The 509809-nt window shown below is 43.9% G+C and overlaps 16 protein-coding genes, 3 long non-coding RNA genes and 6 pseudogenes across 40 annotated transcripts; 5 read left to right on the top strand and 20 right to left on the bottom strand.

Moving 5' to 3' along the window:
- Positions 1-2781: 2781 nt before the first annotated feature.
- ZNF331 (zinc finger protein 331) lies at positions 2782-10912 on the bottom strand. Of its 3 annotated transcripts, XM_045576000.1 has the most exons (5): positions 10781-10909; positions 8656-8721; positions 7077-7158; positions 5841-5991; positions 2782-4588 (listed from the first exon to the last, which is right to left on the bottom strand). In XM_045576000.1, the coding sequence occupies exons 3-5, from the start codon at positions 7083-7085 to the stop codon at positions 3129-3131; spliced, it is 1620 nt and encodes a 539-aa protein (XP_045431956.1). In that variant the 5' UTR covers positions 7086-7158; positions 8656-8721; positions 10781-10909; the 3' UTR covers positions 2782-3128. The 3 variants fall into 3 exon arrangements, with proteins under 3 accessions (XP_045431956.1, XP_045431957.1, XP_045431955.1); XM_045576001.1 differs by lacking the exon at positions 8656-8721 and having other exon boundaries at positions 5841-5967; positions 10781-10912; XM_045575999.1 differs by lacking the exon at positions 8656-8721 and having other exon boundaries at positions 10781-10912.
- Positions 10913-20269: 9357 nt separating this feature from the next.
- Positions 20270-54682, top strand: LOC118710214 (zinc finger protein 420-like). The gene is given in 9 exon segments (XM_045575985.1): positions 20270-20671; positions 20919-21428; positions 23798-23924; positions 26695-26768; positions 27936-28477; positions 28646-28719; positions 29392-29480; positions 53055-54298; positions 54300-54682. Coding segments are annotated over 8 exon segments (2313 nt in total). The 5' UTR covers positions 20270-20671; positions 20919-21413; the 3' UTR covers positions 54448-54682.
- Positions 54683-84522: 29840 nt separating this feature from the next.
- LOC123651712 lies at positions 84523-85431 on the top strand (annotated as a pseudogene).
- Positions 85432-87788: 2357 nt separating this feature from the next.
- LOC118710240 (zinc finger protein 420) lies at positions 87789-329552 on the bottom strand. The gene is made up of 14 exons (XM_045575959.1): positions 329436-329552; positions 325142-325287; positions 309429-309555; positions 291196-291281; positions 187016-187131; positions 169723-169732; positions 168540-168626; positions 160238-160364; positions 153950-154023; positions 133558-133684; positions 109991-110064; positions 96568-96694; positions 92134-92207; positions 87789-90564 (listed from the first exon to the last, which is right to left on the bottom strand). The coding sequence occupies exons 2-14, from the start codon at positions 325154-325156 to the stop codon at positions 88693-88695; spliced, it is 2916 nt and encodes a 971-aa protein (XP_045431915.1). The 5' UTR covers positions 325157-325287; positions 329436-329552; the 3' UTR covers positions 87789-88692.
- Positions 107596-112559, bottom strand: LOC123651715 (zinc finger protein 501-like; the record flags this gene model as incomplete). Its single annotated transcript, XM_045576014.1, has 2 exons — positions 112553-112559; positions 107596-109120 (listed from the first exon to the last, which is right to left on the bottom strand). A coding segment is annotated over exon 2 (1395 nt), but the record flags the coding sequence as incomplete, so codon positions are not given.
- On the bottom strand, positions 150069-291319 carry LOC118710213 (zinc finger protein 208). 13 transcript variants are annotated; one of them, XM_045575958.1, is made up of 6 exons: positions 291196-291312; positions 288291-288334; positions 227842-227968; positions 220182-220255; positions 181230-182442; positions 150069-152412 (listed from the first exon to the last, which is right to left on the bottom strand). In XM_045575958.1, exons 3-6 carry the CDS (start codon positions 227873-227875, stop codon positions 150590-150592), a joined length of 3144 nt encoding a protein of 1047 aa, XP_045431914.1. In that variant the 5' UTR covers positions 227876-227968; positions 288291-288334; positions 291196-291312; the 3' UTR covers positions 150069-150589. The 13 variants fall into 13 exon arrangements, with proteins under 13 accessions (XP_045431914.1, XP_045431911.1, XP_045431912.1 ...); XM_045575955.1 differs by lacking the exons at positions 220182-220255; positions 227842-227968; positions 288291-288334; positions 291196-291312 and adding exons at positions 197209-197282; positions 218665-218791; positions 253033-253053; positions 269649-269776; XM_045575956.1 differs by lacking the exons at positions 288291-288334; positions 291196-291312 and adding exons at positions 253033-253053; positions 269649-269776.
- On the bottom strand, positions 194794-196217 carry LOC123651711 (zinc finger protein 501-like). Its single transcript, XM_045576010.1, has one exon. The coding sequence runs from the start codon at positions 196215-196217 to the stop codon at positions 194817-194819; it is 1401 nt and encodes a 466-aa protein (XP_045431966.1). The 3' UTR covers positions 194794-194816.
- LOC123651698 lies at positions 213161-215571 on the bottom strand (annotated as a pseudogene).
- Positions 215697-339905, bottom strand: LOC123651699 (zinc finger protein 320-like). The gene is made up of 4 exons (XM_045576005.1): positions 339762-339905; positions 335882-336008; positions 319660-319733; positions 215697-216004 (listed from the first exon to the last, which is right to left on the bottom strand). Exons 1-4 carry the CDS (start codon positions 339774-339776, stop codon positions 215777-215779), a joined length of 444 nt encoding a protein of 147 aa, XP_045431961.1. The 5' UTR covers positions 339777-339905; the 3' UTR covers positions 215697-215776.
- Positions 238099-291268, bottom strand: LOC118710269 (zinc finger protein 11-like). Its single transcript, XM_045575938.1, is given in 6 exon segments — positions 238099-238759; positions 238762-240657; positions 261570-262932; positions 264015-264088; positions 286429-286555; positions 291196-291268. Coding segments are annotated over 6 exon segments (3618 nt in total). The 5' UTR covers positions 291211-291268; the 3' UTR covers positions 238099-238616.
- Positions 277403-278311, bottom strand: LOC118710251. Its single transcript, XR_004985347.2, has 2 exons — positions 277796-278311; positions 277403-277753 (listed from the first exon to the last, which is right to left on the bottom strand). It is a non-coding gene; the product is annotated as an uncharacterized LOC118710251 (long non-coding RNA).
- LOC123651701 lies at positions 280426-281622 on the bottom strand (annotated as a pseudogene).
- LOC123651695 (zinc finger protein 420-like) lies at positions 295895-317989 on the bottom strand. Its single transcript, XM_045576002.1, has 2 exons — positions 317844-317989; positions 295895-298376 (listed from the first exon to the last, which is right to left on the bottom strand). Exon 2 carries the CDS (start codon positions 298336-298338, stop codon positions 296971-296973), a length of 1368 nt encoding a protein of 455 aa, XP_045431958.1. The 5' UTR covers positions 298339-298376; positions 317844-317989; the 3' UTR covers positions 295895-296970.
- On the top strand, positions 322068-323079 carry LOC118710239 (annotated as a pseudogene). Its single transcript, XR_004985339.2, has one exon. The product of XR_004985339.2 is annotated as a heterogeneous nuclear ribonucleoprotein A1-like (transcript).
- LOC118710228 (zinc finger protein 501-like) lies at positions 330876-363244 on the bottom strand. Of its 2 annotated transcripts, XM_045575994.1 has the most exons (7): positions 363183-363244; positions 361920-361921; positions 352595-352721; positions 347143-347216; positions 346141-346339; positions 334589-334662; positions 330876-333720 (listed from the first exon to the last, which is right to left on the bottom strand). In XM_045575994.1, the coding sequence occupies exons 1-7, from the start codon at positions 363220-363222 to the stop codon at positions 332431-332433; spliced, it is 1806 nt and encodes a 601-aa protein (XP_045431950.1). In that variant the 5' UTR covers positions 363223-363244; the 3' UTR covers positions 330876-332430. The 2 variants fall into 2 exon arrangements, with proteins under 2 accessions (XP_045431950.1, XP_036278603.1); XM_036422710.2 differs by lacking the exons at positions 330876-333720; positions 334589-334662 and having other exon boundaries at positions 344446-346339; positions 363183-363237.
- Positions 347506-349804, top strand: LOC118710270 (annotated as a pseudogene).
- Positions 358777-361912, bottom strand: LOC123651697 (zinc finger protein 726-like). The gene is made up of 2 exons (XM_045576004.1): positions 360888-361912; positions 358777-358815 (listed from the first exon to the last, which is right to left on the bottom strand). Exon 1 carries the CDS (start codon positions 361817-361819, stop codon positions 360896-360898), a length of 924 nt encoding a protein of 307 aa, XP_045431960.1. The 5' UTR covers positions 361820-361912; the 3' UTR covers positions 358777-358815; positions 360888-360895.
- Positions 363245-368243: 4999 nt separating the features above from the next.
- On the bottom strand, positions 368244-394319 carry PPP2R1A (protein phosphatase 2 scaffold subunit Aalpha). Its single transcript, XM_036422709.2, has 15 exons — positions 394086-394319; positions 384410-384500; positions 382925-383025; positions 380566-380798; positions 379295-379442; positions 379032-379187; positions 375826-375940; positions 375649-375719; positions 375237-375371; positions 373028-373201; positions 372722-372782; positions 371395-371549; positions 370313-370455; positions 368843-368934; positions 368244-368684 (listed from the first exon to the last, which is right to left on the bottom strand). The coding sequence occupies exons 1-15, from the start codon at positions 394161-394163 to the stop codon at positions 368668-368670; spliced, it is 1770 nt and encodes a 589-aa protein (XP_036278602.1). The 5' UTR covers positions 394164-394319; the 3' UTR covers positions 368244-368667.
- An 18970-nt stretch (positions 394320-413289) lies between these two features.
- On the bottom strand, positions 413290-421076 carry ZNF350 (zinc finger protein 350). The gene is made up of 4 exons (XM_036422712.2): positions 421022-421076; positions 418622-418784; positions 418246-418341; positions 413290-414714 (listed from the first exon to the last, which is right to left on the bottom strand). Exons 2-4 carry the CDS (start codon positions 418761-418763, stop codon positions 413486-413488), a joined length of 1467 nt encoding a protein of 488 aa, XP_036278605.1. The 5' UTR covers positions 418764-418784; positions 421022-421076; the 3' UTR covers positions 413290-413485.
- A 3895-nt stretch (positions 421077-424971) lies between these two features.
- LOC118710226 (zinc finger protein 883-like) lies at positions 424972-434291 on the bottom strand. Of its 2 annotated transcripts, XM_045575989.1 has the most exons (4): positions 433809-434291; positions 432868-432994; positions 426063-426937; positions 424972-425977 (listed from the first exon to the last, which is right to left on the bottom strand). In XM_045575989.1, the coding sequence occupies exons 1-4, from the start codon at positions 433992-433994 to the stop codon at positions 425249-425251; spliced, it is 1917 nt and encodes a 638-aa protein (XP_045431945.1). In that variant the 5' UTR covers positions 433995-434291; the 3' UTR covers positions 424972-425248. The 2 variants fall into 2 exon arrangements, with proteins under 2 accessions (XP_045431945.1, XP_045431944.1); XM_045575988.1 differs by having other exon boundaries at positions 424972-426937; positions 433809-434288.
- On the top strand, positions 432714-451300 carry LOC123651708. The gene is made up of 3 exons (XR_006740580.1): positions 432714-432723; positions 441840-441846; positions 450931-451300. It is a non-coding gene; the product is annotated as an uncharacterized LOC123651708 (long non-coding RNA).
- Positions 436485-438001, bottom strand: LOC123651706. Its single transcript, XR_006740578.1, has 2 exons — positions 436913-438001; positions 436485-436672 (listed from the first exon to the last, which is right to left on the bottom strand). It is a non-coding gene; the product is annotated as an uncharacterized LOC123651706 (long non-coding RNA).
- Positions 439149-455312, bottom strand: LOC123651689 (zinc finger protein 883-like). The gene is made up of 3 exons (XM_045575993.1): positions 454675-455312; positions 453729-453855; positions 439149-440944 (listed from the first exon to the last, which is right to left on the bottom strand). Exons 1-3 carry the CDS (start codon positions 454924-454926, stop codon positions 439371-439373), a joined length of 1953 nt encoding a protein of 650 aa, XP_045431949.1. The 5' UTR covers positions 454927-455312; the 3' UTR covers positions 439149-439370.
- A 10428-nt stretch (positions 455313-465740) lies between these two features.
- Positions 465741-505575, bottom strand: LOC118710279 (zinc finger protein 883). 5 transcript variants are annotated; one of them, XR_006740572.1, is made up of 5 exons: positions 505117-505419; positions 504024-504150; positions 497654-499302; positions 497481-497578; positions 497096-497277 (listed from the first exon to the last, which is right to left on the bottom strand). XR_006740572.1 is itself a non-coding variant. In XM_045575981.1 (3 exons), the coding sequence occupies exons 1-3, from the start codon at positions 505315-505317 to the stop codon at positions 465940-465942; spliced, it is 2322 nt and encodes a 773-aa protein (XP_045431937.1). In that variant the 5' UTR covers positions 505318-505575; the 3' UTR covers positions 465741-465939. The 5 variants fall into 5 exon arrangements, 4 of the variants coding, with proteins under 4 accessions (XP_045431937.1, XP_045431938.1, XP_045431940.1 ...); XM_045575981.1 differs by lacking the exons at positions 497096-497277; positions 497481-497578; positions 497654-499302; positions 504024-504150 and adding exons at positions 465741-467933; positions 477449-477575 and having other exon boundaries at positions 505117-505575; XM_045575982.1 differs by lacking the exons at positions 497096-497277; positions 497481-497578; positions 497654-499302; positions 504024-504150; positions 505117-505419 and adding exons at positions 465741-467933; positions 477449-477575; positions 478430-478729.
- LOC118710217 lies at positions 482223-491735 on the bottom strand (annotated as a pseudogene).
- Positions 505576-509809: the final 4234 nt, after the last annotated feature.

The raw sequence follows: 509809 nt of genomic DNA on the forward strand, positions 1-509809 counted from the left end.
TCCCTTCCTCTCTGTACAAAGTCAATAAAATATATTAAAAAAAAAAAAAAGCAGAGCCAGCTTGGCGGGGTTCTGTGACTCAGTTATGTGTCAACCTATGAACGGGGAGGTTGAGTTCAGTTCCCTATGCCTGGGTTGTGGCATCCATCCTCAGTAGAGGGTGTGCAGGAGGCAGCTGGTCCAGTATTCTCCATGTTTCTATATCTATCCCTCTCCTTTCTCTCCCTTTCTGAAATTACATATGTTTAAGAGAAAGTATGGCCTTAGCTGGTTTGGCTCAGTGGGTAGAGTGTCGGCCTGCAGACTGAAGGGTTCTGGGTTCGATACTGGTCAAGGGCAGATACCTCCCTTGAAGGTCCATCCCCGGCCCTGGTCCAGGCGCGCATGGGATGCAACAATGGATGTCTTTCTCACATCGATGTTTGTCTCTCCCTGCCCCACTCTTTCTAAAAATCAATGGGAACATGTTCTCAGGAGAGGATCAGCAAGAACAAGAAAACAAAAAGGAATCCGGAGCCAAACAGGAAGTTTTGTGTGAAACCTGGGACCCCTCCCCAGGCCACGCCTGTGGCACCTCTGCCTGCCCGTCCCCTCCTCATTCTCCCTCCCTCCCGTCTCAGGTTCCTCTGACTTGGTGTTGCTCCTTAGCCCGAGTCCTGAGTGATGTCCACTTCCCTGCCCCCTTGTGCCACCTGCCACTCAGGCAGCGGCCCTGCTGCTCGCCCGTGTCCAGAGGCCTGCCTGGCACTGCCCGTGTCTGCACAGCTTCCTCTTATCTCTGTGACTCCCACATCCCGCCTCCCTCCGCACACTCCGTCCCCCGTGGCTCTCCTCCCTCTCCCGACAGGAACTTTCCAATTCCTTCTCCTGACCCCCCTCCCACCGGTGTATGGAGGGCAGACGCCAGAAGCAGGAGGGGCCTCCTGCTGCCACTGGCCCGGGGTCCACAGAAGCGGAGACTGGGGAAGATGGGAGAGCCCTTAGGGGACTGGTGCGGAGTCCAGACATGTGGTCCTGGCAGCGTTTCCTGTTATGTTCCCTCTTTCCAGTGGACACAGATCCCCAGCCCAACCCCAGCACCCAGTGCCTGGCCCAGGGACTAACTGCTTTCACTGAAATGGGACCCTGACCCTGATGTAGACCACATGGGAGCCCTGGGACGCAGGACAAATAGTTAAAAATCGGGACTGTCCCTCCAAAAGCGGGACATCTGGTCATCTTAATCTAGGGACGTGGAGGTTTGCTCTGCATTTCCTGGATGGGAAAGGAAGTTGAACACAATTTCATGTACTTACTGGTGACCTGGTGATCTTCTCTTGTTCCATAGTTATTTAATACTTTTTTTATGAAAAGTAAAAATATTTGATGAGAGCGAGAGAAATACTGATCTGTTAGTCTGTAACAGGCAGTTAGACAGACGTGAGCACAGCAAGGAAGATGGGCCAGGAGCAGGTCACTGATGGGGGAAGCCCCAGGGGCCCAGCAAAGGACATGGTGGGGTGGGACCTTGTCCCCAGGGTCACTGCTGGTCGAGCTAGAGATGACCTCCAGGCCTCAGTTGTATTTCAGCCCCGGCTGAGGTCGGACCAGCCGCATGGAATGATGACCCGCTGCCCGGTGCCGACCAGTCAATCAGCAGAGCCACAACCCTGAACGGACACGCCTGGAAAGCTGGAGTCCATTGCGATCTTCTGGGCCCGCCCCCAACATCTCCACGTTAACACCCCGCAGCTGGAGGACTCCACGTGCTCCCCTCCAGGTGTGCTCCCCTCCCGGGAGCCTGCGCCTTCCCCTTCCCTTCCTCCCTTCCCCTCCCCAGCTCCAAGGGCCCTTCCTTTACCCTCATAACACCTTTCCTCAGCCCATTTCTTTGACTGACCAAACAAATGCTCCCTTACAGTTTGGGTCTTGGCTCTGAATTCCTTCCTACCGAGAACCCAAGAACCAAGGCTGCTGATCCCACGTGTGGTCTGACCCCACTGGTCAGACACCTGGGGCCGTGGACCCCCTTCCCCCCCTCTCCCCCCCGCCCACAACAGTTCCACTCTCAGTGCACTCGATGGCTACTTTCTGTATGCGCCCTGACCAGGGATTAAACCCACAACCTGGGCGAGTCAGAATGGGGCTCTGACCACCTGAGCGACTGGCCGGGCCGGTTCATTACTGACTTGGGGCATTCTTTACATTTTCAGGTCCAGGTCCACTCTCCTCCCACTCTGCTTCTTGCCTTCCACTTCCTCACGGTGCCACCGACGAACAGAACTTTGTTCCTTTTGAGGAAGTTCAACTTACTTATTTAAAATGTATTTTTACTGATTTCAGAAAGGGAGGGAGGGAGAAAAACATCAATGATGAGAGACTCATTGATTAGCTGCCTCCTGCGCGCCCCACACTGGGGATCGAGCCCACAACCCGGGCCTGTGCCCTGACCGGGAATGGAACCGTGACCTCTTGGTTCATAGGTTGACGCTCAAGCACTGAGCCATGCAGGTCAGGTGAGGAAGGGTAACTTATGAACCTTATTTTATGTTTAGCACCTTTTATGTCCTAAGAATCAGCATGGAAAACTCTGGGGAGGGAGGGCATGTATGGGGGGGGGGGTCAGTGATATGTACACATATAATACCTTAATAAAAAAAAAAAAGAAAGAAAAAAGAAAAAAAGAAAAGAAACAGCATGGGCCCAGGCCTGTGAAAACTGTATTTTCGCGTAGAAGCTTGATAATCTTTTCTAAACTCGTTACCCCCACAGCGGGCCTTCTTGCAATAATTCACTGACAGCAATGACGACAGAAGTGCAGCGTGTTTACTGAGTTTGCACCACATTCCAGATACACTTGCGGGGAGTTCCACGTACCAGACTCGTCTGCTGGACCCCTGGCAGTGCCAGGTGGCTGTCCCGATTTCACAGATATGCACAGGGGTTAAAGGTCATTTCCCCCGCGGCACAGGGAGTGAGTCAAGGGGTGGCTGAGGGTGACAGCCGGCAGGGTGTGTACCTTGAGGAAAGGCTGCTGCTGCACGTGTTACATTAGCGGTTATTCCCCAGAATGGGTCTAAAATCAAATCAAAAGGTACTGGGAACCCTCTAGGCGTCCGTTACACTAACCCATCCAGTGAACAAGCTGTCTACACTGAGTGTGTTGTAATCGCGGAGGAAAGTGACTTCCCGTCTCCAAACCTGCCTCTCGCGTGACTGTCCTGAGGTTCCGGAAGGAGAGGAGCGGCCGGTGGAGGCTTCCTTCTGTTACATCGCGTCACAGACTCGCCTCGCGCGGTGGCAGGACGCGTGCTGTTCGGAGGCCTCTGCACGCTCTCGGTCTTCGCGAGGCCTGCCCGCGGCGGGGCGCCCCCGCGGTCCTCTGTGATGGGGCGGGTGGCCACACGCCCGTCCGCCGGCCCCGCACTCGCGGGCTCCGCACCGCCGTGCGCCTTCTGGTGCTGCGTGAGCTGGTGGCCGTGGCTGAAGGCTTTCCCGCACTCCCCACACCCGTAGGGCCTCTCTCCGGTGTGGATCCGCTCGTGTTTCACCAGGCTGGACCCGTAGATGAAGGCCTTCCCGCACTCCTTGCATCTGTAGGGCGTCTCGCCGGTGTGGATCCGCTCGTGCTGGGTCAGGTGGTAGCCGCAGTTGAAGGCCTTGCCGCACTCGGCGCACCTGTAGGGCTTCTCCCCGGTGTGGATCCTCTGGTGCTTCACGAGGCTGGAGCCCCAGCGGAAGGCCTTGCCGCAGGCCGCGCACGCGTGCGGCTTCTCGCCCGTGTGGATCTTCTGGTGCTGCGCGAGGTAGCTGACGCGGGTGAAGGCCTTCCCGCACTCCCGGCAGGCGTAGGGCTTCTCGCCCGTGTGGACCCTCTTGTGCTGGGCCAGGCTGGAGCCGCAGACGAAGGCCTTGCCGCAGTCCGGGCAGGCGTAGGGCTTCTCGCCGCTGTGCAGGCGCTGGTGCTGGATGAGCTTGTAGCCGCGGCTGAAGGTCTTGCCGCAGTCCGGGCAGGCGCAGTCCTTCTCGCCCGTGTGCAGCCGCTGGTGCTGCGCGAGCTCGTCCCCGCGGCGGAAGGCCTTCCCACAGGCCTGGCAGGCGTAGGGCTTCTCGCCCGTGTGGATCCTCCGGTGGATGACGAGGCTGGAGCCCCAGCGGAAGGCCTTCCCGCAGTCCGGACACGCGTACGGCTTCTCGCCGGTGTGGATCTTCCGGTGCTGCGTCAGCTGGTTGCCCCAGCGGAACGCCTTCTTGCACTCCTTGCACGTGTAGGGCTTCTCGCCCGTGTGGATCTTCCGGTGCTGCGCCAGCTGGTAGCCGCGGCTGAAGGCCTTGCCGCACTCCGGGCACGCGTGGGCGTTCTCCCTGCGCGGAGGCCTCGGGGGCGGCCTGACCGAGGACCCCTCCCCCGCAGGGGCTTCCGCGCGGCTGGTCCTCCTTCGGCTGAGACACCCCCCCGGAGGGCCCCCCGCTCCTGCTAACTCACCTTCACACGCCCGGTCCAGGCCGAGGGACCTGCTTTTCCCGACCGAGTTCCACCTGGAGAAACGCATTTCACAGATGCCCCTTTCTGTAGGCAAGTTCTTGGTCTCATGTGGTGACTCCAAATCTAGAGGGGAAAAAAACAACACATTTTGTTTCCTTTTAAGAAAAACAAAACAGCTGGACCGGTTTGGCTCAGTGGATGGAGCGTCGGCCTGCGGACTGAAGGGTCCCAGGTTCGATTCCGGTCAAGGGCATGTACCTTGGTTGCGGGCGCATCCCCAGTGGGGGGTGTGCAAGAGGCAGCTGGTCGATGTTTCTCTCTCATCGACGTTTCTAACTCTCTGTCCCTCCCAATTCCTCTCTGTGTAAAAATCAATAGAATATATTAAAAAAAAGAAAAGAAAAACAAAACAAACAAAGCAACTACAAACCAAAACTTCTCTAGTAGAAATAAAACTTCTCCCTTGCCCTCTGAAATCAATAAAAAAGTATATTTCAAAAATTAGCCATACATATTATGGTTGTTGTTTTTCTAATTTCCTGAGATAATGACAAGATATTATCATCTGATGTTTAACTCAGAGGTCACAGATTTGTAACTTTCAACCTCATGTCAGGCACAATGTGTGGGAAATGGAGGGTGCTCAGTTTGGTTTTATGTGAATTCTGTTTGTCCATCCACCTCTATAGAGAAATCGAAGAACCACGGGCCATTTGGGTATAAACGTAGCAACACAGTGTGAAGCTTGGTTTTCTTGAAGATGGCTGTGAAATAAATATTTCAGAATTCTAACTCATCCTTTGCTCATGAAGAGAGTGGGAGCCACAGGAAGGGCCAGACGAAGGTGGTAAGATCACTGAGGGCTGACAAGAGGAAGGTGTAATGGTCACTGCCAACCGGGCGAAGCTCAAGCACTCCCTGGGAACAGGAACAAGATTCAAATAATTTCTTTAATTTTTTTTTTTTAAACTGATTTCAGAGAAGAAGAGAGAGGAAGAGAAAGGAAGAAAAGAAGGAAGGAAGGAAGGAAGGAAGGAAGGAAGGAAGGAAGGAAGGAAGGAAGGAAGGAAGGAAGGAAGGAAAGAGAAGGGAAAGGAAAGGAAAGGGGGAGAGAGAGAGAGAGAGAGAGAGAGAGAGAGAGAGAGAGAGAGAGAGAGAGAGAGAGAGAGAGAAAGATAGATGAATGATGAGAGAATCACTGCCCTGTTGCCTCTGCATACTGGGGATCATGCACCCTGACTGGGAATCGAACTGTGACCTCCTGGTCCATGGGTAATGCTCAACCACCGAGTCACACAGGGAGCTGGGCGCACCTCCCTCCTAAAACTCACACCCCGGGGAGCAGAGTGTGAGCTACGTGACTCGGGCAGCTCACCCAGCGAGACCAGGTTGCTGTAGTTCTCCAGCATCACGTCCCAGTACAGGTCCCGCTGCGCGGAGTCCAGGCAGGCCCACTCCTCCCGGGAGAAGTCGATGGCCACGTCTGAGAACGTCACGGGGCCCTGGGAACACGGGCCCACGTGTCCCTGAGGAGGCAGAAGGGCAGTTTCAGGACGAAGGAGAGGAGAGGCAGGCCTACGCTCTGGGCAGAGCAGACACATTGGGTCTGGAGAGCCTCAGAGATGGGAGGGGACAGTGAGGCGTGGCTGTGACAGGCAGACCGCTCCGGGTAGCTGCAGAGAAAAGCCGGCTGCCCCTGAGCAATCCCTCTGCACCACAGCCCGAGAGCAGGGACAGGGCGGTCCGGCTTCCTGCCGTTCCCACGCACACGGCCTGCCGCGCGCCTGCCTCACAGAATTCCGCTGGCTTTGTTTCGGAAACGTTAACATGAGATCTCTTTATCTTCGGAAATAGGGTGGGCCTGTCCGAATGTTTTCAAGCCTCAAGTTCCTCGTTTGCCAGGCTATTTTTTAAGCCGTCATCCTTTGCAATGACAGGAAACATTTTTAAAATTCCACCATATGGACAGATTAGACGGAATGACAGTGATTGCACGTTTCCCCGCAGTTCTGGGAGCATGTGATCACTATTCCTCTGAACTGGAGGCTCTGACCCGTGACCCCGCCCGCCCAATCCCTTGTTTCTGATCGAAAGGATGCTGGTGGCCAATGACGCAGACGCACACCGAGGTCTGTTTAACAAGACAAGTGCCCTCTTGGTCCACGGCTCAGCCCCGCCCTGCCCCGTGCTCACAGCCTCAGAGCTTGGGCTGTCCCCACACAAACGCCAAGGCCACTATGCACACCTTCTCTTCCGCCTGGAAATGGAGGGTTTCTGTGTTCTCCCGCGCACAAATGGGTCCAACATCTCCAACTAATCACACCATGGACCCGGCACAAATCTCTCTCCAGAGACCTTCGTCCTCCATCACCCCTCATTCCCGCTGACAAAACACCGAGCACAGGGAGGCCTGAAGCATCAGCGCCATGCTCTGTGAACGGAGCCCCGAGGCGGTCGAGGAGCTATGTGACATCACCATTAACGGGAATGGGGAGGACCGGAAGCAGGTCATTGGACGGGGCTCCCTGGGCAGGAGGCTTGGGGATAATTCATAAAAACCACCACGGACCCAAATAGCACCCTGCAAGGAGGGAGGGAAACACGCACTTACGTGGGCCATAGCTTTAGAGTCAGGAACCGATGAGCTGTCCAAGCGCTTCCTTCACCGAAGACGGAATATGGAGAGGGCGGAGCTGCGCCAGGAGAGAGGCATGGAGTCAGCGCACCTGCGCCCCCAGAGTGACCTCACACAACCTTCCCGCTCCTCCATCTTTGCTTCGCAAGGACCCTGGCTCCTTCCCCCACACCCGCACACAGACACCACAGGTCCGGAGAAGATGAGGGGGAAAACAGGCTCTCCCTCAAACTCCAGGAAACCCAGCAGCACACGACGGAAAAGAGGGATTTTTAGTTATTTTTTTGCTTTGAAGTCAAACCCAGACATTTTAAAAATATATACCGTATTTTTCAGACCATAAGACGCACCAGTTTTTAGAGAAGGGAAATGAAGAAAAAAGATTCTGAAACAAAGTGTCCTAAAATATTTTATGTGCATTAAAACCCAACATCACAGTCATAAACACATGTAATCAACCCTGTAAAGTAAACAGCAGCATTTAGAATCATTTTAGAGCCGAGCAAGCACACAGAGACCACACAGAGCTGGGCAAGTAAAAAAACTTTTTTTTTAAAGTATATGTGTAGGCTATATTTGGACCATAAGACGCAGGGACTTTTTCCCCCCCCTTCTGGGGGGAAAAAAGTGCGTCTTATGGTCTGAAAAATACGGTAATCTGTGTCATACTGGATAGGAAGGTCTTTGTTTGGGGTATTAGCTGGCCATGCTGCCTCTTAGGGTGGGATTGGCCTTACCCAACATTCTTATGGTGGGGCTGGTCTTACTCAACATTCTCAAGGTGGGGCTGGCCTTACCCAACATTCCCAGGGTGGGGCTGGCCTTACCCAACATTCCCAGGGTGGGGCTGGCCTTACCCAACATTCTCAGGGTGGGGCTGGCCTTACCCAACATTCCCAGGGTGGGGCTGGCCATACCCAACATTCTCAGGGTGGGGCTGGCCTTACCCAACATTCTCAGGGCGGGGCTGGCCTTACCCAACATTCTCAGGGTGGGGCTGGCCTTACCCAACATTCCTTGGGCGGGGCTGGCCTTACCCAAGAGTCTTAGGTGGGAGCTCCTCATCTCAGAAGGACCAAGTGACTTGGATGGGCGACTTGGGTCATGGGGTACCAGTTGACCTAATCAATCAGGTCTATATTTCTCTCTAATCAAGTCAATTAGTGGTGCTGATGTGAGGAAGCCCTGGTGAACCAGGTGAGTCCCTTTCGCTGGAATACCTCTTGGCCACGGGGAGGACAATGGGAGTCCATCCAGAGCAGGGGTGGGGAACCTTTTTCTGCCACGGGCCATTTGGATAGCAATGACATCATTCCTGGGCCATACAAAATGATCAACCAAACATGGCCTGCTGTGTTTGGTCAGACATTTCATTAACGTGGGGGACCTGACGTCAGTGCCCACCGTGAGAGGGATGCCCTGCTCCTGTCAGGACACACCAGGGGCCTCGACCGCAGGCTGCCATGTGCTTCTTCCGGTCAGAGTCCCCCCTCCTTGCTGGGTGGTAAGCAAGTACAGGAAACCATGCCCTTTCAATCATTGTAAGCACTCATACCTCAGGGTCAGGCTCCTCGCAGGCACTTAATCACAGAAGTATGATTTTGGCTCAAAATTCTAGTACCTTTTTGGCATGTATCCCAAGGAAGAAGAAGAAGAAAAAAATATATATATAAATATTTTAAAAAGGCTAATATGCAAAGTGCCCCCTCAGGAGTTCCACAGGGAGATGGGGAGTTCAATCAATCACTATGACACGCGCTGACCACCAGGGGGCAGCACGGAATAAAGGAAGGCTTTATCTCCTATAATGGGATTAATGCAGTCCTGCTGCCAGAAGTGTCAACTGGACTTAAAAGTCACTTATCAGCTGACCTTAAATAGGGAGATCATCCAGAATTATCCAGGTGGGTGCAATGTCATCGCAAAAGCAGAAGAGGGGCGTCAGAGGAGAGAGAAAGATGGGAGAAGAGCAGGGGCAGTGTGATGGGACAGGAGAGGACGGAGAAATGGGCTGTAATTCCAGGAAGCAGGCAGCCTCTGGAGCTGGGAAAGGCAGGGGAAAAGTGCCCCCTAGAGCCTCTGAAAAGGAACGCAGCCTTACCAACACCTTGGGTTTGGCCCAAGCATGTCAAACCCGCGGGCTGCAGAACCACAACCAGTATTTTTGCAGCCCAGCCAATATAAGGGTATGTAAGAAACCCTAACCGGTTTGGCTCAGTGGATAGAGCGTCGGCCTGCGGATTGAGTCAAGGGCATGTACCTTGACTGCAGGCACATCCCCAGTGTGCGTGTGTGGGGAGGGGGTACAGGAGGCAGCTGATGGATGTTTCTCTCTCATCAATGTTTCTAGCTCTCTATCCCTCCTGCAACCCCCCCACTGGGGATGTGCCCGCAACCGAGGTACATGCCCTTGATCGGAATCGAACTTGGGACCTGGCCGATGCTCTATCCACTGAGCCACACCGGTCAGGGCTCCTGCTGTCACTTTCATTACAGGGTCAGGCTCTGACCTCCCACGGGGCCCCCTGCGCGGCGGGAAGGTGACAGCGGAGGAGCCGCACAGACATCCCGCCCCGGGGCACGCTGCCGCACACAGCGCGGTCCTCACTCAGCGGTGGCCACGCACCCAATCCTGCGCCCAAACCTGCACCCGATCCTCAGAACCAGCTCACACCCACCCCCACCCAGTCCCCGTGCCCGGCCCCGACCTCCCGTGGAGGGGGAAAGGCGCACCTCGGGCCCTGCCACCCCCGGGAGCCCACGCGCAGGCGCTGGCACCGGGCGGAGTCTCCCCCTGCACAACCGCGCAGGCGGGGACCCTGACACTGACACACACTGACACACACCAACACACTGACACACACCAGCACACCAACACTAACACACACACTCACACTGACACTCATACACACACACACACACCAACACACTAACACACACCGACACACACTCACACACACACGCTCACACACACACTGACACACACCAACACACACTCACACTGACACTGACACACACACTCTCTCACACACTCACACTGACACTCATACACACACACTCACACACCCACCAACACACTAACACACACCGACACACACACCAACACACACTCACACACACACGCTCACACACACACTGACACACACCAACACACACTGACACACACACTCACACTGACACTCATACACACACACACACACTCACACACACACTCTCTCACTCACACTGACACTCGTACACGTACACACACACACACACCAACACACTAACACACACCAACACACACACACACACACGCTCACACACACACTGACACACACCAACACTCACACACACACTGACACACACCAACACTCACACACACACACACACACTCACTGACACTCATACACACACACACTCACACACACTGACACTCGTACACACAGACACACACACTCACACACTCACACTAACACTCATACACACACTCTCACACACACTCACACACTCACACTGACACTCGTACACACAGACACACACACACACACACTCACACTGACACACTCGCGCGCGCGCGCACTTCTCTCCGCACCACAGGCCGCGGCTGCGCTTGGGGCCTCCTCGCCCGGGGCCTTTCGCGCCCCGACACCCGCCCCTCGCACCCCGCGCCGGGTCCTCCCGGGACGCGGACCGCTTACCGCTCGGGACCCAACTGCGCCCCGGGGCGTCGGGAGGAGGCGCCGGGGCGGAGGTTAACCCCGACGGCGTCCATCCGGGGAAGCGGAGCCTAGACACCGGTGCGCGGCGGACGCGCCTCCCAGAATGCAACGCGGAGCGCTCCTAAGCGAAGCCGCGCCTCGGGGGCCTCTGGGAAATGTAGTCCAGAGTCCGGGGATCCGCGGAGATGGAAACGGCTCGCCTCCTCCCCAGCGGGCCGCTCTCCGAGGCCCTAAGGAACGCTGTCGCAGAGACTTCTGGGAAATGCAGTTCGCACAGGGCGAGCCCCTGGGGCTGGAAGCCGGGGGCCTTCAGAAGGCACCTTGCGCTGTCCCTATAAGGACCCGTGCCCCGAGGATATTTGGGATGGCGCAGGGAGAGAATGGATTACAGAGCCGCAGAAGCTACAAATGCTGGGAGCCCTGCCCACCTTCAGATTTCTCCTAGCAAGCCCTAGCCGGCTTGGCTCAGTGGATAGGGCATGAGCCTGCAGACGGAAGGGTCCCCGGTTTGATTCCGGTCAGGGACACATGCCTGGGTTTCGGGCTCAATCCCCAGTGGGAGGCATGCAGTGGGGGGGCAATCGATGAGTCTCTCTCATCATTGATGTTTCTATCTCTCCCTTCCTCTCTGAAATCAATAAACATGTATTTTTTATTTTATTTTTTTAATATATTTTATTGATTTTATACAGAGAGGAAGGGAGAGAGATAGAGAGCCAGAAACGTCAATGAGAGAGAAACATCAACCAGCTGCCTCCCGCACACCCCCTACAGGGGATGTGCCCGCAACCAATGTACATGCCCTTGACTGGAATCGAATCCAGGACCCCCCCAGTCCGCAGACGGACGCTCTACCACTGAGCCAAACCAGCCTCGGCAATAAACATGTATTTAAAAATATATATTTTAAAATATTTTTTAAAAAATGTGTAGGTTTGCCCTAGCTGATTTGGCACAGTGGTTGGAACATGGACCAGACCACTGAAAGGTCCCAGGTTTGATTTCGGTCAAGGGCACATACATCAGTTTCAGGCTCAATCCCCAGTCCCCGTCAAGAGTATGTGCAGGAGGCAACCAATTGATGTATGAGAGATAGAAACATCAATGATGAGAATCATTCATTGACTGCCTCCTGCATCCCCGCACCTCCCACCCCCCGCCCCAACTCCACTAGGGATCAGGCCAGCAACCTGGGCCTGTGCTCTCCTGATTCAACCACTGAGCCATGCCCTGGCTAATGTCTCTTTCACCTCTATGTTTCTCCCCCTCCCTTCCATTCTGAAAAATCCAATGGAAAAAATATACTCAGGTGAGAATTAACAAAAAGTTATACAGGTTTGCAATTGCACCAAGGTCCACACCCCTAGCTCTCATAGTTTTGTTTGTTTTTAAATTTGATTGATTTTAGAGACAGAGGAAGTGAAAGAAAAACATTGATTTGTTGTTCCACTTATTTATGCCTTCAGGGCTGTTTCTTGTATGTGCCCTGACTGTGGATTGAACCAGAAACCTTGGTGTATCCAGATGACCCTTTTTTAAAAAAATATATTTTTATTGATTTTTCACAGAGAGGAAGAGAGAGGGATAGAGAGTTAGAAACATCGATGAGAGAGAATCATCGACCAGCTGCCTCTTGCACACCCCCTACTGGGGATGTGCCCGCAACCACAGTACATGCCCTTGACCAGAATCGAACCCGGGACTTTTCAGTCCGCAGGCCGACGCTCTATCCACTGAGCCAAACCGGTCCCGGCCAGATGACCCGTTTTTAAAAAAATTTATTTTATTGATTTTTTTTACAGAGAGGAAGGCAGATAGAGATTTAGTAACATTGATGAGAGTCATCCATCGGCTGCCTCTTGCATGCTCCCTACTGGGCATGTGCCCGCAAGCAAGGTACAGAATTGAACCCGGGCCCTTCAGTCCGCAGGCAGGACAACGCTTATTCACTGAGCCAAACCGGTTTCGGCTATCTTTATTTTTTTTAATTATTATTTTAAAAATATATTTTTAGCCGGGACCGGTTTGGCTCAATGGATAGAGCCTCGGCTTGGGGACTGAAGGGTCCCGGGTTCGATTCCGGTCAAGGGCATGTACCTTGGTTGCGGGCATATCCCCAGTGGGGGGTGTGCAAGAGGCAGCTGATCGATGACTCTCTCTCATCGATGTTTCTAACTCTCTATCTCTCTCCCTTCCTCTCTGTATAAATCAATAAAATATATTAAAAAATGTATATTTTTTATTGATTTTATTTATTTCATTTTTTTAAATTATATTTTTATTGATTTTAGAGAGGGAGAGAGAGGGAGAAATAGAAACCCCGATGAGAGAATCATTTATAACCTGCCTCCTGCACACCCCACACAGGGGATTGAGCCTGCAACCCGGGCCTGTGCCCTGACTGGGAATGTAACCATGACCTCCTGGTTCATAAGTCAATGCTCAACCACTGAGCCACACCAGCTGGGCCATTTAATTTTTATATTATTATTACAGAGCCATGTATCTTAATTTAATTAAGTTATAGAAGTCATTATTCCTTATATTGGCTCAGTGGTGGTGTCAACCTATGAACTGGGAGGTCACGGTTTGATTCCAGGTCGGGGCACAAACCCAGGTTATGGACTCGATCCCCAGGGTGGGCCTGCCGGAGCAGCCGATCCATGATTCTCTCTCATCATTGAAGTTTCCCTCTCTCTATTTCCCTTCCTTTCTGAAGTCAATAAAAAAACAGCAGGTGTGGTTGAGCATCGGCCTTTGCACCCAAAGTTCTCCGGTTCCATTCCCAGTCAAGGGCGCATGCCCAGACTGCAGGTTCAGTATTTGGTCTGGCTGCATGCAGAGGCAGTCGATTGATGTTTCTCTCTCCCTCTCCCTTCCTCTCTCTCTAAAGTCAATAAAAACATATAAAAACACACACACAACACAAACAAAAAGAGAAAGTTTGCATTCCCAGGAGGTATATACTGTGACCTCTTACAAGGCATTTCCAGATTTGTGTGAAGCCATAAAATTTTATTGAAGGACATAAAAAAAAGATGTGTTTCACTGAAACCGGTTTGGCTCAATGGATAGAGCGTCGGCCTGCGGACTGAAGGGTCCCAGGTTTGATTCCGGTCAAGGGCATGTGCATTGGTTGTAGAGGCAGCTGATCAATGACTCTCCCTCATCGATGTTTCTGGCTCTTTGCCCTTCTCCCTTTCTCTATTAAAAAAATCAATAAAATATATATTTTTGAAAACCGAAAAAAACAACAACAGCAGTTTCTTGGGACAAGGAGCCGCCATCTCGCCCAGAGCGACGGGGAGGGCAGAGGAGAGGCAGGCGAACCCCCCCAAGAGGAGTGATGATGGGGGGGAGGGAGAGAAAGGAGAAGAGAGGGTGTGTGCGCCTTCGGACCCGGTGAGGTCTGGGAACCCCAGGACCTGGGGGAGGAAGCGGCCAGCCCGCAAGGGGCGGCACACCGAGAGGGAGGGGAGAATCCGCATTTGGAGTGAAGGCTCCACATGGTGAGGCGGGTCCTTGATAGGCTTTTAGCTGCTAAAATGTAGCAGGAAAACCATGAGGCCGGTGGCTTCCACACCGCAGGAAGGCAGGAGGGGAGCGGAGATGGTAACCAATGACGCCGGCGGATCGCAGGATTCGAACGTCTCCCGGGCAAACGCGGACTCATCACCGGAAGGACCGGCGGGCGCGAGAATGTAAACTTCCGTAGCCACCACCCCCCCAAGCCCGGCTGTGCTGGTCTGCGGACCGGGGAGCCGCCGAGCCCAGGTTTCCACCGGAGGAACCCCCGACGGAACGTGACCTCCAGGCCTCTGAATCGGCTTCCGGGTCTGCGGGGAAACTGCGCAGGCGCGGCGCTGGGAGGGGGCGAGGGGCGGGGCCTGGACTGCAGAACGAAAGTGGGGAGCACTTTGACATCCGGGTTAAGCGGATGTAGAAACTGGGTCTGAAAGGGGCGTGTCCACTTCCGCCCCGCCCCCAGAGCGTCTGTTTGCAGATCTATCTGCCCAGCTCAACTGGATGCTCTGAGTTCTGGTGCATTTGAATTTCCTTTGTGTAATGTGGGGCAGTGTTAAGAAAAGTTTAGGGTCGTGAGGACCCACTTATATTTGGAAGCTTTTTTTTTTTTCCTTTTTAAAAATATATATTGTATTGATTTTTTACAGAGAGGAAGGGAGAGGGATTGTTAGAAACACCCATGAGAGAGAAACATCCATCAGCTGCCTCCTGCACACCCCCTACTGGGGATGTGCCGGGAACCAAACTAGAAGCTTCAGAGGGAATATGGCCCTGCCTTTGAAGCTTCTAGCTTCATGGTTTGGTACAAACCTTGTACTAAAAAGTACATCCCCTTGACTGGAATTGAACCTGGGACCCTTCAGTCCACAGGCCGATGCTCTATCCACTGAGCCAAACCGGCCTTGGCAAATTTATAAAGACTTTGAATCATAGTCATCCCTTCCTTTGGAAAACTGCTGTTTGAACTACTCTGTTATTCTTAGCCTCTTATTCTGTAGGTCAACTCTGTTATTTTTAGACTAAAATAACTTTATTTGCCAAAGCCGGTTTGGCTCAGTGGTAGAGTGTCGGTCTGCGGACTGAAAGGACCCAGGTTCCATTCCGGGCAAGGGCATATACATTGGTTGCAGGCACATCCCCGGTAGGGGGTGTGCAAGAGGCAACTGGTCGATGTTTCTCTCTCATCAACGTTTCTAGCTCTCTATCTCCCTCTCTAAAAAATCAATAAAATATATTTTAAAAAAATAAAAAATAAATAAAATAACTTTATTTTTTGTTTGAATAGAAAAGATAAAGCTTTCCATTTAATTTGGTGATGTATTAACATTCTCTCACTGCCCCCTCCCCCCCAATAAACTTAATTGTCTGAACTTGCAAGCTAGCAGTCTAACTGATAAGCTGATATTGATGCCAGGTGCCTGTATAGATATGGTTACAGGTGTCTGTATAAATATGATATATACTCAAGGTTACAGGTGCTTGTTAGATATGTACTCAAGGTTAAACTTACACAAGGACCTAAAAAAGATATAGAAAGAGAATGCTTCCTCCTTTGGGTGTTCGGAACTTGACAGAGATAATCTGCTGTGAACCTGCCCGCAATAAAGATAACTCCTAACTGCCCTATCTGGTTTGGCTCAGTAGATAGAGAGACTCAAGAGCCCCAAGTTTGATTCCAGTCTTGGTTGTGGGCACATCCCCTGGGGGGGGGGGGGGTGCAGGAGGCAGCTGATGGATGTTTCTCTCTCATAGATGTTTCTGGCTCTCTCTCTCCCTTCCTCTCCGTAAAAAAAAAAAAATCAATAAAAATGTATATTAAGAAAAAGATGACTCCTAACTAATTGGCTCATTAAGGCGTCTTGTCCAGCTCACTGATTTGGGATACAACAAATTTTTATAAAGATGTAATTGAGCCAAACAGTATATGTTTGGGAGCGAGATCTCAACAGACTGAGAAAATTGCTTCAAAGAATGGCTGTTTGCAACTTTTACGAGACTTTATAAAGTGCTGCTGCTCTGGTCAGGTAGTTCAGTTGGTTGGAGGCTCATCTGGATATGCCAAGGTTCCATCTCAGGCCAGGGCACATACAAGAATCAACCAATTGCCAAGACCGGTTTGGCTCAATGGATAGAGCGTCGGCTTGGCGACTGAAGGGTCCCAGGTTCGATTCCGGTCAAGGGCATGTGCATTGGTTGTAGGCACATCCCCAGTAGGGGATGTGCAAGAGGCAGCTCATCGATGTTTCTAACTCCCTATCCCTCTCTCTTCCTCTCTGTAAAAAATCAATAAAATATATTAAAAAAGAAAAAACATCGATGAGAGAGAAACATCAACCAGCTGCCTCTTGCACACTCCCTACTGGAGATGTGCCTGCAATTAAGGTACATGCTCCCCGACACACACACCAGAATTGAACCTGGGACCCCCCCCCCACTCTGCAGGCTGACCTCTGTCCACTGAGCCACACCAGTTAGGACCAATATCTCCAGTCTTGTTCCTAGTTTGACCACGTCTCTGACATCTCGGGTTCCACCGGCTTCGTTGCTCCTCCACAGGACCCTCAATACCTCAGTTTCGTGGGAACTGCACGGTAAGATGGCCGCCCCCATGGTGCTCCACCACAATGCCCACGGGCGCTATCATCTCTTCTAGGAGGAGAGGGGGGCCTGAATAAAATAACACCAGCTCCACGTTGGCTTTCCGTCGGCTCCGGCCTCTGAAAACTTACTCAGCACAGTGTTGCTGACCAAGGGGGGAGGCTGTCAGGAGTCCAAAAGGTGATTTCAAAATTCTCAGATAAAAATAAATAAAAATTGAAAAAGTAGTCGAAACCGGTTTGGCTCAGTGGTAGAGCGTCGGTCTGCGGACTGAAAGGTCCCGGGTTCGATCCGGTCAAGGGCATGTACCTTGGTTGTGGGCACATCCCCAGTGGGGGATGTGCAGGAGGCAGCTGATCGATGATTCTCTCTCATCGATGTTTCTAGCTATCTATCCCTTTCCTTTCCTTTCTGTGAAAAATTAATAAAATATATTTAAAAAAAAAGAAAAAGTAATAAAATAAGCCAGGACCGGTTTGGCTCAGTGGATAGAGAGTCGGCCTGCGGAATGAAGGGTCCCAGGTTTGATTCCGGTCAAGGGTATGTACCTTGGTTGCGGGCACATCCCCAGTGGGGGGTGTGCAAGAGGCAGCTGGTCGATGTTTCTCTCTCATCGACATTTCTAACTCTCTGTCCCTCTCAATTCCTCTCTGTGTAAAATCAATAAAATATATTTTTTTAAAAAGAAAAAGTAATAAAATAAAATAAAGCCAGATAAAAATAAATAAAAATTGAAAAAGTAATAAAATAAAATAAAAATCCAGGTAAAAATAAATGAAAATTGAAAAAGTAATAAAGTAAAATAAAGCCAGATAAAAATAAAAATAAAATTGAAAAAGTAATGAAATAAAATAAAGCCAGATAAAAATAATAAAAATTGAAAAAGTAATAAAATAAAATAAAGCCAGGTAAAATTCTCTTGGCTTTGCCCTGAAAGGCGAATGAATGCCATCGAGATGGACCGCTTGGGGGACTGGATCAGAAGGAGGTGGGCGTGGCCACGTTGCTGCGTCACAGAGCCACGCCCACGGCCAGAACGTGACTCTCAGAAGCGTCCCTAGCAACAGAGAGAGAGGGGCGGGGCACGGAGCGAATGGTGGTGGAAGGGAGCTGAGCCTTAGGCCGCCGCCGTGGGGTCTTGAGGAGCTCAGCATCAGGTGGGTCTGCGCGGGGCTGCGGACGGGGGCGCCTCCGAGGCGAGAGGAGGGCTCTTTGGGGACTTTGGGTTCCGTCACCAGGGAATCTTGGCTGTAGAGATCCTCCCGGCGGCGGTCAAGGTTATCAGCGTATGAAGACGTACATGATGGACAATGCGAACGGCAGGGTTTGCTGTCGGCCTGTTGGTTCTCAGTGACTGAGAACTGGAATGTGCCCTCGCTGGTTTGGCTACAATTATGGCCATGGCTTCTGAGGCCCACCAGAGGGCGCATGGAGCCCAGGCTGCTGCCAGCCCTTCTCCTCCCCCTGCTTTCCCTCCCTCCCCTGGCTCTCCCTCCCCTACCTGGGAAACCAGCCAAATGCAAATTAAGTTATTGAGTGTTTTGAAAAAAGAAAAGAAAAGAAAAAGGATTGGAGTGATAGGTGAGTGTCAGGGAACGCGGTGTCTTTGATGGAATCTCGATTTAGTGGGGCTCAGATATCAAAGGCCTGGGCAAGGGAAGGTTAAGGGCATGTACCTTGGTTGCGGGCACATCCCTAGTAGGGGGTGTGCAGAGGCAGCTGGTCGATGGTTCTCTTTCATCAATTTTTCTAGCTCTCTACCCCTCTCCTTTCCTCTCTGTAAAAAAATCATTAAAATATATTTTTAAAATAAATTATATGTATGTGTGTGTGTGTGTGTGTGTGTGTGTATAAAGAAAGAAGTGGGGTGAGTAAAAAGAAAACTGTGCCAAGAAAGTAGTTTAGAAAAATTAATGCAATCAAACTACTTGAAGTTAGGGGGCAGTACAATCCCCTAACTAATAAGGATGAGTCCATGATTTGGCTCATGCACATAAAACTAGTGGGGAATGAAGTATGGTAGCAATCATCTCAGGTAGAAACTGTGGTTTGGGTTCAGTACTTATTTCTTTGCTAAAACGATATAAAGTTATTTTGATTTTCTGAACTTACCTATGCTATGCCAATACTCTATTGACGGTGGTTTAAATGTCCCATTGATTGTGATCTCACTGGTCATCCTTCCAGGAATCAGAACAGCACAATTATCCTAAATTGTCTCAGTAGCTACCGTTAGTGCTTTCCTGTGAGGACTCAGTGATCCCAGAATCTAGACAGCACAATTATTCTAAATTGCCCTGGTGGTCCCAGATAATGTGTTTCTGTTGATGCAGTGATTCGTAGATACTTACATAATTAAGTTGCTCAATTTTGCTTCTGTAAAAATGCTTTTCGCGAAGACAGTTTCCTCATTCCAAAAACAAAGTCCTGGCCGCCCCCTGGCTCCGCCCCGCCCCCTCCCTCTGGCCCCGCACAGGCCTGGCCCCGCCCCCACCGCGGAGCCGCTCCGCTCAGGCCCCGCCCCCCGCAGGGAGGCGCATGCGCAGTCCTGGCAGCCGGAAGCGGCTGCGGAGGGGCCGGTGGCGGCTCCCTGAGGCGGTGTCTGTGCTTTAAAGCCGCTGCTCCCGGCCCCTCCCCGCAGGGCGGGCTGAGGGCGCTGCGGGCGCTGAAGTCCGTGTGGGAGCCCCGCCCGGAGCCCCTCCCGGCGGTGAGTGCGCGTCCCGGGGGGCTGCGCAGCGGAGGCGCCGCGTTCCTTTGGGGGAAACTGAGGCCCGGCCCGCGGTCTGTCCGCCTGTGGCTGTGGGCCCGCCCGCCGGGTGGTTTTCCCGCCGAAAACCGTCCCCGGGGCCGCCGGGGCCCCCGCGGGGCTGGGGGTCTGGTCAGTGGTTCCCGCCCTTTGCCCTCCCCCGCCCGGCGCTTCCCGCCCAAAGAGCCCGGATGGCCCGGCCTGGGGGTCTGCGCCCGCCTTCCCAGGCCCCCCATTAATCAGGTCTGAGTGCCAGGGGCCAGTGCCAGGGGCTGGGCTCGGGAGAACGCGGTGTCCCCGGAAGAGGTGGCACTTTTCTGTTGTCAGCAGGAGAGCGACCTTCCGGGGCCCATCGGAATTCTGTGAATATTTACCGAGAATTTGGCTTCCTGCTTCATCTCCAGGATTGGGAGGAGCGGAGAGTCATTCCATTCCCGGCCCTCCCACTCCGTGTTTGTGTGTAAAAGCCACTGCGCAGTGAATAAAGCTGCCGCCGTCCTCCGGTCCCGCTTTCCTGTCTTTTTTCTCTCACTTCCCTCCCTGCCTCAGTCCGCTCACCTGTCAGGCTGGCCCTGACTCTCAGGTCCAAGCCCAGCGGGGAGCATGCCACCCGAGCACGGCTTTCTGTAGTGAATTTAACACCTGACTTGCCTTTTACAAGTCTGAATGAGAGTGACAAATCTCCAGTGTGTAAGGCTTGGGGATTTTATAATAATTTGCTTCCAATTGCAACCCGTACTCACTCAGAGGGGAGAGACTTGTCCGTTGCTCCTGGGACCCTTGTCATCCTGGATGGCAACGAGGAGGTGACCTGTGTCTGTCACCACCTGATGCTTTTTCAAGGAATGTTGGAAGCCTCAGCTTTGTGGCTGTGCTCAGTGGTGTGTGTGTGGGTTTGGTTTTTTCCATGGATTAACATTTTCTCTCTCTGACACTTAATTTATTATTTAAGAACATCTTGAGATAAATCCTGTGGGTCTTCTCAGATCCCCTGAGGAGCTGTAAGAAATGCCCTCAGGCCCTACCCGGTTTGGCTCTGTGGATAGAGTGTGGTCTTGTGGACTGAAAGGTCCCAGGTTCGATTCCGGCCAAGGGCATGTACCTTGGTTGCAGGCACATCCCTGGTAGGGGGTGGGCAGGAGGCAGCTGGTCGATGTTTCTCTCTCATCGATGTTTCTAACTCTCTATTCCTCTCTCTCTTCCTCTCTGTGAAAAATCAATAAAATATATTTTAAAAAATAAAAAAAGAAAATAAATGCCCTCAGGTTCACTTTCCCCCACGGAGGAGGACAGCCGCCCTGGCTGGGGCATCATTGGTCACTGAGGTGCCCCGGGTCATTGGAAGGTGGGGACAGGATTAGCAGGAGAGTTGTAGGACGCTTTTGTGAGAGTGGGAGCAGGCTTTGTTCAGGGAGGTAAGGGGGTGCTCTGTTTGGTTTGGGGGTCAGGACAGCAGCTCACGTTCTCATTTCTGTAGGAGTTTGTGGAGGTCTCTGGGAGGAGAGACACATGAAGACACCGAAAAACTCACAGTGTGGCTCCATGTGGGAGCTCATTGTTCCTGGCTCTCCTGTGACCGAGGACAGGAGGGCTGGACTTTTCCTCATTTCCAGGTCCTTCTGACGGTGAGGTGAGGGAAGCTGATTGAGATGCTGTGCTGATGTCTTTGAAGGCCCATTCTGTGACTCCTCAACACACTGTCACCTGAGGAGACAACTCAGACCCCGATCAGCACCAGGACCAATGGCTGCTTCTCAGGTAAACGATGTGTCCTGGGCCCCAGACTGTGTTTCCTTTGCCTCTGACATCTGTGGATTTAGAACCTGCCACTTCTGATGTTGGTGCTATTCATGTTTTTTTTCCTTATTTAATTACTGTTTTTCTTGTGAAAGTCAAGGTCAGCAGTTTATATAGTTTTGTCCTTTGGCCCAGAGTCTTCTCTGCATTCATGTTATGCAGGCTCTGCTAGGTCAAGATTTTCCACCTTCAATTGATGACTTTTACCTTCCAAAACACTGGAAGGCAGCCATGTCTAACATCCCAACTAAGATGGGGCCAGAAGCCTGGGTATCGATGAAGAAGGGAAATGTTTAGCTTTTAGGTTCAAGTGGCTGCAGCATCAGCTCTAGAATAGGGGCAAAAAAATGCACATCTCGCTGCTCAGAATAGCTCAGCAAGTTCTGAAAAGAAGAGTAAATATTAGTAGAAGAGATTGCTCACTAGATTAGTCAGAAAGACTTGCTATTTAAATGTACCTTTAGCTTCAGAACATGAGAGTTACACCTGGATTGACATTTGCAAGTTACTTTATTTGTGACTATTTTCATATCATGATTTACTTACATATTTTTGCTATGACATGTCCTTTCCTTGCCTCAGTCACTTGGTATCCATTGTTCCAGTTCACGTGATACTCCCTTGGCTGAGATACTCCCCAAATCATAGAATTTATTGAGAAATGTGCCCAGACCATCCAGAAGACCACTCTTTCTTTTAGCTTCTATTTGCTTTGAAAAAAAAAAAAAATCAAGATCACTGTCTTGATATGAGAGCTTCAACTAGTGAGGCCTTCTTGCTGTAAATTTTCATTATATTCTATACTCAAGTCATGGACATACTCGACATAATTACTTTTTATATTGTCTACAAAGTTTAGAAGAATCATATTATTTTTTCAAAATATACTTTATTGACTTTTTTTTTTTTTTTTTACAGAGAGAAAGGGAGAGGAATAGAGAATTAGAAACATCGATGAGAGAGAAACGTCTATCAGCTGCCTCCAGCACACACCCTTCTGGGGATGTGCCCGCAACCAATGTACATGACATTGACCGGAATCAAACTTGGGACCTTTTAGACTACAGGCCAATGCTGTATCCACTGAGCCAAAACAGTCAGGGCAAAAATCACATTATTAATGTATCTTTAATTCAGTTATATTTCTATGATTGTTCCTCTCTAATAATGACACACAAGAATTTCCAAATAAATGAGAGACTAAGATATTTTATAGGTCTAACATATTTCATTACATGAGTTAACCTCCTTATTGTGTTTCTAATAAAGTTTCTAATAAAATTCACAAGGAGGTTCATGAAATTTTTGGAATCACAAAATAACCTTTATTTCATTGACATGACAATTCTCTTTTCTACCCATTTTAAATTGTAGGTCAGTTCTCATAAGTGTGTCTGTCTCCACATAAAATGTTAACATTGTTTGAGCTATATTTTCTTACTTGCTTAACCTGTCTTTATTCTTTTCACTTACAGAAACTGCTGTGAATATTCATGAGTTTTCTTTATGGGTATTGACCTGTGCTTGTTTGTTTTTTAATTGTAGATACAGTTTGGAATAAAATTAAAGGTTTACCTTTTATTATATGTTTCACAAAATATTCTATCAAAGGCAGAATAATCTTGTTCTAAGAATACTCATAGTAAAATTTCAAACAGGATTGTGGTTCCAATGTGTCCTGTTCCATGAGAACTATAAATCTCATTGAAAAATACTTCCACTTAAATGCTATGTATGAACTTTTTCCTGTGTTTTCTTTGTTGTATATTCAGAAGTATGACAAATGGACCAGAAACATTGGCATCACAAGTGACAAGTGAGCTTGTTACACATGTGGAAACACAGGCCCATCTCAGAACCTGGATCAGAGCCTGTATTTTTAGGAACGTGCAGTCATGGTTGACTGTGTTAACTTCAGGCAGTAATCATGCTTCCAACTCAGCATGATATCTCCAGCTGAGAAACACAAACCACAGACCCTGAACGATGGAAAGCCCTCGGAAACCCATATGCCCATGTCGATGCCCTAATTTTAAAGTTTATTTTCCTGAGAAATAAAGTCTATACTGGGGATTTTGGGACATGCGTCATCCTCATTTGTTAATGTTAGAAAACATATCAGAGAATGTTACTGGGCAAAGTGATCATATTGAGTGTTTCAGGATATTCCCCTTGGTTAAAACTTCTCCTCCTAACATGATTTTAATTTTTGTTTGTTGCTTTTTTTTCCCCTTCATTTTTTTCTTTTTTATCTCCTAACACTGTTTTTATGTTGGGTGACATTATGACCTCTTCTGGTGACCTCTTAATAAACTTGTCTTTTCTTTCAGGAACCGTTGACCTTCGGGGATGTGGCCATAGACTTTTCTCAGGAGGAGTGGGAGTGCCTGGACCCAGCTCAGCAGAAATTGTACCTGGATGTGATGTTGGAGAACTACAGCAATCTGGCTTCTCTGGGTGAGGATGACTTCCTTTTCTAGTTGTTAATCACCCACAGGGTTTGTTTGCTTTGTTGTTGTTGTTGTTGTTATTATTATTATTATTTTGCTTTGTTATTTATACCATCTTTAGGTGCTTCTGTTTTCTAGGGTAGACTTTTTGACTCTGACTCTTAGTGAACAAATGAGGGTTTTCTGGTTTAGAAAAGAAAGGCTTTGTTATATATGTGAATTTGGAAATAAGTGTTTGAAAATTTTATTTGTCTAGACTAATTTAGGTTCCTTCAGAAAACATTTGGAAAATAATTTTCCAGAATATTCAAATATTCTACCATGTCTTCTTGCCAGTGCACAAACTGGATTGGAAATAGGAAATTCTATTTCAAAACTTGTGTTCTGCCCTGAATGGTTTGTCTCATTGGATAGAGCGCCAGCCTGTGGACTGAAGGGTCCCAGGTTCGATTCCAGTCAGGAGTATATACCTTGGATGCAGGCACATACCCAGTAGGGAGTGTGCAGGAAGCAACTGATGGATGTTTCTCTCTCATTGATGTTTCTAACTCTATCCCTCTCTCTTTCCTTCTCCCTTCCTCTCTGTAAAAAGTCAATGAAATATATTAAAAACCCTCAAGTTCCATCTATACATATAAAAGCCTATGCTACCTTTACAACAGAATGTCCATAATGACCAGTCACTAGGACACACACTGACCACCAGGGGGAAGACCCTCAACACAGGAGCTGTCCTCAGTTCACAGGTTCAGATGACCGATGGGGCCTGCTGGCCAACCTCCCAGTCCCTCCCTCTTGACAGCAGGCCCCCAGGCTGAGTCAGGAAACGGGGTGGGTGACAGTGGACGAAGCCTCTTACCTAGGGAGGCTGAGGGCTGGCTCCTTTCTCGGGGCCAATCTTCTGGGCCCCTCTACTCCCTTCCCCCATCAGCAGGCTCTAATTGGTGGTGAACCTCTGGCTGCCTTCAGCACAACCCCTAAAGTGATCAAGATCACAACCTGGTCACATGCCCTGACTGGGAATCAAATCAGTAACGTTTGGCGAATGACAGATGCTGAACCAAGTGAGCCATACTTGGCCAGGAAGATTCTGAAGAGTTCTTTATATGTTTTGCATAATATTTTTGGTACATGTTGTCTTTTACAAAAATTTTTCCCCACCTGTGACTTCCTTTTCCCCCCTCATGTTCTACATAACTGTTTTTCTCCTTAATGTTTCAGTTGATAAATTGGGAGTTTCAATTTTAATAGAATCAATTAAAAAAAACCCCAAGAATTTGGCTTTCAAAAATTTGAAGTGTACTAGTATAACATTAAGTTCCTTATTTATTTATTTATTTGTTTATTTAAAATATATTTTATTGATTTTTAACGGGAGAGAGATAGAGAGCTAGAAAGGTCAATGAGAAAGAAACATCGGCCAGCTGCCTCTTGCACACCCCCTACCGGGGATGTGCCCGCAACCAAGGTACATGACCTTGACCGGAATTGAACCTGAGACCTTTCAGTTCGTAGACCAACGCTCTATCCACTGAGCCAAACTGGCTTTGGCTATATTTATTTTTTATGTTACGGAGAGAAATAGAGAGTGATAGAGTTAGAAACATCGATGAGAGAGAAACATTGATCAGCAGGCCAATGCTTTATCCACTAAGCCAAACCAGTTTCGGCTGAACTTGCTTTTCGTAAGAGAAAATAAGTAAGAATCACCTGTGATAGAAATTCTGATTTCTGCCGAGGCCGGTTTAGCTCAGTGGTAGAGCATCGGTCTACGGACTGAAAGGTCCCAGGTTCGATTCTGGTTAAGGGCATGTACATTGGTTCCGGTAGGGGGTGTGCAAGAGGCAGTTGGTCGATGTTTCTCTCTCATTGACATTTCTAGTTCTCTATCTCTCCCTTCCTCTCTATAGAAAGTCAATAAAATATATAAAAAAAAGAAATTCTGATTTCTGTCAAAATTGTTCGGGGTCAGAATGTGTGTAAGTTCCAAGATTAAATAATTTTCTATTTCTTCCCACAACCCAAAATTTCTTTTTGTTCTTGATAACTGTCTTCATTATTGAAGTTTCTGTAGTGTTTGAATAACTTCTTTTATTTCTTAAATATTTTTAATTGATTTCAGAGAGGAAGGGAGAGGGGAAAAGAAATAGAAACATCAATGATGAGAGAATTATAATTTATTTTTAATAATTCTTTATTGTTAATATTATTACATATGTCCTCCAGAGAGAGAATTATTGATCAGCTGCCTCCTGCATACCCCACACTGAGGATTGAACCCATAACGTGCCCTGACCAGGAATCAAACTGTGACACCCTGGTTCATAGGTTCATGCACATCCACTGAACCATGTGTTCCAGGCACCCACTTTTTCTCTTTAGCAGCCATTATAATCCATTCACCATGTACCAGTAATGCCATTAGTTTAGCAATCTGTATCATACAAAACAGAAACATGTTCTTCAAGATGCTGCAAAAACACAAGATCATTGAACACACACAGTTCCCTCATGTTTATCTCCTCAGAGAAAAAACTGGGAAATGGGAGTTTTCTAGTAATACTGCCACTGTTTGCCAAGGTGTTTTCAAGTATTGGTGGCAAATGTAAGCATTTTTTTAACCCACTTTGATCTGACTTTTCCTCATTGTACCTTTTTAGTCTATCTGCGAGCATTTAACTTACTTCAGAAATGTCATTTGGTCAGTAATTGCTGGTAAGTTCAGTGTACATTTCCCTGGGTGTCACAACTGTGAAACTTTATTTCATATCTTTCAGCTTTCTTATCGGAAGACAACCAGGCCATTTTGCAAAAGCCAAAAATAAGAGATTTATTCCCTAAAATATTACTGGTAAGATACGGAAGGTATGACTTTGATAATGTACATTTAATGAAAGCCTTGGAATTTGAGGAGGCATGTAAGATGAGAAAAAAGTATTTTAACATGGACAGAAGTAACCTGATACAGTTAATAAAATCATTGTCACTTAATGAGGTCAAAGGTATTACACATTTGGTAATACTCCCAATTTAAATTAATTATATTTTAAACTAATGTGTTTCTAAATGTGAAGACCAAATAAATGTTTTTAATATTATACATTGTAGGCATGAAAATACTGAAAATCTATGCATTTACGTAATCAATGCAAAAATATAAAAATTATTACAGTGTAGTGTGGGATTAAATTTCCAGCCATTTCTAGAATATAGTAATTTATAATGCATATACAAAATTTAAATGCAGTTAGTTTGTTAAATTCTGTCTTAAGGTATCATTATACTTCTATTGAAAAATAATATTTTTAATACAAATATCTATAATTTTTATAAACTTAGGAATGTTTTTAAAATATGTCTTTATCGCCCTGACCGGTTTGGATCAGTGGATTGAGCGTCAGTCTGCCGGATGAAAGGTCCCAGGTTCAATTCTAGTCAAGGGCATATCCCCAGTAGGAAGTGTGCAGGAGACACCTGTTTGAAGTTTCTCTCTCATCAATGCTTCTGACTCTCTAACCTCCTTCCTTCCTCTCTGTAAAAAAATCAGTAGAATATATTAAAAAAAACCACACACACACACACACACACACACACACATATATATATATATATATATATAGAGAGAGAGAGAGAGAGAGAGAGAGAGAGAGAGAGAGAGAGAGAGAGGGAGATTATCAATTTGAGAGTACAGGAGAAGAAAGAGAGAGAGAGAGAAATATCAATGATGAGAGAGAATCATTGACTGGCTGGTTGCCTGTTGCTCACTACCCACTGGGGATCAAGGCTATAGCTCAGGCATGTGCCCTGACCAAGAATCAAACTGTAACCTCCCGATTCATGGTTTGTTGCTCAACCCCTGAGTCACACCAGCATGGAAGGAGTGTTGTTGTTGTTTCTATACACTATCATGTTTTCATAGTTATCACTATGAAAACATGATGGTGTATATTTGAAAGAGTACATGTTTAATGAAATTATAGCTGTCACTAAAGGCCTTTCCATTATCAATGATTACCAGAATACATGCAATGAAGACAGAAGTTACCAATGCAAGGAGCACTGGAAAAATTTTAACCAAGAATCAAATTCTAATATACATCAGAAAATTCAACTTCCAGAGAACCATTATAAAGATGGAAAAGTCTTTGACCAAATGTCAAATCAAAGTATATTTCAGTTTATTCATTCTGTGGCAAAAACAAACAAACGAAGAAAATGTGACAAACCTTTGGAACAATCTTCAAATCATACTGAACGAGATAATATTCATACCAGAGAGAAAGCTTACAAATTTAATTTGTGTTGGAGACTCTTCAGTCAAATACTCAATCTAAATAAACTTCAGAAAATCCGAACTGGAGAAAAACATAAATGTAAAGAATGTGGTAAAACAATTAATTTCCTTTCAAGTATTCGTGAACGTGAGAGAATTCATACCGGAGAGAAGCTTTATAAATGTGGAAAGTGTGGCAAAGTCTTCACGAGGTCCTCAATCCTTATTCAGCATCAGAGAGTTCATAATGGAGAGAAGCCTTATAAATGTAAAGAATGTGGCAAAGCCTGCACTACGGCATCAGCACTTACTATTCATCAGAGAGTTCATACTGGAGAGAAGACCTATAAATGCGGAGAATGTGGCAAAGACTTCAGTCCTGCATCAAGCTTTGTTTATCATCAGAGAGTACATACTGGAGAGAAGCCCTATAAATGTGATGAATGTGGCAAAGTCTTCAGTGACTCCTCACACCTTAATCGACATCAGAAACTTCATACTGGAGAGAAGTCTTATAAATGTAGAGAATGTGGCAAAGCCTTCAGTGCTGCATCAAACTTTGCTCATCATAAGAAAGTGCATATTGTAGATAAGCCCTATAAATGTGCAAAATGTGGCAAAGCCTACACTACGGCTTCAGCACTTACTATTCATCAGAGAGTGCATACTGGAGAGAATCCCTATAAATGTAGAGAATGTGGCAGAACCTTCAGAAAGGCATCAAACTTTGCTTATCATCAGAGAGTGCATACTGGAGAGAGGCCATTTAAATGTAGAGAATGTGGCAAAACCTTCAGTAAGTCATCAAACTTTGCTGATCATCAGACAGTGCATACTGGAGAGAAGCCTTATAGATGCGGAGAATGTGGCAAAGCCTTCAGTGGTGCATCAAACTTTGCTCATCATAAGAGAGTTCACACTGGAGAGAAGCCTTATAAATGTAGTGAATGTGGCAAAGTCTTCAGTTACTCCTCACACCTTAATCGACATCAGAAACTTCATTCTGGAGAGAAGCCTTATAAATGTAGAGAATGTGGCAAAGCCTTCAACAGGTCCTCAATCCTTAACGTACATCACAGAGTTCATACTGGAGAGAAGCCTTATAAATGTAGAGAGTGTGGGAAAGCCTTTAACAGATCATCATCCCTTACTGATCATCAGAGAGTGCATACTGGAGAGAAGCCCTATAAATGTGGTGAATGTGGCAAAGCATTCAGTGTCTCCTCAAACCTTAAGCGACATCAGAAACTTCATACTGGAGAGAAGCCTTATAAATGTAGAGAATGTGGCAAAGCCTTCAACAGGTCCTCAGTCCTTACTATACATCAGAGAGTTCATACTGGGGAAAAGCCTTATGAATGTAGAAAAAGTGGCAAAGCTTTCAACAAGTCCTCATCCCTTATTGTACCTCAGAGGATTAATATTGAATGTAGACAGTGTGGCAAAGCCTTTATTAAATCATCAAACCTTAGTAATGAACCAAAACCGGTTTGGCTCAGTGGATAGAGTGTCAGTCTGCGGACTGAAAGGTCCCGGGATTGATTCTAGTCAAGGGCATTTACATTGGTTGGGGGCACATCCCCAGTGGGAGGTGTGCAGGAGGCAGCTGATCAATGTTTCTGTCTCATTGATGTTTCTAGCTATCTCTCTCCCTTCCTCTCTATAAAAAAAATCAATGAAATATATTGAAAAACAAACAAAATCTTTAGTAATCATCAGAAAGGTCACACTGGTTAGAAACTTGATAAATGTAGAGAATGTGCCAACGCCTTTATGTACAGTGTTCTCATCCTATTGTACATAAAAGGGTTGATAACTCCTTGCAGTTACAAGGAGTGCTGTTAGTACTTTACTAGCAGTGAGAACTTACTCAACGTCAACGCCATAGAATTCATGCTTGGATGAAGCCTATGAATGTGAAAAATGTGGAAAAGCTTTTGAAGATATTCGGGATTTACTGTACATGAGAGACTTCATGGTGGAGAGAAATCTTACACATGTATGGAGTATGGCAAATCCTTAGTGTTATCTTATTGGATATCAGATAATTCATTGTGAAGAGCAGCCTTACAAATGTGAAGAATTAGGTACATTTTTATGATCAATGGTGTGTTTCTCAACACAATACAATTCGTACTGGAGAGAAGACCTATACATATAGAAGTTTGTCAAAGCCTTTAATCAGGAGTGGTTTCTCACTCAACAAAAAAAAATATAATGGTATGAAACATTACCAAAGGAGAATGTGGCAAAGCTTTTAACCTATACTCAAACTTACTAGTAATTGGATGGAATAATTCTAAATAGAAATAGTAAAAATATAAAGAGTTTGCCCAAATATTTAACCAATGTTCCAGTTTTGTTGAGCATGATCAAATTAAGCTTTATAAATTGTTACACATGTGCCAAGTGTGTATTCTCATTTATATGTTACTCAACATCAGATAATTATTGCTGGAGTGAAGTCCAGCAAATATAATGAATGTGGCAAAGTTTCACTCAGTACATGAATGTATTTGAGATCAGAATTCATACTCGGGGAAAAACCATGAAATGTAAACAATGTCCAGAAGTCTTTATTTCACATTCATAATTTATTCCTCACATTGAAATTCCTGGCAGAGGTAAAATCAAAGGTCCTATAGCTGGACCTTCATTCTCAGTCATTATCAGGGATTGCAATTTGCATTTAATTCTGTTTTGTATTTAGGAGAAAAGACTTTTGTTAAAAAGAAATGCTTCTCAAAAACCTAAAAAATTTTCCAAAGTATATTTTAAATTAAAATTCAAAGTATCAGCCGAAACCGGTTTAGCTCAATGGATAGAGCGTCGGCTTGGGGACTGAAAGGTCCCGGGTTCGATTCAGGTCAAGGGCATGTACCTTGGTTGCGGGCATATCCCCAGTAGGGGTTGTGCAAGAGGCAGCTGATTGATGACTCTCTCATCGATGTTTCTAACTCTCTATCTCTCTCCCTTCCTCTCTGTACAAAATGAATAAAATATATATTTTTTAAAAAATTCAAAGTATCACAGAATTCACAATAATGAATAGTCAATACTTTCCAGGTATTATTCTAAATCAGAATACGTATAGAAAATAACCCAATGTTTAAATGAACATAAATAATTTTTAGTATGCTTGAATATATTAAAAGAAGCAATGGCCAAAACTGGTTTGGCTCAGTGGATAGAGCGTCAGCCTGCTGACTGAAAGGTCCGGGTTCGATTCCGGTCAAGGGCATGTATCTGGGTTGCGGGCACATCCCCAGTAGGAGGTGTGCAAGAGGCAGCTGATCGATGCTTCTCTCTCATCAATGTTTCTAATTCTATCCCTCTCCTTTCCTCTCTGTAAAAAATCAATAAAATATATTAAAAAAATAAAAGTAAATAAAAGAAGCAATGTTTTCATAAGTATAATAACTTATAGTGTTGTCTATTTTTTTATTAACACTATTTGAGACATACTGAAAAGAAAATATTAATGTGATTCTGCTTCCATATCGCTGATGCTACCATGTTTTATTCCTAGTGTTTGTCTGAAATTATGGGGTTGTTACTGCCTTAAATACCTGTGAGGTCTTGTGTATTGCGTGGGTTTCACTGACATATTCTTTTCCATGGAATATTGCATATATTGTAAGGCACACTGCTTGAAGATCATCTAAATGGAGATTGTGGCCAAAACCGGTTTGGCTCAGTGGTAGAGCATCAATCTGCAGACTGAAGGGTCCTAGGTTCGATTCTGGTCAGGGGCATGTACGTTGGTTTCGGGCACATCCCCACTAGGAGGTGTGCAAGAGGCAGCTGGTCGGTGTTTCTCTCTCATCGACGTTTCTAGCTCTCTGTCTCTCAATTCCTCTCTGTAAAAAATCAATAAAAATAAAATAAAAAAGTTTATAGCCGAGACCGGTTTTGGCTCAATGGATAGAGCGTCGGCTTGGGGACTGAAGGGTCCCAGGTTCGATTCCGGTCAAGGGCATGTACCTTGGTTGCGGGCATATCCCCAGTAGGGGGTGTGCAAGAGGCAGCTGATCGATGACTCTCTCTCATCGATGTTTCTAACTATCTCTCTCCCTTCCTCTCTGTACAAAATCAATAAAATATATTTTAAAAAAAAGTTTATAAATGGAGATTGTGATTGATTTAGAATGTTGTTTTAAAATTTTAAAAATATATATATTTTATTGATATTTTACAGAGAGGAAGAGAGAGGGATAGAGAGTTAGAAACATCAATGAGAGAGAATCATCGATCAGCTGCCTCTTGCACACCCCCTACTGGGGATGTGCCTGCAACCAAGGTACATGCCCTTAACCGGAATCGAACCCGGGACCTTTCAGTCCACAGGCCAACGCTCCATCCACTGAGCCAAACCAGTTTTGGCAGCCCCTTGATTCTTTTTTTAAATTATATTTTTTATTGATTTTTTACAGAAAGGAGGAGAGAGGGATAAAGAGCTAGAAATGTCAATGAGAGAGAAACATCGACCAGCTGCCTTCTGCACACCCCCTACTGGGGATGTGCCCGCAACCAATATACATGCCCCTGACCAGAATCAAACCTGGGACCCTTCAGTCCGCAGACCGACGCTTTACCACTGAGCCAAACCGGTTTCAGCAGCCCTTGATTCTTTAAATTTTCCTTATATTCTATGCTCCCACCTTAGACATACCCTATGTGAACACATTTCTTTATTTTCTAGAAAGTTTCCAAGAGCGGAGAACCAAGATGGTGACTTAGGTAAGCACCTAAGCTGCCACCTCACACAATAATTTAAAAAACAAAAACTAAAATCAGAACGGAATTCATCCAAAAATAAAGGAAAGCTGGCGGAGTGGGAAATATACAACTAGGAAGAAGGAGAGAGGCTCACGGGTCGGATTGGGAGCCCAAAGCTCTGAGGTAGGGAGACACTAGCGTGCAGAGAGGAAGTGTGGCAGGAGGGGAAAGGAATTCCCGATTTCACTGAACCCCTTCTGACTGTACTGAACCCCAACCCCGACCGAAACCCCCGTGGACCCAGGCTCATACCGGTAGAGTCTGGCCTGTAGAGAAAGGCACCCAGAGACTCAGAGACTGGGAGACTTGGGGGAGCCGGGAGCCGCAGCGGGCAGGGTCTACAGTCCTGCGCTAGTAAGGGAGCGCAGAGAGGTCTGACCTCGGAGGTTGCCGCGGGCGCAGCCTCTCCATAGCGGAAGGAGTCAGAAGCTCCAGACTACAGAGACCCAACCAAATCCGGGCGAGCCCCTGGGGCACCCACACTCTTGCTCAGGGAAGCTGGGATGGTCAGGCGGAAACTCAGGGGAGCTGCAGAAGGCAGAGGTCAGGCGGAAACTCAGGTGAGCCCACAAGGGCGGGGCAGACTGGAAGCCAAGAGTGTCAGCTCAGCCCTGAGACTCCGCCTCATTCAAGCTGAATGCAGAGGCTTCTGCAATTTTGCAAGTCTGATCCCATAAGACTGTCTCCAATACAGAAGGTATCCCAGAGTAGACACAGCTGATACCCACATCCAGTTGGCTTGAAGGTCACTTCCTCCCAGGGATACCAACAACAATAAGGACTTGCTACAACAAGGCTGTACACGCAGTCTGCAAAGGGGAGCACCAAGAGTGTCTACCTCAGATAACTGAGGAGGCTGACCCACTGAGTGTCATATAGGCCATATAGGACACCAAACACAGCCATCCTACCAACTCTGGGAAGCAGCGAAAATGCCGAGACAAGGAAATCTCAAATGAAAAAGATGGAGGAGACTGGATATAGAGTTTAAAATCAGTTATAAGGTCAGTAGCGAGAACCTACAAACAAGATTACTGTATCCAGCAAAGTTATCATTCAGAATTGAAGGGCAGATAAAGACCTTCACAGATAAGAAAAGCTAAAGGAGTTCATCACCACCAAACCAGTATTACCGTATTTTTCGGACCATAAGACGCTCTGGACCATAAGACGCACCAGTTTTTAGAGAAGGGAAATGAAGAAAAAAAGATTCTGAAACAAATAGTGTCCTAAAATATTTTATGTGCATTAAAACCCAACATCACAGTCATAAACACATGTAATCAACCCTGTAAAGTAAACAGCAGCATTTAGAACCATTTTAGAGCCGGGCAAGCACACAGAGACCACACAGAGCCAGGCAAGTAAAAAAACTTTTTTTTTAAAGTATATGTGTAGGCTATATTTGGACCATAAGACGCAGGGACTTTTTCCCCCCACTTCTGGGGGGGGAAAAGTGCGTCTTATGGTCCGAAAAATACGGTATATGAAATTCTGAAAGGTATTATTTAAGAAGAGGAAGAAGATCAAGTGAATTAAAAATCTGAGGAACAGCATAAACTGGTGAATATAATAGAAATAGGGGCAAAGAAAGGGAGTGGATTGATAATTATCAGGGGAAAGGGGTGTGTGGGGTGCATAAAGAGACTGGATTAAAATCGTAAACCTGCTGAAACCAGTTTGGCTCAGTGGTAGAGCATCAGTCTGCGGACTGAAAGGTCCCAGGGTCGAATCCGGTCAGGGGCATGTACATTGGTTGCGGGCACATCCCCGGTAGGGGGTGTGCAAGAGGCAGCTGGTCGGTGTTTCTCTCTCATCGATGTTTCTAGCTCTCTATCTCTCTCCCTTCCTCTCTGTAAAAAATCAATAAACATTTATTTAAAAAAAATAAAAAAATCATAAACCTATGGATGAAGGGGGTGAGGTAAGGGCAGAGGGCGAGGCGAGAACCAGGTGGAAGGGAGCTATGAGGGGGAAAAGGAGAAACAATTGTAATAATCTGAGCAATAAATATTTATTAAAAAAAATAAAACAGGAAGATGCTAATTGACCATACCTTTGTGAGCCCCACCAATAAGGGGTGAGTATGCAAATTAACGCAACAAAGATGATAGGCTAATTTGCATACCCAGTAGCTCCAGGCCTCTGGTCAGCCTGGAAAAGCGGCTCTCAACAGGAGCAGAAAGGCAGTACCAGCAGACAGCAGAAGGAGGGCCCATTGCACAAATCTTCATGAATCAGGCCTCTGGTAGAAATATAAACATTGTCCTAAAGTCTGTAATCAGCATCTGTATCTTATTCCTCACATTGGACTTTATTCTAGAGGGAAACCTTAAAACTGTAGAATGTGGCCCTGGCTGGTTTGGCTCAGTGAATAGAGCGTTGGCCTGCGGACTCAGGGGTCCCATGTTGGATTCCAGTCAAGGGCATGTACTCTGGTTGTGGACACACCTAGTAAGGAGTGTGGTGTGAAAGAGGCCGCTGATTGATGTTTCTCTCTATCCCTCTCTTTCTCTTTGTAAAAAATCAATAAAATATATATATTTTTAAAAACTAGGTTATAGGGACTACTAAAGTAAAAATATTCATTTAAATATGCATTCCCAGAACACAGACTTCACAGACCACCACAGACATCTAGGAAATTTTTGTCCCTTGAAAAAATACGTAAATTAAGTCTGTTTTCCACTTGATGGACATGATATTATCTCATCAGGTGCCTAACCATGAATGGATGTTTGGGTCTGTCTCTGACACCTACCGGAACCAGCCGGTATTACAGGTCCTGAAGGTATGGCTAGGAGGCTGAGAAGAAGAGGACATGAACAGCAGGGCTTCAGGAGGACTGCAGAGCCTAATGGCACCACAGCAAGTTTATTAAGGGAGCAATCTTTTTTTTTTTTTTTTTTTTTATCAATCTTTATTGTTCATATTATCACAAAGGTTCCTCATTTCTTCCCCCCTCCACCAGGTTCTCCGCCCCCTCCCCATCCCCCATTGTCCTCATCCATAGGTGCAGTTTATGTTCAGTCTCTTCCTCCCTCCCTTTTCCCCGATAGTAAATCCCTTTTCAGATAGTAAATCAGTTACTTAGCATTTTCTCATATCAATAATACCTCCACATGCCCAATGATACACTTCACACAAAAGACATTTCCAAATAGGTCAACCAGCCTCATCCAGGCCCCACCCAAGGCACTCACAGATCAACACCCCAGCACTATACTAACTCAACACATCCAGATCTAAGCCTTCATCACTTGATTCAGCAGACCCTCAAGTTCCCACAAAAGTTCCCAGCCATGTCTGAGAGGCAGCCTTGGGGCAGGGGCAGGCGAGGAGCTGTTCCGGGCCTGGCTGCAAGGGAGCAATCTCTTTTATACGCTGAAGCTGGGCGTTCCTCCAAATGGCCTTCTCTCAGGACATGATGGCCTTCTCTCAGGACATGATGGCCTTCTCTCAGGACATGAGGCTATGTGCCAGTTCCTTAAGACCTACGCAGGAAGATATCTGCCTGGAAAAGTTCATCCAGCTGTACTCTGCTATGTTAATTCAAGGACATGTTTGCAGATTCCAATCTTGCAGGCACAGCAGAACGAAGGACACTGTTGCTTGCCACGTCCCCAAGTGACCCGGCTTCTGGGGGAGAGCAGGCAGGGCTACCTACCCTTGCTCCATCCCCCGATTCTCAGGTCGGTAGGGGACTCCGCTCCCAACAGACACCCGCCTGCTTCCCTAACTCAAGCTGCCTCTCCATTCAGATGGGGAGACAGGGAGGGGCTGAGAGAGCAGGTGGCCCTTCCCCTCCCCGTCCTCACCGAGGGTTTAAGGATCCAGGAAAATCACAGGCAGAAAGTTTCTGGTTTCAAACCCAATCTGCCCGCCTTTGGAATTCTCTGTGACTTCCCTGTGAGAATGTGTTCCCGGCCTGTGAAGATCCTGGGAAAGACACCTCCCTGGGGCCTGTGCAGCTGAAGGGCAGGCCAGCCAGGAGCTCTGAGCACAGCCTCTGGGATCTGGAAACGTCTGTGTGAATTCCAGATTCCTCCTCCCCTCTTTATGCTTCTGCCACAGCTGCCTTAACTCGCTGGCACCCTAACAGAAGAACAGCCCGTCTATGTGGGGGGCCTTGTGCCATCAGAGGGCACCGGGCCCTCTCCTCCCTTTAAAGAAGCAAAATCCCCGCCCTCTCCGCTCCTGTCTCTTCTCTCCTTGTGAATCCTGTCACAGCCGCGCCACCAGCCAAACCCCAACAATGACGGGAACTCCCCCAGGAAGGGCTGTCCCTGTGGGAGGAGGGGAGGGGCCCAGGCCGCCCCCTGGCTCCGCCCCGCCCCCTCCCGCTGTCCCCGCCCAGGCCTGGCCCCGCCCTCACCGCGGAGCCGCTCCGCTCAGGCCCCGCCCCCGCAGGGAGGCGCATGCGCAGTCCTGGCAGCCGGAAGCGGCTGCGGAGGGGCCGGTGGCGGCTCCCTGAGGCGGTGTCTGTGCTTTAAAGCCGCTGCTCCCGGCCGCTCCCCGCAGGGCGGGCTGAGGGCGCTGCGGGCGCTGAAGTCCGTGTGGGAGCCCCGCCCGGAGCCCCTCCCGGCGGTGAGTGCGCGTCCCGGGGGGCTGCGCAGTGGAGGCGCCGCGTTCCTTTGGGGGAAACTGAGGCCCGGCCCGCGGTCTGTCCGCCTGTGGCTGTGGGCCCGCCCGCCGCGTGGTTTTCCCGCCGAAAACCGTTCCCGGGGCCGCCGGTGCCCCTGCGGGGCTGGAGGTCTGGTCAGTGGTTCCCGCCCTTTGCCCTCCCCCGCCCGGCGCTTCCGGCCCAAAGAGCCCGGATGGCCCCGGCCTGGGGGTCTGCGCCCGCCTTCCCAGGCCCCCCATTAATCAGGTCTGAGTGCCAGGGGGCCAGTGCCAGGGGGTGGGCTCGGGGAGAACGCGGTGTCCCCGGAAGAGGGACCTGCCCCAGGGAGGGCTTTGTGGGGGCGGTGACTGCGGGGCGGGGGCCGGGCTGGGGGGCAGGAGAGGGAGGGAGAGACAGACCCGGGGGAGGAGGGGGGCGGAGAGGGGTCCCCAGAGAGGGGGCCCCCACAGGGCTGTTACAGAAGAGGGAGGAAAAGCCACGCTTAGAGAAAGGGAGTTACATTTTAATCCTTAAGTTCTGCCCAGGCCCAGAGAAAAATGTCTTTCACATTCTTGGCCTCCTAACACGTAGGGAACATTTTTTTATTTATACTTTTTTTAAAAAAATTTTATTTTAGCTCTTTTGTCTCGCAGATCTGGAATGAGAGTTCTGGGCCTCATGAGGAAGAAGGCCTGCGGGCTGGGAAGGGGCCATGAGGCCCTGTCTCAAGGCCTGGCCTGGTGTCAGCGCCGACAGCTCTGTCTGGGGCATCGTTTATGGCCTCTGAATAGGCAGTAGCCTTGTTTTTAAGCGAGCAGAGGTTTACAGACGCCAAAATAGCAGGCTTACAATGTCAAACAGCAGTTTTTATATAAGATGAATGCTTCAGGAGGTGAGGGAGGGACTGGACGGCGATGGTGGGAGTGAGGGGGTAACTGGGGAAAGCAGCCTGAGGAGGAAGGAAGAGGAGAACTAGGGGGAGGGGGAGCCCCAGAGAGAGGAAGGTGCGCTGAGAGGGAGAGGGTCCTGGTGAGCAGAAGGAGGAGGCCCTTCAGACGGAGGCACTGGTTCAGGGGAGAAGAGCTGGGGAGCGAGTGCAGGGACAGAAAGGGGGGCTCAGGGATGAGGGAGCCGAGGGGGAGCAGCACAGACTGTAACAGGCAGCAGCGGGGACACGGGCGCGGGGAGGGAAAGACGCAGCCCTGTGTGGAGATGGGAGCAGAGAGACCAGGAGAGAGAGCCTCGGAAGGGTTCGTGGCCCAGGTGTAGGGACAGACAGAGAGAAAAGGGGAGAAGGAGGGGACACAGGAAAGGACCGCAGGGGAGAGAAAGGGAGAGGGAGACAGGGACAGACCCATAGACAGAAATACATAGCAGTGGGAGGAGGGGAACCCTGATCTGGGTGAGGGGTGAGCTGAAGGGGTGTGGATGGTTAAGTTGTGATATATTGGCTTGTGGTTTTGTGTGTGTGTGTGTGTTTTCAATACATTTCTGTTGATCTCTCTGAGGTATGAGTTGGGCAGCGACCACAGCAGGAAGCCCTATTGCAGGAATCTTCCTGCAACAGGCCACTAGTTTTATAATAATTTGCTTGAAATTGCAACCCTTAGCACTGAGTGGGGAGAGACTTGTCTGTTGGTCATGGGTCCCTTGTCGTTTCCTGGGATGGCAACAAGGAAGTGACCTTTCTCTGTCACCATATGTTGCTTTTTCAAGGAATATTAGAGGTCTTAGGGTTGTTGTTGTTGTTGTTTTGTGTGTGTGTGTGTGTGTGTGTGTGTGTGTGTTTCTTCCATGGATTTATTTTTTCTATCTCTGATACTTGATTTATTATTTAAAAATGTCCTGAGATAAATCCTCTGGATAGATCCTCTGAGGAGATTTAAGAAATGTCCTCATGCCGAGGCTGTGGCTCAGCGGACAGAGCGTCGCCTGCGGACTGAAAGGTCCCGGGTTCGATTCCGGTCAAGGGCATGTACCTTGGTTGTGGGCACATCCCCAGTTGGGGGTGTGCAGGAGGCAGATGATCGATGTTTCTCTCTTGTCCATGTTTCTAACTCTCCCTCTCCCTTTCTCTCTGTAAAAAAAAATCAATAAAAATAATTTAAAAGAAAAAGAAATGTCCTCAGGCCCCAGCCAGTTTAGCTCAGTGGATAGAGCCTTGGCCTGTGGACTGAAGGGTCCCAGGTTGGATTCTGGTTGGGGGCATGTACCTTGATTGGGGGCACATCCCCAGTGTGGGGTGTGCAAGAGGCTGCTGATTGGCATTTTTCTCTCACCAATGAGAGAAACTGTCCCTTCCTCTTCTGTAAAAAAATCAATTTTATATATATATATATATATATATATATATATATATATATATATTTTTTTTTTTTTTTAAGAAATATCCTTAGATGTATTTTCCCCACATAGTGTTGGACAACTGCTCTGGGTGGGGCATCATTGGTCACTGAGGTGCCCCGGGTGGTTGGAAGGTGGGGACAGGATTAGCAGGAGGGTTGCAGGACGCCTTTGTGAGAGTGGGAGCAGGCTGTGTTCAGGGAGGTAAGGGGGAGCTCTGTTTGGTTTGGGGGTCAGGACAGCAGCTCACATTCTCATTTATGTGGGAGTTTGTGGAGGTCTTTGGGAGGAGAGATACAGAAAAACTCACAGTGTGGTCTCCATGTAGGAGCTCATTTTTGGTGACTCTCCTGTGACCAAGGACAGGAAGGGTGGCCTTTTACTTATTGTGAGCTCCTTCCACCTGTGCCTGTGAGGTGAGCTGATTAACAGGCTGTGCTGACCTCTCTAAATGCACGTTCTGTGACTCCTGAACATCCTGTCACCTGAGAAAAAATCCCAGATCCTGATCAGGACCAAATGGCTGCTGCTCAGGTAAAAGATGTATTGGGTCACAGGCTGTTTGCTTTTCCTCTTACCACCTGGTGATTTATTTCTCTACTTCTGATGTTCTTGCCTTTGCGGATTGTTTTTCTTTCCTTTTTTCATTAATTGTTTCATCATAGTATCAACACTTTTTATATTTCTCTCTCTTTTTTCATAATTTTTCTTTTTTTTCTCCCTCTTTTTTAAAAATATTTTTTTATTGATTTCAGTGGAAAGGAGAAGGAGACAGAGTCAGAAACAGCAATCAGCAGAGAGAATCATTGATCAGCTGCCTCCTGCACACCCCCACTGGGGATCCAGTGTGAAACCTGCAGTGTGCCCTGACCAGGAATGTAACACCGCCCTCCTGGTTCATAGGTCAGCCCTCTACCTCTCATTGGTTACTGAGGTATACAGGTGATTATGGCCGAGCTATAATTCTCTCCTTTGTCCCGGGGCCTTCTCTCTATTCATTTCATGCAAACTCTCCAGGTCAGGATGCATTACCACCTTTAATTAATGACTTTCAACTACTCAAAATATCCCTTTTGTGACAGATCAAACTTGGGAGTCAGCCATGTCTGACATCCTTACTGGGGTGGGTTAGAGGCTCTGATATCAGTGAAGGAGGCAAATGTAGGTGTTAGGTTACTGTGGCTGCAACATCAGCTCTAGATCATGGGTAAGAAGATGCATATATGCTCTAACTTAGTGGTCGGCAAATTTGCGGCTCGCGAGCACATGAGCTATGGTTTTCCTCTCTGTTGACTAATGAGTTTGCTGACCACTGCCCTAGCTGGTCTGGATAGAGCCTTGGACTACAGACAAGAAGGACTCTGGTTTGATTCTGGTCAAGAGCACATGGTCCAGTTGCAGTCTCAATTCCCAGTAGGGGGCTTGCAGGAGGCAGCTGATCAATGATCCTCTCATCATTGATGTTTCTATCTCTTTCTCTCCCTTCCTCTTTGAAATAGATAAAAAATATATATATTTAAAAATATATATATTTTATTGATTTTTTACAGAGAGGAAGGGAGAGGGATAGAGAGCTAGAAACATTGATGAGAGAGAAACGTCGATCAATTGCCTCCTGCACACCCTCCACCGAGGATGTGCCAAAAACCAATTTACATGCCCTTGACCCGATTCAAACCTGGGACCTTTCAGTCCGCAGACCGAAGCTCTATCTACTGAGCCATAACGGTTTCAGCAAAAAAATATATTAAAAAAAAAAGAAAAAGATAATGCACATCTTACTGCTTAGAATAGCTCAGAAAGTTCTGAAAAGAGAAGGGTGAATAGAAGAGTCTTGCTTACTAGGTTAGTACAGAAAACTTTGTATTGAAATGTATCAGTAGCTTATAGAACATGAGAGGTACACGTGGATTGACACTTGCAAAAATTAATGTTTACTTGTGGTCATTTTCACATAATTATTTCTTTATTGATGTATTTTGCCAGGAATGTCAGCCGTGGTGACATGTCCTTTGCTGTGCCTCAGTCACCTGATGCCCATTGTTCCAGTCCACGTGATGTTCATGTGGAGGAGGTGCTCCCTCACTATAGGGTTCATAGTCTCCCTTTCTCTTTAGGAAAGGTTTAGCAGGGCTTTGTTGAGAGATGTGCAAAGGCCATCACATGGCACATGGAAACGCCCCACTTCTTAGTTTCTATTTGCTTTGGAAAATAGATGCCTTGCTTTGCTTTCCTTCAGGTCATTGGCTTTTGACATAGGCATTTAACCAATCAGGCCTTGTTTCTGTAAATATTCATTATATTCCATACTCGTGTCAGGGGCATACTGAACAAGATCACTTTTTGAATATTTTGGGATGTTTACAAGAATCATATAAATATATTTTCAATTCAATTAAATGTCTATGATTGTAGCTCTCCACTAATATACAGAAATTTTCCAATAAATGAGTGTCTAAGAAAAAATAGGTCTAATTTGTTTTCCATCATTATGTGAATTCCTCTCCTTATTGTGTTAGTAATACTCAGGATATTGTTCACAAATAAATTTATGAAATTTATACAATCACAAAATACTCTTGATTTTATTGATAAGACAATTCTGTTTTCTATCTCTTTTATAGTGTACACTAGAGTCCCGGTGCACGAAATTCTTGCACTGGGGGGAAGGGGTGTTTCTCAGCCTGGCCAGTGCCCTCTCACAGTCTGGGAGCCCTGTGGTTGATCACCCCAAAGAGGTAGGCCCTGCCCACCTGGCCAGGGCTCCATGATAGTCCCCCTGCTACCACTCTCCCCTCCCCCAGGAAGGCCCTGCCCACCCACCACAGCCAACCAGTAGGTGGTCTGGGCCTCCCTCTATAGGGCGATCATGGGGCAATAGGTGGGCCCCCAACCAGTCACATCTCACCCATCTTGGCTGGCCTGCTGCCCGTGCGTGTCTTAGTGTGGTCATCTGGATGTTCGTTCTGCTGTTTGGTTCTTGGGTCGATTTGCATATTATGCTTTTATTATTGTAGATAGTTCTCATGGGTGTGTCTGACTCTACATACCATGTTAACATTATTTGAGGTATTTTTTTTTTCTTACTTGCTTAACCTGTCTTTATTATTCTTTTTAGTTACAGAAATTGCTCTGAATATTCATGAGAGTCAGCCATCTGTGGGTAATAGGACAGACTGTAACAGGGACAGCAGAGGGGACACAGAAGTGGGAGGAGGAAGACCCAGGTATGGACGTAGATGGGAGCAATCAGAAAGACCAGGGAGAAAGAACAATTGAAGGTAAATAAGGTTTCAGGAGTTTAAAGATCCAGGTGTAGGGACAGAAATAAAGAAAAAAGGAAAAAGAGCAGGGGAGAGGGAGGCAGAACATAGCAAAAGTCTGGCCAGCATGGTTCAATGGTTAAAGGTGGACCTATGAACCAGGAGGTAACAGTTTGATTCCTGGTCTGGTTTTTCGGCTTAGTCCCCACTGTGGGCCTTGCAGGAGGCAGCCAATCAAGGAGTCTCTCTCATCATTGATGTTTCTATCTCTCCCTCTCCCTTTCCCTTTGAAATCAATAAAATATTTATTAAAATATGAACAGCCTAAACCAGTTTGGCTCAGTGGATAGAGTGTCGGCCTGCGGACTGAAGGGTCCCAGGTTCGATTCTAGTCAAGAGCATGTACCTTGGTTGTGCTCAGTATGGGGTGTGCAAGAGGCAGTTGATCGATGATTCTCTCTCATCGATGTTTGTAACTCTCTCCCTCTCTGTAAAAAAATCAATAAAATATATATTTAAAAAAAATAACAAAAAATACAGGAAAAAACAACATTGGAGGGAAAAGGAACAGGAAATAAGAACAGATCCATAGACAGAAATACATAGTAGTTAGTGGGAGGAGGAGAACCCTGATCTGTTCTGATGGGGTGAGCTGATGGGGTGTGGATGATTAAGTTGTGATTTATCTGCTTGTGGTTTCATATGTTGAATTGAACAGGCTGTGCGGACGTCTTTGAAGGCACATTCTGTGACTCCTCAACAGATTGTCACCTGAAACAACCCAGACCCGGATAGGACCAGGACCAATGGCGGCTGCTCAGGTAAGAGATGTGACCTGGGTGAGAGTCTGTTTGCTTTTCCTTGAACATCTGTTGATATATTTCTCTTTTCTCTTTCCTGCCCTATGCCTGTTTCCCTTTCTACTACTCTGTTACAGTCTGTCCTGCTCCCCACAGCTGGCTGACTCCGTGCTGCTTCTCCCTCTGCTCCGTCATCCCTACACCCCCCTTTCTGTCCCTGCACTCAATCCCTCATTTCTTCCCCTTGAACCAGTCTCTCTCTCTCAAGTGCATCCCCCCTTTGTTGCCCCCACTTCTGTTCACCAGAACCCTCTCCCTCTCAGTCCCCGTCAGCTTTCTCCTCCATATTTCTCTACTTCTGATGTTCTTGCCTTTCCAGGTTGTTTTCCTTTCCTTATTTTTTTCCTTTTTTCTTTGATAGTCAGTGTCAACAGTTTCTATATTTCCCTCTCTTTTTAAAAATATGTATTTTATTGTTTTTAGAGAGGAAGGGAGAGGAAGAGAGAGAAACATCAATGATGAGAATCATTGATTGGCTGCCTCCTCCACGCCCCCAACTGGGGATCGAACCTGCAACCCAGGCATGTGCCCCTGACCAGAATCAACCCAGACCCCTCAGTCTGCAGGCCTATGCTCTATCCATTGAGCCCAATCAGCTAGGGCCCTGTCTCTTTTTTACTATATGTTTTAATAGATTTCAAAAAGGGAGCCCTAACTGGTTTGGCTCAGTGGATAGAGCATTGGCCTGCAGACTCAAGGGTCCCCAGGATTTGATTCCGGTAAAGGGCATGTGCCTTGGTTATGGACACATCCCCAGTAGGGGGTCTGCAGGAGGCAGCTGATTAATGTTTCTCTATCATCGATGTTTTTAAGTCTCTATCCCTCTCCCTTCTTCTCTGTAAAAAATCAATAAAATAAAATATATTTTAAAAAAATAAAATGGGAAGGAGAGGGAGAGAGGGGTAGAAACATCAATGAGCAGAGTGAATCATTGATCAGCTGCCTCCTGCACAACCCCCAGTGGGGATCGAATCTGAAACCTGGAGTGTGCCCTGACCAGGAATGGAAACCTGCCCTCCTGATTCATAGATCTACGGTCTACCTCTGAGCCCCTCTGGCCCATCTATACTTCTCTCCTTTGTCCCAGAGCTTTCTCTGCAGTCATTTTTAAAAATATATATACTTTTTTTTTTTTTTTTTTACTGATTTCAGAGAGAAAGGAGAAGGAGAAAGAGATAGAAACATCAATGATGAGAAAGAATCATTGATCGGCTGCTTCGTGAATGCCCCCACTGGGGATTGAGCCTGCAACCCAGACATATGCCCTTGACCGGAATCGAAACCGAGACCTTCAGTCCGCAGGCCAACGCTCTATCCACTGAGCAAAACTGGCTAGGGCTCTTTGCATTCATTTTATACAGCCTCTCCCTGTTCAGGAAGCATTCCCACCTTTAATTAACGTCTTTCAAACTACTCAGAACATCCCTTTTGTGACAAATCTATGTGGGAAGGCAGCCATGTCTAAAAACCCTATTGGGATGGGGTCAGACGCTCTTGTGTCTTGAAAAGGGAAATATATGTTTTAGGTTCAAGTGGCTTCAGCATCAGCTCTTGATCAGGGGTAAGCAAATGCCCATTTTACTATTCAGAATAGCTCAGAAAGTTGTGAAAAATTAGTAAATAATAAATAGAAGAGAGTAGCTCATTAAATTAGTGCAAAGACTTGGTAAGTAAATATTCCTTTAGCTTGTAGTACATGAGAGGTACACATGGATTGACACTAAATTTTTTTGTGATCATTTCCACCTAATTATTTGTGTGTTTTTTTAAAAAAAATATTTTATTGATTTTTTTACAGAGAGGAAGGGAGAGGGATAGAGAGTTAGAAACATCGATGAGAGAAACATGGATGAGCTGCCTCCTGCACACCTCCTACTGAGAATGTGCCCGCAACCAAGGTACATGCTCTTGACCGGAATCGAACCTGGGACCTTTCAGTCTGCAGACTGACTCAGCAAACCGGTCAGGGAAATTTATTTATTTATTGATGTATTTTTGGCAGTAATGTCACATCAGTGGTGACTGACCTTCTGTGTGCCTCAGACACCTGACACCCATTGTTCAGTCCATCTGATTTTCACATAGCAGAGGTGCTCCCCTCACTGGAGAGTTAGTAGTCTCCCTTTCTCAAGGGTATAGTAGCAATTTAATAAAAGTTGTGCCAAGACCATCACTTCACATCTAGAAAAGTCTCTCTTCTTAGTTGGCGTTCGCTTTGAAAAATGAAGAACTTTTATTTCCTACTGATCATTGGCTTTTTTTATGGGAGCTGTAAACAATCAGGCCTTTGATTCTTTATATTTTCATTATATTCTATACTCCCATCATGGACATACCCTACATGATCACTTTTTGTATTCTCTAGGAAGTTTTCAAGAATAACATGTTTATTTTCATTATTAAGTTTCTGTGAAATAGCTCTCCACTAATGATAGATAAAAATTTCTGTGGTAGCCAGCCAATCACGTGTCTCTGTCTCTCTTTCACATTGACATTTCTCCCCCCACCCCTTCTCTCTCCCTTTCCCTTTTGTGCCTCTACCTTCCTGCCTCCCACTCTTCAAAACTCAATGGAAAAAATCTCCCCACTTGAGAATTTACAACCACAAATAGAAACAATAGGTTTAACTTGTTTTGTATGCTTATGTTTCTCTTCTTATTGTATATAATAAAGAGGTAATAGGCAAATTGATCATCACTCCAACAGACAAGATGGCCAGCAGAGGAAGGCAGTTGTGGGCAATCAGGTCATCAGAGTAGTGTAGTTGGGAGGGACCAGACCTGCAAGGGAGGGCAGTTGGGGGCAATCAGGCCTGCAGGAGAGGGCAGTTAGGGGTCACCAGGCCTGCAGGGGAGGGCAGTTGGGGGCCACCAGGCCAGCAGGGAGGGCAGTTAGAGACGACCAGGCTGGCAAGAGAGGGAAGTTAGGGGTGACTGGGATGGCAAAGGAGGGCAGTTAGGGGTGACCAGGATGGTAGGGGAGGGTGGGTAAGGGCAATTGGGCTGGCAGGAGAGCAGTTAGGCATTATTTAGGCTGGCAGGGGAGTGGTTAGGTGGTGATCAAGATGGCAGGCAGGCATCAAGCAGTTGGGAACCAGCAGTCCTGGATTATGAGAGGTATGTCTGACTGCTCATTTAGGCCCAATCCCACCGGATATCCCTTGAGGGGTCCCAGATTAGAGAGGGTGCAGGCTGGGTTGAGGGACACACCCCGCCTTCCCACCCCGTGCACAAGTTTCATGCACTAGGCCTCTCGTTTGTTTATGAAACACAAGGGGTATCATATACAAATAGATTCATGAGATTCACAGAACCACTAAACTACCTTGATTTCATAGTTGTAAAATGTGTGTCTCCATTCTTAAACTGTTAACATTATTTCAGCTATTTTTTTTTTTCATCTCAAATACGTTTTTATCTATTTCAGAGATAAAGGGAGAGGTAGAGAGCAATAGAAATATCATTGATGATAGAGAATTATTGATCGGCTGCCTTTTGCACACCCCACACTGGGGATTGAGCCCACAACCTGGTCGTGTACCCTGACCGGGAGTCGAACCAGTGACCTCTTGGTGCATGGGTCAGAGCTCAACCACTGAGCAAGGCCAGCTGGCCCAGGCATAATAATGTTTTTCTAAGATTGCTCATAGTAAATTTCCAACTAGGATTGTAGTTCCTATGTGTTTTATTCCATGAGACCTGAATTCCATTGACAAACCCCTTTAATTCAAAGTTCTGCATGAATTTTTTCTTCTGTTTTCTTTTTCTGTGTATTCAAAAGTAGGCACATGATGTGGAAACATTGGCATCACAAGTGACAGCTGAGCTTGTGACACACGTGGGAACACAGGCCCCATCTCAGAACAAGAATCAGAATCTGTTGCTTTACAGAAGTTCATTTTGTTGGGGTCTGCTTCACACTTGAGAAGAAGTTCATGTACTTCCAAGCCAGCATGACATTTCCAGCAGAGAAATAAACACCACTGACCCTTATTTTAAAAAAATATATTTTATTGATTTTTTACAGAGAGGAAGGGAGAGGGACAGAGAGCTAGAAACATCAATGAGAGAGAAACATCAACCAGCCGCCTCCTGCACAGCCCTCACAGGGGAAGTGCTTGAAACCAAGGCACATGCCCTTGACTGGAACCTGAGACCCTTCAGTCCGCAGGCCACTGCTCTATCCACTGAGCCAAACGAGTTTCAGCAACACCACTGACCCTTAACAATGGAACACAGCCCTCAGCAATCCATATGCCTGTGTCCATGCCTTTATTTTTCACTTATTTATTTATATTTATTTATTTTTTAAACATTTTTTTATTGATTTTCTACAGAGAGGAAGAGAGAGGGATAGAGAGTTAGAAACATCGAGGAGAGAGAAACATAGATCAACTGCCTCTTGCCCACCCCCCACTGGGGATGTGCCCACAACCAAGGTACATGCCCTTGACCGGAATCAAACCTAGGACCTTTCAGTCTGCAGGCGGTGCTCTATCCACTGAGCCAAACTGGTTTCGGCGGACACTGTTTTCTTGTTGGGTGACGTTATGAACTCCTCTGGTGACCTCCGGTAACTGTCTTTTCTTTCAGAGACCATTGTCCTTTGGGGATGTGGCCATAGACTTCTCTCAGGAGGAGTGGGAGTGCCTGGACCCAGCTCAGCGGAAGTTGTACCTGGATGTGATGTTGGAGAACTGCAGCAACCTGGCCTCCCTGGGTGAGGATGACTTCCTTTCTGAGTTCCTACTCCACCCGCAGGGCTTGTTTCCTTTATTGTTTTAACATCTATCAGGGCCTTCTGCTTTCTGTGTTAGATTCCTGCTCTTTTGGAACAAACTGGCCCCTAGCTGTTTTGGCTCAGTGGAGAGTACACCTGTCTGCAAACTGAAAGGTCCAGGTTTGATTCTGGTCAAAGGCCAATGTCAGGGTTGCTGGCTTACTCCCCAGTAGGGGGCGTGCATGAGACATCCTGTCAATGATTTTCATCATTGATGTTTCTTTCCCTCTCCCTGCCTCTCAGAAAGCAATAAAAAAAATGTATTTTTTTATTTTTATTTTTTAAAGGAACAGCCAGAACCGGTTTGGCTCAGTGGATAGAGCATTGGCCTACGGACTGAAGGGTCCCAGGTTCGATTCCGGTCAAGGGCATGTGCTTTGGTTGCGGGCACATCCCTGGTGGGGGGTGTGCAGTAGGCAGCTGATTGATGTTTCTCTCTCATCGATGTTTCTGACTTTCTATCCCTGTCTCTTCCTCTCTGTAAAAAATCAATAAAATATATTATTAAAAAAAAAAAAAGGAACAAATTGGGGTCCTTGGAATTGAGAAGAAAGGCTTTGTGATGTATGTAAATTAGGAAGTAAGTGTTCAGTGTTTACATATTGTCTACACTGATTAATGTTCTATCAGAAAATAATATTTTAGAAAATCGTTTTCTAGAATATATTTTTTTTTTTACCCATTTACCAATTTCTTTATTGCCATTCTGTTCTCAGTTGTGTCATGCACAATAGACACTTGTTCAAGAGGCTTCAAAAGAGGAAGATCATTGAACATGCACTTTCCTCATCTCTCTCTCCAGCAAAAACAAACTGGGAATTGGGAGTGTTTTTATACTATTGCCATGTGTGCCAGGGGGTTTGAGCAGGTATCGTTGCCAAATGTAAGCAACTCTTTGTCCCTCTTTGATTTGCATTTTCCTCATTGTACCTATCTGAACTTTGGTTGAATCCTTCACTAGTTATTGGAGTACTCAAAACTGTCACTCGGCCTATAGTGGTTGGTAACTTCAAAATGCCAAACTGATTGTCAAAACTGAAAATTTTTTTTCTTTCAGTTATGTCATCTGAAGATGACCAGGCCCTTATGCCAAAGTCTGGAGTGCAAGATTTATTCTCTGAAAAAAAACTGGTAAGATATAAAGGTTGTCACTTTCATAATGTACACTTAATGAAAGTCTTGGAATTTCAGAAGAGTGTGGTGAGAAGAAAGGATGTTAATATAAACAGAACTAATCTGGAACAGTTATTTATTTTTAAAAATATATTTTATTGATTTTTCACAGAGAGGAAGAGAGAGGGATAGAGAGTTTGAAACATTGACGCGAGAGAATCATTGATCAGATGCCTCTTGCACACCCCCGATCAGGGATGTGCTTGCAACCAAGGTACATGCCCTTGACCGGAATCGAACCCAGGACCTTTCAGTCCGCAGGCTGATGCTCTATTCACTAAGCTAAACCGGTCTCGGCTAATCTAGAACAGTTATCAGAAAAAAGTAGTTTTTACCTAAAGAGGTTAAGTGTAGTATGAATTTAGAAAACCTTCAGTATTGAAGTTAGTTACATTGGCAGATAAGTGTGTTTCTTCTGCATGTGAAGGTTGAAAACAACTTTTTACTTTTATGCATTCTTGTAAAGGAAATCTGGAAAAACTAGGAATTTGCATAGTCTATAGTGTAAATAGTCTTTTGAATCGTTTAAAATGTAGGATGGGCCAAAACCGGATTGGCTCAGTGGATAAAGCATCAACCTTCGGACTGAAAGGTCCCAGCTTTGATTCCGGTCAAGAGCATGTACCTTGGTTGTAGGCACATCCCTAGTGGAGGGTGTGCAGGGGTCCACTGATCGATGTTTCTCTCTCATCAATGTTTCTAACTCTCTATCCCTCTCTGTAAAAAATCAATAAAATGTTTTTTAAAATAAATAAAATTAAAAAAATAAAATGTAGGGTAGGTTTTGTTTTCATGCAATCATTTCTAAAATGTAGAGATTTATAATGTACCTATAAAATTTAAATGTATTCAATTTGGAAATCTTATTATTACTTTTAAATAGATTTTTATTACATTCATAGAGGTAGTGAGAGAGAAACATTAGTATGAGAGAATCATTGATTGGCTTCCTCCTGCATGTCTTCCTCCCTCCCCCTCTCACCCCCCCCCCCCCCCCGAGAATTAAATGTATAACCTGAGCATGTGCCCTTGACTGGATTTGAATCCAGGACCCTTCAGTCCTTAGGGAAATGCTCTATCTCTTGAGCCAATATAGTTAGTGCTTTTATTTTTTATTTTAAAAATATTTTTATTGATTTTAGATAGGAAGGTAGAGGAAAAGAGAGAGGCAAACATCAATGGTGAGAGACTACCCTAACCAGTTTGGCTCAGTGGATAGAATGTCGGCCTACAGACTCAAGGGTCCCAAGTTCAATTCTGGTCAAGGGTATCTACCTTGGTTGCGGGAACACCCCTGTAGGGGGTGGGCAGGAGGCAGCTGATGGATGTTTCTCACTCATTGTTATTTCTGTCTTTCTGTCCCTCTCCCTTCCTCTCTGTAAAAAATAAATAAAAAATATTTAAAAAAAAGAAAAAAGATGAGAGACAATCATTCCTTGGTTGCCTCCTGGTTTCCTCACACTGGGGACCGATTTTGAACCTGGGGCTTGTGCCTGACTTAGATTGGAACCATGACCATCTTGTTCATACCTTAAAGCTCAACCATGCCGAAACCGGTTTGGCTCAGTGGATAAAGCGTCAGCCTGCGGAATAAAGGGTCCTTGGTTCGATTCCGGTCAAGGGCATGTACCTTGGTTGTGGGCATATCCCCAGTAGGGGGTATGCGGGAGGCAGCTGATCGATGTGTCTTGCTCATCGATGTTTCTGGCTTTCTATACCTCTCTCTTCCTTTCTGTAAAAACTCAATAAAATATATTTAAAAAAAAACAAAAAAAAATCACAACCAATGAGTCATTCTTTCTGGACCATTTGGCAATCTTTTAAACAAGGATTTATTCTTCCTCTGAAAATTAATTTTTTTATTTTTTTGTGTATAATTTTAATAAATTGGAAAGCTTTCTTTACACAACTCTCTTGGTTTGATGAGTATCATAAAATGGTTCTTATGGAACAATTGTACATGTTTAATGAAATTATAACTATCACTAAAGGCCCTTCTGTCTCCCATTATCACCAGAGTACATATAATGGAGAGAGAACTGATCAATGGTATCAACATTGGAAAAACTTTAAGCAAGACTCATATCTTAATAATCAGTGGAGAAGCGAGCTTGCAGAGGACCATTATAAAAGTGGAAAAGTCATTGACCAAATGTGCAGTCACAGTTCACGCCAGGTTATTCTCATTGTGGAGAAGACACACCAAGGAAATCAATGTGTCCAGTCTTTTCAGCAGTCTTCAAATTATACTGAACAAGAGAATATTCATACTGGGGAAGAGACTTACAAATGGAATCGTTGTGATAGAATCTCCAGTGAAATATTCAATCTAAATAAAATGGAAAAAATCCATAATGAAGGAAAACCTTATAAATATAAAGATTCTGATCGAACATCTAATTGGCCTTCAGGTTGTACTCTAAACCAGAGAATTCAGACTGGAGAGAAGCCTTACAAATGTAAAGCATGCGGCAAAGCATTTAAATGTCATTCATCTCTTATTGTACATAAGGGAAGAATTCATTCTATTGCAAAATTTTGCAAACTCGAAGAAAATGGAACAGGCTTTAGTCAATCCTCAAGATACACTCAACATCATAGAAATCATACGGGAGAAAAGTCCTATAAATGTTCAGAATGTGACAAGACGTTTACCCGGCGCTCAACCCTCAGTATTCATCTGAGAATTCACACTGGAGAGAGACCTTATGACTGTAGAGATTGTGGCAAAGCCTGGGGAAGCTTCTCAGACCTTACTAAGCATCAGAGAGTCCATACTGGAGAGAAGCCTTATAAATGTAGAGAATGTGACAAAGCCTTTAGATGGTCATCAGATCTTACTAAGCATCAGAGAGTTCACAGTGGAGAACAGCCTTATAAATGTAGAGAATGTGGCAAAGCCTTTACATTGTCCTTATACCTTAGTAGGCACCAGAGAGTTCATACTGGAGAGAAGCCTTATAAATGTAGAGTATGTGGCAAGGCCTTTACACTGTCTTTATACCTTACTAGGCATCAGAGACTTCATACTGGAGAGAAGCCTCATATATGTGGAGAATGTGGAAAAGCCTTTAGATGGTTCTCACACCTTACTGCACATCAGAGAGTTCATACTGGAGTTCAGCCTTATAAATGTAGAGAATGTGGCAAAGCCTTTAAATGGTCCTCAGACCTTACTACTCATCAGAGAGTTCATACTGGAGAAAAGCCCTTTAAATGTAGAGAATGTGGCAAAGTCTTTAGCCGGCCGTCAAGCCTTAGTATTCATCTGAGACTTCATTCTGGAGAGAAGTTTTATAAATGTAATGAATGTGGCAAAGCCTTTACACAGTCCTCACACCTTACTTATCATCAGAGAATTCACACCGGAGAGGTGTCTTATAAATGTAGAGAATGTGGCAAAATCTTCAGCGGAGCATCGGACCTTACTTATCAGAGACTTCACAGTGGAGAGAACCCTTATATATGCGAAGAATGTGGCAAAACCAGTGTAGCACCATACCTTCCTTATCAGAGAGTTCACACTGGAGAAAAGCCTTATAAATGTACTGAATGTGGCAAAGCCTTTAGCCAGTCCTCACACTTTACTTGTCATCAAAGAGTTCACACAGGAGAGAAGCCTTATAAATGTAGAGAATGTGGCAAAGCCTTTGGCAGCTCCTCGGGGCTTACTAGGCATCAGAGAGTGCATACTGGAGAGAAACCTTATAAATGTGGAGATTGTGGCAAAGCCTTTAGATGGTCTGCAGATCTTATTCCACATCAGAGAGTGCATACTGGAGAAAAACCTTATAAATGCAGAGAATGTGGCAAAGCATTTAGAAGGTCCTCAGATCTTACTAATCATCACAGAGTTCACACTGGAGAGAAGCCTTATCAGTGTAGAGAATGTGGCAAAGTCTTTACACTGTCCTTATACCTGACTAGGCATGAAAGAGTTCATACTCAAGAGAAGCCTTACATATGTGGAGAATGTGGCAAAACCTTTACCCTGTACTCATATCTTACTAGGCATCAGAGACTTCATACTGGAGAGAAGCCTCATAAATGTGGAGAATGTGGCAAAGGCTTTAGATGGTCTTCACACCTTACTACGCATCAAAGAGTTCATGCTGGAGAAAAATCTTATAAATGTAGAGAACGTGGTGAGGTCTTTTGCCAGCCCTCAACCCTTAGCATTCATCAGAGACTTCATACTGAGGAGCAGCTTTATAAATGTAATGAATGTGGCAAAACTTTTACAGAGTCCTCACACCTTACTTGTCATCAGAGAATTCACACTGGAGAGGAGTCTTATAAATGTGGAGAATGGCAAAATCTTCAGTGGGACATCAGTCCTTACTTACCAGAGACTTCACAGTGGAGGGGACCCTTATATATGTAGAAAATGTGGTAAAACCTTCAGTGTAGCATCGGATCTCACTTATCAGAGTTCACATTGGAGAAAAGGCTTATAAATGTAGGTAATGTGGCAAAGCCTTTATACTTTCTTCACACTTGTCACCAATGAGTTTACACAGGAGAGAAGCTTTATAAATGTAGACAATGTGGCCAAGCCTTTGGCAGCTCCTAATGTTTTATTAGACATCAGAGAGCACACTGTAGAGAAGCCTTATAAATGTAGACAATATGGCAAAGGCTTTACACAGTCCGCAATTCTTAACATCAGAGAATTCACACCAGAGAGAATATATTAAGGTAGAGAATGTGGCAAAGTCTTTAACCACTCATCCTTTACTACTCTTCAGAGACTTCACACCAGAGAGAAGCCTTATATATATAGATAATGTGGCAAATCCATTGGCAGTTCCTCAAAATTTACTACACAGCAGAGAGTTCATACTTGAGAGAAGACTTACAGATGTGTGGAGTTTCCTATGTCCTGGACCAGCATTGAGAACGTATTGAACATCACAAAATTCATTCTGGAAAGAAGCCTTATGAATGGGGGAGGAAAAAAAAAAAAAAAAGCTTTGGAAAGTCATTCAGGTGTTATTGTACTTGAGAGGCTTTCTAACAGAGGAAGACCTTACAAATGTAGAGAATAGGCTGGAGCCTTTACCTACAGCTCAAAATTTACTAAACATGAGAGATTTTATACTGGAGGGAACCTTACTCCGTAGAAAATGTGAGAAAGCACTGGCTGGCATGTCAGTGGTTTACCTTTGACCTGTGAACCACAAGGTTAGGGTGCAATTCCTGGTCAGAGCACATGCTCTGATTGCAGACTCAATTTCCATTGTGTACATGCAGGAGCTAGCTGAACCATGATTCCCATTTATCATTGATATTTCTTTCACACAGTTTCCTCTCTGAAGTCAGTAAAAATACTGTTTGAAGAAAGAAAAAAAAAATGTGAGGAAAGCTTTAGTCTGTGTTTATTCCTTCCTATACACCAGAGAGTTTATATTGGAGAGAAACCTTGCAAATATAACGAGTGAGGTTAATCCTTTTCTTGTCAATGGAGTCTTATTCAACACCAGAGAATTCATTGTGAAAGAAAGCCTTACAATTATGAAGAATGAGACACAATTTTTAATTATCCTCTTGCTCAACACAAGAGAACTTGTACTGGAGCGAACACCTATAAATGTACTGTGTGTAACTTTGATAAGCAGTGGGGTTGCCCACACTGTGTTGCTTCTTGGTAGAGTGTCAACCATGAACCAGGAAGTCAGTGCTCATTTCCCAATCAAGGCTTATGTCCTGTTTGTGTGCTAGATACCCAGTAGGATTCAAGCAAATGCAGTTGATTGATGATTCTGTGATACTGTTTCTATTTATCTCCCTCTCCCTTCTCTCTCAAATCCAATACCAGTGATGTTTTAGTACAAGGTAGGAGATGTTTCAGGCCCTGGATGCAGAATTGCCATGAACTCTGCATTGGAGAGAGGACACCTGTTTTCAAGCTGTACTCCTAGCTGAACACAGAAATTAGTTTCTTTTATTTCATATTTCTCTGTGTGGTGTGGTGTGTGTTTTTCTCATTTTTCTACCTAGCTGATACTCTTTTTCTGTACTGGTATAACAATGGCATCTAAACATCTTCCTCTCACATCAGCCCTTCTGGCCCCTATAGCTTTAGTAGTTTAGAATTCAATAACATCAGAATTTTGGCAGAATTTTGATTTATATTTATGGAGTAGGAGGACTAACATTAATGTTTCATGCTGGATTCTAGATTTTGAGTATGAATATTAATTTTTGAATTACAATAAATTGGCTTCTGTGTACTTTATGACTGGAATTATTTTCCTTGTCCTGATTTTCATTGGTATCCTTTAGAATTTCTTAGCCAAAACCAGTTTGGCTCAGTGGATAGATCGTCAGCCTGCGGACTGAAAGATCCTGGGTTCAATTCCAGTCAAGGGCATGTACCTTGGTTGCAGACATATCCCCAGTAGGGGGTGTGCAGGAGGCAGCTGATCAATGTTTCTCTCTCATCGATGTTTCTAACTATCTCCCTTTCTCTCTGTAAATAATCAATAAAATATATTTTTAAAAAACAATAAAAATTAAAGAATTTCTTAGTGTATTGTACTGGTTTGGCTCAGTGTAGAGAACATCAGCCTGCAGACTGAACAGTCCAAGGTTTGATTCCGGCCAAGGACACATGCCTGGATTGCGTACAGGAGGCAGCCAATTGATGATTCTCATCATTGATGTTGCTATCTCTCCCTTTTCCTTCTCTAAATCAATAAAGAAAAAACAGAATTTCTCAGTGTTACCTCATTAACTTCTTTCTTGGGATGGACTCAGCTTGTGTTAAAAGGTTTTATTGTCAACTACTTGAATGTCTCTGGATATTGGTCATTCAAGTGGAATCCCAGAGACCATGGCAGATTTGCAGGTGAAAATTTTTATTATATTGCATCAAAGTTATTATGTATATCGACAGCATGATTACAGTTATGTCCATTGGCATTAGTTGCCCCTGCAGCTTTTTACAAATTTCGCTTCATTATAAGTTCCAGGGACAGCAGGTAAGCAGAGGTAGACATGAAAGCCCCACATTCCTTCTCCAGTGTACTGTTGTAAATGTGTACAAGCTGGTAAATATCAGTTCTTTTACATGGGCCATCCATTAGGATCACACAGTGATTAATGATTAAGTTGGTTAAAGAAACTAGATACTGGATAGTAGTCCCTGACATTCCTATGGGCATCCATACATATAAGAATCGACTGATATTTTGTGACTAGGTCTCTATCTGGACCAGGTTCTTTATGGCTTTGTTCTGTTCAGGACAAACTTGGATCTGGATCATTCATAGGAATTTGATGTCACATAGTCAGTAGTTCCATTTTCTGGTACTGTAGTGAGGAATATTGAGGAGATATATTGGTGCAAAATATACATAAGGTCTGTTTTTCACATGGTCATTAGGAGAGTAGATGCAGACATTGTTCCTAGGTTTAGATGGCCTTCTGTCTTCATTTTGTCCAGAATGCATTATTTTCTGCTTTGGGGTGAAAAGCTCTAAGAGATTTCGACATTGTTTATCTCCTGGCACACATGGAGTAATTACTGATAAATACCAAAATATATATTTTTCCAATGTGTCACAAAAATGTCTGACTTTGATTCATGCACACCATACAGCTATTACTGTGCTGCCTGTTGTCACATTTTAATTCGACAATCTATGGCTAATGTAGTCTGTGGTATTGACTGAACAGCCAGGTGTTGCTGGTTTAAAAAAAAAAAAATGTTGCAGCACACCAATTTTCCTGTGTGTTGATAATCACTGTTATAATCACTGTTGATAATCACTGTCATAAACATATTTAATCCACCTTATCTAATGAGTCATTTAAGACCATTTTTTCTGTGTTTACTCTTTTTTTTCTTTTTTTCTGGCACATCTATCCATTGATGTCCCCTGCTATGATTGTATTAGTTTTTAAATGCCAGTAACTACATACCTATCAATAATCACAATATAAATGAGTTAACTGCTTCAATCAGAAGCTACTGTGTTTTCTGATTGAAGCAGTTAACTCATTTATATTGTGATTATTGATAGCACAGTAGCTCAATGGGTATGAAAACGATACCCATACTTATGCTGTCTAAATTATACCCATTTCAGATCAAAAGACACCAGATGAAAGTGAAAGGTTGGTAAAAATTTACTTCATCTCTACCTTTGGTTCCCAAAGAAACCATGCTGCAAAGAATTTTGCTCTAGTGCAAGCTCTAATTGTGCACTGTACATCTTATAGGCATGAGGGTAACCTTGCTCAGAGTTATCTAACCCATGAGACAGTGCCACCTTTTAGAGAAGGCCAGCATGTAAACAGTATTTCATTCCCCAGAAATTTGTTTTGGAAGGAAAAGTAGGAGAGGACATTCTATATACATTTTTATCAATGACCCATTGATGAAATTATAGGGACTACTAAATAACATTCATTTGACAATGTACTGCCAGAATACAAAGACTTCAAAGATCACAACTTATTACCAGAATATATTTATTCCGTTGAAAAATACATTACATTAATTAGCTGAAACTGGTTTAACTCAGTGGATAGAGTGTCAGCCTGTGGACTGAAGGGTCCCAGGTTTGATACCGGTCAAAGGCACATACTTTGGTTGCAGGAGGGTGTACAGGAGGACGTTGATCGATGTTTTGCATCGATGCTTCTAACTATCTCCTTTTCTCTCTGTAAAAAATCAATAAAATATATTTTTTAAAAATACATTAAAATTTCCCACAGTGTTGGAAGGTTAATGATGTTATCAGTTGCTTATCCGTGAATGGAAATCTGTATCTGTCTCTGACACTTCCCTCATCTACAATAGAAATCAGACTTTTCAAAAATGAACAGTCCAAACATCATAAATAGCCATCCGAAGACACTGGTGCAGCCTGTCAAATGAATGTTACTGCTAATAGTAGTAATAATAATAATAGGGTTCTGTCAAGCCTACATATACACTGAGTGGCCAGATTATTATGATCTCTGAATGCAAAATAATCTGGCACTCAGTGTGTGTGTGTCTCTGTGTGTCTATTTAAGAGGCCTGGTACATGAATTTGTGAGTGGGTGGGGTCCAGCCAGCCTGGCCAGGAGGAAGGGACATGGGCAGTTGGCTGGCCTTCCTGCTGGTCAAACTCCTGGTCAAGGGGACAATTTGCATATTAGTCTTTTATTGTAGAAGATATACACTGACCAGATTATTATGCATTCAGAGATCATAATCTGGCTACTCAGTGTTTGTATCACAGCTACTAAATTACTGATGTTGTATTATATGCCCTTAGACTATAAGAAATATAATAGTAAACACAATATATAACAATTAAAATGAAACCCGAGTCATAATAACTTGTAAATTAAAACTAATCTATTGTGCCACGCCAATGTGGCTCAGTTATTGAGCATAGACCTAGAATCCGTGAGGTTACAATTCATTCCAGGTCAGTGCACATACGAGGATTTCAGGCTCCATTCCCAGGGAAAGGCATGCAGGAGACAGCTGACGTAGATTATTTTTCTTTTAAGTATATTTTATTGATTTTTTACATTGAGGAAGGGAGCGGGATAGAGAGAAACATTGATCAGCTGCCTCCTGCACACTGCCTACTGGGGATATTCCCGCAAACAAGGTACATGCCCTTGACTGGAAATGAACCCAGGACCTTTCAGTCTGCAGGCTGACGCACTATCCTCTGAGCCAAACCAGTTTCGTTGAGATTCTTGGTCATCACTCATGTTTCTCTCTCTCTCTCTCTCTCTCTCTCTCTCTCTCTCTCCCTCCCTCCCTCCCTCCCTCCCTCCCTCCCTCCCTCCCTCCCCCCTTCATCCCTCCCTCCCTCCCTCCCTCCCCCCTTCATCCCTCCCTCCCTCCCTCTCTCTCTCTCCTTTCCTCTCTGAAATCAATAAACATTATTTAAAAAGATTGCTTGTTGAAGACCATCTAAATGGAGATTGTGATTGATTTAGAATATTTTATATTATCACCTAGGGCATTATAAACTAAATTTTCCAAATTAAACTTTCAGAAAAATATGGTGGCAGTTCATCAAAAGCCTGATGTACCTTCATAGTCGCCATAGGTAGAAGTGATGAACATTGGTTGATGTGGTAAAATAAAGAAGATATGAGGCATATCTGAGAACATATAAGGCAACTCGTCCCCAAGTGCATAAAATTATTGTAGATTTCCATGTTTTATAAATTTTTAGCCTCCATTCAAAAGATCAGATGAAGTACAGTTATTATTATATCACAATGCCACGACCTTCCCAGCGAGTTCAGGCTGGGAACACCAGGGTCACACACTTTTTAAAAAAGAAATCCAAAAGGAAGGCTGCATCATGATCTCTCATTACCATTTCAAAAGTGCTTCTCTCTGGGTGAACTTGAACATTTCGGCAGACATTCAGGCTGCTTTTTCCTTAAAAAGATGTTTACATGACTCCTATTGCTGTTCCCATGGAAACCTAGCGGTGGCAGGTGTTGAGAACACAGTGGGTGTAACACTTTGGGGAACGCTCTTTCGGGTTGTTTTCCTCGGCCAGTTCCCCTCCACGCGCCACACGGTCCTCCTCCTCCTTCCCACCTCTCCCCCAGCGCATTGGAAAGCCTCCTTCGGCCCAGGGAACAATGTTTGCTAACGGATCCCTCAGGAGCTCAGGGCCGTCCCCGGCCCTTCCACAGCCAGTTCCTCAGGGTTCCTCCTAGTAACTGCGCGAGCCTGGCCCCTCCTCAGGCCACGCCCCTGTCCCCCCGCCCCCGCTTCTATCCGGGCTTTTCCTCCAATCAGCCGCAGCCGGCCAGCCCTCAGGCCCCGCCCCCTGGGCCGTGCGCTCCGCCCTCAGGACGCCCCCCAGGGCAGCCCAGCGCCATTTCGTCCCTTAGGCCACGCCCCGTAACTCACCTCAGTTCTGGGCTCGCTCCCATCCGGGCTTTTCCTCCAATCAGCGGCAGCCGGCCATTCCCAGGCCCCGCCCCCTGGACCTTGCGCCCCGCCCTCAGAACGCCCGCAGGGCAGCCCGGCGCCATTTTGTGTGGAGTCTGAGGACGGGAGGTGGAGGCGGCGGAGGAGGCGGCAGACGTGGAGGCCGCGCTGTGAGGCGGGACCTGCCGTCTCCCTAGTGTCACCTGCGCGTCGCCATCCCGCCTTTGTCCGTCCAACTGGGTTTGCTGGTCCCAGCGCACCTTCAGGTCCCCTCAGCCGGCTCCCCAGAGTCCGGGCTCCTCCCCCGGTGTGTTAAACGGCTTTTGGTCTACTCGTGGAGACTTTTTTTATTTGATCTATTTTGTTGATTTTTTACAGAGAGGAAGGGAGAGGCATAGAGTTAGAAACCGATCAGCTGCCTCCTGCACACCTCCCACTGGGTACGTGCCCTTGACCGGACTCGAACCTGGGACCTTTCAGTCCTCAGGCCGACGCTCTATCCGCTGACGGATCCCTGTCAGGGCTAGTGGCGACTTTTGAGTCATTTCTGTTTCTGTTTTTTGTGGTTTTTTTTTGTTTGTTTGTTTGTTTACCTTTTCATGAACTCTCGTCCTGTCCCGCGCCATTGAAGTCCCTCCCGGAGCTGGATCTGTGCCGCCCCCTCGCGTACTGAGCTCCTGGGGGCAGTGTCCCCTCCGGCACCAGCGGAGCCATAGCCCCTCCCTGGTTCTGGGGTTCAGGCGGCCTCACCCCAGTCCGGACTCCCCACCCCAGACACCCTCCGAGGCCCGATCGCGGCCGGGGCGCCTCAGGCCTTATTGTTGTAATTGCTGATCCACCAGGTGAGTGTGGGCTCAGCCCCAGCACAGCGGCTGTGTGTGTGTGTGTGTGTGTGTGTGTGTGTGTGTGAATAAACAAACGGCAGGCTTTCTTATTTATACGTTTTTCAGTGCTTTGTCTTCCAAATTTGGAATGAGACTTCGGGCCCTCTGAGAAAAAGGCCTGTGTGCTGGGACAGGCCGCGAGACCACCTCTCAGGACCTGGCTGGCCTGGCACCGGCCCTGACCACGCTGTCTGGGCATAGTTTGGAGGGGTGTCGAACTCAATCAGAGAAGGGGCCAAAATCTAAAATCCAGCCTAAATGGCGGGCCGAATGGTTTACTGAACAGTCATAAACTGTCATTGTGATGGAAACGCAGCGGAGTGCAGTGATGACAGCGCGGTGCGGGCCACATTGCAAGGCCTGGCGGGACGGATTTGGCCCGCGGGCCTTGTGTTTGACACATGTGGTTTATGGCCTCTCTGGAATGGGAACGGTCCTATTTTTTCCCTGTTATTTAAGCAAGCAAGCGTTTACAGAAGCCAGAATAGCAGGGTTAAATTTTAAACAGCAGTTTTTACCCAAGATGGAGGTTACTATGCTTCAGGGTCCGGAATAAAAAAGCCGAGGGGCCACCCGCTCAGTGTGCCAGGGCCCCCAGCCCCTGAGCGTGTGTGCACCCTCCTGTGGAGTAAAGATGCTGGCCTTGCTGCCTGGCCCCCGGGTACGCTCTGTGTTTTATTTACCAGGACCCCTGGTTTGGGGATCTGGCCTTCTGTGTGAGAGAGGGAGGGAGAGAGAAGGTGTCACCAGTGGGGCAGTATAATCTGAACAAAGGGGGTGGGAAAACTCACCTGTTTGCCTCTGATCGCAGTTTACTGTGCCAGGGTCCCTCCTGTGCCAGTGGGCAGCAGACATGCCTTTTCTACGTGGTGAGGTCTGTGTGTGTCTGTGTGTGTGTGTGTGTGGGCGGTTTGGCACTGTATGTTGATAAACGGTATATTTTAACCTTTCCATATTCACTGCTAAACGCTTTTTTTTAAAAGACCAACCATAATTTTTATTATTTCACTAATTTTATATATACATTATTGCTATAGTCCCAACATAAAAACCAATAAAGTCACTCAGCAGATGAGCAAATAAAACACATGACAAACTGTACTTAATATGGCAGGCTGCATAAAGCTACTATGACCAATACTCATATTGAGCTTAGTTCTGTGCTTTTCACAATGTCTTTTTATTTTTTATTTTAAAAAATATTGTATTGATTTTTTTAAATATATTTTATTGATTTTACAAAGAGAGGAATTGAAGAGGGAAAGAGAGTTAGAAACATCAATGAGAGAGATACTACATCGATCAGCTGCCTCTTGCACAGCCCCCACTGGGGATGTGCCCGCAACCAAGGTACGTGCCCTTGACAGGCATCGAACCCGGGACCTTTCAGTCCGCAGGCCGACACTCTATCCACTGAGCCAAACCGGTTTCGGCTATTGTATTGACTTTTTAGAGAGGAAGAGAGGGATAGAGAGTTAGAAACGAGAGAGAGAGAGAGAGAGAGAGAGAGAGAGAGAGTTAGAAACGAGAGAGAGAGAGAGAGAGAGAGAGAGAGAGAGAGAGAGAGAGAGAGAGATCAGCTGCCTCCTGCACGCCCCCTACTGGGGACGTGCCCGCAACCAAGGTACATGCTCTTGACCAGAAATATTTAAATATATTTTGTTGATCTTTCACAGAGAGGAAGGGAGAGGGACAGAGTTAGAAACATCCATGAGAGAGAAACATCGATCAGCTGCCTCCTGCACACTCCCCACCGGGGATGTGCACGCAACCCAGGTACATGCCCTTGACCGGAACCGATCCTGGGACCCTTCAGTCCGCAGGCCGACGCTCTATCCACTGAGCCACACCGGTTTCGACGATAAAATATTTTTTTTTTTTTTAAAGAAAGAGAGGCGCGCTGCCCCCCGGGCGTGAACCCCAGCTCCGCCGCTCCGCCTGGTCGGTTCCCTCTCTGAGGTCCCTGCGCGGCCCGGCCTCCCCGGCGCCAGCTCCCAGAAGCCCCGCGTCTTCGCCCACAGGGCGCATGTGCCCCTCCGCAGGGCCCGCCCCGGAACTGCCCCCTTGCTTCCGGGCCCTGTCCCCGCACCGGAGGCTGGAGGGAAGGTGGCACTGCCGAGCGTGAGTTTCCTTCTTTCTAGTTTAACCCGCGTTTCACTTTCTTCCTTGTCCCCCGGGCCCGGGGTTTGGCCCGGACCTTCAGGTCGCCCTCCTCCCCTCCTCCCCCATCCGGCCTCGGCCTGGGCCTCCCGCGCTGCGCTTCCGGTTGGCCCTGGCCCTGGCCCCCGGGCCCGCCGGGCCCCCGCCCCCGCCCCCGCCCCCACTGGTGGCCAGGGCCAGGGCCAGGGCTGGCGTGTGGCAGCCAGTCAGTGTGTCTCTCATATTTCTGTCTCTCCCCCCCCCTCCATTCTCCCAAAATATGGATTTGTAGCCAGAGTGTGCAGCAAAGGAGCCGTTGACAAAAAACAAGATTGTTTGGGGGGCTGTGACGTCTTTTCTTTAGGGGATGTGAATGGACAGTGATTTTTTAAAATATATATATTTTTCACAGACAGGAAGGGAGAGCGATAGTTAGAAACATCGATTAGCTGCCTCTTGCACGCCCCCTACTGGGGATGTGCCCGCAATCAGAGTACATGCCCTTGACCGGAATCGAACCAGGGACCTTTCAGTCCACAGGCTGATGCTCTATCCACTGAGCCACACCGGTTTCGGCTGGGCAGTAATTTTTATCATGCAGGATACTTCTTCTTTCTGTGGGGGATGGACAGCGCCCAGGATTGAACCTGCAACTCAGGTACGTGCCCTTGACTGGGAATCGAATCTGAGACCTTTTGGTGCATGGGCCAGTGCTGTAACCATTGAGCATACCAGCCAGGGCAGAAGAGCCTTTAAGATCAAGACCCACACAGAATCATGGCGACGCCGAGCCCACCGGTAAGCCATTAACTGAGGTGGATGCTGCTTGTTCGGGAAGGCTTGCATTGAAGGGTCATGGCTTCACCTGGCCCTGCCCATGCTCTGCCTGAAGCCAGAGAGTCGGTCTGGGTCTCTCCCACTCGGATCACTGTGGGGGCATTGGGTGGGGCTCCATAGGGGCTGTCTCCCTGCTACCAGCTAGTTTGGAGTCTGGGCATGCCCCGGGCACACTGGTCAGATGGACCCTGGGGCTGAGCCTGCCTCTGTGTCAGAGAGAGAGGGTCTAGTCATCCAGGACCCAGAACTTTCAAAGGGCTGTAGGTTTTGGTATCTTAACTGTTATCTTTTTCTTTAAATTCTTTGATTCAGGAACCCAGCATCTGGTTTTGAATTGCTGCAGATCCGGTAATTGCTCACATTACAAAAAAGTAATTATGTGTGTATATTATGAAATGATGACAATCTTGCTAATGAGCTTACCATAAACTCCCATGGTTACCAGTTGTGTGTGTGTGTGTGTGTGTGTGTGTGTGTGTGTGTGGTGAGGACATTGAAGATGTACCCCCAGCCAGTGGAAAGTATAATGTCCACTATAATTAGCTAGCGTCCCCATGCTGTAGTTGAGAGCTCTGGAATTTATTGCTTCTGCATAACTGAAGCTTGTATCTCCTGACTTATATCTTCCATTTTGCCACAGCCAGCTTCTGGCAATCACAACTGTACTCTGCATTTATGACTGCGACTTTACTAGGTCCTCGTATAAGTGAGATAATACGGTACTCGTCTGTCTGTCTTGGGTTATTCTGTTTAGCCTACTGGCCTCCAGATTCATCCATGTTGTCCCAATGGAATGATGTCCATCTTATTTTGAAGAGTAAATCACATTCATATACATTTTTCATTTTCTTTTTTTAAAATATATTTTATTGCTGAACCGGTTTGGCTCAGTGGATAGAGCGTCGGCCTGCAGACTGAAGGGTCCTGGGTTTGATTCCGGTCAAGGGCCTGTACCTTGGTTTCGGGAACATCCCCAGTAGGGGGTGTACGGGAGGCAGCTGATTGATGTTTCTCTTTCATCATCCCTTCAGTCCGCAGCCCGACGCTCTATCCACTGAGCCAAACTGGTTTCGGCATATATACATTTTTCTTTATATAGTCACATGTTTCTCTATTCCTCCTGGAGACCAGGGAAACAATAGTGAGATGCTACTTTCTACATTCTAGAACAGCTAATTTAAAAACAAACCTTTGCCCTGGCCTGTTTGGCTCAGTGGATAGAGCATCGGGCTGCAGACTCAAGGGTCCCAGGTTTGATTCCGGTCAAGGGCGTGTACCTTGGTTGTGGTCACATCCCCAGTAGGGGGTGTGCAGGAGGCAGCTGGTGGATGTTTCTCTCTCACCGATGTTTCTTTCTATCCATCTCTCTCCCTGTCTGTAAAAAATACAGTATATTTTTTTAAAATCAGTGACAGGGGCCCTGGCTGGTATGGCTCAGTTGGCCCACGCACTGAAGGGACACAGGTTCCATGCCTCCTGCCTGCAGTCCCCAGTCTGGGTGCTTTTAGGAAGCAAACATTTGATGGCTCTCCCTTCCCCACATCCCCCTCCCGGGGAAAAACCAATAATCAGTGGGGAAACATCCTCAAGTGAGAATTAAAAACAACAACAAAACCCAAAGATCGGCAAACGGCAGAGAGGAAGGCAGGGCCAGGATCTTGGTGCTCATGTTACTACGGGACTCCTGGTGCCGGTCCCCCAGGGTGTTGTGAGGATTAACCTCCCGTAATGTGGGCGAGGTTCCCATCAGTCACCACACCTGCCCCTGAGCCATTGCTGGCTGCCCAGGCAGCGTGCGTTGATGAATGTGTGTGTCCCCGTTGTTTTCCTGCGAGACCTGCTCAGGTGTAACTGCCTTGGCCGGCCTTGTGTAAGCCTCCCCGTGCCGGCCAGGTTCCTGTGATTGTGGCCTGTGCTGGGAACTGAGGCCAGCTGCAGCTCTTTGCTGGGGCCTCCGCAGAGGCGGGCTGTGGGGTGAGATGCTGGGGCGAGGGCCCCGGTGTGCGGAGCGGGCTCTCCGTTGTGGCGCCGACAAGTCAGGGAGCCGCGGCCACCAGTGGGGAACTGGGGTCGCCCCGTGGGGCTCCAGCACCAAGGGGTTTATGTGCACCTCGGACGTTGAGATGCCAGGCTTGTAGCCGTGCTTGTCAGCTGGGTTCACAACCGTGACCTGCGCCGCCCGCCCCCAGCCTGTTGGGGGTTTGGCCTGGGTGTTTAAGGAGGTGGTTTCCAGGTGAGGCAGCATCGGGCCTGGACGAGGGCTCCGGGCATAGTTGAGAGAAGTGCGCACAGCCCTTGGTTCAGGGCGGTACCCGGTGCTCCGCCTGGGTGTGAAGGGCAGGAGCGCAGCCCACATGCTGGCGTGGAGCCCCCTGTGTGGCCCTGCAGGTGGGATTCCCCCCCCACACACACACACACAGGCAAGAGGAAACTCCCGTCTGGTCCCAGGGAGGAGCTCACTGGCCCTGCCTCTGCTGTGACAGGCCAGGAGGGGCGGCCCTTCGGCCTCCCAGGCCCACGTGGCTGTGGGTGCGATGGGAGCGGGCGGAAGGGCAGTGCGGACGCCTTTGGGGGCACTCTCTCAAGACGCAGACTCCACCCCTTAGAAAGCCACCCAGAGCAGGGCCAGGGCCACATGGCTGTGGGTGCTCCGACCCAGGGATCAGGTACTGTTCTTTGTTAGGCCTAGAAACCACTAGGGGCCCCCGGGGTGGGGGAGGGGAGCTGGGGGAGCCAAGCCGTTGTTACTAACACCGGGGAGACCCCGTGGCCGTGGCAGCTGGTCGGTGAGTTTCTGCGTGGCCAGGGGCCAGGCTGCTAGGGTTTACCCAGCAGAGGGGAGAGGGCACGGGCGGGAGACCTGCTGGCACAGTCTGGTTGCAGTCCGAGGACAGTCTGGTGAGGCTTGTAGCCACCAAGGACAAGGGAGACACTTGGGTACGAGCTACTCTGCCTGTCCTGGCCGCTGGCCAGGCGGACACCCTTCCACGGACTGGGAGGGGAATCGGCCACGTCCTCGCTGGTCCCACAGCAGGTGAATGTTTTGTCCGGGGTCACGGGCCGTGTCTGCTTTTCCTCCTCCAATTGGTGGGTTTAGAAACTGCACACGTTTACTTCTTTACTCTGACAGCCCTGTAAACCAATCTGTTGTTGACTACTTTTTTCATTAAAAAAAGTTTATTGTTGAAAGTATTACATAAGCCCCTCTTCCCCCCTTTTGGCCCCCCTCCAGCCCCCTATTGTCTGTGCCCATGGGTTATGCACACATGCATAGTCTTTGGTTACCTCCCACTCACCCATCCCCCCCTCTCCCTCCGGAGTTCCACAGTCGGCTCCATGCTTCCTTGTCTCTGGGTCCAATCCGTTCCCCAGTGTATGTTGTTACTTAGATTCCTCATATGAGTGAGGTCAAAGCCAGCGCTTTAGGGTGTCCCTCTCAGAGCTTCTCTCCATGCTGTCCCTCCTGGTAAGACAGGAAGGAGTCCCACCAGGAACTAAAGACCTGCAAGCAGGGGAAAGGTTCCCTCTGACAGACCACCAGGGGGTGTCGGTACCAACATTCCCACTGGAGGTGGAGTCTGTGCTGGGTTAGCAGTGAAGGGGAACCTTTCACATGTAGGTCCCATCTTTGGTGGTGGTTAACCCTCACCTGAGGGTCTATTTCCATTGATTTTTAGAGAGCATGGAAGGGAGGGGGAGAGACATGCATATACATTAGTTGCCTCTCACACGGACCCCGATCAGGGCCGGTGATGGAGTCTGTAACTGAGGTACACGCCCTTGACCAGAATCGAACCTGGGACTCTTCAGTCCATGGATGATGATGCTCTATCCACTGAGCCAAACCAGCCAGAGCTAGGTCCTATTTTGATGTGGCATAAAAATTTCATAAAATCAGCCAAAATCGGTTTGGCTCAGTGGATAGAGTGTCAGTCTGTGGACTGAAGGGTCCCAGGTTCGATTCCGGTCAAGGGCATGTACATTGGTTGTGGGCACATCCCCACTAGGACCCTCCAGTCCATAGGCCAACGCTCTGTCCACTGCACCAAACCAGCTAGGGCCTCCATTCCTTATTTTTGATTCGGTAATGCTGGAAAGAGGAATTAAGGATCCAGGAATTAAAAGGGGCAATCAGGAAATAGTATTTGGGGAAATAATTTCCTACATTCCTCTATAATGATCTCTGTTCTCTACTGAACAAAGTACTGGATTGAAAATTACAGACAACCATGAAAGTCACGTTCCCACCCCTTTTTAAAATAGGTCTCATTGTCGCTAACTGAGCCTGCTGACCTTTTTGGAGCACAGAAAAGCCTGGGATGTGAAGGGACAGGAGACATCTCCCAGGTACGTGGGAATGAATGAAGCAGGTGGTGCAGGTTACAGGGCCAAGCATCAGGGAGAAAGCTAGACCTTGAAATGTGGTTTGGGAAGCGCTGCCTGAATGGGGATGATTTTGAGAAACCCAGGTTAATTTCTCGTCACAGAGACCCTTCCTGCTCCGCTCTGATCTCGCTCCTCTGTCCTCTAAGGTTCTCCTCTGCTGCTGCTATCTTCCCTGGCATTTCTGATGAGTCCCAGATCTCCCCGTGGCTGGGGAGGGTCTGCGTGATTTGAATGGTTTTGGTAGATGTTCATTCATGAAAGCAGTATTTATTGAGCACCTAGATGTGCCGCCCGCTGTGTGCGGCTGCACTGTGTCCTGGGCATTGAGCTGGGAACTCCACATGTGATTTGGGTGGTCTTCAGGATGCCCAGGAAACTGATTACTACGTGGCCCCCAATCCAAGGTGCTGGGCTTGCTTTCCCAAAAGCATAGATTCTTTGTTTCTTCTTTCATTATCACTAATTATAAAAATGTCAGGCTCTAGCCGGTTGGCTCAAGTGGACTGAGCATTGGCCTGCAGACTGAAGGTCCTGGGTTCAATTCCAGCCTCGCAGTGGTTCTCAATCTTTCCTTTTTTTTTTTTTTTTTAAAAAAAAAAAAAAAAAATATATATATATATATATATATATATATATATATATATATATATATATATATATATATATATATATATATATATATTATTGATTTTGTACAGAGAGGAAGGGAGAGAGATAGAAAGCTAGAAACATCAATGAGAGAGAGTCATCGATCAGCTGCCTCTTGCACACCCCCTACTGGGGATATGCCCGTAACCAAGGTATATGCCCTTGACCGGAATCGAACCCGGGACCCTTCAGTCCCCAAGCCGACGCTCTATCCATTGAGCCAAACTGGTTTTGGTGGTTCTCAATCTTTCTAATGCCACGACCCTTTAATACAGTTCCTCATGCTGTGGTGACCCCCAACCATAAAATTACTTTTGTTGCTAATTCATAACTGTAATTTTGCTGTTATGAATCGTAATGTAAATCTCTGTGTTTACCGATGGTCTTAAGTGACCCTGCTAGGGGTTCTCAACCCACAGGTGTGGGCAACAAAAATAATGTTATGGTTGGGGGTCATCACAACACGAGGAACTGCATTAAAGGGTCACGGCATTAGGAAGGTTGAGAACCACTGCTCTAGGGCATGTGCCTTGGTTGCAGGATCAATCCCCGGCCTTGATCAGGGCATGTATGGGAGGCAACCAATCAATGTATCTTTTCCACATTGACGCTTCTGTTTCTTCCCTCCCTCCCACTCTTTCTAAAAAAAATAAAAAAATAAATGGGAAAATATCTTTGGGTGAGGATTACCAACAAAAATGTTAGATGTGATGGCAACCAAATATAGAAAACATTGAGACAAAGAGAGGAGGTGGGTTAGTGGGTCTTGGGGAGTTTCCATGGGCTCTTCCTTTTTATGTGTTCACGTTGTTAAGTCAGTGTGTGAAGGCAGTGAACCACCACGAGTAAAAGGGGGCTGTGTGTTGCCCTGAAACCACAGGTTTTAAACAGAAAGAAATTCACGAAAAATTCCTTAAGTTCTTTATCGGAGTCTTGAGTCTGATCATCAGGAAGTTGAGAACGTCAGCTCAGGGCGCAGGGGTAAAGGAACCCCCAGTAACGGTTCTGGTTTGAGAGGGGAGGGTCAGCAAATGGGGCCACTACAGAGCAGTCTCTTGGCCTAGGAGCCCTTTTCTATGGAAACGGAACTGAGGCCTCTGGGTTTCCAGCCCATTCAGGCAGAAGGACCAAATTCTGCGGCTTCTGACCTGTGTCCTCCACGTTACGGCTGAAGTTTAAACCAAAACCGGGCTGTCAGTGGGGCCTGGAGGAGGGACTGATGGCGTCTGCTCAGTCTGTGTTAGTGATTCTGGGTGGCCAGTCCCTCATCTCTCTAGTCCGCTATCATCTGCACACGGAAAGTGCTGGACGTGCATTCCTGAAGGTGTGGGCAGAACAAGGCAGAGATGGGAGAGGGCGTGAAAACCCTGGCAGGAACAGAACACAGCCAGACCGTTCTCGGACCGTGAACTCTGGTCTCGGATGTTTATGTTAGAGGTGAGTCAATGCCAGTGGTGCAGACTGAACATCCTGTGCCGTGGACACCTGATCTTAGCGAACTCCTGTCTTCCCGACTCCAGAGCCTGCCTGCCAGCCCACCTCACCTTCTGTCACCCCAGAACCTCCACCGACTACATCCTCCTTTTCCCCTATCTGTTTTGCCTTCACCCATTCCAGTGACTTCGGCCATTTCTTGTGTTCTAAGTGCACTCACCAGGTGTCCACAGCTTCCCCATAACCCTGAAGCCATCACCCCAAACCCTACCATCCCTGACCACGGCCTGTGTCCCAGCTGATGCACCTCATTCTTCTCCCTCCCCCACTCTGTGCCCGTGTTCATTGTGGCTCATCCTGTGATTGTACTTGGAACATGTTCCCACCCAGGACCACACTGACAACCAGGTTTCCTCTCCGTCTGTGTCCACAACTTCCCGGGCATTAAGATTTCGGAATCTCTCCCGTCTACCCTCTCAGGCCCGTTAAGCCCCCATACCCTCCTCATTCCGTTGACCCTCTTCTTCACTCCCTATCCCCTCACACACAATAGCCTCCATATTTTCAATGTCCATGCACTCTCTTCCCTTTTGTGCCCTTACAGGATTGCACTCTCAAATCTCCCTTTGATTTGTAGGAACTAACATAAAATCCCAGCCTGCATTTTCTAATTCCTCCACATTAGAATAGTTTAATGCATTTATTTACTTCATAGTTCTTCAGTTACTACTATAAGCAACCTTAGAAGATGTCTCATCTTGTAGGAGAGTGTCCATTGTTGTTTTGTTTCCCATTTTTTTTATTAAGGTATTGTATGTGTATATCTTACCATTGCCTCCCCACTCCCATACATGTCCTCCCCCCCCCCGCCCCCCGTTTTCCATCCATTGGTTATGCTTATACATTGTTTTAAAAATATATTTTTATTATTGATTTCAGAGGAAAAGAGAGGGGGAGAGAGAAACATCGACGATGAAAGAAATATTTTTTGGCTGCCTCTTGCAGGCCCCATACTGAGGACCGAGCAGGCAACCCGATTATGTACCCTGACCGGTAATCAAAGTGACTTCTTGTTCATAGGCTGATGCTCAACCACGGAGTCACATGGTTGGGTAGTCTCCATTATTACTTGATTTTTTTATTTATTTTAATTCCAGTTTTCCTATATAAGTTTGCCCTGGCTGGTGTGATTCAGTAGTTAAGTGTGTCTGGCTGCTGAAACGGGTTTGGCTCAGTGGCTAGAATGTCAGTCTGCGGACTGCAAGGTCCCAGGTTCAATTCCAGTCAAGGGCATGTACCTTGGTTGCGGGCACATCCCCAGAAGATGGTGTGCAGGAGGCAGCTGATCGATGTTTCTCTCTCATCGATGTTTCTTGCTGTCTCTCTCCCTTCCTCTCTGTGGAAAAATCGATAAAATATATAAAATAAAATGAAAGAGTATCTCGGCACCACTAAAGGTGGCAGGTTCGATTCCCAGTCAAGGACACCTACCTGGGTTACAGGTTAGCTCCTGTAGGTGTGCATGAGGTAGGCAACCAATAGATACGTTTCTCCCATCTCACATCAATATTTCTCTCTCACTCTCCTCCTTCCACTCTCCAGAAATCAATGGAGAAAATATCCTTTGGTGAGGATTAATAGCAACAACCAAAAAGTTTTATTTCTGGGACTTTCCAAATTGAAATGTTAGAATAGAATATGGGATTCTATACTTGTTATTCCTCTTTACTGAATTAATTGGGGTGACATTGGTTAGTAAAATCATAATAGATTTTAGGTGTATAATACATCCTATAATATTGTGTTCACTACTTACCTGATTTCTTCATCACTTGTTCAGTCCAAAGCTGCCTGGGACTTTTTCAAATTTGTGCTTTTATGTTCAGAAGTGCTGACCCATCATGCTCCAGTGTACTCCGTTGGTAAGAGTGTTACAGAATTATTAGGCATCCATATTTAGGAAAACGTTTGGTCCTTCAGGTTAAGTTTACCGCAAACAAAAAGTAATTGTTAGATTTTTTCATCTGCTTTTCCTCAACATGTCTGTTACTCAGGATATACTTTATTTTTTTTTTTTTTATTTTTTTTTTTTTAAATATATTTTATTGATTTTGTACAGAGAGGAAGGGAGAGATAGAGAGCTAGAAACATCGATGAGAGAGAGTCATCGATCAGCTGCCTCTTGCACACCCCCTACTGGGGATATGCCCGCAACCAAGGTACATGCCCTTGACCGGAATCGAACCCGGGTCCCCTCAGTCCCCAAGCCGACGCTCTATCCATTGAGCCAAACCGGTCTCGGCTACTCAGGATATACTTTAATTTGAAATGTTTATTTTATAGCTCAGTGGTTCTCTGCATATTTTAAAACTTTGTTATTCCTTTATTTAGAAATTAAGCATTTAATTTTTGTAGGATAGATTACAGCCTACAGATTTTGTGCAAGAATAGCAGAAATACAATTTTTTCTAACGGAGTCTTACTGAGATTCATTGTTACTTGAAAACTTTCAGATATTGTGGAAAAGGAAAACATGAGTTGGTGCATCACTAGTTTCCCTGGTGACTTGAATTAAGAATACTGGTATTACCTACACACATACACAAAACATAGCCTTGGAAAAAGAAATCAATTCATTTGTAATATGGATGGATCTAGAGAATATTATGTTAAAATAAGCCAAGACAAAGCAAAAGAGGACAGTGGTAGTTGCCAGGGACTGGGGATAATACAGAAATTGATGGTCAAATATCAGTTATGCAGAAAGACTTAATTGTGGAATTCCAATTTATTGCATGATGATATAGATAATAATGGATTATATAATTCAAATATGCTGAAAGTACATCATAAGGGTATGGACATGTCAATTTTATTGTTGCAACCCATTTCCTAACATATATTTACTGTTTTGGACCTTGACCTACTACTGGATCTGCAGGAATGGAAAACAGACTGCTGGACAGGATGATTCTTAAAGCTCAGGTTTTAATGAGAAAGATGAAAAGGCACCAAAACAGATCTTTGCTCCCATTTACCTATTTTTAAGTTTTGCACATTTATAACACCAGCACTAGAGAGATGGGAGCAGCAGCCACCCAATACTCTGATCTCTAAACTACTGTGCAGGGAGAGCCCAGCACGGCGTAGAACGAATGGTACACGGCCCCAGAAGACATTTACCTGGCTCTGTTGGGGCAGGAGGGCCCTTGACTTCTTACCTCCATGTATGTGGGTTCCTTCCAGATCTGTCCAGGCTTTACATGACACAATTCTGTTTAATTACCTATAACATAAAATAAGCAACTTAATGTACATCCTTTTTAAAAAATACATTTTTTATTTTTTTACAGAGAGGAAGGGAGAGAAACATCAATCAGCTGCTTCCTGCACACCTCCTACTGGGGATCTGCCAAAACCAAGGTGCATGCCCTTGACCGGAATCGAACCTGGGACCTTTCAGTCCACAGGCAGACACTCCATCCATTGAGCCAAACTTGTTAGGGCTAGAGAACTCTTAAAGATGTACATTGGCTCAGTGGATAGAGTGAGGCCTGTGGACTGAAAGGTCCCAGGTTCGATTCCGGTCAAGGGCATGCACCTTGGTTGCGGGCACATCCCCAGTAAGGGACGTGCAGGAAGCAGCTGATTGATGTTTCTCATCAAAGTTTCTAACTCTCTATTCCTCCCCCTTCCTCTCTGTAAAAAATCAATAAGATACATTAAAATAAAATTTAAAAATCCTCATCCTCTGATGAGGAGAAAAGAATGACTCTAGGACGTGTTTTTTTTTTTTTTTTAGGAAAACACTTGAATTGCTTTCACATGATTCTACTGAAATTGTCACTGTATCTGATAAAAATATTTTAATGAATATTATCTCAAAAAAGTTTAAATAAAAGAAACACATTGTTGCTTTGGCTGGTTTGGCTCAGTGGATAAAGCGTCAGCCTGCGGACTGAAGGATGCTGGGTTCAATTCTGGTCAAGGGTAATGCCCGGGTTGTGGGCTTGATCCCCAATAGGGTACAAGCAGGAGGCAGCTGATCAATGATTTTCTCGCATCATTGATGGTTCTCTCTCCCTCTCCCTTCCTCTCTGAAACCAATAAAAATTAAAAAAAAAAATTCTACAAAAACAACTGCTGTAAAGTGATGGTTTTCTAGATGTTCATATCTTTGATCTCTTTTGCAATAAATAAACAAATAAATAAAAATTGAGTAATTGTCCCAGTGTGGTTATGTTCATCATAACATCCTTTCTACCCTTCAGACCTATTAACATTCCAGCCTTCCATGAGGTTTACACTCTCAAAATCACACCTTCCATATCTTAACAGTAGCATTTTCTGGAATGATTCTTTTATGGTTGGCTTATTTAGAAATAAGTCTTGGGAGTCTTCAGGAGACATGACTGAAAGATACCAAATGAAATATCACACACTACACAAAGGTGAAAACACTTTAAATTCTAATGTACGAAATTAATACTGATTATAGGGCTTCAGCAACATGGCAGGATAGGAAGCAACAAAACTTGCTCCTCAATGGAGAAGCGAACTTGGTGACAGTTACTGACCCAGCAGCGTTTCATGGAGCACAATTAAACCACAGCAGTCCCAGGAGAGTAAGACAAGAATCAATTCAAAGAAGAAAGATAAGATGCTTATATCTGCCTCCAATAAATGCAAATTCTCCCTGACACATCATGGAAATATTGTGAGACAACTCCTACTTTGAAGATAGTATCTTCAAAGCAAGTTCATAAAGCCTGGCATGGTGGCTGTTCACCTAAATCTCAACAAAGACCACAAAGCATATAAACAAACAAGAAAACATGGCATATAAATAAGCCAGGAAAATATAACAAATCTCCCCAAATTTGCTTTAAAATACTGGTAAAAGGAATCTGGGTGGACCAAGATTGCGGCATAGGTGAACGTGGGTACTTGATGCCTCCCACAACCACATCAAAATTACAACTAAAATACTTAACAGTCACTCAGAACCACCTGGAAACTGGCTGCTGAGAGTCCTAAAACGAGAGCAGAAGCAAGCACACTGAGTCTGGTAGGAGGCCGAGACGCAGAACGGGATGGCCTGACACCCACCTGTGCTGTTTTTATCGGAGGGAGACAGTCCCTGCCGAGGCGGCGGGTGAAGGTGAAGAGCAAGCGGGTCCCAGCCCCACCCCAGGGTCTCAGAGCTGGGAAGAGAAGTCCCCTAATTTGGGGCTGTAAAAACCAGAAGCGATTGAGGCTGCCGGGAAGCCAGGTGTCCCCTTTAAAGGGCCAGTACACAACTTACTTGGAATCCACCCCTATAATGGAAAATATGGGGAGCTGAAGTGTCTGGCACTGGGGCAGGTGTTTGGGGGCGGCTTTCTCCCAGATCGGTGGGCTCACAAGGAACATTATGCCTCGCTAGGGCATAATTACAGGGCTGACTGGCAGCCGTGGCTGAGTCCCATCAATCTGGTTCAAATTGTTTTCTCCACCTGAGTGATCCCGAGACCCCGCCCCATACAGTTTGCAGCCCCACCCAAGCTGTTTGCAGCTCGTCACAGCTGGTCCTCACAGCCAACTGGCATGGAGGCCAATTCCTCCCAGTGACACCAACAGCAATCAAGGCTCAACTACCAGACTGTGCACACAGCCCACACAGGGGCACACCTCAAGTGCCCAGCCCAGGTGACTGGGGAGGCTGAGCCACTAGGCCCTACAGGACACCCACTATATTAGGACACTCTACCAACTCCAGGGCACATAGCAGCTTTATCTAATCCACATGTGTCAAACACAAGGCCCTCGGGCCAAATCCGTCCCACCAGGCCTTGCAATGTGGCCCGCACCGCGCTGTCATCACTGCACTCCGCTGCGTTTCCATCACAATGACAGTTTATGACTGTTCAGTAAACCATTCGGCCCGCGATTTAGGCTGGATTTTAGATTTTGGCCCCTTCTCTGATTGAGTTCGACACCCCTAATCTAATCCATAGAAACTAAAACGGAAGCAGCTGAAATGTGGGAGACAAACACGTCACACATGAACAAATGGAAGAAAACTACTGGATAAGGTTATACGGTTACTCAGGATCTTCATGAGAGCTTCAAGGGAATTAGCGGGACTTTAAAAGTTCTTAGAATGTCAAAAAACATCAAAAAAGGACCAGTAAGAACTTAAGCATACTCTAACTGAAATAAAGAATAATGTATAGGGACTCTGCAGTAGAGGGTTGCGAGAATCGAATCAATGGTTTGAAATATGGGAAAGGAAAAAACATCCAATCAGAAGAACAAAAAGAAAAAATAATCCAAAAATATTAAGATAGTTTAAGGAGCCTCTGGGACAATTTAAACCACCTGCTGTATTACCTCTGCCCTCCTCCTTGTATTTTATTAAAAGTCAACTTAAAAACAACAACAATATTAAATAATATTGAGAGATCTATTAATTACTGACCAAGAATTCAAAATGTTAAACCAGGAGGTCACCGGATTCATTTCCAGTCGGGAGCACATGCCTGAGTTGCAGTCTTGATGTTTTTCTCTCTCATTGACATTTTTAACTCCCACCCTTCTTTCCTCTCTCTAATGCAAATAAAAACATTTTTTAAAAAAAAAAAAATACATTTTATTGATTTTTCAGAGAGGAAGGGAGGGAGATAGAGAGCTAGAAACGTCGATGAGCGAGAAACATCGACCAGCTGCCTCCTGCACACCCCCCACCGGGGATGTGCCCGCAACCAATGTACATGCCCTTGACTGGAATCGAACCCGGGACCTTCCAGTCTGCAGACCGACGCTCTACCACTGAGCCAAACCGGTTTCGGCCAAATAAAAACATTTTTTAAAGAAGTGTCACAACACAAAAAGGATATTATATGATAAAAGTGTAAATTCAACAGGAAACTATAACAATTATAAACATGGATACACAATCTCAGGGCTCCCAATGCAGGAAGAGCACACAAAAGAACTAAAAATAAATAAAAAAAAAGATAGCCAGACAGTAGTAAGAAAGCTCAATATCCCAATTTCAACAAAATAAAAACACCCAAGAGGCTCAAAGGGGACAATGGGAGTAAAAAGGGGACATACATAATACTTTTAACAGGAAGTTGTAATACTTTCAACAATAAAGATGAAAAATAATAAAAGCATGTCCTCAGATGAAAATTTAAAAAATGAGTAGAACCCTAGGCCAGTGGTCGGCAAACTGCGGCTCTGTTGACTAATGAGTTTGGCTTAGTGGATAGAGCGTTGGCCTGTGGACTGAAAGTTCCTGGGTTCAATTCCAATCAATATCCAGAGTGGGGTGTGCAGGAGGTAGCTGATCAATAATTCTCTCATCACTGATGTTTCTCCCACTCTCTCTCTTTCCCTCCGAAATAAAAATAGATTTCTAAAAAATCATTATATACAGAATTCAAAGAAATAGAGCAAAATGCAAGATACAAAAACAACACAAAAATTACTTCTCATTCTACACAGTAATAGTAAATAATCTGAAAAATTAAGGATATGTTGACTAACAATAAAGTCAATGACTATAAGACACTTAGAAGTTAAAATAACTAAAAACACATCCCACGGTCCTGAGTTGAAATACTTAGTATTATAAGCTGTCAATACTACCCAAGGTATTCCACAGATTCCAAGTAATCCCTAGCAAAATCCCCAATGACACTTGTGGCAGATATAGAAAAAGTTTTTCTTTCCTTCTAAAATTAACATAAAATGTTACAGAACATCAGAAATCCAAAACAATCATGAAAAGAATGTGTAAGGTTGAAGGCATCAAACTTCCTGGTTTTAAAACATATTCTAGCCGAAACCGGTTTGGCTCAGTGGATAGAGCATCAGCCTGAGGACTGAAAGATTCCGGGTTTGATTCCGGTCAAGGGCATATACCTTGGTTGCAGCACATCCCCAATGGGGGGTGTGCAAGAGGCAGCTGATTAATGTTTCTCTCTTATCAATGTTTCTAACTCACTATCCCTCTCTCTTCCTCTGTAAAAAATCAACAAAAACATATTCCACAGCTAGGCATAGAATAATTAAGCAGAATAGAGAGCCCAGATACAAATTCTCATGGATAAGGACAGATGATCACCTGAGAAACCCTCAAATCAAAACATCTGAAGGTGAGTGTTTCTAAAAGTAGCGATGAGCAAAGGAGAGAAACAGATGCTACAAATAGAGCCATCATGGCCCTTAGAAGAGGAGTCAAGGCACTGGGCACACACCTGCATCTGCAAAGAGCAAAAAGTCAGAGGATATACCCCTGCCTGAGTGGTCACTGCAGGTGAAACCAGAGCTAGGAGCAGAAATGGTACACAATGTGTGGCAGCTGTGGTCTAGCAGCCAGCATCACCAAGCAGAAAACAAAAGTACTGACATGAGCACCTCCCCTCACAATCCTAGAGCTCCCGGAGGACCCTGCAGCAGGGGAAGTGTGTGGAATAACAGTGACACTCTGAGCCACTCTGAGGACCAGTGGAGCAAAAATACTTCTCCCTCACCGGCAGGTGTACAGTGGCTAAATCCAGTGAGGTGTAGAGCTAAAGAGGTGTAACAGCTGAGGTCTGCCAGCTCCATCACTGGGAAAAACAAGACCATAAATGCAGAACCAACCTCTCCCCGACACAACCCATGACAACAGAACCCAATAGGGCAGCCTGGGACACCTCAGAACAGCACTGGGAACTTGTGGGGCCACAACATTCCCCCACGAAGATGAAACCATTAGACACGGGTGACCTGGAAAGTGGGCATTCCCCCCTCCCAGGGAATACAGGGCCTTTTCCACAGCCAAGGCAACAGCATCCAACAGAAGTCTCAGCAGTGCAAGCCAGAGAAAATAAAAGCGTGTGCCTCGGTGCTACCTATTGGAAAACAAAAGATCTCTACAATCAACCTGCTAAATACTAAAGTGTCAAATACTTGTTTTCAGTCCCCACCCCAGAATCTGCTTATTGATTTTAGGGAGGGAGAGAGGGAGGAAGGAAGGGAGAGAGGGAGAGAGGGAGAAAGGGAGAGAGGCAGAGAGAGAAACATTGATGAGAAAAAACAATGATCAGTTGTCTCTCTTAGATGCCCTAACCAGGGATCACACTCAAAACCTACATATATGCCTTGACCAGGAATCAAAGCAGCAACTTTCCAGTATATGAGATGGTGCCCCAATCAGTTCAGCCACCTGATCGGGGTTCAATTTTTAAAAAAAATATTTTAATTTTTAAAAAATATATATTTTATTGATTTTTCTTACAGAGGAAAGGAGAGAGAGAGAGAGCTAGAAACGTCGATGAGAGAGAAACATCGACCAGCTGCCTCTTGCACACCCCCTACCAGGGATGTGCCAGCCACCAATGTACATGCCCTTGACCGGAATCAAACCTGGGACCTTTCAGTCCGCAGACCGACGCTCTACCGCTGAGCCAAACCGGTTTTGGCTTAAAAAAATATTTTATTGAATTTTACAGAGGAAGGGAGATAGAGAACTAGAAACATTTATCAGCTGCCTCCTGCACCCACCCCTACTGGGGATATACCCAAAACCAATGTACATGCCCTTGACTGGAATCAAAACCGGGACCCTTCAGTCTGCAGGCCGACGCTCTATCCATTGAGCCAAACCGGTTTCGGCTCAATAAAAAAAATTTTTTTTTTTTTAAAGAGCATTATTTCATTTCCAAAAATACCCAAGCAGAGAAATTACCCATCAAAGACAATAGAATAATGACGGTAACAAAATAGTTCAGGAAGAAAATGGAGAAACTGCAGCAAATAAACTTGACATAAAAATATGAGATTTAGCCCAACCATTGTTGCTCATTGGCTGACCTCCCAGGAGGTCAGGGTTTGATTACCTGTCAGGGCACATGCCTGGGTTGCGGGCTTGTTCCCCAGTAGGGGACATGCAGGAGGCAGCCAATCGATGATTCTCATCATTATTGTTTCCTTCTCCCTCTCTGAAATCAATAAAAATATATTTTAAACTATTATCAAGCTGAAACCGGTTTGGCTCAGTGGATAGAGCGACGACCTGTGGACTGAAAGGTCCCAGGTTCTATTCCGGTCAAGGGCATGTCCCTTGGTTGCAGCACATCCCCAGTAGGTGCTGTGCAAGAGTCAGCTGGTCGATGATTCTCTCTCATGGATGTTTCTCTCTATCCCTCTCTCTTCCTCTCTGTGAAAAATCAATATATATTTTTTAATAAATAAATAAAATATTATCAAGTCAGCTCTGACCCATGTACTCAATGTATTATCAACAAAGAAATATTTTCGCTTATTGGTCTCTTCACCGGAACTTACCAAATATTTGTGCATATTATGTGAGTTCTATGTGCATGTTCTTTTCAAAAAAAAAAAATATATATATACTTTTTGATTTTTAGAGAGAGAAACATCAATGAGAGAAACATCCTGCACGTCTCCTACCAGGAACCAAGCCCAGTCCCTAGCATGTGACCTTTTGGTTCCTGGGTGGATGCTCCACTGCGGAGCAACACCAGCTAAGCTATCGGCATGTTCTTTTATCTTGGTTGATAAAAAAAATTTCATGTCACTGGATCATGGTGAGATGGAATTTAAATAAAGATGAGAAGGACTGAGGGAAGGCCCAGGTTGAGTTTGAACAAACAAATGTCAGACGGGACAATTCGGTCAGAATATCAGCAAGTCGGGGCATTTCAAGAAGGACGAACACAACCAACTGAGAATATGACTTTACCTGAGAAACAGCCACTGTTGAACCCCGACTTCTTCCTCCTCTTTGGGGCTTCTGCCCCAGGCGACGAGAATGCTCAGCAGTGAATATGATGAAAGTATGCGGTTTATCAACATAATATACCCCTTTTCTGGGCCTTAACCATACACAGTGTTGTGGAGCGAACTTAAGTAGAGACCACTGGAGTCCTGACCAAATTAAGATTTAGGGAGCCTATAATTGCTGCCTGGTGACTGTTCTCTCTCCACGCAGGGAGGTCAGAGAGCAGCCCCGACCCTTTGTGTAGCATATTAATCACATTAATCACATCCAGTTCTTGCAGAGTAAGCAACCCAAGACAAAAGTTTTCCCAAATAATGTCAGGGCCATGATATTGACGACCATGTTATTTACAGGGTTATCCTGTTCTTTTTTTTTTTTTTTAATATATTTTATTGATTTTTTACAGAGAGGAAGAGAGAGGGATAGAAAGTTAGAAACATCAATGAGAGAGAATCATCCATCAGCCGCCTCCTGCACACCTCCCACTGGGGATGTGTCCGCAACCAAAGTACATACCCTTGACCAGAATCGAACCTGGGACCTTTCAGTCCTCAGGCTGAGGCTCTATCCACTGAGCCAAACCGGTATCGTTTTTTTTGTCTTGTTTTTTTTTTTTTAACACTTTATTTATTAATTAAATATTTTTTCATTGTTTTTTTACAGAGAGGAAAAGAGAGGGATAGAGAGTTAGAAACATCGATGAGAAACATCAATCAGTTGCCTCTTGCACAGCCCCTACTGGCGATGTGCTGGCAATCAAGGTACATGCCCTTGACCGGAATCGAACCCAGGATCTTTCAGTCCGCAGGCTGTCGCTATATCCACTGAGCCAAACCGGTTTCGGCAGGGTTATTCTGTTCTTCAGAAAGCTGACAGTGTTCTATCTTGCAAGGCTATTTTGTGAGGTGCAACTGGGAAGGGGCCATGAGACCCTATGTCCAGGCCTGGCCCGGTGTCAGCACTGACAACCCTATCTGGGGCACAGCCCACGGACCCTCCGGAGTGCTCAAAAATTCCCATTCTCTTGCCCTGGCTGGTTTGACTCAATGTCAGCCTACGGACTCCAGGGTCCCAGGTTCGATTCCGGTCAAGGGCATGTACTTTGGTTGCGGGCACATCCCAGGTGGGGGGCAGTGTGCGGGAGGCAGCTGGTCGATGTTTCTAACTCTGTCACTCTCCCTTCCTCTCTGTAAAAAGTCAATAAAATATATATTTAAAAAAAATTCCCACTCTCTAACAACAGGCTTGATCTCACCACATGGAAAAGACGTATCTGCTACTGACTGCCCGGGGAGGGAGTCAGGGGCAGTAAACAGCAGTCAGAAACTGAGTTTCCCTCCTTTTCCTTCAAACCTTCCTCTCACGTGCACACACCAGCGGTGGGAGCCCTGGCAGAGCTGACGCCCCCCTCCGGGTGTCCGGCGACACCGCGGGGGACCGGAGAAGCCGCAGCACTGGGCCGAGGAGGACCCGGTGGCTGGGGACGGGGGCTGGGGGGGGGGGGGGGGGGGCCCAGGCCAGGGGTGGGGTCGTCCGAATCCTCGGACCCAGGCGGGGACTTGGCAGCTGCGGGTGGAGGAGACGCCCCAAGGCCTGGGGGGAGCGGGCCCACCTCGCGGAGAGGTCCATGGCCCCTGAGGGGCGGCAGTGTCGCCAAAGGACAGAAAAGGGAAACGCGTGGAAAGACGGTCACACTAAGGTGAGCAGACGTCCCCGGTTTTTAACAATTCGTCCCGCGGCGTTTTAAAAAAGTCCCGATTTAAAACTTTTCTAAAACGCCGCGAGATGGGACGTCTGCTCACCTTAGGTTACCACAGACCGACCGCTGAGGGCGGGGAGCAGCCTGAGGAGCCATTGTATTTTATTCTTTTCTCCCTCCCCACCTCCCTCCCAGCCGGGCTCCCTCCTCCCCCTCCTGAGGAGCCATTTTAAACCCCAAGGGGAAGTGCGCGGGCCTCCGAGGAGGCCGCCTCCCTTGACACGGAGGGCGGGAAGGGGACGGTTATGAAACGCAGAACTAGAAAGACCAACTCACGCTCCGCAGTGCGACCTTCGCCGTCTCTCCCAGCTTCCGAGCTCCTACAAGATGGCGGCGGAGGGAAAGGGGCGTCCCGGGGGCCGGGCTCGCGCGAGGGGCGGGGCTTCGAAACGGTCGCGCATGCGCGGCTACCCCCTGCAGGTGAAAAATAATGTGCGAAGCTGCGTGGCCTGCGTGGAGTTCAGAGGCGTAGTGAGGAGCCACGCATGCGCAAGCTCAGGAACCAACCAATGAAAACCCGCGCAGAGGCGGGACCGGGCCTCAATCAAGCTTCCGCTTGGTTTGCCGCAAAAGAAAACTCACCCTGTGGGGGCGTGGCCTGAGGGGAGCTTTAGGGCAGGGCCAAGAGGCTGGGCACGCGCAGTAGCCGCAACGAACCAGACCTGAACCTGCGTGGGAAGCCGACTGGGAAGGGTCTGAGCTTCCAAAGTTCCTTTTTCGGGTAAAGAAATGCTCCTCTGAGGAGCGGCTGTCGCCATGTCCTCGGCCGCCGCCCGCTAGGGTCCGTTTGCGCCGGTCCTGTCGGCCACGTCCCGCGCGATGGCGCGCGCTGCGGCCTCGGAAGGGCCGGTGCCGGACAGGAAGGGGCAATTCCTCTGCCGGAAGTCACTGAGCGGCCAGGCCGCGAGCCGGCTTCTCGGTCGCCTCGTGGGCCTCCATGTCCCGGCTCTGTCTGTTTTTCCCACACAGATGGCCAAGTGCCCGACTTCTCCGATGGCGGCCGCGCTGAAGTCCTAGATGGTACAGAGTCTCCGAAGGAGAGAGGCGAGGCCCGAAAGGGCTTCTCCTGTTCTGGTAACTGCGACCACCGCTACATCTCCAAGAATATCGCGCGTGTGTGTGTCTCCCCAGCCTCTGCTGACCTGCTGGCCAGGTCCGACATGGAAATTATATTATCCGTCATCCTGGAAGGCAAGAGCAGGGCCTTCCAGCGGAGAGGCAAGCCGCTGATGGTGCGCCACAGAACCAAGGACGAAGTTGACCAGGAAGCCGCTGTGGATCGATTCTGGTCAAGGGCATGTGGTTGCAGGCACATCCCTAGTAGGGTATGTACAGGAGGCAACTGTTCGATATTTCTCTCTCATTGATGTTTTTAACTCTCTATCCCTCTCACTTCCTCTCTGTAAAATGTCAATAAAAAATATTTTTTTAAAAAGTCAGGGCTTCCACATGGGTCAGCTAACTCATACCTATGAAATGTACACAGTCCATGATTAGAGCTCTCACTATAGTAAAATTCTCTGTAGAAAAGGCTCTTTCTGATCCAAAGGTAGAGATGAAATAACTTTCCCAACCCTTTACTTTCATGCTGTGTCTCATTTGGACAGTATACGTAAAGGGTTTTATTTTCCTAATCATTTCAGCTACCCTGTGTCTTCTGGTTGAAGCATTTAATTCATTTATGTTTTAAGTGATTATTGAGAGGTAGGTAGCTTTTTAAAAATATATATTTTTTACTGATTTTTTTTACAGAGAGGGAGAGGGATAGAGAGCTAGAAACATCAATGAGAAACATCAATGAGAAACATCGACCAGCTGCCTCCTGCACACCCCCCACTTGGGGATGTGCCCACAACCAAGGTGCATGCCCTTGATCGGAATCAAACCTGGGACCTTTCAGTCCGCAGACCAATGCTCTATCCATTGAGCCAAAGCAGTTTTGGCGGTAGGTAGCTTCTGACATTTTTTTTTTATTTTTTTATTTTTATTTTTTTTAAAATATATTTTATTGATTTTTGTACAGAGAGGAAGGGAGAGAGAGAGCGAGCTAGAAACATCAATGAAAGAGAGTCATCGATCAGCTGCCTCTTGCACACCCCCTACTGGGGATATGCCCGCAACCAAGGTATATGCCCTTGACCGGAATCGAACCTGGGGCCCTTCAGTCCCCAAGCCGAGGCTCCATCCATTGAGCCAAACCAGTCCCGGCGCTTCTGACATTTTTAAATTAATACATTCACAGTAAGAGACTTCAGCTTCCCATGGACATCAATGGATATTTCTCCCAGACAGAAATCAATAAGGAAAAAGTGGTCTTAAATGACACATTAGACAAGATGGATTGGATGTTACAGCAGAGATTTTCAACTGTAGTGTCATACGCAAAGTGGTGTGCTGCAAGAAATTTTAAAACAAGCAACTTCTATTTAGTAAGTAGCACAGACTACAATATCCATAGAATGTCTAATAATATACATGACAACAGGCAACACAGTTAACAGCTGTGTGGTGTGCATGAATCAAAATTATACATTTGTTTTGGCAAACTGGCAAAAAAGAAAAATTTATATATATATATATAGACCTCTGAATTTCAGTAGTTCGTTCTTATGTGCCATGAGAGAAACAATGTTGAAATCTCTGACTTAGAGCTTTTAACCTCATAGCACAAGAATACGCACTCTTTGCAAAATGAAGACTAGTATACCCTCTCTCCCAAGGGACAATGTCTGCTTTATTTTCCTAATGACCATGTGAAAAAAAAATCAGGAGAACATCATGCTGAGTGAAATAAGCCAGTCAATGAAAGAGAAACACCACATGACCTCACTCATTAATGGATAATAAAGAACATTATAAACTGATGAACCAAAAGATATAGAGACAGTAAAGCAACAAGCAGACTGTCAAATTACAGCGGGGAGAGTAGAGAGATCTGGGGAAGATAAGAGATCAACTGAAGGACTTGTACACATGCATGTAAGTACAACCAATGGACACAAAACTCTGGGGAGGGAGGGCATCTATGGGGGGGGTGGGGGTGGACAATGGTATATGTACACAGATAATAATTTAATAAAAAAATTTAAAAAAAATACCAAAAACTAAATTAAAAAATCATATTTTACATCAATATACTTCCTCCATATTACTCACTACAGTACCAAAAAATGGAATTAAAGTCTAGCTGATATCAAATTCCTATGGATGATACAGATCCAATAGTTTGTCCAGAACAAAACAAAACCATTAAGTCCCTGGTCCAGATAATGAGACTAGAGACAAAGTCAGGAGATTCTTATACGCATGAATGCTCCATGGGATGTCAGGAAGTAGAGTAGAAGAGTAGCCAATATCTAGTTCCTTTCATCATTGTGTGATCCTTTGGGTTGGCCCATGCAAAGTATCTGATATTACCACCTTGTACAAACTTAAAACAGTATATTGGAAAAGAAATGAATATGGGCTTTCATTTCAACCTCTACTTACCTGCTGTCCCTGGAACTTATGGTGATGGCTTGAAAAACACTGCAAGGACAACTAATGCCTATAAACATACCCGTGATCATGCTGTGAACATACAAAACTTTTGATGCAAAATAATATTCTTCAACTGCAAATCTGCCATGGTCTTGGGTTCCTCTAGAATAACCAACATTCAGCTACATTCGTATAATTGAGAATAAAATCAGTTTTATGCCAGTTGATTTTTTTTAAAATAAAATATATTTTATTGATATTTCACGGAGAGGAGGAAGGGAGAGAGATAGCTAGAAACACTGATGAGAGAGAAACATCGACCAGCTGCCTCTTGCACACCCTCCACCAGGGATGTGCCCGAAACCAATGTACATGCCCTTGACCGGAATCGAACCTGGGACCTTTCAGTCCGCAGACCGACGCTCTACCACTGAGCCAAACTGGCTTTGGCTATGCCAGTTGATTCTAACCCCCCAAAAAACTTAATGAGAACACTGAGAACTTCTTAAGGATATCAATGAAAGTCAGGACAAGAAAAATCATTCCAGTTATTAAGTACACAGAACCCATTTTATTGTATTCAAAAAATTAGTAATATTCAAAACTTAAGAATCCAGTATAAAAATAGAAAGGTGGGCTTCCTACTTCATGAATGTAAAGATATATATATAATATATATATATATATATATATATATATATATATATATATATATGTATGTCAACTTCTGATGTCAGTTACAACATTAGTAAAATTCCAAACTACTGAACAGAAGCTAGAGGGGCCTGAAGGGTTGATGTGGAGGAGGAAGAGGTTTAGATGCCACTGTTATAACACAGAGAAGAAAAAAAGATGGGGCTATAGAAACATCAATGATGAGAGGGAATAACTGTTTGGCTGGCTCCTACATAACCCACGGCTGTAACTGAGTCCCCAACTGGTGCCTGGGCCCTGACCAGGAATTGCACCCTGGCCTCCTAGTTCATACGTCCAAGCTAAACCACTGAGGCAAGTCAGCCAGTGCTTTCTCGCATTTTCTTCAGTGTAAGGCTTTCCTCCACTATAAGTCTGTGATATCCAGTAAACTTTGAGCTATAGATACAGGATATTGCACGTGCTCTACATTTGAAAGATTTCTCCAGTATGAAGTCTCTCATGTACAATAATACATGAATGGCTTTTAAAGGTTTCACAACATTTTTCACATTCACAAGGCTTGTTCACAGACAGAATTCTGTGTTCAGCAAGTTTTCACCTCTGGGTCAAGGACTTATGAGGCCCCTCATGTCTGTAATACTTCTCTCAAGTATGAACTCTCCTGTACAACAAGGCAGGAACACTGATTAAAGACTTACATTTTTTACATTTATAAGGCTCCTCTCTGGTGTGACCTCTCTGCTGTGCTATAAGGTTTGAGGAGCTGCCAGTGGATGTGCCACATTCACTTCATTCATGTGGCTTCTCTCCAGGATGAACTTTCTTATGCTTAGTAAGTTGAGAGGACCATCTAAAGATTTTGCCACATTCTCTACATTTATAAGGCTTCTCTCCGGTATGGACTCTCTGATGGAGATTATGGGACGAGGAACTTCTAAAGGCTTTGCCACATTCTCTACATTTATAAGGCTTCTCTCCAGTATGAACTCTCTGATGTATGTTAAGTCTTTCGGGCTCATTGAACGCTTTGCCACATTCTCTACATTTATAAGGCTTCTCTCCATTATGCACTCTCTGATGATAAGTAAGGTGTGAGGACCGGATAAAGGCTTTGCCACATTCTCTACATTTATAAGGCTTCTCTCCAGTATGAATTTTATGATGGCGATTAAGTTTTGAGGACTCACTGAAGGCTTTGCCACATTCTCTACATTTGTAAGGCTTCTCTCCACTATGAACTCTCTGATGTATATAAACGGAGTATGAACATCTAAATGCTTTGCCACATTCTCTACATTGATAAGGCTTCTCTCCACTATGAACTCTCTGATGACGATTAAGGGAGAAGGACTGGCTAAAAACTTTGCTACATTCTCTACACTTATAAGGCTTCTCTCCAGTATGAACTCTGTGATGCCGATTTAGTTTTGCGGAATTACTGAACGCTTTGCCACATTCTCTACATTTATAAGGCTTTTCTCCAGTATGAACACTCTGATGATTTTGAAGGTTGGAGGAATCGATAAAGGCTTTGCCACATTCCATACATTTATAAGGCTTCTGTCCAGTATGAACTCTCTGATGGATAGTAAGGTTTGAGGGCCAGCTAAAGACTTTGCCACATTCTCTACATTTATAAGGCTTCTCTCTAGTATGAACTCTATGATGCTTAGTAAGGTCTGAGGAGTGGCTACAGGCTTTGCCACAATCTCTACATTTATAAGGCTTCTCACGTCTGTGAACTCTCTGATGATAAGTAAAGTGTGAGAACTGTCTAAAAGCTTTGCCACATTCATTACATTCATAAGGTTTCTCTCCAGTGTGAATTCTCAAATGAATGCTAAGGGTAGAGCACCGGGTAAAGGCTTTGCCACATTCTCTACATTTATAAGGCTTCTCTCCAGTATGAATGATCTGATGCACAGTAAGGTATGAGGAACGTCTAAAGGATTTGCCACATTCTCTACATTTATAAGGCTTCTCTCCAGTATGAACTGTCTGGTGAATACGAAGGGTTGAGGGCCGACTAAAGGCTTTGTCACATTCTGAACATTTATAAGACTTTTGTCCCATATCATTTCTATGATGTTGAGTGTGTCTTGAGGTCTCACTAAAGCCTTTTCCATTTTCTCCGAGTTTGTAAAATTTTGAAATAGTATGAATTCTTCCCATATGTACAATAAGAGATGAATGACATTTAAAGGCTTTGCCACATGCTTTACATTTGTAAGACTTCTCTCCAGGTTGAATTCTCTGATTTACAGTGCAAACTGAAGGCCAAATAGATGTTTTACCAGAATCTGCACATGTATAAGTTTTTTCTCTACTATGGATTTTTTTCTGTCTATTTCGATTGAATTTTTGAATGAAGACCCTCCCCCACAGATTCCATTTGTAAGCCTCCTTCCCAGTATGCATATTCTCTTGTTCATTGTAATTTGAAGACTGCTGAAAAGACTGGACACAGTTACTTTCTTTCAGTGTCTTCTCCACAATAGGAATAACCTGATGTATGTTGTGATTGGACATTTGGTCAATGACTTTTCCACTTTTATAATGGTTCTCTGCAAGCTCACTTGTCCCTTGATTAAGATGTGACTCTTGGTTAAGGTTTTTCCAATGTTCAATGCATTGATAACTGTTCTCTCCATTATGTGTACTCTGGTGATAAGGAGAGATAGAAAGATGTTTAGTGACAGTTATAATTTCATTAAACATGTACACTTGTTCCATAAGAACCATTTTGTGATACTCATTAAACCATGATGGTGGTATGAAAAAAGCTTTCCTAATTTGTTAAAATTAAGGACAAAAAATAAATACAAAACATTGTCAGAGGAAGAATGAATTAATCCTTGTTTAAAAGATTACTGAATAAAAATATAAAAAAAATAAAAAATAAAAGATTACCAAATTTCCCTAGCTGGTTTAGCTCAGTGGATAAAGTGTCAGCCTGTGGACTGAAGGGACCTGGATTTGATTCCAGTCAACGGCACAAAATTGGGTGGAGAGCTTGATCCCCAGTAGGGGTTGTGCAGGAGCCACCCAAACAATGATTCTCTCTCATTATTGATGTGTCTGTCTCTCTCTCTCTCTCTCTCTCTCCCCCTTCCTCTCTGAAATCAATAAAAGTATATTTAAAAAATAATAATAAAAAATAAATAAAAGATTACCAAATTGCCCTGCCGGCATGACTCAGTGATTGAGATTCGATATATGAACAAGAAGATCATGGTTTGATACCCAGTAAGGGCATATGCTGTGGCCACGGGATCAGTTGCCAGCAGGAGGCATGCAGAAGGCAGCCAATGAATGATTCTCATCATTAATGTTTTCCTCTCCCTCTTCCTTTTCCTTATTCTCTGAAATCAATTAAAAATATTTTTAATAAAAAATATCACAAAAAACTGCCAAAGTGAGCACATTTTAATTTTATAGGTACATTATAAATCTATATATTTTAGAAATGATTGACTAAGTTTAATCCCAACCTACATTTTAAACAATTCAAATGATTATTTAAAGAATTCCTATGGCCGAAACCAGTTTGGCTCTGTGGATAGATCATCAGCCTTTGGACTGGGGGGTCTGGGTTCGATTTCAGTAAAGGGTATGTACATTGGTTGCGGGCACATCCCTAATGGGGAGGGTGCAGGATGCAGCTGGTTGATGATTCTCTCTCATCTATGTTTCTGGCTCTCTGTCCCTCTCCCTTGCTCTCTATAAAAAAAATCAATAAAAAAATAGAGAGGGGGGCAAAAAAAAACAACCCAAAAAATCAATAAAATATATTAAAAATAAATAAATAAATAAATAAATTGGCTTTATCATAATGCAAAAAAAAAAAAAAAAAAAAAAGAATTAGTGTGTGATATTCATGTATGGAAAATTCCAAATAAAAAGAGAAGTACTTTTGTAAATAAATAAATAAAGAAAGAAAGAAAGAATTCCTAGTTTTTCCAGGTTCCCTTTCCAAGAATACATTATAATAAAAAATTGTTTACAAACTTCACGTGCACAAACACACAGATCTGCCAATGTAACTGACTTCAAACTGAGAGGTTTCCTAAATGCATAATACACTTGACCTCTTTAGGTAAAAAAAAAAATTATTATGATAACTGTCCTTGATGAGTTCTGTTTATATTAATATTCTCCCTTATTATCATACTCTTCCTCAAATACTTTCATTAAGTGTACATTATCAAAGTAACACCTTTTATATCTTACCAGTATCATTTCAGATAATAAATCTTGTATTCCGGGCTTTGGCATAAAGGCCTGGTTATCTTTAGGTGGCATGGCTGAAAGAAAGCAAATTTTCAGTTTTGACAATCAGGTGAGTGCACTTTGAACTCACCAGCAAGAATTGACCAAATGACATTTTGGAGTACTCCCAAGAGTAAGATTCAACGATAGCTCAAGATAGGTACAATGAAGAAGACTCACACTGAAGGGGGAGAAAGAGTTGCTTAAATTTGCCAATGATACCCTGGGCATACAATGGCAATATTATGGAAACACTTCCAAACCCCGTTTCTTCTGTGGAGAGAGAGAGATGAGGGGAGTGCATTTGTGCATCTTCTATTTGTGGTGGTCTATTAAAGAAACACATATCCCGCCGAAACCGGTTTGGCTCAGTGGATAGAGCATCAGTCTGTGGACTTAAAGGTCCCAGGTTCAATTCCGGTCAAGGGCATGTACATTGGTTGCGGACACATCCCCACTGGGGGGTGTGCAGGAGGCAGCTAATTGATGATTCTCCTCGACGTTTCTAGCTCTCTATTCCTCTCCCTTCCTCTCTGTAAAAAATCAATAAAATATATATATATATATATTTTTTTTTTAAAAAAAGAAACATGTATCCCTTTGATTTCTCTTGTGAAACTTTAGAAAATAAGAGAATAATATGAGTGGTGTGGCTCAGTGGATAAGAGCCTATCGATGGCCGAAATCGGTTTGGCTCGGGGTGGATAGAGCATCAGCCTGCGGACTCAAAGGTCCCAGGTTCGATTCCAGGCAAGGGTTTGTACCTTGGTTGCAGACATATCTCCAGCAGCGGGTGTGCAGGAGGCAGCTGATCGATGTTTATATCTCATTGATGTTTCTAAATCTCTATTCCTCTCCCTCTCTGTAAAAAAACAATTAAATATATTTTTTTAAAAATACACAATAGGTAAAGATAGATTCTTCACCAAGAAGTGTTACAAAAATGGAACAAATACAGGCAAAAATACTAAAAGTAGACCTCATTCATAGGCCATGAACCAAAATGAACTCAGCATGAATTAACAACTAAAATATAATACCTGAAATCATGAAAACACTGGAAGTAAGTATAGTCAATGAAATTTCTCATCACGCTTAAAAATACTGGTTTGCATATATCTTCCTAGGCATAATGAATAAGCTAAAAAATAAAGAAATAAGACAAAAAACAGTAAGTTTGGTATAGCAAAAGAAACCACAAAAACCCAGCATTGTTGCATCCTCAAAAGCTAAAGAGCCAAAATATATAAGGAGCTTGCACAACTTAACACCAAAAAGACAAAAAATATGATTGAAAAATGAGCAGAGGACCTGAATACAAAGTTCCTAAACATGACATAAAGATGCGCAATAGACATATTAAATGATGTTCAACTCATTCATCATTGGAGAAATGCAAATGGACACCACTATGAAATACCACCAAACACCTAACAGGATGCCAATCATCCATAAATCAAAACCCAACAAGTATTACCAATGGAGTGAAGAAATGAGAACGTTGGTACACTGTCAGCAAGATTATAAACACTCTAGAGGCCCAGTGCATGAATTCATGCACAAGTGGTGTCTCTCAGCCTGGCCAGCAATCAGGGCCGATCAGGGCCAGCTGGCCCAGGGGAGGGATGCCAAAAGGTTGGCCGACCAAGGTCATTTGGCTGTGGAAGTGTACCGACCACCAGTGGGCAGCTCTTGTGTTGAGTGTCTGGCCCCTGGTGGTCAGTGCATTATACCAACCAGTCAACCAGTTGCTTAGGCTTTTATTTTTTTTTAATTTTTATTTTTAAAATATATTTTATTGATTTTTCACAGAGAGGAAGAGAGAGGGATAGAGAGTTAGAAACATTGATGAGAGAGAATCATCGATCAGCTGCCTCTTGCACGCCCCCTACTGGGATGCGCCCACAACCAAGGTACATGCCCTTGACCGGAATCAAACCCGGGACCTTTAAGTCCCCAGGCCAACGCTCTATCCTAGGGGTGTCGAACTCAATCAGAGAAGGGGCCAAAATCTAAAATCCAGCCTAAATCTCGGGCCGAATGGTTTACTGAACAGTCATAAACTGTCATTGTGATGGAAACGCAGCGGAGTGCAGTGATGACAGCGCGGTGTGGGCCACATTGCAAGGCCTGGCGGGACGGATTTGGCCCGCAGGCCTTGTGTTTGACACATGTGCTCTATCCACTGAGCCAAACCAGTCCCGGCTGCTTAGGCTTTTAAATATACAGACTAGAAGCCCAGTGCACGAGTCCATGCAAGAGCAGCTCGCTGTCACTTGCCTCCACTCCCCACCCCACCCACTGCTACTGGTACCTCACCACCTTGCCTGCTGCCGCCACTCATTGCTTGCCACCACTCACAGGCCAAGGGGGGAGGGACCGAGAGGTGATTAATGCTCTTCATGGCAACTGGTCAATAAGTTGTTACACTTATGATTCCTGGTCTTTTATTATTTTTTAATTTATTTATTTTAAAAATATATTTTACTGATTTTACAGAGAGGAAAGGAGAGGAATAGAGAGTTAAATACATCAATGAGAAACATCAATCAGCTGCCTCCTGCATGTCCCTCTACTGAGGATGTGTCCACAACTAAGGTCCATGCCCTTGGCCTGAATCGAATCTGGGACCCTTCAGTCCGCAGGCCGACCCTCTATCCACTGAGCCAAACCCCAGTCAGGACCCTGGCCTTTTAATACATATCGATAGGATTCCTACAGCCACTCACAAAACACAATAGAGGGTTTTCCAATACAGGAAGTCCTCGGGTTACATCAAACTCGATGTAAGTCGTTTCCTGATTACATCGCCATCTTCCATTTATTTATTAAAAAAAAAAAAAAAAAGTTCAGTCATTTCGACATATGTATATTATGTGCTTTTTTTTTTTTTTTTTTTTTAAATCATTTATTTACCACAGATTTAGGTCAGGAATTGTTATTTTTCAAAATTTTTTTAACATTTCATTTCACTACTGCTGTGATGTGAGTGACATAGGTGCTTATGTAGGCGGGTTCTAACTTATGGCAAAAATCGCGTTGTTGCACCATAGTAACAGATCTCAGATGTAACCTGAGGACCTACTGTATTTACAAACAAGTACCAGTTAACACAAAGAATACATTTCTGGTGATTTATACAGAGAACACAAATTCAAAAAGATATATCCCCCATATATCCACTGCAGCACTATTTGCAATAATAATGATATCGGACTAGGAAAAAAAGGACTATTTTTATAATGATGCTCTACCATTTGAAATAAAAGATTTCATTTGAGTTGACAAGCAAGGTGCTAAAATTCATATCTCAACTCATCTCCTTCAAGACATGACTCACTATGTGTTTATTCCAGAAATGACACAGTAGCTGCAAATATAACTTCCATGTTATTGAATATAAAACTACATTAACTTTATATAGCTCACATGTTTGAAAGGCAAATACAAAACCAGGTTTGTATTTCAATCCATTGTATTAAAATAGAAACTCCCACTGTATCAACTCAAACATTAAAAGGAAAAAAACAATAAAAAATGCACCCTCAACGGGAAAAACAAAACAAAACACAAGAAGCCACTGGCTGAGAAAATATATTTGTAAAAGTCAACATGGCCCAGCTGACCCGGCTCAGCAATTGAGCTTTGACCTATGAACCAAGATGTCACAGTTTGATTCCTAGTCAGGACACATGGCAGCTGATCAATGATTTTCTCTGATCATTGATGTATCTACCTTTCCCTCTCACCTTTTCTCTGAAATCAATAATATATATATATATTGTATATATATTGTCCACTTGGGAATTCAACCTCAAGAGCAGGAGTTTGATCCCTCGCTATGACATGCACTGACCACCAGGGGTCAACCAGCAGAGGTGGCGGGACTCTGAGGGAGCAAGGGATGGAGGAGGCCAGGATTCTAGGCCTAGGGACCCTATCCAGTAAGCATTTCGTGCACCAGGCCTCTATATATTATTTAAAAACTCAACATGTACAGGACAATTATGCAAATCCACAAAGAAGCCTTCAAACTCAACATGGACAAAACAACCTGCAAAGGTCCAAACACCTTAATGCACAGCACTACAAAATACATACACGTAGAAAATCAGTGTGACAAGATCCTGCACGTCTTATGTCACTAAGGAAATGCACATTATAACAATGGGAAGGAACAAACAGAACAAGCAAGCAACACCCAACCACCATTGAATAGGTCAGAATCCAGAACACTGACCCCACCAAGTGCCTTTGTGATGTGGAGCAACTGGAATTCCCAATCACTGCTGCTGAAAATGCCAAATGCTACAGCCCCTTGGGGAGATGCTAAAAATAATAAAGAAAAAAAAAACACCCTGCGGGTGGAGTAGGAACTCAGGAAGTCATCCTCACCCAGGGAGGCCAGGTTGCTGTAGTTCTCCAACATCACATCCAGGTACAACTTCCGCTGAGCTGGGTCCAGGCACTCCCACTCCTCCTGAGAGAAGTCTATGGCCACATCCCTGAAGGTCAATGGTCCCTGAAAGAAGACACAGTTACCAAGAGGTCACCAGGAGTTCATAATGTCACCCCACATGAAAACAGTGTAAGGGCACTTTGCTCCAATAACATTTTCTAATGTGTTTTCTAATGTTGACACCTGAGGATGACACATGTCCACAAATCCATCAGTACAGATTTTACTTTACAGGAAAATAAACTTTGAAATTAAAGCGTGGACACAGGCATATGCATTTCTGAGTGCTGTGTTTGCATCGTTTAGGGTTAGTGGTGTATCGTTCTCAGCGGGAAATGTCATGCTGATTGGAAGTATACGGACTTCTTCATAAGTGGAAAGCAGACCACAAGGGAATGAAGTTATGCAAAAATACAGATTCCGATCCAGGTTCTGAGATGTGGCTTGTGTTTCCACACGTGTAACAAGCTCACTTTTTACTTGTGATGTCAACGTTTCTGATCCATGTTCTATATTCTGAATACAGAGAAAGTGTAAACACAGAAAAAAATTCATATACAACTTTCAACTAAAAGGGTTTGTTAATGGAATTCAGTTCTCATGGAATAGAACACATAGGAACCACAATCCTAGTTGGAAATTTACTATAAGTAATCTTAGGACAAGATTATTCTGCCTGGTCCTTCTGGTGTGGCTCAGTGTGGCGTGCTAACCCATGTACCAAGAGGTCACTGGCTTAATTCCTGGTCCTGACACACGACAAGGTTGCAGGCTCAATTGCCAGTGTGGGGTGTGCAGAAGGCAGCCAATTAATGATTCCCTCCCGTCACTTATGTTTTTATTTCTCTCTACTTCTCTCGTCGTCTCTGAAATCTATAAAAACATACTTAAAAAAAAAAGCAAAAAAAAAGATGAAATAATGTTAACAATTTAGGCACAGAGATACAAATTTTACAACTATAAAATCAGTATGGTTTAGTGATTGCATAAATCTCATGAATCTATTTGTGTATGATCCACTTTGTGTTTTATAAACATAATACAAAGAGAAACATAAGCATATAAAATAAGGTAGACCTACTGTTTCCTTTGTGTGGTTGTAAATCCTCAAGTGGGGAGATTTTTTTCCACTGACTTTTCATTAGAGGAAGGCAGGGAGGTAGAGGAACAAAAAGGAGAGAGAGGGGGTGGGGGGAATATCAGTGTGAAAGACAAACAGAGAAACATGGATTGGCTGCCTACCGCAGGTACCCAAGAGGTACTTGCCCTGGATCAGGAATCAAACCCTCCACCAATAATCCACACCAGCCTGGGGGAACTAATTTTTCTTACTGGTACATTTGTTTCCAATTTTAATGTATCATTAGTGGAGAGCTATGTTGTAGAAATTTAATAAAACTGAACATATATTAATAATATCATTCTTGGAAACTTTCTAGAAAATATAAAAAAATGGTAATATAGGGTATGTCTCTCATGGGAATATAAAATATAAGGAAAATGTAAAGAATCAAGGCCTGATTAAAGTTCCCATGCAAAAGCCAATGATCTGCAGGAAAGAAACGTAAGTCTTTCATTTTCCAAAGGAAACCCAAACTAAGAAGAACATTTCCAGATGTGAAGTGATGGCCTTTGCACAACTTTCATTTAATCGTTATTACATCCTTGTTACTGAGAAAGGGAAACTATAAACTCTACAGTGAGGGGAGCACCTTTGCCACGTGAACATCAGGTGGACTGAGCAATGGGCGTCAGGTGACTGACGCACATACTCAGAAGGTCAGTCACCATTGCCGTGACATCACTGCCAAAAACACATCAATAAATAAATAAATTTGTGGAATTGACCACATATAAACATTAATTTTTGCAAGTGTCAATCCCCCTGTACCTCTCATGTTCTATAAGCTAATAGTACATTTACCTAGCAAGTCTTTTGTACTGATCTAATGAGGAAGTCTCTTCTAAGAACTTACCCCCTTTTTTTTTTCTTTAATATATTTTATTGATTTTGTACAGAGAAGAAGGGAGAGAGATATTGCAATAGATAGAAACATCGATGAGAGAGAGTCATCGATCAGCTGCCTCTTGCACACCCCCTACTGGGGATATGCCCGAAACCAAGGTACATGCCCTTGACGGGAATCGAACCCGGGACCTTTCAATCCCCAAGCCGACTCTCTATCCATTGAGCCAATCCGGTTTCGGCAGAACTTACCCTTCTTTTCAGAACATTCTTAGCTACTCTGAGGAGTAAGATGTGTATCTTCTTACCCCTGATTGAGAGCTGACGCTGCAGCCTCTTAAACCTAAAACCCCTATTTGCCTTCTTTACTGATACCTGAGCCTCTGACCCCATCCCAGAAGGAATGTTAGACATGGCTGCCTTCCAATTTGATCTATCACAAAAGGAATATTTTAAGTTAAGAGCCACTAATTAAAGGTAGCAATGCTTCCTGACCGTGGGAGGGTGACAAAATGAATGCAGACAAAGCTCTGGGACAAAAGAGGGAATTATAGGCCGGCCAGTATGGCTGAGAGGTAGAGGGTTGACCTATGAACCGGAGGGCAGGTTTAGATTCCTGGTCTGGGATCCCTCCATGTTTCAGACTCCATACCCAGTGCCGGATAAGGTGCAAGAGGCAGGTGATCCATAATTCCATAACCTAATTGATGTTTCTATCTCTCTCTCCCTCTCCTTTCCATTCTGAAATCAATAAAAAAAAATATTATTTTTAAAAAGAGAGAGTAAAAAATCAGAGAAACACAAAAAAAGAGAGAAATATAGAAACTTCTGACATTGACTATGAAGAATAAAGTAATGAAGAAAGGGGGGAAAAATAACTGGCAGACACAAGAACATGAGAAATAAATAAATCACCAGATGTTAGAGAGAAGCAATCATAGCCTCTGACACAGAACACATCTGATACCTGAGAAGCAGCCATTTGTTCCTGGTCCTGATCAGGCTCTCGGTTGTTTCCTCAGATGTCAGTATGTTGAGGAGTTAGAATATGCCTTCAAAGACGTCAGCACAGCCCTGGCCGGTTTGTCTCAGTGGACAGAGCACTGGCCTGCGGACTGAGGGGTCCTGGGTTCGGTTCCGGTCAGGAGCATGTACCTTTGTTGCAGGCACATCCCCAGGGGAGGTGTGCAGGAGGTGGCTGATCGAAGTTTTTGACTCTCTATCCTTCCTTCTTCCTCTCTGTAAAATCAATTATATATATATATAAAAGACGTCAGCACAGCATCTCAATCAGTTCACCTCACACTCACTATCAGAAGGAACTGGAATACAGAAAAGGCCACCCATCCTGTCCTCGGTCAAGGGAGAGAGTCAGCAACAATGAGCTCCTACATGGAGACCACACTGTGACTGTGTTTTTCTGTGTCTTCATGTGTCTCTCCTCTCAAAGACTTCCACAAACTCCTACAGAAATGAGAACGTGAACTGCTGTCCTGACCCCCCAAACGAAACCGAGCACCCCCTTACCTCCGCTGAGCAAAGCCTGCTCCCACTCTCACAAAGGCGTCCTGCAACGCTCCTGCTAATCCTGTCCCCACCTTCCATCACCCGGGGCACCTCAGTGACCAATGATGCCCCACCCAGAGCAGCTGTCCTCCTCCACGGGGGAAAGTGCATCTGAGAGCATTTCTTACAGCTCCTCAGGGGATCTGAGAAGTTCCAGAAGATTTACTTCAGGATATTCTTAAATAATAAATTAAGTGAAGTGTCACTCAGAGAAAAGGTTAATCCATGGAGGAAACCACACACACACTCACCACTAAGCACAGTCACAAAGCTGAGGCTTCTAATATTCCTTGAAAAAGCATCAGGTAGTTACGGACTTAGGTCACTTCCTCGTTGCCATCCAGGATGACAAGGGTCCCAGGAGCAACAGACAAGTCTCTCCCCTCTGAGTGAGTACGGGTTGCAATTGGAAGCAAATTATTATAAAATCCCCAAGCCTTACACACTGGAGATTTGTCACTCTCATTCAGACTTGTAAAAGGCAACTCAGGTGTTAAATTCACTACAGAAAGCCGTGCTCGGGTGGCATGCTCCCCGCTGGGCTTGGACCTGAGAGTCAGGGCCAGCCTGACAGGTGAGCGGACTGAGGCAGGGAGGGAAGTGAGAGAAAAAGACAGGAAAGCGGGACCGGAGGACGGCGGCAGCTTTATTCACTGCGCAGTGGCTTTTACACACAAACACGGAGTGGGAGGGCCGGGAATGGAATGACTCTCCGCTCCTCCCAATCCTGGAGATGAAGCAGGAAGCCAAATTCTCGGTAAATATTCACAGAATTCCGATGGGCCCCGGAAGGTCGCTCTCCTGCTGACAACAGAAAAGTGCCACCTCTTCCGGGGACACCGCGTTCTCCCCGAGCCCACCCCCTGGCACTGGCCCCCTGGCACTCAGACCTGATTAATGGGGGGCCTGGGAAGGCGGGCGCAGACCCCCAGGCCGGGCCATCCGGGCTCTTTGGGCGGGAAGCGCCGGGCGGGGGAGGGCAAAGGCCGGGAACCACTGACCAGACCTCCAGCCCCGCGGGGGCACCGGCGGCCCCGGGAACGGTTTTCCGCGGGAAAACCACGCGGCGGGCGGGCCCACAGCCACAGGCGGACAGACCGCGGGCCGGGCCTCAGTTTCCCTCAAAGGAACACGGCGCCTCCACTGCGCAGCCCCGGGACGCGCACTCACCGCCGGGAGGGGCTCCGGGCGGGGCTCCCACACGGACTTCAGCGCCCGCAGCGCCCTCAGCCCGCCCTGCGGGGAGGGGCCGGGAGCAGCGGCTTTAAAGCACAGACACCGCCTCAGGGAGCCGCCACCGGCCCCTCCGCAGCCGCTTCCGGCTGCCAGGACTGCGCATGCGCCTCCCTGCGTGGGGCGGGGCCTGAGTGGAGCGGCTCTGCGGTAGGGGTGGGGCCAGAGGGAGGGGGCGGGGCGGAGCCAGGGGGCGGCCTGAGCCCCTCTCCTCCTCCCACAGGGACAGCCCTTCCTGGGGGAGTTCCCGTCATTGTTGGGGTTTGGCTGGTGGCGCGGCTGTGACAGGATTCACAAGGAGAGAAGAGACAGGAGCAGAGAGGGCGGGGATTTTGCTTCTTTAAAGGGAGGAGAGGGCCCGGTGCCCTCTGATGGCACGAGGCTCCCCACATAGACGGGCTGTTCTTCTGTTAGGGTGCCAGCGAGTAAAGGCAGCTGTGGCAGAAGCAGAAAGAGGGGAGGAGGAATCTGGAATTCACACAGAAGTTTCCAGATCCCAGAGACTGTGCTCAGAGCTCCTGGCTGGCCTGCCCTTCAGCTGCACATGCCCCAGGGAGGTGTCTTTCCCAGGATCTTCACAGGCCGGGAACACATTCTCACAGGGAAGTCACAGAGAATTCCAAAGGCGGGCAGATTGGGTTTCAAACCAGACACTTTATGCCTCCGATTTGCCTAAGTCCTTAGTGAAGACGGGGAGGGGAAGGGCCACCTGCTCTCTCAGTCCCTCCCTGTCTCCCCATCTGAATGGAGAGGCAGCTTGAGTTAGGGAAGCAGGTGGATGGGGTTCAGAGACAGACCCAGACATCCATTCATGTTTAGGCACCTGATGAGCTAAGGTCCCATCCATCACAGCGGGGAAGAAATTTTAATTTAAGTGTTTTTCAAGGGATAAAAATTTCTGTTTGTAAGTTGTGGTCCTTCAAGTCTTTGTTTCTGGGAATGCATTTTCAAATGAATATTTTTACTTTAGTAGTCCCTATAACCTAAGTTGATGGGATGTTGATATTAATGTAAAATATCTCCTGTTAGTTTTCCTTATATCTAGGAAACAATACAATTTTAAAACATATTTGAAACAGTTATAAGAATAACATATGTTTTCTTAGTTTATCACCATTTTTTTTATTTTGATGATTTTTAAGTATTTTCATTAATATAGGTATTCATTCAAGTTTTTTAAAAAATATATTTTTTTTGCAGAGAGGAAGGGAGAGGGATAGAGTTAGAAACATCGATTAAAGAGAAACACTGATCAGCCGCCTCCTGCACTACCTCCACCAAAGATGTACCTGCAACCAAGGTACATGCCCCTGGCCAGAATCAAACCAGGGACCCTTCAGTCTATAGGCCAATGCTCTACCCACTGAGCCAAACCGGTTTCGGCTCATTCAAGTTTTATAACTATTTATTTTAAAGATACAATAAAATATCACCCCTTAGTATTGCCAAAAAACACACCATATATAATAAACATAAACAGATAAATATAATCCATTCTACAAAGATGGTGAAAAACTTACACACTGAAAATGACACAATTCTGAAGAAAGAAGATACAAATAAACTGAAAGACATTCCTTAATATGTCCAAGTGTCTACACCAGTGGCTCTCAATCTTCCTAATACCACGACCCTTTAATACAGTTCCTCATGTTGTGGTGACCCCCAACCATAAAATTATTTTCATTGCTACTTCATAATATAATATTGCTACTGTTATGAGTCTTTTTCTTTTCTTAAAAATGTTTTGAGTTTTTTTTACAGAAAGAAGGGGAGAGAGCTATAAACATCCATGAGAGAGAAACATTGATCAGCCGCCTCCTGCACACACCCCCCAGGGGATATGGCCGCAACCAAGGTACATGCCCCTGACTGGAATCGAACCGGGACCCTTCAGTCCGCAGGCCAACGCTCTATACACTGAGCCAAACCGGTTTCAGCAACACTAGGATATTTTTAGGTCAAGAATCATTCATTCTGGCCCTCGCTGGTGTCACTCAGTTGATACACCATTGGCTCAAGGATTGAGAGTCCTAAGCTTTGATTGTGTTAAAAGGGATGATTCAGGTGAGGAGTCACAAGAAAGATTCAATAATGTTGTCCTAGCCAAGGAATAACTGACAGTTGGAACCTCATCACGATGTGCCATGATTGTGGGTTCGAGCTCAGGCTGGGGCATATCCAGGGGTCAAAAATGAACAAGAAGGCTGAAACCGGTTTGGCTCAGTGGTAGAGCGTCAGTCTGCGGACTGAAAGGTCCCAGGTTCAATTCTAATCAAGGGCATGTACCTGGGTTGCAGGCACATCCCCAGTGTGGGGTGTGCAGGAGGCAGCTGGTCGATGTTTCTCTCATCGACGTTTCTAGCTATCTCTCTCCCTTCCTCTCTGTAAAAAAATCAATAAAATATATATTTTTTAAAATGAACAAGAAGAAAGGAATCTTTAATTGTGCAACATTCTGTGTGGTGGCAAATCCTCTGTAATGTAACCCCAAAAAGGAGTACCATTGATCAATATCCAATGATTACATCTCCCTTTATACCCACAATAATTTTTACCACAATACGTGTTAGTGAGCATCTCACCATGGATATTTCTATCTCTTCTTCTCCCTAAATCTGCAATTTTTTTTAAATTTAAATATATAAAAATAATCAAATCTTTTTTAAAAATATATTTTATTGATTTTTTACAGAGAGGAAGAGAGAGGGATAGAGTTAGAAACATCGATGAGAGCGAATCATCAATCAGCCGCCTCTTGCACATCCCCTACTGGGGATGTGCCCGCAACCAAGGTACATGCCCTTGACCAGAATCGAACCTGGGACCCTTCAGTCCACAGGCCAACGCTCTATCCACTGAGCCAAACTAGTTCGGACAGAATGTTATGATTGTATTTTTTGCAGAGGGAGAGTTAGAAACATCGATGAGCAGGAAACATTGATCAGCTGCCTCTTGCACACACCCCACTGGGGATGTGCCTGCAACCAAGGCACATGCCCTTGACCAGTATCAAAACTGGGACCCTTCAGTCTGTAGGCTGACACTCTATCCACTGGGCCAAACTGGTTAGGGCAGACTGTTATTTTTTAAAATATACTTTTACTAGAGACCTGGTGCATGAAATTCATGCACGGTGCAATACCTAGGCCTGGCCCTTGACCACAGTGCAAGGATTTGGCATGGAAGGGCCCCCATGCATGCCCTGTTGTGTGAGTCACTGCACCCAAGTCCTCAGGTGAAGATGCTGTGAGCACAGCCGGACACCGCAGGCCAGGGCACAGCGTGGCTTCTGGGCCACCCAGGTGGGCAACTCGCTCTCTCCTGGCCAGCCTCACAGACTGGCTCCTGTGTGAACCCAAGGGAAGCCCTGCAGTCCCAGCAGCTGGGAGAGGCTGCACAGCTGTGGGGCGGCTCCTAATGGGTGCCAGCATCTGAGCACAGGGGGCTTCCCTGGAGCATGGGCCCTGGTGTCAATGTAACAGAGGGAGAGGGACTTCATTGGATACCCTGCATTCTCACCAGACCTGAGGACCCAGATAGCTGGCAAGAGGTCTCAGAGCATCACTGATGCCCACGTTTCACGCTGCCACCTAGTGGTCAGCACATGTCATAGCAAGCAATGAAACTTCTCTCCAGGGAACTATTTCCATATTAGGCTTTTAAATATAGAGGCCAGGTGCACGATATTCGATCACAGGGGGAATGGGTTCCCTTGGCCAGGCCCTTTCCAATCTGGTACCCTTTGGGGGATGTCCGACTGCAGGTTTATGCCTACTCTTTTAACAGATGACAGGTCCATTGTTGTTTCTTTCCATGCTTAAACTCATTGGAATTAGTAAGTACTCAAAGTGTGTATACATTTTGGGGGCACATCCTGCATATCTCTAGTCAGTGGTGAAAGGAACCAAGGGCCAGTTTGGAACCCCCAGAAAGGGAACATTGCTCACTGCCCACACATCGCCCCACTCCACTTTCTACCTTCATGGACAACAAAAGAATCAGTGTTTTCTCTCATTAACTCAGAAAAGCACACCCTGTCACCCGCTGCCTGGCAGGTGTGTGATAGAAAGCGAGGCTCAGTCAGGGCAGGCTTCGTTCATGGGAACCAGCACCCCAAGTGCATTCTTCTCTGCAGTTGCCCCGACTCTCCCGCCATGAAGAACCTCCTTGTCTCCTCTGGGTTCCCAATCTCAAACAATGGCTGAAGGAACCTCAGCGAGGGCTGCTCTGCGCCCACCAGGTGTCTGTCAGCACCTGCTCTTACCTCAGCACCTGCATTAGCCCCATGGAGGCAATTTCATCACCGCACCAGACTCCTTGGGAACAAGGTGTCACCATTCCACCCTCTCACTGTCCTATCACAGGCACCCAACCTGATACCCAGACACGCCCCAAAGGACGTGAGCATCCTGGGGTCGACGGAAGTGGAGTGGAGGGGCAGGGGAAACGTGTGTGCACCATGGTCCGGGCACGCATGAGTGACAGGGCACTAAGGGACATTCACACATGATGGGGAAGGAGAGTATACACGCACCAGAGGCCTCTGCAGATCCAAAAACCCGCAAGTCACAGCCAGGAAGATGTCAACCTGGTCCCCTATGGTGGCTGTCCCTGTGACTGCATAGCTTCGGGGCCAGGTGGCAGCATGGGGACCAGCCAGCAGTGATGGCGAGGGCGGCCTCCTGAGAGGGGTCCACTGATGACCGGCATGTCTAGTCACAGGGGCCGCCGCCACCACAGCCACGTTGTCACCTGGCTCTGTGCTACCTCTGTCCCTGGCCCTTGGTGCAGGGAGCCAGGCTGGCCACTCCTCTAGGGCCAGGTGCAATCCGAGGGCAGGATCTTCCCACAGGTCTCACTGGAAACAGTTCAGGAAGGGTGTTTCAGGGTCAGTGGCAATGAAGGGGGTGTGTGGCATGGAGGTGGTACCTGGGCTTGTTAACTTACACAATGTGTTTTGTACCACAGCATGTGTTGGTGGCTGTAAGCGGTGCCAAGCAAAGCCTGCAGCCAAGCTGAAGCAGTGCCTGAGGGCCATCAGGAGCACTCACAGCCACTGCCATTGGGCACCACCTACCCCGCCCTTGTCCCAACTCTGGGCAAGCAGCAGTATCTATCAGGAGCGCTCACAGGCACCAACGCCGGAACTTACACAGGAAAAGAGGGAGCAATAGAAATATCAACGATCAGAGGGTATCTTGAATCAGCTAGCTCCTGTATGCCCCATATTGGAGATTGAGTCACCAACCAGGGCCTGTGCCCTCACCAGGAATTGCCCCCTGACCTTGTGGTTCATAGGTCGAAGCCAAACCACCAAGGAATGCCAAGCAGTGCTTTATCACTATTCTACAGTATAATGTTTCCTCCACTATAAACTTCTCTGTTATTCAGTAAATTATGAGCTGTGGGTACAGGCTCTTGCACATGTTCTCAATTTGTAAGGTCTCTCTTTAGTATGAAAGTCTCTCAAGTACAGTAATATAAAAATGCCTTTTAAAGACTTTTCTACATTTTTCATGTTCAGAAAGCTTCTTCCCATTTAAAATTCTGTGATGTTCATTAAGTTCTCACTGTTGGTAAAGGATTTAAAACTCTCCTCACATTTGTAATGCTTCTCGCCAGTATGGACTCTCTGATGTGCTGAGAGATTTGAGCCATTGCCAAAGGATTTGCCACATGTCCCACACATATAAGGCTTCTCTCCAGTATGAACTCTCTGATGGTAAATCAGGGCTGAGGAGTGCCTGTAGGCTTTGCCACATTCTCCACATTTATAAGGCTTCTCTCCAGTGTGAACTCGCTGATGCGTGGTGAGATTTGAGGACCAGCTAAAGGCTTTGCCACATTCTCTACATTTATAAGGCTTCTCGCCAGAATGAATTCTCTGATGTGAAGTAAGAATTGAAGCCCGGCTAAAGACTTTGCCACATTCTCTACATTCATGATGCTTCTCTCCAGTATGAGTTTTCTGATGATCACTAAGGGTTTGGGATTGCCAGAAGGCTTTGCCACATTCTCTACATTTGTAAGGCCTCTCTCCAGTATGAACTCTGCGATGATAAGTAAGGGATGAAGACTGCCTAAAGGCTTTGCCACATTCATTACATTTATAAAGCTTCTCTCCAGTATGAACCCTATGATGTCTAATAAGGGAAGATGAATCACTAAAGGCTTTGCCACATTCTCTACATTTGTAAGGTTTCTCTCCAGTATGAACTTTCTGATGTCGAATCACGTTCGAGGCATGGAAGAAAGCTTTACCACATTCTCTACATTTATAAGGTTTATCTTCAGTATGAACATCTTGACGATTAGTAACACCTGCATGGCTAATAAAGGATTTGCCATATTCTCTATATTTATAAGGTTTCTTTCCAGTGTGAATTTTCTGATGATTAGTAAGGGTTGAGGGCCAGCTAAAGGCTTGGTCACATTCTCCACATTTATACAGCTTTTCTCCAGTATGAACTCTCTGATGTCGATTAAGGGTTGCAGACTCACTGAACGCTTTGCCACATTCTGTACATTTATAAGGCTTCTCTCCAGTATGAACACTCTGATGACGATTAAGGGAGGAGGACTGACTGAAGGCTTTGCCACATTCTCTACATTTATAAGGTTTCTCTCCAGTGTGAATTTTCTGATGACTACTAAGGGTTGAGGGCCAGCTAAAGGCTTGGTCACATTCTCTACATTTATACAGCTTTTCTCCAGTGTGAACTCTCTGATGTCGATTAAGGCTTGCAGACTCACTGAATGCTTTTCCACATTTTGTACATTTATAAGGCTTCTCTCCAGTATGAACACTCTGATGCCGATTAAGGCAGAAGGACTGACTAAAGGCTTTGCCACATTCTTTACATTTGTAAGGTTTCTCTCCAGTATGAACTTTCTGATGTCGAATCATGTTTGATATGTGGAGGAATGCTTTACCACATTCTCTACATTTATAAGGCTTATCTTCAGAATGAACACTGTGATGATTACTAAGAACCACATGGCTGTTAAAGGATTTGTCATATTCTCTATATTTATAAGGTTTCTCTCCAGTGTGAATTCTGAGATGAATACTAAATGTTGAAGGCCGGCTAAAGACTTTGCCACACTCTGAACACTTATAAGACTTTTCTTCTATATAATTTCTATGATGTTGATTATGTCTTGAGGACTGACTAAAGCCTGTTCCATTTTCTTTGAGTTTGCAAAATTTTGCTATAGTATGATTTCCTCCCGTATGTACAATAAGAGATGAATGACATTTAAAGGCTTTGCCACATGCTTCATATTTGTAAGTCTTCTCTGCAGTGTGAGTTTTCTGATTTAGAGTAGAACTTGAAGGCCAATTAGATGTTTTATTAGAATCTTTACATTGATAAGGTTTTTCCCCACTATGGATTTTTTCCATTATATTTAGATTGAATATTTGACTGAAGACTCTCCCACATGGATTCCATTTGTAAGCCTCCTCCCCAGCATGAATATTATCCTGTTCAGAGTAATCTGAAGACTGCTGAAAAGATTGGACACATTTACTTCCATTGTACGTCTTCTCCACAATAGGAACAACCTGATGTATGTTGTGATTGGACATTTGGTCAATGACATTTCCACTGTTATAATGGTCCTCTGCAAGCTCACTAATCCGATAATTAAAATATGACTTCTGCTTCAACTTTTTCCAATGTTCAATCCATTGATAGTTGCTATTTCCATTATGTGTACTCTGGTAATAATGGGAGATATAAAGACCTTTAATAACAGTTATAATTTCATTTTAACTCATTTCATAAGAACCATTTTGTGACATTTATTAAACCAAGATGGTTGTACAGAAAAAGTTTTCCTAATTTGTTAAAATTAGACAAAAAATAAAAACTAGTACAAAACATTAACTGTCAGAGGAAGAAGAATGAATCTTTGTTTAAAAGACTACCAAATTTCCCAGCCACATGGCTCAGTGGTTGAGCTTTGATGTATGAACAAATAGGTCATGGTTCTGTTCCCATTCTGGGCACATGCCCTGGTTCCAAGATCAGCCCACAGTGGAAGGAATGTAGGAGACAGCCAATGAATGATTTTCCCATCATTGATGTTTTTCTCTCTCTCGTCCTCTCCCTTACTCTCTAAAAAATATATATATATATATATTTTAAAATAAAAAGTATCATAAAAGATTGCTAAATTGAGTACATTTAATTTTACAGCTACAGTATAGATCTACACATTTTAGAACTGATTAAATGAAAATTTAACGCCACCCTACATTTTAAACACTTCAAATGATTATTTACACTGCGGATTGTGAATTCCTAGTTTATTCCGATCCCCTTTCCAAGAATACATAACAGTAAAAAGTTGTTTTTGACCATCATGTGCAAAAACATACTGATCTGCCAATGTAACTGACTTTAAAGTGGGAGGTTTCCCAAATGCTTAATATACTTGACCTCTATAGGTAACAAGAAATTTATTATAACTGTTTCAGATTAGTTTTGTTTATATTAAAATCCTCCCTTCTCATCCCACTCTTCCTGAAATTTTAAGGCTTTCATTAAGTGTACATTATCAAAACCACACCTTTTATATCTTACCAGTATTATTTCAGAGAATAAATCTGGTATTCCAGGATTGAGCATAAAGGCCTTGTCATTTTCAGATAACATAGCTGAAAGAAAACAAATTTTCAGTTTTGATAATCAGGTGAGTGCACTTTGAAGTTAACAGCAAGTATTGATCAAATGACATTTTTAATTACTCCAACAGCCAGTCAAGAATTCAAAGAAGCTGAAACCGGTTTGGCTCAGTGGATAGAGCATTGGACTGCGGACTGAAGGGTCCTGTGTTTGATTCCGGTCAAGGGCACGTTGCGGGCACATCCCCAGTAGGGGGTGTGCAGGAGGCAGCTGATCGAAGTTTCTCTCTCATCGATGTTCTGGCTCTCTATCCCTCTCTCTTCCTCTCTGTAAAAAATCAATAAAATATATTAAAAAAAAGAATTCAAAGAAAGCTCAAGATAGATACAATGAAGAAAACTCACATCAAAGAAGAAGAAAGAGTTGCTTACATTTGCCAATGATACCTGCTCAAACCCTCTGGCACACAATGGCCATATTATAAAAACACTCCCAATTCCCAGTTTTTTCACTGGAGAGACAGAGGGATGAGGGAAGTGTGTCTTCAATGATATCCCTGTTTTGAAGAACATGTATCTGTTGTGCATGACACAGTGTGGAAACAGAATGATGATAGTGCATGTGAGTACCCTGTAGTGGCTGTTACAGAGAAACAACGAGCCGAAACTGGTTTGGCTCAGTGGTAGAGGGTCTGTGGACTGAAAGGTTCGATTCCGGCCCAGGGCATGTACATTGGTTGCAGGCACATCCCCGGTGGGGGGGGGGTGCAGAAGGCAGCTGGTCAGTTTCTCTCTCATTGACGTTTCTAGCTCTCTACCTCTCTCCCTTCCTCCCTGTAAAAAAAAATCAATAAAATATATATTTAAATAAATAAAAAAAGAAACAGGGGAGAATTCAACTAGGAAATTAAACATATAACTAAACAAAGAATACAGATCCTGAAAACAGTGTTGACTGAAAGTACACTTTGTTCTACAGATGGTTATTATTTGTTTCCTTCTATAGAAAGCATGTTCAAAAGCCTGCTTGTTTATAATTCTGGAATCTCAACAAAAGATATTAAGTTATGCAAAGAAACAGAAAAGGCCCTAACCGGTTTGGCTCAGTGGATAGAATATTTTTACTTTAATTATATAATATTTTGGTGATATTATTGTAATTTTATTTCTCCTTTTTAGCTTTACGATATTTAGTTCCACTCTTTTTCAGGTAATTAATACATTTCCATTAATGTAGTGCACATTTGGATACTTTTATTTTGTGTTTCTGACAGTATACTTTTTCTGTTTTTTTTTTTTTTTTTTTAATAATATACATTTTATTGATTTTTTACAGAGAGGAAGAGAGAGGGATAGAGAGTTAGAAATATCGATGAGAGAGAATCATCGATCAGCTACCTCTTGCACACCCCCCACTGGGATGTGCCCTCAGCCAAGGTACATGCCCTTGACCAGAATCAAACCTGGGACTCTTGAGTCTGCAGGCTGACCCTCTATCCACTGAGCCAAAACAGTCAGGGCTGTATGTGTGTGTGTGTGTGTATGTGTATTTTAATGTCTAAAGCTATATGGTTAACTAATCTATAAGATAGATGGCAAGAACACACATTAGGTAAAGACAGATTCTTCACCAAATAGTGGGAGGAAAAACTGAACAGATACATGCAAAAATAATAAAACAAGATCCCGTTCACAGGCCATGAACCAAAATGAACTCAGCATGGATTAACAACTAAAATATCAGACCTGAAACCATGAAAGCATAGGAAGAAAGCATAGTCAATGAACTTTACCATCATTCTTAAAAATACTGGTTTAGATATATCTTCCTAGGCATAACAAAGGAGCTAAAAAAATAAAGAAATGAGACTACAAAACAGCAAGTTTGGCATAAGAAAAAAAACCACCAAGTAACAACAACAAAAACCCAGCAATTCTACATCCTCAAAAGCTAAAGATCCAAAATATTTAAGGAACTCACACTACTTAACACCAAAACTCAGTATGATTTAAAAATGGGCAGAGGAACTGAATAGACATTTCCCAAACAGGACATAAAAGATGCACAATAGACATATTAAATGATGTTCAACTCATCCATCATCAGAGAAATGCAAATGGACACACCATGAAATACCACGAAACACCTAACAGGATGCCAATCATCCATAAATCAAAATATGACAAGAATTACCAATGACTTGGAGAAATAAGAACATTTGTGGTTTATTAAAAATAAAAATAAAAAAGAACATTTGTGAACTGTCATCAAGATTATACTAGTAAACACACATGCACAAAATTCATGCAAGGGACTCAGCCCTTGTAGCCCCTACAAGCTTCGACTGTTCAAAATAATTAGCATATTAGCTCTTTATTATAAAGGATTGGTGCAGCCACTATCAAAACATGATGAAGGATTTTCCAATATTTAAAAACAAGTACCAGGTAATATAGATTCCATTTATGGGGATTTATACAGAGAACACAAATTCAAAGATATAACCACTAATTTATCCACTGCAGTATTATTTTCAATAGTGAAGATATGGAACTGGAAATAAAGGACTATTTTTATAATGATGTTCTGCCATTTAAAATAAAAAACTTCAAGCTGAAACTGGTTTAGCTCAGTGGATAGCGCATCTGCCTGAGGACTGAAGGGTCCCGGGTTCGATTTCAGTCAAGGGCATGTACCTTGGTTGTGGGCATATCCCCAATAGGGGGTATGCAAGAGGCAGCTGATCGATGACTCTCTCTCATTGATGTTTCTAACTATCTCTCTCCTTTCCTCTCTGTAAAAAATCAATAAAATATATTTTTTAAAAATAAAAAAATAAAATAAAATGAAAGACTTCATTAGACTTGACATGTAAGGATACAAAATTTATATCTCAACTCATCTCTTTCAAGATATGACTCACTGTGTTTATTCCAGAAATGACACAATAGCTGCAAAAAAAATCCCTCCATGTTATTGAATATAAAACTACATTATATAAAATTAATTTTATACTCAATTTATAATTAAGAGTATAAATAAAAAATTAATTTATAAAATTAATTTTATACTCTTCACACTTTTGAAAGACAAATACATAACCAAGTTTGTATTTCAATCCACTGTATTCAAATGGAAATTCCCAATGTATTAACTCAAACATTAAAGAAAAAACAGCAACAAATATGGTATCCACAACAGAAAAAAAAGAAACAAAAGAAAAAAGAAAAAAGAAAAGGGATAGGCTGAGAAAATAATTTGTAAAAGTCATCATGGCCAGCTGGCATGGCTCAGCAGTTGAACGTCAACCTATGAATCAGGAGGTCACGGTTCAATTCCTGGTCAGGGCACATTCCCGAGTTGCAGGCTGGATGTCAAGTAGGGTGTGTGCGGGAGGCAGCCAATCAATGATTCTCTCTGATTATTGAGGTTTCTCTGCCTCTCTCCTTCTCCCTTTCTGTCTGAAATCAATATATCAAAGTCAACAGGTACAGGACAATAGAACCAACATGGCTGAAAAGGACCAAGCAACAAAATATACTGAGTGGCCAGATTATTATGATCTCTGAATGCATAATAATCTGACCACTCAGTGTATATACACATAGAAAAATCACTATAACAAGTTCCTGCACGTCTTATGTCACTAAGGAAATGCACATTAAAACAATGAGAAGTAACAAAGAGCAGAGGCAAGCAACACTCAGCCACCACAGAACAGGTCAGAATCCAGAACACCGACCCCACCATACCTTGGTGATGTGGAGCAACTGGAACTCCAATCACTGCTGTTGAAAATGCCAAATGCTACAGCCCTTTGGGGAGACAATCTGGAGGGTTTTATAAAGCTAAATATACACTCATCATGGGGTCTAGTAATTGGTCTCCTTACTATTATACCAAAGAGTTAAGGCTTTTATCTACACAGAAGCCTACAAGGGGCTGTTTATTCATAATTTACAAATACTGGAAGCAATAAAGAGGTCCATCAACAAGTGAATGGATAAATACGCTGAAGCACATACAATAAAGTCTTATTCACTACTATACTATCTAATAAAGAGGTTATATGCAAATTGACCACCACTCCAGCACACAAGATGGCCACCATAAAATGGTCTGCCAGCCTGATCACCCCCTAAACACTCCCCTGCCAGCTTGATCGACACCTAATTGCTCCCTATGTGGCAGCCCAGTAACACCCAACTGCCCCCCCTTGCATCATGCCAGCAAGGGAGGAAAGTTTGGAGGGACCAGGCTTAAAAGGGAGGGCAGATGTGGGGAACCCAGGCCTGCAGGGGAGGGCAATTGGGGGGAACCAGGCCTGAAAAGAGTTCAGTTGGGGAGAACCAGGCCTGCGGGGGAGGGCATTTGAGGATGACCAGGCCTACCAAAGAGGACAGTTAGGAGCGACCAGGCCGGCAAGGGAGGGCAGTTAGGGGCAATCAAACCAGCAGAAGAGGCAGTTAGGAGTGACCAGGCTGCCAAGGGTGGGAAGTTAGGTGTTGACTAAGCCAGCAGAGAAAGACAGTTGGGGGCAACTTCTAGCCAGAAGACATGGTAGAATATTGGGATATTCTAGAAAATGATTTTCTAAAATATTATTTTCTGATAATTCCTTAATTAGTGTAGACAACATGGAATGTGTGCAAACACTGAGTTCCTAATTAACATATATCACAACGCCTTTCTTTTATACACCACAGAATCCTCATTTTTCCCTTTTTTTAAAAAAAAACTAGAGGGCCAGTCCAGGAAATTCAAGCAAGAGTAGGCTGTCCTTCCCCTGGCTGCCAGCACCGGCTTCCCTCCTATACACAGGACCCGGGCTTCCATCGCAGAGGGAGACTCCGCCAACCCTCACAGCTCACTGGTTGGGCCTGGACCTCCCTCTTTGGAACGATCACGGAGCAACCCGATTGATCACCTCGACAGGATGGATTATGGGGACATGGCCGGGTCCCCAACTAATCGCATCGAACCTGTCTTGGATATTGGGGCGTCAGTGGGTGTCATAGCATAGTCCCAGATGGTATTTCCACTGTTTGGCCGTCTTGTTCATTTGCATATTATACTTTTATTATATAGACTATATTTTTATTGCTTTCAGAGAGGACAGAGAAAGAGATAGAAACATCAATGACAAGAATCATCGATCGGTTGCCTTCTGCATGCCACCTATTGGGGGGCGAGGCTACAATCCAGGCATTGGCACCTGACCAGAATTGAACCTGGAACCTTTTATTTTTTATTTAAATATATTTTATTGATTTTTTACAGAGAGGAAGAGAGAGGGATAGAGTTAGAAACATCAATGAGCTGCCTCTTGCACACCCCCTACTGGGGATGTGCTCGCAACCAAGGTACATGCCCTTGAACGGAATAGAACCCGGGACCTTTCAGTCAGCAGGCTGACGCTCTATCCACTGAGCCAAACCAGTTTTGGCGAACCTGAAACCTTTTAGTCTGCAGGCCATGGAGTCTATCCACTGAGCCAAACCAGCTAGGGCACAATTTGTTCCTACAGAACAAATTCTACCACCGAAAGCAGAAGCCCCTCAGAGATCTTAAAATAATAAAGGAAACAAAACCCTGCGGGTGGAGGAGGAATTCAGGAAGTCATGCTCACCCAGGGAGGCCAGGTTGCTGTAGTTCTCCAACATCACATCCAGGTACAACTTCCGCTGAGCTGGGTCCAGGCACTCCCACTCCTCCTGAGAGAAGTCTATGGCCACATCCGTGAAAGTCAACAGTTCCTGAAAGAAAAGACACAGTTACCAAGAGGTCACCAGAGGAGTTCATAATGTCACCCAACATGAAACCAGTCAGACGAAGAGGTTTGGACCTAGGGGGGTATCCTGAATCATCCGATAAGATCACTTTGTCCCAGTAACATTCTCTGATGTGTTTTCTAACACTGACACATGAGGATGAAAGATGTCTGCAAATCCAGGTGCAGATTTTACTTTACAGGAAAATAAACTTTAAAATTAGGGCATGGCCCTAGCCCAGTGGTCGGCAAACTCATTAGTCAACAGAGCCAAATATCAACAGTACGACGATTGACATTTCTTTTGAGAGCAGAAAACCGACTTCTGCGCATGGCCACGAAGTTTCAATCGCACTGTCCATGCGGGCCTGCACGTGATATTTTGCGCAAGAGCCACACACAAGGGGCCAAAGAGCTGCATGTGGCTCCCGAGCCACAGTTTGCCGACCACTGCCCTAGCCGGTTTGCCTCGGTGGAGTGTCAGCCTATGGACTGGTTGGATTCGAGTGAATGTCACATGCCTGGGATGTGGGCTTCATCCCCAGTAGGGAGTTTGCTGGAGGCAGCCAATCAATGATTTTTCTCTCATCATTGATGTCTCTCTCTCTCTTTCTCCCTCTCCGAAATAATTAAAAATATATTAAAAATTAAATTAAATTAAGGCATGGACACAGCCATATGGATTTCTGAGTGTTGCATTAGGGTCAGTGGCGTATATTTCGCAGCGGGAAATGAGATGGTGGGTTGGAAGTATACGGACTTCTCAAATGTGAAGCAGACCACAACGAAATGTAAACACACAGATTCTGATCCAGGTTCTGAGATGGGGCCTGTGTTCCCACATGTGTAACACATGTCCTCACTTTTCACTTGTGATGCCAATGTTTCCACATCATGTGCCATACTTCTGAATACAGAGAAAAAGAAAACACAGAAAATAATTCATATACAAATTCGAACTAAAAGGCTTTGTTAATAGAATTAGGTTCTTATGGAATATGACACTTAGGAACCACAATCCTAGTGGGAAATTTACCATGAGTAATCTTAGAACTAGATTATTGTGGCTGGTCCGGCTGGTGTGGCCCAATGGTTGAGCACTCATCCATGCACCAATGTGTCACTAGTTTGATATGCAGTCTGGACATACGACCAAATTGCAGCCTCAATCCCCAGTGTGGGGTGTGCAGGAGGCAGCTGATCAATGATTCTCTCATCATTGATGTTTTTTCACCTCTCCTTCCCATTCTGAAATCAGTAAGAACATATATTAAAAAAGAGAGAGCAGAAATATAGAAACTGCTGACGTTGACAATCATAAGAAAAAAGGAAATGAAGAAATAAAGATAAAGTACCTGGAAAGGCAAGAACATCAGAAGTAGAGAAGGAGAGGAAGGAGCCCCAGAGGGATGAAGGGGACTGAGAGGGAGGAGGGGTCCTGGTGCACGGAAGTGGCCGTAACATAGGGGGAGGCACTTCAGACAGAGACACTGGTTCAGAAGAGAAGAATTGGGGGGAGTGAGTGTAGGGACAGAAGGGGGGGCTTAGGGATGAGGGAGAAGAGTGAGAAGCAGCACTGAGTCAGCCAGCTATGGGGAACAGGGCAGACTGTAACGGGGCAGCAAAGGGGACGCAGGTGTGGGGAGGGAAAGAGAAATAGATCAACAGATGTTTCAGAAAAAGCAAACACAGCCTCTGACACATCTTTTACCTGAGAAGCAGCCATTGGCCCTGGTCCTGATGGGGTCTGGGTTGTTTCCTCAGGTGACACTGTGTTGAGGAGTCACAGAATGTGCCTTCAAAGGCGTCCGCACAGCCTGGTAATCAGCTCCCTTCACACTCAGTCAGAAGGACCTGGAAATGAGGAAAAGATGACCCCCCTCCTGTCCTTGGTCACAGGAGGGAGTCAGCAGCAATGAGCTCCCACATGGAGACCACACTGTGAGGGGTTTTGTTTTGTCTTCATGTGTTTGCCTTTCCAAAGACTTCCACAACCTCCTATAGCAGTGAGCGCATGTACTCTCAACTGTATCCTCAAACCCAACAAAACACCCCTAATTTCCCCTGAAAAAGCCTGCCCTGGCACCCATGACAGGGCACCTTTAACCAGTTCCCTCCTGGGGCCTGCGAGGCTCCCCCAGAGCTGTTTTCAGTAGCGCTGGGTACCCACATCACACCCAGCACACCTGAGACCTCTGAGCAGTGGGAGGGGGTGGAATCGGAACTTGTACACGTGCAGGTTTCCTCCCCCCTTTCCCAGGAAGTTACAGAGAATAGGTCTTCATGCTAAAGCCTTTGGGAAAAGTTAGCTCCTGAAATGTGCTCATCCAATGACTTCACCATGAATAGAGGGGCCCTGTGGGAACCAAGTTCCAGTTCAATCCAGTCCATCCTTCAATAGTTCCAGAGAATGGACAAGAGGGACTTAGGGGAACAGCTCCTTTGTGGCTCACAGACACTAAATCAAGAAATCACATGAAGGGAAGGAAAGAGGTGCTGAACGTTAGGCCAGCTCACACGAGCTCCTGACTGTGAAGACCATTGCCATCCTTATCACGTGCACACCGAGATCGCCTCACATCCCTAAGTGCCAGTGAATGTCTCCATGTATGATAGACAGTAGAAAGGATGCAGGGCTCAGAAGCTGAATTACACACAATACATTTAAAGCCATAAACAATCAGCGTTCTGTCGTTTTAATGTACTGACTTATAGGTTTAAAGCTTTAATAAGGTGAAGACTATGTTATATTAAGCAAAGAACGATGAGACGTGAGTGTCAGACATCCCCACTGCTAATGTCAGAAGTTAATGGTCATTTACATGAATTTAATCTCAGAAACTCAAAAAGAAAATCCATGGGAGAGAAAAATAAATAAATAAATAAATAAAAAAGATCAAGTGCTTCTAATAATCCCTGATAAAGCATCACTCAGTCATCTCTGTTCCCAGGTCACCTCCTTCTTGCTATCCAGGGAAATGACAAGGGGCCCCCCGTGATCAACATATCAGGCTCTCCCTCTGTGAGTAAGGTTGCAAATGGAAGCAAATAAGTATACAATTTGCAAGTCTTATGAACAGGAGATTTGTCATTCTCATTCAAATCTGTTTAAACCAGTGGTTCTCAACCTTCCTAATGCAGCGACCCTTTAATATAGTTCCTCATGAGGTGGTGACCGCCAACCATAACATTATTTTTGCTGCTACTTCATAAGTATAATTTTGCTACTATTATTGATCGTAATGTAAATATCTCATATGTAGGATGTTTCGGCTTAGGTAACCCCTGTGAAAGGGTCATTTGACCCCCCAAGGGTTGAGAACCGCTGGAAACAATTCCATTGTTAAATTAAACATAAAAAGCCACAGGCCAATATATCAAACTTAACCATCCACACCCCCTCAGATCACTACTCACCCAGATCAGGGTTCCCCTCCTCCCACTGCTATGTATTTCTGTCTATGGGTCTGTCTCTGTCTCCCTGTTCCATTTCTCTCCACTGCGGTCCTTTCCTGTGTCCCCTCCTTCTCCCCTGCTCTTTCTCCCCTTTTCTCTCTGTCTGTCCCTACACCTGGACCATGAGACTCCTGAGGCCCATTTCCCTCTGGGGCTCTCTCTCCTGGTCTCTCTGCTCCATCTCCACACACGGCTGCGTCTTTCCCTCCCCACCCCCGTGTCCCCGCTGCTGCCTGTTAGAAACTGTGCCCCCCTGGCACTCAGACCTGATTAATGGGGGCCCTGGGAAGGCGGGCGCAGACCCCCAGGCCGGGCCATCCGGGCTCTTTGGGCGGGAAGCGCCGGGCGGGGGAGGGCAAAGGGCGGGAACCACTGACCAGACCTCCAGCCCCGCGGGGGCACCGGCGGCCCCGGGAACGGTTTTCGGCGGGAAAACCACGCGGCGGGCGGGCCCACAGCCACAGGCGGACAGACCGCGGGCCGGGCCTCAGTTTCCCCCAAAGGAACGCGGCGCCTCCACTGCGCAGCCCCCAGGACGCGCACTCACCGCCGGGAGGGGCTCCGGGCGGGGCTCCCACACGGACTTCAGCGCCCGCAGCGCCCTCAGCCCGCCCTGCGGGGAGGGGCCGGGAGCAGCGGCTTTAAAGCACAGACACCGCCTCAGGGAGCCGCCACCGGCCCCTCCGCAGCCGCTTCCGGCTGCCAGGACTGCGCATGCGCCTCCCTGGGGGCGGGGCCTGAGCGGAGCGGCTCCGCGGTGGGGGCGGGGCCATGCCTGGGCGGGGCCAGCGGGAGGGGGCGGGGCGGAGCCAGGGGGCGGCCTGGGCCCCTCCCCTCCTCCCACAGGGACAGCCCTTCCTGGGGGAGTTCCCGTCTTTGCTGGGTTTGGCTGGTGGCGCGGCTGTGACAGGATTCACAAGGAGAGAAGAGACAGGAGCAGAGAGGGCGGGGATTTTGCTTCTTTAAAGGGAGGAGAGGGCCAGGTGCCCTCTGATGGCACAAGGCCCCCCACATTGAGGGGCTGTTCTTTGTTAGGGTGCCAGCGAGTAAAGGCAGCTGTGGCAGAAGCATAAAGAGGGGAGGAGGGCTGAAACCGATGACTCTGGATAGAGCATTGGCCTGCGGACGGAAAGGTCCCAGGTTCTATTCAGGTCAGGGGCATGAACCTTGGTTGCGGGCACATCCCCAGTGGGGGGGGGTGTGTGCAGGAGGCAGCTGATCAATGTTTCTCTCTCATGGATGTTTCTAACTCTCTATCCCTCTCTCTTCCTCTCTGTAAAAAATCAATAAAATATGTTTCCAGATCCCAGAGGCTGTGCTTAGAGCTACTGGCTGGCCTGCCCTTCAGCTGCACATGCCCCAGGGAGGTGTCTTTCCCAGGATCTTCACAGGCCGGTTACACATTCTCACAGGGAAGTTGCAGAGAATTGAAAAGGTGGGCAGATGGGGTTTGAAACCAGAAACTTCCTGTCTGTGATTTTCCTGGATCCTTAAACCCTCGGTGAGGACGGGGATGGGGAGGACAGACTGCTCTCTCAGCCTCTCCCTGTCTCCCCATCTGAATGGAGAGGCAGCTTGAGTTAGGGAAGCAGGTGGATGGGGATGTCAGAGACACACTCAGACATCCATTAATGGGTAGGCACCTGATAAGATCCCATGGGAAACAAATTTCATTTGATTTCAAAGGTTAATAAAAAAAATCTAGTTGTTATTTGAGGTCTTTGAAGTCTTTGTGTTCTGGGAAGGCATTTTTAAATGAATATTTTAAATTCAGTAGTCCCTATAACCTAGTTAATGGGACAATGATATTAATGTAGACTGTCTCAAGTTAGTTTTCCTTATATTTGGGAAACAAAACAATTTTTAAATCAAGAATATTTAAAAATTATAAGAATAACTATTATCAGTTTACTCACTTCCATAACACTTTATTTTCCAGTATTTTCATGAATATAAGTATTCATTTGAATTTTATGAATCTTTATTTAAAAATATGACCTGTTTAGAAATCTGTAATTTAAAGTAAGTCAGTGAAAAGCGGTTTGGCTCAGAGGATAGAGGGTCAGCCTGTGGACTGAAAGGTCCCAGGTTTGATTCCCATCAAGGGCATGTAACTTGGTTTAGGGCACATCCTCAGTAGGCGGTGTGCAAAAGGCAGCTGATCGATGTTTCTAACTATCTCTCTCCCTTCCTCTGTGTAAAAAAATCAATATAATATATTTTAAAAAAATAAAGTAAGACCAGAGGATTATGTTTAACTTATACTATTTAATAAAATCCTGATATACAAACTTACCTAACAGCAGAACAAGCAGTAACTATGACCAGCAATGACCACCAGGGGGCAGACGCTCAATGCAGGAGCTTCCCCCTGGTGGTCAGTGTGCTCCCATAGGAGGTGTGCTGCTCTGCCTGAAGCCAGGCTCGTGGCTAGCAAACGCAGTGGCCAGAGCCACTCCCATTGCAGCAGCAGTGGTAAGGAGCAGAGCTGGCAGGCAGGAAGGAGTGAGGGGTCCCAGACTGTGCGAGGCCACAGGCCATGCTGAGGGCCACTCCCTGCTCCCCGCCCTCCCCTCCCCCCAAGTGCACACATTTCAAGCACTGGGGACTCTAATAAAAGAGCAATATGCAAATTGACCATGCCTCTACCACACCAATAAGCCATGCTCACCAGCCAATCAGGAGTGAGTATGCAAATTAACCCAACCAAGATAGCTATGACAACGGAGTGAGCAGGAGGCTTGGGTTTCCCCAGCGATGGAGGAAGCCAAACTTCCTGGCTTGCCCTGGCCTCTCAAGGCTACATTTCAATTATAGAAGATAAATAAATCCTAGCTACCAGGACCTCTGCTTGGGTCACCGGGGCACATGGCAGACCTGAAAACCACCATAGGGCCTTCACCCAGGCCACCCTACAACCCAAGGGAACCCCCACCCTGATCTGGGATACCCTTCAGGGTAAACCAGCTGGCCCCCACCCATGCACCAGGCTTCTATCCTATCTAATTAAAGAGTAATATACAAACTGACCATCACTCCAACACACAAGATGGCTGCCCCATGAGGTCAAAGATCCTGACCCCATGTGGACACAAGATGGCCACCACAAGATGGCCAGCAGGAGAGCAGTTGGGAGGGACCAGGCCTGCAAGGGAGGGCAGTTGAGAGGGACCAGGTATGCAAGGGATGGCAGTTGGAGTTGATCAACCCTGTAGGGGAGGGCAGTTAGGGGTGGCCAGGCTGGCAGAAGAGGGAAGTTGGGGGCAAACAGGCTGGCGGGGGAGCAGTTTGACATTAATCAGGCTGGCTTGGGAGTGGTTAGGGGGGTGATCAGGCTGGCAGGCAGAAGCAGTTAGAGGCAATCAGGAAGGCAGGGAGGTGAGCAGTTGGAAGCCAAGTCCTGGATTGAGAGGGATGTCCGACTGCCCGTTTAGACCCGATCCCATTGGATGTTAAACTGCCCATTTAGACCCACTGGGATCGGGTTTAAATGGGCAGTTTAACATTCCTTGAAGGGTCCCAGATTGGAGAGGGTGCAGGCTGGGCTGAGGGACACCCCTTCCCCCTGTGTGTATTTCATGCACCAGACCTCTAGTATTCTAAATAAAATATGAAAACCAACATTGTAAGTGCAACCATTGGCCAAAATGCACATCACAAACATTTAAGATGTATTACTAATCTTCTGAAGCAGGAGGCTAAAGCAAACAGCTGTTAGTATAAATGTGCAAAAGAGACACTGGAAGGCCAATGGACTTTGATATTCAGCAGGGCTTAATATCAGCACAAGTTTGCCCTGCTGTGATTGCAATTGTTCCAGGCTATTTCCTGACCTGATAATCTTTTTATAAAAATATATTTTATTGGGTTTTTTTACATAGAGGAAGAAATAGGAATAAACACATTGATGAGAAAGAAACATCGATCAGCTGCCTCCTGCACTCCTCCTACTAGGGATGTGCCCGCAACCAAGGTACATGCCCTTGACAGAATCAAACCTGGGACCTTTCAGTCCGCAGGCTGATACTCTATCCACTGAGCTAAACTGATTAGGGCTGACCAGATAATCATTACATTGTATACCAAATTTTACCTTTGATCTCCCTGTATGCATTACTAAAGGGGAAATGTGTATTCAAACTGAATTAAAAACCAGCATGACCCGGTGTCTCAGTGTTCTTCACAAAAGAGGTTCCATCTTCCTCTCTGTAAAAACTCAATAAAATATATTAAAAAAAGAAAATGGGTGTGTTGCCCTATTGTACCACATTTCCACTGGCTGAGGGTTGTGGATAAATTCATGTATTTGTATAGTGTATTTATTCTGTCGTCAGTTTCTTTCAAGTCATACTAAACTCGCAGGGAAGGTCATGGCATTCTGATATAATAATGTAATAACTGCTTCATTTGGTCCTTTGAACGGAGGCTAATCAATTAGGAAACATGAATGTATAATAATTTTATGCACTTAGGGATGAGTTGTCTGTATACGTTCTCAGATATGCCTCATATCTTCTTTATTTTACCACATCAACCAATGTTCATCACTTCAATCTATGCCTACTTTGAAGATACATCAGGATTTTGGTGAACTGCCACCACATTTCCCTGAAAGTTTAACTGGCAAATTTAGTCAAAATTTATAATGCCCACCGGGACTGGTTTGGCTCAGTGGATAGAGCGTCGGCCTGGGGACTAAAAGGTTCCGGGTTCGATTCCGGTCAAGGGCATGTACCTTGGTTGCAGGCACATCCCTAGTAGGGGGTGTGCAAGAGGCAGCTGATCAATGATTCTCTCTCATTGATGTTTCTAACTCTCTATCCCTCTCTCTTCCTCTCTGTGAAAAATCAATAAAATATATTTTTTAAAAAAATTTATAATGCCCTTTGCGATAACATAAAACAAAATTCTAAGTCAACCACAATCTCCATTTAGATGGTCTTCAAGCAGTGTGCATTACAATATAAGCAATATTCCATAGAAAAGAATATATCAGTGAAACCCATGCAATATACAAGACCTCACAGGTATTTAAGGCAGTAACAACCCCATGATTTCACACAAACACCAGGAATAAAACATGGTAGCATCAGCGATATGGGAGCAGAATCACATTCATATTTACTTTTCAATATATCGCAAATAATGTCAATAAAAAATAGACAACACTGTAAGTAAATTATGGAATCATTGCTTCTTTTAATATATTCAAGTATAATAAAAATTACTTATGTTCATTTAAACATTGGATTATTCTCTATAAGTATTCTGATTTAGAGTAATACCTGAAAAATATTGACTATTCATCTAGTGTGAATTCTGTGATACTTTAAAATTTAATTTCAAATGCATTCCTAAAAACTTTGGAAATGCTTTTAGGCTTTTGAGAAGCATTTTTTTTTTTTTTTAAACAAAACTCTTTTGTCCTGTATCATGAACATAGAATTAAGTCCAAATTGCAATCCCTGATACTGACTGAGACTGCAGGTCCAGCTACAGGATTTCCCACATTCTTTGGTTTTAGGATTTCCCTCTGCTATAAATTTCAATGTGAGGAAAAAAATTATAAATGTGGGATAAAGACTTTTGAACATAGTTTACATTTCATTGTTTCTCACGAGTATGAATTCTAATCTCAAATATGGTTCACGTATGGAGTGAAACTTTGCCACATTCTTTATATTTGCCGGGCTTCACTCCAACAATAATTATGACATGATGAATAACATATAAATGAAAATATACACTTTGGCACATATGTTACAATTTATAAAACTTAATTTGATCATACTCAATGAAATTAGAACATTTGTTAAATCTTTGAGCAAATTCTTTATATTATGAGTAAGTTTAAGTACTTACTCATAATTTGCGATGACATAAAACAACATTCTAAGTCAACCGCAATCTCCATTTAGATGGTCTTCAAGCAGTGTGCATTGAAAAGCTTTGCCACATTTTCCTTTGGTAATGTTTCACTCCATTATTTTTTGTTGCGTGAGACACCAGTCGTGATTACAGGCTTTGACAGACTCACTATATTTATAGGTCTGCTCTCCTGTATGAATTTTATTGTGTTGAGAAAGACATCAATGGTCATTTAAAAACGTGCCTAATTCTTCACATTTGTAAGGCTTCTCTTCACAATGAATTATCTGATGTTCAATAAGATCACACTGACAAGAAAAGGATTTTCACACTCCTTACATCTGTAAGATTTCTCTCCACTATGAAGTCTCTCATGTGGACTAAATCACGAAAATCTTTAAAAGCTTTTCCACATTTCTCTAAGTCATGAGTCTTCATCCCAGTATGAATTTTATGGCGCACAGTCAGTCAGTCCTCACTGCTGGTGAAGTACTAATGGCACTCCTTGTAACTCTAAGGCTTATCTCAAGTATGTACACTTTGCTGTACAATAGGACAAGTACACTGGTTGAAGTCTTTGCCACATTCTCTACATTTATAAGGCTTCTATAGATTATGAACTCTCTGATGATAAGTAAGACTCGAGGACCTACTAAAAGCTTTGCTACATTCTCCACATTTATAGGGTTTCTCTCCAGTATGAACTCTCTGATGATAAGTAAGATTAGTTGCCCCACTGAAGGCTTTGCCACATTCTGTACATTTATAAGGCTTCTCTCCAGTATGAACTCTCTGATGCTTACTAAGGTTTGAGGACTTACTAAAGGCTTTGCCACACTGTCTACATTCGTAAGGCTTCTCTCCAGTATGGACTCTCTGATGTACAGTAAGGGTTGAGGACCTGTTGAAGGCTTTGCCACATTCTCTACATTTATAGGGCTTCTCTCCAGTATGAACTCTCTGATGATAAGTAAGGTTTGTTGCCACAACAAAGGCTTTGCCACATTCTCTACATTTATAAGGCTTCTCTCCGCTATGAAGTTTCTGATGTCTATTAAGGTTTGAAGAATTACTGAAGGCTTTGCCACATTCACTACATTTATAAGGATTCTCTCCACTGTGACTACTCTGATGAAGACTACACCTTGAGAATCTCCTGAAGGCTTTGCCACATTCTCCACATTTATAAGGCTTCTCTCCAGTATGGACTCTCAGATGATAAGTAAGGGATGAGGATCTGGTAAAGGCTTTGCTACATTCTCCACATTTATAAGGCTTCTCTCCAGTATGAACTCTCTGATGAAAAGTAAGTGTTGATGCTGCACTGAAGTCTTTGCCACATTCTCCACATTTATAGGGCTTCTCTCCAGTATGCACTCTCTGATGATAAGCTAAGTATGATGCCCCACTGAAGGCTTTGCCACATTCTCCACATTTATAGGGCTTTTTTCCAGTATGCACTCTCTGATGATAAGCAAGGCTTGAGGCCGCAGTGAAGGCTTTGCCACATTCTTTACATTGATAAGGCCTCTCTCCAGTATGAACTCTATGATGTTGATTAAGGACTGAGGACTCACTGAAGGCTTTGCCACATTCTCTACATTTATAAGGCTTCTCTCCGGTATGAACACTCTGATGACGACGACACTTCGAGGACCTCCTGAAGGCTTTGCCACACTCTCCACATTTATATGGTTTCTGTCCAGTATGAGTTATCTGATGGCCAGAAAGGGTTGTGGAGCACCTGAAGGCTTTGCCACATTCTCTACATTTATATGGCTTTTCTCCGGTATGAATTCTCTTATGATAAATAAAGGCTGAGGACCGGCTGAAGGATTTGCCACATTCTCTACATTTATAAGGCTTTTCTCCTGTATGGATTCTCTCATGTTCACGAATATTTGAAAGGAAATTAAATGTTTTACCACATTCTTTACATTTATAATGTTTTTCTCCAGTATGGAGTTTCTTAAGTTTATTTAGATTGAGAATTTGACTGAAGAGTCTTGCACAGAAATTAAACTTGTAAGCTTTCTCTCTGATATGAATATCGTCTCGTTCAGTATGATTTGAAGATTGTTTCAAAGGTTTGCCACATTTACTTTGTTTGTTTATTTCTGCAACAGTATGAATAAACTGAAGTATACTTTGATTTGACATTTGGTCAAAGACTTTTCCACCATTATAATGGTACTCTGGAAACTGAATTTTCTGATGTATATTACAATTTGACCCTTGGTTAAAATTTTTCAAATGTTCCTTGCATTGATAAATTCTGTCTTCATTGCATGTATTCTGGTAATCATTAAAGATCGAAAGGCCTTTAGTGACAGCTATAATTTCATTAAACATGTACATTTTTTTTCAAATAACTATTTTGTGGAAAATATTAAACCATGATTGTGTGTAACAAAAACACTCCTTCCAGGCTGGTGTGACTCAGAGGTTGAGCAACAAACCATGAACCAGGAGGTCACAGTTTTATTCCTATTCAGGGCACATGCCTGAGCTGTGGCCTTGATCCCCAGTAAGGAGTGTGCAACAGGCAACCAGCCAGTCAATAATTCTCATCACTGATATTTCTCTCTCCTCTCTCCTCCTTCCTCTCTCTTAAGTTGATAGACATATTTAAAAAAAGATCCCAAAGTTTATAAAAAATTATAGACATTTGTGTCAAAAATATTATTTCTCAATAGTATACGATACCTTAATATAGAAGTCAACAAACTAATTGCAATTAAGTTTTGTGTGTTCATTATAAATCACTATATTCTAGGAAAGACTGGAAATTTCATCCCACACTACACTGTATTAATTCTTATATTTACAGCACAGATTATATAAATTCATAGATTTTCAGTATTTTCATTTCAAGAATGTATAATATTAAAAACATTATATTTGGACTTCACATTTAGAAATATATTAATTTAAAAATATAACTAATTTAAATTGGGAGTATTACCAAATATGTAATACTTTTGATTTCATTAAGTGACAATGATTTTATTATGAATAACTATACCACATTACTTCTGTCCATGTTAAAATACTTTTTTCTCATTTACCATCCTCAAATTCTAAGGTTTTCACTAAATGTACATTATCAAAGCCATACATTCAATATCTTACCAGTATTATTTTAGAGAATGAATCTCTTATTTTTGGCTTTTGCAAAATGGCCTGGTTGTCTTCAGATAAGATAGCTGAAAGATATGAAATAAAGTTTCACAGTTATGATGCCCAGAGGAAATGCACACTGAACTAACCAGCAATTACTGACCAAATGACATTTTTTTAAAATATATATTTCCTGTCAGCTGATTTCTCAACAGAAACCATGCAGGCCAGATGGGAAAGGCAAAAAATATTCAAGGTGATGAATAGCAAGAACCTACAGCCAAAATTACTTTACCCAGCAAAGCTATCACTCAGAATCGAAGGCCTTCGCAAATGAAAAAAAGCTAAAGGAGTTCATCGCTGCCAAACCAGAATTATATGAATTGTTGAAGGGGGTTCTTTAGGAAGAGGAAGAAAATAAAGATAAAAATTATAAACAACAAATATGTAACTATCAACAAGTGAAACTAAAAACCAAGGGAATTAAAAAATCTGATGAACAATATTAACTGGTGAATATAATAGAATCAGAGGTATGGAAGGGGAGTGGAATGACAATTCTTGGGGGAAAAGGGGAGTAGGGGGTACTGGAAGAGACTGAATAAAAACTGTGCACCTATGGATGAGGACAATGGGGGGTGGAGAAAGGGCAGAGGGTGTGGTGGGAACCTGGTGGGAGGAGGGATGAAGGGAAAAAATAAAAGAGGAACATTTGTAATAATCTGAATAAATATTTATTTAAAAAAAGATAAAAACGTAAATAGAAATTATATATATATATATATATATATATATATATATATATATATATATATTTTTTTTTTTTTTTTTTCCTCATTGATTTCAGAGAGGAAGGATGGAGGAGAGAGATAGAAACATCAATGATGAGAGAGAATTGATTGGCTGCCTCCTGCACTGCTCTTACTGGGGATCGGGCCCACAACAATTCTATACATGTGCCCATGGCTGGAATTGAACCGGGGAATCTTTAGTCTGCAGTCCAAAGCTCTATCCACTGAGCCAAGCCAGCCAGGGCCACATAACATTTTTGAGTACTCCAAAATTAAGTTAAATGTTCACAGCAAGATCAAGAAAGGTACAAGGAAATGTCACATCAAAGAGAGTTATAAAGTTGCTTCCATTTGCCACCAATACTTGAAAACACTCTAGCAAACAGTGGCAGTATTAAAAACAAAAACTCCCACTTCCTAGTTTCTTCTCTGAAGAGACAGAGATGAGGGTACTGTGTGTGTTCAATGATCTTGTGTTTTTGCAGTATCTTGAAGAATATGTTTCTGTTTTGCATGATACAGATTGCTAAACTAATGGCATTACTGGTACATGGTGAATGCATTGTAATGGCTGCTAAAGAGAAAAAGTGGATGACTGGTCAACATGGTTCAGTGGCTGTGCATCAACTTATAAACCAGTGTCATAGTTCGATTGCTGGTCAAGGCACATGCGTGGATTGTGGGCTTAATCCTGTGTTGAGGGGCAGGAGGCATTCGATCAATAATTCTCTTTCTGGGGGACACATGTCATAATTTTAACAATAAAGAATTATTAAAAATAAATATAATTCTCACTCATCATTGATGTTTCTCTCTCTTCTTCTCTGAAATCAATTAAAAAGTATTTAAGAAAGAAAAAAGAACATATGAGTAATTATACAAACACTACAGAGACTGCAGTAGTGAAAACACTTAGCAAGAACAAAGAGCCGAAACCGGTTTGGCTCAGTGGATAGAGCGTTGGTCTGAGGACTGAAGTGTCCCCAGTTTAATTCCGGTCAGGGGCATGTACATTGGTTGCGAGCACATCCCTAGTAGGGGGTGGGCAGGAGGCAGTTGATCGATGTTTCTCTCTCATCCATGTTTCTAACTATCCCTCTTCCTTCCTCTCTGTAAAAAAAAATCAATAAAATATATTAAAAAAAAAAAAAGAACAAAAAGATATTTTGGGTTATGGGGGAGAAATAGAAAATTATTTTAACTTGGAACTTACACTCTGCCCTCAAACAATTTTGACAGAAATTAGAATTTCTACCTCAGGTGATTGTTATTTTCTCTTACAAAAAGCAAGTCCATAAGGCCTGGTTGTTTAAATTCCTGAACCCCAACAAGAGATATTAAGATATTGAGAAAAACTAAAAAACATGGTCCAAACATAAAAGTATTTATGAAATAAAATGGACATAAAAGGGAAGCTAAAAAAAAAATGCACCAGTATAAAAATACAACAGAATTATCAATGAGAGATATGACCAACCTGAAGAATCAAAAAACTTACATACTACATTGAAGATTTTGATAGAGGGAAGCCCACATGGGACAATAACAAATCGACCACTTTGCATAGCAAATCGAGTGACATAAATACCGAGTAGTAAAAAAGAGTGATGACAGAAATTAAGAGTTTAAGACTTGGGCCGAGACCAGTTTGGCTCAATGGATAGAGCGTCGGCTTGGGGACTGAAGGGTCCCGGGTTCGATTCCGGTCAAGGGCATGTACCTTGGTTGCGGGCACATCCCCGGTAGGGGGTGTGCAAGAGGCAGCTGATCGATGACTCTCATCGATGTTTCTAACTCTCTATCTCTCTCCCTTCTTCTCTGTACAAAATCAATTAAATATATTTAAAAAAAAAAAAAAAAAGAGTTTAAGACTTGGGGAGCAATGTCAGCAAAATGGAGGCGAGAGAGATCACCCAGACTTTTCCTCCTGCAACTAGAATAAGTTAATCAACTATATCTCAACAAGGAATTCCCTGCTCATTATAGAAGCCTGACTGAGGGACCACCACACTGAAACATCTAGAGGTGTGCAACCAGGAATAGAAGGAGAACAAGGGAGGAGAGGCCAGATGGCCATGGACACAGCCCTGCAGCAGGAGTTGGTGACCAGCTCCATCCAGAGTGGGGGAAGCTGGTGGTATTTAGTTGTTTCCATGGGGCAGAACAGAGAGTCTCAGTGGGCACTCCAGCAAGGTGAGCAGTGAGAATAGCAGCTGAGCCAGCAGAGATGCCTGGGCAAGGACATAGAATAGGGATTCTTCCATGACTATCTACTGTAGGGCAATGGTGTTTCAGACAAAGCGATGTAGCCACAGAGTGCTACCCTCTCCCTTAGATTCCCAAAACTTGCTTCCACTTGCTCTGGGTCAGAGACCACAGTATCAGCACAGAGATCTAGTGCAATAGAAATCACTGTTGACTTCTGTGATGGATAACCAGGTGAGGCCTGTGGGTGGGAGGACCCACAGAGGTCTGGGGTCACCATTACAATAACGGCAAAACTAACACCCACCAAAGCAGCAGGGCTGCAGTCAGCTCTATGAATTCACTGAGTTAATAATGTTGATCCCACTCTGGGGATTGCGCCCACAACCTGGGCCTGTGCCCCCACTGAAAAACAAACCATGACCTCCTGATTTTCTATCCACCGAGCCAACTGGGCTCCATTCATTTTTAAAGAGAGTGGGATGCAGAGAGGGAGAGTGAGAGAGAAAGAAACATTGATTACTAGCCCCCGCTAATGGGGCCAGGGAATGAACCCATGACCCTTTGGAGCTTGAGTGGATGTGTGTTTTCCTATCATTTTTTCATGCCCATATGATAAACATTTGTAACCTATATAAAAAGCAACAAAACAAGATGTCACTTCAGAAGAATAAGTATAATCAGGATCAAAGAAACAAAGTATAGAGGGATGGTGGTGACTGGGGAGAGGTCAATGGGGGGAAAAGGAGACAAAGGGAATACTATATGTAATACTTTAAACAATAAAGAATTTAAAAAATAAAAATGAAAAATAAAAAAAGAAAAGAAAAAGTATATCAACTGTCTTATAAACTGTTGAGAAAATGGACTCTATACATGGCTGAATGAAACATTAATTGGTGCCAATATGAGAAATGCAGTAGCATGTCAAAATATTAAATAGAATAATCCCATTATGCAAACATCCCATTTCTAGGTATTTATTTAAAAAAAAAACAACAACCCACATTTGCAGCCCTGGCCGGTTTGGCTCAGTGGATAGAGTATCGGCCTGCGGACTGAAGGGTTCCAGGTTCGATTCCGGTCAAGGGCATGTACCTTGGTTTAAGATACATCCCCAGGTGTGCAGGAGGGATCAAATGCACAACAAAAGAAATACCCATTTGCAGTTTGCTCTATAGCTCGTATCAAGCTGGTGTGGCACACCAGCTGATGTGGCCCAGGGGCATAGCACTGACCCATGAACCAAGAGGTCGCTGGTCCAATTCCCAGTCAGGACACATGCCTGGACTATAGGTTCCATACACAGTAGGGCGCATGCAGGAGGCTGCTGATCAATGATGTTTCTATCTCTCTATCCTCCCTTCCTCTCTGTCTAAAATAAACAAAAACATATTTAAGAAGAAAAAACAAAATACCCATTTGCAAGTCGCTCTGTAGCTCATATCAAGTGGCCCCAGGAAGACACAGGTGGTGACTGACCTTGGCCCACACGTCCTGAAGGCCACAGAGCCAGTCCATTCATTAGCTACAACCCAACCTCCAGGGAAGACACACTCACGGGGAGACTTGGTGGACACTCAAGCACATCAGCAAGTTCAGTTATAGAGGCTTGGCCCCAGCACTGCTGCTTCTCTTCTCAAGTTGCAGTAGGTCCTCACAGTCAATCTGCCTGGGGGTCGATCCCTTCAGTAATGTGCCCACAGCAATCAAGGCTCAAGGACAGGACAGGAAACGCAACCCACACACAGCACTGGCCTGGAGCCCTTAGCTGGAGTGACTCGGGAGGCAGTGGCCCTGATCCCTACAGAACATCTATCGATACTTGAGCCATGCTCCCAAGTCCCACAGATGGCCTGGCTCTACCTAATACACAGTCAAGCACAAAGATGCAGCCAAGTAGGAAGACAAAAAACGGGTCCCAAATGCAAGAAAAGGAGAAATCTCCAGAAGAAATGGAGGCAAGCAAACTACCAGATACAGAATTCAAAGCAATTGTTATGATGTTGCCTAAGAAACATCATGAAAACGTCAATAGCTTAAAACAGAACACGAAAACCATTAAAAATATAAGTCAGAAATGAAGGATACCTTAATTAGTCTAGACAACAAGTAAAATTTTCAAACAGTGAGTTCCTAATTCACACCCATAACAGAGTCTTTCTTTTCTAAATCAGAAAACCCCCCCATTTGTTCCCTAAGGGCAAAAATCAGAAAGTCTACCCTAGAAACCAGAAGCCCCTAAAGACGTTAAAATAATAAAGGGAACAAACCCTGTGGGAGGAGGAGAAACTCAGGAAGGAAGTCATCCTCACCCAGGGAGGCCAGGTTGCTGTAGTTCTCCAACATCACATCCAGGTACAAGTTCCGCTGAGCTGGGTCCAGGCATTCCCACTCCTCCTGAGAGAAGTCTATGGCCACATCCCCGAAGGTCAAAGGTCCCTGAAAGAAAAGACAAGTTTAACAAGAGGTCACCAGAAGAATTCATGATGTCACCCAACATGAAAACAGTGTTAGCAGACGAGAAAAAAAAAAATAAGGGGTGGGGGGGAACAACACACACACACACACACACACACACACACTCACAAAACAAACAGAAAAGAAAACAGTGTTAGGAGAAGAGGTTTGGACCAAGGGGAATATCCTGAAACCCCCAATATGATCACTTTGCCCAGTAACATTCTCTGATATGTTTTCTAACACTAACAAATGAGGATGACACATGTCCCAAAATCCCCAGTACAGACTTTACTTTTCAGGAAAATAAACTTTAAAATTAGGGCATCGACACGGGCATATGGGTTTCCGAGGGCTGTGTTTGCATCGTTCAGGGTCCAGGGTGTGTGTTTCTCAGCTAGAGATGTCATGCTGAATTGGAAGCATAATTACTGCCTGAAGTTAACACAGTCAACCACAACTGCACATTCCTAAAAATATAGATTCTGATCCAGGTTCTGAGATGGGGCCTGTGTTTCCACATCTGTAACAAGCTCACTTTTAACTTGTGATGTCAGCGCTTCTGGTCCATTTGTCATACTTATAAATACACAGCAAAGAAAACAGAGGGAAAAGTTCATACATAACATTTTTTTTAATTAAGTCTTTTTTAAAAATATAGTTTATTGATTTTTTACAGAGAGGAAGAGAGAGGGACAGAGAGTTAGAAACATCGATGAGAGAGAGACATTGATCAGCTGCCTCTTGCACACACCCCACTGGGGATGTGCCCACAACCAAGGAACATGCCCTTGACCAGAATCGAACCTGGGACCTTTCAGTCCACAGACCAACGCTCTATTCACTGAGCCAAACCGGTTTCGACCATACATAACATTTAAGTGAAAGAATTTTTCAATGGAATTTATAGTACTCGTGGAATAGGATACATAGGAACCACAATCCTGTATGAAATTTTACTATGAGTATTCTTAGAACAAGATTATTCTGTTTTTGATAGAATATTTTGTGAAACATAAAAAAAAGTTAAACCGTTTTACTCCAAACTCGATCTATTATACAATGAAAAAACAAACAGAGGTCAATACCTAATGAAGAAAACTCATGAATATTCACAGCAGATTCTGTGACTGAGAAGAAGAATAAAGACAAATTAAGCAAGTAAGAAAATGTAGCTCAAACAATGTTAATATTTTATGTGGAGACAGATACACTGATGAGAATTCACCTATAATATAAAATGGATAGAAAAATGAATTGTCATGTCAATGAAATCAAGGTTATTTTGTGATTCCATAAATTTCATGAACCTCCTTCTGAATAATACCCTTTGTGTATTATATACACAATAAGGAGATGAACTCATATAATGATAGAAAATATATTGGACCTATTGTTTCTTAGTTGCTAATTTATTTGGAAATTTTTGTGTGTCATTAGTGGAGAGCTACAATCATAGAAACTTACTTGAATTGAACATATATTAAAAATATGATTCTTGCCCTGATCGGTTTTGTTCAGTGGATAGAGCATCAGCCTATGGACTCAAGGGTCCCAGGTTCGATGCTGGTCAAGGTCATGTACCTTGGTTGCGGGCACATCCCCAGTGGAGTGTAGGAGGCAGCTGATCAATGTTTCTCTCTCATCAATGTTTCTAACTCTCTATCGCTCTCCCTTCCTCTCTGTATAAAATCAATAAAATATATTGTAAAAATTATTCTTGTAAACGTTCTAGAAAATATAAAAAGTGATTATGTCCAGTATGTCCATAACGTGAGTGTAGAATATAATGAGAATTCAAAGCAAGAAGGTATGATTGGTTAAAGCTCCCATGTCAAAACACTATGATCTATAAGAAATAAAAAGGGTTTTTATTGTTCACAGCAAATAGAAGCTAAGACGAAGAGGGGTCTTCTGGATGGTCTGTGTCATCTCTCAATAAATTCTACGATTAGGGGAGCATCTCAGCCAAGGGAGTATCAGGTGAACTGGAACAAAGGATACCAAGTGACTGAGGCAAGGAAAGGACATGTCACAGCAAAAATATGTAAGTAAGCAAGTCATTGTGAAAATGGTCACAAATAAACATTACTTGTGGCAAGTGTCAATCCATGTGTACCTCTCACATTCTGTAAGCTAAAGGTACATTTAAATAGCAAGTGTTTCTTATAATCTAGTGAGCAAGTATCTCCTATTTACTCTTCTTTTCAGAACTTGCTGAGCTATCCTGAGCAGTAAGATGTGCATTTTCTGCCAAAACTGGTTTGGCTCAGTGGATAGAGCATCAGCCTGAGGACTGAAAGGTCCCAGGTTCGATTCCGGTCAAGGGCATGTACCTTGGTTGCAGGCACATCCCCACCAGGGGGTGTGCAAGAGGCAGGTAATTGGTGACTCTCTCTTGTCTATGTTTCTAACTCTCTACCCCTTTCTCTTCCTCTCTGTAAAAAAAAATCAATAAAATATATATATTTTTAAAAATGTGCATTTTCTTACCCCTATTCTAGAGCTGATGCTGCAGCCACTTGAACCTAAAAGCTACATTTCTCTTTTTCACCGATACCCAGGCTTCTGGCCCCATCCTAGTAGGGATGTTAGACATGGCTGCCTTCCAATGTTGATCTGTCAGAGAGGAATGTTTTCAGTAGGTAAAAGTCATCAATTGAAGGTGGGAAATCTTCTTGACCTGGTGGAGCCTGCATAACATGAATGCAGAGAAGGTGCTGGTCAAAGGAAAAACCTATATAAACTGCTGACCTTGACTATCACAAGAAAAACAGTAATTAAATAAGAAAAGGAAAAGAACGTGAATAGCACTAACATCAGAAGTGGCAGGTTCTAAATCCACAGATGTCAGAGGAAAAGGAAACACAGCCTGGGACCCAGGACACATCTTTTACCTGAGAAGCAGCCATTGGTCCTGGTCGTGATCGGGGTCTGAGTTGTCCTCTCAGGTGACAGTGTGTTGAGGAGTCACAGAATGGGCCTTCAAAGACTTCAGCACAGCGTCTCAATCAGCTCCCCTCACCTCACCGTCAGAAGGACCTGGAAATGAGGAAGAGGTCACCCCTCATGTCCTGGGTCACAGGAGAGTCAGCGACAATGAGCTCCTACATGGAGCCACACTGTGAGTTTTTCTGTGTCTTCATGTGTCTCTCCTCCCAAAAACTTCCACAAACTCCTACAGAAATGAGATGAGCTGCTGTCCTGACCCCCAAACCAAACCGAGCACCCCTTTACCTCCGCTGAACAAAGCCTGCTCCCACTCTCACAAAGGCGTCCTGCAACCCCCCTGCTAATCCTGTCCCCACCTTCCAATCACCCGGGGCACCTCAGTGACCAATGATGCCCCAGCCAGGGCGGCTGTCCTCCTCCACGGGGGAAAGTGCACCTGAGGGCATTCCTTACAGCTCCTCAGGGGATCTGAGAAGACCCAGAGGATTTACTTCAGGATGTTCTTAAATATTAAATTGTCAGACATAGAAAAAGTAAATCAATTGAAGTAACACACACACACACACACACACACACACACATACAGGATGTTCTTAAATAATAAATTGTCAGACATAGAAAAAGTAAATCAATTGAAGTAACACACACACACACACACAAACACCCACACACACTCACAAAACACCACAGCCACAAAGCTGAGGCTTCTAATATTCCTTGAAAAAGCATCAGGTGGTGACAGACACAGATCACCTCTTTGTTGCCATCGCAGAACAAGGGATCCATGAGCAACAGACAAGTCTCTCCCCTCTGAGTGAATACAGATTGCAATTGAAAGCAAATTATTATAAAATTCCCAAGCCTTACGCACTGAGATTTGTCACTCTCATTCAAATCTGAATAAGACAATTCAGATGTTAAATTAACTATATAAAGCCATGCTCACTGGTTGAGATTGGACCTCAGAACCAGGAGGTCATGGTTAGATTCCTAGAAAGGGCATGTGGCCAGGTTACATGTTTGATCCCCAGTGAGGGGCATGCAGGAAGCAGATGATCAATGACTGTCTCTCCTCGGTGATTTTTCTTTCTCTTTCTCCTTCTCCTTGCCTGAGAGATCAATAGAAATGTCCTTAATACACACACACACACACACACACACACACACACAGGCAAACACACAGACACACACAAATAAAGCAACAAGCCAATAAATCATAACTTAACCATCCACACACCATCAGCTCACCCCTCACCCAGATCAGGGTTCCCCTCTTCCCACTGCTATGTATTTCTGTCTATGGATCTGTCTGTCTCCCTGTTCCCTTTCTCTCCACTGCGGACCTTACCTGTGTCCTCCTTCCTCTCCCTGCTTTTACTCCCCTTTTCTTTTCATTTTTAAAAATATATTTTATTGATGTAGAGTGGAAAGGAGAGGGAGAGGGAGATAGAAACATCAATGATGAGCGAGAATCATTGATTGGCTGCCGACTGGGGACCTTGCCCTCAACCCAGGCATGTGCCCTTGACCGGAATCACACCTGGGACCCCTCAGTGCACAGGCGGATGCTCTATCCACTGATCCAAACAAGCTAGGGCCGCCCCTTCTCTCTCTGTCTATCCCTACACCTGGACCATGAGACTCCTGAGGCCCATTTCCTCTCCTGGTCTCTCTGCTCCCATCTCCACACACGTCTGCGTATTTCCCTCCCCGCGCCCGCGTCCCCGCTGCTGCCTGTTGGAAACTGTGCCCCCCTGGCACTCAGACCTGATTAGTGGGGGGCCTGGGAAGGCGGGCGCAGACCCCCAGGCCGGGGCCATCCGAGCTCTTTGGGCGGGAAGCGCCGGGCGGGGGAGGGCAAAGGGCGGGAACCACTGACCAGACCTCCAGCCCCGCGGGGGCACCGGCGGCCCCCGGGACGGTTTTTGGCGGGAAAACCACGCGGCGGGCGGGGCCACAGCCAGAGGCGGACAGACCGCGGGCCGGGCCTCAGTTTCCCCCAAAGGAACGCGGCGCCTCCACTGCGCAGCCGCCGGGACGCGCACTCACCGCCGGGAGGGGCTCCGGGCGGGGCTCCCACTCGGACTTCAGCGCCCGCAGCGCCCTCAGCCCGCCCTGCGGGGAGGGGCCGGGAGCAGCGGCTTTAAAGCACAGACACCGCCTCAGGGAGCCGCCACCGGCCCCTCCGCAGCCGCTTCCGGCTGCCAGGACTGCGCATGCGCCTCCCTGCGGGGGGCGGGGCCTGAGCGGAGCGGCTCCGCGGTGGGGGCGGGGCCAGCGGGAGAGGAGGGGCGGAGCCAGGGGGCGGCCTGGGCCCCTCCCCTCCTCCCACAGGGACAGCCCTTCCTGGGGGAGTTCCCGTCATTGTTGGGGTTTGGCTGGTGGCCTGGCTGTGACAGGATTCACGAGAGAAGAGACTGGAGCAGAGAGGGCGGTGATTTTGCTTCTTTAAATGGAGGAGAGGGCCAGTACTTCTTTAATGGAACAACCATAGGGTTTTTATAGAACAAATGGCAGCTGTGGCAAAAGCATAAAGAGGGGAGGAGGAGCCGAAAACCGGTTTGGTTCAGTGGATAGAGCGTTGGCCTGTGGACTGAAAGGTCTAAGGTTCGATTCTGGTCAAGGGCATGTACCTTGGTTGTGGGCAGGTCCCCAGTGGGGGGAGTAGGGAGTGTGCAAGAGGCAGCTGATCAATGTTTCTCTCTCATCGATGTTTCTAACTCCATCCCTCTCTCTTCCTCTCTGTGAAAAATCAATAAAATATATTTTTTTTAAAAAAAGAGGGGAGGAGGAATCTGGAATTCACACAGAAGTTTCCAGATCCCAGAGGCTGTGCTCAGAGCTACTGGCTGGCCTGCCCTTCAGCTGCACATGCCCCAGGGAGGTGTCTTTCCCAGGATCTTCACAGGCCGGTTACACATTCTCACAGGGAAGTTACAGTGAATTGAAAAGGCTGGCAGATTGGGTTTGAAACCAGAAACTTTCTGCCTCCAATTTGCCTTAAATCCTCAGTGAGGAAGAGGTGGGAGGGGGAGAGCAGCCTGCTCTCTCAGCCCCTCCCTGTCTCCCCATCTGAATGGAGAGGCAACTTAAGTTAGGGAAGCAGGTGGATGGGGGTGTCAGACAGACCCAGCTATCATTCATGGTTAGCCACCTGATAAGGTCCCATCCAACAAAGAGGGAAACACGTTAATTTACATATTTTTCAAGGAATAAAAATTCCCTAATTGTAAGTTGTAATCTTCGAAGTCTTTGTGTTCTGGTAATGCATTTTTATTTATTTTTTAAAAAATATATTTTATTGATTTTTTATAGTGAGAAAGGGAGATAGATAGAGAGCTAGAAACGTTGATGAGAGAGAAACATCGGCCAGGTGCCTCTTGCACACCCCCTACCGGGGATGTGCCCGCAACCAATGTACATGCCCTTGACCGGAATCAAACCTGGGACCTTTCAGTCCACAGACTGACGCTCTACCACTGAGCCAAACCGGCTTCGGCAGTAATGCATTTTTAAATGAATATTTTTACTTTAATAGTCCCTATAACCCAGTTAATGGGTCATTTACACTGCCTCACCAGACTATTATGATTTCTGAACACATAATAATCTCACCACTCAGTGTATATCCTATATAATAAAAGGATAATATGCAAATTGTCCCCCGGACCAGGAGTTCTACCAGCAGGCAAACCAGCCAACCGTCCTTGTCCACACCCCATGGTCAGGATGGCCAGACCCCACCCATCCAGGAATTCAATAAATATATATTTACTGAGTGGCCAGAGATCATGATACTCTGGCCACTCAGAGTATATTAATCGAGAATGTCTCCTATTAGTTTTCCAAATATTTGGAAAACAATACAATTTTTTAAAGTTTCTTTAAATTGACTTTACAGAGAGGAAGGGAAAAAGATAGAGAGTTAGCAACATCAATGAGAGAGAAATATCAATCAGCTACCTCCTGAACACCTCCTACCTAGGATGTGCCCGCAACCAAGGTACATGCCCTTGCTTGGAATCAAACCTGGGACTTTTCAGTCTGCAGGCCAATGCTCTAGCATGCCGCCCCAGCCTCTCCCTCGTCCCCAGGCCAGCCGTGAGGGAAGCCCGCACAAGGCAGGGGGAGGGAGAACAAGCAGGGCAGAAGGAGGCAGCCTGAGGGAGCAAGCGCCCAAGCGCCTGTGGCCTGAGGGGAAGCCGCTGCCCACCCACTTCACCTTCCCTGGTCTCCCCCTCCCAGCTCCACCACCACCACCACCACCACCATACACACACACACACACACACACACACACACACCACACACACCCTCCCCCCACACACACACCCCCCACACCCCCCACACACACACCACACACACCCCACACACACATACACACACACACCCTCCCCACACACACACACACCCCACATCCACACCACACACACACCCTCACCCCCCCCACACCCCCCCACACCCCCCCCACACACACCCCACACATTCACACACACACACACCACACACAGCCTCCCCCAACCTCCCCCCACACACCCCCACACACCCCCACACACACACCCTCCCCCACACACACACACACCACACACACACCCCACACACACACACACACACACACACACACACACCCTCCCCCACACACACACACACCACACACACACCCCCCACACACACACACACACACACACACACCCTCCCCCCCACACACACACACCACACACACACACACACACACACACACACAGGCGGAGCAGCACACTGTCAGCACTGGCGGTCAAAGTCAGTAAAAAGGAGCTCAACTCCAACCACAACAGGGCCAAGGAGACCTCAGAAAAAGAACAGCAAGAAGCGATTGAACATATTGATGAAGTACAAAATGAAACAGACAAGACTTAATGAACAAGCCAGTGAGGAGATTTTTGAAAGTAGAACAGAAACATAACAAACTCCACCAACCATTTTTTCAGAAGAGGTCAGAATTGATCGCCAAAATCCCAAATATCGGGTCTAGTAATAATTAATGTCGTTTTTAAACATTCGTTTAAAATCTTGCTTGGCGTTGACTTGTATTGACATAACCTTCAAACACGTGGTATCTACAGAACATGTGAAGGGCAATTAACAAGTTTTGCTTGAAAAAGTTTGTGTTTGGTTTGGTTTTTGTTGCAAAACTAGGGCTAAGAAGATGGCGGATGAAGAGCATATTCGGCACTGCATGCTTTACGAGTTCCAATTAGGAAGAAAAGCAAGTGAGGCTGCAAAAAACATCTGTAGTGCTCTTGGTCAAGATGCAGTTAGCGCCAGAAAATGCCAGCATTGGTTTGAGAAATTTCGCGAGGGAAATTTTTCGTTAGATGACAAGAGTGGTCGAGGCCGTGTGTCCAATTTTGGTCAAGAATCTCTTCAAGCTCTTTTGGTGCAAAATCCTCAAATTACCCAACAAGAGCTTGCGACAACTTTAAATTGTTCACAAAAAACAATTTCCAATCAATTGCGTGCACTTGGCAAAGTCCAAAAGTTTGGAAAATGGGTTCCTCATGAGTTGACCGACAACAACTGTAATCAAAGAGTCACAATTTGCAGTTCGCTCCTCTCTCGTCAAAACCGTTTGCCGTTTTTAGAGCAAATTGTTACTGGAAATGAAGAATGGGTGCTGTATGTTAATTTGAAAAGGCGGCCTCAATGGTTGGACAAAAATGAGGCTCCGCAGCCCACGCCAAATCCTGACTTGCATGCGAAAAAAGTGATGTTGTGTGTTTGGTGGAATTTTAAAGGAATTCTTCATTATGAACCTTTACCATCTAACCAAACCATTACAAGTGCAGTGTATAGTGCCCAATTGGAAAGGTTAGCCCAAGCTTTAAGAGAAAAAGAACCCGCGCTGATTAATCGGAAGGGCGTAATTCTTCACCACGATAATGCACGACCGCATACTGCAAGAATCACTGCTGAAAAACTGCGCCAGTTGGAATGGGAAGTTCTCCCTCAACCTGCATATTCTCCTGATATTGCCCCTTCCGATTACCATTTGTTTCGTTCTTTGCAAAACTTTCTTCTTGGAAAAAAATTTAATAATGAAGAATGCCTCAAAAATGCATTGACCGAATTTTTTGCATCAAAATCACAAGAATTTTACAACAGAGGGATTAAAATGCTTCCTGAGCATTGGGCACAAGTAGTAGAAAACAACGGCAACTATATTGTTAATTAAATTTTGTTGTATTGTTTAAATAAATTCGATTAAAAAAAAATATTAGAAAACGACATTAATTATTACTAGACCTAATATTTGGGTAACAACATTTGCCAACCACCCACAAGTGTCTGCACTGCTTGGGGAAGAGGATGAAGAGGTGCTGCATTATTTGACAAGAGTTGAAGTGACAGAACTTGAAGATATTAAATCAGGTTACAGAATAGACTTTTTTATTTTAATGAAAATCCTTCCTTCGAAAATAAAGTTCTCTCCAAAGCGTTTCATCTGAATGAGAGTGGTGATCCATCTTCAAAGTCCACTGAAATCCAGTGGAAATCTGGAAAGGATTTGACGAAACGTTCAAGTCAAACACAGAATAAAGCCAGCAGGAAGAGACAGCATGAGGAACCCGACAGCTCCTTCACCTGGTTTACTGACAATTCTGCTGCAGGTGCACGTGTTAGGAGAAGTCATCAAAGATGACATTTGGGCTGAGACTGGTTTGGCTCAATGGATAGAGCGTCGGCTTGGGGACTGAAGGGACCCGGGTTCGATTCCAGTCAAGGGCATGTACCTTGGTTGCGGGCATATCCCCGGTAGGAGCAGCTGATCAATGACTCTCTCTCATCGATGTTTCTGGCTTTCTATCTCTCTCCCTTCCTCTCTGTACAAAATCAATAAAATATATTAAAAAAAAAAAAAAAAAAAAGATGACATTTGGCCAAATCCTTTACAGTGCTACTTGTTTCCTGACATGGATGATGAAGGGGAAGGAGAAGATGATGATGATGAAGAAGAGGAAGGGTTGGAAGATATTGATGAAGGGGATGAGGATGAAGGGGAAGATGAGGGGGAAGAAGGAGAGGAAGATGAAGAAGAGCACTAATGAACACTGATGGATTCCAACCTTTTTTAAATTTCTCCAGTCCCTGGGAGGAAGTTGCAGTCTTTTTTTCCTTTTTCTCTCCACCCCCCCCCCCTTGTGCTCAGTCACCCTGTTTGTGAGGTCTTTTTTTCTCCTTTACACCATGGTTCTCACCTTATTTGGGGGGATGTACCTTGAGCAGAATACAGTGGGAAAAGAATCTTTGCCCCTTTCTGTTCCAAATTCATTTATTTTTTAAAAATATATATTTTATTGATTTTTTACAGAGAAGAAGAGAGAGGGATAGAGTTAGAAACATCGATGAGAGAGAATCATCGATCAGCTGCCTCTTGCACATCTCCTACTGGGGATGTGCCCGCAACCAAGGTACATGCCCTTGACCGGAATTGAACCTGGGACCTTTCAGTCCACAGACCGAGGCTCCATCCACTGAGCCAAACCGGTTTCGGCCCAAATTCATTTTTATCCCTTCCTGTCTCAAGAAAACCTTAATCACCACCATCATGCTCTATGGGAAAAAAGAAAAACCTTCTGGTCCCTTAGATTTGCTGGGAGCTGGAGGTTGCTAGGCCCCTGTGTAGTAGTGCATACAATTCTAGCTTTTTTCCTCCTTTCTCTGTATATTGGGCTCAGAGATTACACTGTGTCTCTATGTGAATATGGACAGTTAGCATTTACCAACATGTATCTGTCTACTTTCTCTTGTTTAAAAAAAGAAAAGAAAAAAAAAAAGGGAGGGATTATAGAAGGTGAGCAAAGGGTGGGGTTGAGATGTTTGGGTGGGTTAAGTGGGCATTTTGACAACATGGCTTCTCCTTTGGCATGTTTAATTGTGATGTTTAACGGACGTCCATGCAGTCTAAGATGACATATTTAAAATAAAATTCTCTCCTAATGATGACTTGAGCCCTGCCACTCGATGGGAGAATCAGCAGAACCTGTAGGATCTTATTCGGAATTGACATTTCTCTATTGTAATTTTGTTCCTGTTTATTTTTACATTTTCTTTTTGTTTCACTGGAAAGAAAAGATGCTCAGTTTTAAACATTAAAAGTGTACAAGTTGCTTTGTTACAAAACTAAATGTGTACACACACACACACAGAGTATGTACACCCGAAACTGGTTTGCCTCAGTAGATAGAGCTTCAGCCTGCTGACTGAAAGGTCCCAGGTTCGATTCTGGTCAAGGGCATGTACCTTGGTTGTGGGCACATCCCCAGATGAGTCCTGGTCACAAAATATCAGGAGATACATATACAAATGAATGCCCCATGGGAATGTCAAAAAGTAGAGTAGAAGAATATTGAACATCTTGTCTCTGCAATGATTTTGTCAGTCCTTTGGGTGGCACATGCATAGGAACTGATGTTTACCACCTTGTACAAATTCAGCACTGGATACTGGAAAAGTAAAAAAATGTGGTGCTTTCATTTGTCTCCTCTATCCTGCTGTCCCTGGAACTTGCAGTGATGGCTTGGAAAACACTGCAGGGACAGCTAATGCCAAAAGACATACCTCTGGTCAGGCCATAAATATACAAAATAACTTTGCGCCGGGACTGGTTTGGCTCGGTGGATAGAGCGTCGGCTTCGGGACCGAAGGGTCCCGGGTTCGATTCCGGTCGGGGGCATGTACCTTGGTTGCGGGCATATCCCCAGTGAAGGGTGTGCAAGAGGCAGCTGATTGATGACTCTCTCTCATCGATGTTTCTAACTCTCTATCTCTCTCCCTTCCTCTCTGTATAAAATCAATAAAAATATTTTAAAAAAAATAACTTTGCAACCAAAATAATAAGAGGGTTGGTCTCTGGGGTTCCTCTACAAAGAATGACCAACATTAGGCTACATTCAAGAAAGTGAGAATAGCCGAAACTGGTTTGGCTCAGTGGATACAGCATTGACCTGTGAAATGAAGAGTCTCAGGTTCGATTCCAGTCAAGGGCATGTACCTTGGTTGCAGGCACATCCCAAGTGGGGGTCATGGAGGAGGCAGCTGATCAATGTCTCTCATAGATGTTTCTAGCTTTCTATCCCTCTCCCCTTCCTCTTTGTAAAAAATCAATATATTTAAAAAAAAAAATAAAGTATGCCTCATAATTTGTAAGACCCAATTTCATCATTTTAAATGATAAACTATGGTTAAATCTTTGGATGAAAACTTTGTATTATTGCTCTTTCTCTTTAGAATGATTCCGAAAAAGTTGAGATTAGACCTCAAATTAAAGGCTTTCTCACATTCTTTACAGTGTAAGGCTTTCCACCACTATATACAATACATTTTATTCAGTAAAATTTGAGCTGTGGGTACAGTCTCTTGCACATGCTCTACAATTGTAAGGACTGTCTTTAGTATGAAGTCTCAGGTACAGTTAAAGGCTTTTCTACATTTTTCACATTCATAAGGCTTTCTGCCAGGATGAAATCTGTGAAGTTCAGTAAGTTCTCAGAGGTGTTAAAGACTTACAACATTCCTCACATTTGAAAGTCTTCTCTCAAGTAAGAACTCTGCTGATGCCCTGATCGGTTTGTCTTAGTGGATAGAGCGTTGGCCTGTGGACTGAAGGGTCCCAGGTTTGATTCCGGTCAAGGTCATGTGCCTTGGTTGCGGGCACATCTCCAGTGGGGAGTGTGCAGGAGGAAGCTGATCGGTTTCTCTCTCATTGATGTTTCTCTCTATCCCTCTCCTTTCCTGTCAGAAAATCAATAAAAAATATTTTAAAGAATAAATAACTCTGCTGTACAGTAAAGCAGGAACACTGATGACTGCATTATATCTTCTACATGTATAAGGCTTCTGTACAGAATGAACTCTCTGATGCTTAGTAAGGAATGAGGAGCTGCCAAAGGATTTGCCGCATTCTCAATATTTATCTGGTGCAATGTTTCTCTGCAGTGTGAACTAGCTGATGATTAATAAGGGATAAAGACTGGATAAAGATTTTCCCAAATTATCTACATTTATGAGGCTTCCCTCCAGTGTGAACTCTGATGCTTAGTAAGGTCTGAGGAGCTGCTAAAGGTTTTGCCACACTATCTACATTTATTAGGTTTCTCTCCATTGTGAACTCTCTGATTAAGTAATGACACAACACGGAAGATTTTGCCACATTCTCTACATTTATAAAATTTTTCTCCAGTGTGAACTCTCAATTACATACTTGGGTCAAGTTTTTATATCTTTAAAGACACTTTAAGGCATAAATTCCTTAGTTTTGTAAACGGTATATTTTGAACAAAAGTCCTTTGTCTTATATCATGAATACAGAATTTCTACCCCATTATAATCCCTAATATTTACTGAGACTGAAGATCCAACTACATGATTTTCCACATTCTTCTGTTTTTAAAAAATTTTATTGATTTTTTTTACAGAGAGTAAGAGAGAACTAGAAACATCGAGGAGAGAAAAACATGAATCAGACACAATGCATTCTCACATAGAGCTGGTATGTTGTACTAGTGTGAAAGTGTATCTATCTCCTCATGAACAAGTATGCCAAGCCGCAGGTACAAATCTGCAGAATTTTACTCTTATGAAACAGATAACTATAGGCGGTGGGGTCTCCATGAGCGTCACATGTCTTCTGGCCACATTTCCTCTCTTATACGATCTAGAGGGGATACCATGGGACAAGTACATCCATGCCAATAGAGGATCAGCAAATTCCCTCACACAGCCTATTGAATGGGGACCAAATGTAGAGTTAGATGATATGGCGGTTAAAAGAGTCATCAAGATTGCACTGGCTATGACGTTCTACCTTGTCAAAAGACCTCAACAAAACCCTATGCAAACGATCAAGAAAAGATTCAATGCACTCCATGCGATCCTGTTCCCTGGGATTCAGGCACCAACCATTGATCTAGACCTAGCCTTGGACCTTTGTGAGCCCACTGAATGGATGAGCTCTGAAGAACTCGATGTGAAAATCTTGAACAAACTCTTATTTATTGATGACCAAGATCTTCCTGGGCTTACCTCAAGAGCCTTTGTTATTCAACTCAAGCTATTTTCATCATTTGAAGAAATGACTTCTTATTCAATAACCAGATCTCTTATCAATGATGGATTCTCAAGAGTGATGATTATTCAACAGGTGTCTGCTGATGCTGCAAGGTTTGTTAAGCTTGAAAAGAAGCTTATTGAACAACATACTGAGAAGTTTCAATACTTGAAAATTCTTAAGCTTGAGGACCATCACTTACTTACTCCGCAGTCATTTCCAATTCTCTTCAGGGCTGCTCTCTTGTTTAAAAAAATGAAGGAACATTTAGGGACTACAGAACCACTAAAGAGCTCAATGCAGAGGTCTCCAAGCTGGAGATTGAGGAGGCACTCCAGGAGTCACCATTCAAAAAGATAAAGCTGGCACAACTCGACTATGAGAGCCTAAGAGCCATCTACGGAATGACCAATGCGGACATTGATGCAGTTGTAGGCTCAGATGAGAAAGCCAAAGAGTCTAGTCATGAGCAACTCATTGCACTTTCAAGGCTTCTGGAAAGGCTCGCATCGGGAATGGATCGTTCTGCATTAAGAGAACAGACCTCAACACAGTAAAGTCCAGCTATTCGAATCATCTGATATTCACTTAAGAAAAACATGGTAGTTGACACAATGGCCAACGACCAAGCACCCAGATCCACAGGGATGCGCAGGGAGAAGAGAACGTGCACACAAGAGAAGAAGGCACCCACCAAACGAAGAAAAACAACACAAGCCGCAGAATTTAGAGGTGTTGAAATATGCACTCCAAGTGAAACACTTTCAGAGTCGCCTTGAGAAAGTCCGACGCCATCACAGATCTCTGGTTCTGAAGCTGAGAATGTCGAGCTTGTCAGAGAAATAACCCACACACAAATAGCGGAGGAGACATCAAAGAAGCAGAAGCCACCACCAATGGGAATGGATATTCTATCGAGGATGTTGGCTACCAGAGATCATCTTTCGGTCCTTTCAGTATTATCCGAACAAATGAATTGAAAAAGATAATGCAAGATGTTCAAATCGAGGTCACAAATGTTTTTCAAGACTTGTTGGAGCAAAGATTAGCAGTGATGTAGTTGACCTTTGGCCAGCACTCAGTCCACAGCTACGCTCATTTTCCCAAACTCAACAGCAATTAACCTCTGAGAGTAGGACTAATCGGATGCGCAGTATGCACTTTTTCTGAAAAGTACAATCAATAAAGTAGAAAAATCTGAATGATAATATAAGAAGAAAAAAACAGATCAGATGTCTCCTGCACTGGGAATGTGCCCGCAACCAAGGTACGTGCCTTTGACCAAAATGGAACCCTTCCATCTGCAGGCCGACACTCTATCCACTGAGCCAAACCAGTTTCGGCACATTCTTCAGTTTTAAGGTTTCCCTCTAGAACACATGTGTCAAACACAAGGCCCGTGGGCCAAATCCGTCCCGCCAGGCCTTGCAATGTGGCCCGCACCACGCTGTCATCACTGCACTCCGCTGCGTTTCCATCACAATGACAGTTTATGACTGTTCAGTAAACCATTCGGCCCGCGATTTAGGCTGGATTTTAGATTTTGGCCCCTTCTCTGATTGAGTTCGACACCCCTACTCTAGAATGTATTCCAATGTGTGGAATAAGGTATGCGTATTGATTAAAGATTTTAGGATAATATTTACATTTGTATCGTTTCTCTCCAGTATGAATATTGCTTTCAACTAAGTTTTGCATACTGAATAAACTTTCATACATGCTTTTTATCTGCTGGGCTTCTATCCAGTAATAATAACCACCAGATGTTGTATAAGATATAAATGAGGACATAAGACTTATAATTAATAAGGCCTAATTTTATCATTCTCAATGAAGATTAAATCTATGGTTAAGTCTTTGGAAAAATACTTTTTTGTTTCTACTTAGAATGATTTTTTTTTTTTAATGTATTTTGTTGATTTTTTTACAGAGAGAAAGGGAAAGGGATAGAGAGCCAGAAACATCGATGAGAATCATCGACCAGCTGCCTCCTGCACAATCCCCACCGGAGATGTGCTAGCAACCAATGTACATGCCCTTGACCAGGATTGAACCCAGGACCTTTTAGTCCACAAGTCAATGCTCTATCCACTGAGCCAAACCAGTTTTGGCAGAATGATATTTTTTTTTTAAACATATTTTATTGATTTTTTTACAGAGAGAAAGGGAGAGAAAGAAACATCGACCAGCTGCCTCATGCACAAGCCCTACCGGGGATGGGCCCGTAACCAATGTACATGCCCTTGACCGTGATCGAACCTAGGACCTTTCAGTCCGCAGACTGAAGCTCTATCCACTGAGCAAAACTGGTTTTGGCTAGAATGATACTTAAAATGTGTACTAAGTTTGACCACACATTAAAGTCTCCCTCACATTTTCTACAGGCTTTCCTTCACTATAAAATCTCTGATGTTCAGTAAACTTTGATCTGAGGGTAAATGCTATAGCCCAGTGGTCTGCAAACTCATTAGTCAACAGAGCCAAATATCAACAGTACGATTGAAATTTATTTTGAGCCAAAATTTTTAAACTTCTTCTAATGCCACTTTTTCAAAATAGTCTCAACCAAGCCGTAGTATTTTGTGAAATAGCCACACTCAAAGTTGCCAAAGAACTGCGTGTGGTTTGTGAGCCACAGTTTGCCGACCACGGCTCTAGCCCATTCCCTAGTTTTGTAAGGTCTCTCTTTAGTATGAAGGCTGTAAAGTACAGTAATACATGAATAGCATGGAAAGGCTTTTTTATATTTTACAAATTAATTTGGCTTTTTCCCAGTATAAATTCTGTGATATTCACTAAGTTCTCCCTGGTAAACACTTCTAATACTCCTCACATCTGTAAGACTTCTCTCAAGTATGAACTCTTTGATGATAAGTAAGAGATGAAGAATGGCTATAGGCTTTGCCACATTCCCTACATTTATAAGGCTTCTCTCCAGTATGAACTACCTGATGCTTAGTAAGGTGTGAGGGCCTACTAAAAGCTTTGCCACATTTTCCACATTTATAAGACTTCTCTCCAGAATGAATTCGCTGATGTTCATGAAGGGAGAAGGAACGGCTAAAGACTTTGCCACATTCTCTACATTTATAAGGCTTCTCTCCAGTATGAACTTTCTGATGTCGTTTAAGCTTTGTGGACTCACTGAATGCTTTGCCACATTCTCTACATTTATAAGGTTTATCTCCAGTGTGAACGCTCTGATGCTTTTTAAGGGATGAGGACTGGCTAAAGGCTTTGCCACATTCTCTACATGTATATGGCTTCTCTCCAGTATGAACTCTCTGATGCCTAGTAAGGACTGAAGAGCTGCCAAAGGCTTTGCCACATTCTCTACATTTATAAGGCTTCTCTCCGGTGTGAATTCGCTGATGACAAGTAAGGTGTGAGGGCCTACTAAAAGCTTTGCTACATTTTCCACATTTGTAAGACTTCTCTCCAGAATGAATTCGCTGATGTTCATGAAGGGAGAAGGAACGGCTAAAGACGTTGCCATATTCTCTACATTTATAAGGCTTCTCTCCAGTATGAACTCTCTGATGTCGATTAAGCTTTGTGGACTCACTGAATGCTTTGCCACATTCTCTACATTTAGAAGGTTTATCTCCAGTGTGAACGCTTTGATGCTTTTTAAGGGATGAGGACTGGCTAAAGGCTTTGCCACATTCTCTACATGTATATGGCTTCTCTCCAGTATGAACTCTCTGATGCCTAGTAAGGACTGAAGAGCTGCCAAAGGCTTTGCCACATTCTCTACATTTATAAGGCTTCTCTCCGGTGTGAATTCGCTGATGACAAGTAAGGTGTGAGGACTCTGTAAAGGCTTTGCCACATTCTCTACATTTATAAGGCTTCTCTCCGGTGTGAATTCGCTGATGACAAGTAAGGTGTGAGGACTCTGTAAAGGCTTTGCCACATTCTCTACATTTATAAGGCTTCTCTCCAGTATGAACTCTTTGATGGGTAGTAAGGTGTGAGGACTCTGTAAAGGCTTTGCCACATTCTCTACATTTATAAGGCTTCTCTCCAGTATGAACTCTTTGATGGGTAGTAAGGTGTGAGGACTCTGTAAAGGCTTTGCCACATTCTCTACATTTATAAGGCTTCTCTCCAGTATGAACTCTTTGATGGGTAGTAAGGTGGGAGGAGCTACCAAAGGCTTTGCCACATTCTCTACATTTATAAGGCTTCTCTCCAGTGTGAATTCTCTGATGATAATTAAGGGATGATGTTTTACTGAATGCTTTGCCACATTCCCTACATTTATAAGGCTTCTCTCCAATGTGAATTCTCTGAAGATAAGTAAGAAATGAGGAATTCCTAAAGGTTTTGCCACACTTTTCACATTTATATGGCTTCTCTCCTGTATGAACTTCCAGATGGTAAGTAAGGTGTGAAGACTGGCTAAAGGCTTTACCACATTCGCTACATTTGTAAGGCTTTTCTCCAGTATAAATTCTCTGATGACAACTAAGCCATGGTACAGAAATGAATCCTTTGTCACATTCACTACATTTATAAAGCTTCTCTCCGGTGTGAGTTCTCTCATGATAAGTAAGGTTTGCGGACCATCTAAAGGCTTTGCCACATTCTCTACATTTATAAGGCTTATCTCCAGTATGAATTCTCTGATGCTTAATAAGGACTGAAGAGCTGCCAAAGGCTTTGCCACATTCTGTACATTTATAAGGCTTTTCTCCAGTATAAGTTCTGTGATTTACAGTGCTACCAGAGAGCCAATTACATGTTTGGCCAGAATCTTTACATGTATAAGGTTTTCCTCCACTATGGATTTTTTTCATTTTATTTAGATTGAATACTTGACTAAAGATTCTACCACAAGGATCCCAATTGTAAGCCTCCTCCCCAGTATGAATATTCTTTTGTTCATTATAACTTGAAGACTGATGAAAAGACTGGACACATTTACTTCCTTTGTGTGTCTTCTCCACAATAGGAATAACCTGATGTATGTTGTGATTGGACATTTGGTCAAAGACTTTGCCACTTTTATAATGGTCTTCTGCAAGCTCACTTGTCCGATGATTAAGATATAACTCTTGCTTAAAATGTTTCCAATGTTTAATCCATTGATAACTGCTATCTTCTTTATGCGTACTCTGGTAATAATGGGAGAAAGAAAGACTTGTAGTGAGATTTATAATTTCATTAAACATGTACACTCATTCCATACGTACCATTTTGTGATACTCATTAAACCAAGATGGCTGTGTAAAAAAAGCTTTCCTAATTTATTGAAATTACAGATAAAAAAATAAATACAGCCGAAACTGGTTTGGCTCAATGGATAGAGCGTCGGCTTGGGGACTGAAGGGTCCCGGGTTCGATTCTGGTCAAGGGCATGTACCTTGGTTGCGGGCATATCCCCAGCAGGGGGTGTGCAAGAGGCAGCTGATCGATGACTCTCTCCCATCGATGTTTCTAACTCTATCTCTCTCCCTTCCTCTCTATACAAAATCAATAAAATATATTAAAAAAATAAATACAAAACATTGTCAGAGGAAGAAGAATAAATCCTTGTATAAAAGATTGCCAAATTGCCCAGCCAGCATGGTTAAGTGATTGAGCTTCGAAAGATAAACATGGTTATGGTTCCATGATTAGTAAGGGTTAATGATCTGACTGCGGGATCAGTCCCCAGTGGGAGGCATGCAGGAGGAGGCAGCCAATGATTCTCTCTCATCATTGATGTTTTCCTCTCCCTGTTTGTCTCTCTCTCTCTCTGAAATAAATAAATAAAATATTTTAATTTAAGGAATCATAAAAGATTGCCCAATTGTGCACATTTTAACTTTATAGGTATGTTATAAATCTATACATCTTAGATATGATTGCATGAAAGTTAATTCCACCCTACATTTTAAATAATTCAAATAAATATTTACACTAGAGAATATGTGAATTCCTAGCTTTTACAGATTTCCTTTCCAAGAATGCTAAACAATAAAAAGTTGTTGCCAATCTTCATGTACAGAAACACACTGATCTGCCAATGTTACTGATTTTAACCTGGAAAAATCCCAAATGTATAATACACCTGACTTCTTAAGGTAACAAGAATTTGATTATAAGTGTTCCAGATTAGTTCTGTTTCAATTAATATCCTCCCTTCTTATCATATTCTTCCTCAAATTCCAAGGCTTTCAGTAAGTGTACATTATGAACGCAACACCTTTTTTAAATCTCACCAGTATTATTTTAGGGAATAAATCTTGTATTCCAGGCTTTGGCATAAGGATCTGGTTATCTTCAGATGACATAGCTGGAAAAAAAAACAAAAAACACACACACACACACACACACACACAAGTTTTTAAGTTTTGACAATCAGGTCAGTGAACTTTGAAGTTAACAGCACATATTCATCAAATTACATTTTTTAATACTCCAAGAGCATGAAAAAAATTCAATCAAAGCTCAAGATAGGTACAATGAGGAAAACTCACATCAAAGAGGGGCAATGAGTTCCTTATATTTTCCAATGATACCTGCTTAAAACCCCTGGCACACAATGGCAATATTACAAAAACACTCCCAATGTCCAGTTACTTCATTGGAGAGAGAGCGATGAGGGAAGTGCACATTCAATGTCCTCCCTATTTCGAAACTTCTTGAACAACAAGAAGTGCGAACACAGATTGAGAACAGAATGGCAGTATATGATGAGAGTCCTGTAGTGGCTGCTACAAAGAAACAACGAGAAATTGAGAACCACAAACAGTGGTAATGAAGATGTATATCAAGACTAAAAAGATACCAAAACCGGTTTGGCTCAGTGGACAGAGTGTCAACGTGTGGACTGAAAGTTCCCGGTTCAATTCTGGTCAACAGCATGCACATTGGTTGCAGGCCCATCCACATAAGGAGGTGTCCAGGAGGCAGCTGATCGATATTTCTCTCTCACTGATGTTTCTAACTCTCTCCCTTCGTCTCTGTTAAAAAACAAACAAACAAACAAACAATAAAATATATTAAAAAAATAAAAATACTAGCCGAAGCCGGTTTGGCTCAGTGATAGAGTGTCAGTCTGCAGACTGAAAGGTCCCAGGTTCGATTCCGGTTAAGGGCATGTACCTTGGTTGCAGGCACATCCCTGGTACGGGGTGTGCAAAAGGCAGCTGGTCGATGTTTCTCTCTCATCAACGTTTCTAGCTCTCTAACGAGACCATCTTAACTGGGAAATTAAACAGACAACCGAACCAAGAATACAATAGTGAAAACTGCTGATAGAAAGTAGAATTGATTCCACAGATGGCTATTATTTGTCTCTTCTTATAGAAAAAATGTTCAAAAGACTGCTTGTTTACAATTCTGAAATCTCTACAAAATATAAGTCATGCATAGAAACAGAAAAAGTGTATCATCAAAAATACAAAATAAAAGTAATCAAATGAGCTGAAGCCGGTTTGGCTCAGTGGTAGAGTGTCAGTCTGCGGACTGAAGGGTCCCAGGTTCGATTCCGGTCAAGGGCATGTACATTGGTTGTGGGCACATCCCCAGTGGGCGGTGTGCAAGAGGCGGCTGGTCGATGTTTCTCTCTCGTCAATGTTTCTAGCTCTCTCTCTCTCTCTCCCTTCCTCTGTAAAATATCAATAAAATATATTAAAAAATATAAAATAAAATAATGAAACTAAATATCTTAAAGCCAAAAAGGTGGGGAAAAAACAAAAACTCCATAATATCACCAAAAATATTATATAACCAAAGTAAAAATACAATAAAAGAGTACTTTATAAACAACACATCAAAAGGTGAAATTAAAAAACATAATAGCCAAATTAAAAAATACAGTAGAGGGATCCAAGATGGCTGTGCCCAGGTAAACACCTAGCCGCAGCCGCACACAACAATTTCAATAAAATACAACTAAAATATAAAATGGACATTACCCAGAACTACAGGAAAGTCGACTGACTGGAAATTCTACAACGAGAAGCAAGGAGAAAACCAGAAGGAAGCGCGGAGGAGCTGGAAAAGCCCAAGGTACAGAGACATGCGGCACAGGCGGAGAGGACGGAGCCGGAGAGGAGGGAGGCCGAATGCCTGGCTGGCGTTCCCTAGCGAGAAGGAGATAAAACTCCGACTATGCTGGGCCCCAGTTGTGACTGCTCTGAACCCCAGTTCTAGGCCAGACCCCGGGGACCCAGGCTCATCCATACGGAGCTGGGCTGTAAGGAACCCCGGGGAAGCGGCGAAAGGAGGTCCCAGAGGCACGCACAATGCGCGCAGAGAAGGGATGGTCAGCTGTGCCGCGGGATTGCCCTGGCTGGAAGGAGACTGGGGCTCCAGTCTGCTCTGAACGCCACCTCCAACTCCACTTCCAACTGAACTGAACCCCAATACCGGGCTCATTGGGGGAAAGCCTAGACTGTTTGGCAGCAGGTGAAAATCGAGGGCACCTATCTCTCAGAGGTGCTTTGCAGTGAGTACTGAAGGACCCTGAGACGCAGGATCCGCATAGGGCGGGGCTGACGGAGGCCAAGGCTGTAGGCTCCACCCTGAAATCCTGTCCCATCTGTAACTGCGAAATGCGACAACGAAATAGATCACAAACGAAAGAAATGGAGGACAAAAAGAGACTGGATATAGAGTTCAAAACTACACTTATAAGGTTTTTCAAGAATTTCCTAGAAAAGATGGATAAGACGTATGAGGATATGAAAAGAGATCAACTAGAATTAATAAGGAGTCAACAAGAAATGATAAGGGATCAACAAGAAATAAAGAATACATTGACTGAAATAAAAAATATTATACAGAGTCCTAAAAACAGAATGGAAGACTGCAAGAATCAAGTCAAAGATTTGTAATATAAAGAGCCAGAAGACACTCCTCCGCAGAAGCTAGAAGGCAAGAAAATCCAGAAAATTGAAGATAATGTAAGAAACCTCTGGGACAACTTCAAGCGAACCAACATCAGAATTATGGGGGTCCCAGAACATGAAAGAGAGCAAGATATCGAAAACATACTGAAAGAAATAGTGACAGAAAACTTCCCCCACCTGGTGAAAAAATTAGACTTAGAAGTCCAGGAAGCGCACAGAACTCCAAACAAAAGGAATCCAAAGAGGACCACACCGAGACACATCATAATTAAAATTCCAAGAGCAAAAGACAAAGAGAGAATATTAAAAGTAGCAAGAGAAAAGAAGGTAGTTACCTATAAAGGAGCACCTATAAGATTGTCAGCTGATTTCTCAACAGAAACCATGCAGGCCAGTCGGGAATGGCAAGAAATATTCAAGGTGATGAATAGTAAGAACCTACAGCCAAGGATAATCTATCCAGCAAAGCTATCACTCAGAATCGAAGGTCAGATAAAGAGCTTCACTAATAAAAAAAAAAGCTAAAGGAGCTGAAACCGGTTTGGCTCAATGGATAGAGCGTCCAGTTGGGGACTGAAAGGTCCCGGGTTCGATTCGGGTCAAGGGCATGTGCCTTGGTTGCGGGCATATCCCCAGTAGGGGGTGTGCAGGAGGCAGCGGATCGATGACTCTCTCTCATCGATGTTTCTAACTCTGTATCTCTCTCCCTTCCTCTCTGTACATAATCAATAAAATATATATATTAAAAAAAAAAAAAAAAAAAAAAGCTAAAGGAGTTCATCAACACCAAACCAGAATTATATGAATTGCTGAAGGGGATTCTTTCAGAAGAGAAAGTAAATAAAGGTAAAAATTATGAAAAAAAAAGAAAGATAAAAATTATGAACAACAAATACGTAACTATCAACAAGTGAATCTAAAAACCAAGGAAATTAAAAAAAAATCTGATCAACAATATTAATTGTTGAATATAATAGAATCAGAGGTATGGAAGGGGAGTGAACTGACAATTCTTGGGGAAAAGGGGAGAGGGGGATGTGGGAAGAGACTGAACATAAACTGTGCACCTATGGATGAGGACAATGGGGAGTGGGGAAAGGGCAGAGGGTGGGGTGGGAACCTGGTGGAGGAGAGCAATGGTGGGGTGGAGCGGGAAGGAACATCTGTAATAATATGAACAATAAAAACTTATTAAAAAATACAGTAGTCTCAATAACAAAAGAACATCAACTTAGAACATCAAAGAATTTTCCATAAAATGGTGGCTCAGTGGTTGAGCTTCGATCTATGAACCAAGTGGTCAAACTTTGGTTCCATGGTAAGTCACAGGCCTGAGTTGAAGGCTAGACCCCCATCATGTAGGAGACAGCTGATCGATGATTCTCTCTTTCACTGGTATTTCTATCTCTTTTCTCTGAAAATAAAATAATCAAAGAACTTGTACATATTTCATAAAAATTTAAATAAAATCCAAAATAAAAAAAAACAAAGAACTTATATTTCATTAAAAAAAAAATAATTCATTAAAATTTTGATTAAGAAAACCCAACAGACGTGTGGAAATATAAAGAGAATTTAAGAAATTCCTAAGACACTAACAAGTCGACCTCCAAGAAGATACCAAAAAGTATTAGATAGCTTATATAAAAAAATCAATCATTTAAGAGCCTGACAACTGGAGAAAGTGACATACAAATGCCTCCTGCAATGCCCCTACTGAGGATCAAGCCTGCATCCTAGTCATGTTCCCTTGATTGGAATAGAACCTGGGACCCTTCAGTCCACAGGCCCACATTCTATCCACTATGCCTATCTGCCTAAGGCAGGGGTGTCGAACTCAATCAGAGAAGGGGCCAAAATCTAAAATCCAGCCTAAATCGCGGGCCGAATGGTTTACTGAACAGTCATAAACTGTCATTGTGATGGAAACGCAGCGGAGTGCAGTGATGACAGCGCGGTTCAGGCCACATTGCAAGGCCTGGTGGGACGGATTTGGCCCTCGGGCCTTGTGTTTGACACATGTGGCCTAAGGCATATAGGAAAGTTTTTATGACATTTGATTTTATATTGTAGCACTGAATGGAAAGGTACTCAAAATAATCAAAAGGCATTACACACCAAATAAAAATAATTTCACATTAAAGCAAATTCTTAGTGCATTAAAAATACAAGCTGTGCCGAAACCGGTTTGGTTCAGTGGTAGAGCTTCGGTCTGCGGACTGAAGGGTCCCGGGTTCGATTCCGGTCAAGGGCATGTACCTTGGTTGCGGGCACATCCCTGGCAGGGGGTGTGCAGGAGGCAGCTGGTCGATGTTTCTTTCTCATCGATGTTTCTAGCTCTCTATCTCTCTCCCTTCCTCTCTGTAAAAATCAATAAAATATATTAAAAAAAAATACAAGCTGTGAAATGTAAAAAAAAATTTCTACAAAGCAGATTACCTGATAAGTAGTTAATATTCCAAATATATGAACACCTTTTAAAAGTCAACATGAAAAAGGAAGTAACACAACTTTAAAAATGTCCAAAGCTATATGGTTAACTACTTTACAAGATAGAAGGCAAGAACACACAATAGATAAAGACAGATTTTTCATCAAGTAGGGAGACAAAATGGAACAGATACATGCAAAAATAATAAAACTAGATGCCGTTCATAGGCCATGAATTAAAATGAACTCAGCGTGGAACTAAAATATAAGACCTGAAACCATGAAAACACTGTCAGCATTATCAATGAACTTTACCATTACTCTTAAAAAATACTGGTTTGCATATATCTTCCTAGGCATAACAAAAAAGTTAAAAAAATAAAGAAATGAGACTACAAAAGAATAAGTTTGGCATACCAAAAGAAACTATAAAATAACAAAAACAACAACAGCCCAGCAATGTTACATCCTAAAAAAATAAAGATACAAATTATGTGAGGAATTCACACAGCTTAATACCAATGAGACAAACAACATTATTGAAAAATGGACAGAGGACCTGAATGGTCATTTCACAAACAGAACATAAAGATGCACAATAGACATATTAAATGAAGTTCAACTCATTTATCACCAGAGAAATGCAATGGACACCTCCATGAAATACCACCAAACACCTAACAGAATGCCAATCATCCATTAAAAAAAAGAAAAAGTAATACCAATGAAGTGGAGAAATGACAACATTCATGCAGCAAGATTATAAACACATTAGATGCTCAGTGCACAAAATTCTTGCAATGGGGGCCTGTGTCCTTCAGCCCAGTCTGCACCCTATCCAACCTGGGACCCCTTGGGGGGCTTTCTGACTACTGGTTTAGGCCCGATCCCTGTAAGACATCACCCTCACCAAGTCGGGCGTGCTGGCTCTCACACGCTCACCTACCTGCCTGCCTGATTGCCCCTAACCGTTTCTGCCTGCCAGCTTGATCGATGCCTAACTGCTCCCCTGTTGGCCTGACTGCCGCCTACTGCCCTCCCCTGCAGACCTGGTAACCCCCAAATGTGCTCCCACCGTAGCCCTGTAACCCCCAACTGCCCTCCCCTGCCGACCCAGTTGTCCCTAACTGCCCTCCGCTGAAGGCCTTAGAGATGTTAAAATAACATAGGAAACCAAGCCCCGCGGGTGGAGTATGAACTTGGGAAGGAAGTCATCCTCACCCAGGGAGGCCAGGTTGCTGTAGTTCTCCAACATCACATCCAGGTACAACTTCCGCTGAGCTGGGTCCAGGCACTCCCACTCCTCCTGAGAGAAATCTATGGCCACATCCGTGAAAGTCAACATTTCCTGAAAGAAAAGACATTTTACCAAGAGGTCACCGGGAAAGTTCATAGTGTCTCCCAACATGAAAAGTGTCAGGAGAAGAGGTTTGAACCTAGGGGAGTATCTTGAATTATTCAATAGATCACTTTTCCCCAGTAACATTCTCTGATGTGTTTTCTAACACTGACACATGAGGATAACACATGTCCACAAATCCACGGTACAATTATGTTTCAGGAAAATAAACTTTAAAATTAAAGCATGCTAGCCTAGGACATGAACGGTCCCAGATTTGATTCTAGTCAAGGGCACATGCCTGGGTTGCGGGCTGCATCCTTCTGGGAGCATGCAGGAGGCAGTTGATCTGTGACTCTCATCATTGATGTTTCTATCTCTCTCTCTCTCATCCCCTCTCTTTTCCTCTCTAAAAACAATTTAAAAATTTTGAAAAATATATTTCATTGATTTTTTACAGAGAGGAAGTAAGAGGGATAGAGAGTTGGAAACATCAATGAGAAACATCGATCAGCTACCTCCTGCACACCTCTTACTGGGAATGTGCCCGCAACCAAGGTACATGCCCTCGAGCAGAATCGAACCTGGGACCCTTCAGTCTGCAGGCCGACACTCTATCCACTGAGCCAAAACAGGGCAATAACAATATATTTTTAAAAAATTAAATAATGTACACAGGAACCTGGATTTCTGAGTACCGTATTTCCATCACTCAGGGCCAGTGGTGTATATTTCTCAGCAAGAAATGCCATGCTGGTTGGAAATATACGGACTTCTTCTCAAGTGTAAAACAGACCACAAGGAAACGAACTTTTGTATACATATAGATTGTGATCCAGGTTCTGAGATGGTACCTGTGTTTCCACATATGTAACAGGCTCACTTTTTACTTGTGATTTCAATGTTTCCGATCCATGTGCCATAATTCTGAATACAGAGAAAGTGAAAACAGAGAAAAAAATTCATACAGAACTTTAAACTAAAAGGGTATGTTAATATAATTCATTTCTCATGGAATAGCACACATAGAAACCATAATCCTAGTGGAAAAGTTACTATGAGTAATCTTTTTTTTTTTTTTTTTTAATAAGTTTTTATTGTTCATATTATTACAAATGTTCCTTTCCCCCCCCCCCACCATTGCTCTCCTCCACCAGGTTCCCACCCCGCCCTCTGCCCTTTCCCCTCTCCCCATTGTCCTCATCCATAGGTGCACAGTTTATGTTCAGTCTCTTCCCACGCCCCCCTCTCCCCTTTACCCCAAGAATCGTCGGTTCACTCCCCTTCCATACCTCTGATTCTATTATATTCACCAGTTAATATTGTTCATCAGATTTTTTTAATTTCCTTGGTTTTTAGATTCACTTGTTGATAGTTATGTATTTGTTGTTCATAATTTTTATCTTTGTTTACTTTCTCTTCTGAAAGAACCCCCTTCAGCAATTCATATAATTCTGGTTTGGTGGTGATGAACTCCTTTAGCTTTTTTTTATTAGTGAAGCTCTTTATCTGGCCTTCGATTCTGAGTGATAGCTTTGCTGGGTAGATTATTTTTGGCTGTAGGTTCTTGCTATTCATCACCTTGAATATTTCTTGCCATTCCCTTCTGGCCTGCATGGTTTCTGTTGAGAAGTCAGCTGACAATCGTATAGGTGCTCCTTTGTAGGTTACTACCTTCTTTGCTCTTGCTTCTTTTAATATTCTCTCTTTGTCTTTTGCTCTTGGAATTTTAATAATGATGTGTCTCGGTGTGGTCCTCTTTGGATTCCTTTTGTTTGGAGTTCTGTGCGCTTCCTGGACTTGTAAGTCTAATTCTTTCACCAGGTAGGGGAAGTTTTCTGTCACTATTTCTTTCAGTATGTTTTCGATATCTTGCTCTCTCTCATCTTCTGGGACCCCCATAATTCTGATGTTGGTTCGCTTGAAGTTGTCCCAGAGGTTTCTTACATTATCTTCAATTTTCTGGATTCTCTTGCCTTCTAGCTTCTGTGGAGGAGTGTCTTCTGGCTCTTTATGTTCCAAATCTTTGACTTGATTCTTGCGATCTTCCCTTCTGTTTTTAGGACTCAGTAAAATATTTTTTATTTCAGACAATGTATTCTTTATTTCTTGTTGATCCCTTATCATTTCTTGTTGACTCCTTATTAATTCTAGTTGATCTCTTTTCATATCCTCATAGGCCTTATCCATCTTTTCTAGGAAATTCTTGAAAAACCTTATAAGCGTAGATTTGAACTCTATATCCAGACGCTTTTTGTCCTCCATTTCTTTCGTTTGTGATCTATTTTGTTGTCGCATTTCGCAGTTACTGATGGGACGGGGTTTCAGGGTGGAGCCTGCAGCTTTGGCTTCCGTCAGCCCCGCCCTATGCGGGTCCTTCAGTGCTCGCTGCTGCCGGCGCCTCTGAGAGAAAGGTGCCCTCGATTTTCGCCTGCTGCCAAACAGTCTATGCTCTCCCCCAATGAGTCCGGTATTGGGGTTCAGTTCAGTTGGAAGTGGAGTTGGAGGTGGCGTTCAGAGCAGTCTGGAGCCCAGGTCTCCTTCCCATCAGGGCAATCTCGCGGCACAGCCGATCGTCCCTTCTCTGCGCGCAGTGTGCACGCCTCCGGGACCTCCTTTCGTCTCTCCCCGGGGTTCCGCCTTACAGCCCGGCTCCCTATGGCTGAGCCTGAGTCCCTGGGGTCTGGCCCAGAACCGGGTTCAGAGCAGTTGGGGGCCCAGCACAGTCGGAGCTTTTCTCTCCTTTCCGCTCGGGAACGCCCGCCAGGCACTCGGCCTCCCTCCTCTCTGGCTCCGTCCTCTCCGCGCGCCGCGTCTCCGTACCTTGGGCTTTTCCAGCTCCTCCGCGCCTCCTTCTGGTTTTCTCCTTGCTTCTCGCTGTAGAATTTCCAGTCAGTCAACCTTCCTGTAGTTCTGGGCAATGTCCGTTTTATATTTTAGTTGTATTTTATTGAAATTGTTGTGTGCGGCTGCGGCTAGGTGTTCACCTGGGCGCAGCCATCTTGGATCCCACTATGAGTAATCTTAAAAGAAGATTATTCTGCATAGTCCAGCTGGTGTGGCTCAGTGTTGCCTGCTAACCCATGTACCAAAAGGTCACTGGTTTCATTCCAGATCTGGACATAGAACCAGTATGAGGGCTCAATCCCCAATGTAGGTTGTATAGAAGGCAGCTTATCAATGATTCCCTCTCATCAATGATGTTTCTCTCTCTACCTCTCTTTTTCTCTGAAATCCATAAAAATGTACTTTGGGGGAGGAGGAGGAGAAAAAATATCTGAAATGAAGTTAACAGTTTAGGCTCAGAGACACACATTTTACAACTATGAAATAGAGATGATTTATTGATTTTGTAAGTCTCATGGATGTATTTGTGTGATCCACTTTGTGTTTTATGAAAAGAATGAGAGAAACATAAAGATATAAAAACAGTTAGATCTTTTGTTTCCTTTTATGGTTGTAAATCCTCACCTCAGGAGATTTTTTTCCATGGATTTTTGGGGAGGGGAAGGCAGGAAGGTTGAGGCATGAAAGGGAAAGGAGAGAAAGAGAGATAAAGAGATAGGTAGAGAGAGACACACACATCAATGTGAGAGACAGAGACATATGTATTGGTTGCCTACCACAAGTATCTATAACATACTTGCCCTGGACCAGGAAATAAATCTTCCACCATTGATCCACAACAGCTTGGCAAACTAATTTTTATTAGCACATTTCTTTCAAAATTTTTGTGCATCATTTATTTTTCTTTTTAAGTAACTCTTTATTGTTCATATTATTAGAAATGTTCCTCATTTCCCCCCCCTCCATTGCTCCCCTCCACCAGGTTCCCACCCTACCCTCTGTCCTTTCCTCACCCCCCCCCCCACTGTCCTTATCCATAGGTGCAGTTTATGTTCAGTCTCTTCCAGCACCCCCTACTCTCATTTCCCCCCATGAATTGTCAGTCCACTCCCCTTCCATACCTCTGATTCTTTTATATTCACCAGTTAATATTGTTCATCAGATTTTTTAATTCCCTTGGCAGTGATGCACTCCTTTAGCTTTTTTTTATTTGTGAAGCTCTTTATCTAGCCTTTGATTCTGAGTGGTAGCTTTGCTGGGTAGAGTATTTTGGGCTGTAGGTTCTTACTATTCATCACCTTGAATATTTCTTGCCATTCCTGTCTGGCCTGCATGGTTTCTGTTGAGAAATCAGCTGACAATTGTATAGATGCTCCTTTATAGGTAACTACCTGCTTTGCTCTTGCTGCTTTTAATATTCTCTCTTTGTCTTTTGCTCTTGGAATTTTAATTATGATTTGTCTTGGTGTGGTCTTATATGGATTCCTTTTGTTTGGAATTCTGTGCGCTTCCTGGACTTGTAAGTCTAATTCTTTCACCAGGTGGGAGAAGTTTTGTCACTATTTCTTTCAGTATGTTTTTGATATCTTGCTCTCTCATCTTCTGGGACCCCCATAATTCTGATGTTGGTTCGCTTGAAGTTGTCCCAGAGGTTTCTTACATTTTCTTCAACTTTCTGGATTCTCCTATCTTCTTGTTTCTGCGGAGGAGTGTCTTCTGGCTTTATATTACAAATCTTTGACTTGATTCTTGCGATCTACCATTCTGTTTTTAGAACTCTGTATAATATTTTTTATTTCAGACAATGTATTCTTTATTTCTAGTTGATTCCTTTTCATATCCTCATAGGTCTTGTTTATTTTATCGGCCTTTTCTAGAAAATTCTTGAAAAACCTTAGAACTGTGGTTTTGAACTCTATATCCAGTCACTTGTCCTCCATTTCTTTCATTTGGGATCTGTTTCCTTGTCTCGGCATTTTCGCTGCTTCCCTGGATCAGTAGGGTGGCTTTGTGTGCTAAGGTGTCCTATGTGGTTCAGTGGGTCAGTGCACTCTTAGTGCACCCCTTTGTGTACTGTGTGTATAGCCATATTGTAGTTAAATCTTGATTGTTGTTGTTATCTCTGGGAGGACCTGACCTCCAGGCCAATTGGCTGTGAGGATCAGCTATGTCTATGCCGGGAGACAGCCTTATTTGACTAGACTTGGAAAATTGCAAAAGCCTCTGTGCTCAGATTGGATGGGGCGGAGTTTGGATGGAGCTTACAGCCTTGGCTTCCCCTCAGCTCTGCCCTATGAGGTTCCCTAGTCTCACTGTTCCTCAGTGTCCTTAGGTACTCGCTGCTTTGGTACTCACTGCAAGCAACTGTGAGAGAAAGGTGCCCTGAAGTTACACCCGCTACCAGACAGTCTAGTCTCTCCCCCAATGAGTCCGGAACTGGGGTTCAGTGCAGCTGGAAGTAGGGTTCAGTGCAGTCTGGAGCTTTTGTCTCCTTCCCGCAAGGGCAATCCAGCGGCACAGTCAACAGTCCGTCCTCTGCGCGCAGCATGCATGCCTCCGGGACTCTGCCTTTCACCACTCCACTGAATTTCCGCCTTACAGCCTATTTCCCTCTGTATGAGCCTGGGTCCCCAGGGTCTTGCCCAGAACTGGGGTTCGGTGCAGTCGGAACTGGGGTTCAGCACAGTCCGGAGCTTTTATCTCCTTCCCACTATGGAACGCTGTCCCGTCCTCTCCAGCTCAGTCCTCTCCCACATGCACACCGTGTCTCTGTACCTTAGGCTTTTACAGCTCCTCTGATTTTCCTTATGGTTTTCTTATTCCATCTAGTTGTAGAATTTCCAGTTAGTCAACTTTCCTGTAGTTCTGGATAATGTCCATTTTGTATTTTAGTTGTATTTTTTAAAAATATATATTTTATTGATTTTTCATAGAGAGGAAGTTGAGAGGGATAGAAAGTAAGAAACACTGATCAGCTGCCTTTTGCACACCCACTACGGGGGATGTGCCCGCAACCAAGGTACATGCCCTTGACCGGAATCGAACTCGGGACCCTTGAGTCCTCAGGCCAACACTCTATCCACTGAGCCAAACTGGTTTCAGCTAGTTGTATTTTTTTGAAATTGTTGTGTAAGAGTGCAGTTAGGCATTTACCTATGCTGCCATCTTGGTTTCTCCTCTTATGCATCAGTATATATACTATGTGGTATAAATTTAATGAAACTGGATACACAATACCATTCTTTTTTTTTTTTTTTTAAATATATATTTTATTGATTTTTCACAGAGAGGAAGAGAGAGGGATAGAGAGTCAGAAACATTGATGAGAGAGAATCATCAATCAGTTGCCTCTTGCACACCCCCTAATGGGGACGTGCCCGCAACCAAGGTACATGCCCTTGACCGGAATCAAACCTGGGACCCTTCAGTCTCCAGGCCGACACTCTATCCACTGAGCCAAACCGGTTTCGGCCCATTCTTGAAAACTTTCTAGGAAATACAAAAAAGTGATAGTATTTGCACAACTTTATTAAATGTCTATTATACCCTTATTACTGAGAAAGGGAGACTACGAACTCTATAGTGAGGGAGCACCTCTGTCACATGAACACCAGGTGGACTGAAGAATAAGTATAAGGTGACTGAGACCACAGAAGGTCAGGTCATCCCTGCTGTGACACATTACTGGCAAAAATACATCAATAAAGGAATAATTTTGCCAAAATTATCACAAACTTTAATTTTTGCAAGTGTTAATCCACATGTATCTCTCATGTTCTATAAGCTAACAACAGTACATTTATCTATCAAGTATTTCACACTAATCCAGTGAGCAAGTCTCTCCTATTTGCCTTTCTATTCAGAAAGTTCTGAGTTATTCTGAGATGTGCATCTTCTTACCCGTGATCTAGAGCTGATGCTGCAGCCATTGAACCTAAGACCTTCATTTGCCTTCTTCAGTGATATGTGAGCCTCTGACCCATCCCAGTAGGGATGTTAGACATGGCTGCCTTCCAAGCTTTATCTGTCACAAAAGGGATGTTCTGATTAGTTGAAAGTCACTAAATAAATGTGGGAATGCTTCCTGCTTTCAGAATGAATACAGACAAGCCTACAGGACAAAGGAAGAAATTATAGCTGGCCCAGTATGGCTGAGAGGTAGAGGGTTGACTTATGAACCAAGAGGTTAGGGTTGAATTCCTGGTCAGGGCACCTGGTTGGATTCCTAGTCAGGTTTCAGACTTGATACCCAGTGCAGTATGGGGTGCAAGAGGCAGGAGATCAATGATTCTCCATCCTGATTGGTATTTCTGTCTCTATCCCCTCTCCTTTCCATTCTGAAATCAATAAGATATATTTTTAAAAAGAGAGATAAAAAAAGAAAAACACACGCACAAAAGAGAGAAATATAGAAACTGCTGACATTGACTATCCTATATAAAACTCTAATAGGCAAATCAACCAAGCTGGGGAACAACCAGTTGTTATGACATGAACTGACAACCAGGGGTAGGTGCTCAACACAGGAGCATCTGTGCCCTGAGTGTTCTCAGTAGAGCATCTGCCCTTTGAAAGGGAGACCGGCTGCTATGGTGGCAGAGGGTGGGAATGGACAGCAGCGGCCCCTGACCACCCCCCAAGGCGGGTGCTAGTGGAGACTCACCAATTGCCCCATCAGTCACCCCACAGATGGGCCATGATTGCCGGCCAGGCTTAGGGACCCGACCCCATATATTGGGATCAGTCTCTTAGATTTATAACTTAAAAATGAGAAAGGCTACTCTAACACTGAAAAAACAGGATGATGCAGCGTTGACATGACTGGACTCTAGCTTATAGATTTTGTGGTCAGCCCTGATTCTCATAACTTATAACTGTGTGACAAAGCCAATTATGTAACTTCTCTCTCCTTTAGTTTTTCGACCCATACGATGAGGAAAATGATAGTACTGCCAAAGAAGGATCATATTATGCACTACTTTTTATAATCAGGGCAAAAAAAATGTAGCTGCCCATATGAAAGCAAGAAGCCTTTCAACTGTATGAAAAGTATGGTAACTGGAGCATGCAGCATCTTGCATTGCAAGAGGGTTGTCCAATTGCTAGTTGTTGGACATCCCCCAAAGGGTCCCAGAGTGCACGCGGGTGCAGGAAAGGCTGAGGGACCCTCTACCCCCTTGCATGAATTTTGTGCACAAGACCTCTAGTAATGAACAAAGTAATGAAATAAGGAAAGAAAAACAACCTGCAAAGGCAAGAACAACAGAAATAGAGAAATTAACCACCAGATGTTAGAGAAAAGCAAACATAGCTTCAGACACAGGACACATCTTTTACCTGAGAAGCAGCCATTTGCTCCTGGTCCTGATCAGGGTCTGGGTTGTTTTCTGAGGTGACACTATGTTGAGGAGTCACAGAATGTGCCTTCAAAGGTGTCAGCATAGACTCTTATTCAGTCCACCTCACACATACAGAAAGACCTGAAAATGCAGAAAAGGCCACCCCTTCAAACCATTGTCAAAGGAGAGAGTCAGGAACAATAGAAATCACACTATGAGGTGTTTTACTTTTTTTTTTTAATTTTTTAAAAATATACTTTATTGATTTTTTCCAGAGAGGAAGGGAGAGAAATAGAGTCAGAAACATCGACGAGAGAGTCATCAATTAGTCGCCTCCTGCACACCTCCTACTGGGGATGTGCCCGCAACCAAGGTACACGCCCTTGACCGGAATCGAACCCGGGACCCTTCAATCCGCAGGCTGATGCTCTATCCACTGTGCCAAACCGGTTTCAGCACTATGAGGTGTTTTAGTCCATCTTCATGTGTCTGTCCTCTCAAAGACATCCACAAACTCCCAGTCATAAGAACGTGAGCTGCTGTCCTGAGCCCCCAAACCAAACAGAGCACCCCTTTATTCCCCTGAACAAACCTTCACCTCACTCTTATGAAGACATCCTGCAAACCTCTGGCTAATCCCTGTCCTCACCTTCCATCACCCGGGGCACCTCAGTGACCAAGGATGACCCGCCCAGAGCAGCTGTCCTCCTCCAGGGGGGAAAGTGCCCCTGCGGGCTTTTCTTAAAGCTCCTCAGGGGATCTGAGAAGACAGAGGATTTGTCTCTGGATGTTTTAAAATAAATTAAATGTCAGACATTGAAAAAGTAAATGCATCAATGAAACACACACACACACACACACACACACGCAAAAAACACCACAGCAACAAAGCTAAGCCTTCTAATATTCATTGAAAAAGCATCACATGGCCCTAATCAGTTTGGCTCAGTGGATAGCTCGTCAGCCTGCGGACTCAAGTGTCCCAGGTTAGATTCCAGTCAAGGGCAAGTACTTTGATTGCAGGCACATCCCAGGAGGGGGCGTGCAAGGAGCATCTGATAGATGTTTCTCTCTCATTGATGTTTCTAACTCTCTATCCCTCTCCCTTCCCTCTCTGTAAAAAATCAATAAAATATATATTTTTTTTTAAAAAAGAAAAAAAGCATCACATGGTGACAGACACAGGGCACCCTAGTCTTTGCCATCCCAGGAAATGACAAGGGACCCATAACCAAGAGATAAGTCTCTCACCTCTGAGTGAATAAGGGTTGCATTGGAAGCAAATTATTATAAAACTGGTGCACAAAATTCCTACACGAGGTGGGGGTGGGGGCACGTGTGTGGTGTCTCTCAGACCAGTTTGCACCCTCTCCAATCTGAGATCCCTCAGGGGACGTCCAACTGCCGCTTTAGGCCCAAACCCAGGTAGTTGGACATCACTCACAATCTGGGACTGCTGGCTCCCAACCACTCGCCTGTCTGCCTAATTGCCCCTAACTGCTTCTACCTGCCAGCCTGATCACCCCCTAACCACTTCCCTGCCAGTTTGAGTAATCCGGTTGCTCTCCTGCCAGCCCGATGGCCCCCAAATGACCTCTCTGCTAACCAAGTCGCCCCTAACTGCCAGCCCAGTAGCCTCCAACTGTGCTCCCATTCTGGGCTAGTCGCCCCTAACTGCCTTTCCCTGGCAGCCTAGTCAACCCTAACTGCCCTCCCCTGCACATCTGATCATGCCCAACTGCCCTCCCCTGCTGGCCAGGTTGCCCCCAACTGCCCTCCCCTGCCAGCTATCTTGTAGTGGCCATCTTGTGATGACATGGCCATGCCCATCTTTTCACCACATGGGGGTGGCCCTCTTGTGAGGGTGTGACAGTCAATTTGCAAAGTACCTCTTTATTACCATATTTTTCGGACCATAAGACGCACTTTTTCCCCCCCAGAAGCGGGGGGGGGGGGGGGGGGGGGGGGGGGAGTCCCTGCGTCTTATGGTCCAAATATAGCCTACACATATACTTTAAAAAAAAAGTTTTCTTACTTGCCCGGCTGTGTGGTCTGTGTGCTTGCCCGGCTCTAAAATGGTTCTAAATGCTGCCGTTTACTTTACAGGGTTGATTGCATGTGTTTATGACTGTGATGTTGGGTTTTAATGCACATAAAATATTTTAGGACACTATTTGTTTCAGAATCTTTTTTTCTTCATTTCCCTTCTCTAAAAACTGGTGCGTCTTATGGTCCGGAGCGTCTTATGGTCCGAAAAATATGGTATATAGGACTCCCAAGCTTTATAAACTAGAGGTATGTCATTCTTATTCAAATTTGCATAACTAAAACAATTCAGTTGTCAAAGTAAATATATAGGCACACCTAGGTGGCATATCTCAGCAGTTGAGCTTGGACCTATGAACCAGGAGGTCACAGTTAGATTCCTAGTCAGAGCATATAGCCAGGTTGCATGTTAGATCCCCAGTTAGGAGCATGCAGGTGGCAACTGATCAATGATTATCTCTAGTCATTGATTTTTTTTCTCTCTCTCTCCCTCCTTGCCGCTAGGGCAGTGGTCAGCAAACTCATTAATCAACAGAGCCAAATATCAACAGTACAACGATTGAAATTTCTTTTGAGAGCCAATTTTTTAAAACTTAAACTATATAGGTAGGTACATTGTTATTAACTTAATTAGGGTACTCCTAAGCTGGCCTTTGCTAAAAACTCAAGGGGCCAAAGAGCCACATGTCACTCGAGAGCCACAGTTTGCCGACAACTGCTATAGGGAAAAATATATATTTAAAAAAATACACACACACACACACACATCTCCACAAACCAATACAAAACTAAATCATCCACAACTCATTAGCTCAACCCTCACCCACATCAGGGTTCCCCGCCTCCCACTGTTATGTATTTCTGTCTATGGGTTTGTCTGTCTCCCTGTTCACTTTCTCTCCACCGTGGTCCTTTCCTGTGTCCTCCTCCCCTCCCTGCTCTTCCTCCCATTTTCTCTATTTCCATTCCTACACCTGGACCATGAACCTCCTGAGGCCCATTTCCCTCCGGGGCTCTCTCTCCTGGTCTCTCTGCTCGCATCTCCACACACGTCTGCGCCTTTCCCTCCTCGCGCCCGTGTCCCCGTTGCTGCCTGTTACAGTCTGTGCTGCTCCCCCTCTGCTCCCCCATACTTTGTGGACCCCTCTCCACCCCCCCACCCCCCGTGTCTGTCTCTCCCTCCCTCTCCTGCCCCCCAGCCCGGCCCCCACCCCGCAGTCACCGACCCCACAAAGCCCTCCCTGGGGCAGGTCCCTCTTCGGGGGACACCGAGTTTTCCCCGAGCCCACCCCCTGGCACTGGCCCTCTGGCACTCAGACCTGATTAATGGAGGGCCTAGGTGTTGTGCCCAAGTGTCATCAACCCCAAAGACTACCAGGGAGCCGAATCCGATGCAATTGCAGAAAGCCTGTATTTATTTCGGACTAGTCCGGGCCCAGTCTCACCTACACCAACGAGGGCATGGGCGAGAAAGAGGAAGAACTTAACAAATCAATGGGTTTTATAGGGAGGGTGGTGCCGCTACTTTGGCTGACCTGATTGGTTGGGTTAGGCCTAGAGTCCAGTTACCTGGAGCTGGACCCGCCCCACCCTGCCCTCTCGCCCCGCCTACCCTCTTACCCCGCCCTGCCCTCTTACCCCGCCCTGCCCTCTTACCCCGCCCGCCCTCTTACCCTGCCCTGCCCTCTTACCCCGCCCGCCCTCTTACCCCGCCCGCCCTCTTACCCCGCCCGCCCTCTTACCCCGCCTGCCCTCTTACCCCGCCCGCCCTCTTACCCCGCCTGCCCTCTTACCCTGCCCTGCCCTCTCACTAGGAAGGCGGGCGCAGACCCCCAGGCCGGGCCATCCGGGCTCTTTGGGCGGGAAGCGCCGGGCGGGGAGGGCAAAGGGCGGGAACCACTGACCAGACCTCCAGCCCCGCGGGGGCCCCCGCGGCCCCGGGAACGGTTTTCAGCGGGAAAACCACGCGGCGGGCGGGCCCACAGCCACAGGCGGACAGACCGCGGGCCGGGCCTCAGTTTCCCCCAAAGGAACGCGGCGCCTCCACTGCGCAGCCGCCGGGACCCGCACTCACCGCCGGGAGGGGCTCCGGGCGGGGCTCCCACACGGACTTCTGCGCCCGCAGCGCCCTCAGCCCGCCCTGCGGGGAGGGGCCGGGAGCAGCGGCTTTAAAGCACAGACACCGCCTCAGGGAGCCGCCACCGGCCCCTCCGCAGCCGCTTTCGGCTGCCAGGACTGCGCATGCGCCTCCCTGCGGGGGGCGGGGCCTGAGCGGAGCGGCTCCGCGGTGGGGGCGGGGCCAGCGGGAGGGGCGGGGCGGAGCCAGGGGGCGGCCTGGGCCCCTCCCCTCCTCCCACAGGGACAGCCCTTCCTGGAGGAGTTCCCGTCTTTGCTGGGTTTGGCTGGTGGCTTGGCTGTGACAGGATTCACAAGGAGAGAAGAGACAGGAGCAGAGAGGGCGGGGATTTTGCTTCTTTAAAGGGAGGAGAGGGCCCGGTGCCCTCTGATGGCACAAGGCCCCCCACATAGACGGGCTGTTCTTCTGTTAGGGTGCCAGGGAGTAAAGGCAGCTGTGGCAGAAGCATACAGAGGGGAGGAGGAATCTGGAATTCACACAGAAGTTTCCAGATCCCAGAGGCTGTGCTCAGAGCTACTGGCTGGCCTGCCCTTTAGCTGCACAGGCCCCAGGGAGGTGTCTTTCCCAGGATCTTCACAGGCCGGGAACACATCCTCACAGGGAAGTCACAGAGAATTAAAGGCGGGCAGGTGGGGTTTGAACGGAAACTTTCTGCCTCTGATTTTCCTGGATCCTTAAACCCTCAGTGAGGAGGGGGGAGGGGAAGGGCAGCCTGCTCTCTCAGCCCCTCCCTGTCTCCCCATCTGAACAGAGAGGCAGGTTGAGTTAAGGAAGCAGCTTGAGTTAAGGTTGTGGGCCTCAGAAACAGAACCAGATATCCATACAGAACCAGGTGGTCCGGAACCTGAGATAAGGTTCCATCCAACATAGTGGGAAACAAATTTAATTTACGTATTTTTCCAGGGATAAAATTTTTCTAGTTGTAAGTTGTGGTCTTTGAAGTATTTTGTGTTCTAGGAAGACCTTTTTAAAATGAATATTTTAACTGTTCTAGTCCATGTAACCTAGTTAATGAGAGATTGATAGTAATGGAGAATGTCTCCTGTTAGTTTTCCTTAATTTGGGAAGCAAGACTATTTTAAAATCAACAATATTTAAAAAAGAGTTATAAGAATAACTATTATCAGTTTACTTAGTCCCATTCTTTTGATTATTTTCCAGTATTTTCATGTATATAGATATTCATTTCAGATTTATAAATATTTCTTTACTTTAAAAATATGATTTGTTTAGAAACCTTTAGTTGGGAGTAAGTCAGAGGATTATGTTTAACCTATATAAGTATTTAATTGCTTCAGGGCAATAAAATACCACTTCTTATTATTGCCACCTGAAGCCAAAAAACACACCACACATAATAAACAGATGAACATATAAAGACAATCTATTCTACAAAGACGGTGAGTCATACAGTGAAAATGACACAGCAATGCTAAAGAAAGCAGATACAAATGAACTGAAAGACATTCCTTAATATATCCAAGTATTATACACAATAAATTGATTACCCAGTCAATGCAATTTTGACAGTAATTTAAGCAAAAGTTATTCAGGAGAGGCAAAATACTTCAAATAGAGGTAAGTTGGAACATTCATTTTTTGACACTGAAAACATTTTACAAAGCAAGATTAAGTGTTGGAAGATACCCATTGCCTTCACTAACAGAAAAGTGTAAACAAGGAGTGGGGAATGCTGATGAACCTGGAGCCCTGACAAGGGCCAGAGCTATGCACCGATTGTTTAGTGGACACAATGGGGGCTCAAGCAATTTCCTGACCAAATAGTCTTAGTGTAAATCTTGACTACTATTCACTGATCTTTAAGATAGTCTCCCTGTGACTGGAATTGCCTGGCTAAGGGCTATACATGTATCCAAAATTGAATAGAAGGTTGGCAAGCCCTGGGCACCAGTGAAAGTCCTTCCCCTTGCAGTGGACTTTCCCTCTGGCCTCCATTATTTCCAAATTTTTATTTCCTGTCTCATCTCTGTCATTTGGGCTCAGGCTTTCTCCAGATCCTGATCTCTGAACCACTCGGGACGAGGCTCACACAAGTCAGTCAGTGGTTGTGAGCAGGGATTAACGCAGATTCTTATACCAATGGAATGGAGGGGAATTCTCCAACGTAAAACCTGATGAAACATCACCTGCATCAGACAGGAGCCTTCTCTGGGAAGAGGATACAATCCACAGGGGCAAACGATGTGTTCAAAGTGATCACCAACTTTCAGACATTCCTGTGGATTGCCTTCTTAAAATTGATAATGGAATGAAATGGTTAGTGATGAAATTCTTAAAATTGATAATGGAGCCGAAACTGGTTTGGCTCAATGGATAGAGTGTTGGCTTGGGGACTGAAAGGTCCTGGGTTCAATTCTGGTCAAGGGCATGTACCTTGGTTGTGGGCATATCCCCAGTACGGGGTGTGCAAGAGGCAGCTGATCGATGACTCTCTCTCATCGATGTTTCTAACTCTCTATTTCTCTCCCTTCCTCTCTATACAAAATCAATAAAATATATGCATATTTTTTTAAATTGATAATGGAATGAAATGGTTAGTAATGAAATTCTGATAATGATGTGTGCTTGTCAACAAACCTCTCCATTCCCAATGGTGAAGTTTGGAAGTCAGTGACTCACACATTTAGCTTTAAATGTTATGAAAGCACTCAGAAAGATTTCCACATGTGTTGGAAACCAACAGTTGAAAAGAGTTGTCAGGGAGGTAATTTGCCCCGCCCAGTAATGCAGGCAGATGATGGTAGTGAGGCTGAAGCAACTCTGTAGGAAATGGGGCAGTAGGTGGGGAGGAGATTGAACTCCAGAACATGATTGTGATTGGAATTTACGTAAGCACTTTCATTAACCAAAGAGTTGCAATGGTCTGTGTGAGCATGAAGAACTAGAAGGTGAAACCACAACTCTCCCTGGGTAGATGGGCAATTTCACATTCGCACCAGCAGCCCTTCCTGCTCCCTTCCTCATTCACCAGGGAGACCAAGAGTCAACATGGCTGAGTTCCAGAGCCTTTCAGAGGGACATGACCTGGGATATGAGACTTGGGTGACTAAGGTATGTGATCATTTAGGACAATATCATTGCTTAAAAATAAACCTTTTAAAGAACATTGTTGCCGAAACCGGTTTGGCTCAGTGGTAGAGCGTCGGTCTGCGGACTGAAAGGTCCCAGGTTCGATTCCGGTCAAGGGCATGTACATTGGTTGCGGGCACATCCCTGGTAGGGGATGTGCAAGAGGCAGCTGGTCGATGTTTCTCTCTCATTGACGTTTCTATCTCTCTATCCCTCTCTTCTCCTCTCTGTAAAAAATCAATAAAATATATTAAAATAAAAATAAAAAAAAATAATGAACATTGTTATAAATCTCATTACTAAAACAAATGTTGTGTCCAACACTTGAATTAAATTACCTTGAATTCTGTTTTTCTACTATATAACTTTTATTATTTCATCAAGCATTTGAATATAACACTTATTCCAGAATAAACATATCAAAAATAAACATTGTTGATTTGCCTTAGAAAAAAACATTGAACTCTCCTTTCTTGATAATATTATCTAAGTAAAATTTCAAGAATATGTACAGAAAGGTTAATCTATCTCCTCCTTTTATATGACCCAACTTCTATCAGAATAGGACCCCACTCTCTTTTGACCTCTTATAACCTTAATGACCTCACTAAACCCCCTATCACCAAATAGACATCGTGGGTGTTAGGCTGTCAAAATATCCATTTTCGGGGGACACTATTTAGTCAATAAGAGTGCTACAAGTGCATTCGCTGTTGTATAAAACCACCCCAAAATGGATTCTCTTAATTTAACTATATTTCCATATTACTTATGAGTCTATGGTTTGGCCAGGTGGTTCTACTGCTTCATGTGCTACTGTATCCATACCTCAGGCTTTTGCAGCTCCTCAAATTCTCCTTGTGCTTTTACTTTCCTTCTAGTTGTAGAATTTCCAGTCAGCCAGCTTGCCTGTGGTTCTGGATGATGTCTGTTCTGTCTTTCAGTTGTAGTTTTGAAATTGTTGTGAAAGGTAGCAGTTTAGGTGTTTGCCTGTGCCAACATCTTGGTTTCTCTCTCCTAATCACCAAATTCTGATGTCAGTCATTCATAAGTGCATACCAAAAAAATGAGCAGAAGCTACACGGGCTTGATGAAGAGTTTTCTATGCTGTGGACATAGCACTGCAAAAAGAATGGCAGTGCCCTGACTGGTTTGGCTCAGTGTATCGGCTTGTGGACTGAAAGGTCTCAAGTTCGATTCCTGTCAAAGACATGTACTTTGATTGTGGGCACATCCCCAGTAGGGAGTGTGCAGGAGGCAGCTGATTGATATTTCTAACTCTCTATCCCTCTCCCTTCTTCTCTATAAAAAATCGATAAAATAGACTTTTTAAAAATGGCAGCCTAGAAGGTAGAGTGAAAAACCAGAGAGGAACAGAAAATGGGAAATGAAAGAAATATAATTTTTCTGAGTTCAGCCAGCAGTGCAATCTCAGAAAGTTTTCCTCTTTCCACATGCAGAGTTCATGCCAATTCTGCATCTTGGATACAACAACGACACTGGTATTACAATATTCCTCTTAATTATGGAAAAGCTATTATACAGACAGCACTGTCCTGAGTGTACTTCCATTCATCTAAACATCAAAACCACAAATTGAATGCCCTCCTAAAATTTTCATCCAAAAACACTGGCACAGAAAAGGAAGTAATTTTGATGTAATCATTTATAAGACTCAAGAACTATTTTAAAAGATTCATTCAATAGTGTAAATCTCTAATGGAAAAAAATGTGCACCTTACAATGTATCCAATATTCCATGAAAAATGTGCATAAGTGAAGTCCATACAACAGCTCACAGATCTCTAAGCCAGAAACAATTAAGCCCATGATTTCACTCATACACCAGGAATAAAATATAGCAATATCAAGTGATATCGGAACAAAATTACATTAATATTTCTTTTTCCAAATACCTGTAATGATTTCAATTTCAAATAGGTAGCACTTTAAATAATTGTACCTATGGAAACATCAATTCTTTTGATTTATTTAAATATACAAATATTACCTAACTATATTTAAAGTTGGGAGTACGCTGTGTAATAAACCTTCTGATTTGGAGCAATACCTGAAAGGCATTTTGGGTACCTCTCTGGTGTGAATTATTAATCAATTAAAACTTTAAATTCATAATCAATTACATACTTGGGTCAAGTTTTTACATTTTAAAGTCACTTTAAGGAATATATTCCTTGGACTTTTGTAAACTGTATATTTTGTTCAAAAGTCCTCTCTCCTATATCTTGAATGTAGAATTTCTATCCAAATACAATCCCTACTATTGACTGAGATTCTAGGTCCAATTATAGGATTTCCCATATTCTTCTGTTTTAAGGTTTCCTGCTAGAATGAATGCCAATGTGAGGAATAAGCTACGGATGCTGATTAAAGATTTTAGGAAATTGTTTACATTTGTTTCTCTCCAGTATGAATGCTGATGTTGGGTCAGGTTGCATACTGAGTAAGCTTTGTCACATTATTTATATCTGTTGGGCTTCTATCCACTAATTGTCAGATGGTGTATGACATATAAATGAAGATAAATCCTTTGGGTTTTTAATTTTTATTTTATTTTATGAAGATAAATCCTTTGACATACTGCGGGAAGCTCCCCGTTGTCTTCACAAGCAGAAAGGTGTGGACAAGGAACCCAGAAGGCTGGTGACTCTTGAACTCTGTCAAAGGTCAGAGTTATGAACCCACTGATTAGTTGAGACTATGGTAGCTGAAGCAACTTCCCTACCAGTCATGTAAATCCTTACGGAGAAGGTAATCTGCCTGTTACTGGAAATTGCCTGCCTAAGGGCTATAGGTATATCACAAAAATGAGTAAAGGGATGGCAGGCCTAGAGTCCTACCTCTTGAGCTGGGCTCCCACATGGTCCCTAAATATTTCCAAATTATTTCTTGTCTTGTCTCTTTATTTGCATGTGGCCCCTCTTCCAGAGGCTGAACCTTGAGCCACGTGGGACATGGGGGAATCATTCACATTTGGTGCCTCAGCAGACCCCTGGAGAAGACTTCGCCTAGAGCGAAAAAACAAACTTTCATCAGCAAGGTGGGGGGGGGGGGGAAGAGTTCACTAGTCAGCAAGGAGGGGGGGAGGGACACTGTACAGGTGGTAAATTTCACTGCATGCAAAGCCTACACTCAGCTTCAGAAGTCACAACATATAAGTAGGGTTGGGAACCTTTCTTTAACCAGGATAAGGGCAGAATTCGATTATATACTTTATTATAGACTTTTGGTTTGCATGCTTAAGGAATTAAAAGTTTCAGAAGGGAGTCTCTTGAAGTTTTTGCTTGATGTTATAGAACATAAGCCTTGGATTCCTGAAGAAGGTACATTAGATCTTGAATGTTTGGCAAAAACTTGGTTAAAATTTGAAAAACCTCAGTGACAGGGAAAAAAACTTGCCTTCAAACTATTTCTCATTATGAGGTGCTGTATTTCATTTGCTAGAGCCTTTTAGAAAGACTTGCACCCTCCGCCCCAGGGGGTTGGGAGAGAAATAGAAAAATTGGAGGAATGGACTTCATGGCCCCATTCCACCTCCATGTCCTAATACTGAAATATCTAATTCACCGTTAATAGAGTCACCTGTGCAAACAGCTATAAGAGAAAGATTACAGGAGAAATTATGAATACTATTTCTTAGCTCCTTATGATTGGTATTCTCTGGCTGTTGAAACTCTGGATGGAGATCATTTACTATGGAAGGGAGAATCTTTGAAGATGATTTGAGCATGTCAGAATGTGGGGTCAGGCATTCTTCAAGCAAATTTTATGGCTGTAACAGTGGGAACCGGTCTCGGCAACATTTTGCCATGTTTTTATTTCACAATCCATCATTTAAAATTTAGACAGCCAAAGCCAGAACCGGTTTGGCTCAGTGGATAGAATGTCAGCCTGCGTACTGGAAGGTCCCAGGTACGATTCCGGTCAAGGGCATGTACCTTGGTTTTGGGCACATCCCCAGTAGGAGGTGTGCAGGAGGCAGCTGATCGATGACTCTCTCTCATCGATGTTTCTAACTATCTCTCTCCTTTCCTCTTGGTACAAAATTAATAAAATATATTTTAAAAATAAATAAATAAAACAAAATAAAATAAAAGGAACAGAGAAACTCTCTAAAAGTTAGCCTGGAAATTATTCTACAGGGAAATAAAGATTTCCTTCAAATGTCTGGGAAAAAGTATTCAGCTTTGAAAAATAATTTGTATTTTTGCCTCCCTAAACAAAGCTTATATAAAGGTACTAAATGACTAAAAGAAATTTAATTGTCATTTACTGTCCATAACCTAGGACAAGTCAAGAGAGAAATCTTATGTCAGATTGAGGTAAACTGGCTAATTAAAATAAATTATATGGGAAGATATGTATACATATAATACATTAATTAAAAATTAATGTATATTAATAAAAACTGTGTTGTTTAGGCAGGAAACTGTTCCTGAAGCATTAACTAATTTTTCACTAATAGTTCATCTCATAGTAAACTTGTAAGACTTCCCTCCACTAAAGAAATCTCTCTTATTTTGTAAATTTTGAGCTGTGGTTACAGAATCTTTCACATACTCTACATTTTTAAGGAATCTCTTTAGTATGAATTTTCTCAGGTACAGTAAGACATAAATAGATTTTAAAGGCTTTCTACATTTTTCACATTCTTAAGGCTTCTTCCCATTCAGAATTCTGTGATGTTAAGCAAGTTCTCACAGCTATTAAACGACTTACGACACTCCCCTCTGTAAATCTTCTCTCAAGTATGAACTCTGCTGTGCAGTTAGGCGGGAACACTGGTGAAAGACACTTATATTTCCTAAATTTGTAAGTTTTCTCTTCAGAATGATCTCTCTGATGATTTGTAAGGCGTGAGGAGCTGCCAAAGGATTTCCGACATTTTCTACAATTACCTGGTATAAGGTTTCTGTCCAGTGTGAACTCTCTGATGATATCCAAGGCTTGAGGACTGGCTAAAGGCTTTGCCACATTCTCTACATTTATAAGGCTTCTCTCCAGTATGAACTCTCTGATGATTAGTAAGAGATGAGGAATAGTTAAAAGCTTTGCCACATTCTCTACATTTATAAGGCTTCTCTCCAGTATGAACTCTCTGATGATTAGTAAGGGATGTAGAATAGTTAAAAGCTTTGCCACATTCTCTACATTTATAAGGCTTCTCTCCAGTATGAACTCTCTGATGATTAGTAAGAGATGAGGAATAATTAAAGGATTTGCCACATTCTGTACATTTATAAGGCTTCTGTATAATATGAACTCTCTGATGATTAGCAAAGGATAAAGAATGACTGAAAGCTTTGCCACATTCTCTACATTTATAAGGCTTCTCTCCAGTGTGAACTCTTTGATGATTAATAAGGGATGGGGAGTGGCTGAAAGCTTTGCCACATTCTCTACATTTATAAGGCTTCTCTCCAGTATGAACTCTCTGATGATTAGTAAGCGATGAGGAATAGTTAAAGGCTTTGCCACATTCTCTACATTTATAAGGCTTCTGTCCAATATGAACTCTCTGATGATAAGTAAAGGATGAGGAATGGCTGAAAGCTTTGCCACATTCTCCACATTTGTATGGTTTTTCTCCAGTATGAATACGGTTATGTTTAATGAGACATGTATGACTAATAAAGGCTTTGCCACATTCTCTACATGTATAAGGCTTCTCTCCAGTGTGAATTCTCTGATGTATAATTAGTTTTGAGGAGCTGCTAAAGCTTTTTCCACATTCTCTACATTTATGCGGTTTCTCTCCAGTATGAATTCTCTGATGAATCCTAAGGTCTGAGGACTGGATAAAGGCTTTGTCACATTCTATACATTTATAAGGCTTCTCTCCAGTGTGAACTCTTTGATGATATCCAAGGTTTGAGGACCTAATAAAGGCTTTGCCACATTCTCTACATTTGTAAGGTTTCTCTCCAGTGTGAATTCTCTGATGAACAATAAGTTTGGAGGGTTGGCTAAAGGCTTTGCCACATTCTGAACATTTATAAGGCTTTTGTTCCGTATGATTTCTATGATGTTGAGTATGTTTTGAGGGCTGACTAAAGCCTTTTCCATTTCCCGTAAGTTTGTCAAGTTTCTCCCTAGTGTGAAGTCTTCTCTCATGTACAGTGAGAGTTAAATGAGATTTAAAGGCTTTGCCACATGCTTTACATTTGTAAGGCTTGTCTCCGTTCAGAATTCTTTCATTTAGAAAACAACCTGAAGGACAATTGGATGTTTTCCTAGAATTTTTACTATTATAATGTTTTTCTCCACTATGGATTTCTTTTAGTCTATTTAGATTGATTGTTTGACTGACGATTTTACCACATACATTAGCTGTGTAAGTTTGCTCTCCAGCATTAATATTCTCTTGTTCAGTGTAATTTGAAGATTTCTGAAAAGATTTGACACGTCTACTTCCTTCATGTGTCTTTTCCACAATAGGATATAACTGACCTACATGGTGATTGGACATTTGTTTCAAGACTTTTCCACTTTTATAATGGTCCTCAGCAAGCTCAATTCTCCATTGTTTATTAAGATATGACTCTTTTTGAAAGTTTTTCCAATGTGCGTTCCATTGATAATTTGTGTCTTCGTTATATTTACTCTGCTGGTAATGGGATATAGAAAGGTCTTTAGTGACAGTTATATATTTAAGAAACATGTACACTTCTGAATAAGAACCACAAAAAAAGTTGTTTAAAAAAGATTTCAGTATTTATTAAAATTATAGACAAGCCGGGACCGGTTTGGCTCAGTGGATAGAGCGTTGGCTGCCTGCGGACTGAAAGGTCCCGGGTTCGATTCCAGGAAAGGGCATGTACCTTGGTTGCGGGCACATCCCCAGTAGGGGGTGTGCAAGAGGCAGCTGATCAATGATTCTCTCTCATCGATGTTTCTAACTCTCTATCCCTCCCTCTTTCTCTCTGTAAAAAAATCAATAAAAAATATTTAAAAAAACAACAACAAAAAAAACCACAAAATTAGACAAAACATAAAAAAAAACTGTTTGAGGAAGAATAATGAATCCTTGTTTAAAACATTGCCAAACTGCCCAGCCGGCAGTGTTCGGGGGTTGAGCATTGACATATGAAAAAGGAGATCATGGTTCGATTCCCCATTAGGGCACATTCCCAGGTTTCAGGCTAGGTCCAAAAAGAGCCATGCAGGAGGCAGCCAATCAATGATTTTCTCTCATTTCTTAAAAAAAAAAAAAAAAAATATATATATATATATATATATATATATATATATTTTTTTTTTTTTTTTTTCAGAGCAGAAGGGAGACAATGAGGAAAGAGAAGCATTGATCAGCTGCCTCCTGCACTTCCCCTACTGGGGATTGTGCCTGTGACCCAGGCATATGCCTTGGACTTGAATTGATCTTGAGACCTTTCAATTCACAGGCTGAACTAAACCAGCTATGGCTATCTTTCATAATGGATGTTTCTCTCACTCCCTCCCCCTTTCTCTCTGAAATCAATAAAAATAAAAATTATAGCCGAAACCGGTTTGGCTCAATGGATAGAGCGTCGGCTTGGGGACTGAAGGGACCCAGGTTCGATTCTGGTCAAGGGCATGTACCTTGGTTGCGGGCATATCCCTAGTAGGGGGTGTGCAAGAGGCAGCTGATCGATGACTCTCTCTCATCAATGTTTCTAACTCTCTATCTCTCTCCCTTCCTCTCTGTACAAAATCAATAAAATATATTTTAAAAAAATAAAATAAAATAAAAATAATAAAAATAAAAATTATATAGATATAGATATATTTTTTAAAAGTAATAAGATTGGTAAATTAAGACTTTAATCTTATAAGAACATTATGAATATCTAAATTTAAAAATAATTGCAAGTTTAATCCCACCCTACATTTTAAACAATTCTAATCACTATACACATCACAGACTGAATTAGCTCCTAGTTTTCCAGATTTTCTTTTCAAGGTCATATCACAGCAAAAAGTTTTCAACCATCCTGTGCAGAAACAGACTTATCTGCCAATATCACTGAGTTTAATGTGGGAGGTTTCCCAATGCATAATACACTTGACTGCTATAGATAACAAGAATTGTATTATGAATGATTGTTCCCGGTTAGTTAATTTTCTATTAACATCTTCTCTTCTCTTCACATTCTTTGTTAAATTCCTAGGCTTTCATTAATTGTATATTGTTAAAACCACACCTTTTATACCTTACCAGAATCATTTCAGAAAATAAATCTTGAATTCCAGGTTTTAGAAAAAAGGTCTTGTCATCTTCACATGATATAGCTGAAAGAAAACAAATTTTTAGTTTTGACAATCTGATCAGTGCACTTTGAAATTACCAGCAAGTATAGACCAAATGACATTTTTGAGTACTTCAAATGAAAGTGAAGAATTCAAAGAAAGCTCAAGATAGGAGCAGGGAATGCAGGGAAATGCAATACTGTCTAACTGGGAAACAGGCGTGCCAAATAGAATAGAGGAGGTGAATGACTTTCACTACTTGTACTTTTTATATTTTATTTTTTCATTTTTACTTAAGAAACTATTTTTTTCTTTCTTCCTCGCTTGATTTTACCTTTTTAAAACATTTTTACTTTTTAAAAAAAATATATTTTATTGATTTTCCAGAGAGGAAGGGAGAGGGATAGAGAGCTAGAAATGTCGATGAGAGAGAAACATCGACCAGCTGCCTCCTGCACACCCCTTACCAGTGATGTGCCCGCAACCAATGTACATGCCCTTGACCAGAATCGAACCTGGGACCTTCAGTCCACAGACCGACACTCTATCCACGGAGCCAAACCGGCTTCGGCAAAACATTTTTACTTTTAATAAGTATTATTACTTATTCAATGTAATTTTTAGTTTTACTCAGTTATAATACTTATTAAAAAAATAAAAATATAATAAAAAAGTAATTTTAATTTTTACCATTTTTTAAAAATGTCATTTTATTTTACTTTGAGATTAGTGCTATACATTCTATTTTCATCTTTCTTTTAATATCATTCTACTCTATTTCAATCTACCTTTATATCATTACTCTCTTCTTAACTTTTAGCCTTTTTTTGTCCTGTTTCTCTTACCCTTTTTCTGCTTTAGATTTTACTTATTCTTTTTTTTTACCCGTTAACATTTCACCCTACATATATATCTAATTTCCAATCCCCTGCCAAGTCCATACACACCTCTCTTCTCTGTCTTCACTATTTAAAAATTGATTCTCTCTCTGTCCTTTTTTTGTTGTTTGCTTGAATGTCAATTATATCGATTTTTTATGCTTGTTTGAGAGATTGTTTTATTCTTTTTTCTTTTTTGTAAATATAATAAATTTTTATTGTTCAGATTATCACAATTGCTTCTCCTTTCCCCTCACATAACTGACAAAGTAAGATTTCAAAGTGAAGGACATAACAAGAGGTAAAAAAGGCCACTTAATAATACTAAAGGGAGCAATCCAACAAAAAGAACTCTGGTAAAATATACACACCCAATACAGGAGCACCCAAAAACATAAAAAAACCTCCTGGACTGTATGAAGGCAGAGATTGACAGCAATACAATCATAATAGGAGACCTTAATACCCCACTATTACCACTTGGCAAATCATGTAATAAAAAAAAAAATTAGCAAAGAAACATCAATCCTAAATGACTCATTAGATCAGATGGAATTAATTGACATCTTTAGAACATTTCACCCCAAAGCCACAGAATATACATTCTTCTCAAGTGCATATGGGTCATTTTCAAAGATACACCATATGTTGGGTCATAGGCAAAGTCTTTTCAAATTCAAGAAGATAGAAATCATATCAAGCATCTTCTCAGATCACAGTAGCATAAAACTGGAAATCAACTACAATAAAAACAATCTCACATGCTGAGTAAAATAAGCAAGTCAATGAAAGAGAAACACCACATGACCTCACTCATTTATGGATAATAAAGAACATTATAAACTGATGAACCAAAAGATAGATATAGAGACAGTAAAGCAACAAGCAGACTGTCAAATTACAGCGGGGAGGGTAGGGAGATCTGGGATAGATAAAAGATCAATCAAAGGACTTGTATACATGCATATAAGTACAACCAATGGACATAAAACTCTGGGGAGGGAAGGCATGTATGGGGGGGGCAATGGTATATGTACACAGATAATAATTTAATAAAATTAAAAAAATCCCCAAAAAATCATACATATGGAGACTAAACAGCATGCTATTAAACAATGACTGGATTACCAGGAAGAAATAAAAAACATCATGGAAACAAATAACAATGAAAACACAACAATCCAAAATGTATGGGACACAGCGAAAGCAGTCTTGAGAGGGAAGTTCATAACTCTAGAAGCCTACTGCAAAAGACAAGAAACAATGGAAATAAATAACCTGACCCTACAACTCAAAGTGTTAGAAAGCAACAAGAAAAACCCAGTGTAAGCAGCAAAAAGGAAATAATAAAGATCAGAGTGGAGATAAACGACATTGAGACAAAAAAACAACAACAAAAAACAATACAAAAGATCAACAAAACCAAAGCCAACAAAACCTGATTCTCTGAAAGGATAAACAAGATTGATGAACCTCTAGCCAGGCTCACAAAGAAGCAAAGAGAGAGGACCCAAATAAACAAAATCAAAAATAAAAGAGGTGAAATAACAACAAACCCCACCAAAATACAAAGGATTGTTAAAAAAAATACTTGAACAACTCTACTCCAATAAATTGGACAACCTGGATGAAATGGATATATTCCTAGAAAAATATAACCTTCCAAAACTCAATCAGGAAGAATCTAATTATCTCAATAGACCAATAATTATGGAAGAAATTGAAGCAGTCATCAAAAAGCTTTCAGCAAACAAAAGCCTGGGGCCAGATGACTTCACAGGGGAGTTTTACCAAACATTCAAGGAAGAACTAAAACCTCTCTTCCTCAGACTATTCCAAAAAATTCAAGAGGAAGGAACACTTTCAAGATCCTTCTATGAAGCCAGCATCACCCTAATACCAAAAGTAGATAAAGACAACACAAAGAAAGAGAATTATAAGCCAATATCCCTCATGAGCATAGGACCCAAGTGGTGCACAAATTCGTGCACTGGGTCTCAGATTAAAATAATAAAAGGAACAAAACCCCTGCATAGGAATTCAAGAAAGAAGTCATACTCACCCACAAAAGACAGGTTGCTGTAGTTCTCCAACATCACATCCAGGAACAATTTCCGTTGAGCGGGGTTCAGGCATTCCCATTCCTCCTGAGAAAAATCTATGGCCACATCCCTGAAGGTCAGCAGTCCCTGAAAGAAAAGACACATTTACCAAGAGGTCACTAGAGGAGTCCATAATGTCACCCAACATGAAAACAGTGTTAGGAGAAGAGGTTTGGACCTACGGGTGCATCTTGAATCACCCAATAAGATCACTTTGCCCCAGTAACATTCTCTGATGTCTTTTTGAACAATGACAAATGAGGATGATACATGTACAACAATCCTTGGTACTCATTTCACTTTTCAGGGAAAAAAAGTTTAAAGTTTAAAATTAGTGCATGGATACAGGCATGTGGATTTCTGAGTGCTGTGTTTGCATCATTAAGGGTCAGTGGTGTATATTTCTCAGCGGGAAATGTCAAATGAGTCCGAAATATAAGCACTTCAAGGGTAACACACACAAAAAACGACTGCACTTTCTGAAAATACAGATGCTGATCCACGTTCTGAGATGGGGCCTCTGTTTCAACTTGTCTTACAAGCTCACTTTTTCCTTGTGATACCAATGTTACCGGATCATGTGCCATATGTCTGAATATGAAATGAAAACACAGGAAAAATTAATATATAACTTTGATCTTCAGGGTTCTGTTCATGGAATTTACAGTTCTCATGGACTAGGACATAAAGGAGCCACAATCCTATTTGAAAACTTACTATGAGTAATCTTAGAACAAGATCATTTGCCTGGTCCAGCGGGTGTGCCTCAGTGTTTGAGCACTGACCCATTAACCAAGAGGTCACTGGTCAGAACACATGCCCAGGTTGCCGGATTGATGCCAGTGTGGGGCGTGCAGAATTTAGTCAATGATTCTCTCTCATCATTCATGCGATTATCTCTCACTCTCTCTTCCTTTTTGCAATCAACAAAAATATACTACAAGAATAAGAGAGGGAAATATAGCAACTGCTGGCATTGACTATCACAAGATAATAGGAAAGAAAAATAAACAAGCAAGGCAAACCATCAACGGTAGAGAAATAAATCCGAAGATATTAATGTAAAAGCAAATTCAGCCTCTGACCCAGGACACTTATTTTACCTGAGAAGGAGCCATCTGGTCCCGGCTACTGATTCTGGCCGTGGGATGTTTTCTCAGGTGACAATATCTTGAGGAGTCACAGAATGTGCCTTCAAAGGCGTCTGCAGCACCTGTTAATCAGCTCACCTCACGCTCAAGTCAGAAGAACCTGGAAATGAGGAAAAGTCCACCTCATCCTGTTATCACAGGAGCCAGGAACAATGAGCTCCTACATGTGAGGTGTTTTATTCCGTCTTTATGTGTCTGTGCTTCCAAACACTTCCACACACTCCTACAGCAATGAGTGCATATGCTCATTTCAGGAAACACCAAAAGCAACAGAGCACCCCTTATTTCCCCCCAAAAAAGCCTGCACTGAGGCCCATGCTATGCCATCTTTAACCAGTTCACTCCTGAGGCCTGCGAGGCTCCCCCAGAGCTGATTTCAGTAGAGCTGGGTAACAGACATCAGTCCCAGCACACCTGAGACCTGTGGGTAGTGTGATGGTGTCACAGTACAGCTGCTCTGAGTCCATATATTCTTCTGAATTCCGCTCCACTACCCCATGTGTAAGAGTAGGATCCATGCCGAGTCCAGTTTCGCTCAGTGGATAGAACGTTGGCCTGAAGACTGGGGGGGTCCTGGGTTCAATTCCGGTCAAGGGCGTATACCTTGGTTGCGGGGATGTGCAGGAGGCAGCTCATTGATGATTTTCTCTCATCGATGTTTCTAACTCTCTATCCCTCTCCCTCCTCTCTGTAAAAAATCCATAAAATTAAAAATTAAAAAAAAAAAAAGTAGGATCCATTTCTCTGGGAGTGTTTACTCCTAAATCCTGCCCATATGCTAATTGTGAGAGCAAGTTCCACCTTGAACCCTGCTCACTGCACCAACTGTTGGGAACTTAGTCTAAGTTCATTCTTTCCTCTCAGCTCAACTATAACAACAGTGGGGTTTGAGCTTCTCTTCCAGGGGCTGGACCTTCTTAAACGCCAAACAGCAGCAAGAGAAGCCATGAGAAGTTGTGGATATATAAGAGAATCTTTATTATAGAAGCTAATTTGGGGATGTGTCCACAACCAAAGTACATGCCCTTGACCAGAATTGAACCTGGGACCCTTTAGTCTGCAGGCCAAGTTCTAGCCACACATCAAGGCGGTGGTATTGCAGCACCTCTGGAATGGTGCAAAAAGAAAAACAAAGAAACCAACAAACAAACAAACAAACAAAAACACAAAAAACAATTAGGGTGGTTATTTTCTTTTTAATGTAATGATATCTAGGTTTAAAAATGTGAAAACGTGGAGATTACCTTATATTAACAAAAGAATGGTAAGCGTTGCTTCTGAGATGTCACCAATGCTTATTTCAGCGGTTAACCACTATTTTCTTTTTCTTTTTTCTAATATATTTTATTGATTTTGTACAGAGAGGAAGGGAGAGAGAGAGAGAGAGTTAGAAACATCGATGAGAGAGAGTCATCGATCAGCTGCCTTTTGCACACCCCCTACTGGGGATATGCCCGTAACCAAGGTACATGCCCTTGACCGGAATCGAACCTGGGACCTTTCAGTCCCCAAGCTGACACTCTATCCATTGAGCCAAACCGGTTTCGGCTTAACCACTATTTTCATGAAGGAAATGTCAGAGATAGAAAATGCAAATCCATGGGAGAGAAAAAAAATTGATCCTTCTAATACTGCTTGATAAAGCATCTTGTGGGGGCAGACTTAGTCATTTCTTTTCCCAGGTCACTTCCTTGCCACCCCGTGAAATGACAAGGGGCCCATCAGGAACATACCAGTCTCTCCCTCTGTGTGAATAAGGTTTGCAAATGGAAGCAAATAAATATACATTTGCCAAACCTTATAAACTGGAGATTTATAATTCTCAGTCAAATCAGTTTCCACGATTTAACTGTTAAAATTAAACATATCACTACACAAACTGATATATCCCAACTTAATCATCCACATTCCATGAGCTCACCTCTCATTCAAATTAGGGTTCCCCTCCTTCCCACTACAGTGTATTTCTGTCTATGGATCTGTTTCTGTCTCACTGTTCCCTTTCTCCACTGTGGTCCTTTCTTATATTTCACTGTCCCTCCCACTTTCTCCCCTTTTCTCTATTTCTGTCCCTACACACGGACCATTAAAATCTTGTAACCCATTTCCCTTCAGGTGCTCTTTTAAAAAAATAATAAAAGATTTTATTGATTTTATACAGAGAGGAAAAAAGAGGGTGTTAGAAATATCCATGAGAGAGAAACATGGATCAGCTGCCTCTTGCAATCCCCTACTGGGGATGTAACTGCAAAAAAAGGTGAATGCCCTTGACTGGAATCCAACCCAGGACCCTTCAGTCGCAGGTCCACACTCTATCCACTGAGCCAAATTGGTCAGGGCCTTCCGGGGCTCTCTCTCCTGGTCTCTCTGCTCCCATCTCCACACACGTCTGCGTCTTTCCCTCCCCGCGCCCGTGTCCCCGCTGCTGCCTGTTACAGTCTGTGCTGCCCCCCACAGCTGGCTGCCTCCGTGCTGCTCCCCTTCGGCTCCCCCATCCTCTGGGGAACCCTCTCCGCCCTCCTCCTCCCCCGGGTCTGTCTCTCCCTCCCTCTCCTGCCCCCCAGCCCGGCCCCCGCCCCGCAGTCACCGCCCCCACAAAGCCCTCCCTGGGGCAGGTCCCTCTTCCGGGGACACCGCGCTCTCCCCGAGCCCACCCCCTGGCACTGGCCCCCTGGCACTCAGACCTGATTAATGGGGGGCCTGGGAAGGCGGGCGCAGACCCCCAGGCCGGGCCATCCGGGCTCTTTGGGCCGGAAGCGCCGGGCGGGGGAGGGCAAAGGGCGGGAACCACTGACCAGACCTCCAGCCCCGCGGGGGCCCCGGCGGCCCGGGGACGGTTTTCCGCGGGAAAACCACGCGGCGGGCGGGCCCACAGCCAGAGGTGGACAGACCGCGGGCCGGGCCTCAGTTTCCCCCAAAGGAACGCGGCGCCTCCACTGCGCAGCCGCCGGACGCGCACTCACCGCCGGGAGGGGCTCCGGGCGGGGCTCCCACACGGACTTCAGCGCCCGCAGCGCCCTCAGCCCGCCCTGCGGGGAGGGGCCGGGAGCAGCGGCTTTAAAGCACAGACACCGCCTCAGGGAGCCGCCACCGGCCCCTCCGCAGCCGCTTCCGGCTGCCAGGACTGCGCATGCGCCTCGCTGCGGGGGGCGGGGCCTGGGCGGAGCGGCTCCGCAGTGGGGGCGGGGCCAGGCCTGTGCGGGGACAGAGGGAGGGGGCGGGGCGGAGCCAGGGGGCGGCCTGGGTCCCTCTCCTCCTCCCACAGGGACAGCCCTTCCTGGGGGAGTGTCCATGTCATTGTTGGGGTTTGGCTGGTGGCGCGACTGATCCTGGATTGACAGAGATACATACACCAATGGAACAGAGGAGAATGCCCTGACAGAAACCCTGATGAAGCCTCACCGGCATCAAACAGGAGACTTCTCTGTGGGAGAGGATACAATCAGAGAGGCAAATGTAACCTCCAGAAATGATTGTTAAAAGTCATCTATGGCCGAAACCGGTTTGGCTCAATGGATAGAGCGTTGGCTTGGGGACTGAAGGGACCGGGTTCAATTCCGGTCAAGGGCATGTACCTTGGTTGCGGGCATATCCCCAGTAGGGGTGTGCAAGAGGCAGCTGATCGATGACTCTCTCTCATTGATGTTTCTAGCTCTCTATCTCTCCCCCTTCCTCTCTGTACAAAATCAATAAAATATATTTAAAAAATAAATAAACACTTCTAACTTAGCTAAGTAGCAAAATTGAAGTATTCTTTCTTTATATTACCCAAATAAAACTTCAAGAATATGTACAGACAGGTGATTCTTTTTTCTTCTTCTCTATCTTCTTTTATAAGGACCCCATGTCTATCAGATTAGGCCCCCATCTTATGACCTCATGAAAAGTTAATGACCTCTGTAAACCCCTTATGTCCAAATATAGACATATTGGATGTTAAGCTTTAATCCATTTGGAGGGGACATAAAGCATCTCCACTTCATTATCTGTTATGTAAAACCACCCAAAAGGGATTCTCTTAATGCAGCAATACTCGATATTTCTTATTATTCTATGGGTTGCTCAGGTGGTTTTTCTGCTTCATGTGCTATTGGCAAATGGTTCGTCAACTTTTTACTAGATCAAAACATGATTTTCAAAAAAAAAAAAAACAAAACCACCACCACCACAATTTCCCCTCCTTCCAGACTTCCATCCTAGTTCCTTCACTGCAGCATCCACTAATAGTCTCCTTCCAGCCTCTATCCACTAGCCAGTTACCAAGGCCAAGTCACATGCATTAGGCTTTCATTACTGAACATCTGAACCTCGGGAACTATTTTTATTTTTAGAATATTTTGTTGATTTCAGAGAGTTAGGGAGTGAGAGAGAAACATCAATGATGAGAAAGAATCAATGTTCCATTAATTCCTGCATGTCCCCTATCGAGAACTGAAGGGAAAACCCAGGCATGTGCCCTGACCAGGAATCTAACCCGACCTCCTGTTTCATAGGTCAATGCTCATTCACTAAGCAACTCAAGTTGGGCAACTCAACATTTAGTTCTTATATTATTACTAGAGTCCTGGTGCATGGATTAGTGCACTTTCATACGTTATTCGAGCATTCAGCCCATGATTTGTGTGGGCTTGCTCCTGACATTTCTCCAAAAATTCTCCCTTCCATAGTAAATAATCTCCTCCATCCAGAGTTGCATGAGCCAAAGAATACCACTCATAAGGAACTAAATATGCTTCAGAAATGTTAGTCATACTTTCCCCTTTAATCCATGTCAGATAGTTCTTGGCACAAGTTATTCTATTAGTGGCAAATTAAACATTTCAGGATTAGGACATGGAGGTGGAGGGGGCTATGAAGGCCATTTCTCCAATTTTTCTTTTTGCTCCTCTTTAGGAGCGGAGGGTGCAAGGTGAGGAGGTTTATCTTCCTTAGCCTCTCTAAAAAACTCTAGCAAATGCTATACCATTTTTCACAAGGAGAAACAATTTGGAGGCAAATTTTTCTCCTGCTGATGAGTTTTTTTTTCAGGTTTTGACCAACTCTTTCCCAACATTCAACATCTGATGTACCTCCTTCAGGAAACCAGGGATTATGTTCTATAATAACTTGTAAAAACTGTGAGAGAATATCTTCTAACACATTAATTCCTTTATCCTTAAGCATGCAAGCCAAAAGTTTACAATAAACCTTTTTATTTTCACCAAATTCTCCCCCATTAGCCTAGCTTTAAAGAACACATTCCTACCCTACTTACAGATTGCGACCTCTACAGCTGGCCATGGGCTTTAAATGCAATGAATTTCCCCACCATTTGGATAAATTCTTTTCCCCACCTATCTGGTGAATTTTTGCCACCTATCCGGTAAACTTCGTTTTTCGCTGTAGGCAATTCTTCTCCTCCAGATTTCCCCAATAGAGAGCCAGATGTGTGAACAACATCCCTCATGATTCAGTGTTCACAATCTGGAAAAGGGCCGTGCACAAATGACAGAGACAAGAAATAATAATTTGGAAATATTGGGAGCCAGGCGGAAAGTCCAATGCAAGGGGAAAGACTTCCACTGATGCCAAGGCCTTGCCAACATTTTATTCAATTTTGGATACATATATAGCCCTTGGTCAGGCAGGCAATTCCAGTAACAGACAATCTTAAAGGTCAGTAAATATTAGTAAAAATTTACTCTGAGATTATTTGGTCAGGAAATAGCTTGAGATCCCATTGTCTCAACAATCTGTGCATAGCTATGGCCCTTGCCAGGGCTCAAGGTTCACCAGCATTCTGCGCACCTTGTTTACACTTCACTGATACAATTTTCCTGAAAATAAGACAGTGTCTTATATTAATTTTTGCTCCCAAAGATGTGCTAGGTCTTATTTTCAGGGGGTGTCTTATTTTTCCATGAAGAAGAATACGGTACACATTTATTGTTAAATGAAAATAAAGGAAATTTATTACCTGTACACGGTATAGTAGTACGGTAGTTGTCAACACAAACCAGACAAACTGTGAATCATACCGTATCAAGAATTTAATCATTTATTCAATGACAATCATATCATCTTCTGGGACATCATCATAACAATCCAATTCCTGAATTTCCTGGTGAGTTTCTTGTGACTCCATTTCTTTCAGAATCAGTGGACCAAATCTCTCATGTTTAACCTAGAGGGGCCTTATTTTCGGGGGGATGCCTTATATTTCACTCAGAAGGAAACCTGTAAGTAGGTCTTATTTTCGGGGAAACGCGGTAGTGAAGAAAATGAGTAGCTCCAATAGTACAGGCCTTGCACGTGCTCTACATGTGAAAGGTATCTCCTTTAGTGTGAAGTCTCTCGTGTACAGTAATTCATGAATGGCTTTGAAAGGCTTCACTACATTTTCCATATTCATAAGGCTTGTTCGCAGTCAGAATTCTGTGGTGTTCAGTAACTTGTCACTGCTGGCCAAGGACTTATGAGGCTCCTCATATCTGTAATACTTCTCTCAAGTATGAACTCTGCTGTACAATATGGCAGGAACACTGATGAAAGGCTTTATGACATTCTCTACATTTATAAGGCTCCTCTCTAGTATGACCTCTCTGATGAGGAGGAGCCGCCAGTGGATGTGTCACATTCACTTCATTCATGTGGCTTCTCTCCAGGATGAACTTTCTTATGCTTAGTAAATTGAGAAGACCATCTAAAGGCTTTGCCACATTCTGTACATTTATAAGGCTTCTCTCCAGTATGAACTCTCCGGTGACTAGTAAGGTGTGAGGACTGGATAAAGGCTTTGCCACATTCTCTACATTTATAAGGCTTCTCTCCAGTATGAATTTTATGATGGCGAGTAAGTTTTGAGGAATCACTGAAGGCTTTACCACATTCTCTACATTGGTAAGGCTTCTCTCCACTATGAACTCTCTGATGTATATTAAGGGAGTACAACCATCTAAAGGCTTTGCCACATTCTCTACATTGATAAGGGTTCTCTCCAGTGTGAACTCTCTGATGACGATTAAGGGATAAGGACTGGCTAAAGACTTTGTCACATTCGCTACATTTATAAGGCTTTTCTCCAATATAAACTTTCTGATAACTAAGGGATTCGGACTGCCTAAAGGCTTTGCCACATTCTCTATATTTATAAGGCTTCTCTCTAGTATGAACTCTGTGATGTTTATTAAAGGAGGAGGAATCACTAAAAGCTTTGCCACATACACTACATTTATAAGGCTTCTCTCCAGTATGAACTCTGTGATGTCTATTAAGGTTTGTGGACGCACTGAACGCTTTGACACATTTTGTACATTTATAAGGCTTCTCTCCATTATGAACTTTCCGATGTCGAAACAGGTTTGAGGTGTGGAGGAATGCTTTATCACATTCTCTACATTTATAAGACTTACCTTCAGTGTGAACATTGTGATGATTAATAAGAACTAAATAGCTGTTAAATGATTTGCCACATTCTCTATATTTATAAGCTTTCTCTCCAGTGTGAATTCCCTGATGAAGAATAAGGTTTGAGAGTCGACTAAAGGTTTTGCCACACTCTGAACATTTGTACGAATTTCCTTCTGTATGATTTGTATGGTTTTGAGTATGTCTTGAGAACTGACTAAAGTCTTTTCCATTTTCCCTGAGTTTATAAAATTTTGCAATACTATGAAATCTTCCCCTATGTATAACAAGAGATGAATGATATTTAAAAGTTTTGCCACACGATTTACATTTGTAAGGCTTGTCTCCAGTACCAATTATCTGGTTTAGTGTACAACCTGAAGGCCAAATAGATGTTTTACTAGAATCTTTACATGTACAAGGTTTTTCTCCACTATGGACTTTTTTGCATCTATTTAGATTGAATATTTGACTGAAGACTCTCCCACACGGATTCCATTTGTAAGCCTCCTCCCCAGCATGAATTTTTTCTTGTTCGGGGTAATTTGAAGATGGCTGAAAAGACTGGATATATTTACTTCCATTTTGTGTCTTCTCCACAATAGGAAAAACCTGATGTATATTATAATTGGACATTTGGTCAAAGACTTTTACACTTGTATAATGGTCCTCTGCAAGTTCACTTGTCCAATGATTAAGAAATGACTCTTGCTTAGATTTGTTCCAATGTTCATTCCATTGATAACTGCTATATCCATTATATGTACTCTGTTGATAATAGGAGATAGAAAGACCTTTACTGACAGTTATAATTTCATGAAAATGTATACTTGTTCCATAAGAACCATTCTGTGATACTCATTAAACATAGATTGTTGTATAGGAAAAGCTTTTCCAATTTATTAAAATTATAGACAAAAAAAATAAATGCAAAACATTAATTTTCAGAGGAAGAATAATGAATCCTTGTTTAAAAGAGTGCCTAACTGCCCAGCAAGCATGCCTCACTGGTTGAGCTTCATCATATCAACAAGATCATGATTCCATTCCCAATAAGGGAACATGGCTTGCCTATGGAATCAGTCCCCAGTGGGAGGCATGCAGAAGGCAGCCACTGATTCTCTCTCATCATTGATGTTTTCCTCTCCTCTTTCTCTCCCTTACTTTCTGAAATCAATAAATATATTTTTAAAATAAAAAATATCAAAAAAATTGACAAATTCAGCTCATTTTAATTTTATGGATACATTATAAGTCTATACATTTTAGAAATGATTGAAAGTTTAATCTGACCCTACATTTTAATCAATTCAAATAATTATTTATTCTAGAGACTATGTGAATTCTTAGTTTTTCCAGATTCTCTTTCCAAGAATGCATAACAATAAAAAGTTATTTTTGATCTTCAAGTGAAGAAACATACTGATCTGCCAATGTAACTGACTTAAAATTGGGAGGTTTCCCAAATGTGTAATACACCTGACTTCTTTAACAATAATTTTATTATGATAACTGTTCCAGATTTGTTCTGTTTATATTAATTTCCTCTCTTCTAATCACACTCTTCCTCAAATTCAAAGGCTTTCATTAAGTGAGCATTATCAAAGCGACATCTTTTATTCCTTACCAGTATTATTTCAGAGAATAAATCTTGCATTCGGGGTTTTGGCATAAAGGCCCGGTTACCTTCAGATGACATAGCTGAAAGAAAACAAATTTTCAGTTTTGACAATCAGGTGAGTGCAATTTGAAGTAACCAGCAGGTATTGACCAAATGACATTTTGATTATTCCAAGAGCAAGTGATGATTTTAAACAAAGTTCAAGATAGGTACAATGAAGAAAACTCACATCAAAGAGCTGCTTATATTTTCCAATGATACCTGCTTAAACCCCCTGGCACACAATGGCAATATTATAAAGACATCCCCAGTTTGTTCACTAGAGAGAAATGAGAAATAAAGAAAGTCTATGATCAATGATCTCCTTGTTTTAAAGGCTCTTGAAGAACACTTATCTCTTGTGCATGACTCAGGGTGTGAACAAAATTGCAGTACAGTTGAGTGCCCTGTAGTGGCTGCTACAAAGAAACAATGAGAACTAATTCAAACACCACAAATACTGAGGGAATAAAGTATTAGGTCAAGCCCAAAAAGATACCATGGTCTGAGAAATAAACAGAGAACATTTCCAACTGGGAAATTAAACACACAACCGAACCAAGAATACAGATCCTGAAAACAGTGTTGACTGAAAGTGGAATTTGTGCCACAGATGGTTATTATTTGTTTCCTCCTATAGAAAGCATGTTCAAAATCCCGCATGTTTACAATTCCAGAATCTCAACAACATATATGAAGTCCAAAAAAACAGAAAAAGTGTACCATCAGGAAAACAGAATAAATGTAATCAGACTGGCACTATATTAATGGAAGTATATTAATTATCTAAAAAAAAAGGGCAAATAAGTACCTTAAAGCCAAAAAGGGGAGAAAAATACAACTATATAATATCACCAAAACATTATATAACCAAAATAAAAATACAATGAGAAAGTATTTTATAAACACCACCGAAAGGGTATATTGCAAAACATAATACCAGAATTAACAATACAGTAGAATCATTAATGAAAGACACTTTCAACTTAAAACATCAAAGTATTTGCCGGGAATTTGCTCAGTAGTTGAGTGTCTATCTATGAACCAGGAGGTCATGGTTTGGTTCCATGTCAGGGCACAGGCCTGGGGTGAAGGCTTGATCACCAATCATGCAGGAGGCAGCCGATTGATGATTCTCTTCACTGATGTTTCTATCTCTCTCTCCCACTCCCTATAACTCTGAAATCAATAAGAATATATTTAAAAAATAATTAAATGATGAAATAATTAGTACATAAATCATTAAAATGTTAATTCAATAAAATCTTGAAGAAAAGCCAACAAATGTGGAAATATGAAGAGAATTTAAAGATTTCCTAAGACACTAACAAACTGACCTCCAAGAGGACCCAATAAAGACAGGAATGTGAAAAGGAGTAGGTAACTCATATAAAAAATTAATCATGTAACATCCTGACAATTGGAGAGACATACAAACGCAAGCAGCTAACTGAATTCTAAGTATTATGAATATAAACATGAGAACAGATAAAAAAGAATGAAAATGTCATAAATACTAGAATACTTATGATATTCAAAATATCATAAGTATCTAAAAAGCGTATAAAGATATAATTTGTAATGGAAAAGATAGTTACTCTGAGGTCATTAGGGGATTTCTAAGTAGAATACTATTGGGGGCAAGGAAAGAGCATGAAATAAAACAGGGAACTATTAAATGAACAAAAACCATCCAACAAAAATACTGATAAAACAGATGATCAACAATGGAGAGTAAAACATTTTCCATATCCAAAACTCTCATTATTAGACTTGCACTAAAAATAATTCTTCAGAAACACACTTCTGGCGATAAATATGAACATATGAAGATTCCTTCTATGTGAAAAAATATATAGGAATATAAAAATTTGTGGTGTTCTAAAAAAAAACACATGTCACTTTGATTTCTCTTGTGGAACTTTAGAAAATAAAAGGAATAGTCTGAACAGCATAGCTCAGTGGTAAAGGGTATACCTATGAACCAGGTAGTCACAATTCAATTCCTGGTCAGGGCACATGCCTGTGTTGTGGGCTCATTCTCCAGTATGGCATGTGCAAAAGGAGGCCAATCAATTATTCTCTTTCATTGGGAATGTTTCTATCTCCCTCCCCATCTCCTCTGAAATATAAATGTATTTATAAAAAATAAATAAAAGGAATTAAATAAAAAATCTCTGCTATAAGACATAGTAAAAAGTAAAGTGATATAAACTTATGTGTGTACATGGTCAGAAATGGCAATTAGCAGACTTTTGTATGAAATTGACACTGAGTTTAAGATACATCGTTATAACCTTAAGATATTTTAAGTCGCCCTAACCGGTATGGCTCAGTGAATAGAGCATCAGCCTGCGGACTGAATGGTTCCAGGTTCGATTCCGGTCAGGGGCATGTACCTTGGTTGCAGGCACATCCCCAGTAGGGGTTGTCCAAGATGTAGCTGATCGATGTTTCTCTCTTATGGACGTTTTTAACTCTCTATTCCTCTCCCTTCCTCTCTGTTAAAAGTCAATAAAATATTTTTAAATAAATAAATGAAAATAGAGTATAAAGTAGTGCTGGGTGTAATTAAAGAACTCAATAAATTAACTACACATGCAATGACCTTAAATTGGAATGCTAACAGTTTGAGCTGTCACAAGTAGCCAAGGTTGACACAAACATTCAAAGCAGTTATTATCCATGTCCCTTTTCACAAAATTAACAAACCTCTTCCTAAAACTGATATGAAATGACAAAAGACACCAGGGAACTAAAATAAACATAGGAGACAGTATAAGTTTAAAGACATCATGCTTTATGATTTAAAAAACTATTTAAAAATTGATATTATCCAGCCGAAACCGGTTTGGCTCAGTGGTAGAGCGTCAGTCTGCGAACTGAGGGGTCCCAGGTTCGATTCCGGTCAGGGGCATGTATGTTGGCTGCGGGCACATCCCCGGTAGGGGGTGTGCAAAAGGCAGCTGGTTGATGTTTCTCTCTCATCAATGTTTCTAGCTCTCTGTCTCTCTCCCTTCCTCTCTGTAAAAAATCAATAAAGATATTAAAAATTGATATTATCCAAAGTATCATCTAAACATTAAGACAGAGGTAAATAAAGGAGCACGGAGGCCCTGGTCAGTGTGCCTTAGGGTTAGGGCATCATCCTGTGCACTTACTTAAGGGTTGCGGGTTCAAATCCCCTTAAAAAGCACACACCTGGTTGCAAATTCCCACCCCCACCTGCGTTGAAGTGCGAGAAACAGGGGGACAGGCAAGGTGTATCTCTCACATGGATGTTTCCCTCTCTGTTCCCCTTTCTTCCTTCCCTTCCATTCTCTCTGAAAAGCAATGGAAAAAGTGTTCTCATGTGAGGATTAACAAGAACTACAAAAAAGCACTATAGAATAAAGAGCCTACTTACAACTTCTCATAAAAGATAGTCTCACATATACGAATAGTGTTGAGATACTCAGATGTCTACGTGTAAAGGAATGAGTGAAGTTGGACTGTTATTCAACACCGTGTACAAATATTAAACCAAAATGGATAAAAGATTTGAAAAATAAAACTACTAATAATCTATTAAAAGAAAACTTATAGGAAAGTGTTTTTAAAAATACATTTAAAAAAATATTTTACTGATTTTTTACAGAGAAGAAGGGAGAGGAATAGAGAGCTGGAAACATCTCTATGAGATGAGAATCATCGATCAGCTGCCTCCCGCACACCCCCCACCAGGGATGCATACCAAAAGGAACGACAAAGTAAACAACAAAAACTTTCCTATAAGTTTTCTTTTAATAGATTATTATTATCTCTATCCCCCTCTCTTCCTCTCTGTAAAAAATTAATAAAATATATTTTTTAAAAATAAAATGTGCATATCTTAAAAAAAAAAAAAAAAAGAGATTTAACTACAATAAGACTGTGCACACAGCCCACAAAGGGGTGCACCAAGAGTGTCCACCTTAGGTAACTGGGGAAGCTGAACCACTCGGCCCTATAGGACACCTAGCACACAAAGCCACTCTATTAACTCCGGGAAGCAGCCAAAATGTGGAGACGAACAGGTCACAAACGAAAGAAATGAAGGATACGGAGTTCAAAACCACAGTTATAAGGTTTTTCAAAAAATTTCTAGCGACCATCGATAAATTTAGTGAGACTCTTGAGGATATGAAAAAGGACCAACAAGAAATTAAGCATACACTGAATGAAATAAAGAATAATATACAGCCAAACCCGGTTTGGCTCAGTGGATAGAGCGTCAGCCTGCAAATTGAAAGGTCTCAGGTTCGATTCCGGTTAAGTGCATGTACTTGGTTGCGGGCACATCCCCATTAGGAGGTGTGCAAGAGGTAGGTGACCACCAAAGGCAGCAAGATGCTGAGGGAGCAAAGGAAGGAGGAGCCCAGGAGGCGGGGAGGCCAGGCTTAGGGACCTATACTGCAATAAATCCGTGCCCTAGGCTTATAGTGGTAAAATAATAAAGGAAACGAAACCCTGGTGGTGGAGTAGAAACTCAGGGAGGAAGTCATCCTCACCCAGAGAAGCCAGATTGCTGTAGTTCTCCAACATCACTTCCAGGTACAAGTTCCGCTGAGCTGGGTCCAGGCACTCCCACTCCTCCTGAGAGAAGTCTATGGCCACATCCCTGAAAGTCAATGGTCCCTGAAAGAAAAGACACATTTGCCAGGAGGTCACCAGAAGAGATCACAATGTCACCCAACATGAAAACAGTGTTTAGGGAGAAGAGGTTTGGACCTAAGAGAATATCCTGAATCACCCAATAAGATCATTTTGTCCCACTAACATTCTCTGATGTGTAATCTAAAACTGACAAATGAAGATGACACATGTCCACAAACCCATGATACATATTTTACTTTAGAGGAAAATAAACTTTAAAATGAAGGCATGGCCCTAGCCAGTATGGCTCAGTTGATAGAGTGTTAGCCTGCTCACTAAGACCTGCACTGAGTAAATAGAGTGACCGAAGAGTCACAGGTTCGAGTCCAGTTAAGGACCACATGCCTGGATTGAGGGCTCCATCCCAAGAAGGGAGTGTGCAGAAGGCAGGCAAGCAATGATTATCTCATCATTCATGTTTCTCTCTCTCCCTTCATCCCTGAAATACTTAAAAATATACTGAAAATAAATAAAATGAAATAAAATTAAGGCCAGGACCGAGACATATGGATTTCTCAGTGCTTTGTTTGCATCATTCAGGGTCATTTGTGTAAAAAACATGATGGGTTGGAAGTATAGGTACTTCTTCGCAACTGTGAAGAGGACCACAAGGAAAGGAACTCATGTAAAGACACAGATTCTGATCCAGTTTCTGAGATGAGGCCTGTGTTTCCACATGTGTAACAAGCTCAATTTTCTCTTGTGATGTCAATATTTCTGCATATCATGTGCCATACTTCTGAATACATGAAACAAAAGGAAAAAATTCATGGAGAACTTTTAACTAAAAGGGTTTCTTCATGGAGTTTATTCTCATAGAATAAGACACAAGAATCACAATCCTAGTTGAAAATTTACTATGCATAATCTTACAACAAGATTGCCCTGCCTGGTCCAGTTGGTGTGGACCAGTGGTTAAGCACTGGCCCATGCACCAAGAAGTCACTGGTTTGATATCCAGTCTAGACACAACAAAGTTATGGGCTCGATCCCCAGTGTGGGTTGTGCAGAAGGCAGCTAATCAATGATTCTCTCTCATCATTGATGTTTCTATTTCTCTCTACCTCTCCCTTCTTATCTGAAATTTATAAACATGTAATTGGGGGGAAAAACGAAAAGAAAAAGTAACTGACATAACATTAACAGTTTAGGCACATAGACAACACATTTTACAACTGAAATCAAAATGGTTTAGTTGCCAGAACTGGTTTGGCTCAGTGGATAGAGCATCGGTCTGCAGACTGAAGGGTCCCAGGTTCGATTCCGATCAGGGGCATGTACCTTGGTTGTGGGCACATCCCCAGTAGGGGGTGTGCAAGAGGAAGCTGATCGATGTTTCTCTCTCATTGATGTTTCTGGCTCTCTGTCCCTCTCCCTTACTCTCTGTAAAATATCAATAAAATATATATATATATATTTTTTAATGGTTTAGTTATTCCATAAATCTCATTAATAAAATTGTGTATGATCCCCTTTGTGTCTTTTAAACACAATAAGGAGAAAAATATGTGGATAGAAAACAAGTTAGACCTATTGTTTCCTTTATGTGGTTGTAAATCCTCACACGGGAAGATTTTTTTCAATGAGTTTTGGAAGGTGGAAGGCAGGAAGGTAGAGGTATGCAAGAATCAAGTTAAAGATTTGAAATACAAAGAAGCAAAAAATACCCAACCAGAAAAGCATAAAGAAAAAAGAATCCAAAAATATGAAGATAGTGTAAGGAGCCGCTGGGACAACTTCAAGGATACCAACATCCAAATTATGGGGGTGCCAGAAGAAGAGAGAGAGCAAGATATTAAAAACGTATTTGAAGAAATAATGACAGAAATCTCCCATACCTGATGAAATAGACTTACAAGTCCAGAAAGTGCAGAGACCCTCAAACAAGAGGATTCCAAAGAGGACTACACCAATACACATCATAATGAAATATTCAAAGCAGCAAGAGAAAAGCAGTTAGTTACCTACAAGGAACTACCCATAGGATTGTCAGCTGATTTCTCAACAGAAACTATACAGGCCAGAAAGGAGTGCCAAGAAATAGTCAAAGTGATGAATAGTAAGAACCTACAACCAAGATTACTCCACCCAGCAAAGCTATCATTAAGAACTGAAGTTCAGATAAAGAGCTTCATAGTAAGAAAAAGCTAAAGGACTTCATCACCGCCACATCAGTTTTATATGAAGAGGAAGAAGTAAAAGCTAAAGATAAAAATTACGAACAACAAATACATATCGATCAACAAGTGTGTCTAAAAATCAAGTGAATAAAAAATGTGATAAACAGAATAAACTGGTGAATACAATAGAATGAGGGGCAGAGAAAGGGAGTGGACTAACAATCCTGGGAAAAAGGGGGTGTGGGAGAGTCTGGACAAAAATCATACACCTATGAATGACACCAGCAGGGGGACGGTAAAGGCAAAGGGTGGGGTGGGAACAAGGTGGAGGGGAGCTATGGGGGGGGGGGAAAGAGGAACAATTGTAATAATCTGAACAATAAAGACATTGAAATTTAAAAAACGATAAAAAAGAAAGATAGTGCAGAGGAGAAGATCTGGGGGTGCGAATGGAGCTACAGAAACGGGCGTTTAGGATAATGGAGCAGAGAGAAGCAGCACTGAGTCAGCCAGCTGTGTGTAACAAGACAGAGTGTAATGGGCATCAGAAGGGACATAGGTGTGGGAAGGGAAAGAGAAACCTATCAACAGATGTTCAAGAAAACGCAAACAGCCTCTGACACAGGGCACATCTTCTACCTGGAAAGCAGCCATTTGGTCCTCGTCCTGATCAGGGTCTGGGTTGTTTTCTCAGGTGACAATATGTTGAAGAGTCACAGAATATGCCTTCAAAATAGTCCACACAGCCCACTAATCCGCTCACAGGACACTCACAGTCAGAAGGACCTGGAAATGAGGGAAAGACCAAACTCTTGTCCTTTGTCACAGGAGAGTCAAGAACAATAAGCTCTTCCATGGAGACCAAACTGTCAGGGATTTTGTTCTGTCTTCATGTGTTTGTCCTTCTAAAGACTTCCACAAACTCCTACAGCAATGAGAACATGTACTCCTCTGCTGAACCCCCAAACGCAACAGAGCATCCTTTACTTCCCCTAAAAAAGCCTACCCTGAGGTCCAAGACATGCTATCTTTAAGGAGTTTCCTCCTGGGTCCTGAGAGGCTCCCCCAGAGCAGTTTTAGTAGTGCTGGGTCCAGACATCAGACCCAGCACACCTGAGACCTCTTGGCAGTTGGAGGGGTTGAAGGAGGAACTTGTATAGGATTCCCAGGTAACTTTCCATTCTCTGTTTTCAAGAAATTATGGAAAATAGATCTTCATGTCCTAACTGGTTTGGCTCAGGGGATAGAGCGTCGGCCTGAGGACTGAAGGATCCCAGGTTCTATTCCGGTTAAGGACATGCACATTTCTTGCGGGCACATCCCCGGTAGGGGGTGTGTGAAAGGCAGCTGGTCAGCTGGTGGATGTTTCTCTCTTATCCGTGTTTCTAGCTCTCTATCCCTCTCCCTTCCTCTCTGTAAAAAAATCAATGAAATATATTTTAAAAAAGAAAACAGATCTTCATCTTTAAGTCTTTGGGAGAAGTTACCTATTGAATTATACTGACCAAGTGACTTCACCATGAATAGATGGGCTCTGTGGGGATAAAGTTCTAGGTTAATTCAGTCTATCCTTCAGTATTTCCAGAGAATGGACATGAGGGACTTGAGGGGAACAGCTCCTTTTGAGGCTCACAGTCAGTAACAGAACAAATCACATGAGGGGAAGGAAGAGGTGCTGAACTCTTCCAACTCACAGAATTAGCTTCCGACTATGATGATCACCGATATCTTTACAAAGTGCACACTGAGCTCACCTCCAATGAATGTTTCCACATATGATAAACAGTAGAAAAAATGCAGGGCTCAGAATCTGAACTACAAACAATATATTTAAAACTAAAAACGACTAGGTTGTGTGTGTTTTTTTACTTTTAACGTAGTGACTTCTCAGGTTAAATAATTCAGATGTTAAATTGAAGATATAAAGCCACAAACCAATTCATCACAACTTAATCCAACACATCCCATCAACTTACGACTCACAAATCAGTGTTCTCCTCCTTTCCATTACTATGTATTTCTGTCTATGGATCTGTTTCCGTCTTACCGTTCCCTTTCTCTCCAGTGTTGTCTTTTCCTATGTTTTTTATTTTTTGTTTTAATATGTACTTTTATTGATTTCAGAGTGGGAGAGGGAGAGATAGAAACATCAATGATGGGATATTGTCATTGATTGGCTGCCTCCTGCAAGCTTCCTAGTGGGGACTAAGCCGAAAAATAAGACCAGGAATTGAACCGTTACCTCCTGGTTCATAGGATCACCTTCAACCACTGAACAAAGCTGATTGGAGTTTTCCTGTGTCCCCCTCTCTTTCCCTCCCCGCGCCCGTGTCCCCGCTGCTGCCTGGACCCCTCTCCACCCCCCTCCTCCCCCGGGTCTGTCTCTCCCTCCCTCTCCTGCCCCCCAGCCCGGCCCCCGCCCCGCAGGCACCGCCCCACAAAGCCCTCCCTGGGGCAGGTCCCTCTTCCGGGGACAGCGCGTTCTCCCCGAGCCCACCCCCTGGCACTGGCCCCCCTGGCACTCAGACCTGATTAATGGGGGGCCTGGGAAGGCGGGCGCAGACCCCCAGGCCGGGCCATCCGGGCTCTTTGGGCGGGAAGCGCCGGGCGGGGGAGGGCAAAGGGCGGGAACCACTGACCAGACCTCCAGCCCCGCGGGGGCACCGGCGGCCCCGAGGACGGTTTTCGGCGGGAAAACCACGCGGCGGCCGGGCCCACAGCCACAGGCGGACAGACCGCGGGCCGGGCCTCAGTTTCCCCCAAAGGAACGCGGCGCCTCCACTGCGCAGCCGCCGGGACGCGCACTCACCGCCGGGAGGGGCTCTGGACGGGGCTCCCACACGGACTTCAGCGCCCGCAGCGCCCTCAGCCCGCCCTGCGGGGAGGGGCCGGGAGCAGCGGCTTTAAAGCACAGACACCGCCTCAGGGAGCCGCCACCGGCCCCTCCGCAGCCGCTTCCGGCTGCCAGGACTGCGCATGCGCCTCCCTGCGGGGCGGGGCCTGAGCGGAGCGGCTCCGCGGTGGGGGCGGGGCCAGGCCTGGGCGGGGCCAGAGGGAGGGAATGCGGGGCCAGAGTGAGTGAGGGCGGGGCGGAGCCAGGGGGCAGCCTGGACTCTGTTCCCACAGCTCCTTCACAATTTGGGGATCTTGGCTGACACCCCCAGAGGCAACATAACAACTGCCCTTCCCCAGACCCACTGGTGAAATCTCCTCCCTGGACCCCCTTCACCAAATCCTGCCTCCCCTCCTTTTGACCAATGCTTTCACCCGCATCCTGACCCTGTAGCACATGTGTCAAACACAAGGCCCGCGGGCCAAATCCATCCCGCCAGGCCTTGCAATGTGGCCCGCACCGCGCTGTCATCACTGCACTCCGCTGCGTTTCCATCACAATGACAGTTTATGACTGTTCAGTAAATCATTCCGCCCGTGATTTAGGCTGGATTTTAGATTTTGGCCCCTTCTCTGATTGAGTTCGACACCCCTACATGTAGTGTAAGGCATACTTCTACCCTAAAGGAAACTTAGTCACCCCTTCAGGGCTGACACCTGTATTCTGGGCTAATCCTGCAGTGAGGGAATGGAGAGCAATTTCCTAAAGTCTCACCCTGTCTCTGGGGCTGGCTCCTGTGGGTCGGACCAAACAGGAGGGATTCAGGGGAATTCACTGAAGTTTTCCAGATCCCAGAGGCTGTGCTTGGAGCTACTGGCTGGCCTGCCCTTCAGCTGCACATGCCCCAGGGAGGTGTCTTTCCCAGGATCTTCCAAGCCTGTAACATTCTTACAGTGAACTTATAGAGAATTCAAAAGTGGGGCAGATTGGGTTTGAAATCAGAAACTTCCTGCCTCCAGTTTCCCCCGAGTCATTAAAACCTCAGGGGGGAGGCAGGAGAGGCAGGCAGACTGTTCTCTCAGCCCCTCTGTCTCGCCATTGAAGGAGAGGCAGCTGGAATTAAGGAAGTCAGCCATCTCTGCGGGTAATTACCAGGTGCTTTTCATAGCCAATGGGTTACTTCAGATAAAAAGAAAGGTCTTCCATTTTCCTCCTGACAATCATCACTCCAGTCATTTCTAACATTGCTTTCCAAAATCGTATTATGGGGACCCTTCGAGGACGCGATTTTGGATAGGATCTTCTCCACACATAATATACCTTTAAGGTTTCTCTAAGATGTGTATTGACAGATGTTGAGAGGGCAGGGCAGAGCGAGGCTAACTCCTGACTAGAACCCTGCCTCCTTGTGGGGCAGGGCGGAGCTAACCTCCATTTTGTGTAACTGGACCCTAGCTCTCACCCAACCAATCGGGGTCAGCCAAAGCAGTGACATCACCACCGGTATAAAAGCCCTGGACTTGTCAAAGTTTGAGCTCTGGTCTGCCATGCTGTCTGCGTGAGTGGGACAGAGCCCATGTTAACATGGAAGAGGCTCTCTTGTTAATTGCATCGGACTTGGCTCCCTGCTGGACCTTGGGGATCATGGAATCTCAGTACAACAATGTGTAGTGATGTTTAACTCTCTGTTAAATACATCCCCCAATTCCTTATATCTTAACATCTTCCTGTCAACATAAGATACATTCAAAAGTATGAAGAATTTTTGGGAGTTTATTTGAGCCAAACTGTTCACAAGTGCCAGAAAGCAAAATTGCAACAAATTGAGATAAGGTTCCAGAGAACAGCATTTGTGCTTTTTACTTTTTACATCACTAGAGGCTCAGTGCATGAAAATCATGCACTTGGGAGGAGTCTTTCAGGTCAGCCAGAGCCCTATCACAGTCGAGGAGCCTTGGGATTGATCACCCCAAAGAGGTACTTCACGCCCACACACCACAGTGCTGTGGCCTGATAATCTGGGCCTTCCTCTCTGGGGCTATCTATCCCAGGGCTCCATCATCAATTGCACCAAAGAGGTAGGCCTTGCCCACCCGGCCAGGACTATGTGATGGATTGTCCCCTCTTCTTTGGTGGCCAGGGCCTTTCTGTTTGGGGCAACTGTGGAGCTACCCAATTGATCGATCTCCCCACTGGCTGATGACCTGTGCCTCCCTCTGCAGGGTGATCATGGAGCAATGGCTGGGCCCCCAACAAATCTCATCTCATCTGCTTGTATGACTTGGCACCAATTGGTGTCATAGCGTGGTCATCTAGAAGGTCATCCAGGGGTCTGCTGTTAGGTCATTCAGTAGACTTGCATATTATCCTTTTATTATTATAGATTATTATAGATAATTAAAAGAGAAGATGCAATGGGATAATATGAAATCCATTGGTGATAGATACATGTCTTTTATGTAAGTGAACACACCTTACTTAACTGTGAACCATTAGCATAACATCCATGAGAGGGTTTATGGTTTTGTCCTGGTGCACTGGTTGTGTCCTGAGGGCTCTGGAAAAGGGGGGAGTTACCCTGATATTCCAAAGGAATTTTATCCTGGCTGCAAACTACAATAGACAGGCTGAAGTAAGGATTCCTTTTTGTTAAGGAATATTCTTGTCTTATACCTGACTACCTGCTACAACTGCTCTTAAAAAGATTTTCATTTCAGATCATCCTTTCTGGTTACTTTAGGTCTCTTGGCTCTGACAGGCTGACATGCAGGCCTTCAGAGAGCTTGTTAAGTTAGCATGTGCCCTCTTTTCATGCACACATTCCCCTTGGGACATAAATCAATCCAAAGGAAGTATTGAGGAGCCAAATTTTTGTTGGATAGTGAGGTGCCCTGGCACTGGGAAGGTTCATTCTAGGAAGGCTCAGTCTTAGTATTTTTTCTTCATAAATAACAGACCACTGAGGTTGGAGAAAGACTGTAACCTTGGATGGCAGTCAAGGCCAGTTTTTTGTGTGTTTTTTTAAGTGAAAGTAATGTAAATGGAAGGCAGTCAAGTCTTATCGGCCTATATTAATATGCAATTAAAAATAGATTTTTATTTATATTAGTGAGGAAAGGAGAGGAAGAGAGAGTAACATGAATGATGACAGAGGATCCTGGGTCAGATGTCTCCTGCATGCCCCTCCCTGGGGACAGAGCCCACAACTCTGGCACGTGCACCAGCCTGGACTGGAACTCTGACCTCCCCGTTCCTAGGACAATATTTAATAACAGAGCCACACTGGCCCAGCACAATAGATTAATTTTAATTTATAAGTTATGATTCAGGTTTTGTTTTACTTATTATATATTGTTTAGTATTATATTTTCTTATAGTTTCTTAAGTCATATAATACACCTTCAGTAATATTAATAGCTGTGATACATATATGTAGACTTGAAAGAACATATTATTATTATTAATCACTATATTATAGCAGTAATATTCATTTAAAAGGCCACACCAATTTCTTTAGATGGCATCCTATTTATGATGATTGGGCTATTAATTTTGAAAAGTCTGATTTCTATTATAAGTGAGGGAAGTGTCAGAGACAGACACAGATGTCCATTCATGTTAGACACCTGATAGCAACACTGTGGGAGAGAATTTTATTTTTTTAAATTTTTTACAGAGAGGAAGAGAGAGGGATAGAGAGCTAGAAACAAAGATAAGAGAGAAACATCCACACCTGCCTCCTGCACAACCTCCAACAGGGATGTGCCTGCAACCAAGGTACATGGCCTTGACCGGAATGGAACCTGGGACCTTTCAGTCTGCAGGCTGACGCTCAATCCACTGAGCCAAACTGATTTTGGAATGTACCAGAAAAATTTTAATGTAAAATACAATAAAAGTCTTTGTGTTCTGGGAGTACATTTTCAAATAAATGTTAATTTGGTAATTCCTATAATCTCAATGGCCTGTCCTACCTAATAAAATAGTAATATGCAAATTAACCATCACCCTGCTGCACAAGCCACGCCCACCAGCCAATCAGAAAGAGAGTATGCAAATTAACCCCAACCAAGATTCCGGTCAAGGGCTATGGGATCTGGCACATCCCCATTGTGGGGTGTGTAGGAGGCAGATGATTGATGTTTCTCTCTCACCAATGTTTCTAGATCTCTGTCTCTCTCCCTTCCCCTCTGTAAAAAAATAATTTATTTTATTTTTTTAAAGAAGTTAGCCGGGACCGGTTTGGCTCAATGGATAGAGCGTCAGCCTGTGGACTGAAAAGTCCTGGGTTCGATTCCGGTCAGGGGCATGTACCTTGGTTGCGGGCACATCCCCAGTGGGGTGTGTGTAAGAGGCAGCTGATTGATGATTCTCTCATTGATGTTTCTGGCTCTCTATCCTTCTCTCTTCCTCTCTGTAAAAAATCAATTAAAAATATTAAAAATAAAAATTAAAAATAAAAAAGAAGTTAAAAGATAACACTGAGAAATTCGTAGGGTTTCCAATAAAAATCACTACCAGAAAAGCATTCCAATTACAAAGTACACAGATGCCAATTTGTGGTATTCCAAAACTTTATATTTGTATTAAAAACTATAAGTATTAAGCATGAGAACCTGAATAGTGGGCTACCTGATTCCTGAAAATAAAGCAAAATATTCATCAAATTCTGATGTCAGCCTTTGCATTATTAAATTCTATACTACTGAGTAGAAGCTACAGGGTTTGAAAAGCTAATGTGGTTCAGGAAGAGCTTTACATGCTGTGGTCATAGCACTGCAAAAAGAATGGCAGCCTAGAAGACAAAGTGAAAAACCAGAGAGGAATAGGAAATAGGAAATGAAAGATAGAATTAACTTTTCTGAGTTCAGCTAGCAGTGCAGCCTGGGAAATGTGTCCTCTCTCCACATGCAGAGTTCATACCAATTCTGCAGCCTGGATACAACAATGTTACAGGTATTGCAATATTCCTCTTAATTAATGAAGACCTATTACACAGACAGCACTATCCTGTTCCGGTCACCTAAATGTGACAACCACAAACTGATAAGCCCTAAAAAATTTTCAGCTGAACACATTGGCACAGAAAAAAAATTTAATTTTGATGATATCATTTACCAACCTAGAGAAGAATTTTAAAAGATTCTTTCCATAGTGTTATCCTATATAATAATCCTATATAATAAAAGGATAATATGTAAATTATCCCCTCGGGGGAGTTCAACCAGAACACCAGACAATCGTGATTGGCGCTGACCACCAGAGAGTGGCACAGAATATGGTGGGCAAACAATGGTGGTGGTGCACAAGTGGCAAGGGAAGGAGGAGGTGGGGAAGTGGGAAACCTGATTGGCCCTGATCAGCACCCAGGCCTAAAGACCCTACTTGTGCATAAGCACTGGGCCTCTAGTTCTCTAATAGAAGAAAAATAGTGTGCCTTACAATGTATTAAATATTCCATGGGAAAGTACACAAAAGTGAAGTCCATATAATATACAACAGCTCACAGATCGTTAAGGCAGAAACAATCAACTCCATTGTGTCATATACAAACACCAGTAATAAAACGTAACAGCATCAAGTGATATGGGAGAAGAATCATATTTCCTTTTCAAAATACTTCAAGTGACTTCAATATAAATAACACTTTAAAAAATTGTACATATGAAAACATCAATTCTTTTGATATACTCAAACATACAAAATATACCTAACTACATTTAAAGTTTGTAGGACACTATGTAATAACCATTCAGATTTAGAGCACTACCAGAAAGACATTTTGGCTACCTATCTAGTGTGAATTCAATGATACTTTAAACTTTATAATCAATTACCGCATTTTCCGTTGTATAAGACGACTCCTAATTTTACAGTTAAAACATAGGTTTAAGCCTATATTCGCTGTATAAGACTACCCCCCAATTCCGAGGCAATACCAGTTTTTTTTTTTTAATAGATCGCCTTTCTAACTCAGCCAATCCGAGCAGGCTTTTTATGCTTGCAAATTATACATGTTCTGTACCCGAAGCAACACTGTTCTAGTAAAAAGCCTGCTCAGATTGGCCAGAGTCAGAGAAGCGGTCTATTAAAAAAAGAACTGGTGTTGCCTTGGAAGTGGGGGGTAGTCTTAAACAGCAAATATAGGCCTAAACCTATGTTTTAACTGTAAAATTAGGGGGTCGTCTTTTAAGCCGGAAAATATGATACATACTTGAGTCAAGTTTTTACATCTTGAAGGTCACTTTCAGGTATAAATTCCTTGCAGATTTGTAAACTGTGCACTTTGAACAAAAGTCCTTCCTCCTATATCATGATTGTAGAATTTCTACCCAATTACAATCCCTAATATTGACTGAGGCTGTAAGTCCCACTATACAATTTCCCACATTCTTTAGATTTAAGGTTTCCCTCTAGAATGAATTCTAATCAGCTATGGATGCCGATTAAAGACTTTAGGACATTGTTTACATTTTTATTGTTTGTCTCTGTATGAATTCTGATGTCAGGTAAGGTTTGCATACTGAATAAGCTTTGTCACATTCTTTTTATCTGCTGGGCTTCTATCCAGTAATAATTATCAGGTGTTGTGTGACATATAAATAAAGATAAGCACTTTGATATATACTTCATAATTTTGAAGACCTAATTTTATCATTCTCAATGAAGTTTCAACCATGGTTAAATCTTTCGCCAAATACTTTATATTATTTCTCTTTCTCTGTAGAATGATGCCTAAAATGTTAAGTTTGACCACAGGTTAAAGGATTTTTCACTTTTTTTTTTTTTTTACAGTGTAAGACTTTCCTCCACTAAATAATCTTTGATATTCAGTAATTTTGAGCTATGGGTAAAGGCTCAAGCCCATTCTCTACATTTGTGAGGTCTCTTTTTGTTATGGAGTTTCCAGTAATACATGAATGGCTATTAAAGGATTTTTATAGTTTTCACATTCATAAGGCTTCTTTCCAATATGAATTCTGTGATGTTCAGTAAGTTCTCACAGTTGGTCAAGAACGGACAACACTCCTCACAATCCTAAGACTTCTATCTCTGTTGTGCAGTAAGGCAGGAACACTGATAAATGGCTTTCTTACATTTTCTACATTTATAAAGCTACTCTCTATGGTGAACTCTCTGATGAAAAGTAACAGATGAGGACTGGCTAAAGGCTTTGCCACATTCTCTACATTTATAAGGCTTCTCTCCAGAATGAACTCTCTGATGCTTAGTAAGGTCTGAGGAGCAGCCAAAGGATTTGCCACATTCTCTACATTTATAGGGCTTCTTTCCAGTGTGAACTCTCTGATGAGAAGTAAGGGAGGAAGACTGGCTAAAGACTTTGCCACATTCATTACATTTATAAGGTTTCTCTCCAGTATGAACTCTTGGGTGGACAGTAAGGTGTGATGAGGCAGTGAAGGCTTTGCCACATTCTCTACATGTATAAGGCTTTTCTCCCATGTGAAGTCTCTGGTGATAAGTAAGGTGTGAGGAGCTGCCAAAGGATTTGCCACATTCTCTACATTTGTAGGATTTCTCTCCAGTGTGAACCCTCTGATGAGAAGTAAGGGATGAGGAGGTGCCAAATGACTTATCACATTCTCTGCATTTTTAAGGCTTCTCTCCAGTGTGAACCCTCTGATGACTATTAAGGGATGAGTAATGGGTAAAGGCTTTGCCACATCCATTACATTTATAAGGCTTCTCTCCAGTATGAATTCTCTGATAATTAAAGGATTATGCCAATCTGAATCCTTTGCCACATTCTCTAATTTTGAAAGACTTCTCACCAGTATGAACTCTCTAATGTTGATTAAGGGATGAGGACTGGCTTGAGGCTTTGCCACATTCTTTACATTTATATGGCTTCTCTCTGGTATGAACTCTCTCGTGTGTAGTAAGGTGTGAGAAATGTCTAAAGGCTTTGCCACATTCTCTATATTTATAAGGCTTCTCCCCCGTATGTATTCTATGATGTGCAATAAGGGTTGTGGCGTCTGTGAAGAATTTGCCACATTCTTGACATACATGCTTCTTCTCCCCAGTAAAAATACTCTGATGCACAGTAAGGTGTGAGGACTGACTAAAAGCTTTGCCACAATCTCTACATTTGTAAGGCTTCTCTCCTGTATGAACTCTCTGTCTACTGAGGGAGAAGGAATCTCTAAAGGCTTTGTCACATTCTCTACATTTGTAATGTTTCTCTCCATTATGAGCTTTTTGATGTCAATTCATGTTTGACGCATGAAGGAATCCTTTACCACATTCTCTAAATTTATATGACTTATCTTCAGTATGAAAACTTTGATTATAAGTAAGATTTGCCTTACTGATAAAGGATTTGCCAATTTTTTTATATTTATAAGGTTTCTCTCCAGTGTGAATTCTCTGATGAATACTAAGAGCTGAGTGTTGGCTAAAGGCTTTGCCACATTCTCTACATTTATACGGCTTCTCTCTAGTATGAACTCTGTGATGAATGCTAAGGGCTGATGGCCAGCTAAAGGCTTTGTCACATACTGAACATTTATAAAATTTTTCTCCCATGTGATTCTTATGATGTTGAATGTTTGGAGGAATGGCTAAAGCCTTTTCCATTTTCCCTGAGTTTGTAAAATTTTGCAATAGTATGAATTTTTCCCTTATGTACAACAAGAGATAAATGGCATTTAAAGGCTTTGGCATGTGCTTTCCATTTGTAAGGCTTCTCTCCAGTATGAATTTTCTGATTTAGCATACATTCTGAAGGCCAATTAGATGTCTTACAAAAATCTTTACACGTATAAGGTTTTTCTCCACTATGAAGTCTTTTGCATCTATTCAGATTGAATATTTGACTGGAGATTGTATCACAATGGTTCCATTGGTAAGCCTCCTCCCCAGTATGAATATTCTCTTGTTCAGTTTAATTTGAAGATTGCTGAAAAGACTGGACACATTTACTTTCTTTGTGTGTCTTCTCCATGATAGGAACAACCTTGTGCATTTTGTGACTGACCCTTGGGTCACAGACTCTTCCACTTTCATAATTGTCCTCTGTGAACTCACTTCTCCAATGATTAAGATATGACTCTTGCTTAAAGTTTTTCCAATGTTCGTTCCATTGATAACTTCTGTCTCTAATATGTGTACTCTGGTAGTAATGGGAGATAGAAAGAACTTTACTGATGGTTACAATTTCATTATACATATACACGTGTTCCAAAAGAACCATTTTGTAATACTCATTAAACCATGATAGTTGTATAACAAAATATCTCCTAATTTATTAGAATTATAGACAAAATACAAAACATTGTCAGAGGAAGAAGAATGAATCCTTACTTAAAAGATTGCCAGCTCTAACTGGTTTGGCTCAGTGGACAGAATTTCGGCTTGCAAGCTGAAGGATCCAAGGTTCGATTCTGGTCAAAAGCAGGAACATTCCCAGTAGGGGGTGTACAGGAGCAAGCTGATTAATGTTTTTCTCTCATCAATGTTTCTAACTCTCTATCCCTCTTCCTTCCTCTCTTTAAAAATATCAATAAAGTATATTAACAACAACAAAGATTGCCAAATTGCCCAGCCAGCATGGTTGGATGGTTGAGTCTTAACATTTGAACCAGAAGGTCAGTTTAATTCCCCATCAGGGCACAAGCTCTGGCCTCGGATTCAGTCTCCAGTGTGAGGAATACAGGAGGCAGCCAGTCAATGAGTCTCTTTCATCACTTATGTTTGCCTTTCTCTTTTCATCCTCTCTGAATTAAAAACATATATATTTTGAAGAAAATATAAATAAAAGCACTAGCTGATTTTGGCTCAGTGAATAGAGCTTTGGCAAGCACACTGAAGGGACCTGGATTTGATTCCAGTCAAAGGCACATGCTCAGGTTGTGGGCTCCATCCTTAGTGGGGGGCATGTAGGAGGCATCAAATCAATGAGTCTCTCTCATCATTGATGTTTCTCTCTCCCTCTACCTTCCTCTCTGAATTCAATTAAAATATATTTAAAAGAGTTAATATAATGATTGCCCAACTGTGCACACTTAAATTTTATAGGTATATTGGAAATCTCTACATTTTAGAAATGATTGCATGAAAGTTTAATCCAACCCTACAGTTTACTAACTTGAAATAATTATTTATAGTACAGACTATGTGAATTCCTACTATATCCAGATTTCCTTTCCAAGAATGCATAACAATAAAAGTTGTTTTCAACCTTCATGTGCAGAAAAACACTGATCTGCCAATTTAACTTACTATTAAGTGGAAGGTTTTCCAAATGCATAATACATTGGACTTTTTCAGGTACAACAATTGTATTATATTAATATAAACAGATTAGTTCTGTTTATATTAATAACCTCTGTTCTCATCACTCTCTTCCTCAAATACCGAGATTTTCATTAAGTGGACATTATCAAAGTGATACCTTTTATATCTTACCAGCATCATTTCAGAGAATAAATCTGGTATTCTGGTATTTGGCATTAAGGTGTGGTCATCTTCAGATGACATAGCTGAAAGAAAACAAATTTTCACTTTTGACAATCAGGTGAGTGCACTTTAAAGTTACCGGCAACTATAGGCCAAATGACATTTTTGAGTATTCCAAGAGCCAGTGAAGGATTCAAAGAAAGCTCAAGATAGGTACAATGAGGAAAACTCACATCAAAGAGGGACAAAGAGTTGCTTACATCTGTCAATGATACCTGCTCAAACCCCCATCACACAATGGCAATATTATAAAAACTCCCAATTCCCACTTTCTTCACTGGAGAGAGGAGGGAAGTGCATGTTCAATGATCTCCCTGTTTTGAGGCATGTTAAATAACAAGTGTCTGTTGTGCGTGACACAGAGTGCCAACAGAATGGCCTTAAGTGCCCTTTAGTGATGCTAGAAAGTGCCCTTTAGTGATGCTAGAAAGTGCCCTTTAGTGGATGCTAGAAAGACACAATGAGAAATTGTTCGAGCACAATGAAGACCGATAACTGAAGATACATATCAACGCAGAAAACATATTGTGGGTCTGAGAATTCACATACATCACAAAACCTTTCTTTTCTACCCCCAATTTGTTCCTCTTTTAAAAACTATATTTTTTATTGTTTTCAGCGAAGAAGGGAGAGGTAGAGAGAGATAGAAACATCAATGAAGAGACAGAATCATAGATTGGTTGCCTCCGTCACACATGCAACTGGGTAGCGAGTGAGCAACCCTATCATTGGCCCCTGACCGGAATCGAACCTGGGACCTTTCAGTCTGTAGACCAGTGTGCCATCCACTGAGCCAAATTTGTTCCTGTAGAGCAGGCGTCTTCAAACTCCGGCCCGCGAGCCACATGCGGCCCGCAGAGGAGTCTGATCTGGCCCGCCAGGTTTTTTGGGCAGTGAGCGCAGCCGAAGTGTTATAGTAGGAATTAGTAGTTCATATAGTCCGGCCCTCCAAGTCTCTGAGGGACCGTGATCTGGCCCCCACTTTAAAAAGTTTGAGGACCCCTGCTCTAGAGCAGTGTTTCCCAAACTTTTGACATATGTGTATCCCTTCTATAATTTTCGTAACGCTGAGTACCGTTATGTACTCAGCTATACTCATGAGAACGTAGAATTAGGCGCAGCTAAGCACGGTGCAGTGCATACCCCCACCAAACTCTTCCCGTACCCCTGGGGGTACGCATACCACACTTTGGGAAACAATGCTCTAGAGCAAAAATCTACCATAGAAAGCAGAAGGCCCTGAGAGATGTTAAAACAATAAAGGAAACAAAACCCTGTGGGTGGAGTAGGAACTCGGAAAAGAATCATCTTTACCCACGGAGGCCAGGTTGCTGTAGTTCTCCCACATCACATCCAGGTACAATTTCTGCTGAGCTGGGTCCAGGCACTCCCACTCCTCCTGAGAGAAATCTATGGTCACATCCCTGAAGGTCAATGGTCCCTAAAGGAAAACACACATTTACCAACAGGTCACCAGAAGAGTTCACAATGTCAGCCAACATGAAAACTGTTAGGAGAAGAGATTTTGACCTAGGGGGTATTCTAAATTGTCCAGTAAGATCATTTTACCCCGGTAATATTCTTTGGTGTTTTAAACACTGACACATGAGGATGACACTTGTCCACAAATCCACGGTTCTAATTTCACTTTATAGGAAAATAAACTTAAAAATTAAGGCATGGACAGAGGCCCAGGTACTTCTGAAGGCTGCATTTGCATCGGTCAGGGTCAATGATGCATATTTCTCAGTAGAAAATGTCAGGCTGGTTAGAAGTAAATAGACTTCTTTTCAAGTGTGAAGCAGACCACAAGGAAATTAACTTCTGTAAAGACACAGATTCTGATCCAAGGTCTGAGATGGGGCCTGTGTTTCCACATGTGTAACAAGCTCACTTTTAACTTGTGATGCCAGTATTTGCATATCATGTGCCATACTTCTGAATACAGAGAAAGTGAAAACACAAAAAAAGAATCTAACTTTGAATAAAAGGGTTAATGGGCCGAAATCGGTTTGGCTCAGTGGATAGCGCATCAGCCTTCAGACCAAAGGGTCCCGGGTTCGATTCCAGTCAAGGGCATGTACCTTGGTTGCGGGCACATCCCCAGGAGGGGGTGTGCAAGAGGTAGTTGATCGATGTTTCTCTCTCACTGATGTTTCTAACTCTCTATCCTTCGTCCTTCCTCTCTGTAAAAAATCAATTATATATATATATATATATATATATATATATATATATATATATATATATTTTTTTTTTTTTTTTAAAGGGGTTAATGGAATTCAGTTCTCATGGGATAGGACACATAAGAACCATAATCCTAGTTGGAAATTTATTATGATCTCAGAACAAGATTATTCTGCCTGGTCCAGCTGGTGTGGCTTAGTGTTGTGTGCTGACCCATGCACCAAGAGGTCACTCACTCAATTACCATTCTGGACACATGACCAGGTTGCGGGCTCAATCCCCAGTGTGGGGTGTATAGGAGGCAGCCAGTCAATGATTCTCTCACACCATTGATGTTTCTATCTGTCTCTACCTCTCTCTTCCTTTCTTAGTTTATCCAGATTTCCTTTCTAAGAATGCATGACAGTAAAATGTTGTTTTCAATCTTCACGTGCAGAAACACACTGATCTGCCAATGTAATTGACTTTAAACGGGAGGTTTCCCAAATGCATAATATACCTGACATCTTTAGGAAACAACTATTTTATTCTGGTAACTGCTTCAGATCTGTTCTGTTTATATTAATATCCTCTCTTCTCATCACACTCTTCCTCAAATACCAAGGTATTCATTAAGTGAATATTATCAAAGCGATATATCTTACCAATATAACTTCAGAGAATAAATCTGGTATTCCAGTATTTGGCATTAAGGTGTGGTCATCTTCAGATGACATAGCTGAAAGAAAACAAATTTTCACTTTTGACAATTAGGTGAGTCCACTTTGAACTTACCAGCAAGTACTGACCAAATGACATTTTGGAATACTCCAAGAGCCATTGAAGGATTCAAGGAAAGTTCAAGGTAGGTACAATGAGGAAAATTCACATCAAAGAGGCAGAAAGAGTTGCTTACATTTACCAATGAAATCTGTTCAAACCACCTGGCACACAATGGCCATATTATAAAATCACTCCCACATCCCAGTTTCTTCACTGGAGGAAGGCGAGGGGGGAAGGCGGGGGGGGGGGGGGGGGGAGATGGGAGATGGGAGATGAGGGAAGTGCATGTTCAATGATCTCGCTGTTTTGAAGCAACAAGTGTCTGTTGTACATGACACAGAGAGGGAAAATAATGGAAATACAGGTGAGTGCCCTGCAGTGGCTGCAGCAAAAAAAACATGAGAAATGGTTTCAGAACCACAAAGATTGAGGTACTGACGATGTATATCAAGCCTGAAAAGATACAGTGGGTCTGAGAAAGAAACAGAGAACATTTCAACTGGAAAATTAAACAGACAACCAAAATAAGAATATAGATACTGAAAACCATGTTGACCGAAAGTACAGTTTGTTCCACAAATGGTTATTTGTTTCCTACTTTAGAAAGCATGTTCAAAAGCCTGCTTTTCTTCAGAATTCTAAAATCTCAACAAAATATATCAAATCATGCACAAAAAAAAAACCAAAAACACACACACACACAAAAAAAAAACCAACAAGCAAACAAAACAAACAAAAAAAAGTTTTCCATGAGGAAAAGAAAATAATCAAATTGGGACTACATTAATGGAAATATATTAGTATTATAAGTTGAAAAGAATGGCAAATAAGTACCTTAAAGCTGAAAAGGAGAAAAAAAAAAGACAACTATATAATATCACCAAAATATTATATAATGAAAACAAAAATACAATGAGAAAGTATTTTACAAACATCACACCAATGGGGGAAATTGAAAAACATAATACTCAAAATAAAAGATACAGTAGAATCATAAATGAAAGATGTGATCATCTCAAAACATCCAAGAATTGGCCTGGGCCCTAACTGGTTTGGCTCATGGATAGAGCTTTATCCTGCAGACTGAAGGGTCCCAGGTTTGATTCAGGTCAAAGGCATGTACCAGTAGGGGGTAGGCAGATAGCAGCTGATCCATGTCTCTCGCTCATCGATGTTTCTTTTTTTTTCTTTTTCTTTTTTTTAATATATTTTATTGATTTTGTACAGAGAGGAAGGGAGAGAGATAGAGAGTTAGAAACATCGATGAGAGAGAGTCATCGATCAGCTGCCTCTTGCACACCCCCTTCTGGGGATATGCCCGCAACCAAGGTACATGCCCTTGACCGGAATCGAACCCGGGACCTTTCAGTCCCCAAGCCGATGCTCTATCCATTGAGCCAAACTGGTCTCGGCTCATCAATGTTTCTAACTCTCTATTCCTCTCCATTCATCTCTATAAAAAAATCAATTTTATATATATATATTTTTAAGAATTTTATGGGGGAGGGAGGGAGGGGGCAAAAAAAAAAAAATCATTAAAATATGTAAAAATAAATAAATAAATTAATTAAAAAAAAAAAAAAAAAAAAAAAAAAGAATTTGCCTGAAAGCAAAAGAAACCATCAACAAAACAACAAGAAAGCCCACGGTGTGGGAGAACATATTTGCAAATAACACCACTGATAAAGGTTTAATCTCCAACATCTACAGACAGCTGATACAACTAAATAAAAGGAAGGTGAATGATCCAATTAAGAAATGGGCAATGGACCTAAATAGAATATTTTCAAAAGAAGACAGAAGGAAGGCCAAAAGACATATGAAAACATGCTCAAAGTCACTAATTATCCGAGAGATGCAAATCAAAACAACAATGCGGTACCATCTCACACCTGTCAGAATGGCCAACATCAACAAATCAACAAACGACAAGTGTTGGCGAGGTTGCGGAGAAAAAGGAACCCTCGTGCACTACTGGTGGGAATGCAGACTGGTGCAACCACTGTGGAGAACAGTGTGGAGTTTCCTCAAAAAACTGAAAATGGAACTCCCATTTGATCCAGTAATCCCACTCCTAGGAATATATCCCAAGAAACTAGAAACACCAATCAGAAAGGATATATGCACCCCTATGTTCATAGCAGCACAATCTACAATAGCTAGAATTTGGAAACAGCCTAGGTGCCCGTCAGCAGATGATTGGATCCAAAACCATGGTACATCTACACAATGGAATACTATGCTGCCATAAAAAAGAAGGAATTCTCATCATTTGCAGCAACCTGGATGGAATTGGAGAACATCATGCTGAGTGAAATAAGCCAATCAATGAAAGAGAAACACCACATGACCTCACTCATTTGTGGATAATAAAGATCATTATAAACTGATGAACCAAAAGATAGATACAGAGACAATAAAGCAACAAGCAGATTGTCAAATTTCAGCGGGGAGGGGAGGAGGATCTGGGGGAGATAATAGATCAACTGAAGGACTTGTATCCATGCATATAAGTACAACCAATGGACATAAAACTCTGGGGAGGGAGGGGATGTGTGAGAGTGAGGGAGGGGGGAAAAATCAATAAAATATGTAAAAATAAATAAATAAATAAATGTAAAAAAAAAAAAAATTTGCCTGAAAGAGGTAGCTCAGTGATTGAGCTTCAATCTATGGACCAGTCACAGTTTGGTGCTATGTCAGGGCACAGACCTGGGTTGAAGGCTTGATCCCCGATCATACAGGAAGCAATCGATTGATGATACTCTCTCTTCACTGAGGTTTCTACCTTCCTCTCCCTCTTCATTCCTCTCTGATATCAATAAAAATACATTTAACAAGTAATAATTAAATAATCAAAGAATTTGTACATAAAGCAGTAAAATTTTAATTCATTATAATTTTGATTCAGAGAAGCCAACAAACACGTGGAAATGTGAAAAGAATTTAAGGAATTCCTAAGACACTAATAAATCGACCACCAAGGGGACCCCATAGAGACAGAATAGTGAAAAGGAGTAGCCAAAACCGGTTTGGCTCAGTGGATAGAGCATCTGTCTGTGGACTGAAAGGTCCCAGGTTTGATTCCGGTTGAGGGCATGTACATTGGTTGAGGGCACATCCTCGGTAGGGTGTATGCAGGAGGCAGCTGGTCGATGTTTCTCTCTCATCAATGTTTCTAGCTCTCTATCCCTCCCCCTTCCTCTCTGTAAAAAAAGCAATAAAATATTAAAAAAAAAAGAAAGAAAGAAAGAAAGAAAAGGAGTTGGTAGTTTACAAAAAAATTAATAGTTTAAGATCCTGACAATTGGAGAAAACGATATACAAATGCAAGCAACTCACTGAATTCTAAGTAGAATGAATATAAGCATGAGAACAGATTAAAAAAACACACAAAACAATGAAAATATCGAACTCCAGAATACTACCCTATATAAAAAAAAAAAAAACTCCTCATGGAACTGACAGCTCCTCTAAGATCATCAGGGTGTTTCTAAGTAGAAAACTAGTTGGGGGGAAAGGGCACAAAAGAAAATACGGAACTGATAAATGAACAAAACCATAAAAAAAAAAAAAACATCCAACAAGAATACTGACAAAACAGATCATCAACAATGTAGAGGACAAAACTTTTCCAGCTCCAAAACTTTCTCATTATTAGACCTTCTCATTATTAGAACTGCCCTATAACAAATCCTTAAGAAAGTGCTTCTGAAATTAATGTAAAAATTCTACACAACAGTAACATATGAACATATAAAGATGCCATATATGTGGGGAAATATACAGAAATATAAAAATTTGTTGTTATATTAAAGAAATACATATAATTTTGATTTCTCTTTAGGAACTTTGGAAAACAAATGGAATCATCGGACCACAATGGCTCACTGGTTGACGGTTGACATGATTTGATTCCTGATCAGGGCTCATGCCAGTGTTGGGGGCTCCATCCCCATTTGGGGACATGTAGGAGGAAACCAATCAATGATTCTCTCTCAACATTGACATTTCTATATCTTTCCCCACCTTTTCCTCTGAAATCAATACAAATATTTAAATAAATAAATAAATAAATAAAACATGAAAGAAATAAAATCTTAAATCTCTGATAGAAGACACACACATAAAACATAATATGACATCAATAACTTAAATGAGCACAGGGGTAGAGCTGGCAAGTAGCACAGTTTTTGTATGCAACCGACACTCTGAGTTTATGTATATTATTACAGCCTTTACCATACACACACAATGGAATACTCTTCTGCCATAAAACATAAAGATATTATCACCTGAGCTGAAACCGGTTTGGGTCAGTGGATAGAGCGTCAGCCTGCGGACTGAAGAGTCCCAGGTTCGATTCCAGTCAGAGGCATGTACTACATTGGTTGCAGGCACATCCCCAGTGGGGGGTGTGCAAGAGGCAGCTGGTCGATGTTTCTCTCTCATCGATGTTTCTAACTCTCTATCTCTCTCCCTTCCTCTCTGTAAAAAATCAATAAAATATATTTAAAATATATATATATCACTTGATATCACAAGGAGCAATGTCAATGACCCTTTTTTCTCTAGTCCACCACAGGCCCCTCAAAGCTAAGGCTCTCACGAAAGCCTCTATGCCCCCAACATACACACACATTCCATCCCATCCCAAGCTGTGTAGGACTGGCTCTCCCCGGACCTGTAAAGTTCCAGAATAGGATTCGTAAATCCTATTGACCATCACCACTGACTGGTCATTTTTTGCACATTCTCCAGGGAGCCAAGGTCCCTCCTGGGTTCCTTTTTTTTTTTAATTGACTTTTTACAGAGAGGAAGGAAGAGTGATAAGAGAGTTAGAAACATCGATGAGAGAGAAACATCAGTCAGCTGCCTCTTGCACACTCCCCTACTGGGGATTTGCCTGCAACCAAGGTACATACCCTTGACTGGAATCGAACCTGGGACCCTTCAGGACGCGGGACAATGCTCTATCCACTGAGCCAAACCAGTTAGGGCCATCCTGGGTGCTTATACCTACACCTTAGAGGCCTTATCTCTCTCTCCCTGAAACTGACATTATTGGTTAGAAAACTGAGCAACAATAGTGTTTCTTTTCCATGGCAATTGCTCAAGCTCGAATGGAGCAGAGGGGTTGCTATTCGCCATGTCCTTAGCATCGTCAGCACATCTCCATGAGAACTGCATCTCTTTCTCTGTTTTTATGAGCTTTTATGACACTTGTAAGTCTTTAGGAAATTTATTGGGTCTAGTAATAATTAATGTCGTTTTTTAACATTCGTTTGGCGTTGACTTGTATTGACATAACCTTCAAACACGTGGTATCTACAAAACGTGTGAAGTGCAATCAACAAGTTTTGCTTGAAAAAGTTTGTGTTTGGTTTGGTTTTTGTTGCAAAACTAGGGCTAAGAAGATGGCGGATGAAGAGCATATTCGGCACTGCATGCTTTACGAGTTCCAATTAGGAAGAAAAGCAAGTGAGGCTGCAAAAAACATCTGTAGTGCTCTTGGTCAAGATGCAGTTAGCGCCAGAAAATGCCAGCGTTGGTTTGAGAAATTTCGCGAGGGAAATTTTTCGTTAGATGACAAGAGTGGTCGAGGCCGTGTGTCCAATTTTGATCAAGAAGCTCTTCAAGCTCTTTTGGTGCAAAATCCTCAAATTACCCAACAAGAGCTTGCGACAACTTTAAATTGTTCACAAAAAACAATTTCCAATCAATTGCGTGCACTTGGCAAAGTCCAAAAGTTTGGAAAATGGGTTCCTCATGAGTTGACCGACAACAACCGTAATCAAAGAGTCATAATTTGCAGTTCGCTCCTCTCTCGTCAAAACCGTTTGCCGTTTTTAGAGCAAATTGTTACCGGAGATGAAGAATGGGTGCTGTATGTTAATTTGAAAAGGCGGCCTCAGTGGTTGGACAAAAATGAGGCTCCGCAGCCCACGCCAAAACCTGACTTGCATGCGAAAAAAGTGATGTTGTGTGTTTGGTGGAATTTTAAAGGAATTCTTCATAATGAACTTTTACCATCTAACCAAACCATTACAAGTGCAGTGTATAGTGCCCAATTGGAAAGGTTAGCCCAAGCTTTAAAAGAAAAAGAACCCGCGCTGATTAATCGGAAGGGCGTAATTCTTCACCACGATAACGCACGACCGCATACTGCAAGAATCACTGCTGAAAAACTGTGCCAGTTGGAATGGGAAGTTCTCCCTCAACCTGCATATTCTCCTGATATTGCCCCTTCAGATTACCATTTGTTTCGTTCTTTGCAAAACTTTCTTCTTGGAAAAAAATTTAATAATGAAGAATGCCTCAAAAATGCACTGACCGAATTTTTTGCATCAAAATCACAAGAATTTTACAACAGAGGGATTAAAATGCTTCCTGAGTGTTGGGCACAAGTAGTAGAAAACAACGGCAACTATATTGTTGATTAAATTTTGTTGTATTGTTTAAATAAATTCGATTTTAAAAAGTATTTTAAAACGACATTAATTATTACTAGACCTAATACTAGACCATTATCTGTATTAGCATTACCTTGATCAAAGATGTAACTACTGTGGCTTTAACATTATCAAGATAGTTGCCATAGCTCGACATCACATCTATGTTCAGGCAGTAGAAAGTAAGTAAGGTGCTGTGCTGGAATCCCCACCCAACCACTTCCAACTGCATCTTATTGGCTGCTCTTATTTGCTATGGAGTGAGTATTTTAGCTGGGCATATTTCTAGTCCCAATAAAATTAATCAGGGATCTCTGTCAAGCAGGATATTTGCTAAGTAAATTGCAATCTTGCCTGCTACTCTTTATACCTAATAAAACAAGGCTCTTCCTCCTTGGAGAGGTTAACTGGTTCACTCAAGGCCAGTAGCTATAAGTGGTGAAGCCGAAGCTGGAATATGGGTTTTCTGACTCCAAAGCAAGGGCAAAGGAAAAGAGGCCTGTACAAGTCCAACTTGCAATGATGACACCCAGAACTACCAATGACATTTTTTCAATGAAGCACACAAGTCACAAAGAGGCAGATACTACAGGATTTCCTCAGGTGAGTCATCAAATGTAGTCCACGTAATAGGGGGGGGAGGGGGAAGGTAGTAACAAGCCTTCCTTTTAAACCAAATGAGGCCAAAACCGGTATGGGTCAGTGGATAGAGCATCGATCTTGACTGAGGGGTCCCAGGTTCGATTTCAATCAGGGGCATGTGCATTGGTTTGTGCAGGGGGTGGCAAGTTGATGTTTCTCTCTCATCCATGTTTCTGGCTCTTTAACCCTCTCCCATCCTCTCTGTAAAAAAAATCAATAAAATATATTTAAAATTAAAATAAATAAATAAATAAATAAAGCAAATGAGGAAGTAGTGGCTTAATACATAATGAGAGATTTCTGCAAGATGGAAGTTTTGAGAGATCACATATACCACAGAGACAATAAGAATCTACTCTAGAAAGCAGAAAGCCATGAGAGATGTTAAAATAACAAAGAAACAAAACCCTGCTGGTGGAGTAGGAACTCGGGAAGAAGTCATCCTCACCCACAAAGACGAGATTGCTGTAGTTCTCCCACATCACATCCAGGTACAATTTCTGCTGAGCTGGGTCCAGGCATTCCCACTCCTCCTGAGAGAAACTTATGGCCACATCCCTGAAGGTCAATGGTCCCTAAAAGAAAAGACACATTTGCCAAAAGGTCAACAGAAGAGTTCACAATGTCACCCCACATGAAACTAATGTTAGAAAAGATTTTGACCGAAAAGAATATTATGAATCACCCAATAAGATCACTTTGCCCCAGTGACATTCTATGATGTATTTTCTAACACTGACACATGAGGATGACACATGTCCCAAAATTCACAGCACAGATTTTGCTTTTCAGGAAAATAAACTTTAAAATTAAGGCATTGGCACAAGCATATGGGTTTCACATACCCAGTAGGGGGTGTGCAGGAGGCAGCTGATCGATATTTCTCTGTCATTGATGTTTCTAACTCTCTATCCCTCTCCCTTTCTCTCTGTAAAAAAAATCTGTAAAATATATATTTTTTAAAAAGAGTAATCAAGCCAAAACCAGTGTGGCTCAGTGAATAGAGCGTCGACCTTCGGACTGAGGGGTCCCAGGTTCGATTCCAGTCAGGGGCATGTGCATTGGTTGCAGGACATCCCCAATAGGGGGTGTGCAGGAGGCAGCTGGTCGATGTTTCTCTCTCATTGATGTTTCTGGCTCTCTGTAACCTCTCCCTTCCTCTCTGTAAAAAATCAATAAAATATATATATATTTTAAAAAGAGTAATTAAGGTGGTGTGATATGACTTTAATACAGATTCATAAAGAAATGGAACAGAAGAGAATGCTCTTAAGTAAACCCTGATGAAGCCTTAATTCATAAAACATAAAGGCTTCTTTGTTAAAGAATACAATCTGCAAGAAGAACAAGCAATCTCCAAGAAATGGATGTGATAATAACAATCTAAGTAATCTCTAACAGTCAGACATTTTGGTTGATTTCAGACTTTACAAATGAAAATTATATAAGACACCCTCTACCACTTTCCTCTCAATTTCTGGATCATAAAAAGTTTGAAGGCCGAAACTGGTTTGGTTCAGTAGATAGAGGATCAGCCTGTGGACTGAAGGTTCCAGGTTCAATTCTGGTCATGTACCTTGGTTGCGGGCACATCCCCCAGTAGGGGATGTGCAAGAGGCAGCTGATCGATGATTCTCTCTCATCGATGTTTCTAACTCTCTGTTCCTCTCTCTTCAATAAAATATATTTTTTTTAAAGTATGAAGACAGTGATTCACTCATTTAGCTTCAAATATATTATAAAAACAGTCAGAAAGATTACTGGGTACTGATCCCTTTTCCAAAACTTAGCAGGTATCTGTAAATATTATCTCGTGACATCAGTGGATAGAGAGCATCGGCCTGCCGACTGAAAGGTCCCAGGTTCAATTCCGGCCAAGGGCTTGTATCTTAGTGGTAGGCACAGCCCTAGTGGGGAATGTGCAGGAGGCAGCTGATCGATGTTTCTAGCTCTCTATCCTTCTCCCTCCCTCTCTGTAAAAAAATCAATAAAATATTTATTTTTTTTTAAAGAAAAAGTATTCATGTCACTGGGTCATGGTGAGGTGGAATCTAATTAGAGGTGAGAGAGACTGAGGGAAGGCGCAGATTGAGTGTGATAAAACAGGTGGGACAATTCAGAATCAGAGAAGATCAGCAAGTCAAAGGGCATTTTGAGAAGGACATACCAACTGAAAATAGGACTTTACCTGAGAAAGAGCCATTGCTGAGCCCTCTTTCGTTCCTCTTCCTCCTCTTCTAGGCTTCTTCCTCAGGGAAATAAGAATATTGAGCTGTGGCCCTAGCTGGTTTGGCTCAGTGGATAGCGCATCAGCCTGCAAACTGAAGGGTCCAGGCTTCCAGTCCAGTCAAGGTCACATAAATGTAGCAGGCGGCAGCCAATCAATGATTCCCTCTCATTATAGATGATTCTCTCTCTCCCTTTCTCTCTGAAATCAATGTGTGTGTGTGTGTGTGTGTGTTTAGCAGTAAATATGGAAAGGGGAAAATATACTGTTTATCAACATACTGTGCAAACCCCCCCCCCCCCCCCACACCCACACACCCCTCACCACTTGCAGGGGTCCTCAAACTTTTTAAAGTGGGGGCCAGATCACGGTCCCTCAGAGACTTGGAGGGCCCGACTATATGAACTACTAATTCCTACTGTAACACCTCGGCTGCGCTCACTGCCCAAAAAACCTGGCGGGCCGGATCAGACTCCTCTGCGGGCCGCATGTGGCCCGCGGGCCGTAGTTTGAAGACGCCTGATAGGGCATAGAAAGGGCATGTCTGCTGCCCACTGCCACAGGAGCTGATCAGAGGCAAACAAATGAGTTTTTCCCACCCTCTTTCTTAGGATCATACTGCCCTACTGGTGACATGTTCTCTCCCTCCCTCTCTCACATAGAAGGCTAGATCCCCAAACCAGGGGTGCTGGTAAATAAAACACAGCATACCCGGGAGCCAGGCATCAAGGCCAGTATCTTTACTCCCACAGGAGGGTGCACAAGCTCAGGGGCTGGGGGCCCTGGCACACTGAGCAGGTGGCCCCTAGGCTTTTATTCCTAACGCGCGAGATCTGTTCCTCACACAGGATTGGAGCACCGGCTCCTAATCTTATCCAATCGGGCTCGAAGAGGGAGACCTTTACTATTTCAAAATGGCAGTTCCCAGGGGAGCTGTAGGCCAAAATGGCAGCTGCTAAAGCTGTTCTTTGACAGAAAAATTATTGCTTATTCACACACACACACACACAGCCGCTGTGCTGGGGCTGAGCCCACACTCACCTGCAGGTCACAGCCCAGCCCTGGTGGATCAGCAACTACAACAATAAGGCCTGAGGCGCCCCGGCCGCGATAGGGACCTCGGAGGGTGTCTGGGGTGGGGTGTCCGGACTGGGGTGGGGCCGCCTGAACCCCAGAACCAGGGAGAGGCTATGCCTCCGCTGGTGCCGGAGGGGACACTGCCCCCAGGAGCTCAGTACGCGAGGGGGCGGCACAGATCCAGCTCCCGGAGGGACTTCAATGGCGCGGGACAGGACGGGAGTTCATGAAAAGGTAAAAAAACAAAAACAAAACACCAACATACAGAAACGACTCAAAAGTCTCCACAAGTAGAACGAAGGCAAAAGAGCAAAGACAGGGAGCAGCCTGGCAGCCGTTTAAAACACCGGGGGAGGAGCCGTTTAAAATACCGGCTGAGGGGACTTGAAGGTGCGCTGGGACCAGCAAACCCAGTTGGACGGACAAAGGCGGGATGGCGACGCGCAGGTGACACTAGGGAGACGGCAGTTACTGCCTCACAGCGCGGCCTCCACGTCTGCCTCGTCCTCCACCGCCTCCACCTCCCGTCCTCAGACTCCACACAAAATGGCGCTGGGCTGCCCTGGGGGCGTTCTGAGGGCGGGGCGCAAGGCCCAGGGGGCGGGGTCTGGGAATGGCCGGCTGCCGCTGATTGGGGGAAAAGCCCGGATAGACTCGAGCCCAGAACTGAAATGAGCTACGGGGCGTGGCCTAAGGGACAAAATGGCGCTGGGCTGCCCTGGGGGGCGTCCTGAGGGCGGAGTGTGAGTGGAGCACATGGCTCAGGAGGCGGGGCCTGAGGGCTGGCCGGCTGTCGCTGATTGGAGGAAAAGCCCGGCTAGAAGGGAGGAAGGGCGTGGCTTAAGGAAGGGCCAGGCTCGCGCAGTTACCACGAGGAACCCTGAGGAACTGGCTGTGGAAGGGCCGGGGCGGCCCTGAGCTCCTGAGGGATCCGTTAGCAAACATTGTTCCCTGGGCCGAAGGAGGCGGCGGCCTTCCCATGCGCTGGGGGAGGGTTGGGAAGGAAGAGGAGGACCGTGTGGCGCGTGGAGGGGAACTGGCCGAGGAAAACCACCCGAAAAAGCGTATCCCAAAGTGTATTCTTCGAAACTAACACCCACCGCTCAACACCTGCCACCGCTAGAAGGTGACCATGGGAACATCTTTTTACCGAAACAGCTGCTTGAATGTCTGCCGAAATGTTCAGAGCGAGGCACCGTTGGAACACAAATTCTTTTCCAGCCCAGCCTACATGGTTCAGTGATTGAGTGGTTGAGAGCAGACCTATGAACCAGGAGGTCACTGTTTGATTCCTGGTCAGGGCACTTTCCCAGGTTGTAGGCTGACTCCCCAGTGAGGGTTGCAGCCAATAGATGATGCTCATCATTGATGTCTCTCTCTCTCTCTCTCTCCCTCTCCAGGCCTCTCTGAATAAAAAAATATTTTAAATATATTTTTATAATTATTGTCCAGATTTAGAAATGCTTCTTTGTGTTATGCTAGTGAAGTAAGTCAGTCAAAGCAAAATAAATACCATGTTTTCACTTATATCTAGACTCTAAAGAACAAAATAGACAAAACTGAAACAGATTCTGAAAGAGAAATATGGAGATTGGGAGTGGGAAGGGTTGAGGATTGCAGTGAAAAAGGTCATATGGGTTGAAGAATAGCATAGGGTATAGAATTAATATAATCAGTACAGATGGTGTCGTGGAATTACCCATCGGTAGGAACAATTTGTAAGAATATAATTGTCTAATCACTATGCTCTATACCTAAAATCAATACAAAATTATATTAAATGTAAACAGTAATTGAAAAAAAGTTTAAAGTAAAGATGTGTTCAAGTGTCTTTCACATCTGTGAACAGCTTTGATTCCTGCCCATATTAAGTCACATCGCCTATCAGTTTTACGGTGAAAGTTTGGAGTGATGGGAACCACTTCTGTTGGAAACTATTTGAATTCCTCTTAACAGCTGAAAAGATTTATGTAAAAAGCTATTATTTCAGAGCAGCCACGACTCAAAAAAGATTTAATTCCAGAACCTTTTATAGGGACTCAACATGTGATATGAGATTTGGAGATGTAAGGCAGGTGATAATGAGGTCAATAAACATTGCCTTAAAAAAAACTTTTAAATTTGTTATAAATTGAATTTTTAGAATAATTATTGTTCTATACCAAACTTGGAATAAATTACCTCCAAATCAGGGGATATTAGAGATCTTCCTCCCAAGCATATGCTGTCATTTCCCCGAAAATAAACTCTAACAGAAAACAGTCCGCCCTGTGTAGCTCAATGATTGAGGATCAACCTATAAACCATGAAGTGACTGATTCCAGGCATGGTCACATATCTGGGTTGTGGGCTCATTCCCCAGTGTGGGGAGTACAGGAGGCAGTGTGGGGGGTGCAAAAGGAAACATCTTTCTCTCTCTCCCTCGCCCTTCATCTCCGAAATCAATAAAAAAAATCAACAACAAGCCAAAACCAGTTTTGCTCAGTGGATAGAGCGTCATCCTGTGGACTGAAAGGTCCCAGATTCGATTCCTGTCAAGGGCATGTATAATACCTTGGTTGCAGGCACATCCCTAATAGGGGGTGTGCAAGAGGCAGCTGATCAATGATTCTCTCTCATTGATGTTTCTCTCTGTCCCTCTCTTCCTCTCTGTAAAAAATCAATAAAATATATTTAAAAAAACACACACATGAAAACAACAAACCAACAACAAAAAAAACCTTGTTCAAATCATAATATAATGTACTTAGATCATATTTTTTATTAAATTATCTGTGTACATATTTTAATATTGCCCCCCCATTCCATACATACCTTCCCTCCCCAGTTTTGTGTCCATTGGTTGTACTTATATACATGTATACAAGTCCTTCGGTTGATCTCTTATCTCCCCCAGATCTCCCTACCCTTCCTGCTGTAATTTGACAGTCTGCCTGTTGCTTTACTGTCTCAATATCTATCTTTTGGTTCATCAGTTTATAATGTTCTATACTAGGGGTGTCGAACTCAATCAGAGAAGGGGCCAAAATCTAAAACCCAGCCTAAATCGCGGGCCGAATGGTTTACTGAACAGTCATAAACTGTCATTGTGATGGAAACGCAGCGGAGTGCAGTGATGACAGCGCGGTGCGGGCCACATTGCAAGGCCTGGCGGGACGGATTTGGCCCTCGGGCCTTGTGTTTGACACATGTGTTCTATACTATCCATAAATGAGTGAGGTCATGTGGTATTTCTCTTTCATTGACTGGCTTGTTTCACTCAACATGATATTCTCCAATTCCATCCAAGTTGCTGAAAATGATGAGAATTCCTTCTTTTTTATGGCAGCATAGTATTCCATTGTATAGATGTACCATGGTTTTGGATCCAATCATCTGCTGACGGGCACCTAGGCTGTTTCCGAATTCTAGCTATTGTAGATTGTGCTGCTATGAACATAGGGGTGCATATATCCTTTCTGATTGGTGTTTCTAGTTTCTTGGGATATATTCGTAGAAGTGGGATTACTGGATCAAATGGGAGTTCCATTTTCAGTTTTTTGAGGAAACTCCACACTGTTCTTCACAGTGATTGCACCAGTCTGCATTCCCACCAGCAGTGCACGAGGGTTCCTTTTTCTCCGCAACCTCGCCAACACTTGTCGTTTGTTGATTTGTTGATGTTGGCCATTCTGACAGGTGTGAAATGGTACCGCATTGTTGTTTTGATTTGCATCTCTCGGATAATTAGTGACTTTGAGCATGTTTTCATGTGCCTTTTGGCCTTCCTTCTGTCTTCTTTTGAAAATATTCTATTTAGGTCCATTGCCCATTTTTTAATTGGATCATTCATCTTCCTTTTATTTAGTTGTATAAGCTGTCTGTAGAGGTTGGAGATTAAACCTTTATCATTGGTAACATTTGCAAATATGTTCTCCCACACAGTGGGCTTTCTTGTTGTTTTGTTGATGGTTACTTTTGCTGTAAAAAAGCTATTTATTTTGATGTAGTCCCATTTGTTTATTTTCGCTTTAGCTTCCATTGCCCTAGGGGCAGTATCAGTGAAGAAGTTCTTTTGGCATATGTCTGCGATTTTGCTGCCTGTGGATGCTTCTAGTATTTTTATGGTTTCCTGTCTTATGTTTAAGTCCTGTATCCATTTTGAGTTTATTTTTATGTATGGTGTAAGTTGGTGATTTAGTTTCATTCTTTTGTATGTATCTGTTCAATTTTCCCAACACCATTTATTGAAGAGACTCTCTTGACTCCATTGTATATTCGTGCCTCCTTTGTCAAATATTAATTTGACAGTGATTTGGGTTGATATCTGGGTTCTCAATTCAATTCCATTGATCTATATGTCTGTTCTTGTGCCAGTACCAGGCTGTTTTGAGAACAGTGGCTTTGTAATACAGCTTGAAGACTGGTATTGAGATCCCCCCTACTTTACTCTTCTTTCTCAGGATTGCTGTGGCTATTCGGGGTCTTTTATTGTTCCAAATGAACTTTTGGAGCGTTCTTTCTCCCATCCAAGTATTAACCAGGCCCGACCCTGCTTAGCTTCCGAGATCAGACGAGATCAGGTGCGTTCAGTATGGCCGTAGACTGGAGAGTTCTTTCTAAGTCAGTGAAATATGCCATTGGTATTTTAATGGGGAGTGCATTGAACCTATAGATTGCTTTAGGAAGTATGGACATTAGATCAATCATATTTAAATGCAATTTCAATTTAATTATATGTTCCTTCTGGTAACAGTTTATTTTTTATTTTAAAATGGTAATAATTTACCTCTATTTTTGTTTTCTATATTTGCCCAGATGGAGGGTTTGTCGGAGGAAACTCCCTGAGATGTCTCTGCTTTCAGGCCTTTACACAATTCCGGCTGTGTGGAGGGCTTTCTGCTGCAAGCCATTCCAGGAAAGCACTCCCACCCAACCAGGTTTAAAGTCTCAGGAAACGACTAGAGTTTAGTCAAACCCTTTGTGTGCCTTTCCCCACATCTCTGCCCCAGGCCCTGAGAGTCCAGATGGCTTCCCTTCCGCTATGCACCCATTTTAGGGCCAAGAAGAGAGCATTTCAGATCTTGTCTCTGGTGTGTCATCAGTTTGCTTCAAATAATTTCAATTATCCCTTCCCCAAAAATAATGAGCATAGATTTCCAGGAAGAGCAGTCTTCATGGGGTGGGACATATAGGGAAAGAAAACAGTGTCCTCTGGACAGGTGATCTGCCCGCAAGGAGGGGCTTTCTGGGAGCGATTCCTCTATGTGTTCCTTGTTTTTGCTCAGATTTGGGAGGTTACTCCTCTAAGACCACTAGCATAATTAGTGCTCCAAAATTTGGCTCAATGATTAAGGCGTCTTTGGTCTAGTTGGCTGATTTACAATATAACAGTAATCCCCTAAAATGGGCTCTAAGGCCCCCATTTTCTTGACAATCTCCTCTTGCTTCTCCTCCCTTAAGCCCTCTTTGTTACACACTGTAAATAACATTTTCTCAAAAGCCACCTGGACTGGTGTGAAATCTTTCTTACATGGTCAACGCTAAAGGGAGAGGTGCTAAGTCAGACCAACCCTAGGCCTGGATGCCATGTGGTAACTTTCTGAATTCAATCACTACCTCTCTAAAAATAAGTAATGGCATGTAACAAAATTAAAAAGAACATCAGGGCTATGTCCTGCACTTACACTTTGCCAGACTTGTGACTTTTAACTTCATAAAAGCAAGTGAGAATAAAACCTGTGTAAACTGGGTTAATTGCATCCCAATAAAGAAGTTAATGAGATAACACTGAAAAATTATTCTTTCCAATGGAAATCAGGACAAGAAAAAGGATTCCAGCCAAAACTGGTTTGGCTCCATGGATAGAGCGTCAGCCTGAAGACTGAAGGTCCCAGGTTCGATTCCGGTCAAGGGCATATATCTTGGTTTCGGGCACATCCCCAGTGGGGGGTGTGCAGGAGGCAGCTCATCGGTGTTTCTCTCTCATCAATGTTTCTAACTCTATCACTCTCCCTTCCTCTCTGTAAAAAATTAATAAAACATTAAAAATAAAAAAGGATTCCAATTACAATGTACACAGATGAGAATTAGTGGTATTCCTAAAATTCTTATTCATAATAAAAACTATAGGTGTCCGCATGAGAACCTGAATGGTGGGCTATGTACTTCATGAAAATAAAGCAAAATATTCACTAAATTCTGGGGTCAGTCATTGCATAATAAATTCCAAACTACTGAGTGGAAGTTACAGGGGCTTGAAAGGCTGATGTGGGGCAGGAAGTTTCACATGCTGTGGTCATAGTACTGCTAAAGGAATGGCAGCCTAGAAGACAAAGTGAAAAACCAGAGAGAAACAGAAAATAGGAAATGAAAGAAACAGAATTAATTTTTCTGAGTTCAGCCAGCAGTGTAGCCTGGCAAAACTATCCTATCCCATATGCAGAGTTCAGGAAAATTCTGCATCTTGGGTACAACACTGTCACTGGTATTGCAATATTCCTATTAATTATTGAAAATTTTTACACAGACAGCCCTGTCCTGAGTGTAGTTCCTGTCCCCTGAATGTTGCAAACTCACATGCCCTCAAAAAGTTTTCAGCTGAACACAGTGGCACAGAAAAGGAAGAAACTTCGATGACATCATTTACAAAAATCAAGAACTATTTTAAAAGAATTATTTAATAGTATTATTCTCTAATAGAAGAAAATACTGCACCTTAGAATGTATCCAATATTCCATGAGAAAGTGTACACAAGTGAAGTCCATACAACAGCTCACAAATCTTTAAGGCAGAAACAATCAACCCCATGATTTCACTCACACAAGACACCAGAAAACAAAGCAGTATCAAGTGATATGGGATTACAGTCACATTAATATTTCCTTTTCAAGACTTCAAATGATTTCAATATAAATAACACTCCAAGTAACTCTACATATGGAAACACCAATTCTTTTGATATATCCAACTATATAAATATTCCCTAATTACATTTTAAGTTTGGAGGACACTGTTTAATAAACATTCTGACTTAGAACAATACCTGAAGAGCATTTTGGTTATTAGTGTGAATTCACTGATACTTTGAAAATCATAGTCAATTGCATAAAGTTTTAACATCTTTAAAATCTACTTAAGGCATAAATTCCTTGAAGTTTTGTGAAATGTACATTTTGAAGAAAAATCCTTCCTCCTATTATCATGAATATGGAATTTCTACAAAATTATAAGCTGATACTGAGCGAGGCTGTAGGTCCAAGTATATGATTTCTGACATTCTTCAGATTTAAGGTTTCCCTCTAGAATTAATTCCAATGTGAGGAATAAGCTACAGATGCTGAATAAAGACTTTAGGACACTGTTTACATTTGTAGTTTCTCCCCAGGATGAATTCTGATGTCGGGCCAGGGTTGCATACTGTGTAAGATTTGTCACACTCTTTATGTTGATGGGAATCAACCCAGTAATAATTATCAGAGATAGTATGACATATAAATGAGGACATACACTGACAATATGCCTCATAATTTGTAAGACTTCATCTTATCATTCTCAATGAAGTTTCAACCATGGAGAAACCTTTGGATGAAAACTACATTATATCTGTTTCTTTAGAATGATTCCTGAAATGTTGAGTTTGACCTCAGGTTAAGGCTCACATTTTCTACAGTGTAAAGTGTCCCTCTACTATTCAATTCCCTGATGTGCAGTGAATTGAGCTGTGGGTATATGCTCCATCCTATTCTCTACATTTGTTTGGTCTCTCTCTCTTATGAATATCTCAATTATAATAATACCTGAGTGACTTTAAAAGGCTTTTTTACATTTTTCTCTCCAGCATGAATTCTATGATGTTAAGTACTCTGCTGATCAAGGACCGACCACACAAGGCATATCTGTAAGACTTCTCTCAAGTATGCACTCTCTGCTCTATAGTTTAGCAGACACACTGAATGAAAGCTTTGTTACACTTTCTACATGTAAAAGGCTTCTCTCCAGTATGAACGATATCATTCTTAGTAAGGTAGGAGGAATTGACAAAGGATTTTCCACATTCTCTACATGTATAAGGCTTTCTCAAGTATGAACTCTCTGATGCTTAATAAGTTTTGAGGGGTAGCTAAAGGCTTTGCCACATTCTCTGCATTTATGAGGCTTCTCTGCAATGTGAACTGTCTGATGCTTACTAAGTTCTGAGTCTCTACCAAAGGCTTTCCCACATTCTCTACATTTATAAGGCTTCTCCGTGTGAAGTCTCTCATGCTTAATAAGGTTTGATGGACACCTAAAGTCTTTGCCACATTCTCTGCATTTATAAGGCTTTTCTCCAGTGTGAACTCTCTGATGTTTAATAAGGTCTGAGGACCATCTATAGGCTTTACCACATTCTATACATTTAAAAGGCTTCTCTCCAGTGTGAACTTTCTGATGATAAACAAGGCTTGAAGATGCACCAAAGGATTTGTCACATTCTTTACATTTAAAAGGCTTCTCTCCAGTATGAACTCTCTGATGGTTAGTAAGTTCTGAGGACCATCTATAGAATTTACCACATTCTCTGCATTTATGAGGCTTCTCTCCAGTTTGAACTGTCGGATGCTTACTAAGCTGTGAGTTTCCATCAAAGGCTTTGCCACATTCTCTAAATGTATAAGGTTTTTCTCTAGTGTGAACTCTCTGATGCTTAGTAAGGTATGAAGAACGTGTAAAGGCTTTGCCACATTCTCCACATTGATAAGGCTTCTCTCCAGTATGAAGTCTCTGATGATTAGTAAGGTATGAGGAACATGTGAAGGCTTTGCCACATTCTCCACATTGATAAGGCTTCTCTCCAGTATGAACTATCTGATGATTAATAAGGTATGAGGAACGTGTAAAGGCTTTGCCACATTCTCCACATTGATAAGGCTTCTCTCCAGTATGAATTCTCTGATGATTAGTAAGGTATGAGGAACGTGTAAAGGCTTTGCCACAGTCTCCACATTGATAAGGCTTCTCTCCAGTATGAACTCTCTGATGATTATCAAGGTATGAGGAACTTTTAAAGGCTTTACCACATTCTCCACATTGATAAGGTTTCTCTCCAGTATGAACTATCTGATGGGTAATAAGATGGGAGGAACATGTAAAAGCTTTGCCACATTCTCCACATTGATAAGGCGTCTCTCCAGTATGAACTTTCTGATGATTAGTAAGGTATGAGGAACTTCTAAAGGCTTTGCCGCAATCTCCACATTTATAAGGCTTCTCTCCAGTATGAACTTTCTGATGATTATCAAGGTATGAGGAACTTTTAAAGGCTTTACCACATTCTCCACATTGATAAGGCTTCTCTCCAGTATGAACTATCTGATGGGTAGTAAGATGGGAGGAACATCTAAAGGCTTTGCCACATTCTCTACATTGATAAGGCTTCTCTCCAGTGTGAACTCTTTTATGATAAGCAAGGTGTGAGGTTCTACCGAAGGATTTGCCGCATTCTCCACATTTATAAGGCTTCTTGCCAGTGTGAACTCTCTGGTGGATAGTAAGGGTTGATAACGCAGTGAATGTTTTGTCACATTTTCTACATATATAAGGCTTATCTCCAGTATGAAATAACTGATGGGTAATTAAATGTGAGGAAAATCTAAAGGCTTTGCCACATTCTCTACATTTATAAGGCTTCTCTCCTGTATGAACTCTCTGATGATAAATAAGGTTTGAGGACTGGTTAAAGGCTTTGCCACATTCTCCACATTTATAAGGCTTCTCTCCAGTATGAAATAATTGATGGGTAATAAAATGTGAGGAACATCTAAAGGCTTTTCCACATTCTCTACATTTATAGGGCTTCTCTCCAGTATGAACTCTCTGATGATAAGTAAATGAGGACTGGTTAAAAGCTTTGCCACATTCATTACATTTATAAGGTTTCTCTCCAGTGTGAATTCTCAGATGAATACTAAGGGTTGAGGGATTGGTAAAGGCTTTGTCACATTCTGAACATTTATAAGACTTTTCTCCCATATCATTTCTATGATGCTGATTATGTCTTGAGGACTCACTAAAGCTTTTTCCATTTTCCCTGAGTTTGTAAAATTTTGCAATAGTATGAATTCTTTCCTTATGTACAATAAGAGATGAGTGACATTTAAAGGCTTTGCCACATGCTTTACATTTGAAAGGCTTCTCTCCAGTATGAATTTTCTGATTTAGAATACAACCTGAAGACAAATTAGATATTTTACCAGAATCTTTACATTTATAATGTTTTGCTCCATTATGGATTTTTTTCATTTTATTTAGATTGAATATTTGACTGGGTATTTTACCACAAGAATTCAATTTGTAAGTCTCCTCCCCAGGATGAACATTCTCTTGTTCAGTGTAATTTGAATACTGCTGAAAAGACTGAACACTTTTATTTCCTTTGTGTGTCTTCTTCACAATAGGAATAACCTGACATATATTGTGATTGGAACTTGGGTCAAAGACATTTCCATTTTTATGTTTCTCTGAAAGCTCGCTTCTCCAATGATGATTAAGATATGATCCTTGCTTAAAAATTTTCCACAGTTGATTGCATTGGTAACTTTCATCTCCATTATGTGTACTCTGGTAGTAATAGAAGATAGAAAGTCCTTTAGTGACAGTTATAATTTCATTAAACATGTACATGTGTTCCATAAGAAACAATTTGTTACATTTAATAAAGATGGTTGTCTAAAAAAACCTTTCCTAATTTTTAAAAATTATACATAAAACATAAACACAAACATTGTCAGAGGAAGAATAATGATTCTTATTTAAAAGATTGCCAATTCCCCAGCTACCGTGGCTCAGTGGTTGAGCTTAGATGTATGGACAAGTTGGTTGAGGTTCCATTCCAGGTCAGAGCACAAGCCCAGGGTTCCCCAGTATAAGGAGAGCAGGAGGCAGCCAAGAAATGACTGTCTCTCATTATTGATGTTTTCTTCTGTCTTCCTCTACCTCCCTATCTAAAATCAATAAAAGTATATTTTTGAATAAAAAATAAGAACCCTAGCTCAACTGGCTTAACAGATAGAGCATTTCCCTGAGGACTGAAGGGTCCCAGGTTTAATTCCAATCCAGGGCACATTCTCAGGTTGCAAGTTTAATCCTCATAAGGGTATGTAGGAGGCAGCCAATCAATGATTCTCTCTTATCAATGATTCTCTCTTATCGAGAGAGATTCTCTATCTCTCTCACTACCTCTCTGAATTTTAATAAAAATACATTTAGCAATAATAATAATATTAATGTTATAATAATGTAATCCCTCTAATGTATGAAATAATTATTATCTGAAATATTTGTGGTATAGAAACGCCCAATACTCTCTAACTTCAACAATTTGCTATATAGAAACCCCCAATACTCTGTAACCAATATCTTGATGTAAAAACTCTGCGTCCTTAAAATTTAAAATGCCCTTGCCTAAACCGGTTTGGCTCAGTGTAAAGCGTTGGTCTGCGGACTGATAGGTCCCAGGTTCAATTCCGGTCAAGGGCATGTACCTTGGTTGCCGGCACATCCCTGATAGGGGGTGTGCAAGAGGCAGCTGGTCGATGTTTCTCTGTCATCAACGTTTCTAGCTCTCTCTCTCCCTTCCTCTCTGTAAAAAATCAATAAAATGTATTTTTAAAAATAAATAAATAAATAAAATAAAAGTTGTTTTCAACCATTACATGCAGAAACACTGATCTGCAAATAAACTGACTTTAATATCAGAGGTTTCCCAAATGCATACTACATTTGACCTCTATAGATAACAACAATTTTATTATAACCTTTCCAGATTAGTTTTGTTTATACTAATTCCCTCTCTTCTCATCACACTCTTCTGAAATATCAAGGCTTTCATTAAGTGTACATTATATTATCAACATGACAACTTTTATATCTTACCGGTATTTTTTCAGTGAATAAATCTTGTATTCCGGACTTTGGCATAAAGACCTGGTTACTTTCAGAGGAAATAGCTTAAAAGAAAACAAATTTTCAGTTTTGACATTGAAGTGAGTGTACATTGAAGTTATCAGCAACTATAGGCCAAATGACAGTTTTGAGTACTCCAAGAACCAGTGAAAGATTCATTTAAAGCTTAATATAGATACCATGAGGAAAATTCACATCAAAGAGGGACAAAGAGTAGCTTACATTTGCCAATGATGTAAAAACTCTGCGTCCTTAAAATTTAAAATGCCCTTTTTACCTGCTCAAACCCCCTGGCACATCATGGCCATAATTATAAAAACACTCCCAATTCCCAGTTTCTTCACTGGAGAGAAAGAAGAGAGAGAGAATTGCATGTTCAATGATCTCCCTGTGCTGAAACCATCATTGTCACTTATAGAGATATATGAACAGGGAATCTGGATGGCTGGCCAACCTTAATTGCTCTGAATGGTCAGAGCTAAGCTAATCATTGTTTAGTTGAGAAGTTTGTAGTTAAAGCAGCCTCCAACTGTTAGTCATATGTAAATTCTTGCTGATTGGCTATTATTGAGTGTCCTGCCTAAAGGATACGTGTGTATCTCATAACCTTAATAATAGGGATAACAAGGCCAGAGCAGCTTGTAGTCCTCTCCCTAGAGGTGGACTCCCGCCTGGACCACTATTTCCCAAATTAATTCTTTTTGTTTCTTTCATTTTGTGTGTGGCCTTCTGCAGAAACCCAAACCCTGAACAGGAACCCTGAACCACGCGGGATGTGAAAGGAGCTCCCACATCCCTGTTTTGAAGCATCTTGAATAAGAAGCATCTGTTGTGCATGACACAGTGCAAACGAATGGCAGTACATGGTGAGTGCCCTGTAGAAGCTGCTACAAAGAAACTATGAGATATTGTTCAAGCACCACAGTGACGGCAGTACTTAAGACATATTATCAACCCTGAAAAGATATCGTGTGCCTGAGAAGAAAACAGAGAATATTTCCCACTGGTATATTAAACAGACAATGGAACCAAATTAGAGATACTGAAAGCAGTGTTGAACGAAAATAGAATTTGTTCCACAGATGGCTATTATTTGTTTCTTCATAAAGAAATCATGTTCAAAAGTCTATTACTTTACAATTCAGAAATCTCAACAAAAGATATCAAGTCATGCCGAAACTGGTTTGGCTCAGTGAATAGAGTATCTGCCTGCGGACTGACGGGTTCCGGGTTTGATTCCGGTCAAGGGCATGTGCCTTGGTTGCGGGCACATCCCTGGTGGGGGGTGTGCAGGAGGCAGCTAATCGATGTTTCTGACTCTCTATCTCTCTCTCTTCCTCTCTGTAAAAAATCAATAAAATATATTTTTAAAAATAATAATTAAATTAAATTAAATTAAGGTGAACATCCCAGGACTCCATGTAACGAAGTCAATCATGAAAAGAATATATGCAATTAAAGGCTTCAGGCTTCCTGATTTTAAAACATACTTCAAAGCTTCTGTTACCAAAAACTATAATGAAGCCCTAGCTGTTTTGGCACAAGGGATGGAGCATCTGTCTGTGGACTGAGGGGCCCTGGTTCAATCCAATATATATAAGAAACTTACACAATTCAACACCAAAAAGACAGTATTATTGAAAAATGGTCAGGGGACCTATCATATATAGATATTTCCCAAATAGGACATATTGATGTCCAATAGACATATTAAATGATGTTCAACTCATTCATCATCAGAGAAATGCAAATGGACACACCATAAAATACCACCAAACACCTAACAGGATGCGAATCATTCATAAATAAAAAAACGACAAGAATTACCAATGAAGTGGAGAAATGAGAACGTTGATGCACTGTCAGCAACATTATAAACATACTGGTGCAGCCACTAACAAAACACGGTGGAGGATTTTCCAATATTTACAAAAGGTACCAGGTAACACCATGAATTTATATCTGGTGATTCATACAGAAAACACATATGGTCAGGGCACATATAAAATAATCAATTAATACCCAGCTGAAGTTTCTATCTCTAAGTCTCCTTTCCTCCCTGAATTCAACAAAATCTTTCAAAAATCAGGGAGATTCTAAAAATCTCAATAGGCCAATAACTACGGAAGAAATTGAAGCAGTCATTAAAAAGCTTCCAACAAACAAAAGGCCAGGACCAGACTGCTTCACAGGGAAGTTTTACCAAACATTCAAGGAAGAACTGAAACCTATCCTCCTCAGACTATTCCAAATGTTTCAAGAAAAAGGAACACTTCCACACTCCTTCTATGAAGCCAGCATCAACCTAATACCAAACCCAGATAAAGACAACATAATGAAAGAGAATTACAGGCCAATATCCCTCATGAACACAGATGTCAAAATCCTCAATAAAATTCTAGCATATCAGATCCAGGAATACATCAGAAAGATCATACACAATGGCCAAGTAGAATTTATCCTGGGGATGCAGTATGGTACAATATCTGCAAATCAATAAACGTGACACATAACAAACAAATTGAGAGATAAAAATCACATAGTCGTGCAGAAACCGGTTTGTGCTGAAACCAAGCTAATCTATGATTCTCTCTCATCATATACATATACACATATACATATATATGTATATATATTATTTTACATATATATAAAATAATATGTATATTATTTTTAAAATTTTATTTTTATTGATATTTTACAGAGAGGAAGGGAGAGGGGATAGTTAAAAACACTGATGAGAGAGAAATATCCATCAGTTGCCTCCTGCACACCCCCCAGTGGGGATGTGCCCGAAACCAAGGTACATGTCCACAGGCTGATGCTCTATCCACTAAGCCAAACCAGTTTCGGCCCAACCACCTTTCTTAATTAAAACTCTCAGCAAGGTGGGAATAGAAGGATCATATCTCAACATAATAAAAGCCACATATGACAAACCCACAGCCAACATCATACTCAAAGGGCAAAAACTAAAACCATTCCCCCTAAGAACAGGAACAATACAGGAATGCCCACTCTCACCATTACTGTACGACATAGTACTGGAAGTATTAGCCACTGTGATCAGACAAGAAATAAAAGACATCGAAATTGGAAAAGAAGTAAAAGTGTCCTTATTCTCAGATGACATGATACTGTACATAAAAAATCCCTAAAGACTCCATAAAAAATTATTAGACTTAATAAAGGAAATCAGCATATGCAGGATACAAAATTAACACCTTAAATCTATGGCATTTCTATATACCAATAATGAACTTACAGAAAGAGAGACTAAAAAAACAATCCCATTTACATCGCACCAAAATAAGTAAGATACCCACGAATAACCCTAACCGGTTTGGCTCAGTGAATTTTTTTTTTTTTATAATATATTTTATTGATTTTTTACAGAGAGGAAGGGAGAGAGATAGAGCCAGAAACGTCGATGATAGAGAAACATCGACCAGCCGCCTCCTGCACATCCTCCACTGGGGATGTGCCCGCAGCCAACGTACATGCCCTTGACCGGAATCGAACCCGGGACCTTTCAGTCCGCAGACCGACGCTCTACCACTGAGCCAAACCAGTTTTGGCTGGCTCAGTGAATTTGATTAACAACATTTACAGGGAAGTCATACAACTTTAAAAAAGGAAGATAAACACCACAATAAAAAAATGGGCAATGGACCTAAATAGATACTTTTAAAAAGAAGACAGAGACAAATGAAAACATACTCAAAGTCACTAACTATCCGAGAGATGCAAATCAAAACAACAATGCGGCCAATACTGGTTTGGCTCAGCGGATAGAATGTCAGCCTATGGATTGAAAGGTCCCAGGTTCGACTCCATTCAAGGCCATTTACCTTGGTTGCAGGCACATCCCCAGTAGGGGGTGTGCAAGGGGGCAGCTGATTGATGTTTCTCTCATCGAAGTTTCTAAGTCTCTATCCCTCTCCCTTCCTCTCTGTAAAAAATCAATAATATATATTAAAAAAACAAAACAAAACAAAAAAACGACAATGCAATACCATCTCACACCTGTCATAATGGTTATCATCAACAAATCAACAAATGATAAGTGCTAGGGAGGATGCAGAGAAAAAGGAACCCTCGTGCAAGACTGGTGGGAATGTAGACTGGTGTAGCCACTGTGGAGAACAGTATGGAGTTTCCTCAAAACACTAAAAATAGAACCGCAATTTGACCCAGTGATCCAACTTCTAGGAATGTATCCCAAGAAACTAGAACCACCAATCAGAAAAGATATATACATCCCTATGCTCATAGTAGCACAAATCACCTTAGCGAAGAAAACAGTCTAAGGGCCCATCAGCAGATCAGTGGATTAAAAAAACTGTGGTACATCTACACAATGGAATACTATGCTGCAGTAAAAAGGAAGGAATTCTTACAATTGGCAACAGCATGGATGGAACTGGAGAGCATTATGCTAAGTGAAATAAGCCAGTCAGAGAAAGATAAATATCACATGAACTCAGTTATTAATAGAATAAAATAAACAACAATAAATGATGAACAAAAACAGATCCAGAGACAGAAAAGCATCAATCAGACCATCAAGTCTCAGAAGAAAGGTAGGGGAGGATGGGTATAAGGAGGAGATATCAAACAAAAAAATTTTATGCATGCATATAAGCCTAACCAATTGTCACAGACAACAGGGGGGATGAGAACATCAGTGCGGAGGGGAGGGGATGGTGGGTAATTAGGGGATAAGGACATATAGTAATACCTTAATCAATAAAGAAATTTAAGGTTGATCCAAGATGGCTGCGCCCAGGTGAACACCTAGCCGCAGCCGCACACAACAATTTCAATAAAATACAACTAAAATATAAAACGGACATTGCCCAGAACTACAGGAAGGTTGACTGACTGGAAATTCTACAGCGAGAAGCAAGGAGAAAACCAGAAGGAGGCGCGGAGGAGCTGGAAAAGCCCAAGGTACGGAGACGCGGCGCGCGGAGAGGACGGAGCCAGAGAGGAGGGAGGCCGAGTGCCTGGCGAGCGTTCCCGAGCGGAAAGGAGAGAAAAGCTCCCACTGTGCTGGGCCCCCAACTGCTCTGAACCCGGTTCTGGGCCAGACCCCGGGGACTCAGGCTCAGCCATAGGGATCCGGGCTGTAAGGCGGAACCCCAGGGAGAGGAGAAAGGAGGTCCTCGAGGCGCGCACACTGCGCGCAGAGAAGGGACGGTCGGCTGTGCCGTGAGATTGCCCTGACGGGAAGGAGACTGGGGCTCCAGACTGCTGTGAACGCCACCTCCAACTCCACTTCCAACTGAACTGAACCCCAATACCGGGCTCATTGTGGGAGAGCATAGACTGTTTGGCAGCAGGCGAAAATCGAGGGCACCTTTCTCTCAGAGGCGCCGGCAGCAGCGAGCACTGAAGGACCCGCATAGGGCGGGGCTGACAGAAGCCAAAGCTGCAGGCTCCACCCTGAAATCCCGCCCCATCTGTAACTGCGAAATGCGACAACAAAATAGATCACAAACAAAAGAAATGGAGGACAAAAAGCGTCTGGATATAGAGTTCAAATCTACGCTTATAAGGTTTTTCAAGAATTTCCTAGAAAAGATGGATAAGGCCTATGAGGATATGAAAAGAGATCAACTAGAATTAATAAGGAGTCAACAAGAAATGATAAGGGATCAACAAGAAATAAAGAATACATTGTCTGAAATAAAAAATATTTTACTGAGTCCTAAAAACAGAAGGGAAGATCGCAAGAATCAAGTCAAAGATTTGGAACATAAAGAGCCAGAAGACACTCCTCCACAGAAGCTAGAAGGCAAGAGAATCCAGAAAATTGAAGATAATGTAAGAAACCTCTGGGACAACTTCAAGCGAACCAACATCAGAATTATGGGGGTCCCAGAAGATGAGAGAGAGCAAGATATCAAAAACATACTGAAAGAAATAGTGACAGAAAACTTCTCCTACCTGGTGAAAGAATTAGACTTACAAGTCCAGGAAGCTCACAGAACTCCAAACAAAAGGAATCCAAAGAGGACCACACCGAGACACATCATTATTAAAATTCCAAGAGCAAAAGACAAAGAGAGAATATTAAAAGAAGCAAGAGCAAAGAAGGTAGTAACCTACAAAGGAGCACCTATACGATTGTCAGCTGACTTCTCAACAGAAACCATGCAGGCCAGAAGGGAATGGCAAGAAATATTCAAGGTGATGAATAGCAAGAACCTACAGCCAAAAATAATCTACCCAGCAAAGCTATCACTCAGAATCGAAGGCCAAATAAAGAGCTTCACTAATAAAAAAAAGCTAAAGGAGTTCATCACCACCAAACCAGAATTATATGAATTGCTGAAGGGGGTTCTTTCAGAAGAGAAAGTAAACAAAGATAAAAATTATGAACAACAAATACATAACTATCAACAAGTGAATCTAAAAACCAAGGAAATTAAAAAAATCTGATGAACAATATTAACTGTTGAATATAATAGAATCAGAGGTATGGAAGGGGAGTGAACTGACGATTCTTGGGGTAAAGGGGAGAGGGGGGCGTGGGAAGAGACTGAACATAAACTGTGCACCTATGGATGAGGACAATGGGGAGAGGGGAAAGGGCAGAGGGCGGGGTGGGAACCTGGTGGAGGAGAGCAATGGTGGGGGGGGGGAAGGAACATTTGTAATAATATGAACAATAAAAACTTATTAAAAAAAATAATAAAAAAATAAAATAAAAAAAATAAAGAAATAAATAAAAAAAAATAAAGAAATTTAAAAAAATAATAATAAGCCGAAACCGGTTTGGCTTAGTGGATACAGGATAGGCCTGCGGACTGAAAGGCCCCAGGTTCGATTCCGGACAAGGGCATGTATCTTGGTTGCGGGCACATCCCCAGTAGGGGGTGTGCAAGAGGCAGCTGATTGATGATTCTCTCTCATCGATGTTTCTGACTCTCTATCCTTCTCTCTTCCTCTCTGTAAAAAAATCAATGATGTATTTTTAAAAAAATAATAATAATAAAATGGAGTGTGACTTTTTTTGTTTGTTTTTGTTTTTATATATTTTATTGATTTTTCACAGAGAGGAAGAGAGAGAGATAGAGTTAGAAACATTGATGGGAGAGAATCATCAATCAGCTGCCTCTTGCACCCCCCCCACTGGGGATGTGCCAGCAACCAAGGTACATGCCTTGACCAGAATCAAACCCGGGACCTTTGAGTCCGCAGGCTGATGCTCTATCCACTGAGCCAAACCAGTCTCGGCTGGAGTATGACTTTTGATAGAGGCTTTGCCACTTCCAATCCAGGTTGTCCTCTGGTCATAAGACATGGTAGAATATTAGAATATTCTAGAAAATGATGTTCTAAAATATTATTTTCTGATAGTACCTTAATTAGTGTAGACAACATGTAATTTGTGCAAACACTGACTTCCTAATTCACATACATCATAAAGCCTTTCTATTCTATTCTAAGGACCCCAATTTGTTCTGATTTAAAAAAAATATATATTTTTTTTATTGCTTTCAGAGAGGAAGTGAGAGGGAGAGAAAGAGTGAAACATCAATGATGAGAATCACTGATAGGATATCAACTCCATGCCCCCTACTGGGGAGCGAGGCAACAACCCTGTCATTCATTGGTCCTTGACCAGAATCAAACCTGGGACCTTTCAGTCTGTAGATCAGTGCTCTCTCCTCTCAGCAAAATCAGCTAGGGCCCAAATTGTTCCTCAAGAACAAGAATCTAACATTGGCTGAAACCGGTTTGGCTCAGTGGATAGAGCATCAGCCTGCGGACTCAAAGGTCCCAGGTTCGATTCCGGTCAGGGGCATGCATGTACCTTGGTTGTTGGCATATCCCCAGTAGGGGGTGTGTAAGAGGCAGCTGATCAATGTTTCTCTCTCATCGATGTTTCTAACTCTCTGTCCCTTTCCTTTCCTCTCTGTAAAAAATCAATAATATATATATATATATATAAAGAATCTAACATTGAAAGCAGAAGCCCCCTAGAGATGTTAAGTAATAAAGGAAACAAAATCCTGTAGTTGGAGTAGGAACTCAGGAAGGAAGTCATGCTCACCCACAGAGGCCAGGTTGCTGTAGTTCTCCAACATCACATCCAGGTACAATTTCCGCTGAGCTGGATCCAGGCATTCCCACTCCTCCTGAGAGAAATCGATGGTCACATCCCCGAAGGTCAACAGTCCCTGAAAGAAAAGACACAGTTACAAAGAGGTCACCAGAAGAGTTCATATCACCAAATATGAAAAGCAAAACGTGAAAACCAAACATGAAAAGCAATGGGGTTTTGACAGAGGGGGTATTCTAAATTATCCAGTAAGAATATTTTGCCCCAATGCCATTCTCTGATGTTTTCTAACACTGACACATGAGGATAACACATGTCAAACTCAGTACAGATTTTACTTTACAGGAAAATAAACTGTGCAATTAAAGTGTGGACACAGGCCGGGACCGGTTTGGCTCAGTGGATAGAGCGTCGGCCTGCGGACTGAAAGGTCCCGGGTTCGATTCCGGTCAAGGGCATGTACCTTGGCTGCGGGCACATCCCCGGTGAGGGGTGTGCAAGAGGCGGCTGGTCGATGTTTCTCTCTCATTGACATTTCTAACTCTCTGTCCCTCTCAATTCCTCTCTGTGTAAAATCAATAAAATATATTAAAATATATATTAAAAAAAATAAAAATAAAAATAAAAAAATAAAGTGTGGACACAGGTATATGGGTTTCTGAGTGCTAAGTTTGCATCGTTTAGGGTTAGTGGTGTATATTTCTCAGCAGGAAAAGAAGTATATGTACTTCTTCTCAAGTATAAAGTAGACCACAAGAAAATGAACTTCTGTAAAAATACAGAATCTGATCTAGGTTTGGAGATGAGGCCTGTATTTCCAAAAGTGTAACAAGCTCACTTTTTACCTGTAACGTCAATATTTCCGATCCATGTGTCATACTTCTGAATACAGAGAAAGTGAAAACACATGAAATATTCATTCAGAACTTTGAAAATAAGGGTTTGTTAATGGAATCAGTGCTCCTGGAATAGGATACATAGGAACCATAATCCTAATTGAAAATTTACTATGAGTAATCATAGAACAAGATTATTCTGCCTGGTTCAGCTGTGTGGTTCAGTGGTCCGTGCAAACCCATGCACCAAGAAGTCACTGATTTAATTCCCCGTCTGGACACACAACCAGGTTACAGGCTCAATAGCCAGTTTGAGGTGTGTAGGAGGCAGTTGGTCAATGATTCTCTCTCGTCATTTACGTTTTTATCTCTCTCTCTCTCTCTCTTCCTCTCTGAAATCTATAGAAATATACTTGGGAAAAAAACACAAAGAAAAAATAGCTGAAATAATGTTAACAGTTTAGGCACAAAGATACATTTTACAATTACGAAATCAGGACGGTTTAGTGACTGTATGAATCTCATGAATCTATTTGTGTATGATCCCCTTTGTGTTTTACAAACACAATATGGAGAGAAACTTAATGATATAAAATAAGTTAGATATACTGTTTCTTTTTTTGTGACTCTAAATCCTCCCCTACGAAGATATATTCCATTGACTTTTCAAGAATGGAAGGCAGGGAGATAGAGGGACAAAAAGGAGAGGGAGAGAGAATGAGTAAGAGAGAGACAGAAAGAGACATCAATGTGAAACACAGACAGAGACACATGGATTGGCTGCCTACCGCAGGTACCCAGGAGTTACTTGCCTTGGATCAGGAATCAAACCCTCCACCACTGATCCACACCAGCTTGGGTTAACTTAATTTTTCTTACTGGAACATTTCCTTAAAAAATTTTATGTATCATTAGTGGAGAGCTATATTATAGAGATGTTAGAGATGGCTGCTTTCCAAGTTTGATCCATCACAAAAGGGATGTTTTGAGTAGTTGAAAGTAACTAATTAAAGATGGGAATGCTTCCTGATCTGGGGAGGGTGACAAAATGAATGCAGACAAAGCTCTGGCACAAAGGAGGGAATTATAACCCAGCCAGTGTGGCTGAGAGTAAGAGGGCTGACCTATGAGCCAAAGGACAGACTTAGGTTCCTTAACAGAGCACACACCAGGTATCAGACTCCATACCCAGTGCAGGGGTGGTGCAGGAGGCAGATGATCCATGATTCTCCAATCTAATTGATGTTTCTACCTCTCTATTCCTCTCCTTTCCATTCTGAAACCAATAAACAATATATATTTAAAAAGAGAGAAAAAAAAGAAAAACACACAGAAAAAGAGAGAAATATTGAAACTGCTGACATTGACTATGCTAAAATAAAGTACTGAAATAAGGAATGAAAAACAACCTGCAAATGCCAGAACATCAGAAATACAGAAATAAATCACCAGAATTTAGAGGAAAAGTAAACATAATCTCTGACACAGGACACATCTTTTACCTGAGAAGCAGCCATTTGGTCCATGTCTGGGATGTTTCCTCACGTGACACTATGTTGAGGAGCTTCAGAAAGTGCCTTCAAAGAAGTTAGCACAACCTGTTAATCAGCTCCCCCCACACTCACAGTCAGAAGGACCTCGAAATGGAGAAAAGGCCACCCCCTCCTGACCTTTGTCACAGGAGAGAGTCAGGAACAATGAGCTCCTACATGGAGACCACATTGGGAGGAGTTTCATTTCGTTTTTATGTGTCTCTCCTCCCAAAGACATCCAAAAACTCTTACAGAAATGAGAACATGAGCTGTTGTCCTGACCCCCAAACCAAACCGAGCACCCCCTTACCTCCCTGAACAAAGCCTGCTCCCCACTCTTACAAAGACATCTTGCAAGCCTCCTACTAATCCCTGTCTGCACCTTACAATCACCTGGAGCACCTCAGTAACCAATGAGGACTTGATGCTGTGTCCCAGTTTGTGCTGGTCCAGACTCTGACAGCAGGGAGGAGGATGTCCCATCCCCACAGAATCAGCCCGAATCACGCAAAGGTCAGACAGCTCTAGGTGGCCTGACAGCCATCTGACACAGGGAGGAGGAAGTCCCGCCCCTAGAGAATCAGCAGGTGGTCAGACAGCTCCCTCCACGGACAACTCCTCCTGTGCCGCTCCCACTTCTGCTCACCAGGACCCTCTCCCTCTCAGCGCACCTTCCTCTCTCTGGGGCTCCCCCTCCCCCTATTTCTCCACTTCCTTCCTCCTCAGGCTGCTTTCCCCAGTTACCCCCTCACTCCCACCATCGCCGTCCAGTCCCTCCCTCACCCCTATGGGCCCTCTGTGGACCCCTCTCCGCCCTCCTCCTCCCCCGGGTCTGTCTCTCCCTCCCTCTCCTGCCCCCCAGCCCGGCCCCCGCCCCGCAGTCACCGCCCCACAAAGTCCTCCCTGGGGCAGGTCCCTCTTCCGGGGACACCGCGTTCTCCCCGAGCCCACCCCCTGGCACTGGCCCCCTGGCACTCAGACCTGATTAATGGGGGGCCTGGGAAGGCGGGCGCAGACCCCCAGGCCGGGCCATCCGGGCTCTTTGGGCGGGAAGCGCCGGGCGGGGGAGGGCAAAGGGCGGGAACCACTGACCAGACCTCCAGCCCCGCGGGGGCCCCGGCGGCCCCGGGGACGGTTTTCGGCGGGAAAACCACACGGCGGGCGGGCCCACAGCCACAGGCGGACAGACCGCGGGCCGGGCCTCAGTTTCCCCCAAAGGAACGCGGCGCCTCCACTGCGCAGCCCCCGGAACGCACACTCACCGCCGAAAGGGGCTCCGGGCGGGGCTCCCACACGGACTTCAGCGCCCGCAGCGCCCTCAGCCCGCCCTGCGGGGAGGGGCCGGAAGCGGCGGCTTTAAAGCACAGACACCGCCTCAGGGAGCCGCCACCGGCCCCTCCGCAGCCGCTTCCGGCTGCCAGGACTGCGCATGCGCCCCCCCTGCGGGGGGCGGGGCCTGAGCGGCGCGGCTCCGCGGTGGGGGCGGGGCCAGGCCTGTGCGGGGACAGAGAGAGGGGGCGGGGCGGAGCCAGGGGGCGGCTTGGGCCCCTCCCCCCCTCCCACAGGGACAGCCTTTCCTGGGGGAGTTCCTGTCATTGTTGGGGTTTGGCTGGTGGCGTCGCTGTGACCGGATTCACAAGGAGAGAAGAGACAGGAGCAGAGAGGGCGGTGATTTTGCTTCTTTAAAGGGAGGAGAGGGCCCGGTGCCCTCTGATGACACAAGGCTCCCCACAGAGAGGGGCTGGTCTTCTATTAGGGTGCCATGGCGTAATGGCAGCTGTGGCAGAAGCATAAAGAGGGGAGGAGGGCCTGAATGGTTTGGCTCAATGGATAAAGCATCAGCCTGAGGACTGAAGGGTCCCAGGTTTGATTGTGGTCAAGGGCATGTGCCTTGATTGCGGGCACATCATCAGTAGGGGGTGTGCAGGAGGCAGGTGATCTATGTTTCTCCCATTGATGTTTCTAACTCTCTATCGCTTTCCCTTCCTTTCTGTAAATAATCAATAAAAATATATATATATATATTTAAAAAAGAATATGTAAAGACAGGTTATTCTATCTCCTCCTTTTATGAGGATCCAACTTCTATCAGAATAGGACCCCACTCTTGTGACCTCATATATCCTCAAAGACCTCCCTAAACACCCTATCTCCAAATATAGACATATAGGGGGTTAGGAATTAAAAATATTCATTTTAAGGGGACACAATTTAGTCCTTAAGAGCGCTTCAACTTCATTCGCGGTTATATAAAACCACCCCAAACAGATTCTATTAATGCAACATACTTCAGTATCTCTTGAGTCTATGGGTTGGCCAGGTGGTTCTTTGCTTCATGTGCTATTGGTAAAAGGTTTTTTCTTAGATCAAAACATGATTTCCTGCCGAAACCAGTTTGGCTCAGTGGATAGAGCATTGGCTGTGGACTGAAAGGTCCCAGGTTCAATTCCAGTCAAGTGCATGTACCTTGGTTGCAGGCACATCCCCAATAAGGGGCGTGCAAGAGGCAACTGATCAATGTTTCTCTCTACCCTCTCTCTTCCTCTGTAAAAAAATCAATAAAATATATTAAAAAAACAAACAAAAAACAAAAACCTTGGTGTTCAGCTAGGGCCTCTCACTGAGCAGGTGACTGCAATAAAAATGGTTATAATTTGCCCTAACCGGTTTGGCTCAGAGATAGAGCATCGGCCTGTGGGCTGAAGGGTTCCAGGTTCGATTCTGATCAGGAGCATGTACCTTGATTGTGGGCACTTCCCCAGTTAGGAGGTGTGCAGGAAACAGCTGATCAATGTTTCTTTCTCATCGATATATCTAACTATCTCCCTTCCTCTCTGTAAAAAAATCAATAAAATATATATATTTTAAAAATTGTTAGAGCCGAAACCGGTTTGGCTCAGTGGTAGAGCGTTGGTCTGCGGACTGAAAGGTCCCAGGTTCGATTCCAGTCAAGGGCATGTACCTGAGTTGTGGACAAATCCCCAGTAGGGGGTGTGCAAGAGCAGCTGGATGGTTTCTCTCTCATCGACGTTTTTAACTCTCTATCCTTCTCTCTTCCTCTCTGTAAAAAATCAATAAAATATATTTTTAAAAATTTGTTATGATATGTCCAAGACATAGAAGTCATATGTGAGCTAAATGTACGGAGCCTGAGATAAAAACATAGGGTTAAATCTTCATGACTTTGGATTTTAAAATAGTTTGAGATGACACCAACACAAAAACAGAGAAAGGTTAAAGAAATTACTCATCATCAAAATTTATGCTCTTGCCCTAGCAGCTGATTTGGCTCAGTGAATAGAGCGTTATTCTGTGGACTAAAGGGTCCCATGTTTGATTCTGGTTAAGGGCACATGCCCGGATTGTGGGCTTGATCCTCATGATGGGGGCATCCAGGAGGCAGCCAATCAATGATTCTCTCTCATCATTGATATTTTGATCTCTCTCTCTTCCTCTCTGATATATATAGTATGCTCTATGCAAAGATTCTAGCACCACAGGGAAAATAAATCTGTGTAAATACATCTATGTAACGTCGGCCTGCAGACTGAAAGGTCCCAGGTTCAACTCTGGTCAAGGGCATGTACCTTGGTTGCGGGCACATCCGCCGTAGAGGGTGTGCAGGAGGCAGCTGATAGATGATTCTCTCTCATTGATGTTTCTAACTCTCTATCCCTCTCCCTTCCACTCTGTGAAAAATCAATAAAATATATTTTTTTAAAATTGAGAGAGACTGTAAAGCATCAATTAAGTGGTTCACATAAGAGAGGCATCTTTACCTGAGTTCCCAGCAGGCCTGCTCTGACCTGCTCCAGCTCCTTCCACAATGTTCTGGACATTGAAACACCCTGTATATGCTGTCTTCATTCAAAGTCAGCCAGTCCTCATGGGTCAGCTAACTCTGAGCACGGTTATCCTCATACCTATTAAATGTCCACCGTCTTGGATTAGAGATCTGACTACAGCAATGTTCTCTGCAGAGTAGTTCTTTTAGGGCCAAGAGGTAGGCGTGAAATAACTTTTTTCCAGCCCTGTACTTTCATGCTGAGTCTTTTGATCTTAAGTGGGTCTCCTGTAGAAAGCATAAGCATGGTCTTATTCTCCTAAACTGTCTTCTGGTTGAAGCAGTGAACCCATTTATATTGTGAGTGAATATTTACAGGTAAATAGTCATAGGCATTTTAAAAATTAATCAGTACTGTCATTGTAGGAACTTTAACTTCCAAATCACATCAATGGATAGAATCTCCCAGACAAATAAATAAGGAGAAAGTGGTCTTGAAGGATGCAGTAGGAAAGATGAATTTTATGTTTAAAGCTGTGATTATGAACCCAAGTGTCACCCAGAAAAACTGGTGTCCTGCAAGATCTTTTGAAAAAGCAACACTTGACTAGTCAGTAGCAAAGACTATATAACCCATAGATTGCCAAAGAAAATAAGTGACAACAGCCAACACAGTAATAGGTGTCTGGTGTGCATGAATAATAAACATACTTTTTTGTAAGACTGGCAAAAAATGTATTTTGATGAACCACTGAATTTAATTAGTTCATGTGCGCCATGAGATTTAAACAAAACAAAAAAAAATCTCTTATTTAGAGCTTTTCACCCCAAAGCAGAATATGAATTCTGGAGAAACTCAACACAGAATGCCCTCTAAACCAAGGGACAATGTCTGCTTCATGTCTTTTTTAATGGCCACGGGCAGTTCGGGGTGGGGGAAGATCTTGTATATTTTGTCCAACACAACTCTTCAAGAGTCCTCACTACAGCACCAGAAAATGGAACTATTGTCTAGATAAGACTGAATTCTATGAATGATCCGGATCCAATAGTCTGTCCTGTAACATAACAAATTCATAAAACCTGTGTTCCAGATCAGTCCCAGTTACAAAATATGAGCACAAACATATATAATACATGTGAATGCTCCAGAGGTATGTCAGAAAGTAGAATATTGAACATCTTGTCTCTGTAATGATTTGGTGATTCCTCAGGGTGGCACGTGCATAGGAACTGATGTTTACCACCTCGTACAAATTCATCCCTGGACACTGAAGAATAAATGTTCGGCTTCCTCATTTTAATCTCTGCTTACCTGCTGTCCCTGAAACTTGCAGTGATGGCTTGGCAAACACTCCAGGGACAACTAATGCCACTGGATATACCTATGCTCAGGTCGTGAATATACAAAAGAATTTTGCATCCAAAATAATTAAAAGGTTTCAACTGCAAAGCTGTCATGGTTCTGGGGTTCCTCTAGAAAGAATGACCAACATTAGGCTACATTCAAGAAAATGAGAATTGCTGAAACCTGTCTGGTTCAGTGGATAGAGCGTCGGACTGCGGACTGAAGTGTCCCGGTTCGATTCAGGTCAAGGGCATGTACCTTGGTTACGGGGACATCCTCAGTGGGGGTGTGCAGGAGGCAGCTGATCAATGATTCTCTCTCATCAATGTTTCTAGCTCTCTTTCTCTCTCTGTAAAAAAAATCAATAAAATATATTTTAAAAGAAAAGAAAATGAGAATAGATTTACTCTCATCATTGATGTTTCTATCTCTCTCCCTCTCTGGGGCAGGGCTAACTGATGTTTTTTCTCTCCTTTTCCTTTCCTTTACAAAATCAATAAAAATATGTATTAAAAATGTGAGAATAAAACCTGTTTAATATGGGTTAATACCATCCCAATAAAGAAGTTAAGAAGAAATTATTAAGTTTTCCAATGAAAATCAGGACAAGAAAAATCACTGCAATTACAAAGTACACAGATGCCTATTTGTGGTATTCCAAAACTTCATATTCATATTAAAAACTATAGGTGTCAGCATGAACCCACATGGTGGCCTACATACTTGATGAAAATAAACAAAAATATTCACCAAATTCTGATGTCAGTCATTGAATTATGAATTCCAAACTACTGAGTGGAAGTTACAAGAGCTTGAAAGGATGATGTGGGACAGGAAGATCTTTACATGCTGTAGTCATAGCACTGCAAAAAGAATGGCAGAGAAACATCAGTTTCTGGTCAGTTTGACTCAGCGCATGGAGCATTGGTCTGTGGACTGAAGGGTCTCAGGTTCGATTCTGGTCAAGGGCACATGCCTTGGTTGCAGGCACCAAACACAGTAGGGGGGTTGCAGGAAGCAGCCAATCAGTGATGCCCTGTCATCATGGATATTTCTATTTCTCCTCCTCTCTCAAATCAATAAAAATATATATATTAAAAAAAAGAATGGCAGTCTAGAAGATAAAGTGAAAACCCAGAGGAACAGGAAATGGAAAATGAAAGAAATAGAATTAATTTTTCTGAGTTCACTCAGCAATATAACCTGGGAACGGTGTCCTCTCTCCACATGCAGAGTTCATGCCAATTCTGCATCCTGGTTATTGCAATGTCACTGGTATTGCAATATTCCTCTTAACTATGGAAAATCTATTACACAGACAGCACTGTTCTGAGTGTAGTTCTGATCACCTAAATGTGACAACCACAAACTAACATATCCTCAAAAAGTTTTCAGCTGAACACATTGGCACAGAAAAGGAAGTAACTTTGATGACATCATTTACAAAAGTTGAGAACTATTTTTAAAAATTAATTTAATAGGCTTATTACCTAATAGAAGAAAATAATGTCCCTTACAATTTAGACCATATTCCATGGGAAATTCTACACAAGTGAAGTCCATATTATATACAACAGCTCACAAATCTCTAAGACTGAAACAATCATCCCCATCAGTTCACTCACACACACCAGGAATAAAACATAACAGCATCAAGTGATATGGGATTACAATCACATTAATATTTCCTTTTCAAAAGACTTTGAGTGATTTCAATACAAATGAGATAACACTCTAAATAACTGTACATATGGAAACATCAATTCCTTTTTATTTATAACAAATATTACCTAACTACATTTAACGTATGGAGTACACTGTATAATACTTTTTGACTTAAAGAGCAATACCTGAAAGGCATTTGGCTACCTATCTAGTGTGAATACAGTGATTCTTTGAAATTCATAATCAATTACATACTTGGATCATGTTTTTACATCTTTAAAGTCACTTTAAGGCATTAATTCATTAAAGTTTTGTAAAATGTGTATTTTGAACAAAAGTCTCTTTCTATATCATGAATGTAGAATTTCAACCCAATTATAATCCCTCATATGATTGGGGCTGTGGGTCCAACTATATGATTTCCCACATTCTTCAGATTTAAGGTTTCCCTTTAGAATAAATTCCAATGTGAGGAATAAGATACAGATGCTGATTATAGACTTTAGGACAATGTTTATATTTCTACTACAGGTCTGATGCACGAAGATTCATGCAAGAATGGGCCCTCCTCCTCTGGCTGCTGGTGCCACCTTTCCATGCTGCCCAGAGGCCTGGAGCTACAGTGTATGCAAATTATCCAGCCATCTTTGTTGTGTTAATTTGCATACACACTCCTCTTTGGCTGGTGGAGCAGGGTTCACGAAGGTATGGTGAATTAGCATCTAATTCTTTTATTAGTGTAGATTGTTTCTTTCCAGTATAAATTCTGATGTCAGATAAGGTTTGCATACTGAGTAAGCTTTGTCACATTCTTTATATCTGTGGGACTTTGATCCAGTAATAATTACCACTTGTGGTATTAGATATAAATGAGGATATACAATTGACATATGCCTCATAATTGTAAGACCTCATTTTATCATTTTCAATGAAGTTTCAACCATGAACAAATCTGTGGATGAAAACTTTTTATTATTGCAGTTTCATTAGAAAGATTCCTAAAATGGTAAGATTCCCTGCAGCTTAACAACTTTCTCACATTTTCTACAGTGTAAGGTTTCCCTGCACCTTTAAAATCTTTGATGTGCAGTAAATTTTGAGTTGCGTGTAACGGCTCCAGCACATTCTCTACATTTCCACTGTCTCTTTCTGTTATGAAATCTCTCAGGTACAGTCCTATGTGAATGGCTTTTAAAGGCTATTTTACATTTTTTACATTCATAAGGCTTCTTTCAAGTATGAATTCTGTGATGTTCAGTAAGTTCCCATGGCTGATCAAGGACTTATGACACTAAGCACATCTGTAAGACTTCTCTCAAGTATGAACTCTCTGCTGCATAGTGCAGGAGGCACACTGAATAAAAGCTTTTTACACTTTGCACATGTTCTAAGGCTTCTCTCTGATATGAACTCTCTGATGCCTAATAAGGTCTGAGGATCTAACAAAGGATTTGCCACATTCTCTACATTGATAAGGCTTTTCTCTGGTATGAATTCTCTGATGTTTAGTAAGGGATGAGCAGGTAGCAAGGGCTTTGCCACATTCTCTACATATATAAGGCTTCTCTACTGTATGCAATATCTGATGTGCAATGAAGCGTGAGGACCTTATAAAGGCTTTCCCACATTCTCTACATTCATATGGTTTCTCTCCAGTGTGAATTTTCTGATGATCAGTAAGAGATGAGCAGTGGCTGAAAGCTTTGCCACATTCTCTACATATATAAGGCTTCTCTCCAGTATGAACTCTCTGATGTCGCCTAAGCTTTGTGGACTCACTGAAAGCTTTGCCACATTCTCTACATTTATAAGGCTTCTCTCCTGTATGAATTCTTTGATGTATAACAAAGTTTGAATACCTGCTAAAGGCTTTTCCACATTCTCTACATTTATAAGGTTTCTCTCCTGTGTGAATTCTCTGATGAGTAGTAAGGGATGAGGAGGTAGCAAGGGCTTTCCCACATTCACTACATTTATAAGGCTTCTCTCCTGTGTGAATTCTCTGATGATAAGTAAGGGATGAAGCGGTGTTAAGGGCTTCCCCATATTCTTCACATTTATAAGGCTTTTCTCCTGTGTGAATTCTCTGATGATAAGTAAGGGATGAGAAGGTAGCAAGCGCTTTTCCACATTCTCTACATTTATAAGGCTTCTCTCCTGTGTGAACTCTATGATGATAAGAAAGTGATGAGGAATGCCTAAAGGCTTTGCCACATTCTATACATGTATAAGGCTTCTCTCCAGTATGAACTCTCTGATGTGTAATAAGGTTAGAGACCTGGCTAAAAACTTTGCCACATTCTCTACATTTAAAAGGCTTCTCTCCAGTATGAACTCTCTGATGTTGATTAAGTGCTGAGGAATCACTGAACATTTTGCCACATTCTCTACATCCATAAGGCTTCTCTCCAGTATGAATTCTCAGATGAATACTAAGAGCTGAGGGACTGGTAAAGGCTTTGTCACATTCTGAACATTTATAAGACTTTTTTCTTTTATGATTTCTATGTTTTTGAGTATGTCTTGGTGATTGACTGAAGCCTTTTCCATTTTCCCCGAGTTTGAAAAATTTTCCAATATTATGAATTCTTCCTTTATGTACAATAAGAGATGAATGACATTTAAAGGCTTTGCCACATGCTTTACATTTGTAAGGCTTCTCTCCAGGATGAATTCTCTGGTTTAAAGTACAGCCTGAAGGACAAATAGAATCTTTACCTTGATAAGGTTTCCCCCCCATATCGATTCTTTTGCATCTATTTAGTTTGAATATTTGACTGAACACTCTCCCACATGGATTCCATTTGTAAGCCTCCTCCCGAGAATGAATATTCTCCTTTTCATTGTAATTTGATGATTGCTGAAAACACTGGACACATTGACTTCCTTTGTGTGTTTTCTCCACAATAGGAATAACCTGATTTATGTTCTGACTGAACATTTGATTAAAGACTTTTCCACTTTTACAATAGTCCTCTGCATGCTCACTTGTCCAATGATTAAGATATGTCTCTTGATTAAAGTTTTTCCAATGTTCAATCCATTGATAACTGCTATCTCCTTTATGTGTACTCTGGTGATAACGGAAGACAGAAAGACCTTTAGTGACAGTTATAATTTCATTAGCTTGTTCCATTAGAACCATTTTGTGATACTCATTAAACCAAGATGATTGTATAGAAAAAGCTTACCTAATTTATTAAAATTGTAGACAATAAATAGAAAACATTGTCAGAGGGAGAATAAATTAATCCTTGTTTAAAAGATTACCAAATTGCCCTCGCTGGTGTGGCTCAATGTATGGAGCGTTAGACTCTGGAATGAAGGGTCCTGGGTTCAATTCCAGTCACGGGCACAAGCATGGGTTGTGGGCTCGATTCCCAGTAAGGGGAATGCAAGGAGAAGCCTATCAATGATTCTCTCTCATGACTGATGGTTCTCTCTATCACTTTTCCCCTCCCTTCCCTCTGAAATTAATAAAATATATTTTAAGATATTAATAAAAAAGAATAAATAAAAGATTAACAAATTGCCCTGCATGCATGGTTCAGTGGTTGAGCTTCAACACATGAACAAGGAGATCACGATTCCATTCCCAATAAGGGCATATAGCCCAGCTGCTGGATCAGCTCCCAGGGGGAGGCATGCAGGAGGCCACCAATTAATGATTTTCTCTCATTGATGTTTTCCTCTCTCTCTCTTCAACTCCTCCTCTCTGAAATCTAGAAAAATATATTTTTAGTTAAAAAACCATAACTAATTGACAAATTAACCACATTATAATTTTATAGGTACATTATAAATCTATATATTTTAGAATAATTGACCAAAGTTAAATCAATTATTTACACTACAGACTATGCAAATTCCTAGTTTTTCCAGTATTTCCTTTCCAAGAATGCATAACAGAAAAATTTGTTTTCAACCTTAATGTGCACAAACATTCTGATCTGCCAATGAAACTGACTTTTAATTGGGAGGTTTCCCAAATACATAATACATCTGATAACTTTAGGTAAAGATAAATTTATTATGATAACTGTCCCAGAATAGTTTTTGTTTATATTCACGTCCTCCTTTCTCATCACACTCTTCCTCAAATTCCAAGGCTTTCATTAAGTGTACATTATCAAAGTAACACCTTTTATATCTTACCAGTATTATTTCCGGGAATAAATCTTGTATTCTGGGCGTTGGCATAAAAGCCTCTTTATCTTTAGATGGTTTAGCTGAAAGAAAAACAAATTTTCAGTTTTGACAATCAGGTGAATATATTCTGAACTTACCAGCAACTATTAACTAAATGACATTTTGGAGTACTCCATGAGCAAGTGAACAATTCAGAGAAAGCTCCAGATAGATACAATGAGAAAAACTGACATCGAAGAAGGAGAAAGAGTTGCTTACATTTGCTAATAACTGCTCAAACGCCCTGGCACACAATGGCAATATTATTAAAACGCTTCCAATTCCCAGTTTCAGAGCAAGAGAGAGAGAGAGAGAGAGAGAGATGGAGACATGAGGGAAGTGCATTTGTGCATCTTCTATTTGTGGTATTCTATTAGAGAAACACGTATCACTTTGATTTCTCTTGTGGAACTTTAGAAAATAAAAAGAATAGTCTGACGGGCATGGCTCAGTGGATAAGGATTTACCTATGAACCAAGAGGTCACAGTTTGATTACCTACTAGGGCACAATCCTGTGTTGTGGTTCCTTTCCCCATTGTGTGTGTGTGTGTGAGAGTGTAAGAATCAATTCTCTCTCATCATGGATGTTTCTATCTCTCTCCCCATCACCTTCTCTGAAATAAAAATGTATTTAAAAAAAAAAAAAAAATATATATATATATATATATATATATATATATATATTATATATATTTATATATGTGTGTGTATATATATATATGTATATATAAAATAAAATCTTAAATCTCTGCTTGGACACAACATTAAAGATAATGTGATATCCACTTATGTGGGTATATATTGAATAGGTAAAAATGGCAATCCATAGATTTTTTTGTATGCAACTGACACTATGAGTTTAAGGTACAGTGTTATAACCTTAAGATATTGTATGTAGTTCCCATGGTCACAAGTAAAACAGAAAGTAAATAAAAAGTGATATCTACTAAGAGGTGACAATTCTGTATTACAAACCACAACCTCTATATTTCTAAAAATATACATATAGGTATATAATTAATTTCTCAAAATATACTATGTAAAACCACCCAATGAATTTACCTATTTTCCTGTAAGGTAACAAATGTTAATACAAAATAACAAATTAAGGGTGTATTTACATGAAAAACAGCATAATTGAAAATGAAATATTAACAGTTTACATCCTAAGAAGGTGCATGACTTGTATGCTGTAAAGCATAAAATATTACTGGCTGCCCTCTGCAGTGTGTCTCAGTGGTTAGAGTATGGAGCCACCCAAGAAATGGTTGCAGGTTGGATTTGAACCCCATTTGGGATGTGTGAGCAAGCCAAATATACATCTCTTTCTCATATCCATATTTCTCTCTTTTTCAACCCCTCCCTCCCTTCTATTCTCTAAAACTCAATGGGAATAATATCATCGAATGAGCAGTGACAAAAGAAAACACACACACACACACACACACACACACACACACACTCACACGCACACGCACACACACACTGCAGGCTTTAATTAAAGAAGAAATCAATAAGTTGGAAAACACATTCCTTGATCCTACTCTGAAATGCTAACAGAATCAGCTGTCATTAGTACTCAAAGTGAGCTAAACATTCAAAGCAATCCCTATCAACGTCCCAGTGACACTCTTGCTGGAAATAGAAAAGCTCCGTATAAAGTTAATGTGAATTTCACAGAACTCCATGTAACAAAGTGAATCGTGAAAAGAATGTGTGAAAATAAAAGAATGTATACTATTAAAACATACTTCAGCCGAAACTGGTTTGGATTAGTGAATAGAGCGTTGGCCTGCAGACTTAAAGGTCCCAGGTTCGATTCCGGTCAAGGGCATGTACCTTGGTTGCAGGCACATACCCAGTAGTGAGTGTGTAGAAGGCAGCTGATCGATGTTTCTTACTCTCCCTCTCCTCTTCCTCTCTTTAAAAAAATCAATAATATATATATTTTTTAAAATGAAAAGAAGTAAGTGAAAGAATCCCAGGTAGCCCACTTGCTTAGAGGTCTGTACAAATATAATGAAGTTGTAGGTTTGATCTCAGGTCAGGGCACATACAAAAATTCAACTATTGACCAGTTGAAATTTCTACCTCTCTCTAATTCTCCCTTCCTCCCTAAATTCAATAAAATCTTAAAAAAATGTATATAAAAATAAAAGTAAATGAAGTGTGAATTTTGATTGAGCATTTCCAAATTGCAATCCAGGTTGTCCTCTGGCCACAAATTATGGTAGAATATTACAATATTCTAGAAAATGACCTTCTAAAATATTATTTTCTGATAGTACCTTAATTAGTGTAGACAACTTGTAAAGTGTGCAAACACTGAGTGCCCAATTCACATACATCACAAAGCATTTCATTTCTACCCCCAATTTGTTCCTCTTTTCAAACTGTATATTTTCATTGCTTTCAGAAAGAAGGGAGAAGGAGCAAGAGATAAAAACATCAATGATAAGAATCACTGATTAGTTAGTTCCCTCCTGCACACACCCTATGGGAGAGGGAGTCAGCAACCAGGGAACTGGCCCTTGATCAGAATCGACCTGGGATCTTTCAGCCTGCAGGCTGGCACTAGATCCACTGAGCCCAACCAGCTAGGGCCCAACAAGTCATCCTCACCTAAGGAGACCAGGTTTCTGTAGTTCTCAGACATCACATCCATGTACAGCTTCCGCTGAGCGGGGTCCAGGCATTCCCACTCTTCTTGAGAAAAATCTATGGCCACATCCCTGAAAGTCAATTGACCCTGAAAGAAAAGACACACCAGCAGAGTTCATAATGTCACCCAACATGCAAACAGTGTTAAGAGAAGAGGTTTGGACCTAACAGAGTATCCTAAATTATCCAGTAAGAATACTTTGCTCCAGTAACAATCTCTGTGTTTTGTGACATATGAGGATGACCCATGTCCACAAACCCACAGTACAGATTTTACTTTACAGGAAAATAAACTTTAAAATTAAGGCATGGCCCTTGTTGGTCAGGCTCAATAGACAGAGTGGCGGGCTGCAGACTGAAGAGTCACGTATTCGATTCTGATCAAGGGCACATGCCAAGGGTTGTGGGCTGGATGCCCAGTAGGGGTTGTGAAGGAGGCAGCCCATCAAGGATACTCTCTCATCATTTTTTTCTTTCTCTCACTCTTTGCCTCTCTGAAATCAATAAGAATATATTAAAAAAATAAATACATTAAAAAACATTAAAGGCATGGAAACAGCCATATGAATTTCAGAGTGCTGCATTTGCCTTGTTTAGAGTCAGTGGTATATATTTCCCAGTTGGCATTGTCATGCTGCATTGAAAGTATATGGTCTTTGTCGCGCGTGTAAAGCAGACCACAACAAAATGAGTTTTTGTACAACTACTGATCCAGGTTCTGACTGACATGGGGCCTGTGTTTTCACATGTGTAACAAGTTCACATTTTACTTGTGATGCCAATGTTTCTGCATCATGCGCCACACTTCTGATCACAGAGAAAAAGAAAACACAAGGAACAATTCACACAGAACTTTGAATTAAAAGGGTTTGCTAATGGAATACAGGTCTCATGGAATAGGAAACATAGGAACCACAATTCTAGTTGGAAATTTACTATGAGCATCTTAGAACAAGATTCTTCTGCTTTGTCCACCTAGTTTGGCTCAGTGGTTGAACATGACCCATGTACCAAGAAGTCACTGATTCAATTCTTGGTGTAAGCACACAACCAAGTTGTGGGCTCAATCCCCAGTGTGGGGTGTGCAAGGGGCAGCCGATCAATGATTCTCTCTCATCAATGACGTTTCTATCTATCTCTACCTCTCCCTTCCTCTCTGAAATCTATAAAAATATACTTGGGGGGAAAAAGTTGAAATATTAACAGTATAAGCAGAGACGCACATTTTACAACTATGAAATCAACATGGTTTAGTGATTTTCTAAATCTCATGAATCTATTTGTGTATATTCCCCTTTGTGTTTTATAAACACAATAAGCAGAGAAACATAAGGATAGAAAACAAGTTAAACCTGCTTCCTTTTTGTGATTGTAAATCCGTACCTGGAGAGATTTTTACCACAGACTTTTCAAGAGCAGAAGGTAGGGAGGTAGAGGCACAATGGGAAAAAGGGAGGGAGGGAGGGAGGAAGGAAGAATAGAGACAGAGAGAGGTGAAAGAGACACAGAGACACAGGGATTGGCTGCCTACCACAGGTTCCCAGGAGCTACTTGCCCTAGACCAGGAATCAAACCCTCCACCACTGATCCATACCAGCCTGTGGGAACTAATTTTTCTTATGAGTACATTTCTTTCAAAATTTTTATGTATCATTAGTGGAGAACTATGTTTTAGAAATTTAATGAATCTGAAGATACATTAATAATGTCATTCTTAGAAACTTCCTAGAGAATACAAAAAGTGATCATGCAGGCTATGTCCATGATGCGAGTAATGAGTATTAAGTAAAATGTAAAGAATCAAAGCCTAATTAGTTAAAGGTCCCATGCAAAAGCCAATGATCTGTAGGAAATAAAAGTAAGTCCTTCATTTTCCAAAGGAAATACAAAATAAGAAGAGGGACATTTCCAGATGGGAAGTGATGGTCTTTGCAAATTTTCATTAAATCGCTACTACACCCTTATTCCTGAGAAAGGGAGAATATTAATTCACAGTGACTCCTTCTGACAAGTGAACACCAGGCGGGCTGAGAAAATGGGCATCATATAACTGAAGCACAACAGAAGATCAGGTCCTCACTGCTGTGATATTACTGCCAAAAATACATCAACAATTATGTGAAATTATTACAAATAAACATTAATTTTTGAAAGTGTCAATTCACCTGTACCTCTCATGTTCCTTAAACTAATAGTACAGTTACCTACCAAGGCTTTTGTACTAATCTAATAAACAAGTTTCTTCTATTTGCCCCTATTTTCAGAGCTTTCTGAGCTATTCTGAGCAGTAAGATGTGATCTAGAGTTGATGAACGCTTAAACCTAAAACCTTCATTTGGTTTCTTCAGTGATACCTGAGCCTCTGACCCCATCCCAGTAGTGATGTTCGACATGGCTGTCTTCCAAGTTTGATTTTTCACCAAAGGAATATTTTGAGTAATTGAAAGTCACTAATTAAAAGTAGGAATGCTTCCTGACCTGGGGAGGGTGGCAAAATGAATGCAGACAAGGATTTGGGACAAAAGAGGAAAATACAACTTGGCCAGAGAAGCTGAGAGGTAGAGGGCTGACCTATTAACCAGGAGGGCAAGCTTAGATTCCTGTTCAGGGCACTTGCCAGGTATCAGATTCAATACCCAGTGCAAGGTGGGGTACAGGAGACAGCTGACCCCTGATTCTCTCTCTCTCTCTCCCCGTCCTTTCCATGCTGAAATTAATAAAAGTATATTTTAATGGAGATTAAAAAAAGATAAAACACACTCAGAGAGAAATACAGAAACAGCTGACTTTGACTATGCTGAATAAAGTAATGAATTTGGAAAGAAAAACAACCTGCAAAGGAAAGAACATCGGAAATAGAGAAATGAATCACCAGATGGTAAAGGAAAAGCAAACACAGCCTCTGACATAGGACACATCTTTTACCTGAGAAGCAGCCATTGGTCCTGGTCCTGATCGAGATCTGGGATGTTTCCTCAGGTGACACTATGTTGAGGAGTCACAGAATGTGCCTTCAAAGAAGTCAGAACAGTCTCTTAATCAACTCACCTCATACTCACAGTCAGAAACGAGAAAAAGGCCACCCCTCCTGTCCTTGGACATAGGAAAGTTAGCAACAATGAGCTCCTAAATGGAGACCCCTCTGTGAGGTGTTTTATTTCATCTTTATATGTCTCTCCTCCCAAAGACAACAGAAAAGAGGTGACTGGAACAAACCCGGAAAAAACCCCTGCTCCCCACTCTCACAAAGACAACCTGCAGCCCTCCTGCTAATTCCAGTCCTCAGCTTCCAAGCACCTGGAGCAATTCAGTAACCAAGAATGCCCCACCCAGAGCAGCTTCCCAACCCTATGGAGGAAAGCACACCTGAGGGCATTTCTTCGTTTATCTCGGGATGTTTTTTTTTTTTTTTTTTTTTTTTTTTTTTTTTTTTTTAAATATATTTTATTGATTTTTCACAGAGAGGAAGAGAGAGGGATAGAGAGCTAGAAACATCGATGAGAGAGAATCATCGATCAGCTGCCTCTTGCACACCCCCCACTGGGGATGTGCCCGCAGCCCAGGTACATGCCCTTGCCCGGAATCGAACCCAGGACCTTTCAGTCCACAGGCCGACGCTCTATCCACTGAGCCAAACCGGTCCCGGCTATCTCGGGATGTTTTTAAATAATAAATCAAGTGTCAGAGATAGAAAAAGTAAATCCAGGGAAGTAACACACACAACCCACAAAGCACCACACACACCACAGCAACAACAAAACTAAGGCTTCTAATGTTCCTTGGAAATGCATCAAATGGTGACAGACACAGATACCTCCTCCTTGCCATCCCAGGAAATGAAAAGGGACCCATGAGCAACGGAGAAGTCTCTCCCTGTTGTGGGGTCGAACCCTGGGTTCAAAATAAGACCACCGGAGGCTGATTAATTAATTTTTAAAAAAGCAGGCAAGGATTTATTGAACTGGCCAGGACAGCCGCGAGAGCACCACAAGCAGGTGGTCTCCACACGACTGCCCCGTTTCAGGGGTAGGCAATTTCTTTTAAAGGTTTAAACCGCAAGAATTTGCCTTGTGTTCCTAAATCCTAAAGACTAAATTCTAAAGACTGGGGACAGCCCGCAGGGTCAGTTCCCAGTCACATCCTGCTGGACATTGGAATGTGGCCCTATCTTGCGATAGCGATAACACAGAAGCAGAGCTCAGCGGTTAGATTCTAAAGGTTATCTACAGTTTCTATCCCTGAAGCTACCGAGTCAGTGGGAATCATTCTCCTGTGGTCCTGATCCCTGGCAAGGGAAAATTGCCTTAGCCTCCAGGCCTCACCTGGAAGCTGAGGTTAAAGTACCCAGTGTTTTAATCAGGCAGGAGCCAGACTTAGCAGGGATAAAATTCAAACAGCAGTTTTTTACCATAGTATGGTTGCCTCTATATTTCACTCCCCTCTGAGTGACTAAGGGTTGCAATTGGAAGCAAATTATTATAAAATTCCCATCCTTATAATCTGGAAATTTACAATTCTCATTCAATCTGTATAACTAAGACAATTCAGCTGTTAAATTAAATATAAAAAAGGCACGACAAGTAGGCAAGATTCAGTGGTTGCGCTTGGACCTATGAACCAGGAGGTCATGGATTCCAAGTCGGGGCCTGTAGCCAGGTTGCAGGTTTGGTCCCTAGTGACCAGAAGTGCAGGAGGCAGCTACTCGCTGATGTTTCTATCTCTCTTTCTCTCCATGCCTTCTGGCGATAAATAGTGTTATCTTTACCCACGCATGCACGCACGCACACACACACACACGCACAGAAATAAACACACAATGTATCACAACTAAGTCATCCACACCCCATCAGGTCACCACTTACCCAGATCAGGGTTCCACTCCTCCCACTAACTACTATGTGTTTCTGTCTATGGATCTGTCTCTGTCTCCCTGTTCCCTTTCTCTTCACTGTACCCCCTCTCTGCTCCCTGCTCTTTTTCCCCTTTCTCTCTGTCTGTTCCTACACCTGGACCATGAATCTCCTGAAACCTATTTCCCTTCCGGGGCTCTCTCTCCTGGTCTCTCTGCTCCCATCTCCACACACGTCTGCGTCTTTCCCTCCCCGCGCCCGCGTCCCCGCTGCTGCCTGTTACAGCCTTGAAATATAGTGGCAAGCATACTTTGGCAAAAACTGCTGTTTGAATTTTAACCCTTCTAGTTTGACTCCTGCACCTGATTAAACACGGGGGGGGGGAAAAAAAAAAAAGCTATTTACCTTAGCTTTCAGGTGGAGACCTGGAGGCTAAGGCAATTTTCCCTTGCCTGGGTCCAAGACCACAGGAGAGTAATTCCCACTAACTCAGTAACCTTCAGAGATAGAAACTGTAGATAACCTCTGAGCTTTGCTTCTGTGTTATCCACTATCACGAGATAGGGCCACATTCCAATGTCCAGCAGGATGTGACCAGCAGTACCCAGCTGGCTGACACCAGTCTTTAAAATGTAGTCTTTAGGATTTAAAATTTAGAACAAAGGAAAATTCCTGTGGTTTGAACCTTTAAAAGGGACTGCCTATCCCTGAAACGGTGCAGTCGTGTATGAAATAAGAAATTAAGAATATACAACTCATGTAAAAACTGCTATTTGAATTTTTAAAACCTGCTAAGGCAATTTTCCTGTGCCTGGGATCATAACCTTTGGAGATTAACCCCTGAGTTCTGCTTCTGCAAGATAGGGCCACATTCCAATGTCCAGCAGGATGTGACTGGAAATGAGCCTACGGGCTGACCCCAGTTTTTAGCATATAGTCTTTAGGATTTAGAATTTATTTTACATTTATTTAGAATTTATAGAACAAAGGAAAATTCCTGTGGTTTGAACTGTTGCAGAGTTCCCAGGCAGTCGGACGGTGCAGAGGGAGAATTTGGAGAGACTTGCTTTGTTCATCGCGCGATGGGCTTAGGGAGGATGAATTCAAATTCTAAGCAAAGTTATAGGCAGAACTTCCTTTTTTAAAATTTTTATTAAAGAGCCAGCCCTATGTGCACTTAGTGGTTATCTCAATGCTGGCCTTGAAAACAATACAGTTCTATCCAATTGAAAAAGTGCACCTGGCATGGGATTGAGATTGTGGGCATATCTGGTCTCTGCCCTGCAAGGTCAGACAGCTAAGTTTATCTTCATCATTCTTCACACGGGCTAAAGCAAACTAGAAGGCAATATTTTATCTGGGAAGAACAGCAGAAAATTCCAAATAACAGTTTGTTGCAGAATGGGGGTTTTCCTTCTCAGAACCTTTAAAAAGAACTACCTGCCCCTAAAGCGGCGCAGTCTTTTGGAGTCCACCTGCCTGCGGTGCTCTTGCAGCTGCCCCGGCCAGATATTTCAATAAAATTTTCTCTGCTTTCTTAAATTAACTATCAGCCTCCGGTGTCTTATTTTGAACCCAGGGTTCGACCCCACAACACTTCCCACCGCTGGCTGCCTCCGTGCTGCCCCCCCGCTGCTCCCTCATCCTCCGTGGACCCCTCTCCTCCTCCTCCACCGCCGCCGCCCCGTCTGTCTCTCCCTCCCTCTCCTGCCCCCCAGCCCGGCCCCCGCCCCGCAGTCACCGCCCCACAAAGCCCTCCCTGGGGCAGGTCCCTCTTCCGGGGACACCGCGTTCTCCCCGAGCCCAGCCCCTGGCACTGGCCCCCTGGCACTCAGACCTGATTAATGGGGGGCCTGGGAAGGCGGGCGCAGACCCCCAGGCCGGGCCCATCCGGGCTCTTTGGGCGGGAAGCGCCGGGCGGGGGAGGGCAAAGGGCGGGAACCACTGACCAGACCTCCAGCCCCGCGGGGGCACCGGCGGCCCCGGGGACGGTTTTCGGCGGGAAAACCACGCGGCGGGCGGGCCCACAGCCACAGGCGGACAGACCGCGGGCCGGGCCTCAGTTTCCCCCAAAGGAACGCGGCGCCTCCACTGCGCAGCCCCCGGGACGCGCACTCACCGCCGGGAGGGGCTCCGGGCGGGGCTCCCACACGGACTTCAGCGCCCGCAGCGCCCTCAGCCCGCCCTGCGGGGAGGGGCCGGGAGCAGCGGCTTTAAAGCACAGACACCGCCTCTGGGAGCCGCTACCGGCCCCTCCGCAGCCGCTTCCGGCTGCCAGGACTGAGCATGCGCCTCGCTGCGGGGGCGGGGCCTGAGCGGAGCGGCTCCGCGCTGGGGGCGGGGCCAGGCCTGGGCGGGGCCAGAGGGAGGGGGAGGGGCGGGGCCAGCCTGGGCCCCTCCCCTCCTCCCACAGGGACAGCCCTTCCTGGGGGAGTTCCCATCATTGTTGGGGTTTGCCTGGTGGCGCGGCTGTGACAGGATTCACGAGGAGAGAAGAGACAGGAGCAGAGAGGGCGGTGATTTTGCTTCTTTAAAGGGAGGAGAGGGCCCGGTGCCCTCTGATGGCACAAGGCTCCCCACATAGAGGGACTGGTCTTCTATTAGGGTGCCAGCGAGGAAATGGCAGCTGCGGAGAAAACTTAAAGAAGGGAGGAGGCCCTGAATGGTTTGGCTCAGTGGCTAGAGCTTAGGCCTGCAGACTGAAGGGTCCCAGGTTCGTTTCCGGTCAAGGGCATGTGCCTTGGATGCCGGCACATCCGCAGTAGGGGGTGTGCAGGAGGCAGCTGATCAATGATTATCTCTCATCGATGTTTCTAGCTCTCTATTTCTCTCACTGCCTCTCTGTAAAAAATCAATAAAATATATTTTAAAATATATATTATATATTAAAAATTAAAAATAATAAACTTATTAAAATATTAGGTTAAAAATACTTTATATTTTGAACACTCATATTATTTCTCAGAAAACCAGGAGTCCCTCCATTGGAAATAAGCTTTTAGAAATGTCTGTGAAACATATGTACAGATGTGATCAGCTTGATGCAAACTCCACGACCCCAATCTTCAGAATTTCCACATAAAACAAAATAATGAATATTAGGTTGTTTATTTCAAGTTTTAAAATTACTTTGGGTTTAAATGGTGCCAGTAAACATTTGAAAGCTAGATTTCCTATGGTGAGGAGATCACATTGAGAAGGGGTGTCTATTCACACATGGACTAGATCCTGCAAGGAGGCACTGGACTATCAGTAGGTTGGTCAGTAAGGATTGCTTAGGGGCCCCATCTGGATGCCCTGGTAGCTCTCTCTATACAAACCAGGAAATAAAGAAACTTCACAAATGCGCAGGAACCTAAGGAAAAAAACACACAAAACTGATAGAAGGAACACCTTCGCCTGATTTTATGAGGGCATCTAAGGTTACAGCATAGAATTAGGGTGGTTTCTGACTCAAAAATATTACTAATTGTAAACAAAATGGCAAGTTCAGAGATAGAACGAAGGTTAAAAGGGGTTTTAAAGGACATAATCAGTGTTAAAATGTATCATGAATTTAAGTTTTGAACAGTAACCATTTGTTATGCTCTGCATCTCCTTCTTACAAAAAACCTTGGTGTTCAGCTAGACTCTCCCTGAGCAGGTGACTGCTATAAAAATGGTTATAATTTACCCTAATCGGTTTGGCTCAGTGGATAGAGCATCGGCCTGCGGACTTGTGGGTACCAGGTTCCATTCCGGTCAGGGTTATGTACCTTGGTTGTGGGCACTTCCACAGTAGGAGCTGTGCAGGAGGCAGCTGCTCGATGTTTCTCTTTCATCGATATTTCAAACTATCTATCTCCCTTCCTCTCTGTAAAAAATCAATAAAATATATATATATTTTTAAAAATTGTTATAATTTGTCCAAGACATAGAAGTCATATGTGAGCTAAATGTACGGAGCCTGAGATAAAAACATAGGGTTAAATCATCATGACTTAGGATTTTAAAAGAGTTTGAGATATGACACCAACACAAAAACAGAGAAAGGTTAAAGAAATTAACTCATCATCAAAATGTATGCTCTTGCCCTAGCCAATTTGGCTTGATGGATAGAGTGTTAGCCTGTGGACTAAAGGGCAAATGCCCGGATTGTGGGCTTGATCCCCATGAGGGGCATATACAGGAGGCAGGCAATTAATGATTTTCTATCATCATTGATATTTTGATCTTGATCTCTCTCTTCCTCTCTGAAATTTATATATATGTATATATAAATACACACACACAGGTATAGATATATAGATATAGATAGTATGCTCTATGCAGATTGTAGCACTACAGGGAAAATACAGGCTATCCGATGATAAAAAGTGATTGTAAGTCACAAATTATTTTTATTTTTATTTTATTGATTTTTTACAGAGAGGAAAGAAGGATAGAGAATTAGAAACATCCATCAGCTGCCTCCTGCACACACCCCACTGGGCATGTGCCCACAACTGAGGCACATGCCCTTGACCGGAATTGAACCTGGGACCCTTCATTCCACAGGCCGACGCCCTATCCTCTGAGCCAAACCAGTTTCAGCCCAACCCTTCACTTTCATGATTTGTCTTTTAATCTGAAGTGTGTCTTATGTAGATTGCATATGTTAAGGGTCTTATTCAGCTGCCCTGATCTTCTGGTTGAAACAGTGAGTCCATTTATATTGTGAGTGAACATTTACAGGTAAATAGTCATGGGCATTTTAAAAATTAATCAGTACAGTCATTGTAGGGAACTTTAACTTCCAAATCACATCAATGGATAGAATCTGCCAGACAAATACATAAGGAAAAAGTGGTCTTACATGACATAGCAAGAAAGATGAATTTTATATGTTTAAAGCTGTGATTATGGCTGAAACCGGTGTGGCTCAGTGGATAGAGCATCAGCCTGAGGACTGAAAGGTCCCGGGTTCGATTCCGGTCAAGGGCATGTACCTTGGTTGCAGGCACATCCCTGGTGTGGGGTGTGTGGGAGGCAGCTGGTAGATGTCTCTCTCTCATCGATGTTTCTCTCTCTCTCCTCTCCCTTCCTCTCTGTAAAAACTCAATAAAACATACTTAAAAAAATAAAAAATATATATTTAAAAATAAAAATAAATTTAAAAAATAAAATAAAAATAAAGCTGTGATCAGAGTGTCAACGAGGAAAACTACTGTCGTGCATGATTTTTTTTGAAAAAGCAACACTTGACTAATTAGTCAGTAGCAAAGACTGTATAAACCTATAGATTGCCAAAGAAAATAAGTGACAACAGCCAATACAGTAATAGATGTCTGGTGTACATGAATAAAAAACATACTTTTTCATAAGATTGGCAATATATGTGTGTATATATATATATATTATTTTGGTGTACCACTGAATTTCATAATTAGTTCATATTTGCCATGAGATAAAAAAAAAAAAGAAAAGAAATATCTGATTTAGAGCTTTTCACCACAAAGCAGAATATGAATTCTGGAGAAATTCAAGACAGAATGTCCTCTAACCCAAGGGACAGTGTCTGCTTCATGTCTTTTTTAATGGCAACGGGGGGGGGGCGGCGGGGGGCGATCTTATGTGTATTTTGTCCAACACAACTCTTCAAGAGTCCTCACTACAGCACCAGAAAATGGAACTATTGTTTAGATGCCATTGAATTCTATGAATGATCCGGATCCCATAGTCTGTCCTGTAACAGAACAAATTCATAAAGCCCGTGTTCCAGATCAGTCTCAGTTACAAGATATCAGCACATACATATACATATGAATGCTCCAGAGGTATGTCGGAAAGTAGAATATTGAACATCTTGCTCTGTAATGATTTGGTCATTCCTTTGGGTGGCATGTGCATAGGAACTGATGTTTACCACCTCGTACAAATTCAGCCCTGGACACTGAAGAATAAATGTTCAGCTTCCTCATTTTAATCTCTGCTTACCTGCTGTCCCTGGAACTTGCACTGATGGCTTGGCAAACACTCCAGAAACAACTAATGCCACTGGACATACCTATGCTCAGGTTGTGAATATACAAAAGAATTTTGCATCCAAAATAATTAAAGGTTTTAACTGCAAAGCTGCCATGGTTCTGGGGTTCCTCTAGAAAGAATGACCAACATTAGGCTACATTCAAGAAAGTGAGAATAGATTCCCTCACATCATTGATATTTCTCTCTTCCTCTCTGGGGTATGGCTAACAGATGTTTTTCTCTCCTTCTACTTTCCTCTCTAAAATCAATAAAAATATATATTAAAATAGTGAGAATAAAACCTGTTTAACATGGCTTAATTCCATCCCAATAAAGAAGTTAATGAGAAATTAAGTTTTCCAATGAAAATCAGTACAAGAAAAATCACTCCAATTACAAAGTACACAGATGCTTATTTGTGGTATTCCAAAACTTCATATTCATATTAAAAACTATAGGTGTCAGCATGAACCCACATGGTGGCCTACATACTTGATGAAAATAAACAAAAATTTTCACCAAATTCTGATGTCAGTCATTGAATTATGAATTCCAAACTACTGAGTGGAAGTTACAAGGGCTTGAAAGGATGATGTGGGACAGGAAGATCTTTACATGCTGTAGTCATAGCACTGCAAAAAGAATGGCAGTTTCTGGTCAGTTTAGCTCAGCGCATGGAGCATCGGCCTGCGGACTGAAGGGTCTCAGGTTCGATTCTGGTCAAGGGCACATGCCTTGGTTGCAGGCACCATCCACAGTAGGGGGGTTGCAGGAAGCAGCCAATCAGTGATGCCCTGTCATCACGGATATTTCTATTTCTCCTCCTCTCTCAAATCAATAAAGATATATATATATTGATATATATATAGAATGTCAGTCTAGAAGATAAAGTGAAAAACCAGAGGACCAGGAAATGGAAAATGAAAGAAATAGAATTAATTTTTCTGAGTTCACTCAGCAATATAACCTGGGAACGGTGTCCTCTCTCCACATGCAGAGTTCATGCCAATTCTGCATCCTGGTTATTGCAATGTCACTGGTATTGCAATATTCCTCTTAACTATGGAAAATCTATTACACAGACAGCACTGTTCTGAGTGTAGTTCTGATCACCTAAATGTGACAACCACAAACTGACATATCCTCAAAAAGTTTTCAGCTGAACACATTGGCACAGAAAAGGAAGTAACTTTGATGATATCATTTACAAAAGTTGAGAACTATTTTTATTTTATTTTCTTTTTTAAAATATATTTTATTGATTTTACACAGAGAGGAATTGAGATGGACAGAGAGTTAGAAACGTCGATGAAAGAGAAACATCGACCAGCTGCCTCTTGCACACCCCCTGCTGGGGATGTGCCCACAACCAAGGTACATGCCCTTGACCGGAATCGAACCCGGGACCTTTCAGTCCGCAGGCTCTATACACTGAGCAAAACCGGTCCCGGCGAGAACTATTTTTAAAAATTAATTTAATAGGCTTATTACCTAATAGAAGAAAATAATGTGCCTTACAATATAGACCATATTCCATGGGAAATTCTACACAAGTGAAGTCCATATTGTATACAACAGCTCACAAATCTCTAAGACTGAAACAATCAGTTTACTCACACACACACCAGGAATAAAACATAGCAGCATCAAATGACATGGAATTACAATCACATTAATATTTCCTTTTCAAAAGACTTCGAGTGATATCAATATGAGATAACACTAAATAACTGTATATATGGAAACATCAATTCTTTTTGTATTTTCAAACAAATATTACCTAACTACATTTAACGTATGGAGTACACTCTATAATGCTTTTTGACTTATAGAGCAATACCTGAAAGGCATTTGGCTACCTATCTAGTGTGAATTCAGTGATTCTTTGAAATTCATAATTACATACTTGGATCATGTTTTTACATCTTTAAAGTCACTATAAGGCATAAACTCCTTGAAGTTTTGTAAACTGTATATTTTGAACAAAAGTCTCTCTTTCTATATCATGAATGTAGAACTTCAACCCAATTATAATCCCTCATATGATTGGGGCTGTGGGTCCAACTATATGATTTCCCACATTCTTCAGATTTAAGGTTTCCCTTTAGAATAAATTCCAATGTGAGGAATAAGACACAGATGCTGATTATAGACTTTAGAACAATGTTTATATTTCTACTACAGGTCTGATGCACGAAGATTCATGCAAGAATGGGCCCTCCTCCTCTGGCTGCTGGTGCCACCTTTCCATGCTGCCCAGAGGCCCGGAGCTACAGTGTATGCAAATTATCCAGCCATCTTTGTTGTGTTAATTTGCATACACACTCCTCTTTGGCTGGTGGAGCAGGGTTCACGAAAGTATGGTAAATTAGCATCTAATTCTTTTATTACTGTAGATTGTTTCTTTCCAGTATGAATTCTGATGTCAGATGAGGTTTGCATACTGAGTAAGCTTTGTCACATTCTTTATATCTGTGGGACTTTGATCCAGTAATAATTACCACTTGTGGTATTAGATATAAATGAGGATATACAATTGACATATGCCTCTTAATTGTAAGACCTCATTTTATCATTTTCAATGAACTTTCAACCATGAACAAATCTGTGCAGTTTCATTGGAAAGATTCCTAAAATGGTAAGATTCCCTGCAGCTTAACAACTTTCTCACATTTTCTACAGTGTAAGGTTTCCCTGCACCTTTAAAATCTTTGATGTGCAGTAAATTTTGAGTTGTGTATAACGGCTCCAACACATTCTCTACATTTCTACTATCTCTGTTATGAAATCTCTCAGGTACAGTCCTATGTGAATGGCTTTTAAAAGCAATTTTAGATTTTTTACATTCATAAGGCTTCTTTCAAGTATGAATTCTGTGATGTTCAGTAAGTTCTCATGGCTGATCAAGGACTTATGAACTATGCACATATGTAAGACTTCTCTCAAGTATAGTGCAGGAGGCACACTGAATAAAATCTTTGTTACACTTTTCACATGTTCTAAGGCTGCTCTCCGATATGAACTCTCTGATGCATAATAAGGTCTGAGGATCTAACAAAGGATTTGACACATTCTCTACATTGATAAGGCTTTTCTCTGGTATGAACTCTCTGATGATAAGTAAGGGATGAGGAGGTAGCAAGGGCTTTGCCACATTCTTTACATATATAAGGCTTCTCTCCTGTATGAAATATCTGATGTGCAATGAAGTGTGAGGACCTGCTAAAGGCTTTCCCACATTCTCTACATTTATATGGTTTCTCTCCAGTGTGAATTTTCTGATGATCAGTAAGAGATGAGAAGTGGCTAAAGGCTTTGCCACATTCTCTACATATATAAGGCTTCTCTCCAGTATGAACTCTCTGATGTCGCCTAAGCTTTGTGGACTCACTGAAAGCTTTGCCACATTCTCTACATTTATAAGGCTTCTCTCCTGTGTGAACTCTGTGATGACTAGTAAGGGATGAGGAGGTAGCAAAAGATTTGCCACATTCTCTACATTTATAAGGCTTCTCTCCTGTGTGAATTCTCTGATGATAAATAAGAGATGAGGAGGTAGCAAGGGCTTTCCCACATTTGCTACATTTATAAGGCTTCTCTCCTGTGTGAATTCTTTGATGTGTAACAAAGTTTGAGGACCTGCTAAAGGCTTTTCCACATTCTCTACATTTATAAGGCTTCTCTCCTGTGTGAACTCTCTGATGATAAGAAAGTGATGAGGAATGCCTGAAGGCTTTGCCACATTCTCTACATGTATAAGGCTTCTCTCCAGAATGAACTCTCTGATGTGTAATAAGGTTAGAGAGCTGGCTAAAAACTTTGCCACATTCTCTACATGTAAAAGGCTTCTCTCCAGTATGAACTCTCTGATGTTGATTAAGTGTTGAGGATTCACTGAACATTTTGCCACATTCTCTACATCCATAAGGCTTCTCTCCAGTATGAATTCTCAGATGAATACTAAGGGTTGAGGGCCAAGTAAAGGCTTTGTCACATTCTGAACATTTATAAGACTTTTCTCCCGTACGTTTTCTATGTTGTTGAGTATGTCTAGGGGATTGACTCAAGCCTTTTCCATTTTCTCTGAGTTTAAAAAATTTTGCAATAGTATGAATTCTTCCCTTATGTACAATAAGAGATGAATGACATTTAAAGGCTTTGCCACATGCTTTACATTTGTAAGGCTTCTCTCCAGGATGAATTCTCTGGTTTAAAGTGCAACCTGAAGGCCAAATAGAATCTTTACATTGATAAGGTTTTCCCCCCTTATCGATTCTTTTGCATCTATTTAGTTTGAATATTTGACTGAACACTCTCCCACATGGATTCCATTTGTAAGCCTCCTCCCGAGTATGAATATTCTCCTTTTCATTATAATTTGATGATTGCTGTAAAGACTGGACACATTGACTTCCTTTGTGTGTCTTCTCCACAATAGGAATCATCTGATGTATGTTGTGATTGAACATTTGATTAAAGACTTTTCCACTTTTACAATGGTCCTCTGCACGCTCACTTGTCCAATGATTAAGATATGTCTCTTGATTAAAGTTTTTCCAATGTTCAATCCATTGATAACTGCTATCTCCTTTATGTGTACTCTGGTGATAACGGAAGACAGAAAGATCTTTAGTGACAGTTATAATTTCATTAGCTTGTTCCATTAGAACCATTTTGTGATACTCATTAAACCAAGATGATTGTATAGAAAAAGCTTACCTAATTTATTAAAATTGTAGACAATAAATAGAAAACATTGTCAGAGGGAGAATAAATTAATCCTTGTTTAAAAGATTACCAAATTGCCCTCGCTGGTGTGGCTCAATGTATGGAGCGTTAGACTCTGGAATGAAGGGTCCTGGGTTCAATTCCAGTCAAGGGCACAAGCATGGGTTGCAGGAAGCAGCTTATCAATGATTCTCTCTTATAACTGATGGTTCTCTCTATCCCTTTTTCCCTCCCTTCCCTCTGAAATTAATAAAATATATTTTAAGATATTAATAAAAAAGAATAAGAGATTAACAAATTGCCCTGCATGCATGGTTCAGTGGTTGAGCTTTAACACATGAACAAGGAGATCACGATTCCATTCCCAATAAGGGCATATAGCCCGGCTGCTGGATCAGCTCCCAGGGGGAGGCATGCAGGAGGCCACCAATTAATGATTTTCTCTCATCATTGATGTTTTCCTCTCTCTCTTCAACTTCCTTACTTTCTGAAATCTAGAAAAATATATTTTTAGTTAAAAAACCATAACTAATTGACAAATTAACCACATTATAATTTTATAGGTACATTATAAATCTATATATTTTAGAATAATTGACCAAAGTTAAATCCCACCCCAACTTTTAAACACTTCAAACGATTATTTACACTACAGACTATGCAAATTCCTAGTTTTTCCAGATTTCCTTTCCAAGAATGCATAACAGAAAAATTTGTTTTCAACCTTAATGTGCACAAACATTCTGATCTGCCAATGAAACTGACTTTTAATTTGGAGGTTTCCCAAATACATCTGATATCTTTAGGTAAAGATAAATTTATTATGATAACTGTCCCAGAATAGTTTTTGTTTATATTCATATCCTCCTTTCTCATCACACTCTTCCTCAAATTCCAAGGCTTTCATTAAGTGTACATTATCAAAGTAACACCTTTTATATCTTACCAGTATTTCAGGGGATAAATCTTGTATTCTAGGCGTTGGCATAAAAGCCTCTTTATCTTTAGATGGTTTAGCTGAAAGAAAAACAAATTTTCAGTTTTGACAATCAGGTGAGTATATTCTGAACTTACTACCAACTATTAACCAAATGACATTTTGGAGTACTCCATGAGCAAGTGAACAATTCAGAGAAAGCTCCAGATAGATACAATGAGAAAAACTGACATCGAAGAAGGAGAAAGAGTTGCTTACATTTGCTAATAACCGCTCAAACGCCCTAGCACACAATGGCAATATTATTAAATCGCTCCCAATTCCCAGTTTCAGAGAGAGAGAGAGACAGAGAGAGAGAGAGAGAGAGATATGGAGACATGATGGAAGTGCATTTGTGCATCTTCTATTGTATTTGTGGTATTCTATTAGAGAAACACGTATCACTTTGATTTCTCTTGTGGAACTTTAGAAAATAAAAAGAATAGTCTGACAGGCATGGCTCAGTGGATAAGGATTTACCTATGAACCAGGTGGTCACAGTTGATTACCGATTAGGGCACAATCCTGTGTTTTGGGTCCTTTCCCCAGTGTGTGTGTGTGTGTGTGTGTGTGTGTGTGTGTGTGTATTGGGGGGAATCAATGATTCTCTCTCATCATGGATGTTTCCATCTCTCTCTCCTCATCACTTTCTCTGAAATAAAAATTTCGAAAAATATTTAAAAAATATATAAAAGAAATAAAATCTTAAATCTCTGCTTGGACACAACATTAAAGATGTGATATCCACTTATGTGGTTACATGGTAAAAATGGTAATCCATAGATTTTTTTTTGTATGCAACTGACACTATGAAGTTAAGGTACATTGTTATAACCTTAAGATATTTTAGGGAGTTCCCATGGTCAGAAATAAAATAGAAAATAAATAAAATGATATCTACTAAGAGGTGACAGAATTCTGTATTACAAACCACAACCTCTACATTTCTAAAAATATACATATAGGTAAATAATTAATTTCTCAAAATATACTATGTAAAACCACCCAATGAATTTACCTATTTTCCTATAAGGTAACAAATGTAAATACAAAATAACAAATTAAGGGTGTATTTACATGAAAAACAGCATAATTGAAAATGAAATATTAACAGTTTACATCCTAAGAAGGTGCATGACTTGCATGCTGTAAAGCATAAAATATTACTGGCTGCCCTCTGCAGTGTGTCTCAGTGGTTAGAGTATGGAGCCACCCAAGAAATGGTTGCAGGTTGGATCTGAACCCCATTTGGGATGTATGAGCAAGCCAACCATAAAACATCTCTCTCTCACATCCATATTTCTCTCTTTTTCAACCCCTCCCTCCCTTCCTTCTACTCAAAAACTCAATGGGAATATATCATCCAATGAGCAGTGACAAAAGGAAACACATACACACACACACACACACACACACACACACACACACACATTCTCTGCAGGCTCTAATTAAAGAAGAAATCAGTAAGTTGGAAAACACATTCCATGATCCTACTCTGAAATACTAACAGTATCAGCTGTCATTAGTACTCAAAGTGAGCTAAACATTCAAAGCAATCCCTATCAAAGTCCCAGTAACACACTTGCTGGAAATAGAAAAGCTCCTTATAAAGTTAATGTGAATGTCACAGAACTACATGTAATGAAGTAAATCGTGAAAAGAATGTATGAAATTAAAGGTTTCAGGCTTCCGGATATTAAAACATACTTCAGCCAAAACCGGTTTGGCTGAGTGGATAGAGCATTGGCCTGCGAAAAATCAATAAAATATATATTTTTTTAAATTAAAAAAAAAAAGAAATATATACACACACACACACACACACACACGATCATAGAAAATCAGTGTAACAAGATCTTGCACGTCTTTTGTCATTAAGGAAATGCACATTATACCAATGAGAAGTAACAAACAGCAAAGCAAGAAACACTATATCACCATTGAACAGGTCAGAATCCAGAACACTGACCCCACCAAATGCTTTTGTGATGTGGAGCAACCGGAACCCCCAGTAACAGCTGTTGAAAATGCCAAATGCTACAGCACCAAGGGGAGATGCTGTGGAGGTTTTTATGAAACTAAATATATACTCAGTAATTGGGCTCCTGACTCTTAATGCAGCAAGTTAAGCCTTTTATCTACAGAACAGCCTACAAGGAGGCTGTTTATTCATAATTTCCAAAAATCGGAAGCAAGGAAAAGGTCAACAAGTGAATGGATAAATAAACTGAAGAACAAAAAAATCTATTACTACTAGACAGAAATAATACAGAAAGTCATGAAAATTCATTATAGAAGCTTAGATACATAGAAGAAAGTGAAAGAGCCCTAACTGGTTTGGCTCAGTGGATAGAGCATCAGCCTGTGAACTCAAGGGTCCCACGTTCGATTACGGCTGAGGGCATGTACCTTGGTTGCAGGCACATACCCAGTAGTGAGTGTGCAGGAGGCAGGTGATAGATGTTTTTCTCTCTTTAAAAAAAAAATCAATAATATATATATATTTTTTAAAATAAAAAGAAGTGAAAGAATCCAATCTGCCCAGGTGGCCCACTTGCTTAGAGGTCTGTACAAATATAACAAAGTTGTAGGTTTGATCTCTGGTCAGGGCACATACAAAAATTTAACTATTGACCAGTTGAAATTTCTATCCCTCTCTAATTCTCCCTTCCTCCCTAAATTCAATAAAATCTTAAAAAATATATAAAAATAAAAGTAAATGGAGTGTGAATTTTGACTGAGAATTTCCAAATTGCAATCCAGGATGTTCTATGGCCACAAATTATGGTAGAATATTACAATATTCTAGAAAATGACCTTCTAAAATATTATTTTCTGATAGTACCTTAATTAGTGTAGACAACTTGTAAAGTGTGCAAACACTGAGTGCCCAATTCACATACATCACAAAGCATTTCTTTTCTACCCCCAATTTGTTCCTCTTTTCAAACTGTATATTTTCATTGCTTTCAGACAAGAAGGGAGAAGGAGCAAGAGATAGAAACATCAATGATGAGAATCACTGATTAGTTGGTTCCCTCCTGCACACACCCTATTGGAGAGGGAGTCAGTAACCAAGGAATTGGCCCTTGATCAGAATGGACCTGGGATCTTTCAGCCTGCAGGCTGGCACTAGATCCACTGAGCCCAACCAGCTAGGGCCCAACAAGTCATCCTCACCTAAGGAGACCAGGTTTCTGTAGTTCTCAGACATCACATCCAGGTACAACTTCCGCTGAGCTGGGTCCAGGCATTCCCACTCTTCTTGAGAAAAATCTATGGCCACATCCCTGAAAGTCAATTGACCCTGAAAGAAAAGACACACGAGCAGAGTTCATAACGTCACCCAACATGCAAACAGTGTTAAGAGAAGAGGTTTGGACCTAGCAGAGTATCCTAAATTATCCAGTAAGAATACTTTTTTTATTTTTTAATAATTTTGCTTTTTAATTAATTAATTTATTTTTAAATGGCCCAGTATCATTTTTTTTTATTTTTTATTTTTACTAAAAGCTTATTTTTTAAAATATATTTTATTGATTTTGTACAGAGAGGAAGGGAGAGAGATAGAGAGTTAGAAACATCGATGAGAGAGAGTCATCGATCAGCTGCCTCTTGCACACCCCCTACTGGGGATGTGCCTGCAACCAAGGTACATGCCCTTGACCGGAATCGAACCTGGGATCTTTCAGTCCCCAAGCCGATGCTCTATCCATTGAGCCAAACTGGTCTTGGCTAAAAGCTTCTTTTTTTTTAAATTAAATTATTATCTGTGTACATATTTTACCATTGGCCCCCCCCCATACATACCCACCCTCTCTAGAATTTTGTGTCCATTGGTTGTACTTATATGCAAGTAGACAAGTCTTTCGGTCGATCTCTTATCTCCCCCAGATCTCTCTACCCTCCCCGCTGTAATTTGACAGTCTGCTTGTTGCTTTACTGTCTCTATATCTTTCTTTTGGTTCATCAGTTTATAATGTTATTATTCATAAATGAGTGAGGTCATGTGGTGTTTCTCTTTCATTGACTGGCTTATTTCACTCAGCAGCATGATGTTCTCCAATTCCATCCAGGTTGCTGCAAACGATGAGAATTCCTTCTTTTTTATGGCAGCATAATATTCATTGTGTGGATATAGCATAGTTTTTTGATCCATTCATCAGCTGATGGGCACCTAGGCTGTTTCCAAATCCTAGCTATTGTAGATTGTGCTGCTATGAACATAGGGGTGCATATATCCTTTCCGATTGGTGTTTCTAGTTACTTGGGATATATTCCTAGGAGTGGGATTACTGGGTCAAATGGGAGTTCCATTTTCAGTTTGTTGAGGATACTCCATACTGTTCTCCACAGTGGTTGTACCAGTCTGCATTCCCACCAGCAGTGCACGAGGGTTCCTTTTTATCCGCAACCTCGCCAACACTTGTCGTTTGTTGATTTGTTGATGTTGGCAATTCTGACAGGTCAGTAAGAATACTTTGCTCCAGTAACAATCTCTGTGTTTTGTGACATATGAGGATGACCCAGGTCCACAAACCCACAGTACAGATTTTACTTTACAGGAAAATAAACTTTAAAATTAAGGCATGGCCCTTGTTGGTCAGGCTCAGCAGACAGAGTGGCGGACTGCAGACTGAAGAGTCACGGGTTTGATTCTGATCAAGGGCACATGCCAAGGGTTGTGGGCTGGATGCCCAGTAGGGGTTGTGAAGGAGGCAGCCCATCAAGGATACTCTCATCATTTTTTTCTTTCTCTCGCTCCCTGCCTCTCTGAAATCAATAAGAATATATTAAAAAAATAAATACATTAAAAAACATTAAAGGCATGGAAACAGCCATATGGATTTCAGAGTGCTGCATTTGCCTTGTTTAGAGTCAGTGGTATATATTTCCCAGTTGGCATTGTCATGCTGCGTTGAAAGTATATGGTCTTTGTCGCGCGTGTAAAGCAGACCACAACAAAATGAGTTTTTGTAAACCTACTGATCCAGGTTCTGACTGACATGGGGCTTGTGTTTTCACATGTGTAACAAGTTCACATTTTACTTGTGATGCCAATGTTTCTGCATCATGCGCCACACTTCTGATCACAGAGAAAAAGAAAACACAAGGAACAATTCACACAGAACTTTGAATTAAAAGGGTTTGCTAATGGAATACAGGTCTCATGGAGTAGGACACATAGGAACCACAATTCTAGTTGGAAATTTACTATGAGCAATCTTAGAACAAGATTCTTCTGCCTTGTCCACCTAGTTTGGCTCAGTGGTTGAACATGACCCATGTACTAAGAAGTCACTGATTCAATTCTTGGTGTAAGCACACAACCAAGTTGTGGGCTCAATCCCCAGTGTGGGGTGTGCAAGGGGCAGCCGATCAATGATTCTCTCTCATCAATGACGTTTCTATCTATCTCTACCTCTCCCTTCCTCTCTGAAATCTATAAAAATATACTTGGGGGGAAAAAGTTGAAATATTAACAGTTTAAGCAGAGACGCACATTTTACAACTATGAAATCAACATGGTTTAGTGATTTTCTAAATCTCATGAATCTATTTGTGTATATTCCCCTTTGTGTTTTATAAACACAATAAGCAGAGAAACATAAGGATAGAAAACAAGTTAAACCTGCTTCCTTTTTGTGATTGTAAATCCGTACCTGGAGAGATTTTTTCCCATAGACTTTTCAAGAGCAGAAGGCAGGGAGGTAGAGGCACAATGGGAAAAAGGGAGGGAGGGAGGGAAGAAGGAAGAATAGAGACAGAGATAGGTGAAACAGACACAGAGACACATGGATTGGCTGCCTACCACAGGTTCCCAGGAGCTACTTGCCCTAGACCAGGAATCAAACCCTGCACTACTGATCCATACTAGCCTATGAGAACTAATTTTCTTATGCGTACATTTCTTTCAAAATTTTTATGTATCATTAGTGGAGAACTATGTTGTACAAATTTAATGAAACTGAAGATATATTAATAATGTCATTCTTAGAAACTTCTTAGAATCGAAACAGGTTTGGCTCAGCAGACAGAACGTTGGCCTGCGGAGTAAAAGGTCCTAGGTTCAATTCCAATCAAGGGCATGTACCTTGGTTGCAGCACATCCCCTACAGTAGGGGATGTGCAAGAAGCAGCTAATCGATGATTCTCTCTCATTGATGTTTCTTTTTCTTTTTTTAAAATATATTTTATTGATTTTTTACAGAGAGGAAGAGAGAGGGATAGAGGGTTAGAAATATCGATGAGAGAGAATCATTGATCAGCTGCCTCTTGTACACCCCCTACAGGGGATGTGCCTGCAACCATGGTTCATGCCCTTGACTGGAATCGAACCTTGGCCCTTTCAGTCTGCAGGCCGACCCTCTATGCACTGAGCCAAACCGGTTTCAGCTCATCGATATTTCTAACTCTATCCGTCTCTCTTTCTTTGTAAAAAATCAATAAAATATATTTGAAAAAAAAGAAAAAAAGAAACTTCCTAGAGAATACAAAAAGTGATCATGCATAATCATGCAGGCTATGTCCATGATGGGAGCATAGAGTATTAAGTAAAATGTAAAGAATCAAGGCCTAATTAGTTAGAGGTCCCATGCAAAAGCCAATGATCTGTAGGAAATAAAAGTAAGTCCTTCATTTTCCAAAGGAAATACAAAATAAGAAGAGGGACATTTATAGATGGGAAGTGATGGTCTTTGCAAATTTTTCATTAAATCGCTACTACACCCTTATTGCTGAGAAAGGGAGACTATTAATTCTACAGTGACGAGAGCTCTTCTGACAAGTGAACACCAGGCGAGCTGAGAAAATGGGCATTATATAACTGAAGCACAACAGAAAGTCAGGTCCTCACTGCCGTGATATTTTATTTATTTATTTATTTAAAAAAATATTTTATTGATTTTTTACAGAGAGGAAGTGAGAGGGATAGAAAGTTAGAAACATCTATGAGAGAGAATCATCGATCAGCTGCCTCCTGCACATTCACTGGGGATATGCCCACAACCAAGGTACGTGCCCTTCACCGGAATTGAACCTGGGACCTTTCAGTCTGCAGGCCACCGCACTATCCACTGAGCCAAACCAGTTTCAGCCACTGCTGTGATATTACTGCCAAAAGTATATCAATAAATAATTATGTGAAATTACAAATAAACATTAATTTTTGAAAGTGTCAATCCTACTTTACCTCTCATGTTCCTTAAACTAATAGTACAGTTACCTACGAAGGCTTTTGTACTAATCTAATGAATAAATTTCTTCTATTTGCCCCTATTTTCAGAGCTTTCTGAGCTATTCTGAGCAGTAAGATGTGATCTAGAGCTGCTGAATGCTGTAGCCACTTAAACATAAAACTTTCATTTGGTTTCTTCAGTGATACCTGAGCCTCTGATCCCATCCCAGTAGTGATGTTCGACATGGCTGTCTTCCAAGTTTGATTTGTCACAAAAGGAATGTTTTGAGTAATTAAAAGTCACTAATTAAAGGTAGAAATGCTTCCTGACCTGGGGAGGGTGGCAAAATGAATGCAGACAAGGATTTGGGACAAAAGAGGAAAATACAACTTGGCCAGAGAAGCTGAGAGGTAGAGGGCTGACCTATTAACCAGGAGGGCAGGCTTAGATTCCTGGTCAGGGCACATGCCAAGTATCAGGCTCCATACCCAGTGCGGGGTGGGGTACAGGAGACAGCTGACCCATAATTCTCTATCTCTCTCTCCCTGTCCTTTCCATGCTGAAATTAATAAAAATATATTTGAATGGAGATAAAAAAGATAAAACACACACAGAAACACAGAAACAGCTGACATTGACTATGATAAATAAAGTGATGAATTCGGAAAGAAAAACAACCTGCAAAGGAAAGAACATCGGAAATAGAGAAATGAATCACCAGATGGTAAAGGAAAAGCAAACACAGCCTCTGACATAGGACATCTTTTACCTGAGAAGCAGCCATTTGGTCCTGGTCCTGATGGGGTCTGGGTTGTTTCCTCAGGTGACACTGTGTTGAGGAGTCACAGAATGTGCCTTCAAAGAAGTCAGAACAGTCTCTTAATCAACCCACCTCATACTCACAGTCAGAAACCAGAAAAAGGCCACCCCTCCTGTCCTTGGACACAGGAAAGTTAGCAACAATAAGCTCCTAAATGGAGACCCCTCTGTGAGGTGTTTTATTTCATCTTTATATGTCTCTCCTCCCAAAGACAACAGAAAAGAGGTGACTGGAACAAACCCGGGGAAAAAACCCTGCTCCCCCCTCTCACAAAGATAACCTTCAGCCCTCCTGCTAATTCCAGTCCTCAGCTTCCAAGCACCTAGAGCAATTCAGTAACCAAGGATACCCCACCTAGAGCAGCTTCCCAACCCTACTGGGGAAAGCACACCTGAGGGCATTTCTTCATTTATCTCAGGATGTTTTTAAATAATAAATTAAGTGTCAGAGATAGAAAAAGTAAATCCAGGGAAGTAACACACACAACCCACAAAGCACCACACACACCACAGCAACAAAACTAAGGCTTCTAATGTTCCTTGGAAATGCATCAAATGGTGACAGACACAGATACCTCCTCCTTGCCATCCCAGGAAATGAAAAGGGACCCATGAGCAACGGAGAAGTCTCTCCCCTTTGAGTGACTAAGGGTTGCAATTGGAAGCAAATTATTATAAAACTCCCATCCTTATAAATGGAAATTTATAATTCTCATTCAATCTGTATAACTAAGACAATTCAGCTGTTAAATTAAATATAAAAAGACACAACTCGTAGGCAAGCTTCAGTGGTTGCGCTTGGACCTATAAACCAGGTCATGGATTCCAAGTCAGGGCCTGTGGCCAGGTTGCAGGTTTGGTCCCTAGTGACCGGAAGTGCGGGAGGCAGCTGATCAATGATTGATTCTATGTCTCATCCTCCCCATGCCTCCTGGAGAAAAATAGTGTTATCTTTATACGAAGAAATAAACACACGATGTATCACAACTAAGTCATCCACACCCCATCAGGTCACCACTTACCCACATCAGGGTTCCCCTCCTCCCACTAACTACTATGTATTTCTGTCCATGGATCTCTCTCTGTCTCCCTGTCCCCTTTCTCTTCACTGTACCCCCTCTCTGCTCCCTGCTCTTTTCCCCCTTTTCTCTCTGTCTGTCCCTACACCTGGACCATGAACCTCCTGAAGCCCATTTCCCTCCGGGGCTCTCTCTCCCGGTCTCTCTGCTCCCATCTCCACACACGTCCGCGTCTTTCCCTCCCCGCGCCCGTGTCCCCCCTGCTGCCTGTTAGTCTGTACTGCCCCCCACAGCTGGCTGCCTCCGTGCTGCTCCCCCTCGGCTTCCCCATCTTCTGGGGACCCCTCTCCGCCCTCCTCCTCCCCCGGGTCTGTCTCTCCCTCCCTCTCCTGCCCCCCAGCCCGGCCCCCGCCCCGCAGGCACCGCCCCACAAAGCCCTCCCTGGGGCAGGTCCCTCTTCCGGGGACACCGCGTTCTCCCCGAGCCCACCCCCTGGCACTGGCCCCCTGGCACTCAGACCTGATTAATGGGGGGCCTGGGAAGGCGGGCGCAGACCCCCAGGCCGGGCCATCCGGGCTCTTTGGGCGGGAAGCGCCGGGCGGGGGAGGGCAAAGGGCGGGAACCACTGACCAGACCCCCAGCCCCGCGGGGGCACCGGCGGCCCCGGGGACGGTTTTCGGCGGGAAAACCACGCGGCGGGCGGGCCCACAGCCAGAGGCAGACAGACCGCGGGTCGGGCCTCAGTTTCCCCCAAAGGAACGCGGCGCCTACGCTGCGCAGCCCCCGGGACGCGCACTCACCGCCGGGAGGGGCTCCCACACGGACTTCAGCGCCTGCAGCGCCCTCAGCCCGCCCTGCGGGGAGGGGCCGGGAGCAGCGGCTTTAAAGCACAGACACCGCCTCAGGGAGCCGCCACCGGCCCCTCCGCAACCGCTTCCGGTTGCCAGGACTGCGCATGCGCCTCCCTGCGTGGGGCGGGGCCTGAGCGGAGCGGCTCCGCGGTGGGGGCGGGGCCAGGCCTGTGTGAGAACAGGAAGGGAGGGCGGGGCCGGAGCCTGAGCTAAGCAACTCCTCAAATAAATCAATAAGGAAAAAATGGTCTTGGGGAGGGGGGAATGGTAAGATATGTACAGATAATAATGTAATAAATAAAAAATAAATAAAATTAAAGAATTAAAATTAAAGAAAAAGGAAAAAGTGGTCTTAAATGACGCATTAGGTAAGATGGATTTTATAAGTTTACAGCTGTGATTTTCAACCAGGTTGTCACACAGGCAAACTGGTATGCTGCAAGAATTTTTAAAACAGTCGACTTTCCTGTAGTTCTGGGTAATGTCAATTTTATATTTTAGATGTATTTTATTGAAATTGTTGTGTTTGGCTGTGGCTTGATGATTACCTGTGCAGCCATCTTGGACTCTCCCCATAGTATGTCTTATAACAAATTCAAAAAGCCCCTGGTCCAGATCAGTCCCAGTCACAAAACACCAGTAGATACATATACATAAGAATGCTCCATGAGTATGTCAGAGAGTAGAACATCTTGTTTCTCTAATGGGCTTGTCAGTCCTTAGGGTGGAAAAATGCATAAAGTTTGGAGTGCACTGTGTAATAAACCTTCTGATTTAGAGCAGTACCTGAGAATGTACTGATGTTCACCACCTTGTACAAACTCAGCACTGGACACCAGAGAATAAATGTGGGGCTTTCATTTCAATCTCTGTTTACCTGCTGTTCCTGGAACTTAGTGATGGCTTGGTAAACACTGCAGGGACAGCTAATGCCAATGGACATACCTCTCTGGTCAGGCTGTGAATATACAAAATACCTTTGCATCCAAAACCTTTTTTTTTTTTTAATATATTTTATTGATTTTTTACAGAGAGGAAGGGAGAGGGATAAAGAGCTAGAAACGTCGATCAGAGAGAAACATCGACCAGCTGCCTCTTGCACACCCCCTACCGGGGATGTGCCCACAACCAAGGTACATGCCCTTGACCGGAATCGAACCTGGGACCTTTCAGTCTGCAGACCAACGCTCTACCACTGAGCCAAACAGGTTTCGGCTGCATCCAAATCTTAAAAGGTTTCAACTGCAAAGCTGCCGTGATGCCTGGGGTTCCTCTAGAAACAATGACCAACATTAGGCTTCATTCAAGAAAGAATAGATTGTCACTCATCATTGATGTTTCCATCTCTCTCCCTCTCCCTTCTTCTCTAAAATCAATAAAAATACATAAAAAAGTGAGATTAGCCCTAACTGGTTTGGCTCAGTGGTAGAGCGTCGGCCTGTGAACTGAAAGTGCCCAGGTTCGATTCTGGTCAAGGGCATGTACCTTGGTTGCTGGCACATCCCCAGTAGGGGGTGTGCAGGTGGCAGCTGGTCGATGTTTCTCTCTCATCGAGTTTCTAGCTCTCTATCCCTCTCCCTTCATCTCTGTAAAAAAAACAATAAAATATTTATTTTAAAAAGTAAATTAATTAAAAAAAAATAAAAATAAAAAAGTGAGAATAAAACCTGTTTAACAAGGGTTAATTCCATCCCAATAAAGAAGTTAACGGGATAGCAATGATAAATTATTGTTTCCAATGAAAATCAGGACAAGAGGAATCATTCCAATTACTGAGATGCCAATTTGTGGTATTCCAGAACTTCATGTTCATATTAAAAACTATAGGTGTCCGCATGAAAATCCACATGGTGGTCGACCTCCTTCATGAAAATAAAGCAAAATATCTGCCAAATTCTGGGGTCAGTCATTGCATTATAAATTTGAAACTACTAAGTGGAAGTTACATGGGTTTGAAAGGCTGATGTGGGACAGGAAGAGCTCCACATGCTGAGGTCATAGCACTGCAAAAGGAATGGCAGCCTAGAAGACAGTGAAGAATCAGAGAGAAACAGGAAATGGAAAATGAAAATAGAATTAATTTTTCTGAGTTCAGCCAGGGTAAGGTGTCCTCTCTCCACATGCAGAGCTCATGCCAATTCTGCGTCCTGGGCACAACAATGTCACTGGTATTGCAATACTCCTCTTAATTATGAAAAATCCATCACACAGACAGCACTGTCCTGAGGATAATTCCGGTCACCTAAATATGATAACCACAAACTGAATGACCTAACAAGTTTTCATTGGCACAGAATAGGAAGTAACTTTGATGACATCATTTACAAAACTCAAGAACTATTTTAAAAGATTTATTCAATAAAATTATCCTCTAATAGAATAAAATAGTGCACCTTACAATGTACCCAAAATTCATTTGGAAAGTATACAAAAGTGAAGTTCATATAATATACAACAGCTCACACATTTTTAAGGCAAAAACAATCAACCCCATGATTTCACACATACACCAGGAATAAAACAGCACCATCAAGTGTATGGAAATAGAATAACATTATTTCTTTCTCAAAAGAATTCAGATGATTTCAATATAAATAACATTCTAAATAACTGTACATATGGAAACATCAATTCTTTTGATATATTCAAGTATACAAACATTACCCAACTACATTTAAAGTTTAGAGTACTCTCTGTAATAAAACATCTGATTTAGAGCAATAACCTGAAATGCATTTTGGCTACTTATCTAGTCTGAATTCAGTGAAATTTTAAAATCCATAATCAATTATATACTTGGTTAAAGTTTTACATCTTTAAAGTCACTTAAGGCATAAATTCCTTGGAGCTTTATAAACTGTATATTCTAAACAAAAATCCTTCCTCTTATATCATGAATCTATAATTTCTACCCAGTTACAATCCTAATGACACAGGGGCTATAAGTCCAATTATATGATTTCCCACATTCTTCAGTTTTAAGGTTTCCCTCTAGAACAGATTGGTTCTCAATCTTCTTAGTGCCTCGACCCTTTAATACAGTTCCTCATGTTGTGGTGACCCCCAGCCATAAAATTATTTTCATTGACACTTTATAACTCTAATTTTGCTAGTTATGAATTGTAAACATGTTTTCAGATGGTCATGACCCACAGGTTGACAACCTGCTCTAGAATAAACTCCAATGAGAGCAATAAGCTACAGATGCTGATTAAAGATTTGAGGACAATGTTTGCTCTTGTAATTTCTCCCCAGTATGAAATCTGAAAGTCAGGTAAGGTTTGCATACTGAGAAGCTTTATCACATTCTTTATTATCTGCTAGATCTCGATCCAGTAATAATGACCAGATGTTGTATGTAACATAAATGAGAATATACACTATGAGACATGCCTGATAATGTATAAGACCTTACTTTATCATTTTCAATGTAGCTTCAACCTTTGAAGCTTATATCCTTAGATGAAAACTTTGTTATCGCGTGGGTAGAGGCTCCAGCCCAAACTCTACATTTGTAAGGACTCTCTTTAGTATGACGTCCCTTAGGTACACCAAGACATGAGTGCCTTTCAAAGGCTTTTCCACGTTTTTCACATTCGTGAGGCTTCTTGCCAGTATCCAGTCTGTGATGTTCAGTAAATTCTCACAGCTGGTAAAGCACTAAGACACTCCTCACATCTGTAACTCTTCTCTCAAGTATGAGTTCTGCTGTACAGTAAGGCAGAACACTGATGAAAGGCTGTTATATTATCTACATTTATAAGGCTTCTCTCCAGTGTGAGCTCTCTGTTGCTTAGTTAGGGATGCAGACTGGCTAAAGGCTTTGCGACAGTCTTTACATTTATAAGGCTTCTCTCAACTGTGAATTCTCTGATGCCTAGTAAGGCCTGAGGAGTTTACAAAGGATTTGTCACATTCTCTACATTTATAAGGCTTCTCTCCCGTATGAATTCTCTGATGTACAGTAAGATTTGAGGATCTGCTGAAGGCTTTCCCACATTCTCTACATTTATAAGGTTTCTCTCCAGTGTGAATTTTCTGATGATTAGTAAGGGTTGATAAGTGGGTAAAGGCTTTGCCACATTCTCTACATTTATAAGGTTTCTCTCCAGTGTGAACTCTCTGATGATTAGTAAGGGATGTGTACTGGCTAAAGGCTTTGCCACATTCTCTACATGTATAAGGCTTCTCTCCAGTATGAATACGCTGATGACGATTAAGGTATGAGGAGTAGCTAAAGTTTTTGCCACATACTTTACATTTATAAGGCTTCTCTCCAGAATGAACTCTCTGATGGTAAGTAAGGTGTGAGAACCGCCTAAAGGCTATGCCACATATTTTACATTTATAAGGCTTCAAACCAGAATGAAATCTTTGATGATAAATAAGGTGTGAGTACTGGCTAAAGGCTTTGCCACATGCTAAACATTTATAAACGTTATCTGCAGCATGAATTTTCTGATGGCGAGTAAGTTTTGAGAGCTCACTGAAGGCTTTGCCACATTCTCTACATTTAAAAGGCTTCTCTCCAGTATGTACTCTCTGATGTAGATTAAGGGAGGAGGAATAGCTAAAGGTTTTGCCACATTCTCTACATTTATAAAGCTTCTCTCCAGTGTGAACTTTCTGATGACGATTAAGGGAGTAGGACTGGTTAAAGAGTTTTCCACATTCTCTACATTTAAAAGGCTTCTCTCCTGTATGAACTCTATGATGCGTAATAAGGTTTGAGCGCCACCTAAAGGCTTTGCCACATGCTTTACATTTATAAGGCTTCTCTCCAGAATGAACTCTCTGATGATAAGTAAGGTGTGAGAACCGGCTAAAGGCTTTGCCACATACTATACATTTATAAATGTTATTTGCAGTATGAATTTTATGATGGTGAATAAGTTTTGAGAGCTCACTGAAGGCTTTACCACATTTTCTACATTTAAAAGACTTCTCTCCAGTATGTACTCTCTGATGATGATTAAGGGAGTAGGACTGGCTAAAGACTTTTCCACATTCTGTACATTTATAAGGATTCTCTCCAGTGTGAACTTTCTGATGACGATTAAGGGAGTAGGTCTGGCTAAAGACTTTTCCACATTCTCCACACTTATAAGGCTTCTCTCCAGTATGAACTCTCTGATGCTTAGTAAGGTGTGAGGACCTTGTAAAGGCTTTGTCACATTCTGCACATTTATACGGCTTCTCTCCAGTATGAACTCTCTGATGCATAGTTAGGTCTGAGGGCCAGCTAAAGACTTTCCCACATTCTGAACATTTATAAGTTATTTCTTCCCTAGAATTGCTATGATGAGTATATTTTGAGGATTGACAAAAGCCTGTTCCATTTTCCATGAGTTTGTAAGGTTCCGCAATAGTATGAATTCTTCCCTCATGTACAATAAGAGATGAATGACATTCAAATGTTTTGCCACATGCTTTACATTTGTAAGGCTTCTCTCCAGGATGAATTCTCTGATTTATAGTGCAACCTGAAGGCCAAATACATGTTTTACCAGAATCTTTACATTGATAAGATTTTTCTCCATTATGGACTTTTTTCATTTTATTTAGATTGAATATTTGACTGAAGACGTTCCCACATGAATTCCATTGGTAAGCCTCTTCCCTATCATGAATATTCTCTTGTTCAGTGTAATTTGAAGACTGCTGAAATGACTGGACACTTTTATTTCCTTTTTGTGTCTTATCCACAATAGGCATAACCTGACATATATTGTGATTGGATATTTGGTCAAAGACTCTTCCACTTGTATAATGGTCCTCTAAAAGCTCACTTGTCTGATGATTAAGATGTGACTCTTGCTTAAACTTTTCCCAATGTTCAATCCATTGATAACTGCTATTTCCATTATGTGTACTCTGGTGATAATGGGAGATAGAAAGGCCTTTAGTGACAGCTGTAATTTCATTAAACATGTACACTTGTTTCATAAGTACCATTTTGTGATACCCATTAAACCAAGATAGTTGTATAAAAAAAAGCTTTCTGAATTTATTAAAATTATAGATAAAAATAAGCACAAAACATTGTCAGGATGAATCCTTGTCTAAAAGATTTCCAAATTACCCAGCCAGCATGTCTCAGTGGTTGAACTTTGAAATCTCAACAAGAAGGTCATGGTTCCATTTCCAGTGAGGGCACATGCCCTGATTTTGGGATCAGTCTCCCATGGTAGGCATGCAGGAAGCAGACAAGGAATGATTCTCTCTCATCATTGATGTTTTCCTCTCCCCTTTATCTCCCCTATTCTCTGAAATCACTAAAAATATTTTTTTAATAAAAAAACATTAAAGAGCCAAAACTGGTTTGGCTCAGTGGATAGAGCATCATCAGCCTGCAGACTGAAAGGTCCCAGGTTCGATTCCGGTCAAGAGCATGTACCTTGGTTGAGGGCATATTCCCTGTAGGGGTGTGCAAAAGGCAGCTGATCAATGTTTCTATCGATGTTTCTAACTCTCTATCCCTCTCTCTTCCTCTCTGTAAAAAATCAACAAAATATATGAAAAAATATTTAAAAAAAACATAATTGATTGCCAAATTGAGCACATTTTAATTTTATACATATATTATGAATCTATACATTTTAGAAATGATTGAAAGTTTAATCCCACCCTATATTTTAAACAATTCAAATGATTATTTACAGATTATGTGAATTCCTAGTTTATACAGATTTTCTTTCCAAGAATGCATAACAGTAAATAATTGTTTTCAACCCTCATGTGCATAAACACACAGATCTCCCAATGTAAGTGAACTTAAATTGGGAGGTTTCTCAAATGCGTTAATACACATGACCTCTTTAGGTAACAAGAATTTCATTATGATAACTAGAGTCCTGGTGCATGATACTGTGCACGGGTGAGGTCCCTTGGCCTGGAGGGCGATGGCCCAGTTCCGATTGGGGTGGATGGGGGCCAGCCAGCCAGAGAAGTACAAATGGTAGATCAGTGTGTTTCTCCAGGGGATGCCCGGCCCTCTCATCCAGTCCCGATCAGCCGGACCCCAGTAGCAAGCTAATCTACTGGTCAGATCATCTGTCCTGGTGGTTAGTGCATGTCAAAGCGACTGGTTGAAAGGTTGATCAAATGGTCGACCAATTGGTCGGACACAGCAGATTACGCTTATATTATATCAAAGTATTTCAGATTAGTTCTGTTTATATTAATATCCTCCGTTCTCATTACACTCTTCCTCAAATTCTAAGGTTTTCATTTAGTGTACATTATATCTTACCAGTATTATTTCAGGGCATAAATCTTGTATTCCAGGCTTTAGCATAAAGGTATGGTTACCTTTAGATAGTAGAGCTGAAAGAAAACAGATATTTAGGTTTTGACAATCAGGTGAGTGTACTTTGAACTTACCAGCAGAAACTGACCAAATGACATTCTGGAGTCCTCCAAGAGCAAGTGCAGAATTCAAACAAAGCTCAAGACAGGTACAATGAAGAAAACTAACATGAAAAAGGAACACAGAGTTGCTTACATTTATCAATGGTACCTGCTCAAACCCCTTGGAAAACGATGGCAATATTACAAAAACACAACCAATTCTCAGTTGTTTCTTTGAGAGAGATAAGGGAAGTGCGTGTTGAATGATCTCCCTGTTTTGAAGCATCTTGAATAACAAGCGTCTGTTGTGCGTGACACAGAGTACAACAGAATGGCGGTACACAGTGAGTGCCCTGTAGCAGCCACTACTAAGAAACAAAGAGAAATTGCTTGAGCACCACAAAGATTGTGGTATTGAAGATATATATGAAGTCTAAAAAGATACTGTGGGTCTGAGAAAGACACAGAGAATATTTCAACTAGGGAAATTAAACAGAGAACCTAGACAAGAATACAGATCCTGAAAGGATTTCTTCCGCAAATGGTTATTATTTGTTTCCTCCTATAGAAAGCATGTTCAAAAGCCCACTACCTTACAATTGTGGAATCTCAACAAAAACATCATGTCGTTCAAAAAAGTGTACCACCAGAAAAAAAAAAATAAATGTAATCAAACTGACACTACATTAATGAAAATTTATTACTTACCTGAAAAAGAATTGAACTAAATATCTTAAAGCCCAAAAGAAAACAAAAAGACAACTAAATAATATCCCCAAAATAAAAATAGAATGAGAAAGTATTTTGTATTTTATAAACACCACATTAAAGGGACAATTGAAAATTCTAACACCAGAATTAAAAAATACAGTAGAATCATTAGTGAAAGATATGTTCAACTTCAAAGATCAAATAATTTGTCTGGCAGCAGTAGTTAAGTGGTTGAGCTTCCATCTATGAATTAAGATGGTCACGGTTTGGTTCCATGACAGGGTAGGCTTGTGTTGCAGGCTCAATCCCCAATCATGCAAGAAACAACCAGTTGATTATTCTCTCTCTTCATTGATTCTCTCTCTTCTCTCTCTATCCCTCTCCCTTTCTCTCTGAAATCAATAATGACATATTTTTAAAATAAAATAAATTAAATAATCAAAGAATTTGTACATAAATCATTAAAATATTAATTCATTAAAATTTTGATTAAGAAAAGCCAACAAATGTGAAAATATTAATACAATTTAAGGAATTCCTAAGATACTAACAACTCAAACTTCAAGAGGATACCATAAAGACAGGATAGTGAAAAGGAGAAAGTACCTTATATAAAAAGTTAATCTTTTAAGATTCTGACAACTGAAGAAAGACATACAAATGCAAGCAGTCCAATGAAGTCTAAGTAGAATGAATATAAATGTGAGAACAGATTAAAAAACAATGAGAATATCATGAATTCCAGAATACTACCAAATAAAAATATAACTCCTCTTGGAAAAAACAGCTCCTCTATGACCATTAGGGGGTTGGTTTCTAAGTGGAATAATATTGGGGGTAAAAAAAGGGCATGAGCCGAAGCTGGTTTGGCTCAGTGGTAGAGCGTCGGACTGCGGACTGAAAGGTCCCAGGTTCGATTCCGGTCAAGGGCATGTACATTGGTTGCGGGCACATCCCCGGTAGGGGGTGTGCAAGAGGCAGCTGGTCGATGTTTCTCTGTCATCGATGTTTCTAGCTCTCTATCTCTCTCCCTTCCTCCTCTCTGTGAAATATCAATAAAATATATTAAAAAAAAAAAAGGGGCATGAAATAAAACACAGAACTGATAAATGAACAAAAACCACCCAACAAGAATACTGACATAAGAGATCATCAAGAATGGAGAGGACAAAATTTTTCCAGCTCCAAAACTTGCTCGATATCACATCTACACATAATTAGACGTGCCTTACAAATAATCCTTAAGAAATATACTTCTGGAGGTAATTTATAAATTCTACACGGCACTAAAATATGAATATATGAAGATTCTTTGTATGTACAAAAATATAGAGAATATAAAAAATTGTGATGCTCTAGAAAATACACATATCACGTTGATTTCTCCTATGGAACTTTAGAAAATAAGGTGTTTTTTTAAAAAATATATATTTTATTGATTTTGTACAGAGGGGAAGGGAGATAGAGAGTTAGAAACATCGATGAGAGAGAGTCATCGATCAGCTGCCTCTTGCACACCCCCTACTGGGGATATGCCCGCAACCAAGGTACATGCCCTTGACAGGAATCGAACTCGGGTCCCTTCAGTCCCTAAGCCAACGCTCTATCCATTGAGCCATACCGGTTTAGGCCAGAAAATAAGATATTTTAAGTAGTTACCATGCTCACAACAAAGAGAGAAAATCATTACAGTGGTGCCTCACACAACGAACTTAATTTGTTCCAGGAGCAAGTTTGTTATGCGAAAAGTTCGTTATGTGAAACGCGTTTTCCCATAACAATACATGTTAAAAAAAATAATTCGTTCTGTAGCATAAAATATGCTAAGATAACATAAAAAAAGATAAATTTTTTGTTATTATTTTTATTTAGATACATCTAAAAACATAATTTTTTTTTTAAAAAACACACATTTTTTTTAATTTTAAGACAGACTAAGTAGAGTCTACCGAATCTTGCACATCTTCATCCATTTTCTGCTTTTTGGCTGATGGTTTCATGAAAAACCTGTCCAAAGTCGTTTGTTTTTCTCTTTTCTCCAACATCTGCCAGAAATAACGGACAAGAGTATCGGAGTAAAGATCGTTGATCCTGTTTGCTTCAGCTGAATCCGGATAGTGGGCATTGGTAAACTCCTGAACTGCTTTCCATTTGACCAGGATGTTCTTGATGTCAGCAGTTGGGATTGGTTGATTGTTTGATTGTTGCTCCTCGTTATCAGATGACGCTTCCCTTTGAGCATTGTCCTGTTGCTGGACCAGAAGTGCTTGGAGCTCTTCAGTTGTCAGCTCTTCTTCGTGTTCCTCAATAAGCTCCTCTACATCCTCTTCCTCTACCTCTAATTCCAACCTTTGGGCCACTGTGATGATGTCCTTCACCACTTCTGTGTCATCAACTACTGCTTCTTCCTGGGTCCATGAAGGCACAAGCATCTTCCAAGCAGAAATGAGGGTCCTTTGTGACACTTCTTCCCAGGCCTTCTGTATAAGTCGTATTGCCATAAGGACATCAAATTTCTCCTTCCAAAACTTTCGGACAGTCATATTGTCTCCACCAAACTCGCATTCTTCAAACACCTTATTAAAGAGGGCTCTAGTGTAGAGTTTTTTAAAGTTCGCAATAACTTGCTGATCCATTGGCTGAAGAATGGATGTGGTGTTTGGTGGCAAATACTGCACCTTGATAAAAGGATAATTTTCCTGCAATATTTCCTCTAGGTCTTTTGGGTGAGAAGGGGCATTGTCAAGTATCAGAAGGGCTTTGAGCGGCAGTTCTTTTTCCTGCAAGAATTTCTTCACGGCAGGAGCAAAGGTTTCCAGAATCCATTCGTTGAAGATAACTTGGGTCACCCAGGCTTTTTGATTGGACTTCCAATGGACGGGCAGTTTGGACTTAATTACGTTATTTTTCTTGAAAATTCTTGGATTTTCAGAGTGATAAACCAATAGAGGTTTGATCTTGAGGTCTCCGCTGGCATTAGACGAAAACATAAGGGTAAGTCTGTCCTTCATGGCTTTGTGTCCTGGCAATTTCTTCTCCTCTTTTGTAATGAAGGTTCTGCTCGTCATTCTTTTCCAGAAAAGACCCGTTTCATCGGCATTGAACACTTGTGGGCAGTATCCTTCATCCTTAATACATTTTTGAAAGTTAATAGAGAACTTTTCTGCTTCTTTCTTGTCAGCACTGCCAGCCTCACCATACATAGTAACGCTGTGGATTCCACACCTTTTCTTAAATCTAAAAAACCACCCCCTGCTGGCTTTGAATTCTTCTTCATTATCTTGATTGCTGCTACTTCCAGGGACGTTTTTCTTTAGATCGTCATAAATTCTCTTGGCTTTGTGACAGATAATATCTTGGGTTGTTACGTCACCTTTCACCTGCCTGTCCTTAATCCAAATCGCTAATAGCCTCTCCATTTCCTCGTGGATTGAAGACCTATGTTTTTCATGAAATAGTTCTGATACTCCTTTGGCTACTTTGGCTGATTTGATTGCATCCTTATTTGTCAAAATGGTGAAAATGGTGGTCTTGCTGGGGCCAAACTCTTTGACGAGGTCACACTGTTTTACCCCACATTCACTCCTTCTAATTATTTCCTGTTTCATTTCAACAGAAATCACCTTCCTGCTTTTTTTAGAAGCCATGATATAAAAAAAATATTGAGTTTAACTTAAAAGGACGACTGCCGTGATACGTGCGTGATTTAATTCGTAATGAAGAACGATTGCTGCGATACGTGCTTAAGTTAAGCGCAGTGACTAACGACTGCCTGCAGTGCCTGCGCGGAAGGATGCAATACATCGGCAGCGATCGTGGAAGCTCGGGCGAAGCAGTCGTGGAAGCTCGGGCGACTTCGTTGTGTGAAACGAAGTTCGTTGTATGAATCATGAAATGAAGTTCGTTGTGTGCAGCGTTCGCTGTGCGAGGCGTTCTTTATGCGAGGCACCACTGTATAATGATCACATTAACAGGTGGCAGAATTCTGTATTGCAAATCACAGACTACATTTCTAATCCTATCTAATAAAAGAGAATCATGCAAATTGACCATACCTCCACTACACCCACCAGCCAATCAGTGTGAATATGCAAATTAACCCAACGAATACTGTGGCAGCCACAGAGCTGGAACGAACAGGAGGCTTGGGTTTCCCCTGGCGATGGAGGAAGCCAAGCTTCTCATCTGCCCTGGCTCCCCTGGCCAGCCCTGGCTACAAGGTTTCAATTATAGAAGATAAAAGGATTCCAGATACCTGCTTCCAGCCAGCCCTGGCCTCCACTCAAGGAGGTGCTGGAAAAAAGAAAAAAGGAGAGGCTGGGAGCTTGGGTCACCAGGGGGTGTGTGCCACCCTGCAAACAGTCATCAGCTCCTCACCTAGGCTGGCCAGGCCCCAGCGGGGAACCCCACCCTGAAGGGGGTGTGGCCAGCCTAAAAATGGCCCTCAGCCCCTCACCCAGACTGAACATGCCCCCCCGCAATGGGGAACCTTAATCCATGGGGACGTATATGGCCTGCAAACCACCACAGGCCCCTCACCCAGCCGCCCCACACCCCAAGGAAAACCCCACCCTGATTTGAGACACTCTTCAGGGCAAACCAGCTGGCCCCCACCTGTGCACTGGGCGTCTATCTATACTAATAAAAGGGTAATATGCTGATTAGACTAAGAGACCTTCCAGGAGACCATCTGGACATTCCTCTGGACAAACCATGGTGGCGGGGCCGAGGTAAAGGCTGTTAGGGGCCAAGAGGGGAGGGCAGTTGTGAGTAATCAGGCTGGTGGGAGGCAGGGTCATAGGGGGTAAGCAGACCAGCAGGGGGGCCACTTGGGAGCGAGTAGGCTGTCAGTGGGGGTCAGTTGGAGGTGATCAGGACAGTGAGGGGGGGTAAGCCTGGAGTGAGCAGGCCAGTGGGGGGACAGTTGGGGGTGAGCAGGTTGGCAGGCAGAGTGGTTAGGGGCAATCAGGCAGTCAGGTGAGCAGTTAGGAGCCAGCAGTTCCGATTGCAAGAGGGATATCCAAGAGGGATATCCGACTGCCGGTTTAGGCCCGATCCCTGTAAACCAGCAGTAGAAAATCCTTCAAGGGGTCCCAGATTGGAGAGGGTGCAGACCAGGCTGAGGAACACCCCCACCTCATACACGAATTTCATGCACTGGGCCACTAATCTATACAAATAAAAGGATAATATGCTAATTAGACCAGACATCCATCCGGATGTTCTTCCGGACAAAGCCACAGTGGTGGGGGCTGAGGTAGAGGCCATTAGGGACCATTCGGCCAGCAGCAGAGGGCACTTAGGGGCAACCAGACTGACAGGGGAAGGCACTTAGGGATGAGCAGACTGGCAGGGGAGGACAGTTAGGGGCGGTCAGGCTGCCAGGCAGAGGCAGTTAGGGGTGATCAGGCAGGCAGGGGAGCAGTTAAGGGTGATCAGGCCTGCAGAGAGACTTGCTTAGGGGTGATCAGGAAGGTCCAGCAATGTTATAGCCTCAAAAGCTATAGAGCCAAAATATATAAACAACTCTCACAACTTTAAACCAAAAGTCAATATGATTAAAAAATGGGTAGAGGACCTGAATAGACATTTCCCAAACAGGACATAAAGATGCTCAATAGATATATTAAATTATGTTCAACTCATCCATCATCAGAGAAATGCAAATTGACACACCATGAAATACCACCAAATAGGGTGACCATAATCCATAACTCAAAAAACGAAAAGAATCACAAGTGAAGTAGAGAAATAAGAACATTGATGCACTCTCAGCAGGATTATAAAGACATTGGTGCAGCCACTAATAATACACGATGGAAGGTTTTCCAATATTTACAAATAAGTACCAGGTAACACAGCGATTCCATTTCTGGGGTTTATATAGCGAACACAAATTCAAAAAGACATAGCCACACATATATCCACTTCAGCCCTATTGCAAATAATGAAGATATTGGGCTGGAAAAAAAAGGGCTATTTTTATAATGATGCTGTTCCATCTCTATATATAAAAGCCTAAGTGACTATTATGACTGGTTGGTTGGCAGCTCAACGGGTCGTTATGATGCACACTGACCAGGGAGCAGAAGATGAATGCAGTTAGTGTGCTTCCACAGCCATCCTCCTGCAGCCGGCAAACCTCCCTCAAACCCTCCCCCGAGCCAGCTGGCCCTGATCGGGAGTACAGCAATACCCAGCCAGGCCCAGGAACCACATACCCTTGCATAAATTATTGCACCAGGCCCCTCGTTCAAAATAAATTAAAAGACTTCATTTGATTTGACATGGAAGAAGACAAAATTTATATCTCACCTCATCTCCTTTAAGATATGTCTCACTATGTGTTTATTCCAGAAATTACACAATAGCTGCAAATATAACTTCCATTTTATTAAATTTAAAACTACATTAATTTCATACATTTCACATGTTTGAAAGGCAAATACATAACCAAGTTTTTATTTCAATCCATTCTATTAAAATGGAAACTCCCAATGTATCAACTCAAACATTAAAGAAAAAAAGAACAATACATATGGCATTCTCAGCAGACAAAAAAACAAGAAACCACAGGATGAGAAAATATATTTATAAAAGTCAACATAGCGCAGCTGGCATGGCTCAGCAGTTGATCATCCTCCTATGAACCAGGAAGTCATGGTTTGATTTCTGATTAGGGCTCAGTACCAAGTTTCTGGCTCGATCCCAAATAGGGGGTGTGCAGAAAGCAGATCAACAGTGATTCTCTCTGATCATTGATGTTTCTATCTCCCACTCCCTCTCTAACATCAATAAATATATATATTGCCGAGACCGGTTTGGCTCAATGGATAGAGCGTTGGCTTGGGACTGAAGGGTCCCGGGTTCAATTCCGGTCAAGGGCATGTGCCTTGGTTGTGGGCATATCCCCAGTGGGAGGTGTGCAGGAGGCAGCTGATCGATGACTCTCTCTCATCGATGTTTCTAACTCTTTCTCTCCCTTCCTCTCTGTACAAAATCAATAAAATATATATATTTTAAAATAAATAAAATAAATAAATAAATATATTAATAAAAAAGTCAACATGTATGGGACGATTATGCAAAACATAGAAAGAAGCCTTCAAACTCAACATGCACAAAAGAACCAACATGAAAAGGGCCAAACACCTTAACGCACAGCACTACAAAATACATACACATAGAAAATCAGTGTGACAAGATCCTGCACGTCTTATGTCACTAAGGAAATGCACATTATAACAATGAGAAGGAACAAACAGCACTGGCAAGCAACACTCAACCACCACTGAACAGGTCAGAATCCAGAACACTGACCCCACCAAATACCTTTGTGATGTGGAGCAACTGGAATTCCCAATCACTGCTGCTGAAAATGCCAAATGCTACAGCCCTTTGGGGAGATGCTATGGATGTTTTTATAAAATTAAATATACACGGAGTAATTGGGCTCCTGATTCTTTATATATACATACATATATATATATATATATATTTTTTTTTATTTTATTGATTTTTTACAGAGAGGAAGGGAGAGAGAGACATGGACCAGTTGCCATCTGCACACCCCCTCCAAGGATGTGCCCGCAGCCAATGTACATGCCCTTGACAGGAATTAAACCAGGGACCCTTATCCACTGAGCTAAACCAGTTTCAGCCTTTTTTTTATTTATATATATATATATATATTAACTTTTAATATATTTTATGGATTTTACACAGAGAGGAATTGAGAGGGACAGAGAGTCAGAAACGTCCATGAGAGAGAAACATCGACCAGCTGCCTCCTGCCCCCCACTGGAGGTGTGCCCGCAACCAAGGTACATGCCCTTGACCAGAACCAAACCTGGGACCCTTCAGTCCTCAGGCCGACGCTCTATCCACTGAGCCAAACTGGCCAAGATCCCAATTAGTTCGTTTTAAAAATATATGTTTATTTTTCTTTCAAAGAGGAAAAGAGACAGAGAAACATCGATGAGAGAGAATCATTGATCTGTAGCCTTGCATGCTCCGTACTGGGGAACAAATTGGCAACTTGGGCATTGGCCCTGGATCAGAATCTAACCTGGGACCATTCAGTCCGCAGGCCACCAAGCCTATCCACTGAGCCAAACCAGCTAGGGCCCAAATTTGTTCCTTGAGAGCAAAAATGTACCATAGAAAGCAGAAGCGCCTTAGAGATGTCATAATAATAAAGGAAATAAAATCGTGGGAGTGGAGTAGGAACTCCGGAAGGAAGTCATCCTCACCCAGGGAGGCCAGGTTGCTGTAGTTCTCCAACATCACATCCATGTACAACTTCCGCTGAGCTGGGTCCAGGCACTCCCACTCCTCGTGAGAGAAATCTATGGCCACGTCCATGAAAGTCAACGGTTCCTGAAAGAAAAGACAGTTACCAAGAAGTCACCAGGAGTTCATAATGTCACCCAACATGAAAACGGTGTTAGAAGTTTGGACCTAGGGGAATATACTGAATCATCCAATAAGACCACTTTGTCAGTAACATTTTCTGATGTGTTTTCAACACTGACAAATGAGGAAGACACATGTACACAGATGCACAGTACAGATTTCCCTTTACAAGAAAATAAACTTTAAAATTAAAGCATAGGCCTAGCTGGTTGGCTCAGTGGATAGAGTATAGGCCTGCACACAGATTCTGATCCAGGTTCTCATGTGGGGCCTGTGTTTCCACATGTGTCAAAAGCTCATTTTTTTGCTTCTGATGTCAATGTTTCAGATGCTATACTTATGAATACACAGAAAAAGAAAATAATAGAGGGAAAAATTGATACAGAACTTTGAACTAAAAGAGTCATTAATGGAATTTACAGTTCTCATGGAATAGGACTCATATGAACCATAATCCTAGCGAAAAATTTACCATGAGTAATCTTACAAGATTATTCTAGCTGAAACCGGTTTGGCTCAGAGAATAGAGCGTCAGCCTGTGGACTGAAAGGTCCCAGGTTCAATTCAGGTCAAGGGCATGTACCTTGGTTGCGGGCTCATCTCCAGCGAAGGTTGTGCAGGAGGCAGCTGATCGATGTTTCTCTCTCATCGATGTTTCTGACTCTCTATATCTCTCCCTTCCTCTCTGTAAAAAATCAATAAATTATATATATATATATTTTTTTAATATATTTTATTGATTTTGTACAGAGAAGAAGGAAGAGAGAGAGAGAATCAGAAACATTGATGAGAGAGAGTCATCGATCAGCTGCCTCCTGCACACCCCCCACTGGGGATATGCCCGAAACCAAGGTTTATACATGCCCTCGACCGGAATCGAACCCGGGACCCTTCAGTCCCCAAGCCGACGCTCTATCCATTGAGCCAAACCGGTTTCGGCAATAAATTATATTTTTTAAAAAGAAAGAAATAAGATTATTCTGCCTGCTCCAGCTGGTGTGTCCTAGTGGTTGAGTGCTGGCCCATGAACCTAGAGGTCAGATTCGATTCCCGGGAGCCCAGATACATGAAGGGGGGTTAAGAGAAAGAGGGGTCCTGGTAAACTCAAGGCAATAAGGGGGTAAGTACTTCAGATAGACCGGTTCAAAGTAGAAGAATTGGAGGAAGTGGGTGGAGGCACAGAAAGGGGGGTTAGGAATGACAGAGCAGAGGGAGAAGCAGCACTGAGAGTCAGCCAGCAGCGGGTAACAGGCAGCAGAGGGGACACAGGCGTGGGAAGGGAAAGAGAAATAGATCAACAGATGTTCAAGGAAAAGCAAACACAGGCTGTGACACAGGACACAACTTTTACCTGAGAAGCAGCCATTTAGTTCTGGTCCTGATTGGGGTCTGGGTTGCTTTCTCAGGTGACAATATGTTGAGGAGTCACAGCCTGTTCATCAGCTCAGCTCAAAATCAGTCAGAAGGACCTGGAAATGAGGAAAAGATGACCCCCTCCTGTCCTTGGTCACAGGAGAGAGCCAGCAGCAATTAGCTCCCACATGGAGACCACACTGTGAGGGGTTTTATTCTGTCTTCGTGTGTTTGTCTTTCCAAAGACTTCCACAACCTCCTACAGCAGTGAGCACATGTACTCTCAACTGTATCCTCAAACCCAACAAAACACCCCTAAATTCCCCTGAAAAAGCCTGCCCTAAGGCCCTGACGCAGCATCTTTAACCAGTTCTCTCCCGGGGCCTGTGAGGCTCCCCCAGAGCTGTTTTCAGTAGCGCTGGATACCGACGTCACACCCAGCACACCTGAGACCTCTGGGTAGTGGGAGGGGGTGGAATCAGAACTTGTACATGTGCAGGTTTCCTCCCCCCATTCCCAGAAAGTTACAGAGAACAGGTCTTCATGCTAAAGCCTTTGGGGAAAGTTAGCTCCTGAAATGGGTTCATCCAATGACTTCACCATGAATAGAGGGGCCCCATGGGAGCCAATTTCCAGTTCAATCCAGTCCATCCTTCAATATTTTCACAGAATGGCCGAAACCGGTTTGGCTCAGTGGTAGAGCATCAGTCTGTGGACTGAAAGGTCCCAGGTTCGATCCCGGTCAGGGGCATGTACGTTGGTTGCGGGCACATCCCCGGCATGGGGTGCGCAAGAGGCAACTGGTCGATGCTTCTCTCTCATCGACGTTTCTAGCTCTCTCTCTGTCTCCCTTCCTCTCTGTAAAAAAATCAATAAAATATATTTTTAAAATATATATATTTTCACAGAATGAATAAGAGGGACTTGGTGGCTCACAGACACTAATTCAACAGATCACATGAAGGGAAGGAAAGAGGTGTTGCACATTAGGCCAGCTCACACAACTAGCTTTGGATGGTTGAAGTCACTGACATCCTGCCCTACCCCATCTCACGCGATGGAGAGTGTGTCCACCTGCAGAATGAAGGGTTTCAGATTCAAGTCCGGTCAAGGGCACATGCCTGGGTTTCAGGTTTGACCCCCGGTAGGGGGCGTGCAGGAGGCAGGTAATCAGTGATTTTCATCATTAAGATTTCAATCTCTCTCTCCCTCTACTTTCCACTCTCTGAAGTCAATAAAAATATATTATAAAAACAAAAAAAAGACCGCCCTGACTGGTTTGGCTCGGTGGGTAGAGCCCCAGCCTGTGGCATGAGGGTTCCCCAGTTGGGTTTCGGTTCCAGTCAAGGGCATATACCTTGGTTGCAGGCACATCCCCAGTGAGAGGTGTGCAGGAGGCAGCTGATACATGTTTCTAACTCTCTATCCCTCTCCCTTCCTCTCTGTAAAAAAAATCAATAAAATGTTTAAAAAAAAAGACCTCTGACATCCTTAACAAGTGCATGCTGAGATTGCCTCATATTGCTAAATACCAAAGGATGTCTCGATGTATGATGGTCAGTATCTAAATTGGATTCAGGGCTCGGTATCTAAATTACACAAAATGTTTAAAAACAAAAACAGTTAGGGCTGTTTCTTTTCAATGTAATGATTTCCAGGTTTAAAGCTTTAAAAAGGTGGAGGCCACCTTATATTAAAAAAAAAGAATTACCAGAGGTGAGTATGAGATATCATCAATGCTGATTTCAGAGTTAATGACCATTTACATGAATTAAGTATCAGAGGTAGAAAAACAAATTCATGGATCTAAAAAAAAAAAAAAAAAAGATTGATGCTTCTAATATTTCTTGATAAAGCATCATGTGAGGGCAGACTCAGCCATTTCTTGTTCCAGGTCACCTCCTTCTTGCCATCCCAGCAAATGACAAGGAACCCATTAGGAACATACCAGTCTCTCTCTCTGTGTGAATAAAAGTTGCAAATGGAAGGAAATAAGTATGCAATTTGCAAGCCTTATGAACTGGAGATTTGAAATTCTCAGTCAAATCTGTTTCAATAATTCAGTGGTTCAATTAATCATGTAAAGACATAGCCTATATCAAACTTAACCATCCATATGCCATCAGCTCACCCCTCCCACTGCTATGTATTTCTGTCTACGGGTCTGTCTCTGTCTCCCTGTTCTCTTTCTCTCCACTGCTGTCCTTTCCTGTGTCCCCCTCCCCTCCCTGATCTTTCTCCCATTTTCTCTCTGTCTGTCCCTACACCTGGACCATGAACCTCCTGAAACCTATTTCCCTTCCGGGGCGCTCTCTCCTGGTATCTCTGCTCCCATCTCCACACACGTCTGCGTCTTTCCCTCCCCGCGCCCGAGTCCCCGCCGCTGCCTGTTAGTCTGTGCTGCCCCCCACAGCTGTCTGCCTCTGTGCTGCTCCCCTTCGGCTCCCCCATCCTCTGTGGACCCCTCTCCGCCCTCCTCCTCCCCCGGGTCTGTCTCTCCCTCCCTCTCCTGCCCCCCAGCCCGGCCCCCGCCCCGTCACCGCCTCACAAAGCCCTCCCTGGGGCAGGTCCCTCTTCCGGGGACACCGCGTTCTCCCCGAGCCCACCCCCTGGCACTGGCCCCCTGGCACTCAGACCTGATTAGTGGGGGGCCTGGGAAGGCGGGCGCAGAGCCCCAGGCCGGGCCATCCGGGCTCTTTGGGCCGGAAGCGCCGGGCGGGGGAGGGCAAAGGGCGGGAACCACTGACCAGACCTCCAGCCCCGCGGGGGCACCGGCGGCCCCGGGGACGGTTTTCGGCGGGAAAACCACGCGGCGGGCGGGCCCACAACCACAGGCGGACAGACCGCGGGCCGGGCCTCAGTTTCCCCCAAAGGAACGCGGCGCCTCCACTGCGCAGCCCCGGGACGAGCACTCACCGCCGGGAGGGGCTCCGGGCGGGGCTCCCACACGGACTTCAGAGCCCGCAGCGCCCTCAACCCGCCCTGCGGGGAGGGGCCGGGAGCAGCGGCTTTAAAGCACAGACACCGCCTCAGGGAGCCGCCACCGGCCCCTCCGCAGCCGCTTCCGGCTGCCAGGACTGCGCATGCGCCTCCCTGCGGGGGGCGGGGCCTGAGCGGAGCGGCCTGGGCTCCTCCCCTCCTCCCACAGGGACAGCCCTTCCTGGGGGAGTTCCCGTCATTGTTGGGGTTTGGCTGGTGGCGCGGCTGTGACAGGATTCACAAGGAGAGAAGAGACAGGAGCGGAGAGGGCGGGGATTTTGCTTCTTTAAAGGGAGGAGAGGGCCCGGTGCCCTCTGATGGCACGAGGCTCCCCACATAGACGGGCTGTTCTTCTGTTAGGGTGCCAGCGAGTAAAGCCAGCTGTGGCAGAAGCATAAAGAGGGGAGGAGGAAATCTGGAATTCACACAGAAGTTTCCAGATCCCAGAGGCTGTGCTCAGAGCTATTGGCTGGCCTGCCCTTCAGCTGCACATTCCCAGGGAGGTGTCTTTCCCAGTATCTTCACATGCCGGGGAACACATTCTCACAGGGGAGTTAGAGAATTCAAAAGGTGGCCAGGCCTAAACCGGTTTGAATCAGTGGATAGAGGGCAGGGCTGCGGACTGAAGGGTCCCAGGTTGGATTCAGGTACGTTGGTTGTAGGAACATACCCAGTAGGAGGCAGCTGATTGGTGTTTCTAACTCCCTATTCCTCTCCTTCTTTCATCTCTAAAAAAAAAAAATCAATAAACTACATTTTTTAAAATATATTTTATTGATTTTTTGAGAGAGGGAGGGAGAGGGATAGAGCTAGATACATCGACCAGCTACCTCCTGCACATCCCTCAATGGGGATGTGCCCAATACCAAGGTACATGCCCTTGACCGGAATCGAACCTGGGACCCCTCAGTCCACAGACCGACGCTCTATCCACTGAGCCAAACCAGCCTCGGCCAATAAAATAATTTAAAAAACAAATAAAAAGCCAAAACTGGTTTGGCTCAGTGGATAGAGAGTTGATCTGCAGACTAGGAGGTCCTAGGTTCGATTCCGGTCAAGGGCATGTAAGAATGTACCTTGGTTGCGGGCACGTCCCCAGTAGGAGCTGTGCAAGAGGCAGGTAATCGATGATTCTCTCTCATCAATGTTTCTAACTCTCTTCCTCTTCCTCACTCTCTCTTCCTCTCTATAAAAAAATCAATAAAATATATTTAAATATATATATATATCTAGTTTCTCTAATCATTGTGTGATTCTTTAGGTTGGCCCATGCAAAGGAACTGGAAGTTACCAGCTTGTACAAATTTACAACAGTACACTGGAGAAGGAATGAATGTGGGTCTTTCATTTCAATCCCAATGCTGTCAATATACAAAATAACTTCTGATGAAAAATAAAAATTTTTAACTGAAAATCTGCCATGGTCTTGGGATTCCTCTTGGAAGAATGACCAATATCTAGCAACATTTAAGTAATTGACAATACAAACTGTTTAACACTGACTGAGTCCATCCTAATAAAGAAAATAATGAGGAAACAGAGAAATTCTTATGAAAATTAGAACAAGAAAAATTCCAGTTATAAAGCACACAAAAGCAAATTTATTATGTTATATGATAAAAATTAACATTCATATTTAAAATCTACATTCTAGCATGAAAACATGAATGGTCACCTACCTACTTCATGAATATAAAGCAATATATTGCCAAATTCTGAAGTCAGTTATTGCATTAGTAAATTCTAAATTGTGAAACAGAAGCTACAGGGGCCAAAGGGCTCATGTGGGAGAGAAAAGGTTTAGATGCCATTGTTAAAGAGCTGCATAAAAGAGTATCAACTGAGTAGAAAAATGAGAGAAAAGAACAATGTAACACAGAGGATATGAAATAGGAAATAAAAGAAATAAACTTAATTTTCTGAGTTCTGCTAGGAGAGGTGTCCTCTCAAGGCAGGGTGCATGGCAGTTCTGCATCCTGGGTTTGAAACATCTACACTGAACTACAACATCACTGGTAAAGGATTTGAGAGAGAAGCGAGTGAGAGAGAGAAACAGCAATGATAACAGAAAATCGTCGATCAGCTGCCTCTTGTGTGAACACTACTGGATATCTAGCCCATAAACAGGTCATGAGCCGTGAAAGGGAAATGAATGCTGACTTCCTGGTTCATGGGCTGACGCTCTATCACGAGCTTCCCAGTGCAGGCAGCTCCACTGCTTATCAAAGTCACACACAAGGACATTTATAAGTGTTCCCTCTAGTAAAACAAGGATAATTAAAAATTATGCCTAATTCTTCACATTTGTAAGGCTTTCCTTCACAATGAATTATCTGATGTTAAATGAGACTCCATTGACAAGCAAAGGATTAATCTCGCTTGTTACATTTTCAAGGTTTCTCTCCAGTATAAACTCTTTGATGTACAAGAAGGAAAACACACTGACTAAAGGTTTCCTTACTGTTTTTTCTTCTTTCAAATTATGTTTTTATTGATGTCAGACAGGAAAGGAGAGTATGGGATATAAAGATCAATGATAAGAGTGAATCATGGATCATTAGCTCCTGCCTGCCCCACATAGATTTATTCCACAACCAGGGCCTGAGCCCTGACCAGGAATTGCACCCTGAAGTTGTGGTTGGTGGTGAAAGGTAAACCACCAAGGCATGCCAGAAAGTGCTTTCTCACATTTTCTACAGTGTCAAGTTTCCTCCAGTATAAAACCTCTGATGTTCAGTAAATTTTCAGCTGTGGGTAAAGGCTCCAGCCTATTCTCATTTGTAAATTCTCTATTAGGAAGTCTCTCAAGTATAATAATATCTGAATGACTTTTCAATACTTTTTTTACATTTTTCACATTCATTAGGCTTTTTTTCTAGAGAGATTTCTGTGATGTTCAGTAAATTCTCACTGCTGGTCAAGAACTTATAAAACTCCGCACATCTCTAAGACTTCTCTCAACTATAAAATCTATGCTGTCTATTATGGCAAGAAGAGTAAATAAAAGCTGTCACACTTTCTACATTTAAAAGACTTCTCTCCAGTATCTCTCTGTTGTGTAGTAAATTTTGAACATCTGCCAATGGATTTGCCACATTCTCGACATTTATAAGGTTTCTCACCTGTGTGAATTCTCTAAGTGTGAGAAATGTGTAATGGCTTTGCCACATTCTCTACATGTATAAGGCTTCTCTCCAGTGTGAACGCTCTTATGATAATTTAGGAATGATGCTACACTGAAGATTTTGCCACATTCTCTACATGTATGGTATGAGACGTCTCTCCAGTGTGAACTCTGAAATGCAGTAAGTGCTGAGGCCCTTCTAACGGCTTTGCAACATACTCTATATTTACCAGGCTTCTCTCCAATATGAACTTTTATGCGGAGTAAGTACTGAGGACCATCTAGACTTTGCCATATTCTACACATTGATAAGGTTTCTCTCCAGTATGAACTCTCTGATGCGTACTGAGGTGTGAGGACCATCTATAGGCTTTGCCACATTCTCCACATTTATAGGGCTTCTCTCCAGTATGAACTCTCTGATGCTTAGTACGTTCTGAGGATCTTCTAAAGGCTTTGCCACATACTCTACATTTAAAAGGCTTCTCTCCAGTATGAACTCTCTTATGAAGAGTAAGTTCTGAGGACCATATAAAGGCTTTTCCACATTCTCTACATTTATTAGGTTTCTCTCCAGTATGAACTCTCTGATGTGTAGTAAGGTGTGAGTACCATCTATAAGCTTTGCCACATTCTCCACATTTATAAGGCTTCTCTCCAGTATGAACTCTCTGATGCGTAGTAAGGTGTGAGGACCTTGTAAAGGCTTTGTCACATTCTCCACATTTATACGGCTTCTCTCCAGTATGAACTCTTTTATGTGGGGTAAGTTCTGAAGACCATCTAAACTCTTTACCACATTCTCTACATTTATAAGGCTTCTCTCCAGTATGAACTCTCTGATGCCTAGTAAGGTGTGAGGACCATCTAAAGGCTTTGCCACATTCTCTACATTTAAAAGGCTTCTCTCCAGTATGAATTCTCTGATGCGTATTAAGGTGTGAGGACCATCTAAAGGCTTTGCCACATTCTCTACATTTGAAAGGCTTCTCTCCAGTATGAACTCTCTGGTGCTTAGTAAGGTCTGAGGAGCTGCAATAGGATTTGCCACAATCTGTACAGTAATAAGGTTTTTCTCCAGTATGAATTCTCAGATGAATACTGAGGGATGAACACCGGCTAAAGGCTTTGTCACATTCTATACATTTGTAAGACTTTTCTCCTATATGATTTCTATGATGTTGAATATGTCTTGAGGACTGACTAAAGCCTGTTTTATTTTCTCCAAATTTGTAAAATTTTGCAATAGTGTGAAATTTTCCCTCATGTACAATAAGAGATGAATGACATTTAAAGGCTTTGCCACATGCTTTACATTTGTAAGGCTTCTCTCCAATATGAATTTTCTGATTTAGAGTACAACCTGAAGGCCAATTAGATGTTTTACCAAAAACTTTACATTGATAAGGTTTTTCTTCATTATGGATTTCTGTCATTTTATTTAGACTGAGTATTTGACTACCACAAAGAATCCATTTATCAGCCTCCTCCCCAGAATGAGTATTCTCTTGTTTTGTGTAATTTGAAGACTGCTGAAAAGACTGGACACATTGACTTCCTTTGTGTGTCTTCTCCACAATAAGAATAACCTGACGTGTATTGTGATTGAATATTTGGTCAATGACTTCTCCACTTTTATAATGGTCCTCTGTAAGCTCCCTTCTCCACTGATGATTAAGAAATGACTCTTGCTTAAAGTTTTTCCAATGTTCAATCCATTGATAACTGCTCTCTCCATTATACGTACTCTAGTGATAATGGAAGATAGAAAAGCCTTCAGTGACAGTTACAATTTCATTAAACATGTACACTTGTTCCATAAAAACCACTTTGTGATACTCATTAAACCAAGAGAGTTTAATCCTCATGGGGGGCATGCAGGAGGTAGCTGATCAATGATTCTCTTTTATCATTGATGTTTCTCTATCTCCCTCTCACTATCTCTATGAATTTAATAAAAATATATTTAAAAGTGATACTCATTAAACCAAGTGGACTGCAAACTGGGGTGTCCCAGGTTCGATTCCAGTTAAGGGTATGTACCTTGGTTGGGGGCACATCCCTAGAAGGGAGTATGCGGGAGGCACCTGAACAATGTTTCTCTCTCATCAATGTTTCTGACTCTCTATCCCTCTCCCTCTCTTTAAAAAATCAATGGTGTGTGTGTGTGTGTGTGCGTGTGTGTGTGTGTGTAAAGTAATAATATGATTTCCAAATTGGGTATATTTAAATTATATAGGTACATTATAAATCTGTACATTTTAGAAATGATTGTATAAAAGTATAATCCCACACTACAGTTTAAACAATTCAAAGGATTATTTACACTACAGACTAATTCCTAGTTTTCTAGATTTTCTTTTCAAGAATGTATAACAGTAAAAAGTTGATTTCAACTTTAACCTGAAGAAACACACTGATCTGCCAATGGAACTGACTTTAATATGAGAGCTTTCCCAAATGCATAATACACATGACCTGTATGGGTAACAACAATTTTATTATGATAACTATTCCAAATTAGTTCTGTTTATATTAATTCCCTCACTTTTCATCACATTCTTCCTCAAATTACAAGGCTTTCAGTAGTGTATTATACATTTGTATCTTACCAGTATTATTTCAGAGAATAAATCTTGTATTCCAGGTGTTGGAATAAAGGCCTGGTCATCTTCAGATGACATACCTGAAAAATAACAAATTTTTAGTTTTGACAATCAGGTGAGTACACGTTGAAGTTACCAGTAACTATAGGCCAAATGACAGTTTTAGGTTCTCTAAGACGCAATAAAGGATTCAAGGAAAGCTCAAGATAGGTACAATGAGGAAAACTCACATCAAAGAGGGACAATGAGTTGCTTATATTTGCCAATGAAACCTGCTCAAACACACTAGCACACAATGGCAATATTATCAGAACACTCCCACCTTCCAGGTTCTTCAATGGAGAGAGAGAGAGAGAGATATGATGGAAGTGCATGTTCAATGATCCCGTTTTGCAGCATCTTGAACAACAAATGTCTGTTGTGCATGACACAGACTATGATCAAAAAGACAGTACACGCCGAAACCGGTTTGGCTCAGTGGTAGAGCATCAGTCTGCGGACTGAAAGGTCCCAGGTTCGATTCCGGTCAAGGGCATGTACATTGGTTGCAGGCACATCCCCAGTAGGGGGTGTGCAAGAGGCAGCTGGTCGATGTTTCCTCTCTCATGGATGTTTCTACCTATCTCTCTCCCTTACTCTCTGTAAAATATCAATAAAATATATTAAAAAAAAGAAAAAAAAGAAAAAGAAAATAGACAGTACAGGGTGAGTGCCCAATAATGGCTACTACTAGAAATAAGTCAATTATTCAAGCACCACAAATACTATGGTACTGAAGATATACACTGAGTAGACAGATTATTATGATCTCTGAACACATAATAATCTGGCCACTCGGTATACATTTATATATATTAGAGGCCTGGTGCATAAATTCGTGCATGGGTGGGGTACGGCCAGCTGGCCAGGGAGAGGGGACATGGGCAGTTGGCCAGTGTGCCTGCTGGTCGAGGGGACAATTTGCACATTAGCTTTTTATTATATAAGAAGATATATATTGAATGGCCAGGCCATTATGCATTCAGAGATTATAATAAACTGGCCACTCAGTGTATATGATGCCTGAAAAGATACCGTGTGACTGAGAAGGAAACAAAGAACATTTCTAACAGGGAAATTAAGCAGACAACCGAACCAAGAATAGAGATCCTGAAAACAGTGATGACCAAAAGTAGAATTTGTTCCACAGATAGTTATTATTTGTTTCTTCCTATAGAAAGCATGTTCAAAAGTATGCTACTTTATAATTCAGGGTCTGAACAAAAGATATCAAGTCTAAAAACAAAACAGAAAAAGTGTACTATGAGGAAAACAAAATAAATATATTCAAAATGGCACTACAGCCGAAACCGGTTTGGCTCAGTGGTAGAGCCTCGGTCTGTGGATTGAAAGGTCCCAGGTTCGATTCTGGTCAAGGGCATGTACATTGGTTGTGGGCACATCCCTGGTAGGGGGTGTGCAAGAGGCAGCTGGTCGATGTTTCTCTTTCATCGACGTTTCTAGCTCTCTATTCCTCTCTCCTCCTCTCACTAAAAAATCAAACTGGCACTACAATAATAAAAATATATTATCTCAAAAATAATGGAAAATAAATATCTTAATGCTGGAAAGAAGGAAAAAAAGAAAACTATATAATATCACGAAAATATTATATAATCACAATAAAAATATAATGAGAAAGTATATTACAAAAATCACACCAAAGGGGGAAATTGAAAAACGTAATACTCAAATTAAAAAATAGAGTGGAATCATGAATGAAAGATATGATCAACTCAAAATAACAAAGAAGTTGCCTGCCAGTGGTGGCTCAGTAGTAGAGCTTCAATCTGTGAATTAGGACATCATGGTTTGGTTCCACATAAGACCAAAGGCATGGGTTAAAGGTTCGATTCCCCAACGTACAGGAAGGCAGTCAATCAATGATTCTATTTTTAAAAATATATATTTTATTGATCTTTTACAGAGAGGATGGGAGATAGAGAGTTAGAAACATCGACCAGTTGCCTCTTGCACACACCTTACTGGAGATGTGCCCTTGACCGGAATCGAACCTGGGACCTTTTAGTCCTCAGGCCAATGCTCAATCCACTGAGCAAAACCGGTTTCAGCCGGTCAATGATTTTATCTTCACTAATGTTGTTCTCTCTCTCTCCCTCTCTTTCCTTTCTAAAGTCAATAAAGATACATTTCAAAAAATAGTAATTAAATAATCAAAGAATTTGTACATAAATAATTAATATTTTTATTTATTAATATTTTGATCCAGAGAACCAGAGACGTGTGGAAATGTGAAGAGAATTTAAGAAACTCCTAAGATAATAACAAATAGACCACCAAGGTAACCCCATAGAGACAGAATAGTGGAAAGAAGGAGGTACCTGATATAAGAAATTAATCATTTAAGATCCTGACAATTGGCCTTTCTGCTGCTGAACGCCGCGGAGTGAGCATCGTTTGAATCCCCCCTGTTGCAGGCATCATGTCTAAGTCTGAGTCTCCCAAAGAGCCGGAGCAGCTGAGGAAGCTCTTTATCGGAGGTTTGAGCTTTGAAACAACCGATGAGAGTCTGAGGAGCCATTTTGAGCAATGGGGAACGCTCACAGACTGTGTGGTGATGAGAGATCTGAACACCAAGCACTCCAGAGGCTTTGAGTTCGTCACCTACGCCACTGTGGAGGAGGTGGATGCATCCATGAACACAAGGCCACACGAGGTGGACGGGAGAGTTGTGGAACCAAAGAGGCTGTGTCAAGAGAAGATTCTCAAAGACCTGGTGCCCACTTAACTGTGAAAAAGATTTTTGTCGGTGGTATTAAAGAAGACACTGAAGAACATCACTTAAGAGATTATTTTGAACAGTATGGGAAAATAGAAGTGATTGAAATCATGACTGACCAAGGCAGTGGCAAAAAGAGGGGCTTTGCTTTTGTAACCTTTGATGACCATGACTCTGTGGACAAGATTGTCATTCAGAAATACCATACTGTGAATGGCCACAACTGTGAAGTAAGGAAAGCCCTATCTAAGCAAGAGATGGCTAGTGCTTCGTCCAGCCAAAGAGGTCGAAGTGGTTCTGGAAACTTCGGAGGTGATCGTGGAGGAAACTTCAGTGGTCGAGGTGGCTTTGGTGGCAGCCGTGGTGGCGGTGGATATGGTGGCAGTGGGGATGGCTATAATGGATTTGGTAATGATGGAAGCAATTTTGGAGGTGGTGGAAGCTACAATGATTTTGGCAATTACAACAATCAATCTTCAAATTTTGGGCCCATGAAAGGAGGAAACTTTGGAGGCAGAAGCTCTGGCCCTTATGGTGGTGGAGGGCAATACTTTGCCAAACCACGAAACCAAGGTGGCTATGGCGGTTCCAGCAGCAGCAGTAGCTATGGCAGTGGCAGAAGGTTTTAATTACTGCCAGGAAACAAAGCTTAGCAGGAGAAGAGAGCCAGAGAAGTGACAGGGAAGCTACAGGTTACAACAGATTTGTGAACTCAGCCAAGCACAGTGGTGGCAGGGCCTTGCTGCTACAAAGAAGACATGTGTTAGACAATACTCATGTGAATGGGCAAAAAAACTCGAGGACTATACTTGTGACTAATTGTATAACAGGTTATTTTAGTTTCTGTTCTGTGGAAAGTGTAAAGCATTCCAACCAAGGGTTTTAATGTAGATTTTTTTTTTTTTTGCATCCATGCTGTTGATTGCTAAATGTAATAGTCTGATCATGACGCTGAATAAATGTGTCTTTAAAAAAAAAAAAAGATCCTGACAATTGGAGAAACATATACATGTAAGTCATCCTCACCCAGGGAAGCCAGGTTGCTGCAGTTCTCCAACATCACATCCAGGTACAACTTTCGCTGAGCTGGGTCCAGGCACTCCCACTCATCCTGAGACAAATCTATGGACACATCTCCGAAGGACAATGGTCCCTGAAAGAAAAGACACATTTACCAAGAGGAGTTCACAATGTCACCCAACATAGAAACAGTGTCAGTAGAAGAGGATTGGACATAGGGGGGTATCCTGAATCACCCAAAAAGACTACTTTGTCCCAGTAACCTTCCTTGATGTGATTGCAAACACTGACAAATGATGACATATGTCCACAAATCCAAGGTACAGATTTACCATTACAGCAAAATAAAATTAAGGCAAGATAAACTTTAAAATTAAGGTTTAGTGGATAGAATGTCAGACTGTGAACGTAGTCACAGATTCAATTTCAGAAAAGGGCACATACCTGGGTTATAGGCTGAATCCCCGGAGGGGGTGTGCAGGAGGCAGCCGAACAATAATTCTTTCTCATCATTGATCTTTTTCTCTCTCACTTATTCTCTAAAATCAATAAAAACATATTTAAAAATAAAATACAGGTATAGACACAGGCATATAGATTTATGCATGATATGTTTTCATCGTTTAGGGTCAGTGGTGTATTTTCAGCTGGAAATATTATGCTGGCTTGGAAGTACCCTGTTTCCCCGAAAATAAGACAGTGTCTTATATTAATTTTTGCTCCCAAAGATGCGCTAGATCTTATTTTCAGGGGATGTCTTATTTTTCCATGCGCTAGGTCTTATTTTCAGAGGATGTCTCATTTTCGGGGAAACACGTATATGGACTTCTTCCCGAATGTCAAGTAGACCACAACAAAATGAACTTCTGTAAAGACACAGATTCTGATCCAGGTTCTCAAAGGGGCCTGGGTTTTCACATGTATCACAAGCTCACTTTTCACCTGTGATGCCAATGTTTCCACATCATGTGGAAAGTAATTAAATAAAATACGTTTAAAAATATATATATATTTAAAAACAAAACAACAAAAACAGTGAAATATAGAAATTGCTGATGTTGCTGAAACCGGTTTGGCTCAGTGGTAGAGCATTGGTCTGCAGACTGAAAGGTCCCAGGTTCGATTCCGGTCAAGGGCATGTACATTGGTTGCGGGCACATCCGCCGGTTGGGGGTGTGCAGGAGGCAGCTGGTCGATGTTTCTCTCTCATCGACGTTTCTAGCTCTCTAGCTCTCTCCCTCTCTGTAAAAAAAATCAATAAAATATATTTTTTAAAAAAGAAGAAACTGCTGATATTGACAATCATAAGAAAAAAGGAAACAAAAACAACCTGAAAAGGCAAGAAAAACAGAAGTAGAGAAATATGGAGGAGAGGAAGGAGCCCCAGAAAGATGAAGGGCAGCTGAGAGGAAGAGAGGAAGAGGTGTACAGAAGTGGGACAAAAAGGTAGAGGCGCTTAAAATAGACTGGTTTAGAGGAGAACTGAGGGAGCAAGTGCAGGGACAGAAAAGGGATTTAGAATGACGGAACAGAGAGAGAAGCAGCACTGAGGCAGCCAGCTGTGACTATGAGGACATTCTGTAACAGCGGCAGCAGAGGAAACACAGACGTGGGAAAGGAAAGAGAAATGTATCAACAGATGGTCAAGAAAAAGCAAAATTAGCCTATGAGACAGGACACATCTTTTACCTGAGAAGCAGCCATTTGTTCCTGGTCCTGATGGGGTCTGGGTTGTTTTCTCAGGTAATAATACGTTGAGGAGTCGCAGACTATATCTTCAAAGGTATCAGCACAGCCCCTTTATCAGCTCACCTCACGCTCACAATCAGTAGGACCTGGAAATGAGGAAAAGAAAACCCCCACCCATCCTTTGTCACAAGAGAGAGTCAGGAACAATGAGCTCCTCCACGGAGACCACACTCTGAGGGGTTTTATTCTGTCTACATGTGTCTGTCCTCCCAAAGGCTTCCACAACCTCCTACAGCAGGGAGAGCATGTGCTGCTTGACTATAACCCTAAGCCCAACACGGCACCCCTTACCTCTGCTGAAAAAGCCTGCCCTGGGGCCCATGACGCGGCATCTTTAACCAGTTCCCTCCTGGGGCCTGCGAGGCTCCCCCAGAGCTGTTTTCAGTAGCGCTGGGTACCGATGTCACACCTGAGACCTCTGGGTAGTGGGAGGGGTTGAATCAGGAACTTGTGCACTTGAAAGTTTGCTAGGCATATATCCTTCCTCTTGTTCCAGGGAATTACAGAGAACAGACCTTCATGCTAAAGTCTTTGGGGAAAGTTAGCTATTGAAATATACTCATCAAATGACTTTCTCATGAACAGATGGGCTCTGGGAACCAATTTCCAATTCAATCCAGTCCATCCTTCTATATTTTCAGAGAATGAACAAGAGGGACTTAGGGTCACGATTCCTTTGTGGCTCATGGACACTAAATCAACAAATCACATAAAGGGAAGGAAAGAGGTGCTGAACATTAGACCGACTCACAGAACCAGCTTTTGAATGTTGAGATCATTGACATCCTTACCAAGTAAATGCTCAGATCACCTCGTATTACTAAGCACCAGTGGAAGTTCCCATGTACGATAAACAGCAGAAAGGATGCAGGGCTCAGAATCTGAACTACACACAATATATTCAAAGCCAAAAACAAGCCCTAGCTGGCTTGGCTCCGTGGCAGAGCACTGGCCTGTCCCAGGTTCGATTCCAGTCAAGGGCCCATGCCGAGTTGTGGGCTCGATCCCCAGGGGGGGACTTGTAGAAGGCAAGCTGACCCAAGATTCACTCTCATGCTTCTATCTCTCTCTCCCTCTTCCTTCCTCTCTGAAGTCAATAAAAAAATTAAGTTAAAATAAAATGAAACTAGGTTGTTTTTTTTAATGTAATGATTTCTAGGCTTAAAGCTGTAAAAAGGGAGAGACTGCCTTATATTAACAAAGAATGATAAGAGGTGCTTGTAAGATGTTACCAACGGTAATTTCAGAAATTAATGACTATTTACATGAATTAAGTATCAGAGATAGAAAATGAAAATCCCTGGGACAGAAAAAAAGATCCAGTGCTTCGACGAGACGGGTTTGGCTCAGTGGATAGAGCGTCTGCCTGCGGACTGAAAGGTCCCGGGTTCGATTCCGGTCAAGGGCATGAACCTTGGTTGTGGGCACATTCCCAGTAGGAGTGATGCAAAAGGCAGCTGATCGATGACTCTCTCTCATCAATGTTTCTAACTCTCTATCGCTCTCCCTTCCTCTCTGTAAGAAATCAATAAAATATATTAAAAAAAAAAAATCCAGTGCTTCTAATATCCCTTCATAAAACATCGGACTCGGTCATCTCTTGTCCCAGGTCACCTCCTTCTTGCATTCCCAGGAATGACAAGAGGCCCATCAGGAACATACTACTCTCTCCCTCTATGTGATTAAGGTTGTAAGTGGATCAAACAACTATAAAATATTCATAAGCTTTATATTGTAGATCTGTAATTCTTATTCAAATCTGTTTTAAAAATTAACTTGTTAAATTCAACAAGCCAATAAATCACACCTTAACCATCCACACCCCATCAGCTCACCACTCACCCAGATGCTCACCTGTAACTGCCCTCCCGCCAGCTTGGTCGCCCCTAACTGCCCTCCCCTACTGGTCTGGTCGCCCCTTACTTGTGGGCCTGTCAGCCCTAACTACTCTGCTACTTGCCTGATCCCCCTAACAGCCCACCCTTCCTGGCCTGATCCCCCTATCTAACCTCCCCTATCTGCCTGATCCCCATAACTACCCTCTTTTGCCGGCCTGATCCCCATAACTCTCCTCCCTGCTGGCCTGATCTCCCAAACTACTCTTCCCTGATGGCCTGGTTGACCCTAATAGCCCTCTCCTGCCAGGATAGTTGCCTCTAACTGCCCTGCTCTGCCAACCTGGTAGCCCCTAACTGCCCTCTGCTGCTGTCCTAGTCACCTCTAACACCTGTGCTTAGGCCCCCACCACCGAAGCTTTTTCGGGAAGGACATCAGGAAGATGTCCAGTCTATTTAGCATATTACACTTTTATTAGTATAGATAAACTGGCAATCGGACGTCCCATTTGCAATAATGGACCTCTGGCTCCTAACAGCTCACCTGCCTGTCAGCTCTAACCACTCTGCTTACCTGCCTGATCCTCCTAACTACCCTCCCCTACGCACCTGATCCCCCTAACTGCCCTCCTCTGCTTGCCTGACCCTCCTTACCCGCCTGCTTGCCCCAAACCACCTCTACCTCAGCCCCCGCCACTGTGGCTTTGCACGGAAGGACATCGAGATGGTTATATGAAAGATGTCCAGCCTAATTAGCATATTCCCCTTTTCTTAATATAGATAAATGAGCAATCAGACATCGATCTTGCAAATCGGGACTCCTGGCTCCTAAATTCAAACCTGCCTGCCTACCCTAACCATTCTGCCTGCCTGCGTGATCCCCCTAACTGCCCTCCCCTGCCAGCCTGGTCACCCCTAACTGCCTTCCCAGGTCTGCCTGATTGCCATAATTGCCCTTCCCAGCCAGCCTGATCCCTCTAATTCCCCTCCCCTCTGGCCTTGTCCACCTGTAACTGCCCTCACTTAACAGCCTGGTAACCCCTAACTGCCTTCCCTTGCCAGTCTGATCCCCCTAACTGCCCTCCTCTGCCAGCCTGGTCCCTCCTATCCGCCTCTGCCTCAGCCCCTGCCACAGAAAGACCTCCGGATGGTCTTCTGGAAGATGTCTGTTATAATTAGAGCATATTACCCCTTTATTAGTATAGATCCCAAAGTTTTATATACTGAAGATTTATAAGTGTGATTCAATCTGTATAACAAAAAAAATCACTTGTTAAATTAAATAGATAAAGCTATGCTTCACGGGGCATGCTCACTGGTTGTAATTGCACTTATGAACCAGGATGTTATGGTTAGATTCCTAGTCAGGGCATATGGCCAGGTTACAGGTTTGATTCCCAGTGAGGAGCCTGCTGGAGGCAGCCGATCAGTGACTGTATCTCCTCTTTGAGGTTTCTCTCTCGCTTCCCTCACCCTGGAAATCGGAAAGCAATAAAAATATACTTTAAAATTTTTATCTACATATACTTATTTGTGTGTGCCACAAAAATATATATATATCACAACTTAATCATAAACCTCCCATCAGCTCACCCCTCACCCAGATCAGGGTTCCCCTCCTCCCACTGCTATGTATTTCTGTCTATGGATCTGTCTCTGACTCCCTGTTCCCTTTATCTCCACTGCGGTCCTTTCCTGGGTCCCCCTCCCCTCCCTGCTCTCCCCTTTTCTCTCTGTCTGTCCATACACATGGACCACGAACCTCCTGAAGCCCATTTCCCTCCGGGGCTCTCTCTCCTGGTCTCTCTGCTCCATCTCCACACACGTCTGCGTCTTTCCCTCCCCGCGCCCGTGTCCCCGCTGCTGCCTGTTACAGTCTGTGCTGCTCCCCACAGCTGGCTGCCTCCGTGCTGCTCCCCCTCGGCTCCCCCATCCTCTGTGGACCCCTCTCCGCCCTCCCCCTCCCCCGGGTCTGTTTCTCCCTCCCTCTCCTGCCCCCCAGCCCGGCCCCCGCCCCGTCACCGCCTCACAAAGCCCTCCCTGGGGCAGGTCCCTCTTCCGGGGACACCGCGTTCTCCCCGAGCCCACCCCCTGGCACTGGCCCCCTGGCACTCAGAACTGATTAGTGGGGGGCCTGGGAAGGCGGGCGCAGACCCCCAGGCCGGGCCATCCGGGCTCTTTGGGCGGGAAGCGCCGGGCGGGGGAGGGCAAAGGGCGGGAACCACTGACCAGACCTCCTGCCCCGCGGGGGCCCCGGCGGCCCCGGGGACGGTTTTCCGCGGGAAAACCACGCGGCGGGCGGGCCCACAGCCACAGGCGGACAGACCGCGGGCCGGGCCTCAGTTTCCCCCAAAGGAACGCGGCGCCTCCACTGAGCAGCATCCCGGACGCGCACTCACCGCCGGGAGGGGCTCCGGGCGGGGCTCCCACACGGACTTCAGCGCCCGCAGCGCCCTCAGCCCGCCCTGCGGGGAGGGGGCCGGGGAGCAGCGGCTTTAAAGCGGACACCCCCTTCAAAAAAAACCGACATCTTCCCCTCCACAACGGCTTCTCTCTGCCAGGAGCTGCGCATGCGCCTCCCTGCGGGGGGCGGGGCCTGAGCGGAGCGGCTCCGCGGTGGGGGCGGGGCCAGGCCTGTGCGGGGACAGGAGGGGGCGGGGCGGAGCCAGGGGGCGGCCTGGGCCCCTCCCCTCCTCCCACAGGGACAGCCCTTCCTGGGGGAGTTCCCGTCATTGTTGGGGTTTGGCTGGTGGCGCGGCTGTGACAGGATTCACAAGGAGAGAAGAGACAGGAGCGGAGAGGGCGGGGATTTTTCTTCTTTAAAGGGAGGAGAGGGCCCGGTGCCCTCTGATGGCACAAGGCCCCCCACATAGGCGGGCTGTTCTTCTGTTAGGGTGCCAGCGAGTAAAGCCAGCTGTGGCAGAAGCATTAAGAGGGGAGGAGGAATCTGGAATTCACACAGAAGTTTCCAGATCCCAGAGGCTGTGCTCAGAGCTACTGGCTGGCCCGCCCTTCAGCTGCACATGCCCCAGGGAGGTGTCTTCCCCAGAGTGTTGTCCCTCCCACAAAGTCACACATTTGATTCTCAGTCAGCTCTGGTACCAGGGTGGAAGATTTGGTCTCCAGACTGCCCTGTGTGCCTGAGGGAGGCAAACAATTAATAGGTCTCTCTCATATCAATGTTTCTGTCTCTCTACCCACTATCCCTCCCATTCTAAGATCAATGGAAAATTCTTTAAATAAAGATTGTAAAGAAAGAGAAACTACATTTACTTTTTAGAATGTTATTGATTTCAGAGAGGAAGAGAATCATCAGTGAGTGTATCAATGTTCCACTGACTCCTACATGCCCCTATTGCGGATTGAAGGAGAAACCTGAGCATGTGCCCTGACTAGGAATCAAACTTGACCTTCTGGTTCATAGATCAATGTTCATCCAGTAAGCAACATAGGCTGCGCAAGGAAGATTACTTCTTATATAATGATAATCTATTTTGTTGCTCCCGTCTCTCCAATCCTCTATTTCTCGTTTTCTTTTTTCTATTTCTGAATGATTTGTCAAATATAGATAACCTGTGAAATATATACACTGAAGAGCACATTGGTACATATTTTTAGCTTAAGAATCATTAATTCTGGCCCTATCTGGTGTCACTCAGTGGATACAGCATTGTCTCATGGACTCATCCTGGCTCTGATTCTGGTGCCTACCTTGCAGGCTGGATTCCTGGCCAATGCAGTCATCTACTAATCAATCTCTCTCTCTCACACTGATGTTTCTGTGCATCTATCCCCCTTCCTTCCACTCTCTAAAAAAGCAATGGAAAAATAGTCTCAGGTGAATACTGAAAACAAAAATATTTATTAATTTTGTTCTCGCCAAGGAGTAACTTTGGCTGGTTGGAGTGACATCCCAATGTGCCAGGATGGTGGTTTTGAGACCAGATTGTTATAGGAATACCTAAAAGGCATTTTGGCATCCTACCTAGTGTGAATACAGTGATACTTTAAAAATCACAATCAATTGCATATTTGGGTAAAGTTTTTACATCCTTACAGTAACTTTAAGGCATAAATTCTTTTTTTTTTTTTGTATAGCAAAGGTGGAAATTTATTGAAGAACAAGTACAGACTCCCGAGTGGGGAGAGGGAAAGACTCTCAGAGTATAGACTTCCACTTTGGGGAGGGAGAAAGGGTCCCCAAGGCATAAATTCAAGAGTTTTATAAACTGTATATGTTAAACAGAAGTCCTACCTTCTATACTATAAATGTAGAATTTCTACCCAATTACAATCCCTGATAAGACTGGGACTATAGGTCCAACACTAGGATTTCCCACATTCTTGTTTTAAGGTTTCCCTCTAGAATAAATTCCAATGTGAGGAATAAGCAACATATGCTAATTAGACTTTAGGTCCTAAAGTTTAGGACATGGTCAACATTTGTATTGTTTCACCCTAGTATGAATTCAGATGTCGGGTAAGGTTTGCATACTGAGTAAGCTTTTTTACATTATTTATATGTCTTGAACTTCGATCCAGTAATAATCATTAGAGGTTGTATGACATTTAAATGATATACACTTTGACATATGTCTCAGAATTTGTAAGACTTTATCATTCTGAATGATAAAGTTTGGTTAAATCATTGCATAATAACTTTTTTTGTTGTTTCTCTTTAGAATGATTTGTAAAATGTTCAATAAATATCACCACAGGCTAAGGGCTAACTCACATTTTCTACAGTGTAAGCCTTGCCTCCACTATAAAATCTCTAGTGTTCAGTAAATTTAAAACTGTGGGTAAAGATTCCAGCCTAGCCAAAACCGGTTTGGCTGAATGCAGAGTGTCAGCCTGTGGACTGGAAGATCCCAGGCTCGATTCCAGTCAAGGGTATGTACATCGGTTGCGGGCACATCCCCAGTAGGTGATGTGCAGGAGGCAGTTGATCGATGTTTCTCTCTCATCAATGTTTCCAGCTCTCTATCCTTCTCCCTTTCTCTCTGTAAAAAAAAAATCAATAAAATGTACTATTTAAAATTAAAAAAAAAAAAAGGTTCTAGCCCATTTGCTACATTTGTATAGTCTCTGTTAGGAAGTCTCTAAGGTAGAGTCATATGTGAAAGGCTTTTAAGGTTTTTTACGTTTTTCACATTCTACAGCTTCTTTTAAGAATGAATTCTCTGATATTCAGTAAGTTCTCACTGCTGGTCAAGGATTTCCAACACTATATACCATCTGTATGGCTACTCTGCAGTATGAACTCTTTGTAGATTAGTAAAGTTTGAGAATCTACCAAATGACTAGTGACATTCTTTATATTTATAAGGTTTTTTTCTAGTATGAACTCTCTGATGTGTAGTAAGGCCTGGATTCGCCAAAGAATTTGGTACATTATGTACAGTTATAAAGCTTCTCTCCAGTATGAACTTGCCGATGCTTGTTAAGGTTTGAGGATTTGCCAAAGGATTTACCACATTCTGTACATTTATAAGGCCTCTCTCCAGTATGAACTCTCTCATGCTTACTAAGTCCTGATGAGCGGCCAAAGGCTTTGCCACATTCTCCACATTTGTAAGGCTTCTCTCCAGTATGAACTCTCTGATGTACCGTAAGGATTGAGGAACTGCTATAGAACTTGCCACATTCTTTACATTTATAAGGCTTCTCTCCCGTGTGAACTCTCTGATGATCAGCAAGGATTGAGGACCTACCAAAGGCTTTGCCACATTCTCTACATTTGTAAGGCTTCTCTCCTGTATGAATTCTCTGATGTCGATTAAGATTCGAGGACTCACTGAACACTTTACCACATTCTGTACATTTATAAGGCTTCTCTCCAGTGTGAACTCTCTGATGATATGCATGCCTTGAGGGTAAGCCAAAAGATTTGCCACATTCTCTACATTTATAAGGCTTCTCTCCAGTATGAACTCTCTGATGCTTTATAAGTTCTGAGGAACGGCCAAAGCATTTGTCACATTCTGTACATTTATAAGGGTTCTCTCTAGTATGAACTCTGTGATGCTTTATAAGTCCCGAGGAACTGCCAAAGGATTTGTCACATTTTGTACATTTATAGGGCTTCTGTCTAGTATGAACTTTCTGATGGATTGTAAGGTTTGAGCATCTACCAAAGGTTTTGCCACATTCTCCACATTTGTACGGCTTCTCTCCTGTGTGAACTCTCTGATGCATTTTAAGGTATGAAGATCTGCCAAAGGCTTTTCCACATTCTCCACATTTGTAAGGCATCTCTCCAGTATACATTCTTTGATTTAGAGAATAATCTGAAGGCCAATGAGATGTTTTATCAAAATCTTTACACGTATAAGGTTTTTCTTGATTACATATTTTTTGCAGTCTATTTACATTGGATAGTTGACTGAAGCCTCTCCCACACAAATTCCATTTATAAGCCTCCTCTCGGGTATGAATATTTTGTTTGGTGTAATTTAATGATTGCTGAAAAGACTGGACACATTTATTTCCTTTGTGTGTCTTCTTCACAATAGGTATAACCTGACATATATTGTGACTGGACATTTTTTGGTCAAAGACTTTTCCACTTTTGTAATGGTTCTCTGCAAGCTCGCTTGTATGATGATTAAGATATGACTCTTGCTTAAAGTTTTCCAGATGTTCATTCCATTGATAACTTCCGTCTCCAAAACCTATACTCTGCTAATGGGAGATAGAAATTCCTTTATAGTGACAGTTATAAATTCATTAAACATGCACACTTGTTCCATCAGATCAACTTTGTGATAATCATTAAACCAAGATGGTTGTATAAAAAAAAGCTCTACTAATTTATTAAAATTATTGTCAAGAAATAAATACAAAACATTAATAGTCAGAGGAAGAATATTAAATCCTTGTTTAAAAGATTGCCAAATTGCCTGGCTAGCATGGCTCAGTGGTTGAGCTTCGACATATGAACAAGTATGTGATGGTTCCTTCTTGGTCATGCCACCTGCCCCGGTTGTAGGACTAGAGCATGGTGGGAGGCATGCAGGGGGAAGCAAATGAAAAATTCTCTCTCATCATTGATATTTTTGGCAATCTCATCCTCTTCCTAACTCTGTGAAATCAACAAAAATGTTTGTTTGTTTTTTAAATCATAAACTAATGCCAAATTGAGCACAGGTTAATTTTATTGGTACAGTATAAATATGTACATTTTAGAAATGATTGCATGAAAATTTAATCCCACTCTACCTTTTAAACAATTCAAATGATTTTTTACACTACTGACTATGTGAATTCCTAGTTTATCCAGACTTCCTTTTAAAGAATTCATAGCTTTAAGAAGTTGTTTTCGACTTTCATGTGCAGAAACACACTGACCTGCCAATATCATTGACTTTAAACTGGGAGGTTTCCCAACTGCATAATACACTTTATCTCTTTAGGTAAAAAGTATTTTATTCTGATAACTGTTCCAGATTAGTTCTGTTTATAATAATATTCTATCTTCTTGTCACACTTCCCCAAATCCCACGACTTTCATTAAGTGTACATTATCAAATCAACATCTTTTATGTCTTACCAGTATTATTTCAGAGAATAAATTTGGTATTCCAGTATTTGGCATAAAGGCCTGGTAATCTTCAGATGACATAGCTGAAAGAAAACAATTCAGTTTTGACAGTCAGGTGAGTGCACTTTGAAGTTATCAGCAACTATAAGCCAAATGACAGTTTTCAGTACTGCAAGAGACAGTGAAAGTATTCAAGGAAACCTCAAGATAGGTACAATGAGGAAAAATCAGGCCAGCATTGGAGCAGTTAGGTGTTAATCAGGCCATGAGGGGAGCGGTTAGGGGGTGATCAGGCTGGCAGGCAGAAATGGTTAGGGGCAATCGGGCAGGCAGGCAAGCTGTTAGGAACAAGCAGTCCTGGATTGTGAGAGGAATGTCTGACTGCCAGAAGTCAGACATTCCCAGAGGGCTCCCAGATTGAAGAGAGTGCAGGTTGGGCTGAGGGACAACTCCTCAGTGCACAAATTTCGTGGACTGTGCCTCTAGTAAGGAAGTCATACATCCAGCTATGAAAAGACATGATAGAAGCCTAGATACATAGAACTACATGAAAGAATCCAATGTGTCTACACAGATAGCACCGTTGTTTAGAGGATCAGACTGATATACCAAATTCGAAGGTTTCATCTCAGGTCAGGGCATGTACAAAAAAATCAATTAATACCCAGCTATCCAACTCTCCCTACCTCCCTGAAATCAAGATCTTTAAAAAAATTTTAAAAAAGAAAAGAAAATGGAGTGTGAATTTTGATAAGATCCTTTCCCATTTCCAATCCAGGTTGTTCTATGACCTAAGACATGGAAGAATCTTAGAATATTCTAGAAAATTATTTTTTAAAGTATTATTTTCTGATGGGACTTTTAAGTCCCAAAGACAATATGTAAAGTGTGCAAACACTGAGTTCCTCATTTGCATAAATCACAAAGCCTTTCTTTCCTACCCACAATTTCTTCGTCCATAAAAATATATAAATTTTTTTTATTGCTTTCAGAGAGGAAGGGAGAGGGAAAAAGAGATAGAAACATCAGTGATGAGACAGAATCATTGATGCATTGCCTCCGGCACACCCCCTACAGGGAAGCAAGATAGCAACCCAGGCATTGGTCCATAACCAGAATCTAACCTAGGACCTTTTACTCCACAGACCACTGAGCCTATCTACTGGTCCAAACCAGCTAGGGCCCAATTTGTTCCTCTAGAGCAAGTATCTAACACAAAGAGAAGAAACCCTTTAGAGATGTTAAAATAAAGGAAATTAAACCCTGCGGGTGGAGTTGAAACTCCGAAGGAGTCATCCTCACCCAGAAAGGCCAGGTTGCTGTAGTTCTCCAGCATCACATCCAGGTACAACTTCTGCTGAGCTGGGTCCAGGCATTCCCACTCTTCCTGAGAGAAATCTATAGCCACATCCCCGAAGGTCAACAGTCCCTGAAAGAAAACACACATTTACCAAGAAGTCACCAGAAGAGTTCACAACATCACCCAACACAAAAACAGTGTTAGGAGATAAGGTTTGTACCTATAAGAGTATTCCTAAATCACCAAATAAGATCCCTTTGCCCCAGTAACCTTCTCTGATGTGTTTTCTAACACTAACAATTGAGGTTGACATATGTCCACACATTCACAACACAGATTTCACTTTACAGGAGAAAAAAAAAAACTTTAAAATTACGGCAGGACCATAGTCAGTTTTGCTCAGTAAATAAGAGTGTCGCCTGCAAACTGAAGAGTCGCAAGTTCAATTCCAATCAAGGACACATGCCTAGGTTGTGGGCTCCATCCACAATAGAGTGTACAGAAGGGAGCCGATCAATGATTCTCTCTCATTATTGATATTTCTATCTTTATCTACCTTTCTGAAATCAATAAAAATATACTGAAAAAATAAACAAAATGAAATAAAATTAAGGCATGGATAAAGACATATGGATTTCTGAGTGCTGTATCTGCATCATTCAGGGTCAGTGGAGTATATTTCTCAGATGGAAATATCATGCTAGATTGGAGTATATGACTTCTTCTCGTGTGAAGCAGATCACAACAAAATGAAATTCTGTAAAGGCATAGATTCTGATTCTGTTTCTGAGATGGGGCCTGTGTTTCCACATGTGTAACTAGCTAACTTTTGATTTGTGATGCCAATGTTTCTGCATCACATCCCATACTTGTGAATACTCAGGAATAGAAAACACAAGAAATAATTCATATAAAACTTTGAACTGAACGTTAATGGCATTTTGTTAATGGAATTCAGTTCTCCTGCAATTTAACACATAGAAACCACAATCCGCATTGAAATTTACTATAAATAAACTTAGAACAAGATTATTCTACCTAGTCCAGCTGTTGTGGCCCAGTAATTGAGGGCTGACCCATGGACAAAGAAATGACTGGTTTGATATCTGTTCTGGACTTGCGACCAAACTGCAGGCTCAATCCCGTGTAGGGTGTGCAGGAGTTAGTCAATCCATGATTTTGTTTCATTATTGACATTTCTATCTCTCTCTACCTCTCCCTTCCTCTCTGTAATCCATAAACAAATACTTGAGGGGGGGGGGAAAGAAAAAATAGCTGCAATAACATTTATAGTTTCGGTACAGAGATACACATTTTACAACTATGAAATCAAGATGGTTTCGTGATTCTGTAAATCTGCATGAGTGTATTTGTGTATGATCCCTTTGTGTTGTATAAACACAATAAGGAGAGAAACATAAGGATACAAAACAAGTTAGACTTATTGTTTCTTTTGTGTGGTTGTAAATTCTCACCTTGGGAGAATTTCCCCCCACTGACTTTTGGAGAGTGTATATCAAGGAGGTAGAGGAACAAAAGGATAAAGGGGAAGAGAGGAAAAGGGGAGGGGGAGAGAAAGAGAGAGAGACTCACGGATTGGCTGTCTATACTTGCCCTGGGACCAGCATGAAAACCCTCCATCACTGATCCACACCACCCTCGGGGAATTAATTATTCCTGTTAGTACATTTGTTTTAAAAATTTTATGTACAGTAGAGAGCTACATTGTAGAAATTTAATGAAACTGAAGACACATTAGCCGGGACCGGTTTGGCTCAATGGATATAGCGCCGGCTTGGGGACTGAAGGGTCCCTGGTTCGATTCCGGTCAAGGGCATGTACCTTGGTTGCTGGCATATCCCCGGTAGGGGGTGTGCAAGAGGCAGCTGATCGATGACTCTCTCATCGATGTTTCTAACTCTCTATCTCTCTCCCTTCCTCTCTGTATAAAATCAATAAAAATATATTTTAAAAAAGAAAAAAAAAAGAAAAAAGAAACTGAAGACACATTAATAATATTACTTTGGGGAACTTTCTAAGTAATCATGTAGGGCAGTGGTTGGCAAACCGCAGCTGGTGAGCCACATGCAACTCTTTGGCCCCTTGAGTGTGGCTCTTCCACAAAATACTACAGTCTGGGCGAGTCTATTTTAAAGAAGGGCTATTAGAAGTTTAACTTTAAAAAATTTGGCTCTCAAAATAAATTTTAATCATTGTACTGCTGATATTTGGCTCTGTTGACTTATGAGTTTGCTGACCACTGATGTAGGGTATATCTGTGATTGTGATTAGAGAATATAATGAAATTTTAAAGAATCAAGTCTTATTTGTTTAAAAAATCCTATGCAAAAGCCAATTACCAGTAAAAGAAAAGTAAGTCCTTTTCAAAAGCAAATGCAAACTAAGAAGAGGGACAAACTGAGAAAGGGAGACTATTAACTCTATACTGAGGGGAGCACTTATGCCACCTGAATATCAGGTAGACTGAGACAATGGCCATCAGGTGACTGAGGCACACACTCGGAAGGTCACGTCACCATTGCCATGACATTACTGCCAAAAATACCTCAATAAAGAAATAATTATGTGGAAATTATCACAAATAAACATTAATTTTTGCAAGTATCAGTCCAGGGGTACCTTTCGTGTTCTGTAAGCTAACAATACATTTAACTACCAAGTCTTTGTACTAATCTAGTGAGCAAGTGTCTTCTATTTTCTATTTATTCTTCTTTCACAACTTGCTGAGCAATTCTGAGCAGTAAAGTGTACATTTTCTAACCCCTGATCAAAAGCTGATGCTGCAGCCTCTTGAACCTAAAACCTACATTTCTTTTCTTCAATATACTAGAGCCTCAGAACCCATCCTAATACTAGGTATGTCAAACATGTGTCACAAAAGGGATGTTCTGAAAAGTTGCAAGTCATTAAAAAGTAGGAATGCTTCCTGACCTTATGGAGACTGCATAAAATGAAGGCAGAGAAAGCTCTGGGAAAAAGGAGAGAATTATTACCCGTGATGCTCAGAAGTAGAGCTTTGACCTCTGAACCAGGAGGGCAGAGTTCCATTCCTGGTCAGGTCACACTCCAGGATTCACACTGGGTACCCAATGGGGGGAATGCAGTAGGCAGCTGATCAATGCTTCTCTCTGCTCACTGATGTTTCTATCTGTCTCTCTTCTCCTTTCCATTTTGAACTCAATAAACACAAGTTAAAAAAGAGACAGAGAAATATAGAAACTGCTGACAATGACTATCGAAAGAAAATAGAAAACAAAACTACCGGGTTTGTCTCAGTGGGTAGAGCATCAGCCTGTGGATTGAAGGGTCCCAGGTTCAATTCTGGTCAAGAACACATGCCTGGGTTGTGAACTAGATCTCCAGTGGGGTTGTAAAGGAGGCAGCCTAACAATGACACTCTCTCATCATTGATGTTTTTTTCTTTCTGTCTATCTCTTCCTTCCTCTCTGAAGTCAACAAAAATAAAAAATATAAAAAAGAAGAAAACAGGAAATAAGGAAAGGAAAACAACTTGGAAATACAGGACCATTAAAAGTACAGAAATATGGAGGAGACATAGAGGCCCAGAGAGATGAAGGAGACTGAGAGGGAAAGTGGCCCTAGTGAACAGAAATGGGGGAGACACTTTAGAGAGACTGGTTTGAGGAAAATAATTGGGGGAGTGCAGGGACAGAAAGGGGGATTTAGGGATGACAGAGCAGAGGGAGAAGCAGCACAGAGTCAGCCAGCTCTGGGTAACAGGACAGACTGTAACAGGCAGCAGAGAGGACAGGGGACACAGGTTTGTGAAGGGAAAAATAAATATATCAACAGATGTTCAAGGAAAAGCAAATAGCCTCTTATTCAAGACACATCTTTTACCTGAGAAGCAGCCATTGGTCCTGGTCCTGATGGGGTCTGGATTGTTTCCTCAGGTGACAGTATGTTGAGGAGTCACAGAATGTGCCTTCAAAGGTGACCACACAGCCTGTTAATCAGCTCACCTCACACTCACAGTCAGAAGGACGTGGAAATGGAAAAAGGCCAAGTTCTCTTATCCTTGATCACAGGAGCGAGTCAGGAACAATGAGCTCCCACATGGAGACCACACTGTGAGGTGTTTTCATCTGTCTTCATGTGGTTGTCCTTCCAAAACTTCTACAAACTCCTACAGCAATGAGAACATGTACTGCTCTGAACTCCCAAACCCAATGGCATACCCCTTAGCTTCTTTTAATATGCCTGCCCTGGGGCCCATGACAGGGAATCTTTGGGTAGTTCCCTCCTGGGGCCTGCAAGGGACTCCCAGAGCTGTTGTCAGTAGCACTGGGTACAAACATCAGACCCAGAACACCTGAGACTTCTGGGTAGTCGGGATTGGAGTTTTCAACACAACCTTGTACATGTGCAGGTTTTCAAGAAAGAATTACCCCTCCCTTTATTTATTTATTTGTGTGTTTATTTTAGTTTTAAACAATGAAGTTATTTTTTTAATAATAAATCTTTCCCCCTTTTCTCTCTGTCCCTACACCTGGACCATGAAACTCCTGAAACCTATTTCCCTTCTGGTGCTCTCTCTCCTGGTCTCTCTGCTCCCATCTCCACACACGTCTGCGTCTTTCCCTCCCCGCGCCCGTGTCCCCGCTGCTGCCTGTTACATTCTGTGCTGCTCCCCACAGCTGGCTGCCTCCGTGCTGCTCCCCCTCTGCTCCCCCATCCTCTGGGGACCCCTCTCCGCCCCCCTCCTCCCCCGGGTCTGTCTCTCCCTCCCTCTCCTGCCCCCCAGCCCGGCCCCCGCCCCGCAGCCACCGCCCCACAAAGCCCTCCCTGGGGCAGGTCCCTCTTCCGGGGACACCGCGTTCTCCCCGAGCCCACCCCCTGGCACTGGCCCCTGGCACTCAGACCTGATTAATGGGGGGCCTGGGAAGGCGGGCGCAGACCCCCAGGCCGGGGCCATCCGGGCTCTTTGGGCGGGAAGCGCCGGGCGGGGGAGGGCAAAGGGCGGGAATCACTGACCAGACCTCCAGCCCCGCGGGGGCCCCGGCGGCCCCGGGGACGGTTTTCGGCGGGAAAACCACGCGGCGGGCGGGCCCACAGCCACAGGCGGACAGACCGCGGGCCGGGCCTCAGTTTCCCCCAAAGGAACGCGGCGCCTCCACTGCGCAGCCCCCCGGGACGCGCACTCACCGCCGGGAGGGGCTCCGGGCGGGGCTCCCACACGGACTTCAGCGCCCGCAGCGCCCTCAGCCCGCCCTGCGGGGAGGGGCCCCGAGCAGCGGCTTTAAAGCACAGACACCGCCTCAGGGAGCCGCCACCGGCCCCTCCGCAGCCGCTTCCGGCTGCCAGGACTGCGCATGCGCCTCCCTGCGGGGGGCGGGGCCTGAGCGGAGCGGCTCCGCGGTGGGGGCGGGGCCAGGCCTGTGCGGGGACAGAGGGAGGGGGCGGGGCTGGGCCAGGGGGCGGCCTGGGCCCCTCCTCTCCTCCCACAGGGACAGCCCTTTCTGGGGGAGTTCCCGTCATTGTTGGGGTTTGGCTGGTGGCGCGGCTGTGACGGGATTCACAAGGAGAGAAGAGTCAGGAGCAGAGAGGTTGGTGATTTTACTTCTTTTAAAAAATATATATTTTATTGATTTTTTACAGATAGTTAGAAACATCGCTGAGAGAGAATCATCGATCAGCTGCCTCCTGCACACCCCCTACTGGGGATGTGCCCACAACCAAGGTACATGCCCTTGACTGGAATCGAACCCAGGACCTTTCTGTCTGCAGGCTGACGCTCTATCCACTGAGCCAAACCGGTTTTGGCATGATTTTACTTCTTTAAAGGGAGGAAAGGGCCAAGAGCTCTTTCATCGTAGAAGGAACAATCATAGTGTTTTATGGAACAAATGGCAGCTGTGGCAAAAGCATAAAGAGGGGAGGAGAAATCTGGAATTCACACAAAGTTTCCAGATCCCAGAGGCTGTAATTAGAGCTACTGGCTGGTCTGCCCTTCAGCTGCACAGGCCCCAGGGAGGTGTCTTTCCCAGGATCTTCACAGGCCGGGAACACATTCTCACAGGGAAGTTTAGAGAATTCAAAAGGCGGGCAGGTTGGGTTTGAAACCAGAAACTTCCTGCCTGTGATTTTCCTGGATCCTTAAACCCTCAGTGAAGAGAGGGTAGGGGAAGGGCAGCCTGCTCTCTCAGCTCCTCCCTGTCTCCCCATCTGAACGGAGAGGCAGCTTGAGTTAGGGAAGCAGGTGGATGGGGGTGTCAGAGACAGACCCAGATATCCATTCATGGTTAGGCACCTGATGAGATTAGGTCCCACCAAACAGTGGGAAAGAAATTTATGCATTTCTCAAGGGATAAAAAATTTCTGGTTGTAAATTTTGGTCTTTAAATGTTCTGTGAAGGCATTTTTATTGTTGTTATTATTATTATTATTTTGAAGAGTGATTTCATGAGGCTTTTATTTTTCCCCCCCAGTAACATTTACTTTTTGGCCATAAGACCCTAAACACATTTTCACAGTTACAGGTCATGCATAACTTGCAAGCCGAATGTTTTACAGCTATGGTGCAACTACTAGTTTTGGAGAATAAATTCACATGCAGCAAATGATCCCAGAAAAGCAGCTTCATAAAGCACTCTAAGCTTCACTGAACGTCTGGGAAGGCATTTTTAAATAAATATTTTGACTTTAGTAGTCCCTATAACCTAGTTAATGAGACACTGCTATTAATGTAGAATGTGTCCTGTTAAGTTCTCCTTATATTTGGAAAACAATTTTAAAATCAACAATATTTAAAACAGTTATAAGAATATTGGCGGCCTGGATTCTTGCTTATTCAAATTAGAAGAAAGATTTGTGCAGTAATTACATTACTACAAAAAATACATGTCAAAATAGTAGTTTGTGTTATACAATTAAAGCACCCTGTAATAGGTGCCAGTGAGAGATTTGTATGTATTGCATGTGCAGTAATCAATATTTATTTTCAAGTTGTCAGTGCTCCCTACCAGCAGGTGGGAGAGGATTCAATCCACAGGGGCAAATGCAAACTCCAGAAATGATGTGTTAAATGTGGTCTCCAACTTTCCGACATGCCTGTGGATTTCCTCCTTAAAACTGATAATGGAATGAAACATTCTCTGGCAATGATATGTTTGTCCACATCCCTCTCCATTCCAATGGTGAAGGTTTTTGAAGTCAGTGACTCACACATTTAGCTTCAAATATTTATTATAAACACACTCAGAAAGATTTCCATGTGTGTTGGAAAATAACAATTACAAAGGATTATGTCAGAAGCTAATTTGCCCCTCCATCCCCCAGCCATGAAGGCACATGTTGGTAGTGACGCTGAAGTAACTCTGCAGGAACTGGACCTCAGTGAGGGGCTGGAGGTGGGGAGGGCCGTAAACCCAGGAACATGATTGAAATTGGAATTCACATAAGCACTTTCGTTAAACACCACCACCAAAAAAACTGCAATGTTCTATGTGAGGATGAAGAAACGAAATTGTCCCTGGGTAGATGGGTAATTTCATACTGAGACCTCCCTGCTCCCTTCCTCATTCCCCAGGGTGAGTAAGACTCAATAGTGTCGAGTTCCACAGTCTTTCAGAGGGACACGACCTGGGATATGAGATTTTATCAAGACGTGAGTATTTAGGACAACAGCATTGCTTTAAAATAAACCTTTTAAAGAACATTGTGATAAACTGCATTACTAAGACAAATGTGTCCAACGCTTGAATTAAATTTCCTTACGGTTTTTTTTAATTAAAACATTTTATTTAATGAAGCATTTTATTTATTTTTAAATATATATTTTATTGATTTTTTACAGAGAGGAAGACAGAGGGATAGAGTTAGAAACATCGATGAGAGAGAATCATCGGTCAGCTGCCTCTTGCACACCCCGCACTGGGGATGTGCCCGCAACCAAAGTACATGCCCTTGACCGGAATCGAACCTGGGACCCTTCAGTCTGCAGGCTGATGCTCTATCCACTGAGCCAAACCGGTTTCGGCTTAATGAAGCATTTTAATGTAACATCTATTCCAAAATTAAACACATAAAAAATATTGCTGACTTAGCTCAGAAGCACATTGAGCTCTTCTTTCTTGACATTATCCAAACGAAACTCCAAGCACATGTACAGGTTTTTCTACAATATATCCTCCTTTTATAAGAACCCCACTTCTAACAGATTAGGACTCCACTCTTCTGACCTCATATAACCTTAATGACCTCCCTAAACCCTCTATCTCCAAATACAGACACATTGGGGGTTAGGGCTTCAAAATATCCAAGGGGACACATTTCAGTCCTTAACACTCAGCATCTCAAGTTCATTGTGTTATATAATCCACCTCAAAACTGATTCCATTAATGCAATAATAATTCAATATTTATTATGAGCCTGTGGACAGGCCAGGTGGTTCTGCTTCATGCGGTATAGGCAGGCAGATGTTGGCAGTGAGGCTGAAGCAACCATGTAGGAACTGGGACCTCTACTTTAGATCAACTTTTCTCTTAATCAAAACCTGATTTGCCAAGCTTCCTGACTTCAATTCTAGTGCTTTCAATTATTGTCCCCTTGCCATGTACTTGTCCATTAAGTCTGCTTCCAGTCTCTATTCACTCGCCAGACCCATGGCCATGTCACTCAGTAGGTTTTTATTATGGAGCACCTCAATCTTAGCAACTCTTTTCACTTTGAACGTCTTTGTTGTAGAATAAAACACCTCTAAGTTTAACCGCTTAAATCATCCAAAATTCATCTTTTCACGCAATTCCGTGGTGGCTGAGCCCTTCTCTGCTGCTTTCATGTAAGCTCATACACCCAGGTGCATCCAGCTGGCAGGGCCGCAGGGAGTTGTCTGGGGCCGCAGGGAGTTGGGAAACTTGTCTTTGAAACAATTTTTAAACTTTTTTTTTTTTTAATAGTGAAATTATAAATGGATAAAAACACCTATGTGCAAGACATTTATTGGTTGCCTCCGGAGCACCACCTGAGCAGATCAGGAATCACACTCCCAATCCGAGACTTTCTACACTATGAATCAAACCTGCAACTTTTTTATTTTTATTGATTCAGAGAAGAAAGGAGTGGGAGATAGAAACATCAATGATGAGAGAGACTAGGTGATCACCCTCCTGCACCCTTCCTCATATCCCTGAGGATCATGGCCACAACCTGGGCATGTACCCTTGGCTGGAATGGAACCCAGGACCCTTCAGTCTACAGGCTGATATTCTATCCATTGAGACAAATCGCCTAGGGCACGAGTATGAATTTTTTTATGGCGAGTAAGCTTTCTTGACTCCCTGAAGTCTTTGCCACATTCATTACATTTATAAGGTTTCTCTCCAGTATGAATTCTATGATGGTTTGTAAAGCCAGAGTAATTCCAAAAGGCTTTGCCACATTCATTACATTTATAAGGTTTCTCTCCCGTGTGAACTCTCTGGTGTTTATTAAAACCTGAGGACTGACTAAAGGCTTTGCCACATTCATTACATTTAAAAGGCTTCTCTCCGGTATGAACTCTCTGATGTTCAGTAAGGGTTGAGGCCTTACTTAAAATTTTGCCACATTCTCTACATTTATAAGGCCACTCTTCAGTATGAACTCTCTGATGAGAAGTAAGGGATGAAGAGTGGCTAAACGCTTTGTCACATTCTCTACATTTATAAGGCTTATGTCCTGTATGAACTCTCTGATGTCGCTTAAGGCCTGAGGACTCACTGAAGGCTCTCCCACAGTCTCTACACATATGGGGCTTCTCTCCAGTATGAACTCTCTGATGCTTGGTAAGCCCTGAGGAGCATCCAAAGGCTTTGCCACAATCCCTACATTTATAAGGCTTCTCTCCAGTGTGAACTCTCTGGTGCATAATAAGTTGTGAGGACGTCCCAAAGGATTTGCCACATTCTGTACATGTATAAGGCTTCTCTCCAGTATGAATACGCTGGTGGCGATTAAGGTGTGAGGAGTGATTGAAGGCTTTGCCACATGCTTTACATGGGTAAGTCTTCTCTCCAGTATGAAATTTCTGATTTAGAGTACAACCTGAAAGCCAATTAGATGTTTTACTAGAACCTTTACATGTATACGGTTCTTCTTCACTATGGATTTCTTTCAGTTCATTTGGATTGAATATCTGACTGGATATTCTACCACAGGCATTCCCTTTGTAAGCCTCCTGCCCAGCATGAATACCCTCTTGTTCGGCGTAACTTGACGATTCCTGAAAAGACTGGACACATTTACTTCCTTCGAGTGTCATCTCCGCAATAGGAATAACTTGATGTATATTGTGATTGGACATTTGGTCAAAGAGTTTTCCACTTTCATAATGATCTTCTGTGAGCTCGCTTTTCCAATTACTATTACGATATGACTCTTGCTTAAAGTTTTTCCAATACGCGTTCCATTGATAACTTCTGTCTTCAGTATATGTACTCTGGGATAATGAGAGATAGAAAGGGTTTCAGTGAAAGCTATAATTTCATTAAACATGTTCACTTGTGTAAGAACCATTTGTGATACTCATTAGACCAAGATGGTTGTGCAAAAAAAAGCATTCCCAATCTATAAAAATTATAGACAAAAAATAAAATTTTAATTGTCAGAGGAAGAATAATGAATCCTTGTTTAAAAGATTGCCAAATGCCTAGGAGGCATGACTCAGTGTTTGAGTACTGGTCAGGACACATGTCTGGGTTATGGGCTCAATCCCCAGTGAGGGGTGTGCAGGAGGCAGCCAGCCAATCAATGATTCTCAACATTGATATTCTTCTCATTCTCCTTCCTCTCTGAAATAAAAAATGTATTTTAAAAAATACTGCAAAATTGAGCACATTTAAATTGCATAAGTACTGTACATTATAAATATCAAAATTTTAGATAGGATTGACTGAACAATTAATACCACCATAACACTTTAAACAATTAAATGATTATCCACACCACAGACTGAGTTTCTAGTTTTCTTCAGATTCCCTTTCCAAGGATACATAACAATAAAAAGTTGTTTTCTACCTGTATGTGCAGAAACACACTGATCTGCCAATGTATCTGACTTTAAAGTGGCAGGTTTCTCAAATGCATAATATGCTTGACCTCTTTAGGTAACAAGAATTTTATTATTAATAATTATGCCAGGTTAGTTCTATTTATATTAATATTTTCTCTTCTTTTCAACTCTCAAATCCCAAGGCTTTCCTTAAGAGTATATTATGAAAGCAACTATCTTTAATATCTTACCAGTATTATATCAGAGAATACATCATGTAGTCCGGGCTTTGGCAAAAAGGCCTGGTCATCTTCAGATGAGATAGCTGAAAGAAATAAATCTTCAGTTTTTGACAACCAGGTGACTATACTTTCAACTGACCAGCAAGTGTTAAGCAAATGACAGTTCTGAGTATTCCAAATGCAAGTGAAGGATTCAAAAAAAAAGCTTAAGATAGGTACAATGAGGAAAAGTCATATCAAAGTGGGACAAACAGTTGCTTACATTTGCCAATGATACCTGCTTAATTAAACCCCCTGGCACACATGGCAATATTATAAAAATTCTCCCAATTCCCAGGTTCTTCGCTGGAGAAACAGAGAGATGAGAACGGCATGTTCAATGATCTCCCTGTTTTGAAGCATCTTGAAGGTCATGTGTCTGTTGTGCATGACACAGAGTGAGCACAGAATGGCAGTACGGGTGAGTATCCTGTAGTGGCTGCTAAAAGGAAACAGTGAGAAAGTGTTCCAGCCCCACAAAGACTGCGGTACTGAAGATGTATATGAAGCCTGAAAAGATACCGTGGGCCTGAGAAAGACACAGAGAACATTTCACCTGGGAAATGAAACAGAACCAAATCGAGAACACAGATCCTGAAAACACTGTTGACCGAAAGTAGAATTTGTGCCACAGATAGTTATGATTTATTTCCTCCTAGAGACAGCATGTTCAAAAGCCTTCGTGTTTACAATTCCTGAATCTCAACAAAAGATATCAAGTCATGCAAAGAAACAGAAAGTGTCCCATCAGAAACACAAAATATATGTAATCAAACTGAAACTACATCAATGAAAATACATTACCTGAAAAAAAAAGAAAAATAAATATCTTAAAAAGGAAAACGTAGAAAAGAATGACTACTATATCAGGAAAATGTTAGCTTCTTCTCATTTTCCCTAAACACAAGATTTGCCTTAAATCCTTCAACTGCAGCGCTGGTTAGAACAGCTCCAATTTGATGAGTTCTGGCAGCCCCCGGAACACCCACCGTAGAGATTGCGACCTCTACAGCTCCTCAGAGGCCTAGATTATGCTGCAGAGCAACCTTTGCACCGGGAGCTTGCCTTTTTTCTACTGTATTTTTGCATTCCGGTATTGAGTTTTTTGTTACGACCAAAATCAGGAAAATGTTACGACCAAAATAAAATACAATGAGAAAGAAAGTGTGCGTGTGTGTGTGTGTGTGTGTGTGTGTGTATATATACATATATATATATATATATATATATATATATATATATATATATTTATTGGTTTTTTAAAGAGAGGAAGGGAGAAGGATAGAGAGTGAGAAATATTGATGAGAGAAACATCAATAAGCTGCCTCCTGTACACCTCCTACTGGGTAGGTGCTTGCATCCAAGTTACATGCCCTTGACTGGAATCGAAACTGATACCTTTCAGTCTGGAGGCCAAAACTCTATCCACTGAGCCAAACCAGTTAGGGAGAAAGATAGTAAATTTTTAAAAAACCACTCCAAAGTGGGACATTAAAAAACTCAATACCTGCCGAAACCGGTTTGGCTCAGTGGTAGAGCGTCGGTCTGTGTACTGAAAGGTCCCAGGTTCGATTCCGGTCAAGGGCATGTACTTTGGTTGCATGCACATCCCCAGTGGGAGGTGTGCAGGAGGCAGCTGATCGATGTTTCTTTCTCATCGATGTTTCTAACTCTCTATCTCTCGCCCTTCTTCTCTGTAAAAAAATAAATAAAATATATTAAAACAAACAACAAACAAACAAAAAACTCAATACCGGAATGCAAAAATACAGTAGAAAAAAGGCAAGCTCCCGGTGCAAAGGTTGCTCTGCAGCATAATCTAGGCCTCTGAGGAGCTGTAGAGGTCGCAATCTCTACGGTGGGTGTTCCGGGGGATGCCAGAACTCATCAAATTGGAGCTGTTCTAACCAGCGCTGCAGTTGAAGGATTTAAGGCAAATCTTGTGTTTAGGGAAAATGAGAAGAAGCTAGAAGAGCAAGGGGAACAGTTTGTGGCATTTTTGCCTTCAAGGTGAAGGGCGGGGGGTAAAGAAGCCATCTGGGGGATGTGAAGACTGGCAAAGGATCAGTGCTTCCCGGCTCAGATAAGAAGGCTGTACAATCACAATAGCCGAAACCGGTTTGGCTCAGTGGTAGAGTGTTGGTCTGCGGACTCAAGGGTCCCAGGTTCGATTCCGGTTAAGGGCATGTACGTTGGTTGCGGGCACATCCCTGGTGGGGGGTGTGCAGGAGACAGCTGGTCGATGTTTCAACGATGTTTCTAGCTCTCTCTCTCTCTCTCCCTTCCTCTCTGTAAGAAAATCAATAAAATATATTAAAAAAAAAAAGAAAAAGAAGGCTGTACAATCACAATAGCCAACTTGGATTGGATGGCTTTAATGGCGGGTAAATGAATCCCCAGTGGGCCTTCTTTCAAGGCAAATTGAAAATAATTGGCAACATGGGTCTCACTATGAAGTTACAAAATCTTCAGCTCTAGCCGGGCAAAGCTGAGCTGTGAAGAACTACCTTTGGAACTCAAGATGAAACGTAAGAGACGTATAAGAACTTACACTGAAACCATGCATTGGCAAATAGCATGAGATTGGTTTTAAAATGTGTGCGAACAGCCAAAACCGGTTTTGCTCAGTGGATAGAGCATCGGCCTGCAGACTGAGAGGTCCCAAATTCAATTCCGGTCGGGGGCATGTACATTGGTTGCCGGCACATCCCCAGTGGGGTGTGTGCAAGAGGCAGCTGGTCGATGTTCCTCTCTTATCGATGTTTCTAGCTCTCTATCCCTCTCCCTTCTGCTCTGTAAAAAATCAATAAAATATATTTTTAAAAAATAAAATAAAATAAAATGTGTGCGAACAATCTTTTTTTCCCTAAGCTCCGGGTGAACAGAGTCTGATGGAATACTATTGCTTTCATGAATTGCATACAACTATGTATTACAAAGGTAATATGGTAATTATGGTTTTGGAGTAAAACTGAGCTCCAGAATTAAATTAAGAACAGCAAAATCTGCCCTAACCGGTTTGGCTCAGTGGATGGAGTGTTGGCCTGTGGGCTAGGGGGGTTCCCAAGTTCGATTCCCGTCAGGGGAATATACCTTGGTTGCGGGCAAAACCCCAGTGGGGAGTGTGCAGGAGGCGGCTGATTGATGCTTCTCTCTCATTATGTTTCTATCCCTCTTCCTTCCTCTCTGTGAAAAATCAATAATATACATATATATAAAAGAACAGCAAAAACGAAAACTATGTAAACATCCCCAGTAGGGGGTGTGCAGGAGGCAGCTGATCAATGTTTCTCATTGATGTTTCTAACTCTCTATCCCTCTCTCTTCCTCTCTGTAAAAAATCAATAATATATATATTTTTAAAAATATATATATTTTATTGATGTTTTAACTTCGTCCCACAAATGCTCAATTAGATTGATATCTGGTGATTGAGGGAGCCACCTAAGCAAGGTAAAGTCTCCCTCTTGTTCTTGAAACCACTACGAGCACTGTGACACGGCCCATTGTCTTGTCAGAAGGAACCATCTCCATTGGGGATGTGCCCGCAACCAAGGGACATGAACTTGACTGGAATTGAACCTGGGACCCTTGTTCAAGTCAAATCAACGACCAGGGGTTGAACCTGTCTTTATGGGGTCCCCTTGAAGGTCGATTTATTAGTGTCTTAAGAGTCCCTTGTTTTTTTGTTTTTTTGTCCCATATTTCCACATGCTTGTTAGCTTCCCTGAATCAAAATTTTTAATGAATTATGACAAATTTTTTGTTTGTTTTGTAAATATGTCTACTGGTTTCTGAGAGGGAGAGAAACATCAGTGAAAAAAGAGAATCATCGCCCTAACTGGTTTTAATGTGTTCCTTTTATTTTTGTGTCTTGGTGAACTCAAAAGAGCCCATTAAGAACTCAGTGGCAAGAACATGGTAAAGTCTCCCTCATGTTCTTGAAACCACTCCATAAGGCAGTTGGTTCCACAACTATCAAATCTCACTGAACTGGACAGCGCTATTCATCAGGCATGGTGTCAGATTCCTTGCATCTACTCTACATCTCGTGGAGTCAGTGCCAAGAAGAATCGCCACAGTAAAAAGGTGGCCCAATGAAATACTGATGGGGTGGTCATAATAATCTGGCCACTCAGTGTATATCAAAGGCCTGGTGCATGAATTCGTGCATGGGAGGGATCCAGCTAGCCTTGCCAGGGGGAGGGGACAAGGGTGGTTGGCCAGCCTGCCTGCAAGTCCAACTCCTGGTCAAAGGGACAATTTGCATATTAGCCTTTTATTATATAGGATATACACTGAGTGGCCAGATTATTATGCGTTCAGAGATCATAATAATCTAGCCACTCAGTATATATTGTTATAACCTTAAAATATATATTTAAAATATTTTCATTGATTTCAGAGAAGAAGGAGAGGGAGAATCATTGATTGGCTGCCTCATGCATGACTCAAACTGAGAATGGAGCATGCAACCTGGCATATACCCTTGAATAGAATCAAACTTGGTACCCTTCAGCCTGTAGGCTGATGCTCTATACACTGAGCAAAACCAGCTAGAGCCTTAAAATATCTTAAGTAGCTCCCATGGTCACAACAAAAATAAAAGGAACATTAAAAGGGACAGAGTTGCGTATTGTAAATTACAGACTCCACATTTCTAGAAATAAATATATATCCAATGAATTTCTCAAAATATGATATACAAGACCAAGTCACAAAGTTATCTGTGTCCCTGTACAGGAACAAAAATTAATACTAAGTAACAAATTAATGGTGTAATTACATGAATAACAGCATAAAGAAAAAGAAAATAACAGTTTACTTCATGAAGAAGGTGCATGATTTGAATGCTGCAAAGTATATATATTGCTGGCTGCCATCGTACTTCTAGGTATAGATCAGAAAATATTCACAAAGGATCTGAAAGAGCATTTGTGTCCATTATAATGTTATTCACAAGAGGCTTCCACTGATGGGAACAACTCAAATTTCCATGGAGAGTTGAATGAAGAAAATTTACCATATACATGCAATGGAATGTTTTTGTGCCATAAAAATAAAAATAGATATTGTCACCAGATACCACAAAGAGAAACGTTGATGACAATTTTTAAGTGAAGCACACAAGTCACAAAAGACAGACACTACAGGATTTCCCTCAGGTGAGTAATCAAATGTAGTCCACGTTATAGAAAAAAAGAATGGTAGTTATGAACCTTGCTTTTAAAGCAAATGAGGAAGTAGTGGTTTAATAGAGAATGCGAGATTTCTACAAGATGGAAGTTTTCAGAGGACAGATACACAACACAGGCAGTTAAGCATCTACCCTAGAAAGCAGAAGGCCCTAGAGATGTTAAAACAATAAAGGAAACAAAACCCTGTGGGTGGAGTACGAACTCGGAAAGGAAGTCATCCTCACCCAGGGAGGCCAGGTTGCTGCAGTTCTCCAACATCACATCCAGGTACAAGTTCCGCTGAGCTGGGTCCAGGCATTCCCACTCCTCCTCAGAGAAGTCTATGGCCACATCCCTGAAGGTCAGCAGTCCCTGAAAGAAAAGACACATTTACCAAGAGGTCACCAGAGAAGGTCATAATGTCACCCAACATGAAAACAGGGTTAGAAGAGGTTTGGCCCTAGGGCAGTAACCTTGAATCATCCAATAAGACCACTTTGCCCCAGTAACATTCTCTGATGTGACAAATAAGGATGAAACATGTCCACCAATCCATGGTACAGAATTTTCTTTTCAGAAAACTAAACTTTAAAATTAAGGCATGGCCCTAACTGGTTTGGCTCAGTGGATAGAGCGTTGGCCTGCGGACTGAAGGGTCCCAGGTTCGATTCCTTGGTTGCTGGCACATCCCCAGTAGGAGGTGTGCAGAAGGCAGCTGATCGATGTTTCTCTCATTGATGTTTCTAATTCTCTATCCCTCTTCCTTCCTCTCTGTAAAAAAATCAATAAAATATATTTTAAAATAATAATAATAATAATAATAATAATAATAATAATAATAAATTAAATTAGGCATGGACACAGGCATATGGACCTCTGAGTGCTGTGTTTGCATCATTCGGGATCAGCGGTGTATATTTCTCAGCTGGAGATGACATGGTGAGTCAGAAATATAAGCACTTTTTCAAGTGTAATATAAACAATGATTGCACTTTTCTAAAAATACAGATTGTGCTCCATGCTCTGCGATGGGGCCTCTGTTTCACATGTGTAAGAAATTCACTTTTTACTTGTGATACCAATGTTACCGGATCACATGCCAAGTGTCTGAATACACAAAAAATGAAAACACAGGAAAAAATTCACAAATAACTTTGAACTCAAGGGGTTCGTTAATGGGATTTACAGTGATCATGGAATAACAGCCAAAATCCTATTTAAAATGTCACTATGAGTGATCTTAGAACAAGACTATTCTGCCTGGTCCAGAGGGTGCGCCTCAGTGCTTGACCACTGACCCATTAACCAAGAGGTCACTGGTCAGGGCACATACCAGGGTTACAGGATAGATCCTAGCGCGGGGCGTGCAGAATGCAGCCAACAAATGATTCTCTCATCATTGATGTTACTCCCACTCTCTCTTTCTCTTCCTTTTGCAATCAATAAAATTATACGTTAAGAAGGTGGGAGGGAAATAGAGAAACTGCTGACATTGACTATCGTAAGAAAACAGGAAAGCCCTGGCTGGTTTGGCTCAGTGGAAGGAGCGTCGGCCTGCGGACTCAAGGGTCCCAGGTTTGATTCCAGTGAAGGGCATGTGCCTTGGTTGTGGGTGTATGCCCAGTGGGGAGTGAGCAGGAGGCAGCTGATAGATGTTTCTCTCTCATCGATGTTTCTGGCTCTCTGTCCCTCTCCCTTCCTCTCTGTAAAAAAATTAATAAAATATATTTTTTTAAAAAGAAAATAGGTAAGAAATAAGAAAAGGAAAACAACCTAAGCAAAATATGAGAAGTAGAGAAATATATTCGAAGATGTTAGAGGAAAAGCAAACACAGCCTCATCTCTTACCTGAGAAGCACCCATTTGGTCCTGGTTCCTGATGCTGGTCCTGGAATGTCTTCTCGGGTGACAACTGAAGAGTCCCAGAATGTGCCGTCAATGGCGTCCGCACAGCCCGTTAATCAGCTCACCTCACACCCACAGTCAGAAGGACCTGGAAATGAGGAAAGAGCCGTGCTCGCCTGTGTTTGTAACAGGAGAGAGTCAGGAACAATGAGCTCCTACATGTGAGGTGTTTTATTCTCTCTTCCAAAGACTCATTTGTCTATCCTTCCAAAGACTTCCACAATCTCCTGTAGCAATGAGAGCCTGTACTGATTTCCTGGAACACCTAACCAACAGAGCACCGCTCACTTCCCCCAAAAGTCCCAGCACACCTGAGACCTGTGGGTAGTGTGGTGGTGTCCCAGCACAGCTGCTCCAAGTCCTTACATTCTTCTGACTACACCATGTGTCAGAGCAGGATCCATTTCTCCAGTAGTGCTTACTCCTAAGTCCTGCCCATAGGCTAACAGTGAGATCAGGTTCCTCCTTGAACCCTGCTTGCTGAACTAAGTGTTGGGAACTTACTCGTAGTCTAAGTTCTTCCTTTATCCTCAGCTCAAGTACAACCACGGAGTGGTTTGAGCACCTCTGCCAAGGGCTGGACCATCTTGAACACCAAATAGTAGAAGGAGAAGCCATGAGAAGTGGTGGGTATATAGAGTCTGTATTATAGGAGCTAATGGCCCTGTAGGCACTGCTAACAATGAGCCATCAGACAAAACAGCTCTTCACAACAGTTCTATACAGGCAGGCGCACACAGGCTGATAAACAATTACATCTTTCCCACAAAATAGCAGTAGCCTCTATACCCACAGAATCAATAAGCAGCAGTGTTCTCTGTGCCTACATCTATCTTCTGAGCAGCCTCATGCTGCCTCTGGCCTGATGCATGAAATTCATGCACATTAAGAGGGGATTCATTAGAGGAAATAATTTAATATTGGTATTTTCCCTTTTTTTATGATGATGATAGTCGCTTTATTTATTTTTTTCATTTTTTATTAATATATTTTATTGATTTTATACAGAGAGGAAGGGAGAAAGTTAGAAACATCGATGAGAGAGAGTCATCGATCAGCTGCCTCCTGCACACCCCCCACTGGGGATATAACCGCAACCAAGGCACATGCCCCCGACCGGAATCGAACTCGGGACCCTTCAGTCCCCAAGCCAACGCTCTATCCATTGAGCCAAACCGGTCCTGGCTATTTTTTTCATTTTTTTATTAAGGTATTATATGTGTACATATCTTACCATTGATCCCCCACTCCCATACATGCCCTCCCTCCCCAGTTTTGCGTCCATTGGTTAAGCTTATACGCATGCACACAAGTCCTTCGGCTGATCTACCTCCCCCATATCTTTGCCCTTTCTCTATAATAGAAGTATCAGAGACGAAAGAAAATTAGTAAAATGTATATGAAAACCTTCCTCCTGTCAGAGTCTGGGGATCACCACAAGACCCAGAGTCGCCGAAACTGGTTTGGCTCAGTGGATAGAGCGTCAGCCTTCGAACTGAAAGGTCCCGGGTTTGATTCCGGTCAAGAGCATGTACCTTGGTTGCGGGCACATCCCCAGTGGGGGGTGTGCAGGAGGCAGCTGATCGATGACTTTCTCTCATCGATGTTTCTAACTCTCTATCCCTCTCTCTTCCTCTCAGTAAAAAATCAATAAAATATATTTAAAAATAAAATAAAATAAAATCACTAAAAACTTATAATAAGCCAAAACCCATCAGCCTGAGGACTGAAGGGTCCCAGTTCGATTCCAGTCAAGGACATGTAACTTGGTTGTGGGTACATCCCCAGTTTGGGGTGTACTGGAGGCAGCTGATCGATGATTCTCTCTTCTAGTCCTATCTAATAAGAGTAATATGCAAATTGACCATGCCTCCACTATACCCACAAGCCACGTCCATCAATCAAGAGTGAGTATGCAAATTAACCTAACCAAGATGGTTGTGGCCACTGAGAGAACAGGAGACTTGAGTTGCCCCTGACAATGGAGGAAGCCAAGCTTTCCGCCTATGCTGGCCTGCCATGGCCTCCGCTCAAGGCTAAAAAGTTTCAATTATGGAAGATGAATTCCAAATACCAGGGCCTCTCCTTGGGTTGCCAGAGGGCGTGGCCAGCCTGCAAACCACCACAGGCCCCTCACCCAGGCCACCCCATACTCCAAGGGAAGCCCCCATTCCTGATCTGGGACACCATTCAGGGCAAACCAGCAGGCCCCCACCCATCACCAGGCCTCTATCCTATCTAACAAAAGAATGTGCAAATTGACTGTCATTCCAACACACAAGATGGCTGTCCCCATGTGGTTAAAGATGACTGCCCCATGTGGACACAAGATAGCCACAAGATGGCCAGCAGGGGAGGGCAGTTGGGAGGGACCAGGCTTGCAAAGGAGGGAAGTTAGGTGTGGTCGGACCTGGAGGGGAGGGCAATTAGAGGAGGGCAATTAGGCTGGCAGAGGAGAGAAGTTAGGGGCAACCGGGCCTACAGGAAAGGGCAGGTGTGAGTGACCAGACCAGCAGGAGAGGGAAGTTGGGAGGGACCAGGCATGCAAGGAAGGGCAGTTGAGAGCAATTAAGCCTGCAGGAGAGGGAAGTTAGAGGTGACCAAGCCAGCAGAGGGAAGTTGGATGCAAACAGGCTGGCAGGGGAGCAGTTAGACATCAATCAGGCTGGCAGAGAAGGGGTTAGGGTGTGATCAGGCTGGCAGGCAGAAGCCGTTAGGGGCAATCAGGAAGGAAGGCAGGCAGGCAGGCAAGCAGTTGGGAGCAAGCAGTGCTGGACTGCTCAGTCGGAAATCCATTGTGAGTTCCTAGATTGGAGAGGGTGCAGGATGGGCTGAAGGACACATCCTGCGTGCACAAATTGCGTGCACTGGGCCTCTAGTAAGTATATAACAGGCGAACCTTATTAAGTGGAAATTTATAATTCTCAAATGTTTAAATAATTCAGTTGTTAACCATATAAACACACAAGCCCGTATATCACAACTTAAGGTTCTTTCCTATATGTCACTTCCCTGTCCCTCCATTTTTCTCCCCTTTTCTTTCTTTTCTTTTTTTAATATATATTTTATTGATTTTGTACAGAGAGGAAGGGAGAGAGATAGAGAGCTAGAAACATCGATGAGAGAGTCATCGATTAGCTGCCTCCTGCACACCCCCCACCGGGGATGTGCCCGCAACCAAGGCACATGCCCTTGACCGGAATCGAACCCGGGACCCCTCAGTCCCCAAGCCAACGCCCTATCCATTGAGCCAAACCGGTCTCAGCTTTCTCCCCTTTTCTCTCTGTCTGTCCCTACACCTGGACCATGAACCTCCTGAAGCCCATTTCCCTCCGGGGCTCTCTCTCCTGGTCTCTCTGCTCCCATCTCCACACACGTCCGCATCTTTCCCTCCCCACGCACGTGTCCCCCCTGCTGCCTGTTACAGTCTGTCCTGCCCCCCACAGCTGGCTGCCTCCGTGCTGCTCCCCCTCTGCTCCCCCATCCTCTGGGGACCCCTCTCCGCCCTCCTCCTCCCCCGGGTCTGTCTCTCCCTCCCTCTCCTGGCCCCCAGCCCGGCCCCCGCCCCGTCACCGCCCCCACAAAGCCCTCCCTGGGGCAGGTCCCTCTTCCGGGGACACCGCGTTCTCCCCGAGCCCACCCCCTGGCACTGGCCCCCTGGCACTCAGACCTGATTAATGGGGGGCCTGGGAAGGCGGGCGCAGACCCCCAGGCCGGGCCATCCGGGCTCTTTGGGCAGAAAACGCCGGGCGGGGGAGGGGCAAAGGGCGGGAACCACTGACCAGACCTCCAGCCCCGCGGGGGCCCCGGCGGCCCCGGGAACGGTTTTCGGCGGAAAAACCACGCGGCGGCCGGGCCCACAGCCAGAGGCGGACAGACCGCGGGCCGGGCCTCAGTTTCCCCCAAAGGAACGCGGCGCCTCCACTGCGCAGCCCCCCGGGACGCGCACTCACCGCCGGGAGGGGCTCCGGGCGGGGCTCCCACACGGACTTCAGCGCCCGCAGCGCCCTCAGCCCGCCCTGCGGGGAGGGGCCGGGAGCAGCGGCTTTAAAGCACAGACACCGCCTCAGGGAGCCGCCACCGGCCCCTCCGCAGCCGCTTCCGGCTGCCAGGACTGCGCATGCGCCTCCCTGCGGGGGCGGGGCCTGAGCGGAGCGGCTCCGCGGTGAGGGCGGGGCCAGAAGGAGGGGGCGGGGCGGAGCCAGGGGGCGGCCTGGGCCCCTCCTCTCCTCCCACAGGGACAGCCCTTCCTGGGGGAGTTCCCGTTAATTTTGGGTTTGGCTGGTGGCGTGGCTGTGGCAAGATTCACAAGGAGAGAAGAGACAGGAGCAGAGAGGGCGGTGATTTTACTTTTTTTTTTTTTTTTTAATATATCTTATTAATTTTTTACAGAGAGGAAGAGGGATAGAGAGCTAAAAACATTGATGAGAATCATTTCCTCCTGCACACCTCCTACTGGGGATGTGCCCACAACCAAGGTACATGCCCTTAATCGGAATCCAACCCAGGTCCTTTCAGTCCATAGGCCAATGCTCTATCCACTGAGCCAAACCGGTTTCGGCTGTTATTTTACTTCTTTAAAGGGAGGAGAGGCTGAAATCGGTTTGGCTCAGTGGTAGTGTCTGTCTGCAGACTGAAAGGTCCCAGGTTTGATTATGGTCAAGGGCTTGTACATTGGTTGCGGGCACATCTCAGGTAGGGGCTGTGCAAGAGGCAGTTGCTCGATGTTTCTCTCATCGACATTTCTAGCTCTCTATCCCTATCTCCTCCTCTCTGTAAAAAAGTCAATAAAATATATTAAAAAAATAATAAATAAAAGAAATAAAGGGAGGAGAGGGCCAGGTGCCCTTTGATGGCACGAGGCTCCCCACATAGACGGGCTGTTCGGTTAGGGTAGGGGTGTCGAACTCAATCAGAGAAGGGGCCAAAATCTAAAATCCAGCCTAAATCGCGGGCCGAATGGTTTACTGAACAGTCATAAACTGTCATTGTGATGGAAACGCAGCGGAGTGCAGTGATGACAGCGCGGTGCGGGCCACATTGCAAGGCCTGGCGGGACGGATTTGGCCCGCGGGCCTTGTGTTTGACACATGTGGGTTAGGGTGTCAGCAAGTAAAGACAGCTGTGGCAGAAGCATAAAGAGGGGAGGAGGAATCTGGAATTCACACAGAAGTTTCCAGATCCCAGAGGCTGTGCTTAGAGCTACTGGCTGGCCTGCCCTTCAGCTGCACATGCCCCAGGGAGGTGTCTTTCCCAGGATCTTCACAGGCCGGTTACACATTCTCACAGGGAAGTTACAGTGAATTGAAAAGGCGGGCAGATTGGGTTTGAAACCAGAAACTTTCTGCCTCCAATTTGCCTTAAATCCTCACTGAGGAAGAGGTGGGAAGGGGGAGGGCAACCTGCTCTCTCAACCCCTCCCTGTCTCCACATCTGAATGGAGAGGCAGCTTGAGTTAGGGAAGCAGGTGGATTGGGGTGTCAGAGACAGACCCAGACATCCATTCAGGGTTAGGCAGATGAGATAAGACCCCATCCAATACGGTGGGGGAGATAGTTTTATTCAGGTATTTTCAAGGGATAAAAATTTTGCTTGTAAGTTATGTTCTTTTGAAGTTTTTGTGTTCTGGGAGTGCATTTTTAAATGAATGTCATTTAGTAGTCCCTATGACCTACATAATGTACTAAATTATCTCTTGTTAATATTCCTTATATTTGGAAAACAATGATTTAAAAATCAACAATATTTGTTATAAAAATGATAACTATTATCAGTTTACTTAGTCTCATCACCAGTTTTTATTTTGATTATTTTCCAATATTGTAATGAATATAGTTATTCCCTAGAGTTTTATGAAACTTTATGTTAGAGTAAGTAATTTAGAGTAAATCAGACCAGGGGGTTATGTTTAACCTATGTAAGTATTTTATCACTTTAGGCCAATAAAATATCAACCCTCAGTATTGCCACCCAAAGCCAGAAAACACACCACACATAACAAATAAAAGTTTCCCTCTAGAATGAATTCCAATGTGAGGAATAATCTACAGATGCTGATTAAAGACTGCAGGACATTGTTTAAAGTTGTATTGTTCCTCCCCAGTATGAATTCTGATGTTGGTTAAAGTTTGCATACTGAGTAAACTTTCCCAATTTATTTAAGTCTGCTGGGCTTTGATCCAGTATTAATTATCAGATGTTGTACAAGATATAAATGGGGATATACACTTTGACATATGCCTCATAATTTTTAAGGCATAATTTAATCATTTCCAATGATGCTCCAACCATGGTGAAATCTTTGGATGAAAACTTTATATTATTCTTATTTTTCTTTAGAGTAATTTCAAAATGTTCATTAAGTATGACCACAGCCTAATGTCATTCTCACATTTTATACAGTGTAAGGCTTCCCTTCATTATAAAACCTCTGATATTCTGTAAATTTTGAGCTATGGATAAACGCTCTAGTCCATTCTCTACATTTGTGTGGTCTCTTTTTGTTCTAAAGTTGATCAATTAGAGTAATAGATTGCCTTTTAAAGACTTTTCACATTTCTCATATACATAAGGCTCCTTTCCAGTATGAATTCTGTGATGTTCATTAAGTTCTCACTGTGGTCAAGGACTTACCATGCTCCTCACGTCTGTGAGACTTCTCTCAAGTATGAACTCTGCTGTACAGTAAGGCAGGAACACTGATAAATGGCTTTGTTACATTTTCTACACGTGTAAGAATTCTCTACAGAGTGAACTCTCTGATGCTTAGTAAGGATTGAGGACCTGCAAAAGGCTTTGCCACATTCTCTACATTTGAAAGGTTTCTCTCCACTGTGAACTCTCTGATGCCTAGTAATGTCTGAGGACCTGCCAAAGGATTTGCCACATTCTCTACATTGATAAGGCTTCTCCCTCGTGTGAATTACCTGATGAGCAGAAAGGTGTGAGTACTGGCTAAAGGCTTTGCCACATTCTTTACATTCATAAGGCTTCTCACCGGTATGAACTCGCTGATGTTTATTAAGGGATGAGGATTGTGTGAAGGCTTTACCACATGCTCTGCATTTGTAAGGCTTCTCTCCGGTATGAACCCGTTGATGTCGATTTAGCTTTGTGGACTCACTGAATGCTTTGCCACATTCTCTACATTTATAAGGCTTCTCTCCAGTATGAACTCTCTGATGCATTGTAAGGTTTGAGCTCCTGGGAAAGGATTTGCCACATTCTCTACATTCATAGGGCTTCTCTCCAGTATGAATTATCGGATGCAGAGTAAGCAATGAGGGCCAGCGAAAGGATTTGCCACATTCTCTACCTTTCATAGGCTTCTCTCCAGTATGAACTCTCTGATGCAGAGTAAGGGTTGAGGACCAGCTAAAGGATTTGCCAAATTCTCCACAATTATAAGGTTTCTCTCCAGTAGAAACTCTCTGATGCAAAATAAGGTTTGAGGGACAGCTAAAAGCTTTCCCACATTCTAAACGTTCACAAGACATTTCTCCCGTATGATTTCTATGATGTTCAGTATGTCTTGAGGATTGACTAAAGTCTGCTCCATTTTCCATGAGTTTGTATAATTTTGCAATAGTATGAATTCTTCCTTTATGTACATTAAGAGATGAATGACATTTAAAGGCTTTGCCAGATGCTTTACATTTGTAAGACTTCTCTGCAGTATGAATTTTCTGATTTACACTGCAACCTGAAGGCGAAATACAAATTTTACCAGAATCTTTACATTTATAAACTTTTTCTCTATTATGCATTTTTTTTCATTATATTTAGATGAAATATTTGATGGAAAACTCTACAATATGGATTGCATTTGTAAGCCTCTTCCCCAGTATAAATAATCTGTTGTTCAGGGAAATTTGAAGATTGCTGAAAAGACTGGATACATTTACATCCTTTGTGTGTCTTCTCCACAATAGGCATAACCTGATTGGACATTTGTTCAAAGAGTTTTCCACTTTTATAATGCTCCTCTGCACATTCACTTGTCTGATTAAGATATAATTCTTGCTTAAAGTTTTTCCAATGTTAAATCCATTGATAACTACTATCTCCATTATGTGTACTCTGATGATAATGGGAGACAGAAAGACCTTTAGTGACAGTTATAATTTCATTAAACATGTACACTTGTTCCATAAGTACCATTTTGTGATACTCATGAAACCAAGATAGTTGCATTAAAAAACCTTTTCTAGGCTGGCCAGTTTGTCTCAGTGAATGGAGCGTCGGCCTGCGGACTGAAAGGTCCCGGGTTCAATTCTGGTCAAGGGCATGTCTCTCTCTCTCTCATCAATATTTCTGGCTCTCTATCTCTCTCTCTTCCTCTCTGTAAAAAATCAATAAAATGTTTAAATATATATATATATATATAATATGTATATATATATAAAATATATGGAATATATAAAAATATATAGAATATATAAAAATATATATATATTCTGGCCTGGACCCGAATCTGATCTAGGAACATTCAGTCTGCAGGCCACTGAGCCTATCCACTGACCTAAACCAGCTAGGGCCTAATTTGTTCCTTGAGAGCAAGAATCTACCATAGAAAGCAGAAGCTCCTTAGAGATGTCATAATAATAAAGGAAATAAAATCATGGGAGTGGCGTAGGAACTCCAGAAGGAAGTCATCCTCACCCACTGAGGCCAGGTTGCTGTAGTTCTCCAACATCACATCCAGGTACAACTTCCGCTGAGCTGGGTCCAGGCACTCCCACTCCTCCTGAGAGAAGTCGATGGCCACATCCCCGAAGGACAATGGTCTCTGAAGGAAACACACATTTACCAACAGGTCACCAGAAGAGATCAGAATGTCACCCAACATGAAAACAGTGTTAGGAGGAGAGGTTTTGATCTGTGGGGTATCCAAGTTCTCAGATGTTTCCACATATGTAAGAAGCTCACTTTTTACTTGTGATGTCAATGTTTCCACATTAAGTGCCATGCTTACGAACACACAGAAAAAGAAAACGGAGGAAAAAATTCATACCGAACTTTTAACTAAAAGGGTCGTTAATGGCATAAACAGTTCTCAAGAAATAGGACACATATGAACCATAATCCTAGTGGTAAATACAACATGAGTAATCTTAGAATAAGATTATTCTTCCTGGTTCAGCTGATGTATCCCAGTGGTTGAGTGCTGCCCCATGAACAAGAGGTCAGATTTGATTCCTGGTCTGGGCACACAACCAGATTGTGGACTCAATGCCAGTGTAGGGTGTGCAGGAGGCAGCCAATCAATGATTCTCTATCATCATTAATGTTTCTATCACTGGCTACCTCACTCCTCCTGTCTGAAATCCATAAAAATGTACTTGGAAAAAGAAAAGAAAGAATAGGTGAAGTAATGCTAACAGTTTAGGCATTGAGGCACACATTTTACAACTATGAAATCAAGATGGTTTAGTGATTCTGTAAATCTCATGAGTCTATTTGTGTATGTTTCCTTTTGTGTTTTATAAAACAAAACTAGAGGGCTGCTGCACGAATTCATGCAGGAGTGGGGTCCCCTGGACGGTGGGATCAGGCTTAAACTGGCTCTCCAACATTCCTCAAGGGGTCCCAGATTGCAAGAGGGTGTAAGCCAAGCCGAGGGACACCACTGGTACATGATCAGGGCTTGGGAGTGAAGCAGGAAGTTGGTCAGCTGGGGAGGGACCTCGGGAGGCTCCAGGGCATATTTGGCTCATCTTGCTCATCCCATTCAGATGGATCCCAGCAGCAAGCTAACCTACCAGCCAGAGCCTATGGCCCCTCAGGGTCAGTGCACATCATAGCTAGCGGTTGAACAGCCTTAGCATATCATTAGCATATTACACTTTGATTGATTGAATGGCTGACTAGATAACTGGACACTTAGCATTCTAGGCCTTTATTATATAGGAGGATAAAAAGTGAAACATAAGGATACAAAACAAGTTAGACTTATTATTTGCTTTTTGTGGTTGTAAATTCTCACCTGAGATTTTTAGCATTGACTTTTCAAAAGTGGATGGCATGGACACAGAGCCATGAAAGGGAAGACAGGGGAAGGGAGAGAGAGAGATCAATGTGGAAAAAACACATGGATTGGTTGCCTGCCATAGGTCCCCAGGACCTAGTTGCCCTAAACCAGGAATCAAAATATCCACCACAGATCCACACCAGCCTGGGGGAACTAATTTTTCTTACTAGTACATTTCTTTCAAAAATTTTATGTGTCATTAGTGCAGAGTTATGTTGTAGAAACTTAATGTAACTGAACATATATTAATAATATAATTCTTGAGAACTTTCTAGAAAATAGAAAAAGTGATAATGAAGGGTTTGTCAGTGACATGATGATAAAATATAATGAAAATTTAAAGAATCAAGGCCTGATTGTTTAAAGCTCCCATGAAAAAGCCAATGATCTGTAGAAAATAAAAGTAAGTCCTTCGGCTGAAACCGGTTTGGCCCAGTGGATAGAGCCTCGGCCTGGGGACTGAAGGGTCCCGGGTTCGATTCCGGTCAAGGGCATGTACCTTGGTTGTGGGCACATCCCCAGTAGGGGGTGTGGAAGAGGCAGCTGCTCGATGATTCTCTCTCACTGATGTTTCTAACTCTCCATCCCTCTCTCTTCCTCTCTGTAAAAAGTCAATAAAATATATTTTTTTAAAAAGTCAGTCCTTCGTTTTAAAAAGCAAACACGAAGGAAAGAAATAAGGAAACGAAAAAAACCTGGAAAGGCAGGAACTTCAGAAGTAGAGAAATATGGAGAGGAAGGAGCCCCAGAGGAATGAAGGGGAGCTGAGAGGAAAAGAGGTCCTGGTGAGCAGGGTGGGGGCCACACAGGAGGAGACACTTCAGACAGAGACACCGGTTCAGAAGAAAAGAGTTGGGGGGAACAAGTGCAGGGACAGAAAGGGGAGTCTAGGGGCAGAGGGAGAAGCAGCACTGATTCGGCCAGCTGTGTGTGACAGGACAGCGTGTAACAGGCACAGAGGAGACTCAGGTGTGGGAAGGGAAAGAGAAATAAATCACCAGATATTAGAGGAAAAGCAAACATAGTCTCTGACCCAGGACACATCTTTTACCTGAGAAGCAGCCATTTGGTCCTGGTCCTGGTCCTGGTCCTGATCGGGGTCCGGCTTACTTTGAGTCACAGAATGTGCCTTCAGAGGTGACCATGCAGCCTGTTAATCAGTTCCCCTCACACGCACAGGCAGAAGGACCTAGAAATGAGGGAAAGACCACGACCTCTTGTCCTTTGTCACAGGAGAAAAACAATGAGCACCTACATGGAGACCACACAGGGAATGTTCTAGTGTCTGTCTTCATGTCTTTCCTTCCAAAGATATCCACGAAGTCCTACAGAAATATGAATGTGAATTGCTGCCTTGACACCCCCAAACTAAACAGAGCAACACCCCCTTACCTACCCTAAGCAAAGCCTACTGCCCACTCTCACAAAGGTGTCCTGCAACCTTCCTGCTAATCGCAGTCCTTACCTTCCAATCACCCGGGGCACCTCTGTAACCAATGATGCCCCACCCAGAGCCCTCTCATAGCCTGGGAGCCCTCAGGGAATATCTGAAATCCTTAGTGTTGTCCTAAAGGTGAGAGAGGGGGAGGTTGGAGGACCTCGCCAGCTGTGTGTCCAGCTTCTGGCTGAGATGCACTAACCCTGGGAGAGGGCCCTGACCACCGGGGGCAACTCCTGCGTTCAATGGCTGCCCCCTGGTGTTCAGTGCGTGTCATAACTACTTGTTGACAGGTCGTTTGATCATAATGCTTGCTTAGGCTTTTTTTATATATAGATGTTTAGTAATGCTTAACTCTAGATTAAATATATTGTCCTATTCTTTATATTTTAACACCATCCCCAGTCCGTATTTCTGATGCTTTGAACATTCATCCTGCCTAAAGCCTTTCCAAATGCAGTTTGCAATTTTTTCTCTAATGTGTAGAACTGATATTAATTTCCTTATATCTGTGTCTTTCTCTTCCCATGCCTGCGTCCCCTCTGCAGCCTCTGATAGTCTGTCCTGTTACGAACAGCTGGATGGCGCTCAGTGCTGCCTCTCCCTCTGCTGTGTCATCCCTAAGCCCCCCTTTCTGTCTCTGCACCTGCTCTCCTAATTCTCCTCTGAACCAGTGTCTCCCTCTGAAGGGCGTCCGCCTGTGTAGCCCCCCCTTCTGCTCACCAGGACCCTCTCCCTCTCAGCTCCCCTTCCTCTCTCTGGCCTCCCCCTCCCCCTATTTCTCCACTTCCTTCCTCCTCAGGCTGCTTTCCCCAGTTACCCCCTCACTCCCACCATCGCCATCCAGCCCCTCCCACACCTCTATGGGCCCTCAGTGGACCCCTCTCCGCCCTCCTCCTCCCCCGGGTCTGTCTCTCCCTCCCTCTCCTGGCCCCCAGCCCGGCCCCCGCCCCGCAGGCACCGCCCCCACAAAGCCCTCCCTGGGGCAGGTCCCTCTTCCGGGGACACCGCGTTCTCCCCGAGCCCACCCCCTGGCACTGGCCCCCTGGCACTCAGACCTGATTAATGGGGGGCCTGGGAAGGCGGGCGCAGACCCCCAGGCCCGGCCATCCGGGCTCTTTGGGCGGGAAGCGCCGGGCGGGGGAGGGGCAAAGGGCGGGAACCACTGACCAGACCTCCAGCCCCGCGGGGGCACCGGCGGCCACGGGAACGGTTTTCGGCGGGAAAACCACGCGGCGGGCGGGCCCACAGCCCGAGGCGGACAGACCGCGGGCCGGGCCTCAGTTTCCCCCAAAGGAACGCGGCGCCTCCAATGCTCAGCCGCCCGGAACGCGCACTCACCGCCGGGAGGGGCTCCGGGCGGGGCTCCCACACGGACTTCAGCGCCCGCAGCGCCCTCAGCCCGCCCTGCGGGGAGGGGCCGGGAGCAGCGGCTTTAAAGCACAGACACCGCCTCAGGGAGCCGCCACCGGCCCCTCCGCAGCCGCTTCCGGCTGCCAGGACTGCGCATGCGCCTCCCTGCGGGGGCGGGGCCTGAGCGGCGCGGCTCCGTGGTAGGGGCGGGGCCAGGTAGCCACGCCCCTGCAGGGATGTGGGGAGGGATGAGCAGGAGCAAGGGGACAGGGAGGTAGAATATACCCTCCTTGTTTAAAGATCCCACGAAACATGCAAGATGACCCAAACCGGTTTATCTCAGTGGATAGAGCGTCGGCCTGCGGACTGAAAGGTCCCAGGTTCGATTCAGGTCAAGGGCATGTACATTGGTTGCGGGCACATCCCCAGTAAGAGGGTGTGCAGGAGGCAGCTGATTGATGTTTCTCTCTCATCGATGTTTCTAGCTCTCTATTCCTCTCCCTTCCTCTCTATTATATAAAAAAAATCAATAAAATACATTAAAAAAAATAGAAGCTGCACATACTTGTGCCAGAATTTACAATAGTTACCACGCCACACCAAATTTCAAGAGGCATGAGAAAATACCAGAAATCAAGCAGCCATCTCTATCAGTAAAGAAATGGGAGAATGGACATTGAGGGACAGCTGGTTCTGTCTGGCCACAGCAACCTCCCCGCTCCATTACAGCCCTTTAGGAGTCCCGAGACCTTCTCTGTGCCATGCACTGTGACCCACTTGGCACCCATGAACTCATTTAGTCTTCACAACCACCCTAGATGGTAGTTATCTCCATTTTACAAAAGACAAAACTAAGTTCAGAGACTGGGTAACCTACTCACGGATACGCAGCCATCAACTGAAAGAACTTGGTATTTAGACCCAGGCTGTCTGGTTCTAAGGCACCTGCCCTTAACCACCACATACTCCGCCGAATTCTGTGATACCGAACTGACCAGAGGACTCTGCTGGCCGGCACCACCCCATGGACCCTCTGTTCCCCGGCCAGCTGCACGCCCCACAGAAACCCCATGCCCTGTAATTAGGACTTCCTGGGAGGGAAGGGCAGAGACCAGGCCCTGACATGGAGCCCCTCCCCCCCATGTTAGTGACGAAGACCAGAGGACCAGCTATTTCTATATCTTTATTTCTCTGTGAAAAGGGAGAAAGAAAGGAATAAAATAAAAATGGCACCGTTGACACAAAAAACCACTGGAGGGGGAGGGAGGAAGGTGGAGGACCGGGCAGGGGGTCCTATGACAGCAGCAGGAACCAGTGACCTGGGACGCTCACCTCCCTTCCCCCGAGGAGGGAGTGGCTGCCCCTTCCTCCCAGGGTCGCTGCCCTGTCCCACCTGGTGCTCCCCCAGCTCCTCGGGAGGCGGACAGTAAGAAGTCGGGTTCCCAGGCTGGGGAGAGGAGGAACCGTGCTGGGTTAGGGGCCTGGGGTTAGACCATGCACAGGGAGTGACAGCCAGAGGCCCCCACTGGCTCCCAAGGAGGGAACGTGGTGGGGCTGTGGACACGAGGCCGGTGTTGGCTCCTCTTCCAGCATCAGGCGAGAGACAGAACTGGGGGAACAGGAACAGGGGGAAGTCAGAGACACAGAAAGGCTCCTGCATCTCCCCCTGCCAGGAGCTGCTACGTGCTTCCTTGCACACACACACACACACACACATCCCCCACCACCACCACCACCACTGGGGTCCCCAAGAACTCAAAGCCTTACCACTCAGGGCCTCCTGGGCAAAGTACTTGACGTCCACATCCTGGTCCTGGGTCAGCTTTTCTAGAATGGGCTTCACCTCGCTCTGCAGTGTGCTGGAAGGACAAGGGGGGGCATGGGGATGGGTGAACCAGGCGGGGGGGGCACAGTGGGGGCAGAGGCCCAGGCAAGAGATGCCCACAAACACAGGCAAACATGGGAATTAAGAAGTCTCCGGGGCCCAGAACAGGCACGGGGTGGTCAGGCAGTCTGGGCAAGTGGGGCGGAGGGTCACAGAACCCACCAGGCTTTCAGTTTGCAGGGCGACGCTCTATCCACGAAGTTAAACTGGCTAGGGCTGAAGGCCAATTATTCATGTTTTCTTTTGGTGATTTTTTTAAAAATATATATTTTATGATTTTTTACAGAGAGGAAGGGAGAGATAGAGAGCTAGAAACGTCAATGAGAGAGAAACATTGACCAGCTGCCTCTTACACACCCCCTACCGGGGATGTGCCCACAACCAACGTACATGCCCTTGTCCGCAATCGAACCTGGGACCCTTCAGTCCGCAGACCGACGCTCCACCAACTGAGCCAACCAGTTTCGGTTCTTTTGGTGAATTATTTTTTTTCTTTTGGTGAATTTTTTAACAAATATGTACCTACTGTTAAGTCTTGAGAATATTTCCTGATACTTTCTTCCGGATCTTTATTATTATTTTAATGTTTTTATTGATTTTAGATAGAAAGGGGGAGAGAAAGAAATTCTGATGAACATTGATCGCTGCCTCCTACACACTCCTACTGGGAACTGGGTCTACAACCTGGGCATCTGGGAATTGAACCAGTGACCTCTTGGTGCATGGGTAGATGCTCAACCACTGAGCAATACCAGGTGGGCAGATCTTTCTTTTTTTTAACTTTCTGATTCTGTTATCTCTAAATTTCTTTTTTTTTTTTTAAATCCTCACCCAAGGATATTTTTCCATTGAGTTTTAGAGTCTGTGGAAAAGACAAGGAAAGACAGAGAGAAATATCAATATGAGAGAAGCACACCAAAATTGGTTGCCTCCTGCACAGGAGCCCTGACCAGGGCCCAGGCCTGGGAGGAGCCTGAGCTAAGACACATGCCCTTGACCAGAATCAAACCTGAGACCCTTTGGTCTGCAGGCAGACGGTCTATCCACTGAGCCAAACTGGCTAGGGCCCTACTTTTTTTTATGCTCTCAGGCAGGAGGTTTTTGCCCCCCCCATGTGCATACCAAACTGACCCAGCCATCTATGGAGAACATGTTTCCCCCCTGAACTGCAGGGACAAGACAGATACACGGGTCTTTTCCCGTGCCCTGAACCTATCCCACGGGCTTTTTGAATATTCTGCCAACAGCTCACTTTCTCACTGCAGCAGAGTCACAGTGAGCCAGTGGCTGAGGATTAAAAATGAAGACCACCACAGCTGGCGCTGCTGGAGCGAAGGGCTGGCCAGCCTCACCTGTTGTCCAGGATGGGCCCTATCTTCTGCAGGGACTTGGCCACGTTGAAGCGGACGTTGGCGACAGGGTCCCCGGCCATCCGCAGCACCGTGGGCAGCATGTGCTTGGTGGTGATTTCCTGCCCGCAGACCTCAGACAGCACCTGCGGGTCAGGGAGAAGCAGAGAGGTGATTATCCGAAGTTCCTGGCTAACGCCATTTCCTCCTTCCTCTGACCAGGCCACCTCGATGGCCACCAGGCCTGAGGGTAAAGCTGAGCAACATGGGGACTCTGAGCCCAGTTACCCAGCCTGGAGACAGTGTATTCTGAAGCCCCCGTGTCACCTAACACCCTCCTAACACCACGGTCTCCCTGCCCTGGAATCGCTCAGGCCAGGTTCCCGGACCATCTCCGTCCTCAGACTTCCCTTCATCCTCTGGGCACGGGCCTTGATTCCTAACCCCGGGATCCCTTCCTTAGTTCAGTAAGGCACGGATAGAAATGATATAACCACAGTTATAACAGCTTTTAAATGTCATCCTTTCATTTCTAGCTATAGTGGATGGTTTCTTGAAATGACTAGAAAGGAGCACTTGCTCTGTAGAGCATAACGGTTCTGAGCCTTTCGCACGGACGGCCGGGCTGTTGGCACAGGCTGATGAGTAAGGTGCCGTGACCGCCAGCACGAACCGTTTCCAGGTGAGAAAAGCAAGCACTGCGGTCAGGTCCGTTTCCCAAGGTGCACTGCTGACACCTAGCAGGGCTAGAATTCAAAACCAAGCCCGTTTCTAGAACCTGCACACTCCCCCTCCTACCATGAATGAACACACTCGCACGTTGGTGGGAAATGAAAGGGTGCCAAGAAAGGTCTGGCTATCACTGCTTCAGTGGGCCAAGTCTCCCTTGACCTGGGGTTCCCACCCCGAAGCCCCTAATGGGGGTGGGGGAAGGGCACGTGCAACGTCTGGCCAGCAGTTCCCCAGGGACTCATCCTGCAACCCAGGTCCCCACCACTTCCCCACCCTGAGGACCCCCCAATCCTCCCTCTGCCAGGTCCGCCTGGCTCCCAGGAATAGGCCGGTGGGCAGGCGGGAGTGCTCACGTTGATACAGAAGAGGGTGGTCATGCGGTGCAGGTAGTTGGGATCCCCAGACATGGCCAAGACCTTGGGGATGATCGTGGCGTGGGCCCACTCCTTCCCGAACTTCTCCACCAGCTTCTTCAGGTTGCTGGTGGCCGCCTCTCGGATGGCATAGACTGCAGGAGGGCGAGAGGCAGAGGGCGGTGACGGACTGATGTGGGTGACAGCCACGCTCACTGCTGCCTCCGGAGCAGCCCTGGGTCTTAGGCTGCAGGGGACCCAATGGCTCCCAGAGGACGGAGGGCTCACTAAGGGCTAAATGTGGGCTTTGCTTTCCTGCAGTGCCTCTCAACAGCCCCCAGACCCGGCTTCCATTACTGTCCACGTTTTTTTTTGTTTGTTTGTTTGTTTTTTTTAGCGGATGAGTTTCATTTTTTTTTTTTAATTGACTTTTTACAGAGAGGAAGGGAGAGAGATAGAGAGCTAGAAACGTCGATGAGAGAGAAACATCGACCAATTGCCTCTTGCACACCCCCTACCGGGAATGTGCCCGCAACCAATGTACATGCCCTTGACCGGAATCGAACGTGGGACCTTCGCTCTACCACTGAGCCAGACCGGTTTCGGCCATTACTGTCCTCTTTTACAGATGGGCCAATGGGTTTCAAGAAGTGATGTGCCCATGCTTGACTGGTGTGACTCAGTGCTTGGGCACTGACCCATGAACCAGGAGGCCGTGCTTGGATTCCTGGTCAGGGCACACGCCTGGGCTGCAAGCTTGATGCCCAGTAGGGGGCCCGCAGTAGGCAGCCAATCAATGATTCTCATCATCATTGATATTTCTCTCTCTCTATCCCACTCCATTCCTCTGTCTAAAACAATAAAAATATATGAAAAACAAAAAGAATTGCTGAGCCCAGGCAAGGATTTAAATATGCAGAAGTTGGAATGGTGCCCGATACAGACAAACTTTTATTTTCACCAGTCTTAGTGAAAACAATGAGCCCTAAGCCACTGGATGAGAAGTTCCTGGTCTCAGAGAAGGAGTGTGCTAGGTGACTTGCTTAAGCTTCAAAAGCCAGGCGGTAAAAGGCAAACCCAGGTCTGTCTCCTCAGCCGCCCTGGGACTTTTCACTATACCAGACCGACCCTGGGAAAAGTGCTATGGCCCCCTCCCACCATGCACTTCCCCGGGATTCTAAAAAACAAGGGAACTGGCCCACCTCTGAGGAGCCTCTGATGTGGGAGAGTGACTCCAGCCTCCCACGGCCCGCACCGGCCCCAGCCAATCTGCCACCGTCTTCCTGGAGCAACCCTTCCCCCCCCTCCAGCCACTGGAGCTACTCACCATGATCCACGAGCCAGGCCATGCACAAGGAGTTGAGTTTCTCATCAAAAAACTCCACCCCCTGCAGGAGAAAAGGAGGTGAGGGATGCGGGAGACTCGGTAGTTCCCAGCAAACCCCCGAGGAACCGCCCCCACACTCACCCCCAGACAGCTTCACCCGAGGGGCTCCTTTCCCTTCTCTTCCTAATCCAGTTCTATTCCTCCCATCCCCACAGCCCTCACAGCCTTCAGGTTCCGGTCACAGCCCGTCACCCAGCACCGGAACCAGAGCCTGGGAGCTCCTCCTCGGCCCGGCCGCTCACTCACCAGCTGCCCAGCCAGCAGCGGCATGTACTCGATGATGGCCAGCCGCACCCGCCACTTGGCGTCCTCAGCCAGCTCCACGATGGCGGGGAGCAGGGACTGGGACAGCTGCCGGATACCGATCACCTCGTTCACGCAGTCCAGGTTGGAGATGATGTTGAGCCGCACCTCTGGGCACTGAGGGGACAGGAGGGGTCTGAGGGGGTGCACTGCGCATGGGGAGCCAGGACAGGGGGAAAACGCTGAGCTACAGCAGCTCTGTATGACAAACATCTCCCGAGGACCCAGTGCTGCCCAGGCCCAGCTCCCGGCCCTGGGGACGCATTAAAGGCCCGAGAAAAGCAAGCTTGAGGATTAGGTGAAAGCAGCTTTTCCTTAAAAAAAAATAAATAAATAAATAATTTTTTCCTTTTAAAGAAAAGCTGCTTTCAAAGCAGCTTTTCAAATCTCAGAATAGCAGCACAAGAAATGTTCAGATAGCCCAGCTGGTGTGGCTCAGTGGTTGAGCAAGAACTGTGAACCGGAAGGTTATGGTTCAATTCCTGGTCAGGGCACATGGCCAGGTTGCGGGCTCGACCTCCAAGTATGGGGTATGAAGGAGGGAGCCAGCCGATCAATGATTCTCTCTCATCACTGATGGTTTTATCTCTCTCTCTCTCCCTTCCTCTGTCTGAAATCAATAAAAAACATTTTTTTTAATGTTCAGTTTGAAGGATTTATAGGAAATCACGGTGCAAAAATATGAAACCCTGGAGAAAACAGACATGCAATAACCCCCTCTGCAGTTTGCTTGCTGGGAGCACTTTGGCTCAGGACTTAACCTTCCCAGGTATCAACCTGTGACATGGAACATCCATCTAGCATCAAAGGTCGGGGGAAGCTATTCAAGTGCCTGCCACAGTGTCTGCTCCACAAAGGGCTGAACACCTGGGGGCTTATCATGACCATTTCTTTTTTTTCTTAATAAGTACATTTTTTACTGATTTCAGAGAGGAGGGAAGACAAGAGAAACACCAAGGATAGGAAAGAATCATTGACTGGCTGCCCCCTGACACCCTCTACTTGGGATCAAGACCGATATCCAGGCATAGGCCCTGATCAGGAATTGAACCATGACCTCCTGGTTCACAGGTCAGTGATTAACCACTGGGCCATACCAGCCTGGCTATCATGACCATTTCTATTACTTTTATCCTCTCTGCTAGCCTTTGAGCTCCATAAGAAACATGTCTCATTGACTCTCCTCTCTCCAGTAACCAACATACTCTGTAACACATAACAGGTGTCCAATACATTTCAGCTGAAAGAATGAACAATGGATAATGAATAAAGAACTCCTGTGGTCTACCAATATTATGAGCACTGATTTATAATACATATATATATACAGACCCCCACCTATGTTTCAGAAAGTATGTGAAGCAACTTATAAGAAAAGGCACATAATCTGGCATATTCCCAAGGACTGGCCTGCTGAAGATCTCTAAGGATCAAAACTGTCTTAGTGTCTGGGCAGTGTCGCTCAGTGGTAGAGCAGCAACCCATGTACCAAGAAGTCAGGGGTTCAATTCCCAATCAGGGCATGACCCAGGATTGCAGGCTCCATCACCAGTAGGGGATGTGCAGGAGGCACAATGATCAATGTTTCTCTCTCATCGATGTTTCTATCTCTCTCCCTTTCCCTTTTCCCCTCTAAAAAATAAAAACATTAAAAAAAATAAAAACAGCCAAAACCGGTTTGGCTCAGTGGATAGAGCGTCAGCCTGTGGACTGAAAGGTCCCAGGTTCGATTCCGGTCAAGGGCATGTATATTGGTTGTGGGCTCATCCCCAGTGGGGGGTGTGCAGGAGGCAGTTGGTCGATGTTTCTCTCTCATCGATGTTTCTAGCTCTCTATCCCTCTCTCCCTTCTTCTCTGTAAAAAAAATCAATAAAATATATTTTAAAAAATAATAAAAAAATAAAAACATATTTTTAAAAAAGTATTACTATTTTTTTTGTACTCTCAATGCCCAGGAAAAGGGCATGACAGATAACTGCCTAATAAGTGGACAAATGACTGCACAGGCCATCATGGCCAGAAACATTCAACTCATCAGAGATCTGGGTGTGTGTTGAGATTCCAGGAGATTCCTGGCCAATCTGGGAAGACAGCTGACTCACCGGTCACGGCTGCAAACCCACAAGTTCCAGAGCCTGTCTGGTGCCCTCACCTCATCCTTCAGCTGAGCCAGGAAGAGGGGCAGGAGGTGCTCGATGGTGTTGTCTTTGCCCAGGATGGGGGAGAGGCCCATGATGACCGAGGCCAGGGCAGATTTGACGTGTTGGTTGGCGTCTGACACCAGCTCCTGGGAGGGAGGGAGAAGGGACAGCCAAGAGGTTAGTGGCCAAGTAACTCCAAATCCTACGAAGCCTTTCCCCCCTGCCCCCCCCGTCTCTCTGGAGCACAGACAGCTCAGGCCACCAGGGGAAATTATTTTGCCTCCCCTCAGGGTCCCCAAATATTTCAAACCCAAGGCGGCCCAGTCCAGAGGGCTGGGAACTCAGTTTGCATCTGGCTGTCCCTAAAGCCCCACCCCCACCCCTTCTTTCTGGCAAGCTCCCGTCTGCTCTGGGCCCCGTTACCTTGATGCAGGGCAAGATCTGGGTCATGATCACATTCTCCCGGCAGTCAGCGGAGAGGTTTTCACAGAATTCTGCGGAAGGGGGAGGGAAAAGGGGGACGTGAGGCCTGTGTCCTGGTTTCACCTCCGGCACCACGGACACCCGCCCGCTTGCTGTGTTCTGGTCGCCAGCACCAACCTTTGACCTTGTGGGAGGCTGCGGCCCTCACCTCGGCCTCACAGTCTTTCATCAGGTTCTGGAAGGCGGGGACCAAGTCTGTCTTGGTGATCTCCGGGCCCACGGCTTTCTGGAGCTGCAGGGAGGGAAGGCGGGGCACAGTGAGAAGGCTTGTGCTCTGGACAAAGGAGACCAAAACCAAAGTCAAAGGCAGCAGACCTAGGGGCAAGAATACGATTCTTGGAGTCACTGCCAAGTTCTAATCCCCGCACCACTGGGTGACCACGGGCAAATTTCTGAGCCTTTGAGCTGTGGGTTACTCACTGGTGGGGGGGTCAGCTGGGTAGGGCAGTGGTCACGTGTGTGGGTCTGGAGACCAACTGTCTGGCTCAAATTCTTACTCATACTTATCAACTGTGTGCACTTGAATAAGTCACTTTATATCTCAAGGCAAAATGAAGGCTACAAGGGTACCTGCTGCATGGCAATACAATCTATGTGAAAGAAATAATAAAAGGGACCTCCATACTGCTCAGGCAACCTGGGTTGGGTTTCTGTTACTAATCCAAAATATTCCAAGGCTATAGCAGCTCTCGCTGTTTGAGATATATATATAATATATATATAGTGTGTGTGTGTGTGTATTTTTTTAAAGTATGTTTTTATTGATTTTAGAGGGAGAGAGAGAAACATTGATGAGAACCATCAATCCACGCCCTACTGAGAATGGAGCCTGCAATCCAGGCAAGTACCCTCACTTGCAATTGAATCGGAGACCTCTCAGTGGGCTGATGCCCAACCAACCGAGAACACTGGCAAGGGCTTTCTGTCTTTCTTTCTTTTTAAATATATTTTATTGATTTTTTACAGAGAGGAAGGGAGAGGGATAGAGAGTTAGAAACATCAATGAGAGAGAATCATTGATCAGTTGCCTCCTGCAAACCCCCCACTGGGGATGTGCCCGCAACCAAGGTACATGCCCTTAACCGGAATCGAACCTGGGACCTTTCAGTCCGAATGCAACACTCTATCCATTGAGCCACACCGGTTTTGGCTTTCTTTCTTTTTTTAACGATCAGTTACCAGTAGCACGTTTGTAATTATGGGGGAAGAAGGCATATGGGGCCCTGCCTGTCCCCCAGCACCAGGGTTGTTCTGCAAAGCTAAGTCTGGAAGACCTGGTAGAAAGCAGGGTGATTCGAGGCTCAGAAGGGAACAAACAACTAGAGACCTTGAAGGGCCCCATGCTACCCTTGTATTGACGTAATGGACACGTACTGAGTGTCCATGTGTGCCCTGCTCTCACAAAGCTGAGCTTTTGTCTAACCCGTGTGGACCCGTCATGCGGTCCAGGAGCCAAGGTACAGAAGGAGCCTCTTCCATAGCGACGCTCCGGCTCCGGCAGCCACAGCCCCACAGCCAGGTGTGCTGACATTTGCACAGGGAAAGCCCACAGCCCTGGGAGAGAGCCTCAGGCTCCGAGTCCTCCCGGCAAACACCAGAGGAAATACTTACAGGAAGAGGGCGATCAGGGCAGAGGCACCAAGGCCTCGCTGGGCGGGCGTGCCCCTCTCCCCCGCTCTCTCCCTGAAGGGCCCCCCTAGGAGCTGGCCCTGACGGTTCCTGATGCATTTGCTCTGGCCTCCATGGGCCCTGTGCACTAGCTGCCCTTCCCGCCTCAGCTCTCACCCACTCATGCTCTACAACCACCTGTGGCACCACCTCCTCTCCTCGGCTCCCACACCCCGCATTCGTGTGGGCCCGGCACCTGTGACACGTGACTATGAAATTCAACCGGACCTTCCCCTTCCGGCTGCCTGCTCCTTGGTGGATGGGCACGTACTGGAGTCACAGACCCTCAGCGCCCAGCAGAGCTGATGCGTGACACTCACTGGTGGGCTCCAAACAAATTCGGGTCCCATGGGAAGAGCACTGTCCTGGGAGTCAGAGGCGTGGGATCTCGTTCCTGTTCTGTTTGCCTGGTGGTGTCCCTCCGACCAGGCAAGCTGTTGGGCGGGGTGATGCGCTAACCCGTGGCGCCCACCAAGATTCACAAGTTGATATCTTAACCCCCAGGACCTCAGAATGTGACTGTATTGGAAGACAGTCTTGAAAGAGTAAGTGAAAGTGCAGTGAGGTCATTGGGGTGGGGTCCTTACAAGAAAGGGAGATTAGGTCACAGACACGCTCAGAGGGACGTCATGTGAGGACACAGTAGGAAATGGCCATTTGCAGCCAAGGAGAGAAATCTCTAGAAACCACCTGGCTGCTGCCTTGACCTCAGAACTGTCGCCTCGTGTGAACTGTGAGGCAACTTGAGCACTCAGCGTGCGGTGCTTTGTTTTGTTTTGAAACTTTTATTCACCATTTAATTTTCCACTTCTGACCTCATCTTTTTATTTTAAAGTATGTCTTTATTGATTTCAGAGAGGAAGGGAGAGGGAGAAATAGAAACATCAGTGATCAAAGAGAATTATTGACTGACTGCCTCCTGCACGCCCCTTTCTGGGGATCTAGCCTGCAACCTGGGCATGTGCCCCTTGACTGGAATCGAACCCGGGATCCTTCAGTCCGCAGGCCGACACTATCCACTGAGCCAGACTGGCCAGGGCAGTGTGGTGCTTTGTGACGGAAGCCCCAGCAAGCTCAATCAGGCTATGTCGTCCCTTTTGTCCAAGGAGAGAGTCTGATCAGGTCAGGAACGCGGACATGCTACCCGTCTCTGCTCCTGGGCCTCTTTCCCACAGACCCTGACCCTCAGAGCCCTCTCCACATGGCGCTTCCGGCTGCCACTGTCAACCAACCAGGTGGGCGTGTGAAGTGAGGACCAATGGGATGTCCACAGAGCTCCCACAGCTCAAACACCCGGCGATTCCACTGTGATAATAGAAAACCCAGCTCCTGCCAAAACCGGTTTGGTTCAGTGGATAGAGCGTCCGCCTGCAGACTGAAGGGTCCCAGGTTCCATTCCGGTCAAAGGCATGTACCTTGGTTGCGGGCACATCCCCAGCAGGGAGTGTGCAGAAGGCAGCTGGTTGATGTTTCTCTCTCATCGACATTTCTAGCTCTCTATCCCTCTCCCTTCCTCTTTGTGGAAAAATCAATAAAATATATATTTTAAAAAAAGAAGAGGGAAAAAAAGAAAACCCAACTCCTATACACGTCCTAGTCTTGGCCAGCCTCCGAGGGCCTATTCTCATTCGAACAGTTTCCGGTCCCTCACCTACCTCCGTGAACTTGTCGGCCACCATGTACCGCACGCGCCACGACTTGTCCTCCGCGGCTTGGCGCAGGGTGGGCATCACCAGGGCCTCCAGGTCCTCCTGGGGCAGGAGCTGGGCGATGTTCACGCATGCCTCCACCGCCAGCAGCCGCACCGAGTCCTAGAGAGAGGGCGGCAGAGGCCCCGTTAGCACTAGAGTCACTTCCTGCCGCAGAGTGGGCCTCAGCCCACTGAGGGGGGGAGAGAGGGGCCGGGAGCAGCACCCACCTGCTCGTCAGAGGCCAGGTTGGAGAACATGGGGATGATCTCGCTCTTGACGTTGTCCAGCTCCAGCACCTTGGCAAACTCCCCCAGCTTGGAGGCTGCGGCCCGCCGCACCATGGGGGTGTCATCTGAGCACAGGTTCCGGAAGTACCTGGGGGCCGGGACGGGATGGGGCTCAGGAGGAGTCCCTGGGACTTAGGGGAGCAGACAGCATGGCAGAGGAGACAGCAGACTGCAGCGGGTCCTGATCTGCCTGGTGAGCTTGGGCAGTGACCGGACCTACCCCACAGGGCACTGTGAGGTCTAAATGAGTTCCCATGTGTGAGCACGTAGCAGCCTGTCCGTCTGCACACACGTCTGTGGAGAACGGTAGGTGCTGATTACATTATGACCACATCAAACTGTGCAGCTGAGATGCGGGTCTAGGCCACTCAAAGTTTTTACTTTTCAGCAGCGGCTGCTCCTCTTGGAGGCGCAGGGGGCCGAACACACATCTCTAAGCACACGTGGGCAGCTGTCCACCAGTACTCTGGGTAAGTACGGGCTCAGGGCCTGGGCTTGCTGCTCAAAAAGTGCGGCCGAAACAGGTTTGGCTCAGTTGCTAGAGGGTCGGCCTGCGGACCGAAAGGTCCCAGGTTCAATTCCGGTCAAGGGCATGTACCTTGGTTGTGGGCACATCCCTAGTAGGGGGTTTGCAAGAGGCAGCTGATTGATGATTCTCTCATCGATGTTTCTAACTCTCTATCCCTCTATCTCTTTATAAAAAAAATCAATATAATAGTGGAGGAGGCTTCACTATTTTTTTAAAAAGTAAGTGTGTGGGGAATGGTGGGTAGGCGGAAGTTCAGAGGGAGGGGCAAGCCCTTAGCCATGTTTATTCATTCTTCCCAGAGGCAAGTCCTTCCTGCGAGGAGTTCCCTGGGGCACCAGGCGAGGGGTGGAGAGCGAAGGAGGCTTCCCAGGGTCTGGGCCGAGGGCAGGCCTCAGACTGCATCGTGGTCACTTGTCCATGCCTTTAGGTGCCAGCTTCTGGTAAGCACTTTATAGGCGGGAATTCTTTCCTCGCAAGAACAAGGGGAGGAAGGAATTGTCATTATCTCTATTTCCTAACTGAGCAAGTGGCAGTGCCCGTGGTGACACGGATTCTTCAAGGGGCGGGGGGATGGGGAGAGCTCAGGGGTGTCTGGGACTCGGAGGCCTCAGGGCCGGGGCTTGAGAGAAGCGAGCCAGGCGGAGGGGGAGGCTGAGCTCCAGGGGCCACGGCTGGGACTCACTGTCGAAGCTCCGCCTTGACGGCGCTGGACACGCGGGGGTAGCAGACGGAGAAGAGGCCGCAGGCCGAGGTGCGGGAGGTGAACCAGTCGCCGCCCGCCAGCCGCTTCACCAGGGGCACGAAGTGGGCCTCCAGGTCGGAGGGCGAGTGTTCATGGGAGATGGCCCGCAAGGACTCCACCGCCTTGTCCCGCACCACCGTCTCCTCCACGGTGGCCAGCGACTCCAGGGGTGGCTGCGGCACAGAGCACGAGGTCACCAGATGCTCCCTCCCCAGCACCTCCAGCACTGGAGCCCCACCCCCCCAGCCCCTCCGTGGGCTCATTTCTAACCCTCTGCCCACAACCCTTGCTCATGTGTGTGCAAGGAACAAACTGCACAATAGCCATTTCTCCTTTTTTCATAACTTGTCAAAATCCAGGTTAATGCCTCCTCCTCCAGGCGGCCTTCCCTGACCACTCCTCCATCCCATCTATGCTGGGTCAGGTGTCTCCTCTGAATTCTAAAGGCTCCAGCTTCCCTCTTTCCCAGCTCTGAGCAGCCTGTGAAGCAACCAGGGGCCCTCTGAGAGGAGTACAAAGGGGAGGTCATGGTTAAGAGGCAGGGGCGATTCACTCAAACCAGTCTGTGCCTCAGTTTCTCCTCTGTGAACGGGAAAATGCCCCTCACTGTGAGAAGCGATGGGTCGCTGTAGGGCCTCAGGATGTCTGTGCTGGGCAGTCCCAGAAATCACATGCAACTACCCCCCTTCCGTGTCCCCCCTCCTCCACACCCGAAGGAAGCGTGCAATGACTGGGGGTTCACTCACTGAGAATGTTCTATGGGAAGACCCTGACCTGGCTGGGGAAGGACCCCAGTTCTGGCTCCCGGCAAGTCTGAGTCTCTCCCCTATCTGGAGCCCTGGGGCTCTCAGCAGTGTTTTCTGAGAAGCTGCTGAAAGCTAAGCATTCTCTCCTCTGAAAAACTGACAAAGGCCAGGCTGCAGAGCTCCATGGCGGTCAAGGGCCCCTTCCAGGCTGGTCCTCGGACTGCCCACTCCCCATGTTAGGTGCACTGTTCTATGTAAAATCCGAACAATCCCGTTCACATATAATGCTCTGTGTACACAGATAAAAGCTCAGATACCAGCATGAAGGGCAATTACTACACCTCTTGACTTAATGCTGTTTGGAAAAAAACTATCACATTTGCTGAAATCCAAGACACCAACGATTCTAAGAAGCACGTGTTATACAGCACTAAACGGAAGAAAGGCTGCTGACAGTAAGTAAGACACCAAGAGGAACCTTTGTAATAATATGAACAATAAAGATTGATTTAAAAAATAAATAAATAAAATAAAATTTAAAAAAAGATTAAAAAAAAAAAGTAAGACACCATCTAGCGCAGAAGCCAAGTATGACATAGGGGTTTAGAAACAATGAAATACAGAATTACTGGGAGGAATGCAATGGCCCAGGGGCCTGAGGAACAGAGAAAACCAAGGGCCTGGGCCCTCCAGGGTGCTTTCTTCCCAGACCATGGCCTGGAGTACCTCCCAGAGGCCAACGGGGTCCTCCCTTCTCCTCTCCCAACAGCAGTTAACGTTAGTATCTGACCCGTCTCTATGGCCCTGGCCACCACCGAGCACAGGGTCAGACTGGCAGGCAGTGGGGTAGGGGTCTGGGGGAGACTCAAATGGACATACTTGGAATCCCAGCTCTGCCATGTGCTAGCCGTGCCACCTTGCACTAGACACCAACCTCTGGGCGCTCTGCTAGCTCACCTATAAGAAGGAAACTCTCGCCCTAACCGGTTTGGCTCAGTGGATAGAGTCGGCTTGTGGGCTCAAGGGTCCCAGGTTCGATTCGGGTCAAGGGCATGTACCTTAGTTGCGGGCACATCCCCAGTTGGGGGTGTGCAGGAGGCAGCTGGTGGATGTTTCTCTCTCATGGATGTTTCTAACTCTCTATCCCTCTCCCTTCCTCTCTGTAAAAAAATCAATAAAGTAAATTAAAAAAACAACAACAAAAAACAGGAAACTCAAAGGGTGGACATGGCATAACACATGGCATCATGACAGTGGCAGCTAACACCTGTTAGTATTACTATGTGCCTAGTACTGTGCTAAGGTGCAATTATAAAGATAAGGGTTAATGACTTCCATTTAGAGATGAGCAAAGGACAGAGAGGTTAAATAATTTTTACAAGTCACACAGTGGTAGAAGCTAGCCTGACTCCTAACCCAAAGCCCAGGCTTGTTGGACTAAAGTAAATGTCCAAAGTGCACCTATTCTGAGGAGACGACTCCCAAGCACCTTCATATTCTCCCGTCGCTGACCCCCAAGGGAAGGCAAGAGCACTCCCCACCTCCAGACTCACCAGCAGGCAGTGCACGTACTCCGGGCCTCCGACCAGCGTGGTGAAGGTTCCCAGCTGTTCCGCCAGGGCCAAGAGGACCTCATCCTCATCGTAGATGGTGTCTGTGGGACCAAAACAGACTCTGTGCCAGTCCCATCCAAAGTCTGACTCCAGCCCCAAGAAGCCAAGCTGGGAACACGCAGTCTCACACTGCTTCTTAAACCATGGGCGCTCACTGCCCCCACCCTCCACCTGGGCTGGCACAGAGATCAAGGCATGGGCCTGGGTCGGATGACAGGGCACATGCCCGGGTTGCAGGCTTGATCCCCAATGGAGGGCGTACAGGAAGCAGGCCATTGATAATTCTAATCATGGATGTTTCTCTCCTTCTCCCTTCCTCTCTGAAATCAATAAAAATATATGTAAAAAAAAAAGTCTTATAAAAACAAAAGAAACTACTCTTTCCTCATGCTAAACCTCTGTCCTGATGCTAAACTGAAAGCCATTCTCCTCCAGCTCCATCCTATCTTCCCTGAGGTGGTGGGAACTGCTGTATCCTTAGCATCTATGCAGCATCCTAACTTTCTGAGGTTAAGCCAGGCCTAAGGCAATCCAGCCGGACTACATTTCCCAGGCTCCCTTGCAGCTGGCATGGACATGTGACTACACTCTGAACAATAGGGTGGGAGTGGAAATGGTGGGTTCCAGCTCTGAGTCACCTCCTTACACAACCCTCTCAGGGTGTCCTCATTTATATATGCTCATCCCCATTTTACACATAAAAACTACTGGGAGCCCAAGCCACAGGCTCAGTGGCCAGAGCGACAGTCCTTGGACTAAAAGATCTTAGGTTTATGGTACAGTGTTTCCCAAACTTTTGACATGTGTGTACCCCTTCTATAATTTTCATAACGCTGAGTACCCCTCGTACTCATGAGAACGTAGAATTAGGCACAGCTAAGCACAGTGCAGTGCATATCCCCACCAAACTCCGGTGCAACGCGTACCCCCAGAGGTACGAGAAGAGTTTGGTTTACCACACTTTGGGAAACACTGGACTCTAGGACACATACCTCGGTTGCAGGCCGCAGACCCCAGTCGAGGCGCATGCAGGGGGCACCAATTTATGTGTTTTTCTCACATCCATGTTTATTTCTCTCTCTCCCCCCCCTCCTTTCCACGCTCTTAAAAAAAAAAATTAATGGAAAATATCCTCCAGTGAGGATTAACAACAACATAAAAACACTATACAGAGAGTGTCACTCAGCTTCTAATGGTTGGGGCTGCATTTCACACCTGCCTAAACCTGTCTCCAGACCCCTGCCCCTAACTTTCCAGATCATTCCTTCAGAGAAGGACTGCACTCCTCCTCACAGACTCTGCGCACCCACGATGTCTAGCAGAGGCAGACACTTCCAAACGACCTGGTACATCCACAGCGAGGCCCCTCACCCCGCAGGCACCGCCCTGCCAGCCCCCTCCCCACAGGCCAGGAGGCAGTGTTACCTGTCAGGAAGGGCAGCAGCTCACTGCGCGTCCTCTCCACGCCGAGGGCCAAGGCAATGGTGGACAGCTTCTTGATGCTGTTGAGGCGAAGCTGTTGAGAACAAGAAAAGGAGGGGAGAATGTGAGCAAGCCCAGCGGTAAGAGAGTCCGACAGCCCCTGAAACTAAGCGTGTGTGAAGATGCCAAATAATAACTGGCAGACACCTACCAAGTGCCTCTGTGACCTTGAGTCGTGTAGTCAGCATGGGAGCAACCCCTCAGCAAAGCAGCTTTGGGGTCTCACTGAGGCGATGCCCGCTCAGCAGCCCTTTCCAATTCTGTGGAAAACCCCACCTGGCCTCCCCCCACCCCAAGCCCTCCGCTCTTGTCCCCTCTTGCAGTGGGCACTGCTGAGCACACTACACATCACAGTTTTTAAAAATATATATTTTATTGATTTTTTTACAGAGAGAAAGGGAGAGGAGAGAGATAGAGAGCTAGAAACATCGATGCGAGAGAGACATCGACCAGCTGCCTCTTGCACCCCCCCCCCCACTGGGGATGTTTCCGGAACCAATGTACATGCCCCTGACCGGAATCGAACCCGGGACCTTTCAGTCCGCAGGCCGACGCTCTATCCACTGAGCAAAACCGGTTTCAGCTACACATCACAGTTTTTAGCAGCAGCAGCCACATCACAGAGCACTTACTCTGTGCCCTCCCACTCTCAGCCTTTAACTCTCACCATAGCCCTGAGGTCAGAGGACTATAAGCTCAATTCTATAAAGCTGAAACGAGCTCAGGGAACAAGTACCTTCGAAGGGTCACCCAGCTCAGATGGCACGGAGCCAGGAATGAAACGCAGGACTGTGGGCTGACAGGGATGGATAACAGAATAAACAGCACCATAACAGTGCTATACAAACAGGAGTAGCGTTAGCAGTAGTAATAACACCACTAGTGTAACAGGCTGAACAGTGGCCCCAGAAAGACATGTGCCCGTGCGGGCCCGTGTAGTTGTGAATGTGAAGATGGGGAGCCCCTGTGAAACCAGAGAAACCTCCCCCAGCTCCTGGCACGGAGCTCATGAAGCCCGGTAATTCCCTGAGTGACCGGGCGCCTTTTGTTCTAATGAGGTCTGATGGGGACTGACCACCAGAAAGGCCAAGCCACGATTAGAACCGTGGACCTTTCAGCCACACCCTCCGTTCTCCAGAGAGGGATGGAGACTGAGTTAACGGCCATGCCTACACAACGAAGCCTCCATAGAAATTCCCAATGGTTAGGTTTTTGGGGAGCTTCCGAGGGGGTGAACACCTCCAAGCACCAGAAGGGGACACGCCCCAACTCCGAGGACAGAAGCTCCACACTCGGGGCCTCCCGGACCTCGGGCCTGTGTACCTTTGCATGTGACCGCTCACCTGCACCCTGGACCACAGAAGACATTGGTAAATGTGTTTCCCTGAGATCAGGGTACTGTTCTGGCCAATCATCAAACCCAAGGAGGGTGTCACGTCCCTCCTTGGGTCTGACGATTTGTAGTCACGTCCAGCAGAAGTTGTGGGTAATCTGAGGACTTGCCACTGGCACCTCAAGTGTGTGTATGTGGGGGGTGGGGAGAGCATGCTCATGGGACTGAGACCTTGGCCTGTGTGATCTAACTGGCTAGTGTCACACTGAACTGGAGAGGAACAGCAGGGCTCCCAGCCGGTGACACAGAGTTGCTGGCTGTGGGGAGCCCCCCTGCATGTGGTGTCAGAAGTGCTGAGTGTGACAGTGAGAGAGTAAAGGAGGTACACAGGAAGAGCGAGTTTTCTCTGAAGAGGCCTAAACCCAATGACAGTGTCCTCAGAAAAGAAGACACAGAGACACAGAGAGCCAAAACCGGTGTGGCTCAGCGGATAGAACATCAGCCTGTGGACTGAAAGGTCCCAGGTTTGATTCCGGTCAAGGGCATGTACCTTGGTTTCGGGCACATCCCTACTAGGGGGTGTGCAAGAGGCAGCTGATCGATGATTCTCTCATCGATGTTTCTAACTCTCTATCCCTCTATCTTCCTCTCTGTAAGAAATCAATAAAATATATATATATTTTTTTTTAAAGAGAGAGACAGAGAGGGAAAGGCCAGTGAAGACAGAGGATGAGCCCACAAACCAAGGCATGTCGAGTTGCCAGCAGCCACCAGAAGCTAGGAGAGGGGCCTGCGTTTCCTTGGAGCCTCCATTTGGGACCTCATGGGATCCTCCGGATGCAGAAAGGTAAGCACAACTGACACCCCCATTCCCTGCTGTGCGAAGTGAACTCCTCCCCGTTTCTCCAGCTTGACAAAGGGGAGGAGCCCCTCCCTGGCTCACAGGGCCGTCGCCAGAATGCAATGGGACACGCTCACGAGCACGCCACTGCCGGGTACAGTGGGAACTCTCTTCCTGGAAGGAGAAGCAGGCAAGAAGGGACCGGGCCCCTCAGCCTGTCCTTTCCTGGGCCCAATGGGACTGTGGAGAGGTGTGCCAGGGACACATCAAGTAAGTTCCCTTTAAAAAGCCCTTAGGGCCCTGCTGGCATGGCTCAGTGGCTGAGCGTCAATCTATGTATGAACCAGAAGGTCATAGGTTCGATTCCCGGTCAGGGCACATGCCTGGGTTGTGGGCTCAATCCCAGCCGATCAATGATTCTCTCTCATCATTGATGTTTCTCTCTCTCTCCCTCTCCCTTCCTCTCTGAAATCAATAAGCATATATTTTAAAAATAAAAATCCCTTTGGGATCACAGACAATGAGGAGAATCTGATGAAATGCAAAGGTGGCCTCCAACACCCCCCCCCCCCCAACACACACATTTTTTATAAGACATCACGTCGTTTTTGGACTACCAGGGCTTGAGGGGGTCCAAACACTCACCTTCCTGACTGTAAAAGGGCCTCGATGAGATTAATATTACAAGGTCTGCAACTTATTTTCAGCCAAAAAATAAAACCAAGGACTTTTTAAAAACCTGAACATGGTGAACACTAACAGCAAATCCGGCAGCTAAGTGTATGGCACTCACTGCGCTAGCTCAGAAGTCAGAGGCTGTCTATAAATTGCCAGCTTTGCGGGCCACAGGGTCTCTGCCCAACTACCTGACTACGTCTCTGAAGCACAAAAGCAGCCGCAGAGCCAGACATGGAAACAAACGGGCATGACTGTGTTCCAATCAAAGTTTATTTGCAAAAGCAGACAGCGGGCGGGATCTGGCCTGGGCTGCGGTTTCTGGCCCCCACTCTGTTCTTTCGGTGCTCTGTATGGATGGAGTCCTCCATAATGAAATGTCAGGGGAGCGGTGACTCAGGTGCCTATTTCTTTCCTTTGTCACTTCAAGCTGGGTCTCTGGGTTCCTCTGACAGCGGGGCTATGGGGAAACGGACACACGAGCCAGGGCCACCCCTGAGGACGGCAGGAGGGCCAGAGATTATCATCACAGGCCAGTCACAAGCAAGAGCAGCTAACAATTACCGGAAGTTTACTGTGCTTGGCAGCAGCCAAGGGCTTGGCTTGGATAATGAACATACTCTATCCTTACAACTCCGCTCTGAGGCGGGTATTATTACTATTATAGAATCCTCCTTTTAGAGGGGAGGCCGCTGATCCACAGGGAAGCTGGCACTTGCTGGAAAGCAGCAGAGCCAGGACCAAAAGCCAGGTGCCCTGACTCAAAATCTCAACATCGTGCTGTCACTCTGGAAGATGCCCAAGGGGTGGGCCCCTGAGAAACAGGCCGGGCCTGTCGTGGGGCAGAGCCCCTTCCTCCCCCCGCCCTCCTTGGAGAGCCCAGCTCGGATTTCATGAAGAGCATCTGCTGCTTCCTTCAGCAAAGAGGGCGCCATACACGCTTATGAAAGGCAGGAGCCTCCCTGCCTGTGTTCAAGGCTAAGCTGCTTTGCATATTAGTTGTAGGATCTGGGGCCACACTTTATACCTTTCAGAGCCTCAACTTTCTCACCTGTGAAATGGGATTATAATACCTACCCTCAGAAAGTTACTATGAGTACGAAGTTACACACTACTGGGAATACCTTAGCACCAGACGTAGATCAGCAAGGGCAGCATCCTGGTTTTGTTTGGGCTCCAAAGAGGGCACCAGTGGCAGTTGGCTAGCTTTCCACCAAGGTCTCTTTTCCCTTCTCCCATAGTGACAGAATAAAGACGGGGGACGGAGGGACGGACGGACACACACGGGACAAAAGACAGCAAATATTTCCATAGCACTTACTATGTGCCAGACACTGTTCCTGATGTGCCAATGTTTTAACTCATTTTATCCTCAAAATAACTGCGAGGTAAATACAGGATCGCCCATTTTATGGCAGAGAAAAGGAAGGCACGGCGAGGTTAAGAAACCTCACACACTCGTAGGTGGCAGAACTGGGATCTGAACCCTAGCCAGCTGGCTCTTAACCAGTAACCACCAACAATCTGTACTTCTGGTGTGGTTTTTTTAACGAGGGAGGGAGAGATAGCGGGGGGGGGGGGGGGGGGGGAGCTCCCATGGTCCTCTTTAGTAGGTCTAATGTCGACCAGAAGTTTGCACTAGAAGGGAGCATGAACACTAGAAGTATCTGCAGCGGTTGAAATGAGCTAGGGACAGTGTCATGATTTCCACTGGTGGCAGTCACAGGTTTGCTAACACTACTTACAACATGCTCTTGTAATACAAGAGTTCATAATAGAAGTTACGTTTGAATTAGACTTTAGTGAAAATAGAGATGTTACTGTCTCATCCAAATGCATGGGCCTGCCCTGGGAACAGAGATGGGAGCTGTCCACTGGCTGTGCTGCTGCTCCAACCCTTGCTTTCCAGCTGCGCACGTGACCCCGACCTTCCCCCCCCCCCCCCCCCCAAAGGCATTTCCGAATCCCCTTTGCATCGGGATGTGACCAGGAGATTAACGTCTGGCCAAGGAACTCCACGTGGGAATGGGTGTGTGACTTCTAGGGAGTGTCCTACGGGGAGACTGGGGGACAGCCTTTCCCCTCCTTTCTGTCGGGAATGGAGCTATGGTGGCGGGGGCTTTAGCAGTCATCTGGAGACCTTGAGGTAACCTGGGGGTGGGGAGGGCAGAATGGAGGACATGCAAGCCTGACACCCTGACACCACAGACACCCTGACACCCTGACACCACACCATTTCGGCGTGGCTTGCCACCAGACTTTTTTGTCCCCCCCCCCAGAGGATGGGAGAGGGAGAGATAGAAACATCAAAGAGAGTCATTGATCAGCCCTAACTAGTTTGGCTCAGTGGATAGAGCGTCGGCCTGCGGACTGAAAGGTCTCAGGTTTGATTCCGGTCAAGGACATGTACCTTGGTTGCTGGCACATCCCCAGTAGGGGGTGTGCAGGAGGCAGCTGATCTATGTTTCTCTCTCATCGATGTTTCTAGCTCTCTATCCCTCTCCCTTCCTCTCTGTTAAAAATCAATAAAATATATTTTTAAAAAGAGAGAGAGAGAGAGAGAGATCGATCAGCTGATTCTTGCATGCCCAACACTGGGGACCAAGCTCACAACCTGGGCATGTGCCCTGACCAGCAATCGAACTGTGACCTCCTGGTCCATAGGTCCACGCTCAACCACTGAGCCACACCAGTCAGGCACCAGACTTTTTGATCATGAGTCAGAAATAAACTTCAAGCTCACTGAAGCCTCATTTATTTAGCACTTTCCTATGACTTACAGCCAAACCTAATTCCAACTAGCTCAGCACATGACCTCGTTCTGGACAGAGACATTAAGAGCATGTCGGCCGAAGAGCTTCCAGGAAAGATTTCCCTCCTGGACCAGAGGGCGGACACGGAGCACTCTGCCCTCGCATGGCCCCTGCTTTCAGCGAGGAGACGCTGTGGCACGCTTGTGACCACAGGAAGCAGGTGGAAAGGGCGCACTCCGACCCAGTTATGTAACATCCTTGTTAGCAATTACGGGAAAATGAACTTCACTTGTTTCCGTGGCCATGGCGGGGTCCTCTGTAACATTTCTGAGATAGAGTAGCTATTCATATCACTAAGAAGCCTGACCACTGAAAGAGTGCTTGCTGTCTGAAGCTCCGGACTTGACACATATTCTCTCTTCATACCACCTGTGGGTTTACTTCACAGCCCAGGAAACTGAGGCACAGAGAGGGAAGGCAGGTCACCTAGCGAACTTGGGTCGGAGCCTGGGACATGGACCCATGTTCCTTATCATCATTTTACCAACGTCTTTTCTGGTTTAAACTCTCGGAGGGCAACCTCATTTCTAGTTGTGTTTCCCCAAGTACCCAGGCACTCTATAAAAAGGCGTGGGAGCCTGGCGCGCCCTGTTTCTAAGATGTGGACATGGCCTGCTATTGCCAGGTCTTACACAGCGGCTAGTGACTGTGAGTTTTTACAAATCATTTAATCCTCACAATAACCTGGCCTCGTGAGTCTTCTACCCTTTTTCCCCCCCATTTAACAAGAAAACCAAGACCCAGCCAAAACTGGTTTGGCTCAGTGGATAGAGCGTCGGCCTGCGGACTGAAGGGTCCCGGGTTCGATTCCGGTCAAGGGCATGTACCTTGGTTGCGGGCACATCCCCACTAGGGGGTGTGCAGGAGGCAGCTGATCGATGTTTCTCTCTCATCGATGTTTCTAACTCTCTATCCCTCTCTCTTTCTCTCTGTAAAAAATCAATAAAATATATTTAAAAAGAAAACCAAGGCCCAGGTTGAGTAACTCCTAATGTGGCCAGACCCCGGTCTGCCTCCTGCCTCCTCCCTCGGAACTGCCTTCTGTACCTCACCTGCCTCCAGGCCTAGAGTTCCTTTAGGGATGGAGCAAGGGACCACAGCCAAAAATGCAGGCAGCTTCCGGCAGGTGCAAGAGGCAAGACAACAGATTCTCCCCTACGGACTCCACAAAGGAAGCAGCCCTGCCAGCACCTACATGACAGCGCAGTGGGCCCATCAGACTCCTGATGCCCAGAACGCTGAGGTCATCCATTGGAGTCCTTTAAAGCCCCTCGCTTTGCCTGAGTCTCCTGGACCAGGGCTTCTCTCAGTCTCACCACTGAGGACATTTGGGGCAGATGATTCTTTGCTGTGGGGGCTGCCCTGTGACCTGTAGGAGGCTGAGCAGCTTTCCTGACCTCTATTCACCAGAATCCAGTAACGCTCCCCCAGTGTGACCGTCCAAAATGTCTCCAGACTTCACCAAATGCCCCCGGGGGCCAAAACCATGGTCATGACCTGCCTGCTCTCTCCTCCTGGCTGGCTCTTCCGGAGCTGTGTCCTCCAGGTTCCCTCTTAATGTCTGCATCCTCACAGGGGCCTCCCCGGACTGGCCACTGTGCCTGCTGGGTACTCTGCCCGGACAGCCTCGTGGCTCCCTCCCCTGCCTCCTCCTTCAGGTCTTTGCTCCGACGTCACCTTCTCAGCAAGGCCTTCCTTCACCGCTCTTGAAAGCTGCACTCCCAACCCCTTTCCATTTAAAAGTATATATATATTTTTTTTTATTGATTTTTTTACAGAGAGGGATAGAGAGCTAGAAACATTGATGAGAGAGAGACATCGATCAGCTGCCTCCTGCATACCCCCTAACAGGGATGTGCCAGCAACCAATGTATGTGCCTTGACCGGAATCGAACCTGGGACCTTTCAGTCCGCAGACCAATGCTCTATCCACTGAGCCAAACCGGTTTCGGCGCCCTCTCCATTTTTCTCCTTAGCACTTACCCCCATCTAACACATAGCCCATTTTACTGATTCATCGTGTTGTTCGTGTCTGTTCCCCTCACTACAAGGTAACTCCAGAGGCCAGGAGTCTGCCTGGTTCCCTGTGGCTAGAACAGTGCCCTAAACAGAGAAGAGCGCCCCCCCCCAAAAAAAAATATTCACTGAGTCACTATCACAACATCCTCCTGTTTCCTTCCCATCACATCTCACGTGTGATTAATGTATTCCACTGTTTCACCTGACTCTTGTGTAACAGCTACTGATGTCACCACCAGATCCTCAGCACCGTGCCTGACATGTGGCAGGTGTCCCATGACAAAGGAGGTCCATACAGCGGCCCTGGGAACTAGGCAATTAGCTCCACCGGAGAGAAGAGGAAACCAGGGCTCAGGTGTCCATGATGAGAGAAGAGCCGGCTGGCAGCACAACCCACAGCCTGTGTAATTCCAGAACCCCGGCGAGCGGCTGGGGCCCGGGAAGATGGGCTCAATTTCGTAAAACAGGGAAACTGAGGCCCAGAGGGCGGATGGGACCGCTTGGTCCACCATGCTCAATAACGAGAGCTATCCAGATAGCATTGTGGACATGTACACAAAAGGAACCATTTGACATTGAAACTGGGTCTCAGAACTGGGTTGGACACTGACATTGGGACTCAAGCGTTTTATTATTATATGTTTATTTCTAGTCTACAGTTGCAATATTTTTTAAAGAAAAAAAATGGGGGGGAAATAGATATAGAGATAAAGAGCCATTGAACAGACTGTCAAACTACAGGGGGAAAGCAGGGGAGGTTAGGGGGATGGAGGGGCTGTAAGAGATCAACCGAAGGACTTGTATGCATGCATATAAACATAACCAATAAAAAAATGAATAAAAAAATAAACATAACCAATGGATACAAGACACGGGAGTGGGGGGGTTCAGGTGAAGGCATATGCTGGGGGGTAGGGGAGGCTGGGAGGAGGTCAAGTAGGAAAAAAGGGGACATATGCACTTCTATTTGTAATACTCCTAACAATAAAAATTAAAATAACAATAATAATTAGCGCTAACCTTTATTGGGCTCTTTTATGAGACCAGACACCGTTCCATTACAGGTGCATTAACACGTTCAGTCCCTCGCCCATCCCGCCAGGAGGCCGGGACTATGATTGATTGATTATTAGCCAACACTTTTGGGGAAAGCAAGGGGTGCAATCGGCCCCAAAGGTCACGCGGCGGGTGGGCGGTGGAACTGGGTGGGCAAACCCGTGAGCTCCTCTCTCCATCCCTCGCCAGCCGGACTCAGCGACCTGAGCCGCCCTCCCTGCCCCTCGCACCGCCACTGTCAGCCCGTTTAGCCAAAAAATGCCCACGTCCCAAAAGCCGGGCGGGACTCCTCCTCTTCCATTCGTTCCTAAATTTAGCAAGATCCCCCCCCCCCTTTGAAGGTGGGGTGTCTTCGCTAGCTTCCATAAATAAACAAATAAAAAAAAAATACACAAAACCGGCACAGAGGAAACAAATTGGGGAGACAGCCTTCACCTCTGAGTCCCGATTTGGGGAGCTGACCCCACAAGCGCCGAGGCCCAGTCGCCAAAACCCCAGAAGGAGAAAAAAAAAAATCCTATCCGGGTCGGAACCATCGGGCGGCCCTCCCCCATTTGGACCTACACCCACAGGTTCATTCAGCAGCCGAATCCCCCTCCCGGAGGGCGGTGGCCACCCCGGGCCCCCGCGGCCGCGCGCACTGGGGCAGGCCCGGGAGGGACCCTCCGGGGTGGCCCTCGCTCCCCGCCCTCCGCCGGGCCCTCCCCCAATCCCGGGCGCCGACTCATCGATCCCCGGCGCCCGGACAGATAAGAGCTGGACGCTGATTGGCCACCTCCCCCTTCCGCCACTCCCAGCGAACACCGAGCCTCCTCCGCGAGGGTCGCCCGTGCCCCCCGGCCCCCCAGCCCGCCGCCCCCGAGTCTCCCGTGGCCTCCGGACCTGAACGTCCTCATTGCGGAGCTCGTCTATGAGCACCGCGATGGGGTAGAGAGAGTCGTCGCCATCGGCCGCCGCCATCTTGGCTCCGTCCCGTTCCTGTCAGACTGCGACCAGCGCTGTGCTGAATCCGGGCTGGGCGGGGCACGGCGGGGAGGAGGAGGAAAGGCGAGCGTGGGGGCGCACGAGCCACTTTACAGGGGCTGCCCTTCGGTCCCCGCCCGCCCCACGCTGGGCCGAGCCCGAGTTTCTTTGGTCCGGAACACGGAGTCCCCGCCCACTTCCGACTCTCTATTGGTCGGAGGCCTGCCAGAGCGAGGGGGTACGAAGCGGAAGTGCGTGGTATCTCAGCGACAGACGTGGTACCCGCCTACGTCGCCACTAACAACGGCCGAGACGAGCAGTTGCTTTAGCCAATGAGGGGCAGGATTGGGAGGCGTCCGAGGCTGCCCTTCTGCCAGGCCCGCAGGAAAGCTCGTGCGCCTGCGTCACTAGGAATGCATGACATCATATGGGGAACTGAGACTGTCTGCAGGTTTTGGCTTGTGAGGTCGCTGCTTCGCAGGCTGGCGAGGCTCCCTGCGTCTTTGTGTCACAGGAGGAGGATGTGAGTTTTAAAAAAAATATATGTTATTGATTTTTTACAGAGGAAGAGAGAGGACAGAGAGCCAGAAACATTAATAAGAGAGAAACAAAAAATAAAAAATAAAAAAATAAGAGAGAAGCATCCATCAGCTGCCTCTTGCACACCCACGACTGGGGATGTGCCCGCAATAAAGGTACATGCCCTTGACCGGAATCGAACCTGGGACTTTTCAGTCCACAGGCCAACGCTCTATTCACTGAGCCAAACCGGCCTCGGCGAATGTGAGTTTTTGATTTATGCCAAGGCCCAGAGAAGGGTGGTGATTTGTCTTAGTATCAAGATTAAAAATTAAGCCCCAGGAAGCATCCGATTCCTGAACCCTCTCTAGGCACATCTGCGTCCCCGCTTATTAACACTTGGGCGCTCCTGGAAACTTAGAACCGTCTGAGCAGCAAACACGTCTTGCTTTTTTAAAAAATTCTTTATTTATTTTAATATATTTTATTGATTTTATACAGAGAGGGAGAGAGATAATAGAGTTAGAAACATCGATGAGAGTCATTGATCAGCTGCCTCTTCCACACCCCCTACTGGGGATATGCCCGCAACCAAGGTACATGCCCTTGCCCGGAATCGAACCTGGGATCCTTCAGTCCCCAAGCCAACGCTCTATCCATTGAGCCAAACCGGTTTCGGCTATTTATTTTTTCTTTATTGGTTAAGGTATCACATATGTGTCCTTATCGCCCCATTGCCCCCTCCCCACCCCCACTCCCATTGTGCTTTCTCATGCCAACAAGCCTTGCCCAAACCGTACCTCCTACTTGGAGAGCTTTCCCTATTCAATTCTCAGATCTTGACATAAATTCTCTCCTTCCCACCCACTCTCCCTTTGCCCCCCGCCCCTTCCCTGTCTCACCTCAAGCCCCAGAGCCAAATAATCCCGCCGCTTTCTCTCGGTCTTCCAAAATTCCCAGCCCTGGAGCTTTGGCTGTTACTGTGCCTTTAAGCCTGTCTCCTTTCACAAATTGGGAGCAGGGACAACACGCCCCGAGCCTGCACTTTTAGGACCACGCTCACGGAGGGAGTTGGGAGATGGGGAAGGCGAGGCCTGGGATACCCCTTCCCCTTTATTCTGACACTTGAAGGGCAATCTTGAGTAGGGCTCCTGGACAGGTCTGAATAGCTCAAGCATCTTTTCAAAAAAAAACCTCAGCCCAGCCTTAGCTGGTTTGGCTCAATGGATAGAGGTCTGCCTGTGGAACAAAGGGTCCCGGGTTCAATTCTTGTCAAGGGCACATGCCTGGACTGAGGACACCATCCCCAGTGTAGCAGCCAATCATTCTCTCTCATCATTGATGTTTCCATATCTCTCTCCCTTCCTCTCTGAAATCAATAAAAATATTTTTAATATGTATATATTAAAGGAAAATTTTAATTTATATTAAAATAAAATAAAAATAACCTCTACCCAGTCTAGTTAGAAAACTCCCAATAAAGGGTGGAGGGGCTTACATAATTCAATCTTTGACCTCCTTATTGCCAGGATCACCCCCAACTCACCAGCTCATCCAAACAATGGTTCTTTATAGCTAAGGATGCACTTTACATATCTTAACATTTCATTTGTCAATTATATCACAATAAAGCTGAACAAAAAAGTCACAGGTGTGCCATGCAGAGGGTGCCTCTGCATCAGAAACAGGTTTGATCAGCACCTTGATTCTGGTCAGACTTTCCAAGAACAGGCCCTTTCTATCGACATCTAAATGAATGACCCAGTCCTGACCTGTTTCGCTCAGTGGATAGAGCGTCAGCCTGTGGACTAAAAGGTCCCAGAGAAGGGTGGTGATTTGTCTTAGTATCAAACCGGTTTGGCTCAGTGGATAGAGCGTCAGCCTGAGGACTGAAGGGTCCCGGGTTCAATTCTGGCAAAGGGCATGTACCTTGGTTGCGGGCACATCCCCAGCAGGAGGTGTGCAAGAGGCAGCTGGTCGATGATTCTCTCTCATCAGTGTTTCTAACTCTCTATCCCTCTCTCTTCCTCTCTGTAAAAAATCAATAAAATATATTTTAAAAAATAATAATAATAAATAAATTAAAAGGTCCCAGATTCTATTCCGGTCAAGGGCATGTACCTTGGTTGTGGGCACATCCCCGGTAAAAGGTGTACAGGAAGCAGCTGATGAATGTGTCTCATAGATGTTTCTTTCTTTCTTTTTTTTTTTTTTTTTTTTGAGAGAGGAATAGAGAGTTAGAAACATCATCAATGAGAGAGAATCATCAAACAGCACACCCACTATTGGGGGTTGTGCCCGCAACCAAGGTACATGCCCTTGACCGAATCAAACCCGGGACCTTTCAGTCCCCAAGCTGATGCTCTATCCATTGAGCCAAACCAGTTTCGGCTCTCATAGATGTTTCTAACTCTCTTTCCCTCTCAGTTCCTCTCTGTAAAAAAAATAAACAATTAAAAAAAAAAAGAGTGACCCAGACAATTATTACAGAACTGCAATCAGTTTCCACAGTTCTTGGCCCCAAAGTGGGGTGCCCATAATCTGCCACTTTTCCAAGTAGAACACTAAACTAGGCCACTGGCAGCAGTCCAGGTGCCTGAGAACTGACCCGTGATGGAAACAACCACATCAGATTTCAGTTCTGCGCAGGTGGAGTGAGACTGCGCAGCCCCAGGGCCCACAGGGTACCAGCAGGTTTCAGCTTAAGCCACCAGTGAACTAGGGCCCTGCACATAGGGGTTCCCAGTGCCAGTGGCTTTGGCTAAAGTGTGGAGCATAAAATTTCCTCCATAAAGGACAACGACCACATGTTCCTGTAAAGTCAAGGTATTGCTGGGCCAGTGTAGCTTCATTCTTTCCCTGCCCCCCCCACCAATGTTTCATTTTTTTAAAAATATATTTTATTGATTTTCTACAGAGAGGAAGGGAGAGAGATAGAGAGCCAGAAACGTCGATGAGAGAGAAACACCGACCAGCCGCCTCCTGCACACCCCACACCGGGGATGCGCCCGCAACCAACATACATGCCCCTGACTGGAATCGAACCTGTGACCCTTCAGTCCGCAGACCGACGCTCCACCACTGAGCCAAACCGGTTTCGGTGTTTCATTTTTTAAATTGATTTTTAAAGAGAGAGGAAGGGAGAGGGATACAGAGATAGAAACATCAATGGGAGCCTGACTGGTGTGGTTCAGTGGTTGAGCGTCGTCAACCTATGAAACAGGAGGTCACAGTTCAATTCTCAGTCAGGGCACAGGCCTGGGTTGTGGGCTCAGTCCCCGGTGTGTGCAGGAGGCAGCCGACCAATGATTCTCTTTCATCACTGATGTTAATATTTTCTCTCCTTTTCCCTTTCTCTCTGAAATTAAAAAAAAAAAAAAAAAAAAAAAAAAAGTGTACCTGTTCCCTGGCTGGATGTATTCAATGGTTAGAGTGTTGGCCTGTGAAGGGTATCTGGCTTGATTCCCAGTTAAAGGTACTTACCTAGGTTTGCTCCCTTCCCCCCCCCCCCCCCCCCCGCAGGAAGCGTGCTGGAGGCAACCTGTCTATGTGTGTCTCGCCCATAGATGTTTCTGTCTCTTTTCCCCGCTCCTCCGCCCTCCCTACCTTCCACTCACTCTGAAAAAGCAATGGAGCCCTAACCGGTTTGGCTCAGTGGATAGAGCGTCGTCCTGCAGACTGAAAGGTCTCTGGTTCAATTCCAGTCGAGGGCATGTACATTGGTTGCGGGCACATATACATTGGTTGCAGGAGGCAGCTGATCGATGTTTCTCTCTACATTGGTTGCGGGAACATGTACATTGGTTGCAGGAGGCAGCTGATCGATGTTTCTCTCTCCATCGATGTCTCTAACTCTCTATCTCTCTCCTTTCCTCTCTGTAAGAAAAATCAATAATATATATATATATATATATATATATATATATATATATTTTTTTTTTTTTTTTTTTTTTTTTAAAGAAGAGAGAACCCTCACCAGACCATGCTGCACCCTGACCTCAGACTTCCATTCTCCAGAACTTTGAGATAGAATTATTGTTACCAGCAACTCTGTGAAGTTGCGTTACAGCCGGGCAGACTGACACGCTTCCCTCTGACACGAGGAGACGCACAAAGGCTGTTCATATGGGGGTCCGTCAGTGTCAGAAATGGAAAGAGGTTACTATTTTACCCCATTTGCAAGCCAACAGGGTAGCCTGCCTGTTTCAGGGATGCCGAACAAGACGTGAAACTCCTGGGACCGAGACAAAGACATTATTATTCCCAGAACAACAGGCCACAAGAGCTTCCTATTCACATCGGTTCCCATGGCTCCCATGGCCCCAGCCAGCGTGGCTCAGCATCAACTTCCGGTCAGGACACATGCCCAGGTTGTGGGCTCCATACCCGGTGGGCATACAGGAGCCAGAGAGGAGGGAGCCCAATTCTGGGGTGCATCACCCAAGAATCGCCCTCTTTCAATCCAGGGCCCCTTGGGGGATGTCAGAGAGCCAGTTTTAGCCCGATCTCTGCCGCAGGCCAGGCCAAGGGACCCCTCCGGGCCTCCAGTCCATTGGCTCCCCACTTGGGGTCTGGCTCCCCACCAGGGCCCTACCCCATTGCAGAGGTCGTGGGTCTGATCCTTACAGAAACTTTTCTTTTTTTCAATTGTTTTAAAAAATATTTTTATTGGCCGGGACCGGTTTGGCTCAATGGATAGAGCGTTGGCTTGGGGACTGAAGCATCCCAGGTTCGATTCCGGTCAAGGGCATGTACCTTGGTTGCGGGCATATCCCCAGTAGGGGGTGTGCAAGAGGCAGCTGATCCATGACTCTCTCATCAATGTTTCTAACTCTCTATCTCTCTCCCTTCCTCTCTGTATAAAATCAATAAAATATATATTAAAAACAAACATATTTAAAAAAACATATATATATATATATTTTATTGATTTTCCACAGAAAGGAAGGGAGAGGGAGAGAGAGCTAGAAACGTCAATGAGAGAGAAACATCGACCAGCCACCTCCTGCACATCCTCTATTGGGGATGTGCCCGCAACCAACGTACATGCCCTTGACCGGAATCAAACCTGGGACCTTTCAGTCCGCAGACCGACGCTCTACCACTGAGCCAAACTGGTTTCGGCATCTTTTTTCCAATTAAAAAAATATTTTATTGATTTATTACAGAGAGGAAAGGAGAGGGATAGAGAGCTAGAAACATCGATGAGAGATAAACACAGATCAGCTGCTTCCTGTACACGCCCCCCTGGGGATGTGCCGGCAACCAAGGTACATGCCCTTGACGAGAATCAAACCTGGGACCCTTGAGTCCGCAGGCCTACGCTCTATCCACTGAGCCAAACCGGTTTCAGCAAAACTTTTCAACTCGATTAGCTAAATGATGAGAGGTGCAGGACCTACTGGCCACGGCCCCAACATCTGGCACCCCACAGGCCCATCTGCTTAATATGGATTTCCAGAAGAGGCAATGAATTTTCCCACTACCACTCTCAGCTGAGAAACAGGCCGAGGCTTCTGGGCGGACAGTAGCTCCAGCGGGCAACCTCCGGGGAAGGAAGGAGGTGAAGAAGCAGCTCAGGTGGGTAAAGGAGGAGGTTCCCACCACCACAGGACTCCTCCTGGGCGGAAGGGCCTGGGCCAGAGCCTGACGTTGAGCAGGGTCCTGCCCTGGACAGGCTAGATTCCAGGCTAAGTAAGTCCTGTTTGCTAAATAGTTGCATTTTGCAGCTAAATACCCACAAGTCATCAGTTATTGCCAAATGTAGGGTACAGTGAGATGAAAGAGGCAAACAGATACAGAGAGAAAGTGGCATAATATTGGGAGGAGAGAGGAGGGGAGCCCAATTCTAGGGTGCTTCATCTGAGAACCGCCCTCCCACAATCCCAGGCCCCTGGGGGGATGTCAGAGGGCCGGTTTCAGCACCACCCCTGCAGGCCAGGCCAAGGGACCCGGGTCTCTAGTACATTTATAATTAGAGATTAAGTAATAAAATAAATGACATCGATGTTATACAGATCATTCCAAATGAGAAGGAAGCACACAAAAAAAGACTTAAAAATATATACTCTGGCCGAAACCGGTTTGCTGAGTGAATAGAGCACATGTGTCAAACACAAGGCCCGCGGGCCAAATCCGTCCCGCCAGGCCTTGCAATGTGGCCCGCACCGCGCTGTCATCACTGCACTCCACTGCGTTTCCATCACAATGACAGTTTATGACTGTTCAGTAAACCATTCGGCCCGCGATTTAGGCTGGATTTTAGATTTTGGCCCCTTCTCTGATTGAGTTCGACACCCCTAGAATAGAGCATCGGCCTGCGGACTGAAAGGTCCCAGGTTTGATTCCAGTCAAGGGTATTTGCCTTGGTTGTAGGCATATCCCCAGTAGGGGGTGTGCAGGAGGTAGCTGATTGATGTTTCTCTCTCATTGATGTTTCTGACTATCCTTCTCCCTTCCTCTCTGTAAAAAAATCAGTAAAATATATTAAAATAAATAAATACCTACTCCCCCAAACAAACAAAACACAAAAATATCTGATTCCAAATTAAATATGAAATATGAACCAGAAACTTGCGTTCACTAACTGGATCCCTGGCCAGGATTCTCCTTTTCAAAGCCCCAGCAAATCCAGATCAATGACACTCACCTACCACGCCTGATTTTGGTTTTCTGTTCTTGTTAATCCTCACCCGAGGGTATTTTTCCATTGATTTGGAGAGTGGAAGAGAGAGGGAAAGACAGAAAGAAATGTCCATGTGACAGAAACACATCTCCTGCATGGGCCCAGACCAGGGCCTGGGCCAGGGGGGAGCCTGCATCCGAGGTGCATGCCCTTGACTGGAATCGAACCCGTGACGCTTTGGTCACAGCCCGACGCTCTATCCACTCAGACAAACCGACTAAGATTCTTGATCACTGAGTCCCACGCTGACAACAACAAACCCTGATGGCGTTTGCTTTTTCCATCATTAATGTCTTCATAAACTCGGTAGCACTGACACTAAAGCCAAGACTCCCTAGCGATTGAGCCTAAAGTCCCCAGAGCTGTCCTGCTCTTGGCTCACAGGCCCCCTCCCTCGGCCCCTCGCCCCAAGCTCCGCGCAGACCCACCTGATGCTGAGCTTCTCAGGACTCCATGGCAGCGGCCAAAGGCTCAGCTCACTCCCCAAACGACTCCCATCTGGTGCCCAGCCCCTCTCTCTCTCTGTTGCTAGGGACGCTTCTGAGAGTCCCGTTCTGGCCGTGGGCGTGTCTCTGTGACGCAGCAACGTGGCCACGCCCACCGCGCCTCTCGGGGCCCCAAGTGGCCGTTATGGTGTCTTCTGGGCCTCAGTGAACGGGAGAAGAAATTAAAGTCACTTTTTGGACGTCTCTTAGCCTCCTTCAGTGTCAACAACACTGCGGTGAAACACGCTATTTTATTCAAGGCCAAGGTGGAGCAAGCTGTATTCCCTTTATACTTTGGGCAAAACGGGAAAGATGGCGGCCCCGGCACTACTACTAAGCAAATCTTACCGGAAGGGGCAGCCATCTTACCGGAAGTGACGTTCCCTGGGGCAGACGGGACCGCTGGACCTAATCCTTGAGAAGACCTGGGATGACAAACTGCAAGTTTGTAGGAGCCAAGACGGAAGAGGTGGCGGTCAGCCCTCACCCGGCCTTTCAGACCTCCACGATTTGGTCAGACACCTGCTGTAGAGGCAAAAGCAGTGAACGGTGAGGGCAGGGCTCTGAGAAACGAGGCCCACAGGGTCTCTGGAAAAGGGATCCTTGGGATCACGAGGACCCAGAAGATGAGAAGAAAAATGCCTCCCTCGCAAAGACGCGTGGGCGTGGCCACGTGGCTGCGTCACAGAGCCACGCCCACGCCCAGAACAGGACTCTCAGAAGCGTCCCTAGCAACAGAGCTGGAGAGAGACGGGGCACCAGATGGGAATGGCTTTCGAAGTGAGCTGAGCCTTTGGCCGCTGCCATGGAGTCTTGAGCTCAGCATCAGGTGGGTCTGCGGGGGCTGTGGGCGAGGAGCGGGGTGGAGGGCAGCTCTGGGGACTTTTGCTCAATCGCTAGACTAGGGAGTCTTGGCTTTAGTGTCAGTGTTACCGAGTTTATAAAGACATTGATGATACTTTATTGTTGAAAGTATTACATATGTCTCCTTCTCCCCCCCCCTTCGCCCATCAACCTCCTCCAGCCCACCTCTGCCCCCCACCTCAGGCCCTCAGCACCCCACTGTGTGCTGTGCATGCATGGGTTATGCATAAGACCTGTAATACTTTATGAATAGCCTGTTTGCAAGCCAGTGTTTTAACTGCCTGTACTTCTCACAACAAAGCTATGAGTAAAGATATACAATGAGATACAGTTAAGGTGTTCAAAGGCACACAGCTTAGGATTCAGATCAGGCAAGTGTGCGTTCAGAGCCCACTCCTAAGCATTATTCAAGGGGAAGGGGGGATTTCATTGGAACATAAGGTTCCTGGGGAGGGGAGGGGGTAGTAGGCTTAGGTGTGCACCAAGCTGCCTTCACCTGGCGTGGTCAAGCTTTGGAAGGTGCGCTCAGCATGTAGGTCTAACAGCAGCCTGGCCAACCTATCTTTGCTTGGGTCCTGACTGTTCAGTCCCATGATGTCGGAAAAAAACACTGGTAATTTCGCCAGCATAAATGAATACTACATACCTACAACTATAGTCTACATATTTAAAACCCAGACCCACTGATAATAATGTTCAGCAAATTAGCGGCATGTGATAATACCGAATCTCAACTTGGTAATCGCCTTCGGACTCAAGGGTCCCAGATTCGATTCCAGTCAAGGGCATGTACATTGGTTGTGGGCACATCTCCGGTAGGGGGTGTGCAGGAGGCAGCTCATTGATGTTTCTCTCTCATTGATGATGTTTCTAACTATCCCTCTCCCTTTCGCTCTGTAAAAAAAATAAATATTTTAAAAATAAAAACATTTATCCCCTGCCCAAAACCTACACACACACACATTCATATACACAACTCACACTCTCTGGTAAATTCCTACTTACCCTTCACGTGTAGCCACCTGTCTCGGTACATTGTACATCGTTCTCAGTGAGACCTCCTTCAGCCACCCCCTTCTCCGCAGGGAATCCATCACTTCCTCTGAAGCAATCAGTACTTCTCCCCACTCCTCTGACAGCACTGTCCTGTGGTTTGAAAACATGTCAGGTGATCTGTCTGTGACTCCCAGGGAGACTGTGCTCCTTCGGGGCAGCGCTGGGGATGTACATGTCTTAGCATCCAGCATAAAGTGCAATCTATAGCAAACATTGTCTGTGGATGTCTAAGATGGAAGCTCAGTAAGGAAAGAACTTTGTCTTATTTCATATTGTAGCCTCTGCACAGCCAAGACAGCACCTGGTATGTAAAAGGCCCTCAATAAAAATTGGCTGAATTAATAAAAAAAAAAAAATCATGGCATGACTTTCTATAGCAGTTTTAACATGTGCACCAGCCAGTGTACCAATTGTGCTAAGCCACAGCCTAATCTTGTAGACATATTCTGGGTAAATGTAAAATTATGTGTGTACTGTAAGATACATTATTGTAACCCTAACTTTAAAATAAGAACAAATGGCCGAAACCGGTTTGGCTCAGTGGATAGAGCATCAGCCTGAGGACTGAAGGGTCCCGGGTTCGATTCCGGTCAAAGGCAAGTACATTGGTTGCAGGCACATCCCCAGTGGGGGGTGTGCAGGAGGCAGCTAGTCGATATTTCTCTCTCATCGATGTTTCTAACTTTCTATCCTTCTCCCTTCCTCTCTGTGAAAAATCAATAAAACATATTTAAAAATAAAATAAAATAAAGTCACTAAAAACTTGTAATAAGTCAAAACCGGTATGGCTCAGTGGATAGAGCATCAGCCTGAGGACTGAAGGGTCCCAGTTCGATTCCAGTCAAGGACATGTAACTTGGTTGTGGGCACATCCCCAGTTTGGGGTGTACAGGAGGCAGCTGATCAATATTTCTCTCTCATTGATATTTCTAACTCTCTGTCCTTCTCTCTTCCTCTCTGTAAAAAATCAATAAAATATATTTAAAAAATAATAAATGGCTAGAGGTTACTGATTATAGGACAATACAGAATCCTGATGAAGAAGCAGCCAAGAAAGATGTTTTACAGTGGTTAGATGAAATGACCTTGGGCAACACAGCATGACTGAAAGTGAAATAGCAGATGAGGTAGTATCTTAGGAGATGAGGATGGAAGGTGAGGAAGAAGAAACAGGCCCAAAAAATAAAGTTACCAGTGACTAGATCACATCTCAATAACCTAACAACACTATTGACAAGTCATCTGATAAAAAATTCAGTTTTATTATACCCTTTTATTTCAGTAATCCTCACCCGAGGAGATATATATATATTTTAGAGAGAGTGTAAGAGAATGAAGAGGAGAAACCTGTAACCCAGGTATGTGCCCTGGACTGAGAATCAAACCCATGATCCTTTGCTTCAAAGGCCAACGCTCTAACCCCTAAGCACATCAGCAGGGCTATTACACCCACTTTTGTAACTTCAGGGAGTCAGTTACTTTAAAAAATCATCAGACTAAAAAAGTTCAAAATAAACTTGATAGTTTTTTCAAAGCATGATTATCTAAAACAAGTGCTTTGAGAGTGAACATAAATGTTATACCATAAATAAAGTCACTGGCTATGTCATCATCTAATGACAATTAAATAGGAAAATACGTTTGTTTTTACTAGTATAAAATTTATTTATTTATTTATTTATTTTAATATATTTTATTGATTTTGTAGAGAGAGGAAGGGAGAGAGATACTGAGTTAGAAACATCAATGAGAGAGAGTCATCGATCAGCTGCCTCTTGCACACCCTCTACTGGGGATGAGCCCGCAACCAAGGTACATGCCCTTGACCGGAATCGAACCTGCGACCCTTCAGTCCCCAAGCTGACGCTCTATCCATTTAGCCAAACCGGTCTCGGCTTATTTTTGTTTTTAAGGACATTACTTAAAGTGTGCATTCAGAAAAATATTTATTTCTATTAGACTGCATACTTATTAGTCTCAAAACTACAGTGCATATATAGCAATAATGCATACAGAAAACTTTGTGAAATTAAACTTTTCATATAATTTTAAATCTTTATTTTTGCAAGTGTTATATATGTCCTCTTTTTTCCACCAATGATCCCCTTCAGCCCCCCACCCCGTCTTCACCACCCTATTGTCTGTGTCCCTGGGTTATGCATATATGCATACAAGTCCTTTGGTTGATTACCTCCCACCCACCCACCCTCTCCTTCCTTCCTGCCAAGTTTTGTCATTTAGTTATCTTTAATTTTCCTACTGAAGCTAAGTAAGCTTTAAAAAGATGGGCAAATTGCAGTTCCTGCCAAGTTTCAACATACTATTTCATGCTTCCAAGGTCTCTGGATCTACTCTGTTCATCAGTTTGTTACTTAGATTCCAAATATGAGTGAGATCATGTAATATTTGTCATTCTATGACTGACTTATTTCACTTACCATGATACTCTCCAGGTCCCTCCATGCTGTCTTTAAGGGTAAGCGATTCTTTTTCTTTTTTCTTTTTTTTAAATGCTGCATAATATTCCATTGTATAAATGTTCCACAGCTTTTTTTATTCAGTTATCTACTGATTAGTCCATTATGTTGGTTTTACAGCATAAGGTTTCTCTTAAGTATGAGTTCACTGATGTCAAGTGAGATCCCTCTACATAGTGAAGCCTTTTCCATACCCATTACAAACGGCTCTCCTCCTACATACTTTTTGCTGATGTCTGATGAGATGACTCTTCACTGTAAAACTTTTCCCACATTCACTACATACATAAAGTCTCTCTCCTGTATGAAACCGTTGATGTAAAATCAGCTGCATCTTTCCTGAGAAGCCTTTTCTACATTCACTGCACACATGGGGTTTTTCTCCTGTGTGCGTTCGCTGATGTAAAATGAAAACTCTTCACAGTAAAGCCTTTCCCACATGGATTGCATGCATATGGTTTCTCTAAAGTAGGGGTGTCGAACTCAATCAGAGAAGGGGCCAAATGGTTTACTGAACAGTCATAAACTGTCACTGTGATGGAAACGCAGCGGAGTGCAGTGATGACAGTGCGGTGCGGGCCACATTGCAAGGCCTGGCGGGACGGATTTGGCCCGCGGGCCTTGTGTTTGACACATGTGCTCTAAAGTATGTATTTGCTGACGTACAGTGAGATGACTCTTAACAGTGAAGCCTTTTCCACATATACTACACACATATAGCTTCTCCCCTGTAGCAAAGTCTTTCCCACAGTCATTACATAGGAAGGGTTTCTCTCCTGTACAAGTTCGGTGATGTGTGTTGAGATGGTTCATCATGGTGAAGCCTTTCCCACACTCATTACATATATATGCTTTCTCTCTTGCATGAGACCCCCTGATGTAAAATCAGCTGCATCTTCACTGGAAAACCTTTTCCACATTCACTGCATACATAGGGATTTTCTCCTGTGTGTTTGCTGATGCAAAATCAGAGAACTATTCACAGGAAAGCCTTTCCCACATTCACTACATACGTAGGGCTTTTCTCCTGTATGAGTTCACTGATGTAAAATCAGAGAACTATTCACAGTGAAGCTTTTCCCACATTCACTGCACATATACAGTTTCTCTAAAGTATGAATTCGCTGATGTACGTTGAGATTACCCTTCATGGTGAAGCCTTTTCCACATACACTGCATACATATGGCTTCTCCCCTGTATGTGTTTGCTGATGTTCAAAGAGAAGGCTCTTTCTGCTAAAGCCTTTCGTACACACATTACATATGTAAGGTTCCTCTCCTGTATGAGTTTGCTGAGGTCTGGTAAGACTGTTCATCGAGGCAAAGTCTTTGTTACACTCATTACATATATATGGTTTCTCTCCTGTATGAGTTCGATGATGTTCAACAAGGTGACACTTCTGGATGAATCCTTTCCCACATTCACTGCATATATAAGGTTTCTCTCTTGTATGAGTTTTCTCATTTTTACTGAGATTAGACCTTGTAGAGAATGTCTTGCCACACAAACTGCATTCATGAGGTCTCTCTCCTGCATGAGTTTTCTGATGATAAATAGGGTGCCTCTTTTTGAACACTTTCTCACATTCACCACATGTATAAGGAGGCTTCTCTCTAATCTGAGTTTTCTGATGTATACTGAACTGTGATTTCTTGAGAAATGTTTTGTCACATTCAGTGCATTCACACTGTTTTAGTCTTATATGAATACTGTGATGTTCAATGAGCCTGGATTTTCTGGAAAAGGCTTTCCCACACAGACTACATCCATACGATTTATCTCTAATATGATCTCTCTGATGATGAATGAGCTGAGATATCTTGATGGCTTCCCCACATTCAATACATACGTGGGCTTTCCCTATGTCGTGAGTTCTCTGTTGCTTTATAACCTGGGTATTGTCATTGATGTTTTTCATACTGACAGGAAATTTAACTTCTGTGTAAAATTGTTCATGATTGCCATGCAGAATGCCTGTCCTATCTCCATTCAGCTCCACAGAATTAGTTAAGTTATAGCTGCTGTTTTGGTTTACAAAACATAAATTTGATTTTAAAGGTTTCTCACATATCTCAAACATATCATGCTTTTGCTTTAGTAGGAAATGACCTTCACTTTGATTAACGTTTGTAGATATATTATGTTCCACATTATTCTGAAGGCTTTGATTTTGCAAATGATAATGCAGAGGATCATCAACTTGCTTGAGTTCTAGGGGAAAAAAGAGAACAGTAAATTCTGTAATCTCTCATAATCTTGTTTGAAATAAAACTGTTTTTATAAAATGTCTTCATATGAAATAACTATTTAGTGGTAATTCTAAGTTATTGTAGAATAAAAAATATATTTGGCCGAGACCAGTTTGGCTCAATGGATAGAGCGTCGGCTTGGGGACTGAAGGGACCCGGGTTCGATTCCGGTCAAAGGCATGTACCTTGGCTGCGGGCATATCCCCAGTAGGGGGTGTGCAAGAGGCAGCTAATCGATGACTCTCTCATCGATGTTTCTATCTCTCTATCTCTCTCCCTTCCTCTCTGTACAAAATCAATAAAATATATTTAAAAAAAAAAATATATATATATATATATATTTGGTCTTTGTCCACAGGTGTTTTTTTTTAATCTATATATTAAAAAATAATATAATATAATTAATGTAATATAATATAATATAATATAATATAATATAATATAATATAATGGGAGTTTTTGTTAAGAAAGAAAAACACATGACTGTACACCAGGCAAATAAGCAACTGTGTCCCTGGCTGGATACTCAGAGGTGAGTGCAGGCGTTGGCAAACATCTGCTGAAAGGGACAGATGAACATTTCCCAGTTTGCATACCAAAATGTCTCTGTCAACAACGACCCAATTCTGCCTTTGCAGGGCCAAAGGTGCACAGAGGATTCCTGACAGACAGGCCTGGCGTTGCTGGTTTCGTCCCTGGGTCTCTAGTCAGTCAACTAAGGCACTGAGGGTTAAAAACACCGAACTGGACATAGCACTCAGGGGTCAACGCCTTTGGTCCCAACAGCAGCCTGGGCCCTAACCTTACAACACACACCAGGGCCCCTCCAATTCCAAAACGTCACCCTTACAAGCTCCCGAGACCACACTTTCCTTCTCAATCAGAAACCTGGGCGGGACGCTGCCGTGTCCTTACCTTCCCCGCCGACCTCAACATCCCTGACCGCATATTGACCCCCAACCTGACCCTGATGCCGCCATCTCTCCAAATGCCGCGGCAGGCCTCACAGGCGGGGTGACAGCCAGGGCCAGGGCGCCATCTCCACAGGCTCTTCCCCTGGGCACCGAGCCCCAGGGCGCCCCGACCGCACACAGACGCCTCTGCTTCCCCTCCAACCCCAAGGCTCCCTCCTCCGGGCCGCTCCTCCCGCCCCTCCGCCCCCTCCACGCCCCACATCACGCCACGCCCACACGTCACCCGTGAGAAACAAAACTTCTCCTGAGGCAGGAACAATTACAACTGAAACACCACACATGCACCTCAGTGTTTCCTCAAACCCACCGGGCCGGCAGGTCCTGTAGCTTTTCCTGGAAACGCTCCCACTTCTGCGCTGTTCCCGCTCCCTCTACGGTGGCCGCGGAGGACCGCCGGCTTTTGAAGAAACGCGGCCTACGCTTCAGGGGCAAGATGTCCGCGCCCATTCAGCGGTGGCCCATGGGGGCCGCCATGTTGGGCCACCTGACTGCCGTACAGCTGTTGAAGCTGCAACTTGGAGGCAAAAGTAGCCAGGGATGGAGGGGAGATGAGAAGCTACTGAAATGATCTCCTTGACTGGCACGTGGACTCTTAAAAAAACGGATACATTTTTAAAATACAATTGATTTTTAAAATATTTTATTGATTTTTTTACAGAGGGGAAGAGAGAGGGATAAGAGAGTGGGAGAGAAACATCAATCAGCTGCCTCCTGCACACCACCTACTGGGGATGTGCCCGCAACCAAGATACATGCCTCAACCAGAATGGAATCTGGGACCTTTCAGTCAGCAGACCGATGCTCTACCCACTGAGCCAAACCAGTAAGGGCTCTCATTGGTGTTTCTAACTCTCTATACCTCTCCCTTCCTCTCTGTAAAAAAAAAAAATATATATCAATAAAATATATTTTAAAAGAATAAAAGAGTTCTTTAAAAAAAAAAGAATGATTGCGGAGGCTGGTTTGGCTCCGTGGATAGAGCATTGGCCTGCGGACTGAAAGGTCCCAGGTTCAATTCTGGTCAAGGGCATGTACCTTGGTTTAGGGCAAATCCCCAGTAAGAGGCAGCTGGCTGATGATTCTCTCTCATTGATGTTTCTAACTCTCTATCCCTCTCTCTTCCTCTCTGTAAAAAATCAATAAAATATATTTTTTAAAAATTAAAATTAAAAAAAAGAATGACTGATAGTCCTGTGGACAAATGCAGAGGCTTTCCTTGACAACATCCCTTAAGGATGTCACACCCCATCTCCCACATTGTCCATTCTTAGAGACTAAGATTTTTGTCACATTTAAAAAAAAATTATATATATATATATATATATATATTCACACACACATGATTTTTTACAGAAAGGGAGAGGATTAGAGTTAGAAACATCAATCAGCTGCCTCCCGCACACCTCCTACTGGGGATATGCCCATAATCAAGGTACATGCCCTTGACCAGAATCGAACCTGGGACCCTTCATTCTGCAGGCCAATGCTCTATCCACTGAGCCAAACCAGTTTCAGCTCTTGTCACCCTTTATGCTCTATTTATTCTGAACACCTTTTTCTTTCCTGCTCTGCTCAGTTTATAATCAGTTAAAGTTTCTAATCACACATGGTTTTGGGGGAACTATCTGGTCGGTCGATATGACTCAGAGGCTGAGCATCGACCTATGAGCCAGGACAGGAGGTCACAGTTGCTTTTGGTTCCCAGTCAGGGCATTTCCCAGTCAGTGCATATGCCTGAATTGAGGTGGGAGGTCTGCAGGGGGCAGCTGATCAATTATTCTCCCTCTCATCAGTGATGTTTCCATCCTTCTCTCCCTCTCCCTGAGGATAAAATATAATTTGTAGGGGTACAATTGTTCTTTTTTTTTTTTTTATACATTTTTATTTCAGAGAGGAAGGGATAGGGAGTGGGAGAGAAACATCAATGATGAATGAGAATCATACTAATAGAAACATCAATGATGTGCCGTATACTGCATGCCCCACACTAGGACCAGGAATGGAACTGTGACCTTCTGGTTCGTAGGTTGATGCTCAACCACTGAGCGACCCAGCCTTGGTGAGACAACTGATTGTTTTTTAAATATATTTTATTGATTTTTTTTACAGAGAGGGAGATAGTTAGAAACATTGATGAGAGAGAAACATCAATCAGCTGCCTCCTGCACGCCTCCTACTAGGGATATGTCCGCAACCCAGTTATATGCTCTTGACCTGAATCAAACCTGGGACCTTCCAGTGCTCAGGTTGACACTCTATCCACTGATCCAAAATGGTTAGGGTGAGCTTATATTAATATATATATATATATATATATATATATATATATATATATATATACACACATACACACACACACACACACACACACACACACACATTGATTTCAGAAAAGGGAGGAGATATAAACAATAGTGATGAGAGTAATTATTCAGCTGCCTCCTGCACAACCACTACTGGTGATTGACCCTGGAAACAATGCCATGTGCCTGACTGGCAATCAAACCCTGACCTCCTAGTTTATAGGTTGATGCTCAATCACTGAGCCACACTGACAGGCTTGGAAAATATTTTAATATTTTATACAAATTGCTCAGTACATTGAAATTGTTCCCTAGCTTATGAACTTTCTCTTACAAATAAACCCAAATGGGAGTAAGTTCTTTGTTCCAAATACCCTGATAGTTTGCATTTTGTGTAGTTTGCTTATAGTTCATGAAGGCTCCATTTAAAGTTTATATATAGCATTAGAGGCCCGGTGCATGAAATTCATGCACAACTTTGTGTCCCTCAGCCCAACCTGCACCCTCTCCAATCTGGGACATCCCTCTCATAATCCAGAACTGCTGGCTTCCAACTGCTCACCTGCCTGCCTTCCTGATTGCCCCTAACTGCTTCTTCCTGCCAGCCTGATCACTCCCTAACCACTCCCCTGCCTGCCTGATTACCCCTAACTACCCTCCCCTGCAGGCCTGGTCTTCTCCCCCTCCCCCCAACTGCCCTTCCCTGCAGGCCTGGTCACCCCTAACTACCCTCCCCTGCAGGCCTGGTCTCTACCCCCCACCCCCTCAACTGCTCTCCCTTGCAGACCTGGTCCCTCACAACTGGGCCCCCCCCCCTTGCTGGCCTGATAGCTCCCAACTGCCCTCCCTTGTGGTGGCCATCTTGTGTCCACATGGGGGCAGCCATCTTTGACCACATGGGGGAAGCCAGCTTGTGTGTTGGAGTGATGGTCAATTTGCATATTACTCATTAGGATTATATTAGTTTGTGTACACCATAGTGATAGGCATGAATATAACTTACAGAATGAGTTATATTTACCGTATTTTTCGGCCCATAAGACGCACTTTTTTCCCCCAGAAGTGGGGGGAAAAAGTCCCTGCGTATTATGGTCCAAATATAGCCTACACATATGCTTTAAAAAAAAGTTTTTTTACTTGCCCGGCTCTGTGTGGTCTCTGTGTGCTTGCCCGGCTCTAAAATGGTTCTAAATGCTGCTGTTTACTTTACAGGGTTGATTACATGTGTTTATGACTGTGATGTTGGGTTTTAATGCACATAAAATATTTTAGGACACTATTTGTTTCAGAATCTTTTTTTCTTCATTTCCCTTCTCTAAAAACTGGTGCGTCTTATGGTCCGAAAAATACGGTAAATACATTTCTGCTTCTATATACCTCCCAGGCTATACTATTGTCTTACAGCAATGAGAACAAACTGAGACCAGGCCCATTTCACTCATACCAATGTTTCAGATACAAATTACATTTATGTTTTAAAAATTTAATTACATGCACATAGCTTCTTTTATTCCTTCAATTGATACAATAGATTAACAGATGTATGTGTTTAGGTTAAGACCTGAGTATGCCTTTATATCAATGCAAATATTGAACAACACGAGACTCTCACAACTTCCCAGTTTCAGCATATATACAATTTCTCTCAGGATATACTTTTAAACAACAATCTGAACTAGGATGTCTTTCACACAGAATGTCTCCTATTATTTTCCTGTGACATAAAGGAACATGTAATTGACCACTGTCGGTGAGACAACACTCACTGCATTCAGAGGGTTGCTGTTCTGTGAAAATCCTCCGGAGGGCGCACCTCTGGCCACAGGCTGGGCCACACTGACTACATTCCTGTTTGCTAGAGGCCCAGTGATGTTTAGTGCTGTGTGAGAAAACACAGAAGGCGCCTGCATAGTCACTGTATTAAGAGGGTTTATCTGCTGCAGGACAACACTGGTCTGTGATGAGCTGGGGCTCTCTAAGCGAGGACGTATGGCCTTGACTGGACCGCCACATATTGCTCTTGGGTGTCTTTTTTTATGTGTCACAAGCGTTGACATGTAGGCAAAAGCTTTCCCACACATGTCACAGGAATAGGGTTTCTCTCCAGTGTGAATTCTTTCATGTTTCATGAGACTTGAGGACCAGGAAAAGCATTTTCCACACTCACTGCACATGAAGGGCCTCTGTCCTGTGTGTACTCTCTGATGTGCTGTGAGGTCGCCCTTCTGGATGAAGCCTTTTCCACATTCATCACACACGTAAGGTTTCTCCCCTGTGTGAAATCGCTTATGTACAGTGAGATTGCTCTTATTCACAAAGCCTTTTCCACACTCGCTGCAGATACAGGGTTTGGGCCCTCTGTGAATTCGCCTATGTACAATGAGGTCACGATTCTGGAGGAAGCCTTTCCCACAGTGACTGCATATGAAGGGTTTCTCTCTTGTTCTCTGTTCAGTGAGGATGAAGATTGTGAATGCTTCCCTGCACTCAAAACTCTGGCGTGGCTTCTCACCTGAATGGACGATCTGATGATCAGAGAGACAAGACCTCTTCTGGAACGCTTTCCCATCGTCACCCATCCCGTGAGCCTTCTCTCTCTTCTGAAGTTTGATGAGTTGGGACTCAGTACTGACGAGTTTTTGGCTTTCGTGAAATTTCACTTCAGCCTGAAACTGTTCACTGTTGGTGTGGAGACAGGATTTTCTATCTTCAGAATGCTCAGTTCGCAAGGTGATTCCATAGTTTCTTCTCTGGTTAAGTAAAGATAAATCTGATTTTATATTTTTTCCATGTGAGTCAGACATATGTTTTTGTTTTAACAGAGAATGGTTTGTGCTCTCCTGGGCAGCATTTTCATATGTGTTACGCTGATGCCATTGTTGTAGGCTTTCATTTTGTAAGTGTTCTGGCAGATGATCATCACGTTTCCGGATATCTAGGAAAGAACAGAACAATGAACTCATCCAACATTTGAATTGGAAGAAAGGTAATAAAAAATTATCCTGATACCTTCAGTCCAGCTGGCTTGGCTAAGTGGTTGAGTGTCGACCTTTGAACCAGGAGGTTATGATTTGATTCCTAGTAAGGGCTCAATCCCCAGTAGGGGGTGTGCTGGAGGCAGCCAATCAGTGATTCTCTCTCATCACTGATGTTTATAACTCTCCCTCTACTTTCCTCTCTAAAATCAATAAAAATATATTTGTTACAAAATTCCATGTTCAATGTTCTTTGGAAAACACAATAATAGGTGAAAGTTGAGTGTAAAAATAGATTCTATAATTCATCATGATGAAATATAGATTTGGCCCTAACTGGTGTGGCTCAGTGGATAGAGTGTCGGCCTGCAGACTGAAATGTCCCAGGTTCAATTCTGGTCAAAGGCATGTACCTTGGCTGCAGGCACATTCCCAGTAGAAGGTGTGCAGGAGGCAGCTGATCGATGTTTTTCTCTTATCGATGTTTCTAACTCTCTATCCCTCTCCCTTTCTCTATGTAAAAAATCAATAAAATATATCTTTAAAAAATTAAATTTAAAAAAAATACAGATTTGTCTACTTCCTAAGGTCATGACAATCATGCAGACTATAAAATATAGGCAATTTATGGAATCAGCAGACACATAGAAAAGGGCCACCTTAACCAAATTGGAGAGGGACAGACTCACTCCTTCCACATTCATCACTGCTGACCACTGTGTACTAACATGGTCCTAGATTGAGGACACACAAACACAGTCCTCATGTATAGGGGGCCTACACTGCAGTTTGGTGAAGCCACTTAAAGGGTAAAGACACGTGCGAGAAACAGCTACAGGTTGTGAAAATGGTGGGAAGGCACAGTGGAGCTGGAGAGAAGTGGAGGAAAATAAGCTACATTTCAGAAGCCAGGACTCGCTGTGGTCCATTAGTGTGGTGGGTATGGCAGGAATAAGGTGATTACACAACAGAAAGCTCCTAGATCCTGTGACACACCCTCCAGAACAGAACCCCAATCTGCAACCCAAGTACTTCTCCACATCTCATCTCCATTCACGTAAATGAGAACGCCACTCTTCCCTGTAACCAGAACAGAACTTCTCAGGATCACCCTTCATCTGTTACTCTCGCTCACACACAGCATCTACCTCCATGATAAATCCCACCTGTCTTCCCCTAGGAATGTGCCCAGAATTGGACTAACACCCCTTCCACACGTGGAAGCAAGTCCCTCTTTCAGACTACAGCAGTAGCCTTGTCTGCCTATTCTGTTCCTCCTCAGCCAGCGGCCATCTGTTTTCCATCCAGCAGCCAAAGTCATCTTTCCACATAAATTATATCACAACCAGAGGCCCAGGGCATGAAATTCATGAGCTGGTCAGTGGTCAAGGCTGATTGGGGCATTCTGGCTGCTGACTGGGGCCTCCCTTCCCTAGTTGCCAGTTGCCAGCTGGGTCTTCTCTTCCCTGACTCCTGGCCGGAAACTTCCTGGGTTCTGTGTTCCCCCCTGGTGTTCAGCGCACATCATAGTGAGCAATCAAACTCCTGAGGGGACAATTTGCATATTAGCCTTTTCTTTCTTTCTTTCTTTCCTTTTTTTTTTTTTTTTTAATAAATCTTTATTGTTCATATTATTACAAATGTTCCTCAGTTTTTTTTCTCCCTCCATTGCTCCCCTCCACCAGGTTCCCACCCCACCCTCTGCCCTTTCCCCACCCATTGTCCTCATCCATAGGTGCAGTTTATGTTCAGTCTCTTCCCACATCCCCACGCCCCTTTTCCCCGAGAATCATCAGTTCACTCCCCCTCCATACCTCTGATTCTATTATATTCACCAGTTAATATTATTCATCAGTTTTTTTTAATTCCCTTGGTTTTTGATTCACTTGTTGATAGTTACGTATTTGTTGTTCATGCATGTTAGCCTTTTATATATATAGATTATATAGATAGATAGATGATGAGATAGTTCTCTACTCACAAGTCCCTAGTAAATTATCATCTCAGTTGGAATTAAATGAAATTCTTTTTGAGTTTTTTAATCACTGGAGAACATTGTATCCATTGATATTTTTTTAAGAGTTAAAGGAAGTGAGGGAATTAGAAAATACTCAAAGAATTTAATTTGAAGTAGGCAAGAGTATTTTGGTTTGGTTTAGGGTGGAATTGAGAATATATCTAGTTAAATGTTGTAGTTGAAACACATCATTAACAGTAAACCCCTTGAAAGAAGAGAGCTCTGGCCCTAGCTGGTTTGGCTAGGTGGACAGAACGTCGGCCTGTGGACTGAAGGGTCCCAGGTTCAATTCCAGTCAAGAGCACATGTCTGTGTTGAAGGCTCAGTCCCCAGTGGGGGGCGTGCAAGAGGCAGCCAATCAATGATTCTCTCTCATCATTGATGTCTCTCTCTCTCCCTCTTCCTCCCTCTCTGAAATCAATAAAAATATTTTAAAAAAAGAAAAGAAGACAGCTCTGTGGGTGGGGAACAACTGAGCTGGTGGCTGGATGGTCAGGGAGGCAGGTATACAGGAGTGAAGGAGAATCCGAACTTTGGGTTTCTCTAGCATGGCCCGTGATTCTAGTTCCTTGTAGTGCTTGGGAGCTGAGTTGCCACTGAGATGACTAAATTCCACACAATAGTGTCAGTGGTGGATCAAATTGGGAATATAGCACTACAGGAGTCTTGTGAAGAGAACAAAAGAAGCTTAGCTGAGGAACATGAAGAAAACTTTGAAGGGTAGTGGTTCAGATGAGAAAATGGAAACCAGATCCTAAGAAGAATCTCAGAGTGAAGAAAAAGAGAAGAGAAAAAGGAAAGCAAAAGCACAGTGAGCCACTTTCCCTGGGGACACATCGTCTAAGATGGGGTGGATGTTAGGAAGGCAATCAACAACAGCAGGGGCAGGAAGGAGCAGTGCTTAGAAGACAGTGAGCAACTTGTCCCTGAAGGCCCGTGCATTCTTATAGCAGGGCAGGTGGAAGGGTATGAAGAAGGAAAAGATTTGAGAATCCTGAAAAGAAAAAAGAAAAAAGAAAGAACCATGTCTAGCTGGCTTGGCTCAGTGAGCAAAGACCTGTGAATCAGGTCATGGTTAGATTCAGTTAGGGCACATGCCTGGGTTGCAGGCTCGATTCCCACTGTGGAACGTGCAAGAGGCAGCCAATCAACGATTCTCTCTCATCACTGATGTTTCTATCTCTTTCACTCTCCCTTCTTTTTCTCTTAAAAAACACCAAATAAATAAAAACATTTTTTTTAAATGGACCATACAACCAAAAATGAAGGTGAAGAGAAAGATGAATCAAATCCCAAAAGAGATAAAGGGATCTATTTTTCTATGAACTCCTACAGACAGAAAGGGGTCTCTCTCTCACTGGGAAGGACATACACAGGCACTGCTCACCTATCCTCAAATCCCTTCACCTCTAAGCCTCTTCTCTGAGTGACTAGAATGTGATTTCCACAGGCCCCTATGCTCGTTCTCACTCACCTGAACGGGTTCCGCAGTGGAGTTCACCTGCCACTGTCCATGGTGCTTCACCCTGATCCAACTTGGACAGTATGTCAGGTTTGCTGGCCTCACAACCTGTTCATGGGGAATGATAGAAGCCTTAGACACACTAGGCATGTGATCTAGGGCTCGGGGTCTGTGAAGACCATAGAATATAATAAAGACAAAACAATGTTCACACTTTGTAAAGGCTATTCTCTCAGCAGAAGGGAGAATATTCCTCTCTGGGTCCAGAGGGAAAACGAAGATTCAGCTACCACTTCAGAAAACCAGACATGCCAGAGCTTTCAGAAGCTGAGGATGGACAGGCCACTGACTGGGGACCCTCGGACTGACACGGGGGAGCTGTCCTCACCCACGAACACCAGGTGGCGGTAGATCTCCAGCATCACGTCCCTGTACAGGTCCTTCTGCTTGGGGCCCAGGAGCCGCCACTCCTCCCGGGTGAAGTCCACGGCCACATCATGAAATGTCAGGGGTCCCTCTGACAACTCCATGCTGTGCGATGGCGCGATGTCCTTTAGACGATATGGAAGAAATGTTAGTTTTTCTGCTCACTTTAGACTGCAACTATATAGCAAGTGGGATTTTAATTTAGTATATAATTGAGTGATCACATGCCTAGTAAAATGCAAGGTGGGACAAAAGTAGGTTTACAGATAGACAATAATTAATAACACCAGAATTAACTCTGTATCAAATATACACAATTATAAGTCTACTTTTGCCCATCCTATATTTAGAAATTGAGCATTCAGTCAACTATGCTTTCATCGTTAGAAATTTCCATAATGTGACCAAGCAGAATTGTTTTGTTACACTAGAAACACCACATTCATATATTTGAAAGACAAAAGATATACTTATATAATCCTATATATATAGTTAATATGCAAATTGACCGTCACTCCAACACATAAGATTGCCACCCCCATGTGATCAAAGATGGCTACCACCTGTGGACACAAGGTGGCCACCACAAGATGGCCAGCAGGGGAGGGCAGTTGGGGGTGACTGGGGATGGAGCCCACAACCTGGACATGTGCCCTTGGCTAGAAATCGAACCCTGACCCTGTGGTTCATAGATTCATGCTTAACCCCTGAGCCATGCCCACCTGGCATAATTATAAACATTTTCATGTCATTAAACTTGAAATCCTGGATGAATCACAATTTTATTAACCTAAACTCATAGAAACTGCTAACTCCTGTCACTGTAGCAGGTGAATTTTCTGGGTAGGCAACAGGACACATTTCCACCAGCACTCTGATTTCCTATCTTCTACTGAAGAGCCGATGCTTTGAGAAAAGAATCTTTAGTGATATAAGCGTAATATGCCAATTAGTCCGGACTTGGACAAAGCCAGTGGCGCGGGTGAGGCAGAGCCAGCTACAGGGGCAGTGGTGGGGCCAAGTCCCTTGCATGAATTTCGTGCACCGGGCCTCTAGCAGATTATGAACATGAGAAAGTAGGACAGAACATTAAGGTTATTGGAGACAGTACTTCATCAAACATGGAAAAAGCAATCCAATGAATTATTTAAATCAATCACTAGCGATGGGAACTGCAACCACCGCGGTGGACAAAGATGAATGAAGCAGGACTTAATACATACACAGGGATACAGGTTACCTTAGCGGAGGGATGCATATTAAATAAAATGAAGATTCTGTTAGCCAAAAAAGAAAAAAAAGAGAGAGCGAGAGAGAGCGAGCGAGAGCGCGCAGATGTTGGCGAACATTTTCTGCCAAGGGATAGCCATTTACTTTCAGCTTTGAGCACCACAGGTCTCTGTCACAGGACCCAGTTCTGCGTTTGTAGCTCGAAAGCCGCCCCAAACAATGAGTGACCCATGAGCGAGGCTGGGTTCGTCTCTCCGCTGCGGTGAGCCAGCCCCGGATAATGAGCTAAAAAACAGGGCATTTCCTCACAACTTGCCGGGCTCTGCCGCCTTCTCTGCGGTTTACATCTGAGCTACACATCCCCCCACATAAGGGCACATCGGCCCCGGACACACGGCCAAGAACGTCCACAGCAGCGATGCCACCACCAGCCCAAAGGCAAACGGCGCCCGTGCGCTCCCAGCAGGAAAACCGCCTCAGCCTCCAGCCCGGAGGCCGCCCCCGCCCAACGGCCGAGGCGGGAACCTCAGCCCACCCCTCAGCCCCGCCCGGGCGGCCGGGGCTTCCGCCTCGCGAGACCCGGATCACCCGCCCGTTACTATCCCCGAACCCGGACCCGACGCCCGTTATTATTCCGAATATTGGGCCAGAAGCCCTCGCGAGATCCTGATCACCCGTCCGTTATTACCCCCAAACCCGGACCCCACGCCCGTTATTATCCCCGAACCCGGACCCTACGCCCATTATTACCCCCAAACCCGCACGCGACGCCCTCACGCCGCCCCCAATTCCCTGAGCCCCACGGGACACCCCAAACCGCAACCCGACTCCGCGACCATCCGAAATGCCCCTCGTCCCTCCCAGAGCCCCGCACAGGCCCGGACGGTCGGGACCCTGGTGACCCCAAAGAAACCCCGACCGCAGGCAGGAGCGTCACCCCGGCTTCCTCCCAACACCCCGGCGCTCTCCCTCCCCCTCCCCCTCCCCCGCCGCCCTGCATCCCCGCCGCGAATCCCCCGGGTCCAGCCGCACCCTCCCACCCCGTGAGAGCAAACTTCAATGGAGACAAGACATTTTTTCTAAAAAAAAATAAATAAATAAAAAAGTCAAAGGACAAGAAGAGCACACTTACCTGCTGAACCTTACACACAGCGAACTGATTCAGAATCTGGAATCGTCGCCCAGATATTGCGTCACTACGGTGGCCGAGGAGAATCATGGGCATCGGGGGAAAGCGAGTGATTTCCGCTGTCCCGTCTGAGGCAATATGTCCGCTCCCAGCGCGCAGCGCCGCCACGGGGGCCGCCATGTTGGGAGGCCCGGCTGCCGTACGGAAGGCAAAGCCCCAGGTTTGGAAGCAGCAGCCAGGGATGGCTGGAAGGTGAGAAGCACCCGAGATCATCTCCTGTCCTGGCACTTGTACTCTTGTGGAAAATGAGTGTTTTCAGAGATTTGAGCTTCTCAAAGAAAATACAGACCCAATTAAATAGTGTGTGACGTGCTGGGCAAAGAAGTCATGTGGCCGCTGCCTTTATTTTTAGTTTGTATAAATAAAACTTTAAAAATTTCAGAAAAAAAAAATATTTTTTTTTATTGATTTCAGAGAGGAAGGGAGAGATAGAAATATCAATGATGAGAGTCATCCATAGGCCACTTCCTGCACACTAACCACTGGGAATTATTGATGGGCTGCCTCCTGCATGCCCCCCACTGGGGATCAAGCCCAAAACCCAGGCATGTGCCCTAACTGGGAATCAAACCATGGCCTCCTGGTGCATAGGCCTGTGTGCAACCACTGAGCCATGGCGGCTGGGCCAGGGGCTAGGGCTGGGCAATTCTTTGCTGTAGGAGCCACTCTGGGCAATGCAGGGTGTTGGGAAGAACCCATCAGATGCCAGTAACACTGCTGACTGATTATGATAACTGAGTGTCTCCAGATATTGCCAAATGTTTTTTTTTTAAATATATATTTAATTGATTTTTTACAGAGAGGAAGAGAGGGATAGTTAGAAACATCGATGAGAGAGAATCATTGATCAGCTGCCTCTTGCACACTCCCAATTGGGGATGTGCCCTCAATCAAGGTACATGCCCTTGAGCGGAATCGAACCTGGGACCTTGCAGTTCATAGGATGACGCTCTGTCCACTGAGCCAAACCGGTTTCGGCCCAAATGTTTCTCAAAAGAGGGTCAAATTTGCCCAACAGAGATCCCTCGCCTGCCTCTGGTGCTCCATCAGCATGTACCAGGAAAATTTTAATTTTTATTAAAATGTTCTATTATGGCCAAAACCAGTTTGGCTCAGTGGATAGAGCATCATCCTGAGGACTGAAAGGTCCCAGGTTCGATTCCGGTCAAGGGCATGTACCTTGGTTGTGGGCACATCCCCAGTAGGAGGTGTGCAAGAGGCAGCTGACTGATGTTTCTCTCTCATCGATGTTTCTCTCTATCCCTCTTCCTTCCTCTCTGTAAAAAATCAATAAAATATATTTTTAAAAAACAGAAAACCCAAGATTAAAGACTTAGAAAGTCCTTCACTATTTTACATCTAAATGGATAAGACCCTGGCAGGTCTTAAATCAGTGCATTGACCACTCAAAAAATTTGTCAGTTTAGAAAATGTCTGCCCCTGGAAAAAAGTTATTCTGTAAGCTGCTTGCTGAATTCAGATGATGTTCTATGGGGACAACACTGAGTCAGGTCCATACAGCAACTAGTCAGAGTGCAAGGAAATAAGACTCCTAAAAGCTCAGACAGCCCCCAATTTTCTCAAATCAGAGAACAGAGTTTGCTTTCCTGAGCGCATGAGGATGGTGATTGACACAATTTGTGAATATCTTTTTTATTTTTTATTTATTTTGTACAGAGAGGAAGGGAGAGAGATACAGAGTTAGAAACATCGATAGAGTCATCGATCAGCTGCCTCTTGCACACCCCCTACTGGGGATATGCCCGCAACCAAGGTACATGCCCTTGACCGGAACCAAACCCGGGACCCTTCATTCCCCAAGCCAACACTCTATCCATTGAGCCAAACTGGTCTCGGCAATTTGTGAATATCTTGTAGGTGGAATAGCAACAGAAATATGTAGTGACAGCCCAGCCGATATAGCTCAGTGGTTGAGCTTCAACCTACGAACCAACCAAGATGTCACGATTTGAACCTGAGTCAGGGCATAAGCCCCTATTTCAGGCTGGATCTCCTGCATGCAGGAGGCAATCAATGATTCTCTTTCTTCATTGCTATTTCCATCTATCACTCCTGATCCCTCTCCCTTCCTCTGAAATTAAAAAAAATTTTTAAAGGGTCTACAGATGTTGTCACCCGGGTCACAAGAGATAGTTGTTAAAAAAAAAAAAAAAAATTGCCCTGGCTGGTTTGGTTCAGTGGATAGAGCATCGGCCTGCAGACTAGGAGGTCCTGGGTTCAATTCTGGCCAAGGGCACATGCCGGGGTTGCAGGCTCGATCCTCAGTGGGGGGAATGCCAGAGGCAGCTGATCTATGATTCTCTCTCATCACTGATGTTTCTATCTCTCCCTCCCTTCCTCTCTAAAATCAATAAAAATATATTGAAAATGAATAAATAAATTTAAAAATATTATGTAGCAACAAAGATTTGGGAAGATACCTGCATAAATTACAAATTGTAAACATACATGACGGGCTGGTGTGGTTCAGTGGTTGAGCGACACCATATGAACCAGGAGGACTCGATTCAGTTTCCACTCAGGTGCAAGCTCAATCTCCGGTATGGGCATGCAGTAGGCAGCCGATCGGTGATTCTCTCTCATCATTGATGTGTCTATCTTTCCCTCACTCTTCCTCTCTCAATAAAAACATTAATAATAAGTGCAACATACACACACGCTTTTCACAAAAGTAAAATATATTGGGAATCTTTCTACAATTGATAATTGAATGTATGAGATTCAATTCCGACAAGTGGGTCTTTGGAGTTTACTACATTATTTTTATTTTATTTATTTATTTATTTATTTATTTAATCTTTATTGTTCATATTATTACAAAAGTTTCGGCGTATATATATATTTTTATTGGCTTCCAAAGGGGAGTTTAAGGTCAAAAGGAGTTTTGGGTGTGCCCAGATCCCATTCATCAAAATCTGGGTAAGCTCCTTATTTTTTGGTACAAGATTCAGCACATCAAGTCCTGGGTGAGTCAAGGTTCCACCTGTTCCCTATTCCAAGCACACGGATTAAGAAATCAGCACTGATATGAGGATTCTGCCAGTGCCCTCGGCCTCAGCTGATAAGAATTAAAAGAATGTCCATGTGCCTTCTCTGGTGGCTCTCTACATCTCACCCTTTTTTACTAATTAAAATAAAATTTAAACATCAATAATAGGGCTCTAAAACAATTGCAAACAATGCCAATGCAAAAACTAAACCACATACATGTTATTTTCAAAACTTTAATGTCAAGAGCAAAACTCTGGCTTTTAAATAATAACAATGCCAATGCAAAACAACAAAATGAGAAATCAGAATTATGGACATATTAATATTTTTAGCTACTATAATAAATGAGTCTTTTTTGATGCTGGTGTAGATTTACTCAGAGACATTGGACTTGCTGCACAAGACTTTGCAGAAGACTGGAAGCTAACAGATGCTAGCATGAGCAGGAACATGATTAAAGAAGTAGCTTCCACTTCAGTCTTTAATTTCTTCAGATGACTCCATGTTGGCACCTCAGTCCCTTGCATAGCCTTCAGTTTTCTACTCCCACTTTGCTCTCGTCGGGGCAACTCTCCATCCTTTTGGGTGAAGAGACACAGGAGCTTCTCTGAATCCATTGTGATGATGGACATAACACCCGAATTGGCTGCACTGCTCCTTCTTTCATTTTGAACCCAGGGTTCGACCCCACAACACTCCGGGCCTGGATTCTACGGGCCTCGCTGCTCCAGGCCTGGCTGCTGCTGCTCCAGACTTAGCTGCTGCTGCTCCGGGCTTGGCTGCTGCTGCTCCGGGCCTGAATGCTGCTGCTCAGGGCCTGGCTGCTCCGGCCCTGGCTGCTGCTGCTCTGGGCCTAGATGCTCTGAGCCTAGATGCTCTGAGCCTGGCTGCTACTGCTCCGGGCCTGGATGCTCCAGGCCTGGATGCTGCTGCTCCGGGCCTGGCAGCTCCAGGCCTGCCTGCTGCTGCTCCAGGTACTACATTATTTTTAGGAGTGAACTAAAAAACTGCATTTCCTGAATATGTAACACTTTCCTCCAATGTGAATTCGTATGTGTGGAGTCAGGTTAGAACTTTGCCTAAAAGATTTCCCATATTAACTACACACATACAACCTTTCTCTAGTGTGAATTCTCTGATGAGAACGAAGGCCATAGATCACAGCAAAAGATTTTCCACATTCACTGCACTCATAAGGCTTTTCTCCAGTGTGAACTCTCTGATGACAACGAAGGGTATACAACCTGGTAAAAGATTTCCCACATTGACGACACTCATAAGGCTTTTCTCCCTTGTGAACTTTCTGATGATAGTGGAAGCCAGTGAAACTGGCAAAGGACTTCCCACATTCCCTGCACTCATAAGGCATTTCTCCAGTGTGAACTCTCTGATGGCTACGGAGGCCACTGCGACAGGTATAAGACTTCCCACATTCATTGCAAACATAAGGTCTTTCACCAGTGTGAGCTCTCTGATGACGATGAAAGGTACCTTTCCAAGTAAACGATCTCCCACATTCACTGCACTCATAAGGCGTTTCTCCAGTGTGAACTCTCTGATGGCAACGGAGGCCACTGCGACAGGTATAAGACTTCCCACATTCATTACAAACATAAGGTCTTTCACCAGTGTGAACTCTCTGGTGACGATGAAGGGTAACTTTCCAAGTAAATGATTTCCCACAATCACCACATTCATAAGGCCTTTCTCCAGTGTGGATACTTTGATGATAATGCAAGCCAGTGTTACTGGCAAAAGACTTCCCACATTCACTGCACTCATAAGGTGTTTCTCCAGTGTGAAATCTCTGATGACCACACAGGCTATTGCTATCGGTAAAAGATTTCCCACATTCATTGCACACATAAGGTCTTTCACCAGTGTGAACTCTCTGATGACGACCAAGGTTAACTTTCCAAGTAAATGATTTCCTACATTTGCTGCAATTATAAGGCCTTTCTCCAGTGTGAACTCTCTGATGACGATGAAGGTGAGCACTAGTGATAAAAGATTTCCCACATTCACTGCACTGATAAGGCCTTTGTCCTGTGTGAACTTTCTGATGATAACGGAGACCACTGCTAGTAGTAAAAGTTTTCTCACATTCACTGCACTGATAAGGCCTATCTCCAGTGTGAATTTTCAGATGACAATGAAAGCCAGTGCTACTGGGAAAAGATTTCCCACATTCAATGCAGTTATAAGGCCCCTCTCCCGAGTGAAATTTCTGATGATAACAAAAAGTAGAAAATCTGGTAAAGGATTTCCCACATTCACGGCACCAGAAACCCTCTTTTCCAGGATGGACACTCTTGTTCTGAAGAAACGTGTGGTTACAGCCATTGGCTTTCTTACATTCTTTTCTGGAGTAATAAGTTTTCCTCTTTTGAAACGTCACCCCACACATTGAGATGTCATTTAGTCTGTTCCTGGTCTGAGTAGCCTTTTGCTGGAGATGTCCTGACTCGGTAAGGATGTCCTGCCCCACCTCTCCACAGGTAAAAAGTTTCTGAGACGTACTGAAATGGCAGCCCTTTGCAAGTGAGATGTTGTCCATACTTCTTATCAAAGGCTTCTCTCTCAAGTGCTGCTCCGGGTGCCGGTGAAATTGTGCCTGGAATTGAAATTGTTTTGCACATGCCCCACACCTCAACAGTATCTGCCTGTCTTGTAATTCCTGCTGCTCAATCAAATGGGAAATGTTTCTCAAGACTAATCCACAACTCTCACAGGGGTTGTGGCTCTTCTGGGAAGACAAAGCTAACTTGGTATTCTTTGCCTGTGACACTCTTACAGCAATGTTCTCTTCAAGCTGTGCCTCCATATTCCCTGCTCTACAACAGCAACCTAAAAAAAAAAAAAGGAAATGCAGGTGAAGTACATGGTGATCTTAGCAGGAAGAAATATCCTCATCAGAAAAGTCCATCTGTCACAGCTAGGCATGATTATTATTATTTTTGTTAATAATGATTTTATTTATTTTTTTACAGAGAGGAAGGAAGAGGGATAGAAAGTTAGAAACATCGATGAGAGAGAAACATTGATGAGCTGCCTCCTATACACCCTCTACCGGGGATGTGCCCATAACCAAGGTACATGCCCTTGATCAGAATCGAACCTGTGACCCTTCAGTTGGCAGAATGATGCTCTAGCCATTGAGCCAAACCAGTCAGGGCTAGGCATGATTTTTATGGGATGATTTTTGAGACCAGTGAGTTAGACTCTGACAAAATGTTTGTTATACATTACTTGACCCCTAAAGTCAGTCAATAGTGAAGATACTATGAAGGGAGGGACACAAAAAAGAGATACAGGCTCCACTAGTTGTTTCTTTACAAACAGCTGTCTGTAGGACTTTTCATACAAGTGTACACAAGTCTGTGGGGACTAATTTAAATGTGCTCAAATTTAAATTAGTCCGCACACATTCTGGTTTTTCACTCTCTTGTATTTCCTTTGCCTTCTTGTCTTGTGATTGTCCTTTGTGATTTGATAATTTTGTATTATAGTTTTAGTCCTTTCTCTTTTCTGTATCTATTACATAGGTTTTTCAGAGACATAAAAATCCATTGTAGCCGAAGCCAGTTTGGCTCAGTGGCAGAGCATCAGTCTACGGACTGAAGGGTCCCAGGTTCGATTCCGGTCAGGGGCATGTACGTTGGTTATGGGCACATCCCCAGCGGGGGGGTGTGCAGGAGGCAGCTGGTCGATGTTCCTCTCTCATCGATGTTTCTGGTTCTCTATCTCTCTCCCTTCCTCTCTGTAAAAAATCAATAAAATATATATATTTTTAAAAATCCATTGTATTACAGCACATGACATATAAAGTTAATATAATGGGCACATACCAAAGGCTCAAAAGACATGAACCAAAGTTGAAGTGCAGTAAAGAGAAACCTGTGAGTCAAGCAGTTCAGATGCAAACATTAGAGAAGTAAAGATTATTCACAAGCTGGGAATCCAATTACAAATAGTAACTATTAGAACTGAGTAGTTGGCCGAAACCGGTTTGGCTCAGTGGATAGAGCGTCAGCCTGCAAACTGAAAGATCCCAGGTTCGATACCGGTCAAGGGCATGTACCTTGGTTTTGGGCACATCCCCAGTGGGGGGTGTGCAAGAGGCAGCTGATTGATGATTCTCTCTCATCGATGTTTCTAACTCTCTATCCCTCTTTCTTCCTCTCTGTAAAAAAATCAATAAAATATATTAAAACAAAACAAAACAAAACTGAGTAGTTGTGCCTTAGCTGGTGTGGCTTAGTTGGTTGGGAATGGTCTTGTGCATGGAAATTTTGCCAAATAGAAATCTGGTTAGGACACATGACCAGGCTGCAGGTACAACAATTGTTTGGGTTGTATACAGGAAGCAGTAAACCAATGTTTCTGTCACATCAATGTCTGTCTGTCTGTATGTGCAGTGTGATTAGAAATTAAAATATTTACCTTTTTAAAAAAGTATATATTTTATTGATTTTTCTACAGAGAAGAAGGGAGAGGGAGAGAGAGCCAGAAACATCAATGACAGAGAGACATAGATCAGCTCCCTCCTGCCCACCCTCCACTGGGGAGTTGCCTGCAACCAAGTTGGGAAAATGACTGGAATTGAACTGGAATCAGTCCACAGTCAACCCTCCATCCACTGAGCCAAACCAGTCAGGGCTAAAATATTTACCTTTAGGCCAAAACCGGTTTGGCTCAATGGATAGAGCTTCGGATTGGGGACTGAAAGGTCCCGAGTTTGATTCTGGTCAAGGGCATGTACCTTGCGGGCATATCCTCAGTGGGGGGTGTGCAACAGGCAGCTGATAATGATTTTCTCTCATCAATGTTTCTAACTCTTTATCACTCTTCCTTCCTCTCTGTACAAAATCAATAAAATATATTAAAATATTTACCGTTAAAAACATCCATGAAAAAAACAAAACAAAAAAAAACATCCATGAGCTACAAGAAAACACAAATGGAACCAACATAATGAAGAAACCAACACAGAAACAAAAGGAGAATATCAGGTAGGAATCATAAAAAAGAATGAAACAAATGGTGGAGTTGACAAAATACAATGAATGAAATAAAAACATACCGGTACAATGAAGAGTATCAAAATCAGACATGAGAGAATATGTGATATCAAAGACACATCATTTGAAATCACCCAAGTGGAGAGATAAAAAAGAAGAAAAATAAATTTAAAGCATACAGGAATGTGCCCTGGCCGGTTTAGCTCAGTGGACAGAACATAGGCTTTCAGAATGAAAAGTCCCAGGTTCAATTCTGGTTAGGGCACATGCCTGGGCTGCAGACTTGATCCATAGTAGGGGGCATGCAGGAGGCAGAAGATCAATGATTCACATGATTGATGTTTCTCTCTACTCCTCTCCCTTCCTCTCTAAAATAAATAAAAATATATTTTTTAAAAAAGAATACAGGAATGTGAATTAAGTAACATCATCAAGAGATACAACATTTGCATTATGGAAATCTTAGGAAACACTGGGTGGCCAGAAGAGACAGAAAAAGAATAGGCAGGGGGGAAAAAAGAGGCCTAGAACGTTTATTTAAAAAAATAATAATAATAATAATAAGCCCTGGCTGGTATGGCTAAGTGGATAGAGCATTGGCCTGTGGATTGAAGGGTCCTGAGTTTGATTTTCGTCGAAGGTACTTTCCCAGGTTGCAGGCTAGATTCCAATAGGTGGTCGTGCAGGAGGCAGCTGATCGATATGATTCTCTCTCGTCACTGGTGTTTCTATTTCTCTCCCTCTCTCTCCTCTCCTCTCTGAAATCAATAAAAATATTATAAATAAATAAATAAAATCACCTGAAGAGTGACTTCACACCTGTAAGAGATGTGAATAATCAAGTGCATTAACTCTCACAGGTCCCTGTACAGATTCAATACAAATTGGATTTTACCAAGACACAGCATAATTAAAATATCAGAAAAACAAAGGCAAAGAGAATTGTGAAAGCACAAAGAAAAGAGAAACTCTTTGCACATAGGAAAATGCCTGAATAAGGGAATCAGTATATTTCTCCAAAGATAACTTGCATTCTAAGAGGAAATATAATGATATTTTCAAAATACTTCATGAGCTCGGCTGGTGTTGCTCACTGATTGAGTTTTGACTCAGGAATCAAGAAATCATGGTTCGATTCCCAACCAGGGTCCATGCCAGAGTTACTGGCTCCATCCCAAGGGGGCATACAGGAGACAGCCAATCAATGATGTTTCTTTCTCATTGGTGTTTCTATTGATATATCCCTCCCCCTTCTGCTCTCTCTAAAAATCAATGAAAAGGTATTTTCAAAAAATATTCTATGAAAACCATTAATAATTTATCCAGAAAACCTGTTCTTTAGAAAGAAGAAATAGCTTTTCAGACAAAGAAAGCCTAAGGAAGTTCATCTCAATATGACTTATTAGAACGGTCAAGCAGCAGCATGGACGGACCTGGAGAGCATTATGTTAAGTGAAATAAGCCAGGCAATGAAAGAAAAATATCACATGATCTCACTCATTTATGGAAAATAAAGAACATTATAACCTGATGAATAAAAAGATAGATACAGAGGCAGAAAAGCACCGAACAGACTGTGAAATTACAGTGAAAAGGCTGGGGAGTGTTAGGGAAGGAGGGAAATAGATCAACCAAAGGATCTGTATGCATGCATATAAGCACACCAATGGACAAGAGACAATGGGGGTGGGGAGTGGGATGAGGGCATGCCACAGGGGGTAGGGGAGGCTGGGGGAAGGTCAATGGGGGGAATATATATATACTAATATATATAATACTTTAAACAATAAAAAATAATAAAAAAGAACTGTCAAAAGTTCTTCAAGATGAAATGAAAGAACACTAAATAGAAACAAGAATACAAAGCAAAATGTAAATCTCTCTCATAAAGTCGAGAATGGAATAAAATTCATAATATTGTAACATGCATTGGCGGAATGTACATTATGAAACCTCTATTATGAAAGTTAAAATTGAGAACTAGCAAAAATAGGGAAGCTAATAATGTGTACCTTAGAAGATGACCAATATGACAAGATGTGAAATGTGATATCAAAACATATAAGGGAGGGTGCTGGAGAAGAGTCAAAGATAGAATTTTGGTATAAAATTGAAGGTGCTGTCAGGATAAAAACAGATTATAAAGAGTATATGTTGTTTTATGTAAGTCTCTTGGAAACCACAAGCAAAAACCTATGTAACAGATACCCAAAAGAGAAAGGACTAAAACCATTATACAAAATTGTCAAATCACAAAGGACAATCACAAGACAGGAAGACAAAGGAAATACAAAAAAGCCAGAAACCAGAAACAATGTTAAAGTGTCACCAGTAGGCCCTAAAACAAATTCCCAAATCAAAAGACAGTGACTGAAAAGATAAAAACAAAAGAACACCACTAACAACAAACCAGAGGCAATATATGCTGCCTACAAGATACACTAACACTTTATGGACACAAATAGGCTGAAGAGAATCGGATGAAAAAAATATTTCACGCAGCCGAAACCGGTTTGGCTCAGTCGATATGGTTCAGATCCCCACAATAAAGCAAATATCGCCATCTAGACAGAAAGCCACACAAATTTTTTTTATTTTCCAGAGAATAATAAAGATATATTGCCCTGGCTACTGTGCCTCAATTGTTTGGGCGCCACTCCATGTTGGGAAAGGCTGTTGCTTCTATTCCCAGTCAGTGTGCATGCCAGGGTTGGTTGTGGGCTTCATCCCTGGTGAGGGCGTGCAGGAGGTAGGCAATGTTCTGCTCTCACATCGATGTTTCTCTTTCTCTCTCCCTCTCTCTTTAAAAATCACTAAATACATTTTAAAAAATGTGAACACTAGCCAAAACCGGTTTGGCTCAGTGGATAGAGCATCGGCCTGCGGACTGAAAGGTCCCAGGTTCGATTCCAGTCAAGGACATGTATCTTGGTTGTGGGCACATCACCAGTGCGGGGTGTAAAAGAGGCAGCTGATCGATGTTTCTCTCTCATCGATGTTTCTCTCTATCCCTCTCTCTTCCTCTCTGTAAAAAATCAATAAAAAATATTTTTTTTAAATAAATAAAATAAATTAAAAATGTGAACACTCTCTGCAGATATTAACGCAATATCTCTGCCTAAAAGAAAAACCCAAAAAATTCTGCAGGCCTCAATTAAAAATAGTTTATCACAAAGAATAAATACTTTCTCAGTAAACACCAGTAAACAGCATCTGAGCACTTCCTGAATGCAGGACTGTCCAAAACAGGGAATTTGGGGGGGTGGGGGGGGGCAACAAAACAAAACAAAAAACCTACACAATATCTGCTAAGAACAATTAAATGCATCCAAAAAAGACATGTGCTTAAATGTAGGTGAAAACAAATTGATATATAAAATACAGCAACTATTTTGAGTACATAGTCGAAAAAGTATGGTTAAAAAACAGGCAAAGGATGTAGACAATTTCCCCCCAAAAAATATGAACAAATGACCAACAGAAATATAGAAAATGCTTTTCTTCGCTAATCGGGGTTTAATTCATTTGGCTCCCTGCCACCCTACCAACCACATATTCTTCCCTGTGAGTTCAGTGCAGCAGGTATTGGGGCGGCACAGAGAGCAGCCAGCAGTGCAAGCAAAGGACAGCAACTGCCCAGAAAACTGGAAAACATGCAATGCCCATAGCCCACATGTGAGGAGAGAGCAACCTGGGAAAAGGGGCTGGGGAAATGCAAAGCCAAGTCCAGGTCACTGGTGACAGTGAGGGTCTTACCCAGCGAGGACACAAGTTCAAAGTTCTCCAGCATCACATTCAGGTACAGCTGTCTCTGACCCTCATCAAGGAGGCTCCATTCCTCCCTGGAGAAGTACAGGGCAATGTCCTCCAAGGTCACGCAAACCTGTCAGAATGGAGACAATTGAAACCAGAGCTGTCTCTGAGAACCCCCACTCCTACTCCTTACACACCTTCTCCCTCCTCCTCCCCCGCAACCTCCCCCAGGGCACCCGGTTAGTGTGGACACCAAGCCCTAATGCCCGTGCAGGCTGCTCTCTCATCACTCACTGGGTTTGCCCTCAGCACAACACATGGGTTGGAAAGGGGGCCAGCAGAGAAACATCATCTAAGCTCTGGGCCATGCCTGCAGGGCCCCAGCCTTCCTGCCAAGCAATCCCACTGCAGTCTCCCAGATCATGGCCCCCAGACAAAGCCAAGCCTGGGTTTATGCTTCCCCCTTATGTCCCCACACCAGGTCCCGGGAACCATCAGCTCACACTCCCTCCAGATGTGCACACACTGGGTAATGCTTATCCCCTTCCCATCTTCAGTCCCAGGTTCACTCCCTCAGCTCTGCCCCCTTCCTGCTCCAATGCCACTGGGTCTCGCTGGACTCCCCCATGCACTTGGCACATGGCATGTGGAGAAGCCTGTCTTCCAGCGGGTCCAGGACCACCCCAGGCCCCTGAGGTACCCCACAGCCGGGAAAGCCCCCATGAGGCTGTGACGGCCTCCCTGCAGCCTCCGATCTGCCCGCCAATCCTCACAGCCACACCCTCAGGGGAACCTTAGAGGCCGGGCACCCCTGTCCTCCCCGCGGACGGAGCTGCAGGAGGGACAGGCCCGCACCGGGCTGTGGGGTGCGGGATGAGGCGGAGTTGTGGGGGGCGGGGTGAGGTTGTGGGGGGTGAGGGTTGGGGAGGGGGTCTGGCACTCACCTCAGCCCGGCGCCTCAGCGCGGGCGCCGCCATCGCGCTCTGTGGGCCGCGCGGGGCCGGAGCGGCGGGAGGAGCGGCCGCCTCTTTCCGGGCCGCGGAGCGGGTCACCATGGTGACCGCGCCGAGCTTCACTCTCGCGTGTGTGCTGTGTGCACCGCGATTACCGCCCGTTCTCTGTCCGGGCATCTCCACAGGGACCCGGACAATGTGGACAACCCGGCCAGGTAGCTAAGCTGATGCCGGGTGGACGCTGGAGGTCCCGCCCCTGCGCCCTGTCCATCATCGTGAAAGCCTTTTCTGGCCTTTCATTGGTTCAGCTGGAGGAATTCCACGCAAGGTCTTCTGGGTAATGTAGTTCCTGGAGCTCAAGGCCGCAGGTAGGCAGGGTTTGCCCCCCATCACTCATGGACCGTGGTGGTCAAACTGCGGCTCTAGAGCCACATGCGGCTCTTTGAGCACCTTGAGTGTGGCTCTTCCACAAAATGCCACGGCCTGGGTGAATCTATTTTAAAGAAGTGGTGTTAGAAGAAGTTTAAGCCGAAACCGGTTTGGCTCAGAGCTTTGGTCTGCAGACTGAAAGGTCCTGGGTTTGATTCCGCTCAAGGGCATGTACTTAGGTTACAGGGACGTTCCCAGTAGGGGGTGTGTAGGAGTCAGCTGGTGGATGGCGGGGCCGGTCCGGCCGGGGAGAGGGTTCCCCACGTCCCCAGGTCCATCTTCGCCCCCGCGCGTGTGCTGGATGGACCACCACCCTGGCAACTTTCCCCTCGGGGCAGCTCCACTAGGACCTGGCGATCGGGAATCTAGGATGAGGTAGCTGGCACCAACCTTAGTGAAAAGGCCTACCTTGAGGACACAGGAAGTCCCGCCTCTAAGAGCTGCCGGAAACGCGTTCTCTGACTCTTCATTGGTTCCCGGGGGATTTTATCTTTGGTCGTTGGATGATGTGGGTCAGTCCCCGCCTCATCCAGGAGAAAGAACCCAGGTCAGCCTCTGGAGGACTAAGAGATATCACATCGCATGGAAGAGGCATCTTGGAAATGGCTAAAGGAAGTTGTCATCCTTTCCTGTTGAAGAGTCTTGAGTGCATGCCAATGAAAACACATTATCTTTGAGCCCAAAGAATCTAGAACATGTTATCCCATCTATGACCTACTTACACCATCATATGTGAATGTGAAAAATATAACACAGAAATGTAGGACACACTTTTGAAATAAAAAAGAACGATACATAGTATAAACTTTATTTTTAATTAAAAAAAAATTTTTTTATAGAAAGATAGGGAGAGATATGGGCATCATGAGAGAGACACATCCACTGCAGCTGATAAATGATGGCACTCCCCTGGATACTGGGAGGCCAAGGGTAAGCGCTCTGACATCTTAGAAAAATCATATTTGCAACAATGGAAAGAGCACCTTTAACTGTGCCTTCCTGATCCTCGCAATGTACCTCGAGGGGCCAGACTATCCCAGGTTCTGGAGCCAGAATCCCATGTTGGAATCCAGACTCCTACACCAGACACAAGTCTGTTGAGTCAACTTGCAAAACCTCTCTAATCTTTAATGTTCACAGCAATTTGAAATTAGTTTCCACTTACCAGGTGGTTGTGAGAATTGAAAAAAATGCTCAGCCGAACCCGGTTTGGCTCAGTGGATAGAGCCTTGGTCTGTGGACTGAAGGGTCCCAGATTCCAGTCAAGGGCACGTATATTGGTTGCGGGCACATCCCCAGTGGGGGATGTTTAGGAGGCAGTTGGTCAATGTTTCTCCTTCTTCGATGTTTCTAGCTCTCTATCCCTTTCTCTTCCTCTCTGTAAAAAATCAATAAAATATATAAATAAATTAAAAGAAGAAAATGCTCGGAGAGCTAATCCCAGAATCTTCTCACCAGCAAGGACTCAGCGGGTTTTTAATTGATCTTCGGAGGTTAAGTGTCAATGTCGCCTTGATGTCACGTTCAGCCCAATGAGATTCAGGGAGCTCTGAGTCACCTGGAGATTTGCAGGTGAAGAACCTACACTGAGACCTCAGGGCCCACAGCACCTGCCTCCCTGCAGGTGGGTCAGACGCTTCTCATGAGCCTCGTTTCTTTCTCAAATACACCCCAACGTAAAAGGTGCTCGTCAGCATTGAGGAATGTCTGGCCCGAAATGTCTCTATACTCACAGGCTAGAGTTGCCTGAGCACAGGCAGGCCACCAGCATAGATGTCACACAGCAAATAGGCATGTTAGCATTGGACTTCCTCCGACAGCTCAGGGACAGAGATGTACCTCATAGGTTGAGGAGGAGAAAATGAAGCTCAGGCGAGGAAGGGGTCATTTTTCCTGAGAATCCCAGCAATATTCGGCAATCTGGGATTCAAATCCAAAATGCCTGACCCAGGGCAAGGAGTCTGATCCCTGTCCCCCCTTTTCCCTCTGCACTGGCTTTGGGACTCTGTAACACCCTGCCCACCCTGATGCCTGGTCCTCCTGAAGGACCTGTCCCAACCCAAGAACCCCCATGACAGGAGACCAGGAAGATGAAGAAGACTGAAAAGCCAGGGCTTAGTGCAGGACCGGATGGCTGGTGTTCTGAAAGCGATAGTGTGTGTTCATAGTGCGAGTTAAAATGAAAAGTGTCTGTTGCATGGTGTATGGCAGGAAAAAAGTAAAAGACATTAGGACATGTCATTCGAAACCAAAAAACCTTTATTCCATAAAGCCAGAAAGGCACCACATGAAATCCCAACTTCCATCTTGGTTGTTTCACTCTCCTTTTGTTAAAACAGACAAAACGCAAAGCAGAGTAGGCAGAACCCAGGACCAAACATTTTAACAGAGATACAAAGGTAGCAAGAACACACCCCGGGAAGGTCCTATGTCCTCACGTAAATCAGTGGTTCTCAACCGTCTTAAGGCCGCGACCCTTTAATACAGCTCCTCATGTTGAGGTGACCCCCAACCATAACATTATTTCCGTGACTACTGCATCACTGTAATTTTGCTACTGTTATGAATCGTAATGTAAATCTCTGATACGCAGGATGTCTTAGGCGACCTCTGTGAAAGGTTCTTTCGACCCTCAAAGAGGTCGCGACCCACAAGTTGAGAACCACTGCCATTAATCCTTAGGAGAAAGCAATCAAATAGTGAGTTACCATGACAAAGTTTTAAAAAATGTCTAAATAAAAAATGATTGACCAAACTAAGGATTCTCTAATACGAGGAGGAACTGAATCCCTCATACGCTGCTGGAAAATGCACGCAGGCCAATCAGTGTCAATCATTAATTGCAAATATCTCTAAGTTAAACATTCATCTACCCAACAACTGAAAACTATGTAGAGTTACTGACAAGGGTAAATGAAACACATCCCCATAAAGAGTTCTAGGAACATGTCGGTAGCAATTTAAATAAAGTAAACATTAGAAATGAGCCTATCAAATGACTAAAGCATGCTACATTTCTCCACACAAAAAAAGATGAGCTACTAATATATCAATAATAAACCTCTAAACATTTATACAACGTAAAGAGCAGGAAAAAAACTCAGATTCCCATAAGATAAAGTTCAGAAATTGCAGTTATCTATTTTAGATATTGTAGAATGTAAATTAGTGGTTTTGTGGAATGCTATCAAGGGGCATATTTTGATTTTTTACAGAGAGGAAAGAGGGAAAGAAAGCTAGAAACATCGATGAGAGAGAAACATCAATCAGCTGCCTCCTGCACACCCCCTATTGTGGATGTGCCCGCAACCAAAGTACATGCCCTTGACCAGAATCGAACCTGAGAACTTTCAGTCCATAGGCTGACGTTCTACCCACTGAGCCAAACCGGTCTTGGCAGCTAGCCACTCTTTGTAGTGATCTGAAACTCTGCTAAAACTGATAGCATCAGGCTTATTATGAGGGCAGGGAAAATAACGCAGCAATGCAAATCTGGCCTAAACTGAGGTGCTAATTTCTGCATGTCATTCTCCCCTAGGCAGAGAAAGTTTGAGATGACCAGAAAATTGTTCACCTCCTGATGCGGATAGAATCCGAATCTGCTTATTAACTACTACAGACAGTAAGTAGAACACAGAAATTAAAAAGCTTGTCTCAGCTGAGACCGGTTTAGCTCAGTGAATAGAGCGTCGGCCTGTGGACTGAAAGGTCCAGGGTTTGGTTCCGGTCAAAGGCATGTATCTTGGTTGTGGGCACATCCCCAGTAGGGGTGGTGCAAGAGGCAGTTGATCGATGATTCTCTCTCGTTGATGTTTCTAACTCTCTATCCCTCTATGTAAAAAATCAATAAAATATATTAAAAATAAATAAATAAAAAACTTGTCCCTGGGAAAGGTAGTTATTCTATAAGCTGCTCGCTGAACTCAGGTGATGTTCTATGGGAACAACACTGAGTCAGGTCCATATGGCAACTAGTAAGAGAGCAAGGAAATAAGACCTCTTACAAGCTCAGGCTGCTCTCAATTTTCTCAAACAAATCAGAGAACAGCTTTCCTGAGCACATGAGGAAGGTGATCGATGCAATTTGTGAAAGCCATAAAGGTGGACCAGGAGAAATAGCTTCATCAACCAGAATATGTAGTGAGATACACGGTGTGGCTCAGTGGGTGAGACTGGACCTATAAAACAGGTCATGGTTCAATTTCGGGTCAGGACACAGGCCTGGGGGTGTAGGGTCAATCCCCAGTTGTCTCCTGGGGATGGGCAGGAGACAGCCAATCAATAACTCTCTCTCACCATTGATGTTTCTATCTCCCCCTCTCCTTTTTTTAAATCAATAAAAATAAATTTAAGAAAAATACAAATTTAAAGAAAAAAATCGACACCCCTATTTGGTTTGGCTCAGTGGATAGACACTTGGCCTGTGTATTAAAGGGTCCCAGGTTCAATTCCAGTCAAGGGCACATGATCAAGTTTCAGGCTCGATTACCAACAGGGGGCATGCAGGAGGCAGCCAATGATTCTCATCATTAATCTTTGTAAAGTTTCCATCTCTCTCTGAAATCAATAAAAATATATTATAAAAAACAGATTGACAGAATTTGTCAACCTGGTGATAGGACATAGATGTAGAAGAAAACAAAAAACAAACCAGGATGTGGTGATATAGATCTGGCAAGACTCCTGTATAAATAACAAATTGTAACATACATGTGTGGCTCAGTAGGTTTTCCTTCAAGGTAACATGCTCAGGTTGTATGTTCAACCCCCAGTAAACGACACGCAGGAGGGAGATGATCGATAATATGTGTCATCACTGACATTTCTATTTATTTCTCCCTCATCTTTTTCTTGTGAAATTAGTAAAAACTTAATAAAAAAAAGTGCAAAACACACACACACGATTTTTACAGCACTCATATTTATTGGGAATCTCCTACTATTGATGTTGCAGTGTATGAGGTTCAGGTCACACAAATAGGGCTTCATGGAGTTTCTTATAGTACTGTTAGGGTTGAACAAAAAAAAAAAAAATCTACATTTCCTGCATATCTAAGACCTTACTCCAATGAGAACTCTTATATGGGGAGTAGGGTTAAAATTTTGGCTAAAAGATTTCCCATATTAACTAGACTCATTAGACCTTTCTCTAGCATGAATTTTCTGATGAGAACCAAGGCAATATTTGGTGGTAAAAGACTTCCCACACTCACCACACACATAAGGCTTTTCTCCAGTGTGAACTCTCAGATGACGACGAAAGCTACTACCACTGATAAAAGATTTCCCACATTCATTGCACTCATAAGGCCTTTCTCCAGTGTGAATTCTCTGATGACGACGGAAGCCATTACTACTGGTAAAAGATTTCCCACATTCATTGCACTCATAAGGCCTTTCTCCAGTGTGAACTCCCATCTGATGGTAACGGAGGCTACTTCCACAGGTAAAAGATTTTCCACATTCACTGCACACATGAGACTTTTCACCTGTGTGAATTCTCTCATGACGATTAAGGACATTTTTCCGCGTAAATGATTTCCCACATTCACTGCACTTAAAAGGCCTTTCTCCAGTGTGAATTCTCTGATGACAATGGAAGCCATATTTCTGAGTAAATGATTTCCCACATTCACTGCACTCATAAGGCCTTTCTCCAGTGTGAACTCTCTGATGGTAACGAAGATAATAGATACTGTTAAAAGATTTATCACATTCATTGCACTTATGCCTTTCTCCAGAGTGCAATTTTTGATGATAATGGAAGCCACTACTATTGACAAAAGTTTGCCCACATTCATTGCACTCATAAGGCCTTTCTCCAGTGTGAACTCTCATCTGATGATAACGGAGGCCACTACTACAGGTAAAAGATTTTCCGCATTCACTGCACTCATAAGGCATTTTTCCAGTGTGAACTATCTGATGATCACGAAGGTTACTGATCCTGGTAAAAGATCTTCCACATTCAATACATTGATAAGGCCTTTCACCTGTGTGACATCTCTGATAATAAAAGAGGCCAATACTACTGGTAAAAGATGTCCCACATTCGCTGTTCTCAAAAAGCTTTTTTTCTGCATGAAATCTCTGATGATAACAAAAAGTAGAAAATCGAGAAAAATATTTTCCACATTCACGGCAACTGAAATACGCTTTTCCAGTAGGGACACCCTTGTCCCAATCACATATGTAGTTAGAGCCGATGAATTTATCACATTCTTTATTAGTAAAATAATTATTTTCCTCTTGATATGTCACCCCACACATCGAGATACCATTCAGGTTGTCACTGATCTGAGTTTGCTGGAGAAGCCCTGCCGTGCTAAGGATGTCCTGCCCCACCTCTCCACAGCTAAAAAGCTTCTGAAACACATTGAAATTGCAGCCCTCTTCAAGTGAGACCGAGTTCACACCTCTTATCAAAGGCTTTTCTCTCAAGTGCTGCTGGTGCTGGTGAAATGGTGCATTGAAATAAAATTGCTGTGCACATGCTCCACACCTCAATAGAATCTGCCTGTGTTGTAATTCCTGCTGATGAGTCACATGGAAAATGTTTCTCAAAACTAGTCCACAACTCTCACAAGGGTGGCTCTTCTGGGAAGACAAAGCTAACTTGGGATTCCTTGCCTGTGACACTCCTACTGAAATGTTCTCTTCAAGAGGTTCCTCCACATTCTCTGCTCCACAGCAGCAACCTGAATAAAAGGAAAGGCAGGTGAAATACATGATGACTTTAGAAGGAAGAAATACCCTCATCTCAAATGTGTATCTGTCACAGCTAGGCCTGAGTGCATGGGATGCTTTTCAAGACCGGTAAGTTAGACTCTGAGGAAATGGCTGGTATACATTACTTGACCCCTAAGGTCAGTCAATAGTGGAGACTTTACTAAAGGAGGGCCATGAACATAAGATGGAACACAAACAAGAGATGCAGAGCCCACTAATTGTTCCTTTATAAAGAGCTTCCTGTAGGACCATTCAAACTGATGAGGCAGTCTATGTGGAACAATGTGAATGTGCCCAAACATATTAAAACCTACTGCATTACATCACATATGTATGACTAAAATAATATGGCTCTAAAGTCATGGACCAAAGAGGAGCCTGTATGGGTAACAGTTGAGGTACAAAGTTTAGAGAGGTAAAGATTATCCATAAGCAGGAAACCTAAGTAGAAATAGTAATGGCTAAAATGGAGAAGTTTAGCCATAGGTAGAATGGCTCAGTTGGTGGAGCATCATCCTTTCCATCGAAAGGTAGCTAGATCGAATCCCTGTCAGAGCACATGCCCAGGTTCTAGGTTCAACCGTTATTTGGGCTGTATACAGGAGGCAACCAATCAATGTTTTTCTCTCTTCTCTCTCTCTTTCTCTCTCTCCCTCTCTCGCTTTCCCTGTCTTCCTCTGTGTCTAAAATAAAGAAAAACATTAAAAAAAAAAAAAAAAAAAAAAGAGAGAAAAAAGAAAAGAAAAAAAATAAGTAGTTGCCGAAACTAGTTTTGCTCAGTGGATAGAGCATTGGCCAGGTTCGATTCGGTCAAGGGCATGTAGCTTGGTTTTGCGCACATCCCCAGTGTGGGGTATACAGGAGGCAGCTGGTCGATGTTTCTCTTTCATCGATGTTTCTAACTCTCTATCCCTCTACCTTCCTCTCTGTAAAAAGTCATTACAATATACAATATTTAAAAAAATAAAAATAAATTAAAAAACTGAGTAGTTTGCAAAGTGTCAATAATAAGAAAGCACAAGTAGAATGGGGTACAGCACTGGCAATGGAAACAATACAATGTTGAGCAAAATAATTTCTTACTTATAATCTTAATAAATGTCTCGTGTCAAACTCTATCCAACAGCCCTTCACCAAGGCAAGATGGCCTCTGGGTCCACCCAGCCATGGATGTACCCATCTTTCTCCTATAATGCACAAATGATTATTTCCTTTAAATCCCAGTTTAGAAATTCCATTGGATACAAATGACAGAAATCTTCAAAGAAAAACTGAAAAGATAGATGGCCAGTAATTTGGTAGAACAAGGGAGCAATGAAGAAATCAGATTAAAAAAACAAAACAAAAACAGAATAATAATAATAAATTGTGTGAGTGACAGCAGCAATAGTATAGCAAAATAGAAAATAGAATTTATCTCCCTGCCAGAATAAGTAGACAGGTATCCACAAAAAACAATAAACAACCCCAGAGACAGAAATACGATCTCCATAAAGAAAAAGAGCAATGCAAAAGTGCAAAAAAGGATGACTGGGAAGATGGGTAATCAAATATATTTGAAGATAGCTAGGGTTAAAAACCAGAGTCAGCCGAAGCCGGTTTGGCTCAGTGGTAGAGCGTCAGTCTGTGGACTGAAAGGTCCCAGGTTCGATTCCGGTCAAGGGCATGTACGTTGGTTGCGGGCACATCCCCAGTAGGGGGTGTGCAAGAGGCAGCTGGTCGATGTTTCTCATCGATGTTTCTAGCTCTCTATCTCTTTCCCTTCCTCTCTATAAAAAATCAATAAAATAAAAAAAGTAAAAAAAAAAAAAAAAAAAAAACAGAGTCAGAGTAACCACACTAACATGAGTGGACTGCTGTGTGAAATACACTGGAATCATGTGTTTTGCAAAACCGCAAAAGCCCATATAACATCTGTGAACTCCCCACAATTTACATATCAAAGGACCATTTAGTGTTTGCTGGCATGAATTATCAGAGAAATACTTTTGGCCACGACCTACCATAGAATAGACACAGAAATCAGAATGTTCCCAGCACTATATTTCACCCTCAATTGTTACTAAAACACATTGCTATCAAAGTCATTGTGGGATCATACATTATTTGTTATTATGTCCTCAGCTCATAGAGCATCAAGGAGGCGAGGCTTTTGAATCTTTTCTAATATCAAAACAACACCCCTCCTAGCCAACACCCTTTATCCCACATGCAGATAAATCTATTTCTCAGGCCATAACTGCTCCATAGGATTAAAGGAGTAATTGCTTCAGGAAATGTGAAGACATTTAATCTATCTATATAAAGCGGTAATATGCTAATTGGTTCCAACAGTGTCCCAGTCATGACCAGAGCTGGTGGGTGGGGTCAGGGGCTGGAACTTCAGCCTGCAGAGCAGGCGTGCCAGGCCTTCCTAGTGCTAATGCCAGGCTGCCTTGGGGGCGGGGGCTGCTCCCCAGGGAGGCACAAGCAGGCAGAAACTAGTGGACTGGAATGGGGATGGGGACTTCCCATTCATCTGCATGAGTTCCCCCCTAGCACTGAGGTGAAGCTGCGTTTCAGATTATAACTTAAGCCATTGAAAATCAAACGGTACCCCCCAAATGCTTTTCCTTGGATGGTCCAGGTGGTAGTGGAAAAACATCTTTATAAAGTTTTAATACATTATAGGAGAGGTTGTGGTGGTACTGTTTTACCCACAGCATCAGCATCTACAGGAATTGCTACAAATTTAATTCTCTGTGGAAGATCTTTTTATTTTATTTAAAAATATATATATTTTTATTGCCGAAACCGGTTTGGCTCAGTAGATAGAGCATCTGTCTGCGGACTGAAGGGTCCCAGGTTCGATTCTGGTCAAGGGCACATTTCTGGTGTGTGTGTGTGTGTGTGTGTGCAGGAGGCAGCTGGTCGATGTCTCTCTCCCTTCCATGTTTCTAGCTCTCTATCTCTCTCCCTTCCTCTCTATAAAAAGTCAATAAAATATATATATATATATATATATATATATATATACACACACACACACACACATATATATATTTATATATATTTTTTTAATTGCTTTCTTTTACAGAGAGGAAGGGAGAGGGACAGAGAGCTAGAAACATCAATGAGAGAGAAACATTGACCAGCTGCCCTCCCCCCCCACCCCCACAGGGGATGCGCCCACAACCAAGGCACATGCCCCTGACCAGAATCGAACCTGGGACTCCTCAGTCCACAGGCCAAACCAATTTCGGCACCTTTTATTTTTTTAATATATTTTATTGACTTTTCACGGAGAGGAAGGGAGAGGGATAAAAGTTAGAAACATTGATGAGAAACATCAATCAGCTGCCTACATCAATGAGATAGAATCCTTGATTGGCCGTCTCCTGCACACCCCTCACTGTGGATAGCACACAAACTGGGCATGTGCCCTTGACAGGAATCAAACCTGAGACCTTTCAGTCCACAGGCAGATGCTCTATCCACTGAACTAAACCAGTTAGGGTGAAAAACTTTTCATTCCCAATATAAATTACCAATTCCATTAAAGGAAACTTCAATTTCTAGACTCAATATAAAGAGTGAAGTTGCTAAAACTATTAAAAAGGTCAAACTTCTCATTACTGATAAATGCACCATGGCATCCCGTCATGCTATAAACCCCATAGAAAGATTACTAAATTATGGATTTGAATGTTGCCTTTGGTGGGAAAGTTCTTTTCGGAGGGCATTTTCGACAATGTCTCCGTGTTGTACCGCATGCTATGCAATTGGCCATAGTACAAACGAGTTTTAAGTACTGTACTGTTTGGGGATGTTTCAGAAAGTTTTCTCTTAGAACCAATATGAGAACAGAGGATTGTACTTATAGTGAATGGTTAGTAAAACTTGAGGATGGAAAACTTTATAGCAGTTTTAATTTGAAATGGATATTATTGAAATCACTGTAATTTATAATGGATCTACTAGTGAAGCTACCTACCTTTGGAAATAGTATATCTATAGATAATATTAAAAATATATCGAAACATGCGATTCTTTGTACAAAAAATAAGCATGTTCAAAAATTAAGTGAAGAAATTTTGGATATACTCGATTGAGATTTCTCACATGTTTGAGTGATGATTCCATTGATTCAATAGATGATGCTAAAAAGGAAAATTTGCCCATCAAAAAAAAAAAATTATTGAGTTTTACAGAGAGGAAGGGAAGTAGAGAGAAAAACATCGTGAGAGAGAAACATCAGCTGCCTCCTGCACACCTCCTACTGGGGATGTGCCCACAACCAAGGTACATGCCTTTGACTGAAATTGAACCTGGGACCCTTGAGTGCGCAGGCCGACGCTCTATCCACTGAGCCATACCAGTTTTGGACTGAAAAATCTTAATAATAAACAGGTTCTTTGTAATGGCACTAGATTTATCATCAAAAGATTATGACCTAACATAATCGGAGCTGAAGTATTAACAGGATCTGCAGACGGAAAGGTTGTTCTGATTCCAACAATTGATTTGTCCAAATCTGACACTGGCCTCCCATTTGATTTGATGACAGTTTTCCGTGATGCCAGCATTCATGATGACTCTTAATAAATCACAAGGACAAACTCTAGACAGAGTAGGAATATTCCTATCTGAACCTGTTTTCGCACATGGTCAGTTATAAGTTGCTTTCTCTAGAGTTCGAAGAGCATGTCATGTTATAGTTAAAGTTGTAAATACTTCATCACAAGGGAAATTAGTAAGCACTCTGAAAGTGTTTTCACTCTTAATGTGGTGTAAGGGAGATATTAGAATAAGCTTAATCACTTTATCAGTCATTGTTTGCATCACTGTTGTTTTTCTATCATGCTTTTGTTGTCGTTATATCATTTTGTTATTGTTTATTTACATATTATTTTCGTATACATTTTACTAATTTTCTTTCATCTCTGACACTTCCATTACAGAGAAAGGGCAAACAGAAATATTAAAATATTTCCTCTAATTATGTCCCTTTTAATGTGCATGGATTTTGTGCAGTAGACCAAACTTGTGTGCGTTCAGAGCAATGCTCTAGCCCACATGTGTCAAACACAAGGCCCGCGGGCCAAATCCGTCCCGCCAGGCCTTGCAATGTGGCCCGCACCGCGCTGTCATCACTGCACTCCGCTGCGTTTCCATCACAATGACAGTTTATGACTGTTCAGTAAACCATTCAGCCCGCGATTTAGGCTGGATTTTAGATTTTGGCCCCTTCTCTGATTGAGTTTGACACCCCTACTCTAGCCACTGAGCAAAACCAGTTAGGACTAAAACTATATATTTTTAAAAATATTTAACCCTACAACTTGAAGAACAAGAAAAGTCCAAAATAGAATAACACATAGGCTAAAAAAAAAAAAATATATATATATATATATATAATCTCAAATCAATGAAACCAAGATCAGGTTCTTTGACAGAATAAACATGATGAAACATTAGTCACTCTCTTCAAGAAACAGAGAGGACCCAATGGTACGATATGTACACAATACCATAATAAAAAATGAGAAGAAAAAGAAAAAAGAAAAAAAAAAGAGAGGACAAAAAAAAAAAAAAAAAAAAAAAAGCAGTTAAGTAACAACAGATACCACAGAATTACGAACGGTTTTAAGAAAATACTATGGCCGAGACCGGTTTGGCTCAATGGATAGAGCGTCGGCTTGGGGATTGAAGGGTCCCGGGTTTGATTCCGGTTAAGGGCATGTACCTTGGTTGCGGGCATATCCCCAGTAGGGGGTGTGCAAGAGGCAGCTGATCAATGACTCTCCCACATCGATGTTTCTAACTCTCTCTATCTCTCTCCCTTCCTATCTGTACAAAATCAATAAAAAAAAAAGAAAAAGAAAAAAAGAAAAAGAAAAGAAAATACTATGAACAATTACTGGTATACACTGAGTGGCCAGATTATTATGATCTCTGAACACATATCTCTGAACACATAATAATCTGGCCACACAGTGTGTGTGTGTGTGTTTTAGAGGCTTGGTGCATGAATTCAAACATGGGTGGGGTCCAGCCAGCCCAGCCAAGGTAAGGAGACATGGGCCGTGGGCCGGCCGGCCTGCTGGTTGAACTCCTGGTTGAGGGGATAATTTGCATATTAGCCTTTTATTATATAGGTATACACTAAGCGGCCAGATTATTATGCATTCGGAGATCATAATAATCTGGCAACTCAGTTTATACCAACAAGCTGGACAATGAGGATGAAAAGGACAAATTCCTAGAAAAATACAATCTCTCAAAACTGAAGCAGGAAGAAGCAGAAAACCTGAATGAAATATAAGCAGTAAGAAAAAAAAAAAAAAAAAAAAAACCTCCCCCAAAACAAAAGCCTGGGTCTGGACAGCTTCACAGGGGAGTTTTACCAAACATTAGAACTAACATCTATACTCCTCAAACTATTCCAAAAAAATTCAAGAAGGAACACTTCCAAGCTCTTTATATGAGTAAAGCAGTAACCTAATTCTAAAACCAGATAGAGCCAAACCGGTTTGGCTCAGTGGGTAGGGCATGTGGACTGAAAGATCCCAGGTTCGATTCCAGTCAGAGGCATATACATTGGTTGCAAGCACATGCCCGGTAGGGGGTGTGTAGGAGGCAGCTGGTGGATGTTTCTCTCTCAGCAATGTTTCTAATTCTCTCTCTCTCTCCCTTCCTCTCTGTAAAAAATCAATAATATAGCCAAAACCAGTATCGCTCAGTGGATAGAGCATCGGCCTGGGACTGAAAGGTGCCAGGTTTGATTCCGGTCAAGGGCATGGACCTTGGTTGCAGGGACATTCCCAGTAGGGGGTGTGCAAGAGGCAGCTGATCGATGATTCTCTATCATCAGTGTTTCCAACTCTATCCGTCTTTTCTTCCTCTGTAAAAAATCAATAAAATATATGTGTTTTTTTAAAATCAATAATATATATATGTATTTTTTTAAAAAATCACATATAAAAAAATAAAAAATGAAATAAAAAAATAAAACCAGAGAGAGACACTACAAAGAAAGAGAATTATAGGCCAATATCCCTGATGAACACAGATGTTAAAATTCTCAACAAAATAATAGCAAATCGAATCTACAAATATATTAAAAAGAGCATACTCCATAATCAAGTGGGATTCATTCCAGGGATGCCGGCTGGTACAATATTCACAAATCAATAAATGTGATACATCCCATAAACAAACTGAAAGACAAAACTCCCATGATCATATCAACAGACAGAGAAAAAGCATTCTATGAAACCCAACACCCATTTGTGATAACAACTCACATCAAACTGGGAATACAGGGAGCATATCTCAACATAATAAAGGTCATACATGACTAACATACAGTCAACATTATACCACACGGGCAAAAATTAAAACCATTTTCCCTGTGCTAAGAATGGGAGTCAGATAGGGGTGTCCGCTTTCACCACTTTTATTCAACACACTAGGAAGTCCTAACCACAGAGATCAGACAAGTAGAAACAAAAGGCGTCCAAATTAGAGAGGAGGAAGCAAAACTCTCATGATTTGCAGATGGCATGATATTATACATAGAAAAACCGAAAGCCTTCACCAATAAACTACTAGATTTAATAAATAAATTGGGCCCTGGCCGTTTTGGTTCAGTGGATAAGGGTCGAACAGACTGACAGGTTATCTTGGTTATAGGCACAACCCCAGTAGGGAATATGCAGGAGGCAGCTGATCAATGTTTCTCTCTCATCGATGTTTCTAACTCTCTATCCTCTCTGTAAAAAAATCAATAAAATATATTTTAAAAAATAAAATATGTTAAACTTAAAAAAAAAGAGCAAACTGAAAACAAAAACACTACCAAGAAAACATTATTTTCCACTTATTAATAGGAAACAAATGGATATCTACATACAGCATGATAAGAAATCCAAACTACTTTTACTTTTACAAACATCCCTGAGCTACAAGAAAACACAAATGGAACCAACATAATGACAAAATCAAGCCAGAAACTAAAGGAAAATACCTTCTCTAGCTGGTCTGGTTCAGTGGATAGAGTGTCAGCTTGCTGATGGATGGGACCCAGGTTTGATTCTCATCAAGGGCACAGGCTTGATTCCTAGTAGGGAGCATGCTAGAAGCAGCCAATCAATGATTTTCTCTCCTCATTGATGTTTTCTATCTCTCTCTCTTTCTCTCTTCCTTCCTTTTTAAAATCAATAAAGAAATATCTATATATTTTTAAAAAGAGCCCTAACCGGCTTGGTTCAGTGGATAGAGCATCAGCCTGCGGACTGATCGGTCCCAGGTTTGATTCAGGTCAAGGGCATGTACCTTGATTGCTGGCATATCCCCAGTCGGGGGGGGGGGGGGTGTAGGAGGCAGTTGATCAATGTTTCTCTCTCGTCGATGATGTTTTTGGCTGTCTATCCCTCTCTCTTCCTCTCTGAAAAAAAAAAATCAATAAAATATATTTTTAAAACAACAACAACAACAACTAAAACAATATATGCTAAGAAACTGCTGAAACTGGTTTGGCTCAGTGGTAGAGCATCGGTCTGCGGACAGAAAGGTCCCGGGTTCGATTCCGGTCAAGGGTATGTACCTTGGTTGTGGGCACATCCCCAGTAGGGAGTGTGCAAGAGGCATCTGATCCATGATTCTCTCTCATCGATGTTTCTAACTCTCTATTCCTCTCTCTTCCTCTCTGTAAAAAATCAATAAAATATATTTTTAAAAAATTATATATATATGCTAAGAAACCCAAAACACCAATCAGAAAAAATGTACTCACTCCTACCTCATTGCAGCACAATGTGTATTAGCTAACATCTGGTACTAGCCCAAGTGCCAATCAGCGTTGAGTGGATAAATAGCCGTGGTACATGTACATATGGAACACTATGCAGCAGTAAAAAAAGAAAGACCTCTGGCCTTTTGAGACAGCATGGAGGGACCTGGAGAATATTATCCTAAGCGAAATAAGCCAATCAGGGAAAGACAAGTATCACAGGATCTTACTTATACGTGGAATCTTATAAATAAAATAAACTGATTAACAAAATAGATCCAGAGACATGGAAGCATGGGACAGACGGTGGAATCTCAGAGGGAAGTTGCTGGTGTGTAGGTGGGTGAGAGGAGAAAAACCAAAGAACTTGTATGCATATATGCATAACCCGCAGACACACAATCGGGTGGTGTAAGCCTAGGGCAGGGTATGTGGCTGGGCTAGTAGGGGTTAATGGGGGTGGGGGTGTTAAACAGGACATACGTAATACTTTCAACAACGTATATAATAAAAGTCTAATAAAACCCTTGTTACATCATATATGGCCGTTATGTTGTAACAAGAAGGACCAATTGCTATGCTGTGCACTGACCACCAGGGGGCAGATGCTCATCACAGGAGCCGGGCTCTCAGCTAAGGAGCTCAGCTGTGGTGCTGGCAGCCTCTCTCCCGCCTTTGCAGCATTGCAATGAACAGTGAGATGAGTGGGAAGGTGAAGCTACCAGACAGGTGGTAAGGAGCAAGGATCCTGGAGTGGGAGAGGTCGCAGGCTGGCTGAAGCCAGCCCCCACCGGGCGCCTCCAGGAATGATTTTCGTGCAGCAGGCCTCTAGTCTATATTCTAGTACAGTGTTTCCCAAAGTGTGGTACTCGTACCCCCAGGGGTACGGGAAGAGTTTGGTGGAGATACGCGTTGCACCGGAGTTTGGTGGAGATGTGCACTGCACCGTGCTTAGCTGCGCCTAATTCTACATCCTCATGAGTACGAGGGGTACTCAGCGTTACCGAAATTATAGAAGGGGGTACACATATCTCAAAAGTTTAGGAAACAAAACAAAACAAAAAAAAGTTTGGGAAACACTGTACTAGTATATAAAAGCCTAAGCACATGCCACAGAGCAGCAGCAGGCCTGGAAGGACATTCCCAATTTAGCAGCTTAAGGGGCACTGATGCTACCTGCAGCCGATCCAGGAGCAGATTGGGTCCCAGGCCAGCCATACCCTGTTGGGCATACTCTGTCTCTTTCCCCTGCCCTCAATTTCTCCTCTGTGCTCAGTACTTTCTATTGCCCCTGCTTGAGGCTCCTGCCCTCTCTACTATTTTCCAGTTAGGTATTCTCATTTCCGGTGTCACAAGAGATAGCTAAGCAGCTGGGAAAAGCAACACTAGACCCAGCTTCCTGCCACCGCCTGCACCTATGTCTGAACCACCGACACAGAAATATCCCACCCTCCCTACTCTTGCTTGCTGAAATGGATATACTGGTGTGTATTACTAATAAAATCTCTAAAACTCCAAAAAAATAAAAAAAAATTTAAAAAATAAAATAAAAGTGACCAAACGACCATTTGACCAGTCGCTATGACACCCAACGACCACCAGGGGGCAGACGCTAACCACCGGAGCTAACCCCTGGTGCTCAATGTGCTCCCACAGCAGTTGACTGAGGGGCGCCAGGCTCATGCCTGGGGAGTGCCGCTGCGGTGACCTGCAGAGTGGGGCTGGGACAAGTGGGAGCTGCAGAACAAGCAGTGGACACTCAGGCTCCACCACAGGTGTCTGTACCTTCGCTCACTACTACATCCCTCGGGGTATGTCCACCCCTGCCAGAAACAGGGCTGCAGTCCGACATCCCCCGAGGGATCCCGGATTGCCAGAGGGCGCAGGCCAGGCTCAGAGACCCCACTGCTGTACCTATCCACCGGGCCTCTAATAAAGAGCAATTAAAAAAAAAAAATACTGAAAACAAAACACCACAAAAAAAAAACACACATAATTTTTCCACTTATCAATAGGAAACAAATGGATATCTACATACAGCATGATAAGAAATACAAACTGCCGAAACCGGTTTGGCTCAGTGGATAGAATGTCAGCCTGCAGACTGAAAGGTCCCAGGTTCAATTCCGATCAAAGGCATGTACCTTGGTTGTAGGCACATCCCCAGTAGGGGATGTGGAAAAGGCAGCTAGCTGATCGATGATTCTCCCTCATCGATGTTTCTAACTCTCTATCCCTCTCTTCCTCTCTGTAAAAAAATCAATAACAATATATTAAAAAAACAAAAAAAACAAAAACAAAAACAAAACTGAGCTGTTTAAAAAAAAAATAAAAAATACAAACTACCTTTACTTTTAAAAACTTCCCTGAGCTACAAGAAAACACAAATAGAACCAACATAATGACAAAATCAAGCCAGTAACAAAAGGAAAATATCCCTAGCCAGTTTGCTGACAGAGGAGTCCCGGGTTCAAATGTGATCAAGTGCCTGGATTGTGGGCTTGATCCCTAGTAGGGAGTGTGCAGGAGGGTAGCCAATCAATGATTCTATCTCATCACTGATGTTTCTATCTCACGCTTGAAGTCAATAAAAATATATTAAATTAAAAAAACACACACAGAAAAAAACAAAAAGAAATAATAAAAAAAGAATGAAACAAATGCTAGAGTTCATAAATTACAAGGAATGAATTACAAACATAAAATGAAGAGTATCAAAATCACACACGAAAGAACACATGATGTCAAAGATACATCATTTGAAATTATGCAGGTAGAAAGAAAGAGGAAAAATAAATTTAAAGAATATAGCAGTCCCAGCTGATTTGGCTCAGTGGACAGAGTGAATGCCTGCAGACTCAAGTGTTGCAAGTTCGATTCCAGGCATGAGCACATGCCCTCGTTGTGGGCTTGATCACCAGTAAGGGGCGTGCAGGAGGTAGTCGATCAATGATTCTGATAATTGATATTTCCATTTCTTACTCCTTCTCCCTTCCTCTCTGAAATCAATAAAGAAATAATAATAAAAGAAATTTTTTTAAAAAAAGAGCCGAAACCGGTTTAGCTCAGTGGATAGAACATTGGCCTGTGGACTGAAGGGTAACAGGTTTGATTCCGGTCAAGGGCATGTCCCTTGGTTGCGGGCACATCCCCAGTAGGGGGTGTGCAGGAGGCAGCTGATCAATGATTCTCTCTCATCGATGTTTCTAGCTCTTTATCCCTCTTCTTTCCTCTCTGTAAAAAAATCAATAAAATATATATTTAAAAAAAATAAAAATAAAAAAAGAATAAAAAAAAGAATACAGCAATGTGAACTAAGTAACACCATCAAGAGAGCCATTATCTGCATTGTGGGAATCCTAAGAAACACAGCGGGGTGGAAAAAGACAGAGGAAAGAAAAAAAAGGAAAAAGAAAAAGGCCTAAAAAGTTTATTTTAAAAATTAAAATAAGCTGCCCTAGCTGGTTTTGCTCAGTGGACAGTGCTGGCCTGTGGACTGAAGGGCCCCAGGTTCAATTCCCGTCTGGAGTATGCCTGGGTTGCAGGTTCCACCCCCAGCAGGGGACGTGCTGGAGGCTCCCATCATTGACAGTTCTCTCTTCTCTCACTTCCTCTCTGAAATCAACAAAAATATAAAATGATAACAACAAACACAGGCTAAGGATGTAGAAAGGTTTCCCAAAATTATATACAAATGACCAACAGGAATATAAAAAACGCTTTTCCTCACTAATCAAGGTGGAATCCGTTAGGCTCTCTGCCACCCTACCAACCACAGGTCCTTCCCTGTGAGTTCAGTGCAGCAGGAATCCGGGCGGCACAGAGAGCAGCCGCAGTGCAAGCAAAGGACAGCAACTGCCCAGGAAACTGGAAAACGTGCAGTAACCACCATTCTCATGTGAGGACAGAGCGCACCTGGGAAAAGGGGCTGGGGAAATGCAAAGCCAAGTCCAGGTCCCTGGTGACAGTGAGGGTCTTACCCAGCGAGGACACAAGTTCAAAGTTCTCCAGCATCACATTCAGGTACAGACGTCTCTCACCCTCATCCAGGAGGCTCCATTCCTCCCTGGAGAAGTACAGGGCAATGTCCTCCAAGGTCACGCCAACCTGTCAGAATGGAGACCATTGAATACAGATCTGCTTTTCTGAGATCCAGTAATTCTACTCCTCCCCCGCCCTCTACCTCCTCCAGGGCACCTGATTAGTGTGGACACCAGGCCCTAATGCCAGTGCAGGCTGCTCTCTCATCACAGTCCCGTCACTCACTGGGATCGCCCTCAGGAAAGGCAAACGGCCGGCAGAGAAACACCATCTAAGCTCTGAGCGATGCCTGCAGGGCCCCAGCCTTCCTGCCAAACAGTCCCACTGCAGGCTCCCAGATCATGCCCTCAAGACAAAGACAGACAAACACGAGCTTTTATGCTTCACCCTTTGTCCCCACACCAGGCCCCGGGGACCATCAGCTCACACTCCCTCCAGATGTGCACACACAGGGGTAATGTTTATCCCCTTCCCATCTTCAGTCCCGGGTTCACTCCCTCAGCTCTGCCCGCTTCCTGCTCCAATGCCCCTGGACCTCGCTGGACTGCCCCATGCACTTGGCACAGGCGATCGGGAGAGCTTGGATTCCAGCCGGGTCCACGCCAACCCGGAAAGCCCGGATGGAGCCTGCGACATCCTCCCTGCAGCCTCTGATCTTTGCTTCTTCATCCCTGACCACCCACCTCCGCGTGGGAACCTCAGAGGCCGGTCACCCCTGTCCTCTCCGCCCCGCACTGGCTGTGTCCTCAGAAGCCACTGCGCTCCTCCCTCCCCTCCGCCTTCCTCACGGTCCTCCCCGCGGACGGAGCTGCAGGAGGGACAGGCCCGCACCGGGCTGTGGGGTGCGGGGTGAGGAGGCGGGGGGCCTGGGGGACGCGCACTCACCTCAGCCCCGCCGCTCGGCGCGGGCGCCGCCATCGCGCTCGGGGGAGGAAGCGGGGCGGGGGCGGCGGGAGCGGCGGCCGCGGCGGGGATGGCGGGGCCGGGCGGGGCCGGGGAGAGGGCCCCCCACGCCCCCGGGGCAATCTCCATGCCCGCGCGCGTGCTCTCGGGACCACCACCCGCGCGGCTGTCCCCCGGGGGCAGCTCCACGAGGGCCTGGCGATCGGGAACCTCGGAGCAGACAGCCGGCCGCATCCCGATCGCAGACAAAAGGCCTGCCTTGAGGACACCGGAAGTCCCGCCTCTCGGCGCTTCGCCGGAAACGCGTCCTCGGACTCCTCATTGGCTCCCGCGGGGGATTTCGCATTTGGTCGTTGGGGTGATGTGGTCAGTCCCAGGCCAGCGTCCAGCGTTTTCCCGCCCCGATCCCGGAGAAAGGACCCGGGTCCGCCTCTGCAGGGGCTGAGAGAGGTCCCATCGCGTGAAAGAGGCATCTTGGAAATGGCTGAAGGAAGTTGTCATCTCAATGAAAACACGTTATCTTGGAGCCCAACGCAGCGACTCATCATAAAGAGCTATGAATGGATGAGATTCTAGAACATCTTATCCCATCAATGACCTACTTACACCATCATATGTTAATGTGAAAAATAGAACACAGGAAAGTAGGATACACTTTTGAAATAAAAAGAACTAGTATGGGAAGGGCGGGAGGCAATGGTAAGATATGTACACAGATAATTTAATAAATAAAAAAAAGAAATAAAAAGAACTAAGATGCATAATATAAAGTTTATTTTTAACTTTATATTTTTTATTTTATTATTTTTTAAAAATATATTTTATTGATTTTTTTACAGAGAGGAAGAGAGAGGAATAGAGTTAGAAACATCGATAAGAGAGAATCATCGATCAGCTGCCTCTTGCACACCCCCTACTGGGGATGTGCCTGCAACCAAGGTACATGCCCTTGACCGGAATCAAACCTGGGACCTTTCCGTCCACAGGCCGTCGCTCTATCCACTGAGCCAAACCGGTTTCGGCTTAGGTGAATTTTCTCTTCTCTTAACAATCAGGCCCTTGCCTGGTTGGCTCAGTAGATAGTCAGCCTGCGGACTGAAGGATCCCAGGTTCGATTCCAATCAATAGCACACACCCGTGATGCAGGCTCCTCTCCCGCCCAGGCCCTGGTGGCGGCGTGTGCTGGAGGGAACCAATCAATGTGTTTCTCTCACATTGATATTTCTTTGTCTCTCTTAAAATCAATAAAAAATACAATTTTTTAAATGACTATTTTTTTAAAGGGTTTTTGTTCCCCTCTCACCCCTGCAGTGTGGCTCAGATTTCAGAGCCCTGACCCACCCACTGAAGGGACTTGGTATGTATGATTCGGTCAAGTGCAAATACCTGAATTGCAGGTTCAATCCCTGTCCTGGTAGTGTAAGTGCAGAAGGCAAACAATTTATGTCTCTCACAAGGATGTTTTTCTCTCTCCCTTCCACTATAAAAATCAATAGAAAAAATATTCTTAGGTGAGGATTGACAAAAAAAAAAAAAAAAAAAAAAAAAAAAAAAAAAAAAAATTCCCCTCTCCTTCCTCTTTACAACTCAGTAAAAAATATATTATTTTTTTCAAAAATATTTCAGTTGAGAAAACCGGTTTGACTCAGTGGGTAGAGCGTCGGCTTGCAGACTGAAAGGTCCCAGGTTTGATTCTGGTCAAGGGCATGTACCTTGCTTGCGGACACATCCCCAGTAGGGTGTGTGCAAGAGGCAGCTGATATCTCTCTCTTCTTCTGTGTAAAAAATCAATAAAATATATCTTAAAAAATTAAAAAAATAAAATAAAATAAAATCATTTCAGTTTATAAACCACTTGATTCTGCTTAAAAACTTGATGAAACACATCCAAATGTGCTGTTGTCTTTGTGAAATGAACATATAGCTTCCTTTTTTTTTAAAAAAGTGTTTTGATATTGAGATAGAGTGGGAGAGAGATAGAGATAGAATCAGCTGCCTCCTGCATGCCCCCTACTGGGGAATAAGCCCAAAATGTGGGCATGTGTCCTGTCTGGGACTCAAGTACTTCAAATACTCTGAAATAACACAAAGTATGAAATGGAGAAATTCCAAACTTAATTACACAATGAAGTAAGTGTAGACCACTCCTGTGTTGTATAAAAATTTAACCCATGATGAGAGCAACTACCAGAGTTTAAATCTTAAAAATAACTGGAAAAGCAACTACAAATATGGCTGAAGGTATCCTCTCCCCAATTGTTTGTGAGGTGCATTAACTGTTTAGACTTGTGACAATGCTTTTTCATTCAACACTTCTTTCCTTGATTAAGTTACCTGAGGTTTTACCAAAGACCACCAAATTGAATGTTTTTGTCAGCTATTTCTTTTTCTTTTTTATATATTTTATTGAGTTTTTCACAGAGAGGAAGAGAGGGATAGAAAGCCAGAAACACCTCCTACGGGGGGTGTGCCCGAAACCAAGGTACACGCCCTTGACCAGAATCGAACCCGGAACCCCTCAGCCTGCAGGCCGACACTCTATCCACTGAGCCAAACCGGTTCCGGCAGTCAGCTATTTCTGCATAGATTTCCTGGCAAATGATAAGGCAACATAAATTACTGCTTATTCACTGCTCGAGTAGTGACTAGCTGTAATGTCAACTAATGTCTAATAATGTCCTACTTTCCAGAAGACATTTTCCCACAATTAAAAATATTCACTCAGTCATGATCTCTAATGATCACATATAAGATTTTCTACTTCCAACTAAAGTGTTTTTTCAGCCCTGACAGGTCTGGCTCAGTGGATAGAGCGTCGGGCTGCAGACTGAGGGGTCACAGGTTCGATTCTGGTCAAGGGCATGTTTCTTGGTTGAGGGCACATCCCCAAGGGGGGCAGGGTGCAGGAGGCACCTGATCAATGTTTCTCTCTCATCAGTGTTTCTAACTCTCTATTTCTTTCCCTTCCTCCTTGTAAAAAAAAAAAAAAAAAAAAAAAAAATCAATTAAAAATATTTTTAATTTTTTTTTAAAGTGGTTTTTTTTCAGTCACATTCATTGGATTTACCTCAGAAAACACTCTTTAGACATATAAATGTCCTAAAATATTTTTCATCAATGTTGACTGAATCTGAGATTTATACATTTTTTCATCAATGTAAAATAAGAGGTAATTGGTCAGTAAATACTGATAGGTCCTCCCTTCCTCCAGTTGACGGACAGACATAAACTTCACCTGCAGCCAACCACCAGTCAGCACCTGCCAAATACCCTAAGCCCCCAATTCCTAAGTCCCTAGGTCCCTAATCATAGGCCTTACAGGAAACCATCAATTAGCATGTGCTGAGTGCCCTAAGCCCCGTCCCCTATATTTCCCTTAAAAAGTGTTTGTATCCCCCGACCCTCACTCTCTTCTGCTCTCTCTCTCTCTGGAAGCAGCCCGCAGTGGTTCTCTTCTCTTCAATAAAGCCTGTGTCCTGGCATCCCGGTCTCCGGCCCCCTCACTATTTCATCTTTCAAATACAGCACTACATTCTTTGAATTAAGCTATTCTTCTGTGCATTCTATTTTTTTTTCTTTTAAATATATTTTATTGATTCTTCACAGAAAGGAAGAGAGAGGGATAGAGAGTTGAAACATCAATGCGCTGCCTCTTGCACACCCCCTACTGGGGATGAGCCTGAAACCAAGGTACATGCCCTTGACTGGAATCGAATCTGGGACTCCTCTGTCCGCAGGCCGACGCTCTATCCACTGAGCCAAACCGGTTTCGGCCATACTATTATCTTGAGGGCTTACAGGATTTCCCCAAAGCAGCTACCTGTAAATTCTCTAATATTTCATAAGGACTGACAAGTGGGCAAAAGTGTTACCATAATTGCTGCATCCGCAGGGCTCTCTCCTGTGTTGTCTGATGAACATTGAGACCTGACTTCATAGTGAAGGCTTTCCCGTCTTTATTGCGTTCATCGTGCTTCTCTCCCAAGCCCATTCTGATGGCTAATGAGGTTACTTTTGCACAAGAACTGCCCACATTCAGAACGTGAAAAGCAAATCTTTCCTCAGGGAGATGTCGGATGTTGCACCAGCGTATCTTTTTCCTAAAGCCTTCACCACACCCACTGCATTTGGATGGCTTCTCTGCCGTATGAACTTGTTGATGTATACTGAAGAGAATTCTTCATGGAGAAGTCCATTCATGGCATATACCCTGTTTCTCCAAAAATAAGACAGTGTCTTATATTAATTTTTTCTCCCAAAGTTGTGCTAGATCTTATTTTCAGGGGATGTATTATCTTTCCATGTGCTAGGTCTTATTTTTGGAGGATGTCTTATTTTCGGGGAAACACGGTAGTTTATCTGCCTGTGAATTTGTTGCTGGGTCTGCCCCTTGGTTGTGTCTCTTCTGTATTTGAAGAGTTGTAATCTGGTATGGTCTCACTCTGACCACTGGGCAAACTGACTCTTGGATCTCCAAGGAGGTGCAAGGTCAGCCACTGTCTGGGGCTGCCTAGCAGGAGCTACAGGGAGATCTGCAGATTCCTCTTCTTCGAACGGGGTTTGGGAGTGCCCAGACGAGGTTCAGCTATGAAGCAAGGATGGCAGGGCCTTGGGCTTTCTTTTGGAAGCTCTGGGGCTCTCTGACCTAGCTGCAGTTTGAGAAGTTTTAGGACAAGGACAGGGTGTTCATATGCAAACGCTGATGCCCACACCTTGGGTGGGATTGTAAATTGGATGGGGCTGGGTCTCTGAGTCACCAGGGCTGAGCAAACAGCAATGGCTGTCAATAAGCCGTGAACCGGAGAAGTCCCCGGTTCTCTGCGTCCACGCAAGCCACCTTCGCTTTCCTGTCCCTATGCCAGGCAGTCCAGTTTTTCCCATATGTGCCTGGGTCCCCCAGAGCCTCGTCTGGAACTGGAGTTCAGAGCAAATGGGAGCTTGTATCTCCCTCCTGGTTAAAAGAGCAGCACATCCAGGTACTAGCACTTCCCGTGCCTCTGTACCTCTTACCAGTCTCAATGCACCTTCTTCATCTCTCTAGTTGTGGAACTTCCACTCAGTCAACTTTCCTGCAGTTCTGGGTGGTAACTGTTCTGCCGTTTAGTTGTGGTACTGATGTGGTTGTGAGAGGCAGCAAGTATAGGTGATTACCTATGCCACCATCTTGGTTCTCTCGAGCAGAGACTTTAAAAAAAAAAATGTATTTTATTGATTTTTTCACAGAGAGGAAGAGAGAGGGAGTGATAGTTAGAAACATCCATGAAAGAGAAACATCCATCAGCTGCCTCCTGCACACCTCCTACCGGGAATGTGCCCGCAACCAAGGTACATGCCCTTGACCGGAATCAAACCTGGGACCTTTCAGTCCACAAGCCGACGCTCTATCCACTGAGCCAAACCGGTTTCAGCACGAGCAGAGACTTTATGATGAATGCTTTATCACATTCACTACACGCATAAGGCTTCTGTCCCATGTTGTTTTTCTGATGTATACTGAACTGTGATGTCGTGAAGAAGGTTTTGTCACATTTGATGCATTGATACTTCTTCAGGTCTTAATGGTCACTCAGGCTGGACTTTCTAGAGAACGCTTTACTACATGGACTGCATCCATTAGGTTTCTCTCTAAAGTGAGCTCTCTGCCGAAACCGATTTGGCTCAGTGGTAGAGCGTCGGTCTGCAGACTGAAAGGTCCTAGGTTCGATTCTGGTCAAGGGCACGTACCTTGGTTGCGGGCACATCCCCGGTGGGGGGGGGGGGGTGCAGGAGGCAGCTGGTCGATGTTTCTCTCTCATCAACGTTTCTAGCTCTCTCTCTCCCTTCCTCTCTGTAAAAAAATCAATAAAATATATATATTTTTTAAATAATAAAATAAAATGAACTCTGATGATCAGTGAGCTATTTCCATGAAGGCTTTCCCACATTCAGCACATAAGTGGAGTTTCTCAATGTGGTGAGTGCTCTGTTCCTGAATGACTGAGGTTTATTATTGATGGGTTTGGTGCTGACAGGCAATATAATTTCAGTGTAAAATTGTTCATGCTTAGCATGCAGGATGGGTGTCTCCTCTCCTTTCAACTCAACAAAGTTCTTTAGGTTACAGTTTCTCTTTTGGTTTTCAAAACTTAACTTTGATATTGGAAGTTTTTCGTGTACCTCAAACACAGTGTAATTTTGCTTTAATAGGAAATTACCCTTTGCTCTGATTAACAATGTCTGCAAACATACTATTTTCACAGCATCTTTCTAGACTCGGAATGCTTTGACTTTGCAAGGGATACTGCAAGAATCACCAACTGTACCTACTATGAGACAGAAAAGTGAATCATTCTGTAACCTCTCATAAACTTAGTTTGAAATAAAACTTTTTACAGAATGTCTTCATATGAAGTAACTATTTACAGACAAGCCTAAGAGTTTTAGAATAAGAAATAAATTTGGTCTTTGTCTATAGTACTTGACAATAAGCTTGTAAAACTCTATAATTTCTTTTTTTAAAAATATATTTTATTGATCTCTCCACAGAGAGGAAGGGAGAGAGATAGAGAGCCAGAAACGTTGATGAGAGAGAAACATCAACCAGCCGCCTCCTGCACATCCCCCACTGGGAACGCGCCCGCAACCAACGCACATGACCCTGACCGGAATCGAACCTGGGACCCCCCAGTCCTCAGACCGACGCTCCACCACTGAGCCAAACAGGCTTCGGCAAACTCTATAATTTCTTAAGATAGGAGCACCCTTTGCTATAGTAAACATAGTTTTATAACAGTGCAGTTTATGCTCATAAGGTGATTTAGCACAGGTTCCTATAAGCCTCAGGATGGATTTAGTCAGCAGAGAGACCAATTGATTAGTAAATTGGACTTTAACCTCTGCCCACTGACCTTTAGGAAAAGTCAAAGACCTTAAAATTTAAAGCTCTATTAAAACCATTATTTCCCGCCAGCCAGAATAGCTCAGTTGGTTGAACATTGTCCTGTGCAGGGCTCAATTTCTGCTCAGGCACATACCTGTGTTGCGTGTTTGACACCTGGTCAGGAATCAAACAGAAGGCAATCAATCGATGTTTCTAGCTCTCTATCCCTCTCCCTTCCTCCCTGTAAAAAAAAAAAAAATCAATAAAATATATTATTAAAAAAACCTCTCTCCTATCTCCCATTCCTCTCTTTTCTCTTAGGCATGGCCTTGGGTTTTCTAGAAAACCCAAGGCCATGCCCAAAGTAGTGTTTTCTTTTTCTTTTTGCTTATTCCCCCGTCCCACCAGTCCACACTATATTTTTTAACTATCTTTATTGATTTCAGAGAGGAAGGGAGAGGAAGATAGACACAAAAATGATGAGATAATCATTGATTGGCTGCCTCCTGCACTTCTCCCAATGGGGATCAAGACCACAATCCAGACATGTGGCCTTGACCTGAATCGAACCCAGAACACCGAAGTCTGCAGGCTTACGCTCTATCCACTGAGCCAGACCAGCTAGGGCCACAGTATTTCTTAATGGTTTGCTTACAAAATAAACTATTTCTTAGGTCAGTTTTCCATGTTACATAATTCAGGAATATGGGTCAGTGACAAACTTCCATGAAATTCTATTTAAAGAAATTTTTTGTATTCCAAGATCATTTTGCACTCTGAAAAATATCAGTCTTCCTCATAAACTCAAAATCTTGCATAGAATCTGCCCTAACTGTTTGGCTCTGTGGATAGAGCATCGGCTGCGGACTGAAGGGTCCCAGGTTCGATTCCAGTCAAGTTCATTTACCTTGGTTGCAGACACATCCCCAGTAGGGAGAGTGCAGGAGGCAGCTGATCCATGATTTTCTCTCTCCCTCTCCATTCCGCTCTGAAATAAATAAAAACATATTTAAAAAATAAATACAATTGCCGAAACCAGTTTGGCTTAGTGGATAGAGTGTCGGTCTGCGGACTTAAAGGTCCCAGGTTCGATTCTGGGCAAGGGCATGTATATTGGTTGCAGGCACATCCCCTGTGTGTGTGTGGGGGGGGGGGGGGGCGCGCGCAACTGATCCATGTTTCTCTCTCATCAATGTTTTTCTCTCATCGATGTTTCTCTCTCATTGATGTTTCTGGATCTCTAATCCTCCCTTCCTCTCTGTAAAAAAAAAATCAATAAAATATATTTTAAAAAAATACACACACACACACACACACACATTTTCTCAGGAGTCACCACTGCTGCCTGGGCGGGCTCAGGGCTAAGCAGAGGGGAGGGGGGGACGCTGAGCCCGAGCGAGCAGGTGGCCGCGGGTCTCCCGCGGCCTGCTGGCCTCGCCGGGCCTGGGGCTGCTCAAGCTCGCCTCGCCAGGACTCCAACGCCTCCTCAGCCAGTCCACCGGGCTGGTCACCACCACGCACGGGAGCACCCATTCCTCTCTTCCGAGGTGGCGGCCGCGGAGCAGGAACTCGCGCTGGAGGACTTCCATGAGCAGAGCCAGCGGGGTGCGGGCGCGGGGGACCCTCGGGCATGGCCGTCGGTCTAAGGCGGCTACGCGGGTACCTGGCGCCAGGAGCGCAGGGGCCGCGCTCAAGGACGAGCCTCAGACCGCGCCCGACGCGCCAGCTTCGGCGAGAGAAGCTGCTGACGCCCATCGACATGGACGCTCCAGAGCGCAGCACAGCGGAGCGCCAGCGGCTACGCAACCACATCGCTGCCTCGAAGGGTGGAAAGCGCAAGCTGGAGCGCATCTCGCGCCTCGAGGAAGTGAAGACGCACGAGTGCCGGAACACGGAGCCGGCGTCCCCGTCTCAGTACGGGTATCCGCGTACTGAGCCCGCGCGCGGGGCGCATGCGCGGCCCCCCTCCCGCGAGAGGCGAGTTCGCGCGAGAGGCGAGTGTGGGTGGCTGGGACCTGGCGAGGGCGAGGAAAGGGCGCCTTACAGTGGACAAGCTGGAACCCCTGCTGCGGGGGTGGGGGGCAGCGCATGACCCCCTCCTGCCCTCCTTTCGGGCTGCCTAACCTCTGCGGAAACCTGCGCGCCCGGCTGCCCCTCTGTACACACCTCTGTTGAAGAGGGTTCCAAGGGGGCACAGCCTGAACTCCTGAGTTGCCTTTTATTACTTTTTTTGCATTTGGAAGAGAGAAGAGTGTTCGATTCTGCCCTATTTATGTTTCTACTCGGGAACAAACGTTGGTTGTGTGCGTGTGCGTGTTTAAAGAAATAGGAAGAAAACTACTCCCTTTTCTTGCTTTTTTTTTTTTTAAAATATATTTTTCAATGATGAGACTGATTGGCTGCTTCCTGCTCAACTTCTACTGGGGGGGCATCAAGCCCGCAACCCCGGCATATGACCTTTGCCGGAATCGAACCTCGGACCCTATAGTCCACAGGCTGACGTTCTATCCACTGAGCCAAACCAAATAGGGCCCTTTCCTTGCTTTCTGCCCCGCCCCCTCCGTTCTTCAGACTTCCACCTTTCCTCCCCACCCTTTTGCTTTTTTTTTTTTTCCTCCTTTTTGGTTTTGTTTTGCTATGAGACTACATTCCTGTTCGTAATATTTGGTTCGCCCAGTTTTCTGTTTTCAGTAACGTCTCATAATGCCAAAAAAAATTTCTCATCCATTTAATAAAACAGCAGACATCTTTAAGAAGAAAGCTCAGTATATGGGAATGCTAGGCTGAATAGCACTTAAAACATCTCGTGGAGAAAGATAAACTATAACTTAAAAAGACGATTCCTGCTCTCATACACAAAATGAGAAGCCAGAGGCCAACTGCCATGACCATGAATAAAATACATAGAAAGAAAGTGTGCATTAGGCCGAAACTGGTTTTGCTCAGTGGATAGAACGTCGGCCTGTAGACTGAAGGGTCCTGGGTTTGATTCTGGTCAAGGGCATGTACCTGGGTTGTGGGCACATCCCCAGTTGGGGGTGTGCAAGAGGCAGCTAATTGATGTTTCTCTCTCATTTATCCCTCTCTCTCTTCCTCTCTTTATCCCTCTCCCTCTTCCTCTCTGTAAAATCAATAAAATATATATATATTTTTTTAAAGAAAAAGACAGTGTGCATTAGACCAGTGGTCGACAAACTTTTGTACTTCTGGTTGGACTGCTGCTCCAAAAGTTTTCTTAAACCAGCAGTTGCCAACCTTTCAGAACTCATGGACCAGCAGTGGCCCACAGAGCACGGGCTGGCAAACACTCCATTAGACAATATTGAGAAGTCAATTTGGGAATCAATTTCCCAGAACAGAAACAGGTCACCTCATGGGAATATGGAAAATGTTAAAGAGTGATGAGAAGAAAGTGAAGAACCCTGGAGGGAAAGGAGCAAAGAATGATATAAATGCCCTGTGAAAAGCAGGTTATCATGTGAAAAAGCCCAAGTGGGTTGGAGGCTAAGGAGGAAAATCACTATTTTCATAAAACTCCCATAAAAAACACCACAAAGAAAGAAGCAATGAATTCAAAGTTCTGTCTTTCCGGAAAGCTCTGGAAAGTGGAATTTTGTACCAAGTGATAACACAGGCAGAGACACTGTAATGGTGAACAGGGAAGATCTGAAGAAAAAAACAGCAAACAAAATCAAGAAGTAGCCGAAACCGGTTTGGCTCAATGGTAGAGCATTGGTCTGCGGACTGAAGGGTCTCAGGTTCAATTCTGGTCAAGGGCATGTACATTGGTTGCGGGCACATCTCTGGTGGGGGGTGTACAGGAGGCGATTGGTCGATGTTTCTCTCTCACCAACGTTTCTGGCTCTCTATCTCTCTCCTTTCCTCTCTGTAAAAAATCAATTTTATTTATATATATATATATATATATATATATATATATATATATATATATATATATAAAAAAAAAATCAAGAAGTAACACTATCTGGTTTGCTCAGTGTACAGAGTGCCAGCCTTTGCGCTGAAGGGTCCTGGGTTCGGTTCTGGTCAAGGGCACATGTCCTGGTTGTAAGCTCAATTCCCAGTAGGAGGAAACTGATCAATGATTTTTTATCCTCATTCCTGTTTCTATCTCTCACCCACTTCCTCTGAAATAAAAACTTTTAATAAGGGCAATATACACACACGATTTTCACAGCACAAAATTTATTGTGAATCTCCCTACTCTTGATGTTGCCGTGTATGAGATTCAGTTCAGAGAAACAGGATTTCATAGAATTTCTGATAGTACTGTTATGGTCGAAAAAAAATCTATATTTCCTGCATATCTAAGACCTTACTCCAATGTGAACTCCTCTGTTAGAAGTTTGGCTAAAAGATTTCCCATATTAACTACACTCATTAGACCTTTCTCTAGTGTGAATTTTCTGATGAGAACCAAGGCAATATTTGGTGGTAAAAGACTTCCCACACTCACCACATACATAAGGCTTTTCTCCAGTGTGAACTCTCTGATGACGACGCAAGCTACTACCACTGATAAAAGATTTCCCACATTCATTGCACTTATAAGGTCTTACTCCAGTGTGAATTCTCTGATGACGACGGAAGCTATCACTACTGGTAAAAGATTTCCCACATTCATTGCACTCATAAGGCCTTTCTCCAGTGTGAACTCCCATCTGATGGAAACGGAGGCTACTTCCACAGGTAAAAGATTTTCCACATTCACTGCACTCATAAGGCTTTTCACCAGTGTGAATTCTCTCATGATAACGAAGGACATTTTTCCGAGTAAATGATTTCCCACATTCATTGCACTTATAAGGACGTTCTCCAGTGTGAATTCTCTGATGACAATGGAAGGCATATTTCTGAGTAAATGATGTCCCACATTCACGGCACTCATAAGGGTTTCCTCCAGTGTGAACTCTCTGATGATAACGAAGTTGATAGGTAGTGTCAAAAGATTTCTGACATTCATCACACTTATAAGGCCTTTCTCCGGTGTGCAATCTCTGATGATAATTAAGATAAGCAATACTGGTAAAAGATTTCTCACATTCATTGCACTTATAAGGCTTTTCTCCAGTGTGCAATCTCTGATGATTACGTAAGCGATTACTATTGACAAAAGACTGCCCACATTCATTGCACTTATAAGGCTTTTCTCCAGTGTGGACTCTCATTTGATGGTAACGGAGGCCACTTCTAGAGGTAAAAGATTTTCCACATTCATTGCACTCAAAAAGCCTTTCTCCAGTGTGAACTCTCATCTCATGGTAACGGAGGCCATTTCTACAGATAAAAGATTTTCCACATTCATTGCACACAAAAGGTTCTTCACCACTGTGAATTCTCTCATGACGACGAAGGACATATTTCCCATTGAATGATTTTCCACATTCACTGCACTCATAAGGCCTTTCTCCACTGTGAACTCTTTGATGAGCACTGAGTCCACTGCTCTGGGTATAAGATTTCCCACAATCACTGCACTCATAAGGCCTTTCTCCAGTGTGAACTCTCTGATGGCAATGAAGGGTATAGTTCTGAATAAATGATTTCCCACTTTCACTGTACTTATAAAGCTTCTTTCCATTATGAATTTTCTGATGACGACAAAGGTAATGGATGCTGGTAAAAGATTTCCCACATTCAATACATTGATAAGGCCTTTCATCTGTGTGATGGTAAAGGAGGCCAGTACTAGTAATAAAGAATTTCCCACATTCACTGTGCTTATAAAGCTTTTTTTCTGCATGAAATCTCTGATGATAACAAAAAGTAGAAAATCGAGAAAAATATTTTCCACATTCACGGCAACTGAAATAAGCTTTTCCAGAAAGGACACCCTTGTCCCAATCACATATGTAGTTAGAGCCGATGGATTTATCACATTCTTTATTAGTAAAACAATTATTTTCCTCTTGATACGTCACCCCACACATCGAGATACCATTTGGCTTCTCACTGATCTGAGTAGCCATTTGCTGGAGATGTCCTGCTGTGCTAAGGATGTCCTGCCCCACCTCTCCACAGCTAAAAAGCTTCTGAAACACATTGAAATTGCAGCCCTCTTCAAGTGAGACCGAGTTCACACCTCTTATCAAAGGCTTCTCTCTCAAGTGCTGCTGCTGGTGAAATGGTGCACTGAAATAAAATTGCTTTGCACATGCTCCACACCTCAATAGAATCTGCCTGTGTAGTAATTCCTGCTGATGAGTCACATGGAAAATGTTTCTCAAAACTAGTCCACAACTCTCACAAGGGTGGCTCTTCTGGGAAGACAAAGCTAACTTGGGATTCCTTGCCTGTGATACTCTTACAGAAATGTTCTCTTCAAAAGGTGCCTCTACATTTTCTGCTCCACAGCAGCAACCTGAATAAAAGGAAAGGCAGGTGAAATACATGATGACTTTAGAAGGAAGAAATACCCTCATCTCAAATGTGTATCTGTCACAGCTAGGCATGAGTGTATGGGATATTTTTCAAGGCCGGTGAGTTACACCCTGATGAAATGGCTGATATACATTATTTGACTCCTACGGTCAGTCAATGGTAGAGACCTTACCAAGGAAGGGGTATGAACATAAGATGGGACAGAAACAAGAGGTGCAGGGCCCACTAGTTGTTCCTTTACAAACAGCTTTCTGTAGAACCATTCAAACTGATGATGCAGTCTATGTAGAACAATGTGAGTGTGCTCAAGCATATTAAAACCCATTGTGTTACAGAGCATGTATATGATTAATACTGTATGTGACACAACAAACTCTAAAGGCAAGGACCAAGATTGGAGTGCAGTAAACAGGAACCTAGATGGGAAGCTGTTGAGGTACAAAGTTTAGAGAGGTAAAGATTATCCATAAGCTTATGGGTAATGCTGGAAACCTAAGTAGAAATAATAACAGTTAGAATTGAGTAGTTTAGCCATGGATAGTGTGGCTCAGTTGGTTGAGCGTCATCCTTCCCATTAAGGGATTGCTAGATTAAATTCCTGTCAGAGAAAAAACCCAGGTTCTAGGTTCAACCAACATTTGGCCTGCATACAGGAAGCAACCAATCAATGTTTCTCTCTCTCTCCTCTCTCTCTTTCACTCTGTCTCTCTCCCCACCTTCGTGACTAAAATAAAGAAAAACATTTAGCCAAAACCAGTTTGGCTCAGCGGATAGAGCGTCAGCCTACAGACTGGGAGGGTCCGAGGTTTGATTCTGGTCAAGTGCACGTGCATTGGTTATGGGCACATCCCCAGTGGGGCTGTGCAGGAGGCAGCTGATCAATGTTTCTCTCTCATCGATGTTTCTCGCTATCTTTCTCCCTTCCTTTCTATAAAAAAATCAATAAAAATATATATATTTTAAAAGAAAACATTTTAAAAAACTGAGCAGTTTGCAAAGTGTCAATAATAAGTAAGCACAATTAGAGTAGAGTATAGAACTGGCAATGGTAACAAAACAATGTTGACCAAAATAAGTTCTTACTTATAATCTTAATAAAAGCTCTGGAGTCAAACTTGATCCAACAGCCCTTCACCAAGGTAAGATGGCCTCTGGGTCCACACTGCCAAGAGTGTAGCCATCTTTCTCCTATAATGCACAAATGATTTCCCCCCCTTAAATCTCACTGGAGCAATTTCATTGGATACAGATGACAGAAATCCTCAAAGAAAAACTGAAAAGATGGATGGCCACTATTGTAGTAGAGACCATGGAAGAAACCATAGAGAGAAAAAAACAAGCCAAAACAGAATAATAAAAAAACAAAAACTATGTGAGTGAGACCAGCAATATAGTATAATAGGAGATAGGAGAATTTATCTCCTTGCCAGAATAGTTAGGTATCCACAAACAAACCCATAAACACCCACCAGAGATGCGAATAAGAGCTCAATAAAGACAAAGACTCCAAAACCGGTTTGGCTCAGTGGATAGAGCGTCCACCTGCGGACTGAAAGGTCCCAGGTTCGATTCTGATCAATGGCATTGTGCCTTGGTTGCGGGCACATCTCCAGTAGGGGGTGTGCAAGAGGCAACTGATAGATGTTTCTCTCTCATCGATGTTTCTAACTCTCTATCCTTCTCTCTTCTTCTCTGTAAAAAATCAATAAAATATATTAAAAAATAAATAAATAAAGACAAAGAGCAATGCAAAAGAGCAAAATATAAGCAGTAAGAAGAAGAAAAAAAACTCCCTAAAAACAAAAGCCTGGGTCTGGACAGCTTCACAGGGGCTTTTACCAAACATTCTAAGAACTAACATCTATACTCCTCAAACTATTAAAAAAAAAAATCCATGAAGGAACACTTCCAAGCTCTCTATATGAGTAAAGCAGTATCCTAATTCTAAAACCAGATAGAGACACTTTAAAGAAAGAGAATTATAGGCCAATATCCCAGATGAACACTGATGTTAAAATTCTCAACAAAATATTAACAGATATATATTAAAAATATCATACACCATAATCAAGTGGGATTCATTCCAGGGATGCCAACTGGTACAATATTCACAAATCAATAAACGTGACACATCACATAAACAAAAAACACATGATCATATCAACAGACGAAGAAAAAGCATTCTATGAAATCCAACACCCATTTGTGATAACAGCTTGCAGCAAACTGGGAATACAGGGAGCATATCACAATATGATAAAAGCTATATATGCAAATCTATAGTCATCATCATAATGAATGGGCAAAAATTAAAACCATTTCCCCAAAGATAAGAACTGGAACCAGATAGGGATGTCTTCACCACTCTTGATTCAACATACTATTGAACTCCTAACCACAGTGATCAGAAAAGAAGAAATAAAAGGCATCTATACTAGAAAGGAAGAAGTAAAACTCTCATTATTTGCAGATGGGATGATATTATATATAGAAAAACAGAAAGACTTCACTAATAAACTACTAGATTTAATAAATGAATTGGGCCCTGACTGGTTTGGCTCAGTGGATAGAGTGTTGGACTAGGGGCTAATGGATCCCAGGTTCGATTCCAGTCAAGGGAATGTACCTTGGTGCAGCAGGCAGCTGATAGATGCTTCTGTCTCATGGATTTTTCTAACTCTCTATCCTTTCTTAAAAAATTCAATGAATATATTTTTTAAAAATAAAAAATATAAATGAATGAACTGGGCAAAATCAACAGGATACAAAATCAACACCCAGAAGTTGACGGCTTTTTCATACACCAAAAATGAATTCTCCAAAAGAAAAACTAAACAACAATCCCATTTACCACTGCAAAAAAAATTTAAGATACTTGGGAATAAACATAACTAAGGAGACAAAAGACTTGGAAAACTACAGAATGTTGAAAAAAGAGATAGAAGGAGATAAAAACAAGTGAAAGAATAAACTGAGTTCATGGACTGGTAAAATGAACATCATTAAAATGTCCATAATGCTCAAGGCAATCTACAGATTCAATGCAATTCCTACTAAAATACCAAAGGCATATTTCACAGAGCCAGAAAAAATTTATATGGAATCAAAAGGACCTGCAGCAGGAAAAACTAGGTCGGCCATGAGTGGTTTGGCTCAGTGGATAGAGCATCCGTCTGCAGACTAAGGGGTCCCAGGTTCCATTTTGGTCAGGGGCATGTACCTTGGTTGTGGGCACATTCCCAGTGGGAGGTGCAGGAGACAGGTGATCGATGTTTCTCTCCCATCCATGTTTCTAAATCTTTATCCCAACACCTTCCTCTCTGTAAAAAATCAGTAAAATATATTAAAAAAGAAAAAGAAAAACTAGGTCGGAGAGATCATAATACGTGATAAGTTTTACTGCAAAGCCACTGTACTCAAAACAGGCTGGTACTGGCAGAAGAACAGGCAGATAGATCAATGGAACAGAACAAGAGACCCCAAACCTGACCCAAGCCATTCCCCTCAATTAATCATTGACAAAGAAGGCAAGAACATCCAGTGGAGTCAAGACAGACTCTTCAATAGATGATGCTGGGATAATTGGACAGACACATGCAAAAAAATAAAAATAAAAATGAAACTAGACCACCAACTTACACCATACGCAAGAATAACCTCAAAATGCATAAGTGTAGTTACTGTATTTTTCAGACCATAAGACGCACTTTTCTCCCCCCCAGAAGTGGGGGAGAAAAGTCCCTGAGTCTTATGGTCCAAATATAGCCTACACATATACTTTTTAAAAAAAAGTTTTTTTACTTGCCTGGCTCTGTGTGGTCTCTGTGTGCTTGCCCGGCTCTAAAATGGTTCTAAATGCTGTTGTTTACTTTACAGGGTTGATTACATGTGTTTATGACTGTGATGTTGGGTTTTAATGCACATAAAATATTTTAGGACACTATTTGTTTCAGAATCTTTTTTTCTTCATTTCCCTTCTCTAAAAACTGGTGCGTCTTATGGTCCGGTGCGTCTTATGGTCCGAAAAATATGGTAAGTGTAAGTCATGAAATCATAAAAATGTGAGAAGAAACCTTAGTCAGCAAAATCTTGGACATCTTTCGTAGCAATATGTTTACAGTTATATCTGCTAGAGCAAAGGAAACTGAGGAGAAAAGAAACAAATGGGACTGCATCAAAATAAAAATAGTCCAATTAAAATATGGGCAAAGAACTTAAATACACACTTCTCCCAAGTGGACATATGGATGGCTAAGACATGAATAAATGCTTGAAGTTACTAACCATCAGAGAGATGCACATTAAGACGACACCTGTCAGAATGGCTACCATGAAAAATTCAACAGCCCTAATCGGTTTGGTTCAGTGGATAGAGCATCAGCCTGGGGACTGAAGGGTCCCAGGTTCGATTCCAGTCAAGGGCATATACCTTGGTTGTGGGCACATCCCCAGTAGGGAGTGTACAGGAGGCAGCTGATCGATATTTCTCTCTCATCAATGTTTCTAACTCTCTATCCATCTCCCTTTCTCCTTGTAAAAAATCAATAAAATATATTTGAAGGAGGAGGAGGAGGAGGAGGAAAAAATTTAACAAAGAAAAAGTGCTGGTGAGGATGTGGAGAAAAGGGAACTCCAGTATACTGCTGGTCCAAATGCAGACTGGTGAAGACATTATGGAACAGCATGGAGTTTCCTCAAAAAATTAAATATGAACTGCCATTTGACCCAGTGATCCCACTTCTGGGAAAATATGGTTAGAAACCCAAAACATCAAACAGAAACAATGTATGCACTCCTAACTCATAGCAGCACAATTTATATTAGCTAACATCTGGTACTAGCCCAACTGCCAATCAGCATTGAGTGGATAAATAGCAATGGTACATGTACACATGGAACACTATGCAGCAGTAAAAAAGGACCTCTGGCCTTTTGAGACAGCATGGAGGGACCTAGAGAATATTATCCTAAGCAAAATAAGCCAGTCAGGGAAAGACAAGTATTACATGATCTTACTCATATGTGGAATCTAATAAACAAAATAAACTGATTAACAAAATAGATCCAGAGACATGGAAGCATAAGACAGACGATGGAATCTCAGAGGGAAGTTGCTGGTGTGTAGGTGGGTGAGAGGAGAAAAACCAAAGCACTTGTATTCATATATGCATAACTCATGGACTCAGACAATAGGGTGATGTATGCCTAGGGCAGGGTATGGGGTAGGGCTACTAGGGGTCAATAGGGAAGTAAATCTGACATATGTAATATTTCCAACAATCTAACCTAATAATAGAATATGCAAATTAAGTTACCCTGCTATATAAACCATGCCCACCAGCCAATCAGAGTGAGTATGCAAATTAACTCAACAGATATGGTGGTTAATTTGCATATACAGAGGGAGGGAGGAGTGAAGACTGAAGACAGCATAGATGGAAGAGGGAGGGAAAGTAGAAAGGAAGATGGCTGCAGCTGCTGGAGGGAAAGCACTGGCAACACGTGTGGGGCGGGGTGAGGTGTGCAGGGGTGGCGCATGCAGGGGCAGGAGGCAGTGGGGGCGGCGGGCACGGCGGGTCGGGGGGCAGGGCGCGCAGCAGCGGCATGCATGGCCCCAGAGGCGGCAGCAGTGGGCTTGGCCACAGAGGGTCGGGCATGCAGGCCGAAGTGCGCTGTGGTGATGGCCCGCCTCAACGGGAGAGGTTGGGGAGGCTGGAGAGGTGGTGGTGGTGGGAGGGAAGCCCACCTGCAGTCTTGCAGGAATATTCCTGCAACAGGTGCCTAGTCTATATAATAAAAACCTAACAACCATTACAGCAGAACAACCAGAATGACCCATCACTATGATGGCAAATGACCACCAGGGGGCAGACGCTCAATGCAGGAGCTTCTCTCCGGTGGTCAGTGCACTGCCACAGAGGGTGTGCCGCTCAGCAAGAAGCTGGCCTCACAGCTGACAAGATCAGCAGCGGTGGTGGCGGCTGCCTCTCTCCCACCTCTGCAGCATTGCTAAGGAGCAGCAAGGGGAGCAGTAAGGAGCAGGGAGCCGAGCAGTCCTAACTACAGTGATCAGAGAGCAGGGAGCAGACGGGCAGTAAGTAGCAAGGGGCCCTAGAGTGTGAGATGTCTCAGGCCGGGTTGAGGCACCCCACCCGAGTGCACAAATTTTGTGGATGAGGCCTCTAGTCTATATATATATATATAGAAACCTAAGTGACCAAGTGATGAACGACTATTTGACCAGTTGCTATGACAAGCAATGACCACCAGGGGGTATATGCTCAACATAAGAGCTAAACCCTGGAGGTCAGTGTGCTCCCAAGGTGGGAGCACTGCTCAGCAGACTGACCGGCACCAGACACCAGGCTCATGCCTGTTGAGTGCCACTGAGGTGGCGTGACCCTCGCAGTCCTCTGTGCTATGGAGCAGTGGAGGCAGGCGCAGTGCGGCTGGGATGAGTGGGAGTGGCATAGAGACCCAGCAGAGGCTCAGGCTCCTCCTCGGTCATCTGTAGCTTACTGCACTACCACATACCTCGGGGGATGTCAGATCCTGTGGAGAATATGGCTGAAATTGGCATTCAGACATCCCTGGAGGGGTCCCAGTTTGTGAGAAGGCACAAGCCAGGCTGAGGAACCCCACTGCTAACGCATCTGTTCACCGGGCCTCTAGTAAAGGTATAATTAAAAAAAAAAAAAAAGATACTGAAAACAAAAACACCACCAAGAAAACATGATAATTTCCCAGGAATCAATAGGAAATAAATGGCTATATACATACAGCCTGATAAGGATTCCAAACTACTTTTACTTTTAAAAACATCACTGAGCTATAAGAAAACACAAACGGAACCAACACAATGACAAAATCAACCCAGTAACAAAAGGAAAACATCAGCCCTAGCCAGTTTTGCTCAGTGGACAGAGCATCAGCCTACAGGTGCAAGGGTGCCGGGTTTGATTCTGCTCAAGGGCATATACCCAGTTTTCAGGCTTGGTCCCTAATAAGGAAGGTGCAGGTGGGGGCAATCCATGATTCTCTCTCATCATTGATGTTTCTATCTCTCCTTCTCCCTTCTTCCCTAAAGTCAATAAAAATATATTGAATTTTAAAAAACACACAAAAAATACAAAAGGAAAATCATAAAAGAAAAAACATAGGTAGACAGAAATCATAAAAAGGAATGAAACAAATTCTGTAGTTGATAAATTACAAGAAATGAATTGAAAACATAAAATGAAGAGTAGCAACATCAGGCACAAAAGAATATGTGATGTCCTCATTTGAAATCATGCAGGTGGAAAGAAAGAGGAAAAATAAATTTAAAAGAAAATACCAAAGTGAACTAAGGAACACCATAAAAAAAGCCATTAATGGCCAAACCAGTTTGGCTCAATGGATAGAGCATCAGCCTAGGGACTGAAAGGTACCAGGTTCGATTCCAGTCAAGGGCATGTACCTTGGTTTCAGGCACATCCCCAGTAGGAGGTGTGCGGGAGGCAGCTAATGGATGTTTCTCTCTCATTAATGTTTCTAACTCTCTATCCCTCTCCCTTCCTCTCTGTAAAAAAGCAATAGAATATATATTTTTAAAATTTTTTTTCAAAAAGAAAAAGAAAGAAAGAAAGCCATAAATGGAATGCTATGAAACAAAGACGGTAGGAAGAGACAGAGGGAAAAAAAGGAAGAGAAAATGAAAAAGGCCTAAAAAGTTTATTTTAAAAATAAAATAAGCTGCCTTAGCTGGTTTTACTCAGTGGACAGTGTGGGCCTGTGGACTGAAGGATCCTGGGTTCAATTCCAATCTGGACCACATGCCTGGGTTGCCAACTTGATCCCCAGTAGGGGACGTGCTGGAGGCATATAGAATGATTCTCCTCCCATCACTGATATTTCTTTCTTTCTTTTTTTTAATATATTTTATTGATTTTTTTTACAGAGAGGAAGGGAGAGATAGAGAGTTAGAAACATCGATGGGAGAGAATCATCGATCAGCTTCCTCTTGCACGCCCCCAACAGGAGATGTGCCTGCAACCAAGGTACATGCCCTTGACCGGAATCGAACCTGGGACCTTTCAGTCTGCAGGCCAATGCTCTATCCACTGAGCCAAACCGGTCCCGGCCCATCACTGATATTTCTGACTCTCCTTTCTCTCTCTCTCTAAAATCAATCCTAACTAGCCAAAATCTGTTTGGCTCAGTGGTAGAGCATCGGTCTGTGGACTGACGGGTCCCAGGTTCGATTCTGGTCAAGGGCATGTACGTTGGTTGCGGGCACATCCCCGGTAGGGGGTGTGCAAGAGGCAGCTGGTGTTTCTCTCTCATCAGACGTTTCTAGCTCTCTCTCTCTCTTCCTTCCTCTCTGTAAAATCAATCCTAACTAATAAAAGAGTAATATGCCAATTGACTATCAATCCAACACACAAGATGGCTGCCCCCAAGAGGACACAAGATGGCCAGCAGGGGAAGGCAGTTAGGTGTAACCAGGCCAGCATAGGAGGGAAGTTGGGGAGAGACTGGCCCTGCAGGGAAGGGAAATTCCGGGGGATGCAGGCCTGCAGGGGAGAGCTATTGGGGGAGATCAGCCTGCAGGGGACGGAAGTTGGGGGGGGACCAGGCCTGCAGGGGAGGGCAGTTGGGAGGGATCAGGCCTGTAGGGGAGAACAGTTAGGGGTGACCAGGCCTTTAAGGGAGGGCAGATAGGGGGAACCAGGCCTGCAGAGAAGGGCAGTTTGGGGGGATCCAAGCCTGCAGGAAAGGGCAGGTGGGGGATCTCAGGCTTGCAGGGGAGAGCAGTTGGCGAGGACCAGCCTGGCAGGAGAGGGCAATTAGGAGTGACCATGATGGCAGGGGAGGGCAGTTAGGGGTGACCAGGCTGGCAGGGGAGAGCAGTTAGGAACAAACAGGCTGGCAGGGGAGCAGTTAGGCATTAATCATGCTGGCAGGGGAGTAGTTAGGGGGTAATCAGTCGGGTTGGCAGATGTGGTTAAGGGCAATCAGGAAGGCAGGCAGGTGAGCAGTTGGGAGCCAGTAGTCTTGGATTGTAAGAGGGATGTCTCAGATTGGAGAGGGTATAGGCTGGACTGAGGGACACCTGCCTCCCTACCATGCAGGATTTTTGTGCGCCAGGCCTCTAGTAAAAATATAAAACAACAACAAACAGAGGCTAAAGATGTAGAGAAATAATTCCAAAAAATATGTATAAATGACCAACAGGAATATAAAAAATACTTTTTTTCCTCACTAATCAAGGTGGAATCCGTTAGGCTCCCTGCTACTCTACCAACCACAGGTCCTTCCCTGTGAGTTCAGTGCAGCAGGTATTGGGACAGCACAGAGAGCAGCCGGCAGTGCAAGCAAAGGACAGCAACTGCCCAGGAAACTGGAAAACGTGCAGTAACCACCATTCTCAGGTGAGGACAGAGAGCACCTGGGAAAAGGGGCTGGGGAAATGCAAAGCCAAGTCCAGGTCCCTGGTGACAGTGAGGGTCTTACCCAGCGAGGACACAAGTTCAAAGTTCTCCAGCATCACATTCAGGTACAGCTGCCTCTGACCCTCATCAAGGAGGCTCCATTCATCCCTGGAGAAGTACAGGGCAATGTCCTCAAAGGTCACGCCAACCTGTCAGAATGGAGACAACTGAAACCAAAGCTGCCTTTCTGAGAACCAATAATTGTACTCCTGACATACCTTCCCCCCATCAACCTCCCCCAGGGCACCGGGTTAGTGAGGACACCAGGCCCTAATGCCAGTGCAGGCTGCTCTCTCATCACATCCCATTAATCGCTGTGATTGTCCCCAGCAAGGGCAGATGGGTTGGGAAGGGGGACAGCAGACAAACACCATCTAAGCTCTGGGCCAGGCCTGCAGGATTCCCGCCCTCCAGCCCACAATTCCACTGCAGTCTCCCAGACCATTCCTCCAAGACAAAGACAAACATGAGCTTATGCTTCACCCTTTTGTCCCCACACCAGGTCCCGGGGACCATCAGCTCACACTCCCTCCAGATGTGCACACACTGGGTAATGTTTATCCCCTTCCCATCTTCAGTCCCAGGTTCACTCCCTCAGCTCTGCCCCCTTCCTGCTCCAATGCCACTGGGTCTCGCTGGACTCCCCCATGAACTTGGCACATGGCATGTGGAGAAGCTTGTCTTCCAGCCGGGTCCAGGACCACCCCAGGCCCCTGAGGGACCCCACAGCCGGGAAAGCCCCCATGAGGCTGTGACGGCCTCCCTGCAGCCTCTGATCTGCCCGCCGATCCTCACAGCCACACCCTCAGGGGAACCTCAGAGGCCGGTCACCCCTGTCCTCTCCGCCCCGCACTGGCTGTGTCCTCAGAAGCCACCGCGCTCCTCCCTCCCCTCCGCCTTCCTCACGGTCCTCCCCGCGGACGGAGCTGCAGGAGGGACAGGCCCGCACCGGGCTGTGGGGTGCGGGGTGAGGAGGCGGGGGGCCTGGGGGACAGGAACTCACCTCAGCGAAGCCCCTCAGCGCGGGCGCCGCCATCGCGCTCCGTGGGCCGCGCGGGGCGGGGGCGGCGGCCGCCGCGGGGATGGCGGGGCCGGGCGGGGCCGGGGAGAGGGGCCCCCACGTTCCCGGGTCCATCTCCACACTCGCGCGTGTGCTGGGTGGACCACAGCCCTCGCGGCTTTTCCCTCGGGGGCAGCTCCACTGGGAGAAGGCTATCGATCTGGAACCTCGGACAAGGCAGCGGCACGTAATCCGAGTCAAAATAAAATGCCTGACCTGAGGCAACCGGAAGTCCCGCCTCTAGGAGGTTCGCCGGAAACGCGCTCTCTGACTCCTCATTGGTTCCCGCGGGGGATTTCACATTTGGTCGTTGGGTGATGTGTGTCAGTCCCATACCGGGGTCCAGGGTTTTCCTGCCCGGATCCAAAAGAAAACACCAAGATCCGCCTCTGAAGGGGCTAAGAGATGTCCCATCGCATGAAAGAGACATCTTGGAAATGGCTAAAGGATGTTGTCATCTTTTCCTGGTGAGGGAACTTGAGTGCATGCCAATGAAAACACATTATCTTTGTGCCCAACTCATCATAAAGAGGTAGGAATGCATGGGAGTCTAGAACATCTTAATCCCATACATGACCTACTTACACCATCATATGTGAATGTGAAAAATAGAACACAGACATGTAGGACATACTTTTGAAATAAAAAGAACTAAGATGCATAATTTTTTTACTTTATTTTTTTTTAGATAGATAAGGAGAAAGACACCATGCGAGAGACACATCCTGTGGCTGCCCCTGCATGACCCCTATTGGGGATTGAGCCCACACTCTGGGGATGGGCCCTGACCAGGAATGGAACTCCAGGATCTGTTGGTTCATGGGAGGACTCTCAATTCACTGAGAAAACACCTGCCAGGATATAACATAAACTTTAAATGGAACCGTATTGTTTAGTTTTAATTTGAACATCAACTAAAATAAATAAAATTTTTAAAAGTGGAAAAACAATTTTGTTATTGGTGGTAATCTTCATGAGAAATGCTATCGTAATTATCTTAGTGAGAGAAAATTTGTCCTTTACAGACATATCTAACATGTAAAGGACAAATTTCAATGTGATGAGATTATGAACATATTTATAAATAATATTTAGAGTAAATGAAGTCCATATTCATAATGAAAGTTCAGCCATGTGTAGCTCAGAAAGTTAAAAAAAAAATCAAGAAATAAAAAAGTAGTTATGGATCGGAGAGATGCAAATCAAAATGACAATGCAGTACCATTTCATACCTGTCAGAATGACTATCATCAACAAATCAACAAACGATAAGTGCTGGCGAGGATGCGGAGAAAAAGGAACCCTCGTGCACTGCTGGTGGGAATGCAGACTGGGGCAGCCACTGTGGAGAACAGTGTGGAGTTTCCTCAAAAAACTGAAAATGGAACTCCCATTTGACCCAGTAATCCCACTCCTAGGAATATATCCTAAGAAACTAGAAACACCAATCAAAAAGGATATATGCACCCCTATGTTCACAGCAGCACAATTTACAATAGCTAGGATTTGGAAACAGCCTAGATGCCCATCAGCAGATGATTGGATCAGAAAACAGTGGTACATCTACACAATGAAATACTATGCTGCCATAAAAAAGAAGGAATTCTTAGGACTCTGTATAATATTTTTTATTTCAGACAATGTATTCTTTATTTCTTGTTGATCCCTTATTAGTTCTTGTTGATCCCTTTTCATCTCCTCATAGGTCTTATCGACCTTTTCTAGGAAATTCTTAAAAAACCTTATAAGGGTGGTTTTGAACTCTATATCCAGTCTCTTCTTTTCCTCCATTTCTTTTGTTTGTGATCTAATTCCTTGTCTTGGCATTTTCACAGCTTTCCTGAGTTGGTAGGGTGGCTTTGTGTGCTAAGGTGTCCTATATGGTTCAGTGAGTCAGCCTCCCAGTTACCTGAGGTGGACAGTCTTGGTGTAGCCCTTTGTGGGATGGGTGGGCAGTCTTGTTGTTAAGCCTTGCTTGTTGTTGGTATCACTGGGAGAGAAAAAAGAAGGAATTCTTATCATTTGCAGAAACCTGGATGGAATTGGAGACCATTATGCTGAGTGAAATAAGCAAGTCAATGAAAGAAAAACCACATGATCTCACTCATTTATGTATAATAAGGAATATATATTTACTTATTTCAGAGAGGAAGGGAGAGGGAGATAGAAACATTGATGACAGAGAACCATTAATTGGCTGCTTCCTGCATGCCCTGCACTGGGGACCAAGCCCCCAACTCTGACTGGGAATCAAACTATGACCTTCTGGTTCATACTTTGATGTTCAACCACTGAGCCAACATTGGAACCTCAACCCAACCACCAGCCCAGGGTCCTGGCATCCAAAGCTTCAGCCTCACGAGACTCTTAAGACCACAGACATTTATTCCTGATTATTCCCAAACCTGGACCAGATGCCCTCATGTGATGACCACCCATAGCCCATCAGCATTGAGCCCCATATTGAATCCTGATCCAGGGCCCGACAGTGCAATCATCCTAAATGGCACCCCACCCATTAAAAACAGGTGGTCAGCAAAGACCATGGTGGTGGGGACACGGTCGTTGATCTCTACAGACTCTGAATCACCTGATGACCCCAAATATAATATATCCCAACCACAGGCAGATGTATCACCTCCTTCCTTGCAAATACTTTGGTGCTCCTATCACCTGGCCCCCCGTGATAATTCCATGGACCAGCTACCCTACTTCCACCCTGTGATGTCATGTACCCTGTGAGAGACAAACCTCATATGAGACAAAATTTTTCTAGAATTTTCAAAAAATGAGAACACATTGTTTAAGGTGGTAAAATACACATGAATTTTTACCATTGAAAATACATATTTTGCCAGGACCGGTTTGGCTCAATGGATAGAGCGTCGGCTTGGGGACTGAAGGGCATGTACCTTGGTTGCGGGCATATCCCCGGTGGGGGGTGTGCAAGAGGCAGCTGATCGATAACTCTCTCTCATTGATGTTTCCAACTCTCTCTCTCTCTCTCTTCCACTCTGTACAAAAATCAATAAAATATATTTTTAAAAAATACATACTTTTATTGATTTCAGAGAGGAAGGGAGAGGGAAAAGAGATAGAAACATCAATGATGAGAGAGAATCATTGACTGGCCACCACCTGCACACCCCCCACCAGGGATTGAGCCCACAATCTGGGCATGTGCCCTGACTGGGAATTGAACTGTGACCTTCTGGCTCAAATGTTGACGCTCAACCAATGAGCCACACGAACCAGGCAATAAAAAATATATATATATTTTTAAAGTGTCATTATGTAAGCCAAACATAATTAAATTGTTTCATGAATACTCCATTTAAAAAAAAGTTTAGCCTGTCATGAAATATATATAATAGTATATATGTGTGTGTGGGGAGATATATATATATATATATATATTTTTTTTTACATGTATATATATATTTACATATATAAACATTTTATAATATGGAAATGTAATAAATTAAAATAAAATTAGATCATATCCTACATTTTCTCTGTTCTGTGACCATTTCTTGGTATTTTACTTTTTTTCTTTTTTTTAAATATATTTTATTGATTTTTCACAGAGAGGAAGAGAGACAGATAGAGAGTTAGAAACATCGATGAGAGAGAATCATCGATCAGCTGCCTCCTGCACACCCTTCACTGGGGATGTGCCCACAACCAATGTGCATGCCCTTGCCCGGAATCAAACCCGGGACCCCTCAGTCTGCAGGCCAACGCTCTATCCACTGAGCCAAACTGGTCCCGGCATTTCTTCGTATTTTTCTTTTTTATGTCCTCAATTTTTTTGAAGAGTATTAATCAGGTATATTGTATATTAACCAATCTTTTAAGTTGGAATGAAAGAATTGCAAAATTAATTGCAATAGAACACTTTTATGTTGCATATATTAAAATTTGATCCAGAAGAAAGAAACTGCCACTATTTAAAGCTTAACTCAAAGGCTAGGCAACTAGAAATATGGTGAAAGTATCTTGTCCCAAATTTACTATGAAGTGTACTATCTGCTTAGACTTGTGACAGAATGCTTTTCATTTAAGCCCTTGACCGGAATCAAACCCAGGACCCTTCAGTCCTCAGGCCGACGCTCTATCCACTGAGCCAAACCAGCTAGGGCGCATATTATCTTCTTGAGATCTCAGAACACAAGAAGGGATTCCCCCCAAAGCAACTACCTATAAATTCTCATGTTTAACATGGATTGACAAGTGAGCAAAAGCTTTCCCATCATTGCTGCACCCATTCTACTTCCCTCATCAAGTCCTGAATTTGTCATGAAGGCTTCCCTACATTCATCACACTCATAGGGTTTCTCTTCATGGTGAAGCCTTTTCCACATACACAAAGGGCTTCTCTCCTGTATGTTTTCGCTGATGTCTGATTAGATTAAACTTCTCGGTGAAGCCCTTCCCACATTCACTACATATATAAGGTTTCTCTCCTGTATGGATCCGCTGATGTGCAATCAGCTTGCTTTTTGCCAGGAAGCCTTTGCCACACACACTGCACAAATAGGGTTTCTCTCCCGTGTGAATTCCCTGATGTACAATAAGACGGCTCTTCACGGCAAAGCCTTTCCCACACTCACTGCACATGAACGGCTTCTCCGAAGTGTGGCTCAGCTGATGGACGGTGAGATTAGTCTTCATGGTGAAGCCTTTTCCACACTCACTACAAACAAAGGGCTTCTCTCTTGCGTGTGTTCGCAGATGCCTGATGAGATGGCTGTGCACTTTGAAACCTTTCCCGCATTCCCTGCACACGTAAGGTCTCTCTCCCGTATGAGTTCGTTGGTGTAAAATGAGCTGCATCTTTCCCGGGAAGCCTTTCCCACAGTCACTGCACACATAGGGCTTCTCTCCTGTGTGCGTTCGCTGATGCACCGTCAGATAGCTCTTCCCAGTGAAGCCTTTCCCACACTGACTGCAACTGAACGGTTTCTCTAAGGTGTGAGTTTGCTGATGCACAGTGAGATGACTCTTGATGGTGAAGCCTTTTCCACATACGCTACACACATACTGCTTCTCCCCGGTATGTGTCCGCTCATGTTTGACGAGAAGGCTCTTCCTGGTGAAGCCCTTTCCGCACTCATCACATAGGTAGGGCTTCTCTCCTGTGTGAGTGCGCTGATGCGTGGTAAGACTGTTCATCAAGGTAAAGCCTTTCCCACATTCACTGCATACGAAGGGCTTCTCTCCGGTATGAATTCGACGATGGGCAATAAGACGACACTTCACAATGAAGCCTTTTCCGCACTCATTGCATATGTAAGGTTTCTCTCCTGTGTGAGTTTTCTCATGTTTGGTGAGATAAGACTTTGTGGAAAAGGACTTTCCACAGAGACGGCATCCATGGGGTTTTTCCCCTGTATGAGTCTGCAGGTGATAAAGGAGCTGCCACTTTTTTACGAACACTTTCCCACATTCGTGACAGGTATACGGTTTCTCCCCCAGGTGAGTTCTCTGGTGTAAACTGAGCTGCGATTTCTTGGGGAAGGTTTTGTCACATTCAGCACACTCGTATTGTTTCAGGCTGGTATGAATTTTCTGATATTTGGTGAGCTTGGATTTTCTGGCGAAGGCTTTCCCACACAGATGGCATGCATAAGGTTTCTCCCTAGTATGAACTCTCAGGTGACCAGTGAGCTGAGACATCTCCATGAAGGCATTCCCACAGTCAATGCACACGTGGGCTTTCTCTGTGTTGTGACTTCTCTGTTGCTTATTAACCGGTGAATCATTACTGATGCTTTTTGTACTGACAGATTTCATTTCAGTTTGTTCATTGTTAGCATGCAGGATGCATGTTCCATCACCATTCAACTCAACAGAGTTAGTTAGGCGACAGCTTCTGTTTTGTTTTTCAAAATGTAAATTAGATTTTACAGGTTTTTCACATATGTCAAACATACCATGATTTTGCTTTAATAGGAAATGACCTTCACTCTGATGAACAATATTTTCAAACATATTATATTCACAACATAGTCCCAGATTCTTCTGAAGGCTTTGACTTTGCAAGTGACAATTCAAAGGATCAGCAACTTTCTTGAATTCTAGGAAAGAAGAGAACAGTAAGTCATTCTGTAATCTCTCATAATCTGTGTTTGAAATAAAACTGTTCTTGCCTAGCTGGTGTGAATCAGTGGATGAGCATTGACCTATGAACCAGGAGGTCATGGTTTATTTCCGGTCAGGGCACATGCCCAGGTTGCAGGCTCCATCCTCAAGGTGGGGGGTACCCAGCAGGCAGCCGATCAATGATTCTCTCTCATCATTGATGTTTTTATCTATCTCGCCCTCTTCCTTCCTTTTGGAAATCAATAAAAATATGTATTTTTTAAAAGAAGAAATAAAACTGTTCTTACAAAATGCCCTCATGTGTAGTAACTATTATTTTTAAAACATATTTATTGATTTTAAAAAAAAACATTTTGTTTTAAATTATCCCCTGAGGATAATTTTTTATTGGTTTTAGAGAGAGAAGGAGAAAAAGAAACATTGATATGAGAAACATTTATAAGTTGCCTCTCATACATGCCCTGACCAGCAATAGAACCTGCAACCAAGGCATGTGCCCTGACCAGGAATCGAACACACAACATTTTGGCATAAGGATGACAGTCCAATCAAGTGAGCCACCTGGCCAGGACTGTTGACTTTTTTCTTTTACAGAGGAAGGAAGAGTGAGGGCGAGGACAAGAGTGAAAGTGAGAGAGAAGAGGGAGGGGCATTGATCGATTGCCTCCTGTACACACGCTGACCAGGGACTAAACCGCAATTTAGGTATATATCCTGACAGAGAATAGAACCAGTGACCCTCAGGTGTAAGGGACAACACTCCAATCAACTGAGCCACAGCGCCCATTGCTGAATTAACTATTTAGTGTCAGTTCCATAATTTGTACAATAAGATTTATATTTTGTCTTCGTCCACAGTTCTTGAGACTGAGCTTGTCAAACCCTTGTAATTTTTTTTATTTTTTTATTTTTATTTTATTTTATTTTTTTAAATATATTTTATTGATTTTTTACAGAGAGGAAGTGAGAGGGATAGAGAGTTAGAAACATCAATGAGAGAGAATCATCGATCAGCTGCCTCTTGCACACCTCCTACTGGGGATGTGCCCACAACCAAGGTACATGCCCTTGACCAGAATCGAACTTGGGACCTTTCAGTCCACAGGCTGACGCTCTATCCACTGAGCTAAACCGGTTTTGGCAAACCCTTGTAATTTTTTAAAATTTATTTTAATTTCATACCAAACACTAGCATTAAGTCTCATTTACTTATTTTTAAAAAAATATATTTTATTGACTTTTTTATAGAGAGTAAGGGAGAGAAATAGAGCTAGAAACATTGATGAGAGAGAAACATCTATCAGCTGCCTCCTGCACTCCCCCTCCCCCATTGGGATGTGCCCGCAACCAAGATACATGCCCTTGATCGAAACTGAACCTGGGACCCTTGAGTCCGCAGGCCAACGATCTATCCACTGAGCCAAACCTGTTTCCGTATTAAGTCTCACTTAATTCTACAAAACACTTAACTAGAACCTGGAACTCAAACCAAACCCTGGACTAAAATACAATCATTGTACAAACACTACTACTCAAAGAAACTAAAATATTTCTCCAAACCATAACCACGACTGAAAGCAAAATATAACATCAATTCTAATGTTCCCACAAATAATAACCCTAAACAAATTCTAACACATTAGGTGATTCTATGTCTGGGGCCAGGCTTAAAAGAAATTCTAACACTATCTCTAGCTTTAACATCAAATTATAAAATATAGCAACTCTAAAACTAAGTCAAATTTAACTTCAAACAAACCTATTTTCTACAATTAAACTGACCCTAAATCTAAACCTTAAACTCAAATATAACAGTAAATTTTTCATATTTTAAGAAGATACAACAAGTAACTTTGAACATAAATAGATCTTATTATGCCCTGGCTGGTTTGGCTCCTTGGTTAGAGCACTGGCCTGCAGACTGAAGGGTCCTAGGTTCAATTCCGGTCAAGGGCACATGCCTGGGTTGTGGGCTCCATCCCCAGTAAGGGGTGTGCATAAAGCAGCCAATCAATGATTCTCTCTAATCATTGATGTTTCTATCTCTTTATCTCTCTCCCTTCCGCTCTCTGAAATATATAAAGTTTTTTTTAAAGACCCTTATAATAACAGCTGACTTTATGCTAATTAAGTGGCTTAGGACTGATTCCTACATACATTCGAGATGGAGTTAGTGACCAGACACGTCAATTAATTAGAAGACCGGGGTTTTAGCACTGGAACCCAGTGACCTCTAGAAAAGGGAGGAACTAAAAATTTTAAAAATCTATTTTTTTAAAAATATATATTTTGCCGAAACCAGTTTGGCTCAGTGGATAGAGCATCGGACTGCGGACTGAAAAGTCCCAGGTTCAATTCCGGTCAAGGGCATGTACCTTGGTTGTGGGCACATCCCCAGTGGGGGGTGTGCAAGAGGCAGCTGATTGATGATTCTCTCTCATTGATGTTTCTGACTCTCTATCCCTCTCCCTTCCTCTCTGTGAAAAATCAATAAAATACATTTTTTTAAAATTATATATATATATATATATATATATATATAGCTAATTTTTCAATAAAATAAATAAAATATATTTTTTAAATTTTATATATATATAGTTGATTTTTCAATAAAATATATTTTAAAAATTATATATATATTGTTGATTTTTCACAGAGAGGAAGGGAGAGGGATAGAGAGTCATAAACATGGATGAGAGAGAAACATCAATCAGCTGCCTCCTGCACACCCCCCACTGGGGATGTGCCCACAACCAATGTACATGCCCTTGACCTGAATCGAACCTGAGACCCCTCAGTCCGCAGGGCAATGCTTTATCCACTGAGCCAAACTGGTTTTGGCGAGGGGTGGTTTTCTGAGTTTCCTCATTCACTGTCACAGCTCTGACAACTTCGCTGACTAGAATGTGACTCCCCGGCTGCCCACCTTGCTGGCTCTCACCCCCTCACCTGGAGACACTAGACAGCGGCGTCCATGTTGTACTGTCCACGGTTCTTCCCCTCGTTCCAGCTTAGAGAGTGCATCGGTATTGCTGGCTTGATACCCTGCTTGTGAACAATGACGGAGACTCAGACATATTATATTGGGCTGGCGTCTGTCAAGAAGGGAGAATGAGCCCTGACTGGTTTGGCTCAATGGATAGAGCATTGGCCTGCAGATTGAAAGGTCCTGGGTTCTGCCGAAACCGGTTTGGCTCAATGGATAGAGTGTGGGTTTGGGGACTGAAGGGTCCCGGGTTTGATTCCAATCAAGGGCATGTACCTTGGTTGCGGGCATATCCCCAGTAGGGAGTGTGCAAGAGGCAGCTGATCGATGACTCTCTCTCATTGATGTTTCTAACTCGGTATCTCTCTCCCTTCCTCTCTGTACAAAATCAATAAAATATATTTTTTAAAAAAAGAGAGAGAAAAAAAAAAGAAAGGTCCTGGGTTCAATTCCAGTCAAGGGCAAGTGCCTGGGTTTTGGGCTCAATCCCCAGTGGGGGGCTTGCAGGAGGCAGCCAATTGATGATTCTCATCATTGATGTTTCTGTCTCTCTCTCCCTCTCCCTTCCTCTCTTAAATCATCAAAATATATATATGTAGCGAAACTGGTTTGGCTCAGTGGTAGAGCGTCGGACTGCAGACTGAAGGGTCCTGAGTTCGATTCCGGTCAAGGGCATGTACATTGGTTGCGGACACATCCCCAGTAGAGGGTGTGCAGGAGGCAGCTGGTCGATGTTTCTCTCTCATCAACGTTTCTAACTCTCTCTCTCCCTTCCTCCTCTCTGTAAAATATCAATAAAATATATTTTAAAAATATATATATCTATATATATTTATATATGTACCTTGGTTGCGGGCACATCCCCAGTAGGAGGTGTGCAAGAGGCAGCTGATCGATGATTCTCTCTCATCGATGTTTCTAACTCTCTATCCCACTGACAGAGCACCATGGGACTGTTACACGGGAGCTGTCCTCACCCACGGACACCAGGTGGCGGTAGGTCTCCAGCATCACGTCCCTGTACAGGTCCTTCTGCTCGGGGCCCAGGAGCCGCCACTCTTCCCAGGTGAAGTCCACGGCCACATCATGAAATGTCAGGGGTCCCTCTGACAACTCCATGCTGTGTGATGGCGTGATGTCCTGCACATGGTCTGGGAGAAATGTTAGTTTTTCTGCTCATTTTCACTTTGCAGACTGCACCTATACAGTGAGTGGGGTTTTATTTTAATATACAGTTGAAGAATCACATGCCCAGAAAATACTATTAGTAATTGTACATCCATGCATTCTTCCAATTAGATGTTTCTATAATGTGAAAAAGTTAAACATGCTTGTTAACCTAGAAACACATTTCATATATTCAAATTAATATATTCAAAAGAGATAATATCTATATATATAAAAGCCTACGTGACCATTCAATCGGTCTACCGTTTGGTAGCTATGACGCATACTGACCACCAGGGGCAGACATTCAATGCACAGGAACAGAAACATGGAACAGACTGATGACTCTCAGAGGGAAGGGGGGAGAGGGTGAGTGGGAAGAGATTAACCAAAGATCTTATATGCATACTAGAGGCCCAGTGCACCAGTGGGGTCCTTAGGCCTGAAATCAGCAGTCTGACATCCCCCGAGAGGTCCCAGATTGTGGAAGGGCACAGGCCAAGCCAAGGGACCCCACCAGTGCACAAATCTGTGCACCAGGCCTCTAATATATAAATAAATAAGTAAATGAATAAATAAACACACACACACACACACACACACACACGTGTGTGTGCTTTTCAGATCAATGAAGTGATTTTATAGGCCTCTTCAAATTCATTACAGAAGAAAGTAAAGGAAAAAAACAAATTCAGTCACCTGAGCCCGGAGCACTTCCTTCTGTTCTCTGAATAGAGCTGGCAACAGGGAGGCTCTGTCTTGGTGAATCGGGGTCTGCTCTGTATTTCTGTACAGAAATCCGCCTGCAGTCAGGGGTGTCACCCATCCTGCAGCTTCCTCCTGCTTCACATGGTTCAATTGTTCCTGCTGCCTTGTAACAAATTTTTATTAGTTTATTTGAGCCAAAGCAAAGACAAGTGCCTGGAAGCAAAATAACAATGAATTAAGAAAATGCTTTGCAGTGTTTCCCAAACTTTTGACATATGTGTACCCCTTCTATAATTTTCGTAACGCTGAGTACCCCTCATACTCATGAGAACGTAGAATTAGGTGCAGCTAAGCACAGTGCAGTGCATATCCCCACCAAACTCCGGTGCAATGCGTACCCCCACCAAACTCTTCCCGTACCCCTGGGGGTACGCGTACCACACTTTGGGAAACACTGCTTTAGAGGATGGCAGTTTTAAACCTAACTTATACATTAGAATCAAGGAAACACAAGAAGGTTACATGAAATCCATTGGTGACACATTAGGGAAAAAGCAAAGCAGAGAAATCTCCGGGATTGGATTAAAAGTAAAATGAATAGACACCTACTTCTGCAAAGGTGGAAATAGGATAATTAAACTTAGCAATTAACATGACAGCAATAACCCTGAAGAACTCTGTGGCCTCTTGCTCTGATGGGAGAGTGTGCCCTGAGGAATCTTGGGGAGGAGGGAGGGGAAGGAAATTACCCCAACATTTCAAAGTCATGTCATCCCAGATGTAAGAAAACAATTGACAGGCTTAAGTTAAAGAATGAATTTTAAAAATATATATATATTATTGATTTTTTTCAGAGAGTAAGGGAGAGAGAGAGTTAGAAACATCAATCAGCCGCTTCCTGCACACCTCCCACTGGGGATGTGCCTGCAACCCAGGTACATGCCCTTGACCGGAATTGAATCCGGGACTCCCCAATCCACAGGCCAACGTTCTATCCACTGAGCCAAACCAGCCAAGGCGACAAATTTTTTCTTAAAAGAGACAAAGGGACTTGGTCCCTTTTGCAGACCTGAATGTTTGTGTCCCAGCTCAATCCTGCCTTTGCAGCGCGAAAGGGGCCACAGAGGATGCATGACACCCGGGCGTTGCTAGTGTAGCCCCTGGGTCTTAGTTCGTCAACGGAGAAACTGAAGGTTAAAAAAACAGAAGGACTTACGGAGACCGGTTTGGCTCAGCGGATAGAGCATGTCTGCAGACTGAAAGGTCCCGGGTTCATTCCGGTCAAGGGCATATACCTTGGTTGCAGGTACATCCCCGGTAGGAGGTGTGCAGGATGCAGCTGATGGATGTTTCTCTCTCTATCCCTCTCACTTCCTCTCTGTAAAAAGTCAATAAATAAAAAGTCAATAAAATATATATTTTTAAAAATAAATAAAATAAAAATCAGAAGGACTCGGGGCCCTCACGCCTGGGGTCCCCCCAACAGCAGCCAAGGTCGTAACCTGAAACGCCAGGCATCCTGCTCATCCTCTCAAGCCTCCTGGGACCGCGGGCTGCGATCACACCTCCTTCTTTATCAGACACGCAGGCCAGACGCTCCCGGGCGTGGACACCGCGCCGGCCCGACCTCCCTGACCCGCGTATGAACCCCCCAACCTGACCCTGACCCCAAGATCCTCCTAAAGGTGGCCCCCCGCACGTCTCACAGGCGGGGTGCCCTGCAGTACCCCCCACCCTGACAGCCAGGGCCAGGGCGTAACCGACACAGACCCTTCCCCTGGGTACCGACCCCCAGGGCACCCGACCCCACACAGAGGCCTCTGCTTCCCCTCAAACCCCTGCAGCCCCGTTCCTCCCGGCCGCCCCTCCGCCCCTCCGCCCCGCGGTGACTCCACGCCCCGCACAACGCCACGCCCACACGTCACCCAGAGAAACAAAACTTTTGCTGTGCCCAAAAAACACACAACAACAACAACAACAACAACAAAAACTTTGGGGGAAGGACAAAACCACACACTGACCTGGATGTGCGCCCAGACCGACGAGGAGAGCGAAAACGTGGTATTTCCGCGAACGGCTTTAACTTTTGCCCCGGCCCCGCCCCCGCTACGGTGGCCCAGGAGGGCCGCAGGCGCTGGAGGAGGCGTGGGGCAGCACGATGGCTGCGCCCACAGCGCGGCGCGGCCATGGGGGCGGCCATGTTTGGCGCCTGGTTGCCGTACAGAAGGCAGAGCCGCCGGAAGGCGCTTCCTAGCCAGCATTGGCGACGAGGTGAGAGAAGCTGCTGAGAGCATCTCGTTTTCCAGCGCTTCGCGGCTAGGGGGAAAATAAATAAATAAATAAATAAATAAATAAATAAATAAATAAATAAATAAATAAATAAATAAATAAGTAAGTAAGTAAGTTAGGGTTTCACAGCTTCGCGGTGCAAACACCGTGCAACCTAAATTGCTTTCAGAAAAAGTACCAGAGCCGCGGAGTATATTCTCCACTTTACACGGAAGTATATATACACAACAAACTACGTTCCCAAAGGAGCAACTAGGAGGGCAGGTGTCAGTATGCAGCGGAGGAGGCATTGCTAATAAAAGAATTTTTAAAAAATGTATACTTTATTGCAACGAAGCCGGTTTGGCTCAGTGGTAGAGCGTCGGTCTGCGGACTGAAGGGTCCCGGGTTCGATTCCGGTCAGGGGCATGTACGTTGGTTGCGGGCACATCCCCGTCGGGGGGTGTGCAGGAGGCAGCTGGTCAATGTTTCTCTCTCATCGACGTTTCTAGCTCTCTATCTCTCTCCCTTCCTCTCTGTAAAAAGTCAATAAAGTATATTTAAAAAAATGTATACTTTATTGATTTTTAAAGTATATATGTTATTGATTTTTTACAGAGGAGGGGACAGATAGAAACATCGATCTGCTGCCTCCTGCACACACACCCCCTACCCCCCTGGTCTCCCCACCCCCCCACCCCTGCCCATTGGGGATGTGCCTGCAACCAAGGTACATGCCATCTTGACAGGAATCCAACCCCCTTCTGCCCAGGCTGATGCTCTATCCACTCAGCCAAACCGGTTAGGAATAGAAAAAGACAATTTAATATATTTGGTAAATGGACACACACCCACGTACACCTCTGGCTGGAAAATAGTTGGCTTGAGGCATGTTTTTTGTTTGTCTTTTAAGAACACAATTTTTTTTTATATTTTATTGATTTTTGTACAGAGAATGAGAGTTAGAAACATTGAGAGAGAATCATCTATCAGCTGCCTCTTGCACCCCCCCCCACTGAGGATGTGCCCGCAACCAAGGCACATGCCCTTGACCGGAATCAAACCTGGTACCTTTCAGTCCACAGGCCGACACTCTATCCACTGAGCCAAACCGGTTTCGGCAAGAACACACATTTTTCACAAGTGAACACAGTGTCAGGCTGGCCATCACCAAGAGGAGAGCATTCTGGGAGGAACCTAAGTTGTCAATGGGGGTTGGGGACTTTGAAAAAGGCCACTACAGGGAGGGCAGTAAAAGTCTGGAATCAATGACGGGCTCATCCTGAATCCATCCCATTAGGAAGTGTACTGTTTGGGTAATGATGGGGCTGGAACCCAGGATGTAGGGTTTCAAAGAATGTCAGGCTGAGGTGTGCATGAGGCCCCTGTTAAAACCCACAGACCTGGATCCCCAGATCAAAACTGGAGTTCCTGGGTTAGGAGGTGTGGGATGTGACCTGAGAGATTTGCATTCATTTAAGTGTCTGAGGCAGGAAGCCTGTCAGTCATCAGAAACAGCCCGTGCTGGAAACACCTCGGGGTCATTTTGTGAGTTATATACCGTATTTTTCGGACCATAAGACGCACCGGACCATAAGACGCACCAGTTTTTAGAGAAGGGAAATGAAGAAAAAAAGATTCTGAAACAAATAGTGTCCTAAAATATTTTATGTGCATTAAAACCCAACATCACAGTCATAAACACATGTAATCAACCCTGTAAAGTAAACAGCAGCATTTATTAATAGAACCATTTTAGAGCCGGGCAAGCACACAGAGACCACACAGAGCCGGGCAAGTAAAAAACCTTTTTTTTTAAAGTATATGTGTAGGCTATATTTGGACCATAAGATGCAGGGACTTTTTCCCCCCACTTCTGGGGGGAAAAAAGTGCGTCTTATGGTCTGAAAAATACGGTACATGCCTAATCACTATGTTGTGCATCTGAGACTAGTATGCTGTATGTAATGGTAATGAACAAAGTTTTTAAAAATTAAATATTAAAAAGAGAAAAGAGCCGAAACCGGTTTGGCTCAGTGGATAGAGCATCAGCCTGGGGACTGAAGGGTCCTGGGTTCAATTCCGGTCAAGGGCATGTACCTTGGTTTCCGGCACATCCCCAGTGGGGGGTGTACAAGAGGCAGCTGATCGATGATTCTCTTTCTCATTGATGTTTCTAATTCTCTATCCCTCTCTTCCTCTCTGTAAAAAATCAATAAGGTATATATTTTTTAAAAGTTTCAAAATTAAAAAAATAAATAAAATAAAAATTAAATATTAAAAAGGGAAAAGAAACAGCCCTGGCATGTTAAAATATATATATATATATAATTTTTTTTAATATATTTTATTGATTTTTACAGAGAGGAAGAGAAAGAGATAAAGCTGGAAACGTCGACCAGCTGCCTCTTGCACTGGGGATGTGCCCACAACCAACGTACATGCCCCTGACCGGAATTGAACCTGGGACCTTTCAGTCAGCAAACCGACACTCTATCCATTGAGCCAAATTGGTTTCAGCAACACTAAAGATTTTTAAAAATTAAAATAAGTTGTCCTTTACGGATAGATGTAAGATGTCAGGTGAGATGATGTTTCTGACAATCTAAACATAATGTTACTGGAAAGAGGGATTGGCCCTTGGCTGGTCTGCCTAGGGCAGTGGTTGGCAAACTGAGGCTCCCGAGCCACATGCGGCTCTTTGGCCCGTTGAGTTTGTTCCCACCCAAAAACCCATGGTGCAGACACAGGAGACTGGAAAGCAGGCCATGGGTCCAGAACATGACTGGGGCTGCAGGGAAAACATGGTGAGAGCCATTGTCTCAATCAGCCAGTAGAGATATAGAGGACAGAATCCCCTGAGCAGTGTGTCCCTGCATGGAAGAGAGGTGAGCCCTCACCAGTGAGACCAGGATCCTGTAGGTCTTCAGCATCACTTCCATAAATTTGGTCCCAGAATTCACGTCCAGTTGCCCTCTCCCCTAAAGAGTGAACGTCAATGCCACATACAAAGAGCACTTGCAAAGTCTGAGGCATGAAATTCATCAGTGGATGGGATCACAATCCGACACCCCAAATGTGGATGAAGGTGCAGAGACCCAACCCAAATGACTGATGTCTCCTGAGGGTCAAACTCTGTGCTGGGATCAAAGGGGAGGCAGACAAACAGCAGCTCACTCTGGAAGGTTCCCCTGGAGAAACCACTGCAGCTGAGAAATGATGGCGTCCCGCCGAAACCGGTTTGGCTCAGTGGTAGAGCGTCGGTCTGCGGACTGAAAGGTCCCGGGTTCGATTCCGGTCAAGGGCATGTACCTTGGTTGCGGCACATCCCCGGTAGGGGGTGTGCAAGAGGCAGCTGGTCGATGTTTCTCTCTCATCGACATTTCTAGCTCTCTATCCCTCTCTCCTCCTCTCTGTAAAAAATCAATAAAATATATTTAAAAAAAAAGAAATGATGGCGTCCCCCTGAACACGGGGAGGCCCAGGGTAAGGGCTCTGAGATGTAAAGGGAACGGGAGGAAACGCATAACTGCAACCATGGAAACAGGAGCTGCAGCTGAGCCACCCTGGTCCTCATCCTGTGCCTGCTCCAGGGAGGGCTGCTCATCAGCGGTAGAGACTGTGTCTGACGCTGGAGAAAATAATGGTTAAAATTCAGCCCCTTGAAGCTGGCACTTGTCTGTGGTGCCAACTTGGGAAGCTGACTTCATTTCTCTAATACTGAATTTTTTTCAGCAAAATTAGTTTCCACTTCTCAGGTTCTTGTGAGAATGAAGAGAAAGTGCTCAAAAAGCTCATGTTGGAATCCTGGCAAAACAAAACACACACACACACATACAAGCACTCCATGTTAATTTTATTGATCTTCAAAGGCCAAAGCAAGCTCCATCAGCAGCTTCATGTCACATTCAGCCAACTGAGACTCAGGAGCACTAGGAGTCACCTGGGGATTCCCAGGTTTGGACCCCGCACTGAGACCTCAGCGCCCACAGCCCCTGCTTCCTTGCAGGTGGGACATCAGGTTCTTAAAAGCCACTTTTCTTCCTATTACAAAGGCGCTTGTGGGCCTTGTGGGATTGAGGGGGTGCCTGGCCTGGGAATGTCTGTGCAGGTGGAGGTAGGAGTTGCTCAAGTCAGCACAGGCAGCAGCTGCTTTACTGCAACAAGAAATCTTAGCCCTGCTGAAACCGGTTTGGCTCAGTGGATAGAGTGTGGACTCAAAGGTCCCGGGTTCAATTCCAGTCTAGGGCATGTGCCTTGGTTGCACACATATCCCCAGTAGGAGGCAGCTGATCGATGTTTCTCTCATCTATGTTTCTAACTCTCTATCCCTCTCCTTTCCTCTCTGTGAAAAATCAATAAAAAATATATATATACTTAAAAAAAAAAAAAGAAAGTAAGAAAGAAAAATCATAGCTCTTTACCTCTAAGAGCTCAGGGGTGGAAACACATCTTACACTGGTTTTACACAGGAGAAACCAGAAACCCAGACCAGAGAGAGGCGTCATTTCTCTGGAAATCCAGGGATATTTGAGAATCTGAAGCGAAACCCAGGATGCCTGACCCCTGGTCATGGGGAGTCTGATCTCTGCCCTCCTATTTCCCTCTGCACTGGCTTTGGGACTCCAAAGCATCTGACCTCCTTAGACACAGGTTCCAACCCAAGAACTCCCACGGGTGGAAACTAGGAAAATGGGAAAACACGACAAAGCAAGGGCTTGTGACGTTATTTATCGGATGACTGGTCTTCTGAAAGTGATGGAGAATGTCGGTAGTGTGGGTGAAAAGTGGTGTTCATTGCGTCGTGTATAGCATTAAAAAATTAAAAAAGATATTAATCCAATACAAAAAACATTTATTTTATAAAGCAAAAGGCACAAAATGAAATTCCAAAATCCATCTTTGTTGTCCCACTTACCTTTTGTTAAAAAAAATTGCCAAAACTCATACCAGATTAGGCAGAACAATTAACCAGACATTTTACTACGCATACAGGGGTAGCAAATGCACATCTAAAAAAAAAGGCTGCTCTTGCCAAAACCGGTTTGGCTCAGTGGATAGAACCTCAGCCTGTGGACTGAAGGGTCCCGGGTTTGATTCCGGTCAAGGGCATGTACCTTGGTTGTGGGCACATCCCCAGTAGGGGTTGTGCAAGAGGCAGCTGGTCAATGATTCTCTCTCATCGATGTTTCTAACTCTCTATCCCTCTCTCTTTCTCTCTGTAAAAAATCAATAAAATATATATTTTTTTAAAAAGGGCTGCTCCTAGTTTCCAACAAATCAGAGAACAGTTAGCTTCCCTGTGCCAATGAGGATGGTGACTGATGCCATCTGTGGACACCTTCTGGGTGGAATAGGTGACATTGCTTCAGCAACAGACACATTCAGGAACATAGATCTGGCAGGACATCTGGGTAAATTACAAAGTGCAACATACACATAGATGCTTTTCACATAAGTAAAATTTATAGGGAATCTCCCTACTTTTGACATTTGAATGTATGACACTTAAGTCAGAGAAATAGAATTTCCTATAGTATTGTTAAGACTGATCTTAGCCCCTAACCAGTTTGGCTCAGTGGATAGAGCGTCAGCCTGTGGACTGGAAAGGTCCCAGGTTCGATTCCGGTCAAGGGCATGTATCTTGGTTGTGGGCACATCCCCAGTAGATGGTGTGCAGGAGGCAGCTGATCAATGTTTCTAACTCTCTATCTCTCACACTTCCTCTCTGTAAACAATCATAACATAAATATATTTTTAAAAACTGTACATTGCCTATATATATACAACCTTCCTCCCATGTGAAGTCTTATGTGCAGAAGAAGGTTAGAATTTTGGGTACAAAATTTGCCACATTATATGTGATACCTTAAACAATAAAGAAATTTAAAAAATTAAAATAAGATAAAATAAAATAAAAACTTGCCATGTTAACTACACTCCTAAGTCCTTTCTCTAGTGTGAACTCTCTGGTGACAACGAAGGCTTAGGATACTGGTAAAAGTTTTTCCACATTCAATGCACGCATGAGGGCCTTGTCGAGTGTGAATTCTCTGATGATAATGAAGGGTTTGGTTCTTGGTAAAAGATTTCCCACATTCACTGCACTCATAAGGCCTTTCTCCAGTGTGAAATCTCTGGTGATAACGGAGGCCACTGCTACTGATAAAAGATTTCCCACATTCACGGCACACGTAAGGCCTTTCGCTGGTGTGAACTCTCTGGTGACTCCGAAGGGAATAGAGCATGGAAAAAGATTCCCCACAGTCACCGCACTCGTAAGGCTTTTCCCCGGTGTGAAATCTCCGATGATTACGAAGGCTATAAATGGTGGTAAAGGATTTGCCACATTCGCTGCACTCGTAAGGTCTTTCTCCGGTGTGGACACTGTGATGGCGACGAAGATAGTGGATCATGGTAAAAGTTTTCCCACATTCGCTGCACTCGTAAGGCCTTTCTCCTGTGTGAACTATCTGGTGGCGGCGAAGGCATCTAATCATGGTAAAAGTTTTCCCACACTCGTTGCACTGATGGGGCCTTTCCCCTGTGTGAAATCTCTGATGATAACGGAGGCTACTGCTACAGGTAAAAGACTTCCCACATTCACTGCACTCGTAGGGCCTTTCTCCTCTGTGAAGTTTCTGATGATAACTAAGGCCGGCGCTGCCCGTGAAAGACTTCCCACATTCATTGCACTTAAAGGGCTTTTCTCCAGTGTGAAATCTCTGATGATGACGAAAGCCAGTGCTAGTGGCAAAACACTTCTCACATTCAGGGCACTTGTAAGGCTTTTCGCCAGTGTGAACTCTCAGATGAATACGGAGGGAATCGACCCTGCTAAAAGATTTCTCACATTCAGGGCACTTATAGGGCCTTTCTCCAGTGTGAACTCTCTGGTGATAAAGGAGACCAGTGCTACCGGTATAACATTTCCCACATTCGCTGCACTCAAAGGGCTTTTCTCCAGTGTGAAGTCTCTGGTGATAAAAGAAACTAGAAAACCTGGTAAAACACTTTCCACATTCACGGCACTCTAAACGCTGTCTTCTGTTGCCTTGAACAAATGTGTGTTGGCGGCCAATCGCTCTCTTATATTCTTTCCTGGTGTGATCATTTTTTCTTCTTTGAAAAGTCAGGGCAGACGTCAATATTTCATCTGACGTTTCCCCAGTCTGAGTAGCCTTTTGGTGGAGATGTCCTGACCCCACAAGGATGCCCGGCCCAACCTCCCCGCAGGTAACATGCTTCTGCGACACATTGAAATCACAGCCCTCTGCAAGCGAGATCCTGTCCACGCTGCTAATGGAATGCTTCTCTCTCATATGTCGCTCCTGGTCCTGGTGGGATTTTGTGCTGACACAAAATTGTTTTGCGCACGCCCCACACGTCAACGGTATCCGGCTGCATTGTGTTCCCTGTAGGTCAATAATGTGGAAGATTTTTCTCAAGGTGGGCCCACAACCCTCACAGGGGTGGCTCTTCTGGGAAGACAAAGCTACTTTGGGATTCCTTGCCTGTGACACTCTTACAGAAACGTTCTGCTCAGTCGGAGCCTCCACATTCTCTGCTCCACAGCAGCAACCTGAACAAAAGGAAATGCTGGTGAGGTACATGTGGACCTGAGGGGGAAGGAATAACCTCATCACAAATTTTTAGCTGTCACAACTAGGCATGTTTTTCAAGATAAGTGAGTTAGACTCCGAGGGAAAGGCTGTTAAACATTACTTGACCCCAAAGGTCACCCAATGGTGGAGACCTCACCAAGGGAGGGACGTGAGCATAGGATAGGACACTAAGAGAAGAGGCAAGGCGCACTAGAAGAGAGGCAGGGTCCACTAGTTGTTTCTTCTTTTTTTTATAATATATATATATATATATATATATATATATAGAGAGAGAGAGAGAGAGAGAGAGAGAGAGAGAGAGACAACATCAATGATGGGAGAAAATCATCAATCAGCTGCATTCTCCCCCCACCCACCCCCTGCTACCCTGCAACTCTGGCATGTGCCCTGACCAGGAAGAAATTGTGACCTCCTGGTTCATAGGTCAATGCTCAACAATTAAGCTACACTGGCTGGGCCACTAGCTGATCTTTTTTTTTTTTTTTAATTATTATTATTGATTTTTCACAGAGAGGAAGGGAGAGGGATAGAAAGCTAGAAACGTTCCATTAGAGTTAAAATTGAGAACTAGCAAAAACACTGAAGTGAATAATGTGTGCCTTAAATGACCAATATGAAAAGATGTGAACTGTGATATAAAAAAAACACACCATAGTATGCCTCACTTCCTTTCTCTAAAACTAACAAGTAGCCGAGACCAGTTTGGCTCAATGGATAGAGCCTTGGCTTGGGGACTGAAGGGTCCTGGGTTCGATACCGGTCAAGGGCATGTACCTTGGTTGCGGGCACATCCCCAGTAGGGGGTGTGCAAGAGGCAGCTGATCGATAACACTCTCTCATCGATGTTTCTAACTATCTCTCTTCCTTCCTCTCTGTACAAAATCAATAGACAGAACAGACAAGACCAAAATAATCTCAGACACATACATTCAAGTATCCTTTCACAAAAACCACAAGACACACAAGAAAGAAAAGATGGTTTTTTCACTGAATGGCGCTGGTAAAAATGCTTATTCATGGGTAAAACAATAAAACTGGACACCACTGACCAAAAAAACACAAACTGAATGAAATAATTAAATGACAATCCCAAAACTTAATACTACTGTAAGACAAGCTAGAGAAAAAGCTTTGGACATTAGATTTGGACATGATTTTCTGGATATGACACTAACCACAGGCAAAAAAGAAAAACTAAGGTCTGGACAACAACAAATGAAAAAACGTCTTCAGCCGAAACCGGTTTGGCTCAGTGGTAGAGCGTCGGTCTGTGGACTGAAAGGTCCCGGGTTCGATTCTGGTCAAGGGCATGTACCTTGGTTGCGGGCACATCCTCAGTAGGTGGTGTGCAAGAGGCAGCTGGTCGATGTTTCTCTCTCATCGACGTTTCTAGCTCTCTATCTTTCTCCTTTCCTCTCTGTAAAAAATCAATAAAAATATATTTTTAAAAAAATTTAAAAAAAGAAAAAACATCTTCACATCACAAAAGCAATTAACAAAATGAAATTAAAAGGCAATCTAGCCGAGACCGGTTTGGCTCAGTGGATAGGGTGTCGGCCTGCGGACTGAAAGGTCCCAGGTTCAATTCGGTCAAGGGCATGTACCTTGGTTGTGGGCACATCCCCAGTAGGGGGTGTGCAAGAGGCAGCTGGTAGATGAATCTCTCTCATCGATGTTTCTAACTATCTCTCTCCCTTCCTCTCTGTAAAAAAATCAATAAAATATATTTAAAAAAAAAAAAAAGGCAATCTACAGGATGGAAGAAAATACTTGCAAGTCATATGAGCGTACTGCTTGGAGATATTGTGGATTCAGTTGAGAGAACTACAGTAAAGCGATTATCCAAATACAGAGTCACAGAAATATTTGGAGCTCCTATCTATACTAATAAAAGTGCAATATGCTAACTAGACCAGGTCAATTAGACATCTTCTGGATGTCCAACTTCCTCTGGACAAAGCCACGGTGGCCAGGGATGAGGCAGAGGTGGTTAGGGGGTGATTAGGCTGAAAGGGGAGCAGTTAGGGTGTTGATGAGGCTGGTGGGGGGAGGGAAGGGCAGTTAAGGAGTGACCAGGACCAGGGGAGCAGTTAGGGGGCAATCGAGCTGGCAAGCAGAGACAGTTAGGGGCAATAAGGCAGGCAGGTAGAGTGGTTAGGGGCAATCAATCAGGCCGGCAGGATAACAGTTAGGGGGTGGCCAGGGTGTCAGATGCAGGGGGGCAGTTAGGAGGTGGCCAGGTAGGCAAACTGAAGAACTTAGGGGCGATTAGGCAGGTAGGTAGAGTAGTTAGGGCAATCAGGCAGGCTGGCAGGGGAGCAGTTAGGGGGTGACCAGGCAGCAGAGGAAGGGGGACAGAAGGGGGCGACCAGGTCAGCAGGGGGGACAGTTAGGGACAACAACACTGGCAGGGGACCATTTAGGGGGAGATCAGGCAGGCAAGCAGAGGGAGTTAGGGATGATCAGGCAGGCTGGCAAGGAACCAATTACGGGGGGAGGGGTCAGGCCGGCAAGCAGACGCACTTAGTGGCAATCAAGCAGGCAGGTAGAGTGGTTAAGGGAGATCAGGCAGGCTGGCAGGGGTTTAGTCAGGAGGTGTCCAGGTCGGCAGGGGGGCCAGCGAGAGGGTAACCAGGCCAGCAGGAGGGCAGTCATGGGAGTGACCATGATGGCAGGGAGGCAATCAGGGGACAACCAGGCCAGCAGGAGGCAGTTAGGGGCAATCAAGCAGGCAAGTAGAGTAGTTAAAGGTCATGAGGCAGGCTGGCAGGGGAGCAGTTAGGGTGCAATCAGGCCAGCATGGGGCAGTTAGAGGTTGACTAGGTTGACATGGGGCAATTAAGGGGCAGCCAGGCTGGCAGAGTGGCAGTTATGGGAAGACCAGGCTGGTAAGGGGACTGTTAAGGTGCAACCAGGCTGGCAGGGGGGTAGTTAGGGGGAGACCAGACCGACAGGGGGTGGTGGTTAGGGGATGAGCAGGCTGGCAGGGGACCAGTTAGGGGTTGATCAGGCCAGCAAGCAGATGCAGTTAAGGGCAATCAGTCAGGCATGTAGAGTGGTTAGGGCCAATCAGGCAGGTCAATAGGAGGGCAGTAAGGCAATGAGGCTGTTAGGGGGTAATCCGACCGCAGAGAACTAAAGTGACCACAAAGGATAGTTTAAAATTGAACTTTCTAACAAAAAACAGTCATTAACAGGTAGATATGTCCTCAGCTAGAATATTCATGGACAAAAGTCAATCTTTACCTTAACGGAGCCTGTCTATTGTCTTTTGCATCTATGATAACTTGCCTTTTTTGGGATATCTCAGTGAACAACAAATGCATCATAGCAGAGACTATAAATACTCACACTTCTATATTCATCATATTAATATTATTAGCTATCCTGTACCAGCTATGTAAAAGAGTTATCATTTTACTTTTTATCCAATTGCAGAAGTAGCCCCACTTTGCTCTCTTCTGCTTCCTTAATCTGTCACCAATGAATTTCATGTAACCCACCTGTGTCTGCTATCTTGATTGTAATGTATCAAATAAGGAACAAAATTGCCATTCTCTGGAGCATTATATCAATGCCTTGAGATTTTCCTTCCTGGCAACTGTTGAAAGTTTGGACCACATGAACTCACAAAAATTATTTCCAGCCGAAACCGGTTTGGCTCAATGGATAGAGCGTCGGCTTGGGGACTGAAGGGTCTTGGGTTTGATTCATGTCAAGGGCATGTACCTTGGTTGCGGGCACATCCCCAGTAGGGGGTGTGCAAGAGGCAGCTGATCGATGACTCTCATCGATGTTTCTAACTCTCTATTTCTCTCCCTTCCTCTCTGTACAAAATCAATAAAATATATATTTTTTAAATTATTTCCAGGTTTGAATATCTCTTGTGTTAACACTAACAGCATCTGGGCCAGCCAGAAAGATGGCCACACCAAATCTCCTGCATGCAGGATTGCCAAAAACATTGAATTTGTAAAAACAAAAACCCTGCACAGCCTGGCTGTGGTGGCTCAAAGAACTGAGTGTCGTCCTATGATCCAAGAGGTCCCAGGTTCCATTCCCAGTCAGGTCACATGCCTGCGTTGATGGCTCCATCCCCAGTAGGGGGCATGCAGGAGGCAGCCAATCAATTTTTTCTCATTATTGATGTTTCTATCTATCTCTCCCTCTCCCATCTTCTCTGAAATCAATAAAAATATATTCAAAAGAGAACAAAACAAAAAACTCTAAAAATATCTGCAAAGCAAAACTAAGCACATGCAAAAGGACAAGTCAGTATCTGTATGTAATAAATAATATATCAAATATAGAAGGTATTCAACGGAAACATTAGCCAAAAAAATATGGTTAAAAAACAGTCTAAGGATATAGGGGCAATTTTCCCCAAACTATGTACCAATGACCAACAGGAATATAAAGAATGCTTTTCCTCACTGATCAGGGAGGAATCCAATAGGCTCCCTGCCACAATAACAACCACAAATCCCTCCCTAGGAGTTCAGTACAGGAGGTGTTGTGATTGCAGAAAAAGAAAACGGCAGAGCAAACAAACCAGTCCTCCCAAGAACAGCAAGGGCCCAAAAAACTGAAAGCCAAGCAGTGAGGACAGAGCACATCCCGTTAAAGGGCATGAGGATGTGTAATGTCAATGGGTCTCTGGTGACAGTGAGGGTCTTACCCAGCGAGGACACAAGTTCAAAGTTCTCCAGCATCACATTCAGGTATAGCTGTCTCTGACCCTCATCAAGGAGGCTCCATTCCTCCCCAGAGAAGTACAGGGCAATGTCCTCCAAGGTCACGCCAACCTGTCAAAATGGAGACAATATATTGTTCCGATTTTTTTTTTTTTTTTTTTTTTTAACTTTTAGTTACAATTCCAATTTGGTCCTGGGAGTGTGTCTGTGTGGCATCCATTTACTCCACAGCCATTTTTAACCTCCCAGAATTGAGACTGAGACCAAAGCTGTTTTTCTGAGAAAACACAATTCTACTCCTCACACAGCTTCCCCACCCTCCACCCCCTCCAGGGCTCCCCAGTTTAGTGCGGTCACCAGGCCCTAATGCCACTGCAGGCTGCTCTCTCATCACAGTCCCATTACTCACTGTGACTGCCCTCAGCAATAGCAGAGGGTTTGGGCCCTGGGAGGGCCTGCACCTAAGCTCTGGGCCATGCCTGCAGGGCCCCAGCCTTACTGCCAAGCTAGTCTCCCAGATTATGCTTCCAAGACAAAGCCAAACCAGAGCTTATGCTTCACCCTGAAGTCTCCAGGCCAGGTCCCCAGCACCATCAGCTCCCACTTCCTCTTCCTCTAGATGTGCACACCGCCGTGTCATGTCCTCCTCCTTCACATCTTCAGACCTCAGGTAAACCCCCTCGGCTCTGCCCCCTTCCTGCTCCATGCCACTAGATCAACCGTGAACTTGGCGTATGGTATCGGAGAGTGCTGGTACCGCAGCCTGATGCAGGACCACCCCAGGCCCCTGAGGGACCCCACAGCCGGGAAAGCCCCCATGAGGCTGTGACGTCCTCCCTGCAGCCTCTGATCTGCCCGCCAATCCTCACAGCCACACCCTCAGGGGAACCTCGGAGGCCGGTCACCCCTGTCCTCTCCGCCCCGCACTGGCTGTGTCCTCAGAAGCCACCGCGCTCCTCCCTCCCCTCCGCCTTCCTCACGGTCCTCCCCGCGGACGGAGCTGCAGGAGGGACAGGCCCGCACCGGGCTGTGGGGTGCGGGGTGAGGAGGCGGGGGGCCCGGGGGACGCGCACTCACCTCAGCCGCGCGCCTCGGGGCGGGCGCCGCCATCGGACTGTGTGCGCGGAGCCCGGGGGTGGCGGCGGGGGCAGCGGCCGCCGCGGGAAGGGCGGGGCCTGTCCGGGCCGCGGGGCGGGTCTCCCGGGCGCGGACACTGGGCTTCACCCCCGCGCGTGCGCTGTGTGCGCCGCGACTCCCGCGCCTTCTCTGTCGGGGCATCTCGTCCGGGACCCAGTGGTCCAGAGCCTCCAAACAGGGTGCAGACTGCGTCTGGGTAGAGCCAAAATGTCCCTTGCGTGGATGACGGAAGTCCCGCCCCTTGGAGTTTAGCGTCGCCTGGAAACAGCTTTTCTGACCCTCGATTGGCTAAGCTGTTGGTCTTCCGCGCAGGGTCTTCTGGGTAATGTAGTCCTAGAGTCCAAGAAAGAGATCAGGGTCTTTACCACATCACTCCTGTAGAGAACAGGGAGATCACCACTGCAGGGCTATGAAATGTCATGTCCTCAGGAGAGAGACGTCTTAAAAATGGCTAAAGGAAGTTGTCATCTTTTCCTGGTGAAGGGATTTGAATCTATGTTGATGAAAAAAGATTATCATAGGGCATGTGGTATCTGAGAGTACTTGTACCACAGTCCAGCTGGATGCAGGGCAACCCCAGTCCTCCGAGGATCTCCACAGCCCAAAAATCCGGATTGCGGCTGTGATGGCCAGTGTCCTAGGTCAGTGGTTGGCAAACTGCGCCTCCCGAGCCACATGTGGCTCTTTGGCCCCTTGAGTTTTTAGCAAAGGCCAGCTTAGAAGTTAATAACAATGTACCTACCTATATAGTTTAAATTTAAAAAATTTGGCTCTCAAAAGAAATTTCAATCGTTGTACTGGTTGATATTTGGCTCTGTTGGCTAAGGAGTTTGCCGACCACTGACCTAGGTGGTCGTGGTTCAATTACCTGCCCGGTATTGCCCATTTCCGGCTTGATCCCCAGTAGGGGGCTGCAGGAGACAAAGGATCAATGATTCGCTCTCATCGTGGATGTTTCTCTGTCTCTCCCTTTTCCCTTCCTCTCTCTGAGATCAATTTTATAAAAACCATATTTAAAAGCACACACACATTGTCTGTGATACCAATATACCAGTTTAATTAAAGAGACATCCCTGCATTAAAGACTCTAAAAGACTTTCTAATGTGCTGGGACTTTTATAACCCCTGGACCTGGGGTTCAATTCTTGGACCTGGAAGTGAACCTTAGAAAGCGGTCCTTTCTCACTTAAGAACTGCCTATTACCATGGAAATATTAATGATCTTGCCAAAACCAACTTGGCTCCGTGGATGACTGAATTCGATTCCGGTCAAGGGCATGTACCTTGGTTGTGGGCACATCCCCAGTGGGGGATGTGCAAGCAGCTGATCGATGATTCTCTCTCATCGATGTTTCTAACTCTCTATCCCTTCTCTCTTCCTCTCTGTAAAAAATCAATAAATTAAAAAAAAAAAGAGAGACACAAAAACATCAATGATGATAGAGAACCATCCATTGCTGCCCCCTGCACACCCCACCCTGGAGATCCAGTGATTCCCTCACAGGTGGGTTGCCCGGGAATCGAATCCTGAGCCACCCCTGACAGGCATCCTTATGTGATCTTGGTCCTACCCCATATAAGCAGCTGGCGTATGTGGGTGGCAAAGCAGATTTTCATGGAAGACCTGCTGCCTTCCCGAATTCCCAGCAGTATTAGAATAAATGTTCATGTATGATTCGACCCTGTCTCTGCTTAATCGGGTCAGGTAGTGACAGGTGGACCGGGCCTATTGGTTGTGCAGTTGCATACCCACCCATGGAAAAGAAGCATGTGTCTATCACTTTAATTTCTGTCCAATCCTAGAGGTCACTCCTCCCTCTTTTTTTAAAAAATATATTTTATTGATTTTTTACAGAGAGGAGGGGAGAGGGATAGAGAGTTAGAAACATCAATGAGAGAGAAACATCGATTAGCTGCTTCTTGCACACCCCCTACTGGGGATGTACCCGCAATCCAGGTACATGCCCTTGACTGGAATCGAACCTAGGACCTTTCAATCTGCAGGCCGACGCTCTATCCACCGAGCCAAACCGGTTTTGGCTCCTCCCTCTTCTTTCTGCTGCCTCTCTAGCCTATCACCCATGTATTTCATGTAACCCAGTTATGCCTCCTTTTTTGCTTGTAATGTATAAAATAAACGCAATATTGCCATTTTCCAGAGCATTTTACCATACTATTAGGAATTTTCTATCTGGCAACTGTCATCAGTTGGATCAAATAATTTTAAAAACAATCCTCACGTTTGGAAGTTTGGTACATTGACAAATTGCATTCTGACAAAGTTATTGGTATTTCTGTTTATGTGAAAATGCTATGATAAGTAGGATACTGACAGGGAATTTGTACCTTACAGACATATTTAAGATGAAAGGTTAGATGACATTTTAGACATTCTCAATGTGGTGACATAATGAGTGTAGTTAATGAGCCTTCGCTGGTTCTAGTAAATAGAATTAATCCTCCACATTCTTGTTCAGAGTGGAGGACCTGCTGCCTTTCCGAATTGTTCAAACCCATTCTTGTTCAAACCCTAAAGCAATCTGACCTCTAGCCTTAAACTCCTGTGACACCCCTCCTGGAACCCCAATGGGATCTGTGTGTATATGGGGACCAAAGGAGCCGCCTGGCCTCGCTCCTCTTCCTAGTCTGACTGTTGAAAAAGGTTTACAGTATGCCAACGTGAAAGGGATAGTTAATTTATCAGAGCACAAGTTCCACTCCGTTTTCTGGGCAAGGCCGCAAGTCAGGGTCCCCCATGACACCACCAGACATCACCACAGGGCATCAAAAGTGCAGCATGGCGGACTCAAAGGTCCCAGGTTCGATTCCGGTCAAGGGCATGTACCTGGGTTGCGGGCACATCCCCAGTAGGGGGTGTGCAAGAGGCAGCTGGTTGATGTTTCTCTCTCATCGACGTTTCTAGCTATCTATCTCCCTTTCTCTGTAAAAAATCAATAAAATATATTAAAAAAAAAAAAAAAGTGCAGCATGACTGGCTTCTGAGGATACTCAGACATTTACGCTCCTGGATAAATTTCTCACGAAATCCAAGGACTTTTGTGTCTCTTCCACCCCTCACCCACCCTATCCCCTGCCTTGCAAGGCAGAAAGTATAATTTATGTTAGAGGACACGGTGGATAAGAGCGTTGGTCTGCGGACTGGAAGGTCCCAGGTTCGATTCTAGTCAAGGGCATATACACTAGTTGCAGGCACATCCCCAATGGGGAGTATGCAGGAGGCAGCTAATCGGTGTTTCTTTCTCATAGATGTTTCTAGCTCTCTATTCCTCTCTCTTCCTCTCTGTAAAAAATCAATAAAAAACAAATAAACAAACAAATAAATAAAAGAAGGAATTCGTACCATTTGCAGCAGCATGGATGGATCCGGAGAGCATTATGCTAAGTGAACTAAGTCAGGTAATGAAAAATACCAAATGATCTCACTCATTTATGGAAAATAAAGAACACTATAACCTGATGAACAAAAAGATAGAGATACAGAGGCAGTAAAGCATCGAACATACTATCTAATTATAGAGGGAAGGCTGAGGAGTGTTGGAGAAGAGAGGTAAAGAGATCAACCGAAGGACTTGTATGCATGCATAAAGCACAACCAATGGACACAAGACCCTACAGGAGTGGGATGTAGGCATGCAACAAGGGGTAGGAGAGGCTGGGGGAAGGTCAATGGGGAATAAAAAGAGATAATATGTACTACTATTTGTAATTCTTTATCTTAAAACAATAAAATAAAATAGTTGCCCTGCTATATAGAAAGAAAAAAAAAAAAAAAAAAGATTATATAGCACTCAAAGTGACAAGAGGCTATTAAACACAAACATAAGCTAGTAAAATTTCAGATCCCATAACTAAGTTTTTTGGATACCTGATTAATATAACATATAATATTTATACAACGTTTGCTTTAGAAAAGGAGTAAGCAAAATAAGGTTTATTTTCTAACTTCATTTGTCCTTGGGTGGGGTCAGCAAATGACACTAATTGCATTAATGCTATTAGTTTCCCTAAGTACATTGATATAAGCTACTTATTCTCTGTTTAGGGAGAAAAAATGAAAATCATCTATTCTTAAGTGTCCTTGGTTGAGGGAAGATAGGATTTACTAAATGGCTACAAATTGTTGTTCAACTATTTTAATTTCCCTATTCTACTTATCCTGGCTTACTGACTATACTAATAAAAGGGTAATATGTTAATTAGACTGGAAGACCTTCCAGGAGACCTTTCAGATGTTCTTCTACACAAAGCCATGGTGGCGGGGCAGAGGCGGTTAGAGGACAAGAGGGAAGGGCAGTTCTGGGTGATCAGACCAGTGGTGGGGCCATTGGAGTGATCAGGCCACTGGTGGTGGTGGTAGGGAGAATTGGTGTTGAGGAGGCCAGTGGGGAGGACAGGTGGGGGCGAGCAGGCGGGGGGGGGGGGGGGGGGGGGGGGGGAAGCAGTTTGGGGCAAGCATGCTGGCACAGGGGACAGTTGGGAGTGAGCAGGCTGGCAGGCAGAGTGGTTAGGGACAATCAGGCAGGCAGGCAGGTTAGCGGTTAGGAGCCAGCAGTCCTAGATTGTGAGAGGGATGTCTAACTGCAGGTTTAGGCCCGATCACTGTAAACAGACA

The sequence above is a fragment of the Pipistrellus kuhlii genome, unplaced genomic scaffold (assembly GCF_014108245.1).
Source record: "Pipistrellus kuhlii isolate mPipKuh1 unplaced genomic scaffold, mPipKuh1.p scaffold_m20_p_71, whole genome shotgun sequence".
NCBI lineage: Eukaryota > Metazoa > Chordata > Mammalia > Chiroptera > Vespertilionidae > Pipistrellus > Pipistrellus kuhlii.

What these genes read in the sequence shown, in the direction of transcription:
- ZNF331 (XM_045575999.1), bottom strand. An exon ending in CAGCAACCTGGTCTCGCTGG is followed by an intron (nt 4,589 to 5,840) that starts GTGAGCTGCCCG and finishes TTTCCCCTCTAG; the next exon opens with ATTTGGAGTCACCACATGAG.
- LOC123651711 (XM_045576010.1), bottom strand. Translation starts at nt 196,217, where the DNA reads ATGTCCAATTATAATATACATCAGGTTTTTCCTATTGTGGAGAAGACA.
- LOC118710213 (XM_045575948.1), bottom strand. Translation starts at nt 253,056, where the DNA reads ATGGACCAAATGGCTGCTTCTCAG. An exon ending in ACCAAATGGCTGCTTCTCAG is followed by an intron (nt 201,898 to 253,032) that starts GTAAAAGATGTG and finishes CTTTTCTTTCAG; the next exon opens with GGACCATTGACTTTCAGGGA. An exon ending in TATTCTCTGAAATAATACTG is followed by an intron (nt 182,443 to 197,208) that starts GTAAGGAATAAA and finishes TCCCATTACCAG; the next exon opens with CAGAGTAAATATAACGAAGA.
- LOC123651695 (XM_045576002.1), bottom strand. Translation starts at nt 298,338, where the DNA reads ATGCATCAGAGAGTTCATACTGGAGAGAAGCCGTATAAATGTGCAGAA.
- LOC118710240 (XM_045575959.1), bottom strand. An exon ending in CAGCAACCTGGCCTCCCTGG is followed by an intron (nt 291,282 to 309,428) that starts GTGAGGATGACT and finishes ACTTCTTTGAAG; the next exon opens with GCACATTCTGTGACTCCTCA. An exon ending in CAGCAACCTGGCCTCCCTGG is followed by an intron (nt 110,065 to 133,557) that starts GTGAGGATGACT and finishes GTTTTCTTTCAG; the next exon opens with CTATGTTATCTGAAAATGAC.
- LOC123651699 (XM_045576005.1), bottom strand. An exon ending in CAGCAACCTGGCCTTTCTGG is followed by an intron (nt 319,734 to 335,881) that starts GTGAGGATGACT and finishes GTTATTTTTCAG; the next exon opens with GTATGTCATCTGAAGATGAC. An exon ending in TATTCTCTGAAATAATACTG is followed by an intron (nt 216,005 to 319,659) that starts GTAAGATACAAA and finishes CATTACTACCAG; the next exon opens with AGTACACATATTAGAGACAG.
- LOC123651697 (XM_045576004.1), bottom strand. Translation starts at nt 361,819, where the DNA reads ATGGAAAATGGAGCAGACTTTAGTCAATCCTCAAGACATACTGAACAT.
- LOC118710228 (XM_045575994.1), bottom strand. Translation starts at nt 363,222, where the DNA reads ATGGCACTTAATGTGGAAACATTGACATCACAAGTAAAAA. An exon ending in CAGCAACCTGGCCTCCCTGG is followed by an intron (nt 347,217 to 352,594) that starts GTGAGGATGACT and finishes TATTTCTTTCAG; the next exon opens with CTATCTCATCTGAAGATGAC. An exon ending in TATTCTCTGATATAATACTG is followed by an intron (nt 346,340 to 347,142) that starts GTAAGATATTAA and finishes TCATTATCCCAG; the next exon opens with AGTACATATACTGAAGACAG.
- PPP2R1A (XM_036422709.2), bottom strand. Translation starts at nt 394,163, where the DNA reads ATGGCGGCGGCCGATGGCGACGACTCTCTCTACCCCATCGCGGTGCTC. An exon ending in GTCAAGGCGGAGCTTCGACA is followed by an intron (nt 379,443 to 380,565) that starts GTGAGTCCCAGC and finishes CCCGGCCCCCAG; the next exon opens with GTACTTCCGGAACCTGTGCT. An exon ending in CCACCCTCTTCTGTATCAAC is followed by an intron (nt 370,456 to 371,394) that starts GTGAGCACTCCC and finishes CCTGACCCGCAG; the next exon opens with GTGCTGTCTGAGGTCTGCGG.
- ZNF350 (XM_036422712.2), bottom strand. Translation starts at nt 418,763, where the DNA reads ATGGAGTTGTCAGAGGGACCCCTGACATTTCATGATGTGGCCGTGGAC. An exon ending in CCGCCACCTGGTGTTCGTGG is followed by an intron (nt 418,342 to 418,621) that starts GTGAGGACAGCT and finishes CCCCATGAACAG; the next exon opens with GTTGTGAGGCCAGCAAACCT. An exon ending in CCACTGCGGAACCCGTTCAG is followed by an intron (nt 414,715 to 418,245) that starts GTGAGTGAGAAC and finishes GTTCTTTCCTAG; the next exon opens with ATATCCGGAAACGTGATGAT.
- LOC118710226 (XM_045575988.1), bottom strand. Translation starts at nt 433,994, where the DNA reads ATGCCCGGACAGAGAACGGGCGGTAATCGCGGTGCACACAGCACACAC. An exon ending in CGCTGAGGCGCCGGGCTGAG is followed by an intron (nt 432,995 to 433,808) that starts GTGAGTGCCAGA and finishes CCATTCTGACAG; the next exon opens with GTTTGCGTGACCTTGGAGGA. An exon ending in TGAACTTGTGTCCTCGCTGG is followed by an intron (nt 426,938 to 432,867) that starts GTAAGACCCTCA and finishes TTTTTTTTTTAG; the next exon opens with GTTGCTGTTGTAGAGCAGGG.
- LOC123651689 (XM_045575993.1), bottom strand. Translation starts at nt 454,926, where the DNA reads ATGCGGCCGGCTGTCTGCTCCGAGGTTCCCGATCGCCAGGCCCTCGTG. An exon ending in CGCCGAGCGGCGGGGCTGAG is followed by an intron (nt 453,856 to 454,674) that starts GTGAGTGCGCGT and finishes CCATTCTGACAG; the next exon opens with GTTGGCGTGACCTTGGAGGA. An exon ending in TGAACTTGTGTCCTCGCTGG is followed by an intron (nt 440,945 to 453,728) that starts GTAAGACCCTCA and finishes CCTTTTATTCAG; the next exon opens with GTTGCTGCTGTGGAGCAGAG.
- LOC118710279 (XM_045575981.1), bottom strand. Translation starts at nt 505,317, where the DNA reads ATGCCCCGACAGAGAAGGCGCGGGAGTCGCGGCGCACACAGCGCACGC. An exon ending in CCCCGAGGCGCGCGGCTGAG is followed by an intron (nt 477,576 to 505,116) that starts GTGAGTGCGCGT and finishes CCATTCTGACAG; the next exon opens with GTTGGCGTGACCTTTGAGGA. An exon ending in TGAACTTGTGTCCTCGCTGG is followed by an intron (nt 467,934 to 477,448) that starts GTAAGACCCTCA and finishes CCTTTTATTCAG; the next exon opens with GTTGCTGCTGTGGAGCAGAA.